Raw genomic sequence first — 532,612 nt, 5'->3', positions numbered from 1 at the left:
ACTTGTCCCAGATAAGTATATGACTCCACCTTTTCAATTACTGCTCCTTCAATCATTATTTCCCTTTCCGTGGCATACTTGTTCATCATTACTTTTGTTTTAGCCATATTCATCTTTAGTCCAAAATCCTTACTAACTGTGCATAACTGATTAAGATTTTCCTCTAATTCTTTGGGATCGTGGCTTATGACCACAATGTCATCTGCAAATCGTAAATGGTTTAGGTACTCTCCGTTCACATTGACTCCTTTCTGCGACCAGTCTAATCTTCTGAAAGCTTCCTCAAGGGCAGCAGTAAACAGCTTCGGAGATATTGTCTCCTTGTCGAACTCCTTTCTCGATTTTAAATTTGCTACTGTCTTTGTCTAGTCTAATAAAGGAGGTAGCACTCTCATATATTTTCTTCAAAATCATAATATATGGAGCATCTATGCCTTGTCTTTCCAGTGCCCGAAACATTGCCTTATGCTGTATGGAGTCAAATGCCTTTTCATAATCCACAAATGCCAGGCATGATGGTGTTTTATATTCATTTGCTTTCTCCATTAGCTGTGATATTACGTGAAGGTGATCCATAGTTGAGAATCCTGTCCTAAAGCCAGCTTGCTCTTTCGGTTGATTCTCATCAAGTATTCTTTCTAATCTGTTAGTAATGACCCTTGTGAACAACTTGTAGATATGGGATAACAAGCTAATTGGTCTATAATTTCCAATTTCTGATTTATCTCCTTTCTTATGCAGCAAAACTATGATTGCATTATTCCACTGCTTAGGCATCACACCTTTTCTAATGCACTTTGTTAAGAGCCTTGCCAGTTTTTGTGTTATGTCTCTTCCTCCCAATTTTAACAACTCTACAGTAACTTCATCTTCCCCCGGGGCTTTCCGATTCTTCATTTTCTTCAATGCATGTTCTACCTCATCAGGAAGAATATCGGGTATGTCGTATGTGTTGCTACTTTGCAATTCATCTTCCCCACTGCTGGTATCATTCCCTCACTCCTTGTATAATTCTCTATAGTAGTCTTCTGCTATTTGAATTATGCCTTCTCTGCTGTTTATAAGTACACCATTGCTATTCTTCAGTTTCAGTATCATTTGTCTTTCTGTATTACTGCTCATGGCTGCTGATTTAAATCCTTTGTTTTCCCTTAATGCTTGTTCTACTTTTCTTGTGTTAAATCTTCTTATGTCCTCTCTGAGTCTCTTTCTAATGGCTTTGTATAACTCAGTATACTCAATTTTCTCCCTGTCAGTGTTTTTCTTGCTCTTCATTTGTCGTCTTTGGTTCATCATGACAAGTGTTCCTTGACTAATTTTTTTCTTCTTTGGATTTCTGTTTCCCTATAGGTTTCTTGGGCTTTATCACTTTCAGAAAGTTGTAATATTCCTTGTCGATATCTTGGTCCTGAGCCGTCTGCAGAAGCTCAAACTTGTTCTTAAGTTCCAGTACATACTGCTTTTTCTCCTCCTCTGTTATTTCAAAGACCTTTGTATTATTTACTCGAGTCAGTTTTTTTCCTTTCCTACATCTATATCAAGTGTACATCTTACCATTCTGTGATCACTTCCAACATTTACCTTATTCAGGACGGTAACATCATTCACAATATATCTTCTGTTAGTGAGGATGAAGTCGATTTCATTAGTTGTTAATCCATTTGGACTCTTCCATGTCCACTTTCTGTTCACCCTTTTCTTGAAAAAAGTGTTCATTACTGACATTCCTTGAGATTCTGCAAATTCCACAAGTCTTTCACCTCTTTTATTTCTTTCACCAATTCCAAAATTTCCTATAGTTCCTCTTTCTGCGCTGTTTTGCCTTTTTCCAACCTTAGCATTGAAGTCCCCCATAATAATAGTGTAGTGGGTTTTCTGCTCATCTAGAAGACTCTCAATTTCAGTGTACATTTCTTCAACCTCTTCATCATCATGGCTCGATGTTGGTGCATAAATCATTATAATCTTTAGCTTGTACCTCTTAGAAATCTTGAGTATTAGTCTTGACACCCTTGGTGATGTACTTTTGAATTCCAAAATGTTGTTTTTAAAATCTTTATGGACCAGAAACCCAACTCCACCTTCACTCCTTTCACTGTTTCCATTGGTGTACAGCAGATTTCCACTTGATAAACTTATAAGTGATTCATTTCTTCTTCTTGTTTCAGCCAAACCGATGATATTCCAATTCACATTTTCTAATTCCTTTTCCAGCTCTAATATCCTGTCTTCACCGATGAGTGATCGTACGTTATAACAGGCCAAGTTCAATTTCCGTGCATGGCAGCCTGGTCGTACCCAGAGATTCTTAGCACCCTCTGCTTCCACTCTGATCCTCTCGCTGCCGTAAGAGGGAGAGTGAAAGCTGCTGGGGACTGAGGGCCATTTGTATTGTTGTGCTCTCATTGCTGGAGGGTTTGGTCTTTTCCTCTTCACGCTGACCAGGCGTCTTGAAAGAGAACCACTCTACACGTTCGTTGCCACCTAAGTGACGTAACAGGGCTTACCATCGAGAAGGTGTGCATGAGTGATTTTAGGGAGGCAGGCCAACCGGACTTCTCCTAAATCTTCTGTAATAGAGAGATATTAGATCCATCAGTGTTTTAGGCTGAGTGTCTGATAACACACAGGATACCTGTTCCCCTCTAAGCCCCTTTTTGGATCACCGCCCCCCCCTAAAAAAAAGCCCTCTCCAGGGGCTTTTTTTTAGGGGGGGGCGGTGGGCTAAAAAAAAGCCCTCTCCAGGGGCTTTTTTTTAGCCCACCAATATAAAGTGAAGCGAAATAATTGAAATGAATATTTGTCTGTTTGCCTCCAAAAACGTAAATATAACCCTGCATTTATGTGTGTGAATTATAAAGAAAACTATTTACTGCACTTTATTCCTTCGTAAAAAATTACAACTACATAAATAAAGTCAGTTATAGTCACTTACCGTAAATTCAGTCATAAAAATTAAAGTTAATTACAAAAATAAGTCACGATATTAATGGAAATAGTTAATTAGATTTTAATATTTAATGCGATGGATGAGCTTGGTGGAGATTTATTAGCTTATCAATATTAGGTTTAATATCTGTAAGGAGAAGTCGTAAATCGCCACGTTTAACAACATCCAGACAATTTCTTTGTTTTGTCAGCAATTGAGATACAGCACTGAAACCGGTTTCGATTAGATATGATGTTGGAAAAGAAATAAGTAATTTTTTTACAATTCCCCACAATGCAGAATAATGGTCAGGGATTTTCTTTTGTAACCAAAATTCCTGATATGAATTTTGAAATGTTGGCTTCAGTTCAACTTCATTTTGTAACTCAATCAATTCTTCCTCTACAAAACGAACATCGTCATTATTTAAAAAAGGATTTATAACGCAATCTGGAATTTTCAAATTAAGGAGATCTTCGAACCTTTCCTGCATATCTCTGCGCAACATTTCTAGATGATTACAAAAATTTAGTAGAGTTTCATCAGCTATTTTTTCTTTTTTCTCTATTTCCAACAGATTTGGAAATTGATACAATTCACGTTGTCCTACGTTGCGCATAAAAAGCTTTAATTTTGAAATAAATGCCGAAATTTGAGTTTTCGCCTTAATAACAGTTACATCTTGTCCTTGTAAATGTAAATTCATTGAGTTGAATCTAGTAAATAAATCTGCAAGATAAGCAATATCAGTTTTCATTTTCTTGAGGTCATTACTAAGGTTGTTCCTATCTTCAAAAAACTCGACAACAGTATCAGAGTTCATAAAATCTGTTGAGACAGTTGCCTTTTGACAGCCACCGAACCTAGGAGTGAAGTAGCAATCGTTCAAAATCTTCACTGTTTTGATCACAAAGCTTTCGAAATATACGATCATTCAAAGAATGTGCTTTAATTTTGTTTATAGCAGTAATAACAGTTTGTAGAGAATTGTGCAGTTGATCGCAACTAAATGCTGACGGTGAATGACACAATGAACAGTAATAATATTTGGCACAGCATTTTTTAAATAAGCCATAAAACCCTTGTAACGGCCAATCATTGATGGTGCTCCATTCGTTGCACAAGCAAGTACATTTGTAAGTGGAATTTCCCTCAGGTTACTGAAAAAACTTTTTTAAAAAACTTTTCAGTAACCTGATATATAGACTCTCCTTTGGTATACGTTTCTAGATATCTTGCAAATAATAATTCTTCGTTCAACTTTTCATCTTTTATAAAACGTACGTATGCTAGTAGTAAAGATTCGTTACCTGGCAGTGTTGATTCGTCTATTTGTAAGGCAAATTCTGTTGTTCGTAAAATGTTTCATAGAGTATTTTCTGTGTCTTTGGCCATTTTGTCTATCCGTCTCTGAACTGTATCATTGCTAAGTGGAATAGATTTTATTATATTGTGCGGTGATTTATGTAAAACAGTACTGATAACTTCAGAAATTGCAGGCAAAATTAATTCTTCACCAATTGTATGAGGCTTACCAGCTTTTGCAATCAACAGTGAAATATTATACGAGGCCCGCAAGCCATGGTTGTTTTGTTGCGACGCACAAGAAAACATGCTCGATAATGTTGGTTGCTTTTCAAATTTGTCACGTAGCTTTTGAAAGTAAGACAAGTCGTTATTTGCCTTAGCTGAACGCACCTTATTTAAGTGCTCCAGTAATCTGTAAGGCCTCGTAGCCTTCCAGATTACTATCGCCCCCTTTCATGCCTAACGCCCCCATGGATAATTCAAACGCGCCCCCCCCAGGGGGCGATATCGCCCACTTTGAGAAGCACTGATATAGAGTATAAAAAATACCCTCTCACTCTAAAACTCACTGGTTGTCATTATTTCCTGCCATTGAACACATTTTAAAAATTTTCGAAGGTTTAAAATCTTTTTTTTTTTTTTTTTATCCGAGGAAAAGCCTCCCGTTTTTATTGAGAAATTTGTGGACTGCCCACAACTTTCTCAATTTCTTCAATAACCAGATACTAAAAATTGAAAAAGCAAACATAACTATTTTAGAGGTTAAAATTATTGTTGAAGAAACGATTGAGATGTTTGATAATAGAATATCTGATCAATTTCTGCCATTTGAGGCCAGAAAAAGTATTCAATGTGATATAGAAAACCTAAAAGTTCATAAGTATAAAAACGAAATCAGATTTTTATTCGACGGCTAAAAATTATTTAGAAAATAGGTCGAAACCCCTAGAACAATTCCAGTTCTTAAACTGGATGCTAATGAAAAACATTCCGACATGGGAGGATATAGCAAATTCTCTGGAATCATTTGAAAAAATTGAAATTAATTTTGATGAAAATTTATTTTATGACCAGTTTGGAGTTTAAAAAAAAATTGCCATAAACGAAATCGAAAATAATAAAGAATGGAATACATTGAGTTGTGCTGAAAAATGGACAACATTACTTTAAAAAATAAAAAAAAAAAATTAGAATACCTTGAACAAAAGAGCGAGTTTATTAGATTATGTTCGTATTTATTTGCAATTCGGGGTCACAACGAGCGAATATTTTCTTAAATGGAAATACAATGGACTGATGAGCGTAATAGACATAAGTACAGTTAATGCAATTATTACCTGTGTTTTTAATTTGAGGGACTTAAACTGCACAGATTTTAAGAATAAAATTAAAAATAACAAAGATCTATTAAATGCCGTGAAGAGTTCAATAAAAAATTGTTTTCATATTTATTGCATAAATTTTGTTATTCAAATTTAAGAACTGTATTCTGTGTTTGTTAATTCTACATTTTGAAAATAAAAATGGGGGGGGGGAAGTCTTTTATTAAAAACAAAATTTCGCACATTTTTGTTATCCAGGGGGAGATTACTTCCCCCCATAAGATAAGTGTCCTGGTTTTGTGTTCTTCCAAAATGGACACCCTATTATACTTAGATAATTATTTATCAGTTGACTCACAAACGCTTTTATATAACCTAACTTTATACAGGCAGTTCTCGCTTTACTGGTTTTTTTTTTTTTCCCAAGTATCAACAAAACCAAAAATATGAACATTAATTGCAAAAAATGAATGTTAAACATTCATAAATACCGCATTTTACACCACCTGCGTAGCTATACAATACAGTGTGCCCAGCTTTACGATATTAATCCCTTCCAGAGACACCATCTGGAACGGATTAATATCGTAATGTGAACAAAAAATAACACATTGTTTTTTGGTAATTCGATTCAAGATCTCGGATGTTGAAATTTTCGCTGTATAACTAAGCTATTTATCTCTCTAAAATGTCATTTTTAAGGTCAAGCGTGATCTTAAGGTCATATAAAAGGTCGTGAGCGTGGTTTGTAAATTGTATTAGTTACCAATTCAAATCATTAAAATGCACTACACTTTTGTCGTTATGATATGTTCTGTTATAAGAATCAATTTTAAACGCCTTTGTGATATTTTCTAAAGCACATTTCTGGAGATCACGACCATAAAACAAAAACAATTTGTACTTTCCGGTTTATTGGGCTTTTCCGTTACTGCAAGCAATTATAAACGGGTAGTAAATTCGATCTTCTTGTATTTGCGAAAATACCGATAGCTGGAATTGTGTGGGTTTTTACGTTATTATGGTGAAATGTGTTTCCCCTTTACTGAAATCTTCAATCGTATAAAAAAATTTTATTCCTTTTTTTTTAAGCTTCGTAAACTTGATACTCCACGCGAATCGTGTTAGTTGCAATTTGTGTGCGCCGTTAAAAAATGCTTATGCATTTTTAATCGTGAAATTTATAATTAAAAGAGATTATCTTGGGAAAAAATGCCTCTTGAAACATTTCTGAAGAAGATGACTCCTTGTGCAACAAACGAACGAGTGCCGAGCCAATAATGAGTGATCAACGAGTGTGCATGTAATGGATGATGATAAAGAATAAACATTCTTTAATATTTGTAAGTCGTAAATAATTTCTCTATTATTATAATTTACTTGATTTTACAGGCTACGTTTTCATTTCTTTGGATAAATCAATCGTTATTTAAACATAAACTAATTAGCCAACTAATTTCATTGTTGAGAACGTAACTCCTATTTTTAACCTTATGTCTATGTGAAATGAATTCCCGCTTTACGAGCGCGCCCTAGAATCGAATTAACTCGTAAAGTCGAGAACTGCCTGTATATATACAGAGTGTCTCAAAAATATTTGTTTAGGGGAGGTAGGTAACATCTAAAGGAATGTGAATCGCATAGGAACCCATAACCGGGAAAGTAGTAGCAGAGGCGCAAGAAGCAGAAATGACACAAGACAGTAATTAGTGGCAAACATTTATTTGACGTAATATTAACAATGGAGTACGCGATGGATGCATTTCATGATGTTACAACAGATGCTCGAAGGTTACACAACGAGACGCGATGCATGCGTGACACCGACGCAGCATAGATTGGCGGACACGGTTGAACACACCTGGAGTTTCTTTGACAGTAGCAGCAGCGCAGACGAGCCTCGCCAGGCGCCTCCGTAGCCAGGTGGGAAGGAGCAGCAGTGGGTAGCACACGCTTCTTGATTAGACCGGGGTTCGAGCCAAATACGGAGGATGCGGAAAGGTCAGGAATGACCACCGCATATTCACGGAGCAATATGGCCTTAGTTGCTAATGCTCCTAAAAAAACCAAATAACAACAGAGTCTCGCCACGAGATCTATTTCCGTCTCCACAGGCGATTCATACACGATAGATTTGAGGGCCCCCCCCACCCACAGAAAGAAATCAAGGCTCGATAAATCAGGTGAGCTTGGGGGCCAGGCATCCACCACGGCCAATCCAGCGAAGCCCAAAATGCCTGTTTAAATGGTCACGAACACACCTTCCATAATGGGCAGGTGCCCTGTCATGTTGAAACCAAATGTTGCGTCTCACATTTGCTGGAACATCGTCAAGTAACCCTAGTAGAAGTTGTTCAAGAAAGATCCGATATTTAGCGGAGTTCATGCGGGATAGTAACAGGTATGGGCCGACTAAGCAGTCACCGACCATACCTGCCCACACATTTATTGCGAAGCGATGTTGTGCCACATGGGGGCGCACACCGTGTGGGTTGGCGTGAGCCCACACATGAGCATTGTGCTGATTGAATAAGCCTTCCCGAGTGAAATAAGCCTCATCAGTGACCAAAACATAGGCTGGAAAATTCAAGTCTTGAACACTTTCTCGGAGAAATCACTGTGCAAAAGCCACACATGCAGGATGACCTTGGGGGAGCAGTAACTGAACCCTTTGGAGATGAAAGGGGTGTAAGAATCGTCGTGCTAGACACGCTGTACACTGAAACGGTACACTCCTAAGGCAGAGGCAACGGCACGTGTGCTGATAGTAGGATTATTCTGGACGGCATTCAATACACTTTCTTCCATGGCGGGAGTTCGCGTCGAACGTGGTCTGCCGCACTACTTCTGTTGCCTCTAAATGACCCATAATCGCACAAATTTTGATGCACACGCGCAAACAAATGGTGGTCTGGTTCATTTCTGTCTGGGAAGCGTTCTCCATAAATTCGTTGAGCGGCTCGTCCATTGCCCTCTGCTAATACATACACATCGATATACGAACTGTCTGCCAGCTCACAGTTCGTATATCGATGCATGCTCTTTGTGCGGCGACTACTGCTTGAATGAGTAAACCAGAAATTTTCCCTCTCGCGAACTGATGAAGAGCGCCGTGTACCGACTTACGGTGACGTTTCCGGTTATGCATTCCTATGCGATTCATATTCCTCTAGATGCTACCTACCTCCCCTAAACGTTTGTATCAATAATTTTGAGACACCCTGTGTATATATATATATATATATATATATATTTTTTTTTTTTTTTTTTTAATTAATTTTTAAAATTGGTAATTTTCAAAACTAATTTAAATTCCATATAGAGATATAAAAATTTTTAGAAAGATGTAAGGTAGCAATATAGTAGGTGGTAGATGACTTTCATCAACTGGTGAAATACCACCACTTTGCTTATTGGAGGCTTGAAGTGGTGAAACCCATGTTTAGTCTCTAGAACAAAGTTTCCGGCATCCCCCTCCCCCCATACTTCTCTTTCAACACATGCATGGTACTAAGTACTATAGGTTTTGATACCTTTTGTGTTTGGGGTTTTCATAAAAAAAAAAAAAAATTACAGTACAGCAGACTAAATTTACCGGGATCGAATTAATCGGGACACTTCAAGGTTCCCAATAAAAAAAAAACAGAAATCATAAAATTCAAGTAATAAATAGAATAGGTATAAACAGATGTTTTGCAAGTCGTAAATAAGCAACAAGAAGCGGCGTTATAAGGCGTCATTAGGAGATTAGTGTGTCTATATCTTGCAACCCCCCCGCGCTCAAAAAAAAAATGTTTAGTTTGTTTTAGTGCGTCGCGTCGATTGTTGTGTTTCATCGCACCGCAAAAGGACAAATTTTGTTTCGTTATGCATGTCAGGGATGTCGGAATTTTTTTTATAGTAACTTTTTTTTTAATTTGTTTAGAAATCGCGAAAATGATGGGCAAACGCAAGAGTTGTGCCTTCATTTAAACGAAAACTTGAAATTATACAAAAGTTTGAAAACGGTGCATCCGTTAAGTTGGTGACCAAACCATACGCGACATCGTAAAAAATAAAGGGAAGCATCGTATTGGACACGCGAGTAGTGCGTGGTAAGTTTTTTATCTATCGCCATATTTTTTACGTAGGTTGCTGAACATTTTTCGATACAGCAAGTCCCCGACTTACGTAGCTTAGGACGTACATTACGTTATTTATAATTTTTTTATATGACTGAAGATTTCAAGTGAAGGAGACACACATTTTTTATTTTATTTCACCATAATGTAATAACTCTCAGAATTCCAGCTATCTGTATTATCGCAAATTCAATAAGATCGAGTTTACTACCCGTTTATAATGAATTGCACTAACAGAAAAATCCAATAACCCGGAAAGTGCAAATTGTTTTTATTGTTTTATGGCAGTGACCTCCAGAAATGTGCTTTAGTAAAATGTGAGCTCGCGTGGAGTGATAATAGTGAATTTTCACCTTAACCCTGTGAAGTTCACAGGGTTAAGGTGAAACATCTGGTGAGTATGGGCTTGGCACACCCAAAGTCTTGCGCTGGATATCATCATTCTTCTCTTTCTTGGTGATTCCCTTCTCTCTCTCTAACTCGGGATTTTTTTTTTTTTTTTTTTTTTTTTTGGCTGGTGCAGCATAAGCCTCAGGCATCCTTGCACCATGTAGCTAATAATAATATTATTTTCAGAAAATTGTTTTTGACCGTTATCATGGTGCCGACTAAGTGACAGCGGTATTAGTAAGTCTACCAAGAAAAGGAAAGCGATCGATTTGGATTAGAAAATTAAAATAATAAGGATGTATGAAAATGGCCAAACATTAACACGTATCGCGCGGAATTTGTCAGTGGCAACGGTGAACACAATAAAGGATAGAATACGAGAAGCGGTCGGCACCAGTGAAGGTCAACTATAATAATAACCAAGGCTCGAAATACATACCAGTTTTTACACTACTGTACAATAACATGCGTTTTTCTTCCTTTTATGTTTATTTTCTTATATGCCACTCCGGCTACTCACTGCTTTCCCCCGTTCTGACAGCCAATTACAAGGGGGCACCGTATATTGGAGTATGGCCTGTGGTTTTTGTAATTTTGGCATATCAGGGATATAGCAGCAATATTTTAGTAGTCATTCCCGAGTTACGCAAATCTCGACTTACGTATGAAGTCCTGGAATGTATCTCTTATGTACGTCGGGGACTTGCTGTATTTTTGGATTAACCGGGAAATCAATTATCCGGGAATATTTTTTTTTTACCATCTATCCAGGAAAATCGAGAGTGTACGATACAAACTGTATTTGTATCGTAGTGTCCTTCCTGTCATTTTTCTCTGGATTCACCACAGCTATGGTAGATATATCATAGGCTTCTGTTGAGCCTCGTTAACAGCAGAGAAACAAACTTCTTTACTTTACTTTTTCAGTAATTAATAAAACATGAATATTTGTATATATACAATTGTTTTTTTATATTAAATGCGTGTTGTTCATAATCCCGATTTTTTGCTTATTTTGCGGAAATCAATTTCCCGACCTCTCCCGTAAATCGAGAATCTATTGTACAGTAAGTTGCTCTGCTGGCAGTGCGAGAGAGAGGAGAAAGAGAAACAAATGTTGCCATCATTCCTTAGTGAACTTATGTAAAATTTTATGCTTTAGTTCTTCAGAGGGGTATAAATTAATTCGGTCACCCACCATTCTGTTGTTTGAACATATTGTAGTTCTCAGAAAACAAAAGTGTTAACTGCATTCCTAGGAGAGCATATTCTGTTGCGGAGAGAGTGTCTTTAAAAGCACAAGTGTGCGAGCACCTTTTTCAGTGTTATAACAGTACCTGTAGCTACGGCTCTATATAGTGGAGAACAGTTGCTGAGTGACGTTGATACCAAGTTCGGAATGGCCCACTTTGGTTTCGAACGGACGGGAGTATAAAACCTACATGGAAGAAATGAGATTAGGCATCTGAATAGCTGCTTATGCTAACCGACGAACATGTTTAGTGCCACAAGGCTGCTGTTGTAATTCCCTGAGTGATAGGCTGAAAATAACGCAGAGTGAAAAGTCTCATGTAAGGGGAAACCTTCGAACAGAGGATATATGAAGTGTATCGAATAATCAAGCACAGACTGTTACTGCTGCTAAAGTGATTAGGTAATTTCTCGTAATATATTAAAATACAGAGAAAACGGAAATAACTTCAACAAAACAAATTAATAGTCTGTGATATAAAAGCAACGCCTTATTAATAAAAGAAATGCCTTATATGAAGGGTTGTTGTCGAATTTTACATGTGCAAGAAGAAAATGCTCGTTTTTTCCTTCTGTCCTTTGTTTTGGTGCTCTACATGCTGCTGGGGGCAGGAATCTTCTCTTGTTTGGAAGCTGCAGAAGAACAGCGGATGAGAAAGGAGTTCTGGACCACGTATCAGCTGTTCCTGGACAAATATAACAGTTCCTTGAATATTGGTGAATTGAACAAACTGCTTTATGTTTATGGAAATGCCACAATGGATGGAGTACTGTATAAACGACCGCGATGGGATTTTTCTGGTTCTTTTTATTTTGTATGTACTGTAATCTCCACTATAGGTATGTAGTACTTTATTTATTTATTTATTTATTTATTGATACTGATAATTCCTGTCCCCTGTGACTTTTACTATTTGGGGGGGGAGTACCCTTAGATTTATATTTTAGTACAATAAGACAAGTTTCTAGCGCTAAATTTTTTCACAATATTATATCATCGAAAAAAAATTTATTCGGAATAATGAAACCTTGCTTAGATTATATGCAATATTCGATATTAAAATTATTTTAAATATGAAGAACGGTGTAACTCTTCCAGTTAATTTTAATCCTTTAATAATACAATTTGATGTCTACTTTTATATGTTCAGCTTTATTCCGAGAGCTTCTCCAGTATTGGCCTAACTTAGACTTTCAGTTCATACTTCGGAAAGTTTTGCTTGTGCTAGCGCAGTTTAAGCTAACGATTAGCGATTTGCATAGCTTTCAAGAAAATACTTAAGAGGGCGATAGATATTTCGAAACTTTTCTATTAACGGGGGGGGGGGGGGAGCTCGTCAGCGTCGTCTCCCGAGGAAAAAAAAAAGGTGCGAAAATATTCCTCGAATTTTCTTGTAATTTTATATTTTTTAAGTTTCTCCATATGAATTATGACTCCGGAAAATTATTTTCAGTTTTAAGGATTAATAACATTTGGTGAAGGTAGCTTTATTTATTATTAACTATTGCACTTATAACATGACCTTTGAATTTTCTGGGGACGATCCCTGTAACCCCCCTTTTTTACTTGTACCTTTACTCAACAGCCAGGTTCTCCGGTTACCGAGAAAAAACATATCTAGGAATTCTAGCAAATAGTATTTTAAAGCCCTTTAAAACTAACGTATAAGTTAGTGCTAGAGCATCATGTCTATACGTAGCCGACTACTAAGTACTGTAGTTGAAAAATGGCATCCTTTAAGTATATCTCATATTGTGAATACCTTCGCAACGAGTTACCATGATCGCACTACCTCGAATAAGTTACGTATTACCAATGGAGAAGACTGCTGTTACTTATTCTCGGTGGATACCACCACCCAGACTGGACCGTTTTAAAGAGGGCTTTAAAATTCGGGCAAAAAAAAAAGAGGAATAAAGAATTTTGATTTCGTATGGCTGAGCAACAGCTGGTAGGTATTCTGGAACTGTTCTCTCCAACATAACTGCTGACCCAACTTTCTTTGCTCTTCGCCTTACATTTTCAAGCTATTTTTATTGGAAACAACAATATCTTCTCACGCCTAAATTTACATTTAGCAACTGTCCCCACATTTTTACACTTCAAATCGAAAATAGGTCTGTTTTCGATTCTAACCATTACTGTATAAATGAAAACACGGGTAAAATTTTTTACCGCCCCCCCAAGTAGACCGGAGGAATTTTTGGTCTTTTAACTGGTTTGCAGTCACCAATGTCATCCAATTCCAAAGCCTTTAGGTTGTAAATTCGAGTTGGCCCTATCATGAAAATGTTCGCTAAGGAAATCAATTAAGGAGTTATCTAGCCTCATCTTGTTGAAAAAGATTTCTTGCATTCCTTCAGGGCACGGAGTGATTTGGAGCGCAGCTGGACACATCCCTGTTCCTCCCGCGCATCACTAATGCCATGGGCGCCTCCGTAGCCAGGTGGACAGGAGCGGCAGTGCATATCACACGCTTCTTGATTAGACCGGGGTTTGAGCCCATGACCACCAAATACGGAGGATGTGGAAAGGTCAGGGAATGACCACCGCATATCCCCGGAGCAATATGGCCTTAGTTGCTAATGCTCCTAAAAACCAAATAACAAACAACTAATGCCATGTGTATAACTGGTTATTGAAAATAAGATATTTCATTAACCAGCGTTCCATTTCATAAAATTTACCATTTCGACGACTGAATTCTATTGAAGTTGTGAAATAAAGGGGGCCTTAAATATATATATATTTTTTTTCCGGTTGACCCACTGCCTTCTTTCTTTCTTTAATATTTGCTGCCAATAATTCCCTTCTTATTGCCATGTAGCAACACGTCTGTTCAAACTTTAAACCAACCATTAACTGCTGATCTGGTAATTGACTCCAATGGCCTAATAACTAGTATTGATAAAGACAAACTGATAGATTAGCCCAGTGGTTTTCAACCGTTTTTTAATAATGGCACCCCTAACTCATTTATTTTATTTTGCGGCACCCCTACTCAGTTTTCTGCCCGTTAGATCCAATTCTCTCTCTCTCTCTCTCTCTCTATATATATATATATATATATATATATATATATATAATATTAAAAATATATATGTTATATGATAGTTATTACAATAATATAATTATAAAAATTACATTTCATAATACAAATTATATATATACAGTATATAATAATTATATAAATTTTTTAGAGATACTAAGTAAACATCAATTATAGATCACCACAAAATTAAAAAGATACTGTCACCTTTTTATAATAAAATAAAAATATAAATTAAAAAATAATAATAATAAGTTTAAGTAACTTAAACCCAAATTACGTGGCACCCCTGGAATGTTGTTGCTGCATCCCGGTTGAAAACCACTGGATTAGCCCCTAAGAATGTATTCTTAATAGTTTTCTATCTACACTGATGTGTTCCCGGGATACAGTATACTGGGTAGGTGTTTCGTTAGGGGGAAAATATTTTCAAAACTTTATTAATCGTTCACATATAAATATCAGTTTGTTTTTTTTTCTCATGTGATCAATGTTGCATCATAATGTAAAAGTACTATTAGCGTAACATTTCCCTGAGACAGCAATTCAGTAATAAGGAAACACCTGTGGAAATGAAGAAGTGGAAAGTGATTACATCATGACAGACATTAAAGCTATAAAATATTTGCATTCACATCACAATAGAAAACAAGATCTAAATTTAACTGTAAACCAATGGCGGAGAAATTAATAATCACAGGTATATTACTAAAAATAATACTTATTTTGAAACCAAATGTATACATCATGTAAAAAAAAAAAAAATATTAAGGTTAGATAACCAAATCTTAATAAGTTTAATTAAAAACTGCTAGTTATCTCGTTTTGGTAATCTGACCAAGTTAGATTACTAAACCAAAGATAACTAGCAATTAGGAAAAGTAATGTCACAAGCACGTCGCTACGGTGTAAAGTGAATATCATATGGAAATTAGACCTATTAAATAAACTTATTAAGGCTTTTATCTGAAATTGTTTTTTAAGAAATAAGTTTGATTTGCAGTAGCTTTCAGTAATGACAGTTTTACTAACAAACAGTTGGCAGTAATGAAACAGTAGAAACCAACGAGAGACGAACATTGTGCAGTGAGATTTTCAAGTTATCTGCATTCTACTGTATTTCCGAATCTACGTCGAAAAAAAAAAGGTTAGCTTTTACAATCTGGTATCTCTTCCGATTGATCGTTGCGAGTAGCAGTGATTGACATGCCTAGCCCGCTATGGTTGGTCTTAGTTATAGTGTTTATTCCCTCCCCGGCGCTGTTTTAAAATCGGGAGCTCCTTTTCCAATTTTAAAACAGCGGGGGAGGGGGGAAATAAACACCCTAAGAATTGATATGTACGTCGAAATTATACGGAGTGAAACAGATGTATTTCCCTATGATACATTCCCAAGGCTTGATATCTTCGTCGAAATTAGTGAAACAGATGTATCACCATGTGATACATCTGTTTACGAAAATTAAGCTGTATCATACAGGAAGAATCATATCTCTTAAAAGGAGTAATCATATCTCTTGTGCTTATAAAGTAACAATGAATCTCACAGTGCTATATTATATATCTCAGCATCTTCATTTTTTTAAAATAATAATAATAAATGAATAAATTAAAATAATAAATCCAAAAAGAAAAGTTTTTCAGCATTTGATTAGTGGTTCAGCCAAGCTGTGGTGCCCATTAATCCAAGTTTAAAACTGAAAATTATATCTCAATATCATATATCGTATATATGTTGCATGCGTACTCCTTTCTTTGCAGTAATTTTAAATTGAGTTATTGTGTTGTTGTTTTTTTTTTTTTAATCATGTAATGCTCTTTTGCACGGTGTTTACCTTCCATCACCAACCTGCTGGAATGATGTCATTGAAATCGGGAAGATGATCAGAGTAAATATTTCACTCTCAATTTCAATTTTTATAGCTGTGTACCGCCATGCTGTCACTAAGACCAACTGTGTCGATCCCAGGGGAGAGAGAGAGAGAGAGAGAGAGAGAGAGAGAGAGAGAGAGAGAGAGAGAGAGAAATCGAATTTTGTTATATCATCAATAAAACACCAATTGCAAAAGCCACTCATATAAAAGGTCATGGTACCTTCTATTAATCATACAGCTGTAATAAGCATACTGAAAATTCCGTGTTAATAGACAGTCTGGTTATTATTATTATTAGCTATATGGTGCAAGGAAGCCTAAGGCTTATGCTACATCAGCCAAAAGAAAAATTCCCAGGTTACCCTAAGAGAGAGAGAAAGTAGAAGGGAATCACCAAGGAAGAAGAATGATTATATCCAGTTCAGGACACTGGGTATGCTAAGCCCATACTCACCAGATGTGAGTCCCTGGGGTAGACAGTCTGGTTAGTCAGGTTTATAGACAGTTTGGATTGATTAAAAGGTACACTTACACATTATGGGAGTGAAAGTGTATTGATGTCTAACGGCACCAGGGGTTTTCCCCATCTCTGCGTTGCTTTCATTGGGTGTACCAGTTCACTGGGAAATGCCAGATATTTAAAAGTGTGTGGGCTTTGTATCTGTGTGATGTCGTGTACCGTTGTTCATCTGGTCGTTTAGCCGCTGGACCCCTGCTGAGGTCCAACGTTGCCCCACTTTCGCCCCGTGGAGGCAGACCAGGAACCCAGTAGACTCATTTACTATGGCAGGTCCTGCCGCGTAGTTTCCTGAGATTTCGGCGGCTAGGACCTATAAAAAAAAAATTTAACTAATCGATTGCGCGATAGTGGTGTCGCTTGAATTTGAAAAGGCCAAAATATGGGTGAAAGGTGATTTGATATGCTTAAATTTAGGTGTGTGGGGTTTTTGCTAGCGTACAGATAGAGAGGGAGAGGAAGAGTAGCGGGGGAGAAAGTCAGAAGTAGGGGCCAATAGAGAAGGTGGCCCAGGTTTCAGTGGGGGTGGCGAGGGGGGTAGGAGATGAGGGGAAAAAACCGTCTCCTCTCTTCCCCCAGGGAAGTGTGATTCAAAGATGAAGGGGGCTAGGGTGCCCTCTTCAGGTCGGCATTTGGCAATGAAGCTGCACGTTGTTTTGTCGTTTTTAGTTGCATCATTTATGGGGCTAGCCCCATCCTTGTGTTTTCTTATTCCTGCTTTGGGGTGACTGGTTCCTTATTTGTCTCAGCTGATGGTGAATCACTGTCAGCCAGGCACTGCATCCACCATCGTTGTTTGGCTGGGTCGGGTTATCTCAATTTGTCTGTTTAGTGCTCAGGAGGATTGATCATTGTAGATGAGAGTCATACTCAATGTCTCTTGGGATGTCTTGTCCTTGTGTGGTTTGCTTACGACATTCTCTTCAGTGGATCTTCTCGTCAGTTCCTGATCGCATTTCGAGTTCTTCTTGTGAAGAGGTCCCAGGCAAATCTGGACAGGATTTGGTATTCGTCCCTTGAATCCAATAGGTGATGTTCTTGCCTTTGGGGTATAAATCTTAGTCTCGTTATGAAGATTCCCGCGCAGGTCCTCGTATATGGGGCACTGGTACATCAGATGCTCCCAGCTTTCTCTTTCTCCACAAGGACAGTCTGGATCATGGAGTATACCCAGAGTGGTGAGTTTGTCATTAAAGGGTCCGTGGCCAGTCAGCATGAAGATTGTGTAGAGGCCCGGGTGGAGCCACGCAGGTGACTTCGGGTAGGTTTTTTCTACAAGGGGGATGAATTTCCTCGTTACCTTGCCCTTGTGCGAGGTGGACCATCTGGTCTGCCACATTTGTTTCAGGTGTGCCTGCAATCGTGCTTTCTCTTGTTTTTCACCGTTTTCCGGTTCTATTGTATGACCCAAGAAGGTAATGGTAATCCCTTTCATTATGTAATATGTCAGGCCACATCTAATGATTTCCAGATCCAGCGGCAAGACTCCCGCCAGAACCTGGAGCGCCTCTGTGCTGACTGTATTACAAGCTCGCGTTATTTTCAACAATATTGACCGTTGTATTGAGTTCAGGATCCTTTTGTTGGCTACAGTCGTCATTTTGTGGTAGAACGTGGTAGCTGCGTATGTGATTATGCGGATAAAAGTGGCTTTGTAATAAAGAGCCGGTGTTCTTTTGTTTAGTCCCCAGTCTCGTCGCGTGACTCGGGCTACCATGGCAGCATAGTTTCTAATTTTCTTTCTGAGTTGTATGAGATGTGGCCTGAACGTCAGCTTTGTGTCGAGAATTATGCCAAGATATCTCATTTCGGTGGCGAACCTGATTGTGACATTATGGGACTCTAAACCTTTATTGAAATTTGTTTCCCCGATATGGTCACTCTACAGAAACGAAAACCATATTTTCAATATCGTATTTTACCATGCGCGATATGTGAATATTATATTTTAATCTCTGACCTCTTTACTATTGGAGATCAATCTCCGATAGAAATCTCTGGTTATACTACATTATTAAATTTAGTGGTTATTTTTTAATTAAGCATTTAGGTACTGGTTGACGTAACCCAGCGTGCTGCTAGTTAAGATTTAAAGTACTGCCTTGTGATGAATTACTTTGATAATACAAAATTGTAAATGTTTTTGAAAAGTCGACTATAGTGAAAGGTATTTGAAACCCCAGGGGCTCACATCTGGTGAGTATGGTCCTGAGAGCTGGATATCATCATTCTTCTCTTTCTTGATGATTCCATTCTACTTCTGACTCTCTCAGGGTAATTCAGAATTTTTTTTTCGGCTGGTGCAGCATAAGCCTCAGGCTTCCTTGTACCATATGGCTAATAATAATAATAATAATGCGCGTTATAAATTAAGAGTTAGTACTATGATTACACACTTAGTATACTTTCTACGCAAGTATGCCGGATTTTGTGATTAACTTGTCTGTAATATATGTCAGTGGTTCTCAACTAGGGCCATGCTATATTTCTGAGGGGCCACAGGTAAAAGTCGTAAAATTCGGGGCCGTGGAAACTGTTAAGTGTGCCACGAAAAGTTCACTTCTAAAATAAAATTATTACTAATATAAAAAAAGAAATAAAAATTCGAAATTGTCAGTACACACAATAACTCAATATCCTTGTTTTTGCGTACCTTACTTAGAAGGGACAGAACCTATTGTACTTAAACCACAACCTTAGATCTGGTAATTCCAAGTACAGTGTACTGGTAAATAGGTACTCGTGGCTCAGCCCCCGCATTTTCGGAGCGGGCATAGCCCTAACGAAATGGTTAACTGGATTCCTGGAAAAATTCCTTATGTTTTTTTAAATATCTTCCACTCCGCTCATGAGTTCTACCGCCACTTTTTCAGTAAATTTCAGATATTCTTCAGTTCAGTGTTTCGAGGAAGATATTTTTATGCGCAAGTTCTATCATTGTGGCAGTTCCCTACTTTGGAGGTAAGTTACAAACTCCAGCCACTATTTTTCGACAATAAGCATTACCTTTAATAATAATTATGAACTTTCATTACAAATAAATTATTAGCTTTTCAATAGAATTTGAATACCCTCCCTCTACAAAAAAAAAAAAAAAAAAAAAAAAAAGAAGCGAATTGTCACAGCAGTTTTGTATTCATTTTAAGTAGAATGGCTTCCAAAGTAATTTTTATGAATATTGACTTTCAAAATTTTTCACATCTTTAAAAAATTTAGAAATAAGGCAGTCATAAATTTTAAAAATTCAAACTGCCAAAAATTGTTTGTTCCCATGGACCAATTTGCTTGGTTTATAATCAAAGGTATAAATACACTTTCATATCGATATTCATGTTTTGTTCTGCTTTTCATTTTAATTTCCCGCTCCTAGAATTGTAAAATTCTTTAATTCAAAGATTATTATTTTTGCACTACTTTAATATGGCAGATTAAAATCATAAATTAAACACGGTGTAATAAATGGTGAAAAATTTTAATGATTATTGGTAGCAACGATAAATACACTGCTCCGCATAATTATAGTGTCTCCTGCCGCTCTCTCGCCTTGGACGCGTGTTAACTTACATTGTTACTGCTCCGTATGTTTCCGTATAAAACAATATGAGGGTGGGGCATATCAGAAGTGAATGAAACTCAGAAGTGGACCACGATTATAGACGCTTTCACAGAAAAGTATTTGTATATTAAGTATTTGTACATTGAACGATTCATATTAAATATCTTCAAGGGGTGTTATAGTGTAATAATACAAATAGTCAACTATGTGTACAGTATTGTCAGAAATGACAATAAAATGAGTGAATTTAACTGGTTAGAAAAACTAACGTGGACATAGGTATAGGTATGTTGACCGCCAGACGGCTTCGGGGATTTCTCCCATATCCTCGTATGTTCTATGTATCGAGTGACAGTACCCTGTCTATGCCAGCGGTTTAAAAGTAATATATGGGTCATTTTTTTTTTTTTTTTATGAAAACTCCAAACACGAAAGGTATCAAAACCTATAGTACTTAGTACCGTGCATGGGTTGAAGGAGAAGTATGGGGGAGGGGGATGCCGGAAACTTTGCTCTAGAGACTAAACATGGGTTTCACCACTTCAAGCCTCCAATAAGCAAAGTGGTGGTATTTCACCGGTTGATGTAAGTCATCTACCACCTAGATGGTATGTAGTTTGTTAAAAAGGTAGACATAATAGGTTTAACAGATACTGGTATCCAGAAATAAGAGACGATGAGTTGCACTCTGCATGAGTGAAACGAAGATTCAGAACTTGCGCGTGCCACATAGAATCTGATATGCGGTAGTTGAATGCAAAGATAAAATGAGAGGAGAGTATGCTCCAGGCTAAAAGATTGTGAAGAGTATGAACAGCGTCTCTACATGCTAATGGCATGGGCAAGCCTTATGAATGATTTCAGCATTTCCTTTATAGATAGAAGGGCAGAACTCATGGGGGAAAAAATTTTAAACCAACTAGATAATTGTTATTGTATTAACATATCGAGGAAAGTTCGAATTGCAGAAATCTAGATGTGTTCACCCACGAACATATTTAATCATAGGGCTGACAGCAGGGAAGTTCCAAGCTGGACACTGAGGAAAGAGAACGAGCAAGGTCTCAGTTGTTTAAAATGCAAAGGCATGGTTTTTAATTTCAGGGAAGGAGGCTGGCCGTTACATAATCCCTCTCAACTGGGCAGTAACGCATTTTAAATTTACGCGTCCCTCTCCCTCCAAGCTTCTGTCAGCGTAGTATCAAAAATTGTATCTGTATATGTACAGTTTCTCTTGAAACTACAGAGACATGTCAACTATCAATTGATTTTCGCAGTAATAGTAGCTGTTTTATATTTAGAAAGTTTTGAAAGTCAGCGCAGGAGGGTATGAGCTTACGCAAGCCGAAATTGAAAAAAAATATATATAACTGCAATTCAGATCCAGAGAGGACATTACTACAAACAAAAAAAAAAAAAAAAAAAAAAAAAAGCAATGATTTTTTTTTTTTTTACGCAACTTTCATTTTTGAGAATTCCAGTCTATAGTTCAACTGTAAAGTCAAAGGGGGGGGGGATGCGGATCAACTTGTCAAATTTGATCTGCAATCGTATGTCAGAAAGGTTAGCTATCAGAAGACTCGCAAATCATTGGCTAAAAGAGCAAAAGAAACAGGACACAGTATGTGACTACAAAGAAGAAACAAATTCTATCCTTGCTTAGATAACTCTGGTGATATTTCTGATGAACTGAATGGATACTTCGCACTGATCTTTGCAGACGAAAGACCTTTCATTTGAGAAAAAACTACAAGTCAAGCTGAGTAGTACACTGGTGTGCAAAACTTAAGGACCAACACTATTTCTAAAGGTTACAACCACAAAATCTTTACTTAAGGTACTCTTTACTGATGAGAGTAGATTCAGTCTCAGCAGCGATTCTGGACGTCAGCTAATCTGGCGAGAGGTTGGCACACGGTATCACCCCGCAAACATCACTGAAAGGGATCGATATGGTGGTCGAAGTGTTCTCGTCTTGGGAGGCGTTATCTAGGATGGACGTACACAACCCCAGATACTGAAAGGCGGTACTGTAACCGGTGCACGCTACTGTACTTAGGTAATCCTTCCCCATGTGCGTCTGTTCCGAGGTGCCATTGGCTACGAGTTCGTCTTTATGGATGATATCGCCACACCCCATCTTACTGCAGCTGTTGATATGCTTTTGGAAAGTGGGGACATTGTTCGTATGGATTGACCTGCCCGTTTAATCGATCTAAATCCCATCGAACACATATGGGACGTTGTGGGGAGATGCGATTACGACAAATCCTTGGCAAGGGATGCAAAGAAAAACAGCAAAGAGTTCTTTACTTATGTAAACTCTAGAAGGAAGGGGATGAATCAGATTGGTCCACTTGATATCGATGGGTCAACTGTTGATGATCCTGCTCAGGTAGCTAACAAACTAAATGAATATTTTGCATCGACATTCACACATGAGGAGTTATTCAGCGAGGGGAATGCCAGAGGTGTATTCAACTCTAGCAGTAAGCTACAGAATCTTGAAATAACTGGGAGTAAAGTGGAGGAGAAACTGTTGAAGATAAACACAAGAAAGGCACCCGGGGTGGATGGGATCTATCCAGTTATATTAAAGGAGGCAGCAAAGGAAGTAAGCAAACCCTTAGCCATAATTATGAGAGCTTCCTTGGACTCAGGGGAGGTACCCATAGACTGGAAATGTGCAAATGTGACCCCAATTCACAAAGGAGGATCAAAGGCTGACACATGTAATTATAGACCTGTGAGCTTAACTTCTGTTCCAGGAAAATTAATGGAGGCACTGGTTAAAGAAGCACTGCAGGATCATTTAGACAAGACTTCAGTTATAGCTCGGACATAGCATGGTTTTATTAAGGGGAAGTCTTGCCTGACCAGCTTGATTGGATACTATGATGCAGTCACAAAAGAACTGGATGCAGGGAATAACTTTGATATTATATACTTGGATCTCAGAAAGGCTTTTGATACTGTTGCACATGGAAGACTGCTACACAAATTGGAGCAGTGTGACATTGGAGGTAAATTGCTGCTATGGATAAAGGGGTGGTTGAGGGGGAGAAGACAGAGAGTGGTAATCAATGGACACTGCTCATCGTGGACTAATGTTAGTGGAGTCCCTGAGGGCTCAGTGTTGGGTCCATTATTGTTTTCTGTATTTATAAATGATATTGATGATGGTATATCAAGCTTAATGTCCAAGTTTGCAGACGATACGAAGGTTGGTAGGGTTGTCAAGGACACTACTGACACTAATGCTGCTGCAGCAGGATTTGGAAAGGTTGAGCAGATGGGCTGAGAGGTGGCAAATGTAAAGTACTACACATGGGAAACAGCAACCCCAGAGCAACGTATCAACTCTGTGGTACTACACTGACAGTGGTAGAGAATGAAAGGGACTTGGGGGTGGTTGTGCAGGCAGATATGAAGTTCTCTGAGCAGTGCAGACGGGCTGCAAGAGTAGATCATGGAGTATTGTCAATGATATACAGGAATTTTTCCAGCAGGGATAAGGAGGTGATTATTCCCTTGTATAAGGCAATGGTCAGGCCACACCTAGAGTACTGTATACAGGTCTGGAGACCTCATTTCAAGAAGGATGTAGAGATGCTGGAACGAGTACAGAGAAGGGCAACAAGATTAGTGAATGGAACAAAGGGTGCTCTTACGAAGAAAGGCTTAAGTTTTGCAAATTACAGTGTCTGGAGACTAGGCACCAGCGAGGTGATCTGATAGAGGTGTATAAAGCCTTGAATGGTTTGAGCATGCTCAATGCTGATGGGATTCTTTCTCTAGCTCAGAATAATCACCTGAGAGGGCATAAATTCAAATTGAGGAAAGACAGATGTAGGATAGACGTGCGGAAATTTGCCTTTAGCCAGCGGGTGGTTGGTTGGTGGAACGATTTCCATGGCTTGTAGTGGAGGTTGATAGCCTAAATAAGTTTAAGGCTCAGCTGGACAGGTATTTTGAACAAACAGAGGGGTGAAGTGGAAGTGGGTTTTTTTTTTTGGCTGATGCTGCATAAGCTTGCTTTCTTCCATCAAATGCCTCTACTAATGCTAATGCTAAAGAGATGTCACGCCTAGCGGCACGTCCACACCCACCAGAAAATGTTCCTCTATTGCAGATGGCGCTGACAGAGGAATGGACGATGTTACTGCAAGAACTTATCAACAGTGTTGTTCTAAGTATGGACAAGCGGTGGTGCAAAGCCTGCATAGACATTAGGAGGAGCCATATCTCCTACTGAGGACCACCTCTTCCCTTTGTTCCATCTTTGGCAGTGATGCATCTGTATCATCGCAGCCAGTGCTGTGTTGCCATTTTTGAATCAAGTCCCTCTGTACAGTTTTGTTTCCGTTGTTGTGTCGGTGTTGTTTCCTTCATCATCTGTACCTCACGAGGTTCCTTTGGTATGCGTTTCCCATATCCAGGCCACTCCTTTGAGAAGCTACAGGTGAAAACCTGACTGGTCCTTAAGTTTTCACACCAGTGTATGAAATTAACGATATTGCAGTTATAGAAAATTGTTAGAAAATCTTTTGAACCTAAAGGCAAGTGCTACCTCCTGAAGTTGATGACATATATCCACCAATTTTGAGTGAAGGCGACGAAAGAGAGTGCATTGAACCATTAAGGTTAATGAATAGACAAGGAAATTATGCCTATGTATAGAGGTGCCAATACATGTTTCTTTTAGCCACTTTCAATATTTCTTAGGAGAAAAAATTCAAAGATCAGCTGGCTTTTTACCTATTTATGGAGAGAAGCACATTAGTTGTTTATTTTCTTTTTACATTTTTATATATTTAATTTTTATTATTTCTTTTTATATATTTTTATTTTATTTATTTTTTAGCTATGCTGGAAGAGCTTGTGGCTTTATTGCATTGTATGGTTAATACTGCATAAAAGGTTCTTAGATCGAAGTGAGTAATTATAGACTGGTCATTCTGACTTTAATTGCAGGGAAAATCACGGATCTAATGATCAAGAATGCAATTCAGGGAGGGACATTTAGAGAGAAATGGAATTATGAAAGACAGACAAACAGCCGTTGTGTTAAGAGATAATCATGTTTAACTAACCTGGCGCTTCCGTAGCCAGGTGGGCAGGAGCAGCAGTGTGTAGCATATGCTTCTTGATTAGACCGGGGTTCGAGCCTGTGAGCTACCAAATACGGAGGATGCGGAAAGGTCAGGGAATGACCACCGCATACCCCCGGAGCAATATGGCATTAGCAACTAAACAACAACTAACCTCCTCACTTATTTTGTATCGGATCTTACTGAAAAATGACAAATACTTTTCAGTGAGACCACTGAAAAGTATTTGTCACTGCCGAATTCCAACACGCATCAAAATTAATCGCCCGCTGCTACCCTCGGGACTCGGTTCTTGGACCTTTTTTTTTTTTTCTTTTTTTTGTCCAATGTCCTGGACGAGTTCCTTGGATCGGACCTTGAAAATGTTGAATCACTCGCCTTTACAGACGACCTGGTCCTTGTAGATCATACTGACACAAGGGCAGAGATGGAAGTTCATGCTAACAGAGCACTTGCCACCCCGCAAAGATGGGCTGTACCCATCAGGCTCTACTCGGAAGTTAAATATCTGGGTGTCTGCACGTGTAGCACAGTGGTATTGTCACCGATCTCCCCACACCGAGTGGAAAAGGCCCAGGTTCCCTCAAATAATTAAGAACTACACAGTTATGATAATCTAAATCAGTCGTGCACATTGGGGTTTAAAGCGCCGTTTAAATTAGCATTTGGGCTCATATAAAAAGTCATTTTCATACCTATTGTATGCTACGCCGCTTAAGTCTGGGTCCTCGTGAATAGCACAGTTGGTAGATTCGCTGTCCTCCTCACATTGGATGGAAAAGATCTAATATCGAGTCCCGTCGATGACGGGAGGGAAATTTTATGGGCCTTTTTCAGAGCGCGTGCGAAAAAGTCAGTCTCAGGCGACATAGTTTTTATCCCGGTAACTCGGGTTTTTCATCCAGCAAAACAGAAAATCGACCACATAACACATGCAATTTACAGAGTATATACGGGGCAATAAGGCCTTAATCGCTGATGCTCCTGAAACCCTACCTGCTACTACACTAGTTTAAGTCTGATGTACCAGGGTTACCCTTGATTATAATCTACGCAAACTAAATTCTATACAACGGCTCGTGCTGCTGTATATTACCAGGGCATGTCAGACGGTCAACTTCCCTGATTTCCACGTATTAGCTGGTTCTGTTTAGAGGTTATTAGAGAGGTCTTTATCATAGACTACGGAAAAGAATTTCAGCTGAGGTGTGTGCATTGTACTAGACCTTGCTAAATACCCAAAAGACGGGGAAAAAACAATAATGGAAATCTTGCTTAGAATCTGGCAAGAATCAAGGGAAAACACTACTAAAAGGTTACTTAATAAAAAAATTTTCTCATCGGTTACCGTCACTTGCCCCAAGCCTCCGCCCTGGTATTCACCAGTCTGCAAGCACCCTCCCTGTTAACTTTTTTTTAATTTATTACGATATGCAGTCGCAGCCAGCTTTCCCGGCAACCCCACATTCTGTTTACAGTGCTGTGCCATTAACAATGTTGATGTACAATTATCTTAGATTCCCTCATAGAAGATCAATTCCATATCACGATGCAATACCATGAAGGTATTTGATACTATAAATTTCCAACATAAGGTTGTGATGATCTCTGTGGGTCCAATTGATACTTACAGGTATGAAGTCCAATTCGGGGAGTAGATGTCTAAACCAGGAATTATGATCACAATGAAGAAGGCAACTTTTGCTCAAATCTGAACAGTTTCAACAGCACAGCGGCTAACAGTAAAAGGCAACACCTCGATCAGTCTCCACATACAGTAACTAGAACTACAGCATCACAGGTCATCCATCAAGAAAGTAACCACAATGTCATTCAACAGGATGATTGTAGTGGGTTAATCCTCCACTGGAGTCCCGTTTTCTCCAATACAAGCCTTACCAAAAAGCGTCAGCAGTCTCTTCAACAACTACTCTGAATCACTTGTCAGTGGAAGAGACATCTGGAGAATGTATCGTGATGTTCCTTAGAAGCCGTAGTGTTCATCGAGTAGACTCCCGCCTATAATCAGAACGGTGCCACTCTTCCTGCGTTCACCCTGTCTACCATAATAATATTCCATTCTAATGTAGCATGTCATGATCTTTTCAAGCACTTTTTAACTCATTTAATATCTGCCTCATGCTCTTCCAACTGCAACAAGATCCTCCTGAATTGTAGGTCTGCAAAATTTCGGAGAGCGTAAAAATCTTTTGTACTAACTAACAATTGTTCACATCCAGGAGTAAGGGAGTAGAGATTAGGAGCTTCTTAAATTAAATTTCCCTTCAAGTCACAATGTTCAACACATTAGTAGAAAAGATGGTTCCAATCTCCCCAGAATCCGCAAGTGCAAAGAGTATGTTCAGTTCCAAATTCCCTTTACTTTGCAAAAAAAAGCAAACATCTCCAGTCATCTCTATTAACTGGCCATGACCCTTTTAAGGAAAAGTTAACTTCACTTGGAGTGCAGGACACCTATGTAAACAACCGACTGAGACTCATCACTAAGAACTTCAGAGAATGGAGAACAGTTACTCATCGTGGAGGAGCAGCACCACATAGCTTTTACAGAATTTTCCCAGTCAGTCGTTGACACAAGGTTATTCTACTACGGAACAACAACTGATGACCTGAGCTTCCCTTCTTTCACCTGAACTGACAGTACTTCCCTAGAAGCTCAAAGGAATACTACCACCCACTATTAGCAAACCCCTCATCTGGTAGGACCTACTGGATGACACTACACTCGTAGTGTGGAATTGATTTAACTTGCAAGCCACATGGTAGGATTTCCAGCTGGCGATAAACTTCTAGTGCGTGATCGCTAGGATGAACTGGTAACCCCCTTCTGGGGTAGGATAACTGGAAACACCTTCCGGGGTAGGACTAACTGTACACCTCCCCCCCCTCTTCCAGGTTAGGACAAACTGCAGTCCCGTTCCAGGGTAGGACCAATAATCGTCATATGGGCGAAATGGCGACCACATGGAAACTCTTGTTTCCACGACTGGGGAGGCTAGTCCCCTTCCTCACTCTTTTTTTGCTTCCTACCTCTAGTGGGCTCCTCCTCCCTTTTAAACTTGCACACTCTGACTTTCCCTTCTTTGTTATTCACATTTTAACTTCTTTCAATTTTTTTTTTACTTGGCCTCCATCCAGGAAGTTCGGGCTACCCCTGCAAAGACCAGCAAGAGAATGATAGGCAGCGTGGCTCACCTCCCAGCGGGGGTTGAGGGCAACGTAGATCCCCACTAGGTGCCCTGCAGCCAAGTAGCTAGACACAACAGAACCAAACTCAATACTATACACATACAATACACTACACATATTTCTGGCATTTACAGAGTTCTGTATACTATACGAGAGTACAGATGGCACAATTATGAAAAACCACTGGTGGCATCTTGCCCAAGCACTCTGCTACTATGTTCAGAATACCCGTTCTCTGCATGACGATTGGTGCGTGCAGGGCTGGAGGACTGATTTGACATGGGCTGCCGCGAGACTGTTATAAACCATCGTGTGAAGTTTTGATGGTTGTTAGCCCTACACGCCGGTTTCATCAACTGCTTCCCCAGTCTACTCCATAAGCATACCTTTTCGATTTTGTCGTTATCTGTTTCACCCTTGGCATGCTTGGGATGAATGGTTTTCCGTTTTCTATCAAGGTACGATGTTTCCAACAGTTGATTTTCAATGTCGTACTCTTTCTGCTGTCTGGCGAATAGACGCGCTCTGAGACATACTATCATATTTCTTGTGAAAAGAACTAGGTCCATTTCTCGTTTCATTCTGTTCCATTTACCTATCATTCAGTGTGTCTTTCTTTTACCGCTTAATTTTAACAAGTACCCCCCATCTTCCTGTCATCTTACGCCTCTGGAATTAATTATTACTTCCCAAGAGTAATGTCCTTATGCATGTTGGAGAACAGTGTATATAAGGAGTAAGTTTTGGTTCTCTATTTAATATCTGAAATGAATTATTTTTATTTTCAGATTACCATTAAAATATTTACGTTTGTTTTTCTAATTTTAGGATTTGGAATGACAGCTCCCAGGACAACCCCCGGTAAGGTAGCTCTCATCTTATATGGCTTCCTTGGATGTGCCAGTTCCATCTTATTCTTTAATCTCTTCCTAGAAAGGGCCATAACGCTTCTTTCCTTCTTACTACGCACTTTTCATGAAAGGAAAATACGAAAACAGGAGTTTCAGTGGAAATATGACAGAAGATGCTCCCAAAGTTCGGCAGAATCACAAATGGATACCTGGAAGCCATCTGTGTATTGGGTAATGCTTTACCTGTTTCTGGCTGCAGCTTTCCTAACTCTGGGTGCTGTCTTTTTATATTCGAACATGGAAGGTTGGACGCACTTAAATTCAGTTTATTTTTGTTTTGTTGCTTTTTCTACTATTGGGTTTGGAGATTATGTTACCAGCCAAGAAAAACTCTATGCTAGCATGAACTTGTACAGGATAACAAATTTTGTTATGCTTGTCACGGGTTGTTGCTGCTTTTACAGCCTCTTCACTGTTCTGTCTATAATTATTAAGCAATGGTTAAATATTCTAATTAAGAAACTAGACTGTAGGTGCAGGGGTATTTTATACAGCACTGTAAGAAACAGGTCTTCGACAGCGAAAAAGCGGCAAAATACCATGGTTCCAAAATATTTTCATAATACCATGTCAAAAAAAACAAAAGTGGCAGACTATTCTTATAAATCAGAACGCAGAAACTCTGGCGAAATCATTTCCATGAGGGATTTCTTGAGAACAAATAACGTTTCTTTAGCGGTAATGCAGAAACAGCTATACGAGTCTGTTCAGAAAGAACGTTCAATTGTTCAACCCAAGGAAAATAACGAAGTCTTCTTTATACCAGGAACTGTAGGCCCACTAGCAATTGTATCCCAAAAGTTTGGTGACGATACTTCATAAAACATTGCACTATACACTGTTTTGCCAAGAGTATCTGGATACCCCCTGGGATTTTATAAAAATGAATCACACCACGTTCCAAGAATACGTATAATATCAATTACGTCATGGTATAAGTTAGCAGGTAAACAAAATAAGGTAGATGGGCATACCAGCTTCCAACGGGGAGTAATAATAAGATACCATATTATCAATAAATCTGTTCATGCCATTGGAATCGGCTGCTGATATAATTAATAAATAGATTATGTTATTCTATAGTAGCCCTAATATGACAGCTTTGGCCGTCCTCGACAACAGTGGTTATAATCGTCCTCACACCGTGTGGGTCTCGGTTAGACTTCTGTCAAAGACTCAAGGAACTTTTATGGGCTTTGTACACATCTTAGCTGACTTGGTCGCTCTCAGGTAAGGATAGCAAGATTTATCGCCCTAATCCTGTTTTCCCCATTCAGCAAAAACAGGTAAACCCACCCGAGAATGCCCTCAGTTTGCTGACATAATACACATGTGTGAATGAGTTTGTTCTTAATGTTTCATGTTAATTAATCCGGATGTCAGCTTCGGACTAGGCGAATACGCCGACAATACGTAGCGGCATTGAGGTGTTTTGAAGGAGAATGGATCAAAATCCGTATTCGCGTTGTCAAGAATCGGTGTGGATACAGTGTGTAATTAAGGCCAAAGATGCGCCTACAGATTATTAAATATTGCATCAGTAAGAGTTTCTTTGAAACAGGTGTTAGGTTACTTTTGACAACATAGTGTTTACGCTGAGTTAGTTTTCCATCAGAAACATTCCCTTCCGTAGGAATGGGCTGGTCTGTGACGTTCATGAAGGCTCGAAGTCGTGAAAGGTTGATATGGTATTGTAGTTCGTACGTTTGGTGATCAGTTTTTGGATGTCTGCGAGGAAGAATGGAAGGGAGTTTCTTTTGGACAAGATGTGCTGATGTTAGTACCTCAACAATAACCAACATAGTTAAGTTCTCCCATTTTCAGTTCTCACGAATCTACCATGATTTCAACAGCAGTAGAAAAACCAACCAAAAGTCAACATGAGACAGCCACTTGTAGTCGAGACCCATGGCGAGCATCGTGTTTCCCGTCTCATAACGCAACATAGTGCTAATCGATCGCCCAGTACAACCTAGGGAGACGAACATTGTGCTCATTCGGTGTAAATGGTGCGTCTCGTATCATGCTCCTGCATAGGGTTCCTCCGCGTGCCCTTTTGTGCCACTAGTCTTTATACGGATTTGCTGCTTGAAGAAAGAACTGTTCAGATTGGTCTTCGGCAAGTAACCGCTCAATCTATTCATGTGCTTTGGAGAATCTGATACTTGCCACGCGATTTGAACTTGAGACCCAGATGACTTTATTTAGGAATAAATCAACAAATTGTAAATACGGGTTTGCCAAAGTTTGGCCGAGACTGCTTAGTACAATAAAAAAAACAACAACAGTCCGTGGCACCAGGATGAACTGTTTGTGTTCGGAAGGCTAGAGGCGGTGGTGTTATGGTCTGGGGACTGTTTCCGCGACGATCCGGTTCCTCTGATCACAATCAGCGACTATATATGAATGCCTACCTTTCTGTCGTCCCCGACCGTGTACACCCCTTCACGTTGATAGTATATCTGGGGGAAACTCTAGTATCTATCAACAAGACAGTAGTACTAGTTGTAGCATTTTAGGAACATCAGCGAATTAGGCCATATTACTCCGTGTATATTTTTCGTAAATGTGTGTTCTGAGGTAGACTTTGTATGCTGAACGAAAAACCCGACGTTTTGGGCGAAAAAAAAACTATATCAACTTCGCCTGAGACCGACTAACTCAGCTATGTGAAAAATACCCAAAACAATTCCTCATGTCATCGACAGGACTCGAAACTCAGGTCTTTCTTTTTCATCCGGTGTGGGTACGAGGCTATCCTACCCATTGTGCTACCATTGAGCTGAACATGACAACGTGCCATGTAACTAGGCTAGGCAGTTTGCTAACTGGATTCATGAACATGACAATGAATTAGTATTAGTATTAATTGTGGCATATGATGCAAGGAAAGAAGCTTATAAAGCATGAGCCACAAAAAAAAGCTAGCATTGTTCCTGTTATGGGTATTGATCAGACATCCATGTAAAACTATTCTCTGATTGCAATAAAAATATTAATTTAAAAAATTCCCACATCACCTTTACAACCCCCTCCAATAAATTTTCTAGTTCTTCCTCGCATTTATTTAATCTACCTACTTCCACTACACCGGATGGAAGTTTGTTTCAACAATCAACCACCCGCCAGCTGAAAGCAAACCACCGTGTATCATTCCTTCAAACAACTTTCTCGAATTGAATTTATGGGCTGTCATGTGCGTATTCTAGCAAGAGGTATATCGACACCAGCATTAAGCTTGTCCAATCCATTCAAAGCCGTTAACACCTCACTCAGATCACCTCATAGGTGCCTAGCCTCCAGATTCTGCAGTTTGCACAACTGAAGCCTTTCTTGGTAAGACCACCCTTTTGTTTCCTTTACTAGTCTCGTTGCTCTTCTCTGCACTCTTTCCAGGAGATCCACATCCCTCTTAAAATGATACCTCCAGACCTGTATGTAGCACTCAAGATGCGGCCTAACCATTTCTACGTGACATCAGCGATATGGAGGTGATTATCCGGGTGGATTATCGATATGGAGGTGATTATCAAATTGGATAATCACCTACATATTGCTGCGGGAAAAGTTCCAGTATATCATTGATTAAACCCCATGAACTCTCCTGAAAGCCTGTCTGCATTGCACAGAGAAGTTCTCTGGGCAATGCACAATTGCCCCAGGTGTTTTTCATTCTCTACTGTCCTGAATGTAGTATCACACAGTTGATAAGTGACTCTGGGGTTACTGTTACCCATATACAGTACCTTGCATTTGTCAAGATTAAATTTCCACTTTTTCAACACGTCTGCATAATTCTTCTATGTCTTGTTGCAGCATCATACCTTCATTACTGCCATTAATCACCCTGCCAACCTTTATATCTGCAAACTTAAACATTAAGCCTTATATACTTTCATCAGTATCATTAATAAATATAGAATGCAAGATTGACTCCGCAATGAACCTCAAGAGACTCCACTACTATAGTGGCAGACAAAAAAAAAAAATGCATTACTTGTGAATTTTGCAAATAATGTATTTTGCGCCGCATTGTGGGTTGCAGAATTGTTTGGATTGCATTTGTTAGATGGGATGTATATCTCTGTGAATGAAATCCAATAAAAAGACTCCAATATACCTAATTACCATAAATATCTTCCCAAAGGGTAAAATGCATAATTAATGGCAATATCAGAAATCATGCAAATGGCAATCATGCCAACCAAAAATACATTTTATTGCATTTACGTGTACAAATTGAAATAACAAGTTAACGTAATAGTATTATGTACTGTAAATCAAAATAAGTCCTCGATATTTTGTTGTTCCTCGTGGAGCCGCAATTACAGCCTTGCAACGATCTAGCATAGATTTAATCAACTTCTGTATATACTGTTGCCCAATTTCGTTGTACCATACCCTTACAATGCTCTCCTGCAGCTGATTCTTACTTGTTGGCTTCTTCTGAGCAATTTTAGACGACATGATGTACCAGCAATTTTCAATAGTGTTCAAATCTGGACTGTTGGAAGGGACAGTGCAACACTATAATGCCAGCATTTTTGAGGTATGACTGCACCTTAAGGGAATAAAACATTGGTGTAAGTATGTTTTAAGCTTTGTGAGACAAGAAGACGAACTGATCATTAAATCTAAATAGCATAAAACTTACCAATTTTGCTGTGTGGCAAGGTGCTGAGTCCTGTTGAAAAATGCAGTTTTGGACGTCTGTGTGGTGATCCTAATAACGGGTTTCAGGCACTCCTCCGAGATAGCAGTGTAGGTTTCTGCATTCACCGTTACGTTAATAAACTTAATTCGCCCCACCCCTTTGTTTGTTATGCATCCCAGGCCATCTGACCGGCGGGGAACTTCTTAGGCCGATTTGCATGCAGACATCATTACGAAAGTCGTCTTTGGATAGTTCGTGCACTTGTTTCAACACCAGAGGCCATCTCAATGTTCAGTTTTAGATCAGGAGCACTAGCATGGCGAAGGCATAGCCGTTTCAGATATCGATCTTGGGAAGGCTTAGTCACTCTCTTATGGCCTGATCCAAGTCTTTTCTTCACATCACTGTTTTCATGCTTTAATTTCAGCACCCGGGATACTGTTGAGTGGTGGGAGCCTGTTTTATCAGCGATAGCACGTACAGAAAGCCCTTCCTGGGACAGAGCAACAGCTACACTTTTTTTTCTGGGTGTCTGGAGCCATGCTTACACCTCTGCAAAATAGGATACTAATGAGCAAGTATACCCTTCCAACGCCGTATTTATAGAAACGGCTGATGCCTTGCAATTACTGTCAAGTACTGTCACCTTGCAATTACTGTTTGATGCAATAGAAGCGTTACCTGGCGCAATACCTTTTCTTTACGACCAACAAAATGACTGTAATCAAACAATGTCTTACACGTTTCACTACAATTGTTACTTTTTTGAAGGTGATGCAGTTTTTTTGTCCGCCACTGTAATATTAGTCCGTGAAGAGCAATGTCTCTTAATAACCACTGTCTGTGAATACTCCTACTCCCAGTCAACCATCCCTTCATCCATAGCAGTAACTTGCCGTTATTCTCTGTCCTTCCATAGCCGCTCAACTCATGCGATCTTATTCCGATTATTATTATTATTATTATTATTATTATTATTAGCCGTATGGTGCAAGGAAGCATGAGGCTTATTCTGCACCAGCCAAAAAAAAAAAAAAAAAAAAACATTTCTGAAATACCCCGAGAGAGAGAAGTAGAAGGGAATCACCAATAAAAAAGAAAATGATATCCAGCTCAGGACCCTAGGTGTGCCAAGCCCATACTCACCAAGTGTGAGCTCCTGTGGTTGTGAATGTTTAGATCCTTCTGGGAATAGACGGTCGATTCTACGGCCATTGCTGGCCATATTTTGCAATGCATAGGCATCACTACTGTAGGACATTCTGAAATGTCCTGAGCTGGATATCATCATTCTTCTCTTTCTTGATGATTCCCTTCTACTTTTGTTTCTCTCTCTCTCTCTCTCTCTCTCAGGGTAACTTGGGAATTTTTTTTTGGCTGGTGCAGCATAAGCCTCAGGCTTCCTTGCACCATATAGCTAATTATAATAATACCTTGTAGAGTCCATGCTAACACTTGTCAGGGTTGTGCATGTGTTTACACACCACCCATGTTTGTGTATCTAGGTGGCGTTGCTTTAATGCTTCCATCGTCCCACCTTAGCTTTGGTGATGGCTGCTGAAATACAGGTTTTGTTGACATGATGGATACTGGCTTATTTTTTCCAAAATAAAACGTAAAAGTAAGCATTTTTTTTTTCATTTATAATTTTTGTTCATTTTGGGTAGCTAAAATATCCTTAACCCGGTATGAGAAATTGATCACTATCGCTGTCTATATGAAAAAAAAAAGTGCTACATTTTAGAACTGAGAAATTATTTTACCAGGTTGAAGTTTCAAGTTGAATGATATATACGAGTGTAAAGAAAACCTTACGTTATCAGCATAATGAAATTTAAAGCGTGTATTGGAATGACTCACTGGCTTTGATAACGAAGCATAAAATCAGGAAAATGCAATGATTGTGACAGGTTACAAGAGTTGCTGTGACGTGAGTTAGCATTAGTAGCGGCTTATTATTAGCTTATTATGGTTCAGGGAAGCCTGAGGATTATGCTACACCACCAAAAAAAAAAAAAAAAAAAAATTCCAGAGTTACCAGAGAGAGAAAAGTAGAAGGGAATCGAGATATCATCATTCTTCTCTTCAAGAAAGGGAAGAATGATGATATCCAGCTCAGGACCTTGGGTGTGCCAAGCCCATACTCACCAGATGTGAGCCCCTGGGGATGTATATGATGCAAGAAAGCAAGTTTATATATCATCAGCCAAAAAAAAAAAAAACCTTCCAATTTCACCCATCCATTCACTCCTGATGCTTGTCTAGTTATTCCTTGAACTTAAGTTGTTGACCTCCACTACAACAGATAGAAGTTTGTTCCAACTGTCAACCACCCACTGGCTAAAGGCAAATTTACACATCTATTTTACAATTGTCTTTCCTCAATTTCAATTTGACCTCTCAGGTGAGTCATCTGAGCAAGAGGAAGAATCCCATCAGCATTGAACTTGCTCAAACCATTCAAGGCCTTATGCACCTCAATTAGTTGAAAAGGTAAAGTGGGATTTTTGCATCATTTTCGAAGTAATCGCCGTTTTTTTGGTTGTGTCACAAAGGCTGAACATTTCATTTAATATATGCGTTACAAAAAAGGTCGCTCAATTTTTTCTGTTTAGTGAGGCATGATGCCTGTATTAGCAATGGCCACATGGTATAAGGAAGCTTATGCTGCACCAGCCAAAAAAAAAAAATAAATAAAATATTAAGAAGAAAAAAAAAATAATAATTAATAAGAGAAAAAGAAATGGACAACCTATGCATTTCCCTCCTCCCGTAGGTAATTATCCAGCTGACCTTTGAATTTTCCCAAACTGTCAGCCTCTACTACCCACTTAGGTAACTTAATCCAGTAATTTTTAACTTGCTGGCTAAAATTAAACTTCCTGCAATCCAGTCTAGATATCTCCTACCCCACCACCACCCATAACTTGAAATTATGGAATTTCAAGAATCATTTATAACCGTGAAAATTTCGCCCTCATTCATTTTCCTTATGCCTCTCAGAGCCTTAAACACCTCTATCAAGTCTCCTCTAAGGTGCCTAGTTTCCAAGCTGTGCAACCCACATGTTCGAAGTCTTTCCTCATATGGACTCCCTTTTGCCAATCTCACCAGGCAAGTTACACGTCTTTGGACCCTTTCAAGAAGCACAATGTCTTTCTTTAGATGCAGTCTCCATACTTGAACAGTATTCCAAGTGTGGTCTAACAGCCTTATATAATGGGATTATGACGTCCTTATCTCTTAGGTGAGCAACTACTAGCAATTGTTCTATAAATCATCGATAGGACACCATGGCCCTTCTTGCAACCTATCTACAATGCTCGGAGAACTTGATGTGTTACCATATCGTAATACCAAAGTTCCTTTCCTCCACTACTGGCTTTAGTTCAACTCTGCCAAGTGTTCTCCAGGTGCAAAACCTTACACTTTGCTGGATTAAAACATAGCTGCCATTTTTCTGACCATCCCTGAAGTCTGTCTAGGTCATTCTGGAGAAGCTCTGCTTGGTGACAATCATTAACTACACTACTAATCTTTACATCATCTGCAAATTTAAACATAATGTTCTAATACTAATACTATCCCACATCCATTACATAAGGGTCCAATCTGGTTTGCTCTTCTCTTCTTTGCATTTATATATGTGAAGAATTCTATATCTTTGCCAGTGATTTCTCATAATCTGCCTTTGCCAGGCTAACCTTTTCTGTGGCACTATTACAGATAAATTTGTAGCTGTTATAGGCTACATTACTTTTTATTGCTCTGTAACTTTTCCGTGCCGTCTTTTTCTGCTCAAGCAATCTGGCAACTTCATTATTCATCCAACTTGGAATCCTCCTGGAGTATTTTTTTAATTGTATATAAGCATTCAAGACTTCTATGATTAATGTTTTAAAGGTATACCATAATTCGGTTGCATTCTCTCTCTGTGAGATATCTACCCAGTTAGTAGAGGCCATATAGCATCTTAATCCGTCGTAATTTCCTTTCCTGAAATTATAACCCATTCCTTTGCCTTCGACTACTGCTACCTCTCTCATCATCAGCCACCATAGAACTCCGTGATTACTTCCTGCTACTGGTTCCTGTACTGTCAGCCCTATTATGTCATCTGGTTCATGGGTGACAGTGACGTCTAGAGTATTCTTTTCCCTAGTACTTTCCCTGACGTGTTGATACAAATAACAATCATCTAGTTGATTTAAAAATTTTGTGTCCCATGTGGAGTTTCCTTTCCATTTGCTCCAATTAGTTAGAGGAAAATTAAAATCACCATAAAAAGACATTGATGCTTACTTGCCCATTCCATTTGAATATATAGGCTCTCATCATAATCTTCACAATCACCCTGGCCTGTAGATTACTCCCACTCTCATTATACCTTTGCTTCCAACTATCTCACACCATACAGATTCTATACTAGCATGCGAAACTTCTGAATCCGGGAAAGCTTTCGCTGTGCTCAGGCTGGTTTTGATAAGAAGTATGATCCCCCATCCCTTCTATCTTCTCTATCCTTCCTAAATACATTATACATACTATACTGAAACTCATCCTCCCCTATCTCTGGGTGGCACCACATTTCCGTAAGCCCTATTATGTTAGTGTTACTTGTTCTAACCAGCAGTTCGAATTCACTCATTTTATTGACAACACTTCTGACATATGAATGGGTAAGTTTAAAATAGATTGCTTTCCTTAATACTTGAACCAGCTCTATTTCCCCCAGAGGATGAAAGCCCTTGTTAATTTTCTGTATTGTAATTTATCAACTATCATGAGAATTTGAGGTCTTACCCTGTATTACAGTCAATTTTCATTTTTTCTGGCACCATTGCGACCATAAAAATGAAAAAATTCTCATATAAGGGAGTTTTAGCCCAATTTCCAATGAATTAGCCAAGTCACAATCAACCAAAAATAATTATTGTCTTCAAACAATTAAAAAAAAAAGTGAGCACTGTATTGTTATCCTCTAAGTGAGTTTAGTTATGCTTACTAGTTTTCTGCACTACTATATAGAACTAATCTCGTAATTGCGAAGACAGTGCACACTGCACCACCAGCACTTCATTGACCAGAAAATGAAACGCTTGGAATGTTTGAAATTAAATGGGTTCAGCTTAGAACAGGGTTTCCGAGACTTTTTTAGAACCTCGACACTTTTCATCTCAAAATATATTTACGAAACACTTATATATTTACTGAACACTTACGAAACACAAGTTTAGCAGTAGCCAAAGAGCTGTTTGTTAATATTTTATTACATACTGTGTGCATCAGGAGCATCTTTATTTCCAATGCATGTAAAGCCAAAATTCTAATAACTGTCATCATACTTTCATTTTGGTCTTTTATTAGTTGGTTCCTGTTTTTTTCACTTTGGATTTTTTGGGGAACAAAAGACTGCAATTGTTCATCCTCACTTTGAAGTGTTCGTTTGTGTTCGTTTTTATCGACCACAGTTGCAATGCCAAAAATTACTTACTTCTCATTTTAAAGTTCCTTTTTTCAACCACAAATCCATAGTCATTTATTTTAATAATAATATTTTGAAATACTGATAATTATCAAAAAAAATCTATGCAAGGAAGTGAGTTTAGTTGTGCTTACTAGTTTTCCGCACTACTGTAGAACTAATCTCGTAATTGTGAAGACAGTGCACACTGCACTACCAGCACTGTGTAAACATGCAAGAACATGTCAGCAGAAGGCTACTGTGTTTCATCCACTTGAATGATGCATGATATCGGTTTGCTTTCCCCTCTCCCTCAACCTGTGTATCCTAAATCGCACACGAATATCATATTAGATCACTACATTGCTACTTTTTCGTAGATGTCATTATCTCTATGCATACTTCCCTATGCAAAAGCCCGTCAAAATATAGTGTTCCACGGTCTATCTGATTATTAGTCTATGCCAGTATATTAATAACCAAAAAAAAATAATGTTAAAAATTATGATACAAAAGTGGTGTATGTTACAAATATTCAAAATTTATTTATTTATTTATTATTTTTTTTAAATTATTAATTACGATTTTTCACAGAACATCTCACAGAATGCTACTGTTCTGTGGAAAACAGTTTGGTCACATCTCACAGAATGCTACTGTTCTGTGGAACACAGTTTGGGAAACACTGGCTTAGAAGATGAGCCAGTGTAACATTAGCTCAGGGCACTAAAGTTTATGGCAGCAGTTCCCAGACTGTGTGCCGCATGCCCCAGAGAGGTGCAGCGAGCTCATGTGCCACTGGCCACTTCACAGCCATCTCCAGATAAAAATTTTAATTGAACTAACTATATAACTGTTTTTCTTCATTCTTCTGAGGATATTGTGGTTTTTGTAATTTTGGCATATCAGGGATATAGTAGCAATATTTTATTAGTCATTCCCGAGTTACATAAAACTCGACTTACGTAAGAAGTCCTGGAATGTATGTCGGAAACACTGTCTTTTTGGATTAACCGGGAAATCGATTATCCGGGAATTTTTTTTTACCATCTATCCCGGAAAATTGAGAGTCTACTGTACTTGCATTATTCAGGCGACAATTACAATTTTAAGGGGTGATGGAATTTCTTTGATCACCAGTGTGTGTTCCACCTCTTCACAACAGTGAGGAGGCCAGAAAATCCTGTGCTCTAAAAGATGACTAACAAAATAAATAAATAAAAAGAAGATAAGAAAAAGGGAGCACAATAAGAGTCACAATGTGGCTTCCAAACACAGGTACCATGGTCAGCTTTGTTGGAAAATACTTTATCAGTGAAATCTGAGATAGACAAGTTCAGGAAGTCAGGAGCCATTTGTCTTGTGAGCTGTCTTGATTAATTTACATGAAAATCATTCTACATTGCCGAATGATTTGTAGAAGACTTCTGTTGAGAAAGTATACTTCTTTATTTAGTAGTAAGATTTACCACTGCATTGTCTGGACAGGCAACCTCCATATAACATGGTACTTCTACAACATGGTTTCGCTCTAACACCATTGATAAATTGCAGCAATCCTCGCACAACACTGTACTTGGTTTTGCTCTAACATGGTTACAGAATTGCAGCAGATCTCGCATAGCACGGTATTTTTGAGCTTTTGTGCGGAGGGAACCCTGCTGTTATGTTGGATGTAATTTTTCAACATTTCCATTCTTAGTTAAAGAGGCGTCTGTTCTCAGAATTCATGACAATGAGGTTCAGCTTTACCGAGAAAATATGGGAATACAGGTTTATTAAAATCTTTTTAACAGGAAACACATAAGATAAGTTAAAATAAATATACATCAATAACTTTCAGGCAGAAGTTGCCCTTTCTCAGTTAGAAAGTCTTAATACAAAACTGATAAAGAATGCCCAGTATGGTGGTCATGCAAAGTGAACCATGCGACACAGGTGCAGATAATTTGTTGACAAGTTTTTGCAGACAAGTTGGAAGTAGAGGCTTGTGGTTGTGACTGCAAAGTTTGGGTTTGCTGCATGCACCAATGTCTATCATTTAGAAGGATGGTTGCTTCAGTGATGAGATGGATACGACTTCTTTTGTTCCAGTTAAAAGAATCACAACAACATGAAATGTGAAGTGACTTTAACCAGATGCAGCGATGGTACTGATGAGAACAGTCAATAATCTTAATGTCACGCCATGGGTCAATTTCGTGCTGGGTCAACCAGAAGTGTTCAGAAATTGCTGAGTGCTCAAAATCAGCGGAGCGGATAGCTTTCTTGTGCTCAGAGACTCGATCTTTGAGCCTTCTGCCAGATACCCCAATGTATTTTTGGGGAATTTTTTCTATAATTATATCCATATTTCCTATTTTTGATAATAAAGGCTGGCAGAATCAGTGAATATTTTTTCATCTTTGATTTGGGCTTCAAATTGGAGCTAATTAAATATTTTAAATAGCAGTAGAGCAAACTGACTTTAAATCACATTTTCAGCTGCGAGTTTATTTGTTATATCTGTTAACATATCACATATGTTGAATTTGCTACCCAGGAGAATATTTCATGAACATAATCTTCTGGTTTTTACTGCACTAATTTTCATAAGCATTAAGAAGTAAAATTACAGATTTTACTGGCTTAATGCCAGTTTTTCCATAAAATATCAGTTGTGATGCAATAATAGATGATGAAGTAGCTGACTACAGCAAATTATTGTGGAACAGAATTAAATACACACCTTTATTCAGTTATCAAATCAAACTGCCTTTGTTTTGAATAACAGCAAATGTGCAGCATGGCATAGATTCTAAAGGTGTTTTAAATTGTTTTGTCTAATTGTAACCATTTTTCCAGCAAAATATCATGCAGCTGCAACAAAGTTGAAGGAAGAGGGCTTCGTTGCCGAATAGCTCTCTCTCTCTCCAGCATATCTCACACATTCTCAATAGGATAAAATCAGTTGGATATGGGGACTAGAGAAGATGTTGGAAATTTGCATCATATTCTCTGAAACATTCTTCCAGGATTCTGGCACGATGCACTATTGCATTGTCATCCATAAAGTGGCCATCACCTTCAGGATAAAAATGTAATATTGCAGTAGATCTGGTCTGATACAAAATTCAAGTGGTCCCTAGATTCAACCTTCCACCACTATCAACAGACCCAGTCCGTGTCAACAAAACATTTCCCATACCATGATACCACTTCCAGATACTTGGATTGTCTTAATAAGGCAAGGAGGGTCCATTGCTTCCTGAGGTTCTCACCACACCCTCTACCTACATCATTGTGCAACAAATTGTATTGTGATTTATCTGACCCAACTTTCTTCCATTGTTCCACTGTCCAGTCATTACTTTCTTGGCACCACCGGAAGCAGATTTTTCTGTTTTTCTCTGGAACAAGTGGCTTTTGAATAGGCAGGCTGCGGCAGGTGACTGCCAATACCAAATTTATTTAATTCCCTGCATGTGGTGTGGGTTGAATTCTGTTCTGGACTTGGTTGAATTCAAATATTATTTGCTGCACATTGGACATCCAACATTCTCCTTAGCACATGTCTTTACTCTTGAAGTATTGTTTTTCTGCTCCATTTATGCCTTTGAGATATGGAAGAACTAATTGCTTTCAAGTCATTAAAACCTTTGAGATGGTACTTTTGAGAAACCAGTTGTCTCATCCCCTTCAGATTACTGGCAGTTGAACAGTCTGTGCAGTCTTTGTACTCAATGAGACAACACGTCATCACCCCACGTCACAGTTTTCTTTGTAACTATTTGCATTTATTCACATTTATTTGCATTTCTCTTGCCTGACTATCTTAAAACAAAGGTTCATATTTTTTTGGCCAGTGTGTGTGTGTGTGTGAGTGAGAATGTTTGTAAACAACAGTTTTCACATGATGAATTATTCATAATTTTACATAGCTCCTATGAAATGGATGTACAAGGAGGTTGTCACAAAGCAGTGTTGAGAGAGAGAATCATCAGAATATTACTTAATAGCATTTTCCCCTTTTATATGCATCTGTAACTTTGAACAATATTTAAGGTTCTTGCATACTGCATTGTGTGTAATTTATATAATGTGTAATTTATACATATTATATAATTTATATAATATGTGTAATTTGCGTGTAATTTATATAATTTTCATACATGGTTTTATTTTGTGGACCACGTAGCATTTAAAAATTTTTGCTCTTATATAAAAGGAAGGGCAAATCATATTTTAACAAACTGGAAGAAAAGAGTTTAATAAAAGGGATAAAAGTTCACTTCCATAATATATATCCTATAATATATACTTGTATATATTGGCACCATTGCCACTGTATATAAGTATATATTGTATATAAAGAGAAATGCAGGTGACAGAAAGGCTATTGGCTTATTAAATTCTGTTTTATGGAGCAGAAATATCCTAAATAAAAAACAAAGAAACATATTTCAAACGATTGTACAAAGTCTTCGAATGTATGAGCGGAAACCTGGACGTTGAATAGGCGAGGGGAAAACAAATTGCTCTCCACAGAAATGGATTTTTGGAGACGCTCAGCAAGAACTTCTAGAAGAGAGAGAAAATGGAATTAAGACATAAGAGATAAAATGGAAGTGAAAAATAATATTATTGACACTATCAAATAAAAGTGTTTAACATGGTATGGACATGTAAAACAGATGCAAGAAATAAGATATCCAAAGGCTATCCTGGAATGGATACCTCCTGGAAGAAGGAGAAGAGGAAGACCTAGGAGGACATGGATGGATGGATGATGTCATGCGAATGCATGACAGCCTGAGGCTTAACCGAGGCTTTGCTTATTGGAGGCTTGAAGTGGTGAAACCCATGTTTTGTCTCCAGAGCTAAGTTCAGGTCAACCATTCCCCATCTCTTCCATCGTGCAGTATGACTGATGACTTTTGAGGTTATGATAAACATCATGGCAAGATCCAATCTTCCTTACATTTCGAGGGTACAGCTCTAAAACGGTGTTTGCAGGCCGGCGGCTAGTTAGTACACTGGACTGAAACTATTGGTAACTCTTTAGGAGGCTTCCTGATCAGCTTGTGTATAATCTTGCTACCTCTACTCTGTCAAATAGTGACTGGAGGGAGTCCGAGTAGTGTGTATGCGGGGGGCATTGTCGAGGCCACGTTATATCAAGGATCTGGGTATATTGTTATCATGTGTATGCCATATCCAAAAATTTCATTACTTCATACAGCATGTTCCCCCCTCCCCCACTTTTTCTAACTATTGAATACATCATGAATTGTCAAACTAATAGAGAAAGCTTATCTGCGAAAAGATCTAAACCTCCCACACATTTCATAGTTCATTTCACAAATATACGTGGTCTCAATTCTAATCTCGACGATGTCCATTTCCACTTGCAGTCTGCCAAACTCCATATACTTTTCCTGATGGAATCTCAGTTATCGGTTAATTCAACTACTGCTCATCTCACTGCCCAAATTATTCACTGTATGATTCCTTTTGCCTCAGAGGTGGTGCATATGTCCATTCCGATATTCCCTGTCAGAGAATTGGTAATTTGGAATCTCCTCTCTTCGATCTTCTCTGGCTTAAAATCTCTCTACCTCATTGTGTCAAATTCATCTGTTGTCTCTACCGTTCTCCCAACTCCACTAATCACTTGGAGCTCTTTGACTTCCTCTCTTGCAATTTGACTTTCTCCAATCCAACTTTCCAACAAGTGAGGTAATTTTCCTTGGTGATTTTAATGATCACAACTTCAGCTGGTTACCATTTTCTAGTCATACCGACCCAGCTGATCGAGATGCTGAGGCTTTTGCAATTACTAATGACCTTGCACAGATTGTTCATTTACCTACAAGAATACTAGACAATCCTAACCATACAGCCAACATACATGATCTTTTTCTCACAAACAACCCTTCTAAGTATACAGTTGAAGTGAGCGGTCCTTTAGGCACCTCGGATCACAACTTGGTGATTGTCTCTTCTCCAATGGAGCCTTTATCTCATGGCTATTCCCAACCTCGTGTTGTTTGGCATTACAAGAATGCAAACCAAGATGACCTGCAAGATTTTTTTTCTTCTTTTCCTTGGTCGGACTACTGTTTCAAAACTTCTGATGTCGGCGTTTGCTCAGATTGTGTCAGTGAAATTATTCTTGTAGAAATGGAATCCTTTATTCCACACTCCACTTTAAAATCTCATCTTTTATCTAAACCTTGGTTTTCCAATAAATGTGCTTAGGCTGTTCAAGAGACGAATGTTGCATATATTAACCCCAGGGGCTCACATCTGGTGAGTATGGGCTTGGCACACCCAGGTGTCCTGAGCTGGATATCACCATTCTTCTTTTTCTTGGTGACTCTCTCTCTGTCTCTCTCAGGGTAATTTAGAAAATTTTTTTTTTTTTTTTTTTTTTTGGCTTTTGCAGTATAAGCCTCAGGTTTACTTGCACCATGTGGCTAATAATAATATAATTGGCTTGTTTCTAATTCTTCAGTTTCATTTTCTGCCTACATGGTCTACCTGGAGAAAGCTCCAGGTCCTGATGGTATTTCTCCACTTGTTCTCAAAACCCGTGCTCCTGAACTTACTCCTGTTCTTTGCCGCCTTTTTTCACTTTCTTATTTGAATTTCTTATTCAAAGGTGTTTTTCCTTCTGCTTGGAAATTTGCTCATATCCAGCCAGTTCCTAAACAGGGATGACAAGGCCCTCCCATTCAGTTATCATCCCATTGCAATTACTTCTACTCTTTCTAAAGTAATGGAGAAACTAACCGCCAACTCTTAAACTACCTAGAAACCTTCCATCTGATCAACGATCGCCAGTAGGGATTCCGTCAATGTCGATCCACTGGTGATATTCTGGCTTGTGTTACCCATTTATGGACAAATTCAATGGAAAAGTTTGGTGAAACACAAGCAGTTGCTCTTGACATCTCAAAGGCTTTCGATGGTGTTTGGCATAAAGGTCTTCTAAACAAGCTTCCATCTTATGGTTTGCCAACTGTTTTTTGTAATTGGTTATCCAGTTTTCTCTCTGATCGCTCATTGAAGGTGATGGTAGATGGCTCTCTGTCTTCTAACTTCTCCACTAATGCTGGTGTCCCACAAGGTTCAGTTCTTTCCCCCACTCTTTTCCTCTTGTATATTAATGACCTTCTTCCATTGACTGGAAATCCTAACCATAGTTTTGCCGATGATAGCACATTGCATTCCACTTTCCATTTTGAGAAACCTTGTCCTGCTCAATCAGCTTCAACTTCTTGAAAATCTGCTACCAATTCCTTAAATGTTGATCTCCAGGTAATTCTCCAGTGGGGCAAAGACCACTTAGTTGATTTCAATCCTTCTAAAACTCGGTCTTGTCCTATATCTCGCCAAATGGATTCTTCTACTCCTGTACTTATCTTTGGTGACACTCTGATTTCTAGGCAAAGTGATATATCTCTTTTGGGGATTACCCTGACTTCAAATCTCTCTTGGCACAAGCACATTACAAATATTGTTTCCTCTTCATCTAAAAAACTTGATTTTCTCTTTCATTCTTGGCATTACTTTTCTTCCAAACAGCTGTTCACTCTGTGCAAATCACAGATCTGCTCTACCGTGGAATATTGTTCCCATATCTGGGGTGGTGCTCGCAAAACGTCTCTCAGGCTTCTAGATTCCATTCAGAAGAGGGCAGTTAGGTTAATTAATGACTCCTCTCAAACAGAGTCTCTCCACTCTCTGTCTCATAGACGTACTGTTTCTGCTGCATGCCTTTTCTACGAATAATTCCATGGGCACTGTTCTTCTGAATTGGCTTCTATAATTCCCGCTCTCTCTCTCTCTTTCAAAACAGTTCAAACACGTGCCGCCACCAGCCAACATCCATTTACTGTCCAACTTTAAACTCACACAACCAACTTTTCATCTGTCTCGTTTATTCATTCAACTGCTGTTTTCTGGAACAGCTTTCCTTCATATGTATTTCCTGAAAATTACAGTCTGCAGTAGTTCAAGTCTAATGTCAACAAATATCTTCTTTCGTCTTCTCAACCTCCAACCCAAGCACGGTACTAAGTACTATGGGTTCTAATACCTCATGTTTGGGGTTTTCATAGAAAAAAAAAAAAGAAAAAACGACCAATACACCTTGAACCGCACCTTATGGCGTGAAAAAATTCCTACCAAAAAATAACTTGTAGGCTGAGGAAATCCATTGTAAATGGAAAAACTCCTCTTGAAGAAGAAGAAATATATACTTGTATGTTGATAGCACATGATGTATATTTAAATGTGTTCAAATTTCCAAATTTTCTGTTACTTGATTTACAGTGACATGTTTTTGTTTAGTTTAGTGTAATGACTTTTTTAAATGCTACCGTGCATGTATTTTCTGGCGCCTCTGTCGCCAGGTGGGCAGGAGCAGCAGTGCATAGCACACACTTTTTGATTAGACCAGGGTTCGAGCCCATGACCACTAAATACAGAGATGCAGAAAGGTCAGGGAATGACCACCGCATATCCCCTGAGCAATATGGCCTTAGTTGCCAATGCTCCTAAAAACCAAATAACAAACAAACAACAGCATGTACTTTCTGCTTTGTGGTATAAGAAATAGTTATACAGTTAAAGAACATAGTCATATAGGAAGAGTTATATGTATGAAATACAAAAAAAATAAAAATAATAATAAATAACAGATAAATGGTTAAAATCAAGAGATTTTAATTGTACATCTTATTCCATTATATTCTTTTTCAGAACACAAGTGCATCTGCCAGTCTGGAGAATCTAATACTTCAACTTGACTATGTACACCAACAGTACAAAAAACAGGAGGAAGCTGACATGATTTCATAACCTAGTAACATATATATATATATATCACTTCCTAGTATCTTGTCATTTACTTCACGCTGAAAATGCTATAGTATGAAAATCAACAAGAATTTTCGTAACTTCTCTGATATCTTAAGTTCTTTACACTTGTGTAACCATTGCTCTATTAGGTCGCAATTATTATTCTCATTAAAAAATTATCTGTTTTAAGAACGTTTACCAAACAGATTGCCTAAAAAATATAGCTATTTATTGTACAGACTGGAGGGTGGATGATTCACATTTATTTCTACAGGAAGCAGTTCATCTGAATTTCTAATAAGAAATTTAATAATACTTGTTTAATGCTTCTCTCTCTCTCTCTCTCACACATCATAATGGAACCAGCCTATCCTAGTGAAACACAGAATAAAGAATTAACTGAAAGTAACAGTTTGGTTTCTGATGTGAAAGCATGCACTAAACAGTTTGTTTGTGAGACTTGTAATAAAGCTTTTCCCCAGCGGCAGAAACTTGTGCGTCATATGAGGATTCACTTGAACCAACAAATGTATAGCTGTGAAACTTGTGGTAAAGCATTTGGTCAACCTGATAAACTTGTGAGTCATATGACAATCCACAAAAACAAACAACTGCACAATTGTGTAACTTGTAACAAAACATTTTATCAACGTGAAAAGCTTGTAAGACACATGAAACTTCATAGAAGTGAAAAGCAGCATACTTGTAACACTTGTGGTAAAGCATTTCATCGACACGATAAACTTATGAATCATATGGAAATTCATGCATCGGAACGTCCACACAGTTGTGAAACCTGTGGAAAAGCATTTAATCAACGGGACAAACTTTTGCGTCATACAAAAATTCACACGAATGAGCGTCCATATAGTTGTGAAACTTGTGGAAAAGCATTTCGTCAACGTGACAAACTTGTTCGTCATACCAGAATTCATACAAATGAGCGACCATATGATTGTGAGCATTGTTCTAAAGCATTTAGCCGTCACGACAAACTTGTGCAACACATGCGAATTCATACAAATGAACGACCATATAGTTGTGAAACTTGTTTCAAGACCTTCAGTAGACGTGATAAACTTGTACATCATGAAAAAACCCACATAAACTAATGCAATGGAATTTGCATTAAGGTGATTCACAACAAAGGACAAGAATATAAACAGTTTATGGAGTGCTTACATACTTATTAAAACTATAATTATCTATTGAGGAAATTGAGAAAAAGCCAATTTTATCATGTGTTGCTCATTTTCATGCATGGCGTGATTGTTAAGAAATAACATATGACAGTTTTGCAATCTTTGTTATTCTAAAACCTATTTTTCAGTTTCAGAACTCAAAGTGCAGGAAGCTCTATAAGTCTGCCTTTCCAAGCCACTTGTTCAATTTAACCCTTTGCTGCTTACACCATATCTGGATGTCCACGCAATTTAAAATTTACACAGCATGTTTCCACATGACACTTTTAAAAAAATTTTTTTTTTTTTTTTTTTTTTTAAATTTGGAAATAAATTTGGTTTTGCAGAAACTAAATGCTAATAGAATATGTGGTATCTGCCAAATGCCTTGTGAGCATCTGTTTCATCTTGGGGGTGAGTGACCTTAAATTCTAAGAATACGATAAAAACATTATTGTTGGTTTTTTCCGTTTATTTTTGTTTGACGTTTTGTGATATTGAGTTTCGCAAATTAACAGAACACCATTTTCAATTCAATAAATAAAAAAAAGCTAAAAATTAATTTTTGATAATTAAAACAAAAAAGATTTCTCACAGATCTCTGAGAGCTTATTTGTTCTATTTATGACATGAATGGCAGAGTGTAATTTCCTTAAAGGCACTGATTGAGTTTTATCTTTTGTTGCATATATATATATACACACACACACACAGGGTGATTCACTACCAGTGCGACAAACTTGCAGGAGGTGTGGGGGGCACAAAGACGAATCGGAATCACATAGCATTGCAGGGTCCGAAATGCCTTTGCCATGCGGTAGACGACATTGAACGGGAGGTCGCGTGAACAGCGATCCTGCTGGAAGTCAGCATTTGCGAACCGGTTCCCGAGGCAGTAGGATGGATGAGTATTCAAACGTTGAACTGGCCGACATGCACCTCACGTATGGAGCTGCGGACTGTAACTCATGCGCCGCTCTGCGCTTGTACCAGGAACGTCTCCCGCACAGGCTTGCTCCTCATCATACGATTTTCGCACGTGTGCACAGAAGGTTATGTGAGACTGGTTGTTTCACGAGAGGTACCATGAATCGAGAGCGAACGATGAGGACGCCAGACAATGAGGAGAAGGTCCTACGTCTTGCAGAAGGAAATCTGAGTACGAGTACGCGAGCGATAGGCCAATGATTGGGTATTTCCCAACCCACTGTATGGAGGATACTGTCAACAAACGAAATGAGTTCATACCATCTGCAACGCGTTCAATCATTGGAGCCTGCGAATTGTCCACTCCAGAGGACTTTTGCTACTGGGTTTCTTCAACAGAAACGGTTCACAGATGCTGACTTCCAGCGGGATCGTTATTCACGCGACCTCCCGTTCAACGTCCTCTACCACATGACGAAGGCATTTCGTACCCTGCAATGCTATGTGATTCTGATTTGTCTTTGTGCCCCCTACACTTCCTGCAAGTTTGTTGCACTGGTAGTGAATCACTCTGTATATGCTACGCACTTGACAGGTCAGCACCCCTACCCAATACACTGAAAATATATATTTGTCTATGTATGCTATGCTATATAATGTTATTAGCAGCTTGCTGAAACTAATTGAGCTGTGCTTGTGCTGTCTTTTGGAGAAAGTTAAGCAAAGACCAAATTTTAATTTGATACTGATAGAACCTCTAGACTCTCAAATAATGAACTTCAAGGTTAAAAATTTTATAAGAGGTAAACAGTTTGGTGCTGAAAGTACTTTTTATTTTAATCAAACAAAATTTTGCTTCTTCCTTGTCATACTCATGTTTTGGGTTAAGCTGGAGTAAATGAAGAAGAAATTTTTAAAATGTCAAAAATGTTAGTGCAGTACTGTACTTTCATATTGAATTAAACTTTTACTTACCTAATGTAATAAATGTGCAGAATCATAGCCATTGACTTTTTTTTTTTGCTATTTTTGATCCCTTCATGGAATAACACAGTATTACAGTGTTCTTTTGTAATTTGGGTTTGCAGAGATCAAAATTTACATGCAAAATATCACATACAGATTGTTTGCAAGCTGTCATACTCTTTTTTTTAATTAATGTTTTTGAATAAAATATGCAAAAATTATATTGCATTTTTTATCATTACCAGATTGCTCACCATTAGTTACCAATTTTTATAGAAATTACAAGTGTTCTTAATTAGATATAAATATTCAAAGTCTTAGACAGTACCTCTGAGTTCTTTTAGTTGAGCCAAATTGTGAGGTAAGCGTTAATTTGTCAAGTCATAGGCATAACCATTTAAAACAAAAGATTCTTTTTCCATTCTAAAAGATGAGAGGAAAAAATTGTTCCAGCATGTAAATAGACATTTTTACAAGCAAATTATAGCTCTTTCTTCCTTAAGCAAATTAGATCCAGTTAATTTCTTATTTCTAAACTTGCTTGAAACAAAAGTTTGGTAGGCATTGTGCTCCCTCATAAAAGTAAACATAAATAGCTTGCTTACCTGCCTTTACTGATTTTCACTACCTTTAATGTGTGTAATGTTATTTTCTGCAGTCACATTAAAAAAACTGTGTGTTGCTACTGAAGATGACATTATGTAGTGTCAAATAAACAGCTTAGCTTGAAGCAAAATTAACAAATATTTTTTAACAACCAAAAAAAAACAAACTTATCCACCACTGCCATGTCTAGGCCAATTTCTATTCACTCAAAAAAAGACATCATAAAATAATTTTCTTAGTAAAAATATGGATAATTCCAGCGCTGTATCCTTACAGAATACCTCACTTCAAACAACCATTAATGCATCATCGTTATAGTTTCCTAAATGTAACAAACTGTTAAAACAAGTGTTGTATGGTTACATTACAAAAGATGGCACATTAGTATTAGTATTAGAAGAGGCATATGATGCAAGAAAGCAAGCTTATGCAGCATCAGCCAAAAAAAAAAAACTCCCATTTCACCCCTCCATTCGTTCCAAATACCTGCCCAGCCCAGCCTTAAATTTATTTAGGCTATCAACTTCCACAACAAAGGATGGAAGTCTGTTCCACCAACCAACTACCCGCTGGCTAAAGGAAAACTTCCGCACATCTATCCTACATCTGTCTTTCCTCAATTTGAATTTATGCCCTCTCAGGTGATTATTCTGAGCAAGGATCCCATCAGCATTGAGCATGCTCAAACCATTCAAGGCTTTATACACCTCAATCAGATCACCTTGCAGGAGCCTAGTCTCCAGACACTGTAATTTGCAAAAATTAAGCCTTTCTTTGTAAGAGCAACCCTTTGTTCCATTCACTAATCTTGTTGTCCTTCTCTGTACTCGTTCCAACAGCTTTACATCCTTCTTAAAATGAGGCCTCAAGACCTGTATACAGTACTCAAGGTGTGGCCTGACCCTTGCCTTGTACAAGTGGATAATCACCTCCTTATTTCTGCTAGAAAAATTCCTGTATATCATTGACAAGACACCATGAGTTACTCTTGCAGATCATCTGCACTGCTCAGAAAACTTCATATCTGCCTGCACAATTATCCCCAAGTCCTTTTCATTCTCTACCATTGTCACGTGGCAGGGTATGGGCAGTGTCGGGCCCCACTATGGGCCTGGCGGCCAATAAGCCAGATAAACAATGGGCACAACCTATCACACTGCACGTACACGGCCCACACAATTTCAAGTCTCTGGCTTTACAGTGTACTGTCCTCGATACAGCGAAACACACTCGGAGATGGGAGAAATCCCAGGTGCCGTTTGACATGAACATACCTTATACCTCAGTGTTGTACCACAGAGTTGATACGTTTCTCTGGGGTTACTACTTCCCATATGTAGTACTTTACATTTGTCAATGTTAAACTTCATTTGCCACCTCTCAGCCCATCTGCTCAACCTTTCCAGATCCTGTTGCAGCAGCGTACTGTCATTAGTGTCCTTAACAACCCTGCCAACCTTTGTGTCGTCTGCAAACTTGGACATTAAGCTTGATGTACCATCATCAATATCATTTATAAATACAGAAAACAACAATAGTCCCAACACTGAACCCTGAGGGACTGCACTAATAACATTAGTCCATGATGAGTAGTGTCCTTTGATTACCACTCTCTGTCTTCTCCCCCTCAACCACCTATTTATCCATAGCAGCACTGCTATTGATAAAGGGATGGTTGGGTGGGCCACACTGCTCTAATTTGTTTAGCAGTCTTCCATGTGCAACAGTATCAAAAGCCTTTCTAAGATCCAAATTTGTCATATGATATCAAAGTTATTCCCTGCATCCAGTTCCTTTGTGACCACATCATAGTATCCGATCAAATTGGTCAGGCAAGACTTTCTCTTAACAAAACCATACATGTTTCATGCTATCATGTGTATATTTTTGTTTCATTTTAGTGATGCAAACAACTTCTAAATTAAAAGCTACAATCAGGGAGTGGAAAGTTTGTTTAATATATCATACATTATCAAAAGCATTCTTGAACATGTTTATTCATATTGGCCTTGTATCTACAAAAATAAATCGTAAATTATTCAAAATCTTAACCAGGAATCAAGTTTAATATTAACGTGAATTTAATAAGTTAATTTTTAAATACAAAATGAAGTAATTGATGCATTTTTTAAATAACTAACAGACATTGCAATCAGGATGTTATAAACAAAACAAGAACAGTTGAACTAGTGGTGTAATGGTTAAAGCAATTTAGCATGTTTGTTGCCACCTATATTTTAAAGATTGTCCAATGATCATGCATGCAATGATCAGCTTGCAAACAATCTGCATGTGATAGAAAAAATGCAAATTACAAAAGGCACTGCAATTCTGTATCATTCCATGAACGAATCAAAATGTCAATGTGCTATGATTTTCAGAGTTTTGAGAAATAATGTTCTGAAATCCTTCACATTCCAAAAATTCTTAAATAATAGTTGAAAAGTAAAAATCTAGAATTCATAGCTAAAAGCAGATGCTTACTTTTGAGCTGATGCTGTAAATCAGAACAGAACTCAAAATTTTTATCAAAAGTTTATTCAGTGTTGTCCCTAAACTAACCTCAACAAAAGCAAAAAACAAATAAAAATGTCCAAGCTATAAACAAATATAAATTGTTATTGCTAATAGCCCAGAGTTTGATCACTGTGCCAATATAATCAAGCAGTTAATTTTAATTGCCTTTACTTTTACACTGCTTGTATATTGACCACTTCTGAATGACATCTGTGTGTTATGGCACAGCACTCGGGTTTTTTTGAACTTTTATATGCATTACAGTGCAGTACTTGTACTGTTTGAAGCATATATATATATATATATTAGATAGTATGAACCAGAGCTGTAATGCTCAATGCGTTCTACGTTGATATCAATATTTGTAAAATAATAAGAGAAGTTTACCTCAATGTAGTACATAGAACACTTCCGTATGATACTCTCCAGAAATTAAAATGAAAAAATCCAAAATCTTACATTAGAGTAGCAAACAATTAAAAGTCAATTCAACACAAAAATCAATTTAACACAACTAAAAATCAATTTAAAGCAATTAAAAATAAGAAAATTAATTAAAAGAATTTAACGAAATGAAGGAAAATCATTTTGCAATTTTTTCATTAAATTTTAAAATTAGTTTTCTTATTTTTAATTGTGTTAAATTGATTTTTAATTATTTGTTACTCTAATGTAAGATTTTCAATTTTTTCGTTTTAATTTCTGGAGAGTGTCATACAGAAGTGTTCTACGTATTATATTGAGGTAAACTTCTCTTATTATTTTACAAATATATGTATATATATATTCCCTGATTATCTTCACAGAAAAATTGAATGATGTGATTATAAATGAGAGAGATATAATCAAAAGAAACATTGGCTAAGGACTTTACTGATTAAAAGAATGTTAAAAAACTAGATTCTTATTTTTGACCTTCATGAACAACCTCCATGGCATTCCATGATTCATTTGGATACAGATCACAAATATCATAGACAAGTCAATCATAAAATATCTGGCATACCTCTGGTAAAGTAAAATTACTACTTTGCATGTGTTTTTTTGTGGTTGAGGCTATGTACTGTGCAGTTTAAGAATTTTGGTTTTACTTAATTATATATATTAAGTTGTGTTTAATAAATAATTTAATAGTCCCAGTTACATTTGTTAGCTTGTTTGAAAATTAACCTACAAGGCTTGTAAGTTAAGACTTAATATTCGCAGAGCTTTTGTATCAGTGTTTTGGCACAAATATTGTATATTGTAACTAGTAGCGTAACACATAGTTTGAATTGTGGGGAATAAGTAGCTCCAAGGTTGTAATTGCCAATTTAAAACTATTTAAAACTAAACGGTATGGCGTAATACATGTAACATAAACTTTCTGATGTACTATTCTGCATAATGTGTGAACAGAGTACAGTAATTGCATTTAGGTATCTATTAGTTTAGTGTAGTATTCTCAAATTAAAATTGAATTTAAACAGAAATTGTGCCTCAAACTAGAGCAAAGCCCGCTGCTTTGCTGCTGTAGTCTGAAGATAGTGTGAGAGCAGTGTGGTGCAGGGGAGAACTGAAAGGGGTACAGCCTTACAAAATTTGCTACTTGTTCAATGTTTGCAGAACTAACTGGAATAGGACATGATACAGCTAAAGAGATGTCTTTGTGTGCATTCGGTGCAGAGAGTGTGAACTCAACATTCTTATGGGCATTTATGAGAGCCTGAAGAATAGGGTGGATTCTCTTGATAGAATTAAAATGGGGGGGTGTGCTCATCAAGCTCTCAGCTGCCCATCTCAGTGCCAGAGCTTACACTCGTGCATCAGGCAACACAGCAGGGATCTCAAAGGCAGAATGTACTAGTCTCCCCCCCAAGAGGTAATTATTGTCGGTGACTCTATTGTCAGGGAAACTGGAAATATATTGTGCAAAAAGGATGGGTGGAGTAGGGCCATGTTATGCCTACCAAGGGCAAAAGTAGTTTGTTTTAGAGCAGATATCTTTTAAGGGCACGAAGGGTGATATTGTTGGCCACATTACACTAATGATATTAATATTAAATCTGAGGACTTAACAAGTAGAGAGGGATGTCAGAAAAAGGTTGTAAGTGAGGATTAAACTTGAAAGTGTCTGCAATTCTGCCTAGACACAATGTACAGCAATTTGGAATGGATTTTAACACTCAGCTGTCCTTTATAACTTTGCCTGTATCTCAAAACTAGTCAAAGTGATAAAAAGAACTGGCTAACAAACAGTACACTAATCAAAACAAGACACTGGAAATAGACTTTGTCAGAATTAATGTCTAATGTTTGGGTATGTCAGTTAAATATTATTAAAACTAATGCTTGTAAGTGAGTTGCCTTTGTGTGTTATTTCCATCAAGAAAAAGTGAATTGTCCACACAATTACACCACATTAATAAAACTAGTTTATTTTTAGCATTTTGTTATTGAACCTTATCTCCATACAAGAGACAGGTACAAAAGTACAATCTGGGGTGTCTATAAATTATTCACCTGATTATGAAGCTCAATTAAAATTTTATTATAATAGATACAGGGGGTCCCTGCTATCCGAGTCCCTGTAGTTATGAGGATTTGAGAATTAAAGGAAGCCCTTGAGAAAATTGACCAGGCACCTGAATATTTTTGTGGAGACCAAACCTCTCAGTCCATTTTTTACTATGTTCAAGTGTTCCTTCAGTTTATTTTTTACTATGTACAGGTACATATTACACATTACAAAAATTTGGTCCCCATTTTAAGTGGAATTTTCTGGAACCAATTATCCTCGGATAACAAGGCTCTCCTGTATCTTAAAATGGTTTTCTGTAGTTATCAAAGCAACTCATTGTTTTTTTTTTTTTTCAAGTTTTTCTCATGCAGTTGGCAGCCTTGGATTCCAGCAAGCATTTCGACAGAATTTCGTACAGCATTAAAATGAAAACAGCACAGGAGACAGCAATGTGTGCATGTTGTGGCTGTGGGATACCACATCTGTTAAGAAACATTTTCAATGGGAATTTCAGAAAGATCCACCTACGGAACAATCGATGAAGCAATATTTGAAATAATTTCAAGAAACCAGTAGTGTGCTGCGCTATAAAGGAACAGGTAGGTCTGGTGTATTTGCAGATAAAGTTTTGGAAATTCAGGAAGTGTTTACCCAAAGTCCTACAACATCTGTCCACTGAGAAAATACTGCAAGCAACATTACACAAGGTGGTTCACAAGAGATTGAAATTTTATACTGACAAACTGCATATTGGCCACTAAACTAAGCCTCGCAACAAACTGCACTGAGAGGACTTTGCTGTTCACATTCTCAGCCATATAGACGAAGATGAGCACTTTCTGAAAAATGTCATTTTCAGTGATGAAGTTGTATTCCACCTGTCTGGTCAAGTTTAATAGACATAATTGTCTTATATAGGGATCTGAAAATTCCCACTCAGTTGGTGAACATAAGTATGATAATCCCAATTAAACTGGTGATTGAGCCATTTTTCTTCCACAAAAACACTGAACTCCAGAAATTACTTAGATAAGCTCGAATTATATGCTGCATCTCAGCTGGAAGATATGCAGCCTTATGTTTTCCCAGCAAGGTGAGACACCACCACACTGGAGCTTGCACGTGCACAATTTCCTCAATAAAAAATTTCTTAACCAATAGCTCAGTCAGTATGATCCCATTCGATAGCTTCACTGTGACCTGGATATCATGTCTATAGATTTATTTGTATGGGGCTACGTAAAGAACAAGGTGTATGTAAAAAAAAAAAAAGTTAACATCACCGAGTTCAAAGACTGAACTGAACAGGCAGTGACTTCCGTTTCTCAAGAGATGCTTCAAAATACTTGGAATTAAATCGACTATTGCCTTGGCATTTTACATGCTACTAAAGGTACCCGTGTAGAGGTTTACTGAAGTGCAGTTATGTGATAAGAAATTCTTTGAGTTACTTTAAGTGCAGCAATCTGTTTTACAATAAAATTCTAATCGAGCTTCATAATCAGGAGATTAAATTATAGGCACTATGTATATCACTGCCTATATATGTTTCAGCAAGGTGCTGACGTCATAACAGATAAGCCCATTGTCCCTCTCTGTTGTCACAGATTTTACAAGCAGTTCCTATAGGCTAAATATTTTTGTTAGCACAGAGTTACAGTTGTTCTGTTTAGCATGACATCAGTATTTTACTGAAATATATATAGGCAGTGATAACATTGTATTTTCTTTGTCTTTGTATGGAGTTGTTGTTGTAGTAGGGTTTTTGGAGCATCAGTGACTAAGGCCATAGTGTTCCATGTATATTGTCTGTAAATTGCATGTGTTCTGAGGTTGATTTTCTGTTTGCTGGACAAAAAACCTGAGTTTCTGGGAGAAAAAACAATGCTACCCTTAACTGAGATCATTTAACTTAGCTGCATTGTGTGAAAAAGGCATATAAAAATTCCTCCCATCATCTACAGGACTGGAACTCAGGTTTTTCAACCCGGTGTGGGGCAGACAGTGATCCTATCAACTGTGCTACCCACGAGGGCATTTGTATGAAGTATTAGTGCATTCCAACAGGAAATTTGCAAAGGTTCCGTAAAGTAATGATAAAAATAAACTAGCTTTATTATTGTAGCATAATTATGTGGATAATAAACTTCTCTTGATAAAACTTTATTCTCGTGACAAATTTTTCCGGTTGCTAGATTCAGAAAAGGTATCACTGGCACGATCATAAATAAAAGAAATCATTGCTAGAACTCAATATATCAAGCAACAAAATATAACATTTATTGTACATGTAGCTAATTAATTAGATATCCATAACCTTTTAAGACTAAAAAATTTTTACATTCCAAAAAACAAAAAAACTTTCAGTAAAAGACATTTTTACAAATTGTTTAGCTCTTTCGCCTTATAAAAGTAAACAAAAATGGTATACCCATGTTCTTTAACTTTCACTGTGCATGTGTACTTTTTATTTTCTGTTATCGTGTTGTAATGATAAATATGAGAGTTACCACAATATCCAAATAGGAGATCTTTTTTAAATTTCTGGGTTAAAATCAAATAAATAAATAACCTAAAATACCTCAATATTCTCATACTTCCCATACGTGAACCCTCCAAGCACCGGAACATGCCCACATCAACCAGCCCCAGACGTCGATAACCATTCTAGAAGGAGATTTGGGTTTTAATAATAGAAGATTACGCATTTTAAAATAGGGTTTATTTTTTATGGAAATGTGCTCACTCTTCTTTAGTGCGTGGGTTATCTGATGTCTGGGACTGGTTGATATTGGCGTGTTCCAATGCTCGGAGGGTTCACGTATGGGAAGTATGAGCATATTGAGGTATTTTAGGTTATTTATTTATTTAAATTCGGTGTTTTTAATTTAATGTAATTTTAATTTATCTGATTTTATCCCAGAAATTGAAAAAAGATCTCCTATTTGGACATTGAGGTAACTCTCATATTATTATAATTAAGAAAAGTGTTCCGTAGGCTTTCCCGTTATACTATGCTTGCCCCGGGTAACTCTCATCAGAGAATAATTTAAATAATCAACTCATGCTATTGCTCGACATTCAAAGTGTATAAAATGGTTTCCGGACAAACTCATCACTCACATTCACATTCCAGGAGGCCTGGGTTTCGTATGATCGGCTAGCGATTTAGTTTAGGACAATACTCTTGTGCCCTCAAGACTTGCTCAGAATTGACACTAAGAGCAAGCTCGCAGCATCGAAGATTTGCATTGTGTTCTCACTCAAAAATCTATCTTTATAATGAGATTCAAGAGTGCCGCTTAAACTAGAGTTCTTAACTATTATAAAAAGAATTTGTGCTATGAATAGTGTGTGGCAAGAGAATAACTAGGAAGCAGAAGTGAACAAACGTAACATAGTTTAATGGGCATAAACATCTATGATACAAATGGATGATACACAAGAACCAAAGCAGTGGCTGGTTGCGTTTCAGTATTAAAAAGTATTTCCAATACTTTTTAATACTGAAACATACAATCGTTTTCTTTCCCCCACACAAAATTAGTCTCTTGACCAATAGAAGGTACGTTAAGGTACGGACATACGAAAGTATGTCCGTACCTTAACGTGAATAAGGTACGGACCTTATTCACGATGTACTGGAGGTTGTACAATGATAGGCATCTTGCTGTCCGAATATTTAGGTAACTGTGTAAAGTTGGCTTGTATGTTTGCCAATGATTGATAATATTCCATTGAATAGTGACTAGTATCACTAATAGTCAAAGTGTTAACATGTAAATTTGAAAGGAGGAATGTAAGTAATCGTCGACAGTGTAGAGGGAGGGGTAGGTCTTAATGTTCGGTCATTCCATTTAATTTGCTATTAAAGTACAAGCAAACTTACCAGAGAACTTCTGCACTCCTCCAGAGTTTGAAGTCTCTGTACAGCGTTCCATGGTGTATTGCTTTTCTGACAATCTGACAACACTACATCAACATCGACCCTCTACTTGATCTCTTTCACCGCTCCGTAACAATCAGTCACCACTCCAACAGAACGACGAACAAACTACGAACTACTCCCTAACCAAACAATCACACCCTTTCTGCCCTCCCCAAATATATATATATATATATATATATCTCTCTCCCCCTAGGTTTGAATCCTTCTATTGGTCAAGAGACTAATTTTGTGTGGGGGAAAGAAAACGATTGTCCTGGAAATCTGACCCAATTAAAAATAGAATCTTATGAGTAGAAAGAGGGACTTCGCATCTGCATGTGGTGGCATATCTAGATTCTTCAGCATTAGTCTCTAAATCTCAAATCTATTCGTACCAATCTACAGATAACATGTTCACTTCGTAGTTAGGAGGTTCAGGTTTCACCTCAAAGGTATGTTCCTTACTTAGCGATACTCTAATTTCTCCGCTGAGAATCACATTCTTTCCCACCATCTTTATGAAATCTAACTCTGTGACGTTTGTTCGGCTTGATTGAGAGACGGCTTCTTGCTGTGAATAAGCCGAACTCATGACAGTGGGATAGCACTTCGATTGCCGCTTCCCTAGTGTGGCATCAAGGGGTTCATGTTTGTTCAGATAAAATAGCTTTTGGTAAGGCGTAGTTACTACTCTTTAAATATAGTCGTGACAAAAATATAGGGTGACTGTCCTTAAAGACCTACAGAAGTAAAAATGAGGATAATTTTTACACTCTTTCCCGTTTCCGCTAGATTTTGGGCAGAGGAAAGATCTCATGTGCCAAAAATTCAAAGTTTCATACGGGTTTGAAAACTAAGCATAGAATCCGTCGGGGGGGAACAAACATGCCTCCTCTTACAAAAATTGGATCTATCTTAATTACTACAACTACAAACAGTGTTAAAGAAAATCCTATATTTGATACAACAATCTTCAATATGTTATTAGGGTGTGTGTAGACAATCGACATCAGCTGGGTACAATTCTTTATATAACAACCTTACCTTGGTCAAAGCAACCGCTGCAACAGAGATTCTTCAAAGTTACACAAAAAAATTCATTAACATAATTTATGAGATGTAATGTTCTGTTCACAAAACGGTAAATGTTCACAGGTTGTTGTGAAAATGTCTTCTGAATTCTTCTATTTTCTTTATTAAGTCTGTTGCAGTATGTTCTGTTTGGGAAGGTTAACTCTTGGAATTCTAAAAACCAATAGTTCTGATGTACTGGAGAAAATGTTTATTATTAGTCTGGAGAATAACTGGGTGTCTACTTCTTTCGGAACGTACACACAGGATGCAGCCTCTATGTCACCTCTCCACTCGAACCACTTAATTACAGCAACAGGATATGAAACAGAATACACAAAAGGATTAACATCCGTTTCTCCTCTAATATCAGTTATAAAGTATCACGTGTATCTAGCACCAAACATGTATCATATTTATGACAGTTATGAAATAGAGATAACACATAATACATACAATGTTATCTAACAAAAATATACATTTTGGTTAAATGCACAGTATGTTAGCTATTCTTTAGAATATGCAAGAATCGTTGAAAGAGAATGTTCAGAGTAGCACAATTATAACAATTAACACATAAATATAAGATGATATACTTGGTTAAATAATAACATAATTCTGCATGGAGTTACGTGGCTATTTTTGTGATCATATAGTTATATAATCATTCATGCAACAAAGAATCTACATATATAATAAGCTAATTTGACAAATGCTATATTTCTGTCTCACTCAGATATAATTAGTCTCCATATTACCTGGCTGTAATATGTGACTAAAATGATGTAATATACGATTATAAAATGATGTAAACCCTTATATAATATGGACATTTGTATGTTCATTTGATAACATAAGGTATATATTTAACTACATTTGATATAAGTGATACATATGATTATCACATAAAAAAAAACCTTTTATCTTGCCAGGTCTTTCTTAATGGTTTGACTAAAGTCGGACGGCGATTACTTCTACCATTCAGTTAGGTGCGTCGCGTGTCAACCAAATTCTCGAATTCTAGCCACTGCACAAACGTTAAGTCGAGTACTATGGGCACCGGAACAGGTGGTCTCTCACAGCTGGGAGAAATTCTTGACTAGGGCACGAGAAGTCCCTGATGTCGATAACCGTTTTGAGGGGGAGGATCTCTTGTAGGCATCGAGCCTTCTCTTTCCCATCTGTAAATATTGTCTGGTTGACCCAAGACCCGAAACTTAGGGACATGAAGGTTCCTGGCCTGTTTGTTTGTTTGTTATTTGGTTTTTAGTAGCATTAGCAACTAAGGCCATATTGCTCCGGGATATGCGGTGGTCATTCCCTGACCTTTCCACATCCTCTGTATTTGGTGGTGACGAGCTTGAACCCCGTCTAATCAAGAAGCGTGTGCTATGCACTGCTGCGCTTCCCACCTGGCTACGGAGGTGCCATTCCTGGCCTGAGGAGGGAAGCAATGTTTTGATTATTGTACGTGATGATGGCTATTTCCTCGTGCAGGAATGTACCTTCTTGATTTCTTACGAATCATATATCTAAAAACGCTCAATTATCCAAGGGAATAGACAGGGCTCTGTACGGACGCTTTGTTGATATCATTTCTGATGAGGATGACTTGATTATGGTCGGTGGGAAGGGACATTCCACAGTGTCTGAATTACATCACTGCAATTCATCACTGAATTAGCGGCCCGAATTACATCACTGCAGTTCAGGGAGTCTCCCTGGCATTGGTGCAAAGAGTTGCGGGAGAAACACAATTCCCGGGAGCTTTCCGTTTCAAATTTCCTCTTCGTGAGCCGTGCCTGCTGGGTATCCCGGGAAGGGGAGGGATCGACCGGAAGACTGGACACAGTAAACTTCGGAACTTCTACAGGAGTGATAACTGAGCTTGCACCTTTGGGTGTAGCGGCTCTCCATAGCCCACGCAACGACGTGAGGAGGAAGGTCCCCAGTACGCTCAACACAGTGTTGAGGTCCTTCCTAGACCACCTGGATATGACTGTGGATAGGAGAGGAGAAAGTAAAATAATATAGCAAATAGAGAAAATAATTCCATCTATTCATTCGTTTTCTCCCCATTCCTTTTCTCCAACACTGATTTGCCCCATTTTCACATCTTTAAAGGAGGGGAATTTTATGTCATTGATACTTTTCATTTACACTACTTGCTTCTCTTGTTCTCACTCTCTATCACAAATATCACTGTCTTGCTTCCCTTTCATTCGTTTTCAAAAATGAATCACTTGATTTATTTGCAAAAGCATGCCATACATGAAGAAACAACAAATATACTCAATAAGGCTATGGATAGGAGCATAATAGGTATTTTGATCCAGGAGGTAAGTCCTCCATCAATCAATTGACGCAACCACGCTGTCCAAGGTGACTGTCCTGGTGCGAAATTTGACATGAGAAATTTGCGAAAAATTTGGATGGTTTACCTGTAGCGCCGGGTCTTCTAAACAAAATTCTATATCTTTACAAGCTGTAATGGTTCGGGCAACTAGACACAAATTTTTGATTGTGACATTTGATATCTGTCTTGAATTGGATAGTGTAGGTAGTTATTTCTTGTGTTAGCTTAATTGGTCTTGTGGCCACTAATATACTTTGAAAGTTTACAGAAACTGTTCCAGACCGGCATGTCGAAAATGCTTGGAAAGTAAGTGTTGCTAGTGTATCACATGTAAAGCATCCAATGGGTTTGGTAATGTCTTCACCGAATTTAGGACGAACAGTATGTGTCTCCCAAGTAAAATTCAAATCCAAAAAATGATAAGTCCAATGTTAATGGTGCTGATTGTAACATTGCTGATGTGAGCCTGCCAGAAGGCTCGATTTCTAGTTGGTGTGAAATTTGAGTTTTTGGGAGTTTATTAATCTTGTTAGCTATCATATGTTCTAAATAAGATTCGCTTTTCTGACACCACCTTTTCTTCGTAGAATTGACATTGTATCATCTGGTCCTGTTTTGAAACACTATAGTTTGCTTGTGTGTTGCCGATTTATCCATATTTTGGTCTGGACACCAAAGCTGCCTGGTCTAGATAAGCTTCACTGTTATCACCTACTCTCAAAATTAGATGATGTTCAAGAATGTCGGTAGGTAGATTGAATTTTCCTAGGACTTGAATTTCAATGTTATTTCGTGTGATAGCGAAATTCTTTAAGGATATGGTTTCGATGGAATGTGTCTGTACTTCCACTATGTACCATAAAGAAACTCCTTCAATTTTGTGGACTTCATAGACTTGCGTCAAGTCTGGAACTAACCAAACTCGATAGTGTAAAGAGGATTGACTATCGATGCTAAGGCAATTCGAACCGCTATCTCCTGCAATACAGTTAGTAATTCCAGGCCAGCTCAAGGATTCCGTAGTTATCGCCTCATAGTCCAGAACACAGTGCAGGCCCCGTGCACAAAAAACGTTCTGTGGGCAAGCCACTTGACTTATGAGATGCAGTTCTGTAGGGAAAGTGTAATACATCCGTTTTTGTCTGCCACTGCACTTGTTTAAAAGTTAACTGTAACTGGAAAAGCGTCTGTTGTGTGTCCGAAACAAACCATAGGCATTGTTTGTAATCCAAGTTTAATAAAGTCACACGGCTTTAGTAGAGATTCTACATGGTTGAGATAAGTCTGCTTGACATTCCTTTATTTTGGCATTAAAATCTGATGATTAGTACAGGTTGAATCAACTATCAGTTTAAGTGCTGACATATAAAAGAATCTGCAAAGGTGCAACTCGCAAAAGTGGTCTCGGCTCCATGGGGATATGTACTAAATATTCCTGCACCCTTCCTTTGGTCATTCTAACAGCTGCTCCAGTGGAGAGGCCTGCCAGGCTTGTTTGGTGCCAGGCAATTCAAAACATTCTCCACAAGGCACTAATTAACATGAAAAATCCCTTGATTGTTTGTGCTACGGATTTAATGATAAACTTAGAGTACCAAATAATTGTTGCTGCTAGAATACCTAAAACTAGGTATATTAAATAAGATACAATAGGTGGAAAAGAGTGTCTAAGGTGGGAAAATAGGTGGGAAAGAGTGTCTCTCAGCAAGGGAAGGTAGTACCTTGTACTATCGTCCCTTGTTGAGAGACAAAAAGGAACTTCAATGGTCCTGGGGTTAACATGAGCTTGCGAGGAACTTCTGCCTGAAATGGTTCTTTATATATTACAAAAGTTCTTTCATTGCCAAACTTTCTTATTATCAAGATACCTTTCCGTAATGTGGTGAAAACTGGGTCTGTAGACCTCTAATCCTTGTTCCTCAAAATGAGCTTGCTCATCAGACAACACATGTCTTATGTGTCTAACCCGATTCACATTTTCTATTGGTGGCATCAAACACATCCTGTAGGAAATAACTGGCGGATTCCTAACAGTCTGCGACCCACACTCTGCTAGCCAATATGTCTCGGCTTCTTATCTCTGACATATACATGAAGACTGCTGATTACACTCTGTTTCAAACAGTATTCAATATTCCCTTTGCACCCTTCTTTACTACATTCACAGGTCTCCCCATCCTTTTGACACTCTTAAGTGCCATTTTCCTTTAAAGATTGTTTCAACATAAAATGCGCTGGTGGGATCAAGGTTCCATTTTCAAGAATTCTGGACACCCATTGCTTAAGGCAGTTTCCACAATTCATGATGGAACAACTGTTCTGGGGAATCAATTTACGCAGAGACATGGAGGGCTTAGTCATTTCACACACATACACTCCATGCTTCACTTGACACAGTTCAATATCAGCTTGACAAATCTGCAAAAATGTTCCTAGGGTCATCGCTCTCAGCAAACATCTTAGGCCAAATGACGTACTCATTGTAGAACACAACAGTCTACCTAGAAGGAGGGAAAAACTATCACTCGCATACTATTCCCCAAAGAGGATTGACCTTTTTTTTTTGATAAAAGGAACACAATAGTGAGCCTTTTCCATAAAAAGCTCTCTCTCATTCTTCAGATTTTTCATCTTGCAATCGATCAAGTATCTCTCCACGCATCTCTAATAAGACCTGCCAAATCAAAACCTTTTTCCTCATTGTGGGTCTAACCTTGAGGCAAGCGGACCTAGCATCCACTGTAGTGCTCTGTCTACTCCACTTGGTGGTTCATTCTGATCTGCATTTCCTTGTTCACTGGGGGGGGGGGGGATTACTCTGTTCTGTTCTGTCTCTTCTCTTGCATCGGAGACAGATTCGGGCATTAATATGGGGAATAATAGTTACCACATGAGGGGTATGAGTCACATGACTGCAAATTATAACCATGTGACTTGGTTGGCATATGGGCAGCTTTGACTAACTCTTCAGGCTGCTCTGTCTGTTTGCCTATTCTGATTCTCATCTGGGAGAGTCATCAAGGGAATGGGCTCTGTAATAGGTGCAGATCTAGTTGGCTGTATTATGACAGGTCTGGGGTCTATTGGTGGGATCCAATCACACTCTTTCCCTATGGGATCAAAGATCCATGTTTCTTTTGGCACTGTCTCTGTACACGTTCAATCTGGTAGTTCGCTATCTTCTGGTTCCTCTATTCTCAGTTCAGGAAAAACGTTCCTATCGACTACTTTTGTTAGTTGATCTACATGCACACTCTGCTTATCTCTTGGATTATACAGATTCTGTATTTCATAGTTGACCGGTGAGGTCTGACTGATTACATGGTAAGGACCTGTACCCAAACAAGCCAATTTTTTGGTGGTACCCACCTTTATCTTAGGAGTAAAGAGGTAAACAAGGCTTCCTACATGGATATTCTTATCTACAGCTACTGATGCTCTGCGTTCTTGATTCTGCACTGCTTCTTATAAATGTTGAGACACAATCTCATAGGTTCTCCGAAGTCGTGCACACATCTGCTCAGAATAATTTTCTAATGATGCCTATGTTTGTCTCACTTTGGAATGCCGTAAGTTGGATAGTAGAACCAAGTCTCTACCATAGATTAGAAAATTAGGCAATTCCCATGTAGAACTGTGAGTGGCAGCATGATACACAGCGACTGCCAGTGGGACCATCACATCCAAATCTGATTGAACGCCGTTCACTACATGTGACAAAATATTTGCTAAAGTGCGATTTAAACGTTCAACTTTACCGTTGCACCCCCAGTGCAACTTTACCGTTTCACTGGGGGTGAAAAGAAGATGTGCGAAGCTGATGGATATTTAGTCTCTCACACACTTGTCGTAACAATGAAGTCATGAAGTTAGTACCTTGATCTGTCAGTGTATATATTTGGGGATCCCATGTCTGGTAATTACGTTGTTTATAAAAGCTGTAGCCACTTCATCGGCCTTCTGAGTTTGGAGTGGAATTACTTCAGTGTAACGAGTGAAATTATCCACTGCTAACAACAAATATTTATTTCCTCTCAAAGTCATTGGAAGAGGTCTGAGAATGTCCAGGGATACTCTTACCCAGGGTGAGTTTTCAACTGGGACTCATCAGGGCCGCCTTTGCTTTAGGGTTGTAACCTTTGTGTTCTATACACGATGAACATGACTCGATATAGCTCTTAACATTGCGGTACATCCCAATCCAAAAGAAATTTTTCCTCAATTTCTCTAACGTTTTCTGCAACGAAAATATCCTCCGCTGAGAACATTGTCATGACATGACCTTAATATCTGTTTTCAAACTAGCTGGGACTGAGTTGTTCAGTTGGCTCTTTGGTAGCTCCAGGGTCAGATAAAGTGTAATGATATAGTATTCCCTCTAGTTTAGAAGGAATCTGGGATTTTCACTGATGCCTGGAGGATTCCTTCCAACTGTTCAATTAACTTTTGTAAAATTGGATCTTCTCTTTGCAGGGTTTTAATCAAAGTTCTGGTTTGTTGCTGGGGCATCACTAGTGATTCCATGGTAACATCTGCTGAAATAGGAGCGACTAACTCAGTAGTTTTTTGTTTCCTCTGCCTCTAACACAGGCCTCGAAAGAAAATCTGCATTTAAATGTACTTTACCCGGACGGTAAATGATTTTGTAGTCATACTTTTATAATAAACATGCTCCAGCGTGCAAGATGGGGTGAGGGATTTTTCAGATGAAGCAGATAACTCAACGGTTGATGATCTGTTATCAGGGTGAAATGGTTGGATACCAGAAAAAAGTCTGAACTGTTACTGCGAAAATAATAGCCAAAGCTTCCTTTTCCATCGTAGTTCACTTCCAATTTCTTCAACAACCTAAAAGCATAGGCAACTGGCTGTCTTGAATTTTCATCCACTTGTGATTCTAAACACGCAGAAATTGCATAAGATGAGGCATCAGCTGAAACAACAAAAGATTTAGTGAAATCCGGGTAAACCAATGGAGGAGGAGGGGGGTGGTCAAAATAGTTTTCAGCCGGTCAAAGGCCTGCTGAGGGAACAGTCCCACACAAGAGGGGTTTCTTTCTTGGTAAGCTGGGTGAGAGGGCGGGCAATTTCAGCATAATCTGTAGAATCCTGCCATTCCAAGAAATGATTGGACTTATTTAACTGTCCTTGAAGGATGACAATCTTGAATCGCAGCAACATTGTCTGGGTCCGGGCGAATGCCTTCCGAACTGACTAAGTGGCCAAGATACCGTAACTGTTCTTTCAGAAATTCACATTTCTTAGGCTTCAACTTCAGATCATATTCTCTTAGACGCTGGAAGACTTTCCGCAATTTCCCAATATGTGAATCCAGGTCAGAAGAAGCGATGATTGTGTCATCTAGGTATGCAAATATTGAGTCCTTCTGTAGACCTTTCAGCACTAGAGACATGGCTCACACAAATGAACATGGAGCATTTTTTAGTCCAAAAGGCATTCTGCAATAATCCCATAAGGATTCACCGGTGGTAAAAGCTGTTTTATGACGATCTGCTGGGTATACCTCAATTTGGTGAAAACTAGATTGGAGATCCAAGGAACTGAAATAGTGTGCCAGTCCGAGGACTTGAAGAATTTCCTGCATATTTGGAATTGGGAAAGAGTCAGAAATAGTTTTAGCATTTAATTTAAGAAAATCAATACAAAGGCGATACGATTGATCCTTTTTTTCACTAAAACAATTGGCGCTGAATATGATGAGTTACTGGGTTGAATAATGTTTGACTCCAAAAGTTCATTCACCGCCCTTTAGACTTCATCTTTCAATAAAAAGGGAATTCTATAGGCTGATTGCTTTACTGGTATGTTATCCGTCAATTTAATTCTATGCTTCTTTGAATTACCTAGCTGAGATGGAGACTTAGTGCAAACATCTCTGTATTCATACAAGTCTGATAGTTTGTGCCTTTGACCACCTGTCAAGTGACCGAGGTCAAAGTCTTGTATAGTCACAGGAGATACTTCATTCTTATCCACTTCCTCACCTGCAAGAGTAACTGGACTATTATTAATACTTTCCAGACTAGCAGTTCCTATTCCCTTTGGAAGATGGAGAGGCTCAGTTGTGAGGTTAGCAACGAGCACTGACATTCTTCCATCTGGACATATTTTATCAATCGAACACCTGATGGCTAGGTCTTCACGACTTAGGTTAGAATTAGGTTCTGTTAACACTAGTTTTTCGGTGGAAACAGCAAGCTGGTTACAATATGCTGTCACTACCCTTTCTGAAGATGCTGGTAGCAAATGCTTACAAGTGAGTTTAGCTACAACGGGTTCAGAACTCATGAACTGCTCCCAAATACCCTCTTCCCTTAAACAGACCTTCAACGGAACTGAGCGCATTATTGCTTAACCTAAATCTATTGTGAATGAAAAATGTCTTAAAACATTTAATCCCAATATTACATCGTACTGCCCTTTAAAATTACCAGAAGCTACCAAAACATTCTCTCTAAAGGTTGCATTGTCCAACTCAAGGTCTGCCATAACTTCAGTATGTATGGGGACCATATATCCCGAAACACCGGTTACAGTCAGGCTTGGTGCCCTTGGATTTAGAGATTTATCATGCTTAATTTTATTGAATAAGTCTGTGCTTATTAACGTTATGCTCGCACCTGTATCTACAAGAAATTTAGCCTGAACATTTTGAACTGATCCTGTGCTCAACGGTAATTGAGAATCATCTAAAATATATACCCCATGTACATTTATGTGGTGGGCATAAGGTTTATCGTTTCTATAATAACTTTGACCTGGTAAAACAGTTTTATAACGTTGATAGTTCCTTTTATTTTGTTCAGACACCCGTCTGTCAGAAATATCCATCTCTGTCTTGTCTGTAACTTACATTGCCTGCCTTGTTTATTGGCCTACCAAAAATCGCTTTAGTCTGAGTTTGTGTCTGATTAAACTCATTACTAGGTATTCCCCTTCTTACCCTTGTGTAGGAGTTCATATTGGTCCTATTTTGATTATTATAGTACATTCTGTTTGCATTTCTATCCCTATTTCCATTAAAATTGTAGCCCTGACTGTTAACATAAGACAACCCATTTTTTGGTGACACAGTGTATTCGTACGCTGCACGACTCGGGCATGGGCAAAGGGGAGAAATTGGTGTCGGTCAGGGAGCTGTACGAACTTCCGCGATTAGCGTGGCGTCTTTCCCCAGGCCTTGCTCCATCAGTTGGATTTTGGCATGCCTGTTTCCTAGCATAGCACGAAATGAACGGAGTAAAGTAGCGTCTCGGCGAGCGAATTCATTGACCTGGACGCCTGAGGCCGTAGCATCTCTCCGTTCATCAGACTGTGGGTACGTAAAACCGGGAGCTCTGTGATTGTAGAGAGGGGGATGCGTAAGCTGCCGCGTCGTGCCTTTGACATTGTTCCATTTCGTTAACTGCCGCAACTGGCATTTATAAATTATTACAGGTAGCATTGCTTACAGCTAATGCTTTTAATGACTTTTGCAAGTCTAATATTTGGTTTTGCAAAGGTTTAATAAAATTTTCAAAATAACTTTTCTGCTGGCTACCGACTTCATCGCTGTTAGTTTGACTATAAATAGCATTAATTGGCTTATGTTTTGTGTCTGAAAGTTCATTATTGGTCTCTTCACGTTTCGCAATCGTGACTGCTTGGGAAAAAGTTAAAGGATTCCGGGGAAAGTACCATTCTCCTAATTTTATTTGAAATTCCCCTAAGAAACTGTGCCAACATTGCCTGGTCTAATATCGCTAATGCCTCTGGTTATTTGCTTTGCGTTTTAAATGCTAAACGAGCTAAATTATTAACTCTAGCACTAAAACTTGCAACTGTTTCTGTAGGCCCTTGAACAGCGATTGAAAATTATGTAGGAATGTGACAATCAGTTCTGTTTTCTCAAATTGAGCCACAGGCATTTTTGAATGTGCTATAACTTTTTTCCTTGTGTAATTCAGTTGATTAGGCAAGAAACTCTGTGGCCAGAGAGCAAAATTTTGCCTTCGAGACAGCTATCATTTCACAGTCCTTCCAGATAGCTAATTCAGCTATGCTCTCTAATGTATCAAAGAACAACTTGACAGATTTGTTATTTGGTTTTTAGGAGCATTAGCAACTAAGGCCATATTACTCTGGGAATATGCGGTGGTCAATCCCTGACCTTTCTGCATCTTCCGTATTTGGTGGTGACGGGATCGAACCCCGGTCTAATCAAGAAGCGTGTGTTATGCACTGCTGCTGCTGCTCCTTCCCACCTGGCTACGGAGGCGCCCTACTGGACAGATGGACCTTCATCAGGTTTACCAAAAAAAGAGGGGCACTAGGCCAAGATAGCCTGCAATATTAGCCAAATGCGGCCTGCCAGATTCAGGAGGAGGTTGTCTGTTGCGTACCAAATAACGCAGCTGAAAGATCGATTTCTGTTGATGTGTGTGGGATTTGTTCTTCCATATTGGATTTATTAGTACTTAGGTAAAATTAGGTAATCCTACTAATATTTGGGTAAAATTGGGGGGGGGGGGTTCCTACCAAAATACTTACCTTTACGTGGCTGGAATAGAATTATACTGTTAGAACTGAACAATTCTAAAAAAACAAAATGGATTTTATAACATATAGCAACTGACGTTTTTTTTTTTTTTTTTTTTTTGAAATTTATTATTATTTTTTTTTTTTTTGGCTTATGAATAAACTAGTTCTAAATGCTTATAGTTGCTAACTGTTACTAATATGCGTGTACTTGAAGATGTCAATGTTGTTTGTATTGCTGAAAGAAAAAAATAAAATTAGCGAAAATGCTTCTAACCATTCTCTGTATACACACAAAACCACTAGTGCTGGACGTTTTTCGTACTAATAGGGTATTAAGCCCTTATATTCCTCTTCTATTTTCTGGTTTCTCCTATTGTCACTTTGCTCTTCTGCTTACAGCAATCAAAAACGTTTACGGGCATTCATGTAAAACGGTTTTTCATCCCACAAAAACACACTTAAATCCTGGTCGCGATTAGCACCAGTGTTCCGCAGGCTTTCCCGTTATAGTGTGCTTGCCCCAGGTAACTCTCATCAGAGAATAATTTAGAGAATCGACTCATGCTATTACTCAACATTCCAAGTGTATAAAATGGTTCTTTACCTGTGTAAACTCTAGAAGGAAAGGGATGAATCAGATTTGTCCACTGGATATTAATGGTTCAACAGTTGAGGATCCTGCCCAGGTGGCTAACAAACTAAACGAGTATTCTACATCTACATTCACACATGAGGAGTTAATCAGGGAGGGGAATTCCAGAGGTGAAGTAAACTCTGGCAGTGAGCTAGATGATTTTGTAATAACTGAGAGGAAAGTGGAGGAGAAATTGTTGAGGATAAACATAAAAAAGGCACCTGGGTTGGATGGGATCTATCCAGTTATATTAAAGGAGGGCAACGGAAGTAAGCAAACCTTTAGCCATAATTATGAGAGCTTCTTAGGACTCAGGGGAGTTACCCATAGACTGGAGTTGTGCAAATGTGACCCCAATTCACAAAGGAGGATCAAAGGCTGACACAAGTAATTATAGACCTGTGAGTTTAACTCCTGTTCCAAGAAAATTAATGGAGGCACTGGTTAAAGAAGCCCTGCAGGATCGTCTACACAAGACTTCAGTTATAGCTCGGATACAGCATGGTTTTGTTAAGGGAAAGTCTTGCCTGACCAATTTGATTGGATACTATGATGCAGTCACAAAAGAACTGGATGCAGGGAATAACTTTGATATTATATATTTGTATCTTAGAAAGGCTTTTGATACTGTTGCACAAATTGGAGCAGTGTGGCATTGGAGGCAAATTGCTGCTATGGATAAAGGGATGGTTGAGGGGGAGAAGACAGAGAGTGGTAATCGATGAAAACTGCTCATCGTGGACTAATGTTATTAGTGGAGACCCTCAGGGTTCAGTGTTGGGTCCATTATTGTTTTCTGTATTTATAAATGATATTGATGATGGTATATCAAGCTTAATGTCCAGGTTTGCAGACAATACAAAGGTTGACAGGGTTGTTAAGGACACTACTGATGCTATGCTGCTGCAACAGGATCTGGAAAGGTTGAGTAGATGGGCTGAGAGGTGGCAAATTAAGTTTAACATTGACAAATGTAAAGTATTACATATGGGAAACAGCAACCCCAGTGCAATGTTTCAACTCTGTTGTACTACACTGACAGTGGTAGAGAATGAAAAGGACCTGGGGGTAATTGTTCAGGCAGATATGAAGTTCTCTGAGGAGTGCAGACGGGCTGCAAGACTAGCTAATGGTGTCTTGTCAATGATATACAGCAATTTTTCTAACACGGATAAGGAGGTGATTATACCCTTGTATAAGGCAATGGTCAGGCCATACCTTGAGTACTGTATACGGGTCTGGAGGCCTCATTTCAAGAAAGGTGGAGAGCTGCTGGATCGAGTACAGAGAAGGGCAACAAGATTAGTGAATGGAACAAAGGGTTGTTCTTACGAAGATAGGCTTAAGTTTTGCAAATTACAGTGTCTGGAGACTAGGCACTGGTGAGGTGATCTGATAGAGGTGTATAAAGCCTTGAGACACTGGTGAGGTGATCTGATAGAGGTGTATAAAGCCTTGAATGGTTTGAGCATGCTCAATGCCGATGGGATTCTTCCTCTTGCTCAGAATAATCACCTGAGAGGGCATAAATTCAGATTAAGAAAGACAGATGTAGGATAGATGTGTGGAAATTTGCCTTTAGCCGGTGGTAGTTGGTTGGTGGAACAGACTTCCATCCCTTGTTGTGGAAGTTGATAACCTAAACAATTGATAAATTGTTGATAGCCTTAAGGCTCAGCTGGACAGGTATTTTGAAGGAACGGAGGGGTAAAATGGAAGTGGTTTTTTTTTTTGGCTGATGCTGCATAAGCTTGCTTTCTTGCATCATATGCCTCTACTACTGCAATGGATAAAGGGATGGTTGAGTGGGAAGCAGATAGTGGTAATAAATGGACACTGCTGTATGTGGACTAATGTTATTAGTGGAGTCCCTCAGGGTTCGGTGCTGGGCCCATTGTTGTTTTGTGTATTTATCAATGGTATCGATGACGGTATATCAGGCTTAATGTTCAAATTTGCAGATGATACAAAGGTTGACAGGGTTGTTAATGACAGTAAAGACAGTATGCTACTGCAACAGGATCTAGAAAAGTTAGGCAGATGGACTGAGAACCTGCAACTGTAGTTTAACATTCACAAATGCTAAGTGCTCCATATGAGTAGCAGTAACCAAAGAGAAACATACTAACTGTGTGGAACTACACTCAGGGAGTTGGAGAATGAAAAAAACCTGGGGGTAATTGTGCAGTCAGATATGAAGTTCTGTGAGCAGTGCAGACAGGCTGCCAGAGCAGGTCATGGAGTTTTGTTAATGATATATAGGAATTTTGCTAGCAGAGACAAATAGGTGATTATCCCTTTGTATAAGGCGATGGCTAGGCCACATTTTGAGTGTACTGTATTCAGGTCTGGAGGCCTTATTTTAGGAAGAATGTAGAGTTGCTAGAACAAGTACAGAGAAGGGCAACAAGATTAGTGAGAGGAACAAAGGGGTGCACTCTGCAAGTTGCAGCATCTGGAGACTAGGCACCTGCGAGGTGATCTGATCGAGGTGTATAAGGTCTTGAATGGTTTGAATGCTCAATGCTGACGGAATACTTCTGCTTGCTCAGATTAAGAACCTGAGGGGGCATAGATTCAAATTGAGGAAAGACAGTTGTAGAATATATGGGCAGAAGGTTGCCTTTAGCCAACAGGTAGTTGATTGCTGGAACTGACTTCCAATTGTTGTTTTGGAAGTTGATAGCTTAAATAAATTTAAGGGTGAACTAGACAAACATTTGAAGTGACCAGATGGGTGAAATGGGAAGGGTTTTTTTTTATTTTTGGCCAATGCTGTATAAGCTTGCTTTCTTGCGTCATTTGCCTCAACTAATGCTAAGTCTGTAATTACTTATGTCACCTTTTGATCCCTTTGTGAATTGGAGATACATTTGCATATCTCCAATCCATAGGGACCTCTCCTGAATCCAAAGATGCTCTCATAATTATGGCTAAAGGTTTGCTTACCTACTTTGCTGTCTCCCTTAATATAATTGAATGATCCTAGGCACCTTTTCTTATGTTAAGCTTCAATGATTTCTCTTCCATTTTCCTCTCAGTTATCACATAATCATTTAGCTCCCTGTTAGATTTTGATGAACTTCTGGCATTCCTCTTTCCAAAGAACTCATGTATGAATGTAGATGCAAAATACCTATTCGATTTGTTAACAACCTGAGCAGGACATCGATAGTTAAACCATTGACATCAAGTAGACCAATGGGATTCAACCCCTTACTTCTACTGTTAATATAAGGAAATGTCTTTGCTGCTTTTCTTGGCATTCTTTGCCTGAGACTTCTTGTAATCTGCCTTAGCTTGTCTGGCCTCCTTTGTGACTTGATTATCGACTAGTTTATATTTACCACTTCTTTATCACCTGATAATTTATGTTCATCCCATACATTGTTGTTCTCTGCACAAATCTCATCAATTGGCATGCATTTAAAATTAATATTAGATTACATTTGTTGTGACTTTTGTATTGCCATTTCTTTGCATTTCACAGATTGAATTATTTATATTGGTTACCACTAGCATCTATAAACATTGATAACCTTTTAGTTATCTTAAATGTTTACATATGTGAAACAGTTCAATAGTTGTTGCTGAATATTCAGTGAAGGTGCTCATCTAAAGCTACTTACCCCTCTCTAAATCTAAAGTGTTATACCTCTGTAAAATCTGGCACTTTTTTTTTTTTTTTTTTTTTTTTTTTTTCAGTGCCGCAGAGGGTGCTTGATTTTAAACAGTTTACTGTATTTGGGTTAATAAAAACATGATTATTCACTTATCATTTTGAGACCTTTGATAGTACATCAAAATGTGTCTGCAAAATAGTGTGGTTGTTTATAGTGTTTCTATGTTGTCCAAAAAAAAAAAAAAAAAAAAGAGTAAATCATTTTTGGTAGTTAGTAATTGTTGATAGAAAAGCATTTCTCTAAATTTGAAAAAGGAACTTGAAACATCACCATCAATGATCTCTGAAATGACCAACCATAATCAGAAGTCCTATAAATGTGAGCAGTTGTTTTCCAAAATGAAATTATATAAATATGTAACATCAAAAACAAGAAATTGAGACTGGCTGACTGATCTTAACCACCAAAATAGCTTGTGAGTAGGCACAAAAAACATTTTGCGAAACAACTAGTGTGATAAATTTCCAAGTCCAAAAATCACATAATGCAATATTTGATTTCTTAATTTATTGTGTTGTTGTTGTTGTTGTTATTTGGTTTTTAGGAGCATTAGCAACTAAGGCCATATTGCTCCATATTTATTGTGTTATTGTGTAATAATTTCATATGCCATAATTTGTTATACTTCTAATTCCATTTGTGTTAACTTCATGTTTCCGTAATATTTTTTATGTTAGGCTTTATCCCTGTGATGGTGCTTAAAATCTCACAATGTGTTCATCTAAGAATTTGATCAGTGGTAAGTGTATTAAAGAAAAAAATATATATTTGCACCAATGAATTAAATTATCTGTATGCAACCTTAGTGAACTGAAAATATTTATGATCCCAGTATGTCAGCTGTTCTTGTGATTGTGCCAGCTAACCTGTATTACACACACACACACACACACACACACACACACACACACACACACACACACACACACACACACACACACACACACACAGATGTATTAAGATAATAAATACCATATAAGCAACCATTTTGTATTCTTACTTTCAGTCAAACGTACCCATGTCATTAACTCTCTTATGCATGTAGTACAGGTGCTTTAATTAGATTAGCTTTTAAAAAAATTTTTATATTCAGAGCATGGCATAGAGACTACCCCCTCACTCCAAATACTTCTAGGTTAAAGTATGTGTTTTGGATACAAGATGCAAATTAGTATAAGAAATAGACTTAGCAAACTGTGATATCTTTCGAGATTTCTTTTAGAAACTGCTGAACTGATTTCCTTATTAAAAACTACTGAATTGAAAATATTTACAAAGGTAAAAATTTTGCATTTACAAAGTGCATGTACACATAAACCTCATGTACATAATCTAAAATAACCTTATCTCAGAGGCTTGTTGAGAAGTAGGTAAATTTAAAGTGAGAAGCTCTTCCAATTGTCAATGTGATTTTTAGTTATTGTTTTTTATACATATACAAGGTCTCTCATAAGTTCTCTTCCATAGGAGAAGTCAGTTATTTCACAAAAATACTTAAAAGTGAAAGAAGGAAAAGTTTCTGCAAATCACATCAACCATGAAATGTTAGAATAGTTTACCTAGGACAAGCTATTATGGCAATGCCTTCTTGGCCTAACAATAGTAAAAGGTGTTTCAGTTTGGTGAACTCTGGAAAAGCTTTGCAAACCAGCAAAACAATATTTACACATGTATGGAACATCACACAGGTTTGTTGTATAGTACAGGTAGGATCCGTTTTATTGCAGGGTTAGGTTCCAGCAAAACAGGGTCGTAAAATGAAAAGTTGTAAAACAAGACCAAATTATAATGTAATTGAATGAGATAGGTTCCAGAATTCCAAAATTTTCCCAATTATGTACTAATTTTTTATTTATTTATATATATATATATTTATATATAATTTTTAATTATTTATAAAGAACAGAAATATTAATTTCTGTTCTTTATAAATCATTAAATATTTTAAACATTTAATACACATTTTATTTATACTTATGCATAAAACAATTAATAAAATAAAATTTTAACTTACTTTGGTCCTGAAGTCATTGCTTGAGTACGTATTTACCTCACTGATATTTTATGTGACAACGGCATAATGGGGCGACATTAATGGGAGGTTCCTGGTTGAGGGTCATCGGGTTCCTTTCTCTTCTTTGTCAACAGCTGTAGTATTGACGTCTGGCATGACTTCCTACTTTTTTCCAGTATGTTATAGTATTGCTTCAACATGATGTTGACACCTCTCTGGATGCCATGGCTATGTTCCCAATCAGGATCATTATCACAAAGTTCATCAAATTCACTATGAATTTTGGCAAGGGCACTCTGAATATGTTTTGTTTTTGATGTTCTGATTGGCTCCAACTCTTCCACTCCATCTAGTGTGTCAGCCTCATGTTGTTGAAATTTCACAGTCAGTTCCTCCAATTCCTCCCTTGAAAGTGGCTCCCCATGACTCTCCAGCAACTGATCAACGTTGTCAATGCCAACATCCTTAGCCATGCAAAAAACATCTTTAACCAATTCCAAAACTGGCTCAATCCTTACAAAATCAGTCACTGTTTTGGGCCACAATTTATGCCAGACACCATTCATGCAGGACTGTGACACTTCCTCTAGGCACAATTAATGTTTGTGATGGCATTTAGGATGTTATACAACTTCCAGTAGTCCCTCACAGTTATATCAGACTGCACAGCCTCAACAATCCCTTGGAAAGTGGTATGCAAATAATATGCTTTAAAGGTCGCAGTTACACCCTGGTCCATCGGTTGCAAAAGTGAAGTTGTGTTGGGAGGCAAATACACAACCTCAACTTCCAAATGGTCATTGTGGATTTCTTGGAGGTTGGCTGGGTGTCCTAGGGCATTATCCAGCATCAACATGACTGGGAGACACAAGACTGAAAAACCTCTGGACAAAAGTATGAGGTTGCACCATTCACTAAAAATTGCCTGAGTCACCCAAGCCTTTTTGTTTAGAGCACCAAAACACAGGAAGTCGTGTCTTCACCATATCCTTCATTAAAAGTGGCGTCTCTGAATGATACACCAACATTGGTTTGAGTTTAAATGTTCCCGATGCATTGCCACCCAGAAGCAATGTCAACTGATCTTTTGCAACCTTGAAACCAGGGGAAGACCTCTCCTCACAGGCGATGTATGTCCTACTTGGCAATTTTTTCCAATAAAGCCCCATTTCGTCCACATTAAAAACTAACTTAGGGTGGTAGTTGCCTTTGTCTATTAAACATTTAAATTTGGAAGGATACTCTTCCACCACTGCAACGTCAGCACTAGCGGCCTCACCAGACACTTTCACATTGTGAATTTTAGAACGGTTTTTAAACTGATGAAACCACCCTTTGCTGGCCGTAAATGCACCAATGAATTAAATAATGACTTTGCCTTGTCCAGAATTACCGCCTGTGTAACAGGAACGTTATTTTGGTTCATGTCGTCGATGCACAACACTAACAATTTCTCCATTTTTTTCCATTGTCTCACTGCGTGAATAAGTTGTTCTGAAGGATGGCACACTTGTTATCCCTGTGTGTATGTGTACTTTATTTTATCAACATTGTTCATAATCGTTGATACAGTAGAAGGCACTAAACTCGGCGCCTTATACGCATCCGACCAACACTTGCCAGACTCCATGCAACAAATCACATCCATTTTCTTTTTAATTGTTAGCGTTTTATGCTCTTTTTGGCCTCACCTGGCACAGACACTGCCCTACGCTTAGAGCTCATGGTTACACAAAAATTATTATTATTAATGAGAAATAGAACTCTAATAACATTGTGTAACCCGTTAACAATTGAGGGAAATTTCACAACGAAACCAACATGGTGCACTGAATGTAAACTCTTGGCATCGCTATCATTCCACCCACAATGCACCACAAAAAACAAAAATGCCTAGTGTGTTTGGACTTGGGCGACACTTTAATGTGTTACTGAGTTGCGATTTTTTTTGTTATTTTCAATTTTTTTAGGTAATACAGTAAACCCCCGCTATTCACGGACTTTATGTTCCTGAGAAATGTCGCGAATACCGAAAACGCGAATACTGAGTTATGGCTCCCATAGCAATAAAGGGGTTCCATTCCAAAGTATGAAATATATAAGAAAAACTAGTCTAAAATTTTGTCTACTTATGTATTATGTGTACCTTCATAATATGACTATGTACATAGACAGTACATAGTGAAATTCAAGCATATGGCATCGAAATGAAAATAAGAAACAATTTAATATTAAATGTAATATTTATTAGAAATTTCAAACCAGCGCATTTGCTAGCAAAAAAACTTATCCCGCCAGTGTTATCACCAGTTTCGCTAAAGTGTTGATAAAGTAGTTTTGCCTTTTCACGAATGATGAGTGACCTTAGCGGAATTTTATTTTGAGTTCGGTCTTCTATCCACAGATTTGAAGCTTTTTTCATTTTTTCTAATTTAACATCACGAGTTACAGAGCAAATTTTTGAAGCAATTAGAGTGTTTTCACGGACACTACGGTGGATTTTTTCTTCCAATTTTTTGATTGATCGTACCATTGACTCATTGATTTTATAATGTTTTGCCACTGAGGAGACACTTTCACCATTAGAAATTTTGTCTAATAACTCAATTTTATTCGCTAATGTCATCACCTTCTTTGATCTTTTTACATTTCCCTTGTTATTCGTAGCCATATTTTTGTACGGGTTAGAAAGAACTTGTCCACAATAAAGTCACTTTCTTCTGTTAACACACTCGAAAAAGTCTGTTTTACACTGCAAAATGGTAGATTTTATCACTTTAGTAAGCATATCAATTTATAAACTGATAAATTTATTCAATTTATAAGCATATAAATTAAAAGCAAATGACGAAATCTTCCATGGCAAGTGCATAATATATACTGAACAAGGATTAGCGAGAAACATCCACGCTTGCGATTTTTTTCACCCCTCTCCCCCATCCACTGAGTGCTGTTTTGACTGGGAAAGATAATTTTAGAAACGCCCATGTTTTTTATGGCTAAATGTTCACAGTGCTTTAAAATTGACATTTTTTAGGTTTCATTTTATATTAAATCAGCGATCGCGAATACAGATAGCGGGGGTTTACTGTATTTTGAAACAGTTGTTAATGTGAAAAGTCGTAAAATGAACCATCATAAAACGGGACCTACCTGTACTGCTCTTCTCTGAAACTATTTCTGTATATGCTCATTAAAACAAATTAAACTATAAATCTGAGGTATCAATTTGCTATTATGGATAAAATTGGATGAAGGTTTTATCTCTTCAGACAAAGATTTTATTCATATTAGTAGTTTTTATCATGCCTCTTTTGCCATATCAAAATGGCAACAATACTATCACTTTTCATTGTTGAAACACCAAGTGGGGAACACTGTAACAGTTCATTCTAGGTAAAAAGTTGCAATGCTTCAGATTTGAAAATTGATGATTTTCAAAAAAAATTTCCATCTATCACAATAATTCTTTAAAACAGGGTGCCCCTGGGTGTGGCCAACAAATGATCAAAGTGAATGACGCAACTGCTCCTCCCCTCATGTCACGTGACCAGTCACAGAGAAAAGCCTCTTGACATAAAGGTCATGTGACACATACCTGATAACACGTATACACAAATCAGTCGTACGAGTGTGACTGATTTGTATATACAAATCAGTTGCACTCGTACAACCATCATTTTGCAAAAGATACAACATTTTCAGTCACTCTCTCCGTTAGAGTAGAACAGAGAACAAACACAAGGAAGCAAAGAAATCAGCAGCATATCCACACCGGACCATGCGAAACAAAAACTATGTACTTGCTGCTAAATCCACAAGCATATTAGCAAATAATCAAAAAAAACAAATAAAAGAAACTATGCATTCCTAATCGCATCCATCAGCCCATCACAGAAATGCGGAGAAGAAGAGAGCAGCCGCATCACAGGACCTTTTGCTCATCAAGTGACATTTCTCTGTTAGCCAACCGGGCTAGCCGGGTGGGTAAAGTGCCTGCCTGGCAACCCAAAGGTCGTGGGTTCGATTCCCACCTCGGGCTTGGATCAAATTACTGCAAAAACCTTGGGAGGTGCATTATAGTCACAGAAGCCTATGTGCCAACAACTACCAAAAAAAAAAAAAATTTCTCTGTTAACGTACTTGCAACTCAATGCCGAAAATGAGATAGTAAATTTCAGATTTTTAATGGCACTTTATAACTATTTGAATTAGTCTTCAGACTGCTTTTGGTCAAATGAATTCAAAACCGAAATTTTATTTTCATTCATTTCATTTTGCTCAGTTGACTTTTCTGCGCATTGTGATTCACTGGTTTTATTAATTTTAATTTTTCATCAAGAAGAGTAGTCTATAATCGTTGAATATTTTCGTGGAATTTTTTTGAGCCTGTTTCACAACAAGACTGATTTAGTCAGTCTCAGGCAAGGAGGGTAGCATGGTTTTTTTTTTTTCGTCCCACAAACAGCAATTTGACTAGAGAACACACAATTTGCAGACAATATATGCTGCAATATTGCTTAAGTTGCTGATGCACCTAAACCCCCCTTTCAATGACCAATCAAATTTTTATCTTGGTCTATAATATTTGCAATCACTGCATTTTTTTCTGTACTGCATTAATTCCTCTACTTCTTAAATAGAAGCAGCAACCTTCAGTTCATTCTCGTGGCAGTAGGACTGTCTCCTTGGGATGAAGAAAGCAGGCATTTGGAATGGCTAGCTCTTAAGTTCCCATTATGCAAGTTCCTCCTTTCAAACTGCCATTTCAGGTATAATGTAGTTCTGATGCTTCTCTGATGGCTCCATTGAATATGTTAGTAGTGGAACAGGCCATTTACTGTAGAAAATGTCACTAAAACTTGATTTCTTTTTCGATAGTGAGATACTTTGAGCTTAACGAAGTGGGCTCTTTGAGCTTCTTGCCTTAATGCTAATAGCCTTAAGGCAAGAAGTTCAGCTTTATCATTGGAGAGAGTTCGACCTTTAAATCAGGCCATTCAACTCACCTTGGATAATCAGCTACAGTGCCCATGGCTATTTGTCAGGTGATTAATCAGGATCAGCTGAAGTTCTCACGTTTTTACCTTTACATTCTTTTTGTCTTCTGAAGAAATTGGTCTCTGCTGTAAAGGTACCAGAATTGGCATATAGTCATGGGGAATTGATCTCATTGCTGAATCCAGACTCGGATAAACAATCTTGTGCCTATTCTTCACTGAGAAATCAGTCATATCATGTTCGTGTAATCAGTTTCATCACAAAAACTGGTGCTAGAGGAAACCCAAAAACATGTGCAATGAGAATCCGATAATTTATCTAGTGTACTATTTTTCCAATTAGAAATGCAGGGGTTGACAAAATAATGGAAACACCTGTGATAGTTACAGGTATGCACTAATATGGTGTTGAGCCACCCTTTGCTTTTAAAACATTTGTATTCTATGTAGAATTGATTCATATAAATCATTAACTGTTTTAAGAGGAATATTACACCATTCTTCATGGAGGAATGTTTCAAGTTCCTTGAGGATGATGAAGAAAATGCACTCACTCTCTTCTCTAAATATGTCCACAGTGGCTCAATAATGTTAATTTTAAGTCTTGACTGCAGACCATGTGCTTAGCCTCAGTTTCATCTGCCATGTATTGGGAGCATTATCATCTTGAAAAATGGCATCTTGTAGGAAATTATGTATGCACCATGGGATGAAACTGGTCACTGAGAATATCAAGATAACGGCAGTAATTTGCACATTCAGTATGATGATATAACCTAAAGATTAGGAAGATATTGCTGTCCAAACCATTGTGGATCCTCCTTCACATTTGATGGGTGGCACAAGACAGGATGATGTGCTTCCTTTGGAATTTCCTAAATGTAAACTCCCTGATTTTGGAAAAGGTGTGAGTGATGATTAATCTGAAAATATGACATATTTCCAATCATCAAGTGTCCAGTTTTTGTGCTCCTTACACCTCTGCATCTGCTTTCTAGTATTTACCATCAGTAATGAGTCATTGGGCAATAGTGGCTCTGCCACAAATGAAGTTCTTGTTTTAAAAAGTTCTCACCGAACTGTTTTGCAAGAAACTGAATTGCTGAGATTCACATTTAGTTCTGCAGTAGTTTTATTTTTGGGCTACATTCCTTTCCAGTGTCTGGCAGTTCTTTCAATCAGATCAGTTTAGTCACTGATGCTCCTGCTAAACATGCATCAACAATTTAACCTCTGGAATTCAGCTAAGTCAGTCATTTTCTTCATGTAGCTTTTTATATCACCTTTGAATAAACATCCTCTTTTATCATCTTTCCTTTACAGTACTGCATGCAAGAAAAATCACTGCATATTCATAAATATATCATACAGCCATTTCAAAAACTACTTTTTTTATCAAGTTGGATACATTTTGTCTACACCATGACCTGTGCGATTTGTCCAATCCTCTACACTTATTCACACAACAAACATAAATTTATTCCAACAATCCTCTGAAGGATTTCTCACATCTGGCCCTTGTGGGTAGCAAGTTTGTATAATCGCCATCCTCCCTACATGAGGTAGAAAAGACGAGTTCAAATCCTGTCAATGATGCGAAGAATTTTTTCGGACCCCTTTCACAACATAAGGCCTGGCTAGCCAAGTGGTCGGGAGTGCGAGTGCAGTAGCACATGCTCTTTGAGCAGACCGGGGTTCAAGCCCATGACTGCTAAATACAGTTAACATTTGTATTGATTGATTTATTGTGAACTCTACTGACCTGGTGGTCATGCCAGAATATAAACAAGAACATGGCTGAATTAGTCTGTCTTGGGCAAAAGTATGGTTTTATGTCTAGCAAACAGCGAATCGACCAGAGCAAACATGTAATTTACTGATATATGGTGTAATGTGACCTAAGTTGCTGATGTGCCTAAAACTATACAACTAATCAGGAAGCAAGCTTATATAGCATTAGCCAGAGAAGAGGGTAAAAAATACTCACCTCATCTGTCCATCTCCTCTAATAATGTCTTAATTCTTAAATTTATTCAAACTTTTTTAACTATCCAGTTATACAAGGATCATAATTAACCATTTCCTTCATGAGTTTGCCGAATCTATGAGGGTTTGCGGTAATGAAGTTCCCACTATGCACAGCCATGTGTAATGAATCTATTCTTTTTTTTTTTTTATCTAAATGCTTTTAGATATTAAATTTTTGTTATTTTGACCCAATCGTCCAACATTATAACGAAAATTTCTTCCAAAAATCAAATAAGAATTTTTTTAAAGAAATTGTAAAAAAAAAAAAAAGTTAAAAATTAAAGCAAAAAATTGTGCTTATTACAATTTTTAATGTAGTCATATCTTTTATATTTTCATCATTTAATTGAATTACATTAAAATTTTGTCCTTAAGATCATATTTTGTCCTTAAGATCATATCCATGTGATATCCTGTGATTTCAAAGCTGCACTCACTGGCCAAAAAATTGGAAACCTTTTGCAGTTGGTGTCAATAGATAATTAAGCATATGGTATGCAAATGTTAATTGTCACGGTGTGATCACAAGTTTCTTGGTATCAGATAAATACTGTATGCCTACTTGGGGCTTCTTATGTGTAAGAAGAGGCAATCTTTCCAATTTTCAGAAAAGTAGTTGGAATGTATTTTGCAAGAGCCACAATTGAGAAAAATGCAATCGCAAAAATCTCAAAAATATACAATAAGTGGAAGTCGAAAAAAAATTATATTAGGGTCTTCCAATAATCTCATCTATATGTTATATCCCTAAATTGCTTGTGTTGTTCTCTGGTTGATTTTCTGGTTTGCTGCACAAAAAACCCAAGTTTCCCAGGGATAGAAATCTAGCTATCTTTGGCTGACACTAACTCTGTAAGGGAGGGGCAAAAGTCTATGAGTTCCTTACATTATTGACAGAATTGGAACTTGCATCTTAACCACTTGGTTTGAGGAAGACATTATAACCACTGCCTTACATTCTTGGACTAATGGAATACAAAAAAAATATGTTAGGGCCACCTGAGAACCACTCATCTGCCCATGTGCAATGTTCTTTGGTCAATTTGCCTGGTATTCTGGATGAAAAATTTAAATTTTCAGGGGTGAGGACCTTGCTGTTCAACTCTGAGATGCTAATTCAGCCACAAAGTAAAAAAAAAAAAAAACCCAAAAGTTCCTGCCATCATTGACAGGATTCGAATTCAGGCCTTTTGCAGCTGGTGTGGGGAGGATGGTGATTGAAACCACCATGCTCCCTGAGCAGACACTGAAAAACAAAAGAATGTATTAAAAGGAAAAATTGCATCAAAGTCAGTACTCCAAGAATGAGACTGCAGAAATTTAAAGCAAATGGTGTGCCAGAATAGGTCAATTGTGTAGCAAATAACTGAAGAATTCAGTTTAGACAAAGACCGATTTCCAACTGAACTATGTGGCAGGATTTGAAGAATCTTGGATATGGCAGTCATGTGCCTATACGACTTTTTCTTTGTGTAAAAAATCGTAGGATTCAACTAGAGTGGTGCTGCCAGTGCCAAGATTACTGTAGAACAACACAAAGGAGTCTCAATATACACTTTAGCACAAATGATATGGTGAAAGTGTGATGTGAACCTTGTGGAGCCATTCATGCAGACTTTCATGCCCACCACTCAAGTGGATGGAGGTTTCTTCTGTTGGTGTAGATTGGTCACCTGATATTGTTAGAAGTTCGTGTTGCTTTTGAGGAATCTTTCTCTTGACTCTATCATAAAAAAATATCTGAATGGTTCAAAGAATTTACTGAGATTTCTGATATCTAGCTGGCTGCCTGACTCTCCAGACCTGATTCCATCGAGAATATCTGGGATAGTTTGGCTTCACAGTTCTCTGCCAACCACAGCACAGCAGCTAACCAATATTCTGATAGAAGAGTGGTAAATGTGGAGCTAGACTTTTATACACATAGCGGAGTCCACAGCGTAACGTGCATAGGCTGTCGTGGGTAGCACAGTTGGTAGAATTTCCGTCCTTCCCCCCATCCCTTACGCTGGTTGGAAAAGACCAGAGTTTGAATTCAGTTGTTAACATAATTTTTATAGGCCTTTCTCATAATGTGGCTGATTTAGTTGGCCTCGGGCAATGGGACCATGTTTTCAAAAAGCATGTGCTTCGTTAAATTTTGTGGGGGTGGGGAGGTCTGGACATCATCTGAATATCCCCTTTCAGAGAATGGAAAAAAAAATTAGTTCACATATCCTTAGGAGCAGTAATGGTGCTGTTTTCTTTAAGGAAGAAAGGTGTCGATGGACTGCAGTTAAGTTATACTTAACAACTACGAGTAAAAGTCAATTTCCCATTCCTCACATCCATAAAACCTGCTCAATGTGTGTTTGTGCGAGGGTGGGTGGGTTGGTGTGATTGATAAGCACTGTGTGTGTGTGTGTCATACAATTCATGATGTTTTCAACTGCAGACCAGAAAGCATATCACAAGAAATTGCATGGTGACACTCACTACCCTTCAGGTCAGCGATGGGGCAGATTGTATCACAGGGTCGTGTAATTTCGTGTTTCGACCTACATTAACACTGGATTTGAAGCATCGCCGGCATTTGGAAATAATGGTGTCCAGTATGTTCCATCTGTAACCTACAACACCAAGTTAAAAGTACCGGGTTGAATTTCCTCAAAAGAAGACTGGTCCAACGAGGTGCGAGAGGAGAACTGCATGTACCACATGGGTGGGGTTACAGGTGTGTTTCCAGTACACAAATGTGTAAGTTATGGGTATTCCTACTCCTGTTCAAAATGAAGTTGGCCTCCTAAAAATGATATTTGATAATTTCTAGATATTTTTGCCGTTTATATTCCCAAGGTACCTCTGCTGCAATTGCTACCATTCACATAACTTCACTAGAAGTTGGTTATTTAATACTGCTCCCATGTCTTTTAAGCACACCTGCTCAATCAGAATGTGAAAAAGATATTGACGCCATTTCTGCCCCTGATGAGAATTTATATGAACTAATTTTTTTGTGGAGTAATAATGATAAGACGTTTATTCCTGAAGTAAAAAATATCAAATTATTGGGAAGTTTTGAAAGTATTGCTCATTGTAGGCAGTGCACCATCCCACCCTTTCAATGAACTTTTGAAGTGTGAAGATGGAAAGTTTAAAGTCATGTTCCTCCCTGTAAATACCTCCTTGGGGTAGCACGGTAGAATCACTGTCCTACCCACAGCAGGTGGAAAAGACCTGAGTTCGAGTCCAGCTTATGACGTGAAGAATTTTTATGAGCCTTTTTCACAACGTGGCTGAGTTGGTCCCGGGTGAAAGCAGCATGGTTTTTTCTGCCAGAAATTCAGATTTTTCATCCAGCAAACAAAATCAACCACAGAACAGGGAATTTTTAGACAATTTATATACGGAGCAATATGGCCTTAGTTGCTGATGCTCCTAAAACCCTATGACAACAATGAACCCTCCAAATATAATAAATTCCATTTATTAGCTATTAGGAGTTCTTACAATACAGACAGGCAACATAGGGACAAATAAATCACTGGACGCAGGTTTGTTCAGAAGCATACTAGACAAAGTGATAGACCATCGTAGCCTTGTCCAGATGTATACATGTATAATGATCAGAATTATGCTGAAAATGACAAGCATGCCGTGGGAGAACCACTGAAAAACCTGTATGGGCATACAAGATAATAGAAAATAAATTTAATATATAATAATAAAAGTAATAATAATAGTAATAATACAGTAAATAATAATGAAATGATATAACTAAAATAGAATTCTCAATATACTTAAATTGGTTTAAAACATTGTTAATAAATTAAAACCTGAAAGACATTATATATGCAAAAGGTAAGTGACTAAACCAATGTCTAAACTGTAAAGTCTGGATGAAAGGAGAGAAAAGATGAAACATGGTGGTTATTTTTTGTTTGGTTGAGACTCATTAAATATTGGTTTATTAGCCCGTGAAGAAGAGTTTTGTTTTGAACTATTAAGATGCTCTAAATTCAGTGAGTTAACAAAGAAAAGAGTATTGAAGGGAAAGAGCTTTTCGATTGAATAGCCTGGTTAATAATACCTCTATTGCAACCTATGGATCGAGGATAATTGAAACTCTCAAAAAGCTGTACAGGAAACAGCTCGAGAAGATTTATGTGGCGGTGACAAAAATGGTATGTTGAGCCTTCATAAAAGTCATAACAGATAGAGGGCTTACATTCTTTCTGATTCATGAAGGCTAAACGTTACACAAAGCCTGGGGAAAACTTTGGGAAAACTGGTGAAATCTCTGAAGAAACAAATGGAACTCGACTTCTTGAGATTGTTAACTGCATTCCTGGTTGTTTTGACTGTGGAACCCAAGAAGTGACAAAACAGATGAAAACTGATGCAGATCATGTCTTTAAATTGATGGATCAGGAAATTGTTGACATTAATCAAGAAGATGATAACTGTAATGAAAAATCTGATAAAACAAAAACTAAACTATTATATTAGCGTCACCTAGAAGGTTGCTTTATGTATGATTGTGTATTGTGTTTGTAAATTGCATGTGTTCTCTGGTCGATTTGCCAGCTTTGCTGGATGGAAAACCTGAGTTTCTGTGGGGGGGGGGGGGGGAACCTTTCTATCTATGCCTGAGACTGATTAACTCAACCACGGAGCGAAAAAAAGCCTATAAAAGTTCCTCGTGCCAGTAACGGGATCGAACCCCAGGCCTTTTCCACCTGGTGTGGGGAGGATGGTGACTGTGCTACCATGCAGACTAAGAGGATAAAAACCAAACTTATTTTCAGGCCACCGAATAATTAATTTCATCTGTCGTGCATTGTGTATTATATCCATAAATTACATGCGTTCTCTGGTCGCTTTACCTGTCGCCTCACTCTCGAGGGGTCCTCACTTTAAAACCTAACTCCTCACAAATAACTACAGTATATAAAAAACTAGTTATAGTTGCAAAATAAAATACTTATTTTTAAATATTAAATTCATAATATAAAAACTAGAGGCCCTGATAAATTTGTGAGCTCTCCCGCCTCCATTTGAAATGTTTTATTGCATGGCCTTAACCGATAGAAATTAACCGTCGTTCGTATGCACGCATAACCATTAGTATTTGCATAGCAGTATACGAGGACATATACTGTACCTAATTGTATGGTTAAAGTAGCTGTCGGAGACGGTAAGAATATATTTTTCAATAAATTTATTATTGTTATTTTAACAAAACTAAGATATTTTTTGTACAGAAAAATACTGTTCTTTCTCTTTTTATATTTTTTAGCTTTTAACGTAATTATTTTTAATTTGAATTGGTTTCTTGATCTTTTCATGTAATTTTTATAGTGATTACTAAATTCTTGAGTTTTTAGATCTATACTTATTTCTTTATAATTGTATGTAACAGTAATATAGTATGTAAAAGTAATTATATGTAACCTATAAAGAAATAAATGCAGATCTAAAACTGAAGAAATTTTTAATATTTTGGATTTAATAAATATTTATTTCGCTTTTAATAGTATAACACACGTAACGATGCCAAGAAAGTTTGAATCCTGAGCTAATAAAATAAAACGACTCAGAGAAAAGGCAAAACTGCTAACTAGTCAAAAATGCGCAATTTTGTCTTTCTTACGTTTATTTCATAGAACTGAAGATATACCTCAGATTACTCGAAATGAAAGTGAAACATTGTTATCAGTATCAGGAGACGAAAATGAAACAAATCAACAGAATTTTGAAGAAAATTTTCAATCGGAGTCTATTTACCAGAAAGCAAGTTAGCTCTTATCCTCCTGATATAGTCGTGTGGCCAATTAGTATTGATGAAAAATTTATTGAGCATATTTTAATAAATACGCCTCAGAATGTTGGTAAAATCGAAAATTTAAAAAAATAATAAACAGAACGCATTAGAATATATGTCAGAAATGGAAATGAATCACATTGTGACTGTAAAAAGACGAATGGTACAAAGGAGAAACGAGTGTCTAATTTTTTCAGAAACGAGCAAATCAATTTACTGCTTTGTTTGCAAATTGTTTTCTAAGTCAAATAATAACTTAATGAAGGGTTTTAATGACTGGAGAAATATAACCCAAACCTTATGTGATCATGAGCGTTCTACTGAGCACTTACGAGCAATGTGCACATTTGCAAAAGAAAGCCAAGTTCTTCAAAAATCGTATTGATTCTGAATTGATGAAACAAATACAATCTGAAGAAAATTATTGGAGAGAAGTTTTAAAAAGAATAATAGCTACTGTTAATTTACTGAGTAAATTGGAACTATCGTTTAGAGTCAATACAAATGATATTTTTTCTGATTCTTGCGGAAATTATTTATCGTGTCTACATTAAGTGAATTTGATGATTTTTAATATGATGTAAATTAATCACAATGCGAACTGTAGTTCTGGCACATCAAATTATCTTTCTTACCACACTTGTGATGAGTTTATAGAGCTAATAGCTAATAAAACAAGAGAAATATTAATATCAGAAATTAAGGAAGCTGCTTATTTTGCAATAATACTCAATTCAACACCAGATTTTTCCCAAATTGACCAACTAGCTATTATAATTAGGAACGTTACAGCAAATTCTGACATTAGAGAAACATTTATTGGGTTCATCAGTATTACACAACATAATTCGGCCCCGGGTGCCAAGCGATTGACTGAGCGATTTCTATTTGTGCTTTCACTGCGACTTTTTGATAGGTGAATTCTGCGTTCTCTTTTACGTTCCTCTCTTTGAGAAATCCTTTCATTTAGTAGCTCTTGTATCAAAAGTACTGGTATAGAGCAAGGAAGGAAAGTAACCTTTCTTTATTTTTCATATCTAATAGACTAACTCCTACTAATTTCGCTTGGTCACTCCAGGCACTGCTCCTGCCTCCCCGTGGCGGGGCCGGTAACCTTGGCAGAAAAGCTCATCTGCCAGGGGCTAAAAGGAGCCAAGATGGAACAAAATATGTTTCCTTGTTTAGAACCGACAAGCAGTCGGCTAAACACAGAGCATGAGCATGACTCTTCGCAAGCAAAGAGGTTAAAAACCATTTCCTCTGCGACCGAGTTTCCTGCATTTTTATTAATGCATTCATTATCAGAACAGCCTCTTAGTAAGCTATCCCCCTTTCTTATCCAAAAACACTTGGAAAGTATTGCAGGGTCTCCCAAGATGGTTAAGAGATTGCAATCGGGGGACTTACTAGTAGAAACTGTCAACTGCAGGCATTCTGAAAAACTCCTGAAAGTGACAAACTTCGCAAAAGTTCCAGTAAAGGTAACTGCCCATGCAACCCTAAATACATCTAAGGGTGTTATATCTAGTTGGGACCTTTTGAATGTGACAGAAGAAGAAATTAAAGAGGAGCTAAATGAACAAAATGTAATTGCTGTCAAAAGAATCATGACTAAAAGGGACAATATACTCACACCCACCAGAAGTATCATTCTCACCTTTAACAGTCCAAATCTACCCTCAACAGTAAAAGCAGGATATCTACTCTGTCGCATTCGTCCTTATATTCCTAATCCGCTGAGATGCTACAAATGCCAAAAGTATGGCCATTCTCAGACGGCATGCAGAGGGAACCCAGCTTGTCCCAACTGTGGATCTTCTGATCACAGTCAAAACGAATGTTCGGCAAAAGAAATGACTTGTCCTAATTGCAAGGGTAACCATCCTGCTTACTCTAAAACATGTGAGAAGTGGAAAATGGAGAAAAAAATTGTAAAATATAAAGTCGAAAACAAAGTTACTTATCAGGAAGCAAGAAAATTAATTGCACCCAGTATATCTAACCGTAGCTATGCCAGTATTGCAAAAAAATATCAAACAATAGCCACACAAACTGATGTTACTGTTCCATCCAACATATCAATCTCCGACTGGGCCCGAGCTGTTCTTTCTCAGCAACAGTCCAATATCCAGAAGCACTCAGATCAAGCAAGTAATACGCCTCTTACGATTCCAGCAAAATCTCCTCCTTCGCCAATGATTGCTACCACACCAAATAATCCCAGTTCAACTTCAAAACAGAGTATTCAGGAAACATCACTCGATCAAGAGTACCCCTCTAAACAGGAAGATCCAATTCTTGAAATATTTGCAGAAGAAGAAGAAGAAGATATGGACACAGGTCGCCCCACCTTTCCAAAAAGAAATAAACCAAAGCCAGAACGCCACAAGACAGCCACGTCAGGTACAGCTTCTTCTAAACTCAAATAATGCCTTATATTTTACAGTGGAATTGTAGAGGCTTTAGATGCAACATTGATGACATTCAGTACTTAATTAGACGCTACTCTCCAGTGGGTTTCTGTCTGCAGGAAACCTATTTAACTGCTAAAATTTCTGTTTCTATAAATAACTACTCAGTCTACCGAAGAGATCGGAATACATCTGACTCTGCTCGTGGTGGTGTAGCCATTTTGATTAACTCAAAGATCCCTGCTAGTCAAATCATTCTTCAAACCAAAATTGAAGCCGTTGCTGTGCGTCTGATTGCTGAGATTGCATTTACGCTAGTCTCAGTCTATCTCCCACCAAACAATTCCTACTCTTTCAAAGATATTGAAGAACTTTTAGTACAGCTGCCGTCACCAGTGTGCTTGCTAGGGGATTTCAATGGCCACCACCCTTTATGGGGATCCTCTAAATTAGATAGACAGGGCCGACTGATTGAAACTATACTAGATAAACAAAACCTTACCATTCTTAATACTGGTACACACACCCACATACAGTTACCTACTGGACAGACCTCTGCAATTGACCTCTCAATTTGTTCTCCGATACTGTTTCCAGTCATTCAGTGGTCCGCAATGGATGATCCAATGGGAAGTGACCATTTTCCAATTGTCTGTAACCTGCTCAATGCAAAACTACCATTAGACCAACCCTGCAGAAAATGGAAATTTTCTAAAGCCAAATGGGCCAAATTTCAATCAGCAATCATTCTGGACAAAGAAACTATTCAGCTACAACCTATAGATAAAGTAACCGATTATATCACATCCAGTCTTTTAGTTGCAGCAAAATACTCAATTCCATTATCAAACCCCCCAACCCGACGGCACTTCAACTACTGGTGGAACGAAGAGTGCACAAAAGCAAAGAAGGAAAAAAATAAAGCATTCAACTTATTCCGTCGATTTCCGACAACAGCTAATTTAATTAGCTACAAGAAGCTAAGGGCAAAAGCGCGGTTCATTCACAGGCAAGCCAAGAAAGATTCTTGGACTCGGTTTGCATGTACTATCAACAGAAATACCAACTCCAGAATAATATGGAAGAAAATTAGACAGCTTTCTGGGAAGTTTCCAATCATCCCTTCCCCAATTCTTTCATACAATGGACAAGAACTCTCTGGTCCTCTAGAAATAGCGAATGCCTCGGGTAAAACCTTTGCCGAAGTCTCTGCTGTATCAAATTACACTCCGAAATTCCAAAAAATTAAGACCTCCACCGAACAGAGGCCCATTAACTTTAGAACCTCGCTATCACTTCCGTATAATCAGCCCCTTGAATATTGTGAACTTCTACAAGCCATAAAAACAACGAGAAACAGTGCAGCTGGGCCAGATGGCATATATTATGTCATGCTGCAGCATCTCAATGAGCAAAACTTACAAATGCTGCTAGTTTTCTTTAATCGGATCTTCCTGGAAAATACTTATCCAACAGCTTGGCACCATGCTACAGTTTTGCCCTTTTTGAAACCTGGAAAAGATCCTTCCAGTCCTAATAGTTACAGGCCAATCTCTCTGTCAAGTTGCCTTGGTAAAATTCTGGAAAAAATGATCCACAGTCGACTCAGCTGGATCATTGAAACTGAACAACTATTGAGTAATTGTCAACATGGCTTTCGCAAAAATAGGTCCTCTCTAGATCTGATGATCAAGGCCGAATCTGAAATTCGCAATGCCTTTGTGAAAAATGAACACCATGTCAGGGTCTCCATTGACATAGAAAAGGCATTCGATACAACCTGGCGGTATGGCATTCTCAGTGACCTACATAATCTTGGTCTACGAGGCAACCTGCCTATATTCATTAGGAACTTTCTCCAGATCCGCTCTTTCCAGGTTCGATACCAAAACTCCCTTTCTTCTACTTTCTCGCAGGAAGAAGGAGTACCACAGGGGTCGGTTTTGAGTGCAACCCTATTTGCCCTTAGAATTGATTCCATTTCCAAAGAACTTCCAAATACTGTAGAAGCCTATCTTTATGCTGACGATCTCTCCATTTCTTGCCACTCTCAGAACATGAGATCTATTGAACGGCAATTGCAAATGTCCCTCAATAAAATTCAAAAATGGGCCAAGTTCAATGGATATCGGCTCTCCCATCAGAAAACAGTTGCTATCCACTTTTGTAACCAACGCAAATTACATTTAGACCCCGAACTCCGGATATCAAATTCCAGCATCCCGATTACCAACAATATTAGATTCTTGGGATTAATATTAGACAGCAAGTTAAATTTCCTTGAGCACATTAAAGTAATACGTACTACCTGTTTGAAAAAGCTGAACATGCTTAGAGCTCTATCTGCCCAGTCTTGGGGAGCAGATCGTACAACTTTGCTGCTCTTATATAGAGCACTGATTAGATCGCGGTTAGATTACGGTGCCCCAGTTTATGATTCTGCTCGAAAGAGTGTATTACGCTGGCTCGATCCTGTACAACACAATGCACTGAGGATTGCTCTTGGTGCTTATAGGACATCACCAACCTATAGTCTATATATTGAAGCCCATGAGCCCCCTCTTTACCTCCGCAGAAAAATGTTACTACTTAAATATGCAGTCAGAATACGAAACTGTTCTTCGCACCCCATCCAACCATATCTCTTTAATCCATCATTTCACAATCTCTATAGAAATAAACCAAATAAAATACGCCCAGCAGGCCTACGGCTCCTTGAAATAGCACAAAATTGGAATGTTCCTCTCCAGAGTAGGCAGCACAGAAAGAATGATTCTTGCCCACCATGGACCCCATTTCCTCAACCAGCCTGTGATAATTATTTTCTCCAATGGGGAAAGAATCGTCTACCAACTCTGAATGTGCAACAACTCCATGCTAGCCATATTCAAAACTGTTTTGACTTCTTACCGATATATACTGATGGTTCCAAATCTCATTCAACTGTTGGAGCAGCAGCAGTGTTTCCCTCTGCTATCATATCAGCCTCTCTTCCACCTGAGTACAGCAGCTTTTCAGCGGAATTATATGCAATTCAATTAGCTCTAGAAAATTTGAGTCTTCACCCATCTGCAAAATATTTAATTTACACCGACTCTCTCAGCTCAATTAGAGCAATGCAGAATTTCTCTTATAAGGATCACCCTATACTAAATCAAATCAAGTATTTACTATTGAAAATTGAAGATCGCCAGCAACGAGTGAACTTCTGCTGGATCCCAGCACATTCAGGCATCAAAGGGAACGAGTTGGCTGATATTTCGGCTAAAAATCCATCAACAGCAGATTTAACCTCTGCCTTTATTCCAGTTTCTGATTATAATATTATAATTAAAACAGCTTTTCATGCACAATGGACAGAGCTATGGCATAAACAAACAAATAACAAACTGTTCCAGATAAAACAGGACCCAAAATTTTGGCACTCATGCATTCAGACAGTTCGGCGAGAAGAAGTGGTACTCGCGCGGATTAGAATAGGTCATACCCATCTAACGCACCTCCATCTACTCACAGGCGATGATCCTCCTCTTTGTTCACAGTGCTCTGAGCATCTAACAGTCAAACATATTTTGATTGACTGTCCACATTTTCAACAACATCGAACTTCAATATTTCAATCTCTGGCTAATTTCCGTGAACGAATAACATTAAATGATATCATTGGTGTAAATGCCAATATTAATGAACTTTTCTGTTATTTAAAACAAATAGGAATGTATAAGCGACTGTGATTAGTTTCTGGAATGAAATGAGATTGAACCGTCTTCACATTAATTATTTATTTTATCTTTTCAACATACCTATGAATAGGCGCAATATAGCCACAGCAGCTTGTGCGCCATTAAACACCCATACCACACACACACACACACAACATAATTCATTATATTTAAAAGAGGTATTATTAAAAAAAAATTATCTATGGATATAAAAATGTGCAGAGGGCAAAGCTATGATAACGCTGCCAATATGAAAGGTGTCTATACAGGTTTACAAGCTAGGCTGAAAAAACATAGACCCTCTGCACATTACATACCGTGGTCTAGTCATTCCTTAAATTTAATTGGCAACTATGCCGCGGAATCTTGTCTGGAAGCAGTGCAATATTTTTGTTTTGTTCAAAATGTATATAATTACTTTACATCTTCAACAAGAAGATGGGACATACTCCTTAAACATTTAGAAAAAAATCTTTAACAGTTAAAAGACTAATTGAAACGAGGTGGTCCGCAAAGAGCTGATACGTTGGCATTCAAACGTGGATATAAACAAATTAAGGAGGCATTACTTGAACTATCCATATCTCCTTATGAAAAACCTATTTCCCAATTAGCTCATCACTGGCTGAAAATTTTGACAATTTAGAAACAGCTATTTTAAAAATTGTGTGGGACAAAATTTTACAACAAATAAAATGCAACTAGTAAGACCTCGAGACGTCTTCGAGACCGCCTTGCAGAACACGACAGAGCGATTCGCCTTGCTGAGACCTGAGACCAATGTAGTACTGTATAGCAGCACACTTGACCATACTGTATATCCATAACACTTGCAACTCAGTTATTACAATTTGTAGAAGGCACCAATTTCTATATTAACCTTCACAACTTATACAGGCCCCGGGTGCCAAGCGATTGTGACTGAGCGATTTCTCTTTGTGCTTTCACTGTGACTTTTTGATAGGTGAATTCTATGTTCTCTTTTACATTCCTCTCGTTGAGAAATCCTTTTATTTAGTAGCTCTTGTATCAAAAGTACTGGTAGAGAGCAAGGAAGGAAAGTAATCTTTCTTTATTTTTCATATCTAATAGACTAACTCCTACTAATTTCGCTTGGTCACTACAGGCACTGCTCCTGTCTTCCTGTGGCGGGGCCGGTAACCTTGGCAGGAAAGTTCATCTGCCAGGGGCTAAAAGGAGCCAAGATGGAACAAAATATGTTTCCTTCTTTAGAACCGACAAGCAGTCGGCTAGACACAACACGAACATGTCTCTTCGCAAGCAAAGAGGTTAAAAACCATTTCCTCTGTGACCGAGTTTCCTGCATTTTTAATAATGCATTCATTATCAGAACAGCCTCTTAGTAAGCTATCCCCCTTTCTAATCCAAAAACACTTGGAAAGTATTGCAGGGTCTCCCAAGATGGTTAAGAGATTGCAGTCAGGGGACTTACTAGTAGAAACTGTCAACTGCAGGCATTCTGAAAAACTCTTAAAAGTGACAAACTTTGCTAAAATTCCAGTAAAGGTAACTCCCCATGCAACCCTAAATACATCTAAGGGTGCTATATCTAGTTGGGACCTTTTGAATGTGACAGAAGAAATTAAAGAAGAGCTAAATGAACAAAGCGTAATTGCTGTCAAATCAATTATGACTAAAAGGGACAATATACTCACACCCACCAGAAATATCATTCTCACCTTTAACAGTCCAAATCTACCCTCATCTGTAAAAGCAGGATATCTACTTTGTCGCATTCGTCCTTATATTCCTAATCCATTGAGATGCTATAAATGCTAAAAGTATGGCCACTCTCAGACGGCATGCAGAGGAAACCCAGCTTGTCGCAACTGTGGATCTTCTGATCACAGTCAAAATGACTGTTCGGCAAAAGAAATGACTTGTCGTAATTGTAAGGGTAACCATCCTGCTTACTCTAAAACGTGAGAAGTGGAAAATAGAGAAAAAAATTGTAAAATATAAAGTTGAAAACAAAGTTATCAGGAAGCAAGAAAATTATTGCACCCAGTATACCTAACCGTACCTATGCCAGTATTGCAAAAAAATATCAAACAATAGCCATGCAAACTGATGTGCTGCTGAGAAAGGACAGCTCGAGCTGTCCTTTCTCAGCAGCAGTCCAATATCCTGAAGCACCCAGACCAAGCAAGTATACGCCTCTTACGATTCCAGCAAAATCTCATTCGCCAGTGATTGCTACTACTCCAAATAATCCTAGTTCAACTTCAAAACAGATTATTCAGGACACATCGATGGATCAAGAGTACTCATCCAAACTGGAAGATCCAATTCTTGAAATATTTGCAGAAGATATGGACACAGGTCGCCCCACCTTTCCAAAAAGAAATAAACCAAAGCCAGAACGCCACAAGACAACCATGTCAGGTACAGCTTCTTCTAAACTCAAATAATGCCTTATATTTTACAGTGGAACTGTATAGGCTTTCAAGGCAACATCGACGACATTCAGTACTTAATTAGACGCTACTCTCCAGTGGGTTTCTGTCTGCAGGAAACCTATTTAACTGCTCAAATTTCTGTTTCTATAAAAAACTAATCAATCTATCGGAGAGATCGGAATACATCCGACTCTGCTCGTGGTGGTGGTGTAGCTATTTTGATTAACTCAAAGATCCCTGCTAGCCAAATCATTCTTCAAACCCAAATTGAAGCCGTTGCAGTGCGTCTGATTACTCAGGTTGTATTTACGCTAGTCTCAGTCTATCTCCCACCAAACAACACCTACTCATAAAGATATCGAAGAACTTTTATTACAGTTACCCTCCCCAATCTGGGGATTGCTAGGGGATTTCAATGGCCACCACCCTTTACGGGGATCCTCTAAATTAGATACACAAGGCCCACTGATTGAAACTCTACTAGATAAACAAAACATTACCATTCTTATAGTGGTACACACACTCACATACAGTTACCTACTGGACAGACTTCTGCAATTGACCTCTCGATTTGTTCTCCGATACTGTTTCCAGTCATTTAGTGGTCCGCTATGGATGATCCAATGAGAGTGACCACTTTCCAATTGTCTGTAACCTGCTCACTACACAACCACCATTAGACCAACCCTGCAGGAAATGGAAATTTTCTAAAGCCAAATGGGCCAAATTTCAATCAGCAATCACTATGGACAAAAACTGTTCAACTACAGCCTATGTATAAAGTAACTGATTATATCACATCCCGTCTTTTAGTTTCAGCGAAATACTCAATTCCATTATCAACCCCCCCGCCCCAACCAGACGGCACTTCAATTACTGGTGGAACGAAGAATGCACGAAAGAAAAGAAGGAAAAAAAATAAAGCACTCAATTTATTCCGTCCATTTCCAACGACAGCTAATTTAATTAGCTACAAGAAGCTAAGGGCAAAAGCGCGGTTCTTGGACTCGGTTTGCATGTACTATCAGCAGAAATACCGACTCCAGATTAATATGGAAGAGAATTAGACAGCTTTCTGGGAAGTTTCCAATCATCCCTTCCCCAATTCTTTCATACAATGGGCAAGAACTGTGGTCCTCTAGATATAGCGAATGCCTTGGGTAAAACATTTGCCAAAGTCTCAGCTTCATCGAACTACACTCCGAAATTCCAAAAAATTAAGACCTCCACCGAACAGAGGCTCATCAACTTTAGAACCTCATTATCACTTCCGTATAATTAGCCTCTTGAATATTGTGAACTTTTACAAGCCATCAGAACAACACGAAACAGTGCAGCTGGGCCAGATGGCATATATTATGTCATGCTGCAGCATCTCGATGAGCAAAACTTACAAATGCTGCTAGTCTTCTTTAACCGGATCTTCCTGGAAAATACTTATCCAACCTCTTGGCGCCAGGTTTGCTACAGTTTTGGCCTTTTTGAAACCTAGAAAAGATCCTTCCAGTCCTAATAGTTACAGGCCAATCTCTCTGTCAAGTTGCCTTGGTAAAATTCTTGAAAAGATGATCCACAGTCGACTCACCTGGATCATTGAAACTCAACAACTACTGAGTAATTGTCAACATGGCTTTCGCAAAAATAGGTCCTCTCTAGGTCTGATGATTAAGGCCGAATCTGAAATCCGCAATGCCTTTGTGAAAAAGGAACACCTTGTCATGGTCTCCATTGATATAGAAAAGGCATTTGATACTACCTGGCGGTATGGCATTCTCAGTGACCTACATAATCTTGATCTACGAGGCAAGCTGCTTATATTTATTAGGAACTTCCTCCAGAGCCGCTCTTTCCAGGTTCGATACCAAAACTCCCTTTCTTCTACATTCTTGCAGGAAGAAGGAGGACCACAGGGGTCGGTATTGAGCGCAACCCTATTTGCCCTTAGAATTGATTCCATTTAAAAAGATCTTCCAAATACTGTAAAAGCTTATCTTTATGCTGACGATCTCTCCATTTTTTTCCATTCTCAGAGCATGAGATCTATTGAACGGCAATTGCAAATGTCCCTCAATAAAATTCAAAAATGGGCCAAGTTCAATGGATATCGGCTCTCCCATCAGAAAACATTTGCGATCCACTTTTGCAATCAACGAAAATTACATATAGACCCCGAACTTCGGATATCAAATTCCACCATCCCGATTGCCAACAATATTAGATTCATGGGATTGATACTGGACAGCAAGTTGAACTTCTTTGAGCCCATTAAAGTAATACGTACTACCTGTCTCAAAAAGCTGAACATGCTAAGAGCTCTCTCTGTCCAGTCTTGGGGAGCAGATCGTACACTTTTCTGCTCTTATATAGAGCACTGATTAGATCTCGGTTGGATTACTTTGCCCCAGTTTATGATTCTGCCCGAAAGAGTGTATTGCGGTGGCTCGATCCTGTACGACACAATGCACTGAGGATTGCTCTTGGTGCTTATAGGACATCTCCAACCTATAGTCTATATATTGAAGCCCATGAGCCCCCTCTGTACCACCGCAAAAAAATGTTACTACTTAAATATACAGGTAGAATACGAAACTGTTCTCCGCAGTCCATTCAACTATATCTCTTTAATCCACCATTTCACAATCTCTATAGAAATAAACCAAATAAAATACGACCAGCAGGCCTACGGCTCCTTGAAATAGCACAAAATTGGAATGTTCCTCTCCAGAGTAGGCAACTGAGAAAGAATTATTCTCACGTACCATGGATTCCCTTTCCTCAACCGGCCTGCGATAATTAATTTCTCCAATGGGGAAAGAATCGTCTATCGACTCTGAATGTGCAACAACTCCATGCTAGCCATATTCAAAACTATTTTGACTTCTTACCGATATATACACGATAGGAGGGAGTATATGATGAAAGCCTTGTCGATCAATTCGGCCCTGGAAAGATTGTGCAAGGCTCAAGGGGTAGAATTTTTTTCAGCCTGGACTGTACTTGTTAACAGGAGAGATTGCTTCTACAGGGATGGGATACACTTACATAGAAAGGGTGCAAGAATATTTGTTGATGCTATCGAGGCAGTGTTAGGTGGGTCGGAAAACTGCTAGCTTGGGGGGAGACAAAGACCAATAGATTGACAGTAGCCACTGGCAGAGGTGAAAGAGATTCTTGCACTGCTTCTATTAGAATGAGCAGAAGCCTGGAAAACAAGATGCATGGTATTTCAGAGACTGCTGGGAGCCATTGCGGTACAAGTACACACATGGGTTGTGTTAGGGTAGCTAAGAATAGAAACAGGTGCAGGTATACTTGCGTGTACACCAATGCTAGGAGTTTAGTAAATAAATTTGATGAATTTGAGGTATTGCTCAAAACATCAAAGGCAGATATTGTTGGGATATCAGAGACGTGGTGTCACACAGATATAAGGGATCCAGAACTGCAATTTGGGGAGTACAACGTCTACAGAAAGGATAGACAGGATAGGAAGGGGGGAGGGGTTATGCTATTAGTTAAGAAACACATAAAAACCAAGGAAGTGAAGCCAGTCGACATCGCCGGACAGTGCAGTGTTGAGTCAGTTTGGTGTGACATAAGCATTGGGAGATCAAAATTGAGAGTAGGAGTGTGCTATAGGCCTAATGACTCTGATGAGTATAATAAGGAACTGTACAAGGAAATAGAGTGGGCCAGTAAATCAGAGAGTCTTATAATGGGAGATTTTAATTTCCCAGATATTGACTGGAATTTGGGGGCTGGTTACTCACACACTAGCAGGGCTTTTGTGTATTTATTGGATGATTGTTTTCTACATTAGCATGTTCGGGAGGCAAACAGAGGGAGTAATACTCTTGATTTGATTATCAGCAGTGATTCTTCATGCATTAAGAATCTGCAGATAAACGAACCACTAGGTGGCAGTGATCACAGTGTGCTGAAGTGGGATTTACTCAAAGAGGTAACTACCATTAGGGGTAAAGGGAAGGGTTATTGCTTCCGTAAAGGCGACTACGATGGACTGAGACAGTATTTAAATTCTATACAGTGGGACCAACTGATGATGTTACCAACAGCAAATTCAAAATGGGAAGCATTCAAAGAACTTATCTTGGAAGCTACTAGGCTTTACATACCAACTAAGAAATATTGTTCAAGGTTTAGGCCAAAATGGATGTCAGATGAACTAATGAGGCATATGGCAGAGAAGAAAAATGCATGGGATACTTACAAATTAACACATGACACAGAAGCCTATGATAGATACAAGTTGATATGCAACCAAGTTACAAAGGAGGTTAGGCAGGCAAAGGCAGATTACGAGAAATCCTTGGCAAGGGATGCAAAGAAAAACAGCAAAGAGTTCTTTACTTATGTAAACTCTAGAAGGAAGGGGATGAATCAGATTGATTCATTGATGAATATCAAGTGGACCAATCTGATTGAGAATCAGATTGGTCCACTTGATATTGATGGGCAAACTGTTGATGATCCTGCTCAGGTAGCTAACAAACTAAATGAATATTTTGCATCGACATTCACACATGAGGAGTTATTCAGCAAGGGGAATGCCAGAGGTGTATTCAACTCTAGCAGTAAGCTACAGAATCTTGAAATAACTGGGAGTAAAGTGGAGGAGAAACTGTTGAAGATAAACACAAGAAAGGCACCCGGGGTGGATGGGATCTATCCAGTTATATTAAAGGAGGCAGCAAAGGAAGTAAGCAAACCCTTAGCCATAATTATGAGAGCCTCCTTGGACTCAGGGGAGGTACCCATATACTGGAAATGTGCAAATGTGACCCCAATTCACAAAGAAGGATCAAAGGCTGACACAAGCAATTATAGACCTGTGAGTTTAACTTCTGTTCCAGGAAAATTAATGGAGGCACTGGTTAAAGAAGCACTGCAGGATCATTTAGACAAGACTTCAGTTATAGCTCAGACACAGCATGGTTTTGTTAAGGGGAAGTCTTGCCTGACCAACTTGATTGGATATTATGATGCGGTCACAAAAGAACTGGATGCAGGGAATAACTTTGATATTATATACTTGGATCTTAGAAAGGCTTTTGATACTGTTGCACATGGAAGACTGCTACACAAATTGGAGCAGTGTGACATTGGAGGCAAATTGCTGCTATGGATAAAGGGGTGGTTGAGGGGGAGAAGACAGAGAGTGGTAATCAATGGACACTGCTCATCGTGGACTAATGTTATTAGTGGAGTCCCTCAGGGCTCAGTGTTGGGTCCATTATTGTTTTCTGTATTTATAAATGATATTGATGATGGTATATCAAGCTTAATGTCCAAGTTTGCAGATGATACAAAGGTTGGCAGGGTTGTCAAGGACACTACTGACACTATGCTGCTGCAACAGGATCTGGAAAGGTTGAGCAGATGGGCTGATAGGTGGCAAATGAAGTTTAACATTGACAAATGTAAAGTACTACACATGGGAAACAGCAACCCCAGAGCAACGTATCAACTCTGTGGTACTACACTGACAGTGGTAGAGAATGAAAGGGACTTGGGGGGTGGTTGTGCAGGCAGATATGAAGTTCTCTGAGCAGTGCAGACGGGCTGCAAGAGTAGCTCATGGAGTATTGTCAATGATATACAGGAATTTTTCCAGCAGGGATAAGGAGGTGATTATTCCATTGTATAAGGCAATGGTCAGGCCACACCTAGAGTACTGTATACAGGTCTGGAGGCCTCATTTCAAGAAGGATGTAGAGCTGCTGGAACGAGTACAGAGAAGGGCAACAAGATTAGTGAATGGAACAAAGGGGTGCTCTTACGAAGAAAGGCTTAAGTTTTGCAAATTACAGTGTCTGGAGACTAGGCACCAGCGAGGTGATCTGATAGAGGTGTGTAAAGCCTTGAATGGTTTAAGCATGCTCAATGCTGATGGGATTCTTCCTCTAGCTGAGAAAAATCACCTGAGAGGGCATAAATTCAAATTGAGGAAAGACAGATGTAGGATGGACGTGAGGAAGTTTGCCTTTGGCCAGCGGGTGGTTGGTTGGTGGAACAGACTTCCATCCCTTGTGTTGAAGGTTGATAGCCTAAATAAGTTTAAGGCTCAGCTGGACAGGTATTTGGAACGAACAGAGGGGTGAAGTGGAAGTAGGTTTTTTTTTTTTTTTTTTTTTTGGCTGATGCTGCATAAGCTTTGCTTTCTTGCATCAAATGCCTCTACTAATGCTAATGCTAATGCTAATATACTGATGGTTCCAAATCTCATTCAACTGTTGGAGCAGCAGTAGTGTTTCCCTCTGCTATCATATCAGCCTCTCTTCCACCTGAGTAGAGCAGCTTTTCAGCTGAATTATGTGCAATGCAATTAGCTCTAGAAAATTTGACTCTTCACCCATCTACAAAATATTTAGTTTACACCGACTCTCTCAGCTCAATTAGAGCAATGCAGAATCTCTCTCATAGGGATCACCCTGTATTAAATCAAATCAAGAATTTGCTTTTAAAAATTAAAGATCGTCAGTAACGTGTGAACTTTTGCTGGATTCCAGCACATTCAGGCATCAAAGGGAACGAGTTGGCTGATATTTCTGTGAAAAATCCGTCAACGTTAGACTTAACCTCTGTCTTTATTCCAGTTTCTGATTATAATAGTATAATTCAAACAGCATACCATGCACAATGGACAGAGCTATGGCATAAACAAACAAATAACAAACTTTTCCAGTTGAAACAGGACCCAAAATTTTGGCACTCATGCATTCAGACAGTTCGGCGAGAAGAAGTGGTACTCGCACGGATTAGAATAGGATATACTCATCTAACTCACCTCCATCTACTCACAGGCGATGATCCTCCTCAGTGTTCGCAGTGCAATCTTTTATACATGACCTGGTCTTGGCGCATTATAGCCTAAGTTGCTAATGCGCCAATAAAACCCAAACATAACCTAACCGTTCGCAGTGCTCTGAACATCTAATCGTCAAACATATTTTTATTGATTGTCCACATTATCGACAACATCGAACTTCAATATTTCATTCTCTGGTAAAACTCCGAGAATGGATAACATTAAATGATATTATTTGTGAAAATGCAAATATTAATGAACTGTTCTGTTATTTGAAACAAATAGGAATGTATGAACGACTATGATTAGTTTCTAACATGAAATGAGATTGAACTGTCTTCACATTATTTATTTATTTTTTCAACATTCCTATGAATAGGTGCAATATAGCCACAGCAGCTTGTGCGCCATTAAACACCCATACAACTTATACAACTATACAGATAGTTAGGACCTACCAGTTCGGTTACAATGAGGTCCGACATATATCTTACAATTTATACATTTTAAGATTTACAATTTACGTACCTTATTACAGGCCTAAGTCCCAGGACACCGTCCACCCAACAGTGATCCTGGCACATCGACTTATATATTCTAAACGCTAATATTGTCTTCTGGCAATAAATACAAATAAATTTCCCCATCCAAGGTCCTGTAACAATACGATTAATACCAAGGAGGGAACTATATGCAGTGTTTTTTTTTTTTTTTTTTTTTTGATTTGGTAGTTATTGGCGCATCGGCTTCTGTGGCCATATTGCACCTCCCAAGGTTTTTGCAGTACTTTGATCCAAGCCCGAGGCGGGAATCGAACCCGCGACCTTTGGGTTGCCGGGAAGGTACTTTACCCACTCGGCTAGCCCGGTCGGCTATATACAGTGGTAGTACACTTATTACATGATTATTCTCAGTCGGCAAAAATAGGTGGTAGATGACTTTCATCAACCGGTGAAATTCCACCACTTTGCTTATTGGAGGCTTGAAGTGGTGAAACCCATGTTTAGTCTCCAGAGCAAAGTGTCCGGTATCCCCCTCCCCATACTTCTCCTTCAACCCATGCACGGTACTAAGTACTATAGGTTTTGATACCTTTCGTGTTTGGGGTTTTCATTAAAAAAAAAAAAAAAAGTCCTTTCCTTCTGCGGAAAGCCTTGCCTGCAAAGTTAGCCAGTGCCTGATAATTTTCTTTACATTCTAAAAACTTAGTGAAGTTATTTACATCGTAAACTTCGGTCAATGCCTGAAGTTCAAATCGGATGTGTACATAATATCGACATTCTAAGATTATATGTTGAACTGTCTCCTCTGAGCCACATTTACAAACCCAGAGAAAATAACTTTGAGTTTAGGCTGCCATGCGCCCGGAATGAAAGTAGACAGCTATAAAACTATAAAGGAAATAAGTAATTATTGTTAATTTTTAATTATTATTATCAGAGCCCCAGTGGAACACCACCTTGTCCACCCCCCCCCCCCCGCTGGGAAATGAGCCAGGCTGTCCACGGTACTGTACTCTGGTTGCTCTCCGTCAGGGATCACCTGAGCTTCCTGATGGAGAACAAAAAAAAAAAAAAAAAAAAAAACAACAGACAGCATTAGTGAGGGAGATAGCTGAAAGATGGGGGTAAAAAGGAGTCAACTGCGAACACTGTATTTTCTTCGCTTTAAACGTTCGAATTAACGCAATGCTTATGCTGCACCGGCCAAAAGAAAAATTTCTGAATTATCCTGAGAGAGAGAGAGAGAAGGAAATCACCAATAAAGCCAAAAAAGAAAAGAATGATGATATGCAGCTCAGGACCCTGGATTTGCCAAGCCCATACTCACCAGATGTGAGCCCTGGGGTCTTCTTTGGCCTCCACTAACTTTTGTGTCGTAAGTGTTTTGTAAAAGAAATGAAAGTGAGATGAAAAAGAAAAAAAGCGAGACGAAAAGTATTGCTAAAATACTTTGGAAAACGTTGCCCTAATCAGTTCCATAAGCTCTGGATCAAGTTAAATATTTTGAAGGGCTTGGCATAATTCCTTTCTTGGAACGGAGCCTTTTCTAAATTGATGAAGGCAAGGCAGGTATCGTTATTCTTTGTTTTTCTTTTCTCCGCTAGCCTAGGGAATAACAGCATTGCATTAATTCAAACGTTTAAAGCAAAGAAAAAACAGTGCTCGCAGTTGACGCCTTTTTACCTACATCTTTCTGTTATCTTCCTCAATAATTCTCTTTTTTTTTCTTGTTCTCCGTCAGGAAACTCAAGCGATCCCTCACAGAGAGAAGCCAGAAAACCATGGAGAGCCTGGCTCACCTCTCAGCGGTGGTAGCAGACAATGTGGAGTTCCACTAGGGGCTCTGAGGCCAAGAAGTCAGATCAGAACCCGACACAAAACTACACATAAAACACAACACTTTTCTGGCTTTTACAGAAGTTCTGTATTCATCACAAGAGTACTGATGGCGCAGATGTGGGAGACCACAGGTGGCGCCTGACCCAACGCTGCCACAACACACAGAACTGACTATGCTGAATTGGCTCAGCATATCCATTTCAACTTAAATTTAATCGGCCTGTATACCCATTAAATTTAAGTACAAAGTACAAATTTAAGTATAAAGTTATTACTAGATCGTAGATATAGCTTAGCTTAATTTTCAGCACTCACCTCACGAAAATTAAGCTAAGCTATATCTACGATCTAGTCATTTCATCACAGCACATAGGGACTCCTTAATATATCATCAGTATAGTTATTATAAGTGTTTTTTTTTTCCTCAGAAGGACCTTATGACAGAAAGGTAAGTGTCGCCCACGAGACCTTACGATTGAAAGGAAAGTGTCTTTTACGTTAATTGGTAAATGTGCGATGTGTACAAATTATTACAAATAATCACAAAATATGCTGATATTATTATTTTCAGGCAAAGCAAAACATATTACCTGAAAATAATAATTAAAAATTAACAATAATTACTTATTTCCTTTATAGTTTTAGAGCTGACTACTTTCATTTTTAAAATCAAATTCTTTTATGTAGTCAGAAAATTGTTTTTTCTTTCTGAAAACGAAAAAAATAAAAATAAAATACTGAGCGTATGTAGTACATTGCCAGTGTATAGTGAGTGGCGCACATGCTCCGTGACAATTCGCAGCACATAGACCAGCAGATATAGTTAGTGTCGCGCATGCTCCGCGACAATTCGCAGCACATAGACCAGCAGATATAGTTAGTGTCGCGCATGCTCCGCGACAATTCGCAGCACGTAGACTGGCAGACACAGCAACAATCGGGAAATAGTGAGTGTTACGAATGCTCAGTCATCTCGGAACTGCCCGTCATAATACGATTCACGACAGTTCCGAGCTGCGGTGACTGGATGGCCGACCGTGACTCACGGCACTAAAGTGCAGGATTACCCATATTTACTATTCTGTAGAATTTCGAGTACGTGAGGTGTCGCTATTGTGCCTTGTTTTAGTTTGTGATGGATTCATTTGTGGTTGCTACTGTGACGAAGGGACGGGATGCATTAAATATTTCAGAAGTTTTAGATTACACTGATAATGGTGAGGCTTGCCACCTCTTAGAACTTTCTCAGGTTGTTCGAAGGTTACAATCAAAAGTTAATCAAGCGCTCACTTTAATGATTGCAGAAGAAAAAGCAAGTAACAGAAGCCTACAAAGTACGCCGAAAAGAGACAGAGGTAAATACTATGAATATCCAAGTTAAATTCGTTCCATACTTTTATTTATTTATTTTTGGTGGATGCTGTATAAGCTTGCTTTCTTGCATCGTTCATTACTACTAATACCGGGAACAAATCACTTTACATCTTTCCTGTAAATTTTTATGCCAGCCGATAACTCAATGCGTCAATTATGGCTACAGTGCCTATTGCGATGCCAAATTACTACAGTTATATCTATTATTATCGTTATTATTAACCCCAGGTGAGTATGGGCCCTTGCACACCCAGGGTCCTGAGCTGGATATCATCATTCTTCTCTTTCTTGGTAATTCCTTTCTACTTCTCTCTCTCAGGGTAACTCGGGAAATTTTTGTTTTTTCTTTTGGCTGGTGCAGCATAAGCCTCAGACTTCCTTGCACCATATAGCTAATAATAATAATTATTATTATTATTAGCCATATGGTGCAAGTTAGCCTGAGGCTTATGCTGCACCAACCAAAAAAAATTGAGTTACCCTGGGAGGGAGAGAGAGAGAGAGGGGGAGAAAGAGAGAGGAATCACCAAGAAAGAGAAGAGTGATGATACAATAGTTGTAAATAAGAAACTGCTAGGTTTCCAGGCATCCGGTTTTGACCTGAAATATAAATTCGGTATTTGCTCAAATTGTATAAGAACATTTAACCATTAATGCTGTTTAGGTGTAACTGTATTCTATATGCCAGGGGTGGCCAACTTAATTTGTGATGCAATCTACTTTTTTCCCTTCAAAATGTGCTGCAATCTACCATCTCAAAAATTTCATTGTACAAGGTTAAAAAAGTTAATCAACACACTGAAAAATGTTTATAAATTTTAAAATTTAATACAATTCAGAATTCTTATTTTAAATTCATATGTACATAAATTTTTAATTTATGTGAAGTTTTAGTCTTCATGTCATCTGCCAAGCTTTCAAAATCGGTACTGTGATAAGGCCAACCACCGTAAAGAATCTTCCGTATGTAAGTCTGTAAGAGTAGAGTGATTCTTCGTCTTTGTTTGAAGAATACATGGAACCAAAACAGGAATTTAAAACTCAAAACAGGAATTTAAAACTTCACTTCTTTTTTTTTTTACATTTGGGTACTTTTCTCGGCAAACATATTTCCAAAAGTCTTCTTCTGATGATCTGGCTTTTAGGAAGATATTGTTTCGAAATCTAATTTCATTTTCAAGTAATATTTTTTTTTCTCCATGTGAAAAATCTCAGCAATTTTTTTCTGCAATTTGTTTTGTATCTAAGTCGACATCAAATGGATAAGAAATATATTGAAAAATGTCTTCAATTGTTTTAAAATCACTGAATCGGATTTCAAAATTATCCACATTTTCTCAATTTCAGAAACATATTTCTCACTATTACATTCAAAAACAGGATATTTTGGAAAATGATCTTGCATATTTGCAAAATGGTCTAATTTTTTTTCTTTGAGATCCTTAGCTATTGCCAAAAATTGATATTTATATTCAGAAATACTACTAATCATGTCACCCACATTTTTATTTTTTCCTTGTAATTCCAAATTCAGATCACACTTAATTTATGGGTAAAATCTGCCAAAAAAGCCAGATCACTCAACCACTCCATATTTTATAGCTGCTGATAATCATCTCCCCTTTGATCAACGAATTTTTTAATTTCATTCAACAAATTTCGAAATCTCTGTAGAAACTTACTCCGACTCAGCCACGTCACAATCATGTGTAAAATCAGATCTGGTTCATTTTCATCGAGTTGCATTTTGCAGTCTCCTTTGAAGAGATTGTCCTCTGATGGAATTCACGATTTTGAAAACTATGTCCATAACAATTTTAGTATTTAACATTTTAGTATTTTAGTATCATTTGCAACCTTGTACAGGATAGGTTTGGTAGGAGCATTTGCTGAAGGTTAGCTACCCCAGGGGCTCATATTTGGTGAGTATGGGCTTGGGACACCCAGGGTCCTGAGCTGGATATCATCATTCTTCTCCTTCTTTGTGATTCTCTTCTACTTTTGACTCTCTCTCTCTCTCTCTCTCTCTCTCTCTCTCTCTCTCTCTCTCTCTCTCTCTCTCTCTCTCTCTCTCTCTCTCTCTCGGGGAAATTCAGAAATTTTTTTTTTTTGGCTGGAAGCCTCAGGCTTCCTTGCACCACATGGCTAATAATAATAATAACTGGGGAGGAAGATTAAAGTCTCCACAGACAAAGTGCAAGGCTGAAGGATGAAGCTGGATGATGATCTGGTTTGATATTTCATGGATGGCTTCATATGAAGGTGTTGGGGTATATATAGCAATTAAGTCTATAAGGAATCAATGGTAGTTGAGAGTAATAGCAAGAGCTTTATATGCTGGTGTTTGGCTAGAAACTTGATGAACAAGTGAGGCCTGTGAGCTCTTAAAGAAAATTGCAACACTGCCTCCTCTTTGCCCAACTCTAAAAGTAAAAGCAGACTTATAGCCAGCTGTAGCACAGGATATAAAAAAATTCTAGGTCTTTATCAAGTCAGGTCTCGGTGACAGAGGATATCACTAGTGAAAAGAATCTGGTCAGCAGTATCAAGTTTGTTGTGAAGGCTTCTAACATTCTGGTACAAGGCTGTGACTGTATAATTTCTGCAGATCTTTTTAAGGCAAGTAACTCTAGTATTTTTATTGAAGGCAGACTTTCAAGTTTTTCGATTTGTGACCCATGTTGTAATGAGCATTCCCAAACTGTTTATCACTAATGATTTCAGGCTGAATGTATTAGTTTGATGATACTAATATGTCATCTTATGCTGTGCATATTTTCAGAAAATACCTGGAATGTGGAGCATTCATGCTTGTCTCCTTGTAGCATTGATTGCTTTCGAGGCAGTTGGATTAGTTGAGATTGTTGATGGGATCTCTTTTCCTCAGAAAAGGGTCAGATATATATTCCTTGGCACCAGGAGGCAGGATCTACAACCTTTTGGTAGACAGTGGGTGAGTGCATTATAAGGCATAGCCTGTTTGCTACTTTCAAGCCATTTAACCTGAACTGAGAGGTTATATTCCTCAATAAACATTCTCCTAATAGATTCAGGAGCTGTTCTAGATCCAAATCTGGAACCGAAAATCTTGGCCCTTGAGGAAACTACGGAGATATTATATTTCTCGGCTAGTATCAGACAAGGTTTGGAGGCTGTTACTTGGCTGGATAAGGTCTGGTTAGGCATAACAGCGTGATAGAGAGGGTGATCAATATTGGTAGTTTGAAGGCATCCTGAGGAATTTGAGGCAGTGTTGGCTGTGGAAATGATGGAATTTCATATATCTCTAGGTGTGATTATTTTTAATTGTCATTCAAATGATAATTAAAAATAAATGGGAAATTGTGCACCAGTAAGCTCTCACACTGTTACTTGAAGGGAACTGTAAAACGTAAAATAGACCTTTGGAAACAACTGGAAGAGTGTCAGAGAAGAAATAATAGCACTGTTCTGTTCAGCCAGTGGAAAAACTACCACACCATCAGGTTCCCCCCTCCTCCCCAAAAAACAAAATATGTACTCAGTGCTATCGTGGTATGGTAGGCATCCAGGCAAGTGCCTAGGGCGGCATTTGGGTAGGGGTACTTTGCCATCCTGCAGATTATTTAATTTTATGGGTAATCCATATGCAAATGCTTATGATTTGACCTCTCTCTTCTTCATCACTGTTCACACATACCCGTAAACCACCCTTCCCTTCTCCGTGACCTCATGTACTTACATACTTGAAGGTTAGCGACACATAAAAACCACTGCTTTTCAGTGCTCATTTAGTTGACAAGGGCTACATACAGTAGCCGAAAGCTTCCATGTTATGTTATTTATTTGTGCCAAATTTAATATATGTTATCTCTTGAATATCTGTGCCTTGTGTCAGTTTTCATTTTATGTGTTACTATGTGTACTCCTCACTTCGTAATGAAGTTTTTTTTTCACGTGGGTGGTGCAAGCAAGAAATTACTATGCAGATAACACATTTCTTTCAAAGGGTGGGGGCATTCTACCAATGGACTGCATAGGTAATTTTGACCAGTAGCCCATGAGAATTTTCTGCATCCACAAATACCGTGCATACACAAACCTGATTTACAAAACTAAAACGTACAAGTAGAGTTTATGATACAAATCTGAAACCACTTCCAGGCAGTAGAGGATATTGTCAAGTTATTCACCAACCAGAAAGTGTGAGCCACAATAGATAGCAAAATAATCACAAAACTGTAATCATAGTAGAATTTACCAACCCCAAGGCAGTTTGTTGAACCAAACAAGTGTGTACTTTTGTTCAATGAGCTGCAGGCTGCCACCTGTTATGCATAAATTTTGAATGAATTTAAAAATAAGCCACTGAATAGACCTGCAATGATATGGAAAATTCATAAAAGGCACATTGTTTAGCTACTACATCTTGGCAGATGTAGTAGCTAAACAAAAGTCAGTGAGGCATAGTGGTGCTGGTTTGAGGAAGCTTTACACAAAGCCCAGGGAAATTCATATGACATTCCAGTCATGAGTTTAATATGTCAAGGTGAATAGTGTGCAACATGTTATGTTACCATCTAAGGATAAAACCATGCAAGTTACAATTTAGCTCCTACAGAAGTCACTGATCAATGACAAAAACTAGAGGATTTTTGTTGGTAAATTTCTCCATGATTGCAGTTATGTTGCTATCTATGCAGCACACACATTTGCCAATTGGTGAACAAACCTGAAACCACTTCCAAGTGACAGAGGTGTCACTTGGAAATGGTTTCAGATTTTTATCATGTATTCTATTCAGGCAAGAATGTTTTTGCTTTGTAAAGGTTTATGGAGACCCCATACATACAAGAATATCAAATTCTTGTATATTCAATAAAAACAGCTGGGACAGTTGAGTCCAGCTTTTTGACTGAGGGGCGATGACAATTTCCCTGTGCCATCATATATCACTTTCACTCGGCAGTGAGAAATGGTGGTAATTTAAGTAGCTAATTAAGAAGTTTGTGTATGCAGATTTTCCCATGAAACTTTTCGAAGCATTACATTGATTGCATGCTAATTGTTTAAGGAATGAAATTTTTCTGCTGTCTGCAGAAATTTAAAATGGAAGGGATTTTTACCCATTAAAAAGGTATCCTATTACATAAAAAAAAAATGTATGTGAGCAAAACAATGAATATGGGCTAAAAGTTGTGATCTAATTATCCATAATGAAAATGAAATACCCTTAACAAAGTCATTTTTATCATTTTTACTAAAAATTAATTATCTGTTTACAAAAAGTTGTCGTTTATTAAAAGTTAAGTCAATGGCAATATGTGTACAGTGATAATCAATAAAAATATAAGCTACCAGTTACAGTGAATTTCATTTTTCTGAATAATTGAAACTGGCTACACAGACCTTGCAAAGCAGACTCCTCCCTTTAGTATTAGTAACGGCCGCATGGTGCAAGAAAGCCCATGGCTTATGCTGCACAAGCCAAAAAAAAAAAAATCCGAACAAAACAATGATAAAAACAAAAAATAAATAAATAAATAAAATAAAATAAAATATAAATAAAAAGGAAATTAAACCTATCATCCTATGCGCTTCCCTTACCCGAAAGTACTATCCAGATGACCTTTGAATTTCCCCAAACTGTCGGCCTCTACCACCCATGAAGGCAACTTATTCCAGTAATTTATAACTCGCTGGCTAAAATAAAACTTCCTGCAGTCCAGTCTAAACATTTCCCCCCGTAACTTGAATTTATGTCCCCTAGTTCTAGCATCATTTATAATCTTGAAAATTTCGTCCTCATTCATTTTACTGATGCCTCTCAGAGCCTTAAACACCTCAATCAAATCTCCTCTAAGGTGTCTAGTTTCCAAACTCTGCAACCCACATATTCGAAGTCTTTCTTCATAAGGACGCCCTTTTGCCGATCTCACCAGGCGAGTTACCCTTCTTTGCACCCTTTCAAGAAGCTTGATGTCTTTCTTTAGGTGCGGTCTCCATACTTGAACACAGTATTCCAAGTGTGGTCTAACATAAGCCTTATATAATGGGATTATCACGTCCCTATCTCTACTTGCAAAAGTTTGATAGATCATCGATAGGACACCATGGGCCTTCCTTGCAACCTGTTTACAATGCTCAGAGGATTTCATGTCTGACCGTATCGTAACACCCAAGTCCCTTTCCTCCAGTACTGGGTTTAGTTGAAAAAAATAAGTTTTTTTGGGATTACTGTTTCCCAGGTGTAATACCTTACACTTTGTTGGATTAAAGCACAGCTGTCATTTTTCTGACCATTCCTGAAGTCTATCTAGGTCTCTCTGAAGAAGCTCAGCTTGACAGTGATCATTAACTACTCTACCAATTTTAACATCATCTGCAAATTTAGACATCACGCCCTCTATCCCTTCATCAATGTCGTTTATGAAAATTAAAAACAACAGTGGTCCTAATACTGATCCTTGGGGAACCCCACTTCTTACATCAACCCACTCTGAGGAATAGCCATTTATCACAACCCTCTGCCTCCTGCCCTGAAGCCATTCTTCTATCCATCTAAGGATTTTTCCAGTGATTCCAACCTGTTCCAGCTTATAAAGCAACCGCTCATGTGGGACTGAGTCAAAAGCTTTGCTGAAATCTAAATAAACAATGTCGAAATTATTCCCTAAATCCAGCTCGTGAGTGACCCTTTCAAAATAGCGAACCAGATTTGTTAAACATGATTTTCCCTTTACAAAACCATGCTGAGTATCCTTGAGAATTTCAATTCGATCCAAATGATCCTGAATTCCACCCTTGATCATTGCCTCCATGATTTTCCCTACTACTGAAGTCAGACTGACAGGTCGATAATTTCCAACTTCACTTTTAGAGCCACCTTTATGTATGGGAGATACATTTGCACTTTTCCAATCCAAGGGAATCTCCCCAGAGTCTAGTGATGCTCGCATAATTAGCCTCAATGGTTCAATGCACTCGCTTGCCGCCTCTCTTAAGATTATAGGGTATATTCCATCAACTCCAGGAGCCTTACTGGTCTGTAGGCTCGAAAGTTTTTTCATTAAATAATCTTGCAAAATTTCAATATCATTAATTACATATTTTTTAACTTCGCTCCCACAATTTCCCATTGCCACAAAAGGCTTTTCATTTGTAAATATCGATGCAAAATAACTGTTGAGTTCATCTGCAACGGCAGCTGGTGTATTTATTACTATCCCCTTTCCCCTTACGTAAAGGTCCGATCTGGTTTGTCCTGCTCTTTTTGGCATTTATATATGTGAAGAATTCTTTATCCTCCCTCTTTGCTCTGTTTGCTAGTGATTTCTCATAAATTGTCTTTGCCTGTCGAACCTTTTCTGTGGCTCTATTACAGATCACCTTGTAGCTGTTATAGGCTTCAGTACCTTTTATTGCTCTGTAACCTTTCCATGCCACCTTTTTCTGCTCAAGTAATGTGGCAACTTCACTATTCATCCAACTTGGAACCCTTCTCGTGGAGTATTTTTTTAATGGTATATACGCATTCAAGGCATCTGTGATTAATGTTTTAAAAGCGTACCACAGTTCAATTGTATTCATTCTCAGCGCGATATCTACCCAGTTAATAGAGGCCATGTAGTACCTTAAGGCATCGTAATTTCCTTTTCTGAAATTAAAACCCATTCCTTTGCCTTTTACTTCTGCTACCTCTCTCGTCATCATCCACCGTAGAACTCCGTGATCACTTCCTGCTACTGGTTTCTCTACTATCAGCCCTGTTATGTCATCTGATTCATGTGTGATGATGAGGTCTAGGATATTCTTTTCTCTAGTACTTTCCCTGACATGTTGATACAAATAACAGTCATCTAGTTGATTTAAAAATTTTGTTCCCCATGTCAAGTTTCCTTCCCATTTACTCCAATCAATTAGAGGCAAATTGAAATCACCCATAATAAGGCATTGACGCTTACTTGCCCATTCCATTTGCATGTAGAGGCTTTTGTCATAATCTTCACAATCACCTGGTCTGTAGATAACTCCTACTCGCATTATACCTTTGTTTCCAACTATCTCACACCATACAGACTCTATACTAGCATGTGAAATGTCTGAATCCGGGAAAGCTATCGTCGCACTCAGGCTGCTTCTGATAAGAAGCATTACCCCACCACCCTTTCTATCTACTCTATCCTTCCTAAATACATTATACAAGCCGTACTGAAACTCATCATCTACAATTTCCGGGTGGCACCACGTCTCTGTAAGCCCTATTATGTCCGCGTTACTTGTTTTAACCAGCAGTTCGAATTCGCTCATTTTATTGACGACACTTCTAACGTTACCGTATAAACAATTAAGATTTACTGTCCTTGTATATTTAACAACCCTAACACAACCCTTGAAGTTTTTTAGGCTCTCTTCCCTGATATTAGCTACCCGCTCACGTGAAACGTCTTTGCCCCCAGAACATCTAGATAATACTTCCAGTTGGGGTAACAGATAAGAACTCTTAAGGTATGTGCAAGAGTTACATTGACCAATATTATCAGATAAACGCGTGTCAGTATTACCCACATCCCCCCTAACTATCAGTTTTCCTGAACCTTTAAGGCATCCTCAATAATACTGGCAAAAACCTTTGCACCACCTTTGTTTAAGTGTATCCCGTCTCTACAAAACAAATTCCTTCTGCCTACAAGTGTGGGCCATGTTGATAGAAATTTACCCCCTAAAGCCTTGCAGATTCCTTCAAGTCTTGAGTTAATCCACAAGGCTCTTAACATATAATCCCTCCTGTCGTGTCTGGGCAGAATTGCAGACACATAGACATTATGGCCTAGCTTGCGACATTTCCTCAGCATGGTCCTGTATTTTTCCAACAAATCGTCAGATCGTGTACGTTTAATATCGTTTGTCCCCACATGAATAATAATATTTTCTTTACCCCCTTTAAAATCTGACAGTCTGTTGGTGACATCATCAATAGTTGCTCCCGGCAGACATACCCTGGTTCTGCTCCACCTATCTTTATTACAAAAAATATTCCCCGTTTCCCTGACAATGGAGTCTCCTAATAAAACAATGTCCTTTTTAACCAGAGTAGTTTGCACTTGGTTTTTCTGTTTTGAGGCTCGAATTGGGTGTGCATCACTTGGTAGATTGCTGGAGTTTTGAGTCCCTGACGAGCTCCCAGATGCATTCTTTTCGAGGGCAAGCACTCTTTTTTTTCAGGGACTCAAATTGTTCCATCAGTGCACCAAATTGTAATTTAAGATCGGTGCACTCCTTACATCGATCACAAAGAAAAGAATCCCCAGGTGAGGTAGGATTAGTCATCAGGTCGACCCTGGAAAACGTACCACAGGTTCCACAACGGATTAAATCATGACTCACTGAGGAGCCCTGTCTAAGCGCGTCCGCTCACCTCCGCGTACGAATGCCAACGTACTTTTGTGGACACTTTCTTTTGATCCAGTCCCTGCTTTAGAGAGGGTTCACTGTACTAATATTAAAATCAGCAAAAATCTCCAGTAAATATTTACTGGGAATAATTGCTGATTTAGAATTAAAAAGGTGAAAGAGCTTAGCTATAGCATCGCTTGTTCTGATCCTACTTAAATCAGATTGTGAATTTTGAAGACAAATCATGAAATTGGTTTCTGAGCATGATGTAAGCTTCCAGAAGCCTTTCCATGACAATAACAGAAAATAAATCAGTTAGCTGTTATGAATTAGAATTAGATAATAAACATATTAATAATATAATCAATAATAATAAATATTAATAAAGCATATTTAGGATACTTTATTAATAATTTTAAGGAGGAAACATTCCCCAAAGATGGAAAAGCTCCCTTGCCAAGGCAAGGGAGCTTTTATTAGAATGCTAATTGAATGTCAAGAATAATTTGAAAAATGTTTTCAGTCATTTATAGTTTCATCTGGTCAAGGCAGGCTAGGACACTTATCAGACTTAGTGTTCTCCATGTACGCACGAAGTCTTCAAAAGTAAAAGAAGGTTCCTCAGAAGAATTTTTATAAGAGGTATTAGCAGATCTGATTTCACTGAAAGGAGCAGTTTTATTTATAGTGGCATTTTGTAGCCTTCCAACAGGGCCAACATTAATTATGCTGACTGTATCAGTAGGCTTAATTTTGTGGCACCTCTGTAGCCAGGTGGGCAGGAGCAGCAGTGCATAGCACATGCTTCTTGATTAGACTGGGGTTCGAGCCCATGACCACCAAATACGGAGGATGTGGAAAGGTCAGGGAATGACCACTGCATATCCCCGGAGCAATATGGCCTTAGTTGCTAATGCTCCTAAAAACCAAATAAACAACAACAGCTTAATCCTGTTTAACAAAATTCTGTAGACTACTCCTCAAGGGTCCTAGTTTCCCATGGAGGAAACCATTGGCTTCCAAGATTGTCCGAGACAGTCAGAGCCATAATGATTTCAAACAGTTATACTTAAATATCAGAATTTCATCAGCTTTTCCAGTAAATCAACATGATCCTGATATTTGAATGAATTGTTTGCAGTGCTAGCATTCCTGGCCATTCCAAGTCAATTTTTAATAAATATTTAAGAGGGTCAACCCTCCCCCCCTCTTATAACAATCAACTTTCTCATCTTACATAGGTGTATTATGTTACAATAAAATCTGCTTTAAGGACCATTTTCTTATTTTTAATTCATTTATTTCTACTCTTCCATGAGTTTACATTGTTTTTTTTACATTGCACATAGTTGACAGTGTGATTCTGTATGTGTACATAGGATGCTTTATGTAACCGAGCCACTCATTGTCACCTGTTTAATATATACTGTACTGCAAATTTGTTTTTCTGTCAAGTGCCTTTTTATGGAAGCATATATGCTATAAGAATTTGGCAAGATGGAAAATTTACTTTCCAAGGATTCAAAGTAAACCAGAAGACATAACTCCTGATGAATTCCATAAACTGTTTTCATCAAATAAAAGAAAAAAAAAAAATTGGGCAGATTCTTGGGTATTAAAAAAGTGAGCTGTATATATTTTGGTAAAAATATATATGTAAATATATCAGTATTAAAAAAAAAAAAAAAAACTCAAAATATGTACATAATGAATAAAATCAGTAAAATACACCAAAAAAAGTATATAAGTTCAGGTATTTAATATTTTAGGGGGGAAAAAGCTTTTTTATACCAAAAATGAAGGTCTAAGTTTGTTTAAGAGTTTTTCTTATGGTGAATACTTATGAGGCAAAGTTCTGGGGGCTGGAAGTTTGTGATCAGCATGATAGGTCCAGTAGTACTGAACAGCTGTTATCTAAAGATTTCATAAAGAGGACAGTCGAAAATAATATGTGAAGAGTCCTCCCAAACGCGACATAAACAAAAAATCATTATCAGAAAGATGAAAGTAAAATAACTTTAAATTAAGAGATCCGTGCCCAGTCAAAACGAAAGATGTAAATAAACTAAGAACAAGCCACTTCAAAGTGCCTTTACTGAAAATAGTAGACGGAAAAAAATCGAAATGCGACTCTACCTTTCAAAGAAGTTGTCCAGTGAGATTGCCATCAAGATAGGCAAGCAGCATGTTTTTTTTTTTTTTTTTTTTTTTTTTTTTCAGTTTTGGAGGGACTGCAGGATCAACAGAGATACCATCAAATTGAACAGCACGACTTTTCCTAATGAAAAAGAATAGACTTTTAAAGACCAAAGATAGATCCAATGGAAGGCAGCCAGGAAAAGTTTGAAGTGCAGGGAGTAGAGGCCTTGCAACAAGCACAAATGATGACAAGCAAAAAAGATCTTTGGATGGAACTGAGTTTGTCTTGAACTGTGAGGAGCCTGGCACTATGAATCTGGGATAGCAATAGGTAACACAACCATAGATAGCAATAGGTAACACAACAGTTTTATATATTAGTCTGAGAGTTTTAGCACCAAGTCCTCATTCCTGATGAGAAATCCAAATGAACATGGAGAATTTTTTTGAGGGCACTTAACGAGTCTTAAACGTTCGTGGACACTCTCCCACCAAAGGGAGTTGAAAGCACCTTCAAAGTCGACAAACACAACTAAAGTGTAGGTATGGGTAGCACACCGGACCAACCATAGAAATTTGACCAAGGCATCCCAGTACTGAGACTGGAAGTAAAACCATATGCAATTAGAGTTTTGAATAAGTGAAGAGAGCTGAAAGGACAGCAATCCTGGAGACTTCATCAGCAGGCCACAAGGCTGTGTGATGGTTAAAGATCTGTCGAGCATGATGAATCTCACAACGTGAGTTACTCAACTTACTTACAATGTGAGTAAGTTGAGGAGACCACCAGCTGTTGACAATGGAACAGTCAGTTTTCAAATAGCAGTGGCCTTAGCTGTTTTTATAAGAGCAAAATAATGACTAATGTGAATTCAAGAGCAGTTTAATTTGAATTAGACAAGGGGAACTGAAGATTAAGGGAAAAATCTCTAGTAAACCTATCCCATTTTAGACACTTTGAAGAAAATCTTTTGAGAGAATTGACAGTTGTAATTATGAATCATTAAGATAACTTGATGATCAGAATTGGTTTTGTCATTAAGAAGTTACTGCGAAGCAATAAAAGAGCTTAAGGAAGTAGTAGTAGTAGTCAAGGAAACATCAATATTAGAAAATCTTGATTTGTGAAAACGTTGGAGGCATGTTTGGCAGATTATTAACAACTAAATGATGTGGAAGAATAAATTTTTTAAAGCATACCTCTGTGATTAGTGCTGGAGCTGTGCCATGAATTAGGCTTCACATTAAAATCACCACTAATAAAAATTAAGAGCCATTCATCAGTCTTAGAGCATGGTCCAAAAATCTTAAAATATCTTCCAAGTTAGCAGCAGGGAGATGATAGATGAAGAAAAAGTAGGCAGAACCAACAAAGCTAGTGACTGATGCACTGGGATCTATCCAGTTATATTAAAGGAGGCAGCAAAGGAAGTAAGCAAACCCTTAGCCATAATTATGAGAGCTTCTTTGGACTCAGGGGAGGTACCCATGGACTGGAGATGTGCAAATGTGACCCCAATTCACAAAGGAGGAGTAAAGGGCAACACAAGTAATTATAGACCTGTTAGTTTAACTTCTGTTCCAGGAAAATTAATGGAGGCACTGGTTAAAGCAGCACTGCAGGATCATCTAGACAAGACTTCAGTTATCGCTCTGACATAGCATGGTTTTGTTAAGAGAAAGTCTTGCATGACTGAGTGGGCAGGAGCGGGAGTGCAGTAGCACGCCCTCTTTGAGTAGACTGGGGTTCAAGCCCCTGACTGCTGAATACAGTCGATCTGCCAACCCACACTGGACCAGCGTGGCAGATTATGGTCCATTTCCCTTAGCATGAATTGTTGAGGAGGCTTCCATCCTGTAATGGGTTGATAATGGCTGCACTTTTTTACTTTACTTGCCTGACCAATTTGATTGGATACTATAATGTGGTCACAAAGGAACTTGGATGCAGGGAATAACTTTGATACCATATATTTAGATCTTAGAAAGGCTTTTGATACTGTTGCACATGGAAGACTGCTGTACAAATTGGAGCAGTGTGGCATTGGAGGCAAATTGCTGCTATGGATAAAGGGATGGTCGAGTAGGAGAAGACAGAGTGGTAATCAACGGACACTGCTCATTGTGGACTAATGTTATTAGTGGAGTCCCTCAGGGTTCAGTGTTGGGACCATTGTTGTTTTCTGTATTTATAAATGATATTGATGATGGTATATCAAGCTTAATGTCCAAGTTTGCAGATGATACGAAGGTTGGCAGGGTTGTTAAGGACACTAATTACAGACCAGTTAGTTTAACTTCTGTTCCGGGTAAAATAATGGAGTCGCTGGTTAAAGATGCATTGCAGGATCATCTAGACAAGACTGCAGCAATAATTCAGACACAGCATGGGTTTGTTAAGAGAAAGTCTTGTCTGACAAATTTTATAGGATATTATGATGTTGTTACAAAGGAACTGGATGCAAAAAATAATTTTGATATCATATATTTGGATTTCAGGAAAGCTTTTGACACTGTTGCGCATGGAAGACTATTGTACAAATTGGAACAGAATGGTATTAAGGGTAAGTTGTTACAATGGATAAAAGGATGGTTAAGTGGGAGAAGACGGAGGGTGGTAATCAGTGGGTGCTGCTCTTCTTGGACTAATGTTATTAGTGGAATCCCACGGGGTTCAGTGTTGGGTCCACTGTTGTTTTGTATATTTATAAATGATATTGGTGAAGGTATATCAGGCTTAGTGTCGAAGTTTGCAGATGATACAAAGGTTGGCAGGGTTGTTAATGACAGTAATGGCAGTGTGCTACTGCAACAGGATCTAGATAATTTGGGCAGATGGGCTAAGAAGTGGCAACTGAAGTTTAACCTTGACAAATGCAAAGTACTGCATTTGGGTAGAAGTAACCCTAGAGAAACGTACCAACTGTGTGGTACTACACTTAAGGTGGTAGAAAATGAAAAAGACCTGGGAGTAATTGTGCAGACAGATATGAAGTTTTCTGAGCAATGCAGACAGGCTGCCAGGACAGGTCATGGGGTTTTGTCAATGATATATAGGAATTTTGCTAGCAGGAAAAAGGAGGTGATTATCCCTCTGTATAGGGCAATGGTCAGGCCACGCCTTGAGTACTGCGTACAGGTCTGGAGGCCTCATTTTAGGAAGGATGTAGATTTACTTGAGCGTGTACAGAGAAGGGCAAGATTGGTGAGGGGAATGAAGGGATCCTCTTATCAAGAGAGGCTTAAGTTCTGCAAATTGCAGTGGCTGGAGACTAGGCACCTGCGCGGTGATCTGATTGAGGTGTATAAGGCCTTGAATGGGTTCGGCACGCTGAATTCTGATGGGATCCTTCCACTTGTTCAGATTACGAATCTAAGGGGGCATAAATTCAAATTAAGAAAAGACAGATGTAGATTAGATGTGCGGAAATTTGCCTTTAGCCAGCGGGTGGTTAATTGCTGGAACAAACTTCCATCTGTCGTTGTGGAAGTTGATAGGTTGAATAAATTTAAGGAGGAACTGGACAGGCATTTGGAGGGAATGGTGTGTTTTTTTTTGGCTGATGCTGCATAAGCTCATTCATTTGCTTTCTTGCATCACATGCCACTACTACTATTACTGACAGTACACTGCTGCAACAGGATCTAGAATAGTTGAGCAGATGGGCTGAGAGGTGGCAAATGAAGTTTAATATTGACAAATGTAAAGTACTGCATATGGGAAGCAGCAACCCCAGAGTGACGTATCAACTCTGTGGTACTACACTAACAGTGGTAGAGAACGAAAAAACACCTGGGGGTAATTGTGCAGGCAGATATGAAGTTTTCTGACAGTGCAGACAGTCTGCAAGAGTAGCTCATAATGTTTTGTCAATGATATACAGGAAATGGGAAATATATTGTGCAAAGAGGATAGGTGGAATAGGACTAGGTTGTGTCTGCCAGGGGTAAAAGTTGATGATGATGATGTAGAGCAGAGATCACCTTTTAAGGGCACTAAAGGTGATATTATTGTACACGTTGGCACAAGGTGTGGCCTGACCATTGCCTTGTATAAGGCAATGGTCAGGCCACACCTTGGGTACTGTATATAAGTCTGGAGGCCTCATTTTAAGAAGGATGTGGAGCTGTTGGAACAAGTACAGAGAAGGACAACAAGATTAGTGAATGGAACAAAGGGTTGCTCTTACGAAGAAAGTGCATGCATAGATGCAATATCTAGTTGTCAGTTGAAAATAATTATTGTTGGATGAGGAGATGAGTGATCTGTAACAATAATTCTGGTAGATATTGAATAACCAATAACTTTACTATGAAGAAAATATGGCTCTTGAACTAGAGCTAGAGCAACAGATTCAACAAGATAAAATTGTCTGGTCTCTTCAGCAACAATATGGGCTTAATCTGTATAAATTGAACATAATCTGTACAGACAGAAGAATTTGATGAATTAAGTAAGATGGAAAGCCTACAATTTATATTGCATCCTCACTGAATGCCTAAAGTTTTTCTTTTACCTTTTACGATTATAACAGGCTCGTGGTTGGTCTTTGTTAGGACAAGCACAAAAAAGATGTCGAGAATGGGCACAATGACCACAGGAAGGTGAATCCACAAAATATGACTGAGTTGTGTGGCCTTAACCAAAGCAGAAATGACAACAGTGAATTGTTTTGTTTACACCTATGTGAAATCCATCATTATAAAAATATTGAGATTTTAAAGTAAAATGAGGTGTCAATCAGCATTATGGGCCTTTGCAAGATCTTGAAGAATAGGGTGGATGGCCTTGAAGGATTTAAATTGGCAGACCCATCAAGCTCTCAGCTACCCACCTTAATGCCAGAGCTTGATGTGCATCAGGCAACACAGCTGCAATTACCAAGACAGAATACACTGCATCCACAGGAGCTAATTGTTGTTGTAACCCTGTTGTCAGGGAAATGGGAAATATATTGCAAAGAGGATTAGGTTGTGTCTGCCAGGGGTAAAAGTTGATGATGTTGTAGAGCTGATATCACCTTTTAAGGGCACTAAAAGTGATATTATTGTACTTGTTGGCACTAATGACATTAAGAGTAGGAGATCTGCAGGCTTACAAGTACAGGTCAGTGTTAAAAAAAGTCATGAGTTAGGATTAAAATTGAAAGTGCCTGCAATTCTGCCCAGACATAATAGGAGGAAGTACATGACAAGAGTCTTGTCAGTCAATTTGGTCCTGGGGAGGTTGTGCAAGGCTCATGGGTAGAATTTTTTTTAGCATGGTCTGTACTTGTTAATGGAAGAGACTGCTTCTACAGCAATGGGATACACTTAAATAGAAAGGGTGCAAGAATATTTGCTGATGCTATCAAGGCAGTGTTGGGTTGATAAACTGCTAGCTTGGGGGGGGGGGGATACATAGACTAATAGATTAACAGTAGCCACTGGCAGAGGTGAAAGTGATTCTTGCCCTGCTTCTATTGGAATGAGCAGCAGCTTGGAAAACAAGGTGCTGGGGATTTGAAGGATTGCTGAAAGTTATCATGGAACAAGTAAATACATGGGCTGGGTTAGGGTAACTAAGAGTAAGAACAGGTGCATGTACACCCATGTTAGGATATTGTTGAGATATCAGAGATGTGGTGTCACACAGATATAAGCAATTCAGAATTTGAGGAGCACAATGTGTATAGAACGGATAGACAGGATAGAAAGGGAGGAGGGATCATGCTGTTAGTTGAAACAAAATCTAAAGAAGTGCTTCCAGTTGACATGGATGGACAGTGTACTGTTGATTCAGTTTGGTGTGACATAAGCAGTGGGAAAGCAAAATTGACAGTAGGGGTTTGTTATAGGCCTAATGACTGTAATGAGTACAACGAACAATTGTACAGAGAAATAGAATGTGGCGGTGTTAAGCGGGTCAGAATACTTCTAGCTTAGGAAGATGTTTGTTTGTTTGTTATTTGGTTTTTAGGAGCATTAGCAACTAAGGCCATATTGCTCCTGGAATATGCGGTGGTCATTCCCTTGACCTTTCCGCATCTACCGTATTTGGTGGTGACGGGCTTGAACCCCGGTCTAATCAAGAAGCGTGTGCTATGCACTGCTGCTCCTTCCCACCTGGCTACGGAGTCGCCCTTGGGAAGATGCACAGACTAATCAATTAACAATAGCCACAGGCAGAAGTGAAAGTGATTCTTGCACTGCATCTATTGGAACAAGCAGTAACCTGGAAAACAAGGTGATAGGGATTTCAAGGACTGCTGGGAATCATTATGGAACAAGTAAATATGTGGGCTGTGTTAGGGTAACTGAGAATAAGAACACTTGTATGTATACTTGCATGTACACCAATGCTAGGAGCATAGTTAATAAATTTGATGAATTTGAAGTGCTGGTCAAGACATCAAATGTGGACATTGTTAGGATATCGGAGACATGGTTGGTATTTTGCTCAGATATGTGGGATGCAGAATTTGAATGTGCGGAGTACAGCTTGTACAGATAGGACAGACAGGATAGGTTAGCAAATTATTAACAACTTGTATTGCTTCTATTTATGATATTTATAGATAATATATATGAGTAATTAAGGGTAAAAGGTGGTTATGAGTAATTAAGGGTAAAAGGTGGTTATGAGTAATTAAGGGTAAAAGGTGGTTACCCTTTACTCATGATGTAGCTAGTTACAAGGTACAATGTTCGCACCAAAATCACCAATAACAAAGGCTTTTATGAATATTAAGTTGTAACTTATTCAATCCTAGCTAAATTCAAAATTAAGCTAATGTATATGGTTAGGATAATTACAACTATATATTAAACACAATTTAGTGTATTAATTAAGCAAAAAAAAATCCCAAAAAATTAAATCTTCACTGCCATATGTTATAACTTCTTTCAGTTGATTTTTTTGATTTAATTTCATGTATTGATTTCTTTATTGAATCGCTGTGTGCATTCTTTAATTGTACAGTAAGGAAACTATTTTGAATAAATGCAGATAATATTTATGAGTAATTTGAAAAATAATTTATAATTTTTTTTAAATTTTTTTCACAATAATTTGAACATAGGAAAAGTAACATCAGATGAAGGAGAAGGTGAAGGTGAATATCAGATGAAGGAGAAGGAAAAGTAACAACAATGAAGGAGAAGGAAAAGTAACAACAATGAAGGAGAAGGAAAAGTAACAACAATGAAGGAGAGGATTCAAATTGTAAAGTGGCATGCAGAATGTGAAAATGGTAGAGAAGTTGAGCACCAGTTCAAAACGTTTTTTTAGGAATAAATTACCACACAATAAAGACCATAAAGCAAATAGTGCAGAAGTTTGATGAAGTGGGAACAGTGCACAATCTATCAAAACCTGATAGACCTTGTATCTCAAAGACATCTGCCAATTTGAAATTTGTTAAGAGAATCAGAAGAAGTCAGAAAAATTCTCAAATAAAGTGAAGATTTCTAAAACAAGCATGAATAAAATTTCTGAAACAAGCATGAATAGAATCATAAAGGAACTTAAATATGAGGTTTAACATTCCATGTTACTACCGGGTTTTTCCGTTAAGAGGCCCACCCAAATATAGGCCCATCTGGGCCTCTATTAGGATTTTGTTTTCCAAATAGAAGCCCATGGGCTTTTATTGGGGACAAATAATAACGCGCTTTCTTGTAACATACCGTATATTGGCGCTCTGCGCATGCCTGAGATGTCATTGCAATAGATGTGAACTGCGCATCTTTACTCGTTGTCAGAATATTTAACCCTAAAATTGGAAAATAAAAAGTCTAGTAAACGAAAATCGTATACTATCCAGGAAAAACTACAGTTTGTGACACGTTTAAAAGCGGGGAAAAGTCAAAATTCGATATCGTAACAAACAGGCATTGACAGGAAAAATCTTCACCGTTGGTTGCAACAAGAAGCAGAATTATTGAAGCTGGTTAAAAAACGTAAACACAAATGTCTTGAGGGTGCAGGAAAGAAGGCGTTTTATCCCGAACTTGAGAAAAAAACTATTTGAATTTTTCAAAGAGGAACGAAATAACCACCGATCAGTTACCTATAACACATTGCGAAACTATATTTTCTCACCAGAATTTGGCCTTAAAATACCACCTGCTTTTAAAGTAAGCAACAAGTTCTTATTTGGATGGACTAGGAGACATCGGATTAGATCACGTAAAATAACTCATCATCTGGATAATCGCGATCCAAAGGAAACGCAGGAAGAAGTAAAGCAATACTTAATTCAAGTAAATAACACTACAGCAGGAATGACAAACGATCGTGTTTTTAATATGGACGAAACTCCATACTTTTGACATGGCAAGAGATTGCACTCTTCACTTTGTTGGGAGCAAAAATGTTGATGGTGCGGATACAGGGTTCAGAAAAAATCGATACACTGTCTGTTTGACAATATCATTGGATTGACGCATACTCCCACCTATGATTATTTTTCATGGCTTAAAGAAAATTCCCAAAGTAACAAAGTCCCAGTGTTAAAGCAGTTGTTGCTGTAAACAAAAGCGGATCAATGGACACAAATCTACTGAAGACTTGGATGGATACTGTTTTCTGCAAGAGAGGATCTTATTTTAGTAACACTCCATCAGTAATTATTTGGGATTCTTATGGAACTCATAAGAAAGAACTAATTTTAAAATATCTTTTTAAAAATTATGGCTCAAAGGCAGTAATAATTCCAGGAAAGACAACGCACTACACGCAGCCCCTAGATGTTGCCATAAATTCCAGTTTCAAAGCTGCTATGAGAAAGGAATGAGATAATTGAGTAAGAGAAGAAACTGCTGAATTTACTCCAAAAGGGTATAGAAAAAGACCATCTTACCAAAAGATTGTTGAAATGGTTATTTCTGCCTGTAATACAATCCAATCAAAACCAATTCAAAGAGCATTTGAATGTTGCGGCATTGCTGCAAATGGACAAGAAGTACCAGCGACCAATATATTAAATCAAAAATTGCAAATTATCCTTGAATACAATCATCGACTTGAAATTGAATCTGATGATCTGGCTCTTAGTGATGGAAGCGATGAAGAATTAACGGAATTGGATGAAGACGAAAACAACAATTCTTCCACTACTAACTCGGATTGCTCAGATACAACAGGTTCTGAATGAAAATTACTAATATAAATAATTCTCTTCTTGCAATTATTATTTGTCTTATATATTTATTTTTTTAAGATAATAAGAATAATTTTTAATTTCATGATCTATTGTTGCAATATTTAAAATAAAAATAACCTTTCATTAATCAAATAAATATTATTTCAAAATAAACCTGTTTCCGTTAAGAAGTCCATGGGCTTCTATTTAGGGACAACATGAGAACCTTAAAAATGCAAAAACCAAATACAGGCCCATGGGCTTCTGAATGATAAAACCTGGTACAAAGTTTGGATGAGGGACACCCAGATAGAAGGTTGGAATTTGATGAATGGTTTTTGGCCATGAGTTTTACAAAACCCAGACACTGTTGAGAATGTTTTGTGAACCGATGAGGAACATTTAAACTAAATGGAACTATTAATTGCCATAATCATATTTGTTACTTATTTAACAACCTCATTTATTCTTTAACAAGGATTTTAACTTTCCAGCCTGATAGTCTGGGCTGGAATTTGGACAGGAGGTTCTCGGACCCATTTTTTTAAGGGGAACCACGGCAGGAGAAAACTACCTGAGACTGACAGAAGACAAAATCATTCCGTTAATGCAGACAAAATTAATTTTTGATATTACTTTTTTATGTAGGATTTAGTACCACTTCACTATATAAAAATTGTCCATGAATTCTCAGACGAAAAGTTCCCAGGTCAATGGGTCACATGGTGGGCTCCATCGAATGGTTGCAGATCTCCTAGATTAATGTTAACCCCAGTGATGTGGGGACTCTTAAATGATTAAATATATATCCTTTCAGAATTCACACAATTTAAGCACAATCAAGAAGTAATAAACACAGGTCTTCACTGGAGCTTCAGCAGTGAAAAGAGAATTTGAGAACATTTCTGAAGAATTTTGTGTTGCTACGTGTTGCACTCTGCCCAAAAGACTACAGTTTTATAAATATTAAAATGGTGGCCATATTGAAAGATGGCTTTTTTATTTTTTTAAGTTTATGTATGCCCATTCCATTGTGCTAGCATTAATTGAAATATATATTTAAAATAGTATTGTTATTTACTGTCAAGCATGTTTCCTTATTTATGGATCTTGTACTTAATGCTGTTTGATGTTATTCATGAACTTAAGATTTTCTTTGTTAATTTTTTTTCAGGTGATTTAGATGGTGACAACATAGATGATGGGGATTGTTCTAAAAAGAGATAATATAGGATACTGTAGTACTTGTAAATATGTAAAAAAATAAAGGATTTTTAAACTCACTTTACACCTAGTCTTGAGTTGTTAATTTTTTAATACAACATTTTGAAATTCATAGTTTGTTGTAAACATGCTTGTTGATTTGAAACCACAATAGAAACTGAAATGTTTCCATCATGGGAGTTGGGTTACTGGCCACTAGAGGTTCAAAAGATTCAACCTGGGGTGGATGGGTGAGAAGAGCAGAAATTGGCATAGATTAATTTAAAAACAGATTGAAATCATAAAATATAGTTAGGGAAGGACGTTATGTGGTTGTTTTCCATTAAGATTATTACTAAATATAATAACCACTGTTATACCACATGAAATTAATAATATAGTTTATTAAGCTTTCGCCTAAACCTACTATACATTAAGGTAACGTTTCAGATATCTTAACGATACCCATCATCAGACCGTACTGCTGGGACACCTCTTGCTGATGCTTGAGTATGCATATCAGGTTTCTGGGAGCATTGGCAAGAGGTGTCTGTCAGCAGTACGGTCTGATGATGGATATCAGTAAGATACCTGAAATGTTACCTTAATGTATAGCAGTTTAGATGAAAGCTTAATAAACTATATTATTATTTTCATGTGGTATAACAGTGGTATTATATTTAGTAATAATCTTAATGAAATCATTAAAGTTTTAATTCCAGTGTTAGATATGTTAATAATACGTATTCTAATAAAACTTGTTTAAGAGCATAGTATGCAGTTATTCAGTAAGTACACATACACACACACACACTGCTGTGTATGATAATATCAGCTCATTTATTGTCTAAAGGTTGTAAGTTAATGATCACACCATGTAACGAAAGTTTTTGCTTATATTTTGTGTCCTGAATGGAACAGTGTCATTTGTTTTTCTCTAGCATCAATATTTTTGGAATAACATAAATATTTTATGTTTTTGTGACATAAGTGCCCAATACTTTGATATGTTAGAGCCTGTAGTATTTGTATAATAAGTTTTTTTTTTTTTTTTTTCTTTTCACTTTGTTACAGCTACCAAACAAATGTGTAAGTTACCTCCAGGCTCCTGTTATGTTTGTTGTTATTACAGAGGTCCAAAGCAAGTAAAGCATAACACTGTTTGCAGCACCAAGTTTTGCATTGCATATGAAGCCTATTTAGGAATGCTTATGGGTGATCAAGGCAATTTCTGGGCACCTCTTTTCCGCTATGGTAGTTGCAGGTCAAGGAGGTATTGCTCAAAACATCAAAGGCAGATATTGTTGGGATATCAGAGACGTGGTGTCACACAGATATAAGGGATGTAGAAATGCAATTTGGGGAGTACAACGTCTACAGAAAGGATAGACAGGATAGGAAGGGGGGAGGGGTTATGCTATTAGTTAAGAAACACATAAAAACCAAGGAAGTGAAGCCAGTCGACATCGCTGGACAGTGCAGTGTTGATTCAGTTTGGTGTGACATAAGCATTGGGAGATCAAAATTGAGAGTAGGAGTGTGCTATAGGCCTAATGACTCTGATGAGTATAATAAGGAACTGTACAGGGAAATAGAGTGGGCCAGTAAATCAGAGAGTCTTATAATGGGAGATTTTAATTTCCCAGATATTGACTGGAATTTGGGGGCTGGTTACTCACACACTAGCAGCGCTTTTGTGGATTTATTGGATGATTGTTTTCTACATCAGCATGTTCGGGAGGCAACTAGAGGGAGTAATACTCTTGATTTGATTATCAGCAGTGATTCTTCATGCATTAAGAATCTGCAGATAAATGAACCAGTAGGTGGCAGTGATCACAGTGTGCTGAAGTGGGATTTACTGAAAGAGGTAACTACCATTAGGGGTAAAGGGAAGGGTTATTGCTTCCGTAAAGGCGACTACGATGGACTGAGACAGTATTTAAATTCTATACAGTGGGACCAACTGATGATGTTACCAACAGCAAATTCAAAATGGGAAGCATTCAAAGAACTTATCTTGGAAGCTACTAGGCTTTACATACCAACTAAGAAATATTGTTCAAGGTTTAGGCCAAAATGGATGTCAGATGAACTAATGAGGCATATGGCAGAGAAGAAAAATGCATGGGATACTTACAAATTAACACATGACACAGAAGCCTATGATAGATACAAGTTGATATGCAACCAAGTTACAAAGGAGGTTAGGCAGGCGAAGGCAGATTACGAGAAATCCTTGGCAAGGGATGCAAAGAAAAACAGCAAAGAGTTCTTTACTTATGTAAACTCTAGAAGGAAGGGGATGAATCAGATTGGTCCACTTGATATTGATGGGTCAACTGTTGATGATCCTGCTCAGGTAGCTAACAAACTAAATGAATATTTTGCATCGACATTCACACATGAGGAGTTATTCAGCAAGGGGAATGCCAGAGGTGTATTCAACTCTAGCAGTAAGCTACAGAATCTTGAAATAACTGGGAGTAAAGTGGAGGAGAAACTGTTGAAGATAAACACAAGAAAGGCACCCGGGGTGGATGGGATCTATCCAGTTATATTAAAGGAGGCAGCAAAGGAAGTAAGCAAACCCTTAGCCATAATTATGAGAGCTTCCTTGGACTCAGGGGAGGTACCTATAGACTGGAAATGTGCAAATGTGACCCCAATTCACAAAGGAGGATCAAAGGCTGACACAAGTAATTATAGACCTGTGAGCTTAACTTCTGTTCCAGGAAAATTAATGGAGGCACTGGTTAAAGAAGCACTGCAGGATCATTTAGACAAGACTTCAGTTATAGCTCAGACACAGCATGGTTTTGTTAAGGGGAAGTCTTGCCTGACCAACTTGATTGGATACTATGATGCAGTCACAAAAGAACTGGATGCAGGGAATAACTTTGATATTATATACTTGGATCTTAGAAAGGCTTTTGATACTGTTGCACATGGAAGACTGATACACAAATTGGAGCAGTGTGACATTGGAGGCAAATTGCTGCTATGGATAAAGGGGTGGTTGAGGGGGAGAACACAGAGAGTGGTAATCAATGGACACTGCTCATCGTGGACTAATGTTATTAGTGGAGTCCCTCAGGGCTCAGTGTTGGGTCCATTATTGTTTTCTGTATTTATAAATGATATTGATGATGGTATATCAAGCTTAATGTCCAAGTTTGCAGATGATACAAAGGTTGGCAGGGTTGTCAAGGACACTACTGACACTATGCTGCTGCAACAGGATCTGGAAAGGTTGAGCAGATGGGCTGAGAGGTGGCAAATGAAGTTTAACATTGACAAATGTAAAGTACTACACGTGGGAAAAAGCAACCCCAGAGCAACGTATCAACTCTGTGGTACTACACTGACAGTGGTAGAGAATGAAAGGGACTTGGGGGTGATTGTGCAGGCAGATATGAAGTTCTCTGAGCAGTGCAGACGGGCTGCAAGAGTAGCTCATGGAGTATTGTCAATGATATACAGGAATTTTTCCAGCAGGGATAAGGAGGTGATTATTCCATTGTATAAGGCAATGGTCAGGCCACACCTAGAGTACTGTATACAGGTCTGGAGGCCTCATTTCAAGAAGGATGTAGAGCTGCTGGAACGAGTACAGAGAAGGGCAACAAGATTAGTGAATGGAACAAAGGGGTGCTCTTACGAAGAAAGGCTTAAGTTTTGCAAATTACAGTGTCTGGAGACTAGGCACCAGCGAGGTGATCTGATAGAGGTGTATAAAGCCTTGAATGGTTTAAGCATGCTCAATGCTGATGGGATTCTTCCTCTAGCTCAGAAAAATCACCTGAGAGGGCCTAAATTCAAATTGAGGAAAGACAGATGTAGGATAGACGTGCGGAAATTTGCCTTTAGCCAGCGGGTGGTTGGTTGGTGGAACAGACTGCCATCCCTTGTGGTGGAGGTTGATAGCCTAAATAAGTTTAAGGCTCAGCTGGACAGGTATTTCGAACGAACAGAGGGGTGAAGTGGAAGTGGTTATTTTTTTTTTATTTATTTTAATTTTTTTTTTTTTTTGGCTGATGCTGCATAAGCTTGCTTTCTTGCATCAAATGCCTCTACTAATGCTAATGCTAAAGATGGTTTTGTGATAGGCTTTGTGTATTTTGCTATAACTTGAATATGAAGAAAGTCCATAAAACCATCATGAAAACTGCTACTTTAGTATGGTAGATATGTCAAAGTTTAAAAAAGAGTGCAGATCAAAAAGCTGTAGTGTAACCTAACATTCCTTCCTCTACTGTGCCAGTGTCACATAATGAAGACTTGCCAATCTATCTTCCAGAGAAGTCTTCAGAATTGGATGATGAATCAGTGAACAGAATAACTGGGGTTAAACCCCAGAAGTTTGTTCAAGCAAAGAATTACATTGCCCTAATCCACAAGTATTGGATAACTTAGAGAGGAACTTTGGTCCAACTAAATCTACATACAGAAAAGACATCACTTTGCATGTTTTTATACTGTTTCAGAATTCTTTTGCTATTGTTTTGATCTGATTGGCAGGTTTTCTGACATCTCATTTAAAAGAGCGGAATATACTGGATCCCAGCTGTGAGACTTCTACATACAGAAAAATGCATGTCGTGTATGTACATTTTTACACTGTTGCAGAATCTGGGCTGCTACTGTTTTGATTTGAATGATCTTTATGAAGAAATGATAATCATAGATATCTAAATAAAAGTGTGAAGATCAAGTATGACCAGTATAAATGGGAAGTCTGTGGGGATTTCAGTGTTCCTGCTTGTTTTGTGAGATAAGTTCCTTTGTATTTTCTGCCTCTGGGACAGCACTATAGAAGAAAATTCTGCCAGAAGTGAGTCAATGGAGAAGAGATACCAAGGAAAGTGGGATGAAGCTATGATGGGTGACTATATCTGATTCTTGGTTTTGTTGATTACACACTACAAATTACAAAGTTATGGGAACTTCTGCTAAAGCTTTGGGTCTTAGGGTTTGTTAGATTAGCCGAAAAATCAAATTATCTGACTTTTTTTCATTTCAACTCAAGTTTTTACATATTTAAATCTAAAAAAATGGCCTAATTAATAAAAATATGCTTTTTCAATGTGCTATATAAATTAAATAGGCTCTAATCTATTTATTAACTACAGGAGAAAAGAATTCTGCCAGAATTGAGTTGTAGCCTGCCGTGTAAGGAAAACCATTTTCCTTCCACTACCTCATATCAGGTTGGGATGGTTAATGCAATTTGTTAAAGCATTGGATCCCCAAGGTAACAACACCTTCAAGCTGTACGATCTGTTTCCAAAATTGTCTAATGTAAAAGTGAAAGGTAGCATATTTATTGGTCAATAAGTTAAGCAGATGTTGGCTTCATAAGAACTGGAAGACGAAATGACTGATGCCTCGCAGTCATTTTGAATTAAAGTAAATGCCTTTCTTTGGGAGAGATTCCACCAGGACAATGGAGAAGAGATACCAAGGAAAGTGGGATGAAGCTATGGTGACTAGATCTGATTCTTGGTTCAGGTTGATTACACAACTACAAAAGACAAAGATACAGGCAACTTCCACTAATCTGGCATCCTCAGGGTTGTCAGATTAGTTGAAAAGTCACTCTATCTGATTTTTCACTTCCACTGAAATTTTTACATTTTTTAAACCTAAAAAATGGCCTAATTACTAAAAATAGGCTTTTTTGATGTGTTATATAAATTAAACAGGCTATAAACCATTCATTAAGACATAATAAAGTACTAAAGGGAAAAAATAATCCTCCAAAATTTTGAAAGAATGATAAAAATAAGACAGTCACTGGAACACAATTGTGGAGATAGTCTCTGCTTTGAACAGTGGACTTTGACACCCTGTTTCTACACTTCAAATTATTAAATGGGCACTTTGCAATGGTTATTACTTAAAAAAGGAATAAAGAGGGGAAAAAACACTAATCTTAACTTACAGTTCATAGTTAACAAGTTACGTATTGTTGGCTGGTCCCTTCCAGAAGATCATCAGGATCTTCACTGAGAGCAGGTCTGGTCTGTTGGTACCCTTCTACCCTTCTTTTGATGGATGAAGTCTTTAATGTTGACTATACCAAACCTTTTGATCTTTGTTCTTCAAATTTATACTTCTCCAGTACCAGCCACATTAAATCAGCCTGATCGTACCTTGAAGAGTTTCCCACAAACTCAATGTAGGTATCCAAACCACATGTAACTTCAGCCCAAGTAATATTTGTCATGGCCACTGTGTCGTCTATGATCAGTTCATCATCTCCACCAGCCTCTGCCTTTTACAGTCTCCACTATAACTTTATCAGTTAATTCATGTTCAATAGGCTGGTCATCATTACTGAAAGCTACTCATCTTAATAATAATTGCCAAATTTCTGTTGGTCAATAGTAATGAAATTGCGAAAGGCTCAAGAAATTGCCCTTTTTGGGGCAATTTGTCAGATGAAAAATAAAATTATTAATTAGTCAATTTATTACATGCAGATGGACAAAGAAATATTAATTGGTCCAGTTTTAATAAAATTTGGTATAGCTTGACAAATCTTTTTAGAAGGCCCAATATATAAAATTGCATGAAAATCCACTAGGAGCAGAGTCCATGCACGCTTTGTGCATGCATGGACTCTCAAAAGCTAACAATACCATTAAAACTACGTTTAATCTATGAATTTCTTTTTGCCATACAATTTGTATGGAAAAAGAGTACATACAATTACATACATGCCATACAATTTGTATTACTACCTGTAATACAAATTAGATTTAAATCCTGCAAATAATTGCAGGATTTAAATCTAATTTTAATACAGGTAGTTCTCGACTTTACAAGTTAATTTGTTCCTAGTGCACACCTGTAAAGCGGGAATTTATTTCCCATAGACATAATATGCTATGTAAAAGCACATTTTTATATATATATATATATATATGTATATACAGTGCTTTTTTTTGGGACGGTACATAACGGTACGGCATGCCAGCACCTTTATTAAGAGAGCCAAAGGTATTACCATTCTAAAACTTAGTGGTACCTGGTAAAACCTATCCGACCACCTGTCCCACATACGGAGAAATCGCGCTGGTCAACAGTGAGCAGATCAAGGGTTATTCCCAATGGGCTGTGGTCCACCTTCTACTGCAGTGGTGCCCAAACTTTTCCCGTACAGGGGCCATATTAAAAAAAAATTCAAAGTTAGATTTCTTTATGCAGTTTCAGTTGATTTTCTCGGCGGGCCTTAGGTTGGACACTGCTGTGAATCAACTGTAAATGCACCATTCGACAATTAGGAGAGAGCAATTTTATTTTACCCCGAAAAATAATCATCTGTTGTTTCACAGAAGTGCGTTATCGACATTTTTCCGTAAATTTTCCCTATCTGTGTTTTTTTTTTTTTTTTTTTTGTTAGTTGTTAGTGCATCGGCTTCTGTGTCCATATTTCACCTCCCAAGGTTTTTGCATTTTCTACTCTGATCCAAGCCCGAGGTGGGATTCGAACCCGCGACCTTTGGGTTGCCAGGCAGGCACTTTACCCACCCGGCTAGCCCGGTTGGCCTATCTCTGTTTACATGGTCACAGTACCTGAATATCCGAATGACACTGACAGTTTCGAAAAAAAGAAAAGAAAAGAAAAAATTCAAATTTAAGAACTAATGACAACATCGATGAGGAGGACAACAAAGGTATTAAACCTTTTAAACATGAATTGTCGCCATTTGGTGAAAATGAAGTGGGAAAATTGTCAATTAGGTTACAGTTAAAGGAAAGAGATACAGTTCGTGGATTTCAGGAATACCTAATTGAAAAATGGTTTTGGAAGAACTGAAGCATTTGATGGATGCTCTGAGTATGATACCAATTTCATCGAGTCAATGTGAACGAGGATTTTCACAAATGAATCTGACTGCCAGCCCAACAAGAGCTTCTTTGAAAAATAGTTTCTTCACTACTGTTTCTTAAAATTGTAGGCCTACCACTGACCCGCTTCGATCCAGCAAAATATGTTGATTCGTGGCTGCTTCGGAAACGTCATTCAGCAACAGACACACAAAGAGGAAGAAAAGAAGTTGGCAGAGGGTGTTGGATCAGAACTTAATAAAAATTTGGAATATTCATCAAAAACTTTATTATGAAATTATTTTTACTTGTGTTATTTATTTTTACTTATTATTTTTAGGGTCCGTAGTCTAACAAAGGGCCCTTATAATGTCACTCGGTTGTCTGTCTATCCGTCCGTCATAGCATTGTATCTCTGGAACCACTCAACCTATTGACTCGAAATTTTGCATGGGTTTGTACATCACGGGGCCAACATAATGCCATATTGATCGTTGACAAAAATTTATCTGAGAAATGGAGGGGTAAAATGTGGGGGACAAAAAACGTCGACAACCTATATATGCCGTTGGAAAGAGCTCAACAAGTAGGTTTAAAATTAAAAATATGCGGTGCTAGACAGCAAAATGTGACTAATTTTCATGTCCCTCCCTATTTCCATCGCTAATGCTAAAAATTTTAAAATCACATTAGCTATGCATTATTCGATACTTATCAAGGGAAAACTATTCCGATTGAAATCTATCATTTACTTATTGCACTTCGATATCATTTTTTATTGCACTTCGATAGCACGCTTCTTTGTGCTAAGTAACTCTCCTTTGTGTGACAGAAAGGTTGCTAAATAGTTAATTCTATAAAGGCCATTTATAAATTTTTCGACGAGAAGTATTTTTTTAAAATTTTCAAAGCTGGATTTGTCCCGACAAGTAGGTACTCAGAGAGCCAGTATTGTGGTGGTGGGTAGGCACCTGTGCGGAGCCTTGCATGGCCCTCACCTGCCAGTCGCTTCTCCCACCCTTGTCATTCACAATAACTGGAAAGACTCAAATAGACAACGTTTTAGGCCAAACTGATGTGCTAGAAACATTTTTCAGTTACCACAAAGCTCTCTATTTGAGATACTACACTAGCGACCATTCGTGACTACGGGCCCCTCATCCTGAGTGCCCAGCACTCAGTTGTTGACCGATTTATTTGCTTATTTTACTTATTTTTTTATATACTTGAATAATAAATTTATGCTTAATAAACTATTAAATACTAAATTTGTTGTTCTTAATTCAAAAACACTACTACTAAAGTAACAATATCAGGGAAAAAAAATGTTTAGAGTACTTCATATCCTTTTAATTTTCAGTTTTTCCTGATAGCAAAGAATGAGTACTGGCACCTATTTTTTTTACAAAAAAAAAGCACTGTGTATATATATATATATATATATACAGGGTGATTCACTACCAGTGCGACAAATTTGCAGGAGGTGTAGGGGGCACAAAGATGAATCGGAATCACATAGCATTGCAGGCTCAGAAATGCCTCCGTCATGCAGTAGAGGATGTTGAACGGGAGGTCGCGTGAACAGCGATCCCGCTGGAAGTCAGCATTTGCGAACCGGTTCCCGAGGCAGTAGGATGGACAAGTATTCAAACATTGAACTGGCCAACATGCACCTCGCATATGGAGCTGCAGACTGTAATGGGCACACCGCTCTGCGCTTGTACCAGGAACATTTCCCGCACAGGCATGCTCCTCATCATACGATTTTCGCACGTGTGCACAGCAGGTTACGTTACGTGAGACTGGCTGTTTCATGAGAGGTACCATGAATCGAGAGCGAACGCCGAGGATGCCAAACAACAAGGAGAATGTCCTACGTCTTGCAGAAGGCAATCCGAGTACGGGTACTCAAGCGATAGGCCAACGATTGAGTATTTCCCAATCCACTGTATGGAGGATACTGTCAACAAACCAAATGAGTTCATACCATCTGCAATGCGTCCAATCATTGGAGCCTGTGGATTATCCACTCCGGAGGACTTTTGCTACTTGGTTTCTTCAACAGAAATGGTTCGCAAATGCTGACTTCCAGCGGGATCGCTGTTCATGCAACCTCCCGTTCAATGTCCTCTACCGCATGACGAAGGCATTTCGGACCCTGCAATGCTATGTGATTCTGATTAGTCTTTGTGGCCCCTACACCTGCAAGTTTGTCGCACTGGTAGTGAATCACCCTGTATATATATAAAGAGAGAGACAAAAAAAAATTTTTTTTGGGAGGAGAGCAATAAATATACAGTTGTAAGTAAACTTAAACTGAATGACTAAGTTAAGAGAATATACAACTGCGAAGTTTTATTAAGGATTTTACAAAATTATAATCTTAGTTTTTAAAATTTTCAAAGCTGGATTTGTCCCGACAAGTAGGTACTCAGAGAGCCAGTATTGTGGTGGTGGGTAGGCACCTGTGCGGAGCCTTGCACGGCCCTCACCTGCCAGTCGCTTCTCCCACCCTTGTCATTCACAATAACTGGAAAGACTCAAATAGACAACGTTTTAGGCCAAACTGATGTGCTAGAAACATTTTTCAGTTACCATAAAGCTCTCTATTTGAGATACTACACTAGCGACCATTCGTGACTACGGGCCCCTCATCCTGAGTGCCCAGCACTCAGTTGTTGACCGATTTATTTGCTTATTTTACTTATTTTTTTATATACTTGAATAATAAATTTATGCTTAATAAACTATTAAATACTAAATTTGTTGTTCTTAATTCAAAAACACTACTACTAAAGTAACAATATCAGGGAAAAAAAATGTTTAGAGTACTTCATATCCTTTTAATTTTCAGTTTTTCCTGATAGCAAAGAATGAGTACTGGCACCTATTTTTTTACAAAAAAAAAGCACTGTGTATATATATATATATATATATATATACAGGGTGATTCACTACCAGTGCGACAAATTTGCAGGAGGTGTAGGGGCACAAAGATGAATCGGAATCACATAGCATTGCAGGCTCAGAAATGCCTCCGTCATGCGGTAGAGGATGTTGAACGGGAGGTCGCGTGAACAGCGATCCCGCTGGAAGTCAGCATTTGCGAACCGGTTCCCGAGGCAGTAGGATGGACAAGTATTCAAACATTGAACTGGCCAACATGCACCTCGCGTATGGAGCTGCAGACTGTAATGGGCACACCGCTCTGCGCTTGTACCAGGAACATTTCCCGCACAGGCGTGCTCCTCATCATACAATTTTCGCACGTGTGCACAGCAGGTTACGTGAGACTGGCTGTTTCATGAGAGGTACCATGAATCGAGAGCGAACGCCGAGGATGCCAAACAACGAGGAGAATGTCCTACGTCTTGCAGAAGGCAATCCGAGTACGAGTACTCAAGCGATAGGCCAACGATTGGGTATTTCCCAATCCACTGTATGGAGGATACTGTCAACAAACCAAATGAGTTCATACCATCTGCAATGCGTCCAATCATTGGAGCCTGTGGATTATCCACTCCGGAGGACTTTTGCTACTTGGTTTCTTCAACAGAAATGGTTCGCAAATGCTGACTTCCAGCGGGATCGCTGTTCATGCAACCTCCCGTTCAATGTCCTCTACCGCATGACGAAGGCATTTCGGACCCTGCAATGCTATGTGATTCTGATTAGTCTTTGTGGCCCCTACACCTGCAAGTTTGTCGCACTGGTAGTGAATCACCCTGTATATATATAAAGAGAGAGACAAAAAAAAATTTTTTTTGGGAGGAGAGCAATAAATATACAGTTGTAAGTAAACTTAAACTGAATGACTAAGTTAAAAGAATATACAACTGCGAAGTTTTATTAAGGATTTTACAAAATTATAATCTTAGTAATTAATTGATAGGGAGTTAACCATATTTACTTTTCATGTCTGTTAATTACAGAAAATAAAAAATAAAAATTTATAAAGCTATTTGCTGATATGCCTGAAATGTATTACACTGCATAAGTTAAATAGCTGGTTGTGATATAATACAGGCTGTCTCACATTGCACACAATAGTGTACCTAGGGCTACAGCCAACCCCTAAGTAAATCAAAACAAAATCTTAATTAAACCTTTTCAATGTCCTAATTCCAGCTATGCATGTGTTTATAGATAATATTCCTGTAACATAAATAAATCCACAGGTTAAGTCTACATGCATTAATAATATTTTTCAACAGTGAAGAGTTTTGAAACTTTGTTACAAAAATAATTTATAAAAATGTATCAAGAATAAAACATTGCTTTGCAGGGAATATCATATGATTCGAGCAAACTAAATTTAAAGCCAATACAGTAGGTGTGTCCTGGCACACATGATTGCATGTGCAATTAGTTTTTTTTTTTTCCCCTAAATCCTTTTACCCAAATACCTAGGATATTTGGTGAAACTGTGTATTCCAGTTCTTCCATTTCGTATATGAAGATCTTCAGAAGCAATTGTAATGATGCAATTTTAGCTATTAACACACCAAAACAATGGTGGGCAACATTTTTAAATGGCAGGCTAAATAAAATATCTGTCAGGTACATGCAGGCCAATTTTTTTTTTCAGGTTTCCACAATTTTTAGGATTATTAAAATGATGTATAATTAAAAATTTGTCATAAACAGTTTTATGTTATTTATTATAATGTTTATACATACTTGTACATATAATTAACCTTAATAATAAGAAAAACAAACAAATTCAAGATAAAATTACAAAAATACAATTATAGTAACAAAAATTGCAATATTTTATTTTTATAATATTTAATAAGAGATTTTATACTGTTTACTTTTTATCAGTCAATCAATATTTGTAATAGTAATTCACAGAGTATTTTCTAAATTTATGTCAGAAATTTGGAGGCTGTTCTTGGATTTTATAAATGACATTTGAAAAAAAAAACTGTTCACATTTGTATGTGCTTCCAAATAATGACAGAATTTTATTTACAATAGCTCTCACCCCTGGAAATTCTTCTCTTCAAATTTTTATAAAATTCATCCTGAGATTATTCCAAAAATTTCATTTTCAATTCTGTTTTTTCTAGCATTTCCAATATTTCCATTTGATATTTATCAGGAATTTTGTTAATATCATGGATACTGAATAGTGCTGAAAATATTTAAAAACTCTTTATAGGCAAAATCGTGAATCTTTCTTCAAATTCTTGATGCAGATTTTTCAAAATATCAATAAATTTTTGTTTTTCATATGTTTTCATGTGTGAGTTGCTAAATGTAGGTAAGTTGAAGAAATTATTATTAAATTGGTTTTGCTACAGTAGCAGTTCCTTTTTTGAATGCTCACAGCTCCATACGCTTTAGTTATTTGGTTTTCTTTTTGCAATTTTGCATTTAATTTGTTCAAATGAATAGTGATATCCACTAAAAATCCTAAATCACACATCCACTCTTCACCAGTTAGCTCAAGAACGGGATTTCCCTTAAGAGATCCATGAACAGTTTGACCTTTTCTTTCAATTCACAAAATCTTTTTAATATTGCTCCCTTTGACTGCCATCGAAATTTGGGGTAGAATTTTTCTCAGCATGGTCTGTGTTTATTAACAGGAGAGACAGCTTCTACAGGGATGTATCCCATAGAATAGAAAGGGTGCAAGAATATTTGCTGATGCTATCGAGGCAGTGTTAGGTGGGTAAAAAAACTGCTAGCTTGGGGGATACACAGATTAATAGATTAACAGTAGCCACTAGCAGAGGTAAAAGTGATTCTTGCACTGCTTATATTGGAATGAGGAGCATCTTGGAAAACAAGGTGCTGAGGATTTCAAGGACTGCTGGGAGTTACCACGGAACAAGTAAATACATGGGCTATGTTAGAGTAACTTAAGAGTAAGAACAGGTGCATTGTACACCAATGTTACGAGGTTAGTAAATAAATTTGATGACTTTCAGGTGCTGGTCAAGACATCAAAGGCGGATATTGTTGGGATATCATGTGGTGTCACACAGATATAAGGAATTCAGAATTTGAATTTGGGGAGCACAATGAATACAGAAAGGATAGACAGGACAGAAAGAGAGGAGGGGGTCATGCTGTTAGTTAAGAAACATAAAATCTAAAGAAGTGCTTCCAGTTGACATGGATGGACAGTGCACTGTTGAGTCAGTTTGGTGTGACATAAGCAGTGCAAAAGCAAAATTAACAATAGGAGTTTGTTATAGGCCCAATGACTAATGAGTATGACGAACAACTGTACAGAGAAATAGAATGAGTGAGAAAATCAGATTGTATTATAATGGAAGATTTTAACTTCCCAGATATTGGAACTTGTGGGTTGGTCACTCACACTAACAAAGCTTTTGTGGATTTATTGGATGATTATTTTCTACAGCAGCATGTTAGAGGCAACCAGAGGGAGTAATATTCTTGATCTGATTATCAGTAGTGATTCTTCATGCATTAAGAATCTGCAGGTAAAGGAACCACTGGGTGGCAGTGATCTTGATATGATTATCAGCAGTGATTCTTCATGAAGAATCAGAGGGAGTAATACTCTTGATCTGATTATCAGTAGTGATTCTTAATGCTTTAAGAATCTGCAGGTAAAGGAACCACTAGGTAGCAGTGATCGCAGTGTGCTGATGTGGGATTTATTCAAAGATGTAACTACCATGGGGGTAAAGGGAGGGGTTTTTGCTTTTGTGAAGCTGACTACACTGGTCTCAGACAGTATTTAAAATCTGTACAGTGGGACCAAATGAAGATGTCACCTACAGCAAATTTTAAATGGGAAGCATTCAAAGAATTAATCTTGGCTTTTCATACCAACTAAGAAATATTGTTCAGGGTTTAAGCCTAAATGGAAGTCAGATGAACTAATGGAACTTGTGGCAGAGAATAAAAATGAATGGGATGAATTATAAACTGTTAGGTGACACAGAAGCCTATACTAGATATAAACTGGTCTGTAATCAAGTCACAAATGAGGTTATGCAGACAAGGGCAGATTACGAGAAATATTTGGCAAAGGATGCAAAGAAAAACCGCAAAGAGTTCATTACTTAAGAAAAACTTTAGAAGGAAGGGGATGAATCAGATTGGTCCACTTGATATCGGTTCAATTGTTGATGATCCTGCTCATTCAGTTGTCAAACTTAACGAGCATTTTGCATCTAGATTTACATATTAGCAATTCTCGAAGGAACTGGAAAACAAAAGTTTATTTAACTCTAACAGGGAGCAAAATGATTTTTTAATTACTGAGAGCAAAGTGGAGGAGAAATTGTTGGAGTTGAACATAAGAAAGCCACCTGGAGGTGGATGGGATCTATCCAGTTATGTTAAGGTGGTGGTGAAGGAAGTAAGGAAAAACTTAACCATAATTATGAAAAGATCTTTGGAATCAGGGGAAGGTCCCCACAGACCAGAAACGTGCAAATGAATCTCCATTTCACAAAGGGAGATCAAAGAGTGTCACTGGTAATTACAGACCTGTTAGCTTAACTTCTGTTCTGGGGAAATTAATGAAGTCACTGGTTAAAGAAGCACCACAGAATTATCTACACAAGATTGCAGTTATAGTTCAGATACAGCATGGGGGTCTGAACTATAACTGCAGTGGTCACAAAGGAACTGGATGCAAAAAAATAATTTTGATATCATATACTTGGATTTTAAGAAAGCTTTTGATACAGTTGCACGTGGTAGACTTCTGTACAAATTGGAGCAGTATGGCATTAAGTGCAAATTGCTGCTATGGATAAAGGGATGGATGAGTGGGAGAAGCTAGAGAGTGGTAATCAATGGACAATGTTCTATAAAATATTTAAGGGCAATAATATTGATGAAGGCATATCAGGCTTAATGTCCAAGTTTTCAGATGATACGAAGGTTGGCAAGGTTGTTAATGACAGTACGCTACTGCAACAGGATCTAGAAAAGTTGAGCAGATAGGCAGAGAGGTGGCATCTGAAGTTTAACATTGGCAAATGTAAACTACTGCATATGGGTAGCAGTAACCCCAGAGTAACATATCAACTGTGTGCACTACACTCAGAGTAGTGCAGAATGAAAACAACCTAGAGGTGACTGTACAGTCAGCTATGAAGTTTCTGAGCAGTGCAGACAGGCTGTCAGATCAGGTCACTGTGTATTGTCAATGATATAAGGGAATTTTTCTAGCAGGGATAAAGAGGTCATTATCTCCTTGTATAAGACAATGGTCAGGTCACACCTTCAGTACTATATACAAGTCTGAAGGCATCATTTTAGGAAGGATTTAGAGCTACTGGAACAAGTACAGATAAGGGCAACGATACTGCTAAATGGAACAAAGGATTGCTCTTACGAAGAAAGGCTTAAATTCTGCAAATTGCAGCATTTGGCCACTAGACACCTGTGAGGTGATCTGATTGAGGTGTATAAGGCATTGAATGGTTTGAGCAAACTCAGTGCTGATGAGGTTCTCCTTGCCCAGATTAATCGCCCTGAGGGGACATAAATTCTAACCGAGGAAAGATACTTGTAGAATAGATGTGCAGAAATTTGCCTTTAGCCATCGGGTGGTTGATTGGAACAAACCTCTATCTGAAGGAGATGGTTTATGCATGGGTACTGCACATACATCATTTCTACAACTCAGGTACTGCACATACATCATTTCTACAACTCAGGTACTGCACATACATCATTTCTACAACTTAATTATATCTCATATTGTGAATCAACCTTCATGAGTGGCAGAGGTATTGCACTGCTTGGAATAAGCAACACTTCACCATTGTAATATTATTATTACTTGTATTACTAATATTAATATTCTTGGTGAATTACTTGTATTACTAATATATTACTTGAATTACTAATATTACTTATTCTTGGTGAATATGACCACCCAGGTGGCATTCTTTCGAAGCTTGTTGTCTTACTCTTCAGTGCATGGGCAATATCCTTGTTGCAATAGTGACAACCCAGTTATTAGTTGAGGCATATGATGCAAGAAAGCAAGCTTATACATCATCAGCCAAAAAAAAAAAAAAAAAAACCTCCCCATTTCACCCATCCGGTCAGTCCAAATGTTTGTCTAGTTCAGCCTTAAATTTATTCAAGCTATTAACTTCCGCAACAGATGGAAGTCTGTTCCAGCAATCAACTACCCACTGATTAAAGGCAAATTTCCACATGTCTATTCTGCAACTCTCTTTCCTCAATTTGAATCTTTTCTCCCTCAGGTTTGTAATCTGAGCAAGCAGGCAGAAGAATCCCATCAGCATTGAGCCATTCAAGGCCTTATACATCTTAATCATATCACCTCACAGGTGCCTAGTCACCAGATGCTGCAACTTGCAGAACTTAAGCTCTTCCTTGGTAAGAGCACCCCTTTGCTTCTCTCACCAATTGTGTTGCCCTTCTTTGTACTCATTCTAGCAACTCTACATCTTTCCTAAAATGATGCCTCCATACCTGTATGCAGTACTCAATGTATTGCCTAACCATTGCCTTATACAAGGGATTAATCACCTCCATGACCTGCTCTGGCAGCCCATCTGCACTGCTCAGAGAACTTCATATCTGACTGCACAATCACCCCACAGGTCTTTTTCATTCTCCACTTCCCTGAGTGTTGTACCACACAGTTTTTATTTATTTTATTATTATTAGCCATATGGTGCAAGGAAGCCTAAGGCTTATGCTGCACCAGCCAAAAAAAAAAAAATTCTGAGTTACTCTGAGAGAGAGAGAACAAGAGTCAGAAGTAGAAGGGAATCACCAAGAAAGAGAAGAATGATGATATCCAGCTCAGGACCCTGTGTGTGCCAAGCCCATACCAGATGTGAGCACATTTCTCATGGGTTATTGCTACCTATATGCAGTACTTTGCATTTGTCAATATTAAACTTCTCAGTCCATCTGCCTAACTTTTCTAGATCCTGTTGCAGTAACATTCTGTCTCTACTGTCATTAACAACCCAGCTAACCTTTGTATCCTCTGCAAACTTGGACATTAAGCCTGATATACCTTCATCAATAAATATACAAAACAACAATGGGCTCAGCACCAAAGCCTGGGAGACTTCACTATTAACATTAGTCCACGAAGAGCAATGTAGATTTATTACTACTCTCTGTCATCTCTTACTCAACCATCCCTTTAACCATTGTAGCAACTTGCCCTTAATGCCATATCTCTCCAATTTGTACTGTAAAATAAAATAGAGGAGTTTACAAGATACACAGAATACAAAAAATAGCACTGCTCAAGCCTGTGACTGCTGAATACGTTCAGCAGTCACAGGCTTGAACCCCGGTCACTCAAGGCACGTGTACTTATGCACCCGCGCACCTGACCACTAGTCTTCCATGTGCAACAGTATGAAAAGCTTTCCTGAAATCTAAGTACAGTATATAATATCAAAATTATTTTTTTGCATCCAGTTCCTTGTTGACCACATTGTAGTATCCAATGAAATTAGTCAGACAAGACCTCCCCTTAACAAATGACCATGTGTCTTACCATAATAGTTAGACCATGCTGTGTCTGAACTATTACTGCAGTCTTGTCTGATCCTGCAACACTTCATTAACCAGTGACTCCTCATTATTTTCCCCCAAACCAAAGTTAAACTAACATATCTATAATTATTTGTGTCACCTTGGAGCCTCCGTAGCCAGGTGGGAAGGAGCAGCAGCAGTGCGTAGCACACGCTTCTTGATTAGACCGGGGTTCGAGCCCGTCACCACCAGATGCGGAAAGGTCAAGGATGACCACCGCATATCTCGGAGCAATATGGCCTTAGTTGCTAATGCTCCTAAATAACAAACAAAACAATTTGTATCACCTTTTGAACCCCATTTGTGAATTGGGGATACATTTGCACATCTCCAGTCCATGGGGTCCTGCCATGAATCCGAGGAAGTCTTTGTTGTATTTCTTTGCATCCTTTGCCAAGGATTTCTTGTTACCAGCCTTCACTTGCCTAACCTTCTTTGTGACTTGATTACAGACTAACTTATATTTCCCCTAAGCTTCTCTGTCACCTGAAAATTTATATGCATCCCATGTAGTTTTCTCCTCTGCCACGAGCCTCATTAGTTCATCTGACATGTATTTAAGTCTAAATCTTGAACAGTATTTCATAGTTGGTATGAAATACTGTTCATAGTTGGTATGAAATACTGTTCATACCAACTATGAAAATAGCAAATTTTAGAATTTGCTGTTTTTAACGTCACCAGTTGAGACCACTGTAGTCACCTTTATTAAAGCAAAAACCCTTCCCTTTACCCTTGATGGTAGTTACATCTTTAAGAAATCCCACATCAGTATAGTATAATCACTGTCACCTAGTGGTTCGTCTATTTGCAAATTCTTAATGCATAGATCGAGTATTACTCCCTCTGGTTGCTCCTCGAACATGTTGCTGTAGAAAACAATTCTCCAATAATTCCACAAAAGTTTCGCTTCACTGAGTGACCAACCCACAAGTTCCAGTCAATATCTGGATAGTTAAAATCCCCCATTACAAGACATTCTGATTTACTGGGCCACTCTATTTCTCTGTTCATTGTACTCATCACAGTCATTGGGCCTATAACACACTCCTCTCATTTTCTCTTTCCCAGTGCTTCTGTCACCCCAAGCTGACTCAACATTGCACTGTCTACCAATGTAAGCTGGATGCACTTTGTTTGATTTTGTTTCTTAACTAACAACGCAAACACTCCTCCCCTCCTGTACATATTTGACCCCAGGGGCTCACATCTGGTGAGTATGGGCTTGGCACACCCAGGGTCCTGAGCTGGATATCATCATTCTTCTTTTTCTTGGCGATTCCCTTTTACTTCTGACTCTTGTTCTCTCTCTCCCAGGGTTAAAAAAAATTTTTTTTTTGGCTGGTGCAGTATAAGCCTCAGGCTTCCTTGCACCATATGGCTAATGATAATAATAATAATAATAATATTGTACTCCCCAAATGCCAATCCTGCACTGCTTATATCTGTGTGACACTACATTGTGCTGCCAATTTATTAGGTACACCTACCTAGTAGCATGTAGAGCCTCCTTTAGCATTCAAAACAGCCTGAATTCATCTAGGCATGGATTGAACAAAATGCTGAAAACCTTGTGCAGGAATGGAGTACCATGCAGATATGAGTGTGTCACGCAGTTCCGTGAGATTCCATGGAGGTGTAGGCCTGCAGCGAACAGTGCTTTCCAGCGCTCATCCCAAAGATGTTCAATAGGATTGAGATCTGCAGACTGAGCGGGCCACTGCAGCAAAGAAAATTCATTGTCATGCTCCTGGAACCATTCCATAGTGATCCGGACTTTGCGAACCGGTACATTATCCTGCTGGAAGTAACCATCTGACTGAGGATAAACTGTCAACATGAATGGATGCACTTGGTCAGCAATGATGTTTAGGTACGATGTAGCATTGAGACGTGAATCTATGGATATCAGTAAACTCAACGCATGCCAAGAAAACATTCTCCACACCATAACTCTGCCCCCACCAACACCTTGCACAGTAGTCGTCAGACATGACGGGTCCATGGATTGATGTTGTTTTCACCAAATTCTGAGCCTTCCATCAACATGATGCACCAGGAACTTCAACTCGTCAGACCAAGCAACTGTTTTCCAATCCTCAATAGTCCAGTGCTGGTGTCGCTGTGCCCAGAGGCGTGCTCTCGTTCTTCATTGATAACAAAGGTACGCGATGTGGCAGTCAGCTGTTGTAGCCCATTTGCAACAAAGTGTGACTAGTGGTCCGTTGCAATATTTTGTATTGCGACATTGTGGCCCGTCTGCTTGCATAATTCTAGCCAACCTCTTCTGACCTCTCTCATCAACAAGCAATTTTGTTCCACATCCTGCCGTTGAGAGGATGTTTTCTCTTCATTGTACCATTCTCGATACACCCATGAAACTGTGGTGTGTGAAAAGTTCAGAACTGCTGTTTCAGAGATGCTTTGTCCAGCACGTCTTGCATCTACTACCATGCCACGTTCGAAGTCTGTTAGATTACTTCTTTTTCCCATTCCTGCTATGGTTTATACGCTTAACTGATACTAGAAAGGTTGTTCTGCTGCATTTATATCCAGAACTGTTGTCATGTGACTTGGAACATTGTGGGACAAACCATTTGTGTGCACAGCAGGGGTGTACCTAATAAAGTAGCAGTACAGTGTATCTCTCTCATATCCCAACAATATTGCTGTTGATGTCTTGACCAGCACTTCAAATTTACTATACTTCTAGCATTGGTGTACATGCAAGTATACATGCACCTGTTCTTATTCTTAGTTACTCTAACACAGCCCATGTATTTACTTGTTCCATGATGACTGCCAGCAGTTCTTGAAATCCTCAGCAATCTGCTCTCCAGGCTGCTGCCCATTCCAATAGAAGCAGTGCAAAAATCATTTTCGCCTCAGCCTGCGGCTACTGTTAATCTTTTAGTCTGTGAATTTCCCCAAGCTAGCTGTTTTCTGATCCAACTAACACTGTCTCAATAGCGTCAGCAAATATTCTTGTACCCTTTCTATTCGAGTGTATCCCATCCCTATAGAAGCAGTGTCTCCTGTTGGCAAGGACACCATGCTGAAAAGAATTCTACCCCATGAGCCTTGCAGTCTCTTCAGGGACTGCAAGGCTCATAGGGTAGAATTGACTGACATAGCTCTGATCACACCTCCCCTCCCCTATCGTGTCTCGGCCGAATTGCAGGCACTTTCAAATTTAACCCTAATTTGCGGATTTTTTTCACCATTGACCTGTATTTGTTAAGTAAATCTGCAGATCTCTTAAGGTGATTAGTGCTGTGTACATCACCTTTTATGCCCTTAAAAGATGATATCATCAAATTTTGCCCCTGGCAGACATACCCTTGTCCTGTTCCACCTATCCTTTTTGCCTAATATATTCCCCATCTCCCTGACAATAGTCACCGACAATAACTAGCTCCTGTGAGATCAGTGCATGCTGCCTTGGAGATTGCCACTGTGTCCTGATGCACAGGAGAGAGCTCTGGCATTGAGCTGGGCAGCTGAGAACTTGATGGGCACCTCATGTTTATTTCTTTGAGGGCATCTGCCCTACACCTCAAGCTCTCATAGATGCTCATCAGAACACTTAGTTTGCACCTAATTTCTTCACATCTGCACTTAACACACATTCAAAGACATCCTCCTTGGCTAGATCATGTCCTGTTCCAGAAACATTTCACATTTCTTTAAACTGTGATGCATTGGAGAATCGCCTCCTTTGGTTCTCCCCTGAAACACAGCATTCCTGCTACTTTGTGCCCGTTGCTTTCGTCTGGGTCATGATTCTATTTAAGTACAATTTAATTAACAATGAAATTTAATAAGATTAATAAATTTTATTGATTAATTGATAATACTATACTAAGCTTACAGATTCCTAATACAGTGTTACGTATTACACCATCTAGTTTTACATTATATTTTCCTCTATCAAGTTTGGGAAATTTATGAAGTATAACTCCACAATATGAGATGCTTGATGGTGTGTGTGTGTGATTTAATCCAAAAATATATTCTTGGCTAAATGCTAAGAGTATGAAGGAGATGGTTTATGCATGGGTACTGCACATACATCATTTCTGCTCCCCAGGTAGTATGAATGCATTGTTTAATTATGGGTAGTAGAAATGATGTGCAGTACCCATCTCTTTCATACGCTTAGCATTTAGCCAAGAACATATATTATTACTATTATTATTAGCCATATGGTGCAAGGAAACCTGAGGCTTATGCTGCACCAGGCAAAAAAAAAAAAAAAAAAATTATGAATTACTGTGGGAGAGAGAGAGAAGTAGAATGGAATCACCAAGAAAGGGAAGAATGATGATATCCAGCTCAGGATCCTGGGGGGGGCCAAGCCCATACTCACCAGATGTCAGCCCCTGGGGGTATTTTTAGATTAAACCACGCACACCATCAAGCATCTCTCATATTGTGGAGATATACTTCATAACTGAGTTGTCACTATTGCAACAACAGGGTACCTGCCCACCCACCGATGAGTAAGCCAATAAGCTTTGAAACAGTGCCATCTGGGTGGTGGTATCCACCTAGAATAAGTAACATTAATCTTCTCCACTGGTGAAGCATTACTTATTCGAGGCAGTGCAATACCTTGGCCGCTCATTTGTGAACGTTGATTCAATGAGATATATAATTAATGGGTTCTGCACATACATCATTTCGACTACCTGGGTAGTCGAAATGATGTATGTGCAGTACCCATTCATAAACCATCTCCTTCATATTCTTAGCATTTAGCCAAGAATATATTTTTAAACTTCCATCTGTTGTGGAGGTTGATAGCTTGAATAAATTCAAGGCAGAACTAAAACATTTGGGGTGAATGGATGGGTTAAATGGTTTTTTTTTTAGGTGATGCTGTATAAGCTTGCTTTCTTGCATCTTATACCTCTACTAATGCTAACTGTGCAATAATAAGTCAAATTGGAATACTCAGATTTGGTGTCTTTCAGGAGTTCCATAAATTCACCAAGTGGGGATTTAGATTTAATTTTGTTAATGCATTTTACAACAACGTTCATCACATTTCCAATATTAACTTTCTTGAACACTGCTGTTTACTTGAGTCGTGATATGGCACAAATTCAAATGATTCATAGACGTGCAATCAAAATGTTAAAAAACAATTTAATAACAGGAAATATAATAAAAATTACAATAAATATAATTTCATATATATATTCTTTTTTGGGCCGTTTTATTATATATACAGTGAAACGTCTCCTAACGGACACCTCTCTTTAACAGACATCTCTCTACAGTGGACATTTTCAAATTCCCCAACTGAACTCTATTGGTTTTAACGTGTTTTCAGCTTGTCTAGCAGGACGCGGACAGGCAATGGACAGGCAACGGACGCGGACAGGCAATCTGCAATGTTTCGTTTAGATTAGCACTTAATTTGATCTCCCCATAACGGACAGAGGGCAAGTTCGTGGCCCTTTTTATAGGAATGTTTCTTCCACGTATTGCCTCAATTGTGTTTATTTTCTATTTCTGATTCTCTGAATTTTATCAAGGTTTATGTCGTGGTTCTAAACCCTTTTTCAAGAATTTTAAGGCACATGTAAAACTTCTGATGAATTCGGTGTGTGCAGGGTGGAGGGAGAATTTTGTCGGCCTTTCGTCTTTTGAGTTTCAGTTTTCAGTTTTGTTCAGTGTCGTGTGAAGTGCACAATGTCTTCTCGTAAACATTTAACTTTAAAAGATAAAGTCGAACTCATTAATGCGTATGAATGGCAAAAAAATAGTGTTCGCAATCTCACTGCAAAATTCAAAATCGGGAAGACGCAGGTAAGCGACATCCTAAAGAAAAAAAATGAACTGCTCAAACAATTTTGGCAACACGTAAATGATCAGGTTCAAAAATCATTCCCAAAAACTGCTGGACTTCAAATTGACAATGTTACGTATGAGTGGTTTTGTTGCGCATGTGCTAAAAAAATTCCCATTAATGGGCCTTTTATTAGGGAAAAGGCTTTGGAGGTTGCAAAATCTATGGGAGTAAATGAGTTCAAAGCTTCTGTGGGATGGCTAGACAAGTTTAAAACTCGGCATAAAATTTCTTGGAAAACCGTAAGTGGTGAAGGTGGATCTGTTGATACTGGGGTTGTAACAGAGTGGACCATCAAATTGGAAGATTTATGTCGTGATTTTGAAGCTAAGGATATTTACAACTGTGACGAAACAGGGTTGTTTTTTAAAGCTCTTCCTGAAAAAACAATGAGTCTAAAAAAACGAAAAGTGCCAGGGCGGAAAAGTTTCTAAGGAACGCTTGACTGTACTATTGTGTACAAATATGCTGGGAGACTTTGAACAACCTCTTTTTATAGGAAAACCACAAAATCTTTGTTGTTTCAAGGGCATAAAGTTGAATCTTTTGAATGTTGATTGTAAGTCTAATAAAAAAGCGTGGATGACACGAGACATCATGAGCGAATGGATAAGTCGCTTTAACCAAAACATGATTTGTCAAAACAGAAAAATTATGCTTTTCATGGATAATGCTGCATCTCACCCGCACATTGAATTGTCCAACATTCAAATTGTTTTTCTGCCACCAAACACATCTGCAGAGTGTCAGCCCTTTGATCATGGGATAATAAAAAATTTTAAACTTCACTACAGAAAACGTGTTTTAAGACATCTCATTGCAAACATATGCGACTGACCTTGCAAAGAAACTCAGCATCCTAGATGCGATTCAATGGATTTCCTCTTCAGTAAACGCAATTAGAAAATAAACTGTCGCGAACTGTTTTGTAGTCTGGCTTCTCAAATGCAAAAATTGAAGTTGTGAACAGCAATATGCAGCACCAAGAAGAACAAGAACTTCAACATCTATTGATAATGTACGATACTTCAGCTACAAGTGACCCTGGCTACAAAGATATAGACTCGAACCTCACTACAGAAGATGGTGCTCTAGATATCAACATTATCATCGATATTTTTCAAGAAGTTCCTCATGAGGATGAAGAAATGGAAGGTCATTCTGTCGAAGAACATATTAACGACGAACCACCGATGAAAATAGAAGCGCTCATACAAAGGGTAGTAGGAAAGTTTTGCAATATGACGCAACAATGAATCACAGGAATCTTCTTGTAGCTGCATGTTGAGACATGTTCATACGTGCATAGTAGCCGCCGGCCCAAGTCGATGGACTCAGTTATTCATCAGTAGTGAGAGTGTAAAGTGCTTGCGATGGCATTGTGGTCACGAAATGAGATCGAAAAGGTCACGAAAAGGACAGTTTTGTGGTATAATTTCGTGTGTGGTTTAACCATAGACCAGTGCTTAGAAGAAATGACTCTTGCACTAGATGATGATTGTCCACATCGTACAACGATATTCAGGTGGTATAATGAATTCCAAAGGGGAAATTTCACTCTGGAGGATTCTGAGAGGCCGGGAAGGCCACGAACGTCAGTTACGGAGGAAAACGGTACTGCTGTGAGGAAAATGCTTGACGAAAACAGGCGAGTGACCTACCAACAGATAGAGGATACTTTGAGCCTAAATGCACCAGCAATTCGTTCGATTCTGCAAGATCATTTGCACGTGAAGAAACTTTGTTCTCTCTGGGTGCCCCATCAACTGACTGAAGAGCAGATGACACGACGTGTGACTTGGTGCCGGGAGATGTTAAAAAAGTTTGATAAGGGACAATCTCGGTATGTGAACAACATCGTGACAGGTGACGAGACTTGGCTGTACTATTACGATCTGCCGACCAAGGCTCAAAACAAAGTTTGGGTCTTTGATGATGACGACACACCCGTAATTGTCAGAAAATCCCGATCTGTAAAGAAGAAAATGATAGCTGTATTTTTCAAATCGAGTGGAATTGTGGAACTTGTCGTTTTGGACACACAGAAGACAGTCACAGCTAAGTGGTATACTGAACAATGCCTGCCTAAAGTCATTGTATCTATGAAGAACCTGCGGCAAAAGTCAAGAATGGACACCCGGTACCTCCATCACGATAATGCTGCAGCTCACCGCGCCAAAGGCTGCACCGAATATTTGACCACGACAGGACTGAAACTTCTCGAGCACCCTCCCTGCAGGCCAGACCTTGCTCCCTGCGACTTTGCACTGTTCCCGCATGTGAAAATGAAGCTAAAAGGGAGGCGGTTTTCCAGTGATGAGGACCTTCTACGGGCTTGGGACGAGTGTGCTTTACTCCCTAGTGAAACTTGGCAGAACTGGTTTAAAGATTGGTTTCGGAGGATGTATTGAATGTAGAGGAAATTACTTTGAAAAAATTAAATAAACAAAGCTGTATTGCAAAACTTTCCTAGTACCCTTTGTACAAATCAATCGTTTAAAAATGTTTTTCGCCACTGAAGGACTTTCGATGGTTTCTTCACTCCAAACAAATGTTGAAAACTAAATTATCAGCCGGAAGAAGGTGCAGAATAAAATAAGTGATTACTATATGTATTTTTCTTAAGATAAAGTCATAATATGCATAGCACAATTGTATGTATATTTACAAAAATATTGTGCAAAATCTGTATAATTTAATTTAAATTTACATTAAACGTTTAACGATTTTTCTTTCTTTTTTTCTCCCTCAGACTTCTTGTTAGCGGACACATTCTCGTTCCCCATGGCTGTCCGTTAAAGGGAAGTTTCACTGTATTTTGAAAAATAATGGCCAGATTAGCATGTTTGCTGGCTGGAGGTTTGCCTCCCCCCCTGCAATAGAAGATGGTGTTGGCACAAAATAAGCTAGTCGGTGTTATTATTCAGCGTTCATGGAGGTATGGAATATCTAAAATGTTTTCAATCTAAATTATTATCTCTCACAGCCAGGTCTGTGTAATGGCATGTTACAGACTGCTGCTTTTTTTGTTATAATGATTTAAATAATATTTTTGGACTAGAGGCCCGACTGCTTTGCAGTCAGTATAGTCCTTTTCCCAAAATGGAGTCCATTTTCTTTTTAAAATGTAGAAAAACTGGATACAAAGTGACGAGTACAAATTTTCTGAAGAAAGCAAAGCAGAGCGAGCTTTGGCTACTTTTTTAGTGTTGCACTTGAAGTCAATTGATAAAGAAACACATATTTTACATGTTTTGACAGATGTGTTCATTTGTTTATATGTATAATCTTAATCAAGATATATCTTTAATTTCGCCTGGTCTATCTCAGTAGCATTATTGAATCAATGCCTAGTTACTTTAAAACTTCGGGTGATATCCAGAATGATCCTCCCTCCTCCCATTTTCTGCATTAGCCAAATTTATGTAATATCTAAATCATGAGAGACCATCTAAAATGCATCTCTTGCATAAATTAAATTGGAGGCTGTTGGCAATCATTCATTTTTTGTTTTTTTCAGAGTTCAGTTCAAAAGATTGTATGTTTGGTAGGTTTAATTGGTTAAATTCTCAAAAGACTTCGAGTTATATACATCTGTTTCTTAATCTTTAAGTAAGCATGCTTGCCTTTATATGAAGTGCACCATTCAATTACTTTGAAATAGGCAAGTAGCAGTTTGTAATGCCATCCTTTATTTTAACTAAAATGGATGCAACTACAAATAATACATTTTGTAAAATTTCAAATGTATATTGTGAATTAAATTTCTTAAAATTTAATTTAATATTCATCGTTTGAAGATCTTCCAAGGCCTCCTTTGGTTTTTTTCAGCCTCAACTGGGTATATATTTGACACGGTGCCATCAAAAACTGAACCCTGTGGCATGTTTAGAGATTACCGAAATGCGGTACAGAGGCTAAAGCCTTCATTCTGTTTAACTGTACTCATGTTCCTTATCCTTTCGTGCATTTTAATTTCACAAATCCAGAACACTTTGAAAGCATAAGCCACAGAGGGTGACAAGATTGTCTAAGCAAGCACTTATAAACTAAGTGTTTCTCAAGTTAATTACTTTCAATGTAGTATACTGTAAATTGAATAGACTTGTAATTCCACGTTTTACCCTTCATATACAAATTCAGAAATTAAATTTCAAAGTGCATATGGCACTGGAGGTTTTAAATATTTTTCCCTCTTTTTCCCCTCCATGTGATTCTGCACTGTAACATTATTCTAGAATGTTATTCATAATGGCAGTAGTTATTTTCAATTTCATAATGTAAGTGTTCATTTTTTCAGTCACACATGCCTCTTTTTAGAAGCTTAATAAAACTGCCACACTAGTATTATTGAGTTGAAATTTTTTTTTCTGGTAGTTAACATTACTTTAATTTGATACCTATGTCGGTAGCAAATTTCTTCACTGCTATAAGTGGTAAGTGCTGCTGCAACAAATGGATATCACTGGGAAAAAGTTAATAACACTTATATGGGCAGTGTGCCAAAAGAGAGGTTTTTTTTTTATGACCATGCTTCTTCAATTCTAATATACTGATGCAAATATAAAGTAGACAGTTGAAACAACACTTGAAGGATTATGAAACCTGACATTGATACTGCTTTCACAAATTACTTAAATGTAAGAGGGCTTTTGGTGCACTTTTTTTTAGGAGACAAACATCTGCTTCGGAGTTAAATGATTTTAAATAAGATGACAAATTTATGGCATGCATCCAGAAGTAGAAAACTATTAAAAAAACAAACAAAAAACATGAAATCGATCGATTGCTTGGGAATAACATTGCCACTCTGCCAACTACTCAGAAAATGGTTCTGTTCATGCCCCTGTCTGCAGTGTCAGGAAATCAGTGTAATTTTGTATTTTTGTAAGAGTCCTGTAAGTGAAGTATTTTAATATAGTTATGCTTTTGAATGAGATGTTTTCTGCCATTATAAGAAAATGATACATAACACAGAAATTAGTAAGGATAAGGATAGACCGTCAATGCTTTTGGTTCAAATTGTTACACAAAGAGTGGATATTTTCTGTTCCAAAAAATGAAATGAACCATTCATCAAAAATTTTATTTTCTCACTAAGATTATTTTACATCAGTAAGAACTAAACCAGTAAGACAGCATTAATACAGCCATCATTTTCTGGATTATTGGTGACCTGAGCATATTTTCCCCACACAACTTTACCTGCTTGAGTTACTAAACCAAGTTCACTGACATTAACTTCAATTACTGTACCTTTAGTTATAACACCAAGAGAGGTGTAAAGTGATGAATTTGGATTTTTCTTAACTCCACTTATTGGTAAATGAAAGGTAGCTTTCAGTTCTGGGTGGGTAACATGTGCCCTCTTAAACCTTAATCCCATGGGACGAATGAAACGTTCATATTTTGGAGGTTTACGTGTAAATCCATCACCTACAAAGCACACTTTAGTTACCATCCTCTTCCATGCCTTTTTCCTCTTCTTTCCAGTTGTTATGACCCGGAAAGCTTCTGCTTCACTTACACCTCTCACTTTTGGAAGTGGTACATCCCATTTTCCAGCCTTTTCTTTTCTCTTTTGTTTTATCATATTTGAAAGAACTTTTGCCTGAGACTGGCCTTCTCTATCAAGAAGATATGCTGGTTCAGCCCCTTGTGGTACTTTTTCATTACTTTGCTTGGTCTTTCTTTCCTCATGAAATTTTAGAGTTTTTTTCATTTGTACTTTCTCAGAAAATCGTTGTCTGTTATAAATTTTAGCCTTAATACCCCTGAGTTTCTTAGCCTTTTCTGCCAGCTTGTGGGGCAGACGACCTTCTTTCTTCCTTTTACGTTCATGGTAATCCAGGCGATAACCACATCTTTTGCGATGCAACTCAATATGCTCATTTTGTGGCATTTTTATTTATATGTTGCACAGCACTAACCTATAAAATAAATTAAATATATTGTATTTAGTATGTCAGCCCTTATACAGCATAAGATTAAAATAAACTACAAAGATATACTTTCTAAAATAGTGATTTTGAATTTGTTTTTTAAAAACTGTAAAAAAAATAAAAATAAATCTTTTCATTCAGGATTTTAAATAAAAGGAATTCATTTTTTATTAGTATATTAACTATGCCAGGCTATTTTTATATATAATTATAGTGCAACAAAAATATAACGAAAGTCAGTCTTCTGATTAAAACTGTTATATGGTTGGAGTAGTAAAAATAAATAAAGGGTTCAGAAAAAATAAAATCCTTTTAGAATAACCCAACTGACTTCCCATTAATTTTCTTTGACATACCCAGTGTTTAAATGGGTTGTGAATGTACTGGAACATTGTATTAGTTGATAAGTTTACTTTTAAATATTAAGTCAATGCATTCTACCTTTAAACTTCTGAAGAAAAGTTTTCCAAAATGTTGAGGTTACCATTGTTAATCACAATTTTGAGCCCATTTGTAATTAATTGTGGCATCTGAATGTCAGAACCAATGAAAGCTGCCATATAAATGTTTGCATATGTTGGACAAACTTTTGACAAGAGTATATATACCGAATCTCATTTTATTTCCATATACAAAGGGTACTAGGAAAGTTTTGCAATACAGCTTTGTTTATTGAATTTTTTCAAAGTAATTTCCTCTACATTCAATACACCTCTCCATCCTCCGAAACCAATCTTTAAACCAGTTCTGCCAAGTTTCACTAGGGAGTAAAGCACACTCGTTGTCCCAAGCCCGTAGAAGGTCCTCATCACTGGAAAACCGCCTCCCTTTTAGCTTCATTTTCACATGCGGGAACAGTGCAAAGTTGCAAGGAGCAAGGTCTGGACTGTAGGGAGGGTGCTCGAGAAGTTTCAGTCCTGTCGTGGTCAAATATTCGGTGCAGCCTTTGGCGCGGTGAGCTGCAGCATTATCGTGATGGAGGTACCAGGTGTCCATTCTTGACTTTGGCCGCAGGTTCTTCATAGATCCAATGACTTTAGGCAGGCATTGTTCAGTATACCACTTAGCTGTGACTGTCTTCTGTGTGTCCAAAACGACACGTTCCACAATTCCACTCGATTTGAAAAATACAGCTATCATTTTCTTCTTTACAGATCGGGATTTTCTGACAATTACGGGTGTGTCGTCATCATCAAAGACCCAAACTTTGTTTTGAGCCTTGGTCGGCAGATCGTAATAGTACAGCCAAGTCTCGTCACCTGTCACGATGTTGTTCACATACCGAGATTGTCCCTTATCAAACTTTTTTAACATCTCCCGGCACCAAGTCACACGTCGTGTCATCTGCTCTTCAGTCAGTTGATGGGGCACCCAGAGAGAACAAAGTTTCTTCACGTGCAAATGATCTTGCAGAATCGAACGAATTGCTGGTGCATTTAGGCTCAAAGTATCCTCTATCTGTTGGTAGGTCACTCGCCTGTTTTCGTCAAGCATTTTCCTCACAGCAGTACCGTTTTCCTCCGTAACTGACGTTCGTGGCCTTCCGGCCTCTCAGAATCCTCCAGAGTGAAATTTCCCCTTTGGAATTCATTATACCACCTGAATATCGTTGTACGATGTGGACAATCATCATCTAGTGCAAGAGTCATTTCTTCTAAGCACTGGTCTATGGTTAAACCACACATGAAATTATACCACAAAACTGTCCTTATCTCATTTCGTGACCACAATGCCATCGCAAGCACTTTACACTCTCACTACTAATGAATAACTGAGCCCATCGACTTGGCGTGGCGGCTACTATGCACGTATGAACATGTCTCAACATGCAGCAACAAGCAGCTTCCTGTGATTCATTGTTGCGTCATATTGCAAAACTTTCCTAGTACCCTTTGTATGCCTCCACTAATGCTAACTGTTTATTAACAATTCTAGAAGTGTCCTCCATTGTTAGCAATACAAAAATTCGCTCGATATTGTAGCAAATGATGCAACAGTTTGTCAACGCACTTCTGAATATATTTTTAATGTTCGCTTTTCAGATACTGAATGCTCCGTGGATTTCTTTTGTAAGCTTTCTGCTTTAATCCCCCACATAAAAAGGGGTCTGAGCATGTTAAATCAGAAGACTAGGTGGCAAAAGTCCTTGTGATATGATTCAATCCTAAAAATCTGCAACATTTCGGTGGCTGAGCATGCCCAACCCCTGACAAAAATTTAATGCCCTGGTAAAAATCACAAGTGATGACTCAAGAAATGTGGTCCGAACTATCCTCCTTTGAGATATACCACACCAAACACCAACTATTTAGGCATGTAAGGGGGTTTTTCAAAAAAAAGTGTGGATTTTCAGTGCTCCATATGCTTCAATTTTGACAATTGATGTAGCCACTAAACTGAAGGCATTCTTTGTCAGTGAAATAAATTTTATACTAAATTTCAACACCTTTGCAAGTAAACTTTTAAACCAGTGACATAATCTTTTAATACTATCCTGAAACAAGAAATTGTGCATACCATGGATTCATTATGGAAAAAGTTTTAGGTGTTTTCTTACAACAAAATGAGCTGAAACAAGTGATATCTTCATTTGAATATTTAGTTTCCTAAAGATTTCTTTGAAGATTGCAAAATATTTTTCTAATGTCACCTAAACATAAGTATGATGTGTAAGAACACCCTTCTTTTCGTGTTTCTTATTCCCAACAGATCCACATTCATGAAACTTTGACAAATTTTTGTCGACATTTACGATAAGACTTTTTTCTAAGAAAATTCCAAAAAAAAAAAAAAAACATGTTGCTCTATTGTATATGGCATGACAGCTATTCTTCACCAGTAATGATACATGAAACTTCAAACACAGATTGCAACAAACTAAATGATCGAGATGCAAATCTGTCACTTCCTCCAGTTATTATTATTATTAGCCATATGGTGTAAGGAAGCCTGAGGTTTATGCTGCACCAGTCAAAAAAAATTTGAGTACCCTGAGAGAGAGAAAGAGGGAGGGGGGGGGTAGGAGGTAGGAGGGAATCACCAAAAAAAGAGATGAATGATGATATCCCGCTCAGGACCCTGGGTGTGCCAAGCCCATACTCACAAGATGTAAGCTTCTGTTATATAACAATCTTCACTAGCACCCTCACACAATTACACCAATGATTGTTATTAGTATTATGTACAATTTGGTAGTTGTACCTAATATAAATAATATAGATCTACTTTTAAGATGAACACCCTGTGACTGCTTTACTAAGCCCTTCTTTTTATATTCCCTTATCACCGTTACATAATTACACCACTGATCATTATTTAGTAGCATTATACTTAATTAACACAGGTTTACTTTTAAAATTAAATTTTGTAGATAGACTGCTTTACTAAACCCTCCTTTTTATATTGTATAGGAAGAGCCACATGGCAAGTTTTCAAAATACAATAATGTAAATAATAATAAAGAGTAATATTTCTGAATTATAGGGAACAACCTTGTGTAACAAAGAAATTAAAACTTATAAAAATATTTATACACTCAACTGAATACTCAAATTGTGGTTGTAATCCTAAGCTTTTACAGTGGAAAATATGGATAGTAAAAATTGATTTATACCAGTCAAAGAAACACTTATACACGCACTATCTCAAATGAGGTGAATGTTGCAAATGGGGTAGGAGGGGATTCAGATTACCTTCACAATGAATTCTGGAATTTTTATGTTATTATGGCGAAATGTGTTTCCCTTTCCATGAAATCTTCAATCATATAAAAAAACAAATTTTCAGAATCTTCTCTTCATTCCTATTTTTTAAGCTTCATAAACTTGAATGGTATAGTGGGGATTCAGATTACCTTCACAATGAATTCTGGAATTTTTACGTTATTATGGTGAAATGTGTTTCCCCTTCCATGAAATCTTCAATCATATAAAAAAACAAATTTTCAGAATCTTCTCTTCATTCCTATTTTTTAAGCTTCGTAAACTTGTCTCACTTGTGCATCCCGTGTTTGTTGTTATTGTTTATAACGGCGAAAAAGACTGCTTATATTTTTTACTGTTTTAAATTTTACAATAAAAAAAAAGAGGAAAATGTCACTGAACAGAAATATCAATCAAACTTCATATCTTATATGGTAAAGTGCTATATTTACCGTAATATTTATTTATTAGAAATTTAAGATGTTTAAACCTGCATTAGCAATTTTATTGGGTTTCTAACTTGTTTTACTTACCACCTGAACATTTTATTGAGTGCTCTGCCTTTGTCTTTCCCATAAGCCCTGTTGTTTTTAATGTATGAATAACGCGGAGAACAAATGTACCACATTATAGCAGAACTGACTGCAACTAGAGTACCAATGGCAAATATTTCACCACAACTCTTTCAGAGAAGTAAAGATTAATATCAAAGTACAGTAGAGTATCAGTTATTCAGAATAATTAATGTCAGACCTCTTCCGGATAGCAAAATTTTCCGCATAATTGAACATAAGGTAAAATTAAATAAATTCTGTTACAATATACTAAGGTAAAAGAAAAGACTTTAAATAGTGTGAAAAAAATATATATATTTAATTAAAAAATAATAATAACAACTTATACATAAAAATTCGCGCATTTATATATGTATGTATATTTGAATAGGTATTTTACCACAAATTTTATGTGGAAAAAATTCAAAGTAATTTTTTTTAACTGTTCAATTGTTTTTTGTTTTGCTTGTAGTTGTGACCTATATTTTTGCTGCTAAATCTTTTAAGTTTTTTAATAACATCAATCTGGTTATATCACATTTTTCCTGGTTTTCTGCCCATTTCAGTGCTGTTTCTTTTTGTTGACATTTATCTCAAAAAAAAAACTGAAAAAATAATAAATTGCACAATTTCGGGCCGATATTATTCTCACTGAATCTGGAGCTGAACTGAACATAACATGAAATGAGGAGAACAAAATACTGTATGTCACGGAAAATTGGGTTCACGGAAGCAAATGACTAAACTCTATCATTGATGGTTTCCGAGAAAACCCATCAGTCCTAATCCAACATTTCATCAGATATATGACATAAAAAAACAGACAGAAATACTCTCATAGAATAATAAACATTTGTCTCAAATACTACCATTAACAAAAAAAAAAAAAAAAAAAAAAAAAGAAGAAAAATCAGCCTTTCGAATTATTCTGGATAACTGATGTTCCAGATAATAGACGTTCTACTGTAATACTTGAGTAATAAAATATATTTAAAAAAAAACGACTAAAAATGCAATTTGATAATTTTTTACATGTATAACTATCTCATCCTTTAAAAAAAATGATAATTATTGCACAGACAAAATTATAATTATTCTAGTGTTCTAGTGTTCAACAGTTCTGCATAACTAGCAGAACTGTTGCTCGAGAGTTTTGTAACGGAACTATTAAAAAATAATGGAAATTTTGAAAATTGGTCAAAAATTTCTTGGAAATTTTTATTGCAAAAAGAATCAGGTCAAAAGCTTGTTTGGTCTTTCAGTTATTCAAGTTCAAAGAGCGTTCTGGACAGAGGGACATAAACAAATTATTATATAGAATATAATGCAGAAGTGAAAAAGAATTCAGCTTTGACATTATTATGAATACAAACTATATAATTCAAAACTGACTTATATAAGAATATATGAAGAGCCTAGTAAAACTGATAAGAAACATACACATATACTAAAAGAAACATATATGCATAAAATATTATTCATTCTGATTGAATATTAATCCAATCAAAGCTCCATTCAATGGAGGAATGTGTAGAATGAATAAAACTCAAAATTTTGTTATTTGAAAATTCATTTGTATCTTCACAGGCAACACAACCACCTAACTTGACTGCTGGCCATTTATCCTTACATAAATTACATATATGCTTAAAATTTACTATGCTAGATTCGGATACATTGATGATAACACGTATTAAAAGCTATCAAAATTTGACGACCAATAAACTAAAAAAACACACACAATAGCATGTTTGCTTCCTTTTGAGTTCTAGAAGTGTCTGAGCACTGAAGTTCTCAATGCAGTTCCTGAATTCATGCCATGCCTCTCCCATCACTGCCTACAATTGAACAAAATTCATAATACTGATGCCAAGTAACTTTCATAGCGTTTGCTAATAGGATCAATTTTTACTGCCATTCTGAGCATTTAACACCTATATAGAGTAGTTCAGAAGTGCCACCTCTCTAGCTTAAATGGAGGCTTAATAGTGGCTGATTAGTTTAATATGAAAATTTAATCCATTAATATGTTCACTGCCTTTACACATATATGCATAAAACGGCCCCAGCAGTAACGTGCCACAATGCATATCCGCATTCAAAGCGCACCAAGCACTATGCCGTTACTTACGAGTGGTTGTCCTCTAGCAGTCAACCAACGAGCGCTGTAAGCATAAAGTCATCTGATATAACGGCTACTCAGTAGTCTAACATTTCTTGTTACTACTAGGCTCAATATTAACCAATATTTTCTATTTCACTATATATTTCTGAAAATCTTAACTAATTTTCCATTATGTTTCAACTTATTAACAACATTTGAAAGGATTAATTTTCATGTGATGGTAGAACAACTTCAACAAATTTCATCTCATTCATTAAAAGATTAACCTTTTTTCATTAAAGTGAAGCTTTTGACTTTACTATCATCAATAACCATTATTTTCTTAAGTTTCATTTGTTGTCATTACAGTCATTTGTCATTATTTTTCTGTGTTGCTCTTCATGGCATTTTCTTTCATTAAATGCATTTGCCAGATTAAAATACCTGTTGTTTGTGACTTCCTGGACATGACTGCAGGCCCTGCAGTCTGAGAACTTTCATTTTTTTAATGTCCAAAGAATGTTCATGAGTTCAATACCGCTTGCCTTGTCAGCTCTCCTCTATTTTTTGGGTCTGTTGCATACTTTGCTACCATTGATGCAGCAATTATGCCAGCCAGGCACGGGAAATGAATTGCAGATGTTATAGAGAAATCTCTAACCTTTTGTTTAGTTGATCTACAGTAAGTGAGGCTCACCCATGGATCTGTGCGACAGCAACTCCTTGCTACCTGTAGCTCCGTCCACTACTTCTTGGCAATTGGCTACTAATTGCCACAATTTTCTGTTATAGTGAGTGCAGTTTTGCAAACAACTTCAGCCGGCAGTGTTTCTTTTGTTTTCTTGTTAAATGGGTTAAGTATATTATAGTTAAAAAAAAAAAAAAAAAAAAATTAGGTTACTTTCAGAGGGATTCAAGCAAAAAACCCCCATGATTATTGTATTTCATTTTATTTATTTTTTTTTTCTGCTTGAATCCTTCCTGAAGTCGTGCAAACTAACCTAACCTTTTCCAGTTAAAATGCAGTTAAGCGGGCGCTTGAACAACTAAATGTGAAACTATGTGGTTTGTTATTTGTCATTGAGGGGTGGGGCTTAGTTTTGATTGGTAGGTCTTTATTTAACGTCACTGTACATATAATTTTGTGTGTGTCTTACTTGCTTTTGCATCTTGCACTTTTTTATTATGTGACATTTAGTCCCCTTTTCATATTGTGGTAGCACTGGTGTACATTTTCTATAATTACAGCTTGCTTCTAGTTGAAAGATAAGTTGAATTTTTGTTTTCTTTTTATGTGGTTTTAAAAAATATTAGGTTAGTTTACACCACTTATTCAGGATGGATTCAAGCAAAAGAAGTGTGGGTTTTTTAATAGACTTTCATTTTAGTGAAAAGGAGTTAAGTTACTTAACGCCACTAATTCTGGGTGGATTCAAGCAAAAGAAGCGAGTATTTTTGGATAGTGGTTTTTTTTTTCCCTTTCACACGACATTTCTACTGTTTGTTCAGTTGATCATATCACTGGCTGTCTATTTTCTATAATTACAGCTTGCTCCAGTGTACAGTATCACTGTTCGTCGAATGTCGTAGAAAGATTAGTTTCAGTCTGAAGAAGAGGAAATGATAGACTTCATCAAACAACAGAAGAAAGCTTAGTGTCATGTGCAAGTGGAGAGAAAAGCATCATGTGGGATTTGGCATGTTTCTGCCAATCAATGTTGGTGACATTCCTGCTCACCTAGGCAGGGCCGGATTTAAACTTCTCGTGGCCCTAAGCTATAACATATGTGAGGCCCTTCTATCTTACAGTTCACCTATGACAATATTAAAAAAAAAAGGATTTTTTTAAGATAGAACGAGGCTCCTTGTAATGCGTGGCCCTAAGCTCTAGCTTGTTTAGCTTGTGTAAATCTGGCCCTGCACCTAGGCCAAAGGTAAGTCTTGTAGTTTCGCATTTAGTCATCTGAGTGACCCTTTTCTAATTAGACTGAAAAGATTGTGCATCTTTCCCTTTACCTAAACAAACTACAAATGACCACTGCAATGTAAAACTTTGCAAAACAAAACATCACAATTGAAAAGAACGGCAACTGATAGTGAATGAAACGTATTAAAAACGAAATGGATGGTAATTAATAACCTATAAAACGTCCTATCATAAAAACCGACATGAAACGCATTGCAAAGCAAATGAGCTAATAATTATTCACAGCGTTACATCTACCAAGAAGCAGTAGACGGCGCTACAAGTAGCCATGAGTCGCTGTTGCAAAGATCCATGGGTAAGCCTCACATACTGGAGTTCAAGCTTTTTTTTTTTTTTTTCTTTTTTTTTAACATTTCAAACAGCGAAATGTGTTGCTATCTTAGTAACAATAACTCATATGAAAGTAAACATGAAGTTCTTTGCAATGCTCGGACCGTTAGCCACACATATCTATAACATCATATACATACTTCATGATTAAAAATAAGGCATTTGTTAAAGAACTTACCGCTTCAAAAAGTTTTACATTCGACCCCTCCCATGCTTTTGTGAAAAATCTGTACTTAACGAAAAACTTGCAAGTTATACGATAAACTGGTACGTCCAACGCAATCGCAAAGCTGTTATGATCGACCAAATAAGAATTCATGAATAGCGGAATTATACTAACATATGATAATAGAAATTACTAACTTCATAAATCACGGTAGATAGTGAATTATAATCATGGCCATTATTTTTTTATTTTAAGTAATAAATTTAACAAAACACTTTTTTTCAATCTAAAACAAAATACACACTACACGAACTTACCATTCACAAAAAGCGACACCTACAAAATTGAAACTATTCACAAAAATTACACTAGAATGCAAAAACACCAAATACAGTTACCGTAGCAAAACACCAAATACAGTACAGGTATTGTTAAATTGTTAAGAAGCGATGGAAGTATACTCCTCGACACCATTAACAGAACAAAATGTTATTAGCATCAGTAATGGCATGTGATGCAAAAAAGCAAGTTAAACAGCATCAGACAAAAAAGAAAGAAAAAAAAAAAAAACACCTTCCCATTTTACCTATCCGTTCGCTACAAAAGTTTGACCAGTTCCTCCTTGAATCTATTTAAGCCATCAACTTCCACAATGACAGATGAAAATTTATCCTAGCAATCAACCACTCCCTGGCCAAAGGCAAATTTCTGCACATCTATTCTGCAACTGTCCTTTCCTAAACTTAAATTTATGCTGCCTCAACTGCATAATCTGAAAAAGAGTCCCATCAGCATTGAGCTTGCTCAAACTATTCAAAACTTTATGCACCTCAATCAGATCACCTCGCTGGTGCTTAGTTTCCAGACGTTGCACTTTGCAGAGCTTAGCCTTTCTTGGCGAGAGCACCCCTTTGTTCCCCTCACCAATCTCGTTTCCCTTCTCTCTACTTGTTGAGTAGCCCATATCCTAAAGTGACACCAGCACAGCTGTATGCAAACTGAAAGGGTGGCCTGACCATTGCCTTATACAAAGGGATAATCACCTGCTTATCCATGATAGCAAAAGTTTATGTATATCATTGACAAGACCCAATGTGCTTCCCTGGCAGCCCCTCTGCACTAGGTCTGAAAACTTCATATCTGATTTTATTCATGAACATTTTATTGTGAACAAACTATTATATTTAGGCCTCCAGAATAATTAAATTCATCTGCCGTGCTAGGTGTTACGTCTGTTAATTGAGTAGGTTCCCTGGTCGATTTGCTGTTTTGCTGGACGAAAAACTCCATTTCTGGGGGGGGGGGAAACCTTGCTACGCCTGAAACCAACTAACTCAGCCACGGAGTGAAAAAAAGGTCATTAAAGTTCCCCGTGTCATCGACGGGATTCGAACCCAGGCCTTTTCCACCCAGTGTGGGGAGGATGGTGACGATTGTGAACGGCGTCGCCGAAGGCGAATATTTGGTATAATAGGCATCCTGGCATGCATATTCCGAGTATCCAATAGAAATTACGACCTTACAGAGCCGCATATTATGTAAATTATTCAATGCGTATAAAATCACGGATTGCGATTACATTATTTCATTCCCGGTAGTTAGCTTGCTCAGCCACATCTCCGGTACTCAGGGTGGAAAGTCATCGTCGTTTAGACGATTCTTTAAGATGGTGATCTGTTGGATGACTTGAGGACGGGCAGTTGGAGGCGGAGGTGGCACATCAGCTTAATGTGTCATGCAGCATCATCTCGGCACTATGGAATCAACTAACGTATTACTTCATATAAAATACAAGTCGTGTCGTCGTTGTGGAAGTTCTAATTTTTGACTTGATTAATTTTGACTATTGCCTTTGATTATTTGTATGTGGTTTTTGGGGTTTTTCGTCTCCATCAAAATGGAAAAATCGACCATAGAACACACGCAATTAACAGACATAAGACAAACAACGCGGCAGATGAATTTAATTATTTGGGTGGCCTACAAATAATAGATAATAGGTGCGCTTTTCGAGAACAATAGGAAAATATATTACATTGCCCATGTACTTTTGCATTGTAACATGAAGACTTCTGGGTTTTTAGCATTGTTTCACTTATGCTAACGAAAATTCGGGGAGCTAATGGGATGACCATTGCTTTTAACCGGGCGGGGTTAAAGCCATAGAGCACTTCTCTGTGGTTAAAGCAACAAGAAGTCACGTGACCACACGTGGACAGTACTTCTAGTGGTGATTGGTGGTGAACTTGATTTGTCCATAAAGTAACTTAATTGAACTAGTGCAAAATTTAACCTATCTCACTTAAACCTATACCCCAATTCGGCTGTAAATTCATCGCAATGCTCCCCTTTTTTTTACATAGGTCCTTGCCATTGAAATCTTCGGAATAGGTGGCAGGGGCCTGCCAGAGTACCTAAAAAATCTACTAAATCTACTGGGTACCTGACCTGCCTGTTCGTGGCAAAATGCGGGCAACGATCGGTCCCAGTAGGGGCTCAACGGCTAAATAGTCAGAAGAACAACAGAACATAATACTACACGGCATTCCTATCCCCACACACCTTTAAATCTCTTGGCCTCCACAGAGCACTGTGATACACAAACAGAGTATACAACGCGGAGATGGGGGAAACCTCTGGTGCCGTCACACAGCTAACACAATTTTACACTTTTACACTTATGGAAGCAGTTTCAGAAGACAGGAACCATTACAAGAAGAGCTGGACAAGGTCGCCCGAGAGCTACGTCAATCAGAACAGATCGTTATCCGGCTCTAACAGCAAGACTGAACTGTACGATATCCTGTTATAAACTGTCTCTTGAGATTGCTGCGGCCACAGGTGAAAATATTTCCGACTGGTTTGTGTTAAGAAGTTTCAGTTCAAGTGGACTCTACTCAAGGAAGCTAGTGGTTTGTGTCCCATTAAAACCAAAACCACCGCAGAGTTAGTCGAAACTGGTGCCATGAACATGTGACTTGGAGCTGTGAAAAATGGGTTACAGTTCTGTTCTGTGATGAGTCCCGTTTTTGCCTGCAAACAAATTGTAGACCTTATATTATCTGGAGACAACGAGGAATGCCCTCCAACATCAGAGAAAGGGACACTTAAGGTGGATGAGGTGTTGTCGTGTGAGGCAGAATAATGATCAATACCAGCACTCCCCCCACAACCACCGCTTCATGTTTTTGATAGGGGTACTGGAACTGCACACAGTTATAGAGAACAGATACTCGAAGCCAAGTGCCACTTTTAATGGGTGCGGTTGGCCCAGATATTCTTTTCATGCACGACAACGCCACTGCACATAGAGCTGAAATGGTCGCAGAACACCTTGAAATTGAAGATATCGAACGCCTTGGCCAGCACGATTACAATCTTAAATCAAACTTAAATCTGGTGGAATATGTGTGTGGGACGCCCATGGTCATCCCATTGCACAACAACAGCCAAATGCTCAGTCATATGGTCAGCTATGGTCTGCGCTGATGGTGGAATAGGGTTTGTTGCCACAGAATCTTATAGACACCTGCATATCGAGCACAGTTCACCGCTGTCAGGTCTGTGTAGCCGTTAGAGGGAATCATACGCCATACTGATGTCATGTGACCATATTTTCGGGCATCTTATATCGATTTCTGTAATGTGACTGTTTCGGTAATTCTTATATAACCCATAAAAATGTCCCTTATATCTGTTCGAAGTTTGTCGATGTCTCCTCATTTCATTGTTATTCTAGGGTACACCCTCTCACCAAATTTTTTCTTGCTTCATCTCAAGTTGCATGACTTACAAGACGTTTTTACGTGTACTGTTAATTTTGTCGAGAAGTGTAGTAGTCAGGATATTAGAACTAGAACTTCAACGAGTAAGACTGAATGGGAACAGATGGTAATGGAAAACTAAAATGCATGTGATGCTTCTTAAAGTTACATTAAATTGCCTCGGTTATAAGACATGTAGATATAGATGGTAATAATAATAAGCAAGTTAAAAATACTACAAACCGTTAACTGGACACTTGCCATTAACAGACTTGGGTAATCTCGAAATTTTGTTTAAAAATAAAATCCATGCTTCGGTTTTTATTTGTTGAAAATAGATTAAAAACTTTTTCATTCAAGTTTGGTGCACTGTTCAAATCGGCACTGCTCTCTCCGCAGTTCCTTTGACTCGTTTTATCACAACTAAAATTGCGTATTGGATCCTGCCAACTAAACATTGACTCACCCACTGGGATCTAAACGTGGAACTGCGTAGCGCACAGTTCCACCTACAGTTAAACTTCAAAGTTGAAAACGATCTCCTGTTTTGATTCGTTTATTATTGAAATGATTATTGGAAATAGAGGATGAGCATACTATATGCGGGAGCTGACAATAAAAAACTCATTGCTTTGCATTGTTCTTCACAAAATTTCATATAACTCCGTTGACTGTATATTTAGATTTAAAAAGCTGAGGATGCTGCAGTTCCGCAGTGCCTACCAACGCGAAGTATCTCTGGATAATTATCAAGGACACATTACCAGGGGCTGATGGACTGTAGTTGGTACAGGCAACTCTTTTGAACTTTTTTTTTTTTTTTTTGTGGTAACACGTTGCGAACTTTATAAGTCCTGTCTGGAACGCACTGCGCGGATAGCAAGGTGGTGATAATAACCGCAAATCAGTAAGTATTAATTTGTGATAATAACCGCAAATCAGTAAGTATTAATTTGTGATAATAACTATACTCTCCACACCGGGTAGAATAGGCTTGGTTTGAATTATGTCAATTCGGTTGAAGAAATTGTTCATTACTTAGTCTGTTAGTCGCTTAAAATTCAAAGCTGACTTCTGTTGCGTTTTTTAGAGTATTGATATAGGCACTAGTTGGGTTTTTTTTTTTTTTTTTTTTTCCTTTTTTCACATAGCTTTCTAGCAGTGTAATTAATATTAGAAGTGTCTTTGTTAAGCCTATAAACTACTAAACCAAAAATACCTAAACTATTATATTAGGGTCAACTGGAAAGCACCTTTCAATTACCCATATGTATTGTGTCTGTAAATTCCATGTGTTCTCTGGTTGATTGGTCTGCTTTGCTAAACGATAAATCCCTATGTTTCCGTGGAGAAACCTTGCTATCTATCAAAGCCTGAGACCGACTAACTCAGCCACGCAGCGAAAGGAGCCCATAAAAGTTCTTCGAGTCACCGACGGGATTCGAACCGTGCCTTTTCCGGGTTCGAATAGGATACCACTGTGCTACAAGCACAGATCCTATAAACTACTGTGTACATTTAGCAATACAAACATTTTTATTATGTAACATTATCACGTACTATGTAACGTAAACTAAAATAGCATAGTTGGTTTATACTGCCTTCAAATAAGCGGGATTAGTGTAGTGTTATGGCTAATGTCTAAATTCGCAGACGATACGAAGGTTGGCGGGGTTGTTCATGACAGTAATGATAGTACACTACTGCAACATGATCTGGAAAAGTTGAGATGGGCTGAGACGTGGTAAATGTAGTTTAACATTGACAAATGTAAAGTACTGCATATGGGTAGCGGTAACTCCAGAGTAACGTATCAACTGGTTGGTACTACACTCGGGGTAGTGGAGTATATGATGAGAGCCTTGTCGATCAATTCGGCCCTGGAAAGATTGTGCAAGGCTCAAGGGGTAGAATTTTTTTCAGCCTGGACTGTACTTGTTAACAGGAGAGATTGCTTCTACAGGGATGGGATACACTTAAATAGAAAGGGTGCAAGAATATTTGCTGATGCTATCGAGGCAGTGTTAGGTGGGTCAGAAAACTGCTAGCTTGGGGGGAGACAAAGACCAATAGATTGACAGTAGCCACTGGCAGAGGTGAAAGAGATTCTTGCACTGCTTCTATTAGAATGAGCAGAAGCCTGAAAAACAAGATGCATGGTATTTCAGAGACTGCTGGGAGCCATTGCGGTACAAGTAAACACATGGGTTGTGTTAGGGTAGCTAAGAATAGAAACAAGTGCAGGTATACTTGCGTGTACACCAATGCTAGGAGTTTAGTAAATAAATTTGATGAATTTGAGGTATTGCTCAAAACATCAAAGGCAGATATTGTTGGGATATCAGAGACGTGGTGTCACACAGATATAAGGGATGCAGAACTGCAATTTGGGGAGTACAACGTCTACAGAAAGGATAGACAGGATAGTAAGGGGGGAGGGGTTATGCTATTAGTTAAGAAACACATAAAAACCAAGGAAGTGAAGCCAGTCGACATCGCTGGACAGTGCAGTGTTGAGTCAGTTTGGTGTGACATAAGCATTGGGAGATCAAAATTGAGAGTAGGAGTGTGCTATAGGCCTAATGACTCTGATGAGTATAATAAGGAACTGTACAGGGAAATAGAGTGGGCCAGTAAATCAGAGAGTCTTATAATGGGAGATTTTAATTTCCCAGATATTGACTGGAATTTGGGGGCTGGTTACTCACGCACTAACAGAGCTTTTGTGGATTTATTGGATGATTGTTTTCTACATCAGCATGTTCGGGAGGCAACTAGAGGGAGTAATACTCTTGATTTCATTATCAGCAGTGATTCTTCATGCATTAAGAATCTGCAGATAAATGAACCAGTAGGTGGCAGTGATCACAGTGTGCTGAAGTGGGATTTACTGAAAGAGGTAACTACCATTAGGGGTAAAGGGAAGGGTTATTGCTTCCGTAAAGGCGACTACGATGGACTGAGACAGTATTTAAATTCTATACAGTGGGACCAACTGATGATGTTACCAACAGCAAATTCAAAATGGGAAGCATTCAAAGAACTTATCTTGGAAGCTACTAGGCTTTACATACCAACTAAGAAATATTGTTCAAGGTTTAGGCCAAAATGGATGTCAGATGAACTAATGAGGCATATGGCAGAGAAGAAAAATGCTTGGGATACTTACAAATTAACACATGACACAGAAGCCTATGATAGATACAAGTTGATATGCAACCAAGTTACAAAGTAGGTTAGGTAGGCGAAGGCAGATTACGAGAAATCCTTGGCAAGGGATGCAAAGAAAAACAGCAAAGAGTTCTTTACTTATGTAAACTCTAGAAGGAAGGGGATGAATCAGATTGGTCCACTTGATATTGATGGGTCAACTTTTGATGATCCTGCTCAGGTTGCTAACAAACTAAATGAATATTTTGCATCGACATTCACACATGAGGTGTTATTCAGCAAGGGGAATGCCAGAGGTGTATTCAACTCTAGCAGTAAGCTACAGAACTTGAAATAACTGGGTATAAAGTGGAGGAGAAACTGTTGAAGATAAACACAAGAAAGGCACCCGGGGTGGATGGGATCTATCCAGTTATATTAAAGGAGGCAGCAAAGGAAGTAAGCAAACCCTTAGCCATAATTATGAGAGCTTCCTTGGACTCAGGGGAGGTACCCATAGACTGGAAATGTGCAAATGTGACCCCAATTCACAAAGGAGGATCAAAGGCTGACACAAGTAATTATAGACCTGTGAGCTTAACTTCTGTTCCAGGAAAATTAATGGAGGCACTGGTTAAGGAAGCTTTGCAGGATCATTTAGACAAGACTTCAGTTATAGCTCAGACACAGCATGGTTTTGTTAAGTGGAAGTCTTGCCTGACCAACTTGATTGGATACTATGATGCAGTCACAAAAGAACTGGATGCAGGGAATAACTTTGATATTATATACTTGGATCTTAGAAAGGCTTTTGATACTGTTGCACATGGAAGACTGCTACACAAATTGGAGCAGTGTGACATTGGAGGCAAATTGCTGCTATGGATAAAGGGGTGGTTGAGGGGGAGAAGACAGAGAGTGGTAATAAATGGACACTGCTCATCGTGGACTAATGTTATTAGTGGAGTCCCTGAGGGCTCAGTGTTGGGTCCATTATTGTTTTCTGTATTTATAAATGATATTGATGATGGTATATCAAGCTTAATGTCCAAGTTTGCAGACGATACAAAGGTTGGCAGGGTTGTCAAGGACACTACTGACACTATGCTGCTGCAACAGGATCTGGAAAGGTTGAGCAGATGGGCTGAGAGGTGGCAAATGAAGTTTAACATTGACAAATGTAAAGTACTCCACATGGGAAACAGCAACCCCAGAGCAACGTATCAACTCTGTGGTACTACACTGACAGTGGTAGAGAATGAAAGGGACTTGGGGGTGGTTGTGCAGGCAGATATGAAGTTCTCTGAGCAGTGCAGACGGGCTGCAAGAGTAGCTCATGGAGTATTGTCAATGATATACAGGAATTTTTCCAGCAGGGACAAGGAGGTGATTATTCCATTGTATAAGGCAATGGTCAGGCCACACCTAGAGTACTGTATACAGGTCTGGAGGCCTCATTTCAAGAAGGATGTAGAGCTGCTGGAACGAGTACAGAGAAGGGCAACAAGATTAGTGAATGGAACAAAGGGGTGCTCTTACGAAGAAAGGCTTAAGTTTTGCAAATTACAGTGTCTGGAGACTAGGCACCAGCGAGGTGATCTGATAGAGGTGTATAAAGCCTTGAATGGTTTAAGCATGCTCAATGCTGATGGGATTCTTCCTCTAGCTCAGAAAAATCACCTGAGAGGGCCTAAATTCAAATTGAGGAAAGACAGATGTAGGATAGACGTGCGGAAATTTGCCTTTAGCCAGCGGGTGGTTGGTTGGTGGAACAGACTTCCATCCCTTGTGGTGGAGGTTGATAGCCTAAATAAGTTTAAGGCTCAGCTGGACAGGTATTTTGAACGAACAGAGGGGTGAAATGGGAGTGGGTTTTTTTTTTTTTTGGCTGATGCTGAATAAGCTTGCTTTCTTGCATCATATACCTCTACTAATGCTAATGCTAATGCTAACAGCTTGTACCCAGCGAGGCATGGACGCTACAAGATTTCTAAATATGTCTTGTGCTATCTGGTACCAACATTTAACCAGCAGATCCTTTAACTCCTGTAAGGTCCGGGGTTGAAGTGCCGCAGATCGAGGTTGCTGCTCCAACACAAACCACATATGCTCTATTGGATTGATGTCTGGGGAATTTGGAGGCCAGGGTAATATCTGAAAGTCTTCCTCATGTTCCGCGAACCAGTCTTCAACAATCCACGCATGTGTGGCATGGTGTATTTTTCTGCTGAAAGACGGCACCACCAGAGGGAGGAACCGTTGCCACGAAAAGGTGTAACTGGTCAGCAATAATGTTTAGGTACCAAATTATGATATTAGGATTCCTGTAAATAATTACATCTACTCATATAATTTGTTTGAAAATTCTTGTATGAGTATGATATCGCAGTTTTCTTCATCTGCCTTGTTCCGTATCTGGCCTGCCAGAGCTTTGGACTGCTGCGCATAGACCTGCATGAACTTGATGCACTTGTGGTAATATTGTTTAGGCAGCGTCCCCATATTCAATTCTCTGTTGGTGGGTACTCTTGGCTTTAAGGTATACTGGGCATTTACTGTCACGAATGGAATGGTGTGTGGAAGTTTCAGCTTTTGCAATTTACACACGTTGGTTCTCTTTCCTTGTTGGGGCAGTTTGCACAGTGGTGCTCCTTCTTTGCACAATGGCTGCAGGTCAAGATTTGGGCACACGTGTGGGTTGTGTGTCCGAAGCGACAGCACTTGAGTTCTGCTACATGCTCTCTGTATCAGGGCGATGTCCGAATTTATGAATATTCTTGTCTGCTGTGTGAGAAACTTCCATACTTCTGGAGTAAGCTCTACAACCCAGTTTATGGAGTTGCCATACCTGCTTCTTGTCTGATAATTAGGGATAATAACCCTCGCCGGGTTATTGTTAGATAGGTCCTGTTGTAGGTTGCGTCTGTATATTTCATTGCAGATTGTTGCTGGACTAAGGGCCTTGTCTACGTCATGGATGGCTATTAAGGGTCATTTCTTCCTGGGTGGTTTTGCCATGAGGCCAAGTGTTGGGATTTTAGTATTACTCAAGATAAAGTTAGCGTCATGGCTGGATTCAGTTTCAATAATCACCCCAGTGGTGCGAGTTTTCCTTATCGATTTTATTTCGGCAGTCCTGAAGTCCTCGGTCAGGGAGTCCGTCACTGTCTTTATTACTTCCTCACTCGTTTGGTGTCCATCCGGAGTTGTGGGTTTAAGGACCACTAGGTGAGGTTTGGGGAGTTGTGTGTTTCTTGCCTCTGGCTTTGTATTGTTTGTTGCTTTGGCAGTGTTTGTCCTCAGAGCTTCAGCAAAAGTGGGAACGCGCTGTGGCATTTTGTTCACCCCACTTTCTAGGTGGGCATCGAGCTTGGCCGTTATTTTTTCATTTTCGAGGTGGGTTTGTTCTAAAATTTATTCCACAGTTGATTCCACAGGGAAGCTATCTCGGCTCTTAATCCTGTGGTAACTCTGCTTCTTGAATAGGTTTTGAAGGGCGGTTCGCAGGATCAATTTTTGTTGGGAGATAGTGCTCTCGGGCAGGGTTGGATCAAATGGTGTATCTTCTTGTTTCTCCTCGGTGGAATTTCGTTGCGATGCGTGGGTCTCTTGTAATTCTCTCATGTTACTTTGTGAGCGAGTTTCCCACTCCAACTTGAGAATAGTGGGCTTACAATTTTTTCTTATGGCAGAAGAAGCGCCCACGCGGCGGTCCACCGGCCCTTCGTGATGCTCTGTGACTGTAATGTCATCCTTGTTGGTTTGTTGCGTCGTAGTTTGGGCTTGTCAGTTTTTCCCTGCATGTTGGGAGAAGTTCTGATAATCGAGGTAAGTTCGGATTTCCGAGACTATGGGATATTGGTACGATAGGGCTTTGTTAGTGGCGTAGAAAGACACCCGTTACAAGTTCGTAGCCCAATTTGGTGAATTTCTGAGCACTAAAGAAAATTTAGGCTTTTCCCCACATTCACTTGGTGGGAGACAACTATTCACGAAAAGACCCCTAGAGGACCAGAGCAACTTTCTCTTGTGGGTTTTCAGGGGCGGTGAGCACGAAGGTGAGATTTGTTTTTCCGTAGGAGCAGTATTTGTGGAGCTCGTCTTCCATCATAGAACGTTTATGGAAGAGAGGGGGGGGGAGAGAAACCCAAAAGTCATGTTCTCTTCGTTGTATCCACATGGAATCTTTGGGAATTGTTGGAGCACAGTCTTTGCCTAAAATTACACTGTTATGGATCACCTCCCCAGCCAAGAGCTGGATCTAAGGTTGGTAGCCAGAAATAATTGGACGCACTCCATGACTGTAATGTCATTCTTGTCTGAAAATTTTCTGAAAGGAAACACACTTAATCCACATGTTATTAACTAAAATGGCGGAGCGCTGAACAACGCGCCCGACGTAGTTGGCAGCCATATTGGCGATCGTGAAGGCGGCCATATTGGCGTAAGCATGCACTACATACAAGCACAACGCTATCATATATAAGAATTAAAGGCTCACATAAATTTATTAAATCCACCCAGAATTTTACATAAAGTGATCTGTTGATGATCCAATATCTTTAATTTTTCAAGTTCAAATCTTTGGCGAACGGTAAATCCATGATTAATCGGCACTATAATCACTTTTTATCAAAATCTCTTCTCCTATTTAAACTTTTTTTTTTTTTTTTTGGGCCTCTCTGGGAAGCTCAGAAGCCAGCCAGAGTTCTCTTCCTACTTACCTAGTCCGGCTCCCAGTGCCAGTGATCGTAACTAGCCGTGTGTGACATATCTAGTACCAGACCGGATACAACTAATAACCCTAGATATCAGACACAATCGGCCAAATGGCAAATTTTTGAGAGTTTCCTCAAGGAGTCTCTTTCATCGGACAAACTGAACGTCATGGAAACTCTTTCTGTTGACAACCATATAAATTTCATTCAGGAAAATATACTGTAGGGGTGTGACAAATCGATGAGTTTTACGAAGAGGAAACCTTATCATGTGCCCTGGTGGTCACCAGTTTTACCGAACCTAAAATCGTTAACTGGGCGAACACGATGTGAATTTCAGAGAGCAAAAAGGGATAGAACCCATTCATCCCTGGAAATACTGGTGTTACAAAATAAATATAAGGAAGCTCGACGGCAATATCACCAAGATATATATAGAAAGAAAAAGACTTGATGGGAAAGTATGGTGAGTTCCCAGGGAAATTCTAATCCTTGGGGACTGGTGTACAAGTTATTAAGTAACAAAATCCCGCCTGGAGAGGTGTTTGCTTCAGTTAAAACTGCAGAGAATCAGAACACCCTTTCGTGGACATCTACTCTTTATAGAATTCTTGATGTAATCATAGACCAGGACGATAGAACGTGTGAGCTCCCTTAAAGAGGTAGATAATGCAATAAATTCAATGCTCTCTGGGAAATGTCCAGGTTTTAATGGTCTTGAAGTGGACGTCCTCAAAAGAGCCTGGAAAGTTGTTTCTCCTTTCTCAAGCTGTTTAATTCTTGTCTGCAACATGAAATTTTTCCTAAAGCCTGGAAAATTGCAATCTTAAGATACTCCTGAAACGTCCGAAGAAACCTGAGGACTACCCAGCTTCATACACGCAGATTGCCTTGCTACCAGTTATGAGCATGGCACCGGAAAAAGTGATCGCTAATCCGCTATTATTTTATTCACACCAATAAAGCATTATCATCTCCGGATGAATTTGGTTTTACTCGTGGTAAGGGGACTACGGATGCAATTGCCAGACCCTTACTTTGCAAAAGGTGACTGACAAAATACTTACTTGGCCTCTTTGTGGACTTCAAATGGGCCTTTGGCACCTTTTGGTGGAAAAGTGCTCTGGAGAGGTTCCGGGAGGCCGGTGTTTCTAGACCAATTTCAAATTACTAACAGGCTATTTTTACCAGCGCTGTATCATAGTTAAGAGGGGTACTAAACAGGTCTCTAGACATGTTCTAGTACCCTAGACATGTTCTTTATTAAAGAGATTGCCCACAGGGATCATTTCTTGGCCCCCTGTGTTGGAATGTTGTGTTTGATTCATGGCTCACCAAGAAATTTGAAGGAACAAAGATATTGCCTCTGCAGACGATATTACCATCCTTATCCGCGGAAATTCAGGGAACTATCTGGAAGACACAGCTAACTGCGTCTTACAAGAACTTTCAACTTGGTCTGCAATTCACAAACTACAAATTTCAACAACTAAAACATCGCAGATGTTTTTAAAAGGAAAATTAGATAGAGAACGTCCGCCACTTGTAAAATATAGAGGACAGACAATTAAATATACCGCCATAACAAAATATTTAGGTATTCAACTTGATGATGCCTTAAGTTTCCTGCCACATGCAAGGTATGTGAAAGAGAAGTGTAAGTCTTGCTTATTCGGATTGAGCAGGTAACCAGGCAGGAATGGGGCCTGAGAGGTCATTCACTCAGGTTATACTATGATTATGTTTTTTACCTATCATTGCTTATACAGCTGGAGCGTGGGTACATAGGGCCAACAAGTCTGCAATTATGAAACAGCTTATGCAGGCCCAGCATGCTGCCCTCCTGATGATGTCACGGGGGTGTGTAGAATCACTTCTACTATGGTTTTGCAGGTGTTATTGGGAAAATTACCTCTACACTACGAAATACAATACAGATATATGATGTACAACCTGAAGAAATCAATACCTGTTACTTTGGATTATGTGCAACTCGACCTAGATGCTCCTTTAACATCTGAGAAAAGAAGACTTCGTTCTATTTATGTACATAAATGGCAAAGAGACTGGTCAGCTTCGCAACTTGGCGTCGTGACCAGAGAGTTTTTACCATCGGTGAAGCAGTTCAGGAAGAGAGAATCTTTGTGGTTTGCACCTGACTTGCATGGTACATTTTTACTCACTGGAGTCTGCGTGGGGAACACAGTGGTATGGTAACCGCCCTCCCCACACAGCATGGAAAAGGCCCGGGTTCGAATCTCGTCGATGACGTGAGCAACTTTAATGGCTTCTTTAATAGGCTATCAAGGTTTTGTCTCCATAATCTGGGGTTTTTACCAGCAAAAGAGACAAATCGACCATAGAACACACGCAATTAACAGACATATGCCACACAGCATGGCAGATGAATTAAATTATTCGGGTGGCCTAAAAATAATAGTTCGGTAGTTTTTGTTTTTTTTTACTCACCGGCTACGGGCAAAACTTAAGGACCAGTCAGGTTTTCCCCTGTAGCTTCTCATAGAAGTGGCCTGGATATGGAAAAAGGCTACCAAAGAGAAAGCATACGTGAGGTACAGAAATGATGAAGGAAACAACACCGACACACAACGGAAACAAAACTGTACAGCGGGGCTTTATTAAAAAATGGCAACGTAGCACTGGCTGCCATGATACAGCATCACTGGCAAAGATGGAACAAAGGGAAGAGGAGTTATGGCCACCCCAACGTCGATGCAGGCTTTAGACCACTTGTCCATACTTAAAACAACGTTGTTGATAAGTTCTTGTGGTAACACTGTTCATTCCTCTGTCAGCGCCATCTTCAGTTGGTGAACATTTTCTGGTGGTTGTGGATGTGCCACTAGGCGTCTCATATGTGTTCGATGGGATTTAGATCGTTGAAACGGGCAGGTCAATCCCTACGAATAATGTCCCCACTTTCCAAAAGCATATCAACAGCTGCAGTGCGATGGCGTGTGGCGATATCATCCATAAACACGAACTTAGGGCCAATGGCACCTCGGAACAGATGCACAGGGGGAAGGATTACCTCAGTACAGTAGAATGCACCAGTTACAGTATCGCCTTCCAGTATCTGGAGTTGTGTACGTGCATCCAAGATAACGCCTTCCCAGACGAGAACACTTCGACCGCCGTATCGATCCCTTTCAGTGATGTTCGCAGGGTGATACCGTGTGCCAAGCTGTTGCCAGATTAGCTGAGACTGAATCTATTCTCATCAGTAAAGAATACCTTACCTTATTGCCCTGCTGTCCAGTCTTTGTGTTTACGCACCACTGTAAACGGTGTCTCCCATGTGCAGGTGTTAAAGGGACACAACGTACTGGCCGTTGGACAAACAGTCCACCTTTGTGGAGTCGACTGGCCACAGTAAACCGCGATATCTTGCATCCTTTGCTCCTGTGAAGCTAGATTGCAATTGTTCCCGCTGTCTGGTATCGGTCTCTCTTGGCCTGTAGGAGTATGTAGCGTTTATTATTGCGCGTTGTTTTTCACGGATGACAACCACTGGTCCTTCAAATAGCTGTACCTGTCGTTCTGAAGGCCGAACACGCACGTCAGACGATGCTATGCGCGATACAGAACTCTGCAGCCACACTCCTCGCACTTCCACCTTCCTGGAGCTTCCCAATTATTCGACCGTGGGTAAAGTCATCCAGTGTTGTCTACTGGCCATTTCGTTGTCTGTATCACTGCTGCTTTTATTTGTTGATGTGAGCCCTCTCATCACGATTTTTGCACGTGCACCAGCTGTCTGCTGAACAGCCACAGTTATGCAAATCGCCACAGGCTGTTCCGTTTGATTTTGTTGTTTTTCATAGTTGCGATAATGACCTGACGTTCACTTCTACTGCTCCAATTGTTGTTGTTATTATGATTATTATTATTAGCCATATGGTGCAAGGAAGCCTGAGGCTTATGCTGCACCAGCCAAAAAAAAAAAAAAAAAACAAAATAAAATAAATAAATAAAATAAAAATACTCTCATTACCCTGAGAGAGAAAAAAAAAATATATATCAAATTACTATATTAGGGTTAGTTACCCGTAAATGATTACATTAACCCGTATTCGTGTCTGTGAATTGCGTGTGTTCTCTGGTTGAGTTGCCTGTTTTGCTGGACGAAAAAACCCCAGTTTCTGAGGGAAACCCTGAGAGAGAAAGAAATAGAGAGTCAGAAGTAGAAGGGAATCACCAAGGAAGCAAGAAAAAGAAGAATGATGATATCCAGCTCAGAACCCTGGGTTTGCCAAGCCCATACTCACCAGATGTGAGCCCCTCTTGGCTGCTGTAAGGTTCTTTTATCGTTACATAGATTCTGTCGACATAATTCATAGAATACTCTCTATGATTGTTATGTTCGCATTTTTATTTTTCGGTTTATTCTGCTCTGAGGTGTAGCTTTCTGTTGTTTCAGAATACATGGTGTTAGGAGTGTGTTAAGGACCAAATCGACTACTGCTGTGATGCTGTGGGAGGTTAGTGTATTGTGTCTATAATTTTATATATTTTCAGTTGGTTTCTGTTTTTCCAGGACGAAAACCGGAACTTCAGGGAGTAAGAAACGTCTGAGATAGACTAACTCAGCCACTTTGTGAAAAAGCCCATAAAAATTCCTCTTGTCATCGCATGGAATTCAAACTCACCCTTTCTCTGCTAATTTGGTAATTTTAACCACTTGCTGCTATCCCCAGGGGCTCACATCTGGTGAGTATGGGCTTGGCACACCCAGGGTCCTGAGCTGGACATCGTCATTCTTCTTTTCTTGGTGATTCCCTTCTACTTCTCTCTCTCTCTCTCTCTCTCTCTCAGGGTAACTCGGTAATTTATTTTAGCTGGTGCAGCATAAACCTCAGGCTTCTCTGCACTACATGGCTAGTGATAATAACAAGACTGCCCCTGCAGTATTACGCGAAATATGAAGTTCAAACCACATGACACTAATTTTATATAGATGTCGCCTGAATAACGTTGCACGAGATTTAAAGGTCTGCTATGGCGTCTAAACCTAAGGCTTCTACCCGCATAGAAAATGACATTTCGCGGAGTAGGGACGAATCAAATTGGAAAAAAGTATTGGAGCTGGCAGAGCAATTGTCCTTGAGAAGCTCCGGTTTTGGTAAGTTACAAACGGTAAAAATTCATGCGTAAAAAACTTCAGACGAAGTTTATTTTTTCACAGATTTTGAAGTATTGCTTCTTGTATGCTCCAGTCGCAAATCCAGACAGAAATCATTTGCTGTACAACTGTTTACCGATTTACGATCTACCGACATTCCAAGAATTATTCTGACTATATATATATAATTTTTAAAATTAAAGATGTAGCCCTGAATTTAAAAACAAAACAAACGCGTTCTTTTGAAAATGTAAAGTATAGGTAAGATGAATTTTCAGTAATATAGGGTGGCCAGTCTGGTGCACCATGCAAAACAAATTAATTTTTAAAATTTTTTCCACCAAAAAAAAAAACGAAAAAAAAAAAACTATTTATTGTAAATATACATGGGTGCATGCTACACACGATTAGTTATCCGATATGTGTGTTAGTGGGTTATAATATTAGTTATCCGATATGTGTGTTAGTGGTTATAATATTAGTTATCCGATATGTGTGTTAGTGGGTTATAATTTGCGTCCAGAGTAATAAGAAATTTGCTAACAGTTTCTTGTTATTGGTCCATTTGCTTAGACATATGCTTTTTATAACCCTGCATTAATTTAGCATTAGTTGAGGCATATAATGCAAGAAAGCAAGTTTATAAAGCATACCCCCCCCAAATAGACAACGTTCCCATTTCATCCATCCAGTCACTCCAAATGTTTGTCTAATAAGTCCATAGCTTAAATAAATTCAAGGAAGAACTGAACAAACTTTTAGAGGGAATGGATGTGTGAAATTGTTTTTTTTTTGGCTGATATCTGATAATTTATATGCCTCCCATGCATTTTTCTTCTCCGACAAATCTCTTCAGTTAATCTGACATCCATGTATGTCTAAGCTCTGAACAGTTTCTCTTAGTTAGTAGAAAAAGCCTAGCAGCTTCTATGATTACATACCTGAATGCTTTCCATTTAAAATTTGCTGTTGGTAACTTGATCAGTTGTACCCACTGCATAGAATATAAAAAACTGTCTGACCTCACTGGTCACCTTTATGAAAGCAAAAAGCTCTTCTCTTTGTCTTCGACAGTAGTTATATCTAAAAGTAAATCCCACATGAGTTCACTATGATCACAGTCACCAAGTGGGAATTCTTATGTGCAGTTTCTTAATGCATGACGGGTCACTGTAGATAATCAGATCACGGCTACTGCTTTCCCTTGTTGCCTATCTAACCCGTTGCTGTAGATATCATCTTTTAAGGGCACAGAGGGTGATATTGTTGTATACGTTGGCACTAATGATATTAACAGTAGGAGACCTGTGGAATTACTTAACAAGTACAGGTCAGTGCTGAAAAAAAAAGGCGTGAGTTAGGGTTGAATTTGAAAGTGTCTGCATTTCTACACAGATGCGATAGGAGGGAATATATGATGAGAGCCTTGTCGATCAATTCGACCCTGGAGAGATTGTGCAATGCTCAAGGCATAGAATTTTTCTCAGCCTAGTTTGTGCTTGTTAACAGGAGAGACTGCTTCTACTAGGATGGAGTACACTTAAATAGAAAGGGTGCAAGAATATTTGCTGATGCCATCGAGGCAGAGTTAGGTGGATCGGAAAACTGCTAGCTTGGGGGAGATACATGGACTAATAGATTAACAGTAGCCACTGGCAGAGGCGAAAGTGATTCTTGCACTGCTTCTATTGAAATGCAATTGAGCAGCAGCCTGGAAAGCAAGGCAATGGCGATTTCCAGGACTGCTGGGAGTCAGTGGACAAGTATATACATGGGCTGTGTTAGGATAACTAAGAATAGAAACAGGTGCATGTATACTTGCATGTACACCAATGCTAGGAGTATAGTTAATAAATTTGATGAGCTTGAAGTGCTAGTCAAGACATCAAAGGCAGATATTGTTGGGATATCAGGGACGTGGTGTCACAGACTTAAGCAGTGCAGAATTGGAATCTGGGGAGTACAATGTGTACAGAAAGGATAGACAGAACAGGAAGGGAGGAGGGGTTATGCTGTTAGTTAAGAAACATAAAATCCTAAGGAAGTGCATCCAATTGATGTTGGTGGACAATGCAATGTTGAGTCTGTTTGGTGTGACATAAGCACTGGGAAAGGAAAAATGAGAGTAGGTGTGTGTGTGTGTTATAGGCCTAATGAATCTGATGAGTATAATGAGCAATTGTGCAGAGAAATAAGAGTGGGCCAGTAAATCAGTGTCTTATAATGGGGGATTTTAATTTCCCAGAGATTGACTGGAATTTGTGGGTTGGTCACTCACACACTAGCAAGGCTTTTTTGGATTTATTGGATGATTGTTTTCTACAGCAGCATGTTTGGGAGGCAACTACAGGGAGTAATACTCTTGATCTGATTATCAATAGTGATTCTTCATGAATCTGCAGATAAAGGAACCACTAGGTGGCAGTGATCACAGTGTGCTGAAGTGGGATTTACTCAAAGAGGTAACTATCATCGAGGGTAAAGGGAAGGGTTTTTGCTTTCGTAAAGGTGACTACGGTGGTCTGAGACAGTATTTAAATTCTATATGGTGGGACCAACTGATGATGTTACCAACAGCAAATTCAAAATGGGAAGCATTCAAAGAACTTATCTTGGAAGCTACTAGGCTTTTCATACCCACAAAGAAATATTGTTCAAGATTTAGGCCTAAATGGATGTCAGATGAACTAATTAGACATGTGATAGAGAAGAAAAATGTATGGGATACATATAAAATAACAGGTAACACAGAAGCCTATGATAGATATAAGTTGGTCTGTAACCAAGTCACAAAGGAGGTTAAGCAGGCGAAGGTAGATTATGAGAAATCTTTGGCAAAGGATGCAAAGAAAAACAGCAAAGAGTTCTTTACTTATGTAAACTCTAGAAGGAAGGGGATGAATCAGATTTGTCCACTTGATATCAGTGGTTCAACTGTTGATGATCCTGCTCAGGTAGCTAACAAACTAAATGAATATTTTGCATCTACATTCACACATGAGGAGTTATTCAGGGAGGGGAATGCCAGAGGTGTATTAAACTCTAGCAGTAAGCTAGATGATCTTGTAATAACTGAGTAAAGTGGAGGAGAAATTGTTGAAGATAAACATAAGAAAGGCACCTGGGGCATCTATCCAGTTATATTAAAGGTGGCAAAGGAAGTAAGCAAACCCTTAGCCATAATTATGAGAGCTTCCCTGGTCTCATTGAAGGTACGCATGGACTGGAGATGTGCAAATGTGACCGCAATCCACAAAGGAGGATCGAAGGGAGACACCGGTAATTACAGACCTGTTAGTTTAACTTCTGTTCCAGGGAAATTAATGGAGGCACTGGTTAAAGAAGCATTGCAGGATCATCTAGACAAGACTTCAGTTATAGCTGGGACACAGCATGGTTTTGTTAAGGGGAAGTCTTGTCTGACTAATTTGATTGGATACTATGATGTAGTCACAAAGGAACTGGATGCAAAGAATAACTTTGATATCATTTATTTGGATCTTAGAAAGGCCTTTGATGCTGTTACACATGGAAATCTGCTGCACAAATTGGAGCAATGTGGCATCAGAGGCAAATTTCTGCTATGGATAAAGGGATGGTTGAGTGGGAGAAGACAGAGACTGGTAATCAGTGAACACTGCTGTTTGTGGACTAATGATATTAGTGGAGTCCCTAAGGGTTCAGTGTTGGGTCCATTGTTGTTTTCTGTATTTATAAATGATATTGATGATTGTATATCAGGCTTAATGTCCAAGTTTGCAGGCAATACAGAGGTTGGCAGGGTTGTTAATGACAGTACACTGCTGCAATAGGATCTAGAAAAGTTGAGCAGATTTGCTGAGAGGTGGCAAATGAAGTTTAACATTGACAAATGTAAAGTACTACATATGGGAAGCAGTAATCCCAGAGTAACGTTATCAACTCTGTGGTACTACACTCACAGTGGTAGAGAATGAAAAGGACCTGGGGGTAATTGCGCAGGCAGATTGAAGTTTTCTGAGCAGTGCATACAGTCTGCAAGAGTAGCTCATGGTGTTTTGTCAATGATATAGAGAAATTTTTCCAGCAGGGATAAGGAGGTGATCATCCCCTTGTATAAGACAATGGTCAGGTCACACCTTGAGTACTATATGCAGGTCTGGAGACCTCATTTTAAGAAGGATACGGAGCTGTTGGAACAAGTACAGAGAAGGGCAACAAGATTAGTGTATGGAACAAAGGGTTGCTGTTATGAAGAAAGGCTTAAGTTTTGCAAATTACAGTGTCTGGAGACTAGGCACCTGGAGATGATCTGATTGAGTTGTATAAAGCCTTGAATGGTTTGAGCAAGCTCAGTGCTGATGGGATTCTTCCTCTTGCTCAGAATAATTGCCTGAGAGGGCATAAATTCAAATTGAGGAAAGACAGTTGTAGGATAGATGTGCAGAAGTTTGCCTTTAGCCAGCGGGTGGTTGATTGCTGGAACAAACTTTCATCTGTCATAGAAGTTGATAGCTTAAATAGATTCAAGGTAGAACTTGATAAACATTTGGAGCAAGTGGATGGGTGAAATAAGGGTTTTTTTTTTTTTTTTTTTTTTTTTTGGCTGATGCTCTACTTATAAACTTGCTTTCTTGCATCATGTGCCTTTGTTAATGCTAAAACAGTTATCCGGTAAATCCAGAAGTCATGACTGATCAACCCACAAGTTTAAGTCAAAATCTGGAAAGTTAGTCGTCCATCACAACTCAATCTGATTTACTGGCCGAGTCTATGTATCTGTATAGTTGTTCGTTATATACTTGTCACTGTAATTAGTCCCATAATACATTCTTGCTCTCATTTTTGTTTTTCCAGTGCTTATGTTACACCAAACTGACTCAACGTTTCACTGCCACTCATGGCAATGGTCTCCTCTCTTCTTTCTGCACATTGTACTGTCCATATTCAATTTCAGAATCCATCATGGCTGTGTTGCACTGTTTCTGATATCTCCACAATGTATGCATTTGACAACTTTGCCAGTACTTCAAAATCATTAAATTTTACTGTGCTCCTGGTTTAGTATATATTCAAGTATATCCACATCTATTTTTAATCTTAATAATCCTAACAGGGCTCTTATATTTGATTGTTCCATGATAAACCAAACAGATCTTGAAATTATCTCACCTTGCTATCCAGGTTGCTGCTTGTTCTAGTAGAAGCAGTGCAAGAATCACTTTCACCTCTGCCTGTAGCTCTAGTTAGTTTATTAGTCTGTGTATTATCCTCCCCCCCCCACAAGCTTGCAGTTTTTTGATCCGCTTTTCACTGCCTTGATAGCATCATCAAATATTCTTGCATCCCTTCTATTGAAGTATATCCGATCCCTGTAAAAACAGTCTTTCCCCGTTAACAAGCACAGACCATGCCAAGAAAAATTCTGCCCCATGAGCCTTGCATAGTTTCTCTAGGGTGAATTGATTGACAAGGCTTTCATTGCATATCCCTCCTGTCATATCTGTGCAGAATTGTAGACTTTCAATTTCATTCCTAACTTGCAATGTTTTTTCAACATTGCCCTGCACTTGTTCTGCTTGACCTGTCCTTTTTTTTTTTTTTTTTGCACAATATATTTCTCATTTTCCTGCCAATTGAGTCACTGACTGTAGCTACTTCCTGTGGGACTAAGATTCTCTGCTTTGGAGGATGTATTGTCTGAGGCTTGAGATTGGGCTGAAATGTTAGGATGGGTGGCTGAGAGCTTTTGATTGGTCCATATCTTTTAATCCTTCAAGTGCATGAACCCTGTTCTTCAAGCTCCACATAAGCCCATCAGAACACTGAACATGCACTTTAACCCTGAGTTAGGTGTGCAGAAATTTGAAATTCCTGTGTGATCAAAAATTTGAAAAATCAAAAACTAATTCAAAATTGTTAATTTTTTTTTTATGTCACCATTATTTTTTGATCTTTTCTTAAACAGCTGTGAAAAAGCCATGTTCTGCAATTAAAAAACATGTTTTAATTATTTTTTAAAATTAAAACTCCCTTTAGACATCACCAAGGGGATGCATATTTAAAAACCATGCGCTTTTAGTGGCATTCACTGAATGCTGCAATTGGGTGCTAGCCTATCAATAACAGGACTGTTTGGTGCTTGAAATGTTAAACATGTGCATCAACAGTTTTATTTTAGATGATGCAATGTCAAGAAGCCAGAGAGCACTACTGATTGGAGGAAAGCATGCAGAAGTAAGCAAGCATTGCTCTCAGTGCTCCCTATCAAGCAAGCATTGCTATTAATTGTGAATGTTTCGTAATTGTAAAATAATTAACAGACATTTTTTGGAATTTTCAGCAGAGAATTCAAAGAAAACATTTTCAAATGCAGCTTTTAGGTGTTTCAGCTGTGGACGCAGTAGATTAGTATTATCATTAGTAGAGGCATATGATGCAAGAAATCAAGCTTATACAACATTAGCCAAAAAAAAAAAAAACCCTTCCCATTTCACCCATCCATTCACCCCAAATTTTTGTCTAGTTCTGCCTTGAATTTATTTAAGCTGTCAACTTCCACAATGGCAGATGGAAGTTTGTTCCAGCAACCAACCACCTGTTAGCTAAAGGCAAATTTCTGCACATCTAATCTACAACTGTCTTTACTCAGTTTGAATTTATGTCCCTCAGGTGCATAATTTGAGCAAGAGGAAGAATCCCATCAGCATTGAGCTTGCTCAAACCATTCAAGGCCTTATGCTTTGCAATCAGATCACCTCACAGGTGCCTAATCTCCAGACACAGCAATTTGTAGAACTTAAGCCTTTCTTGTAAAGAGCAACCCTTTTTTACACTTACCAATCTCGTTGCCCTTCTCTGTACTCGTTTCAGCAGCTTTACATCCTTCCTAAAATGACTCCTCTGGACCTGTATGCAGTACTCAAGGTGTGGCCTGACCATTGCCTTATACAAGGGGATAATCTCCTCCTTATCCCTTCTAGCAAAATTCCTTTATATCATTGATAAGACCCCATGATCTACTCTTATAACCTGTCTGCACTGCTCAGAAAACTTCATATCTGACTGTACAGTTACCCAAGGTCTTCATTCTCCATTACCTTGAGTGTAGTACTGCACAGTTGATATGTTACTCGTGGGTTACTGCTACCCACATGCAGTACTTTGCATTTGTCAGTGTTAAACTTTAGTTGTCTCCTCTCAGAACATCGCCGACCAGGCTAGCCGAGTGGGTAAAGTACCTGCCCGGCAACCCAAAGGTTGCGGGTTCGATTCCCGCCTCGGGCTTGGATCAAAGTACTGCAAAAACCTTGGGAGGTGCAATATGGCCACACAAGCCGATGCGCCAACAACTACCAAATCAAAAAAAAAAAAATCTCAGCACATCTGCTCAACTTTTCTAGATCCTGTTCCAGTAATGTACTGTCATTATTATCTCTCTATACATTAAAAAAGTTTTCCTCCTAGTGATATTTATTTGAGCCAACAGGAGAAGAGGGCGAGGCAGTTATGCCACTACAAATGCAATTAATTATTGACAACTGCCTCCATAACGTTCACCAATCTCGTGCACGTGCTTCCCCGTCTAACATTTGATGTTCCATTGTAACGTTTTTTTGTATATTAATGAATATTGTATATTTGTAAATACAGTAATTTTGTATTTTGTAAATACAGCAAACTCTTGACTTACTGGGACACCTCAAGACTCCAAATAAAAAAATGAAAAAAAATCAACCAGAAATCATAAAATTCAAGTAATAACTAGAATAGGTATAAACAGATATTTTGCAATCATAAATAAGCGACAAGTAGGGCATTATAAAGTCGTCATTGGGAGATTTTTTGCAATGACACGTATGGTTTGGTCACCAACATTATAATGGATGCACAGTCTTCACACCCGATGCTAAAAAAAAAAAAAAAAAAAAAAGAAATGTTTAGTTTGTTTCAGTGCTTCAATTGTTCTGTTTCGTCGCACCGCAAAGATAAAAATTTTGTTTTGTTATTTGTCAGGGATAACAAAATTTTATTTTTTTTTGTTCAGAAATCGCGAAAATGCTGGGTAAACGCAAACGAGTTGCGCTTTCAATTAAACAAAAATTTGAAATTATTCAGAAGTTTGAAAACAGTGCATCCGTTTTCATTATAAAGTTGGTGACCAAACCATACGCGACATCATAAAAAATAAAGGGAATAAAAAAAGGAAGGAAATCAACATCGAAAAAAATAAAAGGAAGCATCGTATTGAATACGCAAGTAGTGCGTGGTAAGTTTTTATGTATCGCCATATTTTTTACTTAGATTGCTGAACATTATTGGATGTACTGTACTGTAGTAAGTCCCCGACTTACGTAACTTCGAACTTACGTTAATTTTTTTCACTCATTTTTTTTTCTTTTTTAGGATTGTAAAATTTAAAACAGAATAATAATAATCAATAAAGACAATCACGCCACGCAAAAATTGTAAAAGCGGGATATGGAGTCACAAGCTTAAAAATAGGAATGAAGAGAAGATTCTTGAAATTTATTTAGGTTTTTTTTTTTATATGACTTAAGATTTCAGTGAAGGGGACATACATTTTACCGTAATAACATAAAATCCCAAAGAATTCCAGCTATCGGTATTATCGCAAATGTAATATGTACGATCGAGTTTACTACCTGTTTATAATTAGATACACAAACAGAAAAGCCCAATAACCCGGAATGTGCAAATTGTTTTTATTGTTTTATGGTAGTGACCTCCAGAAAGGTGTTTTAGTAAAATGTGAGCTCGTGTGTGGTGATAAGTGAGATTTGCCTTAACCCTATGAAATTCTTTACATAAAATTTCATTTTGACCATTATCATGGTGACAGCAGTACTAGTAAATCTATCAAAAAAAAAAAAAAAAAAAGGAAAGCTATCGATTCGGATGAGAAAATTAAAATAAAGATGTTTGAAAATGGTCAAACTTGAACAAATATCTTGTGGAATTTAGATTTGTCAGTGTCAACAGTGAACACAATAATAAAGGAAAAAGACAATACGAGAAGCAGTGAAGAGATCGGCACCAACGAAGTCAACTATGATAACCAAGGCTGCGAAACATGTATCAGTTTTTACTGTACAATTTCTTCCTTTAAATTAATGTTTTCTTTTCGTATGTGCCACTCCAACAACTTCACCGTGTTCCCAGATAGTTTTTAATTGAACTAATTAAAAATATAAAACTATTTTTCTATATAAATATAACTAATATATAAAAAATATATAACTAACTAATTGAAAAATATATAATTATTTTTCTTCATTCTTCTCAGGATATGTGGTTTTTGTAATTTTGGCATAACACGGATATAGGAGCAATATTTTATTAGTCATTCCCTAGTTACGTAAAACTCGACTTATGTAAGAAGTCCTGGAACGTATGTCGGAGACTTACTGTATTTTTAGATTAACTGGGAAATCGATTATCTGGGATTTTTATTTTACCATCTATCCTGGAAAATCGAGAGTCTACTGTATTTTAAATATTTGTATAGTTTGTAAATATTTCAGTGAAATAATTTAGTCCTGCTCTTTGGGATGCATAATATTCCTCATCATTATGAAACCTGAAGCAAAAGGCCTTTTCCTGAGTGAGCTATGTAAACGCAGGTAAATAATTACATTGTGAAATTTATTCCACCTTGAATTCTGTGCACTACAAATGCACAGGTAAATAATTACATAGGTCATTTCCTGATTAGATATTGATCATAGTGACATTTTAGTGATCATAATGGGAGTTGAATGTGGGTGGTGGGGTGAGCCACCATGCAAAAGGGGGTAGGGGCCACCCAGGGTGGGTGAAGGGGATTGGGGAAAGAAGACTCAACCATCCTAGGTGATAGGAATAAAAGAAAAATAGTGATTGGGCAATCTCTATAAAAGAAAAAATGAGAAAGGCTTGGGGGTAATTGTGTAGTCTGATATGAAATTTTCTGTTCAATGCAAACATGCTGCCAGGATAGCTCACTGAGTTTTTTCAATTACAGTGTATATACAGAAACTTTGCTAGCAGAGATAATGAGTTGATTATCTCTTTGTATAAGGTTGTATATGGATATGCTGCATCTTGTACTGTTTACAGTCTGGAGGCATCACTTTAGGAAAGTTGTAGATCTGCTGGAATGGGTGCAGAAAAGGGCAATCAGATTGGTGATGGGAACAAAACGGTGCTCTTACCTAGAAAGGCTTCAGTTCTGCGTATTGCAGCGTCTCGAAACCAGGCACATGCAGGGAGATCTTATTGAGGTGTTTAAAGTCTTGAATGGATTGAGTAAACTGAATGTTAATGTATTCTTCTACTTGTTGAGACTACACACAAGGGGGCATAAATTCAAGTTATTATTATTATAATTAGTCATATGGTACAAGGAAGCCTGAGGCTTTTTCTGCACCAGCCAAAAAAAAAAAAAAAAAAAAATCTCAGTTACCCTGAAAGAGAGAGAGAGGTAGAAGGAAATCACCAAGAAAGAGAAAAATGACGATATCCAGTTCAGGACCCTGGGTGTGACAAGCCCATACTCACCAGATGTGAGCAGGGGCGGATTTAGGCATGGTCTTTATGGGCTGCAGCCCAGGGCCCTGTTCAATCAAAGGGCCCCTTCGCGGCCAAAAAAATAAATAAAAACAATTTAAATTAATTTAAGAAAAAATAAATTATACAAAATTTTTTCGTACCTAGATAAAGTTTAAATCGTTGGTTTGCAACACTATTGGATTTGAATAAAATATCAAATATCAATGTTTTAAATGACAGTAAATACTACTGTCTTTTATCGCCTCTGTCGGTAGTCATTAAAATCAAAATATACTTTGTCATTTTTCAATTATGCAAATAATATGGCAACGTCAGAATAGGAGTGCAAGTCTAGCCCCTTTAAAGCGTGTTAGCTTACTGTAACTCTCACCATTTGACATTTGAAGTTACGTATAATACAGTATAGTTGAATATTAAATAGTCATTCATTCGGTGAATGAATGACTATTTAATGTTCAGGTGCTTCGTTTCTTCACTGGTAAGTATCGACAAAGTTTACTAAATACTAAATATATATAAGTTAAATCGCTCTCCGGAAATCTTTTGTCGGCACGTAAATTCAATCGTTTTTTGCATTTCGTCGAAATGAGCCATAATAAAAATAACTGGACATCGTTTATTTGAAGTAAGTGGTAGGCACTAGTAAGGGGTGTAAGCTATAAACTTGCCTACTTGACAATGACAATGTAAGATGTAAAATCATACAAATTTAAAATAAAAATAATTATTTTGCTAGAAGTAATGTTAAAGTTTGAAGAATGCTAGATTTAGTAATGTATAGTTTAAGTGTGAGAATTAAGAATAGTATCAAAGTGGTAAACAAGTAATTCAAATAATATGAGAGAGCAAACAGGAACAGCAGGACTAAGTAAAGGGGTGTCATTTGAGAACGGGCTTGAAGGGGTTGCTTAAGGAAGAACAATAAGATGTGAAGCGGAATTATGCGAGGTGCCTTCTTTGATCTATGACACCCTTGGAGCCAAAACAGGAAATCAGTGGACGTCCAGTGTTCACGTCAAACTAAAAATGGCGTTAGGCTGACTGATTTTTGGGTGTTGGGATACTTTTAGAGAGAAAGGTGTGAAATGAAAATGAATGTTTTTGGAGGTTGCCGGTGGACATGAAAGGGTCATGCTGCCTATGAAAAAAAAATAAGAAAGTTCAAGAAAAGAGTTTGTTTGCACGCTAGGGAGACACTATGGGAGAATTGTGTGTTGGCAAATGGAAACGAATGTAAATTTAAACAGAGGGGAAGGATTGGTTGGGGGGGCGTGCCAAACTTGAGGGGAAGAGTGAAGTTCGGGGAAAGAAAAATTGAGAGAAAGGAGCATTCTGTGTCTGACTTCTGTGTGGCGTGGTCAAAGGGGAGAAAGAAGGTCATGGGTGTGGGTTGAAGTGGAGGTAGGTGAGTTTGGTAATGTAGGCCCTTGTAAAGACAGTGAGCCAGGTATGTACACCTGTGAATATATCATCCACACAAGAAGGTGCATGTCAAGAGTGCCCCAGAAGTGAAAGTAAGCCTGTCAGGCTCGAAAGAAAACCGGAGTGCCCCCAGCAACTCGAAGGAAAACTGGAGTGCCCAAGGATCTGAAGTAAGCCTGTCTGCCTCAAAGAAAAACCGGAGAGCCCAAGAAACTGAAGTAAGCCTGTCAGCCATGTGGGAAACCTGATCACAAGGACATTGGAAGTAGCGTCGAAGTCAGAAAGTAAGTCTGTTCCTTGTTTCTTTATTGAATCCTGAACTTAAGGACTCATAACCTAGCTCTGTAAGCCATTGATGATAGTCCTTATAAAAGAAAGGAACATTCCTGTTGTTAATGATTATGAAAAAATGTAAGGGTGCTTCAGGAGTAACAAAATCAAAGTAATAATGTAAAGGAATTAGTAAAGAAATTATATTTATAAGGGTAGTACTGTAAGGATAGGTTAACTATGTCATTAAATTAGGCCAAGTGCCAAACAAGGTAACATATTAGTGCAATTTGCAGGGTGGAAGATGAGTAAAGGAAGAAAGAGACTAGAAAAACTGTGGCGAATTCATTTCTTGCTACTAGCATGTGCTTGGTAAACAGAAATTGTATGTGTAATCAGTCAATAGTCTGCACATCTTACTTCATCTATGTATCACCAATTGCAGTCATAGTTGTTATTATTATTAGCCATATGGTGCATGGAAGGCTTCAGCTTATGCCACACCAGCCAAAAAAAAATCGAGTTACCCTGAGAGAGAGAGAGAGAGAGAGAGAGAGAGAGAGACCGAGACCGAAATAGAAGGTAATCACCAAGAAAGAGAAGAATGATGATATCCAACTCAGGACACTGGGTGTGCCAAGCCCATACTCACCAGATGTTGAGCCACTGGGGTAAGTTATCGGAACTCTTCTTTGTTTGCAGTATTCCAAGACAGCCAAATACAAATGGTGGTAAATGAAGATAAAGCAGGTGCTCATCCAGCAACATAATCATAATGTCAGCTTCTTTATACAGAACGAATCTAAAACTGGCTACTGAAAATTTACCCTATTGTATCTTAATGAACTTTAACTTATAAACTGCTCATCAACAATGACCAAGTTGTGTGTTTACTTTTTTTACCAATGACATAAGGGGATCTAGCATTTTAACATTTGTTTTTGTGTTCCTTTACTGAAATGAGCTTTCCAGATTTGTACACAGTATTCAAAATCTGGTGCAATAATTGATTTATACAGTAGGATAATTACCTGTTTATCTCTACTGGAAAAATTCTGCTGTTTCATCAAAATAATCCCATGTGCCATCCTGGATGCCTTTACGAGAGAAAACATATCACACTGTCCAGAGTCTGTTTCATCTTCATCAGTATTCAGTTCTTCCCCCTAAGTTAATTTAATGTGGGGTTACTGTGACTCAGATGGGCAGCATTTACTAGCATTGATGCTTATTTATCATGTTTTAGACCATTTGTATAATTTATCTGAGTCTTGCTGTAACAACATATTACAGCTAGGGCTAGTATACTTCAATGAAGAGCCTAAAAATGTGATGAACCACAGTCTTAACATATCTTTATTAGAGCTAAATTACTTCACTTCACCCCCATTTGAAAATATTTTAAATGTTGTGTTTCCATACTTTCTTTAATGATCACATTTTAAAGTACATAGTCGCAGTTTATTTTTGTGACATAATTTTATAATTATTTTAATTTTGTAAGTTATATCGAAATATTTTAAAAGGACTGTCAAGTGTTTTATGATATTTTGTTTTAAATTTCATTGCTGTGTGTGTGTGTGTGTGTGTGTGTGTGTGTGTGTGTGTGTTGTTAACCTTGACATTATCATAACAAAATCTGTATGCTTACCATGCATCTTTTAGATTCAACTACCTAGACTGCTAGTTCTTACTTTTGAAGAGTGTTTTGTTCAGTGCTAGAGAATATCTTCCTCTGAGCCACACACAAGAGATAGCATGACATAAGCAGGTGTTTAAAATAAATCTTGAATCTCTGACTCCATTACCCGAAAATTTGGCAATGTGTATGTTTGTTTCAAAAATAGCATGCAGTAGGAGAGAAAGAGTTATGTTCTTAGCCTCTGTAAGTTGTAAATACTCTCAGAAGGAATCAGACCTTTAATATAGTTAAATATTTTAAATAATTCATTTAGCTATCATAATGGGAGGTAAGTGTGCTTCTAAGATATTCCTGTTATTGTTTAATTACTGTAATTCACTTGTTACAGTATAACTTATTAAATATAGATTTTGGAAGAGACTAATAGGATTTATAGTGTTTTATTTTAAAACTTTAGTAAATACACATTTCTGTTACATAAATATACATTTTGATGTATTCCTCCACTCCTTCCCATTTATTTAGTACATTATTATCTTTCCATTTGGGGAAATTGATACTCATCTGTATGATTCATATAATTTAACACAAGCTAATAATTTGAAACAGTAAAATTTTGTTAAGTTATTCAAAAATATGAGTGGCAGTATGCCTGCTAGTATCAGGAATATCAACCTGGAACAAAAAAAAAAAAAGTTTTATATAAAAATTCTATGTAAGTGCTAAAATTCACATTTTAATTTATTACTTAATCTTTAAAAATTAATTAAATTAAATTTTTATTTCTTTTTAATTAAAATTTTAAATTAAAATAAAATTAATCTTTTACAAGCTTGCACTTCTGTTTAATTGGTTTCTTAACCAGATTGGTAGAGGTTTTATCAACTATATCATCAGATTGATGATGAATTAAGGCCAGTAGCTTGTATAACATAACTCTTGTGAATAAAGTTTTTTTTTCCCTCTTCATTTTTATTCCATAGTCAAGTATAAGAAAGAAGTTATTTATAATAAGGTAATACTAATATATATTTTGCTGGAGTAGAAGCATTTTTGGGCTTCTAGGCACTAGTGCTATTTAATCATTTTTCATTGCTTCTCATATGAGAAAAGGAAAAATACAAACAGTGTTTTCATGGAAGTTTTAAGAATGCTTAATAGCAGCACGCATGCTATTTTTAGTTTTAGGAATTAGAAATATTTTGGAATGATATTTTAGAATACTAAGTTTTGTGTACACACAGAACATTCAGAGGTGAGGGAATCACAGTTAGACTTTAGTTTATATATGTCTGAGGAAAACTAATTTTTGCTACATTTGGCGGTTGTTTTTAGTTATTGTACCATTTTGGATATTTAGTGGATATTTTATGTGTAAATTGGATATGTTACTTGGTTAGCTTGTCTGTTTTGCACAATGAAAATACAGTTTTGCGGATAAATAACCATACAATTTGTACCTGAGACTGATTTCTCTATAGCAGTATGAAAAAAAAGGCCCATAAAAGTTCCTCTTGTCTGTTTGGCAGTGGAACAAAAATCTTTTCTATATGCTATGGAAAGACAGCAATTGTAACCACTGTGCTGCTGGCCATGAGGATGCTATGAAGTTGCTAAATTTGCATTGACATTTTCAGAAAAATGTCTCCACTTTTATGATAGGAAAGTAGACATTTGTCATTAGATGTTGCTTTCTTTGCTTAATATGAATGCAACATCTGAAGTTAGTCAAAATATTGCTCTTTGGCAGTGATCAGTAACCTACCCAATCTGCACTGCTATCCAAGGTGGTAGCAGCAGGTAGTTTCCTTACACAGACCCCTCAACTCCAATTAGAAAAATTTACTACCAGTGCCAGATAAGAATGAATCTAGCATCAAAATTAATTCACTAGTGTGAACTTTGTCCATCACCTCTGAAAGGATGCTGATCCCTGCAGTATAGGTTAATAATGTTTTTTCTGACCAATTTAAATGTGCTTATCTAAATAAAAATATTTATAGATAAAGAACTCATTGTTTCAAGTAGGATTGCTAGATGACTTCCTCAAAAAAATGGTCAGCTCTGAATCATATAGTTATAACTTCTAGTCTCAATCATTCATGTCAAAGTAGTTAGAATTTCTGGGTGGTTTCCATAAAAATACTGGATATACATGAGGGAAAAGTTCTCACTGTAAGGAGGTAGATTATAGCAAGAAATACTAATCTAAAATATAAGGTAACTAAATTGAAACTTTGTTCAAAATCTACAACTTTTAATTTAATCCTTCAGGTGCACACGGTGAGATCCCATACAATATTTCAACAATTTGTGCTTCATCTACCCCATCCATAGCTGAAACTCCTACTTACTGTTTTTAAAAATGTTTTCTTTGATTTCTCCACTGAAAATTCAGGAAATCTCTTAATTCTTGCACAGTTGGAAAAAATTCAAAAATGAAGTTAAACCAAATTATATGCATGTGTTGAGTGTCATCTGTTATGTATAGTTATTGACTAAAAGAGGGTTTAGGTCTGAAAGCCTCAGGTATCCACCGAAACTAAGTAATATTAATCTTCTCTACTGGTGAAGTGTTGCTTATTCGAGGTAGTGCAATATCACTGCATCTCATAGTGAAGGCCATTTCACCTATTTTGATGATTTACTATGAACTAAAATGATGATTTGCACTAACTTGTTCATCTAGTACAGTTATTGTTAACAAGCTGGCTCTCCTCCAATTGTTAACCCTCTCTGGCCTCATGACATTGTCATTTGGAATCAAACTGTAGTCGCATGCACTTTGCATTTCATGCATTGGGTGCTCCTGTTGTCAACACACTGGCTTCCAATTGCATGCATTCATTGAAGCACACTGGTTTTTAATTTGCATTTTGCTTGGCGACAGGTCTAAAGGGAGTTTTAATTTCAATAATTGATTAAAAATATTGTGTTTTTAATATAGAAAATGGATTTTTCACATTGTGTTTAGAAAAGCTTTCAAATAATGTTGGCATCAAAAAAGTGAACAATTTTGTATTACATTTTGCTGATTTTTCAAATTTCTCCATGCGCAGAGGCGGTCAATCCTTCGTGTGACTGATAATGGGCTAAATTTTATTGCACAGTTGTTTTTTCCCCCTTTTCTGTTTTTTCTGTGCCAGGCTCTTCCTCATGTATAGCTGGTATTTCTATGGAAACTAACTAACAAGCCTATCTACTTTGATGTGAATACTTGAAACCTGGAAGCTATGGCTAAATGAAATCAGAAGCAGCAGATATATGAAACTGGTAGGTTTTTTTTTTTTTTTTGAAAAGGATGCTAGGCAATCATAATTGAGAAGTATATTTAAAAAAAAAAAAAAGTAGTAGTTATTGTTACAGAATGAATCACTGCACATCTGTTCTGTTCTTCTGTCAATAAAAATTAAAATTTCATTAAACAGTTGAATCTTTATTCTGGTCATGTATAAAGATTACAGAATTCAGCTCTATCTTCATAACAATTATTAGAGAAAAAACCAGCAATGAAAACTGAGTGTAACTAAAATTAACAAAAGTATAAAACGAGAATAAAACATACTTAATTAGAAAATTGTAGGCATTGCATATCCAGTATTTGTTCAATTTGTTTACTGGATAGCAAGCTTGAAATACCAGACTTTCTGTTTAAAATGCCTGTAGGAAAAGAGTTGATTATCCATCAGGAAAGCAAGTTTATATAGCATTGGCAAAAAAAAAAAAAAAAAAACCCACATCACCTGTCTATCCTGTCTAAGAATTTGTTTAGTTCTTCCTTAAAATTATTGAAAAAACTAACCACTTTTACAACACCAGATGGATGTTTGTTCTGACAATCAACTATCCTCTGGCTGCATGAAAATATCCACATATCTATCCTGCAACCACCCTTCCTCAGTTTAAATTTATGTCCCTTCTCTCGTGTATTGTCTGAGCAGGAGAAAGGATGCCATCAGCATTTAGCTTACTCAATCCTTTCAAAATTTTAAACTTAGTTTTTGGATGCTGCAAGCTGCAGAACTAAAATCTTTCTTGGTAAGGGTGTTGCTTTTGTTCCCCTCACTTATCTCATTACTCTTCCCTGCACCCATTCCAATGGATCTACATCCTTTCAATAATGAGGCATTCAGACCTGTAAGCAGTACTCAAGATGTGGCCTAACCATTACCTTATATAACAGTATATCACCTCCTTATCTATGCTAGTTAGGCCATCTTGAATATTGCATGCAGGTTTGGAAACATCTTAAGATGGGTGTAGATCTTATGGGAAGAAGTGGGTGTAGAAAGATCAACATTCCTCTCCGTGAGATCCACATTCTTTTTAACAGGATGCAGAAAGATCAATGATCTTAGTTGGAGATACAAAAAAAGTATTCTTATAAAGAATGACTTATTCTGTATCAATGTCTGAAAACAAATATCTGTGTGGAGACCTAGTTGAGATACTTAGTTTTAAGAGTTGTGTAAATCAAACAGTGCTATCTGTACTCTTTCTCAGCTGGCTTACACAGGCAGGCATAAATTTAACAAGTTAATGTACGTATTACATTTGTTAGTGCATTACATTTCAGGTGCATTCAAATTTTTTTTCTAATTCGTTATCCCATTTGATTATCCTACTTGATTATCTTCTTTGATTACAATGAGTAGCTTTTACCTTATGAACTTATCTTGTAAGGCAGAAGGCCCTACATTGTGTGTAGAGAGGAAGCTCGCAATCAGTTTTTCAGGTGATCCCTGATTTTTTACTGTACTTCTTGAGTGGCAAAGATGAAAACAGTATATTCATGTTTGTATCTGGGAACTCGGCGCCTCCGTAGCCAGGTGGGCAAGAGCAGCACACGCTTCTTGATTAGACCGGGGTTCGAGCCCGTGACCACCAAATACGGAGGATGCGGAAAGGTCAGGGAATGACCACTGCATATCCCCGGAGCAATATGGCCTTAGTTGCTAATGCTCCTAAAAACCAAATAACAAACAAACATCTGGGAACTAAATCTCGACACTGCCCTGCATGTTTGAATTCTGTCAGATTTTATGCATACATGTAATTTATTTATTTATTATTATTATTTTTTTGTATGGATCAAACAAATGGCATGTAGTAGCATGCTAGTTAAGTGACTAGCATGCTACTATATGCTATTTGTTTAATCCATATGATGCTACAAAATATTGTAAATATATGTAAATTACTATAGGTATTATCCTGAAGTACAAACAGAAAGTTTATTTATTTTACTAATTTTTTTGTTTTTTAGATGTTTTAGTAAACTTCCTTATTGGGGAATCAAAATTAGAACAGTATTTGGAAGACCATCCACCCATTGAGCAGAATATACATAAAGCTAAAACTGGCCTAACTGATGCAAAGCGTTACTTGCAGACATGCATTAGTGATCAAGGAGGAAAGGCAAGTTTACTTACCTTTTTTATTAAAATGCCCTTTGAACAGTAAGACGTAAATAACATTAGACTTTATCTTAGCTAAATATATTTGCCATAACTGGCAAAATACTTTATGCTCATCTAATTATATAAAAGCATTTGTAACTGTGTAATACAGTTGAAGCTCTTTATAGTGACCCTCTTTTTAACATCCCAACACGTTATAACATCCTATGTGGTTGGTCCCGGCCAGTTTCTCATCAACTTAATGGTATTTTACATTCAGTATAATGGCATTGAAAAAAAAGGATTTCTCTATAATGACCATAAATTTCTATCTCTTAATCTGAATTTTTACTTTTTTATTACGATATTCGTGTTTAAAAATGACAGGATGCTTCAAATATATTGAAGCAACTGACAAGCTTGCAGTCTGTGAGAAATCATTTGTTAAGATTTCCTATGCTCTTTTCTTCCAGTGCGGTAATGAAATGAACATTGGCTAGAAGTTTGTTTCATTAGTTAGTGTATGTTTGTTTATTGGTATGGCTCGAAGAAAGTGGATAGCTTTGCCAATCTCAGAAAAAATTTGGATTTTGCAAGCTGTAGATAATGGTGTATGTATTTTAAGAGTGACATCACAAAAAAACAGTTCAACATTCCTAAGGGTACTCCATTCATTATTCTGAAATATCGGAAAAAGATTGAAAGTTTAGAGAAATCTGCTGCACCGGGTATTCAAGCGGCGCCTCCGTAGCCAGATGGGCAGGAGCAGCAGTGCATAGCACACGCTTCTTGATTAGACAGGGGTTCGAGCCCGTGACCACCAAATACGGAGGATGCAAAAAGGTCAGGGAATGACCACCGTATATCCCAGGAGCAATATGGCCTTAGTTGCTAATGCTCCTAAAAACGAAATAACAAACAACAACGATTCGAGCAACAAAGGTGAAGTATCCGGATCTTTAAAAGGTATATTTGGAATGGCTAATGATGATGCTTGCAAAAAATGTTCCCCTAGATCCGTGGTGGCGAACCTATGACACGTGGGTCAGATACTGACCCACGAAGGCTTTGTAAGTAACCCATGCGCACGCATTTATTGTAATATTGGCCTGCTTTTTTTAATTATAACAGAGAGAAAAGATAATCGAAAATATTAAACAATTATAAAATATAAATATGTAATGTCAGATTTATAAAAAAAATAAATAAATAAAAATAAAATATATAAATAAAAAATAACAAAAATCCAAGTGGAATGTGGACGTCGCACATCGGCAAACAGTGTTCTATTGTATTAGACTTTACACTCATTACATTATGACATAAACTTGGCGCGATTTGTCGTTGCATTGAAGAATGAGGATGTATCGGGCTAGTACCAAAGTTACCAGCTCGCACTCTCGCAGTATTGGACTAAGAGGCAGACTTGACGTATGTGTCTAGAAGTGTTAATAATAAATTGATTATAACTTAATTTTTCTATGGACAAATTTTCTCATCTACATAACCGATGTAAGTATATTAAGTGGGCCTACGTTCATCTAAAATTATTGCATCCTACATATATAATATACAGGGTGTTTCAGTTAAACGTTTCAGAACTTCTAAGAGGGGTAGGGTACATCCTGACAACTCGAAATCATATAGCAATGTGGGGTCGGAAATGCTTTCCTGAAGCGGTGTTGTACACAGAAGCACCATAAAGAAAAGAGACCGTAAGTGAGAAATCGTTTTAATAATACATGAAAAGAAGCAAAAGGTACATGGATTAAAGTAAGTGTTCGAAGTTTCTTCCACGGGCTACAATGCACGCCTCACATCTGCGACGCATGGACATCCGAACATTTTGGAATACTCCAGGCGAATTTCGAATTTCTTGAACAAGAACGCCAAGTTAGTAGGATGGATGATTACACGAACGCAGAGTTAGCCGATATGCATTTGGCGTACGGGGCTGCAAATTGTAGTGGGCCAGCCGCACAGCGTTTGTACGCGGAACGATATCCGACGAGGCGTATTCCCAGTCATAATTTCTTTGCAAGACTGCACCAGAGGTTAGCTGAGAGAGGTTCATTTGAAAGAGCTGACAGGGACAGGGTAAGAACAGCACGGACTCCAGCCGTCGAACAGAATGTGCTGCAGCATGTACAGGGGAATCCAAGAACGAGTACACGAAGTCTAGCAAACGCAGTCGGGGTTTCCCATTGCAGCGTCTGGAGGATTCTCCGAGAACAAGACATGCATCCGTTTCACGTGCTGAAGTGTTGTTTTCCGATGAGGCATCCTTCACAAGTGAAGGAATTTTCAACACGCATAACGACCATATCTGGGCGGTCGAGAACCCGCATGCAATACGACGTCGTGCAGCACAGATTCGATTTTCGGTCAATGTATGGGCCGGTATTATGGGAGATCACCTCATCGGACCTTACCTGTTACCGTGTGGTCTAACCGGACCTATCTACTTGATCTTTCTGCAGCAAGTATTGCCACAACTTTTGAGAGATGAACAGATTTCTGCATCGACGCAACAGAAAATGTGGTTCCAACACGATGGAGCCCCTGCCCATTATAGTGGAGATGTTTGTAACTACCTGGATGTCACATTTGGTCAACAGTGGATCGGACGTGGTGGTCCCGTGCGTTGGCCTGCTCGGTCACCCGACCTATCATGTCTTGATTTTTATTTCTGGGGTCATATGAAATCGCTAGTTTATGACACCCCTGTTGACAATGCTGAGGAGCTGGTTGCAAGAATCGCAGTAGCTGCCGAAGAAATTCGCCTGGAGTATTCCAGAATGTTCGGATGTCCATGCGTCGGAGATGTGAGGCGTGCATTGTAGCCCGTGGAAGAAACTTCGAACACTTACTTTAATCCATGTACCTTTTGCTTCTTTTCATGTATTATTAAAACGATTTCTCACTTACGGTCTCTTTTCTTTTTATGGTGCTTCTGTGTACAACACCGCTTCAGGAAAGCATTTCCGACCCCATATTGCTATATTATTTCGAGTTGTCAGGATGTACCCTATCCCTCTTAGAAGTTCTGAAACGTTTAACTGAAACACCCTGTATATGTAGGATGTATATATAATATATATGTAGGTTATAACAATATATATATTATATATATTTTTTGCAGGTGTAGCCCTGAACTATGTCAGTGGTTAAAAAAAATGAAAACTAACGGTACAAGCTCCAGACCATATCAAACAGAATGGTTTGATAAATATGGTGTGATTGAAAAGAATAAAACAACTCTGTGTGTTATTTGTAACAAAAAAGTCACCTCTCGTACATTCAATGTAAAAAGACATTTTGAAAAGTTGCATTCAAATCTCAGCTTCTCAACAGACGAAGAAAGGAGAGAATATTTTTTACAAAAGAAAAAAACAGAATGATTCACAAACAAGTGTTTTAAAAACTTTTTTGACTCCGAAAAATAACATTACAGCTGCTAGTTTTCAAGTAGCCCATTGCATTGCTCGCCATGGAAAGGAGAGTTTGTAAAACAAGCATTTTTAGAATGTAGTGCTACTCTGTTTTCAGATTTTAAAGAAAAGGACTTGATTATAAATCATATAAATGAGTTACCAATAAGTCGCAATACTATTAAAGATCGAGTAATAGAATTAGAAAGAAATATTTCTTCTCAAATACATAACGACTTAAAGTCTGTAGAAATGTATTCGATTGCTTTAGATGAGAGTACTGATGTAAATGGTTATGCACAACTAGCAGTTTTTGCTCGATATAATGCAGGCAATATAATGAAAGAAGAGTTAATAAAACTAATAACATTGAAAGGAAGGTGTACCGGTCTTGATATTTTTAAAGAATTTGATAATGCATTTAAAAAAATGGAAATTGACCTACAAAAAATTGTTTCTGTAACAACAGACGGTGCTCCCAATATGGTGGGAAAAAACATTGTTTTATTGCTGCTGAATAAAACATTGTTTTATTCAGCAGCTTAAGCAAAATATTAGACATTCTCTGATAGAATTTCATTGTATAATACACCAGCAAGTTCTATGTGCAAAGCAAGGTTTAAAAACATTTTGTAATGTAATGCCAGTTGTAATTAAAGTTATTAACTTTATAAATGCAAGAGGTCTTAATAAGCGAGAATTTGCACAATTATTAGAGGAAATTGAGTGCCAATATTCTGGGATTTTGACATACAACAATGTTCGATGGCTCAGTTGCAGCCAAGTTCTTAATCGGTTTGTCATTTTATTAGATGAAATAAAGCTCTTTTTGAATGAAAAAAAACAATAGCTATGACGAACTTTCAAATATAGATTGGCTAAATGATTTAATGTTCTTATGTGATATTACTCAGTATTTCAATGAACTGAATAAAAAACTTCAGGGACATGGACAAATTGCATTAATGATGTTCGAAAATATCAAAATATTTATGAAAAAACTTGACATCTTTACTAAAGATTTGGAAATGAGCACCATGAAATATTTTCCTCAATTACAAAAACATTTTCAAAACACTAAAGATTTTGAAAATATTCTTGACGTTCAAGAAAATGCAATTAAAAAATATTTAACCATTTTTCAAGAAATAAAACAAGCTTTCCATGAGAGATATAATCAATTTAAAAGTTTGGAAAATACGTTTCGCTTTATTTTATGCCCACATAAAGCAGAGTACGATACAATGCAGCTAAACGATTTTATGTGGCTAGGTATCACTAACTTAGAAATGGAATTAATTGAATTCCAAAGCAGCATACATAGTGTGGAAAAATAAATTTGAAAACTTGATTTTCGAAGTATAAGGAAAATTTTCAGAAAGTAATGCAGATAGGCCTAATGAAGATCCCACACTAAAAGTTGAAAATATTATATTAAACACATGGTATTCTTTACATGAACAATTTTACATGTATGAGGAAACTGGCTAATGCTCTTCTCAATGTTCAGGTCCACATATTCATGTGAAAAATTGTTTTCCTCAATGAATTTTGTTAAATCTTCCAACAGGAATAAACTTGGAAATGAATTGACTGCATAATGTATATTAAAGTAATGAACACGAAGTATGTACCTAATATTAAGAAACTGTCTGAAAGTAAAAGGTAAAGGACAGCCATTATCAACCCACTGCAGGATGGAAGCCTTCTCAACAATTCATGTTGTTGAGGGAAATGGACCATAATCTGCCACGCTGGTCCAGTGCGGGTTGGCAGATCGACCGTATTCAGCAGTCAGGGGCTTGAACCCCGGTCTACTCAAAGAGCGTATGCTACTGCACTCCTGCTCCTGACCACTCGGCTACGGAGGCACTACTGTCTGAAAGTAAGCAACAACAAATTTCGCATTAAATATACTTTTATCAATTTTATTACACATACTGTATCTGTAATTATGTTAATTATTAATGAAGAATATTTCAAAATAAAAGCGTTTTCTTTTATTCCTTGCTCATTCAAATACTTTGTGCAGAGGCAATACTGGTCATGATGTCACCTGGTGCAGTACAAGGTATCAAATCAAGCTTCGATATTTACTTTTTTTTTAGCTCTTCACTTGCAAAAGTTAAAGTTATAAATCAAAAAGGAAACTAAAACCTTTTTTGGATTATTTCAAAAGTGAGAACTAAAAAGATTCAACTGTCAACTTTATCTCTTATCAAAATGTTTGATGTTTCCAAATAATTGGCGCCCTTTTTACCCCCCCCCCCTTTCTAATTGAGGCCACTAACTTATGACTCACGGGCTAGTATTTAAAAAAGAAATAAAAATAATTGACCCACTCTTCAAAAAGGTTCACCATCACTGCCCTAGATGGTAATATTTTAAAAGCTAAAGCTGAATCATTTGTGCATTGAATGAATATTGAAGAATTTAAAAGTTCAGATGGATGGTTCCAGAAATTTAAGACTCGTCATGACTTGTCTTTCAAAAAAAGTGTGTGGCAAAAGTGCAGCTGTAGACATTGATGCTACAAAAGAATGGAAGGAAAATCATTTAAAAAATGTTTTGCTGACATATGACCACAATTGATATCTTCAGTGCTTATGAAACTGGACTCTAATGATTGGGAAAGCCCAGAAGCCTCGATGTTTTTGAAGGTTTGAAGACATGACCGACTATGTATCGAACAAACCAAAAGGCATTGATGACATCACAAATCTTCGAAGAATGTATCAGAGACTTAGATCACAGGATGAGCGAGAAGAATAGAAAAATTGATGTTTGTAGATAACTGCATCCCTCATTGTCAAGTAAAAGATCTAAGTGCAATCACTGTTGAGTACTTACCACCAAATATGACTTCAGTTCTTCAGCAATTTAATAAATTAAGTACAGTTACGATATATACAATAAATATAAAGCTTAGTGACGAACTTGATTTCTGGAGTTGTGGCACACAGAGCTGTCAAGAGGTTCTCCATAAGCTGGTAAGTTTGCTGAAAAATGGCAATTCTTCCTCCACCACCACCATCATCATCAGCTATTTTCAATCCACTGCAGGATGAAGGCCTCTCCAGCAACTTTCCAGTTACTTCTGTTTTGTGCAATGGCCATCCATTTACTACCACGAACTCATGAATTTCATCTGTCCATCTCCATTGTTGTCTTCCAGGTTTTCTTTTAGCTCCTCTTGGATACCATTCTGTTATTTTCTTAGTCCATCTGTTATCATATCTTTGAGCTATGTTCTGCCCAAGACCATTTCCGTTCTTCCACCATAACACTTTAATAATAACTTATTAAAAATAGGTGGCCACTTTCAAATCTTCTTGAATAAATTAAATGTTTATTAGCTTAATCAAATCTGTTATGTCCCACAATTACTCAAACAATATTTCCAAAAATAAGTAGCAGCTTTTAAGTCACTCACCCTCTAATGCTTAGCAGAATTATGATTGTTGTATATAGTAGATAAGTATTGTATGTGTAAACAGGATTTGGAGAAACATAGTTTGTATAAAGTAATGTAAATAAATACATTGTTGTTTCCATTCTGTTAGGGCTACACAACCTTAACATAATGGAAATATATTTAAGTGATAGCAATGCAAAAAAATATATTATTAATAGTAGTAGTAGTATCATTCTCTTGAAAGGCTGAAACATCTTTTTCCATACAGCTTGGTGTTCTCAGAGATGGTCATCTTTTATTGGCTAAACTCCTTTATGCTCAGGGGTTTTATGAAGAGTCTCTTTCACATATTAACAAAGCAGGACTTGATAGCCTAACTGAAAAACAGTTAACTAATCGCATCATGAAGGTAGTGGCTGAATCATTTGCTGTTAAAGGTAATGTTATTATCTAAATGTAGTGTGAAATGAAAATTTATTTTTAGTAATCTAATAAGACACAAGGTTATAGGAAGCTCTAATATCTTAGTACTATGTATGATTGAGGAACCAGAAGTTATTAATGTTAGATTTGAATTTCAGTAGATTTATAATTTTTAGGAAATAAAGAAGGGATCAATGAACAAGAAGAATAAAAGTTGGTTCTGTGAGTTTGGAGTTGAACTGTGAAAGGATGTTGACTAGCTCTTGTGTGTATTTAGACAGATTTGAAAGAAAGATGTGGAATTACAGATATTAAATCAGAAGAAAGGGCTCATGAAAATATCTTCAGTAAAGGCATGCAGCAGAAGTTGAATATCTGTTGCAGCAGAGTGAGTTTCTGAGAGCAGAATCATTAAGCAAAGTGGTGGTATGGTACTGCATGATGAGTCGTGTCATCAAGTGTTGCTTAGTGTTGTGGATTTGCTGATGCTCTTCTTCTGTGGGTATGTGGATGCCACACCCTGATTACTTACTAATGTCAATTTACATCTGGGATCATCTCCAGAATACTGGGTATGAGGACATACCCCAGGATTTCTAACAGACTCACCAGTATGAGGGTGCGAGCAGAGGATTTGGCTGTTTCAGACTGTCTGGACTTTGCAAAAATTCATTTCACTTGTAAGTGAAATATGAATATCAATTTCATTAGCCTAAACTTCAGCAAGGTGGTCTTAGTTGTTGTGACTGGGACATAGCTGTCAACTCTTCAGATATACAACAGAGAATCAGTCATTTTTTTTTTACTTTATTTGCACCTTATCTATCTGACTGTCATAATATAGTTGGTAACAAAGATTTTCTCCATAATTTTGCCAAAATTTAATTTTTCCTCCATCTTTCTTTTCACAAAAAAAAAATAATAAAATTATGTTAAAATTGGATTTTTATTATTTTTATTTTTTTTGTGAATTTCTTTTTATTTTCATTAATGAATTGGCCACCAGGAGTGCTGTGGTAGTCTGTTTCAAAGTAAAATCATGTGATAGTGTTATTCTCTGTTATGAAGGGTCATTTTTTAGTACTTGTGTAATGCACTTCCTTCAGCTTTCAAGCTGAAGGAAGTACATTGTAATCAGACACTTAGAAAGAAATAAGCATACAGGCAACATGTAGTGCATAGAAAGAAATGCTAAAATAAATGTTGTATTCGTGGTAATGTCACACATGCTGAGTGTTTAATTCCCTCTTCTGTTGTAGTCTGTAATCTTCTTCTGAGTTGTACTGATCACGCAGGTGAGTTGTTCAGAAAGATGCTTCCCAATAGTTAAATAGCAAAAAAAAAAAAATGTTTGTGGAAGAACAAAAAAATTATAGGTATTGTTAGTAAAATTGCTTAGAAATTGAAAATTGGTTTTGTTTCTCTTAATATAAACTTCTGTTTGTAGCTTAATATGCTCTGTTACAGCACATGTTAGTTGGCATGATATACCACTGTTTACAACTAGTTTGGAGAGATTTGGGTTTGATTCTCTTCAGTGACCGAAGGAATTACTGAGTATTCTTTGTTCAAGGCTGTAGTTAGTCCATCTCAAGCAGAGTTGAGTAGGGTTTCCCTTGAATTATTCCAGTTTTTTGGCTTGCACAACAACTGTATCCACATGCACAGAACTGCATGTGAACAGTTTCACAAAAAAGGATGATGGGTAAGATATGGTGCCATTAAAATAATAATTTGAAATTTTTTTTATAGCTTAGTATAGCAGATATATACTTATATTAGGCATGAAGTTTTTGAACTCAGTAGTTTTTAAAATTTCTGCTTGTATTGTGTCTCACCTAGTATATTCATAATGCAACTCACTTAGCTATTTTGCTGAGTTCTAGGTGTAATCAAGAAATATCCTGGATTGTATTAGAAAAAAATTGTCACTGGGTATTTCATGTTGTTAGCATGGAATATCCAGTGACAACCGAAAGGTGGATTTTTTGAGAGTTCATGCAGCGAGTTCCACAGTTTTTCCTTTGTTGCTATTTTTTCTCGAGCGCCTGTTTTGGGAACAAGAAAAAATTGCAAGAAGCTGGGGTTAGAGACTATAGCTATGTTATTCTTGGCCAATTAGTATTAACATTCAGAATGGCATGAGCAGAAATTTTATTGTGATTCTGTAACCATTGTCTAGCATGAAGTTTTTCAGACATTTTCATACCCACTGTAAAACTTCTTAAAATGCTAAATGACAGTTTGGCTCAGTGTAGCAAATTCTTTTCGCACAATTGTTATTGATATCAAAAAACTCATCTTGTTCTCTTGACATTGAAATAGATTTGATAATTCCATCCTGAATAAAAGGCAATTTCTGGCCAAGATTAATTAGGATTGTGCATTCCCCCTTTCCATCCTCATTCTTCTGATCTGGCAATCTGTGAATTTTTCTTGAGCACTGATAGAGCAGAGCTTTCTTGATGTTTTGGAGATCCATGAAAAAATGCAGAAAATGCTGAAGGGGATCAAAAAATAGTACACATCTGAAAATCTCATTTTAGGAAGGATGTAGAGGAGAGCCTTGAGATTAGTGAGGGGTACTAAAAGGTACTCTTACCACGAAAGAGTTCAGTTCTGCAAATTGCAGCATCTGGAAACCAGGCATATGTAAAATCTGACTGAGGTACTTAAGGCTTTGATTGGATTCGATATCATGACCTAGATGGAAATGCCTCCGGGCATTTTCAGTTTGAGTCATGAGTTCATCACTTGTTGTATAGCCTGCATCATGTATTCGGAGGTCAGTCTAGTAGACAAACCAAGCCGAACTGACTATTCTTTTCTTTGTACCCAATATAAGGAGTGTACTGATCTCAAATTAAACTTGGTATTATATTACTAGACGACTGAGTTATTAAAGAAACGGGGGCTTGCCCAAGAAACAAATGTAACTGGGAGCTAGTCAGGAACTCAAATATCTTGTGACCTGCCACGTGATGCACTCCTGATTCATGTCCCAGAACTGTCAAATGGGTACTGCTCAGGTTGAAGAAGATTGAGAAGTGGCAACTGAAGTTTAACATTGACAAATGCAAAGTACTGCATATGGGTAGAAGTAACCCCAGAGGAATGTACCAACTGTGTGGTACTACATTTAGGGTGGTAGAAAATGAAAAAGACCTAAGAGTAATTGTGCAGTCAGATATGAAGTATTCTGAGCAATGCAGACAGGCTGCCAGAGCAGGTCAATGGGTTTTTGTCAATGATATACAGGAATTTTGCTAGCAGGGAAAAGGAGGTGATTGCCCTTCTGTATAAGGCAATGGTCAGACCACACCTTGAGTACTGCGTACAGGTCTGGAGGCCTCATTTTAGGAAGGATGTAGATTTGCTTGATCATGTACAGAGAAGGGCAACAAGATTGGTGAGGGGAATGAAGGGATCCTCTTACCAAGAGAGGCTTAAGTTCTGCAAATTGCAGTGGCTGGAGAATATTCACTTGCGAGGTGATCTGATTGAGGTGTATAAGGCTTTGATTGGGTTGAGCACGCTGAATTCTGATGGGATTCTTCCACTTGTTCAGATTACAAACCTAAGTGGGCATAAATTCAAATTGAGGAAAGACAGAAGAGATGTGTGGGAATTTGCCATTAGCCAGCAGGTGGTTAATTGCTGGAACAAACTTCCATCTGTTGTGGAAGGTGATAGGTTTAATAAATTTAAGGAGGAACTGGACAAACATTTAGAGGGAATGGTTGTGTGAATTTTTTTTGGCTGATGCTACATAAGCTCACACTTGCTTTCTTGCATCACATGCCATGATTACTATTACTATAGTATTGTCATTAAAACATTTTTTTGAAATTTTCCTTATTTAGCCTAATAGATAGTGACTTTTGGGACACCCTGTATATACAGAATTCTATGTGTTATGTAAAATGGCTATTTTTATTTAATGGTTTTTTTTTTTTTTTGGAAGATTCTATTTCCCCAAATTACACACGATGTTGCCTTTTCATGTCTAATGATATGGTTTCAACTTTAGTATGGCATTCCATTTGTAGATGGGTGTTATTTTTCATGGGAATATGGTAATAATAAATTTTACCTTGAAATTATTAACTGATTTATTTAAAATTAGTACCCACCAATTTTTAAGTGAGCTGTGATCTAGTCATTAAGTTTTGAAGGAATTTTTGAGTATTAGTATATTAGTTGTCAAGGGAAAAAAAGATAAATTTCCATTAAGTGATTATAAATATTCAAGTTTTATGTATAAATTTTTCAGTTTTTTTTACTTTTTGAACCTGCTTTGTTGTATTTTTTATTAACATAGGATTATGTCTAGAAAATGTTCCTTGTCAATCAACTAGCAAATTTAAAGCAGCTGAAAGAGAAGAGCAGATTATCACATGCTTTGTAAAAGCAGGTGATTTGGCGCTTCGTTATCTTCAAGAGATGGAACGTACACAAGGCCAGAGTGGGGGTACCTTACCTCAGTTAACATCTGGTTCTAGCTTGCCGGGATCAGGTTCTCCGTTACCTCCTAATACAGAGTATCGTATTGGTCCAGTACTAGAAACAGCACTCCAGAGAGCCCCAATATTGTACATTAAGAATAAGTATGAAATACTAATTGGAATGTTTGTGTATTATAATATAATAAGTTCATAAAAATAAACTTTCTGACTTTTTTTTTTTATTGCAAGAAAAAGTATTTAATAGAATGAAGAACACTGTATAGAATTTAAACAAAAATATATTTAGAGAAAAAACAAAAGTTAAAACAGCAGTAAAAATAATTTAGGTGAAAATTTGGGAGGGCCTTATGTTTTAAGCTAAGATAATCTTTAACTTTTTACACACAGTGTACTCATTTGATTGCCAATCTGGCAAGTGCTACATATGGCAATCATGGGATACTCTAGTGCTATCCATCTGGGTAGTGTGTGTGTGTGTAAAAATTCTGCAGGAATGTTCTCCAAGAGCCGGAGCACAGTAACATGGATGTTGGGTCAGTTGCAATCAGTGCAAAATTACTTGCAGTAAAGGAAAGATGATAGTGGGGTATTTCATACTCCACTATCATCTTTCCTGGCACACTATAGCCATAGATACTGATGCACCAAATAAATCCCCAACCAACTATCATCTTTCCTTTACTGCAAGTCAAATGATTCTGTGGAGTATGACAATCTCTTTACCCACACTGAATGGGATAGTAAGCACAATTGTCTCATTATGAATATTATTTGTCTTTGAATGTCTGAGATAAGTAATATTCATAATGAATTCTACTTATGTCGGATTGTCTTAAAAAAAAAGTAAATCATAATTATCTAAAATCCTATTTGGTTTTCATTGAGGAACCAGGAGCAGGTAGTAACCACAATACCATATAATCAGTTTTATCGAAAGAAACCCATATGGCCAAAGGCGTAAAGACTTCAATTTTAATAGAGGGGATTTTAATGAAATATGAGACTCCGTGAGTTCTAACTGGAGAGACTACTGTATGCTGTCAGATACAAATATGCTTTGGGAAATATCAAAGCCACAATCATATTTGTACAAGGGTTTTAAGTTCCACAAATGTAAGATGCCAAAATGAATGAAAAGAGATGTTGAGTGTTTAATTGAGCAAAAGAAACAGTCATAGGACAGTTGCAGACAATTGTGTGATTCTGAATTGTATGAGTATTTATAAGAGAAAAAGTAACAAAACCATTGTGGGATAAGAGAGGTGAAAGCTGATTATGAGAAAGCACTGGCAAAGAGAGCTAATAATGGAGATTGGAAGTGCTCATATATTAAACAAATATTAAGAGTAAATCATATAGGTCCCTTAACTTGGTTGCAGTGGAGTATGATATAAGAAGCCTAGCAAAAGTGGTAAATGTGTTGAGCAGGTATTTCTCAATGATATTTAAAACAAGCTAGTTACATAGTATTTATCAGCATATTTAAAGCAGGCTTGAATATCTAGAGGATGATAAGGAGCCAATTACTGTAAAATAAGTGATATAATAATCTCAGAGAAGTGTTAAAAAACTACTGAGGTTAAAGGAAGGCAATGCTCTAGGGGATAACATATATTCAGTTATAATTGGGAATGTTAATGAGAGTGTCACTTGACTCTGGGAACATTTTCTTGAACTGGAGAAGTGCTAATGACTCTCCAGCTTACAAAGGTGGCACTAAAGAGGAGTTGGTTAGTATAGGCCAGTAAGTTTGACTTCTGTGGTAGAGAAGATCATGAAGACTTTTAGTTATGAATGTGATTGAGAACCACCCTGATAAGAATGGCATCCCGGAGAGATACCAATCTTTGGATTAAGGGGAGGTTATGCCTGACCATTCTGGTAAATTGGTATTAGTATTGGCAAATGATGCATCATTTGCACGAATGAAGAAGGCTATTGTTACTTATTCTCGAGATATAATTAAAATGATGCCAATTCATCTACCTGGGCAGATGATCATGTATAAAAATGATGCAAATTGCACTAACACATATGTCAGTAAACTCCTTCTTAGTCTAGGCAAAAATATCCTTTACTTGCATGTATGTTCCAAAAAAATATAAACTAAAGTTTAATGCTCCTAAATGCAAAGTTGTACATCTGGAGAAATAACTTGGAGTTATATATAAACCAAGGGGGTGGTGGCTAAAAGTTAAGGCAAAAAAAGATTTAGGTGTTATGATTCAGTCCAACCAGAAATTTTCTGTGTAGTATAAATGTGCAGCTAGGAAGGGTACATTCTGTCCTGGCCATGATTTATGATATTTGTTAGTGGGGAAAAAGTGGTTATTATGCTTCTGTACAACATGGTTAGACCACATTTTGGAACATTGTATTCAAGTCTGGAGACAGCATCTGAAAAAAAAGACAGAACTTCTGGAAAGAGTTCAAAAAAAGGCAACCAGATTAGTGATGGGTGCAAAAATAAATTCACATATGAAGAATGGCTTAGTAGGTGTGGACTGCAAAGTTTGACAGCTGGATCTGACTGTGGTGTATAAGGCACTGAAGAAGTTGAGTAAAATGAATGAAGGTCTGTTCTTCCTTGTAAGTGAAACAAGAACTTGGTGTCACAAATATAAAATCTCAGGAATAACAGAAGATTGGATCTCATAAAGTTCGCTTGTAGGCAGTGTTTTGTTGAATACTGGAATAAGTTGTCTCCCAATGTAGCAGAAGAGTGTGGGTAAGTTTGGAACAGAATGTGATGGGTACCTTATAGGGATGGGGTTATTATGAATATTCTATTTCCTTTTATTATTATTATTATTATTTTTTTATATATATATTTTTGGCTAATGTAGAAATATTCCACTTCCTTGTCATTATTAATTCAGTGAAGGGTGCTATTTCATTCTAAAATAACCTCAGAATCATATTCATTGAGAGAGAGAGAGAGAGAGAGAGAGAGAGAGAGAGAGAGAGAGAGAGAGAGAGAGAGAGAGAGAGAGAGAGAGAGAGAGATGAGTTAATTGGCATGGGCTGGATTTATTAATGGTGGAGCCAGTATAGCCCTGGCTCCAATATTAATAGAAACTTTTATAGGTTATGGGCTGCAACCAGGCTGGTGGTATCTTTTGTGCTTCATCCTACTGACTTGTTCACTTAGCTTGCAGGTTTGCTCAGCTAGCCATAGCATTTCTCTATCATATGGTTCTCTGAAAACAAAACACTTAGTTTTGTTTCCAGAAGAGAGATCGGGATGGTCATTGGAGCATACAGATTGTTTCTATCTTAGGAAGTTATTCTGATACTATCTAAACTCTTTCAAACTCTTTATTCCATATTTTTCTGCTGCTGCTGCAAGCTAATAGTTTAAGTAGAGTAACAGGCTATACTGTATGATATATCCAAATGCTCATCTGAATGATTATTTTGTCATTCTTTATTTTTTTATCTTTTTTTTCCCCCACTATATTTTGAATTTGTACCTTTGTACAAATTTATAATTTAGGCCATTCGGTACCTACATGCAGTTATTGATAACTAACTTTGTTCAGGCGCAGTGCACTGTCTTTCATTCATATAAAGTATATCTGTGTCAAAAAAGTATTTAATATCTTTATTAATATCTCTTCATACTTAGAAACTACTGGTGATATTTGTCTTAGAATTTCTTAATTATATTTCATAATACTGCAAATGTAGTATATAATTCTGTTATAATTTTTGCCATTTGTGACATAGGAACTTATTACATGTAAGAAATAATCACACTGTAATCTTTATAATAATGAAGATTTGTATTATTATTAGGGTAGTTTAACCTGTTAGCCGAGTGGGTAAAGTACCTGCCCGGCAACCCAAAGGTCGCGGGTTCGATTCCCGCCTCGGGCTTGGATCAAAGTACTGCAAAAACCTTGGGAGGTGCAATATGGCCACAGAAGCCGATGCGCCAACAACTACCAAATAAAAAAAAAAAAAAAAAAAAGTTTAACCTGTGCAGTGTCGTGGCTTTGGCTGATGCTTAATACAGGCTTGACATTAGCCTATGCATATGATGCTACGCATCATATGCGTAGGCTAATGTCAAGTAGTATTGCTCACCACATGAAGTGAATGGGAATTGCACATTAAGTTGGATCTCTTATTTATTTTTTAGTAAAATACTATTTTGTATATATTTTGAATGTTTACTTTCTCATCTACTTCTGGTAAAAAAAGAAATAATAATAAAATATTATTACTTCATAAAGTTAATTTTTTAAAAATGTAGTACTGTAAAATTCAATCACAACAAATTTCTTGGCATGCAATAATCATTTTTAATGTACCAAAATTTCATTATAGTGAATATCACTGAAAGTTAATTCAGAAGACCCATTTGTTCGAATAAACAGAAACGTATGAAATGTTACAAAAATGTTTATGGTGATGAAACGTCATACCAGTGTGTTTGAATGGTATAAGTGATTCAAAGACAGATGTGTGGATGTTTGTGATGACCCAAGAGATGGGCATCCATAAACCTCTTGAAATGAGTACAGAGTTGCAAAAGTTCAGAGGCGCCTCCGTAGTCAGGTGGGAAGGAGCAGCAGTGCGTAGCACACGCTTCTTGATTAGACCGGGGTTCTAGCCTGTCACCACCAAATACGGAGGATGCGGAAAAGTCAGGGAATGACCACCGCATATCTCAGAGCAATATGGCCTTAGTTGCTAATGCTCCTAAAAAAAAAACATAAATAAATAAAAAAAATAAATAACAAATAGCAAAAGTTCAGGAAATTGTGGCTGTTATGTCTGGTGTTACTGTTGGTCGAGAAACTCTCTGACTATCCTACAGTTGTTCAGGATTACGACCTTCTGGAGTTCCTTGTCGGTGTTTTCTGGGAGACCTATTGCTGCTAGGCTGTTATGTACGGTCTTTGGAGCCAACCGGGCTAGCCTGGTGGGTAAAGTGCCTGCCTGGCAACCCAAAGGTTGCGGGTTCGATTCCCGCCTCGGGCTTGGATCAAAGTACTGCAAAAACCTTGGGAGGTGCATTATGGCCACAGAAGCCTATGCACCAACAACTACCAAAAATAAAAATAATAAAAAAAAATAATACGGTCTTTGGCACCATACCTGTGGTTGACACAATGATCGGGATGGTCATTACTTGTTGTATATGCCACATCTCTTTGAGCTCCTGTCTTAGGTTCGTTTACTTCCTGATTTTTTCCCTATGGGTTTTCTGCAGGTTGTCAGTGTTGGGTACTGCTATGTCAATCAGATAGGTAGCCTTTTCCTTCTTGTCCACAAGGGTTATGTCCGGTCTGTTGTGTGGGATTGTCCTATCCATTATTATGGCATGATCCCAGTACAGCTTGTGGGTTCAGGTCTCTAGTACTGCCTGGGGTTCGTACTTGTAGTACGGTACACATTCTTCAACCAACTAGCATTTCCTTGCTAGCTTCTGATGTATTATCCTGGCTACCTGGTCTTGCCTACGAGTGTATGCAGTCTGGGCGATCACTTAGCATTCTGCGGTGATGTGTTGGATTGTTTCTGAGGCCAAGTGGCATCATCGACATGTCATCTTACACTCCGGGCTCCTTGGCTCCTATTTTCTATAGTTTCTGGTGTGATCTTCGATGGCAAACATGAATCCTTCAGTCTCAGGGAAGAGCATCCCACTTGTGAGCCATGCATTGGAAGCAATTTTATCTACGTGGTCTTGATGGCGGTCATTGTAGTGTCTGCCTTGGGGTGTCTTCTTCGCCCATCTTTCTAGCTTTGTTTGCGCTGTCTTTGTGGGAGGGGAATTCTCAATTATCTGCTTGTCTGTCTTCCTTATGGCCTGGTAGAGTGCTGTTGCATTTTTCTGGAAGTCGTCCTTCAGTTTAGCTATCACTCTTTTCTCTTGCTCGATGAGATTTATCAGGCCCCTTCCTCCCTCTTTCTGACCTATTGTCAGTCTCTCCACAGCTAACTTCGGGCAGTGTTGATGACTCTTGGTCATCATTGTTCTTATCTTTCTCATGATATCCTCCAGCTCGGTGTTAGTGCAAACTATGATTCTAAAGGAGTATATTAGCACTGGGACTGCATTGCCGTTTATGGCTTTAACTGTGTTCCCTTCATTCAGCTTTGCTTTCAGCAGGCTTCAGAGTCTCTGGTAGTATTTTTCGGTCAGGTAGGCCTTGATTTCGTTGTGCCATAACTGTTGAGCCTGCATCATTTCCAGGTATTTGTAAGTCTCTTACATGTCATGGCTTTGATCTCTCTCTACCAGTCTGCAGTTCATAATTTCAGCCAATTAAGTTCCCCTGATGCAATCCATGGATCTTTCATTTGTCTAGACCAATTTCCATCCTGACATCATTGCTGAATTCTTCAGTGATCTGGAGTAGTTGCTGGAATTGCCACATAGAGCTTGATGTCATCCATGTACAACAGGTGGGTAAGGGTGTACAAGTTTTTTCCTTCCTTCTTTGAGGTTATATCCATGCTTGCTACTGTTGAGCATGGTAGATAGCAGATTGAGCGCTAGACAGAACCACAGTGGGCACAGGGGATCTCCTTGAAAGATTCCTCTCCTGATGGGGATCAGTCTGGTTGTGATGTTCTTGATCTTAATGGTGGTACTCCATTTTGGCATCATTGCTTCTAGGAAGTTTGTCACTGTCGGATTGACTTTGTAGATCTTCAGCACCTCTATTAGCCAGCTATGAAGCACAGTGTCAACGGCCTTGCAGTAATTGATGTAAGACGTGTACAGGTTCACCACTTCTTGTAGGCTCGCTCCATAACTGCACAGTCTATGTTTAATTGCTCCTTGCATCCTTTGCTCATCTGTTTGCATCCTTTCTGCTGTTCTGCCATTATGTTCTGGCTCTCCAAGTTGTCTGATACCTTCTTGGTTATGCAGCTGGTACGGATCTTGTACATCATTGAGAGACAGGTGATTGGCCTGTATTTCACCAGATTTCTTGTATCTTGGTCTTTAGGCATCAGATAAGTGATTCCTTGAGTGAGAAACTTCGGGATTGTCTCTGAGTGCCTTATCATTCAGGCGAACTGCTCTGCTAGGTGCTTGTGTGTGCAAGTGAGCTTCTTATTGTTATTATTACTATTATGATGTTATTATTATTATTATTATTATTATTTATTAAATGTTTAAGTTTTAAAATTATGCATTTATGTAACTAGTCATTTACCTGAAGCTATTGAACAGTACAGAAAAGTCCTCAGTGCAGTTGAAACAAGTTCAACTCAGTCATTAAGACAAGTAAGTTTCACTTTTTTTTTTTTTTTTGCACTGCTTTGACTAATTTTTATGTATTATTTTGTTCCATGTAGCATAATAAGTTTGATAATGGTAATCTGTCAATCACAATTTTTATGCTTGTAAAAAATTGTAAATTCAAATTAGTATGACATTTATCAATATTGGGTGATCTTTAAATACTTTAAGAAGAAAGAAAAATGGAAAATGTATTTTAAGAAGAAAGAAAAATGGAAAATGTTTTCCATAATGAGCTATCTTTTTGAAATATCAAACCATCCATACTGATATAATATCAGGAATTTGACTGTTCATTATATATATGATGTTTTTTATACAGTGTCTCAAAAATATTGGTACAAATGTTTAGGGGAAGTAGGTAACATCTAAAGGAATGTGAATTGCATAGGAACCCATAACCGGAAACGTCACGGGAAAGTAGTAGCAGAGGCACAAGAAGCAGAAATGACACAAGATAGTAATTATTGGCAAACATTTATTTGACATAATATCAACAATGGAGTACGAGATGGATGCATTTCATGATGTTACAATAGATGCTCGAAGGTTTCACCATGAGACGCGATGCATGCGTGACACCGACTCAACATGGATTGGCGGACACGGTCGAACACATTTGGAGTTTCTTTGACAGTAGCAGCAGTGCAGACAAGTCTCGCCACGAGATCCATTTCCATCTCCACAGGAAGATCATACACGATAGATTTGAGGCCCCCCACAGAAAGAAATCAAGGCACGATAAATCAAGTGAGCGTGGGGGCCAGGCAACGGGTCCGCCACGGCCAATCCATCGACGCCCAAAACGCCTGTTCAAATGGTCAGGAACACACCTTCCATAATGGGCAGGTGCCCTGTCATGTTGAAACCAAATGTTGCGTCTCACATTTTCTGGAACATCGTCAAGTAACCTGGTAGAACTTGTTCAAGAAAGATCTGATATTTAGCAGAGTTCATGCGGGATGGAACAGGTATGGGCCGACTAAGCAGTCATCCACCATACCTGCCCACACATTTATTGTGAAGCAATGTTTTGCCGCATGGGGGCGCACACCGTGTGGGCCCTCTGCTAATCCATACACTAGGTGCATGTTTGCTAGCTCGCAGTTCATATATTGATGCAAGCTCTTCATGCAGCGACTACTGCTTGAATGAGTAAACCAGAAATTTTCCCTCTCGCAAACTGATGAACAGCGCCGTGTACGGTGACGTTTCCGGTTATGGGTTCCTATGCGATTCACATTCCTTTAGATGTTACCTACCTTCCCTAAACGTTTGTACCAATATTTTTGAGACACTCTGTATTTAGAATATCAAACCAGATGATGGGGAATAGAAAAAGTGTAATTCTGTATTCACTTTATTGCCTGGAATTTCCCTTAAATGTGTGTGGAGATAAGTTCAAAAAAGAAAAGTGGTGCTGACTTTCTGCATATATTGGCTTTGTTCTCAAAATGTTAATTTTGAGAATAAAGTTAAATGGTTTTCATTTGTCTCTATGGCCCTTAATAGGAGGTTGGGACTGGTGACTTATTCCATTCTAATGCTGTGTTATTCATTTCTTATTTGTACATTATTTTTATCATATTGTATATGCATATGTAAGATTAAAGTAATGAAAGAAAAGTATTAGTGGGATTTAGTATCGACCAGGGGTCCCCAAAAGTTTAGAGAAGTGGGCCACATATGAATTTTTGGAATATTTGGAGAAAATTCCTAATTACTGAAAACTACAGTCTCTGCAAAATGTTGTTATGCAGAGAAACACATTTTATACCTACCTATATCTACAGATTCAAAAATAAATCGATGGATATGTAATATAAAATATAGCAGTTTGTTTATATCAAATTTTAATTATTACTTATTTATTGTACTAATCACAAAAATACATTTAGTAGTACAACAAAATTATAATTAATGCAATGACTGTGGTTGTAGAGTGTGACTAAGTTTCGTAATATCAGGTTTTAAAGTACTAGGTCCAGATCTTAAAACCTCATGTAAATGCAGGTCAGTTAGACGTGATCGTATTTTTAATTTTACATATTTCGTTTTTGAAAATGTATGCTCACATATATATGTACTTCCAAAAATAAAATTGAATTAGATTTTCATTTTTAAATATTGTATTCAGTGCATCATTAGATTGAAGATCTACCAACTCTAATTGTAAATTCTCATCAACATCGTTGACTGGTACATTAAATGGATTTTGAAAAAGTTCAAACACTTTTGAATTATTTTTAAAATCAGAAAATCTAGCCACAAAATTTTCCTGTAACAAACTAATGTTTTGAACAAAATTTTCAGTAGAAAAATTACGACCAGGCATATTTTTAGATAAATTATTGCAACTTGGAAAATGTGAAAAATTATTCCGAAGTAGTTGACTTTAAATAACTCCAGTTTTGTTTCAAATGCTTTGACATTATAATACATTTGTTGACAAGTCTGTCTTGTCCTTATAGTTTCATATTAAGAAAATTCTGATGTACACTGATGTATATCTGTTAAAAAGGCAAGGTTCCACAACCATTCGAGATCTGGCAGTTCCGGAAAAGGTTTCAATTTTTCATTCATAAATAGATCTATTTCGATCCTAAGATTAAAAAATCGCTTCAACGCTTCACGACTCAACCATCATACTGAAGTATGATGGTTGAGTCGTGAGTAGTACAACAAATTACCTCATTCAGTCTCAATAGTTTCAAGAAAATTTTTGAAATTTTGATGATTCAGACCAGTGGTGTGAATAAAATTTACTGTTGTTATTAACAGTTGACATGACTACTGCACCCAAAAATTTGCTGCACAAAGACTGCTGATGAATTATATGAAATTGCATTAGTTTTTTAATATTTTTACTCTCAAGATATTTATGAAGCTAACCCATGAACCAAATTTTAGTACCAACCATATTTTTAGCAACATCTGTCATAACTGCTGATAGCAGTCGCCTGTTGTTGTTTCTTTCAAGCTTTTTAATGCAACTAGCTCTTCAGTTACTGCAAAATTTTGATTTGCACGTCTGATATAAATTAGTAATTGAACTGTATGGCAATTGTATCTTCACTCTCATCAATTGCTATTGAAAAATGTGCAAATTCATAAACCTTTTCTATGAGTTGGTTTTGAACATTGGCTCCTAAATCTTCAATTCTTCTCATTACAGTTGATGAAGATAAACTTAGATGCAAAATTCTTTAATTTCTCCGGATATACTTCTGCAATAGCCAAACAAATTCGTTTTACAAATTCTCCATCCGTAAAAGCTCTTCCTTCTTCGGCAGTGATTTGGGAGGCTTGAAAACTAGTTCTAACTCCAGATAAATTCTGATGAGTAAAAGTTCTAATTTTCTGTTGTTGACTTTGAAAAGTTTGGGTTAGTTCTTGACGTTTGTTCTGCTGCAAAGCTCCTTGAAATTTATCGTAATTTGAGGCATGTTTTGTGGTGTAGTGATGTTTCACATTATATTCCTTGAACACTGACAAGGCTTCATTGCAAAGAAGACATGTGCAGTATCATTGAGCAGTGCAAAAAAGTAATTAATTGGCCACCGCTCATTAAATACAACACTCGGTATCAACTTCGACATTATTTTTATGGGGTCACTGGAATAAAAAAAAATACTCGTAAATATTGAAGTAAGCAATCACTGACGTGTCTTAAAATTTTATGAAATATTTTAACATAAAGGTTATTATTATATTCATATCACTCTTATATCATGTGAAATTAATAATATGGTTTATTAGGCTGTTTGCCTAATAAACTATATTATTAATTATAATATAAAACTATATTATTAATTATAATATAGTTTAATAAAGTGACGTTTCTGGTATCTTACAGATACCCATCATTCTGATGATGGGTATCATCGTAACCATCAAACAGAAAGGGCTACAAATTTGAATATTTTAGGATATTACAATTGCAATTACCAATATTACACTTTGCAAATTACGATTCTAAAGTATTACGTTTTCAATTGCTGTTACAATAGAAAACAGGAAATCTAAGGTAATACAGAAAGATTAAATTCATACCTGCCAACAGCCTCCTCTTGTTGATGCTACCAGAAACTTTATGTGCATGCAGGCTGCCAGCAGTTAATTTATAGCAGAGGGATTAACTCCATTATCCAATAGGATAGTGTCATGTTTTTATCCTGGATCCGGGGTTCTTGTAAAGTAGTGACCTTTGCTCCCATACTCTGAACATCAGGGTTCATGTGCAGGCTGGTTCAGGATCTTACTGATACCAGTCATCAGACCATGCTGCTGGTGCCAGGTTTTATCCTGGATCCGGGATTCTTGTGTAGTGGAAGCCTGGGGTGACCTTTGCTCCCATACTCTGAACATCAGGGTTGGTGTGCAGGCTGGCAAGGGATTAGGAAATCTCAAATTACTGTCTCTAATGCCTATTGCTATTTAATGACAGGGTCAAGAGTCAAGATTAGCAGATTATTTTAACGATGTTTCAAAGAATAGCTTTCAATGAAAATAACAGAATTAATATCTAACAAGACTAAGCTGACAACACAGTGGCATCAACGCTATTAATCAACCAACAAATGTTAAAATAATCTGTAAAATGTCTTTTTCATAAATTTTATTGTGATCTATTATAAACATTATTTTTTATTATATAATTCAAATATCTACGGGCCGGATCTGGTCTGTGGGCCAGTTTGGGGACCCCTGGTATAGACTATAAGGATGGAAAAGGATATCGTACAGTATAAAAAAAATTGTAACTATAAACAACTAGCTACTAACGTAGGAAATATTCTACCTACTGATCTCCCATGCTCCTGCAATAATCCTATTTATGCCCCATATATTGATCAATATCATGGGCATATTATTACAGGCAATCTTAACATCATTAAGAACCATGACCTAAAAACTGCTATGAGCAAAGGTTTTAAATACAGATCTATAAATAAAGCAAACCTTAATAATATCAACAAAGTATTATATTTAAATCTAATACATTTTGCTAACAAACTTGCTTCAAAATACAACATTCCACATGAAGCATACCAAATTTGGATCACCATCATATATCATGACACAGTAAAAGCTATATCTAATGCCTACAAACTGTACAATAACTTTTACACACCCTGCTGCAACCTTAAAAAACATAATAGAATTACAAGATAATTTTATCATCATCGCAGTAGATAAAGCTTCCAACAACTTTGCCATATTTTGTAAACAGTTTTGCTGTAATCAATTTAAAAATGAAATAGAAAATAGTTCCACTTTCACTCCCTACCATCTTAATCCTTCTGCCACAGTTAAAAAGTTAATTGCTTTACATAAAAAACTACATACTAAATTACAGAACTCAACCCTACCATTTCTCTATATGATTGCTAAATTCCATAAACAACCCATAAATTTCAGATTCATTACCAGCTCCAAAAACTGGCTGCTACCTTCCAGCCAAATATTTTTTCAAACTACTAAAAACTATTTTTAATAATCTCACGTCTACTTGGGTAATAAATAATAACATAGCTGTCATCAACACCTTCAAATCTAATATTACCATAACAAACATAGAAACATTAGATTTCACCAATCTTTTTACCTCCATACCACATAATGTAATGATATTTGTGCTAAAACAGCTTTATCACAGATACAAAGATAAATTAAACATAAATGAAAATACTTGGAACAACTATGTAAACCTCTGTTTACTCAATAACTATATTTTCAATGGCAAACTTACCTATAAACAAACTATTGGTGTTCCTATGGGTTCCCAAATTTCCAACTTAGTATCAAACCTATTGCATTATTATGAACTATACACCATAAATAATCCTAATTATAACCTGTTAGCTTTCAGATATGTAGATGACATCCTAGTCTTCAAATACTAATTTTGAACCTATAGCCAAAGCTATATACCCTAATGAACTTAAACTAAGTAAAGAAAACACCACTAATTACACAGCCAACTTGCTTGACCTCAATATTACTATTAGCACTACTTCACCTCCATATAATATTGACATATATGATAAAAAAAAATAAATTTAACTTTGATGTCATCTACCTTGCCAACTGGCATTCCAATATTTCCAACAAAATACATAAAAATATATGTACCCAAACCATCAGATTAACTTACATATGTAGTAATCAACTACTGTGGCGCCTCCGTAGCCAGGTGAGCAGGAGCAGCAGTGCGTAGCACATGCTTCTTGATTAGACCAGGGTTCGAGCCCGTGACCACCAAATACGGAGGATGCGGAAAGGTCAGGAAATGACCACTGCATATCCCTGGAGCAATATGGCCTTAGTTGCTAATGCTGCTAAAAAAAAAAAAAAAAACCAAAACCAACTACTGTTCACCAAAGCTCTACAACTCCCTTTATAATGAGTTTGTCAACAATAATATCCCTATCTACTTTGTAAAATATTGTTTCAATATAGTTTCCCATTTTATCAGAAATAAATTCAGTTATTATTATTATTTTATTATTAATATCCATATGATACAAGGAAGCCAGAGGCTTATGCTGTGCCAGGAAAAAAAAAAAAAAAGTTCCTGAGTAACCCTGTGAGAAAGAGAGAGAGAGAGAATCAAAAGTAGAAGAGAATTACCAAGAAAGAGAAGAATGATGATATCCAGCTCAGGACCCTGGGTGTGCCAAGCCCATACTCACCAGATGTGAGCCCCCGGGGTTATAATTTAATGTGAACTGGTCAGTTCTAAACATATCTGTATAGTTGTAAAATTATCTGGTGGAATTCCACTACTTGGTAAGTAATAGCTATACATGATTTCTGATGTAACTATTTTCTTCAGATTGATTACCTTTTCTCTTTACTCACTAAGTTTCTACTGTTATGTTTTCACTTTTCTCATGTATCCATTTGATCTGTTTTAATAATCATTCATGAAATTACTTATAATTAACTACCCATTTTGAGTCTTTGCTGACTTCTATTAATTTATTTTTTGTTATGATTTATATTATATGTAGAATTGGCATTGGGTCTTGGATTTTTCAAGCTTGTGTTAACATACTACACCTTTGAAAATCAATGTAGTTTTTCCAGTAAAATTATATAGCAGCCTTCAGATTTTAGTGATTTTGGTCTTTACCGCTAAACTTTGTATATATATCACTTTATACAATCTCCTAACTACATCACTATTAGGTATAGAGACATCCAAATTTTTGATTCCTTGGAATTACTTCTTGTTCTTCCTTCTTAAGATTGAACTGTATCATGTCCATAGACTTGTTTCCTGTTCTTACATAATTAGATTCTTAACTACCCTACCATTGGATTTGTCAACTGGTACTTTATCCTTGGATTCATTTACTATTCTTTCCATAGTGAATTCACACCTGTGGATTCATGTAGAATTTAATTATGTATAAATAGGATTTAAATGATTCAATAGATAAATTTGAAAAAGCACATGGTATAGGGTGAGGTATTAAATTGAGGATGGGGAAGAGAAAAAGGATTATTTTATATAAATAAAGATGAAAAATGGCAATAGAATTAGGAAGTAGGAACATTCGTATCACCCTCGTGTACACTAATAGTTTTACGAACAGGAAGTACAGTAGAGATAGTAGTAGTAGTGGCACCTGATGCAAGAAAGCAAGTGTAGGAGCTTATGCAGCATCAGCCAAAAAAAAAAAAAAAAAATCACACCATACCCTCCAATTGCCTGTCCAGTTCCTCCTTAAATTTATTTAACCTATCAACTTCCACAACGACAGATGGAAGTTTGTTCCAGCAATTAACCACCCGCTGGCTAAAGGCAAATTTCCGCACATCTATTCTACATCTATCCTTTCTTAATTTGAACTTATGTCCCCGTAGGTTCGTATTCTGAACAAGTGGGAGGATCCCATCAGAATTCAGCGTGCTCAACCCATTCAAGGCCTTATAGACCTCAATCAGATCACCGCGCAGGTGCCTAGTCTCCAGCCACTGCAATTTGCAGAACTTAAGCCTCTCTTGGTAAGAGGATCCCTTCATTCCCCTCACCAATCGTGTTGCTCTTCTCTGTACACGCTCAAGCAAATCTACATCCTTCCTAAAATGAGGCCTCCAGACCTGTACGCAGTACTCAAGGCGTGGCCTGACCATTGCCTTATACAGAGGGACAATCACCTCCTTTTCCCTGCTAGCAAAATTCCTATATATCATTGACAAAACCCCATGACCTGCCCTAGCAGCCTGTCTACATTGCTCAGAAAACTTCATATCTGACTGCACAATTACTCCCAGGTCTTTTTCATTTTCTACCACCTTAAGTGTAGTACCACACAGTTGGTACGTTTCTCTGGGGTTACTTCTACCCATATGCAGTACTTTGCATTTGTCAAGGTTAAACTTCAGTTGCCACTTCTTAGCCCATCTGCCCAAATTATCTAGATCCTGTTGCGGTAGCACACTGCCATTACTGTCATTAACAACCCTGCCAACCTTCGTGTCATCTGCAAACTTCGACATTAAGCCTGATATACCTTCATCAATATCATTGATAAATATACAAAACAACAGTGGACCCAACACCGAACCCTGTGGGACTCCACTAATAACATTAGTCCACGAAGAGCAGCACCCATTGATTACCACCCTCTGTCTTCTCCCACTTAACCATCCTTTTATCCATTGTAGCAACTTACCCTTAATACCATTCTGCTCCAATTTGTACAGTAGTCTTCCATGCGCAACAGTGTCAAAAGCTTTCCTGAAATCCAAGTATATGATATCAAAATTATTTTTTGCATCCAGTTCCTTTGTGACCACATCATAATAACCAATCAAATTTGTCAGACAAGACTTTCCCTTAACAAACCCATGCTGTGTCTGAATTATTGCTGCAGTCTTGTCTAGATGATCCTGCAATGCATCTTTAACCAGTGACTCCATTATTTTACCCGGAACAAAAGTTAAACTAACTGGTCTGTAATTATTCGTGTCACCCTTCGAACCTCCTTTGTGAATTGGGGATACATTTGCACATCTCCAGTCCGTGGGAACCTCCCCTGAATCCAAGGATGCTCTCATAATTATGGCTAAGGGTTTGCTTAGTTGCTTTGCCGCCTCCTTTAATATAACTGGATAGATCCCATCCGCCCCAGGTGCCTTTCTTATGTTTAACTTCAACAATTTCTCCTCCACTTTGCTCTCAGTTATTACAAAATCATTAAGCACACTGCTACAATTTGATAACCTTCCATTTTCAAACTGTAATGATTCCTCACGTGTGAATGTAGATGCAAAATACTCATTCAGTTTGTTTGCTATCTGAGCAGGATCATCAACAGTCGAACCATCGATGTCAAGTGGACCAATCATATTCAGCCCCTTCCTTTTAGAGTTTATATAAGTAAAGAAATCCTTGCTGTTTTTCTTAGCATCTTTTGCCAAAGATTTCTCGTAATCCGCCTTTGCCTGCCGAACCTCCTTTGTGACCTGATTACAGACTAGCTTATATCTGCTACAGGCTTCTGCGTCGCCTGATAATTTATATGCATCCCATGCATTTTTCTTCTCTGTCACGAGTCTCATTAGTTCATTTGATAACCATTTAGGCCTAAACCTTGAACAATATTTCTTCATCGGTATGAAAAGTCTAGTAGCTTCCACGATTAATTCCTTGAATGCTTCCCACTTAGAATTTACTGTTTGTAACATCGTCAGTCGATCCCACTGTACAGAATTTAAAAACTGTCTGAGACCACTGTACTCCCCTTTACGGAAGCAAAAACCCTTTCCTTTACCCCTGACGGTAGTTACCTCTTTGAGTAAATCCCACTTCAGCACACTGTGATCACTGCCACCTAGTGGTTCCTTTATCTGCAAATTCTTAATACACGAATGATCACTGCTGATAACCAGATCAAGAGTATTACTTTCTCTGGTTGCCTCTCGAACATGCTGCTGCAGAAAACAATCATCCAATAAATCCACAAAAGTCTGACTAGTGTGTGAGTGACCTACCCACAAGTTCCAGTCAATATCTGGGAAGTTAAAATCCCCCATTATAAGACATTCTGATTTACTGGCCCACTCTATTTCTCTGTACAATTGTTCATTGTACTCATTCGAGTCATTAGGCCTATAACACACTCCTACTCTTATCTTTGCTTTTGCAGTGCTTATGTCACACCAAACTGACTCAACAGTGCACTGTCCATCTATATCAACTGGATGCACTTCTTTTGATTTTATGTTTTTCTTAATTAACAGCATAGACAGCACAAAGATAAAAAGCAAAGAAAATGTTATTAAATAACACTAAGCTTGCTGGGGTTGTGAAGCCCACCCTTACAGTAAGGGCTCTAGCATTTGTAAGTGTTAGTATAAAAGGGAGTTAATACCAAAATGCATGTAATGAAATGAAAAATGTGTTGAAACATGCTGAGAAACGAATCTAAAATGAAACCGAAAGTATAATAAGAAAGTGAAAGATACCTGGAGTATTTAAAGAAATGCGTAGTGGAAACAAGCTGGTGGGAAAAATATATACGTAGCAGATGGAAAAATGTGGGTGGATGGCACACACACATATTCAGTAGAGTAGATGGATGCATGCAAACTTCAACCACATTAGCAATATAACTACATGATAAAGCAATTTATAGCAGTGTAGCGGACTTAATAGTAAGCTGCAAAGAAATGCAAAACAGTGGAAAAATAGTGACCTCTAAATACGCAAGTATTTAGAATACAAGTGTATGGAGATAATTCAAAATTAGCATTGGAAAAAGAAATACGATTAGACAAAATTAAACACATTAATGTTAATAGATAAATAGTGTTGAACAATATGTTGGCGAAAAACATATACATGTTAGACCAAATGATGAGGCTACATTATATTAAGCTGAATAGTCTCATATAAGGGAATGATTGTAAACATATCAGTGTATAGAAAACAAGAATCATCAAATGTTTTGAGATATAAATAGATTAATAATTATAATCTATAGTCCAATTTTGCAAGAAAATACATCCAAGGAAAAAGAACTAATTTAAATCCCTAGAAATAAGTAACATGGTGACTTAAGATCCAAAGGTGGTGTAGTTAAGGATCCAATTAAAAAAGAACAGGAAATAAGTCCATGAATATGAAACAATTCCAAGGAAACAACAATAGTATGGAAGAACATAAAATATTTCCATGTATATAAATCTAGATAAAACCACAGGTAGTATTCACTGTGGAAAGAATAGTAAATGAATCCAAGGAAAAAGAATCAGTTGACATTATAACTAAAGGTAGAGTAGTTAAGAATCCAATTATGAAGTGATATAATTCCAGCAATATAAGTAACATGGTGACTTAAGATCCACAGGTGGTGTAGTTAGGATCCGATTATAAAAGAATAGGAAATAAGTCCATGTATATGAAACAATTCCAAGGACTATAGTATGGAAAAACAGGAATTAATTCCATGTATATAACTTGTGTTCTGGGGAAAATAGTGGAATCACTGATTAAAGAAGCATTGCAGGAGCATCTAGACAAGACTGCAGTAATAGTTAAGACAGCATGGATTTGTTAAAGGGAGGTCTTGTCTGATCAATTTGATTGGATACTATGATGTGGTCACAAAGGAACTGAATGCAAAAAATAAATTTGATATTATATACTTGAATTTCAGGAAAGCCTTTGATACTTTTGAACTGGCAATGGAAGTTTAACATCGACAAATGCAAAGTACTGCATATAGGTAACAATAACCCAAGAGAAACGTACCAACTGTGTGATACTACACTCAGGGAAGTGAAAAGTGAAAAAGACTTGGGGATAATTGTGCAGTCAAATATGAAGTTCTCTGAGCAGTGCAGATGGGCTGCCAGGGCAGGTCATGGACTGTTGTCAATGATATATAGGAATTTTGCTAGCAGGGACAGGGAAGGTGATTATCCCGTTATACAAGACAATGGTCAGGCCACACCTAGAGTACTGTGTACAGGTAGAGTAAGGACAACAAGATTGGTGAGGATAACAAAGGGGTGCTCTTACCAAGAAAGGCTTAAGTTCTGCAAATTTCAGCACCTGGAGAGTAGGCACCTGCGGGGTGATGTGATTGAGGTGTATAAGGCCTTGAATGGGATGAGGAAATTGAATGGTGATGGGATTCTTCCTCTTGCTCAGATTAAGAACCTGAGGGGGCATAGATTCAAACTGAGGGAGGACAGTTGTAGAGTGGATGTGTGGAAATTTGCCTTTAGCCAGCGGGTAGTCGATTGGTGGAACAGACTTCCATCTTTTGTTGTGGAAGTTGATAGCCTAAATAAATTTAAGGCTGAGCTGGACATGCATTTGGAATGAATGGAGGGGTTAAATGGTTTTTTTTTTTTTTTTGGCTAATTCTGCATAAGCTTGCTTTCTTGCATCGTATGCCTATACTAATAATAGCTTTACTTTTGTCATGAAAAAATAAATGACATGCTTATCGTATTTTTTGACTCACATTGTGTAGATAATTCGAGTTCTGTGATTATGTGATCTTGTTTAGAGAAATTGGCTGGAAAAGCAAGCTTTAGAGAATTGGCACTTACATCATAACAGTAGCTCTGCACACACTGCACTTTTCATTCAAGAATTTTTTGTGAAGCACTCCATCACTGTACTCCACTCCTCCATGATACTAACCAGATTTAATTCTCTGATTATTGTTTCCCAAGGAGATTACTTCAAAGGAATTTCGTCTGAATTAGCATTAGTAGAGGCATTTGATGCAAGAAAGCAAGTTTATGCAGCATCAGCCAAAAAAAAAAAAAAAAAAACACTTCCACTTCACCACACTCCACTTTAAAATCTTGTCCTTTATCTAAACCTTGGTTTTCCAATAAATGTGCTAAGGCTGTCCAAGAGAAGAACGTTGCATATCGTAATTGGCTTGTTTCTAATTCTTCAGTTTCATTTTCTGCCTACACCAAAGCTCGCAACAATTGTAAAGCAGTTATTAATCAGTCCAAACTAGAGTTTGAACAGGCTTAGAGTAGAAAACTTGCTTCTTGCCCTAATGGTAGCCGAGCATTCTGGTCTCTTGCCAAAGCTATTGGCCGCAACTTTTGCTCATCTCTGCTCCCACCTCTGTCCAAACCAGATGGTTCTGTTGTCACTTCAGCCAAGGATAAAGCTGACCTGCTAGCATCCCATTTTTCTTTGAGCTCATGTATTAATGATCTTGGTAAAACACCTCCCACCATTCCTAACACGCTCCATTCAATGCCTCCTGTGGTCTTCCGTCAAAAGGATATCAGAAGGATTTTGATGAATCTTGATGCTAAGAAAGCTCCAGGTCCTGATGGTATTTCTCCACTTATTCTCAAAACCTGTGCTCCTGAACTTACTCCTATTCTTTGCCGCCTTTTTTCACTTTCTTATTCCAAAGGTGTTTTTCCTTCTGCTTGGAAATTTGCTCATATCCAGCCAGTTCCTAAAAAGGGTGACAAATCCCTCCCATCCAATTATCATCCCATTGCAATTACTTCTACTCTTTCTAAAGTAATGGAGAAATCAATTAACCGCCAACTCTTAAACTACCTAGAAACCTTCCGTGTGATCAACAATCGCCAGTATGGATTCCGTCAGTGTCGATCCACTGGTGATATTCTGGCTTACGTTACCCATTTATGGACTAATTCAATGGAAAGGTTCGGTGAAACACAAGTAGTTGCTCTTGACGTCTCAAAGGCTTTTGATCGTGTTTGGCATAAAGGTCTTCTAAACAAGCTTCCATCTTATGGTTTGCCAACTGTTTTTAGTAATTGGTTATCCAGTTTTCTCTCTGATCGCTCACTGAGGGTGATGGTAGATGGCTCTCTGTCTTCTAACTTCTCCACTAATGCCGGTGTCCCCCAAGGTTCAGTTCTTTCCCCCACTCTTTTCCTGTTGTATATCAATGACCTTCTTCCATTGACTGGAAATCCTATCCATAGTTTTGCCGATGATAGCACATTGCATTCAACTTTCCATTTTGAGAAACCTTGTCCAGCTCAATCAGCTTCAAGCTCTCGAAAATCTGCTGCCAATTCCTTAAATGCCGATCTTCAGGTAATTCTCCAGTGGGGCAAAGACAACTTAGTTGATTTCAACCCTTCTAAAACTCAATCTTGTCTTATATCTCGCAAAAAGGATTCTTCTGCTCCTATGCTTATCTTTAGTGACACTTCGATTTCTAGGCAAAATGATATATCTCTTTTGGGGATTACCCTGACTTCTAATCTCTCTTGGCACAAGTACATTGCAAATATTGCTTCCTCTGCATCTAAAAAACTTGGTTTTCTCTTTTGCTCTCGTCGTTACTTTTCTCCCAAACAGCTGCTCACTCTGTATAAATCGCAAATCCGCCCTGCCATGGAATATTGTTCCCACATCTGGGGTGGTGCCCCCAAAACCTCTCTCAGGCTTCTTGATTCCATTCAGAAGAGGGCAGTTAGGTTAATTAATGATTCATCTCTAACAGAGTCTCTCCACTCGCTTTCTCATAGACGCACTGTTTCTGCTGCATGCCTCTTCTACAGATACTTCCATGGGCACTGTTCTTGTGAATTGGCTTCTATAATTCCCGCTCTCTCTTTCAAAACAGTCCGAACACGTGCCGCCACCAGCCAACATCTATTTACTGTCCAACTTCAAACCCACAGAACCAACTTTTCATCTTCCTCATTTATTCATTCAACTGCCGTTTTCTGGAACAACCTTCCTTCATACGTATTTCCTGAAAATTACAATCTACAGAAGTTCAAGTCCAATATCAACAAATATCTTCTTTCGTCTTCTCAACCTCCACCCCAAGCACGGTACTAAGTACTATAGGTTATAATACCTCTCGTGTTTGGGGTTCTCATAAAAAAAAAAAAAAACCCTCTGTTCATTTGAAATACCTGTCCAGCTGAGCTTTAAACTTATTTAGGCTATCAACTTCCATGACAAGGGATGGAAGTCTGTTCCACCAACCAAACACCCGCTGGCTAAAGGCAAATTTCCGCACGTCTATCCTACATCTGTCTTTCCTCAATTTGAATTTATGCCCTCTCATGTGATTATTCTGAGCAAGAGGAAGAATCCGATCAGCATTGAGCATACTCAAACCATTCAAGGCCTTATACACCTCTATCAGATCACCTCGCTGGTGCCTAGTCTCCAGACACTGTAATTTTCAGAACTTAAGCCTTTCTTTGTAAGAGCACCCTTTTGTTCCATTCACTAATCTTGTTGCCCTTCTCTGTACTCGTTCCAGCAGCTCTACATCCTTCTTGAAATGAGGCCTCCAGACCTGTATACAGTACCCTAGGTGTGGCCTGACCATTGCCTTATACAAGGGAATAATCACCACCTTATCCCTGCTAGAAAAATTCCTATATATCATTGACAATACACCATGAGCTACTCTTGCAGCCCATCTGCACTGCTCAGAGAACTTCATATCTGCCTGCACAACCACCCCAGGTCCCTTTCATTCTCTACCACTGTCAGTGTAGCACCACAGAGTTGATACGTTGCTCTGGGATGGCTGTTTCCCATATATAGTACTTTACATTTGCCAATGTTAAACTTCATTTGCCACCTCTCAGCCCATCTGCTCAACCTTTCCAGATCCTGTTGCAGCAGCATAGTGTCAGTAGTGTCCTTGACAACCCTACCAACCTTCGTATCGTCTGCAAACTTGGACATTAAGCTTGATATACCATCATCAATATCATTTATAAATACAGAAAACAGTAATGGATCCAACACTGAACCCTGAGGGACTCCACTAATAACATTAGTCCATGATGAGCAGTGTCCATTGATTACCACTCTGTCTTCTCCCCCTCAACCACCCCTTTATCCATAGCAGCCATTTGCCTCCAATGCCACACTGCTCCAATTTGTGCAGCAGTCTTCCATGTGCAACAGTATCAAAAGCCTTTCTAAGATCCAAGTATATAATATCAAAGTTATTCCCTGCATCTAGTTCTTTTGTGACTACATCATAGTATCTAATCAAATTGGTCAGGCAAGACTTCCCCTTAACAAAACCATGCTGTGTCCGAGCTATAACTGAAGTCTTGTCTAGATGATCCTGCAGTGCTTCTTTAACCAGTGCCTCCATTAATTTTCCTGGAACAGAAGTTAAACTCACAGGTCTATAATTACTTGTGTCAGCCTTTGATCCTTCTTTGTGAATTGGAGTCACATTTGCACATCTCCAGTCTGTGGGTACCTCCCCTGATTTGAAGGAAGCTCTCATAATTATGGCTAAGGGTTTGCTTACTTCATTTGCTGCATCCTTTAATATAACTGGATAGATCCCATCCACCCCAGGTGCCTTTCTTGTGTTTATCTTCAACAATTTCTCCTCCACTTTACTCTCAGGTATTACAAGATTCTCTAGCTTCTGCCAGAGTTGAATACACCTCTGGCATTCCCCTCGCTGAATAACTCCTCATGTGTGAATGTTGAAGCACAATATTCATTTACTTTGTTAGCTACCTGAGCAGAATCATCAACAGTTGATCCATCGATATCAAGTGGACCAATCTGATTCATCCCCTTCCTTCTAGAGTTTACATAAGTAAAGAACTCTTTGCTGTTTTTCTTTGCATCCCTTGCCAAAGATTTCTCGTAATCTGCCTTAGCCTGCCTAATCTCCTTTGTAACTTGGTTACAGATCAACTTGTATCTATCATAGGCTTCTGTGTCACGTGTTAATTTGTATGTATCCCATTCATTTTTCTTCTCTGCCATATGTCTCATTAGTTCATCTGACATCCATTTAGGCCTAAACCTTGAACAATATTTCTTAGTTGGTATGTAAAGCCTAGTAGCTTCCAAGATAAGTTCTTTGAATGCTTCCCATTTTGAATTTGCTGTTGGTAACATCATCAGTTGGTCCCACTGTATAGAATTTAAATACTGTCTCAGTCAATCGTAGTTGCTTTTACGAAAGCAATACCCCTTCCCTTTACTCCTAATGGTAGTTACCTCTTTGAGTAAATCCCACTTCAGCACACTGTGATCACTGCCACCTAGTGGTTCCTTTATTTGCAGATTCTTAATGCATGAAGAATCACTATCGATAATCAAATCAAGAGTATTACTCCCTCTAGTTGCCTCCCAGACATGCTGATGTAGAAAACAATCATCCAATAAATCCACAAAAGCCTTGCTAGTGTGTGTGACCAGCCCCCAAATTCCAGTCAATATCTGGGAAATTAAAATCCCCCATTATAAGACACTCTGATTTACTGGCCCACTCTATTTTCCTGTACAGTTTCTTATTATACTCATAAGAGTCATTAGGCCTATAGCACACTCCTACTCTCAATTTTGATCTCCCAATGCTTATGTCACACCAAACTGACTCGACACTGCACTGTCCAGTGATGTCGACTGGCTTTACTTCCTTGGATTTTATGTGTTTCTTAACTAATAGCATAACTCCTTATGCACCTGTTTCTATTCTTAGCTACCCTAACACAACCCATGTGTTTACTTGTACCACAATGACTCCCAGCAGTCTCTGAAATATCCTGCATCTTGTTTTTCTGGCTTCTGCTCATTCCAATAGAAGCAGTACAAGAATCACTTTCACCTCTGCCAGTGGCTACTGTTAATCTATTAGTCCTTGTATCCCCCCAAGCTAGCAGTTTTCCAACCCACCTTACACCACCTCGATAGCATCAGCAAATATTCTTGCACCCTTTCTATTTAAGTGTATCCCATCCCTGTAGAAGCAGTCTCTCACGTTAACAAGTACAGACCAGGCTGAAAAAAATTCTACCCCTTGAGCCTTGCACAGTCTTTCCAGGGCCGAATTGATCCACAATGCTCTCATCATATACTCCCTCCTATCGTGTCTGGGTAGAATTGCAGACACTTTGAAATTCAACCCTAATTCATGGCTTTTTTTCAACAGTGACCTGTACTTGTTAAGTAATTCCGCCGGTCTCCTACTCTTAATATCATTAGCGCCAACGTGTACAACTGTATCACCTTTTGTGCCCTTAAAAGATGATATCCACTCTACAACGTTATCAACCTTTTCCCCTGGCAGACATACCCTGGTCCTGTTCCACATATCCTTTTTACAAAGCATGTTCCTCGTTTTCCCTGACAATAAAGTCAGCTACTACTAGTTCCTGTGCGAACAGCGCATTCTGCCTTGGGGGTTAGTATTAGTATTAGTAACGGCCGTATGGTGCAAGAAAGCCTATGGCTTATGCTGCACCAGCCAAAAAAAAAAAAAAAAAAAAATCCGAACAAAACAATGATAAAAACAAAATTAAATAAATAATAATAATTAATAAATAAATAAAAATAATAAAATGAAATTAAAAATTAAATAAAAAGGAAATTAATCCTATCATCCTATGCGCTTCCCTTACCCGAAAGTACTATCCAGATGACCTTTGAATTTCCCCAAACTGTCGGCCTCTACCACCCATGAAGGCAACTTATTCCAGTAATTTATAACTCGCTGGCTAAAATAAAACTTCCTGCAGTCCAATTTAAACATTTCCCCGCGTAACTTGAATTTATGTCCCCTAGTTCTAGCATCATTTATAATCTTGAAAATTTTGTCCTCATTCATTTTACTGATGCCTCTCAGAGCCTTAAACACCTCAATCAAATCTCCCCTAAGGTGTCTAGTTTCCAAACTCTGCAACCCACATATTCGAAGTCTTTCTTCATACGGACGCCCTTTTGCCGATCTCACCAGGCGAGTTACCCTTCTTTGCACCCTTTCAAGAAGCTCGATGTCTTTCTTTAGGTGCGGTCTCCATACTTGAACACAGTATTCCAAGTGTGGTCTAACATAGGCCTTATATAATGGGATTATCACGTCCCTATCTCTACTTGCAAAAGTTCGATAGATCATCGATAGGACACCATGGGCCTTCCTTGCAACCTGTTTACAATGCTCAGAACCCCACTTCATCATGCAACACAGCGGCAACCCGCTGTTATCTGATAATATTGGTCAATGTAACTCTTGCCCATACCTTAAGAGTTCTTATCTGTTACCCCAACTGGACGTATTATCTAGATGTTCTGGGGGCAAAGACGTTTCACGTGAGCAGGTAGCTAATATCAGGGAAGAGCCATCATGCAACACAGCGGGTTGCCGCTGTGTTGCATGATGACCAAGTGCAAGCTCTGGCATTGATGTGGGCAGCTGAGAGCTTGATGGACCCCTCAATTTAGTTCCTTCAAGAGCATCCACCCTGTCCTTCAAGCTCTCATATAGGCACATAACGCTGAGTTGTTGCCTGATTTCGATACACTCCTTGCATTGCGCACACACAAAGACATCCCCCCATGGCAATATCATTACTGATAAGCTGCATTATTTCTCAGTATTTGTTCAGTCTCCAAATGGTTTGATTAAAACTTATATATAATGCATTGTAAAACTCATGAACAGACATTTCTTTAATATTCAAATGAAAAAACAGTCAAATTTTGAAACAGTTCATTTGAGTCTAGTCTGTATTAATCTATAATAATTTTAGGTAGTTTCTTGACATAGCTTTAATTTTATCAACCTACAGGCAAGCTAAATTATCTATATTTTTAATTATTTTAAAATTTCTCTATCAATATAATTAAATGCAACAGGACAGTTTGCCTTAACTTGAGTATGTTGCAATTCTTGTTAAAATCATTTTAATGAAACTTTTGTCTTTTCTGATTCCTTCTTGTTGAAAGTTGATATGTACTAAAAATTTTATAATTTCTAAGCTAGTAGGTGTGGATTACTAATTGGAGGAAGGATTTACAGTATTTACATACATAACTAGAGAGATTTAACAATTTTCTATAATTTGTAGTTAAACCTTCATTAAACTTATGTGTAATGATGATATTTTTTATTTTAGACTATGTCACGTCAGCTTGCAGAAGTTCTCTTGAGAGGAGTCTGTGAAAAGTCCTATTCCAATTATTTAATTTCTGCTGAGATAAAGGGTTCAGAAAATCCCTGGAAGCCAAGAAAATACGCAGGACAAAAGTAACGTTTACATGGTGCTCTCAAAATTATACTTTAAATCTTATGGATTTTTTTGTTATGTAAGGTTTCATTTGTCATATGATTTGCTGATCAACATATTTTAGCAGTATGAAATAGTATTGCTTCTTTGTTTAGAAAAGTTATGAATTTTTGCTTTTTTTTGTTCAAAAATGTTATTTTTTATTTTTTTATGAAACCCAAAACATAGACGCTATTAGAATCTGTAGTTCTTATTATCATGCATGTGTTGAAGGCTAAGAAAACAGAAGATGCTTGTTGATATTAGACTTGAATTTCTGTAGATTTTTTTTTAAATACATGTGAAGAAAGGTTCTTTCAGAAAACAGAAGTAGAAGGGATTAATGAGCAAGAGAAAGAGTTGGTTCTGTGGGTTTCGAGTTGGACAATGAATGGGCGTTGACTGTTTACAGCATGTGCACAGACTGGTTTAGAAGAGTGTAGGGGAAAGATATGTAGCAGAAACTGAATGTTTGAGACAGATTACAGACTTTGTAAGAGATGGATCATTAATTAACCTAACTACCCTCTTTTGAATGGGGTCAAGAAGCCTGAGAGAGGTTTTTGGGGGCACCACCCCCAGATGTAGGAACAATATTCCATAGTAGGGCAGACTTGAGATTTGTATAGAGTGAGTGGTTGCTCAAAAAAAAAAGTAATGCTGAGGGAGAAAAAGAAAATATATATTTTTTTTGATGCTGGATTACCCTGACTTCTGAAGTTAGGGTAATCCTATTAGAGATAGTGATCTTGTCTAGAAATCTGATGTTGTTGAAGGAGCAGAGTGAGTTTTAGAAGGATTGAAATTAACTAAGTTATCTTTGCCCCATTGGAGAATTATTTAGAGATAGCATTTAAGGAATTAATAGTGGATAGGTTAGATCATAATTTTTTTTTTTATCATACAAAAGTATAATGAAAAAAAATTGATTTCATCATACTCTTTGTGTGTGTATATAGTGCAAAGGTTTAACTATGTCCTTCAGTAAGGTGAGAAAATTTCAGAAAACACATGAAAAGTTTCATATGTGTTTTCATATATGTGATATGAGAAAAATTTCAGGAAACACATATGAAGGGTTATTTACATGTATTGTAAAATCTGGAAAGAATAAAACATTTGCTTTGTTTGTTGTATTTGGATGTGATTTTTTAATATCAAGTGGTGAGAAACATGCTATAACCAGACATTTTTAAACAAATAAGCATAAGGACAATATGTACCATGTAGAAAGATATGCAAAAGTAAATGTTAGCATTTCACCTTGCAGATAATATTATCATACGTGTGTAATGTTTTATTCTCATAATTTATCATAGAATACAATCTCCCTCCTAATGTGTATGTATAAAAACATCAAAAATTATAGATTACTTTACTCTGAAGTTATATTTCATTGGGCATCCTCTATTGAACAACATGATGGTATGTAGGATTCATTTAAAAAACTGTCTGGCATTTAGTGTTGATAATGCTTCTGTTATGGTAGGCCTAAAAACTAGTACAGCATGGGTATTAAAGGAGGCCATCAAGCACTTAGTGGTAATAGGCTGTCATTGTCATATTATTAATTTATGTGCTGAAAAGGGGACTGCATGCCTTCCTGTGAAAGTGGATGGATATTTATTTGGTGGACATAATATCAAGAAAGGAGTGCTTAAAAGTAAAGCTAGATTTAAATAGTTTCAATTAATACATGCCACTGAAGTAAAAAAGATTTTAAAGAATGTGTACACTTACTTTGTTTATGTTTAAGTAGGCTGTTTAAGTAAATACTTGTGTTTAAGTAGGCTGGTAGAACAGTGCAACATTTGAAAAATCAAGTAAAGAAGTGGTTAGAAGAGAGAAAAGCATATTAGCACTTTTCAGAATTGCCAAATTGAAAAGGACAATTCTCATAGCATCTGAGTATGCAGTGATATTCAGCAGGTGGAAAAAAAAAAATGAAACCCACTTCAGATCTTCTATTTCTGGTGAAGCATTTATAAATGCTCTTGCATCATTATATAGTGATGCAAGATGTGGTATAGTGATGCAAGAGCATTTATAAATGCTCTTGCATCATAACACACACACACACACACACACACACACACACACACACACACACACACACACACACACACACACACACACACACAGTGGCTATTAAATAATGCAACTGTTGCAATAAAATAAATATAATGAAATATTTTGTACCATACAAGTTATCCCCTTCAAAATAATTGCTTTGGGCTTGCTCACACTTCCATATGTTTCTTCCAAGTATAGAAACATTTCTTGAAGTCATCTTCTGTAAGACCTTTTAACACTATGGGTTTTTTTCTCTTCTGAATGTCTTCAGTGGATTGAAAATGTGTTCCCTTAAGTACCACTTTTCAGTTTGGGGAAGAGAAAGAAACTACAAAGGTCTAGGTCTGGTGAGTAGAGTACATGTTTTCACACACATTTGAATTTGTTTTTTGGCCAGAAACTGACAAACAGAAAGTGCATTGTCTTGATGGAGCACCTAACCATCCTTCCACATTTCAGTCTCTTCGAGATTTTTTCACACAGCCTTGTCAGAACTTCAATGTATTATGTTTGGTTGCCAGTCTGATTTGATGGGATGTATTCAGCCATAATAATTCCTTTAATATCAAAGAAAACAAGAAGCATGGTTTTCATTTTCGATTTTAAAATTCTTGCTTTTTCGTGTGGGTGATTGCTTTGTTTTCCATTGCATTGATTATCTTTTAGTTTCTGGATTGTGCTGGAATAGCCAACTTTCATTTCAAGTAATTACTTTATTCAGAAAGTCTGGAATGGAAACCAGACAGCCTAGCTGTTCGTTGTCTTTCACATTCTCTCTTCCTTCTAAAAATATTTTATGCCATTCAAAAATACGAGCCCTTGGCATTAGTATCTTCCCCATAAATTTGACATAACTCATAACTTTCAGTTGGTGTTTTTAGTTTTATTAAAAATTTGAGGTTGATCCATTGTTTAATTCTTTTGTCTGTCATTTTTCTGGCAAACAGGAAAAACACAATGTAATGAAAACCTGTCTCACTGCAAAGCGAATGATCATGTTGGGTTACCACCATGATCCAATCCCCACCATTACCATTTGGAATGAATGTTACTTGGCAGACAAGGTGCCTCCATAGCCAGGTGGGTAGGAGCAGCAGTGCGTAGCACACGCTTCTTGATTAGACCAGAGTTCGAGCCCGTGACCATCAAATACGGAGGATGCGGAAAGGTCAGGGAATGACCACCGCATATCCCCAGAGCAATATGGCCTTAGTTGCTAATGCTCCTAAAAACCAAATAACAAACAAACAAACAAACTTGGCAGACAAATAGGGAAAGGTTCAAGGTCACCTGCTCTGCCTTTGTTTCACAGGTGCCACTTGGTGTATAGTGGCTGTGCATAGATAAAGGATGTGTAGCAGTCTCGTTATTTAATAGCCGCATCTTGTATAGTGCTGTATGTTTCTATATGTACTACACGCTAGAAAAAAGTATCTGGACATTCCAATTTTCACAGCCCATTAGATCTTTTCAGATAAACAAGTGACTCAGACTGGTATATAAGAAAGGAATATGAGCCACATGAGTTTGCTGTTGTCATGGCACTTAGAGCTGAGTTGATTGATTTCAAAAGTAATGTTAATGTTGAGTGTCACATTGATGACTTGTTGATTTGTGCAATTGCTGATGGCCTACACCATTCAGAGTTGGCCATCAGTGGTGTTATTGTGAGATGAAAATGAGATCATGCCACCACTATCTAGCAGTAAATAGGAAGACCACAGAATTAGATTCCATGTAACCAGGGTGTACTTGGATGGGTAGTATGACAATCAGACATCTTTGCAAAAGATCAATTAGGAGTTTTGTCAAGGTCTATACAAACACTTAATATTGAGTTCCACAGCCTTGGTTTTCATGGAGAGTGGTGTTGCATTACCAGTTGCGGTCAGCAGTCTTGCCTTGTACAGCACAGTAATTGGTGCAAAGTGTGTCAGTTGTCTGACGGCACCAGGGATTTCTCCATCTCTGCATTGTGTGTACTGTGTTTGTGTAGCACAGAACTCTGTGAAGGCCAGAGATTTAAAAAGTGTATGGGGAGTGGAAGGATGTGTAGTGTTGTGTACTGTTGTTCTTCTGACCATTTATCCATTGGGCTGCATCGTTACCACACTGTGTACCTGACACCTAGTTTCTGGAGGTTTCAGCAGCAAGGACATATGTGAAAAAAAAAAAAGGGGGTTAACGTTAGAATATAAAAGGCCGAGAAGAGAAGGGTTTATGTAAGCACGGTTTAAATTTGGATGTTGTTAATTGATAAATTGTGTGGGGTATACACTTCAAGTTAGACAGATTAGGGGGGACTGAAGGCTGGGGGGAAAGACAGAGGTATGGGAACAATAGAGAAGGCGACCCCAGAAAGTCAGTGAGGCAGGCCCATGCCTCACCAGGCGGAAGAAGGGGGAAGCATGGGAGGAGGAGAAAACAGGGACCTATCTCCTCCCCTCTGGGGAAGAGAGTAAAAGAAAACCAGAGTGCTCGGTTTGATTGCCAATGTGGCTTGTGACAGAGAAGCTGCTGGTGTCTCCAGTGTCTGGGTTTGAAGTCAGGTCCCGGTTGATCTTGCCTGCAGGTTCAGTTGCAGATATCAGCCCGATGGAACTTGGATGAAGGAAGGTTGGCAGTTGATGCTACTGGAGAGGGGTGCCTAGAATCTGTCTCATGTTATTGGTTGTGGTGGTTTAATAGGCTCCTTAATGTTCTTCGTCTGTTGACGACATCCTGTGCAAAAATGGTGAAGCATTTATGATTGTCATGGGTATGAATTAGTATATGTTCTTGGTCCTTTGGCAAATTAGTAATGTTTGTGATCAGAATAGATTTCAAGTCTTCATAGTCAGGACAGTCATACATTATATGGTGCCAAGATTCGTCAGTGCCACAGTGGCAGTGTGGATCATCTGTGATGCCCAGAGACATTAATTTTTCTTGTATCGACCCATGGCCTTAAGGAGGTATGTTATGTACAGACCAGAGGAAAACCAGCTCTTGGGAACATGAAGCTTTTGGGAACATGAAGGTTACTTTAGGGATGAATTTCTTTGTAATTGCTCCCTTACTGGATGTCATCTATCTGTCCTGCCAGGCCTGCTGCAGGGAGCAAGAAGGCACCTTTTCTCTGTCTTGTGATTAATTGCTGGGTTGGTGGTGAATCCAATGGTCATAGTGGAGAATCCTTTGGAGAGATGAAACAACATGCCACATGTTGTTGTGGCATGGTGCATAGAGCAGTGGAAATTGGTTCTGTGGAGTAAAGTCTTGACACATTTCTGATTGGTTGGGAGGGTGTTGAGGATGCCTGGAAGATGTCTGCTGCCAGAGTGCATTTTGCCAGCAATGAACTTCAGAGGAGATGGACCTTTGGTGGCTGTGTGGGAATCTGTGAATGCTGGTACTACCTTAACAATTTGTACAATTCCATACTCCCTATGAGATCTGGCAGCTCTTTGGTACAGACCCACATTTGTTTCAACAGGATGATCCATGCCATATTGCCAGTGTTGTTCAAGAATTCATAGACACCAATGTAAAAAAAGTTGGAATGGGTAGCACAGCCCTGATTTGAAACCTGTGGTACACCTATTGGGTGAATTGGAATGTGGGAATGAGGGCCAACGTTGGTAGCTGAACTGGTCATTGTTCTGCAGTAATAGGGAGGACTTTACCTCCTGCATTCTGTCATTTGTTGGTGAACAGCCTACTCAGGGAGGGGGGGGGGGTCTGACATGCTATTGAAGTCGTATTGGTGTGAGACTAATTTGTATGTCTAGATACTTTCTAGAGGGTGTTGTATATTATATAGTCTAATACATGTATAATATACAACACCCTCCAGAAAGTATCTAGACACACACACATTAGTCTCAGCTCAACTACCAGTGGACGTACTTTCATGAAATTTTATATTTGGACTTTTTAAAAAGATTTGTTGAGCCATTCCAGATTTTGTTAAAATCAAATCAGTTAGAAATCCAGCAAATTTCAACAAAAAAAAAAAAAAAAAAAAAACCTAGCGAGGCTAGGAAGTGTAACTTTTCAAGGTTGGTGTTGGTCGATATTATATCTACTTATATTAAAAATGGATCAAGTATAATTACATCAAACCATTAGGAATGTTAATCAGCACCTTAGATTATGAAATGATTCCTTTGGGCTGAAGAAATTTTAATATATCTATAATTCATAAAGGAGAAGCTGAATAGGTGATTGCAGCCATGGCCTCATAAGTTTGACTTATATGGTGGACAGGTCATGGAGTCTATGGTTAAGGACAGAATACAGGGCCAATAAAAAAGGAATTCTAAAGGGTTCACAAATGGGTTTGCAAAGGAGAAGTTGTGCCTGACCAGTCTGAAATACCAGCCAATAAATTAAATTTTTTTTTGTTTTTTTTAGGTGTGTTAGCATATATGCACCTATTTTTCTTTACCCTGTCTATCTGTCTGTATGTAATAGCTCAACTACTAGTGGATGTACTTTCATGAAATTTTATATTTGGACTTTTTAAAAAGATTTGTTGAGCCATTCCAGATTTTGTTAAAATCAAATCAGTTAGAAATCCAGCAATTATTATTTATTTATTTTTTTCATCCTCTTGTAATAACTCTACTCCCATTGAATGGATTTTCATGAAATTTTATATTTGGATCTTTTAGAAAGACTTGTAGAGCCATTCCAGATTTCATTAAAATCTGACCAATAAAAATCCAGAAATTATAATTAAGTTTTTTTTCATACATACGCATATCATTCAGCCTGTCCATACACCATATTTTTTTATTTTTATTCAAACAGTATACTTTAGAGAGTAAATGGCAATAACAGTGTATATGTACACTGTTACACTAGAAAATTTAAATAACATAGTGCCTTTAAAGGAATAATATATATATATATATATATATATATATATATATCTATGTATATGTATATAACTACACAAAGAATTAATGAAAATGTTTAATTGACTAAACATGGCAAAAAATATAAATTATTTCATTTATGCAGAAATTGAAGCAACCCAAATTACTAAATTGAAGCTTTGCAGTTTGAATAAAATTTGGGAAATTCATGAAAGGATCTAGTTGCAAGTTGTTCTGCAAAATGAAAGCACTGCATAAATTACTATTTTTTCCCATAGTCAGTTCTATATTTGGTTGAAAAAAAGAGAATGAGATGGAAATGAAGTGAAAAGGAACAGAATAACTTATTTACTATGACATCTATATTATATGAAATCTAACATGAAAATCTAATCTAATCTAACACAAAAATCTAATCTAAAATCTAATATGAAATCTATAATAGCTTATAAACAAATTTAAGGTTAATGAGAGCTTGCCTGTTTAATAAATAAGATAAAGAAAATCTTTGGAAGAATATACTATACATACAGGGCCTATAAATTTAATGCCATTTAATTTTAATAATGATTTTATTGACTTTTTTTTGAATATTTATTTTACAACTCTTGAGAAAAAGGTATGCTGTTTTGAGCCCATAAAGGGACAGTGTACAGGCAGTTCTTGCTTTACAAGTTCCTGGGTTTATGAATTCTTTTTTCAAGTATTAATAAAATCAAAAATATGAACATTAATTGCAATAAATACATGCTATTCAGTCATAATATTGGCATTTCAAGCCATGCATGTAGCTATATAATACTAAAGCGCTACTGTAGTATTGTATGGATATGCATGCTACTGTGCATTTGTTTGTTTGTTTAGGCAGATGAGAGCTCTGACTGACTTTACATAACATAAAATAGTTACCACACTGATGTTACAAAGAGTGGTTGTGTTGCTCTTTATTTTTGCTGTCTTGTCTTATTTCTGATTTATCCTGCTTATTAATACTGTGCAGTATGCCAAAATGAAGTAATACTACAGAGAGGGATATTAATAAAAAGAAACAGTGAAGAGGAATAACATTGGAAACAAAATATGAGATCATAAGCAAACATAATCTCATTCTTCATCATCATCGACTGATGATGATGATGAAGAATAAACATTCTTTAACATTTGTATTGACATAAATAATTTCTTTATTATTATAATTTGCTTGATTTTTAAAGGCTATATTTTCTTTTCTTTGGATAAATTAATTATTGTTTAAGCATAAACTATTGTTTTGTTGACCTCTGAACATTGAAATTTAACCATTACTATGGTCAGATTTCATTGTTTAGAAACAAATTTAAGTTTAATGAGCTTGCCTGTTTAATAAATAAAATAAAGAAAATCTTTGGAAGCATATACTGTACATATAGGGCCTGTGTCAAAATTTAGCACTATTTAATTTCTGTAATGATTTTATTGACTTTTTTGAATATTTATTCAAAAAAGTCAATAAAAACATTACATCTATTTTTAACATTGAATGTCTTTAATATTTAACGTCTGTTTTTAACATTATGTCTATGGGAAATAAATTCCCACTTTACAAATTTTTGTCTTACGAGCACGTGCTAGGAATGAATTAACTCAAAGTTGAGAACTACCTGTATTCTAATATTGGCAAAATAGTTGCATAAAATAATTCTGTTAAACACTGGATTATTGAACTTATAAGTGAATCTCTTAATGAATCCAATTACCTTGCATGCCTTCTTAAAAGTTTGCAAAATATGTGGAACAAAGAGGTGTTGGAGGAAAACGAAATCCCTTAGTGCTTATGATGAGATTTGTGTGTAATTGATTATTTCATAAGGATGAAAATTCATTTTCTTTCTAAGGTCAGCATAAGTTGCAACTGTACGTACATTTTGATATGTTGAAAATAAGGTTATTATCACAAGCCCATTGTATAACTGAATCGCAGGATATTATGTTTATTGCCATGCACTGGTTGGAAGAATGAACAGAAATGAAATGCTTTCAATTCATACATAACGTTGCTTGTTTCTTTTCTTTTCTTTCTTTTTTTTTTTTGTTATAAATCATGAATTATTACATTTTGCTAACATGCCTGAAATGTTAGCAAAAAAAAAAACCCTAAAATATACTTTGTACATTAACTAATTTGCCTGGTAATAAAATATGTTATCCATATGTATTTTGTGTAGTGCTTAACATGAACTTAAATTTTTACTGTAAATTATCTGGTTTTTGATAAGGTTAACATTTTATTTTACTAGTTTATTAACAGATATGTGTTTTTATGATCTTAAAACGTTTTAAGCCTTCACTTGCCTTGACACTGTTTTTCTCTGGCACATTATGACCCGTGTAGTCCATGCACCATTAAACCTCAATACAAACCAAAACCAAAACTGTTTTTCTATAACAGAAATGAGGAGTAAATATCTCATTTTTGGTGAGATATTTACCCATGTTCATAGTTGGTGTTTCCAAGATTTTGGGGAGGAGTTGGCGGGGGGGGTTAAGATGTGAAAGTTAACATTTCTGAATGTATAAAATGATTTTTTCATTTTTTATAAAAGTTTTGGTAGAGTGCTTTCAAGACATTCCCTGCTGCTTTTTCACATATTTTGGTGATCATTCTAATGAGTATTGCAATTTATGAGGAAAATAGCATTCATCAGATCAAATGCATATGGTCAGAAGTCTTTCATTAATGCTTGATTTGTGGATCAATAAATACTTCCCCTTTTATCTTCAAGTCACTAAGTCTCTGAATATTTTGAGGTATTGGAACTGTATCTTCTGTCCAGTGCTTTTATGAAGTTTTACATTAAGCCTAATCTGACATGGCTGAGCAGCTAAATGCCCCCAGGCTCCAGAGGTTAATTGACAGCAGGCATTTAATGACTACAGTAAAAATGTACACAGGAGTGATAAATGTCCCAAACATTTGGGATTTCTGTCAGTGGCACAATCCTCTGCCATCCTTGAGGTCAGACCCCGCACTAATCCTCAAATACAACCGGTTGAAGCTGTGTAGTCAGTTCCTACTTGTCCAGGCACTCCCCAAAATTCAGGCACTGCTCTGTCTTGGAGTCAACCTACAGAAAATGGCTACCGACTACAAATACCATCACATGCTCCTCGAGTGGATTACATCTGTGGAACTGGAATAAATTCCTCCAAACTGGGTTAAGATGTTCAGTTCCTCTTTATATTTTCCTATTATTATAATTTCATTTTTACATGTTTAATTTTGTGTAACTCATAATTTCCCATGTAACTGTAATTTTTGCCAATTTAATCACATATATAATGTAAAACTCCTGGCCGTGTCGCCGTGATGAGAATTATTGTCACAAGTACATGTACCACAAGTACATGTGTCACAAGTACTTCTTTATTACTTAGCAGCAATAAAGAAGTTTTATATGGGGAAGTGATGAAATTTTTTCCCTATCAGCTAGTTATGGATGGTGAATGTTCTGTTCAGGAATGTGCACTATTCAAGATGACCAATTCTTGTTATTGTAGGGGGGGGAATCCCTTTCTCTGCTCACATTCACAAGAAATAGAAAAAACTTTGTGACATGACTTGCTGACCTAGTAAAAGTGTAACCACTTTCAGATCACAACTGATTTTCCACATATCTATTGTAATTAATTTTTTTGAGGAGAAATTCTATATTTTTGTAAAATTTTGCCAAACGGATAGTATATCAAATGGGTATGGATTGATAGGTCTTTTCATTATGCAACACTACAACCTTTAAACTACATTTTCACAAGTCTATAAAAAGTATCCAGTCTTCAGGGCTGTGGTTGTGACCTGCAGCATCCATTGATTCATTGCTGTCAGAAAATGAGATCTATCATAGAGGAAAACTGATAAATTCTTTTGGTGGCAGTGATAGCCAGATGACTGTGTTGTGCAAGTAGGTCCCCTCTCTGTAATCTGAAGTTTGAGTCTAAGAAAGATTTAAGTCTCAAATCAGGTCATTTAGTTGTACTTGAGTAATCAAACTGGGTTAACTCTCTTTGGTTGTTATATACGTAGTCCATGTTTGAGAAGACTTCTTTCTTTTACGTGAAATATCAATGATCTTAATTAAACAAAAGTAGCAGTTCTCAAAATGTTTTTTCCCCACTACATCATAAGAATACAAATGGTATTAATTCCATATTCAATCATCATCCTTGAGATGTTGCTGCACAGCTTGCATGTGATAGGTTTATCTTGATCTTGTATTTTGGAGCCAAAATACAGATTATAAGTTACCTTGATCATAGTATAAATTGTTCTTTGTGCTGGCCAATTACATATTCACCACAAACAGACACTATCAGATTAACACACTGACATGATATTTCAGTTCTTTCACAAGAAATATGAAATTTACACAAAAATTATAGAAACATACTGAAAATATCAACTGCATGGGTATTGCCAGTCTTGTTGAAAATTAAATTAACTGTGTAATTATAAAATACAGTTTGTCCTGCTATCACCATTAATATAAAATAATGAAATTTTCAGAAATTTTATGACAGGAATATTTCAAAGTAACTTTGGAGATCAGGGGATAAAGTACATTTAGAAAAGTCTTATTATTAACAAAAAAAAAAAAAAAAAAAAAACGTTGATGAGGAAGTATAGGGAAAGCTATCAAAGTTTACTGATGAAGATTTGGAGGATGCTTAATCATCAAAATCAGGCTATACTGCATCAAAATAACTTGGTCTGAAGTTTGCAACTAAGATTTAATGGCACTAAATTTATGATCTTGTGCTTGGAGATTAGAAACCTAGGAGTAACTTACAGATTCCTATATGGAAAAACCTGATGTTTTTCCATATAGGCCAGTAAATCACATGTTGTCCTGTCAATTATTTATCACACTTTTGTAAGTAGGGAAAATTTCATTATTCCTTCTAAAAGACTGTGTTGTTTTCAGATCTTCCAATTGCATCTAAAATAAGACAATGAACTTCTAGAGAGATTTCAAGTGTGAATTGGTTAGTAACATTAATTGTTATCCTTCCAAGGAATAGCTTAGGAGGTGTTGATAGCTAAGCTTGATTACTGGGCACCTTTTGGGGAGGGGAGGGGCATTGATTGAGGTCTATAAGGCTCTGAAAAGAATGAGTGAAATGAATGGTTGAGATGTATTCACGCTAGTAGATGAAACAGGAACCAGAGGGTATAAATATAAAATTTCAGGGAGTAACACAAGAGTGGATTTCATGATACCTTTGGACAGTCAGTGTTACCGAATTAAATTACCTCTCAAGTTTTCCAAGGTAGAGTTTAACATATCTCTATGCAAAATTGAGGGGACACTCTCTGTTGAGGAAATAATGATGAGTGATTAGGAAATTGGTTTATTTATTTTTTTTTTTTTTTTGGCATTTGTAGAATAAGTTTGCCTTGTGTGGTAGCCTATTTCTTTTACTTTTTAAAATTTATTTATCTAACAAGTTATAGTTCTGACAAGTTACAGTTCTGACATAACTGTAACTTGTTACATATCTAACAAGTTACAGTTCTGATGAAACAGTTTTTTGCTTCATTCCAGTCTATTCTTGCCAAAAGATGAAAATGAAGAAATCCTTTTATTATTATTTATCAGCGAGGCTATGGTGAGTGCACTACATTCTTTAAATTTAGACTTTAGATTGTCTTAGATTTCTAGCTATTGGTGGTGGTAGTGTAAAATCGTGTACAAGATACTGACAACTTTAAGGAACATTTTTATCCTAGCCAGTAAAGATTTCAAAAACTTTTAATTGATGAAACTGTAGGAAAAAAATCTTCTTGACAAACACTGTGTTTAGTCTTAAGTAAGTAGAATGGGTTTTCAAATAGTAGCTAGTGAGAGCAAAATAACAAAAAAAAAAAAAAAAAAAGTGGGTGGGACAAAATTGTCACTTGATGACTAACAACAGATTAATAAATAAGAAATTTACAGATTTTATAAATACAATAATTATTTTCTGAAGGTTGTGAATAAAAATTTAATGTTTTATTATGTTCATAGAACTTGGCTGCTCATGCTAATATATTTTTATTAGGCAGTCAGAAATGCAGTGTTGGATAGGTCACCAGAATTTAAAGATGCAAGAATCCATTCTTATCATAATGTGACTGCTGTGTATGATTTGCTTACAATTGCCTTAGCAAGGAGAGGACAGTATCAGATTCTTTCTGAGGTATATGTGATAGTTCCTTTAATTTTGTAGTGTTTTAATAAAATTAAGTGTAAATAGTATTTGACCATGGACTTTGTAAATTGACACATTACTAGCAGGATAAAATGAAGAGCTAAAAAAGCTCGTTTTACTCTAACCCATTGACATCAAATTCTGTAATACAAATGTTGGCATTTTAAGGCAGCTGTAATATCCATCCATCTTAAAACACTTGTGCAGGGAGCTTTGAATATTTTTCCTTGATTTCTTAAGCATTTTTAAGCTTTTGATATCTTAACCTTTGTTGGTAACATCAAGCAGAAATTGAGATGGAAGATAAGTTTTGTTTATGTTCAATTATGTTTAACTTAAACAACACAATTCAGCATACGTTAGAATAGTGCCTCTTCAACTTTCAGATGCATAAACTATGCTATTCTCTAACAAATTCTGCAAACTAAACTTTAAAGAAAGTGGCAAGTGTAATTAAGTTGCCATATTCCTTTGTGAAGCTCTTTTGAAACCAAAACTTACAGGATCCTGACCATCTGACATTGTTCTTATTGATGTTACACATGTATGTGTGAGGCTTTATGTGGCTGATCTGTTCCTTTTTGTAGTTTATAATGCTCTATGTGATTGGTTTTCATATATGCATGCCTCATTTGAAAGTGTGGAATTGTTATAAGAACTTGATAATTTTGAAATCTTTTTTAAGTGGTTGTAGCATTTCTATTTAATATTTTTATTAAAGTGTGGCATATTTTAAACTATAATAGTATCACATTTTCTGTTTAAAATCTTAACCTGTTTAGTTTACTAGATATCGAAATAGTAAACCTATTAAAAAACATGCAGATTGAAATTTCTTTACAACAAAAACCTTTGCTTTTTTTTAAAACAACAATAAGTTAGTCTTTTAGTAATTTTATATTCATATAAAAAAAATATGTAAATTTTATTTTTCAGCTGAAATATGATTAGCTTATAATGTGAGTGTTAAATTTCTCTTAAGAACAGAGTTATGAAGGCTTCATTAAATAAATTAAAAAATATATATATCAGCATCTGATAGTTTTGTGGTTTCACCACTTGTTACTCATTTTGAAAGATCTAGATTCAAGTTCCATCAGTGATGGGGAATTTCTCAAGGCATTTTAATTCAAGGGTATATAGTTGACTGGTTTGGGGTTCTCTAATCAGAGAACCCCAAGCCAGTCAACAAGTCAGGTAGTACAAATTTTAGCTCATCAGACATCCAAACTAGTCTGAAAACATGCTTTTAATAGACATACTGCATATCTATGCAGGTGGCAGACAATATGTGCTCATTCCTATTAGGTGTTGTATGAATCCATATATCAGTGAAAAACACACCTTACCAACTCTTCGAGTTTAGTCAGAAGTTGTCTAATAATCATATCTTATGGTTTTCCAATAGGTTTAGCTTCCCTCAGGTTTTACTAAAATTTATGTTGCAAATATAAAAATAAATATGTTTAAAATACATTACTTTTTTCAGTTACTGGCTTAAACAATATGTGCTTTAGGCGGTTCTAAAATAAATTTATAAATTTTAAAATTTTGTAAATGATGCATTCAAGGAAGCAAGTTTATACAGCATCATGAAACAAAAATATAAACATTTAAAACTCAATATGCCTTCTAATAATTTGCCTAAAATTTATTTAAATTTATTCAAACTTTTCCACAACACACCCAAGGAACCTGACCTCAAGGCCTACAATCAATTCGACATACAATTCACACATCTATCCAGTAGTCTTTTCAATTTAAATATCTCCTTTTGTGTGTTGCCTGAAAAAGAGTAAATAGGCCAGCATTTAGTTTACTCAGCCCTTATAAAGCCTTAAAAACCTCAGTAGGTCTCCACATAGGTGTTTAGTTTTAAGACATTGCAGTTCACAGAACTTAGGTCTTATTTTTGGTAAGTACCCTTTTATTCTTCTTACCAGTTTGTTTGCTTTTTCCTGCACCCTTTCTAACAGGTGTATGTCCTTCCTAAAATGAGGTTTCCAAAACCTGTTTGCACTATTCAAGATGTAGACTAGCCATTGCTTTATGCAATAGGATAATCACCTCATTCTTGCTGGGAGAATTCCTGTATATCATTGAAAGCCTAACTGCCTTGTGTTTGGTGCTGCAGAAATCTGTTATCTGGGGATTATTGCTACTTGTATTTATCAATGTTAAACCTCAAATGCTATTTTTTAGTCCATCTGTCTAGTTTATATCTTCTCAATCATAATATGTAGAAGGTTGCTGACAATCAGAGTATGCTACTCTGATTGTCAGCAACCACCCTTCTACCTTGTATCATCTGCAGTTTTAAACATCAAACTTGAAACACCATCATTAATGAATATTAGAAAGGATATGGTGCCAAGAGCAGGAGCCATTTATAACTATTCTCTGTCTCCTGCCATTTAATCATCTCTTTGTTCATAGCAGTAAGTTGCACCTAATTCCATATTGCTTCAGTTTGAATAACAATCATTTGTGTGAACTGCATAGAAAGCATTACTGAAATCTAAGTAAATGATGCCAGAATTATTCTTTTCATCTAATTCCTTTATGGCAACCGAATAATAGCTAATTAGGTTGGTCAGGCATGATCTCCCGCTCCTGTTGGCCAATCTGTGCTGTAATTGACTTATAGCTTTGCTCCTGTCCAGATTTTGAATTACTTCCTTAACTGTTGACTTTATTTTTCCAACAATTCTTTCCAAACAGGAAGGACAATGTATATCTCCATCTCCTGAATCCAAGAATGCTCTTATTGTTATAACTAAAGTTATTATTATAGCTATTATAAAATCAAATAAAATTGTTATTTTTACTTATAAAAGAAGTAACCAGTTTTAGTTATTTATTAAGGGAGACAGTATTAGTTGCACTTAATTTTGGTTTCTTTTTTATTAGTCAAGCAGTAAAAATTAAAACTCATTGAAAGCGCACAGTGCATAGCCTCATTGTGTGTAACCATATTACTGAATCTAGTTCAGCATGATTATTATTATTATTATTGTTATTATTATTCCTAGCCATATAGTGGAAGTAAGCCTGGGGCTTATGCTGCACCAGCTAAAAAAAAAATTTGAGTTACCCCGAGAGAGAGAGAGAGCCAGAGCCAGAAGTAGAAGGGAATCACTAAGAAACAAAACGATGATATTCAGCTCAGGACCCTGGGTGTGCCAAGCCCATATTCATCAGTTGTGTGCCCCTAGGATTAAATTGGACTTTATTTGGCCAGCACGTGCATCTTCGTTGATTTTCAGAGCTATTTAATTGCTTTCATCATTAAAATTGTCTACTTTAGCAGAAACAAATAAGAGATTACAGCATGTACTGGAAGATTTCAAGACAGTTTATATGTTAATGGATGGATTATTTGAATCATGAAATAATCTTGGGAAACATATATATATACATTAGCATTAGCTGAGTCATGCAATGCAAAAAAGCAAGCTTAAAAAAAAAAACTTCCTGTTTCACCCATCTGGTCACTTCAAATGTTTATCTAATTCAGCCTTAAATTTATTTAAGCTACCAACTTCCACAACAACAGATGGGAGTCTCTTCCAGCAATCAACTACCCACTGGCTAAAGGCAAATTTCTGCACATCTATTCTACAATTGTCTTTCTTCAATTTGAATCTATGCCCTCTCAGGTTCTTAATCAGAGTAAGCGGAAGTATCCTGTCAGCATTGAGCTTGCTCAAACAATGCAAGACCTTATACACCTCAATCAGATCACCTCACAGGTGCCTAGTCTCCAGATGCTGCAACTTGCACAACTTAAGCTCTTTCTTCATAAGAGCACCCCTTTGTTCCTCTCACCACTTTTGTTGCCCTTCTCTCTACTTGTTTTAGCTAAAATGAGGCCTCTAGACCTGTACGCAGTATTCAAGGTGTGGTCTGACCATTGCCATATACATGCGGATATTCACCTCCTTGTCTCTGCTAGCAAAATTCCTATATATCTAGCAAAACTCCATGACGTGCTCTGGCAGCCCATCTGCACTGCTCAGAGAACTTCATATCTGCTTGCACATTTAACCCCATGTCTTTTTCATTCTCCATCTCCTTTAGCTTAGTACCACGTAGTTGGCATGTTTCTCTTGGGTTACTGCTACCCATATGCAGAACGTTGCATTTGTCAATGTTAAACTTCAGTTGCCACCTCTTAGCCAGTCTGCTCAACTTTTCTAGATCCTGTTGCAGTAGCATACTGTCTTAACTGTCATTAGCAACCCTGCCAACCTTTGTATCATATGCAAACTTGGACACTAAGCCTGATATACCTTCATCAATATCATTGATAAATACACGAAACAACAGTGGCCCCAGTACCAACCCGGGGTTTGTTACCACTCTCTGCTGCCATCACTCAACCATCTCCTTATCCATTGCAGCAACTTTCCCTTAATGCCATAAATTGTATATTGTATGCATTATTATTGATTATTGATTATTGTATACATTAAAACAAGGAACCACCCACAAGCAAACACATTTATTAATGGATGGAAAATGTTAAAAATCTGGTAGGTGGATATCCTCAATATAAAAGTGGTACCCATGCAGAAGTGTATTTTCACCTTACCATATGTGTTTATCTTCACAATAACATATTTAAACACTATCTTGTAACCTTTGTAAGAAATTTTAAAGTTATTTCCTTTATTTAGCGGCATATCATGTATGTTTTTGCTCTTAAAATGAAAATTAAGCTTTTTTCCCATAAATGTTAAAATGACACTATTCTACATAAACCAGAATTATTTTACTGATATCTGCACATTGGGAATATGTTTCCATGCACCAAGAATATTCATCACATTAAAAATTGATGGTGTTTCTGTATATATGTGAATTACCGTTTTCTAGTGAAACTGAGTGCCAACATGACTGAGGAGAACCTCAGCTGCTCACTACTTCACTCATGTTTATACCCATTTTTATTTGAAAACAAACAGTAACTCAGAGTGGATACAGAAATGTTTTAAATTTCAGGTGAGCTTGTTTTAGTACCAGACATTCTCAGTATAGGGAAACATTCCAAATATTTAGATATCAGTAACATAATTTTGTTTACCTTATGTTGAGTTAAGTGTTAACTCACTGTATTTTTACTGAGAGTAAATTTCCACATTATATTTTTCATGCAGTGTATCAGTTATTGCTTAGTTGTGTTATTTCACAGCTGAATGAAAAGTTGAGATTTAATTTTGAGACAATTTTCAGATTAGGTTGGTTTTTAAAATGGCTATTTGACTAAATGCAAAATAGCATTCTCTGTTTTTTATAATTGTTCCTTTTTCATCTTTTTTTTTTTTTTTAATTTCATTTTAGTCCTTTGAACGAGCCATGAAGTTTGCATTTGAAGAATACCATGTCTGGTTTCAATTTTCTTTGTCACTTATTGCTTCAGGAAAGGTAGTAAAAAAAGTGTGCCTTTTGTATAAATATTAGGAATAATGATATTTTATTATTGGAAGTGTTTTCAGGATTTTGTTAACTAATAAGGAAATTTATGTAACTGTTATTCCAGTTCATGTGCAGGTGTGTTTAATATGTATAAAGTAATGCCATCATCATGAACTCTTTCTTTCAGAGTAGTCCTTATTTAAAGCTGTGCATTTTAATAGGGTCTAATTTTAGTAGGGACCATTGATTCTTTCAGTTGAAAACGTTTTGGACTGCTTTTAAAATACAGATTAGCATTAGCAGTGGCAAATGATGCAAGAAAGCAAGCTTGTAAGCATCAGCCAAAAAAAAAAAAAAAAAAAAAAAAACCACCTCCCATATCACTCATTCATTTCCTTCAATAATTTGTCTAGTTCTTCCTTGAACTTATTTAAGCTATCAGCTTCTACAACAACAGGTGGAAGTTTGTTCCAGCAATCAACCACTCACTGGCACAGATGTGATATTCTCTTTAATTTTATCAATGCTTGAAAACCTTTTTTTTCCTTTCATTGAGTTTTTTAGCATAGGAAAGAGAAATAAGTTGCAATTTATTTCTCTTCTTTTTTTTCCCTTTGAGAATGAGATTACAATGAAAATAATTTATATTATAATCATTGGAATTCTTAATAAAAAATGTAAGTTGAAAAACTTAAAAGGAAAAGTTTTCAACCTGCTGAATGTCAGATTGAAAACTGCCATTCAGCAGATTTAACTGCATGATCATATTTTTTTTGATCATGTAATTAAACTGCATGATCATATTTTTTTAAACAAAACTAACAAAGTACATTGGTAATTGATGCATTGTCATGATTAATAATTCCTTCATTTCACCAGGCGCCTCCATAGCCAGGTGGAAAGGAGCAGCAGTGCGTAGCACATGCTTCTTGATTAGACCAGTGTTCAAGCCCGTGACCACCAAATACGGAGGATGCAGAAAGATGATCAGGGAATGTCGGAAAACTACTAGCTTGGGGGATACACAGACTAAAAGGTTAACAGTTTGAGGCAAAAGTGATGCTTTCACTGCCTCTGTTAGAATGAGCAGCAGCCTGGAAAGCAAGGAAATGGAGATTTCCAGGACTGCTGGGAGTTGTAGTGGAAAAAAAAAATACATGGGCTGTGTTAGGGTAAATGAGAGTAGAAACAGGTGCATGTACACCTTGCAAGTAAAATGAGTAATAAAATAATAAAATGTTAGTAAAATGAACTTCGATGCTCCTTGTAGGGTGCCTCCGTGGGCAGGAGCAGCAGTGCATAGCACATGCTTCTTGATTAGACTGGGATTCGAGCCTGTGCCCACCAAATATGGAGGATGCAGAAAGGTCAGGGAATGACCACCGCGTATCCCGGAGCAATATGGCCTTAGTTGCTAATGCTCCTAAAAACCAAATAACAAACCTTCATTTCACCGAAGACATTTCTTTATTGCACATACAAAATTTCTTAACCTTGAAATGGTGGCACCCTTCTGATGAAACTTAAAAATACAATAGCAAATAGTTATTATACAATAAAGAGCAGATTTGTTTCTTACACAGTTGCAATGAGAATTTGTAATAAAATCCTTGGAATTTAAACATTTAAATTTTATTTGTGTACAATATATAGTCTGCCACATTACTTCTAAAAAGTTTTCAGTTCCTGTATGATGCCTTTCAGAATTTATACCAGATCTAGATGTAAAGTAGTTAACCCATTACTTTACACCTAGATTCCTTTGATTTATTCTGAACATTTAGTTCAGAATAAATCATCAATTTAGTTCAGAATAAAGCTGTTTTTTACTAGGTTTCACTTCCTTGGATTTATATCACCCTTTCCTCCTTGCTATGCTATCTTTGGTTTCTTGCAGCCGTTAATTTTTGAATTTCTGTTAGTAATTTCACATTTGTTGTGATTTGCTACTTTCTTAATTTTGGTAACATGATGATGCTGTAATTTTTAATTTTGATCTATCACTATTGTCACAGTATTATGACTATGGTCCAGTGTGCCATCTGCAAGGAAAGGGACCAAATGAAAGAGTTGTTAAATTTGTTGCTAATATTTTTTAATATTTATTAAAAAATAAGAATCATGTGACAGTATTAATGTCATAATGTGAAGGTATTAATATCAATTCCTCAATGATATACCATATCAGAATTTTTGATTTTTCAAATTTTCTTTTCAACTTTTGGTGGCATTTCTGAGGATTCCATAAGCTTTTTATTATATGATCAGAAACATGTGCACTTTTTGCTCGTGTTTCTGATCATATAATAAAAATTGTGCTTTGTCTCACATTTATTTTTCATTCCTAAAGAAGGCCTTCAAAGAACATTCACTCCTCTTTCAAAGTAGATGCCAGCCTTTTGGGCTAGGTTAGTTTTATTTTTTATTTATTTATTTATTATTTTTTTTTATTGTAGAGCAGCAAAGTTCACATAACTTCTTCATTTGAGATGGAGAAAAAGAACTGATGCTTCCAAAAGCTTTTTCTGTGTGCATTATTTGATTCATTGAAGGAAGGTTGCAGATTCTTTAACTTATTCTTAATTTATCTTTTTTTCTTCATCTAGATGCCATATCCTTTCTGCAGATGGTGAAGTATCATAAACTATTATAATGTTTCATTTCTTCTGAAGCAAAATATTTGTATTCTAGAAGTAAAATATTTTTACAGATTTTACAAAATTTAAAATTATATATTAGGTAATTTTAATTTTTTCTGTAGTTGTGGATTTGAATTTAATAGTGGTGCTGTCACTGTAGTAGGCATTAGAATTTTGTCTACATTGAATAAGATACACAAGGTCATTAGTTCTTGATTACTATATTTATATATCTCTTCATAACTATAAAATTATGCCCCACGTCTCTTGTATTAAGATAAAATTTGTTTTGTCAGTATCAGAAAAAAAAATTTTGTTGCTGGGCTAAATGACTGTGATATGGTGGAAGGATTCAACACTATGTCATGGATTGGTTCAGAGCTGGAAGGTTTCTAATCTGGTATTTACTTTTGCTGTTGTGCTGTGAATTAATTCGAAAAAATATTTCCTTTATGAAAAGGCATTAACTAAATACTGAGTTCAATTTCAAGGTTACTTTCTTTAAAGCAATATTTTATAGATCCATTAATTGATTACACTGTGATCCTGACAATACTAAATTTTAGTTATAGGATATTCACATATGAAGCTTCAGCCATTGAATGGTTCCAACAGCACTCACAAGTTAATTCTCTTAATGTGAAAATCTTCATGTCACATTTCTAACTTGAGCATCCCTTGTGCATCATGGGAACAATCTCGCTTTAAAACCAAGGTTCCTTGTGATATCTCCATTTGAACCAACTGTGAATGTTATACAAAAGTTCACTGTCTGGACTTAAGCTCTTTTTTCTCTTTCCTTGCAGTTTTTTAATGTAGTTTAATTTACACAGTGATGAACCATTGGGAGAAAAGTGTACACTATTCCAGGGATTAAAAAGCTCAGGTTTTATTTCATGTAATTTTAGTTCTTTCCCATCACTTCAATGAATTAACCAATTAGTTATGAAGATAAGTTTTGATGAATAAGCTTTGCTATTAATATATAAATCCTCATAAATCTTCAAAACTTGAAGCAGTGCTGTAAATTGTTCTTATTGTGCTCTAGTTTAATTTCTAACTCCCTATAAAAGTAAGCTCTGTGTTGCCTTTTTCACTTTCTTATTCCAAAGATGTTTTTCCTTCTGCTTGGAAATTTGCTCATATCCAGCCAGTTTCTAAAAAGGGTGACAAATCCTTCCCATCCAGTTATCATCTCATTGCAATTACTTTTATTCTTTCTAAAGTAACGGAGAAATCTATTAACTGCCAACTCTTAAACTATCTAGAAACCATCCATCTGATCAACAATCACCAGTATGGATTCTGTGTTGATTCACTTGTGATATTCTGGCTTATGTTACCACTGTTTTCCTCTTGTATATTAATGACCTTCTTCCATTGACTGGAAATTCTATCCATAGTTTTGCCGATGATAGCACATTGCATTCCACCTTCCAGTTTGAGAAACCTTGCCCTGCTCAAACAGCTCAACTTCTTTAATATCCACTACCAATTCCTTAAATGCTGATCTCCAGGTAATTCTCCATTGGGGCAAAGATAACTTAGTTGATTTCAATTTATCTAAAACTCAGTCCTGTCTTATCTCACAAAAAGGATTCTTCTGCTCTTATGATTTATCTTTGATGATACTACAATTTCTAGGCAAGATGATATATCTCTATTTGGGGATTACCCTGACTTCTAATCTCTCTTGGCATAAGCACATTACAAATATTGCTTCCTCTGCATCTAAAAAACTGGGTTTTTTTCTTTTGCTCTTGCCCTTCTTCCAAACAGCTGTTCACTCTGTGCAATTGCAAATCCACCCTACCATGGGATATTGTTCCCACATCTGGGTGGGTGCACACAAAACCGCAGCAGTGCGTAGCACACGCTTCTTGATTAGACCGGGGTTCGAGCCCGTGAGCCACCAAATATGGAGGATGCGGAAAGGTCGGGGAATGACCACCGCATATCCGCGGAGCAATATGGCCTTAGTTGCTAATGCTCCTAAAAACCAAATAACAACAACAACAGCACACAAAACCTCTCTCAGGCTTCTAGATTCCATTCAAAAGAAGACAGTTAGGTTAATTAATGACTCATCTCTAACAGAGCATCTCCACTTTGTCTCATGGATGCCCTGTTTCTGCTACATACTTTTTCTATAGATACTTCCATGGGCACTGTTCTTCTGAATTGGCTTCTATAATTCCTTCTCTCTCTTTCAAAGCACCCAAACACGTGCCGTTACTGCTCAACATCCTTGTAATATCCAGCTTCAAACTCACAGAAATAAATTTTCTTCTTTCTCATTTATTCATTCAACTTCCATTTTCTGGAACAGCCTCTCCTCATATATATTTCCTGATAATTACAATCTACAGAAGTTCAAGTGTAACGTCACCAAATATCTTCTTTCATCCTGTCAACCTCCAACCCATGCATGGTACTAAATACTATAGGTTGTAATAACTGTTGTCTGGGGTTTTCATTAAAAAAAAACTAATGTAATTTTTAGTCACAAAATGCCTAAACGGGGAGTATTATCCTTTCATCTCAAGTTTATTTAAAAATTTGTTAGGATAAATATTTCTCCTTAAATGAAGCAGAATGCCTAAAGAGTATGACCACATATTCCGACCCCCCCCACCACCCGAGAAAGTTAAGGATCCAGTTTCGCTGTGCTCCTTATCACTGCTTGAAGTTCTATCAGCACGTCTTAGGAGTTGTAGCAGTAGTAGTAGTAGTAGTAGTAATGGCAAATGATACATGAAAACAAGCTTATATAACATCAGCCAAAAAAAAAAAAAAAAAAAAAATTCATCCATCTGTATCCTTCAAAAATTTATTCCTTGAATTTATTCAGCTTATCCATTTCTACAACAACAAATGGAAGCTTGTTCCAAGAATCAACCACAACTTCTGCACATCTATCCTGCAACCATCCTTCATCAACTTGAATTTATGCCTCCTCATGTATGTAGGCTCACCAAGTGGAAAAATGCCATTAACATTCAGCTTATTTAATCCATTCAAGGCTTTAAAACTCTCAATCAGGCCTCCCCACAGGGGCCTACTCTCAAGATGCTGCCATTCACAGAACTGAAGCATTTCTAGGTGAGCTTACCCTTTTGTTTCCTTAACCATTCTGGTTTCCCTTCCCTACACTCATTCCAGCAGGTCCACATCCTTCCTAAAATGAGACCTCCAGAACTGTATACAGTAGTCAAGATGTGGCCTAACCATGGACTTATACAAAGGAATTACCTTCACCCTGCTAGCAAAGGTTCTCTATATCATTGATAATATATCATTCTCTATATCTACACACACACACACACACACGCAAAAACATATACATATACTCGACTTATAGAAATTTGACTTTACGTAAGTTTTTCCCCGTGCAAACTTTAAAAAAACATGGAAATGTATTTTGAATCCCCTAGGAATAAATGAAAGTATTGTGAAAATATCGTAATGTAAACCCTATAACACTTTTTTTTTTTTTTTTTGTAATTCATTTCAAGTCTTTGGAAGTTGGAAATTTCGCTATATTACTAAGCTATTTATCTCTCTAAAAGGTCATATTTATAATGGAAATTGCACTACCCTTTCATCGTTATCATATGTTCCTGTTATAAGAATCAATTTTGAACGCCTTTGTGATATTTTTCTAAAGCACTTTTCTGGAGGTCACGACCAAATAACAAAAACAATTTGCCCTTTCTGGTTTATTGGGCTTTTTTGTTTGTGCATCTAATTATAAACGGGTAGTAAACTCGATCTTATTGCATTTGCGATAATCCCGATAACGATAATTGTGTGAGTTTTTATGCTATTATGGTGACATGTATTCCCTTCACTGAAATCTTCAATCATATAAAAAACAAATTTTCAGAAACTTCTCTTCATTCCTATTTACGTATTAAAATTATGAAGGGAAAACGACCAATGGAAAGTGCAAGTGCTGGCAGTGCTAGGAAATGAAGCAAAATTGATTTAGAAATGAAGATGAAAATGATTAAGTATGAAACAGGACAAAGTTTGTCATCTGTTGCAAGGGAATTAGGTCTCGTTGCTTCAACAGTGAATACTATAAAGGACAGTGTACGTATAAAAGAACATGGCAAAGGATCAATGCACTTAAGATCAACAGTAATCACAAAACAGTGTTCAGGTGCTATATCGAAGATGAAACAACTGTTAATAATATGGATGGAAAATCAGATTCAGAAGTGAGTGCCTCTGAGTTGAAGGACCATTCAAACAAAAGCAATAAGTATTTATAAAGATATTAAGAATAAGTACGGCGAACCCCAAATCAAATTCATGACAAGCAACGGGTGGTTTAATAGGTTCAAGCATCGTGCTGGTTTCCACAATGTTAAAGTATGCAGTGAAGTCGCCAGTGCTGATTCTGCAGCTGCAGAGAAATTTTGTGATGTGTTGGAAAAAATTATGGATGAAGGCAGCTATTCAACACAGCAAATTTTTAACGTTGACGTGACTGCTCTGTATTGGAAAAAAATGTCGGATCGAACATACATTGCCAAAGAGGAAAATACAATGCCATGTTTCAAGAAGTCAAAAGATAGGGCCACGCTCTTGCTTGGGGCTAATGCAGTGGGATATTACAGATTAAAACTACTGCTTATATGCCATTCTGGAAATCCTTGTTCATTTAAGGGCATCAATATTGATGCCTTTAAATGCACAAGCCTTAAATCAATATCGATGCTCTTAAAGATTGAAACAGAGAGCATGGATAACAATATCGCTCTTTGAGGATTGGTGTAAATACTGCTTCATTCCCGAGGTTGAAAAATATTGTAAGGACAACGACGTTCCTTTCAAGATTTTGCTTCTATTAGATAATGCTGTCTTGGCATGTCTCCACACACGCACGCGAAATCATCTACGCATCTAGATGATTTCAATTCGAACATGAGAGTCATATTTCTACCGCCAAACACGACTTCACACATCCAATCTATGGCTCAGGGTGTTATTTTGAATTTAAAAGCATACTATTTACGCACAACATTTGCTCAGACATTGTCTGCAGTAGATGGTGAGAAAAATTTTACATTAAGAGACTTTTGGAAATCTTACAGTATTTACCCCGCCATCTTAAACATTAATAAGGCCTGGGTGGAAATTACTAAAAGTTGTTTAAATGTCGCACGGAAGAAAATATGCCCACAGCACGTAAAAGGCTTTGAAGGATTTGAAAAAGATGAATCATATGAAGAGGTTACAGATAAGATTGTAAAGGTTGCAGAGCTACTTCAGTTGGTGATTGATGCCAAAGACGTGGAGGAGTTAATAGAGGAAGAAGAGAAAGAATTATCTAATGGAGAACTTATTGACTTACAGGCAGTGATATTGAAAGAAGAAAATGCTGACGAAGCTCAAGATGAACCAAATGAGGAGCCAAGACGCTTCATCACCAGAGAGATGGCAATGGCAAGGTTTGAGAAGATGGATCCTGACAGCGAACAATTCTTAAAAGTGAACAAAGAGGTGAATGATATGCTTGCTTGCTACAAAGAAATTTACGATGAAAAGAAAAAAGCCACGTCCAGTCATCCATTAATATGTTATTTCGTAAGGTTGAGCGGCTTCTAAATCTCCACAGCCCTCAACCTCTGCAGCAGCATACTTATCAGCTGAAGACGTCAATTCTGGCAATGATGCTCGAGAGGTAAAACTTACTGACATTATGCCTGTCTCCTCTTTTTTTTTTTGTAATTTTATAATTTTGAATTTTTTTTAAATTGCACGTTTTTCTAATTTTTTCTGCACATGAGATAAAAAATAGAATAAATGCAATAAATAATTCTATTTTCATGTTCGTAGAACATTTCTTTTTTTAGATTTAATCAATTCAGCGAGCACAGTTGCGAGTGCTGCACAAAGCATGGGAAAATTCCCCAACTTACATTGTGTTCCATGGAACGCAAACCTTATGTAAGTCGGGGAGTTCCTGTATACATATATTTGTATATATAGGGGTCCACGATTTTTTTTTTTTGAAGGGGTCCACTTAATATGTTATCTCTTGATATCTGTGCTGTGTGTAAGTTCCCATTTTATGTTTTACTTTGTGTTCTCTCTCATTTAGTAATAAAGTTCTTTTCATTTGGTTGGTGCAAGCAAGCATGTATCCAACTCCTGACCTCACAGGGTTCTTCAGTCAAATTTCCCGTTTATTTTCCGAGACAACCACATGGTCAGAGGAGTTCCCAAGATAAACAGAATATAAGAAACAGCACCGCATTTAGCAGTCACGGACCTGATTGTGTGAAATAACCTTCCCACAGTAAAACAAAAGAAGAGATAGGGAGTAAATCTATTTTTCAATTGGGTATATCTTTTTATTGCAGATCAGAACATCATATGACTGTGGATGGTGAATTTATTCGGCTTGTGTACTAAAAAAGAATTTCTCCCTTTGTGATAACATCAAAGCATACCAAGGAAATATTGAAATATTTTCTAACAATACTTTTTGAACAACCCATTAGCTGAGTTAGCTGTAATTAGCTTTGTATTGTTAGAAAATATTGCAGTTTTGTGAACAATACACATTTCAAGAAACAATCCATTATTCATAGTGGATGGTTTTTTTTATCTTCTTTTGCACACAGTTTTCAGAGTTTGCAATGCAGCTATCAATAGAAATATTTTCTTGAAATTTTGTTAGAATATAAAATATACATCCAGGGAACTGCTGTTCTGATATTGTTCCCTACAACTCCAATAAAGCAAACTTCTGTGCTGTGTGTCACACAGCACAGAAGTTTGCTTTATTGGAATTGTTTTTTTATTATTATTTTTTTTTTATTAAATGCACATTTGATCAGTTTTTCCCGTTTCCAGTGTGGTTTCCAACAATGAATTTTCTTGATTTTGTGTTAGTAGATACAATGCACATTGAAGTTAGGAATATGGTCTTTTTTCTTTTTCAAAAACAAATGTTGTGGATTTTTTCGTTGTTTCTTATGGCAACAAACAGTTGCATGCATTTTTTTTTTTTTTTTTTTTCCCCTTTGCCTTCTTGATAAAGCTGTATGGAGAACTCTGGAAAGCTTTCTCACACCAAGGTAAACATAACTCCGTTTTGCAAACACAGCACACATGCTAAAAACAGAACACCAATTGAGTATTGCATTTCATAAGCCCTAGGCTAGTTGAGACTGGGGTAAAGAAAATAACTGAAAAAGGCTTAAAAAAAACACTGTCACATTTTTGGGTTTGTGTGAAAATCAATAGAAGAAACTTCTGAAATTTTAAGTGGAAAGTTCTGGCTCCAGCTATACAGAGTTTCGGCTTTGTAGATATAGTAAAAATTATAGAACTTATGAATTGAAATTTGATCTGGGGAGATATCTACTACCACAGAGGTGGCAACCAGGGTTAAAGAATTGCTAAATATCAATTTGTCTGCATCCTAAGCAGGGTTATTAACAGTTGACACACTTCTTGATTAGACCGGGGTTCGAGCCCGTCACCACCAAATATGAAGGGTGCGGAAAGGTCAGGGAATGACCACCGCTTAATCACGGAGCAATATGGCCTTAGTTGCTGATTATTAAGCTCCTAAAAAAAACCAAATAACAACAACAATTCCAGTCAACATCTGGAAAATTAAAATCTCCCACTATGAGACATTCTAATTTTCTGGCCCACTCTATTTCTCTGTATAGCTGTTTGGTATACTCATCACAGTCATTAGACCTATAACACTGTCCTACTCTCAATTTTGTTTTCCCAGTATCACATGAAACTGACTTAACATTGTACTCATCACCCATGTCATCTGAATGTGCATTCAAACTCACCATCACTTATGTCTGAGTGGCACCATGGTCTCACTATTCCTACAGTGTCTGCATTTGATGACTTAATCAGTACTTCAAATTCATGAAATTTATTTACAATGCTTCTAGCATTAGTGTACATGCAAGTATACATTCACATGTTCTTAGTTTTAGTTACTCTAACACAGTAATGCCAGACACCTTGCTTTTCAGGCTGCTGCATGTACCAATAGTAGCAGTGCTAGAATCACTTTCACCACTGCCTGCAGCTTGAGTTAAGCTATTACTGTGTCTTCTTTATAGCTGGCTGTTTTACGACCCATCTATCACTGCCTGGATGGCATCAGCAAATATTCTTGCACCCCCTTCTATTCAAGTGTATTCCATTCCTGTAAAAACAGTCTATCCTGTTAGCAAGCATCGACCACACTGAGAAAAATTTAACCCATGAGCCTTGCACATTCTCTCCAGAGTGAAATTGATTGACATGGTTCTCAACATGTACTCCCTCCTATCGAGTCTGGGCAGAGTTGCAGACACTTTCAAATTCAGTTCTAACTTATGACTTTTTCCCTACATTGCCCTGTACTTGTTAAGTAAATCCTCAGATCTCCTCCTCTTCCAAATTAGTTCCAAAAGGTGTTACTGGAACTATCATTAGTTCCAGTAACACCTTTTGTGTCCTTAAAAGATGATATCTGCTCTACGATGTAGTAGTAGCAGTGGCATTTGATGCAAGAAAGCAAGTGTATGAGCTTATGCAGCATCAGCCAAAAAAAAAAAAAAAAAAAAATCACACCATTCCCTCCAAATGCCTGTCCAGTTCCTCCTTAAATTTATTCAACCTATCAACTTCCACAACGGCAGATGGAAGTTTGTTCCAGCAATTAACCACCCGCTGGCTAAAGGCAAATTTCTGCACATCTAATCTACATCTGTCTTTTCTTAATTTGAATTTATGCCCCCTTAGGTTCGTAATCTGAACAAGTGTAAGGATCCCATCAGAATTCAGTGTGCTCAACCCATGTCATTTACTTTTGCCCATGGCAGACATACCCTGGTCCTATTCCAAAGGCTAGAGTTTAAGATTAAAGCCTCCTACTCCAAAGGTTAGAGGTTTAGGGTTCACCTTTGCTCTGTGCGTTTTTTTTTTTTTAACTTTTAGTTTTTAGATTTGTTTCATTTTCAACAAATAGTACTAAATAAATAAAATTAAAAAAATAGAAAATTAGAAGAAAGAAATACTTATTTATCGTAGGTGAGGATTGAGCCTATGGACTCTGGTATTTCTCTTTAACCCTTGTCCATGAGGACATACCAAGGTGAAAACTACAAGTTTGCCTCAGTAGAAGGGGCAAAACAAACTTTCCTATCTTTATTTTCTCCAGCGATTCTGAATATGGAGTCGTATTTCTTGGTCATTTTTTTTTATTCGTGGATACTTTATTCTCACAAAGTTTAAAGTTGATCAGAGATTACAAAATTATGCATTCCCCTTGTAAGAATTATTCTGTTTTGGTAATGGTTTGGCAAGAGATTTAAGATTTGAATGATGTGCTTGCTTTGTATAAGCTGATTATAATCTCTCTTCTAGTATTAAATTATTAATAAAATTAATATTAATAAACTTATATTGTGCTATTCTTTTGCTGATATTGATTATTATTGAACTTAATTATTCTGTTGAATTAATATTATAGGCACATGTTATCCCTGTAGTCATGATATTTCAGTTCTTTGCAATCTAATTACCATTTAAAGTGCTGAAAAGGAATTTACATTTACAATAAGTTTTTTTTTTTTTAATACCTCAATAGATATTTAATATAGCATCCATTTTTTATGTCTGCTGGCGAAGATAATCTTAAGATGTATTAAAAAAATTTAATAAATTCAGATAGCATTTGATAAGCTTATGTGAAAATGGATGTGAAATTTGTTATTGATTTTTTTAAATTTTAGCACAGTCGTGCTCTTCTGGTTCTCCAGGAATGTGCAAGACTTCAGGCAAACAATTCACTTCCTTGTTTGATGGCTGCCAGAATTTGTTATGAAAATTTATCCCAGCCAGAAGAGGGTTTGAGAATGGCTGAACTGGCATTAGAGAGAGAGATTGCCCATCCACAAAATTTAATAGCAAGATGCCATCTAGCTGTAGGACTTGGTTTGGAAATTATGTCTGCACAAGCACGTCCTCAGCCACGTCGACAAGAGCTTCGAAGAAAGGCATTTGAATCATTTTCAAGGTTAGTACAGGTGCTGGATTAACTTCCATTTTCTTTATAAAAAACTTGTGGATACTTGGCAAAAAATTATTCTTTATTGCTAAAGTTATTGCTTTAGAAACATTAGGGAAGAGGATGACATATTTGTTTTCTTTCTTTCTATGGTAAAATGACTACAACTAATTATAACACTAAACTGAGTGTTGTGATTAGTAATTAAGATTTATCTACTTCATAACCAGGACTTTAGTTACTAACAACAAGATTCAGTTGAATGCTTTTTCAAAGAATACAAGAATACATGGTTAAGCCATATAATTTGATTTACAATGCAATAACTGGAAATTCCACTCTTGAATAAAAGTGGAATTATGTGGTACAGATTTCTAAATCTTAATAACATGTTTTAGTGTATATATAAAAATGAAGATTTGATAAAACTGTACTAGTAGTAAGGCCCCGAGTGATAAGTAATATGACTACAACACTTTTTCATAGTGATTATCTAGTATGTATCACTGTAAATAAGTTTATTCTGAATTTTGTAACTGGGTTTCCAGACTCAACCCAGATAACTAAAAAAAAGATATGACTAATATAGGGATGGTTAAATTCCAGAAAACTGTTCATAAACTACTGTGGAGTTAGGGGAACCCCTGAGGCTTCAAGACCTGTAACACTGTACATTATGTTCACAAACTGTGCAGAGTTCTCTCTACATCTAGGCTCACTGCTGGGACTTCAATGAGCCTAATTCACTATTCAGTGATACAGGAATTAAATATTGAACTGATACTTCTTAATCTGATTAGATAGACCTTACTTAGAAGATATAGTTCCTAAATGATGGCATTAGCTATAGTTGCTTGCATTCCCCAAACAGGGTAAAGATCCAATGAGACCTGCTAACTATAGGCTTATTGCCTTTACCAGTTTCCATCTTTTCAAGACTTAAGCAAAGGCAGAAGTCTTTAAAAGATGATAAACCATCAACTGGCATGGCATCTAGAAAAGTTCAGCCTCCTTCATTCTGCTCAATTATGTATTGATAAAAATAGATCAGCACTGGTTATATTAATAAGGATAGAGGTTCATTTGAATTACATTTCTAAGTTTTGGAATACCATTTGGTTTGGTTTGGTTTGATCAATAATGCACATGATTTCAATTGGAAGTATGGAATACTCCATGAATTACATCATCTGGATTTTGTTTTCACCTTATCTTATCCAGAACTTCCTGCCCAAGCACACATTCTAAGTTTGTATTAAAACATTGTCCCAGGTCTTCTCTCAAGAAAAAAAAAGTTTCTTGGGATTTCATGCTCAGTGCTACCCCTTTAATAATTGCAATTAACACTACTGTTTTTAGATGACCTTAGTATTTTATGTCATGCAAAGAACGTGTATACTGTTCAGAGAGAGTTACAGGGGGCAGTAACTAAAATCAGTTCATGGGCAAGAGCCAATGGTTTCTAACTTTGTTCCCAAAAATCCCAAAAAAACAATGCATCCATTTTTGCCAACAGTGCAACCTCCTCTCAGATTCGGGACTGCAGTTCACTGGCTAACCAATAACAGTATACACCAGCATACAATTCTTAGGAATCATGTTAGACTCTAAACTTTGCTTTTTAGAGCACATTATCCTCTAAGCAAAAGCTACACATTAGGTTTTTTCAGCAACTGAGTGGGAAGCCATTTGCCTTACCTTGTTACAGTTATGTGGAGCCCAGGTAAGATCTAAACTCTACTATGGAGCAACAGGGTATAGCTCATCAAGACCCAGTGTCTTCTGCTGTCTTAGCATTAGCATTAGTAGAGGCATATGATGCAAGAAAGCAAGCTTATTCAGCATCAGCCAAAAAAAGAAAAAAAAAAAAAAACACACCACTCCCATTTCACCCCTCAGTTCGTTCGAAATACCTGTCCAGTTGAGCCTTAAATTTGTTTAGGTTATCAACTTCAACAAGTGATGGAAGTCGGTTCCACCAACCAACCACCCGCTGGCCAAAGGCAAATTTCCGCACATTTGTCCGACATCCGTCCTTCCTCAATTTGAATTTATGCCCTCTGAGCTGATTATTCTGAGCAAGATGAAGAATCCCATTGGCATTGAGCATGCTCAAACTATTCAAAGCCTTATACACCTCTATCAGATCACCTCGCCGGTGCCTAGTCTCCAGACTTTGTAATTTGCAAAACTTAAGCCTTTCTTCGTAAGAGCAACCCTTTGTTCCATTCACTAATCTTGTTGCCCTTCTCTGTACCCGTTCCAGCAGCTCTACATCCTTCTTCAAATGAGGCCTCCAGACCTGTATACAGTACTCAAGATGTGGCCTAACCATTGCCTTATACAAGGGAATAATCACCTCCTTATCCCTGCTAGAAAAATTCCTGTATATCATTGACAAGACACCATGAGCTACTCTTGCAGCTCGTCTGCACTGCTCAGAGAACTTCATATCTCCCTGCACAATTATCCCCAGGTCCTTTTCATTCTCCACCACTGTCAGTGTAGTACCGCAGAGTTGATACGTTGCTCTGTGGTTACTGTTTCCCATATGTAGTACATTTACATTTGTCAATGTTAAACTTCATTTGCCACCTCTCAGCCCATCTGTTCAACCTTTCCAGATCCTGTTGCAGCAGCATAGTGTCAGTAGTGTCCTTAACAACCCTGCCAACCTTTGTATCATCTGCAAACTTGGACATTAAACTTGATATACCATCAATATCATTCATAAACACCGAAAACAACAACGGACCCAGCACTGAACCCTGAGGAACTTCACTAATAACATTAGTCCACGTTGAGCAGTGTCCATTGATTACCACTCTGTCTTCTGCCACTCAACCATCCCCTTATCCATAGCAGCAATTTGCCTCCAATGCCACACTGCTCCAATTTGTGCAGCAGTCTTCCATGTGCAACAGTATCAAAAGCCTTTCTAAGATCCAAATATATAATATCAAAGTTATTCCCTGCATCCAGTTCTTTTGTGACTACATCATAGTATCCAATCAAATTGGTCAGGCAAGACCTGCCCTTAACAAAACCATGCTGCGTCTGAGCTATAACTGAATTCTTGTCTAGATGATCCTGCAGTGCTTCTTTAACCAGTGCCTCCATTAATTTACCTGGAACAGAAGTTAAACTAACAGGTCTATAATTACTTGTGTCAGCCTTTGATCCTCCTTTGTGAATTGGGGTTACATTTGCACATCTCCAGTCTATGGGTACCTCCCCTGAGTTCAAAGAAGCTCTCATAATTATGGCTAGGGGTTTGCTTACTTCCTTTGCTGCCTCCTTTAATATAACTGGATAGATCCCATCCACCCCAGGTGCCTTTTTTTTGTTTATCCTCAAGTCTTGATCCTATCCGTAATAGTGCATTGTCCTAGGAGGTGTTTTTTTTTTTTTTTTTTTTGGTAGTTGTTGGCACATAGGCTTCTGTGGCCATAATGCACCTCCCAAGGTTTTTGCAGTACTTTGATCCAAGCCCGAGGCGGGAATTGAACCCGTGACCTTTGGGTTGCCAGGCAGGCACTTGACCCACCCGGCTAGCCCGGTCGGCTTGTCCTAGGAGCATACTAAATGTCTCCAGTATTAGTCTGTATGCTGAAGCACATAAACCACCTCTCTTTGTCAAGAAGATAAATTATATTACACTATGCATATAAAATTAGCACTATGCCTGAACACCAGCAAATAGTTTTCCTTCCCCAGTACTACACCCTATTCCAAAACTGACCTATTGCTAACCAACCTCTAGGCCTGAGAGTCAGTCAACTATCAGCAGACTTAAACCTGAATTGATAATGTTGCAGATATTACTCCACTTTGATCTGCTCCTTGGAGCATGGCTCTGTCTCAGTATGATTTTTTATACCTCCATAAAGGAAAAAATCTGCACTACACAACAAAAATTTCTTGTAACTATGCTATGGTAGATCAGTTCCAAACTAAATTATAGTCCATATAGATGGGTGAAAGGATGACAGGTGGAAGGTTCCACTTCAAGGTTATACACCAGTCATCTGGAAAAAATGCATGTTTCGGTGGCAATTAGCAGTTTGGCAAAATCAATATAGAAAGAATCTTTGCAGCATCAAGCTAACTTTCAAATTATGGCCTTCAAGCTTCAGAACAAATTGCCAACAGGAGATAATATTAGCTTGTCTGTTGAATAAGTCATACAAATCACACCCATGCTTACCTGTTAAAAGCAGAAGATTGCCTTCAATGTTGTTTGGTGCTGGCTGTGTTATACAAAATGTATGCAAGAGAATGCTAGAACATTCTCACTCCAGCCACAAATGAAGCCCCATTAACACTTCTCACTTTTGGGTAATGAAACAAAATGTCTCAAACAAATAACCATTTTTAAAAATAGTTATTATATATAACCTCCTTTAGGTATAACCATTTTTAGAAAAGTGAAAATCTCTATCCCCAACTGGATAACTTACTAATAGTAGTTGTGGTAGTAGTAATGGAAGTATGTGATGCAAGAAAGCAAGTGTATGAGCTTATATAGCATCAGTCAAAAAAAAACAAAAAAAAAAAAAAAAGAAAAAACACCAATTTCACACATCCATTCCCTCTAGAAGTTTGTCCAGTTCCTCCTGAATGTATTTAAGTTATCAACTTCCACAACAACAGATGGAAATTTGTTCCAGCAATTAACCACTCGCTGGCTAAAGGCAAATTTCCACACATCTATTCTACAACTCTTTCCTCAATTTGAATTTATGCCCCCTCAGGGTAGCCAGGTGGGCAGGAGCAGCAGTGCGTAGCACACTCTTCTTGATTAGACCAGGGTTCGAGCCCGTGACCACCAAATACGGAGGATGTGAAAAGGTCAGGGAATGACCACCGCATATCCCCTGAGCAATACGGCCTTAGTTGCTAATGCTCCTAAAAAAAACAAAAACCCCTCAGGTTCATAATCTGAGCAAGCGGAAGAATCCCATCAGAATACAGCATGCTCAACCCATTCAAGGCTTTATACACCTCAATCAGATCACCTCACAGGTGCCTAATCTCCAGTTGCTGCAATTTGCAGAACTTAAGCCTTTCTTGGTAAGATGACCCCTTTGTTCCCCTTGCCAAACTTGTTGCCCTTCTCTGTACACGCTCAAGCAACTTTACATCCTTCCTAAAATGAGGCCTCCAGGCCTGTACATAGTACTCAAGGCATGGCCTGACCATCGCCTTATACAAAGGGATAATCACCTCCTTTTTCCTACTTCAGAATTCCTATATATCATTGACAATACCCCGTGACCTGCTCTTGCAGCCTGTCTGCATTTCTCAGAAAACTTCATATCTGACTGCACAATTACTCCCAGCTCTTTTTCATTTTTTACCACCTTAAGTATAGTATCACAGAGTTGGAACGTTTCTCTGGGGTTACTTCTACCCATGTATATGGTGCATTATGGCCATAGATGCCAGTGTATCCAGAAAATTCTTAAGCAGACAAACAAACAAGCTGAGAGCAAAACTCTAATAAAAGACACTTTATCATGAGAAATATTTAACTAGTTTATTGTTATGAAAGGAAAAATTGATAACGTTAAATTCAAGCAGAAACTCCACCATTGCTGATCCCAAGCCAGATGGCAAAGGAGGTGCATTGACATCAGGTAAGTAGCCAGCTGGAAAACTAATGCCAAAGCTATGAATAATCCTAAATCAAATCTTGCTGATGCTTCCAGCTTTTTTTCTCACAGCACTGGGCATTGCTACAAAAAGAAATTGAGGGTCTTGGCACTATACTTGAATGAGTGCAGATAAAGAGAGTGGTCCAGAGGATAAGACTAGCAATGTAGAATGTGGGAACAGTGACAGGAAGAAGCAACATATTGGCAATTGGCAGACACATGGAAGAAGAGAAGAGTGGGAATAGCATGTTTCCACTCTTCTCTTCAGTTTTCCTCTTCTTCAAGAAAAGGCCAGATAAATCAAAGATGAGTATAAGTTGTGGTATACTGGCCAGTGTAATTCAAGAAATGAAATGGAGTAGGTATCATAGCAAATGCAAAAATGATAAAAATAGTGGACAGTAAGTAGATAAGTGATAGGTCAGTGATGGCAAAACTAGTGCTAGAAAAGGAAGTTGTTAATGTTATAAGTGCTTATTGTCACAGGCAGGAATGGATGAGAGAAGTAAACAGGAATATTTTGGGATATGATGGATGAAATAATGCAAAACATGCTGGAAGAAGGTATTATAATCATTTGCAGAAGATTTGAATGTTCATGGGGAGGGAGGGAGAGAGAGAGATGGAAGAATTCATGAAGGCCAGGAATATAGTGAGAAGAATGAAATGGGAAAGGCAGTTGCCTAGAGTTACCATCCCTACTAAGGAGGTAGTCTCTACTGTCTAGCATATTGGCTCTCTCATGACAAAGCCTAGAACTCAGACTGTGACCGGTCAAAAGGAAGCAGGCCTCCAGTCCAAATCTGCAAAAATATCTAAACCACCCAAACACTTCCTCATTCATTTCACAAATATATGTGATTTCAATTCCAGTGTCAGTGGTGTCCATTACTATGTTACAGTCAGCCCACTTGCTCTTGTTGACAGAATCTCACTTATTGCTCGATTTAACTCATCTCAGGTATCCAAATTATATGCTGTATGATTCCTTTTGCTTCAAAACTGGCACTTGTGCAAGTGTCTTCTGTGATATTCCCTCTCAGAGACTTAGTAATTTGGAATCTCCTCTTTTTGATCTTCTCTGGCTTAAAATCTCTATACCTCATTGTGTCAAATTCATCTGTTGTCTCTATGTCTCTACCATTCTCCCAACTCCACTAATCACTTGGAGCTCTTTGACTTCCTCTCTTTGCAACTTGACTTTCTTCAGTCCAACTTTCTTAACAGTGAGGTAATTTTCTGTGGTGATGTTAATGTTTACAACTCTAGCTGGGTTCACTTTTCTACTCACATGGACCCAGCTGGTTGAGATGCTGGTTGAGATGCTGTCTCTATGTCTCTACCATTCTCCCAACTCCACTAATCACTTGGAGCTCTTTGACTTCCTCTCTTTGCAACTTGACTTTCTTCAATCCAACTTTCTTAACAGTGAGGTAATTTTCCGTGGTGATGTTAATGTTTACAACTCTAGCTGGCTTCACTTTTCTACTCACATGGACCCAGCTGGTTGAGATGCTGAGGCTTTTGCAATTATTAATGGCTTCACACAGATTGTTTTCTTACTTACCAGAAAATGAGACAATCCTAGCCATACAGCCAACACTCTTGAACTTTTTTTTTTCACAAACAAGCTTTCCAAGTCAAGGTGAGTGATCCTCCAGGTGCCTGACATTATAACTTGGTGGCAGTCTTTTCTCAAATAGTCTTTCTCTTGTAGTCATTTTCAACCTCATGTTGCTTTGCATTATAAGAATACAAAATAGGATGATATGCACCGATACCTTTTCTTCCTTTTCCTAGTTGGATTACCATGTTAAATCTTCTGATGTTAGTGTTTCCTCATATTGTATCACTGATATTATTCTTCTCTGAATGAAATCCTTTATTCTACACTCCAACTTTAAATCTTATCCTTTATCTAAACTTTGGTTTTTCAATAAATGTGCTAAGGCTCTTAAAGAGATAAGACTGTTACATATTGCAATTGGCTTGCTTCCACATCTGCAGGTTCATTTCCTGCTTACACCAAAGCTTTCATCAATTGTAAAACAGTTATTAATCAGTCCAAACTAGATTTTGAACAGGCTCAGAGTACAAAACTTGCTTCTTGTCCAGTAGTCTAGAATTCTAATCTTTTTACTAAAGCTATTGGCTGCAACTCTTGCTCATCTGTACTCCAGCACTTATTTTAAAACCTGATGGTTCTATTCCCACCTCAGCTGAAGATAAAGCCAACTTACTAGTGTCCCTCTTTTCTTCTCTCTTGTATTGATGATCTTGGTAAACCATCACCACTCGATGCCTACTGTGTCATCCATCAAGAGGATATCAGAAGAATTTTGAACAATCTTGATGCCAAGAAAGCTCCAGGTTCTGAATAGTATTTCTCCATTTGTTTCACAATCTGTGCTCCTGAGTTTGCTCCTGTTCTGTGTTGCCTTTTTACACATTTTTTATTCTGCTGGTGTTTTTCCTTCTGCTAGAAATTTGCTCATGTACTGCCAATTACTAAAAAGGGTAACAACTGCCTCCCATCCAATTATCATCCTGTTTTACTACTACTTCTACACTTTCTAAAGTAATGGAGAAATCCCTTAACTGCCACCTCATATCTTGAAACCTTCATCTGATCAATGATCACCAATATGGATTCCATCAGGGTTGATCCACTGGTGATATTTTGGCTTATGTTATCCATCTTTGGATTAATTCAATGGAAAAGTTTGTAAAACTCAATCAGTGGCTCTTGACATTTCAAAGGCTTTTAATCATGTTTAGCATTAAGGTCTTCTAAATATACTTCCATATTATGGATTTTCAACTTTTTTTGTAATTGGTTTCCAATTTTCTCTCTGATCTCTCATTGTGGGTGATGGTAGATGGCACTCTGTCTTCTGATTTCTCTTAGGGAGCTGATGCTCCCTAAGGTTCAGTTCTTTCTCCCATTCTCTTCCTCTTGTATATTAAGGACCTTTTCCATTCACAGGAAATCTTATCCATAGTTTTCTGATGATAGCAGAAGGAAAAACATATTCCACCTTTCAGTTTAAGAAACTTTGCCCTGCACAAATAGCTTCAACTTCTTGAATGTTCACTACCAATTTCTTAAATGCCAATCTTTAGGTAATTCTCCAATGGGGCAAAGATTAATCATTGCTGATATTAAACTCGGTCCTGTTTTATATCTTGCGAAAAGAATTCTGGTCCTATGCTTGTCTTTAATGACACAGATTTCTAGACAAGATCACATATCTTTATTAGAAATTATCCTTATTTCTAATCTCTTTTGGCATAAGCTTATCACAAATATTATTCCTCTTCATATAAAAACTGAGTTTTCTCTTTCACTGTCAGTGTTATTTTTCTTTTTTACAAATAGCTATTCACTGTACAAATCTGAAATCTGCCCTACTATGGGATATTGTTCTCACATCTGGTGGTCATTACCTCTCTCAGGCTTTGACTCTATTCAAAAGAGAGCAATTAAGTTAATTAATGACCTATCTCTTACAAAGTTTCTCCATGCTCTGTTTCATAGATTTTCTGTTTCTTCTGTATGCCTTTTCTGTAGAGACTTCCATGGGCATTTTTCTTCTGAATTGGCTTCTGTAATTCCTCTGCTCTCCTTTCCAAACACAAGTGCCATAAACAGGCATAATCCACCTACGATAGAACTTAGTAGTACTAAGTTCGCTAGTAGATTCTAATATATCTTTTTGTATTTTTAGTTTTCATTATAAAAAAAAAATTCTTCCTATGTGGTGTGTGGTTCTTATTGTGCAGTGTTTAGCTATCTGTATTTCAGTTATCTTTAATGTCCTGCAAGTCATATCTTATTTTAAAATTTTAATTTTTTTTTTTTTTTTGAATCTTCCTAGTCTGGATTAAACACTGTATATTACCTGGCATTACTTTCTGAACTCCATAACTCATTTAGATATCTGACAGATATTCGGCTCTTTTCCTTTAATTGGTGTGGTTCCAGTTTTCATATACTACCTTTAACACACTCATATACAGCTCATTATGCTATAATATGTCATCTTACAACAGCCATTTAAAGTTGTCTATATCTATTTGGCTCCTTTGTCTGCCATTATACACATGAAACCCATGCACTGCACTGTTATACTCTTTCTCACTAGTGTCATTTTGGTTTATGGGTGTCCATTAGTGTGTGTTGCATATTTTCGTTATATATTTTGTGTAAAAATTTATATACAATTCCTGTATATATATTCTTACTAGCTGTACTGTAAATAGTGAGTGCAAAAAAAGACAATAGAGAAAAGATCAATTTTGTCTATTGTCTTTTTTGACAAAAGGTCAGTTCAAAGGTCAAATGGCCAGTGCATCAAAAGCTATGGCTTCCTTGCACTCTTTGGCTAATACTAAAGACAACCCGTTTCAGCAAATGTTTTAAACTTTTGATGAAAATGGTTTCTGACATGGATAAGGACATTGAAACAATTTCACCTTCAAAATAAAACTGGATTATCTGATACAGAATTATTTTAAAAGGCAAAAAAAAAGAAAAAAAAAAGTAAGATAGGAAACTGATCTTTTATTAAAAAAAGAAAAATAACACAAGTAGATTCTCCCCTCCCAATTGAAAAATAAGCCAATGAACATTAAACAATAACATTCTTTGTTCCTTCTGCTGATCTGTGAGGCTCTGTGGCACAAATTTTTATGGATCCTCCTTTCTCCTAAATCTTCATGTAGAATTTGACGAATCATCTCCTTATTCATATCCAACTCATCAGCTGGATATAATGCTGATTATATCAGTATATTCTGTGGATCAAATGACAATGCCACAATTTCCCAAACATTTGCAACTTTGTCCTCATTTTGGGATGGTGACAGACACCCACTTCTTGGGTCATTGCTAACATCATCCCATCTGTTTCTGAACAACTTATCATTCAAACACACTGGTATGACTTAGTTTCATCACCATCAAATTTTTTTCAAATTTTGAACATTTCTGTTGCAGATTTTCCACCCTTCAAAGAAAAATTGTTACATGGAATGTTAACACTAATAATGAAACTGGTTGTTATTTGCAACCTGTTAGCTTGCTGGACAATCTCTGTAACAAAATCTGTTGGACAAAGCTTGAAATACATAACACTTCCATTTATTTTCAAACTCATCAAATATGACTGCAACAGCTTCAGTCTGGGATCTTTATTGCCACCCCATATATGTTAAAAAGTATTATATTTTATGGTACAGTAAAAATAAAATTATTTCATGGTATTTAATATAGCAAAAGAGTTGCCCAGCCTGGCCTAGTTAAGATATCTAGAAATGCACTTACCTTTTTCTATAAATAATGACTGTTTGCATTTTAATTCACTGCAGTGTTCTCTTGGCCATGTTGCTTTTCTGTTAAGCTGCACGTATGGAAACAAGTGGATGAAAGTTGCTGTATTGAGTTGTTTACAAATACAGAAATCTAAAAGTTGGTTAGTGAATGATTTATGTCAGTATAATGCTCATGTACTAATTGCAAGACCTAGAAACTTAGAGTAACCCATCCGTAATTACCAATGAGTTGAAAATTTTGTTCACAGATAGAAGCAGGCAATAAGCTTTCTTTTTTGCATCACGTTGCCAATACTAATGCTATGGCCTTCAGATAAATTTGTTGATGTGGATGGAACTTTTATCTCTGAATTGAAGTTTTGACTTTGCATAGTCAGCTCTGATGCTTCAGCAAATGGCCAACCTGAGAACTGTGTGTAAAACTGCCCTTCCTTGGGTTGTTGGATGAATTTTCCCATTTTCTCAGAATAGCTGGAAGATGGGCATTGTCAGATAATGATTCCAGATTTGGCAGGTTCAACAGTATTGAATTTTGAACTATAAATTACATTTGTAAGCTTATTAATATTCTTAGTATGATATCAATATTTATTTGCCAATTAAAAAAAAGCCTATATATTAAATTTTTACATGTTTTTGTATACTTAACTTTTATATAAATATAAAAAATATCTTTGCTCTGATACTCATTTCTCAGAATTCTTTAACTTTTTTAAAATATGTTATCCTGCCTCGTATTATGTTGTTTCATGATAAGTTTTTCAAATTTCTCATTAGGGCACAATCACTTGATTCAAATGATCATTTAGCAGAATTTTTTTTGGCATTGCACTATGCTCATGCAAGACAGGTTAGTGTATATAATTTTTTTCCATCAATCATAGAATGTACTAGTTAAATATTTGAACTGTTTGAAGTACAGATATTTCTGTAGTATTCATTCTTTCTTTTTTTTTTTTTTAGATATTATTCAAAGTTTCTTTTATCCCATCATACTGTTTATTAAAAAATGAATTTTTAATACTATCCATTAATGACTATTATTATGGTTCAAAGACTATACAATATATTTACATAATTGTTCAGTTACTTTGCCTCTGTAATCCCCAAATGACAATATCCAAATACAGCCAAGGCAATTTATTTCTTAGGCTGCATTTAACTATTGTAACCTGTATTTCACTGTGCCAATAAAATTTATATATTATTTTGGGTCTCTCTCTCTCTCTCTCTCTCTCTCTCTCTCTCTCTCTCTCTCTCTCTCTCTCTCTCTCTCTCTCTCTCTCTCTCTCTCTCTCTCTCTACAAACAATTTTTTTTCTGTTTGTAGAGAGAGATAATCTCTGTTAAACAGAATTTGTTGTTTTACAGGAATAAAGAAACTATTTCTTTAAGAATCTAATTTCTTTAAGAAGAAATTAAGAATCTGCATATAAAGGAACCATTAAGTGGCAGTGATCACAGTGTACTGATGTGGGATTTACTTTAAGATGTAACTACCATCAGGGGTAAAGGGAAGGGTTTTTGCTTTAATAAAGGTGACTACAGTGGTCTCAGATTTTTTAAAATTCTATACAGTGACCAACTGATGATGTTACCAACAGCAAATTCTAAATGGGAAGCATTTAAGGAATTAATCTTGGAAGCTACTAGGCTTTTCATACCAGTTAAGAAATACTGTTCAAGGTTTAGGCCTAAATGGATGGCAGATGAACTAATGAAACTTGTGGCAGAGAAGAAAAATGCATGGAATGCATATAAATTATCAGGTGACACAGAAAATTTATTTGTGGGGAGGTGGAGACCAGAAACTTATCAAACTCTGGCAGAGAGCTAAATGATTTTGTAATAAATGAGAGCAAAGTGGAGGAGAAATCATTGAAATTGAACATAAGAAAGGCACCTGGGGTGGATAGGATCTATCCAATTATATTAAAGGAAGCAGCAAAGGAAGTAAGCAAACCCTTAGCTATAATTATAAAAGCTTCCTTGGATTCAGGGGAGGTCCTCATGGACTGGAGATGTGGAAATGCGTTCCTCAATTCACAAAGGGGGATCAAAGGGTGACACAAGTAAATACAGAAATGTTAGTTTAACTTCTGTTCCAGGGAAAATAATGGAATCACTGGTTAAAGAAGCAATGCAGGATCATCTAGACAAGGCTGCATTTATAGTTCAGGCACAGCATGGGTTTGTTAAATGGAAGTTTTGTCTGACCAATTTGATTGGATACTATGATGTCACAATGGAACTGGATGCAAAAAATAATTTTAATATCATATACAGTCGGTCCTCGTATAACACGTGTTTGCATTACACGAATTCGATCATACACGATTTATAAATAGGGGAATGTTATCTTATATAACACGAACCGAATTCGCTTATACACGATTCGCCTTTGTGTTTACAAGAAATGGCAGTCGAATGCGGAATCACCCCAACTGAACGCAACACGATAGGAATGAAACAGATTGTGAAAATGTATTTGTGTTTTATATCAGTGAAGGGGAAACACATTTCACCATAATAACGTAAAAGCCAACACAATTCCAGCTATCGATATAATCGCAAATGCAATTAGATCGAGTTTACTACCAGTTTATAACAGATTCCACTAGCAGAAACGCAACTGGAAATTGTTTTTATTGTTTTATGGTAGTAACCCCCAGAATGTGCTTTAGTAAAATGTGAGGTGTTAATAGTGTATCTCGGCCTTTACGGTGTTGTTTATTCAGTTGCTACGCGCGCGCAGCTTTGTTTATGTGTATCAAGCGTGCCTCCTCGTTTTGTAATTGTGCTTTATTCCCTAAAAATTAGTAAAATACTTAAAAGGTGTGAAAAGGAAGCGTCCTGGCTAAGACACTGCAGATTCAGAGAGAAAAAAAAAAAAAGAAGCAATATCGATAACCAGAGGCGGACTGGGTCAAAAATTCTTACCCGGGAAAATTTGTAGTGGCCTCATACTACGGTTTATGGCCAAAATCACACCGGCCTCTGGCCCACCGTGGTTTCCCCCGTAAGGCTTATGGCCAATCCGCTTCTGTCAATAGAGAAAAAATATGAAATTGTGAAACGCTTTGAGCGAAATGAAAGACCATATGATATTGCACGTGCTACAGACCTAAATGAGGCAACGCCGAGAATTACAAAGAATGCAGAGAAAATAAAACAACTTTCATAGCGGAAACAACTCAAAGTGTAATTAAAATCCATTAGATTAAGACACAAATAATTGGAACAGATGGAATGGCTGTCATCTCTTTGGATAGAAAATCAAACAAAAAGCAAGTTTGCTTACGATAGAAGCAAAAGCATTAGCAATATTTTATTACGACTTACGTATTATAATTTATACTTACTTTATACTTTAATCTACTTTATACTTAAATATACTTTATACTTTAATCGTTATGATGCTAAGCACTTTATATACATAATTTATACTTATGTATTATAAAATATGTAAGTATTTTATTACGACTATTTTATTTAATATAATAATTTTTATATAATATAAAATATTATATAAAATATTTTATAAAGTAAAAATATTTTTTACTTTATAAAATATTTTAAAAAGTAAAATATTATTTTACTTTTTATTTAATATAATAAAAAGTAAAAATACTTTTTTAGTATTAAAAAATACTAAAAATTTTTTATTATAAAATAATATTATTTTTATTACATATTTTAATCGTTATAAAATACTTACGTATTTTATAACGATTAAAATTACCCGATTATTTATTGTGTTTGGTAATGTTTTGGTTCCAAATGTATGTTCAATCTTGGGTGGTCGGCACCTAACCCTACTTTTCCCATAGGGCCTGTTGTTTATATTGCACGATTTTGCATTGCACGAGGATTTCTAGGAACGCAACTATCGTGCTATACGAGAACAGACTGTACTTGGATTTTAGGAAAGCTTTTGATAGTGTTGCACACTGAAGACTACTGTCAAAATTGGAGCAGTATGGCATTAAGGACAATTTGCTACAATGGATAAAAGGATAGTTGAGTGGGAGAAGACAGAGAGTGGTAATCAATGGGTGCTGCTCTTCATGGACTAATGTTATTAGTGGAGTCCCCCATGGTTCGGTATTCGGCACGTTGTTTTCTCTATTTATCAATTGATGAAGGTATATATCAGGATTAATATATAAGTTTGCAGATGATACAAAGGTTGGCAGAGTTGTTAATGACAGTAATGATAGTACATTACTGCAACAGGATCTGGAAAAGTTGAGCAGATGGGCTTGAGAGGTGGCATCTGAAGTTTAACATTGACAAATGCAAAGTACTGCACATGGGTAGACTTAACCCCAGTGGAACGTGCCAACTGTGTGGTACTACACTTAAGGTGGTAGAAAATTAAAAAGACCTGGGAGTAATTGTGCAGTCAAATATGAAGTTTTCGGAGCAATGCAGACAGGCTGCCAGGGCTTTGTCATGGGGTTTTGTCAATGATATATAAGAATTTTGCTGGCAGGGAAAAGGTGATTGTCCCTCTGTATAAGGCAATGGTCAAGCCATGCCTTGAGTATTGCATACAGGTCTGGAAGCTTCATTTTAGGAAGGATCTAGATTTACTTGAGCATGTACAGAGAAGGGCAACAAGATTGGTCAGGGGAATGAAGCGATCCTCTTACCAAGAGAGGGTTAAGTTCTGCAAATTGCAGTGGCTGGAGACTAGGCACCTGCGTGGTGATCTGATTGAGGTATATAAAGCCTTGAATGGGTTGAGCACACTGAATTCTACACGAAGAATCCTGATGGGATTCTTCCACTTGTTCAGATTATGCACCTAAGGGGGCATAAATTCAAATTAAGGAAAGACAGATGTAGAATAATGTGCAGAAATTTGCCTTTAGCCAGCGGGTGATTAATTACTGGAACAACTTCCATCTGTTGTTGTGGAAGTTGATAAGTTAAATAAATTAAAGGAGGAACTGGACAAACATTTAGAGGGAATGGTTGTGTGAATTTTTTTTTTTTTTTTGGCTGATGCAGCTCATACACTTGCTTTCTTGCATCACATGCTACTACTACTACTACTACTACTACTTTCCTTTTACAGCACTCATTTTTTGACTGCAGTTGAATGAACACATTTGCATTAAGGCAAAAAATGTTTTGTTGCTTTGTGCTTTTAATTTATTACAATAATTTATTAATTAGTAATTTAATTTATTACAGTAAGTTTGAATTCCCTAAAAAAAATCTTTTGAAGCTCCCCTTTTATTGAATTCATTAAATAATCAAAATTTCATTGAATTCTTATACCATGTACGCAATGCAATGTTGAGAAAAACCATTTATTTCTTATTAGCAGGAACATGCATCAAATTACACAAGGTGTTTTTTTTTTTATGTAGAATGGCAACAAGAGGCTTTGCTTTACAAAGCCTCTTGTTGCCATTCTACTTTTCTGACACCTTCTATTACACCTGTGGCAGCTTTCTTACAAAAACAGCAAAGGAAAAAAAAATTATAACTTGTTAAATAGGAGTATTGTGTATATTTTCTAGTGCCGAAGGGGTGTATACGAAGTTTTCCATAATGTTGAACAGTTGAGGAGATGAATGTGTATGAGTGATGTTTCTACTTATCCAAAGTTCAAAACTGTAACACTAAAAATAAAAAGGACATTTCATATCCAAATCTACCATTTGCACATGGACATGATCTGCCTCTGTACCTTCTACTTTTGGAAACTCTTTCAGTGCAGTTATATCATCTGAATACAATGTACACTTTTCCCTGGATTAACAATCTTATGAGTCCAAGAAAACAATTGTAAACTAAAATTATTATTAATTTAGTATATGAAATGTGTTAAAGGCTTAATCCATTCCAAGGCCACTGGGATTAAAATTTTTCAATGAAAAATTTCAGTAAATTGCCTTTTATGTTGCTTTATTTCACATCACCAAGGTAATAATAGTAGTGGCAAATGATGCAAGAAAGCAAGCTTATATAGCATCAGCCAAAAAAAAAAAAAAAATACTACACACTTCACCCATCCATATTTTCCAAGAATTTGTCAAGTTTCCTTGAATTTATTCAAACCATCCACTTCCACAACAACAGATTGAAACTTGTTCCTATAATCGACCACCTACTGGCCAAAGGCAGATTTCTGCACATCTGTCATGCAACCATCCTTCCTCAACTTAAATTTATACCCCCCTCCATGTGTGTACTCTCAGCAAGAGGAAGAAAGCCATTCAAGGGCTTAAACACCTCGATCATTTCATCCCACAAGAACCTAGTCTCCAGAAGCTGCAATTTGCAGAACTGAAGCCTTTCTAGGTAAGAGCACCCTTTTTGTTCCCTTCACCAATCCCTTCTCTGCACCCATTTCAGCGGATCTAGATCTTTCCTAAAGTGAGGCCTCCAGACCTGTATACAATACTGAAAATGCACCCTAACCATTACCTCCTTATCCCTGTTAGCAAAGTTTCTGTATATCATTGACAAAACTTCATGAGCTGTCCTGGTAGCATGTCTGCACTCGTCAGAGAATTTCATATCTGACTGCACAATTGAAATGCCCATGGAGAGTCTTATTGCTATGGTTGGCAGTGATATATGAACTGTAGTAATGATATGCATCTTATAATGACAGCGAAGCTGATTTGAACTGGTTTTCTTATTCATATGAAAAACCTTCACAGTATTACCCCTTTATCGTATTTTTATATTCCTGAAAGTTTTCCAATAAACAAAGGTGACCTCTGATTGTTAAAGAAATTCAGGTTTTTTCTATGAGAAGTAGGGGATGTTGCTAAGTCCTTATTTTTAGAAATCGGAGATCACCTTTATGGGTTGTCAGGACAAGAAGTAAACCACATTTTAGGATTACAAGAGGTAAGCCTAAAACTGTCAGGGATGGGGATTGACTGTTTATTCGCTTGAATTACTGATAAGAATCAAAATCTTATGGGTGTTCCTATTTTGCTTTACAATTGAATAGTTGGCTGTTATTTATTTTTGGCGCCTCCGTAGCCAGGTGGGAAGGAGCAGCAGTGCGTAGCACACGCTTCTTGATTAGACCGGGGTTCGAGCCCGTCACCACCAAATACGGAGGATGCGGAAAGGTCAGGGAATGACCACCGCATATCCCGGAGCAATATGGCCTTAGTTGCTAATGCTCCTAAAAAGCAAATAACAAAATAACTTGGCTGTTATTTCAGATATGATATAGATTTAATTATTCATTTATATTTTTGTTTTATAATCAGCTCTCAACCTGTTATTCACTCACAGTACTCTAGTATTGCTAGGGTTCAAAGGCCAGAAGAAGCTTGCCATCATATACTTTAATTTAATTATTTAGTTTAGTTTAGCTATTGTATTTTTGAGAAATACATATGGAGAAAGGTTGTTCCAGGGAATAAAATTAAGGGAATAACTCAAGAAGAAAATTTGGACTAATACTGAGTTAAACTATGAATAGATGGTGGTCAGTCAATCAGTGATTTTTTTTTTAGGTAATCTGATCACTAGCATCACTGCTCATTCACAGTGTGGAAGAGGGTTAGGTTTAATTCTTGTTAAAAACTAAAGTAGAGAAATAATCCTATTGGGATGACAGAATGTGTATGGCCTTTTTTCAGACTGATTGAGTGAATTTGTCTCATGCAAGAGTTGGTTGGTTTGTTCTCTCCTGAAAATGAGTTTTTCAAAACAAGCAAGCTGATCAATGGAATATATGCAATTTATATGATATACTGATGCCTTGTGGCTTTAGTTGTGCAAATTCTAAACAAACCTACCCATGTGATTAGATGTTTTTAGGAAGGATGGAATGTTAGAAATGACAATCCAGAATGTGAAAATACTCCTATTTGATAGATAGTGAAGTGAGTTGATGGGTGGGAATCATAGATTAGCCTGTTTTCCTCTCTTATGTATAGATTGAAAAAATTTAGAGAGGTTTTTTGGGAAACCTTAAAACAGTAAACTAACTTAAAAGATACCTCCTTAAAACAGTAAATCATATTTATTTATGGGTTCATTGTTAATTTACTGTTTTTGTGCAATCACTCTGTCTGTTATCACCATTTTTAGTATTTTTCAAAATTACTTTCTCCTCATTTACAAAGCATGAGGCAGTTAATAAATAGTGACCATTACCATCCATGGTAATTACATACTGAAACATCATATACAATTTTCAGCTATTTAAATTAGTATTCTTAAACTGAATACAGTATCATTACTGATTATGTTTTTTTTTTTTTTTTTGTAATGTCTCTGCAAACCTGAATTAAACTGTTATCTATCCAATTAGCTTTAAAAATTTTAACATAGATAGTTCCCAAAGCTTCAGATGCTGTTATGAATATGTTTATTCACTTTCATGACATTTTTTTGCTTTTTCCAAGAGATGTGCAGTGCATTAATGTAACCAATAATGCATTGTACATGTGACAATTAACTTGCTTTAATGTGACAAATTTCACTTGGTTAGCCTCTGTTCTAAATTCTAATTATCACCTGTAAATGGCAGTCAGAAACCAAAATAATCAAAATGTAGTTGCTCCCAACTGCTCCATCTGCTGTACGGCGAAAGATGTACCATGGTTTGTCTATATATGTGAACCAAGGAATGCAAATTATCTCCTGAGCTGCTGTTTAGAAAATGTGCTAAGTAATTTTTTTTTAAACTGTTGTCTGTCAGTCTTCAAGTAAAAGCAGGCACACCCATTGGGTGAACAAGAAAACATTATTGCAAGAAGCTACTATAAGTAATTATAGTGGAGACTATTAAAAGTAGGTATAACCATTTAAGAAAAGCTGGTATAAAACACTGGTATAACAAAGTAAACTGTTTGCCAAGTAACTTAGTGTTAACTTAAAGTACAGAACAGTCACTTTGTTCAGCACAATCACTGTGTAGTGTAGTATTGATATTTATATATCAGTACAAAGTTGGGACAAGCTGTTTTATTTATAAAACATACATGTCGCTACATCTAATCACACTGAGCTGCAGAAATATAAGTGTGTGGAAGCAAATTTCTCACCTTATAATAACCAGCTATATCCCTCTATGTTTAGTACTTGTAAAAACATGCATTTGAGCAAAATGAGCATATAGAGGCTAATCCTGAATGCAAATACTTAATTATTGCACACTTGTAGAGAATAGGAATCTCTTCTAGCAGTAGGAGGAAAATGCTCTTATGAAGTAGTTCTGAAAGTGAACTTCGTTTGATACCATGAATTAATCACTTATGTGTGGTGAAGATCTCACTTTATATCCTCCTTCAGTTTGCATAAACAATGTTAGGGAACACACCATACTTTAAAAAAAAAAAGTGATATCTTGCATATAAAAAGAATTTCAAGTATGTATTTTTCCTGGAATAAATATTAATGAAATTTTATAACCAATTCAATTGCAATAGCACAGACAGGGTCAGTGCTATTTCAATGAAGTAATCAAAGTGCAATGCATGTCATATACATATGCTAACATTTTTAATCATCTGCAAAAAAACAAATAAAAGGGACAGCTTAAGGGATATACCCTCAAAGGAGGAAAGTAAGACCTGTTCACCCCTCCTACCTAATGTACAAGGATAATATCAAGCTCTTTGTGGCAACCGAGAATTCAGCAGTGATATCCGGATGGAATTTGGACTGTGTTAAGAGTCCAAATTCCATACTGCATTAGTAGTAGTAGTGGCATATGATGCAAGAAAGCAAGTGTATGAGCTTATAGAGCATCAGCCAAAAAAAAAAAAAATCACACCATTCCCTCTAAATGCCTGTCCAGTTCCTCCTTAAATTTATTCAACCTATCAACTTCCACAACGACAGATGGAAGTTTGTTCCAGCAATTAACCACCCGTTGGCTAAAGGCAAATTTCCGCACATCTATTCTACATCTGTCCTTTCTTAATTTGAATTTATGCCTCCTTAGGTTCGTAATCTGAACAAGTGGAAGGATCCCATCAAAATTCAGCGTGCTCAACCCATTCAAGGCCTTATACACCTCAATCAGATCACCTCGCAGGTGCCTAGTCTCCAAACACTGTAAATTACAAAACTTTGTAAGAGCAACCCTTTGTTCCATTCGCTAATCTTGTTGCCCTTCTCTGTACTTGTTCCAACAGCTCTACATCCTTCTTAAAATGAGGGCCCCCGGACCTGTATACAGTACTCAAGATGTGGCCTGACCATCGCTTATACAAGGGGATAATCACCTCCTTATCCCTGCTAGAAAAATTCCTGTATATCATTGACAAGACACCATGAGCAGCTACTCTTGCAGACCGTCTGCACTGCTCAGAGAACTTCATATCTGCCTGCACAATTACCCCCAGGTCCTTTCAATTCTCTACAATTGTCAGTGTAGTACCACAGAGTTGATACGTTACTCTGGGGTTACTGCTTCCCATATGTAGTTACCTTTACATTTGTCAATGTTGAACTTCATTTGCCACCTCTCAGCCCATCTGCTCAACTTTTCTAGATCCTGTTGCAGCAGCAGTGTACTGTCATTAGTGTCATTAAGAACCCTGCAAACTTGGACATTAAGTCTGATATACCATCATCAATATCATTTATAAATACAGAAAACAACACTGAACCCTGAGGGACTCCACTAAAAACATTAGTCCACTTCAGCAGTGTCCATTGATTACCACTCTGTCTTCTCCTACTCAATCATCCCTTTATCCATAGCAGCAATTTGTATCCAATGCCGCACTGCTCGAATTTGTGCATCAGTCTTCCATGTGCAATAGTATCAAAAGCCTTTCTAAGATCCAAATATATGATATTAAAGTTATTCCCTGCATCCAGTTGCTTTGTGACCACGTCATAGTATCCAATCAAATTGAGCAGACAAGACTTCCCCTTAACTCTATTTCCCTGTAGAGTTTCTTATTATAGTCATCAGAGTCGTTAGGCCTATAGACACTCCTACTCTCAATTTTGATCTCCCAATGCTTATGTCACACCAAACTGACTCGACACTGCACTGTCCACTGATGTCGACTGGCTGCACTTCCTTGGATTTTGTGTTTCTTAACTAATAGCATAACCCGTCCTCCCTTCCTGTCCTGTCTATCCTTCCTGTACACATTTTACTCCCCAAATTCCAGTTCTGCATTCCTTATATCTGTGTGACACCACGTCTCTGATATCCCAACAATATCTGCCTTTGATGTTTTGACCAACACCTCAAATTCATCAAATTTATTTACCAAACTCCTGCCGACCGGGCTAGCCGAGTGGGTAAAGTACCTGCCCGGCAACCCAAAGGTCGCGGGTTCGATTCCCGCCTCGGGCTTGGATCAAAGTACTGCAAAAACCTTGGGAGGTGCAATATGGCCACAGAAGCCGATGCGCCAACAACTACCAAATCAAAAAAAAAAAAAAAAAAACCCAAACTCCTAGCATTGGTGTACATGCAAGTATACACGCACCTGTTCCTATTCTTAGCTACCCTAACACAACCCATGTGTTTACTTGTACCGTGATGACTCCCAGCAGTCTCTGAAATGCCATGCATCTTGCTGTCTAGGATGCTGCTCATTACAATAGAAGCAGTGCAAGAATCAGTTTCACCTCGGCCAGCAGCTATTGTTAATCTATTAGACCATGTATCCCCCACAAGCTAGCAGTTTCCCGACCCACTTAACACTGCCTCGATAGCATTAGCAAATATTCTTGCACCCTTTCTAATTGCGTGTATCCCATCCCTGTAGAAGCCGTCTCGCCTGTTAACAAGCACAGACCAGGCTGAGAAAAATTCTATGCCTTGAGTCTTGCACAATCTCTCCATGGCCAAATTGATTGACAAAGCTCTCATCAAATACCTCCTCTTATTGTGTCTTTGCCGAATTGCAGACACTTTAAATTTCAAACCTAATTCACAACTTTTTTTCAACAGTGACCTGTACTTGTTAAGTAATTCTGCCGGTCTCCTACTCTTAATATCATTAGTGCCAAAGTGTACAACAATATCACCTTTTGTGTCCTTAAAAGATGATATCTGCCCTACAACGTCATCAATCCTTGCCCCTGGCAGGCATGCCTTGGTCCTGTTCCACCTATCCTTTTTAAACAATATGTTCCCCGTTTCCCTGACAATAGAATCACTGACAACTACTAGTTCCTGTGGGACCAGCACATTCTGCCTTGGGGGGTTACTGCTGTGTTGTGTGATGTTCAAGTGCAAGCTCTGGAATTGATGTGGGCAGCTGAGAGCTTGATGGGCCCTCAATTTAAATGCTTTGAGGGCATCCACCCTGTCCTTCAAGCTCTCATATAGGCCCATAACAACGCTGTGTTGTCGCCTGATTTCCTCACACTTCTTACCGCACAAGCAAAGACATTCCTCTTTGCAAATCATTTCCTGTACCTGATTGCTCCACAAACGTCAAGCAAGCAATGCATTTTAACAGGCTGTGATTCAGAGGGCAACTGCCCTCCTTAGTTCTCCCCTGAGTCACAGCACTCCCATTAGCTTGAGCCTTTTGCTTTGCTGCTCTGGTCTAAGTCATGATTTCGTTTCAATTAAATTCAATTTCAGTACAAAATTATAACACTAAACTTATATCCCAATGCAGTTATAACACTATATATATATATGTGTGTGTGTGTGTGTGTGTGTGTGTGTATTTTTTTTTTTTTTCAGTATCGAGTATTATCTCCAATTTTCGTTATATAACTTCCGTATCAAGTTATGTATTAATTAATAATGTTATGTTTGTAAAATCTAAGTTGTTATATGGATCTAGTTAAAAAAAAAGTACAATTTAATTGATAATGAAGTTTAACAAGATTAATAAATTTTACTGATTAATCGATAACACTATACTAAGTTAACGCTGTCTAGTACAGGATATAACGTTGTATTGTATAACAATGGCGGCAAGTTATGAACGGTAAATATATGGATACTAAGTATTAATTAACTTCCAAAACCTCGCTATCTAAATTCAGAATAAACCAAGGATCTTGACCAGGTCTATAAACTACTTAGAGAAAATAATTTAATATAACAATTAAGTCAAAGCGGCTACATATAGCTAAACACTTGTAAAACACGTGGATTGGATACCCTTACCGATAATAAGTAATAACCTACAAATCTTTATCGAAGCTAAAAATTAAACTAACTATCATACTAGGAATATAAATCTACTTCAAGAAAATAAATTAATATGCCAATTTAAGTCAATAAAACAGCAAAAATATGAAAAAACTTCTATTTTCCGGAGCCGTAAAAACCTTTGCCTGCAATTTAATGATATAGCAGTTAATTTGCCACAGAATGAATTGAAGTAAATCTTGGAATGTCTAGCTTGTAATTAATTAGTTTTCAAAATTACAATAAATTTTATTAGTTCATAATATAGAGAATTATTTTCTTTATATGCAAAGTATATTTGTCTCTAGGATAATATAATATATTTTTCCTAAATTTTTATAATTTAATTACTGTATAGCATTGTATTTCATACTTTTTGTCTTGAACTAGCTTTCTGAAGCTGTTTTACATGCAAAGATGGCATTACATTTGCAAGCAGAGCACATGCATTCTCTTCATCTTTTAGTTCTACTTTTGTCTGCTCAGAAGCAATATAATGAAGCACTTCAGTTAATAGAAGCTACCCTTGAGGAGTATCCAGACAATTTGAAGTAAGCATTACATTTAGATCTTTCAAGTTTAATTTATATAATGTATAAGGTGGCAGATCTTTGCTGAATTCAGCAAAAAATTTTAAGTGGTCTCTATTATGGCATTGATCATTAATAATTAAAGTTATTCGAATCACATGCAGATTGCAAGAAACACTGCACTTAGAAGATATGAGAAAATAAAAATTGGAACTCTTTAATAAAGCTTTTCATGTATATTTCTTGGAATGTTCTCCTACCTAGGTTAAACTATCTACTAATTAGTAATGCAAGAATTGAAGCAAGTTTGCCATGCAGGGAATTATATAATTAAGATAGGAACATTTTTCCTGTATATGAAATATAAGCATATAACTATAAGCATAGACAGAGTTCCTACTTTAATTATTACAATTTACTGGAGCACCACCTATTTGTCACCATAATTTAATGTATGCTCTTCAAACAGTTCACAAAAAACTTGCCTTCCTGAAATGCCATTTATACATTTTGTAATGCATTCATCATCATTTCAGATATTTTTCTCCACCCATTTTATTTCACAGCATGATTTCACCGCTACTTCATCAAATTTATTTGCTATACTTCTCGTATGTATAAACAAGAATAGTGCATCCAAAATTTTATTTTATATCTCAGTTCTATTTGCAAATTCATGAGGTGTAGACAGAGCTGATATAAGGGTGATGATACTAAGTATTCGTATTACAAAGATAGTGCAAGCAAGTAAGCTTATACAGAATCATCATAAAAAATGAGAAGTATTATGGGAAATAATGAAGAATTCTGATGCAAGAATTAGTCTGTAGAAATGTTACTTAGGATTTAAATTGTTAAAGTAGGTGAGAGAAGTCTGGTTAACGGTGCAAAGAACAGTAGTAATGAATTCTTTGCTTACGAACACTAGAAGGAAAAGAAAGAACCATATTGGCTTGCTTGTCATGTGTTGATGACCCCAAATTGGTTACTGATAAGCTAAATAAATATTTTTCTTCACATACGAAGATTTTAGACTTGAGGAAACCAATGCTTAATTGGGAGTTGAATCATTTTGTCAATTTAAAAAAAACTGGAAAAGAAATTATCACAATTAAAAGTGAACATAAGCTGATAGAATCTGACCATTTATATTAAAGGAAACAGGAAAATAACTAAAGATTATCAAACCTTTAATTATTTTAATGAGAGAGATAGAGAGAGAGACTTTGGATTCAGGTGAAGTTCCTAATGGAAGATTAATTATTACTTATATAAATTTACTTAAGTAATTAGTAATTAATAAGAATTAATGAATACTCAAGTATTAATTAATATATAATTATTACTTAAGTAAGGAAATAATGGCATGCCATTAATACATTGAGATTATCTGATTAGCTATTATAATCCGTCTCAGAAGAACAGGATTTAAAGAATAATTTTGACTTAATTTACCTAAATCTAAGGAAAGGTTTTGATATAGTTTTTTGTTATATTCTGGCACGACCACCAGGTCAGAGGATTTTATAACAAATCATGAGTACAATTGTTAATCATTTAATAATCACAAGCTTGAGTTGCAGTCCAACGAACGAATCATGGTTCAGGCCTGCTCTGCACTGTGTGTGTGTGTGTGTGTTAGTTACTGCACTCTCACTCCTGACATTCAATTACATCACGCCTTATGAGTTGCTATTGAAGATAAAAGGATGGTTGAATGGTAGAGATTGAATTAAAGATTATACAGGTTATTTGGATGGACTGAAAAATGGAAGTTGAAGTATAACATTAGAAGCATTATAGCCAGAGTAGCTTATGCGCCATCAAACCCCCATAACATTAGAAAATGCAAGATCTTGCATTTCTACACCAGTAATCCTAGTATAGCATACCATTTAGGTAGCAAAAAACTCAAGATATTTAATGAAAATTAGTGAAAAAAATTATTTTAATAAGTAGTTATACAGTCTGATATAAAGTTTGCTGAGTAGTTCAGCCAAGCTGCTAAAATAGCCTATGGGGATGCAATATATGTATATATAATTAAAACAAATTTTAACAAACAGTTCAAGATACAAAGTAAAGGTATGTAAGTGAAGAATGATATTATGTAAGGTGTAGTTCTCCCTGTTGTCTTATTGTGCATGTGCGTATAACTTTTCGGTAGAGGCACATAGGTGATTATTCCATTGATAAAGCAATAATTAGGCCACACCTTCAATTTCTTTACTTTAAAAAGAGTTGAGTGCCAAACACTCAAGTCTTTTAAAGTAGGGAAATTAGGGATAAGGAAAGATATAGAAAGTGTAATAAAACTCTGAAAAGCTAAGAGGTGAGCGAAGATAGCTAAGGAGTGAGTGTCAAAAATTGGGGCAGAAACCTTGAGACTAATGAAAGTTAAAAGATATTTATAAAATGGCAAGAGGTAACACATTTCACCATAATAACATAAAACCCACACAATTGCATTTATCAGTATTATTGCAAATGCAATAAGATTGCGTATACTACCCGCTTATAATTAGATGCACTAACAGAAAAGCCCAATAAACTGGAAAGTGCAAATTTTTTATTGTTTTATGGTCGTGTCCTCCAGAAATGTGCTTTAGAAAAATATCACAAAGGTGTTCAAAATTGATTCGTGTAACGAAAACATATGATAACGATGAAAGGATAGTGCAATTTCCATTATAAATATGACCTTTTAGAGAGATAAATAGCTTAGTAATACAGGTGACTCCCGCTTAATGCTGATAATTCGTTCTGGAAAAACAGAGTGCTAAGTGAATCCGCACTAAGCTAGCGCCGCATTCCCATAAGGTAACATATGTATTTGTGAGTTGTGGTTAGTGCCATAGGATATTGCCTAATCAATAATAAACAGTAGTGAAAAGATGCACAAATGTCGGTCAAAATATTTAATATTCAAATATTTGTACATATAAAATATTTTACATTACATACGTATATAATTATACGTATAATTATTACATACGTATATAATTATACATAACTACTTATGTATCAAAATTAAACTTAAAATTCCAATTAAAATCATGAATTTAATTGATCTAAATTGATTTTAATTTATTTAATCTAATTGATGAATTTAATCATGAAAAATGTGTCGATTTTGGGTTGTACTTTAGCCCTTTTCCTGCTAAGCTAAAAGGGGTTTTAATTTTAAATTCCCCAAAGCGTTACCACCCAACAATAAAGTCAGCCGATCCTTCGTAGTTTTGAAACCTGGCATGTTTTTTTCTTCTTTCAATATGAAACTTCTTTTAGGCATTTGTTTCCAAAAAAGTCCTTCATCTACATTAAAAACTTATTGAGAAGTATAACACTTAATACCCTTCTTCAATAATTTTAACAAGTTCTTTTTTGAAAGTTTCGGCTCCTTGATCTGCACTTGCAGTTTCTATTCAACTGGCCCTTACTAGTATTAAATGGTTCCACATTTTTTTTTTTTTTTTTGGTAAGTTTTCTTCAGATCATCATATAGGCTAATCTCTCTCTCTGTTTTATTTTTTATATTCAATTTAACTGAATTCTGCATTGGATATTAACTTCAATAAAATTAGTTAAAGTCTCTGCATTTCAATCCTAATAGCCGGCCTAGACCTGGTTGCATGCAGTGGAACAGTTGTCTTTCCCCCTGCTAAAATTAATTCTTTGTTTTTTATAATTGTTCTTACAGTTAAACTTGCCAGTCCTAAATTATGGCACACATCTGCTTGTCGTTGATTGGAATCGATTTGCTTCCAAACGTCTAATTTAATTTTCAAATTCAGTCTTTTTCTTACATTTGTAGTCTTTGTACTGCGTCCAGACGTTGCTTTTTCATTCTTATCCGTCATTATTAGCTCTTCAAAAATGCTCTTGCATTAATTATGATACAATGTTTGAGTAAACTGCCCGTTACGCATGATGTCTAATACTGTACTGAGTGATGACTAGACTTCGGATAAATGCATATAACGCAAATATTACAAGCAATATACTTGATCATTTTTTAAAATGTTGATCTCGGAACTACGTAACAAGTTACTGTACTGCAGTTAAATTAAAATGCGAGAAAATTTTACTGATCGCGAGAAATGTTTTAATGCTGTTTTGCTATTTATTTTCAAGCTATCGACTCCATCAAATGAAACGATTTCGTTAAATATGCCAAAAAAATGTAATCTGTAAAAGAGCATTATAGTGATTTGTGACAGCGTTATAGTCAGATATGGGTTATAATACAAAAACAGCATTATAGCGAATTGGCGTAAAGCGAACCGTGTTATAACGAGGGCCTGCTGTATAGTGAAATTTTCAACTATCAAGAACTTGGAAAGAATAATTAAAAAAAAAAAAAAAAAATTGTTATTGGGTTCACATTGCTGTATTTTCAGAATACCATTTATCCCTTCAGATGCAAAATATGTTTCCACATTTTTTTTTTTTTTTTTTCAGTTTACACCCACCGGCAAAAACTTATGTAAAGTCGAATTTGCATAAGTTAAGTATTACGTAAGTCTGTGAGTTCTTGTACATTATTGATTATTTATGTATAATTTATTCAGCATAAAACTGCAAAAATTATATGAGGAAAATCATATAAAAGTATCACACTATGATAATTTGATTCTAATGTTTGGTCAGCTAATTTAAAATTAAAATTGTTGGCTTTTATAGTGATAGCACTATTAAAATACAAAAGTTCGTGAACTATAACTTTTATTAACATAGACATATGGCGACATAAGTGCTTTCTTAGTGACATCTTCAGTTTATATTCATTAATTTGTTTGACAGAGATGAAGTACCTTTTTTTTCTTTTTTTTTTTGTTTAAATTAGATTATTGTCTGTTGGACCAAAGGTCCCTTTATGCTAGAATAAATTTAATATACAAGACGAAAAGAGTGGGAGAAAGAACTGAACCTAGGGGAAAAGTTAGAAAACAGAGCGATCTATTGTCACCAGCAACAAGCAGTCAGAGAGAAAACTGGATACCCAATTGCAAAAAACAGTCAACAATACATATGATGGAAGCTTGTTTATAAGAAATGTCAAGAGGAACTGCTTGAGTTTCACCAAACATTTCCATTGAATTTGTCCACAGATAGTTAACATAAGCCAAAATATCACCAGTGGATTGACAATGGCAGAATCTATATTGGCAATCATTGATGAGATAGTGGGTTTCAAGATAGTTTAGGAATTGGTGTTTATTGGATTTTCCATTACTTTGGAAAGAGTAGAGGTGCAATGGGATGATAATTGGATGGGAGGGATTTGTCACCTGTTTTTTTAGGAACTGGCTAAATATGAGCAAATTTCCAAGCAGAAGGAAAAACACTAGTGGAGTAAGAAAGCATAAAAAGGCAACACAGAACAGGAGTAGGCTTGGGAGTACAGGTTTTGAGAACAGTTTGTTTGGTGATCTTAACCTTCTCCTTGTATAAGGCAATGGTCAAGTCACACCTTGAGTACTGCATACAGGTCTGGAGGCCTCATTTTAGGAAGGATGTAGAGTTGCTAGAACAAGTACAGAGAAGGGCAACAAGATTGGTGAGAGGAACAAAAGGGTGCTCTTACCAAGAGAGGCTCAAGTTTTGCAAGTTGCAGCATCTGGAGACTAGGCACCTATAAGGTGATCTGATTGAGGTGTATAAGGCCTTGAATGGTTTGAGCAGGCTCAATACTGATGGGATACTTCTGCTTGCTCAGATTAAGAACCCGAGGGGGCATAGATTCAGATTGAGGAAAGAGAGTTGTAGTTTACCTTTACCCAGCGAGTAGTTGATTGCTAGGCACCTCCGTAGCCAGGTGGGCAGAAGCAGCAGTGCATAGGACACACTTCTTGATTAGACCGAGTTTCAAGCCCGTGACCACCAAATACGGAGGATGCGGAAAGGTCAGGGAATGACCACACCGCATATCCCTGGAGCAATATGGTCTTAGTTGCTAATGCTCCTAAAAACCAAATAACACAGTTGATTGCTGGAACAGACTTCCATCTGTTTGTTGTGGAAGTTGATAGCTTAAATAAATTTGAGGCTGAACTAGACAAACATTTGTTAGTGACTGGATGGGTGAAATGGGAGAGGTTTTTTTTTTTTTTTTTTTATTTTTTTTTTGGCTGATTCCATATAAGCTTGCTTTCTTTTATAATATGCCGCAACTAACACTAAAATTAACCTGACATTGCCACTTGCTTGCCTATCCAGCTTCTAATTCTCAACTGTATGGAAGCTCATTCCCCACTGACAGTTTTATCACCACTCGAACCAAGATCTTGCCAAGTTCCTCGTCACCTTTTTTCTCTGGTCAGTCTGAACCGGTACCACCTAGACATTGTCAAATGTCTAGGTGGTACCAGTTCTCCTTGAAAAAAAAAAAAAAAAATCAGGGTGGGCATCCAATTTACTGATCCTTTTTCAGGACAAGCAGACAGCGTTTTGAAGGCAACTCTCTCTCTCCTAGCTGATTTCTCAGCTCACTGTTCTCTGTTTAATACTGCTAAGAAAGCAGCCCTAACTGAATTTATCAATGCCCAATCTCAAAAAGAAAAGATGATCTTCAGAGAAATTCACATCCACCCCCTCAAGATTTCCAGCCCAAAGACCTGGGCAGATTATGTTACTAGATTTGGCCTTATCTCATCCATCGGTGCAGTGCCTGTGTTCAAGACCTCTTCATATTGTGACATTTTAAAATCTCAATCTCATCTTTTGACTTCAAAGGTGGCTAATCAACTCGCTTCCAAACTTCTCTTTAGTGGGATCAAATGATATTCCCAACTGCTGCCTCACAATTGGTAGCCCTTTCTTCCTAGATATCCTGGCAAATCTTCACTAGCAAACTCTAGCTTCTGTACCTCCAGACCGGAAATGCTAAAGAGTTACTCCTCTCCTTCAGGTACTTCAATTACAAATTTTTGTTTCTAGACCAGCATCAATTCACTATAGTATCTCAGCAAGTTCAACTGAAATGTTTCTTCAACTCATTACCATGATTTATGCAACATGGCAGAAAAGGGAGAATCTGCACAGTTTCTTCCTTGATATCACTGCTGCCCTCTCTAAATGCTTGTTTCAGAAAACACATCCAGTACTCCAAAAGCAAGGTTCTACTACTGCATGGTTCACCAACCCACAAAGTGCAGTCAGTATCTGGAAAGTTAATCCTCCATTATAAGGCATTCTGATTTACTGGCCCATTCGATTTGTCTGTATAGTTGCTCATTAGAATCATCATAGTCATTTGACCTTTAGCCAGCGGATGGTTAATTGCTGGAACAAACTTCCATCTGTTGTTGTGGAAGTTGATAGGTTAAATAAATTAGAGGAACTGGACAAACATTAAGAGGGAATGGTGTGATTTTTTTTTTTTTTGTGCAGTTCTGCATAAGCTCATACACTTGCTTTCTTGCATCACATGCCACTACTACTACCCATTGGCTTTAACTCCTACTCTAATTTTGTTTTCCCAGTGTTTTTGTAACACCACACTGACTCAGCATTACGTTGGCCATCCACTTCAGCTGGGCACTTTCTTTCTTAAGAAAGACCCCTTGACATGGGCACGTGTATATGGTGAGGGGACCTCCCAGTGACACTGCTGGTCCTCGAGATTAGCATCACTGAGATCCAACACCCACAATCTAGGTTCCAGGCTAACATCAATGGAATCCAGCATGTTTGCCGTGTGCTGTGACCCGTGGAAATTCAGAAAGTAGGATCCTGGTGGTTGAGGGCCCAGCTTCAACACACCACTTTGGCCCTTGCTTCGACAAGACAGGTGTCCCCGCTAGGATCACTTGGCTAGTGGGTTTACCTGCAAGGGTCAACTGTGTCAATGCCTTGCCCCTACCCTCATGGTCCGAGGGACAGGATTCAGGCTGGTGGCGGTGTGGATATGGTGTCTGGGTAGCCCTGGCATTCCACTCCCGTGCACATTTATTGCTTGCCAAGTAGTGGGCATCCCTTTGGGCACCATGGTGGATGGGGGAGCCTGGGCACTGAACTAATATTAAATCCTCACAAATCCTGATAAATATTTTTTCTGGGGCTGCAGCATGGTCCCTATCTGAAAACTTGACCAGTGACCCTCGATAATGTCACTTCTGCTAAGAGATAGAAAACTGAGGTTATATCAGGTCCAATACCTCACTACCTGATAATTCATTCCACCAATGAGAAGTACTTAGAAAAAAATGTCACTCTTCTTTATCCAGAAGGGTTTGGAAGGGTTGGCAGGCTCTCCTAAATCTGTCAAATGACTGTGATCAGGCGACATACTTGTACAAACCAAAAGTGGTAAACATTCAGAACAGCATCCTCCAAGCGACATCTATGGGAGGAATGCCCATCACCGCTATCCCCACAAGACACCGAACTCATCCTGGTTATTGTGGAATGAGATCTTATGGATGTGACAAAAGAGAAAATCTGTTCTGAATTAAAATCACAAGAAGTGATAGCTATGAAACAAATATTCATGCATAGGGATGGGAAAATCATCCCAACAAGAAACGTCATCCTGATATATAATTAACATCTTCTAATGAAATCAAAGCTGGCTGTATTAACTGTCTATTATGTCTGTACATTCCAAATCCTTTACGGTGTTTTAAGTGCGAGAAATACAAACATTCACAAATGGTCAGTCCTGCAGCCCTTGCATATGTTCTATGGCTGAACATGCTGCACAAAACTACAGCATGTTCAGCCATAAAACCAACCTGTATTAACCCAAGGAGACCACTCTGCTTATTCATGAGCATGCCAGAGGTGGAGAGAAGAAAAATAAATTCAAAGACTTAAGGGCAGAGCTGAACATATATCAGGAGGCAAGAAAAACGGTTAAAAAACTGAATACAAACAAGCCTGCCTATGCTAAGAAGGTAGCAGGGAGATGTTCCATTGGAACTCAAACCGAAATGACCATTCCACCAAAAGAGTCATTCACTCCCATCACATGCTATCTGTTAAGTTCAAGAAAACCTACACAGAAGGACCAATCGGCTGCCACTCCTATATCCATACCTCCTAATGCTCCACCAGTACCGAAAGAGGTTACTGGAGAAAAGAACAAGAAACCTGAAATACCCCATAGTTCCCAAGAAAAAAATAGATGTCGAGTAGAAGGTGGTACCATATGACTTAGTCGTGGTACTCTTTGGGGAGGAGGGAATGGACAAGGGATAGTGTTCATACTTCCCCTAAAAAGATAAATCCAAGACTGACAAAAGTAATCCCTCAGCACTTCGGAAGCCACCTGATGGATCCACCAAGCCAAAATAATAGCTAAATTCCTACAATGAAATTGACGTGGATTCCAGTGAAATACTGATGATATCAAGGTCCTCCTGTAGAAGCACGAGCCAGTCTGCTTTTTCTTGCAGGAGACTTACCTAAAGGCGTAACATCACAATTTTTTGTAAGGATAGAATTGCGAATAGTACTGCTCATGGAGGAATGGCTATCCTTGTGAGCAACCAGGTCCAGTTCAGCCTTTGCTACTTACAACCAACATAGAGGCTGTTGCAATTTGCCTTACAGTGGGTTGTTTGTTAACTATCTGCACTATTTATTTGCCCTCTGGGACTGACATCCACCAGAAAGACCTTGATGATCTTGTAATGCAGTTGCCTCCCCCTTTCTTACTTCTTGGGAATTTTAATGGACATAATACCCTGTGGGGTAGTGCTCGTATTAATGGAAGGGGAAGTCATAGAGCATATGCTCAATGACCTTTCCCTTCTAAATGTGGGAACTAATACCTTCTTTCACATGCCTACCTGTACATTTTCTGCTATTGATCTTTCTATCTGCTCTCCTTCTCTACTCTCTTCACCTACTTGGAAATTGGAGGAGAACCCACATGGAAGTGATCATTCCCTGTGATAACCTGTTTACACAGTGGGAGACTGTCTTCCTTTTAGATTACTGCAGTGGAAGCTTGATCAGGATGACTGGAATGCCTTCTGTCTGGCAGAGTTTGACATCACTACAGTCAATCAGGAGCCATCAATGATGCATTAGCATTAGTAGAGGCATATGATGCAAGAAAGCAAGCTTATTCAGCATCAGCCAAAAAAAAAAAAAAAAAAAAAAAAAACACACACCACTCCCATTTCACCCCTCCGTTCGTTCGAAATACCTGTCCAGTTGAGCTTTAAATTTGTTTAGGCTATCAACTTCAACAACAAGTGATGGAAGTCGGTTCCACCAACCAACCACCCGCTGGCCAAAGGCAAATTTCCGCACATCTATCCGACATCCGTCCTTCCTCAATTTGAATTTATGCCCTCTGAGCTGATTATTCTGAGCAAGATGAAGAATCCCATTGGCATTGAGCATGCTCAAACCATTCAAAGCCTTATACACCTCTATCAGATCACCTCTCCGGTGCCTAGTCTCCAGACTCTGTAATTTGCAAAACTTAAGCCTTTCTTCGTAAGAGCAACCCTTTGTTCCATTCACTAATCTTGTTGCCCTTCTCTGTACCTGTTCCAGCAGCTCCACATCCTTCCTGAAATGAGGCCTCCAGACCTGTATACAGTACTCAAGATGTGGCCTAACCATTGCCTTATACAAGGGAATAATCACCTCCTTATCCCTGCTAGAAAAATTCCTCTTTATCATTGACAAGACACCATGAGCTACTCTTGCAGCTCGTCTGCACTGCTCAGAGAACTTCATATCTGCCTGCACAATTATCCCCAGGTCCTTTTCATTCTCCACCACTGTCAGTGTAGTACCGCAGAGTTGATACGTTGCTCTGGGGTTACTGTTTCCCATATGTAGTACTTTACATTTGTCAATGTTAAACTTCATTTGCCACCTCTCAGCCCATCTGTTCAACCTTTCCAGATCCTGTTGCAGCAGCATAGCGTCAGTAGTGTCCTTAACAACCCTGCCAACCTTTGTATCAACTGCAAACTTGGACATTAAACTTGATATCCCATCATCAATATCATTCATAAACACCGAAAACAACAACGGACCCAACACTGAACCCTGAGGAACTCCACTAATAACATTAGTCCACGTTGAGCAGTGTCCATTGATTACCACTCTCTGTCTTCTGCCACTCAACCATCCCCTTATCCATAGCAGCAATTTGCCTCCAATGCCACACTGCTCCAATTTGTGCAGCAGTCTTCCATGTGCAACAGTATCAAAAGCCTTTCTAAGATCCAAATATATAATATCAAAGTTATTCCCTGCATCCAGTTCTTTTGTGACTACATCATAGTATCCAATCAAATTGGTCAGGCAAGACCTGCCCTTAACAAAACCATGCTGCATCTGAGCTATAACTGAATTCTTGTCTAGATGATCCTGCAGTGCTTCTTTAACCAGTGCCTCCATTAATTTACCTGGAACAGAAGTTAAACTAACAGGTCTATAATTACTTGTGTCAGCCTTTGATCCTCCTTTGTGAATTGGGGTTACATTTGCACATCTCCAGTCTATGGGTACCTCCCCTGAGTCCAAAGAAGCTCTCATAATTATGGCTAGGGGCTTGCTTACTTCCTTTGCTGCCTCCTTTAATATAACTGGATAGATCCCATCCACCCCAGGTGCCTTTTTTATGTTTATCCTCAACAATCTCTCCTCCACTTTCCTCTCAGTTATTACAAAATCATCCAGCTCACTGCCAATGTTTACTTTACCTACATCATTCTCCTTCCTGAATAACTCCTCATGCGTGAATGTAGATGCAAAATACTCGTTTAAATTGTTAGCCACCTGAGCAGGATCCTCAACTGTTGAACCATCAATATCCAGTGGACCAATCTGATTCATCCCTTTCCTTCTTGAGTTTAAATATGTAAAGAACTCTTTTCTGTTTTTCTTTGCATCCTTTGCCAAGGATTTTTCGTAGTCTGCCTTTGCCTGCCTAATCTCCTTTGTGACTTGGTTACAGACCAACTTATATCTATCATAGGCTTCCATGTCACCCATTAATTTGTATGTATCCCATGCATTTTTCTTCTCTGCCACATGTCTCATTAGTTCATCTGACAACCATTTAGGCCTAAACCTCGAACAATATTTCTTAGTTGGTATGTAAAGCCTGGTAGCCTCCAAGATTAGTTCCTTGAATACCTCCCATTTTAAGTTTGCTGTTGGTAACATCATTAGTTGGTCCCACTGTATAGAATTTAAATACTGTCTCAGACCATCATAGTCACCTTTACGAAAACGAAAACCCTTCCCTTTACCTCTGATGGTAGTTACCTCCTTGAGTAAATCCCACTTCAACACACTGTGATCACTGCCACCTAGTGGTTCATTTACCTGCAGATTCTTAATGCATGAAGAATCACTACTGATAATCAGATCAAGAGTATTGCTCCCTCTTGTTGCCTCACGAATATGCTGATGTAGAAAACAATCATCCAATAAATCCACAAAAGCCTTGCTAGTGTGCGAGTGACCAACCCACAAATTCCAGTCAATATCTGGGAAATTAAAATCCCCCATTATAAGACTCTCTGATTTACTGGCCCACTCTATTTCCTTGTACAATATCTTATTATACTCATCAGAGTCATTAGGCCTATAGCACACTCCTACTCAATTTTGATTTCCCTATGCTTATGTCACACCAAACTGACTCGACACTGCCCTGTCCATCGATGTCAACTGGCTTCACTTCCTTGGACTTTGTGTTTCTTAATTAATAGCATAACCCCTCCTCCCCTCCTGTCCTGTCTATCCTTTCTATACACATTGTATTCCCCAAATTCCAGTTCTGCATTACTTATATCTGTGTGACACCAAGTCTCTGATATCCCAACAATATCTGCCTTTGATGTTTTGAGCAATACCTCAAATTCATCAAATTTATTTACCAAACTCCTAGCATTGGTGTACACGCAGGTATACATGCACCTGTTTCTATTCTTAGCTACCCTAACACAAACCATGTGTTTACTTGTACCGCAATGACTCCCAGCAGTCTCTGAAATATCCTGCATCTTGTTTTTCAGGCTTCTGCTCATTTCAATAGAAGCAGTGCAAGGATCACTTCCACCTCTGCCAGTGGCTACTGTTAATCTATTAGTCCTTGTATCCCCCCCAACTAGCAGTTTTCCGACCCACCTGACACTGCCTCGACAGCATCAGCAAAAATTCTTGCACCCTTTCTATTTAAGTGTATCCCATCCCTGTAGAAGCAATCTCTCCTGTTAACAAGTACAGTCCAGGCTGAAAAAAATTCTACCCCTTGAGCCTTGCACAATCCCTCCAGGGCCGAATTGATCGACAAGGCTCTCATCATATACTCCCTCCTATCGTGTCTGGGCAGAATTGCAGACACTTTCAAATTCAACCCTAATTCACGGCTTTTTTTCAACAGTGACCTGTACTTGCTAAGTAATTCCGCCGGTCTCCTACTCTTAATATCATTAGTGCCAACGTGTACAACTATATCACCTTTTGTGCCCTTAAAAGATGATATCCGCTCTACAACGTCATCAACCTTTGCCCCTGGCAGACATACCCTGGTCCTATTCCACCTATCCTTTTTACAAAGCATGTTCCCCGTTTCCCCTGACAATAGAGTCACCAACAACTACTAGTTCCTTTGGGACCAGCGCATTCTGCCTAGGGGGCTGCCTCTGTGTTGCCTGATGACCAAGTGCAAGCTCTGGCGTTGATGTGGGCAGCTGAGAGCCTGATGGGCCCCTCAATTTATTTCCTTCGAGGGCATCCACCCTGTCCTTCAAGCTCTCATAAAGGCCCATAACAACGCTGAGTTGTCGCCTGATTTCCTTACACTCCTTACATCGTGCACACACAAAGACATCCCCCTTGGCAGTATCATGTCCCGTACCCGACTGCTCCGCAAACATCAAGCAAACAGTGCATTTTAAAAGACTGTGATTCAGAGGGCAACTGCCCCCCTCAGTTCTCCCCTGAACCACAGCACTCCCATTAGCTTGAGCCTTTTGCTTTGCTGCTCTGGTCAGAGTCATGATTCCGATTTAATTCAATAAAATTTCAAAACAAAAATTAAATCCTTAAGTTATATCCCAAAACAGTTATGTTATATATATATATATATATTTTTTTTTTTTTTTGTATCTAGTGTTTTCTACGAGTTCCCTTTATACAACTTCCGTATCACGTGTACCACTATAGTTATGTATTAATTATTTGTTACGATTAAGTCGTTATATATATATATATATATAGAGTTAAAAATACAATTTAATTGACAATAAAGTTTATCAAGATTAATAGATTTACTGATTAATTGACAATATTATAATATGCACTATACTACACTAAGCTTATGCTATCGTGTAAAAATGGCGGGAATTCTCGAACGGTACTTCTACGGACTCGTAAGTATTTATTTGCTTCCAAATCTCGCTATCTCAATTTAGAATAAACTAAGGATCCTGACTAGGTCTATAATCTACTTATAGAAGATAATTTGATATAACAATTGGTTAATAAATCGACTAAATTTGGTTAAAAAAAAAAGACCTCTCGTTCAATTTGCAACACGTGGATTTGATACCGTTACCGATACTAAGTAATACCTACAAAATCTGTCTAAGTTAAACTTTAAACTAAGTATCGTAACTACGAATATAAAGCTACTCTAGAAAATAAATTAATTTGACAATTTAAGCTAATAAATCAGAAAATAAATCAGGAAAAACTTCTCTGTTCCAAGAGCTTCAAGGAGCTTCGTCCGCACAGGCTAACCTCGAACCCAGACTCAAATGCAGTTATGTACATCACAGAAAATATTGTCCAGGCAGCTGCGAATGTCATTCTGAAAACATCTACCCTGTTTCCACCTTTTCCCAAACCATGGTGGAATTCACGATGCACAGCAGCAAAAAAACTCGAAACAAAGCCTGGGGGATATTCTGACAATATCCTACCATGGCCAATCTAATAGCTTTTAAATGTGTATGAGCCAAAGCAAGTTACATTTGCCATCAGAGCCAAAAGGAATCGTGGATCTGTTTTACATCATCTATCACCCAGTCCACCAGCACTAAGGTGGTCTGAGATAAAATCTGAAAAATGAAGGGAAAATATGCATCTCACCCTTCATCAATCCTAGAATATAATGGATGCACTATTGCAGATCCAACTGCAATAGCCAATGCTCTTAGGGTAACATTTTAAACATCTGTGACATATTCCTGTTCCCCAGAGTTCCTGGTCCTGAAACAGAATCGAAAAACAGACACTTAATTTCAAATCAAAAGGCCTTTATCCACACAATGGGCCATTTACTATACAGGAACTGAAAAGAGCTCTCATCCTTTTGTAAGGCAAGTGCTGTTGGACCAGATGGCATCCATTATGAAATGATTAAGCATATTCCACCAAAATCTATGGATCACCTGCTCCTTCTATATAATAAATATTCTTTGTGCTCTCTCCTCTCCTCTATGTGTTGGTGAGCAGACCGATACACCTTATTACATATCTACCATGCACTTGTACGATCAAAACTAGATTATGGGTCCCAGGTGTACACGTTCAGCCAGAGACAGTGTATTTTGATGGCTGAACCCTGTTCACCATCAGGCTATCTGTATTGCTTCTGGTGCATTTCAAACATCTCCTGCCCAGAGCCTATACGTTGAAGCAAATTAGCCGCCACTCTCGCTTCGACGTAAGCAGTTGTCTTTAAAGAATGCTTTAAAATTGAAATTCCTGCCAGACACAGTGGACATCTATTTTTGAGCCACGTTGGGAAAATTTGTACAATGCCCATCTGACTGCCAACCAACCTTTTGGTATTAATGTCCAAGAGCTATTCAGAGACTTTAACGTCACGGTAGACAAGGTTGCCCAAAGCAAACCCTTCCACACTGGCATGCTCGTATTCCATCATGCGACTTTTCCCTTAAGAAGTGGGTAAAGTCTGAGACTCCATCTGTCTACTTGCAGCTCTATTCAGCACACCGAGCTGAACACTCTGACGTCCTGCCAGTTTACACAGACTGCTCGAAATCAGAATCGTGCATTGGGTCTGCTGTTGTCTTTCCAGACACTATTATATCTCAGCAGATTCTTTCTGAGTCCAGCATATACACTGCAGAGCAGCATGCCATAGAGTTTGCCTCGGATCACATTAGAACTTGGCAATACCAAAGGTCAATAATATATTCCGATTCTTTGAGTATATTACAGGTTTTATTGTCTTTGAGACGCAACTCCCATCCAGTTCTCTGTCAGGTCCAGCAGAAGATATATTCTCTTTATGAACACCAGTTTCATATTTGCTTCTGCTGGATTTTTAGTCACATTGGGATAAGGGGAAATGAACTGGCTGACATGGCAGCCAAATCAGCAACTCCCATTGCAGGTAATCCTTGCATAACATGGTAGTTTGGTTCCTACAAAATCTCATGTAATGCGAAACCATGTTATGGGGACTAAGAACCAGTACAAGAAATGGGTTACATTCCAAAAGCTAATAAAAATACGCCATTTTTTTTTTTTTTATAAATGTATTTTTATTGTAGTAATAACTTAATATTTTAACTTTATTTTTATAATAGTAGTAACTTAAATAGTAATAACTGAACAAATGTCTTACCTTACAAACTGTAATACTTATATGTGTGAGATAATGTATGTTAATTTAATTTTCTTCCTCTTCATTGCTGCAAAGCACAATCTCTTCTGCAGCATCTAGATTTCGTGTACCTTCTGCTCTCTTTAAAAGTCATGAACTGCACTCTTCGAAGTCATAATTATTTTTTATGGTCTCAAACAAGCACAAGTTCAATAGCACAGAACCTAACCCAGGGATCTCCCAACAAAATACGGTGGACCCCCCGCCTTAAAATGATACACGAAAATAGGAAGAATATTTTCCAGTTAGCAAAATAAAAATAAATTTACGCTTACATATATAGCTTAATTAATACATACTATAACATGTACATACTAATTGATATTTCTGTTCACTGACTTCTTTTTTTTTTTTTGGTTGTAAAATTTAAAACAGTAAAAATTATAGGCAATTAATAACAAAGAACATGGCACACGCAAGTTGCAACAAACACGATACAGAGTAATCAGTTTCTGAAAATTTGTTTTTTATATGATCGAATATTTCATGGAAGAGGAAACACATTTCACCGTAATAACGTGAAAACCCACAGAATTTTATTTATTCTTTCTCCTGTTAACAGGAGAGACTGCTTCTACAGGGATGGGATACACTTAAATAGAAAGGGTGCAAGAATATTTGCTAATGCTATCGAGGCAGTGTTAGGTGGGTCGGAAAACTGCTAGTTGGGGGATACAAGAACTAATAGATTAACAAGGAAAACTGGGGGATACAAGGAATAATAGATTAACAGTAGTCACTTGAAGAGGTGAAAGTGATTCTTGCACTGCTTCTATTGGAATGAACAGCAGCCTAGAAAACAATTTGCAGGGTAATTCAGAGACTGCTGGGAGTCATTGCGGTACAAATAAACACACGGGTTGTGTTAGGGTAGCAAATATAGGAACAGGTACATGTATACTTGCATATACACCAATGCTAGGAGTTTGGTAAATAAATTTGATAAATTTGAGGTATTGCTCAAAACATCAAAGGCAGATATTGTTGGGATATCAGAGACGTGGTGTCATATGGATATGAGGAATGCAGAACTGGAATTTGGGGAGTACAATGTGTACAGAAAGGATAGCAAGGGAGGAGTGGTTATGCTATTAGTTAAGAAACACATAAAATCCAAGGAAGTTGAAGCCAGTCGACATAGCTGGACAGTGCAATGTTGAGTCATTTTGGTGTGACATAATTATTGGAAGATTAAAATTGAGAGTAGGAGTGTGCTATAGGCCTAATGACTCTGATGAGTATAATAAGAAATTGTACAGGGAAATAGTGGGCCAGTAAATCAGAGAATCTTATAATGGGGGATTTTAATTTCCCAGATATTGACTGGAATTTGTGGGTTGGTCACTCACACTAGCAAGGCTTTTGTGGATTTATTGGATGATTGTTTTCTATGTCAGCATGTTCGGGAGGCAACTAGAGGGAGTAATACTCTTGACAGTGAGATTTACTTAAAGAGGTAACTACAATCAGGGGTAAAGGGAAGGGTTTTTGCTTTCATAAAGGTGACTACGATGGTCTGAGTCAGTATTTAAATTCTATACAGTGGGACCAACTGATGATGTTACCAACAGCAAATTCAAAAATGAGAAGCATTGAAAGAATTAATCTTGGCAGCTACCAGGCTTTACATACCAACTAAGAAATATTGTTCAAGGTTTAGGCCTAAATTGGAATGAGCAGAAGCCTGAAAAACAAGATTCAGGATATTTCAGAGACTGCTGGGACTCATTGCGGTACAAGTAAACACATGGGGTGTGTTAGGGTAGCTAAGAATAGAAATAGGTGCATGTATACTTGCGTGTACACCAATGCTAGGAGTTTAGTAAATAAATTTGATGAATTTGAGGTATTGCTCAAAACATCAAAGGCAGATATTGTTGGGATATCAGAGACGTGGTGTCACACAGAAATAAGGGATGCAGAACTGGAATTTGGGGAGTACAACGTCTACAGAAAAGATAGACTGGATAGGAAGGGAGGAGGGGTTATGCTATTAGTTAAGAAATACATAAAATCCAAGGAAGTGAAGCCAGTGGACATCGCTGGACAGTGCAGTGTCGAGTCAGTTTGGTGTGACATAAGCATTGGGAGATCAAAATTGAGAGTAGGAGTGTGCTATAGGCCTAATGACTCTGATGAGTATAATAAGAAACTGTACAGGGAAATAGAGTGGGCCAGTAAATCAGAGAGTCTTATAATGGGAGATTTTAATTTCCCAGATATTGACTGGAATTTGTGGGCTGGTCACTCACACACTAGCAAGGCTTTTGTGGATTTATTGGATGATTGTTTTCTACATCAGCATGTTCGGGAGGCAACTAGAGGGAGGAATACTCTTGATTTGATTATCAGCAGTGATTCTTCATGCATTAAGAATCTGCAGATAAATGAACCACTAGGTGGCAGTGATCACAGTGTGCTGAAGTGGGATTTACTCAGAGGTAACTACCATTAGGGGTAAAGGGAAGGGTTATTGCTTTCGTAAAGGCGACTACGATGGACTGAGACAGTATTTAAATTCTATACAGTGGGACCAACTGATGATGTTACCAACAGTAAATGCAAAATGGGAAGCATTCAAAGAACTTATCTTGGAAGCTACTAGACTTTACATACCAACTAAGAAATATTGTTCAAGGTTTAGGCCTAAATGGATGTCAGATGAACTGATGAGGCATATGGCAGAGAAGAAACATGCATGGGATACATACAAATTAACACATGACACAGAAGCCTATGATAGATACAAGTTGATCTGTAACCAAGTTACAAAGGAGGTTAGGCAGGCGAAGGCAGATTACGAGAAATCTTTGGCAAGGGATGCAAAGAAAAACAGCAAAGAGTTCTTTACTTATGTAAACTCTAGAAGGAAGGGGATGAATCAGATTGGTCCACTTGATATCGATGGGTCAACTGTTGATGATCCTGCTCAGGTAGCTAACAAACTAAATGAATATTTTGCATCGACATTCACACATGAGGAGTTATTTAGCGAGGGGAAAGCCAGAGGTGTATTCAACTCTAGCAGTAAGCTAGAGAATCTTGTAATAACTGAGAGTGAAGTGGAGGAGAAATTGTTGAAGATAAACACAAGAAAGGCACCTGGGGTGGATGGGATCTATCCAGTTATATTAAAGGAGGCAGCAAAGGAAGTAAGCAAACCCTTAGCCATAATTATGAGAGCTTCCTTGGACTCAGGGGTACCCATAGACTGGAGATGTGCAAATGTGACCCCAATTCACAAAGGAAGATCAAAAGCTGACACAAGCAATTATAGACCTGTGAGTTTAACTTCTGTTCCCGGAAAATTAATGGAGGCACTAGTTAAAGAAGCACTGCAGCATCATTTAGACAAGACTTCAGTTATAGCTTGGACACAGCATGGTTTTGTTAAGGGGAAGTCTTGCCTGACCAATTTGATTGGATACTATGATGCAGTCACAAAGGAACTGGATGCAGGGAATAACTTTGATATTATATACTTCGATCTTAGAAAGGCTTTTGATACTGTTGCACATGGAAGACTGCTGCACAAATTGGAGCAGTGTAACATTGGAGGCAAATTGCTGCTGTGGGTAAAGGGGTGGCTGAGGGGGAGAAGACAGAGTGGTAATCAATGGACACTGCTCGTCGTGGACTAATGTTATTAGTGGAGTCCCTCAGGGCTCAGTGTTGGGTCCATTATTGTTTTCTGTATTCATAAATGATATTGATGATGGTATATCAAGCTTAATGTCGAAGTTTGCAGACGATACAAAGGTAGGCAGGGTTGTCAAGGACACTACTGACACTATGCTGCTGCAACAGGATCTGGAAAGGTTGAGCAGATGGGCTGAGAGGTGGCAAATGAAGTTTAACATTGACAAATGTAAAGTACTACACATGGGAAACAGCAACCCCAGAGCAATGTATCAACTCTGTGGTATTACACTGACAGTGGTAGAGAATGAAAGGGACCTGGGGGTGGTTGTGCAGGCAGATATGAAGTTCTCTGAGCAGTGCAGACGGGCTGCAAGAGTAGCTCATGGTGTATTGTCAATGATATATAGGAATTTTTCTAGCAGGGATAAGGAGGTGATTATTCCCTTGTATAAGGCAATGGTCAGGCCACACCTAGAGTACTGTATACAGGCCTGGAGGCCTCATGTCAAGAAGGATGTAGAGCTGCTGGAACGAGTACAGAGAAGGGCAACAAGATTAGTGAATGGAACAAAGGGGTGCTCTTACGAAGAAAGGCTTAAGATTTGCAAATTACAGTGTCTGGAGACTAGGCACCAGCGAGGTGATCTGATAGAGGTGTATAAAGCATTGAATGGTTTGAGCATGCTCAGTGCTGATGGGATTCTTCCTATTGCTCAGAATAATTACCTGAGAGGGCATAAATTCAAATTGAGGAAAGACAGATGTAGGATAGACGTGCGGAAATTTGCCTTTAGCCAGCGAGTGGTTGGTTGGTGGAACAGACTTCCATCCCTTGTCGTGGAAGTTGATAGCCTAAATAAGTTTAAGGCTCAGCTGGACAGGTATTTTGAACGAACAGAGGGGTGAAGTGGGAGTGGTTTTTTTTGTTTTTGGCTGATGCTGCATAAGCTTGCTTTCTTGCATCAAATGCCTCTACTAATGCTAATGCTAAATGGATGTCAGATGAACTAATGAGACATATGGCAGAGAAGAAAAATGCATGGGATACATATAAATTAATGGGTAACATGGAAGCCTATGATAGATATAAGCTCATCTGTAACCAAGTCACAAAGGAGATTAGACAGGCAAAGGCAGATTATGAGAAATCTTTGGCAAAGGATGCAAAGAAAAACAGAAAAGCGTCCTTTACCTATGTAAACTCTAGAAGGAAAGGGATGGATCAGATTGGTCCACTGGGTATTTGATGGTTCAACTGTTGATGATCCTTCTCAGGTGGCTAACAAACTAAACGAGTATTTTGCATCTACATTCATGCATGAGGAGTTATTGAGGAAGGGGAATGCCAGAGGTGAAGTAAACTCTGGCAATGAGCTAGATGATTTTGTAATAACTGAGAGGAAAGTGGAGGAGAAATTGTTGAGGATAAACATAAAAAAGGCACCCGGGATGGATGGGATCTATCCAGTTATATTAAAGGAGGCAGCAAAGGAAGTGAGCAAACCCTTAGCCATAATTATGAGAGCTTCTTTGGATTCAGGGGAAGTACCCATAGACTGGAGATATGTAAATGTGACCCCAATTCACAAAAGAGGATGAAAGGCTGACACAAGTAATAGAGACATGTGAGTTTAACTTCTGTTCCAGGAAAATTCCTGGAACAGAAATTTTCTCAGAAAAACTCCTCAGACCGTTTGGTCTTCCCGGAGTATAAACAGAAAATTTATTTATAATTATACACACTCCCAATGGCAAGAACCATGGCATAGAGAGAGCACAAATAAACTATACCAGATAAAGCCTGTAATTGAAACATTGTCTAGTCTGCACAGGAATCATAGCAAGGAAATTGTTCTTGCTTGACTCCGCATATGACACAGTCATCTAACACATTTGTTCCTGCTGAGGGCAGATGACCCTCCTATGCACGAGTCTTGTGACACCATTTTATCTATAAAGCATATTTTAATCGATTGTATTAATTTTACCCGTATTTGCGATATATATTTTGCCACCTTTACTCATCTGACTGGGCCATATACACTCAGTCAGATTTTATCAGACAATGACCATATGTCAGCAGTTTTAAAGTTTTTACAAGCTATTAATATATACATTTATCTAAATTGGATAATATACTTTTAAACTTATATACTGCTTTTTATTTTTATATATATATATATATATATATAGCAATTTGACCAGGTAATCTTTTTAAAGCTTACCAGAATTACTATCTTCTTTTGCATTTTCATTTTCTCCTGGCGCAGTATAACCACAGTCACTTTTGTGCTAGTAAAATCAAAATTAATCCAATCTTTAAGAAAGAATATTTAGAGCAGAATTGGGCTCTCTTTCCATGCCTCACTAACATAACATAATTAAAAAGATAGGCAAATCTATTATTCTTATTAAAATCTCTTCCAGTCATAAATTATTGTTGTTGAAATCCATGGCAGTAAAATGATTTCAGCTTAATTCACCCAATTTAACAAATAACTTAATTTACTAAAAGCTTGCTTCAACAAATTTTGCTTTATGCATTTAAAACAATTTAAAATTTCATTTTTTTTCCATATTATACATAACCATATGCAGTTTTGAGTATTTGTGCTTTTCATTATTCAGTGTTTGATACTTAAGTTCCAGTATTGGCATATGATGCAAGAATGCAAGCTAATACAGCAACACACACACACACACACACACACACACACACACACACACACACACACACACACACACACACACACACACACACACACACACACACACACACACACACACAATTTCACCTTTGTTCCACTCCCTCCAATATTTTGTTTAGTTCTTCTGTGAATTTATTTAACCTATCAACTTCCACAACAACAGATGGAAGTTGATTCTAGATCATCAACCACTCACTGGCTAAAGGCAAATTTCTGCCCATCTATTCTGCAACCGTCCTTCCTCAATTTGTGAATTTATGCCACCTCGTGTGTGGTCTGAGCAAGAAGAATCATCCCATCAGCATTGATCTTGTGCATTCCATTCAAAGCCTTAAACACTTGAAAAAGCTCACCTTCAGTGCCTACTCTCAAGATGCTACAATTTGCAAGACTGAAGCATTTCTTGTGAGAGCACCCCATTATTCCCCTCACCAATTTCATTGCCCTTCTCTGTATATTTATTCCAGCAGCTCTTCATCTTCCTAAAATGAGGCTTCTAGACCTGTATGTGGTACTCAAAGATGTGGTCTGACTATTGCCTTATACTAGAGGTTCCCAAACTTTCTTGGTTCACAGCACCCTTGGTGTCTAAGTATGTTTTTTTTCATGGCATCTGTAGGCCAAAATAAATACTTAGCAGTCCATTTATTAAGTAGTTAGGTCCAAACAACTTGATAAGTAACTTTTAAACTGTGAACTACCTCGAGCTAGTAGTTTGCACGGTGTCTAACAGATGTCAAGTATCACTGTTTCCCTCAAATTTAAAATACCCCCGTGGCACCCCAGTGCATAGTTTAGGAACTGCTTCCGTATACAGTGGGATAATCACCTCCTTATCCTTGCTAGCTAAATTGCTGTATATCATTGACAAAACCCCACGAGCTGTCTGCACTGGTCAGAGAACTTCATATCTGACTGCATAATAACTCCCAGGTCTTCATTTTCCACTAGCCTGAATATAGTACCACATAGTTGGTATTGGTACATTACTCTTGTAAAAGCTATGGATGGGAGATATGTGTAATGTTTTTTTTTTTTTTTTTTTTTTTTTTCCTAACGTTCTAAAGCCCTCTTTAGTCGAGGCTGTAGTTAGCTGATCTCAGGTGAAGGTAAGAGCATTTTCTGCCATGGGTTGTTTTGAAGTACAAGTGTATGTTGACTCAAATCGGATAACATTCACTTGTACAGACTTAATATACAACAGCATATTATGGTTTAAGCCTCTGATATGCTTAAAACTGTACAACCCTTTGTCCCATTTCTTTAAATGCCTTTGCACTGTCAAATTATCCTTTCAGCATAGATTTGACTTTGAGGAACAGGTAGCCTTGGAAGATAAATCAGGGAAATAAGAAGATTCAGCTCTACAATGCCATGCTTTTCCAAAAATTCATTTATAATGTATTTTTGGAAATGCGTAGAATTGTTGCATGAAAATTATATTAGCTATCATTTTCATGCAACAGAAATAAATTCCTTTTCTTGCAACCAAGACAGATTCTTTTAACCAGATGATCCGAAAATTGTGCACTTTCTTAGGGATTAATTTTAGTTCCTTTTAAAATTTAATTTCACGTACATTTTTCTTTTAAGTTAGCTAACCAGTTTTATAGAGATTTTATAAAACTAAATAAAGCATTTGGTAATTAAACTAAATAAAGCATTAGCAGTTAACTCCAAACTTTTATTTTCAACCATTATGTAAGAATTTTCAGAATGCTTGGGATGTCGGAATGTTGATTTTTTTTCAACATTCTGAAAATTGCAGCACATTGAATGAGTTCTCTCATATTTAGGTAACAGCAAAAGTATTAACCAAAGATTAAAAATATTGCTAAAAGATTTTTGATAGAAAAGACATTAATTTGAGGAGGACCAGCTTCAATTTTAAGAGTTTACTAAAGTAAGCCCAAGTCTTTCTTGAACAGCTCTTGCACAAATTTTTTGTTTTTGATATATACTTCAGCAGCTGTGAAAATTTCATTAGCAACTAAGGCCACATTGCTCTGGGAATATACGGTGGTCAGTCATTCCCTGACCTTTCCGCATCCTCCGTATTTGGTGGTCACGGGCTTGAACCCTGGTCTAATCAAGAAGCGTGTGCTACGTACTGCTGCTCCTGCCCACCTAGTTCTAGGGAGATGTGTAAGCCCCCAAACTGATATTATTGTTAGTACAGTGTCGGACATAAGTAATTACCCATTTTAAAAATGAAATGACTACTATGCAAATCAAAAAAGACATTTATTGTTATTACAATAAATGTCTTTTCCAATAACATCAAAGAATTTGTTAGATTCTTTAGTGTTTCAAAATTAGTGGTGGCCAAATGTCCCTTATTTGGCCACCGCTATTGTGAACACAATCCTCTACTCATATTCTCACATTATTATCCATTGCTCTCTTTTATGTTTCTGATGGCATTCTTTGTTTCATCCCAAATGTTTTGTTTCAATTGCTCAAGTGTGCATGAATGGTTTACATAGACTTTCAATTTTAAGAACCCCCAATAAAAAGAAATTGCAAACAAATAAAATTTAGTGATTGGGATGTCCAATTTATGTTACCAAAATTAAGCATAATGTGATTTGGAAATATTTCTTTTAAAGTGTCCATCTTGTGGTATATGCTGTAGCACTGTTCTATCAAAACCAGACATTTTGTAAGTTGACTTCTTTTTGGTAAAGATCAACAAATTTTGCAGAATGTGTACTTATAGGGCTGAAGTTACTATAACAGCTCATCCATTAGCATTTTCATAAAAGTATGCTGGAACAATAATGTTGAAAGCAAACACCCCACAACAAATGGTAGCTTTTTGGCTGTTAAGTGGTTGTTCATGAAGGTTACATGGAGTTTCAGCTGCCCAATATCTAAAATTTTGTTTGCTTAGTTACCTGTTCAAATGAAAGTGGGCCTTGTCACTCATGATTAAATGATTAAGTCTGTTTCGTTATTCATCTTCTGTAGGAATAGATTGTAGAAATTGAAACGTGTATCCAAATCACAAACAAGTAATTATCGAACCATTTTCATTTTATACAGATGGAACTATAAACAGACATTCAATATATGACATATGCTTCATTTCGACATGTCCATTTCTCTTCATTGACCACTAACAAATGTTCGAGGAATGCTTTGTAACATTGCACTTGATTCCTTCAATTTTTCTATTAAAATTGCAAGTTGAATGCATACATGCTGTATGCATTTAACCTGCAATTTTCACATTTATTACTGATGCCGTTGTTCTAAATTTGAAAATCCATTGTGTTGTGGTCTTTCAACTTGGAATTCTACCATTTCTTCTGTTGTCAAAGTGATGTCTAAATTCACATTGAGTATTCACACCAGAGTCACCCAATTTAAAAAAATGATTCAGTAACAAATGCACAATGTTTATTTGACCACCACTACATTTTTTACTAAATGGTTTAGTGTATTCTACTCCAAGACACAAACCACAGTGCCCCACTGCAACTACTATTTAGATGATGCCACTTTTGAAGTAGGTAATTGTTTTTGCCAGACTCTATTATAATGGCTAAATGATGCAAGGAATGAGTACAAACGTTTTCTACATCTGCTGAAAAAAAAAAAAAAAAAAAAAAAAAAAATTTTTTTTTTCCAGCAGGGCTCCTTATATACCTCTTTCAGGTATATACCCCCTTCTTTCCCAAGATATTTAATTGTCAAGCTTTGCAGTCCACACTTTCAGAGTCACTCCGCATATGCTATAAACAGCACTATATAGTTTGTGTGTAATTACCCACGCACACACACACACACACACTCTCTCTCTCTCTCTCTCTCTCTCTCTCAAAATTGAATGGAAGAAATGTAGGAGCATATTCTACAGCTGAAAATAGGAAAAAAATTCCTATAAACATATCTCAAAAGTCTATTTCCATACAGTATTAAATATTAATCATAAATTTCAGAAGGTGAAAATGAAATAAACTTCTCAAAAAATATATCTAAAGTTGCTGTTCAACAAGAATTCTGTTTTGTTCAGTGAAATGAGTCTACAATTCTCTGCCTTATCTTGTCATTTCAGGATTATTCTTAATGGTTTCAGAGCTTTCAGAATACAATTTTGCAGATCAGTTTGTGTGATAATGTGCATAGAATGAACCATGAATTTCATGTGACTCCACACAAAATAATCAAAGGGTGTGAGGTTGAGTTTTTGTGGGGACTTGTACAGGGTGTTCTGACCAATTCTTTAGTTATTGTACTCCCTATTTAAAAAAAAACCCTGAAATATGATGGGGAAAAGTGGACTGGTGCAATGTCGTGCATAAACCTTATCTTCTGCTGATTTTTCAAGGAGTATGGTTTTCACTACTTCCCACAAGCTATTCTGCAGAAAATGTGTGTCATTCCTGAAAACTTTACTTAAAAAAAAATGATCAATATGATTGCCTCCAAGAATATCACCAAATATTAAAAGCCAAAGGTATGTTGATAATGAGTACCGATAATCATCTGTGGGTTTTCTTTAGCCAGGTATGAATTTTCCATTAGTTAAAAATCCTATCCCATACCTTGTAACCAGACCATGGCTAAAAAATTGTGGATCACATGTACTTTGCAAAATGAGCCTCCAAAAAGTTTGTTTTTATTAATATGTTGTGGCAATGATTCTTGTACAGGCATGCTGTGAAATGGATACAGTTGCTGTTCATATAATGTCCTCCATACGCTTGCAAACAACATTTATGTGACAACCATCTGGTACTTATGGTAGGAGATACGTGTACAGCACAAAATGCAGGGTCGTTATAAAGTCCTTGTGTTTTAAATTTTCATAACTTCTGTTCTATACATGATAAAATCAATCTGTAAAAAGAGTAAGTGATGGAATTTATTACAGTTTTACATACATTTATTCTTGGGATTGTTAATTCTCAATATGACATGCAGTAAAGGATTGTTCTACAGATGCCACACGTTCCTCACTTACACTTGGCCTTCCAGATTGTGGTTTATCATTAACAGAACCTGTTTCTTTAAACTGTCGTGGAAGTTGATAGGTTGAATAAATTTAAGGAGGAACTGGACAGGCATTTGGAGGGAATGGTGTGTTTTTTTTTTTTTTTTTTTTTGGCTGAGTCTGCATAAGGTCATACACATACTTTCTTGCATCACATGCCACTACTACTACTTTTTCATCCAGTTAGTTATGGAATTCCTGTGTGGTGCATCTTTGTTGTAATGGGTTCTAAATCTTTTTTGTACTGCGATTACAGACTTTAACTCAGCCAACTACAGCACACAGTTTACTTTCTCTTCTATTGAAGCCATTTTTTATGCCTAATTCTGCAAAAAAATAATAATAATAAAATTTTTGCTGAAGTACAATAAAATAAATGAATCACTCTTAAGTGCATACTGAACTTCACTAAATTATATTTCTAACGTTTTTCACAGATTGATTTTATCATGTATAGAATGGAAGTTATGAAAATTTAAAACCTCACAAGGACTTTATAATGACTTTTCTTATATTAGCATTAGCATTAGTAGAGGCATTTGATGCAAGAAAGCAAGCTAATGCAGCATCAGCCAAAAAAAAAAAAAAACCCACTTCCACTTCACCCCTCTGTTCGTTTCAAATACCTGTCCAGCTGAGCCTTAAACTTATTTAGGCTATCAACCTCCACCACAAGGGATGGAAGTCTGTTCCACCAACCAACCACCTGCTGGCTAAAGGCAAATTTCCTCACGTCTATCCTACATCTGTCTTTCCTCAATTTGAATTTATGCCCTCTCAGGTGATTTTTCTGAGCTAGAGGAAGAATCCCATCAGCATTTAGCATGCTTAAACCATTCAAGGCTTTATACACCTCTATCAGATCACCTCGCTGGTGCCTAGTCTCCAGACACTGTAATTTGCAAAACTTAAGCCTTTCTTCGTAAGAGCACCCCTTTGTTCCATTCACTAATCTTGTTTCCCTTCTCTGTACTTGTTCCAGCAGCTCTACATCCTTCTTGAAATGAGGCTTCCAGACCTGTATACAGTACTCTAGGTGTGGCCTGACCATTGCCTTATACAATGGAATAATCACCTCCTTATCCCTGCTGGAAAAATTCCTGTATATCATTGACAATACTCCATGAGCTACTCTTGCAGCCCGTCAGCACTGCTCAGAGAACTTCATATCTGCCTGCACAACCACCCCCAAGTCCCTTTCATTCTCTACCACTGTCAGTGTAGTACCACAGAGTTGATACGTTGCTCTGGGGTTGCTGTTTCCCATGTGTAGTACTTTACATTTGTCAATGGTAAACTTCATTTGCCACCTCTAAGCCCATCTGCTCAACCTTTCCAGATCCTGTTGCAGCAGCATAGTGTCAGTAGTGTCCTTGACAACCCTGCCAACCTTTGTATCATCTGCAAACTTGGACATTAAGCTTGATATACCATCATCAATATCATTTATAAATACAGAAAACAATAATGGACCCAACACTGAGCCCTGAGGGACTCCACTAATAACATTAGTCCACGATGAGCAGTGTCCATTGATTACCACTCTCTGTCTTCTCCCCCTCAACCACCCCTTTATCCATAGCAGCAATTTGCCTCCAATGTCACACTGCTCCAATTTGCGTAGCAGTCTTCCATGTGCAACAGTATCAAAAGCCTTTCTAAGATCCAAGTATATAATATCAAAGTTATTCCCTGCATCCAGTTCTTTTGTGACTGCATCATAGTATCCAATCAAATTGGTCAGGCAAGACTTCCCCTTAACAAAACCATGCTGTGTCTGAGCTATAACTGAAGTCTTGTCTAAATGATCCTGCAGTGCTTCTTTAACCAGTGCCTCCATTAATTTTCCTGGAACAGAAGTTAAGCTCACAGGTCTATAATTACTTGTGTCAGCCTTTGATCCTCCTTTGTGAATTGGGGTCACATTTGCACATTTCCAGTCTATGGGTACCTCCCCTGAGTCCAAGGAAGCTCTCATAATTATGGCTAAGGGTTTGCTTACTTCCTTTGCTGCCTCCTTTAATATAACTGGATAGATCCCATCCACCCCGGGTGCCTTTCTTGTGTTTGTCTTCAACAGTTTCTCCTCCACTTTACTCCCAGTTATTTCAAGATTCTGTAGATTACTACTAGAGTTGAATACACCTCTGGCATTCCCCTTGCTGAATAACTCCTCATGTGTGAATGTTGATGCAAAATATTCATTTAGTTTGTTAGCTACCTGAGCAGGATCATCAACAGTTGACCCATCAATATCAAGTGGACCAATCTGATTCATCCCCTTCCTTCTAGAGTTAACATAAGTAAAGAACTCTTTGCTGTTTTTCTTTGCATCCCTTGCCAAGGATTTCTTGTAATCTACCTTTGCCTGCCTAACCTCCTTTGTAACTTAGTTGCATATCAACTTGTATCTATCATAGGCTTCTGTGTCATGTGTTAATTTGTAAGTATCCCATGCATTTTTCTTCTCTGCCATATGCCTCATTAGTTCATCTGACATCCATTTTGGCCTAAACCTTGAACAATATTTCTTAGTTGGTATGTAAATCCTAGTAGCTTCCAAGATAAGTTCTTTGAATGCTTCCCATTTTGAATTTGCTGTTGGTAACATCATCAGTTGGTCCCACTGTATAGAATTTAAATACTGTCTCAGTCCATCGTAGTCGCCTTTACGGAAGCAATAACCCTTCCCTTTACCCCTAATGGCAGTTACCTCTTTGAGTAAATCCCACTTCAGCACACTGTGATCACTGCCACCTAGTGGTTCGTTTATCTGCAGATTCTTAATGCATGAAGAATCACTGCTGATAATCAAATCAAGAGTATTACTCCCTCTAGTTGCCTCCCGAACATGCTGATGTAGAAAACAATCATCCAATAAATCCACAAAAGCCCTGCTAGTGTGTGAGTAACCAGCCCCCAAATTCCAGTCAATATCTGGGAAATTAAATCTCCCATTATAAGACTCTCTGATTTACTGGCCCACTCTATTTCCCTGTACAGTTCCTTATTATACTCATCAGAGTCATTAGGCCTATAGCACACTCCTACTCTCAATTTTGATCTCCCAATGCTTATGTCACACCAAACTGACTCAACACTGCACTGTCCGGCGATGTCGACTGGCTTCACTTCCTTGGTTTTTATGTGTTTCTTAACTAATAGCATAACCCCTCCCCCCTTCCTATCCTGTCTATCCTTTCTGTAGATGTTGTACTCCCCAAATTGCAGTTCTGCATCCCTTATATCTGTGTGACACCACGTCTCTGATATCCCAACAATATCTGCCTTTGATGTTTTGAGCAATACATCAAATTCATCAACTAAACTCCTAGCATTGGTGTACACGCAAGTATACCTGCACCTGTTTCTATTCTTAGCTACCCTAACACAACCCATGTGTTTACTTGTACCGCAATGGCTCCCAGCAGTCTCTGAAATACCATGCATCTTGTTTTCCAGGCTTCTGCTCATTCTAATAGAAGCAGTGCAAGAATCTCTTTCACCTCTGCCAGTGGCTACTGTCAATCTATTGGTCTTTGTCTCCCCCCAAGCTAGCAGTTTTCTGACCCACCTAACACTGCCTCGATATCATCAGCAAATATTCTTGCACCCTTTCTATTTAAGTGTATCCCATCCCTGTAGAAGCAATCTCTCCTGTTAACAAGTACAGTCCAGGCTGAAAAAAATTCTACCCCTTGAGCCTTGCACAACCTTTCCAGGGCCAAATTGTTCGACAAGGCTCTCATCATATACTCCCTCCTATCGTGTCTGGGCAGAATTGCAGACACTTTCAAATTCAACCCTAATTCTCGGCTTTTGTTCAACAGTGACCTGTACTTGTACTTGTTAAGTAATTCTGCTGGTCTCCTACTCTTAATATTATTAGTGCCAACGTGTACAACTATATCACCTTTTGTGCCCTTAAAAGATGATATTCGCTCTACAACGTCATCAACCTTTGCCCCTGGCAGACATACCCTGGTCCTGTTCCACCTATCTTTTTTACAAAGCATGTTCCCCATTTCCCTGACAATAGAGTCACCAACAACTACTAGTTCCTTCGGGACCAGAACATTCTGCCTTGGGGGGTTGTCTCTGTGTCACGCGATGCCCAAGTGCAAGCTCTGGCGTTGATGTGGGCAGCTGAGAGCTTGATGGGCCCCTCAATTTAGTTTCTTCGAGGGCATCCACCCTGTCCTTCAAGCTCTCATATAGGCCCACAAGAATGCTGAGTTGTTGCTTGATATCGATACACTCCTTGCATCGCGCACACACAAAGACATCCCCCTTGGCAGTATGATGTCCCATACACGATTGCTCTGCAAACATCAAGCAAACAGTGCATTTTATAAGGCTGTGAGTCAGAGGACAACTGCCCCCCTCAGTTCTGCTCTGAGCCACAGCACTTCCATTAGCTTGAGCCTTTTGCTTTGCCGCTCTGGTCTGAGTCATGATTCTATTAATTTATTAATTATAATTAATTATGTTATGTTATTATGTTAAATATAATTAATTATATTACGTTTGTAATCTAAGTCGTTATATGTATTTATTTAAACGTACAATTTAACTGCTAACGAAGTTCAACTAACGCTATCTAGTACGGTATATAACTATCGTATCACAAAGGCGGGAAAATTACGAACAAAGAGCAAATATCAAAGAGCAAATACAGATTTGCTCTTTGATATTTGTAGTTCATCAAAATCTCTCTTTCTGTAAGTTGTCTGTCTTATGAACTACACCATTAATTAAAATCATACTAATTAACTTGCCAAACAAAAGCCATTCAGAAAATAACAAGGCAATGGTTGTGGAACCTGAAACTCAAGTAACAGACAGACATATTGACATTGTTAGTATGTACTCTGCCATTTGGTTACTATTGTTCATGTTGATATCAATACATATATTGTTGACTATTTAAAGCCTGTTTTAATCATTTTTATGACATAAATTTTAATATAAAAAAATGTTTTACCATTTTACAGTTTTATAATTTATGATTAATGTTTGATATCTTGGAAATAGACTTTTGAGACATACACTGGCAAGACAAAAAAACTGCATCACTTGTAAATTTTGCAAATAATGTGTTTTGCACTGCATTGTGGATTGCAGAAATGTTCGAAATACATTTGTTAGATGGGATATATATCCCCTGTGAATGAAATCCAATAAAAAGACTCCACCTGCTGATATACCTAACTGCCATAAATATCTTCCCAGAGAGTAAAATGTGTAATTAATGGAAATACGAGAAATCATGCATATGGCAATCGTGACAACCAAACACATTTTATTGCATTTACTGTATATTAACATAATAGTATTATGTACTGTAAATTAGCAGTATAAGTCCTCAATATTTGTTGTTCCTTCTCTAGCTACAATTACAACCTTGCAACGATCTGACATAGAGTTAATCAACTTCTGGATATACATTGCCCAATTTTGTGGTACCACTCCCGTACAATGCTCTCCTTAAAATTGCTGGTACACAATGTCATCTAAAATTGCTCAGAAGAAGCCAACAAGTTCCATCAATTTTCAGTAGGGTTCAAATGTGGACTGTTGCTGGGCCAGTCCAATACTGTAATGTGAGCATTTAAGGGTGCAGTCATACCTCAGAAATGGAGAAAAATGAGGAAAAACATTGGCGTAAGTATGTTTTAAGCCTTGTGAGACAAGAAGACAAACTCATCATTAAATCTAAATAGCATAAAACTTACCAATTTTGCTGTGTGGCAAGGTCCTGAGTCCTGTTAAAATGCAGTTTTGGATGCCTGTGTGGTGATCCCTAATAACGGGTTTCAGGCACTCCTCCAAGATAGCAATGTCGGTTTCTGCATTCACCATTCCATTAATAAACTTAATTCACCCCACCCCTTTGCTTGTTATGCATCCCCAGACCATCTGAACAGCGGGAACTTTACAGTCGGTGTTATGCAGTCAGGATGGTATGCCTCCAATTTTCGTCTTTTGACATATCGTTTCCCATCGGAGCCATGCAGGCTGAATTTCAGTTCGTCAGAAAAGATGACAGTGTCCCATTGCTCTTTTGTACATGCAACATGCATTTTAGCCCAAGTAAGTCACTTCTTCCTCATTTGTTGGGTCAACAAAGGCTTCTTCTTGGGCCGCTATGCATGCAGACCACATTCCGAAAGCCATCTTTGGATAGTTCACGTACTTGTTTCAACACGAGAGGCCATTTTTACATCAGGAGCATTAGCATGGTGATTACAAAGGCATAACTGTTTCAGATATCTGTCTTGGGAAGGCATAGTCACTCTCTTTCGGCCTGATCCAAGTTCTCTTCACATCACTGTTTTCATGCTTTAATTTCAGCACCCGGGATACTGTTGATTGGTGGCAGCCTATTTTATCAGCGATAGCACATGTAGGAAACCCTTCCTGGGACAGAGCAACAACTACACTTTTGTCTTGGTGTCAACTGAACATATGGAGCCATGCTTGCACCTCTGCAAAACAGGATACTAATGAGCGTGTATTAGCCTTCCAAATCTCTTATTTATAGAATTGGCTGGTGCAATACCTTGCAGTTACTGTCTGATGCAATAGAAGCATTATCTGATGCAGTAACTTTGCTTTGCAACAAACAAAATTACTGTAATCAAACAATGTTTCACTACAAATGTTACTTTTTTTAAGGTGATGCAGTTTTTTTGTCCACCACTATAGGTTTATTATAGGATTTTTTTTTTTTTTTTTTTTTTTTCCCCCATATTTTTAGCAGTAGAATATGCTCCTACTCTATACAATTTTGGAACACCCTGTATATATAGTATAAATGAAAGTGGAAATAATATTCATAATATTAAAGAGAAAATTAAATTCAATGGAAAACTGGAAGACTTGTGAATAAATTGGAAGAGCTTGATAGATGTGACCATGAATAGTGATTTTTCATAGCTTGACATGCTAATTGGCATCCTGCATAAGAATAGGTATTATGTATACTTATTCTTACTCATTGATATGTATATATCATTGCACATTATGTAGTATAATTTTGGACTATGAGGCTGGTAAATTTTATGCAACATTTCCCACAGCCTGTTGGGGGGGGGGGGGTTTGAGGTGCATCTTTTGATCCAGAAGATATGGTATTTACTTTCATACAGAATTTCAGATTGAGTATAACATAACTACACATTTTGATTTGAATAGCTAGCTTAAGTTTAGGACAGTAACAAATAAAGCAGTGAGACAACTGCCTCAGACACAACGTTTGTCACAGGGTGCAGCTTTCATGAAAATTAAAGCCAAAATAGGGACAGCACCAAATTTAAGGTTTGCAACAGTATCGTTGTCTTATGCATCACCATGTTCTGCTTAAGATGGTATAAAACAGCTTAACTTACTTGGTGCATACTGGAGCATTCAAGGTTTTTTTTTTTTTTTTTTTTTTAATTCTGTTTCTCTTGGCTTCTGAAGTTATGTGTTGTTTATTTTTTTGGCAGTTTGATGTATACCAAAGCCCATTTAGAAGAACACTGCATAGGTGGAGAAGTAGCACTACTAACGAGTAAGCAGATGTTGCAACAGTGGAAAGCTCTGTATGAAAACAATCTAAAATGGTCAGTGAACTTAGTTGTTTGAATGATTTATTGCATTTTTTTAAATTAGTTTGGTTGTTATAAGAAATAGTATATAATGTTTCATATTTTATTTACATCAGAAGTATCTATGAAATTAAAAGGTTTTCAGAAAATGTAATAAAAATTAAGAATTTTTCATCTGGTATTGAGAATAAAGAAATTGTAAAATAAAATATATATAATTTAACAGTTCTGAAAGTATTCTGATCTTGGAAACAAAACATGGACAGTGATTAACAAAAAAAAAAAATAGGAAAAAGTGAATTGTGGTATTTGCCACATTGTGAAAATAACAGATTAGGTATTGTTGGAAATGAAGAAATTTCCAGATGAAAATTAGAGAGAGAGAGAGAGAGAGAGAGAGAGAGAGAGAGAGAGAGAGAGAGAGAGAGGATCAAGGATATATGATACAGTTGAAATAATGCAAACATATAAGATGAATTGGAGAAAAGAGTGGTTGCTAGTTAAAAGGAAATTGAAGAATGATGGTAAAATGGAATTTGGAGGAGTGAAAAGAATTGAGACAATTAAGGGACATAGTGGAATAGAATAGAAAGCCATTTATGAATGCAGCATGTGTGTGTGAAGTAAACTTTCTGCTTACTCTGTAAACAACAAAAAAAAAAGAGGATTTATACTCTTATGTGTTTTGATTAATACATAATTTGATTAGCAAACTGTTCTGCTGTTAACTGTAGAACAGCTAGTAACATGTTATTTGTTTAAATGTTTCTCCTCTGTGACAGTATAGTGTTTTCACCATGTCACTCATTTGAAGATGTATGGATTAAATACTGTCAGAGACTGTATGAATCCTCAGACTTTTTTTAGTTGACCCTTGGAAACTTCATTGAAATTGGGGTAGTATACAACAGCCTTGCACATAGTTAGCTCACTTTTTTTTCCTTCTTTTTCATTCAAGTAGTCTTCCAAGCTATATTATACCCAACAATGTGAAGTTTATTTCTTCTGGGGACACACACACACACACTAGTAAAAATTGCACAGTAAAAGATCGCATTCTACATCAGCAGAAAATGGACAATGAAAACATTTTATTTAATTTGAACAATAAAGGGTCAAATTCTTTTCCCAAAAGATTTCTTTTTAACAATTTATTTTTATATGGCACACCACTTTCTTCCTTTAATTGGCATTATATTTGCAATGTGCTAGCACTTTGTGAAACTTGCAAAATGTTTGCTGTACTCTCTGGAACGGAACATGATCTAGCCAAGGAGGATATCTTTGTGTGTGCCAGGTGCAGAAAGTGTCTAGAAATTAGGCGTCAGCTCAGCGTTCTGATGGGTGTCTATGAGAGCTTGAGGTGTAGGGTAGATGCCCTCGAAGAAATTAATATGAGGGGCCAGTCAAGCTCTCAGCTGCCCAACTCAATGCCAGAGCTCACTCCTGGGTATCAGGCAACACAGCGGCAACCTCAAAGGCAGAATGTGCTGGTCCCACAGGTGTTAGTTATCGTTAAAGGATAGGTGGAACAGGACCAAGATATGTCTGCCAGGGACAAAGGTTGATGACGTTGTAGAGCAGATATCATCTTTTAAGGGCACAAAAGATATTGTTGTACATGTTGGCACTAATGATATTAAGAGTAGGAGACTGGCAGAATTACTTAAGTAGAGATCACTGTTGAAAAAAAGCCATGAATTAGCATTAAATTTGATAGTGTCTGCAATTCTGCCCAGACACGATAGGAGGGAGTACATGATGAGAGCCTTGTCAATCAATTCGGCCCTGGAGGAAATGTGCAAGGCTCAAGGGGTAAAATTTTTTTTCAGCCTGGTCTGTGCTTGTTAACAGAAGAGACTGCTTCTACAAGGATGGGATACACTTAAATAGAAAGGGTGCAAGAATATTTGCTGATGCTATCGAGGCAGTGTTAGGTGGGTCGGAAAACTGCTAGCTTGGGGGGATTCACAGACTAAAAGGTTAAAAGTAGCTGCAAGCAGAGGTGAAGGTGATTCTTGCACTACTTATATTAGAATAAGCAGCGGCGTGGAGCGAGGGGTGTTGGGGGTTTCAGGGACTGATGGCAGTCATCGTGAAACAGGTGTGTGTATATGGGATGTGTTAGGGTAACTAATAATAAGAATAGGTAATGTATACTTGCATGTATACCAATGCTAGAAGTATAGTAAATAAATTTGATGAATCTGAAGTGTTGGTCAAGACATCAAAGGCAGATATTGTTGGGATAGCAGAGACGTGGTGTCACACAGATATAAGGAATGCAGAACTGGAATTTGGGGAGTACAATATGTACAGAAAGGATAGACAGGATAGGAAGGGAGGTGTTATGCTGTTAATTAAGAAAAACAAAATCAAAAGAAGTGCATCCAGTTAATAAAGATGAACACTGCACTGTTGAGTCAGTTTGGTGTGACATGAGCACTGCAAAAGCAAAAATAAGAGTAGGAGTGTGTTATAGGCCTAATGACTCAAATGAGTACAATGAACAATTGTACAGAGAAATAAGAGTGGGCCAGTAAATCAATGTCTTATAATGGGGGATTTTAACTTCCCAGATATAGACTGAACTTATGGGTTGGTCACTTGCACACTAGTAAGACTTTTGTGGATTTATTGGATGATTGTTTTCTGCAGCAGCATGTTCAAGAGGTAACCAGAGAGGGTAATTCTCTTGATCTGGTTATCAGCAGTGATCATTTGTGTATTAAGAATTTGCAGATAAAGGAACCACTAGGTGGCAGTGATCACAGTGGCACAGATGTGGGTTTTACTTAAAGATATAATTACCATCAGGGGTAAAGGAAGGGGTTTTTGCTTCTGTAAAGGTGACTATAGTGGTCTCAGACAGTTTTTAAATTCTGTACAGTGGGACCAACTGATGATGTTATCAACAGCAAATTCTAAGTGGGAAGCATTCAAGGAATTAATAGTGGAAGCTACTAAACGTTTCATACCTATTGAGAACTATTGTTCAAGGTTTAGGCCTAAATGGTTGTCAAATGAACTAATGAGACTTGTGGCAGAGAAGAAAAATGCATGGGATGCATATAAATTATCAGGTGACACAGAAGCCTATGATATATATATAAGCTAGTCTGTAATCAAGTCACAAAAGTTAGGCAGGCGAAGGCAGATTACGAGAAATCTTTGGCAAAGCATGCTAAGAAAAACAGCAAGAATTTCTTTACTTATATAAACTCTGAAAGGAAGGGGATGAATCTGATTGGTTCACTTGATATCGATGGTTCGACTGTTGATGACCCTGCTCAGATAGCAGACAAACTGAATGAGTATTTTGCATCTACATTGACACATGAGGAGTTAAGGTTTGATAATGCCACAAGGTTATCAAATTGTAACAGGGTGCTCAATGATTTTGTAATAACTGAGAACAAAGTGGAGGAGAAATTGTTGAAGTTAAACATAAGAAAGGCACCTGGGGTGGATGGGATCTATCCAGTTATATTAAAGGAGGTGGCAAAGGAAATAAGCAAACCCTTAGCCATAATTATGAGAGCATCCTTGGACTGAGGGGAGGTCCCCACTTACTGGAGATGTGCAAATGTGTCCCCAATTCACAAAGGGGGATCGAAGGGTGACACGAGTAATTACAGACCAGTTAGTTTAACTTCTGTTCTGGGTAAAATAATGGAGTCACTGGTTAAAGATGCATTGCATTATCATCTAGACAAGACTGCAGCAATAATTCATACACAGCATGGGTTTGTTAAGGGAAAGTCTTGTCTGACAAATTTGATTGGTTATTATGTGGTTACAAAGGAACTGGATGCAAAAAATAATTTTGATGTCATATACTTGGATTTCACTAAAGCTTTTGACACTGTTGTGCATGGAAGACTATTGTACAACTTGGAGCAGAATGGTATTAAGGGTAAGTTGCTACAATGGATAAAAGGATGGTTGAGTGGGAGAAGACAAAGGGTGGTAATCAATGGGTGCTGCTCTTCATGGACTAATGTTATTAGTGGAGTCCCACAGGGTTCGGTGTTGGGTCCACTGTTGTTTTGTATATTTATCAATGATATTGATAAAGGTATATCAGGCTTAGTATCAAAGTTTGCAGATGATACAAAGGTTGGCAGGGTTGTTAATGACAGTAATGGCAGTGTGTTACTGCAACAGGATCTAGAAAATTTAGGCAGATGGGCTGAGAAGTGGCAACTGAAGTTTAACATTAAAAAATGACCCCCAGAGAAATGTACCAACTGTGTGGTACTACACTTAAGGAGGTAGAAAATGAAAAAGACCTGGGAGTAATTGTGCAGTCAGATATGAAGTTTTCTGAGCAATGCAGACAGGCTGCCAGGGCTGGTCATGGGGTTTTGTCAATGATATATAGGAATTTTGCTAGCAGGGAAAAGGTGATTGTCCCTCTGTATAAGGCGATCATCAGGCCACGCCTTGAGTACTGCATGCAGGTCTGGAGGCCTCATTTTTTGGAAGGATGTAGATTTGCTTGAGCATGTACAGAGAAGGGCAACAAGATTAGTGAGGGGAATGAAGGGATCCTCTTACCAGGAGAGGCTTAAGTTCTGTAAATTGCAGTGGCTGGAGACTAGGCACCTGCATGATGATCTGATTGAGGTGTATAAGGCCTTGAATGGGTTGAGCACACTGAATTCTGATGGGGTTTTTCCAGTTCAGATTACGAACCTGAGGGGGCATAAATTGAAATTGAGGAAGAATAGATGTAGAATAGATGTGCAAAAATTTGCCTTTGGTGGTTAATTGCTGGAGCAAACTTCCATCTGTCATTGTGGAAGTTGATAGGTTAAATAAATTTAAGGAGGAACTGGACAAATATTTAGAGGGGATTGTTTTGTTTTTTTTTTTTGGCTGATGCTGCATAAGCTCATATGCTTGCTTTCTTGCATCACATGCTGTTGCTACTACTACTTTTTTTTTTTTTTTTTTTTGCATCTATAAATGGGTTGCAACCCCTTCATTAGTTTTAATTTCTGATTTATGTGAGAAATCCATATAACGAATGGATTACGAGAGACTTTACTGGGGACTCATTGTTCGCACCTCTGGCCTTCAGGCAATTGAGTCAGTTAGTGCTGCTGCTAAGCACAAATTAAGAACTAATGGGATTGCCGTTCTGCAATTTAGGGTTACTCTTAAAACCTAACCAACCGCCTGTCCCACATACCCAGAAGTCATGCTGGTCATTTGATTGGTTTTATGCAATCAGGTGCTCAACACGACTTCTATCGTTTACCAGTATTCAACTCAGCAGGCAAATAATTCATTTGAAATAAATACAGTACATGAAATTGCACACACATTAATTTGCTTATCCGGATCTGTGTTTCATATTTATATTTTCCAGTTATAAAATCTTTTTCTTCAAGTTCTCTGCCCTCGGGCAGATTCAGGGCTCCATTGGCACCATGCTTCTCTATCTTGTGCTATACTTTTAATTCTTAGTATGAATCAGAGCTGTAATGCTCAAGATGTTCTATGTTGATATCAATATTTGTGAAATAATAAGAAAATTTTACCTCAATATAATATGTAGAACACTTCCGTATGACACTCTCCAGCAATTAAAACAAATCGCAAATCTTACATTACAGTAAAAAATAGTTAAAACTCAATTGAACACAATTAAAAATAATTAAAAATCATTGAACACAATTAGAAATCAATCTAATGCAATTAAAAATGAAATTAATTAAAAGAAATTTAACAATAAAATTGAAAAAAAAAAAACGATTCTGCATAAAACGAAGGTAAGAAAATTGTTTTTTGAAATTTTTTCTTTAAATTTCTTTTAATTTTTAATTGCGTTAGATTGATTTTTAATAGTGTTCAATTGAGCTTTAATTATTTTTTACTGTAATGTAAGATTTGCGATTTTTTACATTTTAATTGCTGGAGAGTATCATACAGAAGTATTCTACGTATTATATTGAGGTAAACTTCTCTTATTTTGCAAACTCTTAATTCCTGCATAATTTCCTCTTATCATTCCAATTCTCCTTCTCCCAACAGTTCTCTTCCCACACATCTACCCCTCAATCCCTTTCCTGTACATGCTTTCTCATCTCAATACAGGTCCTATAAAGTTATTTTGTCTCCTTAATTCTTTATTAACATTCTCTCGTCTACTTTCCTCAAAATCTCATTCTCACTCTGTCCACCCATTTCACCCTTTCCATTCTCCTCCACACGCACATCTTGAAAGCTTCTAAGCATCTGATCTTCTCTTTCCCGGTGTCCTTGTTTCAGAGCCACATAGTACAACACTCCATATTAATGTTTTCACCATTTGCTTTCTTAATTCCTTCTTGAAATTTCTTCTCAATAGTTCTTTTCTATTACTAAATGCCTCTTTGTCCATTGCAATTCTTGTTTTTATTTCTTCCAGGCTTTTCCATTTTCTGTCATTATGTTTCCCAAGTACCTGTATCTGTCAACCTGTTCCAATATTATTCCATCTAATTTTACATTGATTCTTCTTTCTGGCAGGAAGAATAAATCTTTGAAATTAACATTACCTTGGTTTTTATTGCTGTTAATTTTCATATTTTACTCCTTTATTGTGCTGTTCAAGATGTCCAAGGAGCTCTAATTCTCCATTATTAGCTTCATTATTATCTTGTCTTTATCTTCTCCCCTTCTACTTTTACACCTCCTTTCACTCTTATTTGAATTCTTTCATCAGTGCTTCTGCATATGAATCAAATAGTATGGAGGACATGAAACATCCTTGCCTTACACCCCTACCAATGTAAAATCACAGAATATTTTAAATAAAATAGAACAGAGGAAGCGTTCCAAAAAATTCTCAATTCGGCTAATAATATGGCTGCTATCATTGCCATTGCTGCTTAGTTTCCAGAAGTAAGCATTTTAAGGAAAAGATTGAAAAGACAATTTCGATTCTGAAAGTAGAGAGAAAGCTATTCAGTATCCGCTACAAAATTTAAAAATTATTTTTTTCTTTCAAATTATGGACATAACAATTTTCTCGTTAACTGAAAGGTTTAGAAATGTGAAAGAACATAGAAATATTTTATATTTCTGAATTAAAAAAAAAAAAGGTCATATAATGATTTCTTAAATCTTTGCAAAGATTTACATATTAAATTAAGTGACATTGATCATAATGAGTCTGATATTGATGGTTTGGCATTACTGAAGAACTTAAGAGTACTTCGAATTTATATTAAAGAAAATATTAATTCACCTGAAGTGTTACAATATATTTTTAAAAGCAATTTTAAAGAGACTTTTCCAAATGTAGTAGTTTCATTAAGAATTTATGCAAATGAGGGGAACAAAGGGGTGCTCTTACCAAGAAAGACTTAAGTTCTGCAAATTGCAGCATCTGGAGACTTAGACACCTGCGAGGTGATCTGATTGAGGTGCATAAGGCACTGAATGGGTTGAGCAGGCTCAATGCTGATGGGGTTCTTCCTCATGCTCAGATTACGAACCTAAGGGGGGCATAAATTCAAATTGAGGAAAGACAGTTGTAGAATAGATGTGCGAAAATTTGCATTTAGCCAGCAGTTGGTTGATTACTGCAACAAACTTCCATCTATTATTGTGAAAATTGATAGCTGAAATAAATTCAAGGAAGAACTGGACAAACTTTTGGAGCAGATGGAGAGGTGAATGGGAAATGGGTTGTTTACTAACTTTTTTTTTTTTTGATGAACAGTTTTACAATATTAAAATTAATGAAAAATTATTTACGATCGACAATGTTTCAACAATGACTCTCCAATTTGGCAATAATTTCAATAGAAAATTATGTTTTGGAACAAATAAACATAAATGAAATAATAATTTTGCATCTCTTAAAGCAAGGAAACATAAATTTGTATAATTTTTTTAACATTTTAATTTTCCTTTTATTTTATTATTGTAATAGAATACGATTACTGTTATTTAGAATTTACAAATTGTTTGCAGAATTTTAGAATGATTTTTGTTATTTTTGTTTGTTGTTTCATTATATTATATATGTGAGATTTGTTTTAATTCTTTTCTGTTTCAGTAAATTAATAATAATTTATGCTTTATTTTATTTTTTAATCCAAATATTTTGGGGCGACAAATTTGATTTTGCTTACTGGCGGAACATAGGGTCGCAGCGGCCCTGGCTAGCAGTTTTCCGACCCACCTAACACTGCCTCAATAGCATCAGCAAATATTCTTGCACCCTTTCTATTTATGTGTATCCCAACCCTGTAGAAGCAGTCTCTCCTGTTAACAAGCACAGAACAGGCTGAGAAATATTCTACCCCTTGAGCCTTGCACAATCTCTCCAAGGTCGAATTGATTGAGAAGGCTCTCATCATATACTCCCTCCTATAGTGTCTGAGCAGAATTGCAGACACTTTCAAATTCAATCCTAATTCATGGCTTTTTTTCAACAGTGATCTGTACTTAAGTAATTCTGCCGGTCTCCTACTCTTAATATCATTAGTGCCAACATGTACAACAATATCTTTTGTGCCCTTAAAAGATGATATCTGCTCTACAACGTCATCAACCTTTGTCCCTGGCAGACATATCTTGGTCCTGTTCCACCTATCCTTTTTGCACAATATGTTCCCCATTTCCCTGACAATAGAGTCACTGACAACTGCTAGTTCCTGTGGGACCAGCGCAATTCTGCCTTGGGGTTGCCGCTGTGTTGCGTGATGTTCAAGTGCATGATCTGGCATTGATGTGAGCAGCTGAGAGCTTGATGGGCCCCTCAGTTTAGATCCTTCGAGGGCATCCATCCTGTCCTTCAAGATCTCATATAGGCCCATAACAACTCTGAGTTGTTGCCTGATTTCCTCACACTCCTTACATCGTGCACAAACACAAAGACATTCCCCTTGGCAATATCATGTCCCATCCCTGATTGATCCACAAACATCGAACAAGCAATACTTTTTAAAAGGCTGCGATTGAGAGGACAACTGCCCCCCTCCCCAATTTTCAAATAAAATTTCAATTTCAATCCAAAATTATAACCCTAAATTTATATCCCAATGCAGTTATAACACTATATAGTTATCACTATATATATATATATATATATATATATATATATATATACACACAGGGTGTCTCAAAAATATTGGTACAAACGTTTAGGGGAGGTAGATAACATCTAAAGGAATGTGAATCGCATAGGAACCCACAAACAGAAACGTCACCGTAAGTCGGTACACAGCGCTGTTCATCAGTTCACGATAGTGAAAATTTCTGGTTTACTCATTCAAGCAGTAGTCGCCGCACGAAGAGCATGCATCGATATACAAACTGTGAGCTGGCAGACATGCACCTAGTGTATGGATTAGCAGAGGGCAATGGATGAGCCCCTCAAAGAATTTATGGAGAACGCTTCCCTGACAGACATGTACCGGACCACCATTTGTTTGCGGCGCCTCCATAGCCAGGTGAGATGGAGCAGCAGTGCGTAGCACACACTTCTTGATTAGACCCGGGTTCGAGCCCGTCACCACCAAATATGGAGGATGCAGAAAGGTCAGGGAATGACCACCGCATATCCCAGAGCAATATGGCCTTAGTTTCTAATGCTCCTAAAAACCAAATAACAACAACCATTTGTTTGTGCATGTGCATCAAAATTTGTGTGATTATGGGTCATTTAGAGGTAACAGGAGTAGTGCGGGCAGACTAAATTCTACGCGAACTCCCGCCATGGAAGAAAGTGTGTTGAATGCCATCCAGAATAATCCTACTACCAGCACACATGCCATTGCCTCTGCCTTAGGAGTGTCTCGTTGAAGTGTATAGCATGTCTGGCATGACGATTCCTTACACCCCTTTCATCTCCAAAGGGTTCAGTTACTGCTCCCCCAAAATCATCCTGCATGTGTGGCTTTTGCGCAGTGGTTTCTCCAAGAAAGTGTTCAAGATTGAATTTTCCAGCCTATGTTTTGTTCACGGATGAGGCTTATTTCACTCGGAAAGGCTTATTCAATCAGCACAATGCTCATGTGTGGGCTCACGACAACCCACACGGTGTGCGCCCCCATGTGGCACAACATCGCTTCGCAATAAATGTGTGGGCAGGTATGGTCTGTGACTGCTTTTGGTGAAAATTTCTGATTTACTCATTCAAGCAGTAGTCGCTGCACGAAGAGCTTGCATCAATATATGAACTGTGAGCTGGCAGACATGCACCTAGTGTATGGATTAGCAGAGGGCCCACACGGTATGTGCCCCCATGCGGCAAAACATTGCTTCGCAATAAATGTGTGGGCAGGTATGGTGGGTGACTGCTTAGTCGGCCCATACCTGTTACCATCCCGCATGAACTCTGCTAAATATCAGATCTTTCTTGAACAAGTTCTACCAGGGTTACTTGACGATGTTCCAGCAAATGTGAGATGCAAAATTTGGTTTCAACATGACAGGGCACCTGCCCATTATGGAAGGTGTGTTCATGACCATTTAAACAGGCATTTTGGGCGTCGATGGATTGGCCGTGGTGGACCTGTTGCCTGCCCCCCCCCATGCTCACCTGATTTATCGTGCCTTGATCTTTCTGTGGGGGCCCTCAAATCTATCGTGTATGAATCGCCTGTGGAGACGGAAATGGATCTCGTGGCGAGACTCGTCTGCACTGCTGCTACTGTCAGAGAAACTCCAAATGTGTTCGACCGTGTCCACCAATCCATGTTGAGTCGGTGTCATGCATGCATCGCGTCTCATGGTGGAACCTTCAAGCATCCGTTGTAATATCATGAAATGCATCCAATTCGTACTCCATTGTTAATATTATGTCAAATAAATGTTTTCCACTAATTACTGTCTTGTGTCATTTCTGCTTCTTGTGCCTCTGCTACTACTTTTCCGTGACGTTTCCAGTTATGGGTTCCTATGCAATTCACATTCCTTTAGATGTTACATACCTCCCATAAATGTTTGTACCAATATTTTTGAGACACCCTGTATATATATTTTGTATAATATATAATATTGAAGATAATAATATAGAAGTTAATTCAAGCAGACAATACCAAGCTGGAATTAAAGAAATGCAAGGGATATAAATATATATTAAAAAAAAAAAAAAAAAATATATATATATATGTATACACACACACACACACACACACACACACACACACACACACACACACACACACACACAAAACTTATCGTTGTCTACCCATAATCTAGACGACTTCAACTGGGGCCAACCACCCAGACTGAAGGCAAAAAATGACAAGGAGTTCTCTGTTTCTGTAATAATCAATATCTGTTAAGATATATAAAAATTCCGAGATTAAGTAATTTGAATCTAAACCAATTAAAGATAGTCAAAAATAGTTAAAATTTTTTTTAGAATCAAAAGAAAGATATTATAAATGTAAGCATATATTAATCATCGTTTACCCGACAGAGAACACAATTTAATAATTAAAATAAAAACAAATGCAAAGTATAAGGCATATCTACTGTATTCAGGACATAATGTAACAACTAGTCGTTATGAAATAATCTCTCTAGTGAGTTACTATATACGTAGTGACTCCTATGTGATGGATATGGTAAAAATAAAAATAATCAATTAATTAAAATTAATGCGAAGAGAAACATGCAGATAGTAAGAAGAATAAAAAATAATATTGTAGGAATAATAGAACCTGAACTCCATAAAGGCAAAAATATAGTAGTACAGTTAAATAGTTTTTCCTACATCCTCGGATTACCCTAATAATTTCGGAGAAATAAGAACAAAGTGTAGGACAGCTTAGAGACAATACAAGAGATAAGTTGTAGCTCGGGTATGCCCGGGATCGCAAACCTGTTCCTATAGTAGGACCCTGAGCTGAATTTGCATGTCACCTTTGCATGAACTTAAGTATATACAGTGTGATTATAAAATATATAGTATGATTATAAAATAAGATAAAATAATAAAGTAACTTTCTTTCCATATTACTCATATATATATATATATATATATATATATATATACTATCATTGAATTATATTAAAATAAGTTAATTATAATAAAGTGAAAATAAATAATTAATTAAGCATTCATTAGAGGCAGCAACAGGCAATTCCTCCATATGAAGCTGAAATACATCCAATATTTTAAATTAAATAAAACATAAGCTAGTAGTATGGCAAAAACTGTAGAGCGAAAATTAACATAAAAAAATAACCCAAATAAACAAACAAACGAAAAACAAGAATAGACATAAATAGTAGCCCAGAAACCCTTGTATAATTTCAAACTTTAAATCCAATTAACAAAAACTATACAAAATTTAGGATAATGCCAATTACTTGAATTATTTTAATTTATTTTGATTTTGTTATCGTTTGGTAGTTCCTTTAACCCTCTTTTGGTGATATTTCACGTCTTTTGGAACTGGTACCTCTGGGGGGGGGGTACTGCTAAATTAATAAGTAATTGGCATTACCCTAAATTTTGTATAGTTTTTGTTAATTGGATTTAAAGTTTGAAATTATACAAGGGTTTCTGGGCTACTATTTATGTCTATTCTTGTTTTTCGTTTGTTTGTTTATTTGGGTTATTTTTATGTTAATTTTCGCTCTACAGTTTTTGCCATACTACTGGCTTATGTTTTATTTAATTTAAAATATTGGATATATTTTTTTTTTTTTTTTTTTTTTTTCCCCAGTATCACATATTATCTCGGAGTTTTGTTATATAACTTCTGTATCGCCTATCAGAGTTATATGTATTAATTAATAATGTTACGTTTGTAAAATCTAAGTTGTTATATGTATTTAGTTAAAGTGTCAATTACTGATATTTACAGAAACAGAACAAAATATAAAGAATCACTCATATGATCTCTTCCTAATCAACTTTTCAACAGGAAGAAGTGTCTTGAAATAGATCTACCACCTGCACTCACTATCCAAATGGCAGAGGCCTTTAGCATCAAATGCTTTCTGGCAGCTGTTCACGAGAGGAGATCAGTTTTCTCTGTAAGGATGAGGACAGGTATTATTTCTGAACCAGACTTACAAGACTACTGTAGTTACGCAATAGACTTATCTCAAGTCTTGTTCCAATCCTATCTTGGTGTCTACCCCAGCAGGCTGAGACTATCAGATAGGTTTTTTTTTTTTGTGGACATTTGTGTGGACAAATGCTGGAATTCATACAGCTGCTAGATGGTGACCATCGTAAATTTGATGTTGACAAAAGGCATAGAAAAAATGTGCTCCCGAGCAGTCCCACCATCAATCCCATTTGAAAAGTTAGTGTTCCACCCGTGCAGTCTTCCTGTGATATTTGGCCATATGTTTCACCATTCATGATTGTGGATGTGCTGCCACTTATCCAAGGATGATTTTCCTAATACGAGCCTTGATTCCGTGTTCCTTGAAGAAGATGTGTCTAGTTCCCAATCATTAGGCAGGGGATACCTTATGAGGACCCTTCATTGTGGACATTGCACTAATTGGAATCCATATTATTGTAATTTTAGTTCATATTTGTATTGTTCTTTATTATGTATTTATTCATTTTTTTTTTCCCACCCCTTCCCTAATTTGAACCCCTGACTTGTAGCTGTTTGTTATTTGGTTTTTAGGAACAAACCAAATAACAAACCCCGGTCTAATCAAGAAGCGTGTGCGACGCATTGCTGCTGCTGCCCACCTGGCTACTGAGGTACCTGGCTTGTAGCCATAATAATGGGATTGTATACTATATGTATGTACAGAGGCAATATGGATGAAAAAAAAAAATTTTGTTGATCATTGTTATTTTATGCAGTGTGATGTTGCTTATGCAGCCGCTTATGTTTGCAGTCATCTCTTTCTTTATATTTTTTGTTACTATTAAACATTATTTTTACAGTTTTATTTGTAATGGGTGTAGTGAGCACTAGTTGCTTTTGCACTGCTCATACTTCCCTCCATAATCTGTTTTCAACTTCATTTCTTTCTTTTTGGTAGCAGTCTGGTTTTTAAAGTTACTACATTGTGGGGCCTTTGTAATATGATTTTATCGCTTTGGTGGGCTGGCATTTCAGTGAATGTCTGCCTCTGTCCATTGTGGTAATTTGCATTGCATTGGAAATGCAGTAATGTTCGTGGCCTTTGTATCTGGGGGCTCTCTGATGAGATTGGATGCAAGGGTCATCTAGTTTTTGTTCTTTTCTTTGTTTGTCCTGTATATATTTTTCTTTTGTGGTTGGTTTATTGTATCATATTAGTGATATTTCAGACTTGTTTGGCTTCAGCATGGTCAGGTTGCACTGGTATAAATTTAGATACATATTCCTTTCACTCACCTTCCTTTTCTACTTTTGTCTTTATTTATTTATTTCTTCACTCAATTTCTGTTTCCCCCCCATATTGCCTCTATATATTATGCGATGTGTTGTTGGATATTGTGTATGCAACCACTTACGTTTGCAATCATCTCTTTCTTAATTTTTACTATTAAAGATATTATTTTTACAGTTTTATTTCTATACATGTGTACTATACAGTCATGTATACAATAGAGTTATTTTCTTCTGTTTCCATTTGACCAGACAAAAAAATTCCATGAAAAATCATGGAATCGTGGAAATCATGTATATGATCCCTTATACATATCTCAGCTCTTCTGAGTTAGTCAGATGTATTCTCTAGGTTTTCACTGAATTTAGTTTTTTTCTGGTGCTTATAGTTAAGTTTGTATTATTTTTCAAATACACAGAACAGATGTTATTATTTATTTATTTTTTAATATTATGGACTTATCAAATTTAATGATATGCATTTAAAAGTCTATGTTCAGTTTTCCTGCTTATATTTAGCTTGAGTATAGTGATACCATGTCAGTATGTATTTCACAATATCAAACACAAACGAATGAAAAAAATAAAAATAAAAAATATATATATATATATATGCACTTTGATGTAATATATTTTTATAGGTATATGTGCATATTTGATATTTTGTAATAAAGATTTAATTTTTATTTCATAATTTTAATGATTTTTTTCATTAATAACTCTGGTAGAAGTTAGCATATCATCATCATTACTGATTATCAAGGAGTTCATTGTGTATTTTAGTTTTTTTTTTTTTTTTTTATGGAAACTCCAAACACGAGAAGTATTAAAACTTATAGCCTCCGTAGCCGAGAGTGGTCAGGAGTGGGAGTGCAATAGCACACACTGTTTGAGTAGACTGGGGTTCAAGCCCCTGACTGCCGAATACGGTTGATCTGACAACTCGCACTGGATCAGCATGGCAGATTTATGGTCCATATCCCTCAGCATGAATTGTTGAGGAGGCTTCCATCCTGCAGTGGGTTGATAATGGCTGCACTTTACCTTTTACATAGTGTACCTTCCATGGGTTAGGGGTTGAGAAGAGACAACAGAAGATATTTGGTGACATTAGACCTGAACTTCTGTAGACTGTAATTTTCAGGAAATTTCATATGAAGGAAGGGTGTTCCAGAAAATGGCAGTTGAATGAATAAACGAGGAAGATGAAAAGTTGATTCTGTGAGTTTTAAGTTGGACAGTAAATGTATGTTGGCTGGTGACAGCACGTGTGTGGACTGTTTTGAAAGAGAGAGTGGGAATTATAGAAGCCAATTCAGAAGAATAGTGCCCATGGAAGTATGTGTAGAAAAGGCATGCAGCAGAAACAGTACATCTATGAGACAGAGATTGGAGAGACTCTGTTAGAGATGAGTCATTAATTAACCTAACTGCCCTCTTCTAAACGGAATCAAGAAGCCTGAGAGGGGTTTTGGGGGCACTGCCCCAGATGTGGGAACAATATTCCATGGTAGGGCAGATTTGCGATTTGTACAGAGTGAACAGCAGTTTGGAAGAAAAGTAACGTCGAGAGCGAAAGAGAAAACCAAGTTTTTTAGATGCAGAGGAAGCAATATTTGTAATGTGCTTGTGCCAAGAGAGAGAGAGATTAAAGTCAGGGTAATCCCCAAAAGAGAGATCATCTTGCCTAGAAATTGGAGTGTTAACCAAAGGTAAGCATAAGAGCAAAGAATCCTTTTTGCGAGATATAAGATAGGACTAAATTTTAGAAGGATTGAAATCAACTAAGTTGTCTTTGCCCCCCCTGGAGAATTACCTGGAGATTGGCATTTAAAGAATTGGTAGTGGATCTTTGAGAAGTTGAAGCTGATTGAACAGGGCAAGGTTTCTCAAACTGGAAAGTGGAATGCAATGTGCTATCATCATCAAAACTATGGATAGAATTTCCAGTCAATGGAAGGTCATTAATATACAAGAGGAAAAGAGTGGGAGAAAGAACTGAACCTTGGGGGACATTAGCATTAGTGGAGAAGTTAGAAGATAGAGAGCCATCTACCATCACCCTCAGTGAGTGGTCAGAGAGAAAATTGGATAACCAATTACAAAAAACAGTTGGCAAACCATAAGATGGAAGCTTATTTAGAAGACCTTTATGCCAAACACAATCAAAAGCCTTTGAGATGTCAAGAGCAACTGCTTGTGTTTTACCAAACTTTTCCATTGAATCTGTCCATAAATGGGTAACTTAAGCCAGAATATCACCAGTGGAACGACACTGACGGAATCCATACTGGCAATTGTTGATCAGACTGAATGTTTCTAGATAGTTTAAGAGTTGACAGTTAATTGATTTTTCCATTACTTTAGAAAGAATAGAAGTAATTGAAATGGGATGATAATTGGATGGGAGGAATTTGTCACCCTTTTTAAGGAACTGGCTGGATATCAGCAAATTTCCAAGCAGAAGGTAAAACCACCTTTGGAATAAGAAAGTGAAAAAAGGTGGCAAAGAATAGGAGTAAGTTCAGGAGCACAGGTTTTGAGAACAAGTGGAGAAATACAATCAGGACTTTGAGATTTCTTAGCATCAAGATTCATCAAAATCCTTCTGATATCCTTTTGACGGAAGACCACAGGAGGCATTGAATGGAACGTGTTGGGAATGGTGGGAGGTGTTTTACCAAGATCATTAATACATGAGCTGGAAGAAAAATGGAATGCTAGCAGGTCAGCTTTATCCTTGGCTGAAGTGACAACAGAACCATCTGGTTTGGACAGAGGTGGGCAGAAGTTGCAGCCAATAGCTTTGGCAAGAGATCAGAATGCTCGGCTACCATTATGGCAAGAAGCAAGTTTTCTACCCTTAGCCTGTTCAAACTCTAGTTTGGACTGATTATTAACTGCTTTACAATTGTTGCGAGCTTTGGTGTAGGCAGAAAATGAAACTGGCTTGTTTCATTTTCTGCCTACATTCTATGCAACATTCTTCTCTTGATGAACAGCCTTCACACATTTATTGGAAAACCAAGGTTTAGATAAAGGACAAGATTTTAAAGTGGAGTGTGGAATAAAGGATTTCATTTCTATAAGAATAATTTCACTGAAATGATCTGAGCAAATGTTGACATCAGAAGTTTTGAAACAGTGATCTGACCAAGGAAAAGAAAAATCTAGCAGGTCATCCCATTTTGCATTCTTTGTAATGCCAAACAACAAGAGGTTGGGAATAAAAGTTGTGTTCATCGCTAAATGAAAACCCGTAGGTAGTAATAAAAGCTCACAAGTATAAACTGTTGCAGTTATTATCCGTTTAAGTATTGGATAAGAAAGTGTTTAATCTAATATCTCATTAGTTGTTCATATCACAAATTCACATTTAAGTTTACTGCATTTCATAATGACAGGAGTAATTTATGTGCTGCAGTGTATGGTATGCATTTGCTACAACAGTCTGGAGTATTCCACTAAAGCGACATCTCTAAGTCTTAATTTTTCCCTCTCCTCTAAAAGTTGCAGGTGCATGTACTCTGCATTGGAGTGCAGTGATAAGAAATTAAAGTGGTACTATTACTCTTTTTTTTTTTTAAATAGTCTTTCATTTTTATATTATACAAAGTTGTATTTAGTTGTGGTTATGTCATAGCCCTCAAAAATGGATGCAGTGATAAGCAAAGGCAACTATACCAAAAAGAAGTCAGTGAAAAGAAAATATAAGTCTTATAAAATTAACTTTTTTTTTTTACAATTCTTACACAGAATGATTCAAAAGTTAGTATGTCAAAACTTTTATTTACTGTATATGATATGTAAGGTGTAGAGCATCTTATGAGAGTGTATTTCCTGAGCCATTTCGACATGAGAGGTTATAACTTCTAACACCACCTTGTTGGATTCTTCTTAAGTTGTGTCATCTCCAGTTAATCAAAAAAAATAAATAATAAATAAATAATAAAAAAAAGTTTTGAAAATCTAAACTTTCTAAGTTTAACTTGTTTTTAAATAAAACTGGCTGGATCAGTCGAGACTTAAATTTCACACACTGATTTTTAGAGAATGTAAAGGCACTTCAGACATTTTTGCTTTACTCTTGTGCTTTGGCTATTTCTGCAACTTTGAAAGGTGACACCTTATCAGTATTAAAATATACAATATGATGATTAAACCATTAGCAATAAACAAATTTCATAGTTTTATCTGGGTCTTTAAAGAGGTGGACAGTACTAATCCACTAAGGATGAAGTTTTAATTTGTTTGCTGCTATTTGGAAAATCCATATGATAGTTCAGATTTAGAGAGATGGTGCTGCAGTAAATTGCAGGGACTCTGCAGCAGTTGATTGCTAACATCTTGCATATCATCTGGCCTTTTAATTTGGTTTAGTAGAGACAGTCTTGCTTTTAATTTTATATTCTTTTTTCCTATATAATATCAGTGACCTGCCTCCTTGGGGCTAAGTGTGGGCAATGGTGGGTCCCACTGGGGAGCCCAATGGCTAAATGGTCAGAGGAACAATAGATACACCATAGATAACTCTTAAGAAACTATGATGGTAGTATGGAAGCATCATTTGCTCTGTATCTCATATTGTGCTCTTCCTTCACAATGAGTTGCCATGGTATTGCACTACCTCAAATAAGTAACGCTTCACTAATAGAGAAGACTATAGTTACTTATTCTCAGTGAGTACCACCACTCAGACGGCACCGTTTCAAAGCTATTGGCCTATCATTGGTGGGTGGGCAGGTACCTTGGTATTATTCGAGGTAGTCCAATACCATGGAAACTCATGAAAGAAGAGCACAATACAATATAATATCTACACCGATATTATATTGGAAAAAAGGAATGTAAAATTAAAAGCAAGACATGTGACAGCAAGACTGTCAAGATGATAGGCCAATAGCTTTGAAACGGTGCTGTCTGGGTGGTGGTACTCACTGAGAATAAGTAACAACATATTGTGCTCTTCCTTCACAACAAGTTGTGAAGGAAGAGCACAATATGAGATAAAGAGCAAATGATGCCTCCCAAACTACCATCATAGTTTCTTAAGAGTTATCTATGGTGTATCTACACCGATATTATATAGATATTAAACTCTTATTCTTAACGTATTATGCCTTGTGCATTTAGTTATTTTTAAAAAATTCCTTTTTTTCCACATTGTTTTTGCTTAAAATATGGCTGTAAAGTAATATTCAACAATACAGTAATGCTTGATATTGTCAGTTAGAAATAAATCACCGTCTGTTATATAAATTTACTAAATTTCTACAAACTACATTTCTTATTTTTAGTAACTGAAAACCACTGAGTCCTTCTGGCATAGTGAATGCTTTGACCTGCCTCCTTGGGGCTAAGTGTGGGCAAAGGTGGGTCCCACTGGGGAGCCCAATGGCTAAATGGTCAGAGGAACAACAGAAACAACACTACACAATATAACCATTCCCCACACACTTTTAAACCTCTGGCCTTCACAGAGTTCTGTGTTACACAATGCAGAGATGGGGAATACTCCTGGTGCTGTCAGACAACTAACACACTTAACTGATGAACCCATGTTTCATCACCCATAACAGTTCTGGAGATGAAAGTTTCAGGATTCCTTACATAAAGCTCTAAATTCTCCTCATCAGAGAAGAAAAATGCATGGGATACATACAAATTAACACATGACACAGAAGCCTATGATAGATACAAGTTGATATGCAACCAAGTTACAAAGGAGGTTAGGCAGGCGAAGGCAGATTACGAGAAATCCTTGGCAAGGGATGCAAAGAAAAACAGCAAAGAGTTCTTTACTTATGTAAACTCTAGAAGGAAGGGGATGAATCAGATTGGTCCACTTGATATTGATGGGTCAAGTGTTGATGATCCTGCTCAGGTAGCTAACAAACTAAATGAATATTTTGCATCGACATTCACACATGAGGAGTTATTCAGCGAGGGGAATGCCAGAGGTGTATTCAACTCTAGCAGTAAGCTACAGAATCTTGAAATAACTGGGAGTAAAGTGGAGGAGAAACTGTTGAAGATAAACACAAGAAAGGCACCCGGGGTGGATGGGATCTATCCAGTTATATTAAAGGAGGCAGCAAAGGAAATAAGCAAACCCTTAGCCATAATTATGAGAGCTTCCTTGGACTCAGGGGAGGTACCCATAGACTGGAAATGTGCAAATGTGACCCCAATTCACAAAGGAGGATCAAAGGCTGACACAAGTAATTATAGACCTGTGAGCTTAACTTCTGTTCCAGGAAAATTAATGGAGGCACTGGTTAAAGAAGCACTGCAGGATCATTTAGACAAGACTTCAGTTATAGCTCAGACACAGCATGGTTTTGTTAAGGGGAAGTCTTGCCTGACCAACTTGATTGGATACTATGATGCAGTCACAAAAGAACTGGATGCAGGGAATAACTTTGATATTATATACTTGGATCTTAGAAAGGCTTTTGATACATGGAAGACTGCTACACAAATTGGAGCAGTGTGACATTGGAGGCAAATTGCTGCTATGGATAAAGGGGTGGTTGAGGGGGAGAAGACAGAGTGGTAATCAATGGACACTGCTCATCGTGGACTGATGTTATTAGTGGAGTCCCTCAGGGCTCAGTGTTGGGTCCATTATTGTTTTCTGTATTTATAAATGATATTGATGATGGTATATTGGGCTTAATGTCCAAGTTTGCAGACGATACAAAGGTTGGCAGGGTTGTCAAGGACACTACTGACACTATGCTGCTGCAACAGGATTTGGAAAGGTTGAGCAGATGGGCTGAGAGGTGGGAAATGAAGTTTAACATTGACAAATGTAAAGTACTACACATGGGAAACAGCAACCCCAGAGCAACGTATCAACTCTGTGGTACTACACTGAGACAGTGGTAGAGAATGAAAGGGACTTGGGGGTGGTTGTGCAGGCAGATATGAAGTTCTCTGAGCAGTGCAGACGGGCTGCAAGAGTAGCTCATGGAGTATTGTCAATGATATACAGGAATTTTTCCAGCAGGGATAAGGAGGTGATTATTCCATTGTATAAGGCGATGGTCAGGCCACACCTAGAGTACTGTATACAGGTCTGGAGGCCTCATTTCAAGAAGGATGTAGAGCTGCTGGAACGAGTACAGAGAAGGGCAACAAGATTAGTGAATGGAACAAAGGGGTGCTCTTACGAAGAAAGGCTTAAGTTTTGCAAATTACAGTGTCTGGAGACTAGGCACCAGCGAGGTGATCTGATAGAGGTGTATAAAGCCTTGAATGGTTTAAGCATGCTCAGTGCTGATGGGATTCTTCCTCTAGCTCAGAAAAATCACCTGAGAGGGCATAAATTCAAATTGAGGAAAGACAGATGTAGGATAGACGTGCGGAAATTTGCCTTTAGCCAGCGGGTGGTTGGTTGGTGGAACAGACTTCCATCCCTTGTGGTGGAGGTTGATAGCCTAAATAAGTTTAAGGCTCAGCTGGACAGGTGTTTTGAACGAACAGAGGGGTGAAGTGGAAGTGGGTTTTTTTTTTTTTTTTTTTTTGGCTGATGCTGCATAAGCTTGCTTTCTTGCATCAAATGCCTCTACTAATGCTAATGCTCACAACACTACTCTGAATTGCTTCTGCACAGGAATCAGAAATCTGGGGACTTGTCTTGCACTGACCTTAGTCATCCCCAAATGTTTATGGAGGATGGCTATAACTGTTCTCTCAGATATATCAAATTCCCTAGAGATTTGGGACACCTTTAAACGTGTCATTTGTCTTGACACATTTCTGGAGTGGTTGCTGTCACAGACCTTCCTGGATGTGGATCATATGTATGTACAAATCTACTTTACAAATTGGAGATGTATGGCATTAAGGGTAAGTTGCTACAATGGATAAAGGGATGGTTGAGTGGGAGATAGTGTGGTAATCAATGGACACTGCTCTTCGTGGATAAATGTTATTAGTGAAGTTCTCCAGGGTTTGGTGCCCGTTATTGTTTTGTGTATTCACCAATGATATTGATGAAGGTATATCAGGATTAATGTCCAAGTTTGCAGATGATACAAAGGTTGGCAGGGTTGTTAATGACAGTAAAGACAGTATGCTACTCCAATTGGATCTAGGTAAGTTGAGCAAATGGGCTGAGAAGTGGCAACTGAAGTTTAACATTGACAAATGTAAAGTGCTGCATATGGGTAGCAATAACCCAAAAGAAATGTACCAGCTGTGTGGTACTACACTCAGGGAAGTGAAAAGTGAAAAATACCTGGGGTAATTGTGCAGTCAAATATGAAGTTTGCTGAGCAGTGCAGATGGGTTGCCAGGGCAGGTCACAGAGTCTTGTCAATGACATATAGGAATTTTGCTAGCAGGGACAGGGAGGTGATTATCCCATTATACAAGGCAATGGTCAGGCCACACCTAGAGCACTGTGTACAGGTCTGGAGGCCTCATTTTAGAAGGATGTAGAGTTGGTAGAACAAGTACAAAGAAAGGCAACAAGATTGGTGAGGGGAACAAAGCGGTGCTGTTACCAAGAAAGGCTTAAGTTCTGCAAATTGCAGCACCTGGAGAGTAGGCACCTGCAAGGTGATCTGATTGAGGTGTATAAGCCTTGAATAGGTTGAGGAAGCTGTTGCTCGGATAAAGAATCTGAGGGGACATAGATTCAAATTGAGGACAGACAGTTGTAGAATGGATGTGTGGTAGTTTGCCTTTATCCAGCAGGTGGTTGATTGGTGGAACAGACTTTTGTTGTGGAAGTTGATAGCCTAAATAAATTTAAGGCTGAGCTTAACTGGCATTTGGAACGAATGGAGGGGTGAAATGGGAGGTTTTTTTTTTTTTTGCTGATGCTGCATAAGCTTGCTTTCTTGCATCGTAAGCCTCTGCTAATGCTAATCTTCGATGGACTCTCTACCCTACTAAACTGTTTTGACCAGAATTTCACCTGGTACTCTGAAGGTGCACTTTTCATACACAGCCACCATCCTTTCATGAATGGTCTTTGGCCCATTTCCTTCTTTGGTGAGAAACTGAATGATATTCCAGTTTCAGCAAATCCATAATTTGATAAAGGTGTCTTCCTTCTTTCTGTTACAGCAGCACAACCTAAAACATAGTGGGATCAAAATTAGTATGATTCAAGTTGAGATATGTAGGAACATGTTTTTTTTTTTTTTTTTATGTAAACCCCAAACATGAGAAGTATTAGAACCTATAGTACTTAGTACCGTGCTTGGGTTGGAGGTTGAGAAGATGAAAGAAGATATTTGTTGACATTGGATTTGAACTTCTGTAGACTGTAATTTTCAGGAAATACGTATGAAGGAAGGTTGTTCCAGAAAATGGCAGTTGAATGAATAAATGAGGAAGATGAAAAGTTGGTTCTGTGAATTTGAAGTTGGAATAAAGGATTTCATTACTACAAGAATAATTTCACTGACATGATCTGAGCAAACGTTGACATCAGAAGTTTTGAAACAGTAATCCGACAAAGGAAAAGAAGAAAAGGAATCTCGCTGGTCATCCCATTTTGCATTCTTGTAATGCCAAACAATACGAGGTTGGGAATAACCATGAGATAAAGGCTCCATTGGAGAAGAGACAATCACCAAGTTGTGATCTGAGGTGCCTAAAGGACCTCTCACTTCGACCGTGTCATGTTCATTGAAATATAACTATGGAAAGTACCTTAGATCATTTATTGAATGCCCCTCATATATTGTGGTATTCCTTCAATTATTAGGAACTTACTGAGTTTTACACAATCATTTCCCAGTTTTCCTCTGCATCATGATATAAAAGAAAAATTGGCTAAGGTAAAGAAAGGCTCCATGAGAACAACGAGAAAAGTCAGATAACTTTTCTCTTCATATTCCAATTATCCAAGAACGGTGCATAAAGTTTTGTAATGAACAGTGAACAGGTAATAGCAGCGATGAATCTTTTAAGGTGCTGATTGACGTATGATACCTGCGTATCTGCACGAGTGTCTTTAAAAGTACAGTAATAAAAAATTAATATTTTGTTAATAAAAAATTTATGTGCTAGTCCACCCATGATTCTAAAGAAAAAAAGGTTAGGTTACCCCCTCCATTTCGGGAGGGGTTCAAGCTCCCATGGGATTCAAGTAGTGGTAACCTGACCTTTTTTCACCATTAGGACATATTATTGAACAAGAAAATAAAAATATAGTCATAAAAAATATATTTGTTTATGAATGTATTTCTAAATATGACTGATTCAAAAGAAAAAAGGTTAGGTTACCCCCTCCACTTCAGGATTAGGTTACCCCCTGCGCTTTGGGATTCAAGTTGAGGTAACCTGACCTTTTTTTCACCATTATGAAATATTGTAATGGAGAAAAAAGGTTAGCGCAAGTGCGATTAGGAAAAGTTACCATTAGTGCTGCTAAAGTGATACTAAACCGATGTTATCGTGTGTTGTGTTCATGCACCAATCAGCACATCGTTTGCCATGCCTACCTGTCAATCAATATATCGTTTTCGACTTTGCTCCAGACCGATAACACCTACTGTCTGTTTACTGAGTGAGCAGTGCTAGAGTGCCGTATCAGGAAACTAATTTTCCGCGTAAGTTATCCAACGTTTCTCGTCATTCTCGTGCAGGCTCTCTTTACCTTCGCCAAAAAATTTATTGCACTTTTCATTTTTACAGCAGAATCTACATAAAAGTGGTGGTATAAGCCATGATGAACATGTTTAGGTAAATGTTCCCATTAATTTTTTCCATAAAGAAAAAAAAAAAAAAAAAAAATATATATATATATATATATATATATATATATATATATATATTATGTGTAATATGAAACATTGTGCATCAAATGTGGTTAAAACTTTGGGTATCCTAGCTTTGGATCATTCTGTAGTATTATTAACCATGAAAAATAAGTCAAACATTTTTTGTGTGTAGTGCATTATACTTTCAAGTTATTAAAAATGGGATGCATAATAAAATTGAATATTATGAAAATTTTTCGTTTTACATTTTAAAACTTGACTAGAGGGCGGTGGGGGAATCCATCCATGAGAAATATTCCTACACAGCTTTGATTACTACAAGATTTGAAAGTGTCAAGTATGAAAAATAATCTATATTAGGGTAACCAGATGCTGATGGCTACAGCTGGGACAATATAAGTTTAAAACAAAATTGGGAGTTACAACATGGTCAGACATAACATTCTCCAAGTAGTGTAGATAGGTGGCGAGGAGTCCCATTGTGTCCTATTGATGATTTATTGTACGTTTGCTTATAAAGATAGGAAAATCATAATCCCACTCTATATGGCAATTGTAAGGCTTCACTTCATACTTGGAATACTGTGTTCAAGTGTGGAGACCTCACTTAAAGTCATCAAGCTTCTTGAAAGGGTCCAAAGACAAGCAGTGTGCCTCATGAGATTGGCAAAGGGATGTCCATATGAACAAAGGCTTTAAATATGTTTGTATACTCTAACATGCCTAGGTAGATAACAAAACATCTTAGCAGATACCTGATTGAGGTGCTCAAGCCTCTGATGGCAGAAAGTAAAATGAGGGTGAAATTCTCAGTTATATATGATTCCAGAACTAGAGACCATAAATTCAAATTATGATGGAAGAGGTTTAGACTATATTGCGGGTAGTTTTCATTTAGCCAGTGAGCTGTTGTTCACTGGAATAAATTGCTTCCATAGGCTAGGCAGTTGAAATGGACAGCTTGAGGAGATTCAAAGGCGAGTTGAATGCTTACCTATATAAGGAGGGAGTCAACTTAGTGGATTCTTTTATTTTATTTATTGTTCTTATTTATTTATTCATTTATTTTGGCTGGTGTAGCAAAAGCTTTGGGAATTCTTGCACCATATGGCTAATACTAAATTCAGAGTGATTTACAAAGTGGGGTGGGGGGAGGACATGAGAACTTCACTTTGTTTAGGCAATATGTGCTCAAAAAAACACAGTATTGCAATAAAATAAATTAGCAGCCTTGGCTGCTGATTTATTTTATAACTCCAATACCATATCTCATATGTGGTTATTTCTCTCTAAAATCATATTTTGATCATTAAAAATTTCTACATATTAAATTTACATAACAATGGTATTAACAGTGTTTACAACCAGATGGTTTTTCCCACCTGACCAATGACAGGATGAGGCAGCAATCAAAACATTTTAATTAATGTAGTGTTACAATTATATTCCAGGAATTTTCAAAGAAAATATAATTTTTGTGTGATAGCCAGCATGAGTCCTCTGTATTAGACCCACATCTACAGTAACTGGAACTGCACCCAAACACGACTTACACTGTTTGTACCTGCAACCTGTGTAAAAAAAAAAAATAAAATAAAATTTAAAAATAAAATAATTAAATGATATTAAGAAAATTTGTATTAAAATTTCTACACATCAGCAATAATGCAATAGTTTAAAAAGTTAAAATAAAGCAATCAGTAATATTTTATTGTATTGTACTGTATATAATGCATAAAAATAAAAATATTTATATTGTTATTTTTGTGAAATTAAAAAAAAATTTAAATAATTAATTTTATAAATTTTTAGTAAGTTACTATGCAGAAACAGGGCATCAACAGTTTGCAGCTTCAGCTGTATTTATCTTCCTTGGATTAGAAATCCAGATGCAGAAAACTCTTTTGCTTGCTACACTAGCATTGTTGGCAGGGATGGCAAGAATTTAATCCCTCCCATTTGTTAACAGAAGGGAAGAATGTACTTGAGAAAGACCAGATGAAACTGTATACATTAAAATGTTACCTGCCATATCAACCTGTATAATTTACTTGTATAAATAATTTGGCCAATCAGTTTCTGCACCTTCAGCAGAAACCCAACAGGCACCAAATATTTTACTTTATGGGGCACCACAACTGTTAACTGAATTAAAGATATTTTCTCTAATATAATTTAAGAACTTGATACTGTTTTAACAGAGGTGAGGTGTGGTCAATTATAATAATTTTGAATTTCAAAAAAATATTCTTTCAACATTTCCATTGTGCTAGAATGGCAAATGGAAAGCCAGATAATTTTTCAGTTCCTGATGTCTACTCTTTAAATAAAAACTTTGGAAAAAAAAAAAAAAGCTGACTGCCAACTGTAACAAGATCTCTTAAACCTTCATCATTCTTCACTTTCAAATGTTCTAAAATTAAATTTTTTAGAAAAGAAAACTGACTAAATAATAATTTTTCAACAATTTTGAATTTCAAAAGCACACCCAAGATTCATTTATTCCATAAATTTTAATTTATCAAAAGATTCTGTTCTTTTATTAGGTATTCGCAGTTGTTTTTTTTTATATATATATGGAATATTTTATCTTTAAATGATTTCATTTCTTCATCCTGAATTGTGATTGGTTAAAATTTTGCAAGCAGAGAACAGATTTTTCTTCAATGTATAATTTAAGCATTTTGATCATTTGCTGCACATAATTCATGACGTCTACTGTGCAATTTTTGGAACATCAGTTTCAGTAATTGCTCATTAAATAGTTCAAGTACACTGCATAACACAGAAGTATGCTTCATTTAAAAGGTGATTCAAAAAATTTTACAATAAATTTCATTAGCTTTTCTTCTGCAAGAAAAAATGCTTTCAATTTTTCAAAAAATTTTTAATGTTAGTAACTTGTACTTTATATCTTCTAAAGAACAAAGTTTTTAAAATTACAAAGTTCAATGAACTAGTGACGAAAATAACATCACTTCATTCAGCAAGATGAATGGAGATAGCAAGATAGAATGTCCCACTACACAATGCAGATACTGTCTGCATGGAATTCTGCCATTTAGTCCACAAAAAAGGTGCACTCAAAATATTGACCACTAAGACGTCTTATATATAGAAGAGGAGGAACAGAAATATATGCCTAGCTGTCAGCTTTATTTTCTTAGAATCAGCTCTTGGTGAACTCAAATGCATAAGTGGTTTTTGCAGCAATATAAATGTCAATGTTTTTTATAAAGTTGTGTTTGCTAGATCTAGTGTGAGATTGAAAATGAATTCATGCAAATAGAGATGATTAAAAACTGATAGGTAACCATTATGTTTAAAAAGTTGAGGCACTTATGTGTTCTGGAAGACTTGAGACATTAAGGCAAGACATTGAAAACTGGAACATCTGACCTAGCCTCAATAACAATTTAGGAGGACCGGGTTAGCTAAGTGCCTGCCTGGTAACCCAAAGGTCGCGGGTTCGAATCCAGCCTCGGGCTTGGATCAGAGTAGAAAATGCAAAAACCTTGGGTGGTGCAATATGGCCACAGAAGCTAATGCGCCAACAACTAATAAAAAAAAAAAAAAAAACCCCACCCTTCCATTACAAAAATTATATTTTAGGTTTATAGTTCTGATATTTTAGTTTTATATCATGTGTAATATTGTTGATAAAAAAAAATTAAAGAGAAATTTATGCACAGTTCTGTGCATAAGTATAATGCTCATATTCATAAATGTTATCGATTATAGTCATAGTGCTAGTCAAAATTGTCCAGAATTGTAACTATACTCTAATTTTACAGTAGGCATAGAATTATTGACAGGATAGAAAACAATCAATGATATACATTTGTGTCTAGATTCATTATAAACTCATAAAGACTGGGATATGAAACTAGCCTGTGCATCTACTTAAGGGACACAAAAATTATTTTAAAAAAATACAGTATTTCCAAATAAAAAAGATATTTTAGCATTGCATTGCTTTATAGGATTATTGACTGTGGAAGGTACTAAATAGATTATCTGAATTTACATTATAACTTTTAAAAATGTGAAGTCTCAAACTCCCCACCTGACCATTCACATTACAAAATGGAGTATAACTAATGCAGGTAAAATTTTTTGTTTATATTTTTTCTTTCTGTATTTAACTTATGTCCACAAGATATCTTATTAATCATTACAAAATGTTAAAAACTTAAATTCTTTCATGAACTCTTTATTTTATTTATTTTGTATATATATAGTGATATGGCAGATAAAGGATTACAGAGGGTGGCAAGTGAAAGCAGGAGTGTCTTCCAGCTTTATTCTTCTGAATTTTCTGATGGGGATTCAGGTATATCTCAGTTAACAATATACATATTAAATAATTTAATGAAAATAAATATAAAATACTATAAGAGTTCAAAGAGTGATAACACAAGTGCACATACAGTGGTGCAATATATTTAATCAGAGAGATAAACGTGTTTCTTTTTAAGGTATCCTGGAATGTGTATCACCTATATCTTGGAATGTGTTGCACCTATCCCTTGACATACGATTATAACACATGATCCAAACAATTCTTTGACAGTACAGTTGGGCCTCATACCACGAACTTAATTCATTCCACAAACCAGTTTGCGGTATGAAAAGTTTGTGATACGAAACACAAGTTCCCATAGTATCCTATGGGAAATAAATTAATTGGTACTGGATCCCCCCACAAAAAAAAAAGGCCACCATTTACATACACTATTTATTCTTCTTCGTGGTTACAGGTTCTTCATGTTCAGAAGCTTCAGGTTCAAGTTCTTCTGCCTGTTTCTGCTTTTTAGCATTGAAGAATCTATCCAGTGTTGATTGCTTTTCTCTCTTTTTAAGGAGGCTCCTGAAGTAGTGAAGCGCTATGTCATTGTAGAGGTCCCCCCCACTCTGTTCACTTCAGCTGTGTTGGAGTGCCACTCCAACACCCTGTTGTGAAGTTTCTTCCAGTCCTGAAGAATCTCCTTGATAGTAGCTGAAGACATTGGACCTTTGGTGATGTTTTCCTCTTTCTCCTCCTCTGAGGAAAAATTTTTTTCCATTTCCCCAACCTGATGTTTATGCAGCTCCTTTAGTTCTTCCATGGTCAGCTGCATTTCATGCTCCTCTTAACTCCTCCACATCTTCTTCCACTTCCAAGTCCAGGGCCTTAGCTGCTGCCATAATGTCCTTCATGACTTGGACTCCATTATCAGGTGTTCTTCTCTTTGAACACAGGCTGGCCACAGGTTTCTCCAGGCAGAGTTCAGGTTACTGACTGACACTTCATGCCAAGCTTTTTCTATGAGTCTAATGGCGTGCACTATGTTAAATTCTTCCTTCCAAAATTTCCTCAATGTCATGAAGTTGGAAGCATGGCAAACTTCAAAGCACCGGGTGAAAAGTGCTTTGGTGTGCTATGACATTATGGTCCATTGGCTGAATTAGAGGTGTAGTGTTGGAAGGGAAGAAAACAATCAAAAAAACAAACAAAAAAATTGCTGCCTCTCCATGCGTTATGACACTGAATGCCAGTCCTCCCCTTAAACTTCTCAAACCACCCCCTGCTTGCCTTAAATTCAGATTCTTCAGAGCTTGGCCCTGGAGTTTTTCCCTTCAGGTCAGCATAGATGTGCTTGGCTTTCAGACAAAAGAGTTCTTTGCTGATGGTATCTCCTGCCATTTGCCTTTGGTGGATCCACAGTAGCAGCAAGTTCCCCATTTCTTCAATGATGGGGTTTCTTAGGGTACTTAATCTGGTCATTCCCTTTGCAACCTCAACATTCTTGATGGTCTCCTTGTTCTTCAAGATGGTTCCAATGATGGATTTGTTGACTCCATATTCAATTGCCAGACCAACTACCCCAGCCCCCTTTTCATGCTTAGCAATGTCTTTCTTGGTTTCAATAGTGATTTTCTTGGGCTGACTTACACTGACACTTTTCTTAGGACCCATTTTTTGAATCTTTTCAAAATCTTTTTTAAACTTTTAAAGTTGTTTGAAGGGTCACCCGAGCGAGGCCATCGGCATGTGGTCAAGTAGTGCATTCATCGCAGTATGGCTCTTGTGGCCATTTGCTGGTGGGCGCATTTCTTGGAATATTTTTATCTGAGACAAGCGTCAGATGACACCTGCTGATACCTTGCATATTGTTGTCGCCTGGTGTTCTTTCCTGAGCATTGTGCTGCACGAGGTTGTCTGTTTTGTTTTTCAAGAATTAATTATGGATAATTAATAATGAAGAATTAATTATGGATAATGACTGAAGAATATTGCAGTTCTGATTGGGATAATAATTCTAGGAATATACAACATTGAATATCTCATTGAATACTTCAATTTGTTCCATAATCAAGCACCATATTACACGGCATAAAAGCAATAAAAATCGTTATTTAAAAAATTACTATTTTTTTTCACATGAAAATAGGGAAAAATAGTAAAGGAAGAGGTTAAAACCCCAAATGCTGCCCCATATGACGAAAAGTTCGTCATGGGGCATTTGCTGTACGAGGCCCCACTGTACCTTTTAATTTTTCCTCCACACCCTTTATGCATGTGTAAATCGATGAAAATAACACAAGTCAACAAGCATTTTTTTTATATAAAAAAAATGTGGACTAGATAGATCTTTGGATGTTGATTCCATGTCTGTTTTTGGTTTTCCTCTAACACATCTAGTTTTTGTGATGAGATTAGTTATGTGAGTGTGATATAAATGATAATACCATTTGCACACCAATTCAGCCAATACACATACACTCAGTGATCACTGAATCATGACCACTCCATTCATAATGGACTATGCTACATAGCTCACAGGCAGGTGGTGGTGGTTGCTTAATATGGGGCATGTTTTGCTGGCAAGAACTAGGATCCCTGGTTTATATGGACCAACATTTCACTGGTGTGGTCTACCAGTAGTTTTTAGGATACTATGTGCTGCACTCTGCCATGTTGCATTTTTTTCAAGAACAGAAACAAGACCTTCCCAGACAATAATGCGGCATGTCATTAGGCCCACGCTATGCATGAGTGGTTCAAGGAACATGGTGAAGATATCACCTATCTTGATTGGCCTCCAAATACACCTTTCCTCAATCCAATTGTGAACACCTATGCAATGTTTTGAAATGGGAAATGTGGGGTATGGACATACAGCTGTCATCTTTTCAGACATCGTGGAAAGCTTGCAGGCAGTATTGCTGCATATCCCTATAGACATCAATGTTTATAGAGTCAATGTCTAGCCAAATAGCAGCTGTTATCCATGTGAATGGTGGCCCAACACCATATTAGATAGGTGATCACAATTCAGTATGACTAAGTATATATATATAATTATTTATTATTGTTTATATATTCAGCTTTATGCAGTTGTTATTTCATGATTTAATTATTTGATCATAAAATGTTTCAGGTAAGATCTGGCAATTACTGAAACACATTCATTGTCATGCCTCAAAAGTGTAAAAATTGCCCCAACAAATTCTGCTGTATGTGTGCGTGCACTTGTGTGCATGACTATTTCTTAATAATCAAAACAGCATGCAGTCATGATGGATATTCAGAAAATTTACCATTTACACTTTGGCTGTGATCTAGATCAGGGGGGTGGCTAACTTAATTTGTGATGCAATCTACTTTTTTTCTTCAAAATATGCTGCGATCTACTATCTCAAGAATTTCATTGTACGTGGTTAAAAAAGTTAATCAACACATATTGAAAAATGTTGTTAGCATTAGTAGAGGCATACAGTGCAAGAAAGCAAGATTATGCAGCATCAGCCAAACCCCCCCTATCATTTCACCCCTCTATTCTTTCCAAATGCCTGTCCAGCTCAGCCTTAAATTCATTTAGGCTATCAACTCCCACAACAACAGATGGAAGTCTGTTCCACCAAACAACTACCGCTGGCTAAAGGCAAATTTCCACACATCTATTCTACAACTGTCTTTCCTCAGTTTGAATCTGTGTCCCCTCAGGTTCTTAATCTGAGCAAGAGAAAGAATCCCATCAGCGTTCAGCTTGCTCAACCCATTCAAGGCCTTATACACCTCAATCACATCACCTCGCAGGTGCCTACTCTCCAGGCGCTGCAGTTTGCAGAACTTAAGCCTTTCTTGGTAAGAGCATCCCTTTGTTCCCCTCACCAATCTTGTTGTCCTTCTTTGCTTGTTCTAGCAACTCTATATCCTTCCTAAAATGAAGCCTCGAGATCTGGAAACAGTACTCTAGGTGTGGCCTGACTATTGCCTTATATAATGGGATAATCACCTCCCTGTCCCTGCTAGCAAAATTCCTATATATCATTGACAAGACTCCATGACCTGCCCTGGCAACCCCTCTGCACTGCTCAGCAAACTTCATATTTGACTGAACAATTACCCTAGGTCTTTTTCACTTTCCATTTCCCTGAGCAAGAAACGTACCACAACCCAAGAAAATACATTGATATGTATTTCTTGGGTTATTGCTACCCATATGCAGTACTTTGCATTTGTCAATGTTAAACTTCAGTCGCCACTTTTCAGCCCATTTGCCCAACTTTATCTAGATCCAGTTGGAGTAGCGTACTGTCTTTACTGTCGTTAACAACCCTTCCAACCTTTGTATCATCTGCAAACTTCGATACTAAGCCTGATATACCCTCATCAATATCATTGATAAATATACAAAACAATGGGCCCAATACTGAACCCCTGGGGAATTCCACCAATAACATTTATCCACGAAGAGCAGTGTCTATTGATTACCACTCTCTGTCGTCTCTCGCTCAGCCATCCCTTTATACATTGTAGCAACTTATCCTTAATGCCATACTTCTCCAATTTGTACAGCAGTCTTCCATGTACAACAGTATCAAAAGCTTTCCTGAAATCCAAGTATATGATATCAAAATTATTTTTGGCATTCAGTTCCTTTGTGACCACATCATAGTATCCAATCAAAGTGGTCAGACAAGACCTCTCTTTAACAAACCCATGCTATGTCTTAACTATCGTTGCAGTCTTGTCTAGATGATCTTGCAATGCTTCTTTAATCAGTGATTCCATTATTTTCCCTGGAACACAAGTTAAACTAACAGGTCTATAGTTACTTGTGTCACCTTTTGTGAAACCCCCTTTGTGAATTGGTGATACATTTGCATACCTCCAGTCCATGGGGACCTCCCTGCAGTCCAAGGAAGCTCTCATAATTATGGCTAAGGGTTTCTTACTTCCTTTGCTGCCTCCTTTAATATAACTGGAGATAGATCCCGTTCACCTCAGGTGCCTTTTTTATGTTTAACTTCAATAATTTCTCCTCCACTTTGCTCTCAGTTATTACAAAATCACTTAACTCCCTGTTAGAGTTTTATAAACTTCTGGCACTCCCCTCATTGAATAACTCTGTGAATGTAGATTCAAAATACTCATTCAGTTTATCAGCTACCTGAGCATGATCATCAATAGTCAACCATCATTGAAATGCCAAGGCTTTTTAATTACTAATACTCTCTCTCTCTCTCGCAGCATGTTCATTTACCTACTAGGATACCAGACAGGAGGAGCCGACCGGGCTAGCCGAGTGGGTAAAGTACCTGCCCGGCAACCCAAAGGTCGTGGGTTCGATTCCCGCCTCGGGCTTGGATCAAAGTACTGCAAAAACCTTGGGAGGTGCAATATGGCCACAGAAGCCGATGTGCCAACAACTACCAAAAAAAAAAAAAAAAAACCAGACAGTGCTAAATACATGCCCAACACTCTTCATAGTTTTTTAACCAGCAACTCTTCAAAGTGCAGTCAGTGTTACTGATCTAGGGAAATCTGGTAACAACTTGGTGTTCCTCATGATATTTGGCATTACAAGAATGTGAAATGGGATGAACTGTGAGATTTCTGTTCTTTTTTTCTTTGGTTGAATTTACTGTTTTAAATCTTTTAATGTTAGTGTTTGCTCAGATCGTGTTACTGAAATTATTCTCATATGGATGAAATCCTTTATTCCACACTCCACTATAAAATCTCATCCTTTATCTAAACCTTGGTTTACCAATAACTGTGCCAAGGCTATTCAAGATAAGAATGTTGCATATTGCAATTGGCTCACATCCAAATCACCAGGATCATTTTCTGCCTGCACTAATGAATGCAACAACTCTAAAGCAGTTATTAACCAAGCTATTATTTTAGTATTATTCAATTTCAGATTCATTACTGACTTGATCATCATCCTTCTCACTATATCACTGTCACTATCATACAATAAATGATCTTCAGTGCCATCCATTGCATTACTTATACCACATTTTTTAAAGGACTTGGCTACAATTTCAGTCTTAACATCATACCATGACTTCAGGCACCCATTCACACTATTGTGCTATTGATGGACGTTTTATTCTTCCCTTAGGCGTTGTATCATGGTTCCCCTCTATCATTTATTCCATTGCTCCCACACTTCTTGAATGGCTTATTGATGCTGACATCTAACTGCTGTAACTGGCAAGTTAAGCCACCCAGAATTACTGCCAATTCTGTGTTCATCAATTTGGCCAGTTCTTTGATATTTTAAGTCCTATGTGCTTTAAACTGATCCCATACTAGTACTGCATTTTTATGCAGTAGTCCACCTACTACTTTTAGTATAATTTTGCGTTCTTGATGTACCTTACATTGATTAAATGTATAACTGGAATTCACTTGTTACTCCAACAACAACCTGGTATTACTGAAAACTATACTAACTTATAGTAGTTAACTATCCATTAACATACTATATGTTAACTCTCAGTTTTGCGCATGTGCTGTATTGCCACTTTCGGCTTCTAAGACACATGGCAATTTTTTTTTTAAGGTATAAGGGAAAAACACACATCTTATAAGCTGACAAATATGGTAACTAAAATTGCTGATATTTAATACATTGGTATGGGGGTAAAAAGAAAAACTTATAATATTATCATGAGTGTTTAGCAAAGAAAAATATTCTCTTTTTTCCATAAAACATTGATTTTATTTCATCAGTAACATACAGAAATGGCACAAGTTTAAGATATACAACAGGAAATAGTATTTTTATTGTGATAGATTACTACAAATCAGTAATACCAAAGGGTCTAAACATAGATGAATTCTTAACATTACATTGTACTAAGGGTGAGAATATTCTTGACCTCATCATTACTAATGAACCAGATGACACCACAGAGATTAAATAAAGTACAGGAACAATTTTCTGGAAGTGATCATGCAATTGTCTGCTGGTAGATGAAAAAAAAAAAAAAAAAGATGTTGCAGTAGTTAAAGGTAAAGGCACAGGTTTTAACTTCAGAAGAGAGAACTTTGACAGTTTAAGGTGCTATGTGGCATCTACGAATTGGGCAGATTGCCAAGGAATGACGAATACATTCGTATTATGGAATACTTTTAAAGTAAAAATCACAGAAGCCATGAATACATATACTTTTAAGAAAATATTGCAGAAGGAAGAGGAGGATGCTAAAATGGATGGCTGTGGAGCTGGCTGGTCAAATAGAGGAGAAAGATAGCATGGGACAGTTACAGAGCAATGAAAAGTACTGAAGCCTAAAAGAGGTACAAGTTGATCAGTAATCTGGCTTAGCTCGTATTGTAGTAATAGATATCATAAATAAGGTCAGGGAGACAAAGGCTGCATATGGGAAAGCATTAGCTAAGAGAGCAAAGAATGAGGACAAGGAATTTTTCATGTATGTGAGTACAACGAAAAAGAAAGATAATCAGATCAGACCCTTGTGCACTGGGTGTGGGGAAAGTCTTAGATAACCCAGCTGATGAACTGAATGGGTACTTTGCATTGGTTTTTACTGATGAAAGATCCTTCATGCCGAGAAAAGGCTGTGCAATTGAAGCTGAGCCATATGAAATTAGTGATGTCGCAATTACAGATGATTGTTTATAAGAAAAACTTTCCAGCATAAAGGCAAGTAAGGCTCCTGGAGTTGATGGCATATACCCTGTAGTTTTGAGGGAGAGTGCAAGGGTATTGAACCATTAAGGTTAATTATGAGGGTATCTTTGGACCTGGGGGAGATTCCTTTGGATTGGAGAAGTGCCAATATATCACCAATACATAAAAGTGGTTCTAAAAGTGAAGTTGGTAACTGCAGACTGGTTAGTTTGATTTTAGTGGTAGGCAGTGCTTTTTTGTAAAAAAAAAAATAGGTGCCAGTACTCATTCTTTGCTATCAGGAAAAACTGAAAATTAGGACATGAAAAGTACAGTACTCAAAAAAAAAAAAAAAAAAAAAAAAAAGTATTTCCTGATATTGTTACTTTAGTAGTAATGTTTTTGGTATAAGAACAACAAATTAAGTATATTAACACACAGTTTATTAAAGCATAAATTTATTATTCAAGTGTGTAAAAAATAAGCAATACCGTATTTTCTGGCTTATAAGACGTGGTTTTTTTCGCGAAGAAATACTCAGAAAATCACCCTGCGTCTTATATGGTCAATGTCAGATTAGGCCTAAAGACTACCGGCAATGCATTTTCGATGACGCAGTGCCGGTAAACAGAGTTCTGAAAACTTCCCTTTGAAATTCACACCAATTTTACTTAAGATTTATCTGTTGAAATATATTTTTAACAATTATCAGTGGTTACTATCTATGGCAACAATACATACCAGTAATCTTTTTTTCTTGGAAAATTTGTTGAAATCTGTGTGATATGAATCTCACAATCAGACGTAAGTAAAAACTTATTTCATTTTCCCATGTGTTTGCTTCCTCTATAATATGATCTCGTGCTTTTATGGTATGCTGGGCTAATTAGACTGGATCGGGATTTTTCAATTCCACCCGTCTTTGTCAAAGAGAATGACACCCGTATTTGTCTTAGGGTGAGTAAGAATTTCTGTTACGTTACTTCTGTCAGCTTTTTTCAGAAACAAACATTTCATTATTGGTTGAACATTTACCCAAGCTTATACCATTATTTTGAGAAAAATATATTACCGTATTTAATTTTATTATTATTATTTTCTTTATCAATAATTTTTTTATAAATTTCAGGATGATATTTTAAGATAAGATTAAAAAGTTTAAACATGCAAATAGCTGTAATTCCTGGAGGGTTAAAGGGTCAATTGCAACCCCTGGATGTATCAATAAATAGTCCTTTCAAGGACTACATGCGAATTGAATAAAAGCTCCATGTTGAATAAAAACTCCACATTGTAAGTCCATTTAATAAAAAAATTTAAAAAAATAAATGTAACTCCATTTCATTTATTTTTAATACTCACCCCCTGATTATGTCCCGTATCATGCCATGTCGCCATATTTGTTTACATCAGTCAGTAAAAGATCGCTTCTTAGTTTCACCGTAAACAGTATCGAAGGATTATTATTTTTTTCCAAAATATGTGGCCAAAACTAGGGTGCGTCTTGTATGCCCATGCGTCTTATAAGCCGGAAAATATGGTAAGTAAAAATGAGTAAAAATAATTTCATAATAAATTTTTTATAGAATATTCCAAATTTTTATTGAGTTCTCATCCAACACACTATGTCGACTTCTTTTCTTGCTGTTTGTGTCTGTTGATGAATGCCGTTTCTGAAGCAACCACGAATCGACATATTTGCTGGATCGAAGTGTGTCATCGGTGGGAATACAGTTTTAAGAAATAGTGGTGAAGAAATTGTTTTTGTCATCAACAAAACTCTGGTTGGGCTGACGATCAGATTAAATTGGTATCATACTCACAGCGTTCATCAAATGCTCTTCAATTTTTCCAAAACCGTCTTTTCGATTATGTATTCTTGAAATCCACGAATTTTATCTCTTTCATTTAATTGAAAATAAATCTAATCAAATTGACAATATTCTAACTTCATTTTCACCAAATGCCAACATTTCACATTTAGAAGGTTTAATACCTTCATTGTCCTTATTTTCCTTCTCTCATCATCAAATTTCACTAGTTCTTAAATTTTTGAATTTTTTTTTTTTTAATTGTCCAAAATGTATTTGTCATTCGGATATTCAGCTACTGTGACCATATAAACAGAGATAGGGAAAATTTATGGAAAAATGTGGATAATGCACTTCCGTGAAACAACAGATTATTTGTCGATGTAAAATTAAATCACTCTCTCTCCTATTCTCAAACGGAGCACTTACAGTTGATTCACAGTGGTGTCCAACCTACGGCTCCCACTGAAAGTGAATACAGCATTACATCGACAAATAATCTGTTGTTTGTTTTGTTTAGTTTTGTTTAGTAAATGTAATCGTGTATTGTACTTAATAAAATTTTCGAATATCTTCAATTTTAGGTTCATCATTATTTTTATTTATTCACATTATATTCATCTTAAGCAGTGATCCTTTTGGGTTGTAAATTTTCTAAAGTGAGTATTTAAATGAAAAAGTAAGGTACTTTTTTGAAAAACAAAAGAAAGTCATATTTTTATGATTTTAATAAAATCTAAAATATAAAATAATGGCATAGATTTGTTACACATAAAAGTATTGGGAATTTCCATTTTTTATATATAGCCTGAAAATAAAAAATGGTAACTGAAAACAGAAACTTCCTTTTACACGTAACAAGATATGGAAAATGTAATGCACTAATTTTTTCGAATCACTTAGTGCGGCCCCCGAAAAAAATCTAACTTTGAATATGGCCTCTGTATGGGAAAAGGTTGGATGCCACTGTAGTAGAAGGTGAACCAGAGCCCATTGGGAATACCCCTTGATCTGCTCACTGTTGACCAGCACGACTTCTCTGTATGTGGGACAGGTGGTTGGATAGGTTATACCGGGTACCCCTAAGTTGTAGAATGGTAATCCCTTTAGCTCTCTCAATTCTTGCTTAGCAGTAGCACTAATTTCCTAAGTTGCCAGAAGGGCGAACAGCGTGTACCCAGTTGAGTCTCTCCTAAGCCATTTGTTATATGAAAATTTTCTTCTCTCAACAGAAACTATTTTAAATGTAATTTCCAAGGGGGATTCAAAACAAAATTTGCTACAAAAGGAGTTCGTTAAACAGAAGTCTAGCTGAGTAATTTAAAAAAAATTAAAATTATAAAAAAATTCTAAAAAAATTATAAAGTTTTATATAAAAAATATCTTAACAACAGACGGTGAAAAATTCAAATTTAGTTAAATAACTAAGCTTATTTGAAAAGTAGGTAGACGTGTGAAAAAATTTATGGAATATTACAATTTTCGAAGTGTACAGCATCCAAATGTCACAGGTCGCTGTTAATAAAGGTGCCGGTACACCATACTGTTGCGTACTGCCCCAAAAAAGCACTGGTGGTAGGAAAAATTTTAGAGGCAATGATTAAGAGTGCAATCCAGGGACATTTAGATAGATGGCTTTAAGGGAAAATCATGTTTAACTAACTTAGTAAGCTATTTTGACATAGTTACTCATGAGCTGGATTTAGGGAACAATTTCAACATAGTTTCTTTGGATTTTAGACTCGGTTCCTCACGAGAGATTATTATAAGCTTGAACGGGGTGGGATTTCTTGTAAGATTCTAAGATGGGTTGATGGGTGGCTGCAGGGCAGAAGGTGTGATTAATGGATATTTTTCAGATACTGACATACTGTTCTTTCTTATTTTCATAAATGAGAAAGAACAGTATGTCAAAATTTGCAGATAACGTAAAGATCAGCAGAGTCATTAATGATCAGTGCCAAGCAGGGCTCCTTCAGGACGACTTGAGTGGACTTCATAGATGGTCAGAGCAGTGGCAGCTATGTTTTAATGCTGCTAAATACAAGGTCTTGAGGAGGAATAGCAACCCACAAATAAATTATATGCTTTGATGGGGTTGAATTAAAAACAGTGGAGGAAAGGGAACTGTGAGTTACGATATGGGGCAGATATGAAGCTTTCTGAACGATGTAAACAGGCAGCCGGGAAAGCCCATGGTGGCCTGGTGATGATGTACAGTAAATGAATGATTTATTGAATATTATGCTGTAGAGATAGGGAGGTCATAATCCCACTGTATAAGGTAATTGTAAGACCACATTTGGAATATTGTGTTCAAGTATGGAGACCTCATCTGAAAAAAGATATTGAGCTTCTTGAAAGGGTCCAAGGATGGGCAACTTGAGCCTTTAAAACCTCAGAGGGATTAGTAAAACGAATGAAGTGGAATTTTTGCTATTCTAAAGAATTCGAGAACTATGGGTCATAAATTCAAATTACAGGAGTTGAGGTTTATATTAGATTGTAGGAAGTTTTCTTTTAGTTAGCGAATGGTTGATTTCTGCAACAAGTTGCCCTCACAGGTAGCTGAGGCTGACAGTTTCAATAAATTCAAAGGTTAACTGGATATAATTTGTATTTTCTTATCTACTTAGTTTTTTTTTTCTAGTGCAGCAAAAGCTTATGGCTTCCTTTGCACTATATGGCAAATACTATTACTATTATGGTGTTAATCTCTTTGCCTTCAGCACTGCTTTTCCTGATGGTATGTCCACACTGCATGCCACCAGTGATTTGCACTTGTTTTATCACCAGTGGATGTTTTTGGCATCACGAAGTTATCAGTTTCATATGACACCATGACTTATTAGTGGGTTGAAATCAGCAAAAATATTTATACTAATTGATTGAGGTATGGAAACAATTGACTTTACATAAGTGTGAAAATATAATAAATTTAAATTAGTCTTCCATTAGAATTGACAGATTTCATAAAAATGCCACAGACCACAGATAAAATTTGCTACCTAGCACAAAGGTGTGTAATACACAAAATAATCAGTTTGGATATTTTGTGTGTTACCCAAAACAGCCATTCACAGCTTCTAACCGATTATGCATTATCTGACTTCAGTTCCATAATTTTCCTCTTAGAGCAGTGAAGTAATCATGTTGGTGTACTCTCTCAGCTCTGCTGTTGTGTGATATCTCTGTTGCAACAGTTGACAATAACTTTTGTGAGGTAAGATATTAGCATAACACATTGTAATTACATTGATTCAATTATTTTATTCCATCTTGATGTGTACCTGCCTTTCTCATATTAAGAGTGACAAATTTCCATCAAAAACATCTGAGGAATGGTAATTAGACATTTTTGGTAACTTTTATATAGTTGCTGTTTGTACAGGGTGATTTGATTTAAATTAAATCAAATCAATTTTATCTACTCAAATACATGTTTTAATAAACTAGCTACATAACTTAGGAAGTATTTATCATGTGTGCATTGCCCAAAGCACTGATTTCATATTCAAATGATTTGCAATACATCAGTTTAAAATCAGGGATTCTCAACTTTTTTTTTCTAAAAGAACTGGTGACCACTTAACTTGCATCAAAACAAACTGCAATTTTTATGTCCATTCAATTGTAGTTAATAAATGGAACACTGTAAAAGGAAAGGCATATGAAATTAACAACTTTCATAGCAGCACGATGAACCATGGGCTATTTGCATTATGGCTGGGATTTTGCTTAGTGTCAATTGCACTTGTCTAGAGAGCACTATAAAAGCTGTATACTTGGTGCAGAGTTTCATATGTTCTTTGATGTTGAAGTTGTTTTTTCTAGATTAGTATCTTCCACAAGAAGTATGTTGAAGCTGTTAACACTGAATCAGCTCTTAATAATATGTCATCTGATAATGAAATAGAATTCTATTCTACTGATGTGGATTCTGAATCTCAATCAAATACATCTGATGATGTTAGAATGCTACAAACAACAGATGCCAGTGTTACCTGGAGTGATGATTCTTCACAGATGAAATCCCTTCCATTTACATAGCAAGAATTTCAGCTTCTGAGGTCTTGGAACGAAGTACCAAAAAACAGTGTTATTGGGCCTGACATTACAATATTTTCACGATACAATGGTGTCTCTGGAATGGATTAATATCATAAAGCAAGGGTCCACTGTACTTTAACCTTGATATGGTCATGCCTGAAAAATGGAAAAAAAAAAAGTTATTAGCATTAGTTGAGGCATATGATGCAAGAAAGCAAGCTTATACAGCATCAGCCAAAAAAAACAAACTCTTCCCATTTCACCCATCCAGTCACTCCAATGCTTGTCTAGTTCAGGGTTAAATTTATTTAAGCTATCAACTTCCACAACAACAGATGGAAGTCTGTTCCAGCAATCAACTACCCATCGGCTAAAGGCAAACTGCTGCACATCTATTCTACAACTGTCTTTCCTCAATTTGAATCTATGCCCCCTCGAGTTCTTAGTCTCGGCAAGCGGAAGTATCCTGTCAGTATTGAGCCTGCTGAAACCATTCAAGGCCTTATACATCTCAATCAGATCACCTCGCAGGTGTCTAGTCTCCAGATGCTGTAACTTGCAGAACGTGAGCCTTTCTTTATAAGTGCACCCCTTTGTTCCTCTCACCAACTTGTTGCCCTTCTCTGTACTCTTCTAGCAACACTACATCCTTGCTAAAATGAGACCTTCAGACCTGTATACAGTACTCAAGGTGGGACCTGACCATTACCTTATACAAAGGGATAATCACCTTGTCTCTGCTAGAAAAATTCCTATATATCATTGACAAAACTCCATGGTGTGCTCAGAGAACTTCATATCTGATTGCACAATTACCCCCAGGTCTTTTTCATTCCCCACTTCCCTGAGTGTAGTACCACAGAGTTAGTACATTTCTCCTCTGTTACCCATATGCAGTAATTTGTCAATGTCAAACTTCAGTTGCCACTTCTCAGCCCATCTGCCTAACTTTTCTAGATCCTGTTGCAGTAGCATACTGTCTTTAGTGTCATTAACAACCCTGCCAACCTTTGTATCATCTGCAAACTTGGACATTAAGCCTAATATACCTTCACCGATATCATTGATAAATACACAACAACAATGGGCCCCGCACCGAACCCAGGGGGATTCAGCTAATAACATTAGTCCACGTAGAGCAGTGTCCATTTATTACCACTCTCTGCTGTCTCCCACTCAACCATCCCTTTATCCATTGCAGTAATGCTACTTGCCCTTAATGCCATACCGCTCCAATTTTTACAGCAGTCTTCCACATGAAATAGTATCAAAAGCTTTCCTGAAATCCAAGTATATGATATCAAAATTATTTCTAGCATCCAGTTTCTTTGTGACCACATCGTAGTATCCAATCAGATTGGTCAGACAAGACTTCCCCTTAAGAAACCCATGCTGAGTCTGAACTTTTGATGCTGTCTTGGCTAGGTGATCCTGTATCAACTCTTTAACCAGTGACTCCATTATTTTCCCCAGAACAGAAGTTAAACTGACAGGTCTATAATTATTTGTGTCACCCTTTGTGAATTGGGGATACATTTGCACATCTCCAGTCTATGGGGACCGCCCCTGACCCTAGGGATGCTCTCATAATTAAGGCTAAGGGGTTGCTTACTTCCCTTGCTGCCTCCTTTATTATAACTGGATAGTTCCATCTGCCCCAGATGCCTTTTTTATGTTTAACTTCAACAATTTCTCCTCCACTTTGCCCTCAGATATTACAAAATCACTTAGCTGCCTGTTAGAGTTTGATAAACTTCTGGCATTCCTCTCCTTGAATAACTCCATGTGTGAATGCAGATGCAAAATACTATTCAGTTTATCAGCTATTTGACAGGATCATCAATAGTCGAACCATCTATGTTAAGTGTACCAATCTGATTCATCCCCTTCCTTCTAGAGTGTACATAAGTAAAGAACTCTTTGCTGTTTTTCTTTGCGCCCTTTGCCAAGGATTTCTCATAATCTGCCTTTGCCTGCCTAACCTCCTTTGTGACTTCATTATAGACTAGTTTATATCTGTTGTTGGCTTCTGTGTCACCTGATAATTTATATGCATCCGTGCATTTCCTTCTCTGCCACGAGCCTCATTAATTCATCTGACATTCGATCATTTAGGCCTGAACCTAGAACAGTATTTCTTAGTTGGTATAAAAAGCCTAGTAGCCTTCAAGATTAAATCCCTGAAGGCATGCCATTTAGAATTCACCATTGGTGACATCATCAGTTGATCCCACTCTATAGAACTTAAAATCTGTCTGAGACCTCTGTACACCTTTATGGGGAGAAAAAAAAAAACCTTCCCTTTACCCTTGATCGTAGTTACATCTTTAAGTAAATTCCACATACATCAATACACTGCGATCACTGTCTCCAGTGGTTCCTTTATCTGCAAATTCCTAATGTATGCATCATCAGTGATGATAATCAGATCAAGGTATTACTCTCTCTGGTTTCCCCTTGAACATGTTGCTGTAGAAAACAATCCTCCAATAAATCCACAAAAGTCTTGCTAGCGTGCAAGTGACCCCACAAGTTCCAGTCAATATCTGGAAAGTTAAAATCCCCCATTACAAGACATTCTGATTTACTGGCCCATTCTATTTCTCTGCACAACTGTTCATTGTACTCATCAGCATAATTAGGCCTATAATATAGGCCTACTCTCATTTTCCCTTTCCCACACCAAACAGACTCAACATTGCACTGTCCACTCGTGTCAACTGGATGCACTTCCTAAGATTTTGTGTTTCTTAACTAACAGCATAACCCCTCCTCCCTTCCTATCCTGTCAGTCCTTTCTGTACACATTGTACTCCCCAAATTCCAATTCTGTACTGCTTATATCTATGTGACACCATGTCTCTTATATCCCAACAATATCTGCCTTTGACGTCTTGATCAGCAATTCAAATTCATCAATTTTATTTACTATACTTCTAGCATTAGTGTACATGCAAGCATACATGCACTTGTTCTTACTCTTAGTTATCCTAATACAGCCCATGTATTTGCTTGTTTCATGATAACTCCCAGCAGCTCTTGAAATCCCCACAACTTGCTCTCTAGGCTGCTGCTCATTACAATAGAAGCAGTGCAAGGATCACTTTCACTTCTGCCTACAGTTACTGTTAATCTTTTAGTCTGTGAATCTCTCCCCCCCCCCTACAAACTATCAGTTTTCCGACCAACCTAACACTGCCTCGAAATCATCAGCAAATATTCTGTCACCCTTTCTTCTACCCCATGAGTCTTGCACACTCTGAGCAGGTATGCTATTTATGTGAGTAGGTATGCTATTCCATTGCATTAGCACAATATTTTTTGTAAAAAAATACTTTAAAATTATGTACTTAAGAAATATATTCTTTATTCTGGCACTATATTGGATAATAACAATAAACAACTTTAGAAAAAGAAGCCTTGGCACCCAAAATTTATTTTATTTATTTTTTCCAAATACATTCCTTTCAAAAAACAGCATCATAAAGCAGAGAGCAAAACTCTACAGGAAAATTGTGTGGACATGTGGCACATTTTGCATGCCAATGCAGAGTTTGACTATCCTTATCTGATTTTAAAAAATAATCAGTGATGCAAAGTAAAATTCCCACTGGAATAATTTTAATATTGAAGTTTAAGAGGCATGGCGGAGTGTATGCAACAGTGTAACTACACCTGGATTAAATGGAGTTGGTTTTTGATATGGATAAGCCTAAAAATTTGAGTTTTGAAGGTGATAATCTCAAATTCTTAATGCAGGAAATTTTACTAAAATTTGAATTCTCCATATATTATTGAGTGCTATTTTAATTAAACTTAACTAATTCACAGGGTCACCAGCTGCCAATTCCATTGCTGCTGCTTCTCGTGTAGAGCAAGCTTTATCTGAAGTCGCTTCTTCTATTAGTGGCTTTCAACCAAAACCTGGTCCACAGGCTGTTTGGCTGCTGCAGCTCCACATCTGGCTATTGATTGCAGAACTATACTTGCGATTAGGACAGTTATCTGAAGCTGAGGCATGTATTCATGAGGCATCTACTATTTTTCCTTTGTCACATCAGTTAATGGTGATGGTATGTTCATTTTTGAGTTAATCCCGTAATCTGTTGTATATCAGTAAAAAGCCTCAATGAAATAATGTGCTATTTAGTACTAAAGCATAATTTTGAACAAAGCAATATAGTAAAAGCAAATAAAATTACTTCCATGCAAATGTTGTTTGCTTTTACTGTGTAGCAGTATGCAAAATATGCTTTAGTATTAACTGTACATTAGTTATAAAAAATTTAAAATTTTTTAAAAAAATTCATAGTATTTAACAAATTCTTGCTGTGACTGCAGTATAACTGCATTCTTGTTTAGCTGGTCCTGCATTACTTCTTTAGCTAGTGACTCCATTTTCCTGGAAGAGAAGTCAAGCTAACAGGTCTGTAATTACTCATGTCACTCTTTCATCCCCTATTGTGAATTGGGTGTACATTTGTACATCTCCAGCTTCTCTTAATATGTTTAGATAGATTCCATCTGCTGTAGGTGCTTTATTTATGTTAAGTTTTCGCAATTTCTCTTCCACTTTCTTCTCAGTTATCGCAAAATCATTTAGTTCTCGGTTAGAATTTGATAAACCTCTGGCATCCCTATCAATAAAATTATTCATGAATCAATGTAGATGCAGAATTCCTATTTGGTTTGTCAGTAACCTGAGTAGGATCATCATGTTCAAACCATTTGTATCTAGTGGATCAATATGATTTATCCACTTCCTTCTAGTATTTACATAAGTAAAGAAGTCCCTGCTGCTTTTCTTTGCATTCCTTGCTCAATACCTCTCGTAATCTACCTTAGCTTGTTTAAGCTCTTTTGTGACATGATTGCAGGCTAGTTTATATCTACTGTAGGCTTCTGTATTTCCTGATGTTTTTTATGCATCCTAAGTATTTTTATTTCCTGTCACAAGTCTCATCAGTTCATTTGATATCTATTTAGCTCTAAGCCTTGAAGAATATCTCTTAGGTTGATATTAGACTAGTAGCTTCTATGATTGCATACCCAAATGCTTTCCATTTATAATTTGCTGTTGGTAACTCCAATTGAACCTGCTGCATTGAATTTAAAAACTGTCTGAGATTGCTATAGTCAACTTCACAAAAGCTGAAGCCCTTCTCTTTACCCTTGACAGTAGTTACATCCTTAAGTAAATCCCACATTGATACACTGTGACCACTACCAATCAATGAAGAGTATTGTTTCTTCTCTTTGCCTCTCCAACATGCTGGCGTATAAAACAGTCATTCCTATTAATCCACAAACACTTTGCTATTGTGTGAGTGACAACCAAGTTCCAGTCAATATCTGAAAAGTCAAAATCTCCATTATAAGACATTCTGATTTACTGGCTCATTCTACATGTTTGTACAGTTGCTCATTATATGCATTATAGTCATTAGATCTACACACACTTCTACTATCCTGCTTTGTTTTCTCAGTGCTTATGTCACACCAAACCGACTCTGCATTGCACTGGCCACCCATGTCAACTGTATGTTCAGCCTGCAATTTTATGTGCTACTTAACTAAGACATAATCCACACCCCCACTCCTGTCCCATCTATCCTTTCTATACACATTGTGCTTCCCCCATTCAAATTCTGCATCTCTGATATCCTCCACAATGTTTGTGTTTTATGACTTGACGGGTACTTCAAATATATCAAGTTTATTTACTATGCTCCTAGCATTAGTGTACATGTAAGTAAAGATGCACCTGTTTTCACTCTTAATAACCCCAACATAGTCCATGCATTTGCATGTTCCATGAGGACCCCAGCAGGCTTTGAAGTTCCTGCCACCTTGATTTTCAGGCCACTTCATGCTCTAGTAGCAGTGCAAGAATTGCACTTTCCAAGATAACTATAGATTAATGGCAGTCTGCCATTAATCTATTAGTCTGTACATCACCACCAACCTAACACTGCTTATTAGCATATATTCTTGCACCCCTTCTATTTAAGTATAATCCACTCTGTAAAAACAGTCTTCTGTTAACAAGCACAGTCCACCTGGAGTAAAAGTCTACCACATGAACTTTGCACAATCTGTCTAAAGCTAAAGTGATTGAGAGTGCTTTAATAATGCATGACAAGGCTTTCATCATGTAAATTCATGAAGCATTCATCATTGATGAACTATACTTATCTTATGAAGCAGTAATCCCTGAAAAGTGGTGGATGCAATAGTGAAGCAGTACCGTGGAGACTTGTGGTGGAGTAAAACATGTTTTTTTTTTTTTTTTTTCCTTCTTTTGTAAGTTCCACCTCACATAAGTATATAGCATGCAGTGTTTACTGCTTGGACAGTTTCCATATGCTGTTAATTTTCCACTTCACTTTCTGCATTTCCATTGTTGCAATGTAGTGAATAGGCTGTTTTATAAGCAACTTGCATTTTTGCCTTCATCATCAGCCATTTTCAATCCACTGCAGATGAAAGCCTCTCCAGCAACTTTCCAGTTCCTTCTGTTTTGTGCAATGGCCATCCATTTACTACCCATGAACTCATGAATTTCATCTGTTATTTCTGTCATTCTGTTATTTTCTTAGTCCATCTGTCATGTCTTCAAGCTGTGTCCTGCCCAAGACCATTTTAGTTCTTTAGTTTTGATAAGAATGTCTTTTACTTCAGTTTTCTGCCTAATCCATGTGTTTCTCTTCTTATCTAACAGTCTGATTCCTAATATAATTTGTTCCATTTTTTGCTGTGTAGTTCTCAGCTTTTCTTCCATTCTTTTGGTGAGTGCCCAAGTTTCACTTCCATAAGTCATTGAGAATCCTGTCCTAAAGCCAGCTTGCTCTTTCGGTTGATTCTCATCAACCAAAAGAGCAAGCTGGCTTATCAACCATTTTTGGCTTAGCTCACATTAATGTGAGTTTATTCTTAATGTGTATATATCTTCAACTGTCATGCTGACCTTTCAATATTTGATCATAATAATTAACTAGTGCATGCCACTTTTGTTTTTCTGTGCAGTACGCTACAAACACCAATAAAATTTGAAAAAAAAAGGGAGCAATTGATGAGAAGTGATAACACACATTTCATCCCGTAATTCTAAGACTGCATTCATGTTCGTGGTAAAAGTAATTCAACAACATATTTTATTGCCATTATAAAATAATAACATTTAAGACTTTCACACCTTTCTGCCTTCTGTCCTCAAATGCATGTTCAGAATGTTGGCTTGCTCTTCTTTGACTCTGTTACTCATTTTGTTTGCAAATAGAAGGGTGCAGCACCTGGGGATCATAGCAATGTTTTTCTTACAGTATATCACCAAAAGGGCTCATCCTGCATAAGCTCATGGCTGTTAGAAATTTTCTGTCTGAATTTTCAAAATACAGGAAATATCAGTACAGTATAACAAATTCGTGCAGATGAACACAATATATTTGTTATAATGAAATTCAATAAAAAAAATTTGGAACAGTAATTTACAATATTACAGAATGGTTATAACGAAACTTTTTAAATGCAATTTTATATATTTAAAAAGAAAAAAAAAAAATTCTCCCCCTTCCCCACTTGTACTGAACAAAACAAAATTCGGCTTGGATGGGGGGGGGGGGGAGAATGCAATTTCATGTTTATATATAGGTAAACACGAAATTGCAGCTTCATCCATTTTAAAGTTTTTAAAACTATAATAACCTCAATGGTCAAGTGATGCCAATGGACACTACTGTACCTCTTCAAGCAAAGATCTAAACAAACAATTTCAGCAGTGATGACTCATCCTCCAGCCCATTTCACTAAATATGTAACTGCATAAACAACACCTGTCACTTCCAAAATTACTTAAATGAGTGTTCAGAAGGTAGACAGATGAAAACCATTGATCTCAAGTAGACAATTAACTGCTAAGTTAGTAAAGCATTACCAAATGGTAAAGACCAAAGATCCAGATGTGTATTTCATATTGTTTAAAAGATTTTATTTTAAACAATACAATATAATGATTACATTTCTTCATAGAAGTATGAATTTTTATTGGACCAACTGATATTTTCATTACCAATGTTATTCATGAAATGAACAATTATTACATAAAGATGCACAGTAAGTTGCATAGGCGCCCCCGTAGCCAGGTGGGAAGGAGCAGCAGTGCGTAGCACACGTTTCTTGATTAGACCGGGGTTCGAGCCCGTCACCATCAAATATGGAGGATGCGGAAAGGTCAGGGAATGACAGACGCATATTCCCGGAGCAATATGGCCTTAGTTGCTAATGCTCCTAAAAACCAAATAACAACAACAGTAAATTTGTGTGGGATGGAATGTGATTTTGTCAGTCTGGACTTCATTATATCAAAATTTTACCATATACATCAAAAAAGGTTTTACATTTTCAAGTACTCTGGCATGTCACTCTCAGCATTTTATGAATTGTTACACACTGTTGAGTTTGATTGATGTGAATGTATTACTAACGTGTAAAATTCTCTCCCTCTCTCCAGCTGAAAGATTAGCAGTAACTTTAAGAATAATGTTGTTTGTTGTAACTGACTATTTAACAGAAATTTTAAAATTTATGATATATATATAATTGATGTAAGACCACATTTCATTTTTTTAAGAATTGTTTATCAACGAATGTGAAAAGAATCATTGCTTTACGGCAAGTACAGAGGAATTATGCAGAATGTACATAACTGCAGGATATGATTTCATTGGCTGATCTGAGTAAATAATGTTATATCAATATTTCCCAAAGTGTAGTCTGCAGCTTAGTACCAGTCAATGATGGAAAAATCTTGTCCCAAGAAAATAAATAAACCATTGATGGTTTATTCCAGAATTCTTCAAGGAAAAGAAATAAAAGACAAAAAAAAAAAAAAGAAAGAAAGAAAGAAAGAAAAGAAAAGTTGTTCCAGAATTCTTCAAGGAGGAAAAAAAGTACCAGTATGCAAATCCATTGCACAGTATTACACTATTTTATTATTATTATTTTGTAATGAAAATATGTCAGTAAGTCACTCCTATGTACTGCAGAAAAAAAGCAGATGTAAGGGCTGGATTTTAATGTGTTCAAGTCAGGAATAGAGAAATGTAGAGTATGTGTTTTCAAATTTATTTGCTTGTCTTAAAACTTTGCACTGCTATTGGAGTTGCTTCACACAATTGTGCTTTATCCCTGCAGTTTCAGGTTATGACTGGCTCCAGGGTACTTTCATGCCTCTATGGAGAAAGTGGCTTGTGATGGCTGAATTTCTGCTGGTATTGCAATAGCAAAATATATTGCAATGTGTTGTTAAAAAAAGTGTGGTATTTCTTTTCTTCCTTGATGAATTGCCACAAGCAACTCACTGGTTCATAATATTACTGCTTAGATAAGATTAGATTTACTAATCTTATTGAGTAATCCTGAGTTTTAACATTGTTAACTTCAAGTTTTGAATGCTAAAAAATGAAGAATATAAAATGAAATGAACCTAGTATGGAAAAAATTGTTAGACAAGTCGGATATTTCAGAGACTGCTGGGAGTCATTACAGTAGAAGTAAACACATGGGTTGTGTTAGGGTAGCTAAGAATAGAAACAGGTGCATGTATACTTGCGTAACACCAATGCTAGGAGTTTGGTAAATAAATTTGATGAATTTGAGGTATTGCTCAAAGCATCAAAGGCGGATATTGTTGAGATATCAGAGACGTGGTGTCACACAGATATAAGGAATGCAGAACTGGAATTTGGGAAGTACAACGTCTACAGAAAGGATAGACAGGGTAGGAAGGGAGGAGGGGTTATGCTATTAGTTAAGAAACACATAAAATCCAAGGAAGTGAAGCATGGGAAGGGAGGAGGGGTTATGCTGTTAGTTAAGAAACACAAAATCCAAGGAAGTGAAGCCAGTCAACATCGCTGGACAGTGCAGTGTCGAGTCAGTTTGGTGTGACATAAGCATTGGGAGATCAAAATTGAGAGTAGGAGTGTGCTATAGGCCTAATGACTCTGATGAGTATAATAAGAAACTGTACAGGGAAATAGTGGGCCAGTACATCAGAGAGTCTTATAATGGGGGATTTTAATTTCCCAGATATTGACTGGAATTTGTGGGTTGGTCACTCGTACACTAGCAAGGCTTTTGTAGATTTATTGGATGATTGTTTTCTTCATTAGCATGTTCGGGAGGCAACTAGAGGGAGTAATACTCTTGATTTGATTATCAGTAGTGATTCTTCATGCATTAAGAATCTGCAGGTAAATGAATCACTAGGTGGCAGTGATCACAGTGTGCTGAAGTGGGATTTACTCAAAGAGGTAACTATCATCAGGGGTAAAGGGAAGGGTTATTGCTTTTGTAAACGCGACTACGATGGTCTGAGACAGTTTAAATTTTATACAGTGGGACCAACTTAAGATGTTACCAACAGCAAATTCAAAATGGGAAGCATTCAAAGAACTTATCTTGGAAGCTACTAGGCTTTACATACCAACTAAGAAATATTGTTCAAGGTTTAGGCCTAAATGGATGTCAGATGAACTAATGAGACATATGATAGAGAAGAAAAATGCATGGGATACATATAAATGAACACATGACACAGAAGCCTATGATAGATACAAATTAATCTGTAACCAAGTTACAAAGGAGATTAGGCAGGCGAAGGCAGATTACAAGAAATCTTTGGCAAGGGATGCAAAGAAAAACAGCAAAAAGTTCTTTACTTATGTAAACTCTAGAAGGAAGGGGATGAATCAGATTGGTCCACTTGATATCGATGGATCAACTGTTGATGATCCTGCTCAGGTAGCTAAATGAACATTTTGCACAAAATGAACAAACTAAATGAATATTTTGCATCGACATTCACACATGAGGAGTTATTCAGCGAGGGGAATACCAGAGGGGTAGTCAACTCTGGCAGTAAGCTAGAGAATCTTGTAATAACTGAGAGTAAAGTGGAGGAGAAATTGTTGAAGATAAACACAAGAAAAGCACCTGGGGTGGATGGGATCTATCCAGTTATATTAAAGGAGGCAGCAAAGTAAGCAAGCAAACCCTTTGCCATAATTATGAGAGCTTCCTTGGACTCAGGGGAGGTACCCATAGACTGGAAATGTGACCCCAATTCACAAAGGAGGATCAAAGGTTGACACAAGTAATTATAGACCTGTGAGTTTAACTTCTGTTCCAGGAAAATTAATGGAGGCACTGGTTAGTATTAGTATTAGTAACAGCCGCATGGTGCAAGAAAGCCTATGGCTTATGCTGCACCAGCCAAAAAAAAAAAAAAAAAAAATTAAAAAAAATAAATCCGAACAAAACAATGATAAAAACAAAAAAATAAATAACTAAATAATAATAATTAATAAAATAAAAAATAAATAAAAAGGAAATTAAACCTATCATCCTATGTGCTTCCCTTACCCGAAAGTACTATCCAGATGACCTTTGAATTTCCCCAAACTGTCGGCCTCTACCACCCACGAAGGCAACTTATTCCAGTAATTTATAACTCGCTGGCTAAAATAGAACTTCCTGCAATCCAATCTAAACATTTCCCCCCGTAACTTGAATTTATGTCCCCTAGTTCTAGCATCATTTATAATCTTGAAAATTTTGTCCTCATTCATTTTACTGATGCCTCTCAGAGCCTTAAACACCTCAATCAAATCTCCTCTAAGGTGTCTAGTTTCCAAACTCTGCAACCCACATATTCGAAGTCTTTCTTCATAAGGACGCCCTTTTGCCGATCTCACCAGGCGAGTTACCCTTCTTTGCTCCCTTTCAAGAAGCTCGATGTCTTTCTTCAGGTGCGGTCTCCATACTTGAACACAGTATTCCAAGTGTGGTCTAACATAAGCCTTATATAATGGGATTATCACGTCCCTATCTCTACTTGCAAAAGTTCGATAGATCATTGATAGGACACCATGGGCCTTCCTTGCAACCTGTTTACAATGCTCAGAGAATTTCATGTCTGACCGTATCGTAACACCCAAGTCCCTTTCCTCCAGTACTGGGTTTAGTTGAACTCCACCAAGTGAATAAGTTTTTTTGGGATTACTGTTTCCCAGGTGTAATACCTTACACTTTGTTGGATTAAAGCACAGCTGCCATTTTTCTGACCATTCCTGAAGTCTATCTAGGTCTCTCTGAAGAAGCTCAGCTTGACAGTGATCATTAACTACTCTCCCAATTTTAACATCATCTGCAAATTTAGACATCACGCCCTCTATCCCTTCATCAATGTCGTTTATGAAAATTAAAAACAACAGTGGTCCTAATACTGATCCTTGGGGAACCCCACTTCTTACATCAACCCAATCTGAGGAATAGCCATTTATCACAACCCTCTGCCTCCTGCCCTGAAGCCATCCTTCTATCCATCTAAGGATTTTCCCAGTGATTCCAACCTGTTCCAGCTTATAAAGCAACCGCTCATGTGGGACTGAGTCAAAAGCTTTGCTGAAATCTAAATAAACAATGTCGAAATTATTCCCTAAATCCAGCTCGTGAGTGACCCTTTCGAAATAGCGAACCAGATTTGTTAAACATGATTTTCCCTTTACGAAACCATGCTGAGTATCCTTGAGAATTTCAATTCGATCCAAATGATCCTGAATTCCACCCTTGATCATTGCCTCCATGATTTTCCCTACTACTGAAGTCAGACTGACAGGTCGATAATTTCCAACTTCACTTTTAGAGCCACCCTTATGTATGGGAGATACATTTGCACTTTTCCAATCCAAGGGAATCTCCCCAGAGTCTAATGATGCTCGCATAATTAGCCTCAATGGTTCAATGCACTCGCTTGCCGCCTCTCTTAAGATTATAGGGTATATTCCATCAACTCCAGGAGCCTTACTGGTCTGTAGGCTCGAAAGTTTTTTCATTAAATAATCTTGCGAAATTTCATTAAATAATCTTGTTAAAGAAACACTGCAGGATCATCTAGACAAGACTTCAGTTATAGCTCGGACACAGCATGGTTTTGTTAAGGGGAAGTCTTGCTTGACCAATTTGATTGGATACTATGATGTAGTCACAAAAGAACTGGATGCAGGGAATAACTTTGATATTATATACTTGGATCTTAGAAAGGCTTTTGATACTGTTGCACATGGAAGACTGCTGCAAAATTGGAGCAGTGTGGCATTGGAGGCAAATTGCTGCTATGGATAAAGGGTTGGTTGAGGGGGAGAAGACAGAGTGGTTATCAATGGACACTGCTCATCGTGGGCTGATGTTATTAGTGGAGTCCCTCAGGGTTCAGTGTTGGGTCCATTATTGTTTTCTGTATTTATAAATGATATTGATGATGGTATATCAAGCTTAATGTCCAAGTTTGCAGACGATACAAAGGTTGGCAGGGTTGTCAAGGACACTACTGACACTATGCTGCTGCTGCAACAGGATCTGGAAAAGTTGAGCAGATGGGCTGAGAGGTGGCAAATGAAGTTTAACATTGACAAATGTAAAGTCCTACATATGGGAAACAGCAACCCCAGTGAATGGTACTACACTGACAGTGGTAGAGAATGAAAAGGACCTGGGGGTAATTGTGCAGGCAGATATGAAGTTCTCTGAGCAGTGCAGATGGGCTGCAAGAGTAGCTCATGGTGTTTTGTCAATGATATACAGGAATTTTTCTAGCAGGGATAAGGAGGTGATTATTCCCTTGTATAAGGCAATGGTCAGGCCACACCTTGAGTACTGTATACAGGTCTGGAGGCCTCATTTCAAGAAGGATGTAGAGCTGCTGGAACGAGTACAAAGAAGGGCAACAAGATTAGTGAATGGAACAAAGGGTTTCTCTTATGAAGAAAGTTTTGCAAATTAGTGTCTGGAGACTAGGCACCGGTGAGGTGATCTGATAGAGGTGTATAAAGTCTTGAATGGTTTGAGCATGCTCAGTGCTGCTGGGATTCTTCCTCTTGCTCAGAATAATCACCTTAGAGGGCATAAATTAAAATTGAGGAAAGACAGATGTAGGATAGACGTGCGGAAATTTGCCTTTAGCCTGCAGGTAGTTGGTTGGTGGAGCAGACTTCCATCCCTTGTCATGGAAGTTGATATATGTCAATTAACTGAGCAGTTAATTGTCTGTTTGAGATCAGTGGATTTTCATCTCCGTACCTTGCTGAATGCTCGTTTGAGTAATTTTGGAAGTGACAGAGGTTATATACATATTTAGTGAAACAGCTGGTGTATGAGGCACTTGTGTTGAAATTGTTTGTTTACAGCTTCACATGAAGTATGTTAGTGTACATTGCATCAACTGATTAATAAGGTTATTATGGTTTTATAAATTTGAAAATGGAAGAGCCTACAGTTCTGTGTTCACACATATATATATCCCCCCCTTCCCCTTTCAGGCAGTATTTTGTTCTGTTGAATATAACAAGCAAGGAAAAAAAAACAATTTTTAAATTTTTTTATTAAAAATATATAAAATTACATTTAATAAGTTTTGCTATAATAATTTTGCAAAATTGGAATTTACTGTTCTGGTTTTATTGTTTACTGCATTTCACTATAGCAAATGTATCGTGTTCATCTGCATGAATTGATTATACTGCACTGCTATTTCACTGTAAGTTAAATTCAGATGACTTTTTCTAATGATCATATGCTCATATGAACAACCCATTCAGCAATATACTGTAAGCAAAACATCATCATGATGCTTCCAGTGTTGCACCCTTCTAATTGCAAACAACAGAGACAAAGAAGAAGAGAAATCTTTCATTTCTGGTGCATGCATTTGGGGACAGAATGGAGAAAAGTGTAAAAGTCTTTAAGCGTTATTAAACATCTGAAGTGAATATCTTAGGTGTTATAAAATATGCCTTCGAATTACTTTTGTTGCCAGTGTGAACACAACCTAAAAGTTGTATGTGGGTAGATGGAATTCCTTGTTAATTAATCATTTTTGATTCTCCAAATAAATGTATTTTATATAAAGTACAGTTGAAGCTCTTTATGATGACCTTTTCTTTTTAATGTCTCAGCATGCTATATGAACCATTTGGTAGGACTCAGCCAATTTCACATAAACCTAATGCTATTTTACATTTGTTATAACAACCTTGAATAATGAACAAATTCTCTGTAATGACCCAAACATTTCCACCAGTATCATGTGTTGTACTTTTTTAATTGTAATAATATTCACATATCAAAATGAAAGAATGCTAATTTATTGAAACCAATATTAAGCTTTTAGCTGATCATAAGAAATCCCTCATTGGTGAAATGAAATTAACTTTGATTAGAAGTTAATTTCATTATGCAGTCTATACAGACTGTATGATTATTGATATGGCTCCTATGTTCCCATAGATGGAAATATTTTAAATGATAAGGTTGAAGCATTTATATGTTGGATGATTATTAAAGATTAAGTCTTCCAATGGATTGTTTCAGAAGTGACTTAACATGAGATGCCTTTCAAAAAAGTGCAGCTGTCAACACTGAAGTTGCAAAGGAACAGAAGGAGAATCATTTAAAAAATGTTTAGTTGGCATATGACCTGAACAACATTTTGAATACTTACAAAACTGGACTTTTTTTTTAAAGTTGCTACTGGATCAAATGCTTAAAGGTGAGAAATGAAGCATTGGAAAAAAGTCAAAACAACTGCTGATCATTTGCTTAGTGGCAAATGTCTGGCACATAAAAGCTTCCTCTTTTAATCATTTTGGAAAGCTCTGATGCTTTAAAAGTTTGAGTATATTAATGACTATGTATTGAGCAAACCAAGAAGGTTGAATGGATGTCATCAGAAATCTAAGAATGGAATGGAGACTTTTTTATTACAAGATGAGTGGGGAGAAAAAAAAGTTTTTACTGTTTTTAGATAACTGCACTCCTCATTGCCAAGTGAATGACCTATGTGCAACTCACTGTTGACTACCTGCCACCTTGTATTTCATCAGTTCTTTAGCTGCTTGATGAAGATGTAATCCAGTGCTTTAAGAAAACCTTTGAAGAATGCTAATAAACAAAATCGTGAGAACAACAATGTGAAATTGGCATGCTGCTAGCAGTGTATTTGTATTTAGCATAGGATGAGGTTGATAAAAAAGATCGCAAGCTGCTTCAAACATGCTGGATTCATTGCCTTGAATGATGCAATGAATGAAACTTTTTGCAAAGAACAGTTTGATAATAGTGAATACATTTTTGAGGATGGACATTACTGCTTAAACTTGGAAATATATTTTGAAGACTTGACAGATAGAAGACTACATAGACATGTTTCAGGATATGCATGAATGAAAAGGACTCATTGCAAATGTAATGGAACCTAATGGACCTAGAATGTAATGGAATTGATTTGATTTAAGAATTCTTGGGGCAAGAGCTACTGCGGCTAAAATGCGCCTGTAAGATTTTATACAACGGTTTTGTTCTAATTCGTATATATAATGGAATTGTAAATGTAATGGAAATATGTAGCGATGAAAAGAGGAACCTATTGTAGCTAAGCAAGAAGTTTTATTGAAAGATACCCATCAAGGATTAGAACTTGTGCAGCCTAACTGTAAAAGCGAATTAACTGCTATCATGTTAATTTATTTTTCCTCCACAATTCTTTTTTTAAAACATGCTCTGCCACTGAACAGTGCATTTTGACAGATTATTTTAAAATCTGAAACACATGAGTGTGTACACATATACATAGATATGTACCACTGTATGCAGTAATTACTGTATATATATCTATCTATAAATAAATCTTACCAAACCATACAATCAATACTAAATGTGCGATCTTCATTTTTTTAATGTGTTACATATTCAGAATTAGATTATACTATATTTTATTAGCAGGACTACACTAAACGTTCAAACTTTTCTTTGTTCTTCTGTTGATTTTTATCAGCTAGTAATATAACATCCTTTCAGTATAACTTTTTTTCTATTATTATTATTATTCCCTGGGATCACTATAAAGAGCTTCAACTGTATACGTGCATGCAGCATATGTATAATAAATACAAATTAAAGCTAACAAAGCTGAAATCTTTGCATAGAGAGGCATGATCCACGAACAGAAACGGGAATATTATGAAGCAAAGATATGTTTTCAGAATGCTGTTGCTGTAAATCCTCTCCATGTTAAGGCTCTTCAACATCTGGTATGTGTAATCTTTTTTAATTGCTTTGATTTTGTTATAGCACTGAAGTTATTTTTCACTTTGTAGAGTGTATTTAAAATTGGTCTTAAAAAAAAAAAAAAAAACTGGTGCTTGATTGCAATGATTCCAGTCAGTATTGTTTTAGTCTGCTAATTTTATGTAAATATAATAGAGATCATATAGACCAGCAGTTCACTACATTTTTTGACTTGCAAACACCTTTCAACATAATATTTTTACTGCAAACCACTAAGCCTATATTCTCAGAAATCTTATAGTTCTGAATTTTTATTATAAAATATTTCCAGTACTATGTTTTTATAAGCGATATTGCATAATAATATAAAATTATACATAACAATAGGTCTTTGAGGATAAAAAAAAATTTAGTATGGAAAACATTTATTTAACACTATGTACTGTAAGATAAACTAATTATAAGGAATTGTGAAAGATGTGGTTACTTTATATTTAATTTTATTTTACTCTATTGTTTATTATTAGTTATTTTTTGTAAATCTAAGCAGATGCCATTACAAATATTTTAGTGCAAACCCCCTGGAACACTTGCGAGCCCTCAGTGGGAACCGCTGATATAGACAGATTAATTACAAAATTCATGTTACAGAAAAGTTACCATAAAAATACTTTAACGTACTCTAATATGGCTTATTTTTTATTATTATATATTTTTTCGGTGAAGGTAAAGAAAGCCTGCATGAGAAGTATGCAAAAGTTCAATGAAATTTACCGGTAAAAGTACTTTGCTGTAACAGCATTTGTATTGTTGCTCACTTGGTAAACACACGGTGGGTGTTATTGGTCAGGAGTAGAAATTGAATCCCATGGGAGATTGAAATCCTTCCGAAGTGGGGGGTAACCTGATCTTTTTTTCTTAAGAATCACTGGTGGACTAGTGGATAAATTGTTTATTAACAAAAAAAAAAAAAAAAGAGGCAAAGGAAGGAAAAAGCATATGAGAAGCACGGCAAACATCGAAAAAGTTTACTGGTGAAACTACGTTACGAACATTTTTTACGATGCCAGAACTTCCAATATGACTGTTCGTGATTCAATTTGTGATTCTAAAGAAAAAGTCAGGTTACCCTCTCCCCCCACTTTGGGAGGGTTTCAATTTCCCATAGGATTCAACTTCTACTCCAGACCGATAACACCCACCATCTGTTTACCGAGTGAGCAACAATACAAATGCAGTTACGGCAAAGTACTTTTACTGGTAAATTTCATCGAACTTTTGCGTGCTTTTCGTGCAGGCTTTCCTTTACCTTAGCCATTTTTTTTTTTTTATAAAACAATGAGCATTTTGCAGGTTTCCTATATGTCAGTAGTGGTTTGCATGAGTGAGCCTCAATGAAGTGTGGCTGATTGTTTATAAATGGTATGGGGAAAGCATGTCATGCAATTCTCAGTTATGGACCTTGAGAAGTTGGAGTGAGTTTTATGCATACTGATGTTCAGACAATGTTTAAATTTCACATGTTTGGGAAACTCTAACAGTCATAACCTGTTTAAAGAAAGCTTTGTGTCCTTCACCCATCAGACTTGTTCTTGACCATTCCATATCTCCATTAATGGTGTATTTTGTATGTAGGTTGTTTTGCAACAAGTTATGAGTTGCATTATGTCAGAAGCAACCTGAACTGCTGGAAATGGTGAAATTTTATTTTCAGGATATCACAGCATCCCATCACCATCAGAATTGCAACAGATCTGGAATTAGGAGGTGTTGCAAACCCTCCTTATTCCCTGGAACTTTGTGTGGATAAAGGAGCCATTTTGCAGTGACACCAGTTTGAATCTGAAAATTTTGTAGAGTATTTTGATTGATCATCTGCTTCACCAATGGTAGCAATGCATCAATATTTAAAAAAAAAAAGTGTTGTTAGCCCATCTTCAGTACGAAAATTGATCTTTTATATGTAAAAAAGCATTAATTATAAACTGTATAAATTTACATGAGGACCTCTCTGAAACTAATGCCTCAGATTTTTTCCTGCTTGTGTGATAGTGTCAGGTGAAATTTTAAATGCTACCATCAATATTGTGTAATTTCAGTGCTGCACAGTAGATGGCACAGCTGTAGTAATCTATTAAAATGGAAAGTGGCAGCAGTGTGTTATTGATTTCCTGAATATGCAGAAAATTGCGTACAATAACATTACAACTTTTAAGAACATTTATTGGGCCGACTGGGCTAGCCAGGTAGGTATAGTGCCTGCCTGGCAACCCAAAGGTCGTGGGTTCGAATCCTGCTTCGGGCTTGGATCAAAGTACTGCAAAAAAAAAAAAAAAACCTTGGGAGGTGCATTATGGCCACAGAAGCCGATGTGCCAACAACTACCAAAAAAAAAAAAAATTAACATTTATTGGAACATGACAGTCTGCATGAGCATTAAGTGGTGGGTAACACATGACAGTGATGGTGGTAGTAGTTTGAAGGATATGCATTGCATTGCAACAATGGGAGGAAATGAGTGGAAAGACTAGTGCATTAAGAAAATGTGAGAATAGGCTTTAATGCTTTGAAGACAATCTGAGATACAGGAAATTGTGTGTCAGGTAGGTTTAATGAATGCTAACGCCAGATCATGAGAAGTGAAAAGAGAGTTCAGGTTTGTGCTGACCTTCTGGAACAGTATGGGACTCGGGTACAATGCTATGAACTGGCATGAAAGCAGCGGTCTCTATGCAATTGTGACACAAGGATTCATTGATAAAGAGGAAATTTAAAGCTTAGCCATCTGCTGGAAAGATCATGTGTTCTGTTTTCTGGGACAAGAGGGGGTTTACTCTTGTTAATTTCCTGGAACAGTGAAGACACATACAATAATTTCTGCTCACTGTATGGAAACATTGAAGAGTGAGCCCAGAGAATAAAAAATACCTCATCCAGCATCCTGACAAAAGAATACCATTGCAGAATTCAGGTGACCGTTTTGTCTATGGGGGGGGGGAATCGTCACCCATGATAATGTCGTTGCAGCTGTCTGTCAAGAAGTGACTCTTGGTTGACTGATAGCAACTCTTATGAGAGGTGGGGAGGTTACAGGTTTTAGTTCATCAGTGTAGAAAATACTCCCCTAAAATATATACAAAATGGCAGTGAATATACAGAAAAATATGTTACAATATCAGGGGTTGATGATTTGTTTAGAATCATCATAGCAAATGACTTAATGGCACATATTTGGTGGAAAGCTCAGTGATAAACCTCAACTCAGATATAAACTTAGCAGATATATGAAAACATATCAGTTCTCTTTCTCTCTAGTCTAAATCTTATAAATTACTATGATATTGAGAGTGATCTGCAGACCTACAATGTCCCTTATTTTAATACCATATATTCTTGATTGTAAAAGTCATGTCTTTTTGGTAAGTGAAATTTTATGAATTTTCATAGAATAATTATTTTTATAAAATAACTGATTAAAAACATTCTGCCAACTTTGTTTTGTGGTCTTGTCACAAATAATAAAAAATATACACTGAGTGATCATTGAATTATGATCACCCCTATGAAAACTTAATGCGATCCGTTGACTACGAGAGTGCGCAGTTAGTCGACCTATGTAGCATAGATAAGGTGTCAGTGGTTCAGTAGGTAGTAAAATTCTGGGCGTGATGGGTAAAAGGAAGGATTTATCAGACTTTGGTAAAGGACAGATTGTGGGTGCTCAATGAGCTGGTGCCTTTATTTTCCAAACGGCTTAACTTGGGGGGGGGGGTGTTCGAGAGCCTCCATAGTTAAAGTGTACCAGAACGGGCATCAAAATGCTCAAACAACAACCCTACAGCAAAACTGCAAAGGTCAGCGAAAGGTTGAAGTTAGGGGTGAGTGCTGGATCAGACGACTTGTAAAGCGAACAGGCACAGCACTGTTGAAGAGTTGACTACTCAATACAATATGGGCCAACCCGGAACAATATCTGGCATGACCATGCATTGCACACTCACACGTATGGGCTATACCAGCAGACGACACATACAGCATCCTCTCCTAATCAAGGTTCGCCTGGTGCAAAGAGCATGCAAGTTGGATGCTAGAAGACTGGAAGGTGTGTTGGTTGGATAAGTCATGTTATTTACTCCACACCATAGATGGTTGTGTATGGATTTGGTGTCAACAACGCGAGGCTCTTGATCCATCATGCACGGTATCAAAAGTGCAGGCCGGTGGAGGTGGTTGTATGGTGTGGGACATGTTTTACTGGCAGGAACTTGGACCCCTGGTGCATGTGGAACAACGTATCAGTGGTCTCCGCTATTATCAACTGCTTGCTGACTGTGTACATCCCACTATGTTACACTTTTTCCCGAATGGCGATGGTGTCTTCCAAGATGACAATGCACCAAGCCATTGGGCACTTGTTGTGCAGGAATGGTTTGAGGAACACAGTTCTGACTTCCAGCATATTGATTAGCCTCTGAATTCCCACAGATACCAATCCCATAGAAGTTGTGGGATGCTATGGAAAGGCATATCAGGTGTCTGGATACACCAATCAACTCCATACCTGCATTGCTGACTGCATTACACACAGCTTGGTTGGCATACCTCACAAACGCTTCCGACATCTTATTGAATCAATTCCACGTCTGATAGCTGCTGTACTGAGGGAAAAAGGAGGACCTATGAAGTATTAGGTAGAGAGTCATAATTCAGGGTTAAAGTAAGAAATTAGTGATTTTTTCATAATCACCAACCAACTTGGTGAATTTAATAAATATTTCTCTAGTTTAGTAGTCATTTGTTATGATGATTAAGTGTTGGTAGTGAATGTATTAAATAACAATGAAAATTACTTTGGCAATTGATAGTTTATATGCTGAAAAAAAAAGACATGCAAATATAATACAATTTCCTTTATTTGCTGACTATTAATAAGCTATGTGAAAAAAAGATGTTTTTGACACAGCTTATCAGTATTCTAATATAATCATCGACCATCATACTTGAGTTTCAAAAAGAAAGTAATAAGAGACTGATAAGTAACAAAAAAAAAAAAAAAAAAAAAAAAAACAGTAGATTAAATTCATTGAAAGAGTGTAGCTCACCTGTTTTTAATTTTCATTTATTCATGTTGTTACAAAAGTTCTCAGCCACATGGTGGGTCCATGACTGCCAGCACTCAGTTGCATCCCATATCTCTCTCTCTATGTTTTGCCCTCTATTTCAATCACTCTCAAATGATCAGTAAACATTCCAGTTCCTCTTTTCTTTGTCTTCTACTTACTTCCCCTTCAATTACATCTCTTAACACCCCTCCCAATACATATCCAATCCAATTTTTTTTTCCTTTCCTTATAATGTTTATATCTATTTTCTCTTCATTATGTGTCTATTTCACTCCTTCAAGCTTCCACATCACTCACATGCCAGCTCATAAAAAATTACACTCCATGCAAAACATTTAAATAACATCTTCCTTTACTTTATATGCAGTATTTTCCCACTGACATCTGCTTTCTCTTCTCAAATTCTATCTTACATACAATTCTAGTTTTTGATTGTTCTTCTGTCACTTGTTAGCAGATCTTTAGATACAGCAGACTCTCGATTTGCTAGGATCAGATTAACCGGGACGCTTCAAGACTCCAAATTAAAAAAAAAAAAAATCAACCAGAAATCTTAAAATTCAAGTAATAACTAGAATAGGTATAAACTAGGGCTTGCAAATCGGTTAAATCTGGTTTTCATATTGAGTTGTTAAAACCGAAACCAAGCTTCTAAAACCGGATTTGAATATTTTTTTAGTTAGCCCTCGAATATAGTTTTTTGTTACACACATTTTCTTTTGTTTGTCCGTTTGTCTGGATCGTTCAACAGCTTTATGTTTTAAACATGTTTTGTATTTTATTTTATTTTATGTTTAGTTACGAATCTCATGGGCAAGTGGCCCAAATCTAGGAGAGGTAGCTTTTTATCTTCCCACCTGTATCTTTTGAAAATTGCCTCGTTTACTCTTCATTCAGTGCTTGTGGGAGTGACGTATAGTCACTCCCGCAAGCATTGAATGAAGCATAGTCACTCCCGCATATATTGTGCCTTTGTTATCTTCAATATTTTTATTTAAAATTGCCGGTGATATAAATTCCTACTAATTAATATTTATTACTCTTAATATGTCTAAGATGAAATCAAATGTATGGAATTATTTTGCTCAAAAAAGCAAAGATGAAGCACAATGTTCGAAATGTCAGAAGATAATAAAGTCGTCTGGAGGATCTACATCATGTTGCATTTAAAGAAAATGCATCAGATTGACATTAAACAAGATAACAGTGAACCTCCTGTAAAAATGGTAAGAACATTAGAAAACTTTATCATTAAAAAATCTATGGAAGAAGAGATTTCAAAATTAGCTGCTTTAGATGGATTTTCTTTTAATTCAATTGCCAAGAGTGAGTTTATACAATCAAGCCTTCACCTTCAGAGAAATAAATACGATAAATTACCACCAGCCTCAGTGAATGGAATTAAAAATATGGTTCTGAATTATTATAAAACTAAGAAAGAAGAACACATTCAGCATTTCAAAAATTCATTGGTTTTGGGTGCACGGTATTCATTGACTCTAGACGAATATACGTCTATACAAAATAAAAGGTATATGAATATAAATGTACATTCAAAAGACAATCATTGGTCATTAGGTCTTATTGAGATTAATGGTTCACTTGATAGCAGAAGAACTGAGCAAATTGTGAATGGACACTTGAAGGAATTTGGTTTGAACTTGGATGAGGATATTGTTGCCTGCACTACCGATGGAGCAGCAATGATTAAGTTTGGCAAGAAAATTACGCCTAATCATCAACAATATATAGCCCATTGTATACATCTGTCAGTTATAGATGTACTTTATGAAAAAGCAATCAATTATGGTGCCACAGTCTCTGAGTCTCCCAAAGACAATGAAGAAAATGAAAATAATGAAGAAAGTAGTGAAGATGAAGAAGTTGAAGAAAGACAGCAAGGCATGCTTTATCAAACCGACTTTACCGATGAGCTCATTTATTTCTTCAATCCAATGGCCAATATTGCACAAACTATTAACAAAGTCAGAAAAATTTGCAAGCTTTTTCGAAAGTCGCCTACCAAAAATGACATATTACAAAATTTTGTTAAAGCAAAATTTAATGGGAAAGAATATAAACTTATATTAGATTGCAAGACTAGATGGGATAGCTCATTCTAGATGATTGAGAGATTTTTGAAATTGAAAAATTGCATTCCAAATGCTCTATGTGCAGTACTGTCAACTGAAGCTGTGTCTGACGATGACTGGAAAACACTTGAATTGCTATGTGAAACTTTGCAACCAGTTGAAATGATTCTGAAGGCTATAACCTCAGAAGATAAAGATTACTTAAAGCAGAGTCTTCAATAGAATTTCTGCTTGCTAAGCTTGATACAGCAGAAAACCCATTTGCTTTAAAGTTTCACCAAAGCCTTTTGCAGCATTACAATGCAAGACGAAATTGCCAAACCGTGGCTTTGCTGAGCTATCTACACAACCCCAAAAAGTTTAGGAAAGAAGATTCAGGTTCAAGAACTTTTGATTTTCCAAGTAAGCAAGTTTTGAAAAAGCATGCTGAAGAGATTTATCAGAGATTATTTGCAAAACATTCCGAAGGAGTCTTAGCGTTGAATGAAGAAACTGAAAATAAACGTACTGTTCTTTTAGAAGAAAACCAAGAGTCATCTAGTTCCAATGTCGGAGATACACTCATGCGAGAGTATGATAGTGTAATAAAGAGATTAACTGAAGAGCCTTCAAAATATTCGAGTGAATTGGAAATCATCAAAGAATTTAAAATTTTGGAGGCAACTAGCAGTAGAAGTGAAAAGCTGGAGAAAGTTTATAGAGCACTGCTGACCATTAAACCAACAAGTGTCCAATCTGAGAGAGTGTTTTCGATCACCGGTCTTTTTAACACAAAAATAAGGTCAAGTCTATCAGGAAAAATGCTTAATATACTGTGTTTTTTAAAGGATCATTTTCAGAAAAAAGCTGAGCAATAAATAGTAAAGTAATTTCCCCAAGCTGTTTTTTTTTTCACATTATTTTTATTTATTTATTATTATTATTATTATAGGGCTTATTATTTTTTTGTTTACTATACAAGAATATATAGTTTTTATTCAAAGGATTTGAATACAATTTGTAATTTTGTATAATCTCAAGCTGGTTACCTTTTTGGAGCATTTTAATTTTTTTACTATAAGAGGTGATAGATTTTGTTTAAAAGATTTGATTACGATTTGTACAATCTACCCAAGATAAAATAAATACTTGTGTTATAAGCTTTTAATTATTTTCCCTAAGTCTGAGAAAATCGGTTTTAAGAGTTAACTTCGGTTAAACTCGGTTTTGAAATTTCTCGGTTTTATGCAAGCCTTAGTATAAACAGATGTTTTGCAGCAAAGTTGTAAATAAGGGACAAGAAGCAGCATTACAAGTCGGCATTGGGAGATTTGCAACCCCTGCTGTCTTCACACCTGCCCCTAAAAAAAAAAAAAACTCCAAATATTTAGTTTCTTTTAGTGTGTCACGTCGATAGTTGTGTTCCGTCGCACCGCTAAAGGACAATTTTGTTTCGTTATTTATGTCAGGGATGTTGGAATTTTTTTTTTTTTTTGTTTATAAATTGAGAAAATGATGGGCAACAAAGAGTTGTGCTTTCAATTAAACAAAATCTTGAAATTATTCAAAAGTTTGAAAATGGTGCATCCGTTAAATCTCTAATGAACCATTATAATGTTGGTGACCAAATCATATGCGACATTGTAAAAAATAAAGAGAAGCTATTAGATTTAAAATTGACATTGTAAAAAATAAATGCGTGTCCAATACGTGAGTAGTACACGCTAAGTTTTTTTATCTATCACCATACTTTTTACGTAGGTTGCTGAACATTTTTCGATACAGTAAGTACCCGACTTATGTAGCTTCAGACTTACATTACATTTTTTATATATGACTGAAATCTTCAGTCATATCAAATACAGTAAGTCCCCAACTTATATTACGTTATTTATATATTTTTTTTTATATGAATGAAGGGAGACACATTTCACCATAATAACGTAAAACCCCACAGAATTCCAGCTATCGGTATCATCGCAAATGCAAGAAGATGCCGTTTACTACCCGTTTATAATGAATTGCACTAACAGAAAAGCCCAATAACCCAGAAAGTGCAAATTGTTTTTATTGTTTTATGGCAGTGACCACCAGAAATATGCTTTAACAATATGTGAGCTCGCGTGAGGTGATAATCATGAGTTTTTTTGCCTTAACCCTGTGAAGTTATTTTCAGAAAATTTAATTTTGACTGTTATCATGGTGTCGACTAAGAGAATAACTGGCAGCGGTACTAGTAAATCTACCAAGAAAAGGAAAGTGATCGATTTGGATCAGAAAATTAAAATAATAAGGATGTATGAAAATGGCTAAACATTAACAAGTATCGCGTGAAATTCAGATTTGTCAGTGGCAATAGTGAACACAATAAAGGAGAAAGACAGAATACTAGAAGCAGTGAAGCAATCAGCACCAATGAAGTCAACGAAAATAACCAAGGCTACGAAATACAAATTGATTTTTACAGTACAAAAACTATATAATATCGGCGTAAAAACACCATAGACAAAAGACAGTACAAAATCATGCGTTTTTTCTTCCTTTTATGTTTTCTTTTCTTATTATTATTATTAGCTATATGGTGCAAGGAAGCCTGAGGCTTATGCTGCACCGGCCAAAAAAAAATTCCCAAGTCACCCTGACAGAGAGAATGTCAAAAGTAGATGGGAATCACCATGAAAGAGAAAAATGATGATATCCAGCTCAGGACCCTAGGTATCCCAAGCCCATACTCACAAGATGTGAGCCCTTGGGGTTGATATATGTGCCATTCTGGCTACTTCACTTCTGTCCCCAGAAAAAGTTTTTAATTGAGCTAATTAAAAATATATAACTATTTTTGGTCTGAGGATATTATGTGGTTTTTAAAATTTTGGCATATTAGGGATATAGTAGCAATATTTTATTTTTCATTCCCGAGTTACGTAAAACTCAACTACGTAAGAAGTCCTGCAACGCATCTCTTACGTATGTTGGTGATTTACTGTATTTTTGGATTAACCGAGAAATCAATTATCCGGGAATTTTTTACTATCTATCCCAGAAAATTGAGGGTCTACTGTATTTGTATTTATCCACTTGTAATATCCTCTTTATTACAATTGAATTGTGGTTCCACTTTAGTCTTATCAAAATTTATTCTCATCCAATATTCTTCACAACTTTTTTAAGTGTCCCCACAAAATCTATATCCCCCTCTTCATTATATAATAGCATCATACTTTGTGTATAAAGTTGCCATCTATACAATTTTACCCACTATCTTTACAAAATCCATTATCTCTGCATATATACGAAGTGTGATAATAAAGTTTCGAGAATAATTCATTTAAAAATTTTATTTTGAAAATTATACAGATGTGAGGCTATCGCCTTCAAAGTAGTCCCCTTCAGACTGTACACATGCATTACAGCATAGGATCCATTGATTGTAACATTTCTGGTATCTGTTTTAATACCCATGTTATATTACTCTGAATTTCAGAAACTGACTGAAAATGCATTCCTTTCATGACTCCTTTTAGTCGAGGAAATAAAAATAGATGAGACAAATCAGACGAATATGGAGGGTGCTGCAATGTTGTAATCAATTTTGAAGTTAAAAACTTTCACTATAATGGCAGAATGTGCGGGAGCATTGTCATGATGCAAAATCCACAACAAAGCAATTTCAGATTGAACCTGGTTGACTTGCTTGCGAAGCCTTTCCAAAACTTGAAGGTAAAATTGTTGATTGACAGTTTCATTAGATAGAAAACTCTTTGTGGACAATTCCTTTTCGATCAAAAAAGCAAATTAACGTGGTTTTCACTTTTGACTTTGACATTTTTGCTTTTTTGTCACAACCAAATTTCTTTCTGCTCATGAGAGAGGTTTTTTGGTACCAGCTTTGCACACACTTTCCTCATCAACAAATTTTCAGTCAAAATTAATCTAACACTTTCCCAATTAATGTTTAGTTTTTTGGCAATCATTCTTGTGGTTAAACCGCCTATCGCTTCAAACAAGCTCACACACATGAACAATGTTTTCATCATGTTGAGTTGTGGAAGGACGCCCTGAACACTCAGCATCTTTGATGGATTCACGTTCTTCTTGAAACTGTTTTGCCTAATTGAAAACTTGTGGTTTCGACATGGTATCATTTCCATAAACAAACTCTTCATAAATGTCCATTGACGATTCGCCACTTTTCTCCAAAAATTTTATCATAACTCTTTGCTCTGAATTGTGGTTCCATTTTTCACGTAACACGAAACTCAAACACATCTTTACACGAACCAACTTGTACAATGACTGAAACAACTGACGACGTTTACCCTTTTCATGCAGGTGGGAGGGGGTTCAGGCTACACAGTGGGAGGATGTAACGGTTTACAGGGTGGCCACTTTTACGGAAACAAAATTATTCTCGAAACTTTATTGTCACACCTCGTATGTAGGGTGTCCCAAAAGTTAGGCTAAATAAGTTGAATGTCAAAAAAATGTTTTAATGGCAATATTATACATATATTTGGGTCTGGAAAGGAAAAGTAATAATTAATAAATTTTGAAAAGTTGATGAACAATGTAAATACAGTCGATTCCAGTTATTTGAGACACATCGGGACTAGTGCATTTTGGCCCGATTAAACGGCTGCCCCAATTATCTGAAGTTTCACATAAATAGTTAAAAATACAATGGATCCCCACTTTACATTTGATTCACTGTACAATCAAATCACGTTATGACGGATTCACCATAGTAAAGTACCGTGCACTATATGATGTGCAGTAAGCGTCATCATTGTGATCACGTTTGTGAATCACATTTTAATTCTCTTAAATGGTGATTCTAATTAGCAAAAATAGGAGGAAATTTATCCACAGGCTATAAAAGCAAAGATATATTAAGCACAAATTTACCTTTTATTACCTTACCAATTAAAAAATTAAAGGATACGTGAAAATCGGAAGAATATATGTGATAATTGGAATAATTAATACGCACTGTAGTATGTACATACTAACTAGTTGATATTTCTGTTCACTGTTAAATTCCCCTTCCATTTGTGGAAGGGGAATTTAAAACAGTAAAAAGATAAGCAATTAATAACAAAGAACACGGTACACTCAAATTGCAAGTAACACAATACGCACAAGTGAGAATGGAGTAACAAGTTACGAAGCGAGTTATGAAGCTTCAAAAATAGAAATGAAGAGAAGATTCTGAAAATTATTTTTTTTTATATGATTGAAGATTCCATGGAAGTGTGAACACATTTCAATAATAACCCACAGAATTCCAGCTGTCGGTATTATCACAAATTCAATAAGATTGACTTTACTATCCGTTTATGATAGATTGCACTAACAGAAAAGCCCAATAAACAGGTGACTGCTAATTGTTTAATGGTTGTGACCTCCAGAAATCTGACCAAACCATGTGTACGGTCGGAGACAATCGTAGGGTAATCTCCAGTGCTGCGGTCTCCTGTCCCAATTAAGCGAAGTAAACCCTGGCTATTTTCTCGATTGGGTTCTGTTCTTTAAGATTTGCCCCAAATAAACGGCCGCCCCGATTAACCGGTGGCCCAAATAACTGGAATCCACTGTACCTATATTTTGTAGAAAAATATGCATATAAATCATGTCATTTGGACATTTTTATGAAATTCATCTTATTTAGCCAAATAGATAGTGACTTTTGGGACACCCTGTATAATGAACAGTGGTGTTAGGGAAAGATAACATGCTTGCCTTATTTCTGTTTTCTCGTATTACCCCCATCCATTCATCATGTATCCTTTTGATTCCAATATAGTTTTTCTATCATGTCCTCATCTTTCTCAGCAGAGATAACTATTGCAGCTTCTTAATGGATAAAGGCTTCTGGCCTGACCTTGGTTGTTATTTTTTTGGAACTGCAACTTTGAACATTTCTTCAACCTTGCTTGGCATTCTTTGATTTGTAATTTCAGGTTCTCCATAGTCAAATACTGATGATGCAATTTGGATAAAACAACCACATCAGACTACTCCACTTGGCATTATCCAAGTGGACATAGTGGACATAGTGTTTTTTGTTATGCGGTTCCCGTGGTTTCCCACAAATCCACGTTAAATACTCTGTTAACATAGCAAAGCCAGTCAGTGTGGGTTATGTGTGAGTAGTGTGTTGTTTGACTGGCCTCTTCGTTACTGGGAGGCGCGATCACCAGGAAGGAGCCTCCCAGCATCCGTCCACTGGCACGAGGAGCCGGACCAGGGAGTAAAAGACATCTGACTGGCCGTCCACACTCTTGCAGGAGCGAGAGTGGGGAGGGCCAAGGAAAGAGCGGAGAAGAGACAGGAAAGTGGAAGACAGACAAGATAGCGAGGATGACAGAGCGTAGGCATCCTCCCAGGCGAAACGGAGCAGGAAGAGTGCTAGGTGCAGTTGTGGGAGTCCAGGAGAAAGACTGTGGGTAGGAAGAAGAGAATAGGTAAAGTTCAAATTACGGAGTCCAGGATCGTCGCAATGGAGAATCAAGGAGCGGCGTCGACAGGGCTGTCCGCCATTTGCAGTTTCATGTCTGGAAGTTTCCGGTGCTGGGTATCAGTTGCTGTCTAGAGGAGGTTATCCAGGAGTAGTGTTCTGGAGTTGCAGGTGATGCCAGCGACGACGAAAGACCTCGTTGGCATAACTTGGTTTCTGGCCGAAGTGATGTAGTGTGGAGGTCTAGGAGTAGTTGGTTTCTTAGATCTAAGTATACGTTGCATGAGTGCATCACTTGATCCCAGTCTTCAGGTTCTCCACAGGTACAGAGGGCATCCTCGACTAGGCCGAACTCTAGAAGGCGTCTCTTGAAGGATCCGTGACCAGTCAATAGGAAGGAAGCATAGACGTTTGGGAAGAACCAAGTGGAACGTTGCTTGTTGATGTAGGTTACCTCAGGAAGGAAAAGTTTAGTAGTTGCACCAGTTGTGGAGTTATTCCAGCGGGTTTGCCATAAGTTTATGAATTGTAGCCACACACGTTTATGTTCCTTTTTGATGTCGGTATCGGTACGGGTTTGAATAGTGAGGAATTCAGCTTCCTTATTCTTCTTTATGGCATGAGAAAGTCCGATAAAAGCGACGTGGAGGTCCAAAGGGAGGCAGCCTGTTAGTAGCTGTAGGGCGGCAGTTGATGTCGTTCTACATGCGCGGGTCATTTGTAGTAGCATAAGTCGTTGAATTTGCTGAATTTTACGTTGAACATGCACTAAGGTCATTCGGTGGTACCATACTGCAGCTCCATATGTGACAATTGGTATAAATACTGCTGAGTATAAAAGGCGTTGAGTTGGTCCTTTAAGACCCCAGTCCTTGCGGGTAAAGCGTGCTAACATAGTGATGTAATTTTTTATCTTTTCTTTGATAGCTTGGATATGAGCAATGAAAGTTCTCCTGTCGTCCAAAATTACTCCCAGGTACTTCACCGATCGGTAGTTTTTCAGTGGGCGGCCATTAAAACGTATGGTAGGAGGTCTGGAGAAGTCCAGTTAGCCTTTTAATAGGAGGGTTTTGCTCTTCTCAGTGGAGACTGAGAGTTTATTTTCCGTGGCCCATACGGACAGAGCAGCGAGAACAACCGTAGCCTGGGTTTCTATGGTGGCGCGGGTGGGGCCCTCAATGATAATAACCATGTCGTCGGCATAAGAAAGCTGAGTAGTGTGTGGGTAGTCCCTCAGGAGCCAGTCGTCGAGTATCATATTCCAGACAGCTGGCCCCAGGATGGAGCCCTGGGGACAGCCTCGGGTTAGATGTCGGGTAATGCAGTGATATTTTGTTTTGATGCTGACCTTGCGGTTAGAGAAGTAGCTTTTGAGGCAGTGGTAGAAATTCCAAGTACAGTTAGAGACTCTGGCCTTCTGAAGAACGCCCGGCCACCACACCGTGTCAAAAGCTCCTTTGAAGTCACTGAAGATTGCCAGTACATAAGTTGCATCCGACTGTTCTGCAACTTTGAGGGTTTTAGATAGAGCATCAATTGTGGAGCACCCTTGTTTGAATCCAAATTGAAGCGAGGATGCCAAACCACTGGCTTCATATCGGGGTTGGAAGCGGGAGAGCAGCAGTCTCTCAAAAACCTTGCCGAGAATGGGAAGCAGCGCAATCGGGCGATATGCTTTGGAGGTACCTGTGGGATCCTTAGGTAAGAGCCTCAGGTTAGCGTGCTTCCAACATGATGGAAAGTTACCCTCATTCAGACAGGTGTTGAAGAGCTGAAGAAGTATCATTGGAGCTATGGCCCAGAGACGTTGCACAGTCTCGCCTTCAATAAAATCCAGACCAGGAGCTTTACCTTTTTTGATTTTTTTAATTGCTGCATCGACTTCTTCATCTGTGAATGGTTCCTCCATATTGTCTGGCTGGAAGCTGGAATTTTGTACTGCTATCTTCCTGTGGATGTCAGTGTCAGAGTTGGTGTTGTCCTGATATATTAGTTCATCCAGAATCCGGTTGATTGTATCTTCCCAGTGTGTAGTCTCAGACGAGTCATCAGAGCGGACAGAGTGTATGACATCCGTGGATTCCAGCTTATTCCTCACGAGTTTGTGGACTAAACCCCACGGATTCCGGTTCCCCTCAGTCTCGACAAGGGAACGCCAGGAGCTTTGCTTGGCATGGTAAATTTTGTTAGTATATTCACGGCGGACTGCTTTGAATCGGTCTCTATACTGTTCTACAATGTGAGCAGGTTCAGTCCTTCTCTTGCGTTGGTATTCTTTCCGAGCGCGCTTCAGAGAATTGCGCAGGTTAGTGAGTTCCTGCGACCACCATGGAACAGATCTTGGTTTCCTGGAACATTTTTTCATGGAAGCCTCTGAAGCTTTGAGGAGCAGTCTCTGCACAAAGTCTGTTTTCTGCGCACTGTTCATTGATTGGTAGAAGTTGCTAGCTGGGTCATGAAGAGCATCTTGAATTACATTGTCAAACTGGTCCCAGTTCGCTGTTTTAGTAGAGAATCTTACAATATCCTGGATAGGCACTTGACGAGGGAAGGCAGAATCGGTGACACTGTAAGTGATGAGGCGATGGTCGCTAGTAGTGGCTGTGTCATGCACCTGCCAATGGAGGAGTCTATTGCGAAGAGAAGTAGTAGTTAGTGTGATATCCAGGTTAGACTCTCCAGTTCCCGAAGAGTAGGTGGTTGGTTGTCCTGGTCTGTTGATGAATTCATCTAACATATCTCCTCTTGCATCGGTAGAGGTGTTGAACCATTGTGTTGACCGAGCATTCGAATCTGCGGCTATGATGACATCAGTGTTCTCCAGGAGGTTAAGAGCTTGTTCTAGTCGAGCTATGTGCGGGAGGATATCTGTACCAAATTGGAAGTATGCTGTTAGGACCGCAATACGGCCGAAGCTGCCTTCTATTGTAGCCCCCGCTAGGTGGGGAGTGCAGAGTGATTCTATCTGTGTTACTACTAAGTCTGGATTGCGGACGATGATAGCAGCGAGGCACAATTGGTTTGTCGTCTGGATTTTCCTGAAAGCCAGGGGGTAACCAGAGACCCTTCCACGGACGCAGTATGGTTCCTGAAGGAGAAGAATGTCTAGATTCAACTCGTCCATTAGGGGATGAAGCTGTGTTGCCACTGAGATGGATTTTTGGCCATTGATTTGAGCTATACGAAGTCTGGGAGGGGGGTTGAGCATCCTATTTTCCATAGTTAGTCTTATTGCGTACTATATCTGCTGCTCTTCTATATACAAGGCACGCTCCATCCCGCACAGAGTGATCGTAGGGTTTGTTAATTGCTTTGCAATTTGAGCATTTAGGAGGTGAGGCTTTGTTGGGACAGTCCTTGTAGAGATGCCCTGCCTCAGCACAATGCCCACATATTGGTTGTTTTTTAAGACACTTAGCAGAGGTGTGCCCATAACCAAGACATTTGTAGCATTTCAGGACTGGTACAAAGTCTCTGAATCTGTGGGATGACCAGCCCAGAAAAATTCTATCTTGGCTGTGTAGGAATCTCCTTATCCTGGGGGACACTTCTATAACCCAATTAAGTCGACCGCGAGTCCGTGCATTGGTGGAAAATTGAATTTTCATCTCCTTAATGGCTTCTTCTTTGCTCATGGATTCAAAGAGATTTCTGTTATATACTTCCTCCAGTAGGTCAACTTTCTGGATTGAGCCATCTACATCAAACACAATTAAACTTGGTCCCCTGAGTTTAGGGGTTTCAAAGGTAAGAGTTAGATCTTCAGCTGTGCCGCAAGACTTGATCTGTTCTAGATCTGACTTAGTGGCTGCTTCCAATATTATCCCTTTGTCGTGAATTTTGCGAATGTTTTTGATTTGGAGATTGTCTAATTTTGGTTTTATCTTCTTTAGGACGGTGTCCTTCACTCCATCGCTATCTGGGATGTCGCACCCTTCTCTAGCTTTTATAATCAGCATATGCTTGTTCTGTGTGGTGGGGATCTGAGGTAGTTTGAGTGTGGCAGCATAAGACAACTGGTGCCGTGGACCCTTTTTGCAGTCTCCACTTTGTTGTATATTCAGAACCAGCTCTCTCCAATCAAAAGTAATATTTGATACAATCTTCAGCCACATTTTGCATCATACGCTACATGTACATAAGACTTCTTTTTTTTTTTAATATACCAGGTGTTTCAAAAGTTTTTTCACACAACAACATAAAATTTATTTGATCATACATAAAACTACAAGAAGATGAAATTAATCTTCAAAATACAGGCCATCAATTTCAATGTTTAGTTTAATTAGACTATGAAACATTGTGTGAAGACACCTTGTGGTGTCTTTTCACACAATGTAAAGTTTATTTGATCATACATAAAACTACAAGAAGAAATTAATCTTCAAAATATAGGCTATCATTTTTGATGAAGGTGATCTATCTGTCTGAAAGCAGTCGAATTTGGATATGGTATAGAGTTAGATTTTGAGGCTAAAAACTTGTGACAGACCTCTTTGACTTCGTAAAATATCTCAAACCACTGTCCACATAGGACTGCAGCCATGGACTGGAACAAACTAGTCGGGTGGTGCAATGTATGGGCTGGATGCAGCAGAGTTTTGATGTCGTCCAATTCTTGGATTTTTGGCTGCATCAGTCATGCTTCGTCAGCTGGGGCATTATTATGTTGTTGGAGTATGCATTTTCATTTGATCAAAGCTGGGTAGCAATGCTTCAAAACTAAATGTACGCAGTCCAGTTGTTAACAGCTTAGCACCCACAGGCACAACCACTGGAACAAGTTCAAACTGCATAACACCCTCAAAATTCCACCAAACATACATAACCTTGTGCCCAAAGTGATCTTGTCACACTACCGGTTGAGGCTCTTGATTGCAGGGTACCCACTGCCTTCTCTTGCTGTTATCAGGATTATGCAAAAACACCCATTTATCATTAGAGGTTACTATCCACTTCCAGAATTGGTTGTCAGTCCAATGGTTGCAGATGTCATTGCTGGGCCTCTGATTCAGTCAATTTGGGTGTATCTTGTCAAGGTTGTTTACTGACAGAACCAAATTTGCGAAAGTGGAAATTTATGGTGTGTTTGGGATGGCCAAGTGCAGCTGACAATTTATGGGTACTGGACTGCTGCTTCTCCTCCAGCATAGCGCGTAGAGCCTCGTTGTCCACAACACATGGTCATCCCGAGTGAGGTTTGTCAAAGAGTCTTATGTCTCCATCACTGAAGTGCTTAAACCAGTTTGTGCTCTTCATCTATTGACCACACCTTGCTTTCACAAATTTTTTCAGCAGCTGCCTTGCACTCGAGCTTTTTACAAGAAGAAACACAAAGTACTTGAATTGTAATTTTGTCATCACACATTCTCTTTACTGCAGTTAGCCTAAATAAAAGCACCCTATGGTGATAGTTCTGTTTACTTGTTGATATATAGTCTGGGCTATAACTTTTATAGTTATTTAACCAAATAACTGTTTATAATTTTATATAAGCTGAGTGGGACACTTACGGTGCATAGTCACCACAAGGTGCCAAATGCCCCAGAAAAATCAACCATAAATGGCCAGCAAATATTTTTGAGTATTGGCTGCTGCTTGGGTTTAGCCGGTACTTCTGTTGGTTTACCTGGTTTGAATCCATAGTGCCTCTCAGATTGCCGGTTAGCCTAGTGGTAATGGTCATTTAACCTCAACAATAGTATTCTCTTGAGAATCTTACCAAGCGCAGGTAGCAAAGCTATTGGTCAGTAAGTCCTCGGTTCATCTGGAGGCTTATCCGGATTTTTGAGTATCAACCTTAGATTTGCCTGCTTCCAGATACTAGGAAACACACCCTGGGCAAAGCTGTTGTTAAAGGGATTAAGAAGCTGGTCTGGGAAGACAGAGGCTGTCAATTTGATCACCTTTATCTCCATCAGATTGTATCCTGGGGCACTTGTTATTTTTAGTGCATTCTAAGGCTGTGTTCATTTCCTCATGAGTAAAGGGCTGTTCAGAGGTGTCATTAACACAGATATATATTTGTTTTTCTGTGAGGGCCCAGTCGTCCCAGAAGTGGGTCAATGCTCTGTCAGATTTTATGAGCTATTTTTCCTCTTGGCATCTCATTCATAAAATGAAGACAGGGAACCCACAAATGCCAGTTCTTAAGGCAAATGTTTGTGTATTCCAAAACAATCATATTTCAATAGTTTGATTGTTATCTGGCCATATGTCAATGGACTGTCTTATAATCCAAACACAAAATGAAATTTTTATTTTTTATGTTTGAGTCTAATTTGAACATTTGGGTACCTTGGTGGTCAGGTAGCAAAATTGCATCTCTCCAAGTGAAACCCTAGTGTTGTATTTCTTTGCTACATTTAGTTCCATGGTATAATTATTGTTCTTATTTCCAGAATAGTTTTGAGACATAACCACATTTGTTTCAGCTAGCAAAATCAGACTTTAATTTTGTTAATTAATTTTGATTTATAGACTGTGTATGTCATAACACTAATTTTGGTTGCTTTGATATGAAGGGATTAGTTCATCATTACCTTGGAAGTAATCATCTTGCAGAGAAAACTTTAAGAGATGCAGTGACAATAGATCCAATGTCCCACAACTCATGGTGAGGAATTCATTATTTGTATATTTTATGCTAAATAAAGAGAAATTGGTGACTTATTAAGCAATGAAATTATACATGTTATTACTATTTCAGTAAATAGTTTAATGAGATTATCTTATTAACAACCAGAATATGAAGATGAAACTAAAAATCTTTAACTTAACCACATTTATAGAAAACAAATTTTCAATTGGGACCTTTATTGATTTATAAATACCAAAATGTGCCATTCTGTGTATAATATAAAGATCTCTTAGGTTAGCCATATCACTATATCAGCGCTATTAACTAGTACAGTTCAAATAATCTCACAAATTTGATGACATTTTGGATCACGTGGGCATGTAAACTGTTACCACTGTATCAAACTGATGCACAGGTAACAACTTACATGCACACATGCTTACAGTCTGTCAAACTGACAGACTTAATTCTTCATTATTTTATCCTACAAACAGGGCTGGATTTACATGTAAGCTACAAATAAAAACTGTTACAGTTCTGACTTAAAAGAAGTGAAGTGTCTTTATGGGTGATAGATTTACTGTAAAATTTTGCTCATTAACTTATGATGTAATCTAAATCTCAATGGTAAGTAAAACCAGGTTTAAAGGAAAATCAAAAACTTCCCAAGCAAATAATTTGCATATAACATTAGACAATAGCCAAATAACACAACACAGTTCTGGGATAATCTTCTCCCACAATCTACTTATCTCTATGACCCAGTTATTATTTGATGTGTTAATATGAAAATGAAACATCCATTAAAGTTATTTAGAATGGGTAGCCCACCCATGAAAATTATTCCTCACTATTATGGAGGAGAGGGTGGATTATGGTTCTTAAACCAGATTGAGAATTTGTGCATGTCTGCATTGAACCTTTGTGATGTGAAATAGTTGGATAGAAAAGTAAAATGAAATTGCGTAGAGTATGATGGCATGCCTTTGCATGCAGATGGAATGAGCAAGCAACTCTGGATGTCTTATTATGGGTGATTTTAATTTACTCCTTATTGATTGAAAAAAGGGAAGGGACCTCACCATTGGTACAGTTTTTTTTTTAAATAAATTAGATAGTTATTTGTATCAGCATGTTAGAGAACATTAGAATTAGTAGAATCATCTGGCTTATGATGCAAGAAAGCAAGCTTATACAGCATAAGCAAAAAAAACAAAAAAAAAACACTTCCTTCCCATTTCACCTATCCATTCCCTCCAAACGTTTGTCTAGTTCTTCCTAAAATTTATTTCAGCTATCAACTTCCACAACGACAGAAGTTTGTTCCAGCAATCAACCACACACTGGCTAAAGGCCAACTTCTGCATACCTGAGGAAAGATGGTTATATTCTACAACCATCTTTCCACAATTGTGCACCCTCAAGTGCATAATCTGAGCAAGAGGAAGAATCCCTTCAGCGTTGAGCTTGCTCAAACCATTCAAAGTTTTAAGCACCTCAGTCAGATCACCTCACAGGTGCTTAGTCTCCAGACACTTAAATTTGCAGAACTTAAGCTCTTTCTTGGTAAGAGCACCTCACCAATCTTGTTGCCCTTCTCTGTATTCATTACTCAAGGTAACACAACTGTGTATGAGACAGTGGTTAGTGGCCTAACTACTGCCTCGTACAAAGGAATAATCACCTAATTCCTGTATATCATTTACAAAAGCTCATGAGCTGTCTTGGCTGCCTGACTGCACAGGGTGCCTCCACAGCCAGGTGGGCAGGAGCAGTGGTGCGTAGCACACGCTTCTTGATTAGACCGGGGTTCGACCCATGACCACCAAATACGGAGGATGTGGAAAGGTCAGGGAATGACCACCGCATATCCCCAGAGCAATATGGCCTTAGTTGCTAATGCTCCTAAAAACCAAATAACAAAAACAAAAAAAAAGCCTGACTTCACTGTTCAGAGAACTTCACATCTGACTGAACAATTACTCCCAGGTCTTTTTCATTCTCCACTAACCTGAGTGTAGCACTGCACAGTTAGCATGTTGCTCTGCGGTTACTGCTACCCATATTCGGTACTTTGCATTTGTCAATTTTAAACTTCAGTTGCCACTTCTCGGTCCATCTGCTTAACTTTTCTAGATAATATTGCAGTAGCATACTGTCATTAACAACCATCCTTTGTATCATCTGAAAACTTCGACATTAAGCCTGATTGATATACCTTCATCAGTATCATTGATAAATATAGAAAACAATGGACCCAACACCGAATCCTGGGGGACTCCACTAATAACATTAGTCCACAAAGAGCAGTGTCCATTGATTACTACTCTGTCTTCTTCCACTCAACCATCCCTTTATCCATAGCAGTAACTTGCCCTTAATGCCACACCTCTCCAATTTGTACAGAAGTCTTTGATGTGCAGCAGTATCAAAACCGTCCTTGGAATCTGGTATAGATGGTAATAAATTATTCCTGGGTAATCTATTTCCTGGTTAATCCAAAAATAGAGTAAGTCCCAACATACGTGAGTGACTTCTTTCGTACGTCGAGATTTGCATAACTCGGGGGAATGACTAATAAAATATTGCTGCTACAAAGGGTACTAGGAAAGTTTTGCAATATGACGCAACAATGAATCACAGGAAGCTGCTTGTTGCTGCATGTTGAGACATGTTCATACGTGCATAGTAGCCGCCGCGCCAAGTCAATGGGCTCAGTTATTCATTAGTAGTGAGAGTGTAAAGTGCTTGCGATGGCATCGTGGTCACGAAATGAGATAAGGACAGTTTTGCGGTATAATTTCGTGCGTGGTTTAACCATAGACCAGTGCTTAGAAGAAATGACTCTTGCACTAGATGATGATTGTCCACATCGTACAATGATATTCAGGTGGTATAGAGAATTTCAAAGGGGAAATTTCACTCTGGAGGATTCTGAGAGGCCGGGAAGGCCACGAACGTCAGTTACGGAGGAAAACGTTACTGCTGTGAGGAAAATGCTTGACGAAAACAGGCGAGTGACCTACCAACAGATAGAGGATACTTTGGGCCTAAATGCACCAGCAATTCGTTCGATTCTGCAAGATCATTTGCACGTGAGAAACTTTGTTCTCTCTGGGTGCCGCATCAACTGACTGAAGAGCAGATGACACGACGTGTGACTTGGTGCCGGGAGATGTTAAAAAAGTTTGATAAGGGACAATCTCGGTATGTGAACAACATCGTGACAGGTGACAAGACTTGGCTGTACTATTACGATCTGCCGACCAAGGCTCAAAACAAAGTTTGGGTCTTTGATGATGACGACCCACCCGTAATTGTCAGAAAATCCCGATCTGTAAAGAAGAAAATGATAGCTGTATTTTTCAAATCGAGTGGAATTGTGGAACGTGTCGTTTTGGACACGCAGAAGACAGTCACAGCTAAGTGGTATACTGAACAATGCCTGCCTAAAGTCATTGGATCTATGAAGAACCTGCGGCCAAAGTCAAGAATGGACACCTGGTACCTCCATCACGATAATTCTCTAGCTCACCGCGCCAAAGCCTGCACCGAATATTTGACCACGACAGGACTGAAACTTCTTGAGCACCCTCCCTACAGTTCAGACCTTGCTCCCTGCAACTTTGCACTGTTCCAGCATGTGAAAATGAAGCTAAAAGGGAGGCGGTTTTCCAGTGATGAGGACCTTCTACGGGCTTGGGACAACTAGTGTGCTTTACTCCCTAGTGAAACTTGGCAGAACTGGTTTAAAGATTGGTTTCGGAGGATGGAGAGGTGTATTGAATGTAGAGGAAATTACTTTGAAAAAATTAAATAAACAAAGCTGTATTGCAAAACTTTCCTAGTACCCTTTGTATATCCCTGATATGCCAAAATTACAAAAACCACATAATCTACTTAGAATAATGAAGAAAAATAGATATATATTTTTAATTAGTTCAATTAAAAACTTTATCTGGGAACAATGGTGAAATAGCCAGAGTGGCACAAAAGGAAGGAAAAACGCAAGTTATTGTACTGTAAAAACTGGTATGTATTTCGTTTATTATTATAGTTGACCTTCATTGGTGCCGACCGCTTCTCGTATTCTCTTCCTCCTTTATTGTGTTCACCGTTGCCACTGACAAATCTGAATTCCTCACGATACTTGTTAATGTTTGGACATTTTCATACATCCTTATTATTTTAATTTTCTGATCCTTCTTGATAGACTTACTAGTACCGCTGTCACTTATTCTCTTAGTCAGCACCATGATAACGGTCAAAACAAAATTTTTTGAAAAGAACTTCACAGGGGTAAGGCGAAAACTCACTATTATCACTCCATGCAAGCTGATGTTTTACTAAAGCACATTTCTGGAGGTCACTGCCAAAAAACAATTCGCACTTTCCAGGTTACTGGACTTTTCTGTTAGTGCAATTAATTGTAAATGGGCAATAAGCTCGATCTTATTGCATTTGCGATAATACCGATAGCTGGAATTCTGTGAGTTGTTACATTGTGGTGAAATGTGTTGTTCCCTTCACTTGAAACCTTCAGTCACATAAAAAAATTATAAATAACCTAATGTAAGTCCGAAGCTATGTAAGTCGGGTACTTGCTGTATCGAAAAATGTTCAGCAACCTATGTAAAAAGTATGTCAATGGATAAAGAGCTTACCAAGGCACTACTTGCATCCCCATTATGATGCTTCTGTTTACTTTTTACAATGTCGTGTATGGTTTGGTCACCAATGTTATGATAGTTCTTTAGAGATTTAACTGATGCATCATTTTCAAGTTTTTGTTTAAATGAAAGCACTCTTGCATTTGCCCATCATTTTCGCGATTTCTAGGGGGGGGGGAATTCCGATATCCCAACGAAACAAAATTTGCCCTTTTGCAGTGCGATGGAACACAACAATCAACATGATGCACTAAAACAAACTAAACATTTGGTCTTTTTTTTTTTTTTTTTTTTTTTTTTTTGAGTGGCAGGTGTGAAGACAGCAGGAGTTGCAAGATAATAGGCACACTAATCTTCTAATGATGACTTATAATGCCTCTTCTTGTTGCTTATATATGACTTGCAAAACATCTGTTTATACCTATTCTATTTATTACTTGAATTTTATGATTTCTAGTTTTTTTTTTTTTTTTTTAATTTGGAATCTTATTGTCCTGGTAAATCGAGATCTGCTGTATATGATATCAAAATTATTTTTTGCTTCCAGTTCCTTTGTGACCACATGTCAAATAAGATTTCCCTTAACAGACCCATGCTTTGTCTGAAGTATAACTGCAGTCTCGTCTAGATGATCCTGCATTACTTCTTTAGCCAGCGACTCCATTATTTTCCTTGGAACAGAAGTTAAACTAACAGGTTTGTAATTACTTGTGTCACCCTTTGATTCCACCTTTGTGACTTGAGGATACATTTGCACTTGTTCAGTGTGCAGGGACCTCCTCTGAATCCAAGAATGCTCTCATAATTATGACTAAGGGTTTGCTTACTTCCTTTGCTGCCTCCCTTAATTTAATTGGAGAGATACCTTTCACCCCAAGTGCCTTTCTTATGTATTGTAACTTCAGTTTTTCTCCAATTTTCTTCTCAGTTATTACAAAATCATTTGGCTCCCTGTTCGAGTTTGGTAAACTTCTGGCCTCGACTTCCCTTGAGAATTCCTCATGCATGAATGTAGATGCAGAATACTCATTAACAGTCAAACCATCTATGTCAAGTGGACCAATCTCATTCAGCCCCCTCCTTCTAGAGTTTAGATGCAGAATACTCATTCAGCTTGTCAGCTACCTGAGCAGGATCATTAATACTTGAACCATCTATGTCAAGTGGATCAATCTGATTCATCCACCTCTAGAGTTTACATAAGTAAAGAAGTCTTTTCTGTGTTTCATTACATCCTTTGCAAACAAAATTCTCATAATCTGCCTTCGCTTGCTTAACCTCCTTTGTGACATGATTACAGACTAGCGTATATCTACCATAGGCTTCTGTATTGCCTTATAACACTGGTCGGCATCAATTTCTTCCCTGAAATGATTTCTACAGATTCTTGTAGGAAAGATGTTCAGAAACTCAGATATGTACTTCAAATTTCTCATCACCTTCAGTTTTCAAATATTATAGGTTAATGACTGAAAACCAAGTCCTGTTGTGAACTTTCTAGACACTTACTTTACCCATATATGTATATACACACACACACACACACACACACACACACGAGTGGTTCCGCACCAAGCAAGAATTTTTACATTTCAAAAAGTGTATGTATTTCAGAGAGCGAGTGGTGAACAAGTGTTTTAGTGAATTAGTTTTTGTAAACAGGTGTTGTATGCATAAGTGTAAATCTTGAACTGTGTTTAAACTAGAAATAAAAATCTACAATTTCTTAATTGTGTTCTTATGTGTGCATACCTCAACATGAAATATGTCACATTCTTGCCGAAATAAGCCTGATAGCTTTTTCTACGTTGCGGAAAAGTGGTATTAAAATCGCAGTGGAAGCCACTGTCACAACTTGAGAGAAAAGCTTATGAAATCTATTTTGGGTGTCAGGTCAGAGATCAAGATAAAGTATAGGCTCCAAAGATTTCCTGTAGCTCATGTTCAAGGATGTTAACAGTCTGGCTTAGAGGTAGTCATAAACTGATGCCTTTTGCTGTCCGTGATATGGCTGGAAACTTGAGACCACATAAATGATTATTACTTTTGAATGACCAATATTTCTGGTTTTTCTCGGAAATCCAAGCATAAAATACAGTATCCAAACATACCTTCTGCTCTAAGGCCAGTTCCTCATAATGATACAATGCCACTGCCAAAGCCACCAGAAACTTATGGACCAGACTCTGATTCAGGATGGAAAAGGAGATCCAGAAGATGCAGAACCCAGAGTGAGTACAGATCCAGACTTTTCAACTCTTGATACTGCAAGGCCACATCTAATAACTCAGACAGAATTGAACAGTTTGGTCAGAGTTTTGGGGCACCTCCGTAGCCAGGTGGGCATGAGCAGCAGTGCGTAGCACACGCTTCTTGATTAGACCGGGGTTCGAGCCCATGACCACAAATTATGGAGGATGCGGAAAGGTCAGGGAATGACCACTGCATATCCCCGGAGCAATATGGCCTTAGTTGCTAACGCTCCTAAAAGAACCAAATAACAACAACAGAGTTTTGGACCTCTCCAAAACTCATAATATCTGGGAAGTTAAAATTCCCCATTATAAGACATTCTGCTTTACTGGCCCACTCTATTTCTCTGTATAGTTGTTCATTATACTCATCAGAGTCATTAGGCCTATAACCCCTGCCTACTCTCAGTTTTTCTTACCCAGTACTTATCTCACACCAAACTGACTCAACATTGCACTGGCCACCCGTGTCAACTGGATGCACTGCCTTAGATTTTGTGTGTATCTTAACTAACAACATAACTCCTCCTCTCTCCCTCCCTGTCCAGCAACAGGCAATCCAAACAATACCAGTCACAAATATTCACTGAGGCCACAAACAGAGTAAACTCCAGGACTCTCTAAAAGCAGTCAGCAAACCCAAGAATCTCTTGATAGACTGCCAAATAGAAAATCTATATGAAAAAAGCACCATGAGTGATCCCAACCATACTGACAAATATATAGAACTGCTCCTTTCCCCTATATGGACACCTACTTGAACCCTTTACGTGATCCAACTTAACCTCAGTTGACTATGGCACTGGACTTGACATGCAGCCAGGGTTGCATGCAGATGAATAGATATAGTAAGCTGCATGATGCATAGGGTGTGCTTGTATATTTAATTAATTTAACCTGCCACTTAATATTTCATTACTTGCTTATTACATATCCCCCCCCCTGGTGTGAGTGAGAATGATGGATGCTAGATTAAATATATAAAAAGCACAAAAGATCTTAAAAATATATTAAAATAAAAAGTATCAAAGACGTTGAATGAAACAAATTGCATCTTTCTTTCAGCTGCCATCACTGACAATACCGATGGCCAAGCCCCTTCTTGACCATCCCAGCTAACGCTGTGTTGTTGCTTTTCTTAGCTGGGGTGTGGGATGCTGGCATTGACTGTTTGGCTGGTCCAGGTCAGTGGTATCACTTCATCCAGACAGGCAACCTACAGTGATAGGGATCCCTTTCCCTATGTCCTTTCTCTCCCCCACCCAGCGCTTCCGTAGCCAGGTGGGCAGGAGCAGCAGTGCATAGCACATGCTTCTTGATTAGACCGGGGATCAAGCTCGTGACCACCAAATACGGAGGATGCGGAAATGTCAGGGAATGACCACTGCATATCCTTGGAGCAATGTGGCCTTAGTTGCTAATGCTCCTAAAAACCAAATAACAACTCCCCTACCCAAGGGGGATTCTCTACTTCCCTGCCCCCAACTTGGGTGGTTCCTACCTAACCTTTCACCTGGTGGCTGATAGCACCACATCTTACCATTCCCCCTCAGGGGGCCGACCGGGCTAGCCAGGTGGGTAAAGTGCCTGCCTGGCAACCCAAAGGTCGCGGGTTCGATTCCCGCCTCGGGCTTGGATCAAAGTACTGCAAAAACCTTGGGAGGTGCACTATGGCCACAGAAGCCGATGCGCAAACAACTACCAAAAAAAAAAAAAAAAATACCCCTCAGGGGTCTCCACTGTCACCCCAGCTACTACCTCTTCACTCCTCTTGTCCTCCCTCCTCCCCACACTATCTCCTTTGCACTCCATTCCTTTTTTTTTTTTCCCCTTTTTTTTCTCTTCTAGAGTCTATTTCTCCCTACTGACCCAGACCACTTCCCCATAGCGAAGGACTGTAACTAGTGGTTGGTGGTATACCACAGGCCACTGGCGCCTCTGTAGCCAGGTGGGCAGGAGCAGCAGTGCGTAACACACGCTTCTTGATTAGACTGGGATTCGACCCCATCACCACCAAATACGGAGGATGCGGAAAGGTCAGGGAATGACCACTGCATATTCCCGGAGCAATATGGCCTTAGTTGCTAATGCTCCTAAAAACCAAATAACAGACAAACAACCACAGGCCACTAGACTAAGAAGCCGGATGGACAACAAACTAATTTTACACAAACACTCACTAATTCATACTATCTGGCCTTTACAGAGTTATGTATTTGTTGCAGAGTTGGAGGAAATCCCGGTGCCACATAGCATGAAACTCTATACACCCAGTTCTTTCTTGTACACATTGTACTCCCCATATTCAAATCCTGCATTCCTTATATCTGTGACACCATTTCTCCGATATGCCAACAATATCAACAATGATATTCCAACCAACAAGGCTCAAGCGATAGAATTTTTTTCAGACTGGTCTGACTTGTTAACAGGAGAGACTGCTTCTACAGGGATGGGATACACTTAAATAGAAAGGGTGCAAGAATATTTGCTGATGCTATAGAGGCAGTGTTAGGTGGGTCGGAAAACTGCTAGCTTGGGAGGATACAAGGACTAATAGATTAACAGTAGCCACTGGCAGAGGTGAAAGTGATTCGTGCACTGCTTCTATTGGAATGAGCAGCAGCCTGGAAAACAAGATGCAGGGTATTTCAGAGAATGCTGGTAGTCATTGCGGTACAAGAAAACACATAGGTTGTGTTAGGGTAACTAAGAATAGTGTACAGAGTACTGTATACAGGTCTGGAGGCCTCATTTCAAGAAGAATGTAGAGCTGCTGGAACAAGTACAGAGAAGGGCAACAAGATTAGTGAATGGAACAAAGGGGTGCTCTTATGAAGAAAGGCTTAAGTTTTGCAAATTACAGTGTCTGGAGACTAGGCACCAGCGAGGTGATCTGATAGAGGTGTATAAAGCCTTGAATGGTTTGAGCATGCTCAATGCTGATGGGATTCTTCCTCTAGCTCAGAATAATCACCTGAGAGGGCATAAATTCAAATTGAGGAAAGACAGATGTAGGATAGACGTGCGGAAATTTGCCTTTAGCCAGCGGGTGGTTGGTTGGTGGAACAGACTTCCATCCCTTGTAGTGGAGGTTGATAGCCTAAATAAGTTTAAGGCTCAGCTGGACAGGTATTTTGAACGAACAGAGGGGTGAAGTGGATGTGGTTTGTTTTTTTTTTTTTTTTGGCTGATGCTGCATAAGCTTGCTTTCTTGCATCAAATGCCCCTACTAATGCTAATGCTAAAAAAGAATAGGAACAGGTGCATGTATACTTGCGTGTACACCAATGCTAGGAGTTTGGTATATAAATTTGATGAATCTGGGGTGTTGCTCAAAACATCAAAGGCAGATATTGTTGGGATATCACAGACATGGTGTCATACAGATAAAAGGAATGCAGAACTGGAATTCGGGGAGCACAATGTGTACAGGAAGGATAGACAGGATAGGAAGGGAGGAGGGGTTATGCTATTAGTTAAGAAACACAAAATCCAAGGATATGCAGCCAGTTGACATTGCTGGACAGTGCAGTTTTGTGTCAGTTTGGTGTGACATAAGCATTGAGAGATCAAAATTGAGAGTAGGAGTGTGTTATAGGCCTAATGACTGATGAGTATAATAAGAAACTGTACAAGGAAATAGAGTGGGCCAATAATTGAGAGTCTTAAATGGGGGATTTTAATTTCCCAGATATTGACTGAAATTTGTGGGTTGGTCACCCGCACACTAGCGAGGCTTTTGTGGATTTATTGGATGATTGTTTTCTACATCATCTTCGCGAGGCAACTAGAGGGAGTAATACCCTTGATCTGATTATCAGTAGTGATTCTTCAGGCATTAAGAATCTGTGGATAAAGGAACCACTAGGTGGCAGTGATTACAGTGTGCTGAAGTGATATTTACTCAAAGAAGTAACTATCATCAGGGGTAAATGGAAGGGTTTTTGCTTTCGTAAAGGCGACTACGGTGGTCTGAGACAGTATTTAAATTCTATATGGTGGGACCAACTGATGACGTTACCAACAGTAAATTTAAAATGGGAGGCATTCAAAGAATTTACCTTGGAAGCTACTAGGCTTTACATACATGCCAACTAAGAAATATTGTTCAAGGTTTAGGCCTAAATGGATGTCAAATGAACTAAAAAGAAGTGTGGCATTAAGGGCAAGTTACTGCTATGGATAAAGAGATGGTTGAGTGGGAGAAGACAGAGTGGTAATCAATGGATTCTGCTCATCGTGGTCTAATATTATTAGTGGAGTCCCTCAGGGTTCAGTGTTGGGTCCATTGTTGTTTTCTGTATTTATAAATGATATTGATAATGGTATATCAAGCTTAATGTCCAAGTTTGTAGAAGATACGAAGGTTGGCAGGGTTGTTAAGGACACTAATGACAGTACACTGCTGCTGCAACAGGATCTAGAAAAGTTGAGCAGATGGGCTGAGAGGTGGCAAATGAAGTTCAATATTGACAAATGCAAAGTACTACATATGGGAAGCAGTAACCCCAGAGTAACGTATCAATTCTGTGGTACTACACTGACAGTGGTAGAGAATGAAAAGGACCTGGGGGTAATTGTGCAGGCAGATATGAAGTTTTCTGAGCAGTGCAGATGGAACAAAATGTTACTTTTATGAAGAAAGGCTTAATTTTGCAGATTACAGTGTCTGGAGACTAGGCACCTGCAAGGTGATCTAATTGAGGTGTATAAAGCCTTAAATGTTTGAGCATACTCAATGCTGATGGGATTCTTCCTCTTTCTCAGAATAAACACCTGAGAGGGCATAAATTCAATTGAGGAAAGGCAGTTGTAGGATATATGTGCAGAAGTTTGCCTTTAGCCAACGGGTAGTTGGTTGGTGGAACAGACTTCCATCTTTTGTTGTGGAAGTTGATAGCCTAAATAAATTTAAGGCTGAGCTGGACAGGTATTTGGAACGAATGTAGGAGTGAAATGGGATCAGTTTTTTTTTTTTTTTGGCTGATGCTTCATAAGCTTGCTTTCTTGCATCATATGCCTCTATGCTAATCCTAATATTCGGCCTTGATGTTTTGACCAGCACTTCAAATTCATCAAATTTATTTTCTATACTCTTAGCATTGGTGTATATTCAAGTATATATGTGCCTGTTCTTACTCTTAGTTACCATAACTTAGCCCATGTATTTAATTTTACTAAAATTTACACTTGTTCCATGATGGCTCCCAGCAGTCCTCGAAATCCCTGGCACCCTTGCTTTCCAGGCTTTCTCATTCCAATAGAAGCAGTGCAAGAATCACTTTCACCTTTGCCTGCATCTATTGTTGATCTATTAGTCTGTGTATTCCCCAGGCTAGCAGTTTTCCATCCCACCTAACACTGCCTCGATAGCATCAGAAAATATTCTTGCACCCTTTCTAATTAAGTGTATCCCACCCCTGTAAAAGCAGTCTCTCCTGTTAACAAGCACAGACCATGCTGAGAAAATTTCTACCCCACGAGCCTTGCACAATTTCTCAATCAAATACTAGGAGTTAGAATATTCTAGACTTGATCATTACTCAGGAACCATTAGCAGAAAGTGATTACTCGGTCCTTAATTGGAAGATGAAGAATGAGGTTGCAGTTAGTAAAGGCATGGGGTTTAATTTTAGGAAAGGCTACTGTGACAGTCTAAGATGCTACATTATGGAATATCTTTAAAGCAATAGTCACAGAAGCCATGAATGCATTATGTACCATTAAGAAAATATAGTTAGAGGAGAATGCCTAGATGGATGGATAAAAAGTTAGCCAGTCTAATATAACAGAAAAAGATGACATAGTACAGAGCAATGAAAATTACTGAACCCTATGACAGCATAAGTTGATCTGTAATAGTATGCAGAAAGAGTGCAGTTGGCAAAGACTGATTATAAGAAATCACTATCTGAAAGCAAAGAACAGAGACATGGAATTTTGAACTGTTTAAGACCAAAGGTAAAGAGTGCAGTAGAGGGACATTTAAATAGAAATGGAATCTGAAAGATACACAGATAATGAGCTGGATGTAGGAAATAACTGCAACATTGTATATTTGGATTTTAGCAAACATTTGGCATAGCCCCTCATCAGAGCTTACTGTATAAGCTGTAACATGTTGGAATCACAAATAGGATTGCAGGTAGGTGCAGAGCAGGAAGCAGAGGATTCCAATTAATGGTTACTCATAAGACTGGTCTAATTAGAAGTGATGTCCCACAAGATTCAGTTCTGAGACCACTGTTGTTTCTACTTTTTATAAATAACATCGATGAAGGGATAGAGATGATGTGATGAAGATCGGGACAATGGTTAATGATCAGTACCCAGCAGGGCTGCTTCAGGATTACTTGGATAGATTTAAGGATGGTCAGAAAAATACAAGTTCTTACATTTGGAAACAAACTTGATTTGATTTGGCAGATTTGAATTAAAAACAGTACAGGAAGAAAGGGATCGGAAGCTACAATACAGTCGGATATTTTGTTCTCTGAGCAGTGTAGATAGGCAGCAGGAAGGCCTGTCATGTCCTTTTGATGATTTATCAAACATTCTCTTGTAGAGATAGGGAGGCCATTATGCCACTGAATAAAGCATATACTGTGTCCAAGTATGTAGACTACACTTAAGAAAAGATATTGAGCTTCTTGAAAGAGTTCAAAGATGGGCAACCTGCTTAATCAGACGAGGAAAGACTGAATATGTGGACTATGTTGACAACTAAATACCTTAGAGAGGATCTGGTCGAGGTCACATAAGGCTTTGAGAGGGGATGGTAAAATGAATGGAGGTGAAATATTCACTTATAAATGATTTCAGAACTGGAGGGCACAAATTAAGATTACAGGGAAAGTAATTTAGAATGGATTGTAAAAAGTTTTTGTTTAGTCAGTGAGTTATTAGTTGCTGGAAGAGGTTGAGGCAGACAGCTTAGAGAAATTCAAAGGAGGACAGTTGGATATTTATCTACATGAAAACAGAAACATGGGTTTTTTCTTTATTTATTTGTATTATCTTTTCATATATTTGTTGTCACCCACAGCTCCAGCCAGTTTCTAGAAAGATTGACAAATCCTTCCACTTATTACCCAGTTACCTCTATTATTTACAAAGCAATGAAGGAATCCATTGGTGCAAACACTTAAACTATCTCAGCCCTCCTCTTCAATGATTGCCAATATGGATTCCACAGTGTCGATCCCCAGGTGATGTATTGACTTATGTTACCTTCTTTGGAAAAAATTGGTAGAACTCATGCAGTTGCTCTTGACATTTCTAAGGTTTTTGATCATGTTAGGCATATGATCTAAATAAAATTATCTAAATAAAACTCCCATCTTATCAATTGCTGACTTTTTTCATAATTGGGTAACCAGTTTTTTTCTCTTACTACTCACTGCAAATGATGGTAGATGGCAATCTATCTTATAACTGCTCCACTAATGTTGGTTTTCTCCAGAATGCAGTTCTTTCTCCCACTCTTCTGCTCATGTGTATTAATGACCTTCCACTGACTGGAAATCTTATCCATTGATTTGCACCAACATTCCAGTGTGCAAAGCAATGTGATAGACTATTATCAATAAACAAGAATGTTATCAGAAGTTGAGGCTGCATACACAGTGCACAGCCTCTACTTCTCTAATATCCACCACCATAAAAATTCTCCAATGGAGTAAAAAAAACCTAACTTCAATCTTTCTAAAAAAGTCTTATTTTTCTGTCTTATCTTATAATCCTCTTATTTTTCACAAAAAAAAAAAAGAAAAAAAAAAGCTACTGCTCCTATTCTTATCTTCAATGACAAATTTCTAGACAAGATCACATATCTCTATTAGAGATTACCCTAACGCTAATCTCTCTTGACATAAGCACATCACAAATACAAATCACTGGGTTTTCTTTTTTGCTCTTGGCATTAACAACTATTCATTCTGTACAAATCTCAAATCTGCCCTATTCCCACATCTGGTGTGGTGTCCCAAAAACCTTGCTCTGGCTTCATGACTCCATGGAAAAGAAGGAAGTCAGGTTCAATTAATGACCCATCTCTTACAAAGTCACTCCATTCTCTGTATCACAGACATTTAGTTTCTGCTTCATGCCTTTTCTATAGATACTTCCAGTGCTTTTTTTGGGACGGTAAGCAGCGGTACGGCGAACCGGCACCTTTATTAACAGTGACGTGTGACATTTGTAATATTCCGTAATTTTTTTTCACATGTTTACCTACTATTCAAATAAGCTTAAAATTATTTTACTAAATTTGCATTTTTTACTGTCTATTTTTAAGATATTTTCTGTATAAAACTGTATAACCATTTTTATAATTCTAAATTTCTCAGTCGGGTACTCTGTTTAACGAAGTTCATTTATAGTGAATTATTTTGAATTCCCCTTGGAAGTTACATTTAAAATACTGTAGTTTCCATTGAGTGAAGAAAATATTCGTATAGCAAATGGATTAGGAGAGAATTAACTCGGTATGCACTGTTCGCATTTCTGGCCTTTAGGCAATTAGTGCTGCTACATGAATTAAGAGAGCTAAAACATTCTACAACTTAGTGGTACCCGGTAAAATCTATCCGACCACATATGGAGGAGTCGCACTAGTCAAGAGTGAGCAGATCAAGGTGTATTCCCAATGGACTCTGGCCCACCTTCTACTGTAGTAGTAGTAGTGACATGTGATGCGAGAAAGAAAGTGTATCAGCTTATGCAGCATCAGCCAGAAAAAAAAAAATATTTACAAAACAATTCCCTCTAAATGGTTGTCCAGTTCTTCCTTAAATTTATTTAACTTATCAACTTCCACGACAGATGGAAGTTTGTTCCAGCAATTAACCATCTGCTGTCTAAAAGAAAATTTTCGCACATCTATTCTACATCTGTCTTTCCTCAATTTGAATTTATGTCCCCTAGGTTCATAATCGGAACAAGTGGAAGAATCCCATCAGAATTCGGCGTGCTCGACCCTTTCGAGGCCTTATACACCTCAATCAGATCACCTTGCAGGTGCCTAGACTTCAGCTGCTGCAATTTGCAGAACTTATCTTGGTAAGAGGATCCCTTCATTCCCCTCAGCAATCTTGTTGCCCTTCTCTGTACACGCTCAAACAAATCTACATCCTTCCTAAAATGAGGCTTCCAGACCTGTATGCAGTACTTAAGGTGTGGCCTGACCATTGCCTTATACAGAGGGACAATTACCTCCTTTTCCCTGCTAGCAAAATTCCTGTATATCATTGACAAAATCCCATGACCTGCCCTGTGGTGTCTAACTTTTTCCAGTACAGGGGCCATATTAAAAAAAAATTCAAAGTTAGATTTCTTTAGTGTGTTACATTTTCCATATCTTGTTGCATGTAAAAGTAAAATTGAAAATATTTGAAAATTTTATTAAGTACAATACCTAATTACATTTACTGAACAAAACATTTAATTAGAAAATTTTTTTGATAATTAACAAAATTTAAACTGCTGTTTTAGTTCACTTTCCTCGCGGGCCATAGGTTGGACACTGCTATGAATCAACCGTAAGTGCCCCGCTCGAGAATTAGAAAAGTAATTGTTTTGCAAAAGTGCATTATCCACATTTTTCTGTAAATTTTCCTTATCTCTGTTTGCATGGTCATAGTACCTGAATATCCGAATGACACCGACATTTTGGACAGTTTCAAAAAAAAAAAAAAAAATTAAAAACTAGTGACAATACTGATGACAAGAGAAGGAAAACGAGGACAACGAAGGTATTAATCCTTCTAAGCATGAATTGTTGGCATTTGGTGAAAGTGAAGTTAGAAAATTGTCAATTAGGTTACAGTTAAATGAAAGAGATGCAATTCGTGGATACCTAATTGATAAGAAGGTTTCAGAAGAATTGAAGCATTTGATGAATGCTCTGGGATGAACGCTCTCGTCCTAAACCTTGGTTTTTCAATAAATGTGCTAAGGCTGTTCAAGAGAAGAATGTTGCATATCGTAATTGGCTTGTTTCCAATTATTCAGTTTCATTTTCTGCCTACACCAAAGCTCTCAACAATTGTAAAGCAGTTTTAATCAGTCTAAACTAGATTTCAAACAGGCTAAGTAAGTAAGAACAGGCAAAGGCTAATCTGTAAGAGTAGAAAACTTCCTTCTTGCCCTAATGGCAGCTGAGCATTCTGGTCTCTTGCCAAAGCTATTAGCCACAACTTTTGCCCATCTCTGCTCCCACCTCTGTCAAAACCAGATGGTTCTGTTGTTATCACTTCAGCCAAGGATAAAGCTGACCTGCTAGCATCCCATTTTTCTTCCAACTCATGTATTAACGATCTTGGTAAAACACCTCCCACCATTCCCATCACGCTCCATTCAATGCCTCCTGTAGTCTCATCAAAAGGATGTCAGAAGGATTTTGGCAAATCTTGTGCCAAGAAAGCTCCAGGTCCTGATGGTATTTCTTCACTTGTGCTCAAAACTTGTGCTCTTGAACTTACTCCTGTTCTTTGCTGCCTTTTTTTCACTTTCTAATTCCAAAGGTGTTTTTCCTTCTGCTTGGAAATTTGCTCATATCCAGCCAGTTTCTAAAATGGGTGGCAAATCCCACCCATTCAATTATCGTCTCATTGCAATTACTTCTATTCTTTCTAAATTAATGGAGGAATCAATTAACCGCCAACTCTTAAACTACCTAGAAACCTTTGTCTGATCAACGATTGCCAGTATGGATTCTGTCAGTGTTGATTCACTGGTTATATTCTGGCTTATGTTACCCATTTATGGACAAATTCAATGGAAAAGTTTGGTGAAACACAAGCAGTTGTTCTTGACATCTCAAAGGCTTTCAATCGTGTTTGGCATAAAGGTCTTCTAAACAGCTTCCAGCTTATGGTTTGCCAACTGTTTTTGTAATTGGTTATCCAATTTTCTCTCTGATCACTTACTGAGGGTGATGGTAGATAGCTCTCTGTCGTCTAACTTCTCCACTAATGCCAGTATCCCCCAAGGCTCAGTTCTACCCCCCCTACTCTTTTCCTCTTGTATATTAATGACCTTGTTCTACTGACTGGAAATCCTATCCACAGTTTTGCCAGTGATAGCACATTGCATTCCACTTCCATTTTGAGAAACCTTGCCCTGCTCAATCAGCTTCAACTTCTCAAATATCTGCTCCCAATTCCTTAAGTGCCAATCTCCAGGCAATTTTCCAGTGGAGCAAAGACAACTTAGTTGATTTCAATCCTAAAACTCAATCTTGTCTTATATCTCATAACTGCTCCTATGCTTATCTTTGGGGACACTCCGATTTCTAGGCAAGATGATATCTCTCTTTTGGGGATTACCCTGACTTCTAATCTCTCTTGGCACAAGCACATTACAAATATTGATTCCTCTACATTTAAAAAACTTGGTTTTTTCTTTTGCTCTCGGCATTACTTTTCTTCCAAACAGTTCACTCTGTACAAATCGCAAATCTGCCCTATCATGGAATATAGTTCCCACATCTTGGGCCGTTCCCCCAAAAACTCTCTCAGGCTTCTAGATTCCATTCAGAAGAGGGCAGTTAGGTTAATTAATGACTCATCTCTAACAGAGTCTCTCCACTCGCTGTCTCATAGACATACTGTTTCTGCTGCGTGCCTTCTACAGATATTTTCATGGGCACTGTTCTTCTGAAATGGCTTCTATAACTCCTACTCTCTCTCTTTCAAAACAGTCCGAACGCATGCTGCTACCAGCCAACATCCATTTACTGTCCAACTTCAAACTCACAGAACCAAGTTTTCATTTTCCTTGTTTATTCATTCAACTGCCATTTTCTGATACAGCCTTCCTTCATATGCATTTTCTGAAAATTACGATCTACAGAAGTTCAAGTCTAATGTCAACAAATATCTTCTGTCTTCTCAACCTCCAACCCAAGCACAGTACTAAGTACTATAGGTTCTAATACCTCTTGTGTTTGGGATTTTCATTAAAAAAAAAAAAACACCACTCCAACACTCTTGCCAGACTTTTACCAAAGCATTCCAGATTCTTGTCCTTTCTTTCCTTGGATCTGCCAAGATTACCTCTATATTCAGAAAAGAACAGGGAATGCCACGGCGGATGATGTAAACCAATGCACAAAACATCAAATGCAGATCAATAGGCAATTTTCCAGTCTCAACCTGCAAAGCTGGTGTCGACTCATTTCTGCATGCCATGCACATCCTAAGGAGCATTACTCTCTGAATGGAACTGAGCTTTCTAGTAAATGCTTTCCACTTATACGGTCAAACAAAATTGGTGCACCATACAATTACCATGGGGATAAATACACATTCGTATAGCAAGTTCAGCACCTTACCTTTTATTCCCTAGCCAACTCAAGTGATTCGTGTAATCTTCCCAATAAATTTCCTCATCTTTTCTGATAGATAAGTAACATGTGAGTTGAAAGTCAAAGATCTGTCAAATATAATGCTTAGATATTTTAATTGACTTGTCGATTTTAGGCTCGACCCATTCATTCTCACAACTGGGGGCTTTCTACTTGAAAAATGGCACTTGAAGACCATTGTTCTTGTTTTGGTTCTTGATACAGTCAGTTTATGTAACCTACACAAGTTATTAAATTCAGGAAAAACCTGCTGTGACCTGGGTTTTAGTTGCATCTGTGAAGTTCCTTCAATAAGCAGCACAAGATCATCGACATATGCCACCATCTCTGTATGCTCGAAGTCCCTACGCAACCAGTCCTCCAAAACTAGATTCCACATTAGTGGTCCAAAAACCGATCCTTGTGGGTATCCCCTGGTCACCTCTCGTACAATAGAACCAACCAACGACTTAACAGTCACTGTATGGTGCATGAAGTAGTCCTTTACACCACCGTAAAGATCTTGGTTGAACAGCCTGCAAGTCTCAACATCATAAGAACCCTGCTCCATGAATGGAGTCAAAAGCTCCCTCAAAGTCAATAAAGATTCCAAGGACATACTTACTGTTCGAGCCTAATATATAGTTTGGCAATGCCCAAAGAGCATCTTCTATTCCCTGACCTGTAGTGAATCCATATTGTCTGCCAGACCAGCCTAAGCTTTTTTGACCTATTTTTGATTGATTAATTTGATTAGTTTTGATTAGTTTAATTGATTGATTAATTTTTGATTGATTAATTTGATTAGTTTAATTGACCTATTGCCCTCCTCCAGGGAGGAGGGCAATAGGTCAATAAGATCTTGGATCATTCTTTGGCCTAGATGGTCCCTTCAGTATCAGCTTTAATAAGGCATCCTTCCATGGTAATGGAAAGGCCCCATCACGCAGGCAGCTATTAAAAATTTCAAGAAGGATCCCTGGTATCAGTCAATGAGCCTGTTTAATGACCTCTCCTTCAATGAGGTCCATCCCTGGGCATTTATTGTTCCTTATGCGCTGTACTGCATCACAGAGTTCATTCAGGCTAAAGGGATCTTTGTCATGTACCCCAGAGTAAGCATGGTTAAGCCTTTTCATCGACATCTGTTCCTCATCATCTTGCTCAGAGATAGTATCTCCAATCAGATGATCCAAAATCGCAGACATACTTTCTCTCCAACTCCTACTTTCCTCGTCAACACCTCCAATAGTATGCTGTATCTCCATTATATATTCTTGCCAGTACATAGCTTATATACAATTCCCCATGGGTTCTCATTGCCCACTGTTCTAACCAACGTTCTCCAGGCAGTCTGACGTGCTCACTGGAGAGAACCACTTTTATATATCAATTTTGTTTTCACTGCTCATAAAATTGCTGTATAAGTTTCACTTCCTTGCATTATTTGCTGCTGCTAATTCCATTGCTGTGTAGACACTGTCTCTATATAAGGGTAGAACCTAGTATTACATCATTTAGTAGGTTGGTCTTCTCCACGAAGAGTGAGCTAGAGATGAATATCCTGAACATGGCCACCTTCATCCAATGTTCCCATACATGAGCCACCAGCCTCATATTGTTTATGAAGGGAGTGAGAGGATCTAATGTGTTTTTCACCAGAATAGCATGCCAACGTGGTTCAACTGTGCAATGCAACACCAGGTTGGTGTGGACCATCAGAGACTAAGTAAGGAGAAAATGATAAGTGATTCAAGGTCACTCATTGGGCATGCCTCAGCTCCCTCAACAGTGTGAATATGGACTGGATGAGCCATTTTTTTTTTTTTTTTTCTTCCCTTTTTTTCATTATTGTAGCACTGTTCGATTATCATGGCTGAAGGCCCATCACAAGAGAGTGAAACTTGAACAGTGAATGACTTGAAATGGGTTGTTGCCGGGTCCAGTGAATCATGTTCCCAAATGCCCCATTCGAATAGAGAGATTGAGTGCACTCAAAAAACAGCTTTTGAACCACACTATACAAAGGGGTCGTACAATCTGGTGGATGCAGTTTATTGTATCACTCCATGTTTAGACAAGAAATTGGTATCTTCCTTGTGCCTTACTAGAGACCTGTATAGGTCCATCATTAATGACCACATGCACCTGTTTATGGAGACCATCTTCTTAGACTACCAAGGGCATTTTCAAAAAGATGACACATTCCACAGGGCTGAAGTGGTGTTGGACTGGTTCAAAAAGCATTCTAGTGAGTTCTCCATCCCATGGCCACTTGACTCACCCAACCGAACATGTGTAGGACATCATAGAATGGACAATTTTGTGCTGTAACCAGTACAACTGAATACCTGAGAACTGTGGGATGCATGGAAAACCTCCAGCACCTCATGAAGTCTGTGCTAAAAGTGGTACAGCTAGATATTAGGTAGGTGTTTCTAATGCAAAACTACTCTACATCTACCAGTACTAACACTAATATGGAAATTTAAAAGTAACCTGTGTTCTTTTTTTTCCCCTAGGCTTAATATGGGAAAAGTTCTACAAGAAATGGGTGACTTTGAATCTGCTTGTGAATGTCTGGCTACTGCTATAGAACTTGAGGCTACAAGTCCCATTCTTCCATTTAGCTATATTCCTCATACACTGGAATAACTTCAGTACATTCCTTGTTATCAGTTTTTTTATATATATATATACATATATATTGAAGGTTTTCTGCAAGGGAAAAATAATTTAAAATTAAGGAAGATTTCATTTAATATGTGATTTGTACTTAAATGTTATAGGTGGTATATTTAAGGTGATCTCATCATCTCAAAAGATGTAATGCTATCTATTTAATGAAGCTCAAATTGGTTATAAATGATTTTAAAAAAATCAAGCTTTACTTAAGGTTGTACAGTTCATTTATTATATATATATAATAAAAAATTATATATATATAAAATAAAAATTTCTCTGTATAAATTTAATTTTATTACAATATGGTGTTGTATATAATTTTTATATTGTAATCTTAAATATTCATAATCTGGGCTTAAATAATTGTGTTGCTCCTTTTGCATCCATTATATAAAAATACTACCCTTTCAGGGTGAAAAAGTAACTGGAAGCACCATATGATGATTTCTAATCACAAAAACTTTATGAAGTCATTAAAACCTCAGTTAGTACATTCTTCAGCCTTAAAGTAATAACTTATGTTTGGTTCAAACAAAGTGATATTTTTCATAAAACTCTTATAAACATTTATTAACAGCAGCACAACAGCGACAGTTATGACTACCATCTTATAGCCATTGTGTGCATGCTACCGATAAACAATGTAAACAAATAAACTAACCATTAAATGGTATAAGAATTGCATTCCTTTGGTCTTGACTTTCCTAAAGAAAAGTTTGGTTTTTAGTGAGCAATAAGAAACTGCAGCAAAAGGTCAAAGCAAGACATGTAAAGTTCACAGAAGCTTTTTAGCTTTTTTGTTACAATACACAATATTTTTACATTAAAGTTCCTGTATTTTTTCTCTCATACATTCTTCTTTTCCCTTTTTATTATTATTATGTACCAGATGCATTTCACCAATGTACCCCTTTTATCATTCCAATTTTTCAGATTTCTGGTTGCAGAAACTTCTTTGATTTCCTCTTGTTTTTTTTTTTTTTTTTTTTTCCCTTCTGTGTAGATTTACCTCTTTTGAAAGAGGTATAAAATAGTCTTATAAAGCAGTAAATTCTTTGCTAATCCTCTTACTTTCCAAAGGCAATTGATTCCTTCTTCAATTTGTTATGCAGCAACTGTCTTAGAAAAATTCTTTCCTTAAAGCACATAAAAAGGTCCTCTCGCCCAATATGTTTTACTTGCATTGGAATATTCTTTCAGCTGTAGAATTTGCATTAATTTTTTAATATAACTGGACAGTGAGAATGTCAACTACAAAAGGTTGTTTCAAAAATAAACAAGGTGCTATGATATAGTAACAATAAACATACTTACAGGGTAGGTAACTTAATGCCCTTTGAAGGTGTTCTTCTGAAGCAACACACTTAGCCCAATGATTTTTCTACTCTTGGATGCACTTAGAAAGCTGATATTGAAATTGTTGAAACTGAGACACCATATAACTCTTTATTTTTTGGTCTTCATCAAATTGATATCCTTTCATGGTTTCCTTCCAGTCTTAAAAAAAAGTCACATGGAGTCATATCTGATGAATAATGGGGGTTGCTGGACTTCAGCATTTCTGTGTTTGATCAAGAAACTCAGAACAAGCAATGATGAAGGAACCATCCTTTGGAATTCTACTTTTCCAGTCTGTTTCTTGTAACTGCATCACAAAGGCATCTCAGAACTTCTACATAGAACTCTTTGGAACATATTCATGTTGGACAACACTTTTGCATTAAAAATATGATAACAATGTGGCACACTTTTTTTTTTTTTTTTTGGTTGGAGAAAAGTCTTCCACTGGAATGACTGCTAAGCCCCTCCCCCCTTGTTGGTTTTTCCAATTTTTAACACACATGCTATTTGGTGGACTCTGACATTTTGAAATATGATGAGATTTGAAAACACTTTTTCATTATCAGCTGACAATACCAGAATGCCATAAGCCAGTGAACAACTTATTGTGTGTAGTAGATAAGATGCATAAAGATATAACACTTTGTTACAGTATGCTGAACTTGAACAGCATGCATAATCCAGATATTTTTTGAAGTGACCTCATACTCAAGTTTAAATTCTTATAGTACAACCACTTATCAGTATTTCACATACTCATCAGCAGTACTATCTGGATTCAGTAAAATATCATTTTCATAATGTTAGTAATTATTAATGATATGAAATAGTTCCCCATCCCAGTGAATTTTACTCTCCACCTATAATTTGGGCAGCGGCCATAAGCAGATATTTCTTGCATTCTTTTTTCCTTAACAGCATGCATAAGTAGACACTAAAAATAAAATATTGGAACTGCAGTACTTTTTTTTTTTTTTTTTTTCAATAAATAAAACTGAAACAACAATTGTGAAAATACTTGTAGGGTGATTGCTGAATTATATCCAATTTAAAAAATGAATACAAGGGCCTATCAAAATTTGTTTTGAGACTGATTCAATAACATGAAAATAAAATTACTTCCTACTGGAATACATCCCTTTAAAACTCTAATTTTTGACTAAATTGTCTAATTCTAGCAATGCTACTATTGTTGAAAATTATACTTGGAACTCTTCTTTTTGAATGGCTCTTGGTATGCTCATTCTGTTTCCAATGATATTCTCAATATTCATTTCTTCCATGTTTCAGCTTTAAGTTTCAGGAAGAATCATAAGGAGGGAATGGCACCACTGAAATTTTTTCATCCACTATTGTTTGCATTTCCTTCTAATTGCATTACAAATTCATCCTCATGGTAAACCAATCAATCCAGAAATTCTGACATTGTCACCTTGATATATGAATATGAACATGCCAGCCTTGTAAACTTTTGAACAACTTAATGCTCCACAACTGAAATGCTGTTTGCAACAATATCATGCACTTCAAAGGTAATTTTCCCCAAGTTTAAAACATTTTTTGGAGTCCGTTATTTTGAACTGCAACAAATCTTGCACATGCTCTTTCACTAATGCATAGAGTAAATAACTGAGTGCAGTTGGTGGAGTGGGATTGCACTTGCAAGGTTACCATACCCAGTAGTGCCTGCCACCACATTCACAGTACTTTTTTTTTTATAGAACCCCCATATTAAGCATGCACAGTTTCTTACGTGACCTGTTGCTAAAGAAGTGAAACAAAGGCATCTCTGAACTATAAACATATGTTTAAAACTTATGGCAGTAATTTTCTCCATTGAGACAGCAAATAAATAGTTTCTTGTGAAAGCTTTTTTGATCACTGCAGTTTAAGCTTATTCTTTCTTTATACAAGAAAGCCCTGAAAAATACACAAGTACCTACCTCCCCCCCCCAAAAAAAACCAGTTTCAGGGGTTAGAAACCTCTTTTATTTATGCCTAAGGATCTTTGGGTGCCCTAATTTTCTTTAATCTTCCTTATAACACTTTTGTTGTTATTATTATGTTGTTATTTGGTTTTTTAGGAGCATTAGCAACTAAGGCCATATTTCTCCGGGGATATGCGGTGGTCATTCCCTGACCTTTTCGCATCCTCCATATTTGGTGGTCACTGGCTCGAACCCCAGTTTGAGCCCATGACCACACTGCTGCTCCTGCCAACCTGGCTACGGAGGCGCCTAAATTATTATAACACTTTAACCTTTTAATTATTCACTGTCCATAAATCACCAATCCCGACTCTGCTCTAATTTTTTTCACTCTTCTATTTTATGGCATACACATGATTCATAAATGACATTGGCACTGGTAGTTAGTTTGCTGAGTACATTCACCTTGCTCATAAGGGATTAATTTTCATTGGCTGTTTGAATTGAGTTTCATTAAATTTGTGACAAAAAGCTAAATCTTCCTCATCTAAATGAATGGTTCCCAAACTAAACTTTGCAAATGATTTACAAAATTCACTTGTACAATTTGTATTTATAGTGTTTTTAAAGTCACCTATAAAAATTGCATATATCTCTGATTATAGTTGGGGAAACAACTTTTTTTTTTTTTATGAAAACCCCAAACACGAGAATTATTAGAAGCATTAGCATTAGCATTAGTACAGGCATTTGATGCAAGAAAGCAAGCTTATGCAGCATCAGCCGAAAAAAAAAAAAAAAAACCCACTTCCACTTCACCCCTCTGTTCGTTCAAAATACCTGTCCAGCTGAGCCTTAAACTTATTTAGGCTATCAACCTCCACCACAAGGGATGGAAGTCTGTTCCACCAACCAACCACCTGCTGGCTAAAGGCAAATTTCCGCACGTCTATCCTACATCTGTCTTTCCTCAATTTGAATTTATGCCCTCTCAGGTGATTTTTCTGAGCTAGAGGAAGAATCCCATCAGCACTGAGCATGCTCAAACCATTCAAGGCTTTATACACCTCTATCAGATCACCTCGCTGGTGCCTAGTCTCCAGACACTGTAATTTGCAAAACTTAAGCCTTTCTTCGTAAGAGCACCCCTTTGTTCCATTCACTAATCTTGTTGCCCTTCTCTGTACTCGTTCCAGCAGCTCTACATCCTTCTTGAAATGAGGCCTCCAGACCTTTATACAGTACTCTAGGTGTGGCCTGACCATTGCCTTATACAAGGGAATAATCACTTCCTTATCCCTGCTGGAAAAATTCCTGTATATCATTGACAATACTCCATGAGCTACTCTTGCAGCCCGTCTGCACTGCTCAGAGAACTTCATATCTGCCTGCACAACCACCCCCAAGTCCCTTTCATTCTCTACCACTGTCAGTGTAGTACCACAGAGTTGATACGTTGCTCTGGGGTTGCTGTTTCCCATGTGTGTAGTACTTTACATTTGTCAATGTTAAACTTCATTTGCCACCTCTCAGCCCATCTGCTCAACCTTTCCAGATCCTGTTGCAGCAGCATAGTGTCAGTAGTGTCCTTGACAACCCTGCCAACCTTTGTATCGTCTGCAAACTTGGACATTAAGCTTGATATACCATCATCAATATTATTTATAAATACAGAAAACAATAATGGACCCAACACTGAGCCCTGAGGGACTCCACTAATAACATTAGTCCACGATGAGCAGTGTCCATTGATTACCACTCTGTCTTCTCCCCCTCAACCACCCCTTTATCCATAGCAGCAATTTGCCTCCAATGTCACACTGCTCCAATTTGTGTAGCAGTCTTCCATGTGCAACAGTATCAAAAGCCTTTCTAAGATCCAAGTATATAATATCAAAGTTATTCCCTGCATCCAGTTCTTTTGTGACTGCATCATAGTATCCAATCAAGTTGGCCAGGCAAGACTTCCCCTTAACAAAACCATGCTGTGTCTGAGCTATAACTGAAGTCTTGTCTAAATGATCCTGCAGTGCTTCTTTAACCAGTGCCTCCATTAATTTTCCTGGAACAGAAGTTAAGCTCACAGGTCTATAATTACTTGTGTCAGCCTTTGATCCTCCTTTGCGAATTGCACATTTCCAGTCTATGGGTACCTCCCCTGAGTCCAAGGAAGCTCATAATTATGGCTAAGGGTTTGCTTACTTCCTTTGCTGCCTCCTTTAATATAACTGGATAGATCCCATCCACCCCGGGTGCCTTTCTTGTGTTTATCTTCAACAATTTCTCCTTCACTTTACTCTCAGTTATTACAAGATTCTCTAGCTTACTACTAGAGTTGAATACACCTCTGGCATTCCCCTCGCTGAATAACTCCTCATGTGTGAATGTCGATGCAAAATATTCATTTAGTTTGTTAGCTACCTGAGCAGGATCATCAACAGTTGACCCATCAATATCAAGTGGACTAATCTGATTCATCCCCTTCCTTCTAGAATTTACATAAGTAAAGAACTCTTTGCTGTTTTTCTTTGCATCCCTTGTCAAGAATTTTTCGTAATCTGCCTTCGCCTGCCTAACCTCCTTTGTAACTTGGTTGCATATCAACTTGTATCTATCATAGGCTTCTGTGTCATGTGTTAATTTGTAAGTATCCCATGCATTTTTCTTCTCTGCCATATGCCTCATTAGTTCATCTCACATCCATTTTGGCCTAAACCTTGAACAATATTTCTTAGTTGGTATGTAAAGCCTAGTAGCTTCCAAGATAAGTTCTTTGAATGCTTCCCATTTTGAATTTGCTGTTGGTAACATCATCAGTTGGTCCCACTGTATAGAATTTAAATACTGTCTCAGTCCATCGTAGTCGCTTTTACGGAAGCAATAACCCTTCCCTTTACCCCTAATGGTAGTTACCTCTTTGAGTAAATCCCACTTCAGCACACTGTGATCACTGCCACCTAGTGGCTCATTTATCTGCAGATTCTTAATGCACGAAGAATCACTGATGATAATCAAATCAAGAGTATTACTCCCTCTAGTTGCCTCCCGAACATGCTGATGTAGAAAACAATCATCCAATAAATCTACAAAAGCCCTGCTAGTACGTGAGTAACCAGCCTCCAAATTCCAGTCAATATCTGGGAAATTAAAATCCCCCATTATAAGACTCTCTGATTTACTGGCCCACTCTATTTCCCTGTACAGTTCCTTATTATACTCAGAGTCATTAGGCCTATAGCACACTCCTACTCTCAATTTTGATCTCCCAATGCTTATGTCACACCAAACTGACTCAACACTGCACTGTCCAGCGATGTCGACTGGCTTCACTTCCTTGGTTTTTATGTGTTTCTTAACTAATAGCATGACCCCTCCCCCCTTCCTATCCTGTCTATCCTTTCTGTAGACGTTGTACTCCCCAAATTGCAGTTCTGCATCCCTTATATCTGTGTGACACCACGTCTCTGATATCCCAACAATATCTGCCTTTGATGTTTTGAGCAATACCTCAAATTCATCAAATTTATTTACTAAACTCCTAGCATTGGTGTACACACAAGTATACCTGCACCTGTTTCTATTCTTAGCTACCCTAACACAACCCATGTGTTTACTTGTACCGCAATGGCTCCCAGCAGTCTCTGAAATACCATGCATCTTGTTTTTCAGGCTTCTGCTCATTCTAATAGAAGCAGTGCAAGAATCTCTTTCACCTCTGCCAGTGGCTACTGTCAATCTATTGGTCTTTGTCTCCCCCCAACCTATAGTACTTAGTACCGTGCTTGGTTGGAGGTTGAGAAGATGAAAGAAGATATTTGTTGACATTAGACTTGAACTTCTGTAGACTGTAATTTTTAGGAAATACGTACGAAGGAAGCTTGTTCCAGAAAACAGCAGTTGAATGAATAAACGAGGAAGATGAAAACTTAGCTCTGTGAGTTTGAAGCCGGACAGTAAAAAAATTTTGTCTAGTAGCAGCACACGTTCGGACTGTTTTGAAAGAGAGAGCAAGATTTATAGAAGACAATTCAGAAGAACAGTGCCCATGAAAGTGTCTGTAGAAAGGCATGCAGCAGAAACAGTACATCTATGAGACAGAGTGGAGACTCTCTTTTAGAGATGAGTCATTAATTAACCTACCTGCCCTCTTCTGAATGGAATCTAGAAGCCTGAGAGAGGTTTCGGGAGCACCGCCAAAGATGTTAGAACAATATTCCATGGTAGGGCAGATTTGTGATTTGTACAGAGTGAACAGCTGTTTGGAAGAAAAGTAATGCAGAGAGCAAAAGAGAAAACCAATTTTTTTTAGATGCAGAAGAAGCAATATTTGTAATGTGCTTGTGCCAAGAGATATTAGAAGTCAGGGTAATCCCCAAAAGAGATATATCATCTTGCCTAGAAATCGGAGTGTCACCAAAGATGAGCAGAAGAATCCTTTTTGCGAGATATAAGACAGGACTGAGTTTTAGAAGGATTGAAATCAACTAAGTTGTCTTTTCCCCACTGGAGAATTACTTGGAGGTCGGCATTTAAGGAATTGGTAACGGATCTTCAAGAAGTTGAAACTGATTGAGCAGGGCCAGGTTTCTCAAACTGGAAAGTAGAATGCAATATGCTATCATCAGCAAAATTATGGATAGGATTTCCGGTCAATAGAAGAAGATCATTAATGTACAAGAGGAAAATAGTGGGTGGGGGGAAAGAACTGAACCTTGGGGGACAGCAGCATTGGTGGAAAAGTTAGAAGACAGAGAGCCATCTACCATCACCCTCAGGGAGCGGTCAGAGAGAAAACTAGATAACCAAGTTGTGATCCTAGAAGAGAATCACCAAGTTGTGATCTGAGGTGCCTAAAGGACCACTCACTTCGACCATATACTTAGAAAGGTTTGTGAGAAAAAGATCAAGTGTGTTGGCTGTATGGTTAGGACTGTCCGGTATTCTTGTAGGTAAATGAACAATCTGTGCAAGGTCATTAGTAATTGCAAAAGCCTCAGCATCTCGACCAGCTGGGTCTGTGTGACTAGAAAATGTTAGCTAGCTGGAGTTGTGAACATTAAAATCACCAAGGAAAATTACTTCACTGTTAGGAAAGTTGGACTGGAGAAAGTCAAGTTGCAAAGAGAGGAAGTCAGAGCTCCAAGTGATTAGTAAAGTTGGGTGAATGGTAGAGACAACGGATGAATTCAACAGAATGAGGTAGAGAGATTTTAAGCCAGAGAAGATCGAAAAGAGGAGATTCCAAATTGCCAAGTCTCTGACAGGGAATATTGAAACAGACAGCACATGCACAAGTCGGCGGTAACTTAGCTACTGGTAGGGCCTCCCAAGCCGGACAGGTCAAAGGGTAGGGGCAGACTACCCCGGGCCTCCAGGTTGGGGGTTGCTGCTCGTTCAGTGTAAAAAATACACAAATGCTAAACGACCTACAAGTGAAAGTGAAAACGGACTGCACTTTTGGAAATGACACTGCAAACGGAAAAGGACTATAATTCTGGGATGCTGGAATATTCAAGGCCTTTCAACTAAAAGAAACTTTCTTCCGGATGAACTGCAAAAATTCAAGTTAGACATCGTCGTGTTATCAGAAACAAAGAAAAAGGGATGTGGAGAGGAAATAATGGGACAATACTATCATTTTTGGAGTGGAGTTGATAAGAGTGAAAGAGAAAGAGCAGGAGTTTCTATTGCTGTTAAAAAGAAATTGAGACACATCAAAAACTGGCAATTTATTAATGAAAGAATTCTCATTGGAACTGACCACGTATGGGAGAGAAATGTGTATTTTGGGAATATATATCCCAACTAATGACACCGCCGATACCTTGAAGGATGAATTTTGGGAGGATCTGAGAGAACTAATAGAAAAAATCCCTAAGAACAAAGCGGTATTTCCAATGGAATATTTCAATGCAAGAGTAGGAACTGAACAAAATTAGATTTGGAGAGAAAGAGAGGAACGACAATGGAGATAGACTGTGCAATCTTTGTGAACAGTTCGACTTGAGAATAAACAACACATTTTTCCAACACAAGGATATCCATAAATATACTTGGTCACAGGAGACAAGACAAATTAGATCAGTTATAGATTACATTATTTCAAAACATTCAGGGACATATGTGTTGAAAGATGTCAGAGTTTATAGAGGAGCCGAATGTGAATCTGACCATTTTCTTGTTAAAACAACACTGAGGTGGAACTGGATTAAGAAAATGTGTGGACAACCAACAATGCAGGGAAGGAGAAATGTTACAAGTGGATCAATTTAATGTTAATCTACTCCAGGACGACAGCATTAGAAACAACTTCACCCAGAGACCGGATGCTGCAATTAACATAGAGATAAAAGGTAATACTGAAGAAATCTACGAATATTTAAAAAATACTGTTAAAAAAATAGCTCATGAAATCCTGGGCAAAAAGAAGAGCCATGGACCAAAAAAGACCTGGATTACAGAGAAAGTAAGAGCTGTTGTAGAGGAAAAGAAACTTGCATATCAGAAATGGCTGGGTGATAAGAATGATGCATATAGGAACATTTATGTTGAAAAGAAGAAAATAGCCAATCAGTTGGTAATAGAAGCAAAAAATGAAGAATGGGAAAGGAAATGCACAACTATTAATAGCAAATTGGGCTCAGTGGAATCGTGGAAGGTCCTTAAGACTTGAGAAAACAGAATAAACACAATGCTGGTTTGCAATTAATACCTTTGAAAGACTGGACGGAGTACTATGAAGGACTTTTAAAAGAAGACCGGGAAGAGTTCAAGACGATGGAGGATTTTGGTGAAGACTTGGGCTTAAAAGTTTCTGGGAAGTAGAACTCCTGCTAAAGGAAGGAAGGAATGGCAAATCACCTGGACCTGGAGGAGGTTTACATGGAACTTCTGAAATATAGAGGAAGAGGAGTGGCTGTTCTGATACAAAAACTGTTAAATAGTATACTGAGAGGAGAAGAAATACTGAAAAAAATGATAACAGGATATATTACATCAATTTATAAGAAGGGCGATCGGAAAAGCTGTTCAAATTACAGAGAAATATGCATCCCGAACCCGCTGTTAAGGGTCCTTGGAAAATGGATCAAGAACCATTTAGAAGCCAGAATTGAGATATCAGAAGAAAGTGGTTTTTCAGCTGGGAGGTCATATATAGACCATATCTCAACAGTACGACAGATCCTTGAAAAATGCCAATCAAAAGGGAAAAAAATCTTTGATTTTCATTGACCTTGAAAGGGTATATGACAGTGTTCCAAGAAACCTTATGGGAAGCACTGAAAGAGGCAAATATTGATGGATGACTGATTAACATTATTAAGGCAATTTACAGGAATAACAGATGCAGAATTAAAGTGGGCTTATTGCATGTCACCAACACTTTTCAAAATTTATATCGACATCTGCCTAAGATCCTGGTCAAAAAAATGCAATAAAATGGGATTGCCGATTAATAAGAACACCTATATTCACAATTTACTTTTTGCAGACGATCAGGTGGTGATGGCACAAGACTTAGAAGATGCAAAGTATGCATGTCGTCAATTGTTTGAGGAATATAAACAATGGGGTCTAAAAATCAATTGTAGCAAGACTGAAATGTTGTCTTCAGGACTAGGACACGTTCTAAATATTGCAGGTTTTAAAATGAAACAAGTCAATAAATTCAAATATTTGGGATTAATCTTACAAAGTGATGGATCACCCTCCCAAGCAGAGATCAATAAGAGAATTGTAGATGGCAGAAAGGCTATTGGCATGTTAAACTCTGTTCTGTGAAGCAAAAATATCCTAAATAAAACAAAAACTTATATTTCAAACAATTGTACAAAGTGTTCTATTGTATGGAGCGGAAATCTGGACATTGAATAGGCGAGCAGAAAACAAATTGCTGTCCACAGAAATGGATTTTTGGAGATACTCAGCAGGAACTTCAAGAAGAGACAGAAAACGGAATGAAGACATAAGGGAAAAAATGGAAGTGAAAAAGACTATTATTGACACCATCAAAGAAAAGCGTCTAACATGGTATGGACATGTAAAACAGATGCAAGAAAACAGATATCCAAAGGCTATCCTGGAATGGATACCTCCTAGGAGAAGAAGAAGACCTAGGAGGACATGGATGGATGGAGTACGGGAGTGCATGACAGCCCAAGGCCTAACCGACCAAGACACCCAGAACCGCACCTTATGGCAGGAAAAAATTCCTAACAAGAAATAACTTGTAGGCTGAAGAAACCCATTATAAATGGAAACACTCCTCTTGAAGAAGAAGACATATGCACAAGTACAACCTTTGAGGCGAAAGGAACCATACAGCAAATAATTTGGGCAACTGAGATGAGTAGTGGTTGAATCAACCGCTAACTGAGATTCTGTCAGAAAAAGTACATGGGGTTTGGCAGACTGTAAGTGGAAATGGACATTGTTGAGATTAGAACTGAGACCATGTATATTTGTGTGAAATGAACTAGGAAGTGTTTGATGTTTAGACTTACTGTATAAGATCACCATACATTATATTATAAGAGATGTTGGAAGTGTCCATCATTCTACGTTAAATACTCTCAAACCCTTACACATTTTTGGCCACACTGCAAAGCAGGCCCTGGGAAACTTCAGCAATTGACTCAGTGATGGTGATGGTTACTTCTTCAGTTGAGTAGTGCTGTTTAAGTCCTACAGAAAAACTCAGAGTTAAGGTCCAGTTATTTAGCAGCCATGACTTGCCGTTAAAAACAGATTTTAGTACCACAACAGATGTGTAGTTGTGCTGTCTTGTTGAAAATATCCTTCCCAGAATACCACACCTGACATAAGTAAGTGGTTATATGAGATGTGGAATATGTGTAGTGTTAGTAGCAATGTGTTTTGAGCCTACTTAACCACTGAATATGCTTAATGATTGTATTCTTGTTAAAATGATTGGTTATAAACTCCTCTGACCTATGTGGTGGTGCTGGAAAACCTCCCAAACATTTCCAGATCTTATTATTCAGTATTGACTTTTTATAAAAGACTATACTGAATAACACCATATTGCAGCAGGTCTCATGAAATTTTTAATTTGGTTACCAAGTAGTTCCGCCATATTTCCATATGGTGGACTTAGTTGGTAATTCACATGTTCATCAACTGGTGAAATACCACCACTTTGCTTATTGGAGGCTTGAAGTGGTGAAACCCATGTTTAATCTCTAGAGAAAAGTTTTCGGCATCCCCCCCCCCAATACTTCTCCTTCAACCCATGCACGGTACTAAGTACTATAGGTTTTGATACCTTTCGTGTTTGGGGTTTTCATAATAAAATAAAATAAAATACTGCCCCTGTATTCCTGTCTAACATCTACAGACGAATTGAGTTTGAAATATCATTCCACAATACAGTTTCTATTGTAAGGTTAATGGCACTGCTTATTCAAGAAGCTAACAGCACTGTTGCATGAGTGCACTGCATGCACATACTGTATGTGCTGCCATCTTGTTTCTAAGCTTGCAATCAACCAAATTGTACATTGTTCCACAAATATGATTATGACTGGGGATAATGCAATTGCATGGGTTCAACAACTTCAAAAATATCTTGCATTATTGTTGATGATAAATTAACTTGATCATCTTACCCATATACCAGTACATATAGGGAAGGTGGAAAAATATGCATAAAAACATTGAATATTATTTTCTTTATTAAAAATTTCCAAATGATATTTTAACTTTAGTTAACTATTAATCAAAGTACTGTTTGTTTTCACTCATTTACTCTAGAGATAAATCTGAAATTTAAGCATATAAAAGAAGTTTGAATAAAATTAATGAGTTGGATGATCAAAAGAGTATAGGTTTTGAGGGATGAAAGAAAGAGCACTATGCTAGTTGCTTTCCACTTCTACCTGCCTTGTTTTTAATAGAATGAGACTTGAAAACAAACTTTGCAGAGATAAATGGGATCAAATGAATTGTTAGTATTGAAGTATTTTACCCAAAGATTCCAGATTCACAGTTTTGAAATTATCCTTTGATTTGGAATTTAGATTTTTAAAATGAAAAATCATGTTATGGCTTTTTTTTTTTTTTTGTGGAAACAAACTTAGTGGCCAAATTTACGAAAGACGTTAGCTTTCACCACCCCTTTGTTAAAAATAATTCTAAAAATAGTGCTGCATAGCACTCCTTATTTGTCAATGAATGTTGCTGACAAATATTGAAATCCTAAAAATATTTGGATGCTTGCAAAGAAAATATTAAATGCAGCTAAAAAAAAAATTGATTATTTCAGCTGAATTTGACATTAAAAACTAATTTTTTTTTCACTGAGGCATGGGACTGTATGAACTCACATAGTCCCATGCCCAGGGGCAGGGGACTTTCCCTGTGGTTTGGGAACTACTGTTCTAAATGCTCTCATACAATACACCTGTTTTATTTTTTGCTAATTATATTTACTGGATTAAATATACTTAGCAAATACCACTGAATACCACCTATAACCAAACTAAGCACCAAAGAAATATTAAAAATATATTCAGTAAACAAAAGCTAACTAATTTTGCACCATTTGAATAACAAGTTTTCACATAAAAGACCACTCATTAATAACACTCACAGGAAACAAACACATTACTATTCTAAACTTAAACTCATTAAAATATATAAATATTATTATGGTTAATATATTTCTGTATAATTAATGCATGCCTTATAAATCTAAACACAATTATTGGCTATGAAAATAAAAAATTAAAAAGTTACTAACAATGTATAGTACATACGAACAACACTCAATTCATTGGCAAATCATTGTTGGAGACTGCCGCTGAATTTCCTCATAAGTAACAGGTGTATGCAGCTCTAATATTCACTACCAATTTTTATAATATGCAAAGATTTCCTTAAGCATATATACAAATAGTAGATTTACTTTGTAAATAAATTAGTCAAAACTTGGGAATGCATTTCTTCATGCAAACGTATTTGGAGAAATTGTTGCTTCTCCACGATATAATTATAATCTTTATATTTGTAACTACAATGCAGCCTCAATATACCTACCTCGCCTAGTTATACACTAGTTTCAGATGTGGTACGAGTATGACAGTGTCTCTCAAAAGGGATATAAAAAAAATGCAGTTTATGGCATAACATGAATTTCACAATAGACATTTGCAAAAACAAACTCTATACCTCATAGAGCAGAACTAGCTACTGCATTGCTTCCAAAGTGTCGACCACTGAGGTATTATATTCTCTTCTGCAGTATCTTCCCTCAGTTAGACAATTAAATTTTTATAAACAAGAGTGGTTATCCAAGAGCAATTACTGTAGATGTTCAATTTTTCCCATCTTGCTTCAGAGATGCAGTAAAAATTACATCAATGAAAGATTAATTGTACAATGGGATACTAGCAGAACTGAACACATTTTTGTCTGAAAGGGGGAGTCGGCTACCATGTGTCAGTTGTGATATATTCACTTATACCATCTGTAAACAACAGCTTGACATTCTTTTCCAATGACAAATCACATTTAGAATGGCACAAACTGATAAAGACATGTTATGGATTAATGAAGAATTTATATATTTTTATAAGTTTCCCCCATCTCCACTACAGTGCAGTACTATGAAATTCATTTTGTTTATAACCCAAAGTATATCTTTGGAAGGAGGGGGAACTTTTTTTTCCTGTACTCTTCCATATAACCACTCAGCTATGGTAGCCTATGATTTTTTATGCACTATCTATAAACATGTCTTATTTGGAAGCATGGGTTCATTATTAGAAATTAACAATTTTTACATTTTATTTTTTAAGTATATGAAGCAATGCTGTTTAATAATTTTATTTTAAAGTACAGCATTATTAAAAAAAAAACAAAAAAAACTACAGTAATGGTGATTTGCTATTAAAATGTTGAAATCATTTCATCTACTGATGAAAAAATTGTGAAAAAAAAAAAAAAAAAAACCATGAAATGAAATTTTCTTGTATAAAAATGCTTACTTAATAGATCGTCTTTTAGTCATTATGTATTCATGTTAAAAAATTAGGAGAAACTGGTTAAATTTTTATTTTTTTTCCCTGAATGTGGGTGTTCTAGTTGTACCCAACACCTGCATTGTATTTGAGTTACATTTATAAAGGAGATTTGCATTGTATCAAGGTGAGAGGGGGATGAAATGGAGGCACACTTCCATATTCCATCTAAAAAGTGTGTGCTATAAAATTCTCTCTCTCTCTCATCTAGTTATTGCCCATGATTTCTGCATTTTTCCCCCAAGTTATTTTGTATATCTATAATAAATAAAGCTTAATTTAGTATTTATTGGTAGGAAATTTGCAAATATCAAAAAAAAAAAAAAAAAACACTGCACTACTAGACTTCATGTTAAAATGTGCTACTTCCTTGTTATTTATATTGATTTGAAAATAAGAAATAAATTTTTTTTGAATATCCATAATATGATATACAACATACATTATATGCCATTTTCACTAGGGCCATTTATAATTTATATATGTGATGTTCCATTTTACCTTAGATATTATTTTAAATATGTTTAGTCAGTTGTGATATCGTGCATTTAATATGCTCTTCAACTTATTTTCGAGGTATTTTAATCCATTCAACATCAAATAATGTGATTTGGAGAACCACTAGTTGCACAGAAGTTAGGAAATATGGAAATTTCCTAACTTCTGTAAAATATGGAAATTTATGATGTAAATGTTATTTTACATTCCTATATTTTTAAGTAACATCTCAGGAGAAAACTTCACTTCTCTGCTATGAAGCATTCTACAACTACAGTGGATTCCGGTTATTTGGGCCAGCCGTTTATTTGAGGCAAATCTTAAAAAACAGAACCCAATCAAGAAAATAGCCAGGGTTTACTTCGCTTAATTGGGACAACATGCCGTTTAATCAGGGCAGGAGACTGCAGCACTGGAGATTACCCTACGATTGTCTCCGACCTTACCACGTGGTTCGGTTGGATTTCTGGAGGTCACAACCATAAAACAATAAAAACAATTAGCAGTCACCTGTTTATTGGGGTTTTCTGTTAATGTAATCTATCATAAACAGATAGTAAACTCGATCTTATTGCGATAATACCGACAGCTGAAATTCTGTGGGTTATTATAGTGAAATGTGTTTACACTTCCATGAAATCTTCAATCATATAAAAAAAATTAATTCTTCTCTTCATTCCTATTTTTAAAGCTTCGTAACTTGTTACTCCATTCTCACTTGCACTTATTGTGTTACTTGCAATTTGTGTGTGCCATGTTCTTTGTTATTGATTGCTTCTCTTTTTACCGTTTTAAATTTTAACCCCTACCCACAAATGTCAGTGAACAGAAATGTCAACTAGTTAGTATGTACATATTACAGTATTTATTAATTATTCCGATTATCATGTATATTCTTCCAATTTTCGCGTATCATTTAATTTTTTAATTGATAAGGTAATAAAGGATAAATTTGTGTTTAATATATCTTTACTTTTATAGCCTGTGGATAACATTCCTCCTATTTTTGCTGATTACAATCGCTGTTTAATAGAATTAAAATTCATTTCACAAACATGATCACAATGACCAGCGCTTACTACACATCGTATAGTGAATGGTACTTTACTATGGTGAGTCTATCGTGACGTGATTTGAGTGTACAGTGAACAAATTGTAAAGCGGGGGTCCATTGTATTTTTAACTATTTACATGAAACTTCGGATAATTGGGGCAGCCACTTAATCGGGCCGAAATGCACTAGTCCCGATGTGTCCCAAATAACCGGAATCAACTTTATATACTCTGGATGTATAATCCTTTCCAGAGAAGTGGGTTTCCATTATGTATTAGTACTTAAATCACATGCAGCAGTTTGCAAAAAAAAATATGGAATACCCAGAACCTTTCGGCATTCATGCTTTAGAAAAATATATTAAAAATTTATATTATTTATATAATTTATATTATATCTATTGCATGTAGAGTTGGAGAGTATGTAGGACATGGAGTGACTTTGTTCAAGGAATGTAGAAGTCTTGTAAAAATTAAGAACTATGTACATAAATATTAATTTTTCCTATTTCGTTTATAGTTGAACGTTAGAGTGAGAATATTGTCAAAAATAAAATCAACATTCAGAATTTTGTTTAAAAAAAATACAAATAAAACTAGTCTTTACTTTTTATTTTGATGTTCTACATTTATATATATATTACTTGATTCAATTTAATCAACATCTGGATTTATTCAAATTTAGCTTATGTAAACCAAAAGTGAAGAAATTGTGAAAGGCTGCACCCCCTATGCAAATCTAGGGGGGTAAATGAGTCTCATCAACCAACACAATACCACCACTTTACTTATTGGCAGCTTGAAGTGGTAAAACTCATGTTTAGTCTCCAGATCCAAGTTTCCAGCATGCCACCCCCATCTCCTTCAACCCATGCATATTACTACTAATACAATATAATACTATCATATAATACTTACTAATACTAACAACTATGTATTGACTCATCAACCAGTGCAATACCACCACTTTGCTTATTGGAAGCTTGAAGTGGTGAAACCCATGTTTAGCTTCCAGAGCAAAGTTTCTGGCATCCTCCCCAAATCTATTTCAACCCATGCAGGGTACCAAGTACTATAGATTTTGATACCTTTCATGTTAGGAGGTTTTGTAAAAATATAAAAAAGCAATATTACTTATAAACAGGGTTAATAGATGGCGCCACAACCTCTGGAATTTCAAAATGTGTACAGCAAAGCCTCGATTAGTACAAATAATGAATCTTGCAAAACCATCGTATTGGATGAATTAATACTATTTGAGGCTATTATAACACAAAGTATGATAATTGGTCCCACCCCAATGAAAATATGCAATAAAAATTTTTAAGCAGTTTTTTTTATCTGTTTATTAATGTATATATTACCAAAAGATAATAAAAATGTATTTCTGATTGAAGTTTATCATAAAATAAAAGAAAACATTATTACATTTTATTAAAATATTTTAGCAGGCTACATTGTACTGGCTTCTCTTTCTTTAAGTCTTCATACATGCACTTTTAGTTGTTGAAAACTTTATCCATATCTCGGCCAACTTGCATGCTTCGGTCAACATTGGGGTCAGCATCCATAACTTGTCTTAAAGCTTCCAGAGTTGGAAATATATTTTTTGTATTCTTTGATAGTGAACTTCTTTATCAGCATTGTAGGTTTCTTCAAACACATGCTGTTGATCTGAATTAAGGTCTCCATCAGTCATTTCTTCCGAGTGTGATTCAAGCAAGTCACGGACATTTGTAGTGTCCAGTTCATCTAAACCAAGCAGTCTTCCAATGTCTGTTATTTCTTCAACAACAGCTTGCACCTTAGTGGGGGTACCTCTATAGCCAGGTGGGCAGGAGCAGCAGTGCATAGCACATGCTTCTTGATTAGACCGGGGTTCGAGCCCGTGACCACCAAATATGGAGGATGTGGAAAGGTCAGGGAATAACCACTGCATATCCCCGGAGCAATGTGGCTTTAGTTGCTAATGCTCCTAAAAACCAAATACACTTCAGAGGTTTTTAGGAGCAAAATTATTTGTGCAATGAGGCAAAATGTGTTTACACACTGCATGCATATTGCTTGCAGTTAATTTTTCCCAAGCATGGGAAATATTTTCAATTGCATCTTTGATGCTATATTTTTTTCAGAAGTCAATTAAAGAAATTGCATTGCCAGTTGTTTGAGCAATTCCCTGTGCAAAAACTCTTCTTAGGTAGTAGGCTATAAATGTTGCGATTGTTCCTTGGTCCATGAGCTGCAATAAAGATGTGTTTGCTAGTTAAAAAAAAAAACTTTTACATTCTCACACAATGTACCAGGGGCATTATCTAAAATCAATAATGCTTTAAAAGCAATATTGTTATTCTTGCAATAATTTACAACAGCTGAGCAAAAATATGTCGAAAACCAGTCTTTAAAAAGAGCTTTGGTCAATCACACTTTCTTATTTGAATGCAAAAAACTGGCAGAGACTGCTGATTGTAGTCTCTAAGAGCACGAGGATTCGATGAACAATAAATGAGCATTGGTTTCAATTTGAAATCTCCTTCTGCATTGCCTCCCAACAAAAGTGTTAAATGATCCATAGCCACTTTATATCCTTATTGACTTTTTCCTTTTTTAGAAATAAGTTCTGGGAGGCATTCTTTTCCAAAATAATTTAGTTTCATCAACATTAAAAATTTGTTTGTCTGCGTATCCACCTTCCCCCACTAATTTTCTTCAAAATATCGGGATATTTAGCTGCAGCTTCTTTATCTACACTGGCAGACACCAGTAATTTTAACATTATGCAACTGAATTAGATTTCTAAAATGTCAAACCAACCATTTGCTTGCAATAAAAGTTTCTTCAGTTTCTGCATGAACTCCATTTTCTTTCACTGCCATAAAGAGACTCAAAGCTTTTGTTTCAATTGCTGCTTAGCTAAGAGGAATAAGTTTTGGGTTGCAGTCTTCCACACAGATAAGACTCTCCATTTCTATCATTGTAATGCTTCTATTCCTAGTACACGTAGTTGTTTGCAAGCTACAAAAAGCTGATGCAACTTTACCTTTTTCTTTTATTTCATCTGCGTGTTTTTTAATATTACGTACTGTAGATTCATGCATTCCAATGTCTTTTCTTATTTTAAAATTGCTATCACCGTGTACATGTTTTATTACATCAAATTTTTGTTCTAATGTAATAACAAGCCTACTCTTTATTCAATTTTTATTATTTGCACTACAAGTATTCTTCCATTTGTCCATATTTGCTAGGGGCAGTTTGTCAAAATTTGAAATATTACACAGTACTGTACACATATATAGGATAACAAGCTGCAGCAAATCTTCACGTGACAATATCCATATGCAGACTGACCAGCGAGTGTTTGGTTGGTGCAACACAGTGAGTAATTGATAACTCAAATGTAACTTTTGGCGCAATTTGGAATAAAAACTCATACTAACCGAATTTTGACTCATATTAAATAAGGTCTGGTATCATTTTATAAATTGTACTGTTATTTGGATTTTAGGAGCATTAGCAACTAAGGCCATATTGCTCCGGGATATGCGGTGGTCATTCCCTGACCTTCCCGCATCCTCCGTATTTGGTGGTGACGGGCTCAAACCCCGGTCTAATCAAGAAGCGTGTGTTACGCACTGCTACTCCTTCCCACTTGGCTACGGAGGCGCCTATAAATTGTACTACTCGAAGCTTTGCTCTATATACATTTGAACTTGTACTAATCCAGGCTTTGCTGTATATACATTTGAACTTGCCAGAGGGTTAAATACTCATCGGTTTGTAGTTTGTATAATTTTAGTTGTTCAATTCTATGTAGCCCTGCTCAATCTAAATTACTAAAGAGTTAAGATTTACAAAAACATCAAGCATTATTTCCCTATATTATGCTGGGTTCAAGAATGGTTTCTTGTTGGTGTTAACTTTGCAACAAAAACATAAATAATAAGTAATTCTGTATTCTAAGCATGGAGGCTAAACATCTTTCAATATGCTTCAATTTCACAATACATAACATACACAAACTTAGCAGAAACTCTAGTCTTCAAGAATAGCAGTCAAGTCAAATCAATCAGGTTATAAAAATTAATGCTTTATATTCTTTTTTTGAACAGAGAATGTTCCCAAATGAAATCTTTCTTGGAATACAGTATTTTTAAGCAGTTCAAAAAGTACAAAGATTTAATTTCCTCAATTTTATAGCAAGAAATTAGCCTTTCATAGTTGAAAGGAAAATAGTTGCTGAAATTAAGTTTCTTGGAGTCCAGGATAATTTTAAAAATGCCTTCTTCCTGTGCATGCTGCAAGAATTACCTTTCCCTTGCCTATTGTGGATCAACTTGAAGACCAACAAAAATTGCTTCTCATGTATATATAATTTTTATTTATTTTTTTCTTTTATTGTAGAATGTTTCTATTTTTCAGAAACCACCTTTAGAGCAGCAGTATGTCTGGTCTATCATTTTGAATGTTCACAAATCATAAATAAGACATTTTGGATATGGTGTATTATAGGGTTCTAGAAAAAAATATATAAATAAAATAGCATGGTAAGCTTGTAACACGTTTTGAAATTTAATTAAGGGGCTAAGGGAATCAGCATATACAAAGTACATACCGATGCTAGCTACAACAAGGATTCTTCTTTTTCTAAAAATTCTGTAATATTATAACAAATAGTGGCTGACAGGTGATATTTTCTGTTTAAACCTGAAATGATGTTTGAAAGCCATCTGCATGCTTCAATGTGTATCTGTTTTAGTTGGTGACCATTTTAGTTTCCATTCTTGCAAGGTACACTTAGAGAGTACATATGTGGTTTGCATTAGGGATTACACTGGAATCAGACCAACTAACTAGGATACAACAGTGATTCTTTATCATAAGGTAAGTATACAACTAACTTTCTTATTTTTTATTAGCAATTTTTACATTTTGTACATTTTCAAAAAATGTTCCTTAATGCTAACAATTGCATAATTAGTGCTCATTTCAATAACCATCAAACACGCACACAGCGAGTGACCACAAATTTCCTTTACAAGATTAAAATACTATTGTGTGAATAGGATACATGATAAAAACCTGAAATCACTTCCAGGTGAGAGAGAATATCTTCAAGTTTTAATTCACCAACTGGAAAATGTGTCCTGAAGTAGATAGCATAATCACAAAATTGTAATCGTGGTGTAAAATTTACCAACCCCAAGAGGATAAAGTGGGTACTCTGATTCAACAAGCTGCAGTGTGGTGTGAGAAACCATATTCAAAATTTGCTCACAACAGTTGAGTAAATTTTGAATATGGTTTCAAAATAAGCCACTGAGTAGATCTAGCTGCAGTGATGCAGAAAATTCATAAAAGGTGCTTTTTAGTAAACCATTGTGACCAAACAAAGTTCACTGAGGGTGTAGTGGAGCTGGTTCAAGGAAGCTTTACACAAAGCCCAGTGAAATCCATATTACATGTTAGTCTGAACTTAACATGTCAAGTTCCACAGTGTTTAACATGTTATGTCACCATCTGAGGATGAAATTATACAAGTTAAGCGTGTACAGAAGCTGCTGATCAGTGACAAAAACCAAAAAAGATGGGATTTTGTTGGTAAATTGCACTAAAACTGGGAGATGTATTCTGGTGTTCTTATTGGAGAGTTGTTTTCTAGTACAACAGCAACTGAAGACCACTGTACACCAAAAAATTGAATAACAGGTAGCATTAAAAGTCAGATATGTGCATTATATAGAATTCAGCATTGAATATTTTTTAGGAAAGTGAAAACTACACTGATATCAGATGTGTCATCTAAAATTGTTGTTCCTTGCACAACAGTAGTTATTGGTGCTGACTTTTTAGTGAATTGAGCAAAAGTAAGCCAGATGTTATTTTGAGCATGTACCAGTTTTTTGGCTTTTTTGGTACTTGATGCTTTATTCAGCTCTGACCCATCGAATCTTTTTTTCATTTTAACAGAGGGGTCAATCTCTGCAGCAAGCAGTGTGGGTCACTGCAATTTGATCATTTATGTTACTCTGCTTTACAGCCCATGTGAATGTGCAAACATGAACCACAAAGCAGAACAAAGCTAAATCTCTACAGACATTTTGGGAATAGCCAAATTTTTGGCATTTGAAACATGTTGGGTTAGGAATGTATAGTTTTATTTGATGCTATGACGCTCTGCTTTGAAGGATGCCGGTGGTTTGGGATCAGATCTTAGGATTATAGTAGTAGTAGCAGCAGCAGCAAATGATGTAGAAAAGCAATCTTAAATAGCATCAGCCAAAAAAAAAAAAAAAAAACACCCACACACACCCATCCTTACCCTCCTTGAATTTATTCAAGCCATCCACTTCCACAACAGATATCTAGTTTTCAGATGCTGCAATTTGCGGAATGGAAACCTTTATGGGTAAGAGCACCCTTTTGTTCTCTTCACCAATCTCATTGCTCTTCACTGCACCAGTTACTGCAGATCTACATTCTTACTATGAGGCCTCCAGACATGTATACGATACTCTAGTTGCAGCTTAACCATGGCCTTGTATAAAGTGATAATCACCTCCTTATTCCGACTAGCTGTATATCATTGACAAAATCCAATGAGCTGTCCTGACAACACGTCTGCACAATTGCCATACCTTACATTTGTCAATATTAAACTTCAACTGCCATTTCTCAGCCCATCAACCAAAATTTTCTAAATCTTGTTGCAGTAGCATACCATCATTACTGTCTTTAACCACCCTGCCAACCTTTGTATCATCTGAAAACTTTGACATTAAGCCTGATATACCTTCATCAATAATATTAATAAATATTGAAAAGAACAATGGGCCTGACCCTGGGAACTCCACTGATAACATTAGTGCATGAAGGGCAGTTGCCCATTGATAGCCATCCCTTTATCCATAGCAGTAACTTGCCCTTAATGCCAGATTGCTCCAGTTTGTGCAACAGTATCAAAAGTCTTCCTGAAATCCAAGTATATGATATCAAAATTATTTTTTTGCATACAGTTCCTAGGTGACTGCATCACAGTAATAAATCCATGCTGTGACTGCAGTATAATTTGCATTCCTTTCCAGATGATCCTGCATTACTTCTTTAACCAGTGACTCCATAATTTCCCCTGGAACAGATGTTAAGTTGACAGGTCTGTAATTAATCATGTCACCATTTGATCCCCTTTTATGAATTGGGGATACACATTCACACATCTCCAGTCCATAGGGACCACATCTGAATCCAAGCATGCTCTCATAACTATGGCCAAGGTTTTGCTCACCTCCTTTGCTGCCTCCATTAATATGATTGGACCCATCCACCCCAGGTGCCACCCTTTTTTTATGTTCAGCTTCAAAACTTTCTCTTCCACTTGCCTTTCAGTTATCACAAAGTCATTTAGCTCTCCATTGCAGTTTGTTAAACTTCTAACCTCCCCACCCATAAAGAATTCATGTGTGACTGTAGATACAAAATATCTTTAATTTATCAGAAACTTGAGCAACGTCATCAACAGTTAACCCTTAGACATTGAGTGGCCCAATGTGATTCAACCCTTTCCTTCTACTGTTAATATAAGCATCAGTCTTTGCTGCTTTTCTTGGCATTCTTCACCAGAGACTTCTCATAATCTGCCTTAACTTGCCTAACCTCATTTGTGACTTGATTACATACTAATTTAAATCTACCATAGGCTTCTGTATCAATTTATATGCATCCCATGCACTTTTCTTCTCTGCCATGTGTTTCAATAGTTCATCTGACATCCATTTAGGTCTAAGCTTTGAACAGTATTTCTTAATTGGTACGAAAAGCCTAGTAACTTCTTTGAATGCTTCCCATTTAGAATTTGCTGTTGGTAACACCATCAGTTGGTCCCACTGCATAGAATTTAAAAACTGTCTGAGACCACTGTAGTCACCCCTGCAAAAGCCTTCCCCCTTCCCCTTGAGAGTTATGTCTTTAATTAAATTCCTACAGATTCTTAATGCATGCAGAATAACTGCTGATAACCAGATCAAGAGTATTACTTCCTCCTGTTTAGCCTCTCTAACATGCTGCTGTTGAAAACAGTCATCGAAGTAATCCACAAAAGTCTTAATAGTGTGTGAGTGACAAACCCACAAATTCCAGTCAACATCTGGAAAGTTAAAATCCCCCATTGTAAGCCATTCTGATTTACTGGCCCACTATTTCTCTGTATACCTGTTTGGTGTGCTCATCACTGTCAATAGGCCTATAACACACTCCTACTCTCAATTTTGTTTTCCCAGTGCATATATCACACGTTGACTGGATGCACTGCCATAGATTTAATATACTTCTTAACTAAGAGCATAACTGCTCCTCCCATCCTGTCCTGTCTGTTTTTCCTGTATACATTGTACTCCCCATATTCAAATTCAGCATCAGTTATGTCTGAGTGACACCATGTGTCTGCTATCCCTAAATGTCTGCATTTGATGACTTAATCAGTACTTCAAATTTATTTATGATGCTCCTAGCATTAGTGTACATGCATCTGATCTTACTCTTAGTTATCCTAACCCAGCTCATGTATTTACTTGTTCCATGATGAACCACAGCATAGCCTGAAATCCCAGACATCTTGCTTTCCATGCTTCAGCATGTTACAACAGAAGCAGTGCAAGAATCACTTTCACCTCTTCCTAAAGCAGTTTTCCGACCCACCTAACACTGCCTTGATAGCATTGCCAAATATTCTTAGTCTCTCTTGTTAACATGCACAGACCATACCAAGAAAAATTCTATTCCATGAGCTTTGCATAATCTCTCCAGAGCCAAAGTGATTGACAAGTCTATGATATACTCCCTCCTGTCCTGTCCTGTCTGGGCAGAATTACAGACTCTTTCAAATTTAACCCTAACTCATGACTTTTTTCAACATTGCCCTCTCCCCTTAATGTCATTAGTGCCAATTTGTACAACAATATCACCTGAGTCATGATTTAATCCGTTGCGAACCTGTGGAATGTTTTCCAAGGTCGACCTGATGACTAATCATAGCTCACCTGGGGATTATTTTCTTTGTGATCGATGTAAGGCGTGCACTGATCTTAAATTACAATTTGAGTCATTGAAAACAGGGGTGCTTGCCCTTGAGAATAATGCATCTGGGAGCTCGTCAGGGACTCAAGACTCCAGCAATCTACCAAGTGATGCACACCCGATTTGGGCCTCAAAACAGAAAAACTAAGTGCAAACTACTCTGGTTCAAAAGGACATTGTTTTATTAGGAGACTCCATTGTCAGGGAAATGGGGAATATTTTTTGCAATAAGGATAGGTGGAGTAGAACCAGGGTATGTCTGCCGGGAGCAACTATTAATGATGTCATCAACAGATTGTCAGATTTTGAGGGGGGGGGTAAAGAGAATATTATTATTCATGTGGGGACTAATGACATTAAATGTACACGATCTGACAATTTGTTGGAAAAATACAGGACCATGCTGAGGAAATGCCGCGACCAAGGCCACTATGTGTCTGCAATTCGGCCCAGACACGATAGGAGGGATTATATGTTAAGAGCCTTGTGGATTAACTCAAGACTTAAAGGAATCTGCAAGGCTTTAGGGGCCCACGCTTGTAGGTAGAAGGAATTTGTTTTGTAGAGACGGGATACACTTAAACAAAGTTGGTGCAAAAGTTTTTGCCAGTATTATTGAGGATACGTTAAAGGTTCAGTGAAACTGCTAATTAGGGGGGGGAGACGTGGGTAATATTGTCATGCGTTTATCTGATAATATTGGTCAAAGTAACTCTTGCACATACCTCAAGAGTTCTTATCTGTTACTCCAACTGGACATATTATCTAGATGTTCTCGGGGCAGAAATGTTTCAAGTGAGTGGGTAGTTAATGCCAGCGAAGACAGCCTAAAAAACTTCAAGGGTTGTTAAATATACAAGAACAGTAAGTCTTAATTGTTTATATAGTAATGTTAGAAGTGTTGTCAATAAAATGAGCGAATTTGAACTGCTGGTTAAAACAAGTAACACAGACATAATAGGGCTTACGGAGACGTGGTGCCACCTGGAAATTGGGGATGATGAGTTTCAGTACAGCTTGTATAATGTATTTAGGAAGGATAGGGTAGATAGAAGGGGTGGTGGGGTAATGCTTCTTATCAGAAGCAGTCTGAGTGTGACGATAGTGTTCCCGGATTCAGACGTTTCGCATGCTAGTATAAAATCTGTATGGTGTTGAGATAGTTAGAAACAAAGGTATAATGTGAGTAGGAGTAATCTACAGACCACGTGATTGTGAAGATTATGACGAAAGCCTCTGGGCAAGTAAGCGTCAATGTCTTATTATGGGTGATTTAAATTTGCCTCTAATTGATTGCAGAAAATGGGAAGGAAACTCGACATGGGAAACAAAATTTTTAAATCAACTAGATGACTTATTTGTATCAACATGTTAGGGAAAGTACTAGAGAAAAAAAATATCCTAGACCTCATCATCACCCATGAATCAGATGACATAACAGGGCTGACAGTAGACGAACCAGTAGCAGGAAGTGATCACGGAGTTCTGCGGTGGATGATGATGAGAGAGGTAGCAGTAGTAAAAGGCAAAGGAATGGGTTTTAATTTCAGAAAAGGAAATTATGATGCCTTAAGATGCTACATGGCCTCTATTAACTGGGTAGATATCGTTCATTCACAGAGAATGAATACAATTGCCTTGAATGTGTATTTACCATTAAAAAAATATTCCACGAGGAGGGTTCCAAGTTGGATGAATAGTGAAGTTGTGGCATGGAAAGGTTACAGAGCAATAAAAAGTACTGAAACCTATAACAGCTACAAGATGATCTATAATAGAGCCACAGAAAAGGTTCGACAGGCAAAGGCAGTTTATGAGAAAGCACTAGCAAAGAGGGGGGATAAGGAATTCTTCACATATATAAATGCCAAGAAGAGCAGGACAAACCAGATTGGACCTTTACGGAAGGGGATAGTATTAAACACACCAGCTGCCATTGCAGATGCACTCAACGGTTATTTTGCATCGATATTTACAAATGAAAAACCTTTTGTGGCAATGGGGAATTGTGGGAGCAAAGTTGAAAAATATGTAATTAATGATACTGAAATTTCGCAAGATTATTTAATGAAAAAACTTTCAAGCCTACAGGCCAGTAAGGCTCTTGGAGTTGATGGAATATACCCTATAATCTTAAGGGAGGTGGCAAATGAGTGCATTGAACCATTGAGGCTAATTATGCGAGCATCACTAGACTCTGGGGAGATTCTGTTGGATTGGAAAAGTGCCAATGTATCTCCCATACATAAGGTGGCTCTAAGAGCGAAGTGGTAAATTATCGACCTGTCAGTCTGAATTCAGTGGTAGGGAAAATCATGGAGGCAATGATCAAGGGTGGAATTCAGGCTCATTTGGATAGAATTGAAATTTGCAAGGACATTCAGCATGGTTTTGTAAAGGGAAAATCATGTTTAACAAATCTGGTTCACTATTTTGAAAGGGTCGCTCACGAGCTGGATTTAGGGAATAATTTAGACATTGTTTATTTAGATTTCAGCAAAGCTTTTGACTCAGTCCCACATGAGCGGTTGCTTTATAAGCTGGAACAGGTTGGAATCACTGGGAAAATCCTTAGATGGATAGCAGGATGGCTTCAGGGCAGGAGGCAGAGGGTTCTGATAAATGGCTATTCCTCAGAATGGGTTGATGTAAGAAGTGGAGTTCCCCAAGGATCAGTATTAGGACCACTGTTGTTTTTAATTTTCATAAACGACATCGATGAAGGGATAGAGGGCATGATGTCTAAATTTGCAGATGTTAAAATTGGTAGAGTAGTTAATGATCACTGTCAAGCTGAGCTTCTTCAGAGAGACCTAGATAGACTTCAGGAATGGTCAGAAAAATTGCAGTTATGCTTTAATCCAACAAAGTGTAAGGTATTACACCTGGGAAACAGTGATCCCAAAATAAGTTATTCACTTGGTGGAGTTCAACTAAACCCAGTACTGGAGGAAAGGGACTTGAGTGTTATGATACGGTCAGACATGAAATTCTCTGAGCATTGTAAACAGGTTGCAAGGAAGACCCATGGTGTCCTATCGATGATCTATCGAACTTTTGAAAGTAGAGATAGGAACGTGATAATCCCATTATATAAGGCTTTTGTTAGACCACACTTGGAATACTGTGTTCAAGTATGGAGACTGCACCTAAAGAAAGACATCGAATTGGAAACTACACCTTAGAGGCGATTTGATTGAGGTGTTTAAGGCTCTGAGAGGCATCAGTAAAATGAATGAGGACAAAATTTTCAAGATTATAAATGATGCTAGAACTAGGGGACATAAATTCAAGTTATGGGGGGGGTGTTTAGATTGGACTGCAGGAAGTTTTATTTTAGCCAGGGAGTTAAAAATTACTGGAATAAGTTGCCTACATGGGTGGTAGAGGACAACAGTTTAGGGAAATTCAAAGGTCATCTAGATAGTACCTTCGGGTGAGGGAAGTGCATAGTATAAGTTTAATTTACTTTTCTTTTATTTATTATTATTATTTTTTCTTTTATCGTTGTTTTATTCAGGGTTTTTTTTTTTTTTTTGGCTGGTGCAGCATAAGCCATAGGCCTTCTTGCACCATGCGGCCATTACTAATACTAATCTCCTATTAAATTTAAGTAATATGTATTATGCTACACCATTATGTTTATAAATTCTAAGTAGTTATAAAGATAATAAATTTATTACTTTCTTTGCTCATATATATATCACTCCCTGCCAACTGCCACAGAGGAACCAGGCACACATAGAATGTTGCACCCTGTCAATCTTATTCATGGTTACCTTATATGGCATACTCCATGGATTTAAATTACCTTCATTATATACAAAGTCCTGCCACATTTTTCTTTTATACAACTGTATTCTACTTACATATAAATTTCTACTGTCCATAAACTGTCTTTTATACAAGCTCAGTGTCTTTAGAAGAGTCTTCAGGAACCGTTCCCTTGCCATTCACCAAGTATCTTTAAAACCACGACTTGGGCCTCTTCTCATGAAACCAAACAAGGCCCAAAATAAAATCTTAGTTAAAGTCTGTGCCCAAGCAGTTGCCAGGCTGCAACTCCATAAACTTTCCATACTCTTACCTTGAACTGTGTCTCAGTTTATAGAGGAAACCACTAACCTTCCCAAGTTCATCACTTCTCTGCATCTCTCTGCCCTCTCTTGACTTCAAATATGGTAGTCCTTGGTCACCTGGTGACCAACCATTAATCACTCCAATTAATGTATGTCACCATCAAAATATTACTCAAAGTAACATCAGTGTAAGATTCACCCAGTGTTGAGGAGAAAGTAGCTGGCTGCCCCAAATTATTTAAAATTTCTAATCTGAGAGAAAACACTCTTCAAACAAAACACCTCTTTATCAGTACTGCCACTTTCCCGCAATACTGAGTTTGCATTAGTGTGTAATTGTAACTAGTGTTCATGGGCGACTAAGTATATGTTCAAGGTGAGTCAGTGGCTCCTCACAAAATTGACATATACATACAGTAAAAACTCTGCTAATAGAGGCTATAATCTTAACATACACCATGAAAAAATGTAAGAGTTGGCTACCTATAACAACCAACTCAGGATTACACACTATAATTGCAGCCTGACAGCCTTCACCATGCTGCACTACTCTAAAATAAACTGTTAACTCTAAGGCAGCTTGATAGGATCGGTGACCATTAGTTTGTGCTGTTCTCAAGCCATACCCATTATTTTGAAATTATCCATAATTAATCTTATTCTTTGTCAGTTCTAAATACTTTTTAAATTCTGGATGGTCTCAACTTCAAAAGAATGGTCAGATCTTCTATCATACCTCTTACAATTTATACACATTGGCATTTCATGCTTTATGGGACAATGTTTAAAAAGATGTCCCTCTCCAGCACAGTGTCTACACACAGGCATATGGGGGAAACCCTGGAGAACACCGCACGAAAACTCAGTGCCTACATACTCTTGGCTATATGCCCGAAAGCGAAGCGCTTAGTTTTTGTTACTACATTCTTATATAGTTTATATTGCACATATTTTTATATCTTAAACACAATATTGTTGGAAATTTAAATTAGGGAGGGATTATCCCCCCTACAAGTGAAAGTGTAGCACTAGGTTCACTGATTTCTACAGTGGCAGAATTTCTGCTGAATTCGAAAGGTTGTCCAAACCAGGGCTGCCACAAATAGGTAGGTGAGGTAAGCGTTACTTGCTGGCAGCAGTTGAAGAGGGTGCCGAAATTTTTTTCGATATTGTTTTCTGATTGGTTAACGCTTATCAATATTCAACCTTTAGGGTGGCAAATTTTATTTTGCTTACTGCACAGGAATGCAGCGCTACTGGTCCAAACTGATCTTCCTTTGAAGTAATTCTCAAGCATATGCTTGTCAGTCGATTTAGCTATGGGTGTATGTAACATGCGTTATCTAAGGCCGTATAAAAACCAATTCTACCTTGGTGGCATAATTGAGCAGCAGGTTTCCCTTCTGAATTGTAGTATGGTTTCACAAGCTTCCACATATAAGCTAGTAATTGTACAAAAAGATACTAAAGCTGAAGTCTATTGTGACATGGAATTTAGCCACTTCAAAAAAATTGCTTCCTAGTGGTACTAAATTTAATTGTGGAGGTTTCTCCACTGGTACAAAATTTATTTTCTTCTTGCTCGCAGGTCCGGGCAACCTGGGGGCGGGATTGCTGGCACCCACCAGTATTGCACTACCTCTGGTGGGTGTGGGATATGCATTTTGGCACAAACATAGACAAGTAGACTTGGGGCAGGTGCCAGGCAGTGGCTGCCCTTGTATTGGCTGCTCCCTGGTAGCAAAGTGGCCTGACAACACTTTCTTGGGCCAGTTTTGTAGAGGGTCTACACCATAAAAGATGAACTAAGTGGAAAGGATTTTCCTTAGGGGCCACCCTTGATACCAGGACACATGCACAGTCACTATACACCTATTTCAAAGGAAAGTAAGTTGTTAATGTTATTACAAATCGTTTATTTTCCCAGTTTTACTTACATAAGTAGCCCATTACATGTTGAAATTGACCTCCATGGACATCCGAACAGGCCTCAACATTTTAAATTTTATTTTCAAAAACCCTTTACTTCTTGTGCGATGCCTCTGATGTAAGCAGTTTGGAGTTCCTAAAGTAACAGGTTTTCTTCATAAATTTTATTTTTTGCTTCTCCCCACAAATAAAAATCAGGTGGGTTCAAGTCTGGTGAGTGGAAAGGGGGGGCACACATGTTTTGATCTGCAAAAACTTTGCGTAGAAATGTCATTGATTGTGTAACAGTATGGGAGGTGGTGGAAACCACCCATTCTTGATTTCATCCTCATTCAGTTCAGCGATGAATTGGTATAGAATATTGGAACAGTAATGTTCAGAGGTTATTTTTTCATTGAAGAAGATAGGCCCAGTGATTCTTCTGTTAGAGATAACAGCCTAAACACCAGCCTTCTGCTGATGGAGAGGTGTTTGATGTAGACTGTGTGGATTTTCAGATGTCCATTATTTTGTATTTTGAGCATTCAAACACCCTGATAAATGGAACCACGCCTCATCCGTGAAGAATATAAGATCAGAATACCAGAATCGTATTCTGATCAGATCAGAATCGTTATTTTCACTGATGAATTGTTGAAACCAGGGGTAGTAATGCACTTGCTTTTGGTAATCATCTGCTTTTAATTTTGGACAACTGTGATTTCTATAGGAAAAGGCATAGCTTTTTCTTACTACTAAATGTGTAGTTGCAAGACTGATGTTTTGCTGTCGTGACAACTTCCGCATTGATCCTGAAGGACTTTGTTGCACTGAATCTGAAATATCCAGGAGTTTCTCTTCTGTCAGTTTCAGTGGCCTTCTTTGCCTCGTATACAGCACCTGTTTCACAAAATTTGTCTATTAATGCTTGCACAGCATACCAAGTATTACTGGTGTATTTAGAAATTTCTTAGAAAAGTTTTCTTGGATGCTTTGCTAATACTCATGAGATAGCTATTTGCATATTTGCCACACTCGTGGCGAGTATATGCAAATAGCTATCTCACAGCCAACTGACCTTGACACACACCAGTAGATGCGCAGGTCTCATACTGCACCACATGATGATAGACAGTGACTCATATCATTTTATACATTTCTGTCACACACATGTGACTTTCTGAACACCCTTTAGAATGATGTTCATGACTGACTTGGCAAAAACCTTGATAAGCATGAAATCAAATGGATTTGATCATTCCTTGAATAAATCCATATTTTATTTTAGGTGTTTGCCAATTTTAACAGTATCAGTATGAACACAATGATTTTATTTGTCTAATTTATTGCGATCATAGAAGTTGAGGGAAAGCAGTTTCGTCTATTAAAAAATAATACTAATGTAAATATGGATTTAACAAAGAGCTATTAATCATTTTCCGGACATATAAGTTCATGCAAATGCATCATTTGTACATGTAGCACGCAAAGATGTAAAACTAAGTTTGCAATACAGCCTACTCTTGAACTTCGAATAAGGATGCCTACACATTGGCAAGTGAGTACCAAGACGATGGTTTTATGCATGTTGATTTGAATGAGAGCCTTCACATTGCGAGCGAGCTACAGGGTGATTTTGATTCTTGAGCGAGAAACGTTTTGCACAGGTGCACTCAACTGCCCCACCCTGCCTTGTCCAAGTGTTGCTCTTGTGAACGGGTTGATCTTTAGCATTCGCATATGAAGCAAGAAAGCAAGCTTATGCAGCATCAGTCACTTCCAACTGGTGAAAGATGGCAAAATTAAACAAAAATTTTAATAAGCAAGTGTTTTAGGCACTTCTGCTTTTAAGTAAAGAGCCTACATGTCTACAATTTGAAAAATTTTATTCCAATATTGTAAAGTGATGATTCAGACATAGGGATTGGGTGCGAGGTTATTACCACGCTGACCAAGATTTTTGCAGCTCCAGCGAACGCTAAGTTTTCATTTATATTTAGTCGTTTTATTGACATAATTGTTATACTAAATTATTTTCTATAAGTAACTTTATAGTTCTAGCCAAGCTCATGGTTTATTTTTGAATTCAAAAAGCAATTTTGAAAGTTAATACTTAGTGGCCATAGATTTTACGTTCATAACTTGCTGCCATTGTTATACGATACGGAATACCGCAAGGTTTAACGTAAAACTAGATAGCACTGTATTAAAAATCTGTTAGATTGGTATAGTATTATCTATTAATCTTATTAAAGTTCATTGTTAATTAAATTATACTTAACGGGATCATGACTCAGAGTAGGGCAGCAAAGCAGCGTTCACAGAATAGCTAAAGTGCTGTGGCTCGCGGAAGAACCGAAAAGGGCGATTCTCCAATGCATCACAGTGTAAAACAATGTGTGAAATGTTTGCAGACCCGTCTAGAACAGAACATGCTCTAGCCAAGGAGGGTGTGTGTGTGTGTGCTAGGTGCAGAGACAGTGAAAATTAGGCACCAATGCAGCATTCTGATGAGAGTTTGAGGTGTAGGGTAAATGCCCTCAAAGAAATTAATGAGGGGCCCATCAAGCTCTCAGCTGCCCAACTCAATGCCAGAGCTCACTCCTGTGTATCAGGCAACACAGTGGCATTCTCCAAGGCAGAATCCACTGGTCCCACAGGAACTAGTTATTGTCGGTGACTCTATTGTCAGGGAGATGGGGAATATATTATACAAAATGGAACAGGACCAGGGTACGTCTCCCAGGGACAAAAGTTGATGTTGTAGGGCAGATATCATCTTTTAAGGGCACAAAAAACGATATTGTTCTACACGTTGGCACTAATAACCTTAAGAGAGCTGCAGATTTACTTAAGTACGGATCAGTGCTGAAAAAAAGTTGCAAGGTAGGGTTAAATTTAAGAGTGTCTGCAATTCTGCCCAGACACGATAGGAGGGAGTATATGATGAGAACCTTGTCAATCAATTCGGCCCTGGAGAGAGATTGTGCAAGACTCACAGGGTAGAATTTTTCTCAGCGTGGTCTGTGTTTGCTAACAGGAGACTCTGGTTCTACAGGGATGGGATACACTTAATTAGAAAGGGTGCAAGAATATTTCCTGATGCTATTGAGGCAGTGGTAGATGGGTCGGAAAACTGCTATATTGGGTGGGGGGGGAGTCACAGACTAAAAGTAGCTGCAGGAAGAGGCGAAAGTGATTCTTGCACTGTTTTCTATTGCAATGAGCAGCAGCCTAGAGAGCAAGTTGCTGGGAGTCATCATGGAACCAGTAAATACATGGGTGTGTTATGGTAACTAAGAGTAAGAACAAGTGCACGTACACTAATGCTAGAAGTATAGTAAATAAAATTAATGAATTTGAAGTGCTGATCAAGACATCAAAGGCAGATATTGTTGGGATATCAGAGACATGGTTTCACACAGATATAAGCAGAATTGGAATGAACAGTTGTGCAGAGAAATAGAATGGGCCGAAATAATAAATCACAATGTCTTGTAATGGGTGATTTTAACTTTCCAGATACTGACTGGAACTTGTTGGTTGGTCACTCGCACGTAGCAAGACTTTTTGTGGATTTATTGGAGGATTGTTCTCTATAGCAGCATGTTCGAGGGGAAGCCAGAGGGAGTAATACCCTTGATCTGATTATCAGCAGTGATGACTCTTGCATTAGGAATTTGCAAATAAAGAAACCACTAGATGACAGTGATCACAGTGTACTGATGTGGGATTTACTTAAAGATGTAACTATGATCAAGGGTAAGGGTTTTTGTTTTCATAAAGGTGACTACAGTGGTCTCTGACAGTTTTTAAATTCCATACAGTGAGATCAACTGATGATGTTCCAATGGTGAATTCTAAATGGGAAGCCTTCAGGGACTTAATCTTCAAGGCTATTAAGCTTTTCATACCAACTAAGAAATACTGTTCAAGCCTAAATAGATGTCGGATAAATTTATGAGGATCATGGCAGAGGAAAAAAAATGCATGGGATGCATATAAATTATCAGGCAACACAGAAGCCTATGACAGATATAAGATGGTCTGTAATCGTCACAAAGGAGGTTAGGCAGGCAAAGGGAGATTACAAGAAATCTTTAGCAAAGGATGCAAAGAATTCCTTAACTAAAAACATAAAAATGGCACCTGGAGCAGATGGAATCTATCCAGTTATAATGAAGGCAGTAAGGGAAGTAAGCAAACCCTTGTTAACTCTAGAAGGAAGGGGATGAATCAGATTGGTTCACTTAACATAGATAGTTCGACTGTTGATGATTCTGCTCAAGTATCTGATAAACTGAATGAGAATTTTGCATCTACGTCACACATGAGGGGAATGCCAGAACTAGCAAACTAACAGGGAGCTAAGTGATTTTGTAATAACTGAGAGCAAAGTGGAGGAGAAATTGTTAAAAGTTAAACATAAAAATTGCAGATGGAATTTATCCAGTTATAATGAAGGCAGTAAGGGAAGTAAGCAAACCCTTAGCCATAATTATGAGAGCATCTGTAGAGTCAGGGGAGGTCCCCATGGACTGGATGTGTAGATGTATCCCCAGTTCACAAATGGGGATCAAAGGGTAACACAAATAATTATAGACCTTAGTTTAACTTCTGTTCCAGGTAAAATAATGGAATCACTGGTTAAAGAGGTGATACAGGATCACCTAAACAAAACAGTAATAATAGTTCAGACACGGCATGGGTTTGTTAAGGGGAAGTCTTGTCTGACCAAGTTGATTGGATACTGCGATGTGGTCACAAAGGAACTGGATGCTGAAAATGATTCTGATATCATATACTTGGATTTCAGGAAAGTTTTTGGTACTGTTTCACATTGAAGACTGCTGTACACATTAAAGCAGTATGGTATTAAGGGCAATTTACTGCAATGGATAAAGGGATGGTTGAGTGGGAGATGGTAGAGAGTGGTAATACGTGGACTAATTAGTGGAGTCCCCCAGGGTTTGGTGCTGGGCCCATTGTTGTTTTGTGTATTTATCAATGAAGGTATAGTAAGCTTAATGTCCAAGTTTGCAGATGATACAAATTTGGTAGGGTTGTTAATGACAGTAAAGACAGTACATTATTGCAAGAGGATCTAGAAAAGTTAGGCAGATGGCTGAGAAGTGGCAACTGAAGTTTAACATTGATAAATGAAAAGTACTCCATATGGGTAGCAGTAACCCAAGGGAAACGTACCAACTATGTGGTACTACATTCAGGGAGGTGGAGAATGAAAAATACCTGGGGTATCTGTGCAGTCAGATATGAAGTTCTCTGATCAGTGTAGACAGGCTGCCAGAGCAGGTCATGGAGTTTTGTCAATGATATATAGGAATTTTGCTATAATCAAGGAGGTGATTATCCCTTTATATAAGGCAGTGGTCAGGCCACACCTTGAGTACTGTATACAGGTCTGGAAGCCTCATTTTAGGATGTAGAGTTGCTAGAATAGTACAGAGAAGCTTGGTGAGAGAAACAAAGTGGTGCACTTACAATGAAAGGCTTAAGTTCTGCAAGTTGCAGCATCTGGAGACTAGGCACCTGCGAGGTGATCTGATCGAGGTGTATAAGGCTTTGAATGGTTTGAGCAGGTTCAATGCTGGATACCTCTGCTTGCTCAGATTAAGAACCTGAGGGGGCATAGATTCAAATTGAGGAAAGACAGTTGTAGAATAGATGTGCGGAAGTTTGCGTTTAGCGAGAGTTAGTTGACTGCTGGAACATACTTCCATCTGTTGTTGTGGAAGTTAATAGCTTTTTATATAATAAATTTAAGGCTGAACTAGACAAACATTTGGAGTGACCGGATGGGTGAAATGGGAAGTTTTTTTTTGGCTGATGCTGTATAAGCTTGCTTTCTTGCATTATATGCCTCAACTAATGCTAATGTCTTTTCCCTGTGCATCCATCAACTTCACTCCTAGCAGTAGTAATAATAATAATAAATGCCAGCTTATTATTATTAGTAGTATTTAATAATAAAATATATCTTGTATTTTATTATTATTAATACAATATGAATTTCTTGTTTTTTTTTTTTTTTGCCCGAACAAACTAGTGTCTAGAATGCTGAAGGCAACTGTTGTATCATTAATGGGGGGCATGACGACGACCAGGATTTTGAGGTTTTTTTTTTTTTTAGATAGACCTGGGACCACTTGTACGCATGGTTAAAGGAGATTATGTCCCCTCCTCCCACCCCTTGCTCAAGGATTAACCATTTAGATATTGGTGTATTGCAAAGCATGTGCAGCGGAGAAAACCCCTAATGGTTTAGGATCGTTTTCTCTGCCATCCCACGATTCATAAATATATTCCTTAGAATAAGTTTGCATATTTCATTTCTCCAATTTTAATTAAATTTCGACAGTTTTTTTTTTTTTAAGCCACATTTAAAATTAGAAGTCGGTTGTTGCGTGCTAAAAGCAGAGAACAAAATAAATTTCGTGTATTGCGAATACACCTAAAAAACTTATTCTTTAATAGGTGAACAATAATGTGAATAATTTGAACAATAAATCGAATAGTTATTGTTCAGAATTCGCAGACAGCTGGGTTACCGAGAATTTGCAACCTGTTGCTCGCTCAGCAATATGTAGGGCACCCTAAGAAGTGCAAGAGTAATCATAATCAGCTCGCCGTGAAGGGTTTCACAATATGAATTATTGTAAAAAATATGTTAGTTTTGCTTTATTGCATCTTGACTACGTACAGAAATTATGCATTTGCACTAACTTATACGTAAGTTACATTCTTCGTTACCTGAGGCTTTATGCCTTTAATTTATATGTAATTTCTCTGACTAGAATCAAGGGTTAAAATTATTTTTAAAATAAATAACGTTTGTTTTTTTTGGGGGAGAGAAAATATGATTTTAGTGGCAACGACATTTTACTTTTTATTACAGCGTGACCTGTGTTGCGAGCATTGTGTTCAGTATTTATATTTTAATGCACAGATTTTGTACTGCTTTAAACAAGGATTAATTTCTGACAGGTGGTTAAACGATTGTAAATATTTGCATGGGATCTTTTTTCTTTTATATATAGTGTGTGTGTGTGTGTGTGTATATATATATATTTTTTTTTTTTTATTCACATATATATATGTATATATTTTTTAAAAAATTCAATTTTTCTGCTTTCTTGTTATTCTATTCAATATATATATATATATATATATATAATTCCTGGAAGAAAGAGTAAATTTAATATAAACGTTAAAAATGTATACATTGATATTTCTTATATAAAGAGAGCACGAGGGAATCAAGTCAGGGACATAGACTCCCCAGGCCTCGCTGCTGGTAGAAAGTTATAAATTAAGCTGTAGTATTTTCAACCGAGCAATTAACTCAAACAGTAAATTAAAGAGAGGAGAACGAAATATATACGTATATGGCGATGTTCTTGTGTTAACTACTCTGATCGTATGTGGTCGTCACGAGGAATAAAGCATAAACAGAAAATTTATAAGTAACCGTAATGAATAATTATTATACATATGTAGTAGTCCTTAGGAGTGAATGACCAGTTTGAGGGAGCTCCTTGTAAGGTGGGACTGCCTGTAAGACGACTTAATGATCTGACAAGCTATTTTTATCAAAGCAAGCCTCATGGTGTTCCCAGACACACGGCCACCGGCTAAATACGAAGCCAGTGGCGAAGAGCCAGATCACTTCTCCGAACTAGCATCAGTTCATCAACCGATTTTTCAGCAGAAGATAACTGTTTCATCTCCCCTCTCCAGCCGTTCACGTTGCTTCCTCTTGTTCTTGCCATCAGTCAGTAAAGAAAAACATTGTCTAATATTGTCGGAAGCCAAGGACTAACTACTCAGCCACCAACAATTCGCTGTCTTTGCGTGGAAGTCGACACTTTGATGAGACCGCCGATGACGGTACGAATATAGATAAGCGTGCTGTCCGAAATAGAGCAGCGACGAGGAGATCCCCCGAATAGTGGTCGATGAGTCATAGCTTGTCACCGCGGGAGAATGTGAACAATGATTTTAGAGGGTTATGGGTAACGTGAGTTACCCACAATCCTCGCGTTAGCCTAGTTAAGAAGTCACCAAGTTCCGTAACACAGGTTAATAATTTTTAGTGGAAGTGAACGCACCTGCTTCTGGAACGCTGCCACAGTGTGCCAGGTATTGTCTTCATCTATCCAGGCAATCCGCCATCTAGAATTTTAATTATATTAGGGGTGAATTAAATAAGGAGTCGTCTTAAAAGCAGGTCTCCCGTTTGAGAGGGGGTTTCAGGATTATGAACGTTCAAATCAAGAACTGCCAGACCTGAACGCTTTCCCCCTCGCCTATCTCTCTGAAAGTAAATATTTTTTGCAGATAAATATGATAAAGCCTGAGCAGTCTGCTTGAAAGCATTTCATTAAAATATTCTCCGGACACTTTGAAAAATAATGAAAGGTTCCTTTGTCTTACTTTTCTTAACGTTTTCGAAAGAAGGGATTTTTTGTGAAAGCATTATACAAGGATTTTTTTTTTTTTTTTTCCCACAAAGTCGCTGAATTAGTTGGTCTCAGAGAAGTTCGCGTGGTTTTCCTCACGGAAGCTCGGGTTTTTAGTAATTGCATGAGTTCATCTAGTCGATAAATATACACAATTGCGGATATATTATATTGATGACTAATTTTACAGCTTGAAGTAGTACTGTTGATTATCTATTAAGATTCTTAGCAAAGCTTATCTTAGTACTCACCTCTAGATCCGTATTGGTTAGGGTTAAATTTACATAAAGGAGAGTAAAGGTAAAAGAAGTGTATTCGGGACAATCGAACTACATAAAATAAATCACCCGTTTAACCCATAATTTCATACAAGAAACCAACTTTTCTCATAAAAATAATATCACCATTAATAAGATTCTCAGAATTCATAGTACACAATATTAATCAGGTATACGAGAAAATTAACTCCACCAATATTGGACATGCTAGCATCCTACGACTGTGTATCACTTTATACTAACGTAAACGTCGATTACACACTACAAAAATTTCGGGAGTTATTGACAATAGACTTTACACTAAAAGATCGCACGTCCCTAAACATCAACAGTATCCTAGAATTAACTAGCCTTTTAGTTAGGGCAAAACATTTTCGGTCTGGGAATGAAATATACGAACAAGTATAAGGCCTTCCAATGGGTTTGGGCATTTCGACCCCACTTTCAGAAATTTATCTTGCCACCACTGAAAACCACATACTTAAACCCTTTCCTTCTAAGATTAAATTATCCATGCGATATGGAGATGAAGTATTAATTATAAGCAATGAAACCACTATCGATTAACTTCTATAAAAATTTAATTCATCCACAACAGACTAAAATATACTTTGGAACTAGAGGAAGATAATAGTATTAATTTTTTAAATCTGACCATATATAAATAAGATAAACTCAAAAAGCGAACATACAGGAAAATTCCTACATTTTCATTCTCACCACCCCTACAACACAGAAAAATCAGTATTATACAATCAAATCTTCCTGTGAATGATAGTATTTAATCATTCACAGGAAGATTTGACTACAGAACGTACCAGACCTAACAAAAACCCCAAACAGTTAATTCAAGAAACCATAATAGCTGTAAAAGAAAAAATTAATAATCCTCGCATTGATAACATTAGTACTGCTCATACACAGAATACAATAGTCACACTTCCGTATCATAGCCAACTTGCACCTCAGCTCCGGAATACTTTTAGAGGGACAAACATTATACTGATTTTTTCATCATATAATAAACTAAGTACTTTTTTTCAGCAAATACAGAGAGAGAATCATAAACAATATAATATACCTTATAAAATGCCAATCTGGATGTAATGCATGCTACATAGGTAGCACCACCACAAAATATGGAACTTCCAGAACAGCCAACATGAGAGCATACTATCATAATAGTTTCAAATGGGACCAACCAGGAACTGAACTCAGCACGTACTCTTTTAATCGTGATCCATTAATAGATAACGCAATTACACTAAACTTAAATCGAATTATAAGAAATTCCATTATGAAGCCCTAGCTATAGAATGGTTCCGCCAATATAGATCATACGAAAATTTAAACACTAAACTACCCACGAATCTATCACAAATATGGCAGCTCACACGAATCAAATTTCCACGTGTTTAACGTAATACATCCTGGGTACCACGATGCAAAAATCAACACAACTCATGTCATTCACTAACTGATGACGACATCGAAAGCTTCTCGTCCAGCTCTTGGTTTTTCAACACGCGAATCTTCATATAATTTTATGACAACCTGGAAAAAGGTGGTGCACTCCCTCTTCCTAGAGACAGGTTTTTAAATTAATCTATTAATACAATTGAAAATTTTTGCCTTTACTTTCCTTTATGTAAATTTAACCATAACCAATGCGGATCTAGAGGCGAGTACTAAGATAAGCTTTGCTAAGAATCTTAATAGCTTATATATAGCACACAGGCAGGGTTAATGAATTTAAGAAACAAGCCATGTTGTGGTCTAACTAAGGACTGTATGACTATACCAACGGTTCGTAGTAGATTAATGATATATATATGAATGATTTGCATATATCATCCAATAATAGCTGGACTTGGTGAATGGCCTTAGTCTCCCTTGCACCATAAAAAATCAAATGCTATAATAGATATTACATAGGATATACAATGGGCTGCCACTTTATTAGGTACACCTACCTAGTAGCGTGTTGAGCCGCCTCCTTTAGTCTTCAAAACAGCCTTAATTCGTCTAGGCATGGATTGAACAAGATGCTGAAAACATGCAGGAATGGAGTACCATGCAGACATGAGTGCGTTACGCAGTTCCTTGAGATTCGACGGAGGTCGAAATCTAAAGGGCTGTTTGCCTGCAGAACAGCCCTTTCCAGCTCATCCCAAAGATGTTCAATAGGATTGAGATCCGCGGACTAAACGGACCACTGCAGCAAAGAAAAGTAATTGTCATGTTCCTGGAACCATTTCATAGTGATTTGGGCTTTGTGCACCGGCGCATTATCCTGCTGGAAGTAACCATCTGACTGGGGATAAACTGTCAACATGAACGGATGCACTTGGTCAGCAACGATGTGGCAGGCATTCAGACGTGAAGCTATGGGTATCAATGGACCCAACGTGTGCCAAGAAAACATTGCCCCCACCACCTTGCACAGTAATCGTCAGACATGATGGGTCCATGGAATCATGTTGTTTTCGCCAAATTCTGAGCCTTCCATCAACATGATGCACCAGGAACTTCGACTCATCAGGCCAAGCAACTGTTTTCTAAGCCTCGACATTGTGGCCTGTCTGTTTGTTTGCACAATTCTAGCCATCCTCCTCTGACCTCAACATGCGATTTTTTTCCACAGGAGTGACGTTGAGAGGATGTTTTCTGTTCGTTGCACCATTCTCGATACACCCTTGAAACTGGTGCGTGAAAAGTTCAGGAGAACTGCCGTTTCAGAGAGGCTTTGTCCAGTACGTTTTGCATCTACTACCGTGCCACGTTCGAAGTCCGTTAGATCACTCCTTTTCCCCATTTTTGCTAAGGTTTGTACGCTTAACTGATACTAGAAAGGTTGTTCTGCTGCATTTATATCCACACCTGTAATCATGTGACTTGCAACGTTGTGGGACAAACCACTTGTGTGTACCTAATAAAGTGGCACCACAGTGTATGCAGAGGGGAAATTGTTGAGGATGGATATAAAATGGCACCTGGGGCAAGTGGAATCTATACAATTATATTAAGGGAGGCAGAAAAGGAGGAAAGTAAACCCTTAGCCACAATTATGAGAACATCCTTGGATTCAGGATACATTCCCACATCTCAAGTGTTCCTATGCACTTGAGATGTGGGAATGTTCCCCAATTCATAAAGGGGAATCAAAAGGTGACATGAGTAAATACAGACCTGTAAGCTGAACGTCTGTTCCAGGAAAAATAATTAATGGAAATCACTGGTTAAAGAAGTAATGCAGAACCACTTGGACAGGCATGCAATTATACTGTAATCATAGCACAGATTTGTCAAGAGGCAGCCTTGTATAACCAATCTGATAGGTTACTGTGATGCAGTGACCAAGGAACTAGATACAAAAAAAATTTTGACTTCGTATACATAGCTTTTAGGTAGATTTTGATACTGTCGCACATAACAGACTGCTGTACAAACAGAAGCAATGTGGTATTAAGGGCAAGCTACTGCTATGGATAAAGGGATGGTTAAGTGGAAGAAGACAGTGTTTATCAATGGGCACTGCTCTTCATGGACTAACGTTATTAGTGGAGTCCCCCAGGATTCGGTGTTGAGTCCATTGTTGTTTTCGATATTTATCAGTGATATTGATGAAAGTATATCAGGCTTAATGTCTAAGTTTGCAGATGATGGCAGGGTAGTTAAATAGTATACAGATTGAGCTGCTGCAACAAGATCTAGGAAAATTGAGTCGATGGGCTAAGAAATGGCAGTTGAAGTTTAACATTGACAAATGCAAGGTTCTGTACGTGGGTAGCAGTAACCTCAGAGTAAGTTGTCAACTGTGCGGGACTACACTTAGGACAGAATGAAAAAGACCTGGGGCTAATTGTGCAGTCACACATGAAATTCTCTGAGCAGTGTAGACATGCAATTGAGGTTTTGTCAATGATATACAGAAACTTTGCTTGCAGGGATAAGGAGGGTATTATCCCCTTTGATGCGTCCATGGTTAGGCCGAATCTTGATAACTGTATACAAGTCTAGAGGCCCCACTTTTAGGAAGGATGTATAACTGATGGAACGGGTGCAGAGAAGGGCAACCAGATTGGTTTCCCTTCTCTGCGCTTACCTAGAAAGGCTTCAGTGCTACAAATTGCAGCGTCTCGAGACCAGGCACCTGCAAGGTGGTGTTTAAAGCATTGAGTAAACTGTTAATCTCATTCTTCCACTTGCTAAGACGACCGACACGAGGGGAAATAAATTGAAGTTGAGGAAGGATAGATATGTGGAAGTTTGCCTTCAGTCGGAAAATGGTTTATTGTTGAACAGGCTTCCGTCTGTTATTGCGTAAGTGGGTGAGTTAAATAAATTCAAGGGAAGATTTAAAAAATTTTTGGAAGGTACGGATGGGTGAACTGTTTTTTTTTTGGATGATGCTATATAAGCTTGCTTCCTTGGATCATTTGCCATTACTACTACTATATTGTTATGATATTGCTATTATATAAATTTGGAATGTATTCTCAATATTGTACACATCTCTCTTTCAAGTGGGGGAGTGTGATATGGATAATGTTTATCAAAAGCACTAATGGTAGTTCTTAGTGCTTTTTGCTTCAATTTATCCAAAGTATGTGGTCGTTTATGCAAATCCCTCTTGATAAAGGCTTAGATATGTATTGATGAAATATCTCTTGGCACTGCAAAAATAATCTAGACTTAAGGTTCAAACTAAGCCTACATTCATCTCTTGAAATATCCATTTTCGCACTTCACTAAACACTGCACCGCCTCTCAGGGACAGTAGGAGCTAAAGGGACTATGCTCTTCCTCCGCTCCTTATGATCAAAATTATTTTTTACTATTACACGATTATTACAGCTTAATGAATCCTCGGAACATTGCTTTAGCCATCCCTCTAGAAAAGACTGGGATCGCTCCTTCCGCTTCTCAAATAGCACTTTTGTAATGAAACAGGCTTCAGGAGCTTTGTGACCATAGTTACCTCGGTATTCAGTATCGATAAATGGATACTTTTGCATACTGCTATGTTATCTTAACGTAATAATATAATCAATTACATATACACACAGTTCTCACTATACGGGTTTACGAGTTTTTTTTTTTTTTTTCAAGTATCAACAAAATCGAAAATATGAACATTAATTGCAAAAAATGAATGTTAAACATTCATTTTTTGCCCATCACATTCAATGCTGATGGGATTCTTCCTCTTGCTCAGAATAATCACCTCAGAGGGTATAAATTCAAATCGAGGAAAGACATGTAGGATAGATGTGCGGAAGTTTGCCTTTCACCAGCGCGTAGTTGGTTGGTGGAACAGACTTCCATCCTTTGTTGTGGAAGCTGATAGCCTAAATAAATTTAAGGCTGAGCTGGACAGGTATTTGGAACGAACGGAGGGGTGAAAAGGGAGCGTTTTTTTTTTTTTGTGCATATGCTTCTACTAATGCTAAACATTCATAAATACCGCATTTCAAACCACGCGCGTTGCTATACAATACAGCAGTGTTTCTCAATCTTTTTACTCTCGTGGCACATTTTCCAAAGAAGAACAAATTTCGCGGCACACCTACGTAGTCATAGAAGAAGAAATTTCCAAATTTCGCGGCACACTTGGAAAATTTTGCGGCACACTAATGTGACGCGGCACACCCTTTGAGAAACACTGCAATACAGTGTACCCCGCTTTTCGATATTAATCAGTTCCAGAGACACCATAGTATCGTGAACCCAATAACATATTGTTTTTTGGTAATTCGTTCCACGACCTCGGAAGTTGAAATTTTCTCTAGATAACTCTCTAAAAGGTTTTTATAGTGAAAATTATATTAGTTACCAATTCATCGTTAATGCACTACACTTTCATGTTCCGTTCTAAGAACCAATTTTGAGCGGTTTTGTGATTTTTCTAAGGCACATTTCTGGAAGTGAACTCTGGCGCCTTAACCACTCAGGCTAAGGTCACGACCATAAAACAATTTGCACTTTCCTGTTACTGCAAGCAATTATAAACGGGTAGTAAACTGGATGTTATTGCATTTGCGAAAATACCGATAGCTGGAAACTGTATGGTTTTTTTACGTTATTATGGTGAAATGTGTTTTCCCCTTTACTTAAATATATATATATCTTAAATCGTATAAAAAACAAATTTTCAGAATCTTCTCTTCATTCCTTTTTTTTTTTTAAGCTTCGTTAACTTGTTACTCCGCGAAAATCGTGTTAGTTGCAATTTGTGCGTTTTGTTAAAAAAAAATGCTTTTGCATGCTATTGAAATTTATAAAGAAAAGATAGGATTGTCTTGGAAACAGACGCCTCCTTGTGAAACAAACCGAGTGCCGAGCCAATAATGAGTGATCAACGAGTGCATTTAATCGATGATGATGAAGAATAAACATTTGTAAGTCATAAATAATTTCTTTATTATTATAATTTGCTTGACTTTACAGGCTACGTTTTCATTTTATTGGGTAAATCAATCATTGTTTAAACAAACTAATTTCATTGTTGAGGACGTAACTCCTATGAGAAAAAAATTCCCGCTTTACGAGCGCGCGCTAGGAACGAATTAAGTCGTAAAGTCGGGAACTACCTGTATAAGAAACGTAGCTTGTCATTTGCTCGGCAATGGCTTAGAAACACATCATAATGTAGTAAATGAAATTCATTTAAGATCAAAATAAACTCGTTTGGAGAGGTCTGTGTTGAATCTAGCGTATTGGAGGAATTCTTAAGGACTTCTTCAATCGAGGCTGTAGTTAGCTATCTCGAGCGGAGGAATTCGGTTCTCCCGGTCAGTTATTCCGGGTTTTGCAGTTCACACACCATGCAAATCAGTCTATGAACATACACGTGTAGAAACGCAATATACTGGCGCGATATGACCCTTAGATGCTAATACACTATATTCATGATAATAACAATTTTATCATGAATAATATTGTTAGAAATCAATATTGTATGAGACTTACAAATCGTTATAAATCTATTTTTTTTTTTTTTTTAGGAGCATTAGCAAGTAAGGCCATATTGCTCCGGGATATGCGGTGGTCATTCCCTGACCTTTCCGTATTTGGTGGCGACGGGCTCGAACCCCCGTCTAATCAAGAAGCGTGTGCTACGCACTGCTGCTCCATCCCAGCTGGCTACGGAGGCGCCTCTAACTGCTAGAAAGCTATGTATAATGCACCTTAAACTTTAAATTTTAACTTAAATTCATATACCATGCACTTCTTAACTGTTTAAAAATATAAAACTCCATAGACGTTGCCTTTTGTCTTGGGATATTCTTTCTCCATTATATATCAATATTGTCGATAGGATTGATAAAAATTAAAAAAAAAACTATTAGCAGGCTATTTTAGATTTAAAACATTATTATATTGTAAATTCCACTGGATATAATCTACTCACCCAAAATATATTTCAACATCCTCCTAATGTAGCGCACAGGTTTAATAGCCGAGATATCCTAAGTAGAATGAGCCGCTTCAAGGGGGGGGGGGATGAATCACTGCATGTCATATCAGAAATTTGTCACTGCGCGCAACAGCCACAAAAATGAAACAATCAAATTTCGCCCGTAGTCAATAAACTGACAAGGTGGAAGAACGCAGACGATGTAAGCGTCCAACTGTGTTCATGGCAGAGCTACTACTCGCAAGCTCCTCATCGCACCAATGAACACGACATCGTTTACGGTGGTCCATCATTCTTAGATCTTGGAACAATGCAAACGGGCTTACGACGCGGATGGCCGATTGTGGGCATACAAATGCCTGGAGTACGCCATCTACTACAGTAGAATGTGCTTACAATAAAGTACTGGGGAGACGGGGTCTATAATACGCTCCATCAACTCCAAACTATTTAAATTTAGGTTGTCTGACACCAATCTCTGCTTGTGTGGTGCTGAGGAAACCTGGACGCACATTCTGTATCGCTGCAGCCTGTACCACGATGACAGATCTGCACTACAAGCTGCTGTCAGTAACTTCTCTGAAGGAAATGAAGTGGCGCTGACTGAAAATTTTCAATCGTTCTCAGCTCTACTCTGCTGTTTTCACCAAAAGAAAGCAACTCTTCTCAAGTTTATCGACATATCAAGAACAAGGAACCAACCCAACACCTGCAATGTCGATCGATATTTCTTAAAACTGATATCGCCTGCCATCCACTTTTTTTTTATTTTTATGGTACCCCAGTTTGGGCAGTTGCGGATACAGAATTAGCTAACACCCATTGGTATAGCACTACCTCCAGTGGGTGCGGTTTTCGTTCTTCCTAGGACAGAAAAAGACTGCTGTCTTCTGGTTCCTGTACCACAATTAATACTTCTGATTAGTGGCGTGATGTGATTTGCTGTGTGAACATATTACATGTTCATTACACCTATAACATTGTAATTAACACGATTATATGTATGTATCATTGTGTATATATATATATGTATGTACATAGCGGATTTGCCAGTTTCTGGCTAGGGGCCGCTTGTTGTTTTGTTAACAAAGAGGTCTATAACACCCGAGAACTGGTTCTCACCAAGGATTCTTATAAAATGGCGGACAAAAAAACTGCATCACTCGTGAATTTTGCAAATAATGTGTTTTGCACTGCATTGTGGGTTGCAGAAATGTTCGAAATGCATTTGTTAGATGGGATATATATATCTCTGTGAATGAAATCCAATAAAAAGACTTCACCTCATATATCTAATTGACATAAATATATTCCCAAAGGGTAAAATGCGTAATTAATGGAAATATGAGAAATCATGCAAATGGAATACATTTTATTGCATTTACATGTACAAACTGAAATGACAAGTTAATGTAATAGTATTATGTACGGTAAATCAGCAAAATAAGTCCTCAATATTTTGTTGTTCCTCCTTGAGCTGCAATTACAGCCTTGCAACGATCTGGCATTTTTCTGGCATAGAGTTAATCAACTTCTGGATACACCGTTGCCCAATTTCGTGGTACCACACCCTTACAATGCTCTCCTGCAGCTGAATCTTACTTGTTGGCTTCTTCTGAGCAATTTTAGACGACATTATATACCAGCAATTTTCAGATCTGCACTTTTGCCGGTCTAGTCCAACACTAATGCCAGCATTTCTGAGGTATGACTGCACCACCTTAAGGGAGAACATTGGTGTACGTATGTTCTAAGCCTTGTGAGACAAAAAGACAAACCATTATTAAATCTAAATAGCATAAAACTTACCAATTTTGCTGTGTGGCAAGGTGCTGAGTCTTGTTGAAAAAAAATGCAGTTTTGGACGTCTGTGTGATGATCCCTAATATCAAGCACTCCTCCAAGATAGCAGTGTAGGTTTCTGCATTCATCGTTCCGTTAATAAGCTTAATTCGCCCCACCCCTTTGCTTGTTATGCATCCCCAGACCATCTGACCGGCGGGGAACTTTACAGTCGGTGTTATGCAGTCAGGATGGTATGCCTCCGATTTTCGTCTTCTGACATATCACTTCCCATCCGAGGGCAAAGGATTGGGCAAAGCTACACATGTTGAAGATCTCACCCACGAAGACGAACTCTGTTCTACTGAAAGGAGTGCTTGACATCCACAGACCACCGCAAATAAAGATAGCAGGAGCAACCATCAAACTTGCAAAACAAATACTATACTTAGGAATTACAATCGACAGTAATTTATCCTTCACCCCTCACATCATCCACCTGAAAGAAAAACTAAGGAATTACGCAGCATTAATAGCAAGAGTCTCACGCAGGGACTGGGGATTAAACAGAAAAACCCTGTCCCTGTATTACAAAACAATTTTCATCCCAGCCATTACCTACGGATCCCCGATATGGTACAAAAAAGCAGGAACAGTAGTAAATAAAAGACACCTGGACACAATCCAGCGTAGCATTATGCTCATCATCTCCCGTGCATGCAGAACAGTGAGCACGCACGCCCTCCAGGTCTTGACAGGAGTCCTCCCACTGGACCTGGAGGTGACTCGCTGCGGGCTGATGTACCACCTGTCTAAGGGAACACCCACTAACATCTATGGACTCACCCTAGAACCAAACAACAACCGCAAAGCAGAAAAGCATAGAATCGTGGCTCACCTGCTACAGCTGTGGCAGGACAGATGGACAGCATCAAATAAAGGCGAAGTGACGAAGAGATTCATACCACTGGTTGCCAAGACGTATCCAACCCCCCCCCCCCGTGGTTTAACCCGGCATTTTTTTTTTTTTTTTTTTTTATTTGGTAGTTGTTGGCGCATCGGCTTCTGTGGCCATATTGCACCTCCCAAGGTTTTTGCAGTACTTTGATCCAAGCCCGAGGCGAGAATCGAACCCGCGACCTTTGGGTTGCCGGGCAGGTACTTTACCCACTCGGCTACCCGGCATTAAATGCAACCTACTTACTAACGGGCCATGGCCCATTCAAGGCAAAATTGAACATGCTGGGTATAACGGAGGAGCTAACTTGCACCTGTGGTGAGCCTGAAACATGGCATCATATAATGCACGACTGTGAGTGCTATGAGGAACACAGAAGCCTGCTAATAACTAAAATACAGTACATACCAAAAAATAAAGAACACCATCTCTTGGACACAGAAGACGACTACGCGGCTTTCAGCCAATTTGCACGAGAAGTCTTCGACCGAAGAAGAACGGAAATTGCCATCCACAATGAATGAAAGTAAATTACATGCTCGAAGAAAATCGACCACCCCACAAGACTGCAAAGAGTTAGAGGAAATCAAAATGAGCGTGGAAGAAGACAACCCCGACCAAAGTGAGGCCATAAATGGATCAAAGGACCCTACAAAGATCAAGAAAATAGCAAAGTGACAAGGAACCTGGTCAGACATAGCCATAGGAACTAACCGACGAAGATGAGTACATGCAAACAAACCAAGTGACAAAAAGCCCGGACTGGATATAAATGCAGGAACTACTTGCATTACGCCATATGGCGGTATGAATAGGACACCCTAGTCCTATTCACCTTTAATTCCCAATCTCCAGGCAGGGGGGAGACGGTTTCTTGTTTCCCCCCTGCCACTCCCCGCAGGTTTGTGAAGCTCCTCAAAAGTTCGTTCAAATTATGGATTACTTTTGGAATTAGCGATTTTAAAGTAGTGTCGTCGACTCCATATTAGTTGGTGAGTTGGTGCATGTATTTTTGTGGCTAAATTTTAAGTGAGTGAGAAGATATTAACGTTTTTCTAATTTGCATTGTACAGACATGCTACCTCGTTGTTGTTTGTATGTAATGGCCGCTCCCACTGTAGTTCTGCCTATGGTATGTCTTATAATAATTTCTATAGTGTCAGTTAATACTGTTCCTGCTGGTTGTTAGTTTGATTAACTGTACTTTTGGAACACTGGGGAAATTGTCATTATTTCTATATCATTTATACTCACTACCAAGAAGACTATGGGGTTCTTAGTATTGTTGCCACATTTAGCGATAAATTAATTAGCAAATAGTCGGCCATTGCTTCATCCGGAAACAAGTCACGTGAACAGTGCTTTCTTCTGTGATTGGTTGCTGGAATTCCTGCATTTGAAAACTGCCATGAACCTATATTTTAATTATGCTGCTGCTTATTTTCTTAAATTTATAATCCCCTTATTTCATAATGTGTTATACAGTATAATGAGTGGAATTAATTCAATTGTCTCCACAATCAGTATAGTTAATTAGTGCTTGGAAACTTGATCAAAACCTTCAGATTGTAACAGCGCGCTATTCGCAGTGCCCCCTAGCAAGTTCGCAGCAAGTGCAAATTAAAAATTATCTCCTCAGACAGCCCAACCTCCAGCCCAACAAGCTGCTGGTTTTTGTCAATGCTACATCGCTACACTTGTGCTTTGCTTTTCATCCTGCACTCCCTTCACCTGACATGAGCGGGAGGGAAAGTTCCAGTTCTGCTAGTGAGGAGGAGCCTGAAACAGTTCCAGAGAATCCCCCTCCAACTAGTACCCCGCCAAAGATCCAGCTCAAAAGTGGATATCTCGCGAGGAAAAAAGAAAAGAAAAAGAAGGCCAACAAGAAAACTAAGGAGACCATGGAGACATGGGCTGCTCTCCTCTGCTCGGAATTTGTGACCCAAGATGAGGGGCAACCACTGGCATTGGCCCCTGACCAAAGCCCTGTTGCTGAACCCACTGATGCTGCTCCACCTTCTGGGGAAATAGCCTCCACCCATACAGAGATTAAAAGTGTCTCCCAAACTATCACACCGACAGCCCTTGCCAACGCTATCGCAGTTGGGTTAAAACCCTCTCCTAGACTGGGGATACCTCCTCCATCTAGTGTCCCAGAAGGTGAACCCACTCCAGAGCCAGCTACCCTTCAACAAACAATCTCTCGACTTCGTAGGCATTTAGGATCGCATTCCTAAACCACGACTCCAGTCGCTTCACCAGAAGTGCAGGTAACCGTGTGCAGGAGTTGTGGTCCACCCTTGAGTCAATTACAACTGAGCTCCTCATTGACAATGAGAGGCTCAAAGCTGTGAATGAAGAACTTCGATCCAAAACTGATGTCCTGGAAAAGGTCATTGATGCTATTGGCAGGCCCCAAAATTGTACTAATGCTGACCCTGACTATATTGAGACTCCGTGCCCCCCTGAGCCTGCTGCGGATGTCACTTCCTATGCTGATGCAGTGAAGTCGGGACAGGAGCCCCTTGCCCGTGGCATGATACAAACTCTCCATGTGCACCGCCCAGAGAAGAAGCCACAGCATCTACTACTGTTGAGAGCAAGTGATACCTCAGAGCTCAAGACTAGCAATGACGTCAAAGATCTGGTGCAAAGCACTATAAGGGCTGATTATAAGAATCTAAAAGTGAAATCCCTGAGACCCATTAGGAACAAAGGAGTCCTACTGGAGACCGCAACAAAAGAAGACCTAACAAGTATTGCCACATGTGGTACTCTCACAAATGCAGGAGTGGTCATAGCTCCTCCTAAAAAGTCAAATCCGTCAATCATAGTGTACGATGTTCCAAAGCACAGTTCCAACGACGAATTACTTGAAGATCTGTTCCACAGAAACCTACAGGACCGGGGATTCGCCTGGGAGGAAGTTAAGGCTGAGACCACTTTTAGGTTTGCAACAAAATCAAAATCCAACTCTACAGAACACAAAGTAATCAGCTTCTCTCCACGGATTTATAGAACTGTCCTCTCTACAGATAGATTATTCCTTGGTTGCAGTGCACACCGATTTCGCCCGTTTACAATTGTCACTAGGTGTTTCCTATGTCTGGGATATGGGCATACCTCCCAACGCTGCTCCCACAAATCTCCATCCTGCGGGCATTGTGCCAGGAGTGGGCATGTCCAAGCAGAATGTCCCTACATTGACGAAGAGCCCTCTTGTGCGAATTGTAAAAGGAACAGGCGAGCACATAACCATTCCCTCCGGGATATTTTATGCCCAGAATACCAAAGGGCTCTGGAACTCGTAAGACTAAGGACCGCTGATGCCTAAACGAACAAGAAATCCCAGTTGTGTCCCCGCTCCAGTCCTGCCCACTCTTTCTGGGAGCCTAAGAGGAGCCCCTGTATCTCAAACTAAATACTTGCGAATGATGCAAATAAATGGGCAAAGGTCCCGCACAGTTGCGGATGAAATACGCCAGGCCACTGAGGAGCATTCAATTGATGTTGTTCTGATTCAAGAGCCGTATGCTGCAAGAATACAACCCCATCCAACCTCTAAAATTACTGGCTTTTCCATACACACGCGAGTCATTCAACCTGTCCCAGTGGACCCAAAAACATGTATAGCAGTCATAAATAGGGATCTCGATGTCCTGGTTGTCCAGGGCCTCTGCAATCAGTTCTCCACCTGTATCCAGATTACATGTACAGATCAATCATTCTACCTGATGTCACTCTACAGCCCTCCCTCAAGTAACATCAATGAAGCACTAAACTTTTTGGAATTCGCCCTGAATTTTATTGGCTCCAAACAACTCCTGGTTGCATCTGACTTGAACGCAAAATCCCCCTTCTGGCACAGTGCAGTTGCCAATGGCCGTGGCCAGCTTCTTGAGGACTTCATCCTCAGCCAAAATCTTATTATCCATAACCAGCCTAGCCAGTTCACTACTTACTCCAGCTCCACCGGTGAATCTAATATTGATTTAACCCTCTCTACAAAAGACCTACGTCAGTCAGTTAGTTGCTGGAAGGTAACTCCGGATCTGACTGTTAGCGACCATAGAGCCATACTGTTCCATCTTGACTTGGTTCCACCGAGAAACAACAACAGAACAAGGCCAACTGACTTCATTAGATTCTCTTCGAGAAACGTCAATTGGGAAGCATATGACAGCTCCATAGAACTGGACTTTCCAAATCCAGACCCATCACAGCTGGACTCGCTAAATGCACAGGACTTGACCACCTTTATCCAGCACTCCATACTCAGAGCCTCATACAGGTCCTCAAGGAAGAAGGTGTTCCGCCCAGCAATCTGCCCATGGTGGACCCGGGAACTTACCATCCTTCGTAAGGCAGTCCACTCTGCACGCAGGAACTACCAGCGACACCGTGATTGGCCAGCTCCTGATGTCGAACGCCTTCATAGGGATTATATCGCCAAAAAGAATGAGTATACCAAGGCAATTGCAGCCAGAAAGAGAGAAACTTGGGCAAATTTCGTAAAAGAAACCAACCGTACAAATCCATGGGGCCTGGCATATAAGATTTTGAGAGAGAAAACCTTCTCCCCAGAAATATTCAACACTGTTTCAGTAGACGCTCAGGAAACTAAGTGTTGGCAAGATTCTGCCAACCTTATTCTAGACAAACTGTTTCCACCTGATGACATCTCTGAGGATCATCCAGAACACTTAGCAATTAGAGCTGCCAACAGCAATTACATAGCAAAAGAGCAAGCCAACCCATTCACACTAGAAGAACTGGGAGCAGTCCTTAAAAACATTAATGCCAAAAAGTGTCCAGGCCTTGACCTAATAGAATACATCTTCATCATCCGCTTTCACACACTGCGGCCGCACCATCTACTCCTTCTCTTCAATAAATGCTTGGAAGAAGGATGCTTCCCAAAAGAATGGAAATTTGCCCTCATTCGCCTCATCAAGAAGCCTCACAAACCACCAACAGACCCCAGCAGCTTCCGGCCTATTGCCCTGCTGGCTAACCTTGGTAAGGTCCTTGAGCGACTCATGGCTCTCAGGGTTGTCTCCATGCTACAAATGCACGATTTGGTCTCACCATGCCAGTATGGCTTCACCCGTGGAAGGTCGTGTGAGGAAGCTCTGTTCGATTTGGTTTTACATATTGAAAGTTCTGAAGAAAAATTCGAATTGGCCATCTTCATAGACTTCGAGGGAGCCTTCGATACCGTCTGGTGGGATAGTGCCTTGGCACGCCTTCGAACTGCCGCTTGCCCCCAGCAATTATATAGCCTCTTCCAGAACTATTTTTCCGACCGAGCAGTTATTCTCAAGTCAAAATTCCAGCAAGTCACAAGATCAGTAAATCGAGGTTGTCCCCAAGGGTCAGTCCTGGGACCCCTCATTTGGAACATAGTCCTCCAAGACTGGCTCTCCCGCACCTTCAGGAATACAAAAATTGTGGCCTTTGCCGATGATCTCACAGTTGTGGTGTCAGGGCATTCACGGAAGGCCATTGAAGAAAATGCAAACCAGGTCCTCGACGATCTCTCAACTTGGGCCGCACTTAATAAGTTGCATATCAACCCAACAAAAACTAAAATGATGCTATTCAAGAATAGACTGGATCTTAGGCGCCCACCGCAGGTAAAGATATGTAATGCTCAACTGCCAATCGTCACCGAAACCAAAGTACTTGGAATGATTATTGACCACAAACTCAGCTTTCTTCCACATCTTGTTAATTTAAGAAACAAAGTTAAGAGATTCTCAGGAACCATCATACGCATCTCTAAGAATGATTGGGGACTCTCCAAAAGGTCCCTGCGGTTGTATTACAACGCAGTATTTTTACCAATTGTGACCTATGCAGCTGGAGCCTGGTTCCATCGGGTAACTCTTGTAAAGATGCGAGACAAGCTTGGAACCATCCAGAGGTCAATGTTAATGGCAATCTGCCGAGTGTGTAGAACGGTCTCCACTCCTGCCATTCAGGTCATTGCGGGAGCACTTCCGCTCGATCTACATGTCACCTTCCGAGGGCTGTGCTTCCGCATTACGAAAAATATCCCAACAAGGATCCTTGACATTGAGGTTAATCTGGATGCTGACCCCAAGGCTGAGATGACACGTTGCTACAACGAGCTCTTCAACATTTGGCAAACTCGATGGCATAATTCAACAAAGGGCATTGTCACAAAAAGATTCCTACCTGACGTAACCAACACTGCTACTAAATCTGTACAGTCTTGGTTCACCCCTTCACTAGAAACATCATACCTAATTACCGGACACGGATCCATGAATGAAAAATTACACCATCTGGGTCTCCACCCAACAGATCTCTGCCATTGTGGAGCCAAAGAGAACTGGTGGCATGTACTATTCGAGTGCATTGCGTATGCTGATCTGAGACACAACCTTGTCAGCTGTACACAGATCTCTGGAGAGCATCTAGAGCTCTTCCTACAGAACCCTAACAACCTCCCTGCACTGCAAACCTACTCAGCTGAAGTCTTTAGGCGCAGAAGAAGGATTAACAGACCACCAGTGGCAAACATCGATGACCCAGCAGTGGACTGAAACCGACCATGTATTTCCCCCCTCCCCCCAGCCTGCTGCATGGGCTGTGGAGCTTGTTTCTGCGGCCTGTGTTCAGGAAGGAAAACATCTCTCTCTCTCTCTTTCTCTTCCCCCCCCCCCCTTTTTTTTTTTTTTTTTTATAAATATATATGTATATATGTTTTTTTTTTTTTCTCGCATTCTACAATCAGTCCATGGCTCGTTTTTTTTTTTTTTTTTAATTTATTTTATTTCTTTAATTATTATTATTATTATTTTATTTATTTAATTTATTCTATTTCTTTTATTCTTATTATTTTTTATTTATTTATTTTTTTTTTTTTTTTCTCTTCGCGTTCTAAATCAGTCACATGGTTGGTTTTTTTTTTTTTTTTTTTTTTTTTGCGTTCTTCAGGGTTGCTGTCACCTTTTTTTTTTTTTTTTTTTTTTTTTTGCGTTTTACAGTGATATTATTATTTTATTATTATTATTATTTTTATTTTTTTTTTTCTTTTGCACCACGGGAAAATCTAAATAAATATATATTTTTTTTTTTTTTTTTTTTTTCTCTCCTCTGGAGTGGGCCCCTAGAGGAATCTGGCCCACCTTTTGGCAACATCAGGTGGATCAGAGTCTCATATTGAGACAGTACGTGATTAGCTGAGACTGGCCCACCTTCCCGTGGTGTGGACGAGTACCCAGAATCATCTGTCCAGGTGACTGATGCTTCTGGGTAGCCAAGTGGCCAGAACAGAACAACAGAACACACACATAATACACACAAACCGACGTCACACACACATCTGGCCCATTTGTAGTGATACTGTTCTTCACAGAGATACGAGGCGGAGTTGAACTAACGTTCTAGGAGCCGCCCATTACAAAAACACATGTCCACGCCACTCCCCGCACGCCACCAATACAGGGGACACAACCAAACTCAACCGAAAGAACAGAGGAGACCAAAGATCCAAAATCGGTCACGAAGAGGAAAAATACAAAATCGACGTTACCGAAATTTGATCGGGAAACTCGGAGTACAAGTGAGGCCAAGCAACCAAGCGATCAGGTGGGAGGACTTGAAGAACAGCATAAAATGGCAGAGGGAACCATCCTAGACCCGACACTCCCACAGGGAACTGTGCCAGAGCAGACACTCCTACTGCGTATGGCCCTCGAAAATATAATGAAGGAGAATAGTAATAGGATCTCTTCATCCATCCGTGCAGAAATAATCCTGCAATGGAATAAGCTGGAGACCATACTAATGAACACACATACAAATTACCAAAGAACAATGGCAACCCTGGAAGCCCTACGTGCAGATGGCGACAATCAAATGCCATAGCGCGCCCCATCATATGCTCAAGCGCTGAGGAACACACCCACAGAAACACTGAGAATGGGCAAGGCCATAGAAGTTAAAAAGAAAACACTTCTGCCAACGCCCAATATAGTCATTTTAAGACCAACAGGGGAAGAAACCAGTACAAGTGAGGAAATCAAGAAAAAAGTAATCCAAAACGTCAGAGAAGAATTCGGAGCAACCAGAATAAAAGCCATAAGAAAGACCAGAAATCCAGGGATAGTAATAGAAACGGAGAGTAAGGAAGAAGCAGAAGGAATTATAACAAACCCCGAGATCCCTACACTGGGCCTCGCAGCGGAGGCCCCGAAGAGAAAAAGGCCCTCAGTGGTTATCTTCAACATGGACCAGGATTTGACCCCTGAACTTCTGGCTGAGGAGATCTACAGGAAGAATCTAAAAAGTGCACTCCCAGAGCGGGATGGGAAAGTGCTGGTTTTCCCAAAATACAAAACCAGAGTAAATAACAGTGGCAACTGTAATTGGGTCATAGAACTTGCCCCTGAGGCTTGGCGAATTCTACGAACACAGAGTACCATCTATGTGGAGTGGAGCAGTCATAAGTATAGGGAGCATGTGGCAGTAATAAAGTGCTATAGGTGCTGCAAGTATGGCCACACCTCCCATACCTGCAACCAGAAAGAAGCTACGTGCGGCCACTGCTCAGAGAAAGGGCATGAATTTAAAAACTGCCCAAACAAGGAGAAAGATCCCATATGCGTCAATTGCAAATCCCTGAGGCTGGACCACACGCACTCCATACGGGATGCAAAATGCCCAACTTACCAAAAAGTAAAGAGTGTATTCCAACAACGAATTGATTATGGGGACACACCATAAGAAATATAACTACGGAGTTCTGAAGATACACCAGATCAATGGGCAGCGTGCCAGGGCAGTGGTTGACCAGGTGCGTCACAAAGCCGATGAAGAAAATGCCGACATCATCCTTATCCAGGAGCCCTATACACATACAAAGCAGGTCAGGGGATTCCCAATAAGTTATAAAATTATCCAGAGTGACGAGGATACCCCATGGGCAGCAGTAGTAGTGAGGAATCCGGAAATAGCGGCAACAAAATTACCACAGCTCTGTACGCCCTGGGCTGCCTGTGCTCATATAATCAGCTCAATTGGGAGCTTCTACGCAATTTCATTGTACTGCAGACCTGGTGTAGAAATCGACTTTGCTATCACATATCTCCAATCCATCCAGACAACCCTAGCAGGACAAAGAATAACTGTAGGAGCAGATGTAAACTGCCGCTCCCCTGTTTGGCACAGTGCCACACCGGACCGCCGCGGAACCAGAAATGGACAAAGACAGGACGAATTCCTGGCAAATTCAATCCTCACAGTCAAAAACCAACCCTTTAACCTGCCAACATTCTGCAATACCTTGTGGGAAGCCACGATTGATATCACCCTGACTACGAGGAATATTGAAGCCCACGTGACCGATTGGACAGTGCAAAATGCCTGGACTACATCGGATCACCGTACAATAACCTACCAAATCAGAAGATCAATGACAAAAATAACTACAAACAGACAATTGGCAAACAGATTCGCAATCCAAAAGGCAGACTGGGAACTCTTCAGAGTACAACTGACCAGCAAGGCGCAAAAAACGCTGGAGGAACTGGATAGACAGGCGGTGGACAGTGAGATTAAAAACCCAGATACACTCCAAGAGAAAATCACCAGTATCATAACTGAAGCAGCAGAGACAGCGATGAAGAGGAAAACCCCCTCAGTCGGGGACATGCCCTGGTGGACTCCAGAATTGCAAAGATTGAGAAAACAGGTCCAGACAAAACGGAAAGAATTCCAAAGAGCACGGAGAACATGGCCACCAACAGAGGTAGCAATACTAAGGCAACAATACAAAGAGGTGCGAAACACCTATACAGAAAAAATTAAAAAGAACAAGCGAGCCTCTTGGGAAAACCTGGTCTCCAAGACAGGGAACTAGAACCCCTGGGGCGTAGCGTATAAAATCACCACAAACAAGCTCCCCAGGGGAGAAGCATCCACTGTAACGAGGATGCCCAATGGAAGCCTGACCAAAACGTGGGAGGAATCGATTACCAATATCCTTAGTACTATCATCCATGAACCACCAGATATCCTTAATGAACAACAAAAGGTAATATGCCAGGCAAACCAAACGTATAGAACCCAAGAAATACAACCGCCCTTCACAGTCGATGAATTACAGGGTGCGGCCTTGCAAATGCGCAACAGGAAATGTCCCGGCCCGGATCTCATAGAACCAGAGATGGTCAAAAAAGCTGTGGAATATATACCAAACCTGATACTTAATCTCCTCAACCGATGCCTGGAAACTGGGAACTTCCCGACAAGTTGGAAGACTGCACACCTAAAACTTATCTTAAAAAACCCAACAAAACCTCCGGACCAACCAGCCTCATATCGCCCCATAGCCCTACTCTCTACCCTAAGCAAACTCTATGAAAGGCTGCTCCACAAAAGGATCATGAACCATTACAAAACCGCCAACCTAGAATCACCCAGGCAATATGGATTCAAACCGGGCTTCTCGACCATTGAAGCAGTCCAAAACCTCATAACCAAGGCAACCCAAAGTAACAAGAAATATTTTCTGGTAATAGCAGTGGATTTTGCTGGGGCCTTCGACACCATCTGGTGGCCCAGTGTCCTTGGCAGACTCCGGAAAGCAGCAGTCCCAGAAAACTTGTATAACAGTGTCCGGGCATATCTGTCGGATAGGAAAATTGAGGTCGTCACAACTTTCCGAAGAGTTATTAAAAGCGTCCGAAGGGGCTGCCCACAGGGATCTGTCCTGGGTCCACTAATGTGGAACATGGTTTTTGATGACTTCTTGGCTCTGGACCTGGGAAATGTGGCCAGTCAGGCCTTTGCTGATGATTTCATTTTAATGGTGGAAGCGGACTCCAGAATGGGACTTGAAACACAGGCAAACCAAGCACTTCAAACCTTACAGAATTGGGCAAAAACACATATGTTAATGATCTCACCAACCAAGACAAACTCAGTACTACTAAAAGGCTCTCTAAACATCAGACGACCACCGCAAATAAAGATAGCGGGATCCACCATTAAACTAGCAAAGCAAATAAAGTATCTAGGTATTATCCTGGATGGAAACCTGTCCTTTACACCTCACCTCACCTACTTGAGAGAGAAACTAAGGAACTATGCAGCACTTGTAGCAAGAGTATCTTGCAGGGACTGGGGACTCAACAGGAAGACCCTGTCCCTGTATTATAAAACGATATTCATCCCAGCGATCACCTACGGATCACCAATCTGGTTCAGGTAGGCCGGAACCGCAGTCAACAGAAGACTGCTGGACACTATCCAAAGAAACATACTTCTAACTATAACTAGGGCATGCAAAACGGTGAGCACCCACGCTCTGCAGGTCCTGGCAGGAGCTCTTCCGCTGGACCTCGAGGTGACTAGATGTGGACTCATGTATTTACTGTCCAAGGATATACCTGCCTCCATCTATGACTTTACCTTGGACCCAACCAACAGCCGGACGGTAGAGAAACAACGAATAGTGGCTCACATGTTGAAGATTTGGCAGCACAGATGGGAGATGTCGCCAAAGGGTCAAGTTACAAGAAGCTTCATACCGATAGTCGCAAAAATGTACCCAAAAGCCCCCTCGTGGTTCTATCCTGGGCTAAATACAACGTTCCTCCTGACGGGCCACGGCCCATTTAAAGCAAAACTGAACGACTCGGAATAATAGAAGAGTCCACATGCACCTGTGGAGAACCTGAAACCTGGCAGCATATTATGCACAACTGTGAATGCTACGAAGAACACAGAAGTAGACTTATAACTGAGATCCAATACTTGCCGAAAAATCAAGAGTACCATCTACTGGATTCAGAAGATGAATACAAAGCCCTCAGCCGATTTGCACTTGACGTCTTCAATAGACGACGAACAGAAATAGCCATCCACAACGATTAGATGACCACAAATAATAAATAAAGCCAAACTGATAAAACATCAACACAGAGGAAAGGATCGCAAAATACTAAGGACAAACGGCGTAATATGCAGCAGAATAAATGAAACAGCATCGACCTAGGAACCAATGGGAGTGGCTCCAGCCAGAATGTCGTCGCTCCCAGGATGAAACCACACACCTAGAAAAGGACCAAACCCCACCAATGAGTCATCAACAGACTGCACTTGCTGGAGGGCACTGCAAATTGCCGCTATGGCGAACTGGGCAGGGCTCCCTTGCCCAGCCCACTTTCACTCCCTATCCCTGGTGGGGTGAGGGGAAGGACTTCCTGCCCCCTCCCCACCCCACCACCCCCTCATTTACCTCTGGTGGGGCAAGGGCATGCCCACTGATATACCTGGGGTCGCCTTCCCTATTGACCCCGTACTTCTGTCTTTTCCCCCCAGCCTTCCGTCTCTCCCCCCTACTCTACCTATATCGCCAGCGAAAAGCGAATGCCCCACACAACGTAAAAAATTTTAAATGCCAAACTCGACACACTTGCAACCTCTTTCGGCCTAATTAAATTCAAGCGTTTATCTCCCCCCCCCCCCTTTTTTTTTTTTATATATATATATAGGTCCTAGCCACTGAAATCTCAGGAAATTAGGCGGCAGGACCTGCCAGAGTACTTATCTAAAAATACTGGTGTACCTGGTCTGCCTCCACGGGGCTAAGTGTGGGCAACGTTGGGCCTCAGTAGGGGTCCAGCGGCTAAATGGCCAGATGAACAACAGAACACAACACTACACATGTACAATATCCATACACTTTTAAATCTCTGGCCTTCCCAGTGAACTGGTACACCCACAATGAAAGCAACGCGGAGATGGGGGAAACCCCTGGTGCCGTTAGACACTAAATACACTTTAGCCACTCCCCGCTTCTCTACCTCTGGTGGGGCATGGGCCTGCCCCACTGCTTTTGGGGACACCTACTCTATTGTCCCCATACTTCTGGCTTTTCCCCCCAGACTTTAGTCTCCCTCCCCTACTCTGTCTATACACCAGCGAACGTCCCACACAATGTTAAAAAATTAAAATATGTCCAAATTGAAACCGCGCACGCAAAACTCTTTCGGCTTAAACCTTTTTCAGCGATTATTTTATTTTTTTATTTAATTTTTTTTTTTTTTTTTTAAGGCCCTAGCCACTGAAATCTCAGGAAACTAGGTGGCAGGGCCTGCCAGAGTAAAATATCAACTACTGGGTACCTGGTCTGCCTCCACGAGGCTGTGTGGACAACGTTGGGGCCCAGCAGGGGTCTAGCGGCTAAATGGCCAGAAGAACAACGATACACAACACTAAACTTACAAAATCCATACACTTTTAAATCTCTGGCCTTTACAGTGAACTGTTACACCTACAATGAAAGCAACGCGGAGTTGGGGGAAACCTCCGGTGCCGCTAGACACGAATACACTTTACACTTTGCAGTTTGACCCTGGGGATGGGATTTTCACTGCCTGCAGACCCCTACAGAAGGGTGAGATATTTGCTGCTGATCCCCACCTGGGGTGGATCTTCACTGCCTGCTAAACCCTACTTAAGGGATGAGAATCTTTGCTGCCTGCTGACCCCTACTAAGGAGTGGAATTCCTCTACATACTGTCTAGTGCTCTACTCTATCACTTTAACTAAACTTCTGTCTCGCATGTTCATCCACCACCTTTCTCTGCCCACGATGAGATGTTATTCCGGAAATGGCGTATTCTCGATACACTCTTGATACTGTCTTAGGGGGGATAGTGCAATTTTTGTACCATCTCCGCAATAGAGTGACCCATGCGTCGGGCACCCACTATCATCCCTCTTTCAAAGTTGGTTAACTCACGACGTTTATCCATACTGACATCGAATTACCGTCTACATGGATGCAGTGGACCTATATACCTGCCAAGCGGTGGGTCCGCCCACTAGCGAGAGGAGTGACAGCATCGCGTTGCCCAGGAACCCCCATGAATTCTCTCCTTTCAGTGTAAATAACTATTGCTAAAAACAGCATATTGAGTTAATATATGAATTCTGAAAAACTTACCTTTTTTGCACAATGCGGTCATCTTGAAAACGAAACATGCCCGTGAAAGGGTCTTCGGAGCAGGTGATCAATCCATATTAGCCCTTGGGGTACGCTGTTGTGAAAGTGCTATAAAGTAATATTATAAAGCAGATCTGCAAGATAAAATACGGCAGTACTTTAATATTTCGAAACAAAATCACTATGCAATAGATAATAAAACTATTAATATACCAGCTGAAGCTCGAAGAAAATTTTGCGTTGTGTTAATTTTGTAGTTCGAATTTGTTAGTCGACTGTGTCACCTAGGCGCCATCACGAGGAAGCCGAATACTTTGTGCCTTTACCAGTATGGCACTGTATTCCGAGAATCATCGTCGGGAACAACGCTGGTGTTTGCGGCGCCTGAGGCAAAACCTTGTAATTACACCTAATTCATATCGGGTCTTAACATGCATATACACTGCCCTACCATTAATATCTAGACACCTGCCTTTAGACAAAAAAAAGAGCTTTTATTGTATCATTTAATATTTTGTTACGAAACCTTTTCCTTTTATTACGGCCTTTAATCTTCGTGGCATACTCTCAACCAGCTTTCTATAAATGTCAGGTGATATGTTCCTCCACTCGGCCCTTAACGCAGCCACCAATTCGGCCTTGTTCTCTGGGCAATCTCGATGTGCACATAGTCCACGATCCAGCACATCACAAAGATGCTCCATAGGGTTCAGTTCAGCACTATGAGCTGACCAATCCAACTTTTCCACTCCGACCCGAGCAGTATAGCATGGCGCGTTGTCTTGTTGAAACAGGTATGGGCCTTCGCTGAAGTATTGTCATAATGTTGGAAGTGCATAATTGTCCAGGCTGTCCTGGGACCACGTCCAACCACCGACTATCACCTATTGTACAGAAAGAAACCTAACCAGAACAACAGTTACCAGATACAAGCAGTACAGGTTTGCACATGACTTGTCACACCCACTGGACTGAGCCGTACTCCAGGAATGAAGCCATAAAGAAACAGACAACTACACCGGACTAGACAAATGCAGCGACGCTGCAAAGGCGCCATATGACGACCTGTACCGCGCCCTAGCGCGGTGCCTTTCCTTCCACACTCCTTGGCGGGAGGGACCTTGGGCATAGGTATGCCCCACTGCCAATTCTGGGGGTCGCCTTCTCGGGCTACACCATCTCTATTGACCCCACATTTCTGTCTTTTCCCCCAGCCTTCAGTTTCCCTCCCATACTCTGCCTAAACAGCGTACGCCCCACGCAGCTATCAAAATTCGCAAGTACAATTCTAACTGCGTTAATATTAACCTTTCAGCTTCCACTTTATCCAGCGATTTCCCATTTTTTTTTTTTTTTTTTTTTAAGGTCCTAGCCACTGAAATCTCAGGAAATTAGGTGGCAGGACCTGCCAGAGTGAAACTAAAACTACTGGGTTCCTGGTCTTCCTCTACGGGGCGGAGGTGGGGGCACGTTGGGCCACAGCAGGGGTCCAGGGGCTAAACGACCAGATACTACATATATACAATATCCATACACTTTAAATCTCTGGAATTTCGAACGAACTGGTACACCCCACAATGCAAAATATGCAGAGATGGGGGAAACCCTCGTGCCTGGGTTTTCCCCCCATCTAAATACACCTTACTTCTGACACTAAATACACCTTATTGCACAGCATTCATGGTTTTGTCGATAATGACTAATGGGCCCAAGCCAAACCATGAAAAGCAGCCCCATACCATGATACTGCCTCCACCAAACTTCATTGTTGGGAAGATATAATCAGGAAGGATCTGTTCCCCTGGCATTCGCCATAACCAGGAACGGCCATCAGACTGGTAGAGTGCGAACCTCAACTCGTCTGTTCATATGACAGTTTTCCACTGCTCTACAGTCCAGGATTCGTTCTCCTTACACCATGTTAATTGGGGTCTAGCATTTGTTAAGGTGATCAATGGTTTGTGAACAACTGCGCAACCATTGTAACCTATATAATTGAGTGTCCTTCCTATTGTACTAGTGCTGATATTAGTCGCAATACTCTCAGAGGGTTTGTGTGACTTTAGACAATGGCAAATTACTATTTGGCGAACAGTTCTTCGCAGAATTCTCTTGTCCCGTTCTGTTAGTTTTCGGGGCGTCACTAACTGTTGACCTAGGGATCCCCAGAGTGATTCCGATGTCTCGTAGAGAACGCTTGCTTATGTGGCATCCTACTATCATTCCACGTTGAAAGTCTGTTAATTCTGTTGAACGTGTCATCTTGCATGCTCAATTTTGCAATTGTCTGTTCGAAGCCCAGTGTGCATATCTATAGCAGGTTCTGTAATGTGTTGCATGCATAGGACCTGTTTCCTCATCCATGGGGGGGGGGTGTCCGGATATTAATGGTAGGGCAGTGTATATGCAATAGCGCATTTAGCATTTCGGTTTGCGAGGTTAACCCGGAGAAAATTACTAAGGACTGAAAAAAGCCCTCGCAAATTTACCAGCACCCCCATAGAAAAGCGTCTGCACTCTGCAGAACCATTAAAAGAAAGCACTTAAAAAAATACAGTAGTTTATTAATAATTCGTAAATTTCGACGTATTTTCAAAATTTTGAGTTGTAAAACGGGTGGAGAGAAAGAAGAAATTTTTATTGGATGTTAAACATAAAGCATATTTTATTAACGGAGCAGCGCCTGTGGCAAATGCCACACTTGCGTGCCCCTAGCGCTGGGCCTGATCGTCGTTTGGAGAAGAGGATGAGTTAAGGAAAAAGCTGATTCCTATAGAATAGCGGTTCCCAACCGGTGGTTCGCGAAAGTGTTCCAGGGGGTTCGCACTAAAAATTCTATAATGGCGTCTGCTTAAATTTACATAGGTGTATTATTGTAAACTACAAAATATAACTAATAATAAACAATAAAGTAAAATCAAATTAAATAAAAAGTAAAGAATTCCTAAAGAAAGAAACCAAACCACATCTCCCACAATTCCTTATAATTAGTTTACTATCTTACAGTATATCATGGTAAATGAATATAAATACGTTACTCTCATACTTTTAAATAAATATGTTTTAAATACTAATTTTTTTTTTTTTTTATTCTCAAGTACCATTGTTATGTGCAGGTACTTTTTTTTTTTTAACCTATAGTACTTAGTACCGTGTATGGGTTGAAGGTTGTAAAATTGAAAGATACTTGTTGACATTAGACTAGAACTTCTGTTGATTGTAAAATTTTCAGGAAATACATGAAGTTCATCCAGAAAACGGAAATTGAATGAATAAATGAAGAAGAAGAACAGTTGGTTCTGTGAATTTGAACTTGGATAGTAAAAGGGTGTTGAATGGTTGCAGCACATGTTCGGATTGCTTTGAAAGAGAGAGAGTGGGAATTATAGAAGCCAATTGAGAAGAACAGTGCCCGTGGAAGTATCTATATAAAGGTCTATGAGACAGGGAGTGAAGAGACTGTTAGAGATAAGCCTGTGCATTGACCGCACATTGACGATATAATGTGCGGTAGCATATTGATATCGTCACCGTCCGCAGCACACGGTGGAAAAGGCCCGGGTTCGAATCCGTCGATGACGCGAGGAATTTTAATGGGCATTTTTCACTCCGTGGCTGAGTTAGTCGGTTTCAGACACAATAAATATATTGGTAGATGTAATCATTTACGGTTGATCCTAATATCATTTTTTTTTTTTTTTTTTTTGTTAGAGATGAGACATTAATTAACTAATTGCCCTCTTTTGAATGGAATCTAGAAGCCTGAGAGAGGTTTTGGGAGCGCCGCCCAGTTGTGGAAACAATATTACGTGGTAGACCGGATTTGCGATTTCTACAGAGTCAACAACAGTTTGGAAGAAAAGTAACGCCAAGAGAAAACCAAGTTTTTTAGATGTGCTTTATGCCAGGAGCGATTATAAGTCAGGGTCTTGCTTAGAAATCAGAGCGTAATCGAAGATAAACATAGGAGCAGAAGAATCCTTTTTGCGAGATATAAGATAGGGCTGAGTTTTAGAAGGATTGAAATTAAGTTATCTTTGCCTCACTTGAGATCAGCATTTAAGGAAATGGTAGTGGATATTCGAGAAGTTAAAGCTGTTTGAGCAGGGGACGGTTTCTGAAACTGGAAGGTGGAATGCAATGTGCTATCGTCAGCAAAATTATGGATAGGATTTCCGGTCAATGGAAGAAGGTCATTAACATACAAGAGGAAAAGAGTGGGAGAAAGAACTGAATATTGGCGAACACTAGCATTAGTGAAGAAGTTAGAAAACATACAGCTGTCTACCATTAATCAGTGAGCGGTCACATAAAACTGGATACTCAATTACAAAAAAACAGCTGGCAAACCATACGATGGAAGCTTATTTAGAAGACTTTTATGCCAAACACGAACCCTTGGAGATGTCAATAACAACTACTTGTGTTTCGCCCAACTTTTCCATTGAATTTGTCCAAAAATAGATAACATGAGCCAGAATATCACCAGTGGATTGACACTGACGGAATCCATACTGGCGTTCGTTGATCAGACAGAAGGTTTCCAGGTAGTTTAAGAGTTGGCGGTTAATTGATTTCTCCATTACTTTAGAAAACGTAGAAGTAATTGCAATGGGACGATAATTGAATGGGAGGGATTTGTCACCCTTTTTAGGAACGGGCTGGATATGAGCAAATTTCCAAGCAGAAGGAAAACACAGAGCTTTCTTAGCATCAGATTCATCAAAATCCTTCTGACATCCTTTTAAACGAGGATAAAAGAGGCATTGAATGGAGTGTACTGGGAATGGTTTGAGGTGATTTACCAAAATCATCAATACATGAGTTGGAAGAAAAATAGGATGCCAACAGGTCAGCTTTATCTTTGGCTGATGTGGCAACAGAACCATCTGGTTTTGACAGAAGTGGGAACAGAGATGGGTAAAAATTGCAGCCAATAGTTTTGGCAAGAGACCAGAATGGTCGGCTACCACTGGACAAGAAGCAAGTTTTCTACTCTTAACCTTTTCGAAATCTAGTTTGGACTGATTAATAACTGCTTTACAAAGTATAAAATACTTAATAATAAAAATTATTATTATCCTATGTCGCTTATAAAAACGTAGTACTGGAAATATTTTGTAATAGAAATTCAGAAATATTATATGATTTCAGAGAATATAGGCTTAGTGGTTCGCTTTAAAAATATTATGTCGAACGGGGTTCGGGAGTCAAAAAAGGTTGGGAACCGCTAAACTGACGTTTTCCTGAACCACGTCGATCAGGTCTCTGCCCTGATGAATGGTTAGTTTCCGTGGTGCCACCTGTTATTTGTAAGAATATGCAGGTGAATCTGATTCAGAGTTTCGATCAATTGCTATTAGTTCTGTACTGCTAGAGGCATTTTCAACGTCTCTTTTGTTCTTACTTTTCAGATCTCAGTTAAACGACTGATATACAGGGTGTCACTTTTGAACGTTTGATTTTGAAACTTGGTTAAAATTCATCTGTTGTACATATGGCAACTTAATGGGAGCCAGTAGAGGGAGCTATGGTCAAGTTTTATTTTGATGTTTTGAAACGCGCTGTGACCGAGGCTGAGGCGCTGCTGTCGTTGGTGTAAAACTAGCGTCAGGGCAAGAGAAAGCGCATGCAGTGATATGGTTTGCAGAGAGTAAATGTTGTGACGGTTCATATGCAATTTAGACGTGTGTTCAACAAAGATGCATCTGACTCAAAGTCTATACGAAGATGGTATAGGACGTTTGTGAACACCGCTAGGGTACAGAGGCAATATGGAGGAGGAGGAGGTCGTCAAACAGGGGCGAGCCGTCCCGAGGGTGCACTGCACCCAGGCGCCAACTTTCAAGGCGCGCCTGAAAACCTGAAAATTACATACACTTATGAAGAAAATTTTAAAGGGGGATGCCAAATTTCAATTGGCACCCGAGCGCCACATATCCTAAGAACGTCACTGTCGTCAAAACTTCTCAGAAGAGCGAGTTGAAGAGGTATGCTGCCTTTGTTCGGAAATCAATCAGAAGCGCATCATTGAACATTCCCTGTGCAACTATGCAGCCTACAAAAAGGCTGCGTTTGTACACCTTTAAATTGCAAATGGTTCAAGAAATCAAGCCGAATGACAAACTACAGCGACAAAACTTCGCTATTGATATTATCGATCGCATCGACCAAAACCACGATTTCTTGAGTCAAGTTTTGTTTTCCGACGAGGCAACATTTCACGTTTAAGGACAAGTTAATCGACACAATGTTCGAATACAGGCTTCTGAAAACCCGCACTGTATACAAGAGCAGATCAGAGACAGGCCAAAAGTGAGTGTGCGGTCTTATGAAGGATATGATTATAGAATCGTTACAGAAATCACATACCTAGACATGCTGGAACAATACTCATTTCCTCAGAATGCACACCTACAGCCCAACATTTCAGCAACATGGAGCACCACCTCATTGGAGCTTGCAGGTACGCATTGCTCTGAACGACACGTTCCTGGACCGTTGGATTGAGCGTGATTGACCAATACCATGGCCCCCCTCGTTCACCTTACGTAATTCCCTTAGATTTCTTCTTCTAGGGCGATATGAAAGACATGGTTTTTCAGACATGGTCTGAAATCGACCAGGTTCACGCCATTATAAACTCTGAGTTTTCTTTCCCAATAAAAATTAACTTTCCTAATGCACTGGGGTTTTTTTTTTTTGCGAGACATTTAAAATCAAGGACGTTCAAAAGGAACACCCTGTACATTGGTCGCTCATCATACATCAGTATGGTCTTATGACAAGGTCTATCTTCAATTTATCCACAGATCTCATTACATTCGCATAACTCGGAAGAATAGGAGCAGTCGTCATGCCTTGTATTTTGATGTCGCATCGGCTTTGGGCTGTAAGGAGTGACTACTTGGTTTTATTTTTGAAGGAACTCTTTAGGGTCAGGGGCTGTTCTGAACTTGACTGAGGTTATGTGGACTAATAAGATTTTAAGAATCTATTTTCAGGATGTGTGTCACTGAGCATGCGGTTTCTATTGACATTCTACAAGGATTATAATCTGTCTCATATTTGGCCGATTTGTTAAGTTCCTTTTTTTTTTTTTTTTTTCCTCTGCTTTTTACAAGAATTCTGGTTTTATGGAGCCTACAGATGGCGTGAGCTGCATCCTCTCTCTGTCTGAGATGCCCGACTTTTTTTATTCGTTTTCTCTTTCTACTGTGGTTCCACATTTAGAGTTGCGAAGATTGCTCAATTAAAGCGCGTTTATGGCTTTAAAAAAATTATTTTTGAAACAATTAAAAAGGTTACTCTTACTATTTTAAGATTTTTTTTTTTTTTTTTTTTGCTTTTATTTATTGCGCCATGGTAATTAAGAATATAAGACGTCAATATATAATGTATCAGTAAATTTCGCGTGATCAATGGTCGGCTTTATTGACGTAAATACCACCCGCCCAAGACTGACTAACTCGGCCACGGATGAAAATGACCGTAGAAATGTATAATTATCATACACTATGTTATCAAAAGTAATCGGACACCCAGAGAACAACACCCTTTGACTTTCGCTACAGCAGCTTAAGCGGTAAACTTTTCAGGTTTGTACAAGTTTAAATGAAAATATTTCGCCATTCCTTAACGCAGGAAATCTTTCAGCACAGAAACACGAAGTCTAGTCAATTTTGTATACGCCTCTCCAAATCACCTCATACATGCCCAATGGAATTATGAAAGCAGCTCTTAGGTCTCATTTCAGTGGTAGAAAATTGTTCTCTTGAAACTAGGCCTTCACTCATGACGCCTTAATAGCAGAGAGCATTGTCCTACTGTATCTTGTCTGACCTTTCACTGTGAAATTCCGTCAGCGCATGAAGAGCAGTAGTGTCCAGAATACCGGTAGGGCATTGTTTAAACCAGTGTTTCTCAATCTTTTTACTCTCGTGGCACATTTTCCAAAGAAGAAAAATTTCGCGGCACACCTACGTAGTCATAGAAGAAGAAATTTCTAAATTTCGCGGCACACTTGGAAAATTTTGCGGCACACCCTTTGAGAAACACTGGTTTAAACCATGCATGTGGTTTTTCCCTTAGTTGTTTGTCTTCTGGGTTTAACGGCGCAAGGGCAAGTAGGCCATAATGCACATAATCTCAGTGAGAAGTTTGCTAGTAGCACCTTAGAAAACAATTAATCAATATTGATTAAAAACTATAACTGCTTGGAATTTAATTACTTCGTTGATTGGGTTACATTTTGCGCCAAGGAACTAAGGCATGAGGTTTATATCGGGTCTGTAAATTGCATGTGCACAAGTTGGGATTACCAGTTTTTCTTAAAATTAGTGCCATATGAAATCCCATCTATAGAATATCAGTGTAATTTAGACTTCATAAATTGTGATCAAAACACATAACAACTTACATTTGCATGCCATAGTTTAATTATCTGTTGATGCCAAATGAAAAAAAAATGGGAGGAAGGGGAGAAAAAAGTTAGTTTTTTTGACCAGTGAGTGTGTTTTTGTTTATACTCCGACATGACCATTAGATCAGAGAAGTTTACAATTATTTTGACAATGAATACAATCATTAATCGTATTTAGTAGTCATGCTTGAACCACAGTCCACTCAAACGGGTGTGCATTACGGCACTTTCGCGCTTGACCATTCGAATATGTCGGTCCTAAGATGTAAATCTTTAGCTACGATTATTCGAGCTATGATGGGTAACGTTGCTGTGCTTTCTTCTTCGCGATCTTTACGTAAAGATTGAAATATACACTAAAGGATTTAATATACTCGTATTTCGTTTAGATTTTCATTTTTGGGGGAAAAAAATCGATAAACTTCAGGAAGAAACCCCTTCTGATAGGACGGCAATCAAAATGCTTCAAGTTACCAACAGTTTAAAATAGTTAAGAAATTTAAGCTGCTAAAGCCTTAAACCCAAATACTTCGCTAATATAATTAGCATTAATGATCTCTTATATCCATAATCAAACTCAGTACTGAAAATGCATGCTGGAGCAGCGCCGCCTGACGATAAAGCTATAAAATACTAATGACAAAAAATAATGATTCCTGAGTTCGGCGCGCGTGCTTTTGTATTCTTCGAGAACTTAGGCGTTATCAAGTTACACATTAAAACTCGCTGTACTTCAGAAGCTGCAATACAGTACATTGTGGAAAAGCGGGGGCAGATGTGGGAAACCACAGGTGACGCCTGACCCACCCTATATTGCATTCTTTCCCCCCGAAGATGTGGTATACAATATATGTGGTGTACGTTCAAGCAGCGCAACGCAGTATTAATTCAACGTGACTGCCCGGAAGATAAATTTATCATACATTGCTCAATTATTGCTTAATACGTAGCCGAGTGGTCAGGAGCGAGAGTGCAGTAGCACGCGATCTTTAAATGAACCGGGGTTCAAGCCCGTGACTGCTAAATACGATTGATTGTAAACTCCACTGATCTGGTGGTCGGGCCGGAGTATAAACAAGAACATTTTTAAATAAACATTTTAACTTCTGTAAATTGTGTGACACGTTGTATTTATTAATAACTATTATTTTCAGACGTTTTAGAATAAAGGACTTCAAAATCATTATTAACAAAAATAATGGTCTGTTGAACTTACTGTTTCAATTAGTGTAAACGTTACTTCATTTTCAGTCTAGCAGTATATGTCTGTAGATTCTTGTGAGTATAGATACAGTCCCCCCCCTTTACGCATTACAGAAACTTTCCTCCTCCTTTCTTCCCATTCAAAACTCCGCAGTTGACAGGCGCATAAGCAATAGTGATTTTCTTTTAACGGAAGAGTTTGGAAGACTAATGGCTGCAGAGGTTTGCAGTATTGCGTACTGCAAAGTTCTGCAACAGTTTTTTTTCTAATGAGTTTTCACTGCAGAGACATCGTTTAATAAAAGTAGGTTCAAACTGCTACTTCCTGTATTTCCGAAAAGATGGCAAAAGAGGGGTGGAAGTTATATATCAGTTAAATCCTGCAGCAATTGATGATGCTAAGATCATACTACCGCAAAAACCTGACGCGTGAACTAAGTTTCTATGGCAACAAGCAGTCGTCTGACAGCAACGAAGTGTGGCGGTTCTGCAATGCTGATAGCGTTCTCCGCACGCCTTTGCCGCAGTGCGGCGCCATGGCAAGCGCTGACTCTAGTTGCAACATGGGCTGCAGATGAACGCGAACGTGGAGCCACGAGGAAGGAACGCACTGGATAGTGACTGCGCAGAGGCGCCCTCTTTAACATGTGACTTTTCCTGCAGCTCCGCCGCAAACGACTGCACTACGGATGTGGAGATGTCGTAATGCCATGCCTACTAATTATTCACGTGCACCGCAAAATAGCTAAAAGAAACTCTGCAGAAGATACCTACTCAAAATTTAAGACACATTATATAACAACCAGTGGGCCACTCTGTGCTCGTGATGGGTTAGGGTCACTAACCCTTGAATTGTATGTATGTGTGTGTGTGCGCGCGCGCGCGAGAGAGAGAGAGAGTCTTGACGAAATGCAAACAAAACGAAACCACTTCGAAACAATTACTAAAAGTACTTAAGAACAAAATAGGTGAATGAATTATGACAGATTAAACAAACTGTGCATATAAGAGATGAAGAAACGCTGTCTTAAGATAATCCGGAAGAGATTCTCAGATTAGAAATTGCTATTTACTGGCTCTGAGCACTTGGCCGACAGTTACTAGAGGGAGGGAGTTTCCAAATAGAAAGATCAGTTTCTCTGGTGATCGGTCTCGGTTTCTCCAAGATCCCCAGGAGCTCACATCTGGCGAGTATGGGTTTGGCACACCCAGGGTGCTGAGCTAGATATCATCATTCTTCTCTTTCTTTCTTGGTGATTCCTTTCTACTTCTGACTCTCTCTCTCAACGAAAGGAAACGCTATAGCTACTGCAGTACAACTGCAGTTTTACTTCAGTTCTAGGTTTTCGAGGTGGCGCGCATTGCAATTATTGGATTATATTTGCGAGGAGTCGTCTGTGCACGTGCTGTCTTCTAAAGACAGGTAGACCGTTTTCTCTTCCACCCACACCTTTCATCGATCGGGGTCGTTAAACTATTTGTATTCTGTCTGCGCGCCGACCCTGGATATCTTTCCGACAATGTGCAGTCCAACTCCAATAGGGTTTGTTGCGCGTTGCCAGAGTACAACCCTCCATTAATTTTTTGTTGAAATCCTGTCGTTTAATACATAGCACACTGAATTTTTCATTCACTACACGCATGAGAAGAGATCAAAGTAGTTTTTTCTTATTCATCATTCTATCACCTTGTCAGTATCTCAGGATGTCTTTTTTTCTTCGCTTGTTTGTTCAGTTCGTTAAGCGCGCTATCCCCCCCCCCCCCGGTGTTTTATCTATTCACTGCTTTTATATGGTTTTATTCACTGCTTTTATATGGTTTTATTCACTGCTTTTTTACTCGCTGCTTTATATGGAAATACCATTTGTGAATTTTAATTTTCCTTTTTAATGTTTCTCTTTCTCATCCCTCGATTTATGTTTTTCATTCTCCATTTATATAATACACACACACACACACACACATATATATATATATATATATATATATATATATATATATATATATATATATATATATATATATATACACATAAAAAGGTAGTCCAGACCCTGGTCCTATCACACTACCACCACCACCTGTCTGATCTACCGAAACGGCATTTGTTGCACATTTCATTAGGGACGAAATGTGCAACTAATGAAGGTGATTCAGCTGCAGTTCCTTTATTGTGATTTATTTTCAATAGGTTGCTATGATCCCATTTCCCACTAGTTTGGAGAAAAAACACCAAAACCGAGATTTACTATCATATGCTTGAAGAATCGGGTCTTCTCCGAAAGAATGTCCCAACTTAGTGTCCTTCAAGTGCTATCATTTCCTATAGATCGAAAACCCTTATCAGCTGCATATACAAGAGAGTAGAAAAGATGATCCACAATAGACTGGTATGGTACTTGGAATCCTATGTAATCATCGCTCAAAATCAATATAACTTCTGGAAAAATTGATCCACGTCATATCTTATGTTCGAAGTTGAGTCTAACGTACGGAATTCTTTTATTCGAAAAAACATCTTGTTATGGTACGCTGGATATCACTAAAGATTTTGACACCATCTGGCTGTATGGGATTATCCAAGATTTACGTGCCATAGGACTTCGAGGTCGGCTATCGATGATCATTGAGAGTTTTCTTAAAAACAGAACGTTATAAATATATTTTTAAGAGCACTGATCCTTGTTGTATCACATGTTGATCCCTGGGTTGCAACAACAACTCAGGAAGCAGTGCTATACCCTTCGCACAAACAATATGTACAGCGCAGAACAATTGGCTAACGAGTAACAGAGTGCTTAAATTCATCGTTGGATTTCCTCGTCCAAAAAAAAAAAAAAAAAAAAAACATGCAGGCAGGCAGGCAGGCAATCAACCAACCAGAGAATACATTCAGTTTATAGATGCCGACCGGGCTAGCCGGATGGGTAAAGTGCCTGCCTGGCAACCCAAAGGTCGCGGGTTCGAATCCCACCTCGGGCTTGGATCAAAGTACTGCAAAAACCTTGGGAGGTGCATTATGGCCACAGAAGCCGATGCGCCAACTACAAAAAAAAAAAAAAAAAAAAAAAAGAAGTTTATAGATAAAATACACTTGGCTGTATGAGCTTCTGCTCGGTTAACCTGTAACTTAAATGAAAATATCCTGACATATGTATTTAACTGCCTTTGCCACGTAATATGAGTTTATCGTCTTGGGCCTATTTAGTTGAAATCACAGCTTAAGTGGTATCCTTCAACCAAGCATCTAGATATCGGTAATGTCCAAAACATTATTTAAAAAAAAAAAAAAAAAAAAATTTTAGAACAGTTTATTTCGAAAACAATCGAGGCTGTGAACGATTGTGGTGAGGGAAAAGAAAGTGAACTAGCCTTTACATCGCACCATCGTAGGACTCAGTAGGCACATTGGAGCACGGTAATGAAGACAGGCAGATTTCAGTAACCAGAATGCACGGAGCGTCTTAAGTACTAGAGCGTCAATCACTAAGTACTTAGCTTGATACGCATTGAGTGAGAGGAGTTCCATTTAAGGAGATTTAAATTCGTACTGTAGTTTTTACTAATAACAATTACATAATATGTTTAGGGCAATAGCCTCAGGTTATGAAGTTAACTAACGTATAGGTTTGTGCTATAGCATCATGTTTATACGTAGCCAACTATAAAGTAGTTACAAAATTGGCATCATTTAAGTATATCTCAATATTGCGAATGCTTTCACAACGGGTTGCCATGGTATTGCACTACCTCGAATAATAACGCTTCTCTAATAGAAAATACTACTGTTACTTATTCTCGGCGGATACCACCACCCAGACGGTACCGTTTGAAATATGGTATGGGATAAAGAGCTCTGTTATCCTGATACTATCCCTATTAGACTTAGGAAAGCAAAAAGTGTAGCGAGGTGATAGTAGGAGAGGAAGAGATGGCGTCGAAAGAAGAAAGGAACAGTTACTCCTTCAACTCACACCACTCATAAATTCCTCGAAGAGGCAACGCTTCCCCAGTAGAGAAGATTGTTGTTACCTATTCTCGGAAACCCCGTGGCATTCAGGCCCTTTCCCCCAGACGGCACCGTACGGAGCTTATTGGTTCTTCATCGGTGAGTGGGCAGGTATCCTGGTGTTACAATAATGACAACCCAGTTGCGAAGTATAATTCCACAATATAAGAGATGCCTGGTGTACAGTAATTGAAAATTGCATAATTTGTTTTGGGACATAGCCTCAGGTTACGAAGAAGTTAACTAACGTATAGGTTTGTGCTATAGCATCAAGTTTATACGTAGCCAACTACTAATAGTTACAAAATTGGCATTATTTAAGTATGCCCAGCCACCGATGAAGAGCCAATAAACTCTGACACGGTGCCGTCTGGGTGGTGGTATCCGCCGAGAATAAGTAACAGTAGTCTTCTCTATTAGAGAAGCGTTACTTATTCGTGGTTGCGTAATACCATGGAAACTCGTTATGAAGGCATTCACAATATGAGATATATTTAAATAATGTCAATTTTGTAACTACTTAGTAGTTGACTACGTATAAACATGATGCTATAGCACAAACCTATACGTTAATAACAATTACATAACTGTCCTTTAACTTGGCTAGTTTAAACGTAACAAAGCGGCTTCGGAGATTAAAAAATAATAATAAAAATTCTGGCACTACTATCTATGATAAAAAGTTATTAATGATAGTAATGGCAGCGTGCTACAGCAACTTGATCTAGAAGATTTGGGCAGATGGGCTGAGAAGTGGCAATTGAAGTTTAACACTGATAAATGCAAAGTACTGCATATGGGTAGAAATAACCCCACAGAAACGTACCAACTCTGTGGCACTACACGTAGGGTAGTAGAAAATGAAAAAGACCTGGGAGTAATTGTGCAGTCAGATATGAAGTTTTCTGAGCAGTGCAGACAGTCTGCCAGAGCAGGTCATGGGACATTGTCAATGATATACAGGAATTTTGCTAGTAGGGAAAAGAAGGTGATTATCCCTTTGTATAAGGCAATGGTCAGGCCACGCCTTGAGTACTGCGTACAGGTCTGAAGGCCTCATTTTAGGAAGGAGGTAGAATTTCTTCATCGTGTACAGAGAAGTGCAACGAAGGTGTCCTCTTACCAAGAAAGGCTTAAGTTCTGCAAATTGCAGCGTCTGGAGACTAGACACCTGCGAGGTGATCTGATTGAGGTCTATAAGGCTTTGAATGGATTGAGCACGCTGAATTTTGATGGAATTGCTCAGATTACGAACCTGAGGGGGCATAAATTCAAATTGGGGAAAGCCAGTTGTAGAACAGATGTGCAGAAATTTATCTTTAGCCAGCGAGTGGTTAATTGCTGGAACAAACTTCCATCTGTCGTTGTGGAAGTTGATAGCTTAAATAAATTCAAGGAGGAACTGGACAAACTTTTAGAGGGAATAGATGTGTGAAATTGTTTTTTTTTTTTTTTGTTGTTGTTTTTTTTGGGGGGGCTGATTCTACATAAGCTCATACGCTTGCTCTCTTGCATCACATGCCTCCATTACCACTACTTCAAATGTGTGATCTGAATCATTATGATAAGGTTTAGTATCATATTTACTCTTTAATCATATTTAGCTCTTTACCCTAAGGAAAAGCTTTGTGAACAAAGCACAACTGTACTACTTCTGCTTTACACATCTTTAAATTATGTGAAGTAAGTACAAAGGAGACAGTTTCCACCGTTTGTTTCCTACCTTCTCAGTGTGTTAAAAAAGATTCTCTCAGAGAAAGATAAATTCACGCCTGTTATGTAAATATGCGTAAACTAGTGGCAGTGTGTCCTTCAGACACAGGTTCTTTGTTTCATATCTATCGGCAAGCAGCTTAACAAGTCACTCTACTCTGAAATCAGTACTGAGACCGACTTCCGGGTGAGACAGAAAGAGTGCGACGGAAACCGCCAAGGCCAAGGAGGTGGTGAATACAGAGAAACGAGCTTGCAACATGTGAATTACTTGTGTATCCTTGTTAAGAGGGAGAACATCCATGGATGTGGAAAGAGTTGATTATTAATGTAAGTGTTCTTGGAAATGAGAGAAAAGTGTTTTGATGGAAGTGAGCAGAGATTTCACAGTTTAATGTATTTCAAAATACAAGCATGGCAGGCAGTCTGAGTGTTTCTGAATGGGAAAGCAAGAACTTTGGCATGGAGTTTGATATCAAAGAATCTTAATTGATTTAAGAGAATTTTGTTGCTGCTGCTATATTGAGAAGTCTACATTGAGAGGATTCCTGTGCAGGAAAGCTGTTTCTCTACACTGACAACTAAAGTGAAATACCTCCAAAACTATCCTTGATATTATGTACTTAATTTTCAACAATCGCATGACATCAGTCATAAGAAAGAAGCACAACTTGTTGAGTGCGGTTTGGCGAAGGTTTATAAATTGGGTGGGGGGTGGGAGAAGTAGGAGGTACCAAAGAGCAACTTGTGTCTCTGTGGAAACATTTCTGAAGCTACGTTGTTGTAGCTGCTGGAGCCTGTATAAGAAACATATATCGCCAAAAATTGCGAACTTGAATGAAAATGTATGAGGTATGAACCTGAAGTGCAGATACAAATCTCCTGACGAATGTCCTCGAAAGAGGAAGGCTACATGTTCTTGTTTTCATGTGTGCGCATTACTTTTAGTAAAAAAATTACTCCAGTTTTCGAAAGTCAAAAGTTGGCAGCTATGCACGGCCTGCTGCGGAGTCCGGAAGTAACAAAATTATAACAACACCGGTCTTCAGTGTCAGACTGTATGGTGGAAAGCAGACAATCTGAGAACGATTATATTTTACTGATATCAGGCGGTATCATTATCTGTTTATCGTTGGGGAAATATACAGTTTATTATCATTATAAATTTAGTTTTTTTTTTTTTTTTTTTTTTTTTATCCGACGCATAGCGTAAAACTCTCAGAGACACCATCGAAAAAACTGTTTGCAGATAGCCAGTGAAAATTAGTTACATGTAAGCAAATTTCCTACGTAGCAGTCTGGATTTTCTATTAATAATAATAAAAGCTATCTGTTGCCGAGACATAAGTAAATATTGTGAATGAGTTTCCTTACCCTAAAATATTTATCTTTCCAGATAAATTATCTGGACAGATGATTTATTAAACAGTAAACGGCCGTAGAGCCAGAAAGTTGTGAATGTATAGTAAATAAAAACATAGTAAATAAAAAGCATTAATAAACAACATTAATAATAAATGTTCTTGTTTATACTCTGGCACGACCACCAGGTCAGAGGAGTTTACAAGAAATCATGAATGCAATCGTTAATCGTATTTAGCAGTCAAACAGGGTTAAACTACAGTCCACTCAAAGAGGGTGTTCTACTGCACTTATCGACTGACCACTCGGCTACCATACAAGTAAAAAAATATATGTGCGCATCAAAATTAGTTTAGAAGGGGTTTCAGAGATTTTTTTGACTTCTGTCAAATTCAAAAGATAAAAATTATATTTTTCATTTCGCCAAAGAATAAACTGTTCAAACATTGCACTGGTTTTCCATTGCACGCTTAACGTAGAGTAAATACAGTACATGCTGAACAACTTCTGTTGTAACAGAAGTGCAGCAATTTTATATATAAAGAGCAGAGCTTTCAAAAGTGGGTGTCGCTATACCTTGGAGTATTGCGTCGTGTTCTAAAGTGTGTCGCCAAATTTTGGCATCACATCACATAATTTTCTCTCTGGTTTCGTCTCACTTTATTATATTCATGTAATTGATTGATTAAAACATAATTATCGAGCAATACATTAAGCTAAGAGGGAAGCTTAGAGTGGAACAGGCATTCTGTGTGTTATCAGCAGTCTGATAACACACAGAATGCCTGATGGATCTAATATCTTTCTATTTCAGAAGATTTAGAAGAAGTCCGGTTGACCTGCATCCCTAAAATCCACTCATGCACACCTTCTCGATGGTAAGCCCTGTTACGTCACTTAGGTGGCAACGAACGTGTAGAGTGGTTCTCTTCAAGACGCCTGGTCAACGTGAAGAGAAAAAGACCAAACCTTCCAGCACAGAACAGCACGACGAAACAAATGGCCCTCAGTCTCCAGCGGCTTTCACTCCCCCTCTTACGGTAGCGAGAGGATCAGAGTGGAAGCAGAGGTGCTAAGAATCTCTGGGTACGACCAGGCTGCCATGCACGGAAACTGAACTTGGCCTGTTACAACGTAAGATCGCTCATAGGTGAAGACAGGATATTAGAGCTGGAAAAGGAATTAGAAAATGTGAATTGGAATAGCATCGGTTTGGCTGCAAGAAGAAGAAATGAATCACTTATAAGTTTATCAAGTGGAAATCTCTGCTGTATACCAATGGAAACAGTGAAAGGAGTAAAGGTGGAGTTGGCTTTATGGTACATAAAGATGTAAAAAACAACATTTTGAAATTGAAAATTACATCACCAAAGGTGTCACAAGACTACTATTCAGGATTTCTAAGAAGTACAAGCTAAAGGTTATAATGATTTATGCACCAACATCGAGCCATGATGGTGAAGAGGTTGAAAAAATGTACACCGAAATTGAGTCTTCTAGATGAGCAGATAACCCACTACTCTATCATTATGGGAGACTTATATGTTAAGGTTGGAAAGAGACAAAACAGCGCAGAAAGGGGAACTATAGGAAATTTTGGAATTGGTGAAAGAAATGAAAGAGGTGAAAGACTTGTGAAATTTGCAGAATCTCGAGGAATGTCAGTAATGAACACTTTTTTCAAGAAAAGGGTGAACAGGAAGTGGACAGGGAAGAGCCCAAATGGGTTAACAACTAATGAAATTGACTTCATCCTCACTAACAGAAGATATATCGTGAATGATGTTACCGTCTTGAACAAGGTAAACGTTGGAAGTGATCACAGAATGGCAAGATGCACACTTGATATAGATGTAAGATAAAAAAAATGAGAAAACTGACTCGAGTAAATAATACGAAGGTCTTTGAGATAACAGAAGAGGAGAAAAAGCAGTACATGTATGTACTGAAACTTAAGAACAAGTTTCAGCTTCTGCAGACTGCTCAGGACCAAGATATCGCGACTAGGAATATCGCAACTTTCTAAAAGTGATAAAGCCCAAAAAACCTATAGGTAAAAAGAAATCCCAAGAACAAAAAATTAGTCAAGAAACACTTGTAATGATGAACCAAAAACGATAAACACTGACAAGGAGAAAATTGAGTATACTGAGTTAAGCAAAGCCATTAGAAAGAGACTCAGAGAGGATATAAGAAGATTTAACACAGAAAAGTAGAACAAACATTAAGGGAAAACAAAGGATTTAAATCAGCAGCCATGAGCAGTAATACAGAAAGACAAATGATACTGAAACTGAAGAATAGTGATGGTGTACTTATAAACAGCAGAGAAGGCATAATTCAAATAGCAGAAGACTACTATAGAGAATTATACAAGGAGCGAGGGAATGATACCAGCAGTGGGGAAGATGGATTGCAAAGTAGCAACACATACGGCATACCCGATATTCTTCCTGATGAGGTAGAACATGCATTGAAGAAAATGAAGAATCAGAAAGCCCCGGGGGAAGATGAAGTTACTGTAGAGTTGTTAAAATTGGGAGGAAGAGACGTAACACGAAAACTGGCAAGACTCTTCACAAAATGCTTAAAAAGGTGTAACGCCGAAGGAGTGGAATAATGCAATCATAGTTTTTCTGCACAAAAAGGAGATAAATCAGAAATTGAAAATTATAGACCAATTAGCTTGTTATTCCACATCTACAAGTTGTCCACAAGGGTCATTACTAACAGATTAGAAAGAATACTTGATGTGAATCAACCGAAAGAGCAGTCTGGCTTTAAAACAAGATTCTGATCACCTTCACGTAATATCACAGCTAATGGAGAAAACAAATGAATAAAAAACACCATTATGCCTGGCATTTGTGGATTATGAAAAGGCATTTGACTCCATACAGCATAAGGCAATGTTTCGGGCACTGGAAAGACAAGGCATAGATACCTCATATACTATGATTTTGAAGAAAATATATGAGAATGCTACCTCCTTTATTAGACTAGACAAAGACAGTAGCAAATTTAAAATTGAGAAAGGAGTTCCGACAAGGAAACACAATATCTCCGAAGTGTTTACAGCTGCCCTTGAGGAAGCTTTCAGAAGATTAGAAAGGAGTCAGTGTGAATGGAGAGTACCTAAATCATTTACGATTTGCAGATGACATTGTGGTCCTAAACCACGATCCCAAAAAATTAGAGGAAAATCTTAATCACTTATGCAGGGCTAATAAGGATTTTGGACTAAATATGAATATGGCTAAAACAAAAGTATTGATGAACAACTATGCCACAAAAAGGAATATGATGGTTGAAGGAGCAGTAATTGAAAAGGTGGAGTCATATACTTATCTGGGACAAGTTATTAGCTGTAATAATGATAAATGGCTGGAAGTCAAGAGAAGAATAAATTTTGGATGGATAGCATTCAGGAAATATAGTCACATACTGAGGAGCAATGTCCCAATTTGTCTGAAACGTAAAATAATGAACCAATGTATACTCCGCACCATGACTTATATAAGTGAAACTTGGGCACTCACCAAAAGAATGGAAGAGAAGCTGAGAACTACACAGCTAAGAATGGAACGAATTATATTAGGAATCAGACTGTTAGATAAAAAGAGAAACACATGGATTAGGCAGCAAACTCAAGTAAAGGACATTCTTATCAAAACTAAAGAACTAAAATGGTCTTGGGCTGGACACATAGCTCGAAGACATGATGACAGATGGACTAAGAAAATAACAGAATGGTACCCAAGAGGAGCTAGAAGAAAACCTGGACAGATGAAATTCATTAGTTTGTGAATAGTAAATGGATGGCCATTGCACAAAACAGAGGGAAGTGGAGTGGGAAGTTGGAGAGGTCTTTCCTGCAGTACAGTGGATTGAAAATGGCTGCTGATGATGATGAATACATTAGGCTTGAGCTTAGTACCGCATTCTTTCATTTCTCTCTCTCTCATTTCTTTACTCTTATCGACATATTTTTGGTCGGAAACAAAGGTAGGTTGTGTACCGTTGAATTTACCATCGAATTAAAGATAAGGAACAAAAAAGGCTATAGTGTCAAAATAATTACAAAATGCTGCGAAGGGTGTCAAATTATTTTTGGAACGTACATGGTGTGTCAGCGTGAAAAAAAGTTTGGAAAACGAGGGTTTGAAATAAAAGCCCAGACGTTGTAACACTGAAAACGTAAGTAAGTGATATAATATTAAATAACGTTGGTTAATAAGAGAAGTTGCACCTTCTAGATTGGTTGCTGCCTTTTACGCTATTTTAATTATTTTGCTTTTCGTATCTTAATTTCCACCAATTTTAATTTTTAAATAAAATGTTAATTATTTAAACAGTGTTAATTTTGAATAAATTTAACACTGTTCAAAGTTGCTAGTGTACGAATAACTTAAGTGGTTTCAGCCTTTTTCCCAAGGAATTCTGGGATTTCGCAAATGTTCTGTAAATCTTTACAGTTACACATATTTTATTCATTTTAAATATAATAAGGGTTTTGCGAAAAATCAGCGTTTGCAAAAGGGGTCTGCGGCCGAAAAAGGTAGAAGAGTACCAGATAACTTATAATGACACTGTGTTCCTCAATGATTTCTGTTGATTTGAGAGTTAATTTTGTTAGCCTTAAGAGTCAGCTAGGGGACTGCATCGCACTGAACACAAATACATTTTATGTGAGGAAGCGGTAGAGATGGGGATTTGAGCATGAATAAATCGAAACAATACAGATTATATTCGCCAATCACATGGTAGCATGTAATGCATTACGGATTACATTCCTGAGGAATAATGCAACTGCAGACGTCTGTGACACGTATCAGAGATTATGTATCACGTATCGTCTTCCACAAACTATTCGTTGGTTGAGGAGACAGAATTTGTAATAGAAGGAGGAAACGGTCTCATCATTTTCTAATTATCTTTTTGTCTTTTCGCTGATGAATGTTACATCGACGTTTATGCGATGTCATTAAGGCATGTAGCAGTTCAAAGGCGCCTCCGTAGCCAGGTGGGAAGGAGCAGCAGTGCGTAGCACAGGCTTCTTGATTAGACCGAGGTTCGAGCCCGTCACCACCAAATACGGAGGATGCGGAAAGGTCAGGGAATGACCACCGCATATCCCGGAGCAATATGGCCTTAGTTGCTAATACTCCTAAAAAAAAAAAAAACCCAACCAAATGCGTAGCAGTTCAACATTGTTTTATTCCGCAATATTCACATTTCGAGTACTTTTAGTTTAGATGTTCACCTCGTGAGAGAAACATTTTAATCTCCCTTCTACTTAAACTTTGTTGATTCATTCTTCGTCTAACTAGTTAGAATAAGCAGAGATAGTTAATACTAACGAGATGACCAGAGATAAATTCCATTTTATTAGTCCTAACAAAGGATTAATATTTATATTCCCGTATAATTTTTTTAAACTGACTTTGTGACTCTTGAGGGTAGTTTTATTTTTTAAAATAGGTACAGTATCAATAAATAAATGAATTAGATGCTGCATTTTCTATTCCTGCTATTTTTTTCATCTGAAGAACGTAAAACATTGTTTAGAAACAAAAATTAACACACTCTTTTTAGCCGTGTTGCGAAATTCATACCATATGTTCAACGTGTGGACACACTGATCCACCACATTTATCAATAATGCCTTGCGGCCGAAGTGTGGAGTTGCGAAGAACATACTCCAACATTTCATCCGACCCAGAAAAAATTTATCTTCAATCGTTTTCGTCAGCGCAGCAATGGTTCGTGGACATTTCTGAAAGACTCTGTCTTCGACATAATCCCCCAGAGCTAAATAAAAATCACATGGTTTAAATGAGGTGGAACTGGGGGCCAAACCAGTCCTCTGCCATAAATCTCAGAGGTAGCGGTTAGAAACACCCTGTTGTGAAAAGGTGTTATTCAGAAACTCCAGGACAACTTGTGCAGTATTCACTGTTGCCAACCAAATCTCCAAACCTTTCTCTACAAGGTAATGACGTTACTGGTATGAAAAATTTGAAGCTTTAGAAACTACAACAACAAAAATAGTATGATGAATAAAAAATAACCCTTTACAATTCTTCCTCTCTAGCTTCCTGTTAAGGAAACTTCATAAAATCGAGAGGTTTTTCAAGAAAAACTGTGACTTCTATTGTTTTCCGAAGTGTGTTTTTAAAAGGAAGATGACACTGCATATGTTCAACCGACGTGGAATTTCTTGATAACGGTAATCAGATCCTCAGTACTGTCCTTCTGGGAGGTTTATTCGTACTGCAACAGTAACTTGTGTTGTAAATACAGTTAACTGGTTTTACTGCTGTAGTAGCCGACCGGGATAGCCGGGTGGGTAAAGTGCCTGCCTGGTAACCCAAAAGTCGCGGGTTCGAATCCCGCCTCGGGCTTGGATCAGAGTACAAAATGCAAAACCTTGGGAGGTGCAATATGGCCACAGAAGCCGATGCGCCAACAACTAACAAAAAAAAAAAAAAAACTGCTATAGTAAGATTCTGTACGGCTACTAAGATTTTAGCATTATTAAGTTTCATATAGGAAAACTCATTAAAAAAAAAAAAACAGAACTAGCTATCGACACTGTCTCGCTCAAGGAGTGAGAGTATAATAAACCCCATCAGCCACGACTCTATCACTACAATCGATCAAACATTCACAATTCTGACGTTATTTTTTCCAACAAGACATACATCGGCTAATATTCGCATTTAACCGTTCTCTGAAATTCCAGTAAAACTATTTTCCAAGCCAAATAATTCAACATCTTAGATATCGTTTAAATCATCTCTCTGAACATTCTTAAGTCAAATGTTTTGTTTTATTCATCTCTTGATAGAGCTAAATTAACCATTAAGTCTGATAGTATGATTTGAATTTAATGTGAATTACCCATGTGAGGTCACGTGAAATCTAAGATTACACTACAGTCCTTGTAATTCTAAACGGATGCCATTAAACTCGTTCTTACTCTCTTACACGCGCCTAAAAACACATTGTTACATGGCGATCAATTGTAACAAACAAGTAAACTGATGGGAGAATTAATGTACAGAGAATTTGTTAGTAGAACTTTTTATTATTGAAAGGATTGTGCAGTTGTTGCAAGGGTACAACTTTGCTCATATGTTACAAGATTCTACTAATCCTGATTCAGAAACTATTCTTACCTTCTTTTTTAAGTAATGTATAGTCTTGTTTCTATTTTAACCAGTTTGGTAATCTACGCTGTTGTAATCCTTCTGCGTTTAAGCATGTTAACATAATTTAATTCGCCAGCAAAACAGGCCGATTTCATCAGTTACTATTCCATTATCATCTAAGGGCATTGTTACCCCTCCAAATTGATTCTTCACATTTCTTTTCTTTTACGTTGTTCTGTGCAAAAATGGTTTTCATCTCTACACTCTTTTTATTCTCATCGGACAAGCTTGGCTTCCATGCAGGCCAAGCTTGCTTCCACCTTTCTGATACTTCACTCAGTCTCTGTGGAAAACTTGGAAACTGGCAATATGTCCTGTATTACCATCAAGACTCTCGTCACGCGCTGGCTGTTTCCTACAATCTCTTCTTTCCTGGCGTTTTGTTTTTTTTTCCTTGTTAGTTGTTGGCGCATCAGCTTCTATGGCCATAATGCACCTCCCAAAGTTTTTGCATTTTACTGTGATCCAAGGCCGAGGCGGGAATCGAACCCGCGACCTTTGGATTGCCTATCCATTCTAAACAGACCAAACCAGCCCCACACCTTCTCGAACACTATGTGGGAAGCTAATATCGACCTAACCCTTGCAAGTCATTCCATAGCAGGACACCTCTCTCCTTGGGAGGTACAACAACACTGGACCACTTCAGATCACAGAGTGTTAACTTACAACCTCCACCGGTCACTTCAAACGCAACATGTCACACGACTTTTATTACCAAGATACGCGATATCAAAGGCGGATTGGAAACTTTTTAAGCAGCTGCTGACGGAGAAAGCAGAAAACTTTCACCCCAATGAATACAATCTAGACCGGCATCAGCGAGAGGTAACAAAAATAATCACAGAAGCAGCAGATATAGCCATCAAGAAGAAGATGCCTTCCCTCAAAGCCGTTCCTTGGTGGTCGCCAGAGCTCACAGATCTCCGGAAAAGGGTAAATAGTGCCCGCAAGGTATTTCAGAGGGCGCGTAGATCCTGGCCACAGGCAGAGGTCGATGTACTACGGCAACAGTACCGTGAGGTCAGAAATGACTACACAGCTAAAATAAAGAAAAGAAAGAAAGCCTCATGGGAAAACCTAGTAAATACAGAAGGAAATGCTAACCCCTGGGGAGTGGTGTATCGGGTCTCCACAAACAAACTCCCCAGAGGGGAAGTCGTAACGGCAAACGAGACAGCTCAGGGAACCTATACCAGAACGTGGAAATCCTCTATAGACAATATCTTGGACCATATCTTCCTTCCTGCAACCGAACCTCAAACCCAGGAACAAAGAAAACTATGTGAGAACAATAACACATACACAACCACAACTGTTGAACCTGCCTTCACACAAATGGAACTCAGCATAGCGGCAGCGAGGATGAAAAATAGAAAGACCCCTGGTATAGATCAAATTGAGCCCGAGATGCTCAAGGCGGTGGTAGAAACTATACCGAACACAATATTGGGACTCCTCAACCGATGTCTCTCGGTGGGCCACTTCCCGGCCTCGTGGAAAACGGCACGAATAAAACTCATTTTAAAAAACCCGACGAAGCCACAAGGAATGCCAGGGTCGTATAGGCCAATCGCCTTGCTGTCAATCTTCAGCAAGCTCTTCGAGCGCCTTCTCTACCAAAGAATCGAGAACCACTTCCAAGCATCAAACCTCATGTCGCCTAATCAATATGGCTTTAGGAAGGGGCGCTCGGCTGTAGAGGCTCTGGAAAATATTATTGAAACAGCTAAAAACTGCAACACAAAATACTTCCTCCTAATATCGATTGACTTCGCAGGAGCCTTTGATTCTCTCTGGTGGCCTGCTGTTCTGGCCAGGCTCCGGAAGGCTCATATCACAGGAGACTTATATCGATGCCTCAAATCCTATCTTGAAAACAGGCGAATCACTGTTACCACTCCATATGCCTCTGTTTCTAGGCCTGTCCACAGGGGCTGCCCTCAGGGTTCTGTCCTGGGGCCACTCTTGTGGAACCTGGTCCTAGACGAGTTCCTTAATTTGGATATTCCAAATGTTAAAACCCAGGCATATGCGGATGACCTGGTTCTGATGCTGCAGGCTGACAGCCGGGCACGACTGGAGACCATAGCAAACCGGGCCACTAGCGACTTGCAAAATTGGGCTAGTGCAAATCTCCTTACTATCTCCTCAGAGAAAACAAGCTCAATACTTCTCAAAGGATTCCTTGACCCTAGAAGACCACCGCAGATTAAGATAAACGGTAAAACCATTAAGTTGCTAACAGAAATAAAATACCTCGGAGTGATACTTGACAGAAACCTTAGCTTCACACCACATCTCTGCTACCTGAGAACAAAAATAAGAAGGTATGCGAGCCTGCTGGCCAGAGTCACAAGGAAAGATTGGGGCCTGAAAAAGAGGGCCCTTGGCGTCCTCTATAAGGCATTCTTTATCCCAGCACTAGCCTATGCAGCTGGGGCCTGGTACACAAAGACTAGCACATCTGTCAACAAGAAAAAACTAGAGATGACACACCGATCGATACTACTGATAATGACAAGAGCTTGCTGCACTGTGAGCACGCACGCGCTCCAGGTCCTGGCGGGATGCCTTCCCCTGGACTTGGAGATTGCGTGCTGGGGGTTGCTCTACCAACATTCCAAAGGAAAAATAGTCTCTCATATAGGATTCACCACAGACCCAACAAACTCCAAAACCGTGGAGAACAGACGGATTTTGCAACACGTAAAATCACTATGGCAAAATCGCTGGAACCTCACTAACAAAGGCTCCATTACTAAGAAGTTTATACCGGATGTAGGACAAGTTTATCCACTCTCCCCAGCCTGGTTTTCGCCCGGACTCAAAACTACCTACCTATTGACCGGACATGGCTCATTTAGAAAGAGGCTATATAACTTTGGAATCTCAGCTACTCCGCGGTGCTCCTGTGGACAGGAG

The 532,612-nt window shown here is 37.8% G+C and overlaps 3 protein-coding genes and 1 long non-coding RNA gene across 6 annotated transcripts; 3 read left to right on the top strand and 1 right to left on the bottom strand.

The window, feature by feature from the left end:
• Positions 1-11,821: 11,821 nt before the first annotated feature.
• Positions 11,822-30,372, top strand: LOC150088393 (potassium channel subfamily K member 13-like). Its single transcript, XM_090370144.1, has 2 exons — positions 11,822-12,161; positions 29,468-30,372. Exons 1-2 carry the CDS (start codon positions 11,828-11,830, stop codon positions 30,370-30,372), a joined length of 1,239 nt encoding a protein of 412 aa, XP_090226270.1. The 5' UTR covers positions 11,822-11,827.
• Positions 30,373-110,799: 80,427 nt separating this feature from the next.
• On the top strand, positions 110,800-133,291 carry LOC150088392 (uncharacterized). Its single transcript, XR_016546790.1, has 2 exons — positions 110,800-111,349; positions 133,182-133,291. It is a non-coding gene; the product is annotated as an uncharacterized LOC150088392 (long non-coding RNA).
• Positions 133,292-162,509: 29,218 nt separating this feature from the next.
• Positions 162,510-202,984, bottom strand: Ip259 (NSA2 ribosome biogenesis factor-like IP259). 2 transcript variants are annotated; one of them, XM_090369482.1, is made up of 2 exons: positions 202,896-202,984; positions 162,510-163,372 (listed from the first exon to the last, which is right to left on the bottom strand). In XM_090369482.1, the coding sequence occupies exon 2, from the start codon at positions 163,342-163,344 to the stop codon at positions 162,565-162,567; it is 780 nt and encodes a 259-aa protein (XP_090225608.1). In that variant the 5' UTR covers positions 163,345-163,372; positions 202,896-202,984; the 3' UTR covers positions 162,510-162,564. The 2 variants fall into 2 exon arrangements, with proteins under 2 accessions (XP_090225608.1, XP_090225609.1); XM_090369483.1 differs by lacking the exon at positions 202,896-202,984 and adding an exon at positions 172,239-172,365.
• On the top strand, positions 188,877-440,915 carry Ttc7 (tetratricopeptide repeat domain 7). 2 transcript variants are annotated; one of them, XM_090369480.1, is made up of 18 exons: positions 188,877-189,001; positions 208,153-208,304; positions 215,400-215,568; positions 219,876-220,161; positions 227,194-227,272; positions 247,181-247,311; positions 259,845-259,908; positions 260,341-260,478; positions 265,834-265,917; positions 278,321-278,604; positions 290,364-290,436; positions 303,096-303,256; positions 338,699-338,815; positions 368,096-368,187; positions 385,465-385,706; positions 398,676-398,780; positions 418,934-419,025; positions 440,783-440,915. In XM_090369480.1, exons 1-18 carry the CDS (start codon positions 188,878-188,880, stop codon positions 440,913-440,915), a joined length of 2,526 nt encoding a protein of 841 aa, XP_090225606.1. In that variant the 5' UTR covers position 188,877. The 2 variants fall into 2 exon arrangements, with proteins under 2 accessions (XP_090225606.1, XP_090225607.1); XM_090369481.1 differs by lacking the exon at positions 188,877-189,001 and adding an exon at positions 203,104-203,214.
• Positions 440,916-532,612: the final 91,697 nt, after the last annotated feature.

Source organism: Mastigoproctus giganteus, chromosome 3 (assembly GCF_048544385.1).
Source record: "Mastigoproctus giganteus isolate SK-2022 chromosome 3, ASM4854438v1, whole genome shotgun sequence".
Taxonomy (NCBI): Eukaryota; Metazoa; Arthropoda; class Arachnida; order Uropygi; family Thelyphonidae; genus Mastigoproctus; species Mastigoproctus giganteus.
Note: the sequence above shows the minus strand (reverse complement) of the source record. Positions and strands in the feature narration are given on the sequence as shown.

What these genes read in the sequence shown, in the direction of transcription:
- Ip259 (XM_090369482.1), bottom strand. Translation starts at nt 163,344, where the DNA reads ATGCCACAAAATGAGCATATTGAGTTGCATCGCAAAAGATGTGGTTAT.
- Ttc7 (XM_090369480.1), top strand. Translation starts at nt 188,878, where the DNA reads ATGGCGTCTAAACCTAAGGCTTCTACCCGCATAGAAAATGACATTTCG. An exon ending in TTAGTGATCAAGGAGGAAAG is followed by an intron (nt 208,305 to 215,399) that starts GCAAGTTTACTT and finishes TTTTCCATACAG; the next exon opens with CTTGGTGTTCTCAGAGATGG. An exon ending in CACTTATTGCTTCAGGAAAG is followed by an intron (nt 265,918 to 278,320) that starts GTAGTAAAAAAA and finishes TTTAAATTTTAG; the next exon opens with CACAGTCGTGCTCTTCTGGT.
- LOC150088393 (XM_090370144.1), top strand. Translation starts at nt 11,828, where the DNA reads ATGCCTTATATGAAGGGTTGTTGTCGAATTTTACATGTGCAAGAAGAA. An exon ending in TACTGTAATCTCCACTATAG is followed by an intron (nt 12,162 to 29,467) that starts GTATGTAGTACT and finishes TTCTAATTTTAG; the next exon opens with GATTTGGAATGACAGCTCCC.